Source organism: Talpa occidentalis, unplaced genomic scaffold, assembly GCF_014898055.3.
Source record: "Talpa occidentalis isolate TD23 unplaced genomic scaffold, MPIMG_talOcc4v2.1 talOcc4.14, whole genome shotgun sequence".
Taxonomy (NCBI): domain Eukaryota; kingdom Metazoa; phylum Chordata; class Mammalia; order Eulipotyphla; family Talpidae; genus Talpa; species Talpa occidentalis.
In genome coordinates this window covers 87,155,525-87,573,140 of record NW_023601433.1, presented here as the reverse complement: position 1 = coordinate 87,573,140, position 417,616 = coordinate 87,155,525, and the positions used below count along the sequence as shown (strand labels likewise).

Genomic DNA, 417,616 nt, shown 5'->3' with positions numbered 1-417,616 from the left:
CTCTTCAATGTCTTTACATGTGTACATAAAGTAGAACTTGCATCCAAAGCAGTGTGGTGGTTTGTGTGTGTGTGTGTGTGTGTGTGTGTGTGTATTTATTCCAACCCAGTTAATTAGCACTTCTGAAACTTCTTTTGAGTTGCAACATTAAGTAAACCTGTAGTTTTATTTTGCTTCATCTATAAATAAGGGTCAGAGTTCTCGATTACCAAGCTCCAGGGAATGTAGTATTTTAGAGGCAGTTTTCTCGTGGCCATTGGGGCAGGCCTGTGCTTCTCTCCATGAGATGCTGCGGGAACAACTTAGACAAGACAGGATGCCAGGATATTCACAGTCGTAAACTGAAACCCTCCCACCCCAAGTAAACTGCGGGGGAAACAGTGATTACAAATGCTTGATGCGCCTGATTTTATGTAAGTGGGAGCCAAGGAATAGTTTTTCCCCAGGGTAATTTTTTTTTGGGTGGGGGGGAGTTTCTTTCCTTGATAAAATATTAAGAGGAAGGTCCCTATCCAAATACTCTCATTTTTAAAGCGTTACCTGAGCAGTTCTTCAGTTTCTGGGAATCGTGCCATAGGAGATTGTTAGGCTGGGATGCGGAAATAAGTGGAAGTTTGGTTAGTTCAAACATTTCAGCACAGCAACCACTGTGCTGATGGGCATTTGACCACCCCCCTTCCAGGCCTGCGGTCTCCCAGCCAGCACCGCATGTGCACACTTCGCCGCTGGGCCGCACAAGCTGTCCGTGTCGTGGTGACAGCTAAGTGCAAACACCATTTCCAGAATTCCTCGTTGGATGCCGATACAGATGCTGTGTCTTGTGAGCGTGTAAGTGAAGGAAACACATCTCGATACCTGCAACTCAAGCTAGCTAGTCATGTTTTGAGTACTTGAGGTGAAACCAATACCCACCCTCTAATTTTATGCTGTACCTATATATGTATATAAGCGTGTGTATATAGACATGTGGAGTTCTTTTGAATTCTGAATGTAAATATTTCTTGTAAATTGGCACCCGCCCACTTTTTTCCCCAGTCTCGCTTCTTCCGATCCTATTTATTCTTTCCTTGACTTCCCTTAGGGGCATCTTTTTTTTTTTTTTAAAATGTAGAAAAGTATGGAAAAATTTCTTAGTTGAATTTGTTCAGATATTTTAGAATTCCGTTTTGCATCTTTACTATCGAGTTCCTATGTTTTGTGTTAATGTTTTTTCAACATGCCTGATTGTGTTTTGCCTTTTTATTACCAATTTTTACTGTGTGCAATGCATTGTATGGGGGGAATGTACTTGAGTGCAATTTCTGACGCTGTCATTCTATGATAGTCAGGCTCATTGCTCTTTGGAAGCTGTGGTGAGCCTGATGCTGCCACGTAATTTTCTTTCTTCCCAAGACGTCCTGTAAGCTCCTTTTAACTTCTTCAGTGCATTTGGGATCAAACTTAGTCTTAAGTTAACCCCACTTGCTCTTACCTTGCCGTCTTTCAGGCCTGCACCAAGTCCTTCATCTGTGACTTTCCAGCAGAGATGGGTATCTCGCAGATTTGAAGGTGACAGGCCTGCTGCTGCTGCAGACTTTCTGTTTCTTTGAGATGCTGGGCCTCAACGTCAACCTACAGAAACAGTCAGGACTTTTCCTTGGTGTAAGCATAGGTAACTGTTGCCCTCACTTTTAAGCTTCCTTAGAGCAGGCAGAGGTCAGGCCCAGCTGGTGTCCATGTTCAGAGGGCAGGTTAAGAACGTGGGGAGCATTGTCCTGCAGAGGACTCTCCATGACGGACTTCCCCAGGCCTTGGGCTTGTGCATGAGTTCTGTGCACGGGGGTGGTCCGCAGCCAAAGGGCCGGCCAGTAGCACCCCCAGCCACACTTGCGCCACTGTTCAGGGAGCTCCTCTGACTCGACGCAAGCATGAGCTGAGCTGGGCGGCGTCCTTAGGCCCATCCTGGGAGTGGCTGCGATGCTCGCCGCGAAGGCCAGCGTTGGTTTCGTATTTATAGGTTTTGCACCTTTGAGAAAATGTTCCTCCATAACTTTCAGGAAACATTGCCCTGAGCACTTCTGGGCCTTTCGCCCACATGTTTCACTCACCACTGTTGCACTGGGTCGACTTGCTGAAAGTTCAAGTGTTGTCTCCATTTCATGTCTTCGGAACTTAATCTGTCGTGAGCGGGGACCCATGGGAGCTGCGCTTCGGAGCCCCGGACCGCTGCTGGGGGTCCCGCGCCCCTTAGAACTCCCCCGGCCTCTCCACCTCCCTGTCCTCGGGCCTCTCTCGCTGTGACAGTATTTGTGGCACTGAAGAGGGTAAAGAAGCTTGAGTCTCCTTTCTGACTTCCACTTCCGGGGCAGAGAGCTTTTTTTTAACCAAGCACATTGCGGTCTCACCACCATCAGAAACAGTCAGTCACCCAATTCATGGTTGTGCTGAACTTGCAAACTACTGACATTGTTTTCCAATAACCACTTGTATCTACCATCAGCCGTGAGAGGTGGGGAGAGGTGTGCTGTATCTCTGCAATAAAACTTGCCAGGTTCTACCTCTGCTGAGCAAAGGCGACTTTTATACGTAGGCGTAGACGTTCCTCCCTGCTAACCCGCTGGTGCGTCTTGAGACAACGCATGATGGAATCCAAAGACGATTAGAAACACAGGTGGATGTAGACTGTTGGTTTCTTTCCTCTGCTTCTCGTTTGACTCTCCCTTTTTATAATGCTACTCTGTTGAATGTGTCCACGTACAAGCTGCGCACTGTCTGCCGCTGTTCCCCCCCGCCCTGGGGGGCGCAGTGCCGCTAGAAACCACTGTTCTAACATTTTGATATGTGACTTTAAAGAAAATTGGGTCTCATGCAATAAAAAATGTTTGGGCCGCGTTTGCCGAGGTTTACCCGTACAAGTACCAAGTACCAGCCGTGAAGCTTAAAAATTCTGTATTTAGTTTTCTGGTTACTGTACTTTATGTTTCTGTTCTGTTTTTTTCTTTTTTTGTAAAATTCTTAAATAAATTAAACTGGCTAAGATGCCGCTGCTCCGCGTGTTTTGTCCGAGTTCCGCGCGCCTGTGTGTGCGCGTTCCCCGGTGCCACCTTGCTCACCTGGAGCGCTTCTCCCGACCCGGGGGCTTGCGTTTGTTGGTGTCGTGTCAAAAAATGAATTCTAGAAGCTCCCCAAGCTGGCGGTAGAAGGGAGCCCAGCCCTCTCCTGAGCAGAGCGCGCTGCCGCATGGTTTCTGTGAAGTCCGTCCCTGGTGTTGAGCAACCATCCAATATGTGAGTCCAAGATTTGAGCTGTTTATGAAAAAACAAAACAGAAACAAACGTAGACAACTGCCAGGGAGCGTGCCAGGCAATGCTGAGCGCTTTCTGCATTTCCACAGTCCTCTCACCGCCTCTAGTTCCCACATGAAGTGATTTGACTCATAAACTCTGAAAAGCCCCTGAGGTTTCTGATTCTCACAGAATTGGTGCCCTTGTAAGTTCCCCGTAAGTGTCGCGCGAGTGCTGCTCTGCTTGCCTCGTCGGTGGGCCCCATCCTCATTCCTGTTGGTGGTGGTTCTGGTGTCAGGTAACAAGGGAGCAGGCCAGGTTTCTGGTGGTTCCGGGAGTGAATAAAACCCCAGACTGCTGACGGTTGACCAAGAAGTCCTGTCAGTGCCTCACCTGACTTGGGGAGCCCGAGGGCAGGAACAGGAGACGCCTCAGAAAGGTGGAGGGTACTGAGAACAGTGTCGTCCTCGGGGGGAGGTGCCAGGCCCGAGGGCAGAGGCTGGCAGGGTTGGGTGCTGCTGTCCTGGAGGGCTGGAGAAGGGGGTGGGGGAAGTAAGGACTGCAGGGCACAGGTGGAATTTTTCAACGTTGAGACACCTGGTGTGGGCCTCTCTGGAGTTTGTGCCCGAGAAAACCGTAGTTCTACGGTGGCTTGAGCCGGCTTAGGGGATTTTAGTCAAATTTGCAGATGGTGGTAACATTTAGGGGAATTTGTCAAATGCGTGAGATAGCTGAGCATCAATTAAAGAAGAGGAAGTTTGTCATTTTAGCTAAAATCTCACAAAAATATTTGTAAAGTGAAGACTGAAAGGAAACTTAGGTTTTTAAATTTTCCACCTTAACCTGGTATGAGTGTGATGGGAAACGAGAGACCAGCCCTACGGTGTCTCCACCACCCCTGGGTGCTTATCAGGACCCACACCTGCTGTGCCCAGGGCCTGGCTGCTGTTGACACAGGCCCGGCCCCTGATGGGGTAGGGGAGGGACTGTCCTGCAGCTCCTGGGTTGGGCAGCATCCCTGGCCTCAACATGCTGCACCCTCCCACCCTACCCGTAACCCAAAATGTCTCCAGACAGTCCCAAAGGGGCCACTGGGGCCAAATCATCCCAAGCAGCAGATGAGTCATAAAGAGGCAATAAGCCGTGTGTGTGTGCGCATGCGTGTGTGTGCGTGTTTTCACCAGGATAAGGCTCAGGAGCAAAGGGGCACCACCCTTGGGGAGTGGAAATACGTTTCCTGGCTGGGGTTGCAGTACATACAGTATCATTTCCATAGTATGAATATTTATCAGCTAGTCATTTGAGAGCAGGATGTAAAGAAGCCATCTGTGGAGGCCTTTGTGGAGAGAAAGGAGACTAAAAGAAATGTGCAAAATGCTTATTTTTAGAGTCCAATTCTCAGCAAGTTGGCTCCATCCTCCCAAAGCTGCCCACTCTGGGTATCACGTGGACGATGGGGTTAGGAGAGGCGGGCGCCACATGGGCTGTTCCAGAGCGTCATTTACTTCAGAATTAGCCCCTGGTGTCAGCGAAGGTAGGTGGCCAGGTGGAAGCTGAGTTGTCTGCAGTGCCTAGTGGCAGGTTTGAGAAGGGTGGTTTGTGTGACTAACAGGTGCATTGTCTCTCTCCGCCCGCCTCCCGGTCCCCTTCCCAAAGCCCTGTCCTCTACGGCTGCTTCAGTGTCCTCGACGGCTGCTTCAGTGTCCTCGCTCCTGGCATTGGAGGGTATGTTGAGGATCACAAAAAATGCTCCAGTTTCCATTGTTCTCCTTGGTTCTGGGCAAGATTTGTTTTCACAAAGACTGGTCTGCGAGCCCCCCCACCCCACCCCCCGCCCTAGTCCTAGAGGAATTCAAACTAGGATAAACTCTTACTTGGAATGAGGAAGTGACTTGTAATGGGAAGTTGTTTTTTATTTTATTTATGCACACAAGAACTGGGGCGTAGGCCACAGGTGAGGGGGTGAGAGGATTCCCCAGAAACAGTGGGGAGCAGAACAGGCGGATCTACTGAAATCCACTGCTGAGGGGAGCAGCGGGGGGACAGGAGGGGTCTGCTGCATCCTGTGGGTCAGCTCCCTGGCCGGGGATGGAACTCAGGCCACAGTGGCTGCCGATAGCTTGATAGTGCTGAGACTCAAGCCCTGCGCATCAGGGAGGCCCCTGTTTGTAAGCAAAGCTTTGTTGGAATGCAGTCACGTCTCTGTCAGGTGTTGTCTAAGGCTGCTTCAGCGCCACAGGGTGGGACAGTGACGATGTTAAGACACTGCCCTCAAAGCCTGAGGTATGTAGCGCCTAACCCTGGCAGGAAAAGCTCCCTGGCCCCTGGTCTAAAAGCTCGTGGAACTGTAACTGCAGGTGAATACATTTGGAGGGACAGTGGCCTCCCCTTACCTGCTGGGGCATTGGGGAATATCTCCCAAGGACTCCAGCGGCTGCCTGAAGCCAGGAAAGTGCCCCCTGCTCCCCCCGCCCCCCGGTGTGCTGCCTCCTGTGCACGCACCTATGACGGCGTTTCTTCGCTAACTCGGGTTCCGCAAGACGTGGACAGTAATAGCTAAAAACAGGACAGTCATGGTGATGACCTGTAATCAAAGTTATGTGCGTGTGGGCTCTCAAAATACCTTGTTTTACGTAATGTGTTCAGAGCGCAGTTGACCACAGGTCACTCAACTTCAGAGAGCAGCCTGCAGGGGCCACTGCTGTCCACTTCTGGTCAAAAGTCAACCTCATGGAAAGTCTGGTTTTGTCCTGGGGACGTTTGTCCACGTTGGAGGGCCTCCCCTGGTGGCACAGGCGGTTGAGCGCAGCCCTCTGAAGCTGTCCACAGCCTCTGCAGTGCGGGTTCGATCCCCGCCAGAGAGAATCCCATAAGGCGCCGCAGACCTCTCCCATCTCGCCCCTCAGCTGCTCCCTCAGCAGTGTATCTCAGTGGATCTGCCTGTTCTGCTTCCTGCTCTGTCTCTGGTGAATCCTCTCACCCCCTCACCCACACCTCTGGCCTGTACCCTGGTTCTTGTATGCATGAATAAATAAATCTTTAAAAAAAAAAATAAGCCACGTTGGAGTCATTAACTCTAAGGCTGCTCTTGACGCTTCACCCACCTGCCTGGCCTGGTTAAACTGGTCATGAGAGGTCTCAAGTTTTCGGGTTTTGGTGATACCAAATTGAGTGTTGTCTCGCGACGTTTTTCCATGCCAGCCTTCTTCACTGGACTCCCCAGTTTGCTTTCCTTCATCTCTGCTCCCTGGCAAACCAAAATGCCCATTATAATAATATTAATAAAGAGCCTTTCCAGATCATTCTAAGACCCCCATTGAAAGGTGTCTATTGGAATGAGTTTCATAGACACTTCACTGGGGATGTTTCTTTCCCTTGGAAGGTTTTAATTCTTAGACACAGAAGGCGGTGGAGAAAGGGAGGGAAACTCAGAGAACTCGGGAACTCTGCTGCAGGGGGTTGAATGTCCCCCGCGCCTGTGCCACCCCTGAAGCCACGACCACCTGAAATCTGTAAATCTGCAGATGTCGTTAATTGAAGGCTCTTGAGAGCATTGGGGTTAGGGCGGGTCATAAACTGCCAGGTGCTCGGGCGGAGAAGGGAGAGCGGGAGCGGGTAGCCACGCGAGGGCAGGGCCGAGGACGCCTAGAGCCACAGAAGCTGGAAGAGGCCAAGGATTCGCCCCTAAAAACGTTGGAAAGAGGGCCTCTCCTGGTGGCACAGCGGTTGAGCGCTGGGCTGCGAGACTGCCCGCAGCCTCTGCAGCGCGGGTTCGATCCCCGGCCGCCGGCGAGGCTCCCACAAAAAAAAAAAAAAAAAAAAAAAAAAACCTTTGGGAAGAGCGTGCTCATTTCAGACTTGATGTCTGAAATGCTGAGAGAGAAGACATGGTGAGAGAGAAGACCTTTGCAGTTTTAAGCCACCAAGTTAGTGGCAATGTGTTAAGGTGGCCCAAGGAAACGAACACATTTGTTACAGAAAGTAAGTTGTGAGTGGGAGAAAAATGAACACCCAAGTCCTTCCTGCAAAGACCTGCTCTAATCTCATTTGCCTCCTTCTTGTGCACAAAGAAGACACTGAAGCCATTTATGGAATGTTCCATGTGGCTGATAAGAGCTTCTTATTCAAGGAGTCACTGCTTCTCTTCCAGCTCAGACTCTGAAAGTGCCACCGCAGGGCCCACCAGCCAGGGAAGGCATCTCATGGGTGAGGATACTTGAGGTGGGCTTTGAGCAAAGGGCAGGAGTTTGCCAAGCGGAGCACACGGGCATGTTGGTGGGATGCAGGCTCAGATGTGGGGATGAATAAGGAGTGGGGTGACAACCCAGTCGGCGTGAAGGACAGTGAAATCTGGGAGGTGAAGGCAAGGAAATAGCTGAATAGGGCCTCACCTGGTGGCGCAGTGGTTGAGCACTGGGCTGCTCAACCGGAGCAGCGCCGGTTCGATCCCCTGCCGCGGTTGAGGGTCCCACATGGCACAACAGAGCTCTCCTGCCACCCGCTGCTCCCCTCAGCAGTGTACTTCATGAGTCTGCCTGTTCTGCTCCCCGCTCTGGCTCTGGTGAATTCTTTTTTTTTTTTATAGAGGCATGCTTTATTTATTTATTTATTTGTTTGTTTTGTTTATACATGCACTGGGTACAGTCAGAAGCGCGGGAGGGTGAGAGAATTCACCAGAGCCAGAGCGGGGAGCAGAGCAGGCAGAAGGACCGAGGTACACTGCTGAGGGGAGCAGCAGGCGGCAGGAGAGGTCTGTGCGCCATGTGGGACCCTCCTCCAGTGGCCGGGGAGCAGCCGGGGATCGAACCAGCACTGCAGAGGCTGCGGGCAGCTTTGCAACCCAGCGCTCAACCGCTGCGCCACCGGGGAGGCCCTCTGGTGAATTCTTTCACCCTCCAGCGCTTCTGAATGTACCCAGTGCTTGTATAAATAAATAAATAAATAAATCTTTTAAAAAGTAAATAAATACAACTCTAAAAAAAAAAAAAATGGCTGAATAAAGGGGGGAAACCCACGTGGATCTCAACAGATGTGGAAAAAACATTTGATCAAAACACTCAGCAAACTGGGCAGGCACAGAAACTTACTCAGCTTGCTAAGGAGCAAACTATAAAGCTCTTTTGGGAACAAGATGGGGATGCCCACCCTCACCACTCCTGTTCACCACTGTCCTTGAGGATCTAGTCAGAGCCATTAGGCAAGAAGAAATGAAAGGCTCCCCATCTGGGAAGGAAAAAGTCAAATTTACTCTATCTGCAGATAACATGACCTTATATAAAGAAAACTCTAAAGAGCCACGCACACACACAGAGTTCATAAGTGGGTTCAGGGAAGTCAGAGGATACAGGAAATATGTAGAAATGAGTTATATGTGTACAGGGAACAGGGAGCGACCCAAAGCTTAACAAAGAAATTCCAGGGGCCTCTCTGGTGGCTGGTGGCATAGGGGTCAAAGACTATCAAGCTATCACCAGTCACTGCAACACGAGTTTGATCCCCGGCCAGGGAGCTGACCCACAGGGCGCGGCAGACCTCTCCTGTCAGTGTATTTCAGTAGATCTGCCTCTTCTGCTCCCCACTCTGTCTCTGGTGAACCCTCTCACCCCCTGCACCTCTGGCCTACACCCCAGTTCTTGTATGCATAAATCTTTAAAAAAAATTCAAATTCCATTTCCATAGATGAAACAGGAATAAGTGTAACCAAACAAGTGTAAGTAGGGCTTGTATACTGAACATGGTAAGACTTCATTGAAATTAAGTAAATTAGATAGGGAAAGGCATTCTGCCTCCACGAATTGGAAGAATTGATATTGCAATTCAGATAGCAATATTCCCTAAATCCCTAGTACCCTTTTTTTTTTTTTTTTTTTTGCAAAATAGACACACTGATCCTAAAATTCATATAGAAGTAGAGCCTCCCCGGTGGCGCATCGGTTGAGCGCTGGTTGCGAAGCTGCCTGAAGCCTCCCCCGTGCCGGTTCAATCCCCGGCTGCTCCCCGGCCACCGGAGGAGGGTCCCACATGGCGCGCAGACCTCTCCTGCCGCCCGCTGCTCCCCTCAGCAGTGTACTTCGGTCCTTCTGCCTGCTCTGCTCCCCGCTCTGGCTCTGGTGAATTCTCTCGCCCTCCCGCGCTTCTGGCTGTACCCAGTGCTTGTATAAATAAATAAATAAATCTTCAACAAAAAAATTCATATAGAAGTAAATGTGAAGAATTCAGAATATCAAAACAGTCTTGAAAAAGAAAAGCATTTCAATTTCTGCTCAAAGCTTACTACAAAACTTCAGTAAGGAAAGCAGGATGGTAACTGCATCAGGAAGAGAGGATCAATGGGATAAAGGAGACAGTCCAAGAATAAGTGATCAGCGTCTTCAAGTTGATTGATGACAAGGGTGTCCAGACCATTCAGTGGGGGAATGTAAGCACATAAAAAGAAGCTCAGGGCCTCCACCGTGGCGCAGCAGTTGAGCGCTGGGTTGCGAAGCTGCCTGCGGCCTCTGCGCGCCGGTTCAATCCCCGGCTGCTCCCCGGCCACTGGAGGAGGGTCCCACATGGCGCGCAGACCTCTCTTGCCGCCCGCTGCTCCCCTCAGCAGTGTCCTTCGGTCCTTCTGCCTGCTCTGCTCCCCGCTCTGGCTCTGGTGGGTTCTCTCACCCTCCCTTGCTTCTGACTGTACCCAGTGCTTGTATAAACAAAACAAACAAACAAACAAACAAATAAATAAATAAAACATGCCTCTATTAAAAAAATAAAAAAAAAAATAAATAAATAAATAAATAAAAAGAAGCTCAACTCACAATTCATAGGGGAAAAGCAAATCAAAACCACGCGATATTGGGCCTCCCTGGTGGTGCAAGGGGTTAAGCACCGCGCTATGAAGCAATCCACAGCCTCTGCAGCATGAGTTCGATCCCTGGCCGGCCAGGGAGCAACCTACATGGCGCAGCAGACCTCTCCTGACTCCCTGCTGCTCCCCTCAGCAGTGTATTTCAGTCAGTCTGCCTGTTCTGTTCCCTGCTCTGTCCCTGGTGAATCCTCTCACTCCCCTGCATCCTGGCCTGTACCCCAGCTCTTGATTGCATAAATAAATAAACCTTTCAAAAAAAAAAAAAAAAACGGCTTCCCCTGGTGGCGCAGGCGGTTGAGCGCTGGGCTGCGAAGCTGCCTGCAGCCTCTGCAGCATCGGTTCGATCCCCAGCCCCCAGCAAGGGTCCCACATGGCGTGGCAGACCTCTCCTGTTGCCTGCTGCTCCCCTCAGCAGTGGACTTCATCGGTCTGCCTATTCTGCTCCCCGCTCTGGCTCTGGTGAATTCTCTCACCCTCCCGCGCTTCTGACTGTACCCAGTGCTTGTATAAATAAATAAATTTTTTTTTTTTTTAATAGAGGCATGTTTTATTTATTTATTTGTTTGTTTGTTTGTTTATACAAGCACTGGGTACAGTCAGAAGCGCGGGAGGGTGAGAGAATTCACCAGAGCCAGAGCAGGGAGCAGAGCAGGCAGAAGGACCGAAGCACACTGCTGAGGGGAGCAGCGGGCGGCAGGAGAGGTCTGCGCGCCATGTGGGACCCTCCTCTGGTGGCCGGGGAGCAGCCGGGGATCGAACCGGCGCGGCAGAGGCCGCGGGCAGCTTCGCAACCCAGCGCTCAACCGCTGCGCTACCGGGGAAGCCCATAAATAAATAAATTTTTAACAAAAAAAAACAAAAAGCAACCATGTGATAGCAGTCGTTAGTTTAGGTTAGGATGTCTAAAATAAAAAAGTCGGGCCCCGGCCGCCGGCGAGGGTCCCACAAAAAAAAAAAAAAAGTCAAGTGAGATGATAGCAAGTGTTGGTGAGTTTATGGAAAGTTGGAACCCTGATACACTGCTGCCGGGTATGTGAAATGGTGTAGCCACTATGGAAAGCTGTCTGGCGGTTCCTCAAAAAGCGAAACACAGAATCATCTGACCCAGCAAGTCCATCCCTGGCTGTAGCTGAAGAAAAGAAAATATATGTTCATATAATAACGTATACACACATTTATAGCAGAATTATTCATAGTAACCCCCAAGTGGAAACAACCCAAATGTCCATCAACTCATGAGTGCATAAATGGACTATGATCTATCTAGACAGGGGAATATTATTCAGCCAGAAAAAGGAGCAAAGCCCTGATAAATGTTACAACATGGCTGAGCCTTGAGTATATGTTGCTGAGTGAAAGAAGCCAGGCATAAAAGGTGACACATTGCATGATTCCATTTATATGAAATGCACAGAATTGGTTGCCTAAAACTAGAGGTAGTGAGAAGTGATGAGTGACTGCTACTGGGATGGGGCTTTCTTTTCGGGGTGACAGAAATGTTCTAGAATTAGACAGTGGTGATGGTTGCATAACTGCGGGAATATACTTACAGTGACCAGTGACCGAATACTTAAAGATGATAAATTTTAGGCCACGGGAATTATATCTCAATTAAAAACAAAAGAAAAACATTTTTCAATAATGATCAGGATTTATTTTTTATTTTTTTAAAGATTTATTTATTTATTTTACATAAGAACTGGGGCACAGGTCAGAAGCGCGGGAGGGTGAGAGAATTCACCAGAGCCAGAGTGGGGAGCAGAGGAGCAGAGGGACCTAAGACACTGCTGAGGGGAGCAGCGGACAAGGCAGGAGAGGTCTGTGCGCCATGTGGGGTTCACCCTGGCCGGCAGGGAATCCAACTGGCGCTGCAGAGGCCTTGCACAGCTTCTCAGCACGGCGCTCAACAGCTGCGCCACCCGGGAGGCCCATTAAGATCAGGATTTAATGTGAGGGATGTACACCCTGGTAAAGAGACAACGACATAGAGAGCAGTCCAGAACATTTTCTGAAGGGACAGTGCAGGCTACAGGTGTGTGCATTCTTGCTCCAAGCAAACAGAAGCCTAGTCAGTTAGTAGCTGATGGGGCCAGAATTAGGAGCCGGAGGTGTGTCTCTCAGGAGTGCTCTTCCTAAAGCTTCAAACGCAGCTTTTTTTTTTTTTTTTAAAGGTTTATTTATTGGGCCACCCCGTTGGCGCAATGGGTTGAGCACAGCGCTGTGCAGCTGTCCGCAGCCTCTGCAGCGCCGGTTCAATTCCCGGCCGGCCGGCCATGGAGAATCCCACCCGGCGCAGCAGACCTCTCCTGCTCGCCTGCTGCGCCCCTCAGCAGTGTTTTCAGTCGGTCTGTCTGTTCTGCTCCCTGCTCTGTCTCTGGTGACGCCTCTCACCCTCCTGTGCTTCTGGCCTGTACCCCAGCTCTTGTATAAATAAATAAATCTTAAAAAAGATTTTTTATGCATTCAAGAACTGGGGTGTAAGCCAGAGGCGTGGGGCGGGTGAGAGGCCTCACCAGAGACAGAGTGGGGAGCAGAACAGGCGGATCCACTGAAATCCACTGCTGAGGGGAGCAGCGGGGAGACAGGGGAGTCTGCTGCGCCATGTGGGTCGCTCCGTGGTCAGGGATCCAACTGCGCTGCAGAGGCTGCGGACAGCTTCATAGGTTGCCTCTTCACCCCTTGCTCCACCAAGGAGGCCCTCAACCGCTAGCTTTTGTGGCTCGAGTGCTTACAATCTGGCTGGGCTGAATTAGGACCCACAGAGTGTAAAAATACATATTTGGTTTTGAAAAAAAAAGAATGTCAAAAGGATAAACAGAACGCAAGGTTCCTTAATAATTTCTTTACATGTTACAAGTTGAAATCCTACTGTTCTCGGTTGGTAAACCAGACATTAGGATTCATTTCACCTGTTTCTCGTTCACTTTCTGAGGTGTGGCTGCGGTATTTGGAGCGGGCGCCCGGCCCCTGGGGGCCCGAATCAGCGTGACCGGAGCTGATTTGGGGAATAAAATTTCAGGGAGCACCCTGAGCCGACCAGCCCCGACGGGAGGTGCTGACCTGGGCCCTGGGGGGAAGGCTGGGCGGGCATCGCCCCTCCCGCGGGGGGGGGGCTGGAGCACCCAGGCGGGCCTGGAGAGCTGTGCCCTGTTAAAGCATCGGCAAAGCCGTGCCAGGGAAAACGCCGGCCAAGGACGGGATTCCTGTGTGCCCCGAGGTGGTCTGCTCCTTCAGCCTAACTCCAAGAGACGGCCCCTCCAGACGCGGCGCCGGGCACCCCAAGGACCGACGACGAGGGCGGTTCGGTCGGATCGCAGGGCCGGGCGGGGTGGGAGAAGGCAGGGGAACGCACCCCCCGAGGGCGGGACCCCCGAGTTCTGCCGGCGTCTCCGGGGTCCGCCCCGACGGCGGCCTCAGGAGGTGCCCGCGGCCGTCGGGGCGCGTCCGCGGGGCGGGGGCTCCGGGCCCGTCGGCGCCAGGGAGGCCCCGCAGGGCCGGGAGCCGCCGGGTGCGGGCAGGGACGGGGCTCGTCTGAAGTCAGCGCGCCGCCCGCATGCCGGGGGCGGCCCTGGCGTCTGGACTGCTCCCCGCGCTGGGGGCACCGCCCGCCACCATTTTCTCAGGTAATTTTCCATCCCCGCCCGCGGGTGCGGGCGCGGCTCCTGCGGGCCCGGACGCGGCTCCGGGCGGGGCCGGCGCGGCGGAGGCGGGGCCCCCGCGGGCCCGGGGCGCGCCGGGACCCCCGCCCCCCAAACTTTGCCAAGTTGCCGGGCCGCGGCGCGCCCGGAGGCGCGGGGCGCGGCCGCGGGCGGAGCCGCCCCCTGACGCCGGGCCGCCCCCTCCCGGCCCGGGCCGGCCCCGCTGGCGCGGCCCAAAGTTGGCGGCCGCCCCTGCGCGCCGATGTATGGGCGAGCGGCGGCGGGAGGCCGGGGGGCGGCCATATTTGCCGGCGCGGCCCGCGCCGCCCACAACAAAAAGTGCGCGGGAGCCCGGCGGGCGCTCGCTCGGGCGCTCGGACGCGGGGCCCGCCTCGCCCTCGCCCGGCCTCGCCGCCGCCCCCGCGCGCCCGGCCCCGGCGCCCCCGCGCCCCGCCGCCGCGGGGATGTCGTACAAGCCGAACTTGGCCGCGCACATGCCCGCCGCCTCGCTCAGCGCCGGTGAGTGCGCGCCCCGCGCGCCAAGTTGGGGCCCGGCCCGGCCCGGCCCGGCCCGGCCCGGCCCCGCGCCCGGGGGCCCGCGGCGGGGGGGGGCGGCGGTCCCGGCCCGGGGCAGCGCCGCCGCCATGATCCCGGCGCCCGCGCCGCAAAGTTCGCGGGGCGCCCCGCGCTGCCGGGGCCGCGGGGCCGGGCCGGGCCGGGGCGCGGGCGCCGCCGCGGTCCCCCCAGGCCGGCGGCCGGGCGGCGCGCGGGCGGGCGGGGGCGCTTCTCCGCGGCTCCTTTTTCCTCGCGCGCGGGCGGCTCGGCGAGGGCCCCTGCCGGCGGCGGGAGGGAGCGGCCGGGCCGCCGGGAGCGGGGCGCGGGGCGCCGGCCGCCGGGAGGGAGCCCGGCCGGGGCCCGGGCGGCGGGGGGTGCACGTGGGCCCGGCCTCGCGGGGGTCGGGCCGGGGCGCGGCGCGCGCGGGGGGCGCTTCCCGGCGGGGCGCGGGGCCGCGGGCGCGGGGCCGGGGTCACCGCCGCGCCGGGACCGGGTGGTCGGGGGTGCGCGGCCTGGCGCGCGCCGGAGCCGGGCGGCCGGGATGGGGCGCGCGGGAGGCCCCCCGGGCTCCGGCGTGCGCCGGGCGAAAGAAGTTAAGAGGAGCGGGGGTGCCCGAGCGCCAGGGGCGGGGGTTGGGGCCGTCGTTTGGGCCCCGCACCTGGAACCCCCCAGTGGCTGCTGCTAGAAGCCCCCTTCCCGCAGGGCCGGGGTGGGGGGCCCCACTCCCCACTGCGGCCGCAGCCGGGCGTTCCGGGAAAGTCCCGCACAAGTTGTCAGGCCGTTGTGGGCTGTGCTGGGCGCCTGCTCCCGGGACCCAGGAGCCCTGGGGAGGTGGGGGGGGAATTCGGGGTTCGGCGGTGACCGGCTTTCTCCCCCCACCAGGGTCCGCCTTCCTTGGACACTTGTTTGGAAACAGACTTCCAAAAGCCGGGACGCGGGGCTGGCACAGCCCGGGGGGAGGGGGGTGGCCTTGCAGGTCAGAAATGCCACGCTGGCAGCTGCCCCAGGCGGCAGGCCTGGTCCCCGGAGGCTGACTCCACAGCTCCCCACATGCCAGAGGGCCCCAGAAAAACGCAGTAGATGCCTCGGTATGTTTAACTTCTAGGACACAGATGGGGGGCTGGAAAGGGTTAAGGTTTCAGGTGCTGAGGGGGCGTCCTATTTTCAGGGGTGGCCTCACCCCCAGCAAGCAGGCAAGCTGCCTCCAGATGTTCTCCACTCCCCCGGGTCTGCAGACCTTGCAGTGCCCGGCTTGGCGGCCCAGGTGGGATTTCTCCCGCGGGCAGGGTCTGCCCGCCTGCACCGGGAGAGGATCTCAGGCCTGCCCTGGTGTAGTTAGGCAGGGACCCTAAACTGGGACCATGGGAGACTGGGGTCACAGAGTGACAGGTACCCCCTAGGGTCCCTCAAGCCTGCCCCTGGCCTGGGCTGGCTGGCACCCGTGCGCAGCCTTCCTTCTCTCTCCTGTGGTGAATTTCCGGAGGAGTCCTGAGCCCCCAGATTTCCTGTGTTTGGGGGGCCCACCCTCATCCCGGTGGAACCCTTTGGAGAGCTCCATCTCCCCCTGCCATTTGCATCCAAGATGGACTCTCCGCTGCCGCTCCTCCGGCTTCCTTGTCATCATCCCTCACGCCCTCCAGCCCTGCCTCCTGCTCACGGGTTGCCAAGCCGCGGCCTGGCCGGCGGTGGCAGTGGCGGAGTTAGACAAAGCCCCCGCCTCCCCGCCGGAGAGCCCCCCCCCAGGCGCCCCAAGTGGCGGGAAGGCCGCCAGCTCCCCAGGCCCAGGCCGCTCTTTGTCTGGTGTGGGGGCGGGGAGCTGCGCCTGCCCCAGGAGCTGCTGGCCTCTGCCAGGCCCTCCCTCCGCCCTGGGCCTCCCTGGTCCCCAGCGCACTGTGCATTGTCTGAGATGCGCAGAGACGACCCAGCGCCCGCCCAGTCTGGTCTCTCGGGGCCAGATGCGGTGCCCCTCCAGCCTCCCCGTGTCTGCAGGAGGGAGTGGGCATGAGTGGAACTCAGGGCCCTTCTGCCAACTCTTCTCCACACACCCCTGACAGTGAATAAGTGGCTGGTGCTAGCAGGGAATTGGGGTCACCTGCTGTTACGCTGGTGGGAAAGTCTGCCCTGAGCTGTCGCCGGTTCCCCCTCCAGCCAAAACGGGAGATTGCTCAGCCCTCTCCTTGAGCTCCCGGAACCCCAGCACTATGCACCTGTAGGGTCTAGAGCATCTGCACATCCTATTGGGATTCCTTACCTCGAACAGATGGAGAAACTGAGGCCCAGAGAGGGAAAGGCCTTATCAAAAGTCACACAGCCGGGAGTGGCCCAGCCAAACCGGCTCCTGGTCCGGTCCCTTGTCTGGGGTGAGAAGCAGGTACCAGGAGGTGAGAGACACTGAAAGTGCAACACAGGGAGGCTGGAGGGGCTGGCCTGGCCTGGGCTGCCAGGGAGTTGGAGCCTTCTAGATGCTTCCGGGTGCTGTGCCAGGATGCATGCTGCCTCTCCCTCCCCCGTCTGGCAGTTGGCATCCATGCCTTCCCCGGGCCCCGGAGGGGGCTGTGGCGGGGTTGGAACCCCGGCCTGGGCTGCAGCGCCTGAGCTGCCCAGACCACATGCCTGCCCACATCAGAAGGTCCAGGAAATTGGGGTTTGGCTGACATGGTGAGGGGACTCACTGCCCCAGCCCTGTGTCTGGCCCTGCCCCCTCCCCCCTGCCTCTTTGTGTATGTGGGAGCCATCCAGAGCAGCATGCCTTGGTGCAGGGGCATGGCACCCCCACTTTGGAAGCTCTGGGCAGCACAGGTGGAGCTGAAGCTGGGCTTCCTCCCTGGCCTTCATGCTTGAGCATGAACCTGACCCTCTGGGGAGTCCAGGGCAGGCAGGGGACAGGGACAGATGGGGGGTGGTCACTGACTTCTGTGCTGTGTTCCCGGGGCAACTCCCACCTTCGCTGGTCTCTCCCCAGGGAGGGCTCTGAGGTTCTCGGGGTGCCTTCCAGTTCCCGTAGCCTGAGCTCCCGAACTTCTCCCCTTCCCTGCCCCTCCCCTTGCCTGCCCAGATGAGCAGCTGGTGGGTTTGCCCGGCCTGGCACCAGCTGTCTGTCCCGCAGGCCAAGTCTGCAGAGTCCACCACGTGCGTGAGAGAGAAGGGTTGGTTCTGGGGGCGGCAGGCAGAGGGGAGCCGCCCCTGGGCGGGCGGGAGGACAGGCAGTGGCTGGCTGCAAGGAGGCTAGGTCAGCTCTCCATGGTTACCGCTGCCTGTAACGCCGCAGGATGGCCTTTACCTGCTAATGGCCACTCGGACGCCATGATGGGTGTGCTTGCATCCAGCTGTGGAGCGGGAACCATGCCGTTCCCAGTGAGGACCTCCCCAAGCCTGTCCAGGTGGCTTCCTCTGCTCCCCTTAGCCCGGGCGGGGGGGGGGGGCCCAGCTGAGCCAGGCTCTGGGCCCCAGACCTGGGACTCCCTCTTTGCATTCCATCAGCAGGACCTTGCCCCTCCTCTTTTGGAGTACAGCGCCAGATGCCATAGAATCAGGCTGTCAAGAGTTCTGTCCCTTTTTGGGGAGCCACAACAGGCTCAGAGAGGTTGAGGGGCTTATCTGAGGACACACGGCGAGACCGTGAGGGACTTGAGATTCCAGGCGGGGTGTCTGGGGCACAGTGTGGTCTCAGGTCTTGCAGCCCTCCTGTCTTCCTCACCTGTGGTCTTGGCCTGGGTGTGGACCAGCCCCGGGGCAGCGACGTGGCTGTAGATTATGAACTGCTGGGGTGCAGGACCCAAGAGAAGGGGCCTGGCGAGGATTAGGCTAATAGCAGCAGACTGCAACTGGGTGCCGATCCTGACTGCATGGGTGGGGAGAGGCTCTGTGTGACGAGTGGTGGCCTGTTGGCTATTGATAGGTTTAACCTCAGCCATGCAGGCCGAGTGTCTGGGCCCGGACACGAGCAGAGCAGGCAGCGTTGGCTGCTGGCGACGCCTGAGTCCTGGGCAGGCACACAGCTGCAGGCCGGAGTCCTCGCCTTGGGGACAAGCAGCCAAGGCCTGGCGAGTCCTGACTCTCCCTTGTTGCCCTTAGCTGGGAGTGTCCACCCGCCTTCCACCAGCATGGCCACGTCCTCCCAGTACCGCCAGCTGCTGAGTGACTACGGGCCACCATCTCTAGGCTACACCCAGGTATGGCAGCAGGGGTGAGGTGTGGCGGGAGGGGCTCTGGGGTGACCTGGGTGTGTGCTCCACATGCTGGGAGGGGCATCCGGAAGAGACAGAGAAGTGTTGGGGCGGAGCGTCACCTGAGCCGCCTCTGCCCCAGCGCCCTGATTGCGCTCATGTTCAAGATCCAGGGATCAGAATGGAGGGGTGACAGGTGGCAGGGTGTTCCAGGGGTGACACTGGGAGAGCCACAGGTGACACGGGGGTGCTGTGGGAGAGCCCCAAGGCAGGCGGGAAGCCCCGAGAACTGCTGTTTCTGTTGGGGCCAGCACCCTGCTGTGCCCCTGGTGGGGCGCCTTGCTCCTCCTGCCTGGGACAGAGGGGTGGGGGACCCTGTGCCCTCCATCATGCCACGGCTTGGGGTCCCAGTGAGGAAGAGGAGGACCAGCCGAGTATTGATGGGTCCAGATGTGTTTCACCAGGGCCGGGGCTTCAGAGCCCTGCACTGCACCTGCTTTCTACCTGGCTCCCCACTTGGGTGGACAGGAAACCGTGACCCCCACGTGGCCGCCTTGCTGAGACCCGGTTCCCTCCTGCCGGGTGGGGTTGATGCCTGCAGGCCCCCCAGTGGGCCTGTCGCTGACTCTGCAGGGGTGCGTGGCCCGAGCGACCCCAGTCCCGGGGCCAGCTGCCCGGTTCCCTCCCACGCTGGAACCCGGCCTCGGAACCTGGCCATCTTCCGAGGTTGCCCGGGAGGCGCTGGGTTGAGGCGGCGCCGGCCATGGCCCGCCGGGCGGTGCTGGGCCCGGAGGAGAGGCAGGCGCGGGCCCGGGAGCGGGACGGCCCGCAGAAGCGGCGGCGGCGGGAGGACGGGCGGAGGCGCGGCCTGGAGAGACAGCGCAATGCCCTGGCCACGCGGCGGCGGGAGGCGGGCAGGGAGGACCGCGAGGCCGAGAGGCGGTGCCGGGGGGATGTGGAGGAGCTGGGCCAGGAGCCGAGGGCCCGGGAGGCCAAGCAGCAGAGGCGGCGGCAAAGGCGGGAGAAGCAGGCGAGGGCTTTGGAGAGGGCACCGGGGCCGTGCGGAGGGCAGCGCCAGCAGCCGGAGGCGGAGTTGCGGGCACGGGCCCTCTGAGCAGAGCCCCCTGGCCTGCGTGGGGGCTGGAGAGGGGGCTGTGGGGCTCCTGCCGGTGGGGACACCAGGCTGGGGCTTGGCTGTCCCGCTGCCTTCCCCCGTCCTGCGCCTCGTCTGCCCCCGCAGCCCGGGAGTGTTTCGTCTGCTGGGCCCGAGAACATCCGTGGTGGCGCTTTCTCGTCAGGACAGGGGTGTCGTCTTGTCCTTGGAGAGGATGAAAGCTCCCGGCGGCGTGGGCGGCTTCCGCGTGGGCGGGAGGCAGAGACCCGGCTCCCAGGGGGGAGGCCCCAGCCTGGCCCAGCTCCCTCTGGCTGCCCTGGACACCCACTGACCGCGGGCTGGGTCAGCTGGGGTTGACCTGCGTGACCCCCCTTCTGACCCTAGGGGACTGGGAACAGCCAGGTGCCCCAGAGCAAGTATGCCGAGCTGCTGGCCATCATCGAGGAGCTGGGGAAGGAGATCAGACCCACGTACGCGGGGAGCAAGAGCGCCATGGAGAGGCTGAAACGAGGTGAGTCTTGGGCGGCAGACTCCCTGCTGGGCGACCCCCAGCGCTGCTCCTGTGACTGTTTAGGGAGATTTCTCCGGAGGACAGGGCGGGCGGGGGGGGCCCGGGCTGCTGCCTGTGACAGCTACCGGGCAGGTGAGCGGGCGCAGTGGGCTGTCTGCCCTTGGGCCCTGAGGGGCAGGGACTTGGCCGGCGGTCCTCACGTGGGGCTTCTCGGAAGGCGGCCCCAGCCTGTGCCAGGCTCGAGCTGCCAGGCCAGCCACCTGCTCGGCGGGGCCGTTGTATCCAGGCTGCCACCACCCTGGTCCCAGGAGCCCCGGGAGGGTGCCTCCTCCTCCAGGGTGAGGGCATGTTCTGGGGCCTGCCTGCCCTCTGCTTCTGCACCTCAGGGCAGGGCGGAGGGGGGGTGTGGGGAGGCAGAGGGAGAGAGAGCACTTTGAAGTTCTGTCGTGACTGGAGAGGGAGGGGGGAGGGCGGCCACGCAGAAGAGGTGACTCCCGTGCGGAGTGGCCGGGCGGCTGACTGCAGGAGGAGGTTAAGTAGGCTGTTACCTCGTGAAGGAAGGGGAGTGCAGGGGAGAAAGGGCTTCTATTTTAGAAGGTGGCAATTCAGAGCAGCAGTGGCCTAAGTGCCAGTTTAATTTTGGCAGGGATTTGGGGGTTCTTAGAGAAGCAACTTGGGAGAAAAATTAGAGGAACATTCTTGGTCATAAATTTGGGGTGTGGGGCTATGATTCGGCTGTGCCTGGCTGGGCTCCCCAACCTGCTGCTGTGAACACCTTTGTGAAGAGACTGCTGGCAGCGCTGGGTGGGGGCTGTGGGGAAGTGGGGGTGACAGACCGAGGCTGGGAGGGGGCCACAGCATGGCGTCAGAGGAAGCAAGACAGCTTTGATAAGGAGTGCTGTCTACTCGAGTGGCAGTCCCTGGAAGATGGTGGACCCCAAATCTGACTGACCATCTGCACCCCCAAACGGCTGGTGGTTCAAGTCAATGGGGGACTAGCCAGTGGCCACATCCCGGGCTGCCTGGTTGTCTCTGGAACCCTGACTGGCCTAATAGCGGGGAAGGGTTGCTCAGGGCTTGACGGGGGGCAGTGCTGTCCACAGGGCAGCAGACAGACCGCTGTACTTTTTAATGGTTGGAAACACCCATGACTGTGGAACACGTGAAAATGGTGAGATTCGCTCCGGGTCAAGCGTGCGCGCTCCCAGGAACACGCCACCCCCTCGGCTTAGTGCGGGGCTGCTTTGACCGGGCAGCGCAGACTTGGGTGCTATGCCTGAGTCCGTGGCCTGCAAAGTCCAAAGTTTTTGCTGTCTGGCCCCTTCTAGAAAGAGGGGTCTGAAGCTCTGAGATAAGATTTGGGGGGGGGGGGTCATTTCCAAGACCCTTGGAGTTCTGTCTTAAACAGCATAGAGGCCTGAGGTCTGGTAAAATGAGAGCAATTTCATGACTAGTGATCTCATTTTTTGCCAGTGGAGGCAAAGCAAAACCAGAAAAGATAACAGATGGGCGGGGGTGTCCTCAGTCAGGAGGACAAGGTCGGGGGGTGAGGGGGCTTGCCACGCCGAGCAGCCACCTTGCCTCTAGCACTTGCAGGCCGCCTGCCGCTGGGTTCAGGTGAAGCCAAAAAAAGCAAGGATGGAGAGCGTGGCGTCTCCAGGGTCGGGCAGGCCCAGGGAAGTTGGGTGGAGACACATTGGCTCCCTCTGCCCGGCAGCACGCCATGGAGGGCGCCGGCGGTCACCACCTGGAGTGCGGGACGAGTTTGAAGAGTTTGCAGGGAAGGGCTTGGGGAGCACCTGGGACCGGCCTGTGCCTTTTCAAACCACTGGAATACTTGGGTGGTTTGATGCAGGTCCCGAGTTCCCTTGGGGGGTGGGTGGTCTCTGGCCGGGCTGGGAGGGTCCCTCTTCGTCCTCTGGAACCCGGCTCTGCCTGCCGCTCCCCAACGTCTGCTGCTCTTGCAGGCATCATTCACGCCAGAGGGCTGGTTCGGGAGTGCTTGGCCGAGACGGAGCGGAACGCCAGGTCCTAGTGGCCTCCTTCCCCTGGAAGCTTTTCCATCTTCTTCCAAGACAAGAAGTTACAGTTCATCTCCCCTCTTCAGAAGAAACTCTTGCTTTCAAAATGGTAACAGTTTGGTTTTCCTCCTGTGTGCCTCCCATGATTCCTTAGGCTCTGACCCTACTACTGTCTCTAAGATGGAGAGAAGATTTTGGCAGTGGATTAGGGCTTGCATTTTAAATAGTTAGCAACGCCCAGGTTGGTTTTTTCCCCCAAGCATTGATGCTCAAGATGCGTGTCAGGTCACCTGTCCCACCGCAGACGGGCTGCCCGCAGCGCTGGGCCAGGTCAGCCTCTTCTGTTACCCAGAGGGCCTTTCGTTCCTTTCCGTAAGCTAACCCAGCTGGCGAGGGTGCTCAGTGCCCACCGACAGCACCTTCCTTAGGGGCCGCGCCTTTCGTCATACAGCGTAGATTCTGCTTCATGTAACTTCTTTTTTGCTTAAGCATTTGCATGACAATTAGTGCTTTGAAGTCAACTTAAAAAACGCACAAGTTATAAATACAGAAGAAAGAGCAACTGCCAAGCTACCAAGCCTGACCCCGAGGCGTTCCCACGGAGACTGGACACAGGTTCCAGCTCTGCCTTTCTGGAAGTTGGTCCAAACATCTGGAAGAAAACGACTAAAACCGTTTGCATCTTTGTATGTATTTATTACTTGATGTAATAAAGCTTATTTTCATTAACAATTCGTATGAGGATGTGGGTTCCTTCACCTCCTAAGTGGTGTTTCAGAGAAGAGTTGAGGAGTATTGTCAAGGGGTGTTTTCCTGCCAGACCCAGACCCCGTGTGTGGTGCTGTGGTGGGCACAGCTGCTGGGCGAGGACAGGGACGCTGCCCGCGTTGTACCTGCCCGTCTGCGTACCCGCCCCTGGGGTGGACCTGCCCGTGTGCGTACCCGCCGCTGGGGTGGACTTGTGCCCTGGCTGATGCAGGTGGATGCTGGGACAAGGAAAAGAAGATTGGGGGCTCACTGCTGACTGCCTGTTGCCCCCGTGGTTGGGTCACCCCATTTCTGGGCACTTAGCCTGTGAGCATCGCCCTGGGTGGCACAGGAGTCTGTCATGTGACGTCACCACCAGCTACACCTGGGGCTCCCCGGGAGAGCCTCCTGCTCTGGTGCTGGGGAGTTGCTGGGTGTGCTGGTCCCGTGGTGCACTCTGAGGGTGCCTTCCAGCGGGGTTTGCTATGGTTTGACTCTTCCTCAGGTACTAATTCCATGCAACGACGATTCGCCTGGCTGAGGGGCAGACTGAGACCCGCGAGGGAGCTGGCCGGTGTCACAGGTAGGTGGCGAGGCCTAGTCCGCCACACAGGTGCCAGCCGGGCCAGCCAGCTGACAGTGCTGGGCGCAGCTGCAGGAGTGAGCCCTGAGCCTGCCGGGCCTTTCGACTCCCGGGCTTTTTCCTTGTTTTAGGAATGGGCTCCAGATGCGTCCTAACAAGCCGCGCCATTAATCACGCCTTAGAAAAACTCCAAACAATGTAAAGGTCAGACCCAGTTGGGTGATGGTATTGAGCAAATTCATAAGCAAATCAGGTTTCCAGAACCTCATTTCTTAGAAGCCCACTAGTAAATCAACTCACAGGGAATGACACGTATATTCCCGTATCAGAGAGGCTAGTTGGCAACATCCGGACTGTTTAGCTGACAGGGTAAATACCCCCAAGGTACAGCTTGTGAATTGTCCTCCATCTTGTTTTTTGTTCCCTTCACCTGACCTGAAGCTGATGGAGGTGCCAGGCCGCTGCATGGGGACGCCCAGCAGACAGGGTGGCCCCCAAACATGATTTTTTTTTTAATAGAGGCATGTTTTATTTATGTATGTTTGTTTATACAAGCACTGGGTACAGTCAGAAGCGCGGGAGGGTGAGAGAATTCACCAGAGCCAGAGCGGGGAGCAGAGCAGGCAGAAGGACCGAAGGACACTGCTGAGGGGAGCAGCGGGCGGCAGGAGAGGTCTGCGCGCCATGTGGGACCCTCCTCTGGTGGCCGGGGAGCAGCAGGGGATCGAACCGGCGCCGCAGAGGCCGAGGCCGCGGGCAGCTTCGCAACCCAGCGCTCAACCGCTGCGCCACCAGGAAGGGCTCCCCTCCCCACCCCCCCACCAAACATGATTAATGTTTGATATGAATACTTTTTAAAAGGTTGTTCTAGTTTTAGTGCTCTTTTTTTTTGTTTAGAGAAAGAAAAAGTTTATTATGGAGAAAAGGAACAGAAATAAAGTGAGACTCCCAAGCCGGTGGAACCAGCTTGATGATGATAAAGCTCACATGGGCACGTAGTTAAAAACAGTAAGACGGCCTCCTTGTGAGTGTACCTGAAGCCCCTCCCGGGCTGCACCCCGAGGGCAGCCCTCCCCCAGCAATGGCCGCTTTCCTTTACAGCAATAACCTATCCACGACTTTGTTCTTGAAGTGTGCATCTCGACGACGTTAGTCCACCATGCGAAGGCCTGGATGACTTTTACATCTGTCAGAAACGGTCCTTTCAAAGCTCGACAGTAACGCTGGCGACGGGACTGGTCACCTCAGACCTGCAGCGCCTGGCAGGCTGCGGCTTCCTCAGTGGCCATTCTTACATGATTCCCATTGTTCTTTCAGTAGTTTCTTCTTTGCGAGGGTCTCCTTTGTTCTTTTTTTCTTTTCCTGCTTTTTCTTCTCTGCCTCTCGCTTTTCTCTGTAAACAGGGCTGTCTTCCCCGTTGTAGAAGACGTCCACTTTCTCTTGAAGGATTTTCCGAGCTAGCTTTCGGTTCTGATCCACAGATCTTGTCTGATGGCACTGAAAGGGAGAATATTTTCGAATGTGAAGACCACAGGATGTTCTGGACAGAACCTCAGAAATCATCCAATTCAGCCTGGTCACTTTACAGAGGGAACAGGCCTGTGAGGCAAAGCCACATGTCCAGAAGCGCAGTGGTGACAGGACAGAGGCTGTCCCATTGCCCCTTCCTGCCTCTGCTCTGCTGTGCCAGGTGGCTTTCGCTGTGCTCGTGAGGACAAGAGTGTGTGCCAAGCTGCTCAAGCCGGTGCCGGCCACAGTCCTGTGACACTGAGGTGTCACTGTCAGGATCACTGGCACACACGCCTGCCTCAGCCATCTCCTCTCCCCCGTACCCAAAAGCTGGTGCTGCCCATATGTCCTCTGGCAGTTCCACTGAAAGGCAGGGGGTGACTACTAACACCAGAGACGGAGCATGTCACCACGTAGAGGCCTTGTGTTTGCTGAAAGCTGCTGCCTGACCAGAGCCTAGTTCTTTTTTTTAATCAAAGATTTATTTATTCATACAAGAGCTGCGGTGCAGGCCAGAGGTGCAGGGGTGAGAGGATTCTCCAGAGACAGAGTGGGGAGCAGAACAGGCGGATCTACTGAAACACAGTGCTGAGGGGAGCAATGTGGGTCAGCTCCCTGGCTGGGGATAGGGGATAGAACTCGTGTTGCAGAGGCTGCAGACAGCTTCATAGTGCTGAGACTCAACCCCTTGCGCCACCAGGGAGGCCCCAGCCTAGTTCTTTATACAGAGAAGGGCAGACTCCTGTGGCCGTGGTGCCCGGCATCTTTCTTCTGAGACTGAGAAGGCTCTGCCTCCACCACCTCGCCCCTCCTGCAGAAGGGCAGGTGTCACTGATGTTTACCAAAGGGGACTGAAGGACACGGAGGCCTTTCTAAAGTGAATCAGTTGGGTCCCTGGGGCTGAGCCAGCCAGCGTTGCTGCTTAGGGACTTGGAGCCTACCCAGCGCCGCAGAGCCCTCTGCAGCCAAGCTGCTGCACCAGGCCTGTGCTGCCTGCCAGCCTTGGGGTGGCAGCAGGATCCTGGGAGGAGGCTGGGAGCCTTGGAGGCTCTGCCCTGGGGAGGACAGGCCCAGGTGCCCTGCTGCCCAGCCGGCGTGGGCACTGGCTTCCACTCACTGCCAGCTGCCACCGTTCCCGCCGGGTGACAGCTACCCTGGGCCTGGCAGCCCGTTAGAGCAGCGCCCGCGCTCTTCCCTCTACCTTGACGACGACGCCCGAGGGGACGTGCTTGAGCACCACGCAGTTGCTGGTTTTGTTGGTTGCTTGGCCCCCTGGACCATGTCCTTTGACAAACTGCTCTTCGAGATCCCCCTCGTCCAGGGCCAGCAGAGCAGGGTGGTCCTTCTTGCCGGCCCGCTGCACTGGAGGGGCTGGGCCTGGGGAGAGCCAGGCTGGCTTCTCCCACAGCTGCTGTCCCCAGGGCGCTGCGTGCAGCCTGGCCAGGCAAGCTGGAAAGCGGAATAAACTCTGGGAACTCATTGGGCCCGTGGCTGAGCCTGGTCAGCACCTGCATTGGACAAGAGAGACAGCCTTTCAGGGAGAGGCGCAGCTCTGGTCTCAACACCACACCTCAGGTTCTGAGACCACTTCAGAGAAACCCATTCAATGCTGACCCCCACCGCCTCCCACCTGCCAGGAAATCAGGAAGGCAGGTTACTTGGCCACATGCCCCCCCTGCTCCCCAGGCCTTGCACCTTCTACTGTTCTCAGCGGTACACGCTCTGCCAGCAAGTGTTTCCTTCTAATAGACCAAAAATATCTTCAAAGCACCCAGAGGTGCTGTTTTCTCAGGAAGGGGAGGTTGGGAGTGTGAAATTCAAAAGAACAGGGGTGCAATTTGATAAAGAAATATTAAATAATACATCCAGGAAGGATCAGGAGCCGAGTCAAATGGAGTCTTTGAAATCCAAATGTAAAGACGGCAGGATGAGAGTCTAGTTTCCAGCTCAGCTCCAACAGTCTGACACAGTAAATATCACTATCAATCAATGTCACGATTGTTGTTTTTAATGTTTCCAGTTTCATGGATTTGAATAGGAACATGTGTTCCCTTAGACGCTCTGCCAGTAATGAGATCCAACTGGTCCTCATGGTTGAAACTACCAAATCCAGGATTCCTAGGAAAGTGCCTGTAGGTTCAAAATGCCCCGTGAGAGTCTGGGGAGCACTCGGAGGGGTAAGAGCGAGCAAGGCTGTCTTCACAGAGCTCACAGTCCACGGGGGGAGAGGCCAGAGGGAAGGTGGTATTGAGCCAGACTTTACCCTCGAGTTGTCAGGTGTGACTGAAACAGCTGAGAAGTGAGCAGAGGGTGGCAGCCAGGAGGATTTGGTGGCGTCTGCTGGCCTTTGCTCTCCTGGGGGCAGGAGGATGTGAAAGGTGTTAGTGCTTCTCAAAGGTCTACGGGAGAATGGGGGTGAGCTGTAACCTGGGCTGTTTTCTGATCTGGAAATGGGTGATTATGCCCTTCTCCATCCAAACCACAGGAGCTTAAACATCAGAGAAAGTGTCCGGGAAAGGCCTTGTGCGGACCTTGCTGAAGGAAGAAGGCTGGTGTTGGGCACCACTCCTGCCCCCAGGTGAAACTACCCATGTGCTTAGTGCCTCCTGACAGGAATTTCGTGGCTACTGAGAACACATGTACCTACCTTTTTGACATCTGCTTCCTCGGAGGCTCTGAAGAGCTGCTTTTACCATTTGAAACCCTATCCATTCGCGCTCATGGCAACTGGCCTCCAACACAGGCACAAAAAGGAGTCTACCTTTGCAACTTCCTACGTCAGAAGTGACTTAACATCCACCGAAGTATTTCACCAGCTTGGCTGGAAGGTCATTTACCTTTCACTTGGTGTCATTTTGGCTGCGAATGTCTCCCGGGCCCACCCCGATCTCCAGGTAAGTGCTCAGGGAGTGTAACCCAGACGTGCTACTAGCTTGGCTGCCTTGTAAATTATGTGCATTGTGCTGTTATTTTAAGTGTGCATCATAGTACTTACTTGGTTTAGCTGATGCTGAGATGATACGGTCATCTTTACAATGATTCACGATACTATTTTTTTTTTTGCATGTAGAAGAACCGGGGCACAGACCAGAGGTGCGGGGAGGGGTGGGTGGAGGATTCACCAGAGACAGTGGGGAGACAGGAGAGGTCGGCTGTGCCCTGTGGGTCAGGTCCCTGGCCGGGATCGAACTCAGGCCCTAGAGGTGATAGCACTGAGACTCAACCCGTAGGCCCCCAGGGAGGCCTGGATTTACAGTGCACTTCATCTTGCTATTTCTGTGAAAAATAAACAGAATGAAATATACTTTTCCAAGTCTTACACCAAAGCTTGTTCTCACTTATGTGACTGGTGTCACAGTCTAAGCTCCAGTCTTTGTGAAAAGTCTGGCCTTTGGCACGTTCTGTTGGGGCCGCTGGGTGACGATTCAGGTGGCATTGGTAAGGCGCGTGTGGCTTTGGAGGGATTTCTTTTCAATTGTGCCAGTGGAAGGGTTCTTTCAAAATGGGTTTTGTTTATTGCGTGGAAAGATTTCAGAAGTAGCTGCAGGAAAAGCTAATCTACCAGTGCACACACTTTCTCTGAGGCGTCTACAACAGAGTCCGCTCCCCGACCAGGGAGGGAGGGAGGGAGTCCAGGTCTGTGTCCAAAATCCCCCTTTCCTTCTTTCTGCGTTCAGTCTGCAGAACAGAATCCCTTTGTGTCTCGCGGTGCCTCGCCCCCGGGTTGGACTGATCGTGGGACATGAGCCCAGCGCCTCTCTGGGCTGCTCTTCCGCTTGTCAGTCAACCTGACCTGGCGGGACAGCACGGGCAGAGCGGTGACAAAGGAAGGAAGCGTCTGAGACGAGGCGAAACTCCCGGACAAAGGCCAGAGAGCGCTTTTATCAGCGGCCCCGTCGCCAGCCCGCTGAGCCCCGCATCCTGCCTTCCGTCCCAGTTCAAGCCGACACGCACACGCTGGATGTTCTCCCACCCAACTGGAGTTCAGGAAGGTCCCCGGCGCTCCGTTACTGGCTGCTTTGTGTAACAGCTAATTCCAGCAGCCAATCGGGCGGTGCTAAGTACTTTTAGTATCTCCTGAAGCTTTGGCTGTACGCCAATGGCTGCTAAAAATGACAAACACACCCATGGTTCCACTTCCCCGAAGCCCTGAGAAGAATCGGGATTGGATTTCAGTTTTTGTGATACCCACAGAGCAACCCAAAGTCTTTGGGGAACAATGAAAGCTGCTCAAAACAGAGCTCATGGTGACATTACAAAAGGAAAAAGGGCGGGGGAGGGGGGGCGCCATCAGGACAGGGTCGCCCTGACTCCCTTCCGAACCGCGTCCAGGCCGGCTCTCCTCGCCGCTTGCCCTCAGCCCTGCTTGGCCTCGGATGCCGGGTCTGCCCGCAACAGCTGACTGCAGTTTAGGCTAAACTCTGCCTGTCTGAGCCCCTTCCAAGTCGGTCAAGTTAAAGAAAATAGGAACGAGGTCTTCACAGCCAAGAGCGTCCACTTGCCCAGTACCCTGGACGTCTACATGCCGTGTGTGGGCCAGGGGCCGCCTGGCGCAGCCCAGGATGGTGACAGGCTGGAGAGGCGGTTCTCATGCTCTGCTGTGCCCCCACCTCCCGGAGGGCTGGATTTCGGGGCTTGGAACCTGCATCCACCCAGCGGCCATCTCTCCTCTGCTTCCGCGGTCAGCTCCAACCAAGAAGGGCATCGAGCTGCAGGGTGGCACGGTCAGCTCTGGAGCGGAGTGGAGCAAAGCACCACAGACCGAAACCAGAGGCAGGGAGGTGAGGCTTGTTTCTCTGGCTCTCCTGCCCTGGAAGGCACAGGATTGCAATCTCCAGAGTCACCTTTTGGAGGCCATTTGTCTAAAATTCGGTTGTTTTTTTTGTTTTGAAAGGTAGAGTGCCAATTTCTGTCAGCCAGCCAGATTTCCTGGGGGATCCACCTTGCAGTGACTTCATCACAACCACACAAAGGAACAGATGTGCAGGTTAACTGAAATGCGTGCTTTAGGCCAGAGGACTGCGGCAGCTCTGCCAGCCAGGCTCCCACTAAAACTTTCCCTGCGCAGATGCATCCCCTGGGGAGCTTGTTCAATGGCTCTTGGCTCATTAGGCCTGGGAAGCCTGAGACTCTGCATTTCTAACCAGCTCCAATATCAGGCTGTTGCTATTGGTCCCAGAACCCCACTTTGGATGTCAGGGCTTAGGGTTAGGGTGCTGCCTATAGCTGGCTCCTGAGCCGTCTGCTGGGTGAGCGCCCCAGGATGGTGGTGGTGACAGTGGAGAGCAGTGTGTGCAGGAGTGTAAGGGGAGCAGGAAAAGGAAAACATTGAGAGAAAAGAGTCAGATGAATGCTGATTTGAGCTACCAGAGAAGGCAGAATGGTAACAAGAGGATTGAGAAACTGGGTCATCTGAAAAAAGAACACCCCAAACGCCCCTTTTGTTGCAGTTCGCCAACAGGAACACCAGGCAGGCTATGTGTGCACGCCTAGTTTCTGGTAGTCATGTTAAAAATATTAAAAGAAACGAATGAAATGAATTTTAATACAGTTTATTTAACCCAATATATATAGAAATATCGCACCATGTAACCATATAAAAAGTGAGACATTTTGTTCTTTTTTTTTACACGAAGTCTTTGAAATCTGGGGTCTAGTCACACAGCATATGCCACATGAACTAGCCACATGCGCCAGGTAGATGTGGCTCCAGAATCTTCCTACTCAAAGTGTGGTCCACAGAGCAGCAGCGACAGCACCTGGGAGCTTGCTAGGAGCGAAGAATGTTAATTTGGACCCAGACCTACTAAATGAGACCCTCCATGTTAGTAAACTCTTCAGGGGAGTCAGAGGCACACTAGTTTGAAAAGCTCCTCCCAGAACACAGGACTAGCAAGTCCTGCAGCTTCTAGGATACTTTGAAAAGCTGCTGTGACTTACACTTGTAGCATTCGAGAAGTTGAGATCAGAATTTAGGGGTGCTGATTACCTGCTTAGTCACCCTCTGGTTTCCCCCTCCGAATAAGGAGATAAATCCCTGAGCAGCGAGTCTGGACACTGCTAAACTGCAGCTTCAACGACATAAAGGCCAGCTGACGGCATCAGGACTAAGTGAGAGAATGATTTTTGGAGAAATTCTTAAGAGTAATTCACGTCTCAAGTGTTCTGGTGCTCCCTGCCAGACGGGACTGAAAATAAAGCAGTCCTCCTAGATCTTCCACAGCCAGCTCATCCTCGCGGCCTCTCTGCCTGCAACCCCAAGCGCCGAGCCCCTCCCTCCCCGCGGGAACTCTTGGGAACTGCGACTCTGACTCTGGCTTGAAAAGGACTGTGTCATTTCCCAGGCCAGTTTCAGGCTGAAGACACTGCACTTTTCACCCACAATAAATGTTTACAGACAAGTATTCCTCAAATAAAAAGTGTAATGGACCCAGCAGTTACCCTTGATTGTGGGGTGCGAGTGGGGGCGGTGACCCGAGGAGCAGGAGACCGACCAATCTGGGTCAGGTCTAGATGCTGCCAGTTCAAGTAAAGAGATAAGCTTTCAATTCACTGACACCAGCACCCCATTCAGGTTTTTGCTTTAGAAACAGCTCTGAATCCACAGATAATCATGCCTATCCTGTGTGCGCACACCGCTGCCATTCCCTTCTAATTATGACATCTAACAGGAACTTTGTATTATCAACCGCACTATTAAGACAGAAACACAGAGCCTCCCCCGGTGGCCCAGGGGTTAAATCTCAGTGCTATCACCTCTACCGCCAGAGTTTGATCCCCGGCCAGGGAGCTGACCCACATATGACGTGGCAGACCAATCCTGTCTCCCCGCTGCTCCCCTCAGCAGTGGATTTCAGTCAATTCGCCTCCTCTGCTCCCCACTGTCTCTGGTGAATCCTCTCTCCCCCGACATCTCTGGCCTGTACCCCAGTTCTTATATGCATAAATAAATAAATCTTTATTTTTTTTTTAATTTTTTTTTATAGAGGCATGTTATTTATTTGTTTGTTTGTTTTGTTTATACATGCACTGGGTACAGTCAGAAGCGCGGGAGGGTGAGAGGATTCACCAGAGCCAGAGCGGGGAGCAGAGCAGGCAGAAGGACCGAAGTACACTGCTGAGGGGAGCAGCGGGCGGCAGGAGAGGTCTGCGCACCATGTGGGACCCTCCTCCAGTGGCCGGGGAGCAGCCGGGGATCGAACCGGCGCCGCAGAGGCCGCAGCAGCTTCGCAACCCAGCGCTCAACCGCTGCGCCACCGGGGAGGCCCTAAATAAATAAATCTTAAAAAAAAAAGTCTCAAAGCCTCCATGACCATTAATGATGCCTTGTATTTACCTAGCACTTAAATGTTTTCAAAGCACTTTCAAATGTGTTAACGAATTTGACATAAAGAAGGGAAGCATACCAGGTGGTTATTGCAGGTAGACTTATCTGGAAGACCATTCAGTATTCCATTTTTACACTAAGTTTATCCTTTCTACAGCTTGTCTTTACCTTCGTAGTAGCGCCAGAGCTGTCCTTCCCCAGATCCTTAAATAGTCTTAGCTCATTATCCTCAACTTCTTCCTTTTTTTTTTTTTTTTAAGAGGCATGTTTTTATTTATTTATTTGTTTGTTTGTTCGTTTTTTGTTTATACATGCACTGGGTACAGTCAGAAGCGCGGGAGGGTGAGAGAATTCACCAGAGCCAGAGCCAGAGCGGGGAGCAGAGCAGGCAGAGGGACCGAAGTACACTGCTGAGGGGAGCAGCGGGCGGCAGGAGAGGTCTGCGCGCCATGTGGGACCCTCCTCCGGTGGCCTGGGAGCAGCCGGGGATCGAACCGGCGCCGCAGAGGTCGCCGGCAGCTTTGCAACCCAGCGCTCAACCGCTGCGCCACCGGGGAGGCCCCCCTTTTTTTTTTAAAGATTTATTTATTTATGCATACAAGAGCTTGGGGTACAGGCTAGAGATGTGGGGGTTGAGAGGATTCACCAGAGACAGAGGAGGGGGGCAGAACAGGAGGATTGACTGAAATCCCACTGTTGAGGGAAGCAGCGGGGAGACAGGAGAGGTCTGCTGCGCCATGTGGGTTGCTCCCTGGCCGGTCCGGGATCCAAGTCATGCTGCAGAGGCTGCAGATTGTTTCATAGTGTGGTGCTTAACACCTTGTGCCGCCAGGGAGGCCCTCAACTTTTTCTTCTTGACTCTTTCTCTCCAGTTTTCTGCTTTTGTCCCTGAAAGGCCATGACTGCTCTGTGGTTAGTGGGATATGTGTCAGTGTCTCACTGTAAGATTTAGATACCCTGTTTCTCCTCTGTAACGTGGAGGTGATCACACCTGGGGTGAGGGAAAAAAAAATCAGACATGTCGCTGCTAGTTAGATAAACTACCAAGCTGGAGAAATCTTTGACTAACACATAACACACCACGTAAATTGTTAACTTGCCTCACAAACCCAGTCAGCAAACTGATTATTTCATGGCCTTTTGTTTTTAGAGCTTGGAGTGAAAAGGCACCCAAAATATTTTGGGAAATTATTTTACTTGGAATGGTCCAATTTAAGAAGCATTTGGAAACCATGAAATGACCAAAGACCATGCTGGGGGTGAGGTCATAATCATGGTCTATGAAATCAGGTGCCAAGGAGATAGTTATGATGCCAGGAGTGCAGCTGACTTCCCAGCAGGCACCAGTTGGAAGATAAAAGTCCTAGTTTAAACAAGATTCCTGGGAATTACTTAATGTAGTAAGGAAGCCACAAAAGAGAGTGAAGATGAAAACAAGCCTATTTAAATGCACCCCTGAGCAAGCCCTTCCATGTTTAACTGCTAAACTACAGACTTAAGGTTTTACAGCTCCTCATATATTGCTGTGGCAAACTGGCCCCGCAAATGACAAACTGTCTGGATATAAAAACCCGTGACACAAAGTAGCACCATGGTTAACAGACACTAAATGCCTCCATTCATCAGTGTCATCACGACTGACTAGCCTGACCTTATCCCCAGCAATGCGAAAGCTCTCTGCTCAAGAGCTGGCAACCGGAAGCCTTCACAGCAAGAGAGACAGTTGAGCAATGTGGTCACACAGTCATCACACCCTCCACCAAGGCTATGAAGCAGTGGGGTAAGCGTGTGTATTTCTAATGCAAAGTCTTCATTATGGGGAAGGGTAAGTGAGATGACGTTATTTAACGCTTTTACTTTAATTTGCGAAACCGCTACTTCTATTTTCTACACTCAAAAATAACTTCCATGGAGCCTATGAAGTGCCTCTTTACCTGTTTATAGAGGTTTGAATAAGGCTTTTCTCCTCTACCGTCCAATTAATTTAAGGCCATGTCCATGGCTGAATTTTTAAAAATTAAAGCCCTACCGAAAAGCTTACCCTAAGTTGGGAAACGCGCGCGCACCCTCACGCCCAAACATCTCACCACCTCGGCCACCCAGACGGCTCCGACTCGCTCCCGAACCCGCCGATTCAGGACACCGGCTTAAGACCCGCCTGAAGTCAGGCGTCAAAACCAAAACGCTCAAACTAAGAGGCCTTCGCTTTCTGGTCAGAAGCGGCGCCCGCCGCCCGCCGCCCGCGCCGTTGCAGCCAGCACGGGCGCTGGACTGAGCGACCGCGCGGGGCGCCGGCGTCCCGAGTCCTCCGAGCGGCGCGGCGGCGTCTCCGGCACGAGTCGTCGCGGCCGCCTGAGCCGGCGAGGCCGCGGCCGGGGGCCCGTTTCCCGGCGGCCCGAAGCAGGGTCGCTGAGACGGAGCCGGGTGTTGAGGAACAACTTGATTCTGGTTTCGTCGGGGTGTGACGCCGGCCGGCGGCGGCGGATGTGGGGGATGTGGGGGGGGTGTGTGGGTGGGGGGGCGGCGCCCCACCTACTCGGGCTCGGCGTCTGCCCCGCGCGTGTGGGGCTGGAGCGGGCGCGCGGCTGGCGGGAGGTTTTCCGCGCGGCCGCGAGGAGAGGGGACGCCGCCCGCAGGCCGCCAAGTCCCGGCAAGGGCAGGCGTCCCCGCTCCGGCTCCTCCGGCGCGACGCCTCCGGGCCGGGCAGGGCCAACCCGCCAGCCGCGGGGCACCCGTCTGGGGAACGCGCGCACGAAGCGGGCTGGGGGCGCCCGGGAGCGGCGGGCTCGGCAGCCACAGGGCGCCCCCCGCCCCGCGGCCCAGTCCTCGACGACCCCCGCGCCCCAGCGGCCCCGGGACGCGCGCTCGGGCGTCGGGGCCTCGGGCCGGGCGCGCGGTTACTCGGGGTCGCCAGCCGGGAGGCAGGTGTCCCGGCTCCCAGTCCTCGCTCCGCGGCCACCGGCCATCCAGGTGGCCGCGCGGCCGTCCGGCTCCCCGCGCGCTTACCTGGCCTCAGGGCCGACCTCCCGCCCCGGCTCGGGGGGAACCGGAATCGCCGACGCGCGGGGCGTCCGGCGCCACCTGGTCTGCGCACGCGCCCTGCTCTCGCCGCGGCCCCCGCCCCTCCTGGAGACTCGCGCTCACTAACTGCGCATGCGGGAAGCTGAGGCGTTCTTCCCGCGTGGCCGCCGTCATTCCCAGAGAGCCAATCAGATGTGGGGATTTGCCAGCAGCCCCGCCCCTCCTTATTTCCCAGGCCTCGGACACCGGCCTCGGGCGCCGAGGGCGGGACCGGAAGGGGGAGGTCGCCGAGGGCGCCAGGGCTCGGTCGTCTCCGCCCCCTGCCGAGCGGCCAATCGCGGGCGAGACGCCGGGCGCGCGCACGCTCCTTCGAGTTTAACGGTCGCGAGGGTCCGCGCGCCCGACCCTGACAGAGGCAGCCGGAGCGCCGGCCAGGTAAGCGGCCGCCGGCCTGCGCGGTGCTGCCGGCGGTGGGGCGCAGAGCACGGGCCTAGACGGCAGCGCCCCGGCGACCCCGGCGCGGCTGGGCCGGGGCCAGGGCAGGGGTCGGAAGGCGGCGCAGCCCCGGCGCGGGCCCGCGGCGTGTGGGGGAGTGGGCGGCTGCCGCCCGCCTTTTCAAGACTCCGTGCCCTTGAGTGACACCCGCGCGGCCCAATCGCGGGGCGCGGGCTCCGGGGGCGGGGGGCTTGGAGGTTTTGCTTCTTGTTTCCCTCTGGGCGCGCGGCGCCCCCTTGTTTTCCGGGTCGCGAGGGCGGCGGCGGCGCCCGCTGGCTGCTCTGCGGCGCCCCGCTCCGACCCGAGAGCCCCCGGCCGTCGTGGGCTGGCTGTGCGCGCGAGCGGCCGGGTCGGGCCCGAGGGCCCCCGAAACCATCCCGCCGTCTCCCCGCAGCCCCATCCTCGCGGGTCCCCTGGTCGGCTCCCCTGCCGCGCGCGCCCCCCGGCCTGCTCCTCCCCGCGCTGCCCTTTCGCTGAGGAGCGGGGGGACCAAGGGCGTCGTGCCGCGTTGCCGGGGAATGTAACTGTTCCGGGGTCCACGTTCCGTGGAGGTTTTGCTTCTTAATTTTGCATTGCGTTTTGCAGCTTTCACTTATTTTTTAATTTCTTGGGTTGCCCCTTCCCGCACTCCTCCCCGCGACGGCTGGAGACGGGAGGCCCCGTGGCCCTCCGGGTGGCCTTGAGTCTGGGCCTCTGCGGCCGCGGCCGCGGCGGGGCGGGCCGTGGGGGACGGGGCGCAGATCCCCGTCCCCGGGGAGCTGGTGTTTGCCCGGTAGGAGACCACGGTGATTTGAGTCGAGGTATTTTCGTTGCCCGTTGGGAGGCACAGCCCCCTGCTTTTTCAATACCCCATTTGTGGTTGCCAGTGGGCTGAGCCGCTGGGGAGAAGTCCATTGAGCTAGGTCGGGTTACCCGCCGCTTTCTCACCTGGCCCAGGTTTTGCAAAGCCCTGCTTTGTAAGCCCAGTCCCGGGACGTGAGACCGGGGTACTGGGTGCTGTTCTGCGCTGGCACCCCGGGAACTTCTCGTTTTTAAACTGCACAGATTTTATTTTTCTTCTATTTTTCCATTGGCTTCCTTTTTGTACGTGAATTCCCCCAGAAGGAGGCATGTTGTTATAGCCAGTTTTCCTCTCTACACCACGACTCAGTTAACCTGGCAAATGGTTTGTTTTTTGAGAAGTAGTGCATGCATAGAGCACAACAGGCTGTGTCGTTGAACATTCCTTCCACCCCCCCCTCCCCACCTTCCAGCCAGCCGGGAAACCACCATTGTTAACACTTTAACTGGGCATGCCATGTTCAATACCCCGTTCCACTGCATCTGATGACGTTCCTGCTGTATAAATGACCGAGCATGGATACTTGCTGGAGTTTATTAAATGAACAAGGCATGTAAGTATTCGTATTGGTACATAGTAGAACGTCCAGAACCTCGATCATGAAACACATAAAATTTTGACATATTACTTAAAAAAGATGCTACTTTTGCAAATCACTCTTACTGTGCATTTTAAATTGGGATGTAATTCACATACCATAAAAATTTTAACACCTAAGTGTTCACTTCAGTGGTTTTTAGTCTGTTCACAGTTGTGCAACCATCACATTGTAGAACTTTTCTTCATCCGCTTTCCTCCCCCAAACCCTCATCCAGGGTAGTCATTCCCCTTCTGTCCTCCCTCAGTTCCAGGCAGCTTTCGGTCTCTAGCTTGCTTGTTCTCGCTATTTCCGAAAAGTGGGATCACGCTTGTGGTCTTCTGCTGGCTGCTTTTATGTAACATCATGTTTTCGGTGCTCATCCACATCACCGCCTGGATGAATACTTCCTTCTTGTTATGGCTGAAAAATGCTGTTAGGTGGATGGACCTAACAGCTTATCCACTTGCCAGTTGTTGGGCATGTGGGTGGTTTCTGCGTTTTGACATGTACCAACCGTGTTGCTCTCCTTACTGTAGACTTGTATGAAACGATCAAAGTTTCACGACCAAAGTATTGAAAAGACAGTTGCTAGGTTTAGTGGCCTTTTATAGTAGTATTTTCCCCCCATCCATTTTCAGACTCTCTTGGGAGCTTAGCCTATTTCCCAGTTCTGAATGTTAGCATCTGAAAATGCCTGTAGATGATGAAGCAGCTGAAGAGGACTCGGATTCAATTTCTTCAAACAGTGAAAGAACCTACATTTCCAAATAAGAGAGTATAACAGTTTCTGTACACTATGGAAGATTTTGACTTGGTGAAAACCTTACCCAAAACTTCATCTTCTGTAGACTATGATATGAAAAATCCCCCCCATTCTCTTGGACTGAACTTAAGTACTAATAGGTAAGAATGGGGAAGATAGGTATTTTTAACAAGGTAACCACAAACAAACTAACTTTGTGTAGTTTATAATATAGTCAGACAGTGTTATAGTTACTGATTTACATTAAAAAATTGCAAACTGTGATCAGGAACTGTTCAGAGACAGCTGTTTAAGATGTTTAAGAATAGTATTACCATCTTCCCCAGAGATATGTATAAATATTTTTGTGTGAGGAATGTCTTGAAAAGGAGCTTGTTCTGCTAGTTGTAGTTTTTTTTTTTTTTTTTTTTATAGAGCATGCTTATTTATTTATTTATTTATTTATTTGTTCGTTTGTTTCGTTTATACATGCACTGGGTACAGTCAGAAGCGCGGGAGGGTGAGAGAATTCACCAGAGCCAGAGCAGGGAGCAGAGCAGGCAGAAGGACCGACGTACACTGCTGAGGGAGCAGCGGGCAGCAGGAGAGGTCTGCGCGCCATGTGGGACCCTCCTCTGGTGGCCGGGGAGCAGCCGGGAATCGAACCGGCGCCGCAGAGGCTGCGGGCAGCTTCGCAACCCAGCGCTCAACCGCTGCGCCACCGGGAGGCCCTGTAGTTTTTCTTTACACTTTTTTTTGCTTTTGGTAAATTACAAGACTTATCTTTACATTTAGTTGCCTCAATATTATTTCTATATTTTATTTTTTATTAAGATTTATTTAATACTCACACAAGAGCTGTGGTACAGGCCAGAGATGCTGAGTGTGAGAGGATTCACCAGAGACAGAGTGGGGAATAGAACAGGCAGACTGAGTGAAATACACTGCTGAGGAGCAGCGGGCGAGATAGGAGAGGTCTGCTGCTCCCTGGCCGGCCGGGGATCGAACTTGTGCTGCAGAGGCTTCGGATTGCTTCATAGTGCGGTGCTTAACCCCTTGTGCTACCAGGGAGGCCCCTGTTTCTATATTTTAAAGTTAGCAGTACAAATAATGTTTAATATTACTCAAATTCCTCACTCATATGGAAAGTAGCAATTAAGTTGAATATGAGGAAGTCAGCAAATAGACGCTGTCAAACCATGCATTGTATACATCTTCTTTTTTACATTTTATAAGGACAGGTTTATTAGGAAAAGGAGAAAAAGAGCATCTGCATAGTCAGAGGTAGGCAGAAAGCTGCCTCTCCATTGTATACCTTTTCTTTTGAAAGTGTCCCATCTTTGTTTTCAGCCTGTATCCTCATTTTGTGCATAGTCTGACAGGCTTGATCATTTGATTTCTAAATTTACAGTAGGTTGAAAACGACAAAGGAGGGGCTATTAGAAAGGAGACCACCCAGGGGCCTCCCCGGTGGCGCAGTGGTTGAGCGCTGGGTTGCGAAGCTGTCCGCAGCCTCTGCGGCGCCGGTTCGATCCCTGGCTGCTCCCCGGCCACCGGAGGAGGGTCCCACATGGCGCGCAGACCTCTCCTGCCGCCCGCTGCTCCTCTCAGCAGTGTGCTTTGGTCCTTCTGCCTGCTCTTCTCTGCTCTACTCTGGCTCTGGTGAATGCTCTCACCCTCCTGCGCTTCTGAATGTACCCAGTGCTTGTACAAATAAATAAATAAATCCTTCAAATAAATAAATAAATAAATAAAAGTTACTCTATATTTAAAAAAAAAAAAGAAAGAAGACCACCCAAAAGAAGCAGGCACAGGCCATGGAGACAGCAGCCGGGCCATGGGTAGACGGCCGGTGTCCACCGCAGCCAGCCTTGAGGGCAGTGGGCTGTAGATAAATGAATGAATTCCTTAAAGATACATGTTCATTCTCTGCTCTCAGAAATAACTTAAGGCAGTTTACAAGAATTTATAAAATAGAAGGAGGCAGGAATGAAGGTAGGTGGAAGGGAGAGCAGAGCCACGTGGGCAGCGATGGTGAGCGCTGTGCCCACTTGGTGGACGCTGGTTTCCACCGTCATTTGGTGGCCCCTCTGATGCCCACTTCTACCAGCTATCTCTTGGGATATCTGTGTTTGGTTTCCTTGGAGGAGCCAAAATTGCCTTTCTTATAAAAATTGTGTAATCCAACTTGCCTCCCTTTGCACTGTGACTGGCAGTTCCATCAGCCAAATTTAAACTTGGAGATGACACAGCCCCTATGGACAACATACATGATCTTTCCCTGAATTCTTACTAGTATTTCTCTGATCCTCATTATTTTATAGTTATTTTCATTAGTATTATCTTTTTAAAAAATAAACCAAAACAAAGCAACATATCAATAAGTGAAAATGACCTATGAGTGACTGGAATTTAAACAGATTTTAATGTCTTTAATTATGCTTAGTGTTTTTATAAAACAAATCTGAAATAAACTCATCTCAAGTTTGGGAAAGCAGTCCTGGAAAGAATCAGTGCTATTTTACACCCTGAATAGGCTAAATAAGACTGAATATTTGCTGCTAATTTGCTTGGCACAATTTTTATTCAAAGACAGTGCAAAGATAAGCATCAGCTTATCACCCCAAATTAGAGGGAATCCAATTAACAAGATTGACTGTAATTCTGGGCAGTGGGGAAAGAAAAAGAATCTGTAATAAAGGCTGTTCTGAAAGTACGTTACCCATGCATTAATCCTCTGGAGTAATTTAGATGGAAGAGGCGGGAAATTTTTATTATTATTTAGCAGATACTAATTTTCTGCTGGTACTTTGGAGTCGCCTCTCACTTCTGAGGAACGTCTTTCTGTTAAGTTCTTTAAAAAAATAAATAATTGAATGCTGTTTGTCTTTTTGCTGCTATTTTCCTTGCCTGGTCAAACTGGTGATCAGATTTTCAACAAATGAGGTGCTATTAAGAAGGATTAAATATCAGTGGTTTTGTACTGCTCTGTTAAATCATGAACTGCTGAATTATTCAACACTTTGGTAGAATGAAGAAAACCATTTGAATTATTTATGTTTCAACAGAAGTAGTCCCCACCTTAGTACAAATGGGGTGTCCTCTTTCTCAGGGAAGACCACACCGTCTGTAATCCAAGGTACAGTAGAAGTCCTGTCCTCTTTAATGCAAGAACTACAAAACAGTGGAAAGGCTGACGCGGAACTTTGGAAAAACTCTGAGGTATTTAGTTTTATTTTACTTTTGGGATGAATAATTCTCTTTTTAAATGTATCACAACTAAGCTCTAAATTATTAGGCACTCACATCCTAGAGAGCATGGTGCTTAAGTTACTGCTGGAGTAAAGGGGCCAAGTGAGTAAATCGGGGAATAGTATTGGATAGACATGAGAAAGACAGTCAGACATACGTTTAACAGTATACTCATGATTAGACATGCTGATTATATCTAAAATGTGAACTAAAGTATTGTCTTCAGAGAAATGAGAATTCCAAAAGCACTAATATTGTTGCTGATCCTAAAGTTTTAAATCACTTGTACGAATTGTCATCCCTTTGTAAAACTGTTATAGGGCAGCCCCAATACAAAATGGGGTGCCTGACTGTGGGTCCTCACCCACGGGCTTAAAAGGACTTATCAATGCTCTACTGCAGGCACACACAAAAGGTTAATAAAAGGTTTATTGACAAGGGAAGGGCAAATGAGGAAATGTACAGCTCAGGCAGAAAAATGGGAGACAAAGTTTTAAATGCGTCCTACCCGATCCGCCGATCAGGAATCCCAAATGGTGCTCTGAGAGCTGCCACCAGCCAGGAGCCGTGAAGCCAGGAGGCGAGTGACAGAGCGAGAGAGCCCCCAAGGCCCAAGTGTTTGGTTTTTATACCCAACCTGGCTGCTTAACTCCACCCTCAGGTCCCAGCCACCTTCCCTTTGGTGGTAACGGGATTTCTCTTTCCCAATGTCTTGATGACTTTGGTCTGGAGTGGGGGGTGGGGCCCACAAAGCCTGTATGGGATTAGCTCAGGACATCCTCTCCCCCTAACAAAACCAAGACTCTTTCATGCCCGATCATATTCTTGATTGTGATATGTGAGTTGCACTGACTTCATGTCAGTGGTTTTTTCCTTTGGTTTATAGGTTAAATTGACATAAAAATTTAACAGTTAAAAGAATATATTTAATTTATGCCTAAGAGAGACTTGACAAGGATAGATTTCGTAATGCTTTATAGAAATGTATAAAACATTATATATTAACATATTAAGTTACTTATAGAGCAGTAGATGTTGTTTTACATGTTAATCATACTTTTCAAACTATATTGTGTTATTCTTCAGAATGTGGAATAAATGGGATGAAAGATTCCCTAGTCTGAGTTAAGTAGCAAGTACTCCTAAGCCTAACTACTTACAGTCATTACCTATAGTCATTATAAAAAATGACTATTACTGTAAACATAATGAAAATTGAATTCTAATATTGATACTTTTAACGTTTTTCCCCCACGACAATCAGTATGTGCTAATGCCAAAGACCTATAAAATGCCACTGTGAAATGACAATTCAATGGAATGTTAAATGTCCCCTAGTATAGATTAGCTTATAGTACTGAACGAACATCCTTGACAAAACTGAGGCACTGGCTCAATGTACTCAAACTTCTTGCCAATTCAGGTTAATTAGAAATTGTGATTTTTAGTATTTTGAAATCAACATCTTAGAATCAGAATATATTTATGAATTTAAGACACAGCATTTATAAACCAGGATACTTGCCAGCTACTTAAATCTTGTAACATTGAGCCAGTTTCTTACTTTCTGGCTTTTTTCTTTTTTATCTGTAATATAATGTGATTGTTTTTATTATTTTTGGTAATAACTGATAACTTAGTTTTTGTGATGTAAACATGGAATTGATCAGTGAAGCATTTAAGATATTTCTTACTTTTGATCTGGTCATTTCAGTAAAATTACTTGATGTAGTGCATTTTTGTAGCATAGAAAACCATCTGTTTTAGTGCAACATTTTAGAAAGAATGGTTGGGTGAGGACTGTGAGAATTGTCCTGCGTATTACGGTTTCACCTTCTTTTCGGAATAAAGAAGGTCTGATTTTTACCACTTTTGGGGATCACATTTTTTTGTCGTTTTTTTTTTTTTCTCCTTTGTTTTGTTTTTATTCTATAAGAAGTATGTATTACTTTGATAAGTTAAAGCATTGCCACACCTAAAAACAAGCAAAATTGGACTTTACAAGAGCAACACAAGAGGCAACCCAATTTTATTAGCCCCAAAGCCCTCTTTAGAGAACAATTTTTTTAAAAGATTTATTTATTTATAAAAGAACCGGGGTACAGGGGCCTCCACTGGTGGTGCAGGCAGTTGAGTGCAGCACTGTGAAGCTGTCCGCAGCCTCTGCAGTGTGGGTTCACTCCTGGCCAGCCGGCGAGAATCCCACATGGCGCGGCAGACCTCTCCTGTTGTGTCCGCTGCTCCCCTCAGCAGTGTATTTCACTTAGTCTGCCTGTTCTGTTCCCTGCTCTCTCTGGTGAATCCTCTCACCCTCCCGCATGTCTGACCTGTATCGGGTTCTTGTATGTATGAATAAATAAATCTTTAAAAAAAAAAAAAAGAACCAGGGTACAGGCCAGATGTGTGAGAGGGTGAGAGGATTCACCAGAGACAGTGGGGAACAGAACAGGCAGACTAAACGAAATACACTGCTGAGGGGAGCAGCGAACGAGACAGGAGAGGTTTGCTGTGCCATGTGGGTAGCTCCCCAGCCGGCCGGCTGGAATCGAACCTGCGCTGCAGAGGCTGTGGACAGCTTCACAGCGCCGCGCTCAACCTGCTGCACCACCAGGCAGGCCCTAGAGAACAATTTTTGAAATATTAGCTTTTATTGTCCTGAAATGAAATACACAGATAAAATAACCTCTCTGTCCCCACTGAAAAAGACTCCGTATCATGTCCTGGTTGTGGTATAAAGGAGGATACAAGTTCTTTTCTTTTTTTTTTTTTTTTTTTTTTTTTTTGTGGGACCCTCGCCAGTGGCCAGGGATTGAACTGGCGCTGCAGAGGCTGCGGGCAACCTCGCAACCCAATGCTCAACCGCTGCGCCACCAGGGGAGGCCCTCTTTTCTTTTTTTTTTTTGTTTTAAGATTTCTGCGTACAAGAGCTGGGGTGTAGGCCAGAGGTGTGGGGGTGAGAAGACTCACCAGAGACAGAGTGGGGAAGCAGAACAGGCGTATGGGCTGAAATACACTGCTGAGTGGAGCAGCAGGGAGTCAGGAGAGGTCTGCTGCACCCTATGGGTTTCTCCCTGGCCGGTGATCAAAGTTGTGCTGCAGTGGCTGCGGAGAGCTTCATAGTGCTGAGACCTAATGCCTTGCCGCCATCAGGGAGGCCCTAGAAGTTATTTTCTTTTTCTTTTTCTTTTTTTAAGATTTATTTATTTGTATATACAAGCACTGGGTACAGTCAGAAGCGCGGGAGGGTGAGAGAATTCACCAGAGCCAGAGCGGGGAACAGAACAGGCAGACAGACGAAATACACTGCTGAGGGGAGCAGCGGGCGGCAGGAGAGGTCTGTGCCCCATGTGGGACCCTTGCCTGCGGCTGGGGATCGAACCGGTGCTGCAGAGGCTGTGGGCAGCCTCGTGGCCCAGCGCTCAACTGCTGCACCACTGGGGAGGCCCTGAAAGTTATTTTCTATAAGATAATACACATTCCAACACCCATGCTCTCGGGGGTTCCTAAGCAGAGGACACAGCGTTGCCACCGAGCCTCCCACCAGTGCAGCCCCTGCTCATGTCACTAACCCAGCACTGTGTGGGCCCCTAATATCCTGAAACAGGGATCCCTTCTTCTGATGAAGGGCTGGAATACACTTAAGCTCTTGGCAGAGGCATTCCTGGATGATTAGTGACTTGAAAATAGCAAAATATTTGGGAGTGGGAATCAGATATCAAGTGTGAGTGGTGTGTCGCAGTGCGGGGTGTTCACCAGGCCAGACTGCAAGGCCTGCTTGGGGCACAGTGTTGGAAACTCTCAGGTGAATACCCGAGTTCTCCAATAGCCTGTAAAATACAGGTCCTCTAAATCACTTTAGTTTACAATGAATGATCATCCTCAATAATTAAGTGACTGTTATCCACTGCACTTACAGCTTTCTTAAGTAAGTTTATTTAAAATTAAAATACTAGTGATAAAACCTAACCTAATTAGTGGAAAAAATCTTTTTCCACTAATTATATGCTGGGTAAGCTCTGTTCATTTGTATCCTAAATAAACAAAGGTTGTGAGTTATAAGGTTGTGATTAATGTAAATGTCTCACACAGTGTGAAGCCATTTTTTCCCCCTTTTTTTTAAGATTTATTTATTTATGCATACAAGAGCTGGGGTACAGGCCAGAGATGCGGAGGCCGAGAGGATTCACCAGACAGGGTGGGGAACAGAACAGGCAGGCCAACCAAAACACATTGCTGAGGGGAGCAGTGGGTGAGACAGGAGAAGTCTGCCTCGCCATGTGGGTTGCTCCCTGGCCAGCCGGGGATTAAACCCATGCTGCAGAAGGTGCGGACCACCCCTTAGTGCGGTACTTAACCCCTTGGGCCACCAGGGAGACCCAGAAGCCATTTTCTTGTATGTAAATTATTACTCTGTCATGACTGTGGTTTAGTTTTATGTGAATAGTAACTTTATCAGGTTAAAAATAACCCCTAACCTCCCCGGTGGCGCAGCGGTTGAGCGCTGGGTTGCGAAGCTGCCTGCGGCCTCTGCGGCGCCGGTTCGATCCCCGGCTGCTCCCCGGCCACTGGAGGAGGGTCCCACATGGCGCGCAGACCTCTCCTGCCGCCCGCTGCTCCCCTCAGCAGTGTACTTCGGTCCTTCTGTCTGCTCTGCTCCCCGCTCTGGCTCTGGTGAATTCTCTCACCCTCCCGCGCTTCTGACTGTACCCAGTGCATGTATAAACAAAACAAACAAGCAAACCAGCAAACAAATAAATAAAGCATGCCTCTATCAAAAAAAAAAAAAAAAAAAAAAAAAATAACCCCTAAAAGGTTGCTTAAGTTTAATAACTTAGTAAGAAAACTATGTTGCTTGATTTTTTTTTTTTATTTCGATTAGCAGAAAGTACAGGGGCTAAGCATACCCTGGCAGCATGTCGTCCCATTTTGTTAAGGGCCTCCCAGCCCCTTCCCACCGTCCAGCGTGTTAGGTGATGACACCAGCGTGAAACAGTCACTTGGGTGGCATATCCGTGTGCCCACTCTTTCCTCGGCCTAGTGTCCTGGGTGCTGGGTAGAGGAGCCCAGGGTGGGACACAGACGTGTCACTGAAGTGAACAAGGGAGGTCATTCAGGATGGGGTGAATGCTGTGGAGGAGACGCAGGCTGGCGGGAGAGGAGGGGTGCTTAGGGATGGTTTGGGACTGAAGAAGGAGACGATGAAGATGACATTGCAGGGTGGGAGAAGCAGCCTTGGTAAGGACTAGGGACAGAACTTTCCAGGTAGAGGGAAAGGTCCTTTGGTGGAAGACAATTGTGGTGTGTTCAGGTTGCTCACAGGCCAGCGAGGGAGGCTGGTGTGTGTCCTTTGAGGGACAGAGAGGGATGAGGTGGAGTGTGCGGGAGCCAGATGACCAGGGCCTGGGGCAGGACAGGCCCACCTGGGCAGATCCCAGCAGGGTCCACTCAACTTGGTGGCCGAGTCTTGGGGTGGGCTATCCTCTCCAGAACCCCTCTCCTGTCATGTTTGGCTTTGCCTGGCTGAGCATGCTAACTAACTGCTCGTGGGGGTCAGGATGGACCAGGACCTGGGTGGCTGGGGAGGGGCTAGAGGCAGTACCTTGGGTTTTCAGAGTCTCTTTCTCAGTCCACTTGAGCTGGCAATGTCTCACTTTAAAAAGGGTTTTTTTACTTAAAGAGCCACTAAATTAGAGAGTAGGTTCTCAGGATACCATTTTTTTTTTCCTGTTTTACGATGTGGGGTTCTTTTTCTGGGTTCAAGTCAGTGTTTAAGAAAATTCCTTCAAGGACCTCCCTGGTGGCTCAGGGGTTAAAGATAGCTATTGGCAGCCACTGCAGCCCAGGTATGATCCCTGGCAGGCCAGGGAGCTGACCCACAGGGCGCAGGAGACCTCGCCTGTCTCCCCGCTGCTCCCCTCAGCAGTAGATTTCAGTAGAGCCGCCTGTTCTGCTCCCCACTCTGTCTCTGGTGAATCCTGTCACCCCCTGCACCTCTGGCCTATACCCCAGTTCTTGTATGCATAAATAAATAAATCTTTTTAAAAAATCCCTTAAGGAAAGAGGCATGAGGAAAGAAAGCCAAACTTCAGCCAGCTGTAATGTGCTCTCGGGAAGGGCGCAGGTGACATCCAGGTAAGGTGCCTTCAAAAAACCAGACTTGCCTCAGCCACTAGATTACTCAGACCCACCTCACAATAAGAAAAGGGCCGCATGCCTGCGAACTTGTAGTTTTGCCCTAAATGTAGTTTGCTACCTCCTTAATTCAGCTTACAGATTTACACTAACAGTACATTTTAAAAAAGGGCTGTTTCTCATCTGTGAAATACATGATGAAAAATTTTTAACTATTTTTTATAATTTACTAGACCGGGTGGTTACAGTTATTCAGTTTGGTGGAAAAACAATGTCAAGAACAAATCGTCGCCCAGCAGGAGCAGTTCCACAGCCAAGTTCAAGTGAGTTGTCATTTATATTGATTCTTTATATTTTAAGATTTGCAGAAGAACCAGTTCATACTTTCTTTTTTTTTTTTTTTTTTTTTTTCAAAGATATATCTTTTTCCATTCATCCATTTATTTATTTATTTATTTATTTTTTAAAGATTTATTTATTTATACAAGCACTGGGTACAGTCAGAAGTGCGGGAGGGTGAGAGAATTCACCAGAGCCAGAGCGGGGAGCAGAGCAGGCAGAAGGACAGAAGTACACTGCTGAGGGGAGCAGCGGGCGGCAGGAGAGGTCTGCGCGCCATGTGGCATCCTCCTCCGGTGGCCGGGGAGCAGCCGGGGATCGAACCGGCGCTGCAGAGGCTGCGGGCAGCTTTGCAACCCAGCGCTCAACCGCTGCGCCACCGGGGAGGCCCCCAGTTCATACTTTTCATTAATTTTGTTTGTAAAGAAAAGACATTTTCAGTGTAATAGCTCACATTTTTAACAGTATTTTCACATTTATAAAAACGTGAAGTTTAGTCAGTTTTCTTACCCACGTTTGTCACTTTATTTTCAGCGTATTCAGGAGGAGATCAGAAATTTAGTCAAGTTGCAGACCGGCAATGCTTCCTGGGCTTCCTTTGATAGTTCTTTAAACAGACAAGTATCTTCAGAAAGTCCAATGGGTTTTTTTTCTGAAAACAGTGAGAGAAATGAATCTGTCATCAGTTACCCTAAGTCCGAGAACCTGAAATGCAGCAAGAAACCTCTGCATCCCAGCCAGACTGCAGCGTGGACGGCGGCTCTGTGAGCAGCGGGTATGGTACCTTCAGTGTCTCCGAGCTAAACACCTGCAAGTGTGAGGACCGTAAGGAGTGCATGGAGCACAGAGAGGGGGCCCTGGGACCGCATGGGACCCCGGCGCTGCAGGCCCAGCCACTCACGGAGGCTGCCACAGCCACGAGTGGCCCCACGCGGGCTGCCGACGACTTCTGTGCACCTTTCAAGGAAGATACTTCCATTTTCCATGGTGAATTTGAACACGCTTTTCTTGGTGAAAAGATTTCTGAAGTGTACAGTGGAAAAACAAACAGGTGAGTAGTCTCTCCGTCGTTTGAAGGCAAGTTTTACTTGTTTATTGCACTTTGAATCCAGTAAGTAAAGCTTCTAGAGGCACTGAGGTGGAATGAGATGTGTTTGAAGTTTTGCCATGAGAATCAAAGTCTTTTTATTTGCTGCCTGAGGAAAGTCGAAACAAATGACCACACTGTGTGCTAATGACTCTTGACTCTTCTGTTCGTGGTGCTGTGAGATTTCTCAACCCTCAAGGTGGAGGCCTGGTCGGAAAGCGGCTCTTCTCTAGTCACAGTAACTTGCTAACATTCAGAGCACAGGGTTGTGTCTGCCGTGGATTTTGTCAACACACAAGCATGTGCTTTGAAACCAAATTATATCTAAGTGTGTACAGTTCTCTGTTTGTGTCAGAAGAGATTTGGTGAGTTTAACGACATCTGGATGGGCCCAGAGGACTTCTTAGTAAAGGAGACTGAGGCTGAATGTTGTCAGAGCATGTCGTCTACCAGAACCGTGCAGCCTGCCCTGAGCGTGCATTGCTGAAGGAAGCTGCTTGGCTGTAGCACACAGGGCATGGCCCTCAGCAATGCTAGTCCTGGGCTCTCTCTGGGAGCCGCCCTGGGGCCCACGGTGTGTCGTGTTCAGGCTGCACACCGCCAATCGTTAACCTGGTCTTCGTCTTTGCCTTTGGTAATAAAAATTGGAAAATGAAACTTAGGTGAACCAATAAAAACCCATCCTCTGCTATTTGAAAAGCAACTCGGAGCGTTTTGCCTGGTACAGCGACTCCTGGTGTTTAGTTTCATGTGAGAAGTTGGCATCTCAACAGAGTGATTTGTTTTTCTCTTTTTAAATAGTAAATCTGTGACATCATGGGCTGAAAAGCTGAAGCAGAACCAACCAAAGCGAGCACACATGGAGGATTCAAATCCCACCCTCGGGAGCGAGGAGGCCAGGAAGCCCCCCGCCGGGAAGGTAGGCAACTCTGCCACTTGCCCACCCCCTAGGGACTGTTGCCCCTCCTTGGTTTCGTTAATTTGTTCCACTGACATCTCTTCCTTTTGGTGTCTTGAAGTTTTGGAAACAATGACTGACTAAGAACTGAGGGATAAAATCCTGTCGAAAGGAGCCATTTCTTCATAAGGCACTCCTCTCCTGCCGCTCCCCTGCTTCCCTTCCCCCGGCCCTCCCTGGGATACAGGCTTCTTGAGGTCCCTGTCCTTGGAAGCTCTGGCCCATTAAGGACGGTGTGCCCTCATTTGGTGTGATGGCCCGAGGGCACTGGAGACTGGGGGTGTAGCCTGCTCTTTTCATGGAGTTAGGCTGGCTGAAAGGGAGAGAGTTTCACCTGCACTAATTTCTTCACTTTTACCTTGAGTGAAACTCAGTCTGGTGGAGACTTTCCCTCCTCTACTACACTTGGGTTTGTGACCCAGACCCTGGTGGACACCGGTTTCCTTGTTGTCTTGTGTGCTGTAGGCCGGCGCTCTCCAAACCATGCTGTGTGTTAGAGTCAGAGAAGGAGGTCCAGGAGCACCCACCTGGCCGACGACCCCAGGGGTCTGCCCTCAGCTGTGAGGGTGCCACCGGTGTCGGGGAGCTTAAACACTTTCAGGGGATTCTCGTGTGCTGCAAAGCTTGGGAGCTTCTGGTCTTGCCCACTGGCCCGCCTCTGGTTCTCTGATAATCCGGCCCAGTGATCAGATGCACCGAGACATGCCCTTGGGGACAGGTTGGCCGATCCCTCCCTCCTGAGTGTCCTGGTGCTGTCAGGGGGCAGAGGGCAGGGCTGTGAGGAGGAGAGGGTCCCTTGGAGTTTTCCTTTTATTTCCTGGACAAGTTTTATTTTTCCTTTATTTTTTAATAGGGTAATACTATTTTTGGTATTGGGGGAAGTCAGTGCTGCTTTTGAATTTTAAGTGATTTTTCAAGTAATGGTGTTGGTGAATTAAAGGCAGCACGCCTGAGTCATTTCTTTCTGCAGAATTGAATCAAATTCTGTGGATTCACAACAGTTGGAACTTTCCTCTTTGTTTCATTCCTCCTCTTCTGCCATTGTTTTTTCCCAGTTTTAGTAGAGCCCAGGGAATCCTGGTGATCGGAGTTCTCTTGGGATTCAATTTTCATTTACACGATGCTCGTTTATTTTGGGTCCTAGCTATTTTGTAACGTCTTGAAATCTGATATTGTTGAACATAAGGACTTTCCTTCTTTGTCTCCTTGGTCCTTTGTCTTGGACAGACTGCCTGTCCCCGGGCTCTAGAGGCATTAGCTGGGCTAGAGCACTGTGCTCCACACACACGAAGCTCAGTGCTTTTCACAAGTTCTGTCCTGTCCTTTCCATTAAACACTGGTCCTGTTTTCTTCAGCTAATGCCTTGTTTGCTCAGAAGATACAGAGGCAGCCTATGAGGTGAGCCCCAGCCCCTCCAGTGCCTCCAGCCCCTCCAGCGCCTCCAGCCCCTCCACTCTGTGTTGGCAGAGTGCACCAGCCTTTGCACGTTAAACTTGAACAAAGGATAAATGCTACTCGGGATATTTCTTTGCCTTCTGCAGTCATCCTCGCCTGGTCTGTTAAGTATGGAGGCTTGGCAGGCATTTCAACAGGCAGGAGTTTAGAAGAGATGAAAAGGTGATCTGGGTTTTCTTGTTTGATGAGAAAGCAGCTGAGCAGCACCTTGCAGGCTGGGGGCACCCACTTTCTTGGTTGCGGGTGGGGTGTGCTATCTGCTGTCTCACGTGCTGCTCTTGCAGTGGGTCCTGGGTGGTGGTTAGCAAGTTCAACTTCAGTACTTTAGCAGGAATTAAAAGTTTGATGGTGGTGGAACTGACGAGAAAAATTCCAGTAAAAACAGTCTTCACTTACCTGCTTGGGAACAGTGAGAGTGACAGGGATGGCGTGAGTGAGACTAGCTCAGGCTTTTTATGAGAATTGATGGTAAGGAAGAGAACAAACTAGCAAAACAACAAGAATAGTCTCAGACCCTGTGACTGGTATACTGGTTGCCAGAGGGGATAGGGAGACAGGGGTTGAGGGGGGATGGCAATAGTGTGGGGGTGAGTGGGGTGTGTGCACATACGGTGGGGTGAAGCTGCACTTCCGCACTTACATAGTTACATAAACTAGTGACAAATCAGCAAAACTTAAAGTTCATGTTAATTATTGCTTTGTGGTTTTCAGAGTTAATTTATATTGTATTATTTTTAAAGATTTATTTTTTAAATTTCATATATGCATACAAGAACTAGGGTGTAGGCCAGAGGTGCCGGGGGGAGGGGGTGTGAGAGGATTCACCAGAGACAGAGTGGGGAGCAGTGGTTGAGACAGGAGAAGTCTGCAATGTGGGTCAGCTCCCCGGCCGGGGATCGAACTCGTGCTGCAGTGGCTGGTGACAGCTTCATAGTGTTGAGACTTTACCCCTTGCGCCACCAGGGAGGCCCAATTTTTATTGTATTTTTAATGATAAAAGAAATTATTATAGTTTTTACAGTAATTTCTATACTAAATGACTTTAATTCCAGGCACCTCAAATTTCCTTTGGAAGTCCGTTTTCATTCTGAACTCATTAACATCTGCTCTCAGTTTTCTCCTTCTAGCTCCAAAATAAACTTCTGTAAATCACACAGGAAAAGAAAGTCCTTCACTGTTCATTGCTGTCATTTTGCCTTCTGGTCGTGGGGAGATTGGGGAATGGGGTGGATGGGAGGGTGAGGATGGGCATGGGGTGGGGGGCCTGCTTTCCCGCAAGTCCCCAAGGCTTCTCAGCATCTGGCTCCACATCATCTCCCAGTTCTTGGGCAGCAGCTGCCCCCAGGAGTTTCAGCTCTTGGCTGACGATTTTCTCTCTTGAATTGTAGTCTGATTGCACTGCTGCTGCCCGTCCACGTGCTTTTTACCTCTGTAAGCCAGAGGGAAGGCCACAGGCTTGGACGTCTAATTCAGGAGCAGGTATGGCGTGTGTGTGCTGCGCTTTGAGACTATCTTCTTAAGGTTTCTAGGCAACAGCTGTCTGCATTTCTCACGGCTGATAGTCACGGTTTACTTGGGGGGGGCTTTGCACACGTGCTGTGCATGGTGCTCCTTGTGGCTGGTTTCCTTCCTTAGCTGATTTAAGTTCCATAAAGATTGAAAGAAGTGGTTTTGTAGTTATTTCAAACAGCTATAAAAATTGCCTCATCATTTTTCAGGTGCTCCAAAACGAATTAAGAGATTCAAACGCTCACAACCCACTCTTGACTCTGTGGCGAACTTATTTTAGTCGTGAAAGCTTTACCTAGTGACTCCTTCCCCCACAGCCCCACACGCAGCTGACCAGGGTTAGCCTGGCCTCATGGAACTCCCCAGAACCCCCCACTCTGTCCGCCTTCACACTGTCACCCTCCCAGTGCCCCCATCACCTCCTGCAGCCTCTCACAGCCTCCCTCCTCCCCGCACCCTTCCACCTGTGCTCAGAGGTGGCCATACTGACCCTTTTTAAAGGTAAGTGAGATCAGTGGCTGCTGCTCCCCGCCCTGTGGAGGCTCTCCCCAGCTCCTCCGGAGAAGCACACGCCGCGGGACGGAGCTGGCTAGCTCCGAGGCCTTGCTTGCTGCTTCCGTTCCTTGCTCTGCTCCAGCAGGAGGCCGTTTGCTTAGACATACTCTCATTTCAGGGCTTTTGCCCTGGAATGCTCCCCTCCCCAGAGGGGCCGCTTCCTCATTTATTGCTAAGGTGGTACCCACAGATTGAGCCCTGACCACCCCCTGCACACAGCTACATGTTCCTTTTTACTGGAGTTTTACCTTATCAGAGCGCTGACCAACTTCTAAAGTACCACCCACTAAATGCGTGTCCTGTGAAGTCCTGTACAAGCCACCATGTAATGCCCCACAGTTCCTGTCCAGCCTGACACAGTAAATGCTCATTAAATGTTTCTGAATTATCAAAATCTTTTTATTGATTATTAGTCATAAAGACATGGTCATCCTTTAAAAATTTATTTAACTTGCACTAGTTTATTTTCACCTTCAATAAGACTATTTCAGTGGTAAATACAGGGTCATTGAGTCAGGACTCATGGTAAGGAATTTCGGTGTCATTTATTGGAAAAATTCCCGTATCTGGATAGGCAGAAATGAGTTCTTTTCCAAATGTAATTTCCTTTAGGTAAGTTTTTCTCGAAGCCACCTTTGTTCTCTTTCCTTACTCGTCTCTCTGGGTGTGTGTCCACACTAGGATCGATCTGCTGGGCGCTGGAGGAGAGCCACACACGTCCCCGTCTGCCCCGGACTTTAGAGGAAGCCTTCGCACCACCCCCTGAGGAGTTGTCTGAGAACCAGGTAGCTTAGATCACGTGTGAGTGTGAGAGAGCAAGCGTTACACAGTTGTAGTTAAGGACGCCATTTCATTGTTAATTTTGTATTTTTCAGTTTGTGACATATTGACAAAAGTAGGCCTTGGAATCATGTTGCCTGCTTTCGAATTCAGTCTCTGCCTTTGTGATCTTAGCAGTTACTTTAAAATGAAATTAAAAATGCCTCGATCGTGTTTTCTGAAATTTAGTGCTTATTATTTTAAATATGGTGGGAGGTCTTACAGATGAACTTTGTCCCTATTCTCAGACCTGGTGTTGGTTTTTCCTCCTGTTACACCCGAGGAATGTAAATATTTTGTTTACTTCGGAACAAAGAAACGAAGCTCTCAGTCTGAACATCGGTGTCCGTATCTCACTTCTGCGTTTTGATCAGCTGATGAAAGTGTAGGGGGGAAAGTAGGGGTCCAGTCGGAGTAACCAGGGGAACTGTGACCTGAGTGACAGACAGATGGGGCAAGGGGCTGCTGGGGGCCTTGCAGGCGTCAGGATCCAGGGACAGGGGAGCCAGCCTCAGTCCTTCAGCAAAGAGGGGAAAAAGAAATGTAAAGAGAGGGAGTGGGGCTGTCAGGGCTGCGGTCCCAGTGCTGCCTGGCTGCAGTGTCAGGACGTTAGGGCGCTAATTTTCTCTAAATTGTCTTTTCGATGCCGTTGATTTTTTTTTTTTAAAGATTTATTTATTTATGCATGCAAGAGCTGGGGTACAGGCCAGAGATGTAGAGGCGGGGGGTGGGGGTGGTTGAGAGGATCCACCACAGACAGAGTGGGGAACAGAACAGACAGTCTGAAACACACTGCTGAGGGGAGCAGCGGGCGAGTCAGGAGAGGTCTGCTGCGCCATGTGGGTAGCTCCCTGGCTGGCTGGGGATCAAACTCGTGTTGCAGAGACTGTGGATTGCTTCATAGCGCTGTGCTTAACCTCTTGCGCCGCTAGGGAGGCCCTGATGCCATTGATTTCAAATGGCCTGTTTCTTATTCCACCAAGAAAAAAATTTATCATTTAGACTGATACAGTGCCTCCTTATCTCTTAAGAGTTTATACTTTATGCTGATGGGAAGCTTGTAGATTTGAACCTTCATTGTTACTACATAACTCTCACATGAAAGGGAAACAGGAGTGAAGCAGGTGTGTTAGAACTTCATGGCAGGGACTGCCACTCCTCTCTGCACTCTTGGTCTCTGTGTCCCACATCTGTCCTCCTCTGGGCCCTGATAAGCTTTGGTGATGGGCATTTCTTTGAAAGGGGTAAGGGTCTTGGAGTCGAGTTGACAAAGCCACACAGGACTAGCCTGCTCTTGACTGTCTGGTGGGGACTGTTGCTGAGTGTGGCTGAGCCACTGTCCCTAAACACTGCTTCTCAGGGCTGCTGCTGTCCCCTCTGGGCTTTCCTTCCAAGCTGCTGACACTGGTTGGCCAATTTTCATGGCTTTGATTTTTGCTTATGAGCAGGCAATGAAGGTTATGTCACAACTGCTTCTTGAATGAAGAGAGTTGTAAGATGCCACTGATTACAAGAGGCACCCCCACTTCAGAGATGAATGTCTCCTCACTTAATATGAAAACAAAGAAGTCATGAAGCAGTGAGAAAGGGTCCTGGCTTTACCACAGGCTCTAAGGGGAATAACTGACGGCTCACCCGGCTAGCAGACAGGAATCCTCGGCTGCCAAAGGCTGTAAAGCTTGAAAGGGCCTTTAGGTGGTTGGCCTATAAAATGTAAGATTCCAAAGCAGCAGTACAGAAACTGGTAAATTTGAAGAGTTCACATTTAACAAATTAATGCTTTTAGTATATACAATAAAAAGTATAGTTATCTTTTTCACAATTACAAGGTTTATTTAAAAAATGTTAATTCATGGTAATCTGCTGCCTGGTAGGGTCTGGAGATGAGACTGGAGTTCAGAGCTACCCGTGAATGTTGTCTCGGTCTTTAATCCCGCTTGAGAGAGTGTCTATAGTTTAATGCGAGGCCTGGGGTTAAACAGTGCACCACACCCTGTGTGGGTCCCGTCTGCGATAATTTATATGCAGGGTTTAACTTGGAGCTCAGAGCTCTTTGGAACCTTCCAGGGCGGTAAAGCCCTGATTTCAAGATGCAGAAATGAGGGTCAGATCCTCTTTTACTCATTAAAAACAGGGCTCATTTTCTTTGGGTAACATAGTAACGCATTTTTGTCTGCCAAGTCTTTGAGAAAAAATATATATAGATGTATATATGTACACACAAAATGGCATTGATGAGGGGTTCTACCAGGTGTCCCCTTGAGTGAAATTTATCTGGCCAGAAGTTCTCGTCCAGCTTCAGATGTTTGTTACAGTCTCTTCTTACCTCAGCCTTGGGTTTTTATTCTGAGTTAGGGGTGACCAAGGATTTTAACGCTTTGGAGTCCTCATGGGCTGCTGAATAACTTAGGTTTAAATTGCTCCTCTAATTATTGATTGATTGGAGATATGAAAAAGTTTCATTATGAGAGAGACTCGTAATAGGTACTGACTTCCAAACCTGTGTTATGAATCTGATGGTCTAGATTGTCAATGTATTTAAAGTCTTTCAAAAATATTTTCGCGGTGCTGATCTTGATATCAGTTAACTTATTGTTGTCGATGCCATTTAAATAATTTTGTTTCATATCTTTAAGTTTAATACTGGTAATGAGATGACGCTACCATCACTGAAGGAAATTTATCATAAAAAACAAAGGGAAAACAAGCAGTTCCCTGAGAGGAACCTCACTTCTGCTTCCAGCCCAAATCATCCGCCAGAGGTAAAGTTGTCAGCACTGCTCAGTGACATGAAGGCGCTCGTGACTCTAACTTTTACCTTCAGCTTTACTCCCCCAGCAGATCTTAAGCCTACTCGCTTATAAGCCAGCAGAACGAGATCTGAGTTGAGAGGGAACCTTCCCGTTGTTCATCTCACTTCCAGGTTCTGACTCTGGACCCAACGATCCACATGAAGCCACAGCAGCGGGGGGTGGGGACTCAGCCCCCAGACTTCGGGGATGCCCTCGACGCTAGGACAGCCTTCTCGCCAGACTCTGTTCTAGAACCCAGCATGTCTAGCCACTCTGATATAGACTCATTTTCACAAGCAAGTAACATCACTTCTCAGTTACCTGGATTCCCAAAATATCCTTCAAATTCAAAAGCTTCGCCAGTGGACTCCTGGAAAACTCTTGGCTTCCAAAACGGAAGCAGGACCAGTTCCCCTTTGCTTCCGCGTGCACCATCACTGGTAGCGACACCTCGGTCAACACCGTGGAGGAGGGAGACACTGTCATGGTAACTGCAGCCTCGGTCGGTCAGTCCCAGCTTCCAGGTACAGCCAACAGTGCCCCAGAATGCGTTTCATTGACTTCCCTGGAAGATCCTGTCATAATGTCTAAGTATGTATTTCAGTGACTGGCTTGTAATGTTAATAGATTTTCTGTGATGTCTACTTAAATGATGAAAATGATTATTAATGAACTCAGTAATGTAGAAAATCTTAAATTAAAAATAGCTATAGATAGAGCACCTAAAAGTTATGTCTTTTTTTTCATTTTACTATTGTCAACTTTCGTATTAATATATTTTCTGTGGGTGTGCAAAGGAAAAACCGTATATTTTTGCTTTTGAGAATGGTTGTGTTCTCGGTTTCTCTTATGGGGCAGGGTGTGGACATGTATTTTCCTAATGATATTTTTCACTCTTGCCAACAGGATTAGACAGAACCTCAAGGAGAAGCATGCTCGGCACATAGCAGATCTTCGTGCTTATTACGAATCAGAAATAAATAGTTTGAAACAGAAACTAGAGGCAAAAGAAATTTCTGCAGTTGAAGAGTGGAAGAAAACCAATCAAATTCTGGTGGACAGGTAAACCTTGCAATTTCCCTGTAAAATATGTCTCTCTCTCCTTGGGTGTGGCTTTTCCCCCACGGTACTGCATATGGTGACCCAGGACACTTTGAAGACATGCTTTGTATTTGAAAATTTTAGCACAGAAATGGGTTTACCTGAGCAAATCTTCTGATGATTTGAACCAGTGCCTCCTACGAAACTGATAACTGACAGGAGGCCATTTGTCTTGTGTGAACAAAACACGTTGAGCAGATTTTGCACATGCAGAGCCGTGTCCTGTGGGAGGATTGGTACTGGTTAGGGGTTCCCTGAAGTGCTATGGCTGATGTCCTGGGGTGGTCCTCAGCCTTAATATCCAGACGTGCATATCTCTGAAAATAACTGCCGTTCCCACAAACCTGTTTAAACAACCAGGAGACTTGACACTGGAGAGACTCACTTAGCTCATTGGAGCTTTCACTGGTATTTGTAATAGAGTATTTGCGACATACTTTACCTTTTCTTTTTGCTTGTGAGGGTTGTAGCTATATTTATTGCTCCGGAACCTAAAACAGAAAAATCTAAAACATGAAACTTTGTGGGTTTTTTTTTAAATATATATATATATATATATAGAAAGAGCAGGTTTATTAGGGAAAGGGACAAGTTTGCTGAGAGAGGCCTGCATGGTTGCAGACGGGCGGCATTGAGGAGAGTGGCCTCCACTGAGGGAGGTCAGTGAAGAGAAGTCCCAGCAGGTATAGGTCACGGGCAGGCAGGAGGCTGCTGCCCTGCAGAGGGAGTGAGTGGGTGAAAAGAAGCACCTGCATAGTCACAGGTGGGCAGTGGGAGAGCTGCCCCGAGCCTGTGCAGAGACTGCACTGATACAGTCCTTTTCTCTTTGGGAGGGCTCACTCCTCTGTGGAGTGGCTGCTTGTTGCTGATGTTGGGTAACAGGTAACACTAGAAAGGGACCAGAGATTCCAGGGTGGGCCCAATCTCCTTATCTTTACCCTTAGGCCTGTGCTCTACTTCCTATAGCAGTCTGATCCTGCTTGGGTCTCCTGCCTTGTGATAAGGCACTGGTGCCTGAGGGTCACGACCTCTGCAGCTGGGTTAATGGTCATAAAACATGAAACTTTGTAAGCACACATCCCATTAACCTTGAGGGCAATGCTGTCAGTTCTCATCTTTTTTTGTTTTTTAAATTTTTTTAAGTTTTTTTTTTTTTTTTAAGATTTATTTGTTTATTTATACAAGTACTGGGTACAGTCAGAGACACGGGAGGGCGAGAGAATTCACCAGAGTCAGAGTGGAGAGTAGAACAGGCAGAATGAAGAAGTACACTGCTAAGGGGAGCAGCGGGCGGCAGGAGAGGTCTGCGCGCCATGTGGGACCCTCACCCGTCGGCCGGGGATGGAACTGGTGCTGCAGAAGCTGCGGGCAGCTTCGCAACCCAGCGCTCAACTGCTGCGCCACTGGGGAGGCCCTTAAGTTTTTTTTTTTTTTAAGATTTTATTTATTTATACAAGAACTGGGGTACAGGCCAGAGATGCAGGGGGGTGAGAGGATCCACCAGAGACAGTGGGGAATAGAACAGGCAGACTGACCGAAGTATACTGCTTAGGGGAGCGGCAGGCGAGACAGGAGAGGTCTGCTGAGTCATGTGTGTCTCTCCCTGCCCGACCAGGGAATCCAATTCATGCAGCAGAGGCTGCAGATTGCTTCATGGAGCGGGGCTTAACCGGAGACCCGGTTTTTCAAATTTTTATAAATTTTTTTTCTTAGCTTGTAGATTATCTTTCTATAGTTACTGTTCCCCCACATGCCACCCCACTCTCTGTGTCTCCCTCCCTTACCTCTCCCACTCTTCCCTTGATGCAAGCTGTGGATTGATGTTCAGCCCAGGCCTCGTCTTTTCTGGGAACCTTGTCCCTTTCCTGGGCGAGGACCTGGACTGGCTGTCCGCTGAAATGGCATCCCGAGACTTAGCTAACATTGGAGTACTTGTTTCTATAATACTTTTAAGGGAAGGGACTTTAGATTCTTTTTGTTTTTTTTTTTTTAAGATTGATTTATTTATTTATACAACCCGGGTACAGGCCAGATGCATGGGAGGGTGAGAGGACTCACTAGAGACAGCGGGGAACAGAACAGGCAGACTGACGAAACACACTGATGAGGGGAGCAGCGGGCACGACAGGAGAGGTCTGCCGCGCCATGTGGGACCCTCGCCGGCGGCCGGGGATTGAACCAGCGCTGCAGAGGCTGCGGACAGCTTCACAGCGCAGTGCTCAACCGTGTGCACCACCAGGGGAGACCCAGGGACTTTAAATTCTTACTTGCTTAGTTTCGATCTATGGTTTTAGATGTGGCCAGTTGGACAGTGCTCTTAATGAAGCTACTAGTCGTGTGAGAACTCTTGAAAATAAGAATAACTTACTGGAGATAGAAGTGGTAAGTAAGTACTCTGTTTTTTTGCTGTTGTTCTAATGACTTAATGTTAAAATTTTTAAAGTAAAATTTAAGGATTTAAACCTAAATTTTAGAGACAAATGATAGCTTTGCTGTAGTATTGGTTGTATTTTGTTTTCTCTTCAGGATATCTTACTGCTCAGTAGGTCATATTTGGAGTACTTCTGGCTTCATATGATCTTACAAAGTGTTACCCTTTAAAAATTTCATTTTTAGTTGGATTAATTTGCATAGCATATAACTCACCCTTTTAAAGTTACAATCCCTTAGCTTCGTTGTATTCAGAAGGTTTTGGCCATCACCACAATCAGTTTTAGAACATTTTTCTCATTCAGAAACCCACCTGGACCTTTCGGCTCAGCCCCACCCCACCCCGACCCTCCGCCGCCCCCAGCAGCCGCCTCTCTGTTTTCTGTCTTTGGGTTTGCAGCTGTGGACATTTTGTGTCCTTGCAGTCCCGCGGCATGTGGCCTTGTGGGCTGGCTTCTCCCAGGCAGCACCGCATCGAGGCTCATCCTGTGGCCTCAGGGGTCAGGGCATCTCAGGCTGGGTCGCTCTGTGAGGGCAGATGTCATTTCACCCGCACAGCCGTTAGGGCGGACATGTGGGTGTCTGGGCTGTTGTGAATCTAATAGTGCTGTGAGCGCCTAGGTACCAGATTTCATGTGGACCATGTCTTCCATTTCCTGGGTGTATTGCTAAGAGTACGTTAACTTTGAACTACTTTTTTCATTGGTTACCCAGTTTTATTATTCTACCGATGATCTTATAAACAAGGTCTTGGTGGAAAATTCCAGTTATGTTCATCATATTGTCTTTAATAATGTTTGGTTATCTTTTTTCTAAGCTGCAAACTTGGTAAAGGCGGGGACTTGCCTTTCTTGCTTACCTTATTTTCCTAGCACCCTTGTATCTGGAACCAACTGGATATACAAGGAATAATTGTAGATGCAGGGGAACTAATGTGTTACATTAGTTGTATCTTAGCTACTGAATATTAACATACTGAATATTAACATAGGGAAAGATAATAATCTTTTTCCTTCCTAAATGTTAATCTTGATTACAGTCATTTCCCTACTGCTTCCCATGGCTGCTTTTTCCTCATTAAAGTCACCTACATGGTACCTCAAACTGGTTTTCTGCTGACTTCTGACAGTCTCATGGGGCTGCTTTTCTAGTAGATGGATCCTTTTTAAGTCTCAGTCCCAGGACATGACAACACACTAAGTTTATTGATTTCCATTGATATATTTTGCATTATTATCTGGCTTTTAGTAAAATGTTTTGATGCTTACAATTTGGAAGCTACTTTTGAAGTATCTTTCTTCATTAAAAAATGTATTATCCTTTTCTCTACTTTGTAGAGTGATTTCAGAGAACGCTTCAGTGCAGCCACCAGTGCCTCCAAAATTTTGCAGGAACGAATTGAGGAAATGAGAACAAGTAATAAAGAAAAAGACAACACCATCCTTCGACTGAAATCTAGACTGCAGGATTTGGAAGATGCTTTTGAGAATGCTTACAAGCTCTCAGATGACAAAGAGGCTAGACTAAAACAGGAAAACAAAATGTTTCAGGATGTAAGTGACAAATAACAGTAACTGAATGGCGCTGTTGGTGAAGGTCACTTTAGATACTGAACCCTGACATGCTTTTCTGACTTTATCCAAGTTTATTTTTGTGGCTTTGCAGAACTGCAGATCCTCCTGAAGGAGTCAGTTGGGTCTTACCTTGAAGCAGGAAGTTGGTGCTTACAGAGCTTGGTGTCGCTCTGCTGTTTTGTAGGTCAGCTTCTGCATGCTTCTTAGATCAATAGCTCTGTGTCTGGCAGAGGAAAATGTACCAGATTTAGAATAGGTTTGATTGAATTTTTTTCACTTTGATTTAATTTTAGTTAAAGGATGAGTTTGTATAACATCAAAATCCAATTAGGCTTCAGGCTGCACATTCTTTTCTAAGTTTTTATACTATCCTGTGCTTTGTCACAGTGCAAAAAAATACTCTGAAAATTTTGGTCTTTGAAATATCTTTCCTGATAACTTGAGATTTTGTTCTTAGTGCTTTGAGTTTTTAAATTTATTTTCATGAAGGCAATAATATGTGAATGGTTTAATAGTCAAATCTCAAAGGAAAGACTTTTTGGTTGTGTCAGGAGTGGTGCTATATTTGGATGGCATTAGCGTGACTCTAACTGTCCCTGCTTGGCTCACCTTTGCTGGTGGTGTGACTCATTTACGTGAGGACATGTGTTTGAAACTTATGTCTGTCATTTTGATAAAATATGAGACATACGGAGAGTTTTCAAAATTGTATAAAGAATTTCCATACACCCTAGATTCCAAAGGTCAGCATTTTACATTATGTGGTTTATTATTCTGTCCACATATAGTTAGAGGCTTGTTTCTAAACTGAGTCAGTTGGAAATATAATGCACCTTTATCTCTAAATGCATCAGGGTGTGTTTCCTAAAAACAAGGAGAGGCTTTTATATAACTGCAGCAAAATTAGAAAGTTAGCACTAACATGGTAGTCTTATTTAACTTACATACTTTATTCAGTATTTGCAAATGATCTTGCTGGTGTTCCTGTGCCAAGGACACACACTTGTCCAGGACCCAGTGCAGTGTGCACATCCCATCCAGTCACTATAGCTCTGACCCCCTAGAATCTGGAGCAGGCCCTCCTCTTGTCTTGACTTTGTAACTTGACGCTGAGGATAGTACACTATTCTACAGAACTCTGCTTTCTAATGTGCTTGACCTTTGATTTTGATTTGGAGTCTTTTTCATGTTGAGTTTACTTTGCAAGTGTGGTGGGCGCATGTGCAGAGAGACGGAGCCGCTTGCCCAGCATGGCCCTCGTGTCCCGGTCATCCTCGCTCACGGCAGCAGTGGGCTGAGGCGCCTGCCCTGCCCTGGAGCCTCCAGATGGGAACACATGGGGGTTTGGTTTTCCTAAAGGAGATTCTCCCAGCGTCACCGTCAGCTGTGAGAAGAGGGGAGCCGAGATGCTCTCTGGTCATTTTCTCTCTGCTCTCCACTCCCTCCCTCTATTCCCTCCCTTCTGTGTCTCTGCGTGCTGTGGCCTGGCTGCCTGACCCTCCGAGTGGTCGAGGAGGGGTTCTTGAGCCGACATGCTATTTGAGGAATTGCAGCCAGTCCCCTGGGTCAGCCCTGGACCTCCCCCTCTACCACCACCGCACCCAGTCTTCAAGTTCTAAGCCTCCCAGGGGTGGAAGATGTCCTGCCAGGGCCTGGAATGTGGCCACCTGTGGGGTCCATGCTTGCTCTGGGAGCTTAGTGGACTCTCGGGACGGGGGAGAAACCCCGTAGTGGCACAGCCTCATGTGTGTGCTTACAAGGGGATTGCCTGATTGTGCCCGGCTTTGCAGGCTGAAGCTTTGCTCTGCAGGACCAGCTTAGCAGAAAGCAGTAGTGGCAACCCAAAGAGCCATGCAAATAAATGTCAATCTTTTATTATTTATTTATTCTTTTAAATGGTAGAATTTTTTTTTTTTTTTTTTTTTTTAAGATTTATTTATTAATGCATATAAGAACTGGGGTATAGGCCAGATGTGCAGGAGAGTGAGAGGATTCACCAGAGACAGGGCATGGAACAGAACAGGCAGACTGATGAAATACACTGCTGAGGGGAGCAGCAGGCGAGACAGGAGAGGTCTGCCTCACCATGTGGGATTCTTGCAGGCCAGCAGGGATCGAACCCGCGCTGCAGAGGCTGTGGACAGCTTCACAGTGCAGCACTTAACCACCTGCGCCACCAGGGAGGCCCCAAATGTCAATCTTTTTTATTTACTTATTTATTTTAATATTCTTTTTTTTTTAAGATTTATTTATTTATTTGTTTGTTTGCTTGTTTGTTTATTTATACAAACACTGGGTACAGTCAGAAGCGCAGGAGGGTGAGAGAATTCACCAGAGCCAGAGCGGGGAGCAGAGCAGGCAGAAGGACCGAAGTACACTGCTGAGGGGAGCAGCGGGCGGCAGGAGAGGTCTGCGCGCCATGTGGGACCCTCTTCCGGTGGCCGGGGAGCAGCCGGGGATCGAACGGGCGCTTCAGAGGCTGCGGGCAGCTTCGCAACCCAGCGCTCAACCGCTGCGCCACCGGGGAGGCCCTCAATCTTTTTAAAACACTGCTTACTTCAAGGGTACTGACTCAGGTTTCAAGTTGTTGTTTGTTTGTTTTTCAAGATTTATTTATTTATTTATACAAGCAAATGGGTACAGTCAGAATCGCGGGAGAGTGAGAGAATTCACCAGAGCCAGAGCAGGGAACAGTACAGGCAGACTGATGAAACACACTGCTGAGGGGAGCAGCAGGTCTCTTGCGCCATGTGGGACCCTCGCCAGCGGCTGGGGATCGAACTGGTGCTGCAGAGGCTGCGGGCAGCTTCGCAGCCCAGTACTCAACCACTGTGCCACCAGGGGAGGCCCTCAAGTTGTTTTTATTGTACTTTGAAATGAATCACAGAAGATTGCAAAAGACATCCTGTACCGCCTACCTGGCGGCCCGGGTGTGCACAGCCTGTGGGCTCTGTCCTTCGCTCTGTTCGTACAGACACGTGTTTTCTCTTGGACTTGACGAGTAAGCTGTGGGTGTGCCCTTTCACCCACACTCTGGTTTGCGTTGTCTAAGAACAGGGCTTCTCATAGGTCATCACACAGCCCCATGACGCTGACCCTCAGGCTGTCATCCAGCCAGCCCCTGCCCCCAGGTGCAGGCCTCTGATGTCATCACCTTTGTTCTACAGTGGCGGGTTGGCCGTGCTCTTTTATAACATTAGTATTTTGGAAATACATGGGCAGTTGTTATATGTGGACCATCCCTTGGTTGCCTTTACAGTGTTTGATTCTGTCTCCCTGTAGCTCCTGGGAGAGTATGAGTCCCTCGGGAAAGAACATGAAAGAGTCAAGGTAAGGGCTCCTCGCTCCTGTTCTGAGTCTTATGGCGCTGGGCTGGCAGTCGAGAGGCTGGCCCTGCCCCCTCCTTTCTGTCTTTACTTTGTCCCTTCTGGCTGTTACTTCACCTGTCTGCCCGTGCAACTCGCAAGTTAGCTGGATTTGCTAATTCCTATAAAAGCTATTTATGGAATGGCTATTGCCTTTTAGATGAGGCGAGGTGAGATCTTTAGAAGAGCGTAAGATACCAAATAGGTGGAATAATTATCTGTATTATTTAAGCATAACGTTCTTAAAATATTAGCTTTCTGTGAGGTGTTTGATTTTATTGACTATGTCTGGATTCCTGATTAAAGCTCTGTTTGGGAGCTACATATTTTTTTTTTTTTTTTTTTTTTTTTTAAATAGAGGCATGCTTTATTTATTTGTTTGCTGGTTTGTTTGTTTGTTTTGTTTATACATGCACTGGGTACAGTCAGAAGCGCGGGAGGGTGAGAGAATTCACCAGAGCCAGAGCGGGGAGCAGAGCAGGCAGAAGGACCAAGGTACACTGCTGTAGGGGAGCAGCGGGCAGCAGGAGAGGTCTGCACGCCATGTGGGACCCTCCTCCGGTGGCCGGGGAGCAGCCGGGGATCGAACCGGCGCCACAGAGGCCGCGGGCAGCTTCTCAACCCAGCGCTCAACCGCTGCGCCACCGGGGAGGCCCTGGGAGCTACATATTTTAATCCGGTGACCTCTCGTGGAAATGTCGTGAGTGGGATCCACGCTTTTCCATTGCAGAAGACGCAATGATCCCCAGGGACGAGTGCGAGGCTGCCTGGCTACATGAGTGCCTCTGCTGAGGGGTTGGCCATTTTCCTGAGGCTTCAGTCAGTGGCCAAGTCCTGATCCTCAGTTCTAATTCAGCGGAGTCCGCTGTCACTTTGGGCTGTTTCTGGTCGGGGAGGTGTGGCGGCACACCTGCTGCAGTGCTGTTTGTAGGAACCAGCGTCTTCTGTGCTCGCCCCTCGGCTCACCATTGGCTCTGTCTGGAGGCCGCCTCACGGAGCAGCTTCAGGGCTTGCTTTGTGACTCTGTGGTGTAGCCTGTGGTTGTTTGGTGTGATGCACTGGAAAATAAAAGGAATGCATCTTAATGTTCACCTCCAGTTATCTGAGCCTTTCCTTTATTTTTGTAGGATACATTGAACACAACTGAGAACAAACTCCTTGATGCTCACACTCAGATCTCCGACTTGAAAAGGTGAGCCAAGGGGCTGCGCTCAAGAGCAGGTGGCAGAGGTGACTGTGTTGGCAGGAAAAGAACGTTTGTCTTGAGGATTTCTAAGCACTCTGAGGTTAAGTTTTATCTTAGTTTTCCTCTGACACTGAAACAGTTTGATTTTTAGCCAAAGATCTTCAAATGATCAGGTTGTATTTCTTGTGTCTGAGAGATGTCCATTTCCCGTGTGTTAGGTATTTCCCAGCACCGGTAGGAACTAAATAACACTAAGTCGTTGGAAGTGATTTTAAGCCGCCCGCTAGCTCCCTGGCCGGTGCAGCAAGCAGCATCCATGCCTGCGCAGGTCCACGTGGGGACTCTGGGCAGAGCCACGAGGACATGGGCCCCGTGGCAAATGCTTAACGCCTGATTGGCTTTGGCGCACATCTTTGTATTTGTGGATGATAATGTCCTTGTGGGATTTTACTGCATCTTCAGGGCTTCCCAGAGGGGAGAAAGGAAGGCTGATGAGCTGTCCCATCTGCCCAGGTCTTTCTTGGTACACTAGTTCTGGCGATGGTTCCCTTATCAGACTGGGACAAAGCACCAGCCTTCTTAGAGCTGTTCTTTCTCAAACCTTCCTTGCAACAGCGTAGGTAAGAATTTGAATTTAAAAGATGAGATGAGGTCATAGCAGATTTTAAAAAAGCAGAAAGATGCCAAGAGCGCCTTGAAACAATCACTTGGCCACAGTGCTCAGTTTTTGTAAATAAACTTGAACACGACACCAATTAGATGATCTGCCCACAGGTTGAGAACTGTTCTAGAGTAGTTTAGCCTTTGCAGCTTTTAGAAAGTTCTTCTTAACAGCTGTTTTGGGAAGTCAAACCTGCTTTCTCTCTCGTAAAAGTGTCACCTTCAGGAGTGCGTGACCCCCCACTAGAGTCAGACGTCTCGCAGTTGTGATTTACATTAATACTTGAAAGTGTGTTTCCCTTAAATTTGTGCCCTGTGTCAGACCCACACAGTCCTACTTGGCACCCCCAGCCTCTGCTGCCCCTTGGGTTAGTCTGGATTGCTCCTTTGCGGGGTTGGGTGCATCTGCCTTTCTGCTGTTCCTGTTTGTGTTCCTCTCTGTCAGGTTTAATGGTAGCGGTATTTTAATGGAAGCGGTTTAAAGGAAAGGGGTATTTTATTTCCCCTTTTCTAGAAGGGTTGTTTAAGTAATTTGTAGTTGAGTTATATTATAAATCTGTTGACAATGTATTTAATTTATCCTATTGCTTCCAAATTAGAACAATTTCAAAACTTGAAGCTCAGGTCAAGCAAGTAGAGCATGAGAATATGTTAAGTCTTCGTCATGATTCTAGAACTCCCATGAGACCCTCACGTGCCAAGTAAGTTATTTTGTTTAATCTCTGTCAAGCTAAAAATAGGTGTACCCTTTTATTGAACTTAAAAACTCATCTCATCTGTCTAAATCATAAGAAAGTAAGGGTTAGAACTTAGCCATTATAGAACTTAGGATGTAAAAATGTCTGGTTACTAGATACTATAAAAGCTTCTGTACGGAAACATTTGCCAAAATGAGGAAAAGGCAGAATCAGATAGAAATAAGGTGACTTGGGGTGTTTTTGTTTTATTTTGTTTTTAAAGATTTATTTATGCTGGGGTGCAGGCCAGAGGTGTGTGTGGGGGATTGGTGAAAGGATTCACCAGAGACAGAGTGGGGAGCAGAACAGCCGGATCCACTGAAATACACTGCTGAGGGGAGCAGTGGGGAGACAGGAGAGGTCTGCTGTGCCATGTGGGTAGCTCCTTGCCACGATCAAACTCATGCTGCAGTGGCTGTAGATAGCTTCGTAGTGCTGAGACTTTAACCCCTGCATCACCAGGGAGGCCCTAAATTATAAATTTTAGATGATTTATAATTTAATAGTCGGACTCGTCACCAAGAGGTGAGCTGTGTGTTAAGGTGCCCAGGAGGGAGGTGTGGAGGGAAGGGATGTTGCAGACAGACAAACTAACCCTTCCAAGCCCTGGGGGAGAGAAGAGCTTACTCAGCTTTCTGTTTGAGGGGTGGGAAGGGGGTGAGTGGGGCCTGGATATGCCTGGCACGGCGAAAGCAGCCCCAGATGGAAGCACAGACCCAGCTTTTCGAGCTGATTTCATGCTGAGTTCTTTGGGAAGCCTTTAAAGGGCTTTATATAATAAAACGTCATCTGATGTTTACTTTTTAAATGTTCCAAGAGTTGAAGATGGGAAGGAAAAGAGAAACAGAAACTCGGCAGGTGACTGCAGTGCTGGGAAAGAGCTGCGCTGGCTGGGTGTTTACACAAGTGGACAAACGGGAAGGATTTAAGAGAGGCTCCGGAGACAGAGTCCACAGAACATGGAGTGACGATGGGCAGGGGAGGGAAGAGGTGGCGGGAGCGGACCCTGGGAGGGACCAGAGCTTCCACAAGAGGCATTTGCATTTAAGATTCATGTGACTCCCAAGTGGAAATCATTCAGATGATTATAAATTTGCTTTCAGAACTCAGAGTAAGGTGTTAGGTTGGAGCTGCACATTTTTCAGTTGTCTCTAGATAATGGTATAAGCTGTGCGGTGGCTGGGAGTGAAGTGTGTGTGGTGAGAGGTGGCCTGGGGTGTTGGTGAAGGGAGAGCTGTGGGGTAGATGGCGGGAGGCGGGCCGGTTGGGGAGTTCCCTGAAGAACGAGGGAGACGCGTGACTGTCTGTGGGTTGGCATGTCCACGCTTTGTGGAACATCTTCGCATCACACTCTGCAGCTGCAGCCCTCGACCACTCAGCCTGCTCCTGTCTCTGCGAGGCCCGTGGGCAAAGGATGGTCTCTACAGCGAAAATCAAAGGATAATGTTTCGTGACACATAAAAAAGAATGTGTGCGTATTTCAGCGTCCATGTGAAGAATATCTCATTGGGACACACCCAAGCGTATTCACTTACGCATCCCCTGCACTGTGTAGCAAAGCTGAGGACTTCTCAACAGATGCTGTCTGATACATGGATCCTGAAATACTCACGTCTGGCTCTTTACAGAAAACCTTTGTCGACCCCCGAACTAGACTGTTTATGTTCTTTTTTTTTTTTTTTTAATAGAGGCATGTTTATTTATTTATTTGTTTGTTTTTATACATGCACTGGGTACAGTCAGAAGCGCGGGAGGGTGAGAGAATTCACCAGAGCCAGAGCGGGGAGCAGAGCAGGCAGAAGGACCGAAGTACACTGCTGAGGGGAGCAGCGGGCGGCAGGAGAGGTCTGAGCGCCATGTGGGACCCTCGTCTGGTGGCCGGGGAGCAGCCGGGGATCGAGCCAGCGCCGCAGAGTCCGCGGGCAGCTTCGCAACCCAGCGCTCAACCGCTGCGCCACGGGGAGGCCCTGTTTATGTTCTTAAGAACATAAATTGGAACAACAAAAGACTAGTTGCAGAAGAAATAGCACGTTGTTTAGTTTGACGGCAGCACCTACAGATAGGTCTCCACAACTGCATGTGATATGTATCTGAAAACACCTTAAAGTCTGCCTGCACACGCAGACTGCCTTCAGATGCAGGTTGCTTTTGGGAGGAATGAGGATCAGGGAGGTACAGAGAGTTTCAGATGTGCCTATAGTGATCTCTTCTTTAAGAGTCTAGTGTGTATTGTGTGTGTGTGTGTGTGTGTGTGTGTGTGCGTGCGTGCGTACACATACAGCAGAGAACCAAGCTTTGTAGAGCAGATGGCCAGTGCCTGGGATTGTCTGTCTGTCCATGTGTACTGGGACTATTTTATATTTCTTGCCTGAGTGGGATTGGCGATGCCCAGTGGGACTGAAGATGTGTGCACCCCAAAGTCCCGGTTCTGGTTGTAGATTGTTGCCTGAGGAAAGTTCTTACGCTACTGGTTTTAGCATCGGAGAAAAGTTATGTGTTACAAACTAAACATCCACGAGAGGAGAAGGCTTAGTGGCCCGGGGCGTGCTCACACCCGAGGTGAGGTGGCTGCACGTGTTGGCGTGGGTGGTTCTCAAGCCTCACTTAGTGGAGAAGGCAGCAGTGGAGGAGTCAGTGCACTGCGCCCTCTGTGTAGTTTAAAAAAGCCAGGCCTGTGTAACTTATGTAGTACATTTACAAACATGTTCTAGATTGGTGTATTGGTTAAAGCTGGATTTGGGTGAGTGGTCGTTACAGTGTTCTTTGAGATCAGCTGAGAATATTTGAAGTATCTCCCATTTAAAAATTGAGGACGAGAGGAAAGGAGTGGCTGGGAGTGGAAGTGAAAATAGATAAAGGAGGCAGCTAAAAAAGCTTGGCTGGGAGAGGGAACAGGGTGCCAGGGACTCTGGCCTCATCGTTTCTGTTTCCTCTCTAACGTGGGAGCCACTGCTCCCCGTGAGGGTCCGGACTGGGGGTGCTTTGAGGAGAGTGGAGGGTGCGAGATGGTGGCTGATCACAGAAGCGGTGTGGGGTGTGCTGAACTGGGGACAGACACTGCAGTAACGCCCCTCTGCATAGTGGGGACCCTGCTTTCAGCAAAGCTCGACCAGGGCCTTCACCGCAGGAGAGGACGCGCGGGGAGAGGTGGGACACAGAAAAGGTGAGGCCACAGTGGAGGTGAGGTCCCAGGGCTGTGGTGATGCCCAGCGGGTGAGTAGGAGCATCTGCGGGGGAGGGGTCCCTAGTGAGACCAGGTGCAGTGCATATTCTCTGAAGAGGAATCATGTCACTGGAGAGCCGTGTGGACTTTGAAGCTGCCCAGATGTGGGTGGGGAGGGGGTGCAAAAAAGGAGACAAGTTCTGAGGTCCAGTGAGCTACCCGTTAGTGTTGAACTTTAGATGAACTTTCATAAGAACATTCTAGACCTGCACTGTTCAAACCAGTAGTGCCAAATAGCCACATGTGGCTATTTAAATTAATTAGCATTAAATGATGTTTTGAAATTGGCTTTCAGTCTCCCCAGCCGCATTTCCAGTCCTCAGCAGTGACTCGAGTGTGGCCTGAGAGAGTTCTGTTTGCACAGAACATTCTATTGGACAACACTGGCCTGGAGAGGTAGGGGGACACGCTTGCCTCAGCCCTGAGCTGCTGGAGGGTGTCAGGACAAGCAGGTGGCACTGGACACCTGGGGGCTCTCAGAGCCCTGGGTGGGGACTACCTGGTCTTGTCTGACAGTCAGGAGTGTTCAGGAGTCACCGAAACCTAAAATAACAGTTCAGTCAAATCTTAAAACTGTACAACATAGGGCCTCCCCAAGCGGCACAGGCGGTTGAGCACAGCGCTGTGAAGCTGTCCGCAGCCCCTGTAGCGCGGGTTCGATCCTGGCCGGCTGGTGAGAAACCCACACGGCGCAGCAGACCTCTCCTGTTCTCCCCTCTGCTCCCCTCAGTAGTGTACTTCAGTCAGTCCGCCTATTCTGCTCCCCACTCTGTCTCTGGTGAATCCTCTTACCCTCCTGTGCCTCTGGTCTGTACCCTGGTTCTTGTATGCACGAATAAATAAATCTTTAAAAAAAACCAAACTGTACAACAGCTTGAGTCGCTAGAGGAAGAGTGTTTCGAGCATGCAGATTTAGGACTCTGTGTAGGTGACCGTTGAGAGCAGGTTGTCTGCACGTGCACTCGCTGGGCCGGGCTAAGTGCGCCTCTCCCCACACAGCACGCTGGCTACCGCGGATGTCGGCCGGCGCAAGTGGCTGATCCCGGGGGCGGAGTACTCCATCTTCACCGGCCAGCCCTTGCACCCCCAGGAGGGCAGAATGGACCACCAGCTGGAGGAGCCCTGTATTCCTGGGTAAGAAAATTTTGTCACAGGCCATATTTAGAAACTCTGCTGTTCTCTTAAGGATTTCAGCTGCCTCTCGGTGTTCAGGAAAGTCTGCAGAGCCATCTTGTTTCTCTGAGGACTTCGTCGTGAAGCATCTGATCTTCACTTGACGGTGGCCTCGGGCTGGTGGTTGAGACAGGGCGTTGACCCTCCTGCTCCCCTTAGCCGGGCCGGAGCCTCTGTCTCTCCACCCGCCGTGGCAGCAGACCCTGTGTGTTCCGGGGCAGGCACTGGCGTGGGCAAGGTTTCCCATTCACACCCTGATGCCCGTACACGGGGGCTTGGTTTGGGTTGCCTTAACAGTCCCTGTGGACAGGCGCCTGAGAAAGCAGGTGTGTGGACCCCCTCCTGGAGTCTGCGTGCACCCACTCAGGGCTGCCCAGGGTGGGTTTTGGTGAGGCCCCTTTGCCCCATGATGGCCTAGCCGTGTCCTCACGTGGCTTCCCTGGAGTCCCCTCCCATGGTGAGGATCCCCCCTGTGGTCGTCTGGTGACCCTCAGGCCCGCCCCCAGCACCACACCAGGACTCGGGTCTCGGCGTGTGTGCAGGGGACAGATAGGCGGGCCCTAGCGTGTGTCTTAACAATTACTATTTAAGGTCCCGTTCTCCTCCGGAAAAGGATTCTCCATCTGCAGTTTCACCAGCAAGCTTATTGATAAAGAAACAGAGAGAGACTTCAGACACACCAATCATGAGAGCTTTAAAAGAATTTAATGAAGAAAAAATATTTAAAAACTGGGGCACGCAGACAGAGAAAGAGAGCACTTCCCACAGTACGTATTTTACTCTCTGTGCGTAGGTCTGGATTTTACATTCTGCTGTCTCCACTTCCATTACCTTCTTTAAAATGAAATTCCTCGGGCCTCCCTGGTGGGGCAGCGGTTGAGCGCTGGGTTGTGAAGCTGCCCGCAGCCTCTGCAGCTCCAGTTCGATCCCTGGCTGCTCCCCGGCCACCGGAGGAGGGTCCCGCATGGCGCGCAGACCTCCCCTGCCGCCCGCTGCTCCCCTCAGCAGTGTACTTCGGTCCTTCTGCCTGCTCTGCTCCCCGTCTGGCTCTGGTGAATTCTCTCACCCTCCGCGCTTCTGACTGTACCCAGTGCTTGTATAAATAAATAAATAAATAAATAAGCAAATGAATAAATCTTTAAAAAAAAACTGAATACCTTAAAAAAAAAAATAAAATGAAATTCCTCAAATAATGAAATACAAAGCTAATTTTTCTGTTGTATCAACCCTGCTTTGTAGGTAATTGAATTTCTGGGGTAATTTATCACAATCACGGCATAACGTGTACCTTTCATACAAAACAAATCATATATTACGTTCTGATCATTAAAAATATGTGGCATTCTTAAGGAAATTTTAAAAATTTGGACCTCCATTTGTCCTGCACACATCACAAAGTCCTGAAGACATCGCTCTCCCTAATGAGACATCACATTTCCTCCTCGTTCTTTCTTCTTGGCGCCTGACCCTCCCCGCCCGCCCCCTTTCCCGGGTCAAGAAGTATCTTTAATACTGTCTTTCCCAGGTGCAGGGCTCAGCGTCTCCCGTCCTGTGTCTGGTGTTGGCACGGGTGGGCCTGCAGTGCATCGTGGACGCCCTCCGCTGTGCGTCTCCAACATGGCGTCTCCTACTAAATAAATTAGCGACCTGTTTTCTAAAAATAAACTCTCTTGAAAAATTACCTTGAATGTCAGTTGTAAACAGGGAACCAGAATGATTTAATTATAGTCTCCCACATTTTTCTTCATAAGCATTTGTATCATTATAATGTGGTGCATTTGCAAATAATCATTGCAACCTAGACAGAAGACTCGCCAGCTTCATGTAGCCATCTGTTAATAAAGGCAGATAATCGAAGTCGGGTTGCTGTTTGATTTCTTTTTTTAAGATTTAATTTTTACATAGAGGAACTGGGGTGCAGGCCAGAGGTGCGGAGGATGAGAGGACTCACCAGAGACAGAGTGGGGAGCAGAACAGGTGGATCTACTGAAATACATTGCTGAGGGGAGCAGCGGTTGAGACCGGAGAGGTCTGCTGCTCATGTGGGTCACCTCTGTGGCTGGGATCGAACTTGCGCTGCAGTGGCTCCGATAGCTTCATAGTGCTGAGACTTAACTCCTGTGCCACCAGGGAGGCCCTATTGTTTGATTTTTGAAATAATTTTAATTTTTCAAATTTGTTTACAGAATTAGCACATCTCCGGCAAACTGAAACTTCAATCAGTGCAAGTCGGTCCCCCGAGAAATATGCCCAACAGAGGCCAAAGAGACTTAATTCCGCCTCGCAGAGGTCGTCCTCCCTACCACCTTCAAACCGGAAACCCAGCACCCCAAGTAAGATTTCCTTGTCTTCATCTCGGGACTCAAAGGCTGTCGATCCAGACTCCCCTCCAGTGTTTTCCTGTTCCTCCTGCCTGGCACCCCGTATGCCCAGGCGGCCCCCCAGATGTGGTCTTCTCGTGCTGACCTTGTCTGCGGGGACGTGAGAACTCCTACCGGAGACTCCGCGCCGCTTTCTGAGGGAGATAGATTTGTGTCCGGCAGGTGGTTTTGCCCCTAATAGCGCTTTCTGGTTGTTGAGACTGTAGAGAGCTCCTAAGGAGGCTTACACGAGCCCAACCATGGTGCTGCTGCTGCGCGTGCCTGCCTGACGCCCCTTGGCGCCAGTGGCCTGTCTGCAGCCGGTCACTGGCAGACGTCGACTGAGTCTGCTCTGGGCTTCGTGTCTCGTGTTCCCACGGCTGGGGGGTCGGGAGCTATCGTGTTGGCGGAACCTCTCCAGGGCACCTGTGTTCCCTCTTATTTCCAGTCGACTTCTAAAATCCTGAAAAACCAGTTTTGAGCTGGAGTGCAGAAACTGCTTCTGGTGCACTGGTGGTGGGCAGTGGCTCCCTCTTGATGCTAGGGCTAGGAATCCTTTCTGTTTTGTATAATCTTTTCTGTCTTTCAAAAAGTTTAGCAATGAAATTGTATTCCTTTTAAAGTTAAAGAAGTACTGAAAAAGTGTGTCTGCCAACATAGCGTAAATTACATGGAAGGAAAAGAATATTTCCTCTTCATTTTCTTCTGTAGCGAAAAGAGAGATTATGTTAACACCAGTGACTGTGGCTTATAGTCCAAAGCGATCCCCTAAAGAAAATTTGTCCCCAGGATTTAGTCATCTGCTTAGCAAAAACGAGAACAGTCCTGTTCGGTAAGTCTCTACAATTATAGAATAAAATAAATATATATATTAATGACTTTTAAAATGTCAATTTAGGCTTCTAGCTAGCACTAGTGTTTTAGTTGCCAGTGGCTCTTGTAGATGAATTAAATCATTTAAATGATTGGTATACTAAGAGCAGACAGTATTATATAAATACATATGTGAAAATAGTTTTTAACCAATGTAAACTGACTACTACTAAATTTCAATACTGCCTTCAAATCCCTCCAGCCTTTGGATGTAGAATGATAATTCTTTGTTTTCCTGAAAAGACTTCTGACACAGGGGCATTTCTGAGCCATTTGTGCAGGGTAGCAGCGGGCTGCCTGCTGTGGCCTGGTCGGGGCTGAGCTGGATGTCTCTTCCTAGGGATGGGGGCGGGGGGTTATCCCTGAAGCACTCTGAGCCTCAGATTCCTCCTCTGTCAATGGGGATGAGACCTGCCCTGCTTATTTCCCAAGGTCATGATAAAAAAAGTCAAATGACGTCACGAATGAGTAGATGCTCTTAGGCTCCGGTATGGAGCTGTAACTTGGTGCTGGAAAATGAAAATAACATTTCCGTTTTAGACGAGTGTGTTATTACCAGCTTTCTTTTTACAAAATGTGTAAATATGTGAGTTAACTGGGTGCCAGCTCATATTTCTAGTAGAGGTAGGGAAAATCAGTCAACATTTTCTTCTCACAAGTAACTTGCTTCATTCAATAGATTTGATATACTTTTGGATGATTTAGATACTGTTCCTGTGACTCCATCACAACGTACCAACCCAAGAAAGCAACTCCAGTTTCTTCCTCTAGCTGACTTGGAAGGTATCTTTTTCTAAAACATTATCAATTATGGGTTTAGTCACTTCGTGAGTTTCAAGGTTCTAAATGTTGCAATGTCCTGCGCTTAGCAAATATTTTTCTACCCAGGGGCCTTTGACAGTGAGCCCTCGGGTGTGCACACGGCACGTCAGCGGTGGCCTGGCGTGGAATAGTGGGGACGCGGGGTCCAGGGGCGTTGCTGTCACTGCCAGGGCCTCGCTGTTCACCTTGTTTCTCTCCTTCTATATTCTAGAATTTATATGCAACTGGGGCTTTGGGTAATTTTTTCTTTTTTATCATTTATGTTGTAAGTTTGTAGCAGAGTTTGTGTGAAATCAGTTGGGTAGGGCCTCAAATGTTGATCCTCTAGTGTTTGTGTATGTCTGTTCCATGTGTTTTGGTTTTTAAACTTTTTTATCTCTGTAAGTTTCAAGTTCATTAAATTTACAGAACAGTGGCTTCCGCTCATTTGGGGGAGCTGTGCAGGTTGTCAGACTGAGGGCAGGGCTCTCGGAGCTCCTGTGGAGAAAATAGGACAGTTACATCTCTTTTCATGACCTTTTTTGATCATTTAGCCACCATTTCCAGAGTGTGACGTTGGGTGACATTTAGTATTGTGTGCGATCTGCTGCAAAAATTGATAGAGAAGAAAGCAATCTCTTTTATTTCTTGACAGAAAAACAATATTCAGAAAAAGCTGCCATCGTCCATGTGGATCACGGCTGTTTCCCCGAAGTGCCGCTGGGCGGGGTGAAGGCGGCGTCTGCGCGCTCAGCCTGGGAGAGGAGCAAGCCGGACAGCTGCGAGCCGTGCAGGCCTGAGGCGGCGGCTCACGGTGTTGACTTTGAATATACAGCGAAAATTAGGACCCTTGCTGAAACAGAGCGCTTTTTTGACGAACTTACAAAAGAAAAAGATCAGGTAAAAGCAGCAAAAATTTAATGTTTTTCTGACCTCAACGTTCATGTCTGAGGACCAGTGAGGAGGAGCTGAGTCAGACACGACCGGGAAGTGAGCGTGTGAGTGGGGCTGTCCTCGGCCCCTACTGCGACGGGGGCCTTGGGCGGAGGTAGAGCCGGCAAGACACGAGGCGGAAGCCGTGTCTTCCACTCTGCGACAGACCTCTCGGCCAGCAATTGGAATTCTGTATTCTTATTTAGACGTTTTTTTTTTGTGTGTTGACAGATCGAGGCAGCGCTGAGTCGAATGCCTTCTGCTGGAGGACGCGTCACTCTGCAGATGAGATTAAATCAGGTGAAGTGTCGTAGCCTGGGACTGCTGTAAATGCTGCTGCTGGTCAGCACCCCCCAGGCCCGGGAGGATTTTTCAAATTGGGTTTTGTGGGCACACTGAAGCTGTGGGTCAGACTTTGCCTTTACAGGAAAATGTTTAGAACCACATGCTGGCTTTCAGGAATAAAAACTGATATCATCCTTCAAGAACCAGGTGTTCTTGGCCATTGTGTTTTCAAGAAACTAAGCTGTGCGCTAGTGACAGTACGCCTTTTATGAGACTGCTAAGGTGATGCTTGCAGACTAAACCTCCTTGTTTGTGTCTGCATTTCCCTCCTGTCTGTAATTTATTTCTGAACCCTATCCCACTGAGTAAACAGTAAAACTGTCGCACTTTGCGGTTGGGAGATGTGGATGTGAGAGCAGAGCTGGAGTGTTTCTTATAGTTGCTTTTCAAAGCGAATTAAAATGCATGAACATTTAAAATCTGCTCTTTTGTAACATTTTGGACATAATAGCAGCAAGGACATATCTCATAATTGCATGCTTTGATTTTCGTGCCTTTATAGGATAAGATCCTTTTCACGTTGATCTGTAATAACAGAAGAACTGAAAGACACAGAGAAAACAGCAGAGAGCAGAGGTGTTTTTCTAGCACTCATGTCCTCAGCTTACCATGTCTTTTCTTGTTCTGAAAGTTTTTATTCAGCAATTTGTGAAACTACTCTACTTGAAACACTTCTTAATATAATTTCTAGAAAGGTGGAAGGAAACTGGCTGCTGCTCTGAATCAACTAGAGTATCTGTTTAATATATTTTTATATGATCATTATATCTCTTAAAATAAGACAGGGCATTAGTTTCTGTTCATATATGTCAAAGCTATTTTATTTAGTCCAAAAGAAGAAAAATGGCAGAAAAAGGAGCTGAGGATACCTACATACAATTCATATACAAAAAAGTAAAATTGGGGGGGCCTCCCTGGTGGCGCAAGGATTAAAGACAGTGCTGTCAAGCTATCGCCAGCCACTGCAGCGGAAGTTTGATCCCTGGCCAGGGAGCAACCCATATGACGCAGCAGACCTCTCTCCTGTCTCACTTGCTGCTCCCCTCAGCAGTGTATTTCAGTAGATCTGCCTGCTCTGTTCCCTACCCTGTCTCTGGTGAATCTTCTCACCACCACCCCCGCCCCCCCCCCGCCCCCCCTCCCCCGTACCTCTGTCTCACACCCCAGTTCTTATATGCATAAATAAATCTTAAAAAAAAAAAAAAGAAAGTAAAATTGGGCCAAAAAAAATAAAACATATTTAACCTCACCAATGAAAAGCAAAAGAAAAGTTCCAGGCTCATGGCAGAAGCTGTCAGGAAGCCGTGTACCGCACCCAGCCCAGGGCCCTGCCTTTCCTGGGCCCTAGAGTTTCTGCTTCTGAGAGTGAGTCTTAAAGCAACACTTACATGTGCAGATGTGCTTAAGATGATTCATTGTATTATTTATGATACCCAAAATTAGAAAGAACCTACATTTATACTAAAATATTGGTAAATATGGTGCATCTGCTGAAATACTGCTCATTAATCTTAATGTCATAGAAGGATATTTTTGAAGAAGAAAAGCTCAACTGAAAAACATTTTGAAGCAGAGAATTTGATTCGGTATTTTTCTTTTTTTAAAATTTTTTAAAAGATTTATTTATTTATGTATACAAGAGCTGGGGTACAGGGTACAGGCCAGATATGCGGGGGTGAGGGGAGTTGAGAGGATTCACCAGAGATAGAGTGGGGAACAGAACAGGCAGACTGACTGAAATACACTGCTGAGGGGAGCAGCGGTCTGCTGCGCCATGTGGTGGCTCCCTGGCCAGCTGGGGGAGGGGAGGGGAAGCTGCAAATTGCTTCATAGTGCGGTGCTTAACCCCTTGTGCCACCAGGGAGGCCTCTGATTCTGTATTTTTCACAAATACGATGTGCATGTTGGCAGGGAAAGCAAGCTTACTTTTTGCAATGTATTTCAGTAGATCTGCCTGTTCTGTTAAAGAGAAAATAGTCCTGTTAAAGAGAAAGAAAGTCAGTTTTCTTTCACGATTTAATTGGCGTTAATACTGAAAAACTTTTATCTAACAATGACAAATGTATTCTAAGTATTGTTTATTTAACAATAGTTATATATATATAAAGTTTTGTTATATTGATTCATTATGAAATCTCTTGTTCCTTGAAAAAGTGCTTTTCAGGGCCTCCCCGGCGGCGCAGCGGTTGAGCGCTGGGTTGCGAAGCTGCCCGCAACCTCTGCAGCGCCGGTTCGATCCCCGGCTGCTCCCCGGCCAGCGGAGGAGGGTCCCGCATGGTGCACAGACCTCTCCTGCCGCCCGCTGCTCCCCTCAGCAGTGTACTTCGGTCCTTCTGCCTGCTCTGCTCCCTGCTCTGGCTCTGGTGAATTCTCTCACCCTCCTGCACTTCTGACTGTACCCAGTGCTTGTATAAATAAATGAATAAATAGATCTTAAAAAAAAAAATTAAAAAAAAAAAAGTGCTTTTCAGCTCCCTTTTAACTTAGAAATTTTGTTAGAAGAAAGTTGCTTAATTTACACATCAGGGAACTATGAGCACGTGTCCATTTCCTCTGCTGTGAGGTACCTCTGAGTCCTGTCCAGTGTAGTCACGGTTACCTCTTTTTGCTGGGTGTCTGGCCTTCACCAGGAAGTCTGCCTGCTTAGTGCACCAGAGACACAGAATATTTTTAAGGGGCAGCAGTTATTTTTTTTTTTTTTTTAAAGATTTATTTATTTATTTATTTATACAAGCACTGGGTACAGTCAGAATTGCGGGAGGGTGAGAGAATTCACCAGAGCCAGAGTGGGGAACAGAACAGGCAGACTGACGAAATACACTGCTGAGGGGAGCAGTGGGCATGGCAGGAGAGGTCTGCGCGCCATGTGGGACCCTCCCCAGTGGCGGGGGATCGAACTGGTGCTGCAGAGACTGCGGGCAGCTTTGCAGCCCAGCTCTCAACCGCCGTGCCACCAGGGGAGGCCCAGCAGTTATTTTCAATGATTGGAAAATTGATTCCCGTTCTTTAGTTTAAAGAAAATAATAAATGATACAATGATTTGTGAAAGAAATAAAATAATTTTAATGTTCATATTTGCTCTTTTGCTAAAAGTCAAGTCAATTTGGCGGTAATTATAGAATCAACCTGTCATAAGAGTGCTAATGAAACTTTTCCCATTATTTTCACTCAGGAAGCCCTGGAAGATCGTTTGGAAAGGATTAATCGAGAACTGGGTTCTGTTCGAATGACATTAAAGAAGTTCCATGTTTTGCGCACTTCTGCAAATCTTTGAGATTTGTAGGCATTAAATTTTGAGACATTTTGTTTGCACTAATGTATAATTATGCACTCAGAAAAGACGCAAATTATTTTGTACTGTTTGTAAGCCTTCAAACGGTGGTTTTACAATCATGCTATTCTTACACTTGCTATTTTATACTTCAAATGGCCACATATTTTCAAGATATTTTTGTTATGCTCAGGAATCTCTTGTATATTTTACTATTTAAAAAGTTTTATTTTTAAATAGTACATGTCTCCAATTTATATCAAGAATAAGAAAATGTAAACAGGAGGCAGCTTGTTTCTAAACAAATAGTGTTACCCTTTTACAATGAACTTTGCACACCGGTTTTATAAACTTGTTCTACATTGTGAATATGGTTCTTTTTTGACAATAAATGCTAAGAGCAGCTTCCATAATGATAGACTAGTACATGCTGAATGCAAAAAAAAAAAAAAATTACAGTGCACACTGAGTTTTAACTGTTTAGTTTTTTAAAAAAATGTTGAAACCTCTATCTTAGGGTGAATATTAGAATCGAAATAATGGAAATATTGCAAGTAATGGAATATTGGAAAACTACATGGTAATGCATTTTGTTTCCTTTAAACTTCATTATTGTAAGGAAAGAAAAGTTCTCTCATTTTGTCATACATACAGCACCTTTTGGGAAAAGTCAGCCAAATGGAGAGCTGTGGCTTTCTGCCCCTCCTGAGTGTACCTTTGCCACCCGCCCTGGCCAGTGAGTTGACAGACCGAACTTTGGTGACACACAGGCCACCACTCAGCGCTGGTTTCCTCAGTGTACTTGGCCTCAGCTATTGGTCATGTTGGCACGCAGACGTCGTTAGCCCCTCTGCACCCGCTCCACCCCTTCCACATAGGAGAGGAACCCCCAGCAGGTGCCATGGGACACCAGGTTTGGGGCAAGGCCCAGCTCGACTTGTCAACGCCCAGGCAATGTGTGGGGCTCGGGCTCATTGCCTTTGACTGGGCCCTGCTGCAGCCTCATGCCCACTGCCTCACTCAGCACCTCCTGGCTCTCCCGGCAGGGGTGTAGCCTCTCTGCTGGTCAGTTCCAACCCATGCCCCTGCCCACTTTTTGGTGGCCACTCGAAGCGCTGCCCACATACCCCAACTGGGTACATGTTGATTAACAGGCTCATCCCAAACCTTCACAGTTGATTCCCATTGAAAATGCTCAGGGTATAAGTTCTGGTTTCCCTTTGAGCTGCTACTCCCTTGCATGTGGCTCTCAATAGCAGGTGTTAGAACCTAGCTGCTAGCCTGACGGGGACCCACGTGTCTTGGAGCGGGATCTCGTATACCTTGCGTACCCCTCACCAAAGCGTCGCCTGGCCAATCTCTAGGCCTGGTCACCATAGCCATGCTCCCTTCTCAGCTTGAGAGGACTCTCAGGGAGGAGGGGACCTGACAGCTGCCTCTCTGGCACCTTCTCCAGAACTGAGCCTTTGCTCCTAGTTCCTGAAACCAGTTACCAAACAAGTAATCAAAATTACTTGTCAAGAGACTCAAGTGCCTTTATTCTTGGTATTTTCCCCTAGCCTTTTCTTCTCTTCCGATCACCTAGTTGTAGTAAAAATGTTTGTTTTGATTGAGCCTCATAGAGCTTTGTCAAGACCTGATAAGGGGATCGACTTTCCGGTAATAATCCCTTTGATGTGTTCTGTATGTGACATTAAAAGCTAACCTGGTATCTCGTTCCTATGTTTATTGTAAAACCTGCTACATACTTAAGAAAAGGAAATTGCCATTTCAAAAGAGATTATAGTTTTATCTTGTCAAGGAATTATCTTTTTAGTAGTCTGTATTGGCTTATTTGAGAAGAGAGATTAAACCCCATCAAAAACGTGCCTCTTGCAGATGCCATATGCTTTGATTGAAGTGTGTAATAATAGATTGGAAGTATCAGTTGCTTATTAAAAAGGTGGAAATTTTTTTTTCTCCCTAGCCATGAATGGGGAAGCAAAGGAAAATCCTTGTGGCAGTCTGCTGAGGTCACGCTTAGCTCATGACCCCTGGACCTAAAAACACCTCTAAAAGCAGAAAAAGTGGCCATCCTAACAGGCAGCTGTTACCCCAGGGAGGGAACCTGCTTTTGTTGCCAGCTGGGCCCAAGCTGCAGTTCGTGAATCTTCCACGTCTGAGAAGTGCCTTTCTAAGTGCAGATGGAGTTAATGCCTTCCTCACACCTGCATCTGTCCCTTCCTTTCCCTTCTGAAGCCTCCTGAGGTGGGGGAATGCCTTGCCATCCTCCTCCCTCTGGGAACCCCCAGTTAAAACTGAAATGTTCCAGCACAAGCAGTAGTTGCTGCAGTTAATGTGTGCTGACAGCAGCTGCTGTGCAGGGGGGCAGAGAGCTGGGCAGCACCCCTGGCTGTGGGCTGCCTCCCTCCAGTAAGTGATGGGGTACAAGGACTAGAAACTTCCATTAGGGGACAGGATGTCAAGTGCCTGGTGTCCGCAAGTTCCCATAGATAGTACATTTCATATTCTGAGTTAAATAGACTCTTGAAGTAGTGATTTAGTACTTTTTTTGTATAGAAAAGTTTTGTCCTCAGCAGGTGACTTTAAAACTACCCTGTGTTGGTTGACATTTATGTTCAGTTGTCTAAGATGTTCTTGCCAACTCTGCAAAAAATGAGCTTTCTGGGGCTTTAAATATGCTTCCTCATGGTGTGAGTTTATTTGAATGACTAGCAAAAAAATAACCTGTCACATTATTGGAAGACACTTGGATCTTAAAATATAGACTATTTCCCTTAAACGTATTGCCAATGTAATCAAAACAGTTGCTCCTCTGAGTGTTGCATAGCCCAACACCTAAGGGTGATGGCCGGTCAAGGCAGTCGGCATCCTTGGAAGCCCCCAGTCCTCGGAAGATCCAGATGAAGATTGACATGTTTTTAGAGTGATAACCCAAACGTGTTCCCTTTTTAACTCAGAAAAGCCAGGTGCTTTGCTGCTATGTGCATTCCGAACTCTGCACTTACATTTGGAAGGTGTAGTAAGTGGAGTAAAATTACATGCCTTTGTCGTTTTTTTACATATCGCAAAAGCATTTTCCACTAAGGTTTAATGTGCCGCTCATGCTATGAGTCTTTAAGCTTTAAACACCACCTCCCTAGAGGCCTCCGGGAGTCACAGGGTGGCTCCCATGTACCTGTCTCGATGGAGCAGATTTTGCAGGAAATCTGTTCCCGGCCCGGCGAGAGCTCTGTGGCAGTTTGACGGCATAGAAGACTCGTCAGTATTCTGAGGTCTCGTGTTACTAAGCCCTTCCCTCCGACCTGTGTTTTTCTTTCAGTAGACCCCTCAAACAGGAGGACTCTAGCCATAAATGTGCATTTGAGGGGTATTACATCATGTCACTGCTGTGACTTAAGTTTTGCTGTAAAGGTGACCAATCAATCTTGCTTCATAGGATGCTGCCTGCTGACTGTGCAAAGATCACTGCTTGTTGCAGTTTTAAAATGGAGTGGGAGGGCAGAGCTCCGGGCTGTTCGCTCTGAGCAGGGCCAGGCTGCATGCTGGATGCAGGCACCCACCAATAAACACCTGTGCACAGCCACCCTCTGCGGCTTTGCGTGCTTATTTGTACTTCATCCTGCGTGGAGTTCTCCGGGTCCTGGCTCCAGTGCACTCTGCAGCTCGCACTGGTGTCCAGCGGGGTGCCAAGAGCCTTGCTAGGGATGTGTGGAAGTCTCTCAGTGGGTTTGAGGGCACCTCTGGGTGGAGGGAAGGAGCCGAGGGCTGCGTGAGGGGATGCCCTCTGTGTGCTGCCCGGAGGCCGGTACTCTGAGGGCAGCAGGTGATGGCTTTCCTGGCCAGTGCTCACGCCTCAAGGAGACCAAACGCAGGTGGTGGCTTTGCGCGCCCCACCTCCCCTGTCCCATTTCATCCTGGGTTTCCTGTCGCTTATGCCGGCCCTTCCCTTCCCGCGGGGCGCCCCCGCGCCTCCTCCCCGCCCGGAACTCGGCGACAGGTGAGCCCGCGCCGGGGCTGGGCGTGGTGACCTCCACGGCCTCAGACCGCGGCGGACGAGCCCGTCCTTGCTCCGCAGACACACTGGGCCGCCGCGGCAGCCTCGCGCTGTGCCCTCGCGCGGCGGCGAGCCCTGGCGGGGCGTCCGGAAGCTCGTGGCGTCCCCGCGCCGGCCGGCTCCGGGCGGGCTTCCCGCGCGCCCGCTGTCGCTGCTCCCGGCGGCCCCGCGCCCCGTGCCCCGCGCGGAGCCGGCCGGCGTGTGGGGGCGCCCGGGGCCCGGCCCAGGCGTGGGGCTCAGCCCCCCGGCCCGCCGCGGCGCGCCCCCCGCCCGCCGGCCTCGCCGCCGCCGCCCGTTGATGGGCCGTTTCTCCCAGAGCCGGTCCCGCGGGCGGCGTCCGCGCCCCCCGCGCCGTCTCCCCGGGCCCCGCGGGCGTCGGCGAGTCCCCGGGCCGGGCGCCCCGCGTCGGAGCCGGGCGGGCCGGGCGGGCCGGGGCGCCGGGCAGGTGGCTTCCGGCGGAGCCGGCCCGGGCGGGCGGAGGCGGCGGGCGGGCCGGCCCTCGCGGGACTCGCCGGCTCCCCGCGTGGCCTGACGGAGGCGCCGGCCGCCCGCCGCCGAGTGGGGGAATGCGAGGCGGGCCCGGCGCGCGCGGGCAGCAGCGGCCGCAGGGGCGCGCGGGGCACGGCGGCGCCGCGGCGTAGAGCTGTCCCGGCCGCCGCCCGCCCGCCCGCGCCCCCGCGCCCCCGCCTCGGCCCGCGCCCCCGCGCCCGTCCCCGCCCGCCCGCCGACGGCGCGGAGCATGCCCGCGGGGGCCCGGCCGCTCGCCCCGGGCCAGCTGGCGGCGGCGCGCGGGGCCGCGGGGCGCAGCCGGCCGGGCCGGGGCCGCGGGGCGGGCGCCTCCCCGGCGGCGTGAGGCGGCGGCGGCCCAGCGCCGAGGAGGACGGAGCCGACCGCGCCGGCCGGTGAGTGTCTCCGCCGCCCGCCCTGCCGGGCCGGCGCGGGCGGGGAGGGAGTGGCGCCGCGGGGGCCCCTCGGGGCGCCGGGCCGGGCGGGCGGGTGGCCGGATCGGGCGCGGCGCGGCGCGCGGATGCCCGCGTCTCCCGGGGCGAGCGGCCGCCGGCCGGGGGCAGGTGCGCGCCGGGCCTGCGGCCGCGGGAGGGGAGGGCAGGCGCGGCCCGAGGGAGCGGGGGCAGCGCTCGGGCCAGCCGCGCGGCCGGGGCCGGGGTGGGGGCCCGGGGAGACCCGGGAAAGGGCGCGCCGGGCGACCCCGCTGGAGGCAGGGCGGCCCCGCCAGCCCGAGCGCCCCTTCCTGCCGGGCCGAGGGGCTGCCCTGGCCCGGAGCCGCAGCTTCCTCCCCTGCCGGGCCTGCCGATCAGGGCCAGGGCTGCTGGGTGGGGGACGGGAGGAAACTTAGGGTCCTGCCCAGAACTGCGCCGACTCTCCCCCACCCCGGAGGCCCCGGCTGGCCCTCTGGGTAAGCAGCAGGGTGCTTGCCGCGCGGATGTCATTTCCAGGCAAGTCCTCCAGCTCTGTCCCCTTTGCTCGACTTGCTGAATTCTGGATTCCTCTTCCTGCACCCCTCCCCCACCCTGAAGTATGGCGGGTGTGGGGGGGCGGGGTTCTCCAGACTGGGGCCTGCGGGCTCTGCCCTCCAGAGCCGGGATTCGGCAAGGGAGACCTCCTGAGCATCTCTCGGTCCACTGCCTGCTCTCTCTCAGCCCCCGCCTGGGCCTGACGGTCCAGACCATGGACTTGGGCTTTTGGGGGGCAGACAGCCAATTGCCCCCTTCCTGGGACCCTCCCCTACCACCCTGGCCCCAGCTCTCTCCTCTGAACTCTCACTGACTTTATCCTTCTGTGTGATTCTTATCACCCACCTACCTTTTGTGTCTGCCTTATCTCCCCTCCTGGAGGAAGAGGAATTTGATTCATCAGCTGGGTCAGTGGCCGGTGCAGACGCCCCCCTCCCCCCCTCCCCGGACCCCAGCTTCCCTGGCTCCTGCTCCCATAGGGAGGAAAACATGGGGAGCGAGGAGGCGCTGGTCTTGTGGCCAGTGACCGGCTGAGTGACCGGGACAGGGCACGCTCTGCTCTGATGGAGGCCAGGCCTGTGCTCTGTGTGCTCTGGGCAGTGAGGCTGGCTGTGCCCGGGCGGCAGGAGGGTCAAGGAGGGACTGTGGGGGTCACAGCCTGGCTTTCCAGAACGTCTGTGGGAGCGCCACTGAGTCACTCGGTTTCCCTTGGCTTGGTGGGTGCTTATGGCATTGAAAGAAAACCCCTCGGTGGGTGAGAGACCCGTCAGCTTCTGGGCCCCCTCCTGCCACCGTCCCATCCCCCCCGCACCCCTCCAGCCCTCCCAAGCCCCAGAGCGTCTTCCAGGAGCTGGAATGCCCTTCCTTTCCCGCCTACTGGGACCACCCCAGTCCCATTCACCACACGGGGCAGCTGTTTACACGCGCCTCCCCTCATGGAGCGCCTGCTCCCAGAAGGTCGTTGCTGGGTCACATCTCTGTCCCCCAGGCCGGCGCCTGGTGGGTGCATGCTGGCGTGCGTTAGTGGGCAGTGAGAAGGTTGGACTGCGTGACCGCAAAGGACCCTGCTCGTCCCTCTGCTCGTCCATTCGCTGTCGGGGACGGGCTCTGCCTTCCTGTCGGGGAGCCTGTTTAAACCCAGGCGCGTGTTCTGACCAGCCGTCCTGTCTGGCCTGGGAAGAGCCCGTCACAGGCACCGGGCACTTACTGGTAGAGATTAGGAGAAGAAACTTCTGGTGCTTTGAGATCACAGCTTTGCAGCTTTGGGGACCTGTGGGGGAGCATGAGGGCTCTGATGAAAGGACAGGGTCCCCTGCTTCTAGCCGTGGGCTGGGGCGGGGGGGGGGTGGGGGGGCGTCTGGCGACCCGGCACCAGGCCGGGGTCAGTCTGCAGCGGCTGGTTACAAGCTCGTGCGCCCACCTCTCAGCCTTGCTCCCAGAGAGCCATCCCTTTTTAGGCAGCCCCCCGAAAAGCCAGCAGGGCCCTGCCTGGCGCCTCGATGCCCCGCAGTCAGTATGCAGCGTCTCTGAGGGAGCAATGTTTGTTTCGTCTTTCCTGGAAAGCCCTGGGGTTTATTGGTTACACCCGACCTGGGCGTATCCTCCTCTGGTTTGCTGTCAACCCAGAATTGGGGTATGGCCTCCTCTGGCTCGAGCCTCCTCACAGGGGCTCTTAGGGAAACTTTTAATTCTTGAAATTGGTATTAAAAAATCTTGAATATTTTAGCATCATTTTAAAAATTTTCTTTAAATGATAAACAACAACAACAAAAAAGATAAACCAATATAGGTAGATCTATTTACTGTTTCTCCCCCTCCCCCCATTTAACTGCGTTTATTTATTTATTTATTTCTTTTGAAAACTTTCTCTTAGGCCCGAGGGCCAGGCAGACTTTGCCTCCTCCTGGGAGATGGGGTTGCCTCCTCCTTTGATAATGAAAAGGAAAGTGGGGAAGGAAAACTTGTAACGTTCGCGGACTCTGGCCCAGTGCGTGCTGACCCCACTGCCTGTGCGTCCTTCCTCCGTCTTCCCAGGGAAGCGGCAGCTCTGCCCGAAGGCTCTGGGTTTGCACCCAGTTGGGCCCAATGCCACCCGTGAGGTCTTTCCAGCTGTCCCCCCTCCCTGGCCCACAGCGCTGTTCACTAGCAGCCGTGCTCCTGCGCGTGCTCATCTGCTCCTCTGGACTCTGCACGTTGCGTGCCGGTGCTCATCTAGCCACATTCTTTGTAAGTCATCACTGAAGGTTCCTGGAGATCTGGACAGGTAAGTGACTCCCATACAATAAGGAGCGTGGCGCCGAAACCCGGCCACCTGGAGTGTGGTTCAAGAGATCCCTCTGCAGAGAACCTGGGGCGTGTGTTAAAAGTTGCTTACACAGCAGGCAACGGAGTTCAAAAGGGGAGACACCCTTTCTGGGTAAGGCAGGCAGGGTTGACTTCCTGGAAGAGGTGGGATTGAATGGGTGTTGATAGTCAGAGTGTCTGTAAAGGTGTGTAGGATTCAGTGTCTCAGTCTGTGGTTCTGACAAAGGCCCAGCAGAGGGTCTGCTGGAGTGACAGGAGGGTCAGTCCAGAGGCGAAGTAGGGAGCTGGTGAAGCCTTTCCAGATTTTCTTGGGCCTGGGAACCTGGGGAGGAGGATGAGTCCTGCTGCGGATGAGCGCTGAAGCCCTAGGTACAGCTCAGTGTCTGCTCACCCCGGCACCATTGAGGCCAGCCAGGCAGCAGCCCTCTAAAATGCGCACAGTGACCCTGACTTTCATGCACCCCGCCAACACCAGGACAAACCCCTGCTCTAGCTTCAAGGCCAGAGACAGAGATTGCTGTCTGGGCCATCGCCTTCCCTCGGCTTGTCCTATTAACAACTGCCCTTGCCAGGGGATGAAAAGGAAATCCCCCCAAAAAGCCTTCCCATCACAGGCATCTCGAACCCCCAAGCTGCCACCTGGGGGGAGAACGGGAACCAGCATCTTCATGCCCTCTCGCTGCTGAAGCCCCACATCCTTCCAGGGCCTTCTCATAGCGCCCTGGGTCGTGGGGAGGGGTTGGGAGTTGGGGCGCAGGGAAAGATGGAGATCCCAGGACAGCAGAATGTGGGACCCCTGAGGCTGATTTCCGTCTCAGGGTAGGCGTGAGGGGGCATGTGGACGTGGCACCTGAGGATGCTGCACACACGCACGCACACGCAGTGAGTCTCGTCATTCGCTGTAGTTCTCTTCTGTCGAGTTAGTGCACACTGAACCTCTGCTCCCTGCCAGACTCTGGTCTGAGGAGTTTCTGTTTAAACACACCGAATTTATTGTCTTCTGACGCCGCAACACTGGACTCGGCTACGACACCGGACCGTGGACACCGTGGTCCCTGCGAGCGCTCGGCCTGGGCGCCTCTGCCCGTGGCTCGTGGGTGCTCCTGGCTCAGGGCCCCCCTCAGGGCTCCGCCTTGCATCCTTGTCTCAGGTGCTTCCCTGTGAATGCAGCCTCTGTGGGAGGCACGTGGGGCCGCGCTTGGGCCCTCGCGAACACCCCGCCAGGCTTGCCCACCTGACGTCGAGCATCGAGAGCTGACCCGGGTGGGCGGCCTTGTCCCACTCGGGAGTCTCCAGGTTTTCGTTGCGATGCGTTTGAGAATGAGCCCGAAGTGCAGTTATTTGGGGGTTGTGAAATATATTTTGGTGAGTAGGGAAGTTTGTAAATGTGAAATCCCGGAATCCCGGAGACGGACATATACGCGCGGTCCTCCCGGCCAGCCCCGGCCTGCTCCGCCGAGCCCCATGCTTTCCTGCGGGGTGAGGAGGGGCTCTGCCTGCACTGCGCAGAGGAGGAGGCAGCCCAGAGCCGGGGGTGGGGAGGTGGGGGGTGGCCTGTTTGGCTGGCGTAGGATCGGGCCATGCTTGCTCACCCTGCTGGACCCTAGGAGCATCTGGCTCGCCTCCCTCGGCCTCACCTCCCCGGTGGTCACATCTTCTCCTCATGGGGGTTCCTCTGTGACTTTGTCACCACGTCCCCAGGGTCTCTCCAGCATCTGGAACAAGGCGCCCAGTGAGCGCTTGGTGCAGGAAGACCACATGCTAATGTTTCTCGTGTTCTTGAGAGCAGGGAGATGCAGGCACCTTCCTCACCCCCTCCCCTGTGCCCTCGTCTCCCCCTCCAAGCCTGTGGACAGGAGATGGCTGCTCCCACACCCGGGAGGCTGGGGGCCCGCTGACATCGATGGTCTCTGCTGAGAGGAGCCCAGGGCAGCTCTGCCCCCAGAGATCATCTTCAGGAGGCGCTCTCCCCGGCCGGGCCTCCCGTCGATGAGTCTGTGTGGTCACTGCTGGCTGAGAGTGCCCCCGTGCCTGGCTCCTCACTTCTGGTGCCTTTCCAGACACGTTTTGCCCCGGTGCCCTGCTGAGAGTGGCACAGGGGGTACAGACGATGCTCCTTCTTCTCTTCAAGGCTCTCTGCTCCCCCTTGCAGTGCTGGTTCCCAGCGGACAGATTTGCCCCCTGGCAGCTGGGGCTGCCCAGGTCTCCATAGGGTCTATCTGATTTTGCAGGCGTGAGCTCTTCCCGGTGCTGCCCTGCTGGGTCTGCGTGAGGCCCGGCAGCCTCCTGGCCTCACCTGGCTGAGTTCCAGAAAGGAACAGTCCCAGGGACCCCCCAGATCCTTGTGAGAGGTGGAGGCAGGACTGGCCTAGGGAGGGCTGCCGAGCCCCCCCCACCCCGGCTGTCTCCACAGCCCCTTGAAGAGCAGGGCCGGGCGTGGGGACGGAGTGTGGGGTGCAGATCAGTGGCCGTTCCTTTTCAGCAGGAAGTAGCTTCCCTGGGCTGGAGGTGGGCTGAGGACACGGGAGGACCGGGTCGGGCTGCCTTATCAGGGCCTCGGTGCTGAAAGGCCCCTTAATTGCTCTTCTCACCACTTTGTAAGAGTTGACTTTTCACTTGCTTTTTTTTTTTCCATAAGAGGGAGAAAAAACAAACATTCTGTGCAATTAGAGTTTTTCCCTCTTGGGTAATAATCACAGTGGAAAAAGCCAGTGAGTCCTTTGGACGCCGCACAGAAGCGAGGCTGGCAGAGCGGGGCACCCCCCGGCCAGGTCAGCCGACTCTGGGCTCTGCGCTGGGCTCGGAGTAAGCCCCGCGTGTTTATTTGGGGTTGTGGGCTGCAGCGTCCGCGCCGGGCACGGGACAGGCCAAGCGTCTGTTGTGGCTGAACCGGCTGGCTGCTGGGAGCCCGCAGCCCGCCGTGGGCAGTCGCTGACCACCACTGGCAAGGGAGCTTGCCTGGTGTGCTTCGGGCCGACGCTACACCGCCGCTTCTAGCAAAAGCGTGGAGAGCTCTGAGGGCCCCTCCCCCGCCTGGGCCTCCGCTGGCCTGGTGGGGCCCAGGCCCGCATCCCCCCCATGCCTGCGACCTTCTCCAGCGCCGTGAGCCGGTTCTGAAGGGGCTTGTCTGACTGGCTGGGAGGGAGATTTGTAGGAACCCAGTGGGGAAAGGTGCTCGTTGGCTACCCTGGGGCCGGGGAGCCGGAGCCTTTGCTGCTGGGAGGAGCAAGGGGGAGAGATCCTTGCCCCAGCTGGCAGCTGACCACTGGCCCCTGGCCCTGGGGTCCCCCGTGGTGCCCTGGAGTCTCCTGGGGTCCCGAGAGCAACGGTTTTCCTTCAGTGGGGACTCGCCGCAGGGTGGCGAGTTCACACTGCCCACCGCTGACCAGCAGGAACTGCCGGCGCTCTGGGGAACCGAGGTTTTGTAACACGTGGGAGAGTCTGTGTGACTTCCCGGCGGGGGTGGGGGGCAGAGGACCTGGGACTTACCCTCGGGCGAGCCGGGGGAGCGCTGGGGAAGCCAGGCCAAGGCCCTGACCTTTCCAGAGCAGGAAGGGCTCTCCGTTTCCCTGAGGCCTCGCGCTCACGGGGTGGCGCGGAGCGGGGTGGAGACTCCAGGGCGCTGCCAGCGTGGCCCTCCCAGTTCCCTCAAGTTGGCCTGGGCGGCCTGGGGGCTGCAGGACTGGGGTTTGGAGGATTCAGGAGAATAGGGGTGCCCACCCCATACCCACCAGGTTGACCCTTGACGGTGGACTCTTCAGCCTACGAGATGGCAGCCGTCCCCGCTGCCAGCCCAGGCTTTCTGGGTCTGGCTGCCACCCAGGCCAAGGTTCCTGGGCTTCTGTGTCTTGGAGTCACCACGGGGAGTCATGCGGCATCGTATCCCACTGGCGCTTCCTGATCTGGTTCGTCCCTGTGTGCGGACTTCTCATTTTGGGTTTGAGTGGCAGGTCCTGCTTTTACCTCCTGCCACGTTTGCTTCTCAAAGAGGCCAGAGGGCTCCAGGAGGCCGGGCGAGTTCCCCAAGGCGGGACCTGGGAAGGTGGCACAGCCCTGGGAGGCCTGGAGGGACCAGGGGGTGTGTGCATGTGTGTGTGTGTGTGCGCGTGCGCATGTGCACACGCACGTGCGCGCCTGTGTGTCTTGGGTCTTAGAGGGTTCACACTTGGGAGGTGGGGCCTTCCCATCCCCCTCCAGGGAGGCCAGCTTTCAGACTGGCCTGTTAGGGCCGCTCCGGTGGATCCCCATGTACAGGGGGGTCGGTTTGTTGAAAAGAGGGTAGCTCAGAGGGGTGTGCTTGTCTCCCTGTCCCCTGGGGCCGGCTCAGTCTGGGCCTTTCCCTCCTGCCCACTTCTGCCCTTCTCCTGGCCCTTGGGTCATTGGAGAAAGAGGAGGCACCGAAGGGTCTGTTGGGAGCGCAGGAAGCAGGTGGAGAGGGGGCGCTGGTCTGGGACTCTCCTCCCTGCACTGCGGCGCCTGGCAGGCTTAGGTGACCCAGGCGGGCTCATGTGGGAGCCGCTGGCCCCGGTCATGGTCACTTTTCCAAGTTTCAGGGTCCACCTTCCCCAGGGGTCTTGGGGGATGTGTCCACAGCAGATAATCTCGTTCTTGGGCTATAGGGAGACACATCCCCGGGGCCCCTACACCATGCAGGCCACACCCTGGGCCTGGTATAGTCCCCAGGCCCGGGGTTCCTGGCCAGGGGGCTGCAGGGACAGGGGCCGAGTCGTCCCATCTGGGCCTCCTTGGAGTGCCGCTCCTGGCTCTGAGCTGGGAGGATGGGGTTGATGAAATCCCTGAATGGAAGGAAATAGGAGTGGGCTGGTGGTCTGTGCAGGAGGGGAGACATAAGTCCTGGCCAGGGAGCCCTGGGATGGCTGAGCCGTGGACCACCCCAAAAGTGGAGTGAGAGAGCCCTGTCCCCCTGCTGGCTGCCTGTTTTCTGCTTGCCCTGGAATCCCAGCCAGTGCTGGGAATAACTGGAGGATTCTAAGCCTCTGGGTATACTCAGGCCTCCATACAGAGGGAAAATGCAGGTTCTTGCATGGGGAGCCCGAGGGAGCGAGCAGGAGGGGCCACCAATGTCCAGCAGAGAAGGGGGCCTGCGCAGGGGGCCTGCGGAGGAGGCGCTGGCTGCAGAGAGCGGGCGGGGGAAGAACATGCAGCTTTTTTTTTTTTTCAATCAAAGCAAAAATCATGTAACGTAAAATGAACAACGGTTTTGAAGTGTATGATTCGGTGTTAACACATGTTCACAAGGCTATGTGGCCACAATTTCTGCCTAATTCCAGAACATTCTCGTCGCTCCACAAGAACCCCTGCCCCCGTGAGCCACCCTCTCCACTGCCCCTCCTTCCGGGCGTGGCTGACACTCATCCTGTCTTTATCGAGTTGCCCCTTCTGGACGTGGCGTGTCAGCGGAGTCTCCAGCATGTGACCTTTTGTGTCCGACTTCTTTCACGTCTGCTGTGTGTTTGTGGCTCATCCACGTGGTAGCAAACATCAGTTCCTCTCCTTTTTTGTGTCTGTGGTAAAATATATATAACACTGAATTCTTTCAAGCCATTTTTAAGCGCACAGTTCAGCAGGATGAAGGGCATTCGCGTTGTGCAAACATCCCCACCTGTCACCTCCAGACTGTCCCGTCTTTCCCGCCTGAAATACCAGCCCCGCCGAACACTAACCACCACCCGGTCCCTGGCCCTTCTTTGGGTCTCCCTGGACGTGACTCCTCTGGGGACCTCATGCACCGCTGTCCTCGGTGTCCGGCGGGTGTCCTCCAGCTCTGTCCGTTCACCCACCAGGTGTCAGATTCTCCGTCCCTTGCATGGTGGTGGCCCACTGGGTGGACTGCGCCTTCGGCCTGTGTGCGCGCCCCAGGACATTTGGTTGTCTCTCGCCTCCGGGATTCTGTTGACTTTGAGGTTCTGAGTGGAGAATGGAGATCAACAGCAGAAGTAGGGGGCGGAGGCATCCAGAGGCGTGAGCCATACCTGGGCGGTCGGCCTCTGACCGCCTCACTTGTGTGTCGCGTGTCTGTGTCCTTCTCGCTAGGTCACAATGTCACCTCCCAGGGATGTGTGTGGATGCCCGAGAGGCTGCACGCGGCGGTGGTCAGGGTCAGGGACAGCCCAGCTTGTCACGGGCTGTAGGTATTGGGGTCGGTGGTGCTTGGCCTTCCACCTGTGGCTCACCTGTGACTTGACCTGCCGGAAGTTTCCCTTCTTGCACAGGTCCAGAGCAGCTCTCGGGGATGATGGCGGGTGTGTGTCCTGCCTATTGGTGGCCCGCAGACCACTTGCCAACTCTTGTGGGTAGCAGTGGGAGGGGCATGTGGGCCCCAGAAGCACACCCTTGGGCCCTCCCTGGGAGCCAGGAGGATGGCTCCGCAGCTTCCCGGGTGGCTGAGTCAGGGTGGAGAGTCGGCCTGGAATTCACTGAGTCACACTTGCCTTCATTAGGCTAATTAACTTTCGATGTGAATTAGCTCCTGCGCTGACTTAGGAAATCCATTATCGGGCCAGGCTGGTCTCTGTGCAGCGGTGCTGAGGAAGCTGCCCCGCGGTTCCACATCCACCAATTAAGGCTGCTTAATTATTAACCGAGGGCCGGGATTAGCGAGGAGTCACATTCATCATGCTTTATTTGAGAATTTTAAGGCCGTTTACGATTAGGCCTAATGCGGCTGATAATCGCACTGGGAACCCTGGGCGGTGATCGTGGTTCGGGCGACGGGGAGGGTCGGCCACATCGGAGGGCTGGCCCATGGCCTGTGGCAGGTCACGGAGGTGGGGGTGTCTGGGCAAAGTGCTGGCTAACATGGGGAGCTTCACGACACAGCTGGAGGTGGCGCCTCTGTCAGGCCCCCGGGCTGGGAGTGTCCTCTCTCCGGGGCCTGCACGGTCCCCTGTGATGGGCCCCATGGTTCAGGTGAGGAGACAAGGCCTGGCGTGGAGTAACTTGCCCAGGGTCACGTGTCCAGGGGTGTCCACACCGTGGGTGGCCCTGCGTGTCAGATAGCTGCCCGTCAGTGGCCCTGGTCGCTAAACAGGCTTTTGGAGTCAGCTGGGCTTTTCAGAGCCCACTTCTGGGCCTCAGCACGATGTCAACTTTCTTTGTTTGCTTTAAAGTGGGAAGAGGGGCCTCCCCGGTGGCGCAGCGGTTGAGCGCTGGGTTGCGAAGCTGCCCGCGGCCTCTGCGGCGCCGGTTCGATCCCCGGCTGCTCCCCTGGCCACCGGAGGAGGGTCCCGCATGGCGCGCAGACCTCTCCTGCCGCCCGCTGCTCCCCTCAGCAGTGTACTTCGGTCCTTCTGCCTGCTCTGCTCCCCGCTCTGGCTCTGGTGAATTCTCTCACCCTCCCGCGCTTCTGACTACCCAGTGCTTGTATAAACAAAACAAACAAACAAATAAAATAAATAAATAAATAAAAAATGCCTCTATTAAAAAAAAAAAAATAAAGTGGGAAGAGTTGTCCCGTGTTCCCCTTGGAGAGGGGACACGCCTCACTTCCAAGGACCTCTGTGTGCGGGAGGGTCTGTGCCCAAGGCGGGGCCTGTGGTTGTTGGCCCATCCCCCACCAAGCCCCGTGGCCACCATCTGGGCCGAACTCTCTGGGGCAGCGGGGAACTCTCTGGGGGAGCGGGCACAGCAGCTTACATGACCCGTCCGGACCTGTCCCCACGGCTCAGGGACCCCCCTTTGCTGTTGAAAGGTGTTGCTCTCGGAGCCTCGCCAAGCCCCCAGGCAGCTGGCTCCAGGAGGCAGAGGCTTTATTTTTAGCCACAGCCGCTGTGGCTCCGTCACTATGGAGATGCCAGGCTGGGGGCCCACCAGGCTCCATGCTTTTCCCACTGGAGAGGAAAGAGGGTCCTGTTTCCTGATTCTTTCCCGGAACATGGCTTCCCAGGCAGCCTGAGCTTATGAGGGGAGACCTCAGGCACGTGTGTGTGTGCATGTGTGCCTGCGTGCATGTGTGTGTGTATGTGTGTGTGTGAGAGAGAGAGAGACAGAGACACACACACAGAGAAAGACAGAGAGACAGAGAGGTGCTGGTGCCGTCGCTGCTGCTGCTACTGAGAACTTGCTTGGGACTGGCCCTGCGTGGAGCTGAGGACACAGCCTTGTGAGCTGTGCTGTGTGACCTTGGGCAGCTGTGCTGTGTGACCTTGGGGAGGTGCTTCCACTTCCTCACCTGACAAGTTGGGGTGAAAATTCCCGCCCTGCCTCTTCTCTGGATCTGGTGACATAGTTAATTTGGACAAAGTCTACAAGCAGGTTTGAGTGCTGTGTGCATGTTGTATGTGTGCATGTGTGTGTGCATGTGTGTCCAGCACATAGCCTCACGCCAAGGTTGTTCTCAGTAGATCATCTGGAATGTTCCCCCTCCTGTCTCACTGCTTTCACTTGTCTTTTGGGTTCTCCATTGGAAGGCAGAGGAAGAGAAGGTGGGAGAGAAAAGCACCCCAGTCCTTTCTACATTTATCAGGAAGGACACATCTAGATTGAAACAGTGCCCCCTTCCCACCACCTGCTGTGAAGGCACTCTCTTCCGTCCCTGCCACTGCGTCACGGCCCGCCCCCAGCGTGCTCCTTAGCCCCGTCCCCACAGTGGGCATCATGAGGCTCAGAGTGGTTAAGGGATTTGTCTAGAGTCACACAGCTCTAAGCCCCAGCGCAGGAGCTAGGCCTGAACTCCCTTGACTATACAACCATTCTTCCTGCAGGTCCATAGGAAACTGCGGCCATAACGTGGGCAGAGGGCTTGCCTCTTCCCTCCCTTTAAAACCGCAGGCTTGGCTGTTATCCAGAAAGTGGAAAATAACAAGTGTTGGCGAGGACGAGGAGAGAAGGGAACCCTATGCAGTGTTGACGGGACTGTAAAATGGTGTGGAAACAGCCTGGCAGTTGCTCGTCTGGTTCAACAGAGTTACCACGGGGTGAGTGAGTGAGCAGAATGTGGCCGGGCCACTCAGTGGGCACTCAGCCACAGAGAAGAAGGCAATTCTGATAGTGTCGCCCACGGGTGAACCTGGAAACATTAGGCTGCGAGGAAGAAGCCGGTCTCAACAGGGCACTGCTGTCTGCTTCCACTTTGGGAGGTGCCGAGGCACATTCATAGACAGAGAGTAGAACGGCAGGCAGCAGGGGCTGGCAGAGGGAGGCGGGGAGTTGTGTTTATCGGAGATGGAGTCCAGCTTGGCAGATGAAAATGTCCTGGAGGCAGTGCTGACCCCCGCACAATGCCACAGTTGTCCTCGACACCTCTGAGCTGTGCAGGTACAAGGGAATAAAACCTAAGAAAGCAACTCTCAGACTTCCCTGGGGCCCCTGGTGGGCCCTGCTCTTGCATTTCTGGACCCCCCCGGCCTCTCCCCGGCCTTGGAAGGGCCGTTCCTGGCGGCGGAGGGCTGGCCTGGCCGCTGTGCTGGACGGCATCCGCCTGTGGAGGCGGGGCCTGGCGGGGGGCATGCCCTTTGTGGCTGTTGTTTGCTCTCGTCGAATGGAAAGATAAATACCTTTTCAAAGACCAGATGCCAACTTCCTGGGGTCTGGGGTGTCCACAGCTGTGAAGCGTGTGGGAGACGGCTGCCCGGAGCAGGTGCTGCGGCCTGGGGGCCACTGTGGGTGTGCAGACAGATCCCCTCCAGGCGAGGCGGGTCCCTTGCAGCCTCTGCCACTTCGGCTCCCTCTCCAGCTTCTGTGGCTTGCACTGGGCCGGTTCTGAGGTCAAAGGGAGCAGTGCGAGCACCTGGGCTCACCCCTGCGTCTGGCCGTGGAGGTGCTGGGACGCTTGGTCCCTTCCAGGGAGCGGTCACAGGCCCCGAGCGCCCCGAAAGTGCAGTGGAAGGTGAGGGTGGTCTACTGGTTGGGCCGGGGGCTGGGTGATGTGGTTTGTGGGAGTCCAGGTGAGCCTCCCTTCCCCTGCCTCTCGGAGCCTCCTGCTTGTTGCCTGGGCTGCTTCACGAGGAGCCACAGCAGACGATGCTCTCGCAGTCCACGGGCAGATGTGTCGGCTGAGGGTGTGGGTAGGGCTGGCTTTTCTGGAGGTGCCAGCGAGAGTCTGCCATCCTCTCTCCCAGCTGGTGGCTGCTGCCCTTGGCCAGCGGGTGCAGCGTCCACCTCTGCCTCCTTCTTGGGTGGTGTCTTCCCTCTGGCCTGTCTCTTAGAGGACACTTGTAACTCTGGGCTCAGCACCCACCGACTCCAGTCCGACCTCATCTTCATGAGTCACATCTGCAAAGACCTTATTTACAAATAAGGTCACGTTTTGAGGTACCAAGAAGCATGTGACTTCAGGGGGCTCGCTTCTCAACCCTGCCTGGCCTCCATCGTATTGAATGAATGAGTGAATGAATGTCTGTCTGTCTGCCTGGTGTGTTGATGCAGAAGGTGCTGGTGTCCCTGGCATGCTGCAGGGGCAGCTCCGGGATCCCCCCTTTCCTGGCCAGGCCTCTCTGATGATGGCCTCTCCACCCCCAGTCTGACACCCGCCGCCTCCCCACTCTACGGCTTTCAAGATAGAAACAATAATTATTGCAGGGAAGGCCACGGTACGCTGGGTATTCCGGCTGCCTTTCTACCCGAGATCTCAAAGCTCTCTTTGTTTCTCATCCTCTGCCCTGTGGCCAAAAAAGACCATATGGACGGACGACTCAGTGACCTTGGACTAATCAACTCTCCTCTTTGAAGCTCAGCCCTTGCCTGTTGAGATTGAACTGGGATTCAAAAGTCTTTTGGTCTAGGGTTATTTCTGTTTTACTGCTGAGAAGACTATGGGTCAGGGAAGCATGTCTTTGGGTCCCATGTGGGGCAGGGACCAAGTCCAGATGCCCTTGTTTGCAGCCTGTCACTGTGTCCTCTCTGCCACTGTGTCCTCCTGCAGGAAGCCCTCCATGGTTAACCCGACTCATGTGGTTCCTGTGGTCCTCACTGCCTTGGGTGTGACACATAATACGCTAACACCAGCCACCTGTGCAGTGTGCAGATGGTATACAGGTGCCGGGGGCTTCCTCTATGCCCCCCGCCTTCCTCTGTAGTCAGGAGCTCTTTGCTCAGTGCCTGTGTGGGCTCCCCAGCATGGCGCCCAGCCCAGGGCTCCTCACACTGGCTTGTGGACCAGCCTCAAAAACATAAGTGGATGATTAAACATTAAGAAGTCTACTGAAGATAAAAAGCAAACAAAATGTAACTTAGATGCTCTCGCTGGATGCCAGAAAAGCATTTGATCAAGTTCAACTTCATTACTCTTAAGTAACACAAAGCATGAGGGGTGGCGCAGGGTGTCAGCCGAGCGAGAACGGCAACCACGCCAGTCAGGCGCTTCCTTCCTGTTAGACGCCTTTTCCAAAGGCGAAGGGCCTTTGGAAGGGGCCTTTTCCAAAGATGGTGCAGGAGCATGGGACGGTCTGAGTGCTGTGTCAGGAAGGAGGCAGCCTCTGAGGGGCGCTCCCTTTGTCATCCCAGCACCCCGTCTCTCAACCACGTTATGCCTCCTGAGGGGTTAAAGCTAGTGCGAAGCGCTGTGAAGGGGCTTGGAAAGCTTTGAGATGGGTGTGGTGTCTGTGCTGGGACTTCAGAGTGGGGAGCGTGACCCCACGTTGCAAGATGGTGGGGCAGCTGGGTCAAATCACAGACACGCAGGGCCTCCCCGGTGGCACAGCAGTTGAGCACTGGGTTGCGAAGCTGCCCGCGGCCTCTGCGGTGCCGGTTCGATCCCCGGCTGCTCCCCGGCCACCGGAGGAGGGTCCCACATGGCGTGCAGACCTCTCCTGCCGCCCGCTGCTCCCCTCAGCCGTGTACTTCGGTCCTTCTGCCTGCTCTGCTCCCCGCTCTGGCTCTGGTGAATTCTCTCACCCTCCTGCACTTCTGACTGTACCCAGTGCTTGTATAAAGAAACAAACAAACAAATAAATAAATAAAACATGCCTCTATAAAAAAAAAAATTTAAAAAAAAAAATCACAGACACGCAGGCACATGGTTTCCTGGGTGAGGGCTGGCGGAGATGGGGTGCCCTTCGGCCCCGTGACCTGGGTGGCTGAACCCAGACAGCTGCCCGTGTCTGCCCTCCTCCCTGGAGCCCGGAGTCCTGGGGGAGACCCGCCGGCCAGCAGCAGCGTGGTGCAGACAGTAAGGCAGGCCATTCGGATCCCCTGCCCTGCTGTCGGGGTGCTGTACCTCTAAGTCACATGCAGCATTGTCAGCCAGTGTTACTGCATTGGGGGAATAACACTTGTTGAATTAAATATTCAGCATCAGCTTAACTGCACTGCCAGTGGGGTACCTCCCTTTGCTCTCCTGCCTGCTTATGTCCCTCGATATCAGTGATCGATGACCCTCGATATCAGTGATCGATGGTCCTGAGACGTTAGGGAAGGAGGAAGGTGGGTGGAAGCAGAAACCACCCCCGCCCCCGCATCTTTCCAGCCCCAGGTCCGCAGTTCTTCAGCACCCGAAGAGCATCACTTATTCCTCGGGAGCTCCCTGCTCTCTGCGGTCCCCCAGTTCCTCCACATCCTCCGAGACGATCCCAAACGCCCGCAGTGGCCGTGGCATCGTACCAGGCCTTCGCTCGGCCCTCGAGAGAGATCAGATGTGTCCTTGGCTTATGGAACCTGCAAGCTCATAGGTTACCAGAAAGCAATAAAATAATAAGCTGGATAAGGGTCATACTTGATATGGAGGACGCTGTGCGGGGAAGTAACGCCTTGTGCTTGGTGCCAAGTTGCAGAAGAGTTGACAGGCGCATGGAGACTTCCCGCCCTTGTCAGCAGTTTCCCAGTTTTCCTCCCTGTCGGCAACTCGCCTTTTTTGTGTGTGTACCATTTCAGGGCGATTCTCTGCATACATGAATTTATATTACTTAAGGGGAAAAAAAAAGCAACCCTGCGGAGGGCTGCTGACAGAGGCACGCCTGCTTGCTTGAGCAGCCCAGAGATGGGGTGGTCGGTGGCCAGCGGGTCACTGGGGCCCTTGCATGGGGCCTGGGCAGCTGTCACATGTTACACCAGGGCCCTGCGGGGCAGCTCTGGGCTATAACGGCAGAGGACAGAGCCGGCAGGGCCCTGGCAAGTCTCCTGTAGGTGGGTGTTGCAGCAGATCTGCCCTGCCCTCCCCGGCACATTTCCGGAAGCAGCGCAGCCTGTGGGGTCGCGAGGTGTCTGCCCTCTCTCAGCACTTGCTGCTGCGCCGTCGCTCTCGGGGAGGCTGTGCCAGTTTACACCCCCACCTCAGGACGTGTGAGTGCCAGCCAGTGGTTTTTAACCTCAAAACCTCAGGCGGGGAAGAGCTTTTAGGTAAAATGAAAATCTGGAGAAAACGTGTGAGAGCCTCTTTTACCGCAAAGGGCGGCTCCGGCTGGGGTCCTGGCACTGCCACGTTAGACCTCAGTGCCCTTGGGTGCCAGCAGGCGGGCCCCAAGTCCTTGGGCAGCTGCGGCTCAGAGGGCTCCTTCCTGGGGTGGGGGCAGAGGCTTTGGAGCCCCTCCTCCATCAGCTCGTCCGTCCCCAAGTATCTGAGACGCTCCAGGCACCTTCTGGACCCCAGTAGACTTCACCTTTGGGGCGAACCCAGATGTTTCGTGGGGCTGGGACGTGGATTTCACAGACCTGTGAAATTACAAAATCGTGTTGCCAAGTGAGGATTATTTTTAAAGAGCTGCCATTCCCAGACCTCCCCTGGGCCCGGGGGGGGGGCGGGGGGGGGGGAGCGGTCGTTGAGTGGGGACAGAGTTTGTTTGGGGCGATGAGGATGCTCTGGAGCGGACAGTGGTGGTCGTGCCCCTGAGCCCGGGCCCCTCATCATGGCCAGCATCGTGTCCTGACAGTTAAGTCCACGCGTGGAAGAGCCGCCCTGCCCCTTGGCCGTCCCTCGGGGACGGAGGACACCTGGAAATAGGAAAGGCCGAAGGATGAAAAGAATAAACAGGGCTTTCTGAACACTCAGCCTCTTAACCACGTTGTTCGCATTTCACCTTGGACAGGTGAGGGCAGGGCATGTGCAGGAGAGCTTGAGGGCTGGAGCTGGGATGCTCCCCACGGAGAAGCTTGGGGTGGAGCTGGGGTGCAGTCCCAGTGGCTCCTGGCCTTGGGAGATCCTCCCCAGGCTTGGGAGGCCCGCCTGACCCGCGCCAGCCCGAGGCGCTGGGCACAACGCGGCTTCTGGCTTCCCCGAGCTTGAGCGGACGGCTGTCCTGTGTGGGCCCTGCTGCTGGGGCGAAGCCAGCAGCTCTGGTGGGGACTTGCTCACCGTTTTCCTGGACCCCCAGCGGCTCAGAGAACCTTTGCAAAAGAACTTTTGCCCAGCCCCAATGAGAACTATTTGAAACTGCTCGGTTCCTCCCAGCAGATGCCAGAGCTGGGGCTCAAGTGTCCAAAGATGCCTGGGGGGCCTCCCTGAGACCCCAGCAGTGCTGGTGAAACCATCATCCCGGACTGAGTTGTCAGGACACCCAACCCCTGTGCCAGAGCTCTCTCTCCCTCGGTCAAGGCTGCCTCTGAGAGTGAGTGAGCCCTGCTCGTGGTGCCCACGGGTGCTCTCTGCAGCCCAGGGTCTGTGGGCCTCGCCCCGCCTGCAGAGAGAGGGCTAGTCCTCGGCGGCAGCCAGATCCTCGATTGGCCACACGGAGACCGCTGACCTGGGTCACCCGGTGGCCAGAGAAAGCTGCCTCCCTCCTCTCCGTCCATGGCTGGAACGCAGGTCCCAGGTGGCCACGGGCTTGGACCCGACCTACATGTTCCCAGGCCCCAGCACTTGGTCCCGGCATCTGAAGGCTTTAGAGGGTTCGCTACAGAAGGACCCTAACGTGTGGGTCCTGATTGGCAGAAGCACAGCCCCCCCCTTCCCTGCAGGTGTGCCCCTCAGAAAGCCCCCGGCAGAGCCCTGCGGGCCCCTGACTCAGAGTTGTCGGAGGATGACGTGACTCGTCCTGCGCTCCGACTGCCGGGCTGACACGGCTCTCCCGTGGGCGGCGAGCGTATGCTTCCCATTAAGAAAATTGCTGCTTTAGAACAGGCTCCGAATGGAACTTTTTTGCTTCTACTAAAATTAAGAAAATAATAATAAAACAGCCCACCAGGCGCCCCCAAGTTAAAAAGGAAAAAAAAAAAAAAAAAAACCTAACGTCAGCCCAGAAAAAATAACTCAGTGTTCAGCCTGGTGTCAGAACTCTAGAGCCGCGCGGGCAGAAGCGCTCCTTCAGGCAAGGTCAAGGTCGCCAGCCTCCAGCCTCCGCAGCGGCGCCTCCGCTGGTCCCTGCCTCCCGGCGTGATGAAGCGTCGGTCCAGGCAGCCTCAGAGTCAGGCAGATGTTTGTGCAGGATTTGTCTCTGCGGCTTCCCCGGCAACCCCTGGAGATCATCTGGAGATCATGGACACCCCCCCACCCCCAGCCCCGGGAGGGCTGCAGAGCAGGGCTGTCCTGCTGAGCTGCTGAGCTGAGGCTTGTTTGGAACACTTGAGTCCTGGAGGGTCCTTGGTGGAGGGAAGCTAGATGGGCTGTTATTACGGGCGTTCTGCCCACACGGGACAGACCCTGGGCTGCCGGGGAGCTCTGCTGCCCTCCTGCAGGGGCCCGAGGCTGACAGGGGGCCTGGGCTAGGGGTCCCCATGGAGGGAGCAGGCTGGGATAGGGCCCTTCCCAGCCCCCGTTCGTTCTCCGGCACCGTGTTTGCGGACGAGCCATGTGTCTGACGATCCTCACCGCATCCAGGAGCCAGATGGTCTAAACAACCCGTCCGTGGTACGGTATATAAATATTTTCCGTCATTATCGTGGTGCTGCCGTGTTGACGTTCACGAAGATGCAGAATGACTCTGAGGAGCTCGCCGTCGAGAGGCAGGCAGGCCAAAGGCGGGGCTGCAGAGCGGCCCTGCTCCGTGGAGGGGACAGCTCCCAGAGCCCGCCCGACCTCATGCGGCTCCGCAGCTGCCCGGCCCAGACTGTGGTTCCTCACACAGGGACCTGGGCGCGTCACCCTCTGCTCTCTCAACCAGGCAGTGTGTTTCTCTTCATGGACCAGTTTGTTTTTCACTGTTGGGGTGAGCTCGGTGGCCCAGCATCTTTCCCTCTTTGCTTTGCCTGCCAGGGAGCACACAACTAAGATTTTTGCTTGCTTGCTTAAAGGTCGCCCTCCATCAGCAATCCCACCATAGGGATTTCCTTTTTCTTTTTCTTTTGTTTCTTCTTCAAAAGTCTGTCTGTCCTCATCTACTTTCTTGGGCAGGAGAAATGTAATGGACTGATGTTGCGAGGTTTCTGGAAGCAGGCACTATGGTAGGCGCTTCAGTAACATGAAAACACTCTCATCATGGGCTTAGTGTAAGATCGCAGGGTGCAGAACCTGCAGTGTCCAATTTCCCTATATTACTAACTAGGCTGGCAGTGCCAAGAGAGCTGAGATAAGGCCTAGGCTTAATTCTTTTCAGTATCCTTTGCAGTCTGATAGGTAGCGACAGTTTGGTGTATGTGTTAGTTAGGATAAGTCCTGCTAGCTGCAATGACAAGCTTCCCCAGCCCCAGTGGTTTATCACAGTGAGGGCTTTGTTCCAACTCTTACCATATTTGAATTAGATGCTTTGGAGGTGGCCTCCGTGACTGAATTGAGGACCCAGCGTCCTTTTTCACTGTGTTTCTGCCATTTCCTGGGACTCCCCTGAGGTCCACCACTGGATCTGGGCTTTAGCTGACTGAGGAGTGGACAGGGGAGGGCCTCGGGGATCACTGATGTAGGGTATTTTAGCGGCCAGGCCTGGAAGGAATGTATCTCCTCTACTAAAGCACTGACCATACAGTCCCACCTGTTCCTGAAAATGTAATTTAGGAAGAAGAAAATTGGAACAAGCCAGATGACCGTAGGGAAATGCAGTGGATGGATAAACAAATTCATGGAGCACAAGAGATGAGGGAAGGCTCCAGGGGACAGAGGCAAGGGTTTCAGAGTGTGCGTCTGCCTTGTACGTCTAGACACGGGTCCTCTGGCGTTTGTTCTGTTGTTTTGGTTTAGTGTAGCTTTTACTTCTACCGAAGTGGTAGGACCACAAGATGTTGCAGCTGAAGGGAGAGATCAGCACCCTTACGTACAGACGGGGAAACCGAGGCCCAGAAAAGGGAGCTGACTCACCCAGAGTTAGTCCACCAGAGCCCTGGTCTCAGCCCCCACACCTGGGCTCATTCACTGCGCCCAGGGAATCCCGTTGGTTTCTGCCCCCGGGTGCACACAGACCCCTGTTCGGGATGGGATGATTGGAATCACGTAATTCAGTGTCATGGAATGCATGGCCTGGGGGCCGCACTGGATTGCTGGAGAACCCCAGCCTTGGCGGAGGCTGTTTGAAGCTGAGCACAAGTTTGATTTCAGCGTTTATTCCACCGGCCTGGAGAGCGAAGGAGGAGCCTGTTCCTCAGCCTCATTCAAGCCCCCACGTCTCTGAGTGGCTTGCATGTGAGTGAGAAAGAGGCTCCTAAGCCTCACATCAGGAGTAGACGTTTCCCCCAAATCCATCAGAGAGTGGGCCCCTCTGTCAGTTCTCTGTCACTGCAGCAAAGTTCTCCCAAACTTAGGGCCTTCCAACATCCGCAGCGTTGCTTCAGTGTGGCTCAGCTCTGCCCCGTCGGTGTCGGCTGGGACAGCTGGGAGCTGGGAGATCCACCTCCCAGAGGGCCCTGGCTGGCAGGCGGGTGCTCGCTACGTCAGCTGGGGCCCGCTGGGGGGGCCTTGGGCCCCCTGTCCAACACAGGGCACCCTCCTCAACCTCCGCCTTTTACAAATTTATCTATTTTTTATGGTGGTAAGAGGCACATCGCATCAAATATACCAGTTTGACCATTTTCAGGCATCTGGTTCGTGGCATTTACACTAACGCTGTGTGGCCCTCCTCGCCCCCCATCTCCAGAACCTTCTCTTCCTCAATGGGAACAACCACTGTACCTGTCCCGGCCCGTGGCACCCACCGTTCGGCCTTCTGGCTCCACCCGTTGGACTCTTGGGACCTCACGTGAGTGGAAGCACAGAATTGGCCTTGTGACGGGCTTATTTTACTCAACGGATGGTCTCAAGGCTCATCCATGTGCCAGGATTTCCTTCCTTTTTAAGGCTGAGTAGTATTCCATGGTGCAGCTGTTCCACGTTCTCGATCCACCCAGGGGTCGGTGGGTGCCTGGGTGGTGTCTGCCTCTTGTGGTCATGGAGCTGCTGTGAACATGGCCGAGGCAGCCTCTGTTCGAGTCTCTGCAGTCTCGGGCGCGCCTACTGGGTCTGAACTCGGCATGCTGTTACTGCCCCGGTCCCGTTGGTTAAAACAGCTCACAGGGCCAGCCTGGATTTAAAGGACAGGGACTCCACTAGGCCGAGGCTCCTGGGGCACCACGCACCTACGGGGGACAGATCTTTGTAGAAGAGGCCAGAAGGACCCGCTCACGTAAACCCGTCTGAGGCCTGGCCCACCTCTCAGATGCTCTGGAACCCCCGGGCTCCTGGGACGCCGGCTCCCAGGGACAGCGTGCTGAGGGAGGAGCTAGGCCAGACCCCGCCGTCCGCTCCTGGGAGGCGGCTGGGAACTTGCTCTGGTTGTATCGCTAATGCCTGAGCCTCGTATTACATAATCTGTTATTCTGTGTGCACCAGGCCCTGGTTACTTGTCAAAAGTTTCTAAAAGCCAGCTGTATCAGCTCCAGGCAAGTGGGGGTGCTGCTTCTCCCTCATAGTATTAGTCACTCTGTACTTAGCTAAATTTAACTTTTTATCATCCAAATGATATTTTTGTGGGCTTGGGATTTTACATAATGCTACCAACTGCTTCAGGCTAAGAATTTCTCCTTTTTGTTATGCACACGTGTGTGCGTTGGGTTTCTCCCTGTGAACTTTTGCACACAGGGGAGCATGGTTCCACTTCCCGTCCTGCCCTCTCAGGCCTGGGTTTGTTCTGGAGGCCCTACTTTGCCATTTGACAACTCAGAGAAAAACTGATCCTTGCAGCTTCGTAATGGCCCCTGATGCTTCCTGCCTCGCTTACCGTCTCTCCACTTTGAAGGTCTCTAGGGCTTCCCCGCTGCCTCCAGCCTTCTGGGCGCCGGAGAGGAAGCTCAGCTCCAGAGAGGAGAGCCTGTTGAGAAAACAGAGAGCAGGATCCAGAAGAAGGGATGGGGGAAGGGATAAGAAATAAGAAATCCAGCCAGCCCACCCAAGGCGTGGGGTCCCAGAAACAGGCTCTTGCTCTGTGCTTAGGGTGTGTGTGTGGAGAACCTGGCTGCTCTCACCACTGGCCAAACTGGGTGAGCAGGGCTGAGCGGGGACCTGCTGGTGGGACGTGGGTGTGCAGCGCTGGGCCCTCGCATAGGTCCCGTGTGCTGCGCGCCAGATCTGTGTGTGGGAGGGCCGCCCTCCATTTTCTGGGTGGGAAAACTAAGGCTTGGTCAGAGGGAAGGCAGGGGAGTGGGGGCAGCAGCAGCCAAGACTCAGCACTGTGGTGTCCAGCCGGTGTCAAACACGGCTGTCCTGGTCTCATCCACTCTTCACGGCAGTTCAGACTGGTGTCAGCTTGTTACAGAAAAGGAAACTGAGTCTCGGAGCTGTGGAGCACACAGGTTAAGTTGCTCAAGGCCACAGAGCAAGAGCTGGCTGAGGCAGATGTTAAAACTTGTCCCCTCCAGTTCCTCCTCTCACCCCCACGCTCTCCTCATCTCTTCACTAAGCTGCTCCTCACAGATGTGCCTTGACCAACAGACAGAGGGGCAGACGGACGGACAGGTGGGACCTGACTGAAATGTGCTCTTTCTAGGATAATCCTAGGCCAACTCCAGCCTCCTCTATCACCCATCCCCTCCCTGCGAGGTCTCTCTAAGCAGCAGGTTGCCTCTGTGCATGTGCTATGGGAGGGTCAGCCCAGACTGGCATTTGCCTCTGGGTGGAGGACTTAGGCGCTGGGAACAAGGACATGAGAGAGACTCGCTCTCATCTGTACCCTTTCTAGCTATTCAAAAGTGTAGATGTATTTGGGAGACTTGTTTAGTGGGGGATGAAGAGAGACTGATATTCTATTAATAGAAATTGTATAGAGAAACAGATTCACTTACTAATTCACTCACTGATTAACATATATTCCAAGTATGTGTGTGTGTGTTTGTACCCCAAAGAATTGAAGACGCACATCCACACAAATACTTGTACTTAAGTATTCATCACAGCACCAGTCACAGTGACCCTAAAGTGGAAAGAGCCCAAGTAGCCGTCCACAGAGGAATGGATAAGGTGGTCCATGGCCATACAATGGAATATTACTCAGCCATTAAAAAGGAACGAAGCAAGGATGAACCTTGAAAACATGATGCTGTGTGAAAGAAGCTAGACACACAAGACTTCTTACGTGATCCTATTCATATGCAATGTCCAGAAGAGGTGACTCCGTAGAGACAGAACAGATGGGTGGCGGCCAGGGCCTGGGGAAAATGGTGTAGGAGTGACTGCTAATGGGACGGGATTTCTTTTTCTGGTGATAGAAATGTTCTGGACCTAGACAGAGGTGATAGATGTGCAGCTTTATGAATGTACTAAATGCCACTGAATTGTACACTTTAAAGGGGTGAGTTACATGGTTAGCAAATTTTATCTCGATAAAACAAAAAAATAAGGAGCAGAGGGTGCTCCTTCCATGGAGTCAAAGTCTGGGCTGTCTGGCTTGTTGCCAGTGACCTGGGCCATTTGCCTTGGTACCTCCTACCATTTGCATCGGTCCTTCCTCCCCATTCTTTAACCACCTGCCTCGCGGTCTCCATGTCAACGGGGGATGAAACAGCAGTGTTTAACTTCATTGGCGCTACCCACTCGTTTGGAACTTATACTTTCAACCAGGGCCAGCTTGAGACATGTGGATGTCTGGGCAAGCTAGTAATTTGGCACCCCATCCGACCGGTATTCTGTAAGTGTGTGTTTGACATTTATTTCGTGGGGATGAGGAGAGACTGATACGCTATTAATAGAAATCGTATAGAGAAACAGATTCACTTACTAATTCACGTCCACTGGCTGAAACCGAGCCAGGGAGCTGAACATTTTTCAGGAAAGCAATCCCGACTTCTGTTGTTCTTGTCTCCAAAGACTGGGTTTTTGTTTTGTTTTCATTTTTTCCCCTCATCCCTGCAATTTTCCAAGTCATTCAAGAGGCATAGTGAGGAATTAGATTTAAAAGATAAAGGAGATTTAAAACACAAAGATATATTGTTTCCACGTGATACAGATCTGTTTATGTCTATTGATGAACATATGTGCTTTATACGTAGATTGTATAAATGTGTAACCTGTTGATTGAATACCACGTGCCACATATGTAAATATTGCACACATGCCACACGTAATATTGTGTAACATGATGATTGTGGTTGATATGTGCCATATAATTGAAGCTTGCTGAGAGTAGAAATTGTGTTCTTTTTTTAAAAAAAATATTTATGCATACAAGAACTGGGGTACAGGCCAGAGGTGTGGGGGGGGTGAGAAGATTCAGCAGAGAAAGAGTGGGGAACAGAACAGGAGGATCCAGTGAAATACACTACCGAGGGGAGCAGCGGGTGAGTCAGGAGAGGTCTGTTGTGCTGTGAGCGTAGCTCCCTGGCCGGGGATGGCACTCGTGCTACAGCAGCTGCAGATAGCTTCATAGTGCTACGTCTTAACCCCTTGTGCCACCAGGGAGGCACAGAAATTGTGTTCTTCCAAAAAACAAAACCCAGGTAGTGAGCATGTGAGGGGTGGATGGAATGTTACCAAATCGGTGGTGTGAATCTCTCTGATGTTTGCACCTTTCTCTAATCATGATGCATGTTGTGCATGTATTACTGTTGTCAGTGATCTGTCCGTGAACCTGGGCAGGGCGGTGCTCCAAGGAATAAGATGTTTTCTGTCTATTCCCGGTACATAGAAGCACTTTCAGACACGTCCTTTTGCCCAGGCCCTGTGGCCCAAGAATCCCAGTGGGCTCTGGTCTGTTGGGAAGCGCTGCTTTGCTCTCACCTTTCACAGGAGGGGCCACGGGAGGAGCCTGGCCACCTGGCGCCATCTTTCCTTTCAGTTCCAGCTGTGCTCTGCCCCACCCCCCGCCCCCCCGCCCCTGGGCTCTGCTCCCCAACGGACCACCTTGCTCCAGCACCGACCCTGCTTCCACTCTTGGGCTTTACATGCATTCCTGGGGAAGTCCTTTCCCCAGCTGCGTGTCTCTGGTTCCCAGTGTGCTCTGCTCGGGGCCCCGGGGCTCTCTCGGTGCCAGGTGTGAGTCACAGCCGCCCTGCTCACCCAGGGACGTGTGACGGGGGAGCGGCCCGGCCTGGCCTGCAGAACCCATCCCACGTGGACAGGGTGGTACCAGAGGGAGCCCTACCTGGTGAGCGGGCTCTTAGCTCCAGAGGGGACTTGACGCAGGCCTGGACTTCACAGCGTGGCTGGGGGTGTCGTGATGAGGGGAAGAAACGCAGCAGGGGAGAGAGCGAGAGAGACAGCGTGTGAGCCGGGGCCGGGCGTGCACCTGGCACGGGTGAGTGGTGGAACTTGGCGGATATTGAGAGAAGCTGGAGCCCCCCTTACCCCCACACCCTGCGTGCCTGGTGGAGGGCCTGGAGCGTGGGACACCTGGAATATTCTTTGCTGGGGGCCAAGTGTGCATGTAGAGGTGCAGGTGCAGCCGGGCAGGGGCAGCGCAGGCAGAGACAGTGCTCAGGTCCCCCAGGCCTGCTCCAAAGAGGGGTTTGCAGAATTGGCAGAGGCTTCCTGGGTGGGCGCGGAGGACCGCATGGAGCAGGGGGGCGCGTGTGAACAGCCTTCTCCCCACTGACAGCCACACCTCCTACTGCTGTGCTGGCCCCAGTTACACTCCCTCCTCTGAACCCCGAGACGTGCTGCTCCAGCTGCTCCTCCTGTCCAAGCCACCATGCAGTCCCCTCTTTTCCCTTGGCCTCCCTTGAGACCGCTGGCCCCTCAGGGGCACAGGCTGGTGCCCACAAAGCCCCGCTGGCCTGGCCTCAGCCCCTGGAGTAGCTGGCTGTGGAGTCCGGGACCAGGTCCAGGACAGACTGGGCTTCCGCAGCCCTGGGGCCACCTGCCAGCCGCCATGGCCCTGGGGAGGCCTCCTGGCGATGCCTGCTTCCTGCGCACAGGTACGGGGCCCTGAAGGTGTCAGGAGACCAGGTGTGTGTGGAGCTGCAGCTGCGGGAGTGCTGGCGCGGGAGCCCGGTCCTGTGGCTGACTGGCCACAGCTCAGTGGACACCCGCTTCTCCATTGCTTTCACTCACGTGAGTGCTTCTGTGGCCTGCTCATACGCTGCAGGGTCTGGCGGGCAGGCGAGTCACCCCAGGGCGCTGCCCATGGCCTTGTGTGGGGCACCAGGATGCTGGAGCCTGCTGGCCGAGCCCAGCGGCCACTGTCTGGCCGCTCTCCCCTCTGCTGCCTGGGGAGGCAGCCCCAGAGTTGGGGGTGCCAGTGGGATGGAGGCCCAGGCTCTGAGTGTGGCTTCTGAGGTCAGAGACTGTAGCCAGTGTGCCGGGGAGTGGGTCCGCACTCCTGGGAGTTTCCTGAAGCAGAGGCAGCTCTTGGGAGTGTTGGGGTGCATGGGCCTCCAGGAACAAACCCAGTCTCGGTCCCTTGGCCAAGTGAAGACGCCTCCAGCCAAGCATCTCTATGTCTGCAGGTCCCATCTCTGCCTCTGCTTGGGGCTGTTTGTCTCTCTCAGCGGGGTGGACAGAGGGTGTCTCCCCTCCTCCAGGCGGGGCTTCCCCTGTGAGCATGCGTCCTGGCCCAGCCCCTCTGTGGTCTTCCTCCTGGAGGCAGGGCATCGATGGAGCCCCCTCCCACCCGGGAGGCCCTCCCACTGGCGTTGGAGCTGGGGTGCAGGGGCCTGGGCGCTGTTTCCTTCTTCCCTCCCCCCTCCAGGGTCACCTGCGTGACGTGGAGACGTGTTTATGGCTCTCGCCTCTGGCAGGCCCGGGTCCTCTTCACTAGAGGGAGGACTGGTCTGTCTGCAGCTCTATGCCAGGGTGGTAAAGGCCCCTGTGTACTGAGCCCTGGCGGGGTCTCTTCTCTTGGCTCCTCCTGGCCCTGGCCACTGGCCTCATCCTGCTTTCCACAAGCCGCGGTCAGTGACCCGGAACAGCGTCAGCTCCTGCCCCCCGGGCCGGCTGCCCCAGTCAGCTCAGCTGCGGCTGGAGCTGAACCTGTGCTCCGCGCTTTCTCTCCGCCCCAGGTGGGAGCGGGCGCCCTGTGGCCCCAGCTGCCTCTGGGACATCGCAGTCCCTCTGACGTCCCTGGGATTAGGGCTGCCCTCGTCCGTTCGCTGAGGCCTTCGTGGGCAGACAGGCCGAGAGACGCTGTGGCCGCTCCTTCCTAAGCTCCACCAAGCCCTGCTCTCCTTGTCCTGATGGGCAGGTTTGAGCCTTGGGGGCGCTGAGGGCGGATATCCCACCTAGGGTAACTAGCATTTGGGGTGAGGAGGCTGGGTGGGGAGCAGCACCAGGCACAAGCTCTGTCCAGCCACCAGTGAGCTGGGCAGGAGCCGTTCCCATCCCGCTGCCCACGAGAAGTCGGGTCCGGGGCGGCAAACATGTGGCTCCAGGTCCCACGCGTCAGCGTGGTGCTCAGGGTTGAACTGGAGCTGAGACAGGGAGCACAGGTCCTGCTTCCTCCAGATCCTGCCCCTGGGGGCGCGGGATCCAGGCCCGGCCCTGCACTCTCTGGTCTAGCGGCCGGCTGGGAAACGGCCTGGAGAGGTGACCCCGGCAGGCGGTGACCCCAGGCTGGTGGTGATCGTGCCTCCCTCCGGCTCTGCAGGGGCTATTTCTTCTCTAATTGCCCCTTTTCAGTTGCTGGGACAAGGCAATTGCTAAGAAGGGAGAGTGTTGTGTTGTGGTTTTTGTTTTGTTGTTTCGCTTTGCTTCGCTTCGCTTTCCAGGGTGTCTTAGTTGCCTGTGTGGGGGTGGGAGGGCACCACCGCCGGCCCAGGGCCTGGTCACACTCTCTCCAAGTCTCGGGGGCCTGCTCCAGTGAGGCCCGGTTCTGTGAACTTTCCTGCAGGAAGGGGCTTCTTTTCCTTTGTAGCCGCGGCAGACCCGAGGCTCAGCCTGAGCATCCTCAGGAATTCTCTGACACACTCATTCAACAACGAGTATTTTTTGCGTACTCAGTGCCCCCCGGGCAGGATCCCAGGTGCCAGGGGTGCAGCTGTGGACGGACAGACAAGTCCTGCTGGCCAGGAGTCTGCCCCTACACTTTGCTTATGCTGTTCCAGTGTCCCGGCCCCCTCTCCTCACCTCTGCTGCGGGTTCCTGTTTCCTCTTCAAGGCCCACTTCAAACCCCTCCTTCCTTCTGGAGCTCGTTGTAAGCCCCTCACACTGGCCTGTCCCTCCTCTGGGCTGGCACTGCATGCCACTTCCGTCGGGAGGAATTCATGGTGCCGTTTGCCCTGAGATCCTTCGGTAAGTGTGTCTGCGGTCAGCTTGAGAGCCCGCGGCCTGGTACCACCCCTCACCCCCGACAGAGCTGCCAGCACCCACCCAAGGCCCCCAGACACCCTGCTTTCCTGAGACCTGGAAAGCATCAGGCCCCCGGTGGAGAAGGCCAGGGGCCCCACATGCCTGTGAGCTCCTCTGGGTACTCGTGGTGTGGCTGGCACTGAGCCCACTGGGTGCTGGCTGGCAGGAGTCTCGGGGTGAAGAGAAGCCCCTTCCCAGGGCAGCGCTGAGCATCTCTGCCTCAGCCTCTCCTCCTGGGGAGGAAAGGGCCGGGGCATGGCTTATTTTTAGCGGCTCCTGGCTCCAAAGGCAAGTGGAGCACTTCCTTCCAGAACTGGGTGCAAGGAAGGGGCGCTCAGCTCGGCCTGGCTCTCTCTGCATCTGCCTGATGCCTGAGCCAGGGGACCCCCGCAGAGCGGGTCTGCCTTGCAGAGGAGTACGGCTGCTCAGCCTCCCCGCCACCCCCGCTACTTGAATTCAGTTACCATTCTGAGCAGCAGGCAGAGCTCCTGGCTTCTGGCGTGTGCATTAACCTCAGTGCCCTTGGGGTGGGGGCAGAGCTCAGTGGGGAGGGTCCCGGCCCAGCCTGGCTGGTCACTTCCTTCCTGATTCCCCGCTCGCAGGGAGGGGTGCTTCCTGCCATTGTCTCTGCGAGGCTCAGCAAGGTGGCTGTCTCCAGTGGAGGAAGAGCGATGACATGGGCGGCCTCAGACCACAGCAGCAGCTGACACACTCTTTCCGTCCCCACCGCTGTCCCCACTGCAGTGCCGACCTCCTCTCCAGCCTGGAAGGAGGCAGGAGCTCAGGCCTGCTGCCCCGTCAGAGGTCGCGCGCCTGGATGGGAGCCACGTGAGGAGGGCGGGTTCCTTCACTGTCCCTCCCACCCCCACAGTGCTTGGGGGAGAACTGGGCAGCCTCTGGCGCCCCTCCTGCCCAGACCTGCTCGGCCACAGGTCCCCTGCCTGCCTTTGCCAGTTGCGTTCCGTCTTCTGAGGGGTGTCCTGACACACCCCAGCCCTGATGACAACTGCAGTGGACTCCACTGGGGGGGCGGCTGGAGCGTGCCTTTGTGCTTAGGCCTCCCTGCCCGTGCAGATGCCCGGCTGGATGTGGGCCTCAGGCTCCCCGCCCTTCCCAGGAGCCTCTTGAGCCCCTTCCTGGTTTGCCCACTGCCATCCGGAGCCGTGAGCTGCCAGGACACTTTATTTCAACCAAGTGGCATAAGCTGCAGCTCTTGGGCTCGGTGTCTTTCTGGTCCCACTCATCTGCGATTGGTACAGGTGTCCCCTGGCTTCCAGGGACCCGGGCACGAGGGCCTTGGCCCACACTCCAGATGAGAAGTGCCTGGCCCCTGGGCTGCTCCTGGCTCTCCCCCTGCTGCCCAGTGCTGCTCCCTGTGCCCGTCTCTGCTTCCCCAGATATTTTCCCCGTGCCTCCCCCATGACACAGCAGAAGTGGGTGCCTCGCGGAGCCCGCAGCTCATGAACTGGCCCTCGTGGCATGGGGCTGTCGTCTTGTGTCCCCTGATTTTCCCCCACATTCCCTTCCGGGCTGCAAGCCTGCCTGGAAGGGCGCTGTGGCTCCTGGAGACGGTGTCTAGAGCGGGGGGTGCTGGGGGCTCCTGGCAAGCGGCCACGCAGGTGGGCGTTGTGGTTTGAGATCGCGTCTTCACACCGTGACTGACCCCCAGAGCATCACAGGTGCCCATTCAGTGTGTACCTAGTGAGTGGGCTGGGTGAGGGAGCAAGGAAGCAGCTACAGTTCTGGCCCGCCCGGGGCTGGTCTCCTGTGGGGCTGGCCTACAGTAGCAGACACGCAGGAAAGGCCGAGCTCAATGGCCACAACTCCCCATTGGAAGAGAAGCCCCCTCTCAAGCAGGGCATTTAAGCAAGGCCTGAGGAGGGGAGAGAGAGGGGGAGGAGAAATTACTGCTGGGAGGAGCAGCCGGGTAGCTCTGGGAGCATATGCAAAGGCCCCAGGGCAGGAGCTTGTCCGGATGTCCCCCTGGGGGAGTGAGGGGAAGAGGATCCCTCATGCCCGGGGCTGGCAGGCCGGGGACTTGGGCTTGGGCTTTGAAGATGTGGCTGCTAAAGCCTCAGAGAAGGACCAAGACCTGAGTTGAGCCGTTAAAGGGTGGCTTCCGCCTGCCGCGATGAGAGCAGACTGGGTGGGCTGGAGGGAGAAGCAGGGACATGAGTGGGGAGACATTGGCCACATCCTGTGGGGACCCAAGAGCTCTTCTTGTTCGATCTTTTCATTTAGGTTTCCTACTGGGAAACAGGCCCAGGGAAGGAAGGTGCTCGCCCAGAGTCACTGCCGCTGCTGACAGTGGGGCCAAGACTCGGGCTCTGGATTCTGGTGTGTCTGCAGCTGAGCTGGCACACGGCTCTGGAGAGGGGCTGAGGAGGGCTGGGGCCCGAGGGCTGGGCCTGACCTGGGCGCTGGAGCTGAGCCTGGATCGGGGTCCCGGGGAGGCCATCTTGAGCTTGAATTTTGATGTCAGTGGGCTGGGTGTGGCTCTTTGCAGACCAGGGCCAAAGCTCTCTTGCGTTTTTGCAGAGGTTTTATTCAGCTTCTACTCAGTGCCAGGCCAGGGACGCAGAAGCTGCTTTGGGAAAGGGGCTGAGGGCCCAGGGGAGACAGCCCTGTGAGGCTAGGATGCTGGATGGTGCTGGGTGGAGAGGACCGTGCTGAGGGGGGCCCCGGGTCAGGGGTGCCCCGAGGCCTCTGTACACGAGGAGCCTGTTTCAGTCCTCCACTCGCCTCTCACTGTGAGAAGGGGGGCAGGGAGGGCCAATGGGGCGGGGCCCTCGTTGCCGTCCAGCTGTGTCCTCACTCAGAGGTCCAGCCCCACCCTAGCCTTGACAGCACCGCCCGCTGGGGCCTCCTGCGGGCCTGTTGGTGAAGCAGAGTAGCCTGGGTGACTTTAGACTCCTGGGCGTGAGGGGTGTGAGGAGGGACAGAGTCTGTGGGCCAAAGGGGGGTTCCTTCCAGCTGCACCCCTGCCCCGTCCCATCATGAGAAGGTGCTGTTGAGGGGTGACGGCCCAGAGGCTACTCTGTTGCGGTTTTACGAGCTGCCCCCAGAAAGGGCCTCACTGCCCCGCGGTGGTTTGCGCCTGGCAACCGCAGGTGCTGGGGACCCCAGATGACAAGGTCTGGAGGTGTGGCTGGCTGTCAGGCAGGAGACCTGCGGGTGGGCCGAGTGTTGGGTGGCCCCTGTGGAAGGGAAGGGGAAGTGGGGGGGGGGCAGTAAAGAAAGCCCGGTAAGGGCCCTGCGCCACGGAGGCTGGCGTGTTTCCACTCCAGGGTGCTAGCGTGCAGACCCGCCGACCCCCGTGGGCTCCAGCCCCGCCTGCTCACTGCCCCAGCTGCGGCTCTTCCGTCCTCTCTGGAGGCTTTCCGGCATCTCTGCGGGGAGTCCCACATTCTTGGGGGACCGTACCACTTGTCCGTATTGGTTTCCCCGAGATAAGGGAGTTTCTGGCCTGTCCCGTGGAGCTTGACTCAGGGAAAGTTCTAGGTGTGTCCTTGGGAGGTGTGGCCGTGGGTCGGACGACCATCGGCCTAACTTACGTTACACCCCGTGAGCCTGGGCTCTGCTGCTTTGGGAGGGAAGAATGCCGTGATGCTGTGAGGGACTGGGGGCTGCGATCTCCTCTCCCCGCCCCTGCCGCTGCCTCGCAGGGTCCCGGCTGGCTCCCAGCCCGCTCCTGCCCTCCTGCAGCCACAGACGTCTGGGACCCTCGGGTCCTGGCACTTCCCTGCAGGCAGGTTTGTTATGTGGAGGCGAGGCGAGTCAGGACGTCCCCCTGCACCCACCCGCCCGGGCAGCAGAGGCCCTGATGGGCTGCGTGGGGGTGTCTGGCACGCAAGCCCAGGATGCAGGTCTGTGATGTTGGGAAGGCCCCGGCACAGGGACCTTGGGGTATGGAAGCACAGACGAGGACGGACCTGCCCCGGGTGAGGAAGTTGGGCCTTAGTCCTCCCCTGAGGCATGCAGCTCCTAAGTCCTGTGTGTGACGCAGGACGCAGGGGACAGGCCATGGTGCCCAGCCTGCCCCTCTTCCCAGCCTGGTCTCGTCTCACTGCCCTGACCCTGCTCTGGCACAGCTGGGGCTTCCAGTGCTTTGAGCTCCAAGGCATGGCCCCTGCTGCCCCTCTGCCTTCCTCTCCTAATCCTTCACAAACTCCTCTGCATCCTGCAAAAACCCATCTGGAGTGCCCCCCTTTCCTATATAATCTTGCCCATCGGGCCACCATCTGCTGCCTTCTCTCTGCTCTTTGTCTGCCCCTGGTAACACAGTGTGTTCCGGGTCTGCCCCCTGCCAGAGGGTGAGTCCGGGGCGGGGACTGGGCCAAGCTCCGCGGGACAGGCCAGAAACTCCCTTATCTCAGGGAAACCAATACAGACAGGTCCTTTCTCTTCTTTCTGGCTAGCCAGGTGGTCTCTGAGCCGCCCTCCCTTCCAGGTGCGGCGTGTCCAGATAGGCAGGAGACGGTGTGCATCCTCCACAGCTCACCCTGCCTGCGTCCAGGTGCGAGGGGCCGTGGGGTGGGGCTGTGATCTTGGCAGACCCGCTTTTGTGAGCATGTGCCAGGGCAGGGCAGCCTCTCGCCTGCTCCGTGTGGTTCTCCACGCTGTCCCTGGGCTGGGGGGTCTGCTCCAATCTGCCGCTGGCATCCGTCAGAGACCGTGTCCCTTTGGCCTCCCCGCGGCCCGGCAGCTGTGAAGTGCGGTTTGGATTGTGTCCTCATGTCACTGCAGAGGACAGTGGCTCCAAGGGACAGGAATTATGCTGTTCCCTCCCCTGCCCCGTCCAGCTGTCCCCAGTTCCCCACGGCAGGAGGCAGATGCTGGGGGCTGGGGTCAGGCCAGGAGCCGGGGACCTGGCCGTCACTTTCACGTGAATGTCTCCCAGGCTATTTCTGGCCACGCCATTATCCCAAAGGCTTCGGGGGATAAATATAGTCACGAATTGAAAAGCCCCAGTGGCAGGCAGCAGGCAGGCAGCGCTGGAGAGCGTGCAGCCGGGGTGCTTGGCTATAAATAAGCTGCTAGAACATCTCCCCAGCCACGCTGCCACCGCTGCTGCCGGCTCATTTCGGAAAGACAGATTTCCTTGCGGGGTCCCTCCCAAATCACGCCTGTGCCTGCGGGGCCGGGGCAGAGGTGGGCGGGAGGAAGGGGCCACGTGAGGAGCGGTCGGCTGGGCTGGCCTGCTCTGCTCCGCCTCCCTTGGAGCAGCCTGTGAAACAGAAGGGCAGGCGCGCGGCAGGGGTTCTGGGGACGCTGCCTGGAGGATGCGGGTGGCCCAGGCCCTGCCCCTAGGTCAGCGCCCCAGGTCCAGCTCTCCTCGCAGAGGGGCCAGCAGACGAGGGCCCAGCCTGGGTGATTCCCGCACTCAGCAGCAGCGCTGCCCTGCTCTGCCCTTCCCGGATCCGCCCTCCGACTAGAACACAGCGTGGCTTCCCTTCGGCTTGAGCGACCTCGCAGCTCAGCCACAGCCGCCGCCCTCCTCCCTGGCTCCCCAGCCTTCACCCCGCTGCTGGGGCCCAGCCCTTCCGCCTCCCTTCCTCAACCCTCCTCTGCGCTCTCCCTTCATCCCCCACCCTCCCTTCTTTAGGCCGCCCCCTCCTCACTGGGCGCAGGCAGCTGAGACTGCACCCGAGAGCGGACCCCAGCCGAAGGGGTGTTTCTTGGAGGAAGGTGGACACCGGGAGCCGGCAGGAGTCCGTGAATAAACGCTGTGGTCCTGGGGGGGCTTCTGCAGGCCCTTTCTCCTTCTCGCCCCTTCTGCCTCTCGGGCCTGGGGTGACCAGCTGCGCCGGGCAGCTGCATGTGTGTCAGCGTCGCGGCCACAAACGAGCACATGGCTGGCGGCACTCCCACCCCCGCCTGTAGAAGACCCCCATGGCGCCTCCTGCCCTCCTGAGCAGCCCAGCCCTGAGTGTGGGTTCGCAGCCACGGGCGGGGAGGGGGGCTCAGGTGGGTCCCCACTGCCAGGAGCCCACGGCCCGTGGGGTGGGGTGGGGGGAGGGGGGCAGCCGTTGGGCAGCTGTGCACCGAGCTCTGTGCCCAGGGCGGGGCAGCAAGTCTGGACCCTGCAGAATGCCCTGTTCCCCGCGCAGGAGGTGGACTGGGCGCCAGCGAGGGATGGCCTTCCAGGCGGCGGAACAGCCTGTGCAAAGGCCCCGAGGCTGGAGGAGGCTGTGTGGGTTCCCATCTGTGAGTCTGGTGGGGGGCTGTGCTGGGGGAGAAGCCGAGCCCGGGGCGGGAGCCAGGCCTGGGAGGCTCGGGTGCTGGTTGAGGAGCTTGGATGTCATCCTGAAAGCCTGGGGGGGGAGGGCGCCGAGGGGCTTTATCAGGGACTGTCACACGATGTGTGTATTAGGGAGCGGTCACGTGACTCTGCGGATGACAGGTCGGAGGCGGGGGGAGGAGGGGGCAGGCTGGTGGCAACATCACGATGCCTTGCTTTGTTGAGTACCTGCGAGGGTTTTTGGTTTCAGCTGAGCCTGTGAAATGGGGACGCGGGCTGCGGGGGCCTGGGAAGGAGGACTTCTGTGCCCCTCCCTGCTCCTCACGCTGTCCCTCACTCCAGGGCGACCTGCGGGAGCTGGCCCTGGAGCCCACGCCCAGCCCTGGCCCCTGCTCTGACCCCGCTTGGCGGTTGTGTGTGTCCTCAGAGCCCCCGGCTGCCACTATTCTCCTCTGGCCCTAATGCCAGGACTGCTGCGTGCCCCAGCGCCCCGAAGAAGGATCTCCGAGAAAGCATGTTCAGACGTGTGCCTCGAACCCAGGAGTTACTCTGGCGTGTAAACTCCATGGGGTTGGGACCTGTGGGTGTCCGGTGACAAGGAGGGAGGGGAAAGGGCAGGGGCGGCATTTGTTGAGAGAGTGAGTCAGAAGTTGGGGTGCTGCTCTGAAACCCGTGCAGAGAAGGAGCCGTTAGAGCCAGGATCCTCCAGGGCCCCTATGTCCATGCAGGTCCTGCCTCCCCGGGGCCAAGGAGACACTCCTGCCACCTCGTGTGGGACCCCCACACCCCGCTGTTCCCTTTGGACCCCAATGGGGTATCCTGCAAGTCAGCCCAGCCGGCCTCACTACTGGGGATTTAGGGAGACCCTGCAGGTGAAGGGCCATGTCTCACACGTCTGCCCCCCTTCATGTTCCAGCTGCAAGAAGTGGTCCCCACGCTTTTTTCCCACTGGACAGAGTCAGGGTCCATGCCATCCTTTTCCCCCTCAGGTCTGACACTTTGCTAGGACGGCTCCCAGGAGGCAGGGCGACGTTGCTTGTATTACTGGCTTATGAGAAAGGACACGGTGACAGCCAGATGGAGAGGCACCAGGGTGGGGTCCAGAGGGTCCCGTGCAGGAGCTTCTGTCCCCATGGAGTCGGGACAGGCCACCCTCTGGGATGTGTTCATCAACCCGGAAACGCTGCAAACCCTGCTGTTTGGGGTCCTTAGGAGACCCATAAATCAGTGATCTCTGGTGGATAGTTCAGCTCTAGTCCTGCCCCCCTCCTGGAGGTCAGGGGCTGGGTAAGCTCCAGCCCTCTAATCTAGCCGCAGTCTCTGGCGTCCACCCCCTCCTGCTGCTCAGCCCTGTCATCTCACTAGCGTGCGAAAAGACGCTCTCCGCTTCAGGCACCGTGTGTCAGGAGATGCAGACCAGATGTGTACTCTTATATCACAGTATCGGGGGAAACTGATCCCCTGGGAGGCTGGCTGGGGGGATGTGTACCCAGAAGTGCACAAGGCTCCAGGACAGAGCTAGGCCTTGACCTGGGTGCCAGGGTTCCTCTGGAACCCCTCTGAGGTTGTCCAGGCACGTGTGGAAGTCACTTTTCTCCCCACTCAGGCACGAGTGGCTGGGGGCCCTAGAGGCGTTCTTTACCCTCTGTCCTGTCTGGTCCTCTGCCCCACTGATGTCCAAGCTCCCTGGCAGACCTAGCCCCCACCTCGGCCCCTCACCCATCTCCTCAATCAAGTGGGACTGGTGGTTTGCAGCCCTGGAGTCTCCCAACTGAGCTGCTGGCCCCCTTGGCAGAATGGCACTGTTGAGCATCGCCTTGTAGGGTTGGTGCCAGGATGAAGGGAAACCAGCCCCAGGTGGTCAGGGATGTGAGTCCCCGTCTTCCCAAGTCAGCCACTACCCGCCCGGGAAACCAAGGCTCAGCAGGCTGGGCTGCCCTCTTGGGGCCTCTGTTGTTCTCAGACCAGAGACTCCTGGCCCTTGCCTGGGGGTGTCTGCGGGTGGCGGAGGGCCTCTCTGGTCAGAGGTCAGCTTTTCGCAGACAACCTTGAATGTGAACAGCCTTGAGTGCGCTCCAGTGTGCTGGAGATTAGGGCTGTGCCCAGCCCAGCCCCGCATGCGTCCGGCATCTGAGGGCTGGGCCAGCACCCAGAGGCCCTCCTGCCTCTCGGGGATGGAAGGACTGACGCCTGCTGCTCAGGGTGGTTGGGGAGCCTGGTGGACCCGCCGGTCAGCCTGCTACTCTTCTCCCTTGGCCCTATTTGGAGGAGCCTTCAGGAAGCCCAGGCGGACCGGACCACCTCGCACGCAACCCAAGGGGTTTCAGAGGCATTATCAGAAGCCCAGCCTCGGGGCCAGGGGGTTTTGGAGCCTGGGACTGTCAGTGAGGGGCCTTGTCCAGGCTGCTGCCTGGACCCACCCAGGAACAACAACAAGCGCTCAGGGCCCTTAGCCCCCCAGCAGGGTGAGGCTGGTGGTGGGGCCTCCACATCTGAAGACTCGCGGTGTTGGTGTTTCACCCGTTTTTGGGCTTGGGGTCAGCGCCTCAGTCCTGATGGCCAGTACCTGCCTCTTGGGTGTGGCCCCTTAGATGTGGCTTGGGGGGCTGTGATGGTGCCCGGCCAGGTGGGATGGAGCGTGGGGGTTACTGCAGAGCCTTCCTCAGCACCCTTTTCAACAGCGGCCTCACTGAGACAGAGCCCAGATCAGTGGGGCCCATGCCTCGGGTGAGCGCGGTGGTGGCTTTCAGTCTGGGCGGGAGCCGGGCAGCTGGCAGCCTGATCAGCTTAGGATGTCTTCATCACTGCCCGGGGAGCCCCTGGCGGTCACCCCGCCCTGGCCACCCGCCCCGCCTGGCCTCCCTGCCCCCGCCCCCCGCTCTGGCGTCCGCGCGCCTGCTTCTCGTCTCTGGCTCGGCCTGTCTGGACATTTCGAGAAATGGAGTCGTGCTCCGTGTGGCCTTTGCGTCTGGCTTCGCTCACTTAGCATCCTGTTTTGAAGCTGATTCCTGTCGGGCCTGGATTTCAACCTCGTTCCTTTTCAAGCCACATCCCACCTCCCCACCCGGAGGGGCCGCAGACTGTCCGTCCACCCCGGGTGGCCGCGGGCGTGTGCTGTTGGGGTGATCGACTGGCGCAGACACAGCTTGGCCTGCAGCGTCCACCGCAGCCCCAGGAGGGCAGGAGTGGCCGAGAGGCCGAGACGGCAGCACGTCCCCTGAGCGAGGGAGCAGGAAAGGTGGCGAGAGGAGGGTCCCCGGTGACTTCCTGGCACTTTGCTCTTCTCTTCCCGCCCTGGGGAGGTGCAGGGCGGCAGGTGAGGAGCTGGGCGGGCCCCAGGCCGGCGTGTGGGCGTGTGTCCTGCAGCCCTGTGTTGAGGGCGAGACCCTAAGCCTCAAGGAGCCTGGCAGATAGATCCTGCTGGAACCCAGATTAGAGCCTGCCGGGGGAGGAGAGCCCAGGGACTAGGAGACGGGTCTTGCTCTAATTGTTCCGTCTTTTCCGTCAGTGACCTGTAGTCCTGGTTCAGCTGCATGTGGCGGTGCTCCTTGGAGGAGCCTACGGCAGCTCACACCTCTGTGCCATGGCGTCTGTACCCCTGCAGCCTGGAGGGTTCTCTGGTCCAGAGGCTGTGGAGCTCCCAGGTCACAGGGGGGATTCTGCAGCAGCCGGGTGGCAGGGGCACTGCCCCCTCCACAAGGGTACTAGCAGGGACCCCTCAGGCTCTCAAGCAAAGCGAGAGGAGGCGGCATCCTGGAGACAGCTGGGCATCCACCATCTCCCATGGAGGGAGCCGGGGCCACGGGAGGCTTTGTGCTCTTACTGGATCTTCACCCCCGCATCAGCCCTGCGAGTGGGGGGTGGGGAGGCTCCTGGGCGCAGGGAGGTCTCAGCTTGGCAGTGGATGGGGACAGGGTTTTTTCTACCCAGACAGGGGCCCTGTCCTCTCTAGAAACCTCAGGCAGGCAGCGATGGGCTCTCCAGGGCTGTGCAGGGACTCGGCTTTCTGGCTCGGGCAGCCAGCTTCTGGGTGATGACAGGAAGGTGTCTGGATGAGGGTGGCCTGCCGGATGGCGACACCCCTTGTTTCTAAAATTAGCAGCACGCGGCTCCTCGAGCTGTCTCTTGGGGCCACCTCTGGCCTGGGGGCCCGGGCAGATGGTGATGCTGGCCCCCTGCCCCTGGCGCAGGGAGGAGTAACCAGCGTGGAGAACTGTCGGCCCCAAGAGGCGAAGGTAGATTTGTGGACTTAATAACTTTTCCCAGCTACGGTGTTGAGAACGAAGTGGGAAAATACATAAGCCTCTGTCGGTTTCGCTGCGAGACAGAAGGCGGCTCTGGTAGTTGCAGCTGAGCCCCCGGGTCCCCCAGGGTCTCTGAGTCACGCTGTGGGTCACAGGTCACGGGCGCCTCCAAGGAGGGGTCCGCAGGGCGGGGATCCTGTGCTGAAGGGCTGGTGGCCCGGCCAGACAGCAAGGCGGTGGCCGTGTGGGTGGCCCAGCCCCGGGCTGCATCTCTGGAGCCGCCTGTCTGCTGGGTGCCGGGACCCACTCCCTACCCGGCCCACTGTCCCTGTGCCCAGGACCTCACAGGTTGTGCAAAGCGCCAGCCGCAGGTGGCTACCGAGCATCGGCCTCACACTGGCCCATGCGAGATGTTTCCCTCCCGTAGGCTCCCGCCTCTCCGCAGCTGCCCACGCCAGGCTGGCTCTCCTGCGCTGGGCAGCAGAAGACGCAGGTCCCTGGCTGCTCGCCTGGCCTCTGGCTGCTCCTGGAGGTGGGCTCGGGGGGCTTGATGGGCAGGACAGCTGCTGGGGCTGTCCCCATGGGAGGAGTTCAGTCTCACTTTCTACGATCTGTCAGAGCAGATAGCAAGGCCTGTCTCTGTGGACTGCCAGGGAAAGGAGAGGGGGGTGTCTGGGTCAAAGCAAGGAGCTTCTGAGGCCCTGGCCAGGGCTGCCCATGTGGGAGGGGATGGAGCGGGGCAGCTAAGCTGCTTCTGGGAAGCAGGTGGCCGCAGCCGCCCTCTCACCTGCCCACCTCCCTGGGGGCAGAGCCACGTAGTGGGACGTTCAAGCATCTCCCTGGGAGGGTCTGGAGATGTGGTGAGGACCCTTTGCCCCGCTCCCCGTGGGCCCCCCCTCAACCAGCCATGCCCCGGGGCAGCGTCCTCTGTTTCCAACAGCAGTTTCAGGGCAATTTGTTATGCAGCCCTCAGTGACCGTCGCGGAACTTCCTGCATGCTCCGTGCCTTTCTCCTGCTCCCCTCACCCCACCATTTTCATCTCTGCACTGGCCCCCTCGAAGTGTGGGACCCCAGGGCAGGGCAGCGAGGCCTCTACACAGAGCACCGTGGCCCTGCCCCTGCCCTGCATTTTGGCCTGAGCCAAAGGCTGGGTGTGCCCACTGAGGGGGGGCTAGCAGGCGGGGGAGGGGGAGGCAGGGGGAGACCCAGCTGGTCCAGCAGGGCCGCAGCTCATGCCAGGCGTCTCTAGTTCGGTCTGGGTGAGGCAGTGTTTCCCGCCTGCGCAGGGGAGGAGACTGTCCTCTCTGACTCCTCCACTGTCTTTGCCTCTCTCCTCCCTTGACTCAGCTTCTCAGACCACCCGAGACACTGAGACTGGTTCCCTTTTTGGGAGCCCCAGCCTCTGTCCCGCACTAGCAGGAAGGAGGCATCGAGGAGTCGGAGGGGAGAAGCAGCCAGCGGGACGGTCACATCTGGGGACCTGGTCCCTGTTTGCGTTACTGACCACAGACCCGGCCAGCTGTTGCCCTGCTCCCGAGCCTGGGGACCAGCCCACAAAGCCAGAACCACCCCCCAACCCAGTCAGCGTGGCTCCCTCCATTGTGGGCCCACAATCAACACTCCTCCCGTGAAACCAGTCCCGAGTGTTACAGTCTGTGGGGTTGGAGGGTCTGGAGGCCAGGCCGAGGCCCTTTGGAGTCAGAAAGCCGCACCAGCTTCGTGGCAGGGAGGGCGGTTCTGGGGGCTGTCATTAGAAGTCTGTACAATTTGAACCAAACTGCACTGTTTCTGGCCCCGCACCTTGGGACCTCTGGCTGCCTGATTTCACAGGGGCCAAGAGTTGAGGCTGGGCACTGGACCAGGCACCTTGGCTCCCACGCCCTCCGCAGTTGCACCCGAGAACTTCTTTCCAGTAAATGCATGGCTGTTTCTGGCTTTTTGTTGCACTGTTTCATTTTCAGATTTTTTATTGAATAGTTGTGGGCACTGGGGATGCCAGGATAAATCAGAGTGTCCCTGCCCTTGGCTGGTATCGGGAGGTGGGCAGAGAGGACGCAGTAAGGGGATGGAGGCTTCGGGCCCAGAGGCGCGGTGGAGGGTATTTCTGCGGGGGTGTAGCTCAGACCCGGGTGAGTTCTTGCTGGAATTACCGTCTCATTCCCCCATAAAACAGGGAGGACTTCGTGTGGTACGTGGAGAGACAGCCCCGTGTCCAACTTAGTTTGATGTGCTTGGTTGGTATCATGCCTTGTGAAATCTGCATGTGCTTTTAAAAAGCTTCCTTCAGGGCCTCCCCGGTGGCGCAGCGGTTGAGCGCTGGGTTGCGGAGCTGCCCGCGGCCTCTGCGGCGCCGGTTCAATCCCCGGCTGCTCCCCGGCCACTGGAGGAGGGTCCCACATGGCGCGCAGGCCTCTCCTGCCGCCCCCTGCTCCCCTCAGCAGTGTACTTCGGTCCTTCTGCCTGCTCTGCTCCCCGCTCTGGCTCTGGTGAATTCTCTCGCCCTCCCGGCTTCTGACTGTACCCAGTGCATGTATAAACCAAACAAACAAACAAATAGATAAATAAGACATGCCTCTAGAAAATTAAAAAAAAAAAAAAAAAGCTTCCTTCATCTCTTATCTAGCCGTTCATCCATCAGAGCTCTTTAAAAGTTTCTGCGCTATTTATTGAAGCATAACAAATGTGCAGAAAGTGTGGGAATAGCAGGTGGCCGCAGAGGACTTTGTACACACTGACCATCCACATCCATTAGCGGAATGTCGCCAGACCCTGGAGCCCCCACCCCTGCTCCCAGGGTGTCTTCCACAAACCAACCTCCCTTTTATAGCCATTAACAGAGTTTCTGGGCAGCGCTGTGTGCTGGCATCAGCTCCAGTGCACTAAATGAAGTCCTTCCTGAGTGTGCTGGTGGGCTAAGCAGCCGCAAAGACAATAAGCAAGGGAATAGACTGGAGAGAGGCTAGGGGGATCAGGGTGTCTAGACAGGATGGTTGGAGATGACGTCTCTGTAGAAACCTAAATAAATTTGGGAAGCAAGATGGGTAACATCTGGGAAAGTGGGAACAGCAGGTGCAAAGGCCCTGAGGTAGACATGTGCTTGGCAAGTTCAAGGAACAGCAGGGAAGCCAGTGTAGCTGGAACCAAATGAAGGCGGAAAGGTACAGTCAGAAGCACAGGAGGGTGAGAGAATTCACCAGAGCCAGAGTGGGGAGCAGAACAGGCAGACTGACGAAGTACACTCCTGAGGGGAGCAGCAGGCGGCAGGAGAGGTCTGCGCGCCATGTGGGACTCTCGCCGGCGGGGGATCGAACCGGCGCTACAGAGGCTTTGGGCATCTTCGCAGCCCAGCGCTCAAACTCTGCGCCACTGGGGAGGCCCCCTTGCATTTTACATTTTTAAATGTTCGTGTTGGCCACCCCGTGGAGACTGGAGCAGAAGCAGGGGGACTAGTTAGAAATTCTGTGTTGCAGTGGTGTACGGCAGTACGTACGAGATTTGTAGATAATGGCTTGGCAAGTTTTGTAAAGGAAACCAGTTGGAAGCAGCTTGTCCTTTAGCCATGCACACATAATCCCGTCAGTGTGCAGGGCCACACACCACCACCACCACCTTCCCCCCGTCCAGCCCGGCCCCCCCGCCCCCCCGCCCTGGAAGGGTGTGGCTGTCCAGGCCCTGCCCTTTCCTCTGGCGCTGGCCATGGACCTGAGGGTGTTGGTCGCATATGAGTGGGACTCAGCACGGCCCTCTTGGGGCCTTGAAGAGGAGCCAGGTTGGTCGAGCGCGCTGAGGTTTTCCCCAGGGGAGCTGCCCTGCAGCCTTTCCCTCTGGCATCCAGGCTCAGGATGATTGGGGCTGGCCCTGGCCTTTTCCTCCATGCCCCTGTCTGAGCCTCCTCCTTCCTCACTGCTCTTGAGACCCCCTCTGCTGACCAGAGCAGCTCCTGCAAGCCACTTGACCGCCCAGCTGTGTGACCTGGACAAGTCACCATCCTCTCTGTGCCTCAGGCTCCACAAAGCAGGGGCAGAAAAGGTAAAATCAGTTCGTTCCCAGCAGCACACACGTGGTGGGGCCAGCAGCGTGGGTGTGGCCACGCCCGACCTGTCACCTGCCTTCCCCTCGCTGACCTGGCTGGTTGGAGAGTGGCCAGTGGCCCAGGCCCTTTTGCTCCGGGACTGGCCCCTTGACCCTCTGGGCCTGAGCTGTCGGCACATGAGGACCCCAGTCCTCCCCACCGGCCACCCTCTGGCCTCATCCCAGCCCTACGCCTGGTCCCAGCCACCTTCCCTGCATCCTCTGCCTCTGCAGAAACCTAAAGGGGAAATAAGCCCAGGCCAGGGCACAGCCAGTGCAAAGGCCCTGAGGTGCCTTCTGAGGAAGGTTTGCTGGGCCTTCTTGGCCTCTGCCTGTCCTCTCGTCTCGTGGGCCATTGTGGTGTGGGGGATGCTGACTCGGTGACGCTGGCCAACATGGCTTTATCTGAAGGCCCCTGGGGTCCCATCTGCAGCTGGGACTTGTGCGCCTGAGGGGATTGAGGACTTGAGATCTGGTTGCGGACCAGGAGCGCCTGACAGGTCACCACGGAGCTATCAGCCCCCCCTGTGATCATCACATAACGTTTTAGAGAGTGGACTTTCTTTGGTTTGCTTTTGTACTTTTTGTGTCTGTGGCCAAATGTACACACCCTAAAACCTACGTTTTAACCATGTCTGCGTGTGCAGTTCAGTGGCCAGTGACAGTCACTCAGCCACCACCACTCTCCATCCCCAGAACTTTGATCATCATCTGAACAGAAAATGTCCCCCCAACATGAAGTCTCTTCCCCCACAGCCCGGTCAGGCAGCCCCCAGCACCCCAGGGCTCTCAACGCTGGGGCCACCTGTTTGCATTTCTCTAGGTGGGAGTGCCGTGAGCCCAGGGTCCCCTGCAGGAACCCTACTCCAGGCGCCACTGGGGCCCTGGCGAGCGCGGAGGCCTCCAGCCTCAGCCCCCTCCTCCCGTGCACTGGACCCTGATTCCCTGGGCCGGCTAAACCAGCCTCCTCGCCGGCCCCGAGCTGACCCTTGTGTGAGTCTGAGGAGGCTCCTTAGCCTAGGACTTTTTTATTTATTAAAAATTAATTAAGGGGCTCTGATGTAACAGGACTTAAGCGGAGATGACAGGTCACGTGATCTCTGAAAGCACAGGGCTGGTAATCCATTTAAAAAAACATTTTCTTCTTCTTCTTTTTAATTTAATGGAGGAAATCATTAGCTGGGAAATTGGTAGGACTGATTTATTCCTGATTTGGGGGGTGGGGGAGAGTGGGAGAGAAAACCTGCTCTAGTTGCTTCTTGTTCTAGAATTATGTCGGCAAAACATTCCCGTTAGCTGGGCCTGGCCGGGCTTAGGCGGCAGGTCCCCTGGCTCTCTCCCCCCAGACCTCTCCCCGGTGGGCGCGCAGGACTCTTTCTGGACCCAGGTGGGCGGTGGTGCTGTGGCCACGGGTCTGAACCCCCGCAGACCTGCCTTGGCCTCCTGGACCTTGGCCGACTGGGCGGGGGGGTGCTGTTACTCGTGAGCTGGGGTCTCATGCTCAAGCCCTCGTTCCCAGGGACCAGGCCCAGGACCCCCATCTGGGAAAAGGACTACGTGCCTCCTGGGCTTCATCCGGTTCCAAAGGGAGGCAACTGGGTTCACCCTAAAAATAACCAAACATACAAACAGCCTCAACATGCAAATGTTTTCGTATCTGTGGGCCAAATAATTTAAAGGTACAGCATTTTTTTCTGCTGTAGGAGCCATTTGTTTTCCTGGCGCAGGGAGGGGCTCTTCTGGGGTCTGGTCTCGGGGCTCCTCCACTCTGAGGTCTGGCTGGGGATGGAGGCCCTGCCGGGGTGCTCAGCTGCTGCCCTCTGCACTGACGCTTCCTACCTTGGGACACCCCATGTCTGGTGAGGGGTAAGCCCCCTGAGACTTGCTGCAGACCTGGAGCGTCCCCCATCAGGCAGGCTGGGCTGGCTCGGGGCCTGGAGAGCTGTCCCCGCCTTCAGGCTCCTGAGTTTGCCGGGGGGTGGGGGGGGTCTGCCTTACGTTGATTTTCCAGGCTTGCCTGGCCCAGAAACATGGGTAGACTAGTTCTCAGAGAGAAGGAGGCTATAAATAGCCAGGCAGGATGTGGGGAAGGTGAAAAGGCAAGGGCCTGCTAAGGTTGCACGCCCTGCCCCCAGCAGAGGCTGCATCCTTGCCCTTCGGGCGCCCCGAGGTCCAGAACCACCGTTGGGTGCTGGGCTTCCCGCCCCATGGTGGAGCCCAGGCCCTGCATGGTCCGTTTCCGCTCCTGCCTCATACTCCTGTCTCTTTCTGCAGCTATCCCCCCAGATGCCACGTCTGGGGGAAGCCCACTATCTGCTGGGGGGTCCCGTGGCACTGCCTGTGGTCACCCCTCAGGGACGGCGGATCTGGGATTCCAGGGCAGGGGCTAACGCCGCAGCTGGGGGTGGCACCATGGCTCGGAGTTGGTCCGCCTGGGGAGGGGCAGTTATTTCGCCAGTCAGGCCAGGGCGCAGTGACATCGACAGTCTTCACTTGCTTGCTCATTCGAGATTCGTTCAGTGCCTGCGAGTGCCAGGCGCCCTCCACGGCCCCGGGATACATGGCCCCTCCTCTGGGGGGGGGGAGACAGCAGAGAGAGGAGGTGGGGCCCGGAGACACCCCGAGGGAGAGAAGCCGGGCGCAGGACGGGACCCACTCTGCCATCCCCGGAGGAGCAGGGCGTCCCGGGTGCAGACGGAGGCTCCGGAGAGGCCGGCGGCAGCGGTGGTAGCGGCACAGCAGGTGAGGGTGTGGGTACTTGGAAATGGCCCAGGTGGTAAATCTGATGGGGCGCCTCTTACACTGTGATTTTTAAAGCGAAAAGAGAAGAAAGGCGCGCACTCAGCGTGTTTGGTGCCAGTCAGTGCCACGGAGAGAGCGAGTGCCATGGGCTGTTTGGGGTGAGGGCACGCGGCCTGGGATGGCTGAGGGAGAAGGCCCAGGTGCCCAGGGCAGGCAGGCACCTGCCGGCTTTGAGCCAAGGCGGGACATCTCGAAGGTCTGAAGGGGATCCCGCTGGCCCCTCTGTTGGGAGAGGCCAAGGGCTAGGCCAGGTCTTGCCAAGCTGGGGGCTGGGCGGGGCTCCCCGTCCTCGACAGCAGCGCCCAGCTCGGGGTAGCTGTTCTATTTGTGGGCTCCCAGCTCAGTGCAAGTCATGCTTCTTTGTGGCTGTGTTTAAATTGTTCCTGCTTTTCCGGAGTCCCCACCGCCACGCCCCAGATGCCGCTTCTCCTCCGCGTGGGCAGCCCGGGTGGGTGGGACAGGAGTGGACGGCGTAGCCAGGTTGCAGTTCCTGGACTTCAGGCTTTGGAGCCACTCAGTTGGCTCCTGAGCCCCCACCTGCCTGCTGGGGGCGGGGGCGGGTGCCAGGGCCCCTCCAACCCAGGCCTGTCCCAGAGTCGCCTCTCAGGAGGCCTGTGCAGGGCAGCCGGCAGCTGGGCTGGGCCTCAGGCCCAACTTTGGTGCCACTGTGCCCTGGGCCCAGTAAGTCTGTGCAGCTGTGAGGGCAGTTCTGCTGGGGGAGGGCCTCCCTGGGTGCCTGGCCCTCCACCCCACCTGTGCCTCAGTCCCTGCTCGACTTTGGGTCCCGCCCAGACATTCCAGGGATGACTTCAGGAGTTGCTGGGGGAAACGGCAGGAGCTGGGTTCTAGAATGGGGGTCTGGGGCCAACGGGGGCAGGAGGTGAGGTCCGTGCTTCAGGGACCCTCGTCATCATGGAGCCTGTGGGGCCCGCTCCCCAACTGGCATCAGAGTTGTTCCCCGAGAGCCCGACCACCTGCCTGCTGGCCTTGTAAAGGGGCCCCTGGGGCCAGGCTGCAGACACCGTGGGGTAAGTCAGGGCGGGGGACGGCACGGGGAGGGCAGAGGGCCCGGGCCTGCCGTCGCTGGGCCTGTCTTCCCCCTCGTCCAGCCCTCAGAGCAGCCATGTCCAGGACGGCCACCTCTAGCCCGCGTGGCGCTTTCATTTTAAATTAAAGTGAAATAAAACTTAAAATTCACCACCCCCCATCACTGTAGTCTCATTTCAGGGGCCCTGTGGGACCAGCAGCAGCCGTGCTGGACACGCAGGCATAGAAGGTTGTACAGAAGCCCTGCTGGGCACCCCCTCACCTCAGTGCCCCCCCGTGAGATGGGGTTTGTGCCCCCACTTTCAGATCAAGATGCTGAGGCTCAGAAGGGCAAGATGACAGGCAGTCAGTGAGTGCTGGGGCCCAGGGGAGCCCCGGACCCTCCAAGGGGGCCTCTGCTGCTCACCCTGGGGAGCGATGCTTGCATGAAAAACAGAGCAGGATGAACATTTGACTTGGGCCCCCTGGACCTCCGAGACCAAATCCCTGGGACAGCTTCCAGGAAGCCTCACTGGGCTCTGAAAACTCACTGGAAAGCGGGAGGACGAGAGCCAGAGGTGGAGACGGGGTCTGAGCGCATCAGCTGGCCACGCCGTGTCTGCGGCTCAGCTGGAGGGAGCGGAGCCCTGGCCCCTGCTCCAGCGGATGAGCCTCGGGGCACCGGGCTGAGCGGTGGGAGCCGGACGGCCACGTAGTATGACTGTAGAGAAACAGGCGGATCTGCAGAGACAGAGCGGATGGTGGTGGCCACGGCAGGTGGGGGGAGCAGCACTGATGGGGCTTCCATTTGGGGTGATAAAAGTGCCCCGGAGCGAGATAGAGGAGGCGCCGGTCGGGCGCCAGAGGATGGGATGGCAGAGTCTGCGTTGTATGTATTTTGCGCAATAAAAAGATGAGAGGAGCTGGTAGCATCGAGGTGAGTGTCTGGATGTTCCTTCCAAAGTGTTTTCCACTTCACCATGTGCTTGAGCATTTTTATAATAAAGTGTTGAGGGAACTGAGAGGACTGTGAGGAGAAAATGCTTTCGAGGCTGCGGCCTCAGACTCGGGTTCCAGCGTGGGCCTTGGGGCCTCCCCTTCAGAGCAGGAGGCTGCCTGCTGCTGGCTCCAGGGAGAGGGGCTGCCCTCCCTACCAGGCTTCCGGCCTCCGGGGGACAAGGTCCCGCACTCGAGGTGGCCGTGGCCTGGGCTGTCCCTGCTGCTGCGGGCGTCCGGATGTACAGGCTGGGGCTACCGTTGTGATGCGGAATGGAGATCGGAAGAGGCCCCTGCACTTGCCCCTGTCCCGTGACCTCCAGCAGGCCAGGCTGAGGCCCCGGCCCAGGCACCCAGCCCGCTGCCCTGCCTTGTTCCCGCTGCGCAGAGCAAGACTGGCTGCAGCTGGAGTCCTGGGCAGGACAGCTGAGGCTGGGCACAGCCAGGTGGGCACTCGGGGAGCTGTGTTGGGGAGTGGGGCACGCTGGCCCTCTCGGTGGCCCGAGTGCTGGGAGCCCCCTTGGCCTTTCTCCTCCTGTGCCCTGGGTGTCAAAGTCCCCCACTGGTGGGCGTCCCTTTGCTCCTGGGGTGGTAAGTGGGACTTGGGGTTTGTAAGACAGGGGGAGGCAGGAGGAGGTCAGAAGTGCCTCCCTGAACACCAGGGCCATTGGTCTCCTTGGGCCCCCACAATGGATCTGACTGGACAGCGGGGCGGGCGAGGAGGTGCATGGACTCTGGGTGAGGTGGTGGAACCCTCAGAAGGGCCGGGCCGGTTCCCCTCCCAGCCTGGCCTACCTGGGCCCAGAAGCCTGCCCGGGGGAGGCTGCACAGGAGAAGTGTGGGGATTGGCTCTGTGCTGACATACGCCTTCCCTCTGGCATATGGCTCCTCCGCCCGCCTTAGGCTCTGCCAGCGGCTCCCCGTTCTCCATGGCAACTTAGCTCCGTGGTCCCAGTGGAGGAGAGAGAATCAATTCTCCCTCCTTCCCTCCCTCCCTCTCCTCTCCCCACCCCTTCCTCTCCGGCCTCCCTTCCTCCTTCAGCCCTGCCCAAGCGCACGGCTCTTCCATCCCTCTGTCCTTCCGTCCACCCAGGGCACCCCTGTGGCGGCGCCCTCCCGTCTCCAGGCATGGGACGCCGGCAGAGCTGCACGCCGGGGGCTGCTCCCTGAGGCTGTCAGCATGGGGAGCTCGGTGGACCTTCGCAGAGGTGGGGGGCGGCTGGACGAGCCCCGGCCCGGTGCGTGGCTCCCAGCTCTCACCCCTTGCCCCTCTGCCCCCCTTCCTTGCATTTTCTTCCTGAAAGGTAATTTTCTGTACCTTCTGAACCGGTCATAGCCTCAGGACGGGTTGATCAGCCGGAAGGCTCTGTCCTGGTCACGTGGGCTTGCTTGTTTTCTGTCGAGTAGCTGGGGTGGAGGGAGCCGGGGAGGGAGAGGCATGGCCCGTCTCGGAGCTCAACAGGGACGGGGTAGAGTTCGGAGGCCAAATCTCCCTCTGAGGCGTCTGCGAGGGGCTGGGCTCTGGCCCTGGTGTTTGGGGCCCCTGGTCTCCTTCGCACTCGCGCCTCCTGATTAACTGCCCACAGCATGGCCAGTCCACTTCCCTGGGCCGTGGTCTGCCTGAGCAGAAACGGGAAATTCAGAGGCTCACACAGATGGGGCAGGGCCCCGCAGGGGACCCCAGGGACAGCTTTGATTGCTCTAGCTCCAGTCCTCTCTCACCTGTGAAAGGAGCTTAGTGGGGGGATGTGTTATCCCCACAGGCAAGAATGTCCAGGAAGGTGGTGTAGCGAGGACCCAGTCTGCCGCCTGGTTCCCGGCAGAGCGGCCTGGCCTGGACCGCCGTGTGCTCGGGACAGCACCTCGCAGACTTTGGTCCAGGCAGGACTCTGAGGCTGCTGCCCCCTGGGCCGACATTCCCGTCTCCAGCACTGGGGTTCAGGGCGGCTCCTGGAGGGCTTCCCTGGAGGGATGTTGCTCACACGGCTGCCTGGACCCCTGGAGGGGCAGGTCTGCCTCCCCGGCACCTCTGCCTGACAAGGGCAAAGGGAAAGAAGAACTTCCTGTTGACTAGGATACCTCCCCAGTTGCGGGGAAGCGAGGCCGGAGGGGAGCGGATGCAGGACCCAGTTCTTAGAAGCCGGGGTTTGAGTCGTGTCTGCGAGGGAGCCCGTGCGGTCTTTAAATAGAAAGCCAGCTCCCAGCGGCCCTGTCCGGCGCGGGGACGCGTCAAAGTTAGGTGCAGGTACTGGGAATCGGCTCTGGCCCTGGTGCCCAGTGGGGGGCTGACCACTGGGGCCCCCACTTGGGGGCTCGACACTCGGGGCCACGCCTGCATCTGATTGGGTTAGGTTTTGGTGTCGGCGTTCCCTCTGACAGATTGCTGTAATGACAGCACACCCTTGCAGGCAGCCCAAGGCGGGCTCCCGCCTGCGTCTGTTTCCAAAGCCCTGCTTTTCTAAAGCTGCCGGGGAGCCCCCCACAGACCCTTTGATAGCCAGACAGGCTCCCGCGGGCGGGCTGGGGGGGGGGCTCTGTGCCTGCCGGCGCCGGGCTGCTGCTTCCTCTGCTCTGCTGCAGCCTGTCGCGGGGACCCTCCTGGCATCCAGGCGCTGTGCAGGCTTAATGACATTACCCGCGTCTGGATGCTGCTGCCAGGCTGGCTGTAAATTCTGATGGGCTGACGAGCTCTGCGAGGGTGGAGAGGCGGTGTGCTGCTTTGCTTTGCTTTTGGTTTGCTGGCAACGGAAAATCTGATAGGACGCGGCAAAGGTCGGCCCCGCCGGTCCCGGCCGGTCCCGGCTCCTCGTGTGCCTCCAGGGAGGCCGACCGCGGCAGGGTTACTCCGCTCTGGGGTCGTTCCTGTCGGTGCCTGAGCCTCCCGAGTAGGGGAGGCTTCCGCGGAGAGGCAAGTTTGTAAGATGAGAGGAGAGGGGCAGGGCTCCTGCGGGCCGCCGGCTGGCATCCTCTGAGAGTCCTGCGCCTGAGCCTCCGTGCCAGACTCCCCCGCCCGCCCTGGCCTCTGGCCCCCGGAGCCAGCCTCCTTCCTTAGTGTCATCTCACGTAGCAGTGGCAGGGACTTACTTGAAAGCGTGGTGGAGCGGCGGAGGGTGTGAGGCAAGTCGGAGAGGTGGGAGCCTGGGCTGCCGATGGCTCCAGCCGGTGCGAGTGTGGAAAAAAGCTCATTCCAGGAAAAGTGGCATCAGCACCGCGTTGGCCGGCGTCCAGGCGGTGAGTGGCTCTCCCTTCTTTAATTCCATGGGAGCACGGGGCTCGGGGCGGGCGCAGCGGGGGCCTGGCGGTCCGGACAGACCTTGTGAAGCCCCAGAGGCTCTCAGGGGAAAGCCTGGTCATTCTCCCCTGGCCGGGCTCGCTGAGGGCCACGACCATCACCCAGGCTGTGCCCGGCGGGGCGGGACCGCAGCGCTGGCAGAATGAGGGTCTTTCGGACCCCAGGGGCTGCGCCTGTGCCCCAGCCCAGCCTGGTGCCAAGCTTTGAGAAAATCCGGTGGCTCTTTGCCTTCATTCCACCAATGGCTTAAGAAACCGTGTTAGAAAAAAGGAGCCCCCAAAGCGTTCAGATCTCTGGGTCTGTCTTGTGCTGTCCCCGACTGCACGCTTGCACACATGCATGCACACACATGCACACTCACCCAGAAACATGTCTCTCCTCCCGCCATCACGGCAGCAGCTGGCAGCTCTGCCCACCGCACCTTGTACGAAGCTTCCCCGCATCGTTCAGACCCCACCCCCCACACGTGCTGCCTTTAGCTCAGCGCCTCACCTGAGCTGGCCGCCGGCCGTCCACTCTGGACAGCGCCGCCTCCCACTTGCACGGTCCTCGTTTCCACCCCTGCCGCCGCCGATCGCAGGTGTGTTAGCTAGACAGGCGCGCTGGTGTTTGCAGGGGGAGCCCCGCCGCCAGCTTCCAGCAGTGACTTCTGGGGCTCTCAAGCCAAGGGGAAGGGGTTGTCGGAGAGCCCGGAGGCGCCAGGTACGCCGGCTGCAGGGTCCGTGCTTCGTGTTTAGGCGCCTGTAGCCGTGGGACCGTCGCCCCCACTTCCCGGCTCACTTCCCAGGCAGACGCAGCAGGCGCGTGTGCGCCGGGGTCCTTACCCCCAACTCCTCACAAGTCTCATCTCACGCCACGAATTGCAGACACCGCCCAGTGCCTGGTGCTACCTGGGGACAAGCCGTGTCTCAGTGGGGGAGCCGCCTCCTGGAGGGGCAGAGCTGGAACTCAGACCCGCCATCCCCTCGTTCGCTGGCTGACATGTGCAGCTGCCTCTGTGCTGGGACGCAGGCTGCTGACCCGGGGTGAGTGGCAGGCCAGCCCCTGCCCTTAGCTGTCTGAGGAGAGAAGAGAAATGAAGGAGGCTGGCCTGGGAGGGGTGCCCCGGGGCCTGGGTGCCCCGCCGCCCCAGCCTGTGGCTTCCCTGCACTACGGGGGCCTCTGCCGTCTGGTCCGGTCCACCCTGTGTTCTGCTGTGGGGCGATCGCCGCTCACTTTCTGTACAAAGGGGCACAGCATCGCCGCGGTGTGTGGGGAGTCAGTTCTCAGTTCCATGGTGGGTGGCGCAGGGTAGCAGGCGGGGCACTGTGCCTCGGTTTACCTTGTGTGACCTGGAGATTGCACCACCCACTTTACACTTATCAGCTTGAAGGAGGTGAGTTTGAGGGTGCATGGCAGGGGGCTCCGTGGATTGGAAGCTGGGGGCGGGTTGTTATGGTGAGCCCAGACAGCCTGGCACTCAGTGATGGTTCTGCAAAGCGTGTGTGTATCGACCGGGCGGGCCGATCACGTGCACATTGATGTGCAGACAGAGAGGGCAGATCGCAGCCTTTGAGATGGTGATTCTGGGTGGAGGGTTCTTAGGTTATTATTGGGACTTTTCTGCAAGGTGGAGGTTGTGTGGGAGAAAAGATGAAGGTCTGTGCGGCTTTCCCTGGAGGTGGACAGAACCCCGGCGTCCAGAGGTGGCTTCATATTCGGAAGACCCCACGGAAGCTGTTGGACAAACCCAGTGGGGCCAGTCCTGGACACCGGGCCCTCCTTGAGGCTGCGGGGCTGTGCCCTCCTTCCCAAGGGTGGGAAGGCTGCTGCACGGGGCAGGTGTCTGGGTCTGGGGTGCCATGGGCTCGCTCTGGCCCCGCCTGTGCTTGCACGGCCTCCCTTGCGTCAGCTCTATGACCCCGGCTCCCACCTGGCCCTCCAGGGTCCCTCTCAGACCAGTGGCCAAATCCCACACCCAAGGGGCTGTTGAGAGGGGTCAGAGATTTAGGAGTTAGTGTCCCGGCTCTGAAACCCTGTCATCTCCCTGCAAAGGTGAACTTGGTGGAAATGAACAAGTCAGGCACTGGGACGTCTCCGCGCCTCCCAGCTTTGCGGCAGGTGCCGCTCAGTGCCTTGGTGTCTCCATCTTGTAGCCCCAGGGGAGGACCTTTCCTTCCCTGGTTCTCCCTTGCCTCGTAAAGCAGGGAGTAGAGGAGGGCAGCTGGCCCCGAGGAGTGTGGCAGCACTGGGGGCCATGTGGAGCCCCCTCACATGCCTCGGCACACCCCCCCCGGGGGGCAGCAAGTCAGACCTCGACCCTCCGCCATCAGCCTGGGTGTGCGACCTCGGAGACGCCCCTGACCTCTGGCGCCGCAGTTTCTGGTTGCCCCACAGGGTTAATGATGGCGCTTGTGGCCAAGAAGGGGCCCGGGAGGCTGCCTGGGCTGCACAGACAGGCAGCGGGGCCGCGAGTCCTAAAGCCCCTGCCCTCTACTCCGTTGGCCCCGTGGCCCTGCCAGTTGACGGCTGCCAGGGCATCTCCAGGCTACAGGGGTCCTGGAAAAGGTGGCTTGGGGGGTAGGGCTGCCTGGCAGCAGGAAGGACTAGGTGTAGTCCCGCCTGCTGACCCGTCGCCTTCCTCCCGTGCTGCCGGGCGAGCCTCCCTCCGCCGGCGTGAGGCGAGGAAGCGCGTCCGCCCCCGCCTGGCCCATAGAAGGAGCGGATGCCGGGACCGCCGATCTGCGCTTTTCCTCTGCGTCGGACTTCAAAAAAGGACTGGTTTCCAATGGCCGATCGTGCCAGAGGTCACCCTGGGAGCGGAGCCAGGCCAGCTGCTGCTTTTCAAGCTCCCAAATGTTTGGAGAGTCGGGGCTTCTGGCAGCGGGACCTTCTGCCGGGAGGTGTGGTCACTGAGCTGCTGGAAGGCCGAGGCCTCTGCTCCCCCGGCCACCCTAGGGCACGTGCCCGGCGGTGTGGCTGATGGGGAGGCCAAGACACAGGGGAGGAGAAGCGGCTTCACCTCTCACTGCTGGAGCTGAGGTGTGGCTGCAGCCCCCAGGGAGGCCTCCCAGGCCCAGGAAGAGAGCCAGAAGGGTGGGGGGGCAGCATTTGCGCTTGAACCTGTCGTGATCCTGCGAAGTGACTGGTGCTCCCAAGCTCTGTCCCCCACCGGAGAGTCGAGCACACTCGCTCCTGTCACTCCAGGTGACAGTCACTCCCCATGGGCCAGGTCGGGCCGGCCCATGGGGCAACGGCCCTGGGCAGCTGGGCTAGCCGGCACCCAGGGCTGCTGGAGCCCATCACTCTCTCATCCCACCCTGCCCCTCCTGCAGCCATGAGGGGGCCATGTTGGGGGCTTGGTGACATCCCTTCTGACAGCCCTTCTCAGGGCTGCCCTCGCCCCACAATTGATCCAGTTAGGCCAGTATGACAGGAGCATGTCGTGCTGGACCCTTGAGGGTGTCTCCCCAAACCCCGGCTGAAGAACGCGTTGGTCCCCCTGAGGTCACATAGAAAGCTGGGGCCCCACTCTGAGGCGCCAGCTTGTGTGCAGCATGGGGAGGAGGCAGCTGCCCAGCACCCCCGGGATGGTGGCTGCCACCCCACCCTGCTCCGTTCCAGGGCCACTTGCTGCATGTCCTTCCTGTGTCTGGTTTGCGGGGACTGTGTACAGCAGCTAGCAGTGTGGGCTCAGCAATGCCATCTCCCCCCCAGCCATCCCCCCCACCCCCACCCCCACCCCCCACCCTGGGTGCCCCAGGAGGGCTGTCTCTGGGGGCGGGGTTGGTGGGACCAGCCAGGATGGGTAGGGTGGAGCAGCTGCCGGCCTGGTCTTAGAGCCCACTGCTGGGAGCCCGCGGCCCACAGCAGGCCAGCCCTGCTCGAGCCCCCTGGGGCCTTGGCATTGCCTGTCTGCAATTTGGGCCCCCTCCTGGCAGGTGGTATGGGTCTAGGGCAGCACTGACACCCCGACACGGACACCTGCTCAGGGGAGGCAGGCCCAGCCGCCGGCCCTGGACCCAACTCCTGGCTGGGTCTCCGCCCTGAGCTCAGCCCTTTCCTGTCGTCAGGGACGCTGTGATGGTGCCGGCACCAGCATGCTTGGGCCAGGCGTGGATGCAGTTTGGATGTCCCCAAAATCCCTGGCGTGTGGCTCTTCCCTTGTCTGTCCGTGGCCTCGAGAAATGACCAAGGCCGATGACCAGACACCCATGCGGGGACAGAACTATTGAGTGAGCTGCCAGGGGTCAGACCCCACTCTGAGGCAGAGTTTGGACTTGAGGTCACCTACCTTCACTAGGCGCTTGCCTGGTGACATGGAGGCACTGGCCAGGCCGGGGGCCCCCTGGGATGGATGCCCACAGGGAAGCGCTGTCTGCCGTCACCAGCCAGGCCCGGGAGGGACCAGATCCCCTCTTGGCTGTGCTGTGCCAGCCCGCCCAGGCCAACGGTCTCTTCTCCACCTGCGTAGGGCAGAGTTGGCCACCTGCTCCCCTCCTCTGGGGGCCTTCCCGAGCCCCGGGGAGCACGTGTCACACTCGGGGTCCTGGGTCTGGCACACGGTGTTCTGGCTCCTTGGCCCAGGGAGACCAATGTACAGGCGTCTGCACGTGAGCACTGCTTAGGCATCCCTGAGGCTGCTTTTCCCTGGGAAATGCCGACCTGCCATCACGGGGCCCTGGCCACTGATGTTGGGGGTCCTCTACCATCCTCACCTCGTCCCTTGGTGACAGCGACTCAGAGCTGGCATGCCTCTGGAGTGCCAGGGGGCTGCACTGCTGAAGCTGTCTGGGCTCCTGCAGGAAGCCAGGGGAGCCCTTGGCCACCCCCACCCTATGTGAGACATTCTTAGAGAATGCAGACAGGCGGGGGGGCAGGTCGCTGGGGATCGATGTCGCTTCAGGGGGTTTTCATGAGAGACCTGCAGCCCCTGGGCCAGCTAGTCACCTGGGTGCCGCGGCTGCTTGCTTGGGGCGGTGAGCTCGGGAGCTCGGGCAAGCGGGTTGGAGTCGATGTGCAGTGCTAGCACGGGGAGGTGGGAGTCCCGAAGGCGGCATGTCCAGCGGCCTCTTCCCCTCCAGTGTCTCAGCAGTGGATGCAGAGAGGCGTCTCGCTGTCCCTCCCCCCGGTGCCCTGAGCTAATTGGCCGCAGCCCCGGCGACAGGCTGTCCAGGCACCACCATCGCTCCCGTCAGACGCCCAGCTCTTCCCCTGCCGGCACCTAGGCAGGGGACACTGGCTGACATCCATGCTGCCAGTGCCGCACCGTCCTACTTCCTGATCCCAGTTCCAGAGGCTGTCGTAACACGACCACACATGGTGCTTAGGACAGTGGAAACTTGCTCTCTGCCAGCTGCGGGCCAGATGTCTGAGATGGAGGTATGGGCAGGGCCGGGCTCCCTTGGGAGGTCCAGGCCGCCACTTGCCGGCCTCTTCCAGTGGCTGGCGGCCCCAGGCGCCCTTGGCTTGTGGCCACACCACGGCTGCCTCTTCCTCTGTTGTCAGGACCAGCCCCTCCTCATCTGTCTCTCTGTCCTCTCCTCCCCTTTTAAGAACACGGGTCTTTAGATTTGGGGTCCACCCAGAATCCAGGAGGAACTCATCTTTGAGATCCTTGAATAATTACATCTGCAAAAACCATCTTTCCAAAGGTCACATTCTGAGGTTCTAGGTGGACATGAATTTGGGGAGCCTCTTCTATCCACTACTCCCAGCAGACAGCATCACCAGGCACAGGTCTGCTGCGCTGGCCAGGGGTGCGGCGACCAGCATCTGCTCCCGGGACACAGACCATGGGCCTTCATTGGGCCCAGGTTCTGTCTCCCAGCTTGAGTGGGATCAGAGTCCAGAGCAGAGGGGCCAGTGCAGGGGCAGCCCCGCGGCATGCGCCAGGTGTCCTGGAGAAGAAAAGTAGATCGTGACTCTGAAGAGATGACCAAGACCCTAAGTTGAGTCCCAGGGAGGCAAACGCCAGTCAGCCTGAGAGCTGCGGGCAGGGACTTGACTGCGATGAGCAAGTCTCAGAGCCTCCTAACTGCTGTCTCAGGGGGTGCTGCAGCGGGCCGGCCCACAGGTGCAAAGCCTGATCTGTCTCAGGGATTGACAGCCCCTCATGGGAGAAGCTCAGGAACTACCCCTGAGACAGCCAAGGGGTGTGGTAGATCCCCCCTGGTCCCCAGAGCGCCCCCCACTGGCTGTGGATTTGCAGGGTCAGTGTCCAGATTGTCAGCTCCAACCCCCTTTCTCTGCCCCTCTGTCAGCCTCCTGGGGTGCAGCCGGTCTCCCCGCCCCTGCTGGGCAGCTGGCCCCCACAACCTGGAGCTTCTTCCAGAGACCCCCGGCACTGCCCGAGCTCCGCTCCACCTCTCCCTGAGCCCTGAGCCCCGAGCCCTGACCGGACGCTTCTCCCCGGGGCACCTTGAGGGTTTGTCCTCTAGCCCCATGGCACCTGCAAGAGCTTTGTCATGCATCCAGGGCCTGTCCCAGGTGAGACACCTGAACACATCGCAGCTGTGAGGGTTATGTGCACCCACAGCTCTGCCACCACCACCTGCTGCAAGCCTTCAGGGTGCCCCTTCCCCCAGAAGTGCCCGGTGTCCCCAACAACTAATGAGAGTCTGCTACCCTCTCTGCTCTGATTTCTGCACGTCTGATATCGGGGGTGGGGGGCGGTGGACACAGCTCCCCAGATCCACGTGCTTCCCACGGGGCCAGGTGCCCCTGGTTGCTGCCACCTCGCCATCTGTCTGTCCCTCCCCAGCCCGGGACTGTCCCTCCTGCTCTAGGAGGGAGCACTGACTCCATCAGTGATGGAGTCCCCGTGGTTGCCACGGCTGCCTCACACCCTGGGGCTTTTACTCTTTTTTTATTGAGGTGAGATTCACATAACATACAATTAACCATTTTAAATGTAAATTCATTAGCTTTTAGTGCGGCCTCCACCTCTGTCGAGTTCCACAACATTTTCATCACCCAGAGGAGACCTTCTGCCTGACCCTGGGAGCAGTTTTTTGTTTTTTTGTTTTTTTTTTTTTTTTCATTTTTTCATTTTGGTAAAATACACAAAATATAAAAATTTCCATTTTAACCATTTTTCGGTGTAAGGTTCAGGGGCATGACGTGCACTCACGGGGTCGGGGACGGCCACCTCCGTCATCTCCAAAGCTCTCTTCCCACTCCCACCCCTGAACCCTGGCCCCCCATCCTTACTCTCTGTCCATGTGGATTTGACTCCTCTAGGGACTCGATAAGTGATAAGTGCCTGGCTGGAGTTCTGAGGCTGACCCTTGGGGAGACCTCGGGAATGTCACGTTCCTTCTCGCAGCCCTCGCCCCTTATCTGTCAGAAAGACGCACCGAGGCAGCCACTCCCGAGGCGACCTGCGTCGGCTACAATTTTGGCGCCTGCTCTTCAGGAAGCCCCCGCACGGCCCTTCCTACACTGGTCCTCCCATCTCCACCGCCGGCCCTTCCCTGCTGCTCTGCCCTCTGGTGCTTGCTGAGCAGCTGCTCTGGCGGGCGCCAGTCCCCGTCCCTGGATCTCCTTCCCCGGGACGGTCCTCTCCCTGCCGGGGACAGGCCGAGCGTGCTCAGGGGGCTGGGAGCCCGGTGCCATGGGGACCTCTCTCCTCTGGCTTCTCAGATGCCCTCCAGGAGCCTCTGGGTGGCCGCAGACAGGTGGTCGGGCAGCCCGTTGGGCTCAGGGGCCTGGGGCGTGTTGGGCTGGTGGGAGTTCCCACAGGGTGGAGGGCGGGCACCCCCATTGTTAGGTGCCCCGTGCTGCATGTCCCCTCACTTGATCCCACCCGCCAGTGAGGTGGGGTAACCGAGGCTGGGCGTGCTGAAATGATGGCTGGAAGACAAAACTCGAATTTGAACTCGGGTCCACGTGACCCCAGCCAGTGCTTCCCGCTGCAGCTTGCTGCCTGCCGCCTGCCTGCAGCTAGTTTGGTTTGTTTTGTTTGTCTCCCTGGCGCCTCTTCCTTCTGCAGGGTGGGGGGCTCGCGCTCGCCCCCGCCGCCCCTCTGTTCCTGCTGTTCAGTGGGGCGGTGCAGCACCCCTCGCTCCCCGCGCTGCTGACACGGGCTGTTGCTGGGCTGCCTGGGTTTTTGACCTAGTCAGCCTGGCAGGGAAGTGGCGGGCTGTGTGCAGAGCTTCCCGAAATAGCCGGCGGCTGCCCGCCAAAGATAGCAGAGCCAGACTGTGTGTGCGGTGGGCTTGGGCCCGCTGAGCGTGACTCAGTCCCTGCGCCCCAGCCACCCCCTCTCCCTCTCCCCTCTGGAGCGCCTGCCCCAGCCCTCTCTCCAGCCCAGGTCACACACCTGGGCCCCTGAGATGGCCTTCCTCCTGGGGTCGGCTTCGGGGTGCTGGCCGGGATGTTCCGTTCAGCCCTGGGCCTGGAACCAGGTTCTCGGGGCCCCTCTCTTGGCCTCGGTGCCAGTCCTCCTGTGGAGACAGGTGCCGGCTCTGCCTACCTTCCTGGTGTCATCTGAGGGTGGGGCCGGAGGTCCTAGCAGACAGCAGGAAGGGGGTTGTGGCCTCTGTGGGTGCTGTTGGAGCATGAGGATGGGCTCCAGGGGAGACCTCCAGGGCAGGGCTGCCCCAGCATCAGCTCCCAGTGCGGCGGCTGCTGCCGTTTCTTGGGTGCTGCATCCCCCACGGCTCCACGAGGTATACGTGGAGTTGAACCTAATTTTGTAAGCGCAGGAACGGAGGCTCAGAGGGCTGGAGCAGCTTGCCAAGACCTGGTGAGGGTGGGGCCATGGGAGCCACGGGAGCCCCTTCCAGCCCACGGCCTGCATCTGTGCCCCAGACCCTGCACCCATCTCTCGGGGACCCCCTTGGCGGGAAGGCTCTAACTGCAGTCACATGGAGACCCTGGGGTAGGACAGAGACCCACAAAGGCCTCCTGCAGAAGAGAGGCGTGAAGGGCAGATAGAACTGGAGGGGCTCTGTCAGCCCCTCCCTTATTTTGTATATTGAAGCAGTTTGATGGAGCAGTCAACGTTTCCCAGCACGGTGCCGGCCAGGCTTCCCCACCCCCGTCCAGCCCCCAGGTCCAGGCTGCAGGTGCCGGAGCTCCAGCCAGCAGGGCAAGCAGCCTCGGCCCAGGCCGCAGGGAGGCGGGCGTGCGGGACTCTCCCTGCAGGCCGAGAGCGGAAGCCCTGTTCCCCGGTCTTGTGCTTAGCCCTCCTCATCCAGGCGCAGCTCTGGAGACAGCCCGCTTCTGCAGGGAGGGCAGCACGTGGCCCAGGTGGGTGTCTGTGGCCGACGGAGGGCCAGTGAGGCCGGGTTTGCCCCCCGAGCTGGGCTTTGGTCGTTGTTGGCCTCTGTGCTTGCTGCTGTGTGCGCATGTGCACATGTGCATGTGCACAGGTGTGCGGTAGTTTTTCTTTGTGGCTGACCTCTGCGCTGTCCCCCTGGTCAGGGTGGGTTTTGGGGCACAGCACATGAGCCTCCTTTGTGGCACGTTGGCTGTGAGATCAACCAGGGCTGATGAGCAGTTGCTTCGGGGTCTCTGGTGAAAAACGCGGCCACGCAGAGCTGGGGGCCTCCATATTCAGCTCCAGAATGCAGTAGTTGCTTTTTCATAACTCATTTGGCAGTGAAATCCCGCCTGAACTGGGGTGGGGCTATTTTTAGTCCAAGCCAGGCTATTTATAGCCTTTACGTATTCTACGTTCACCTATTTCACTGCAGAAATGCCGATGTATTTGATTGTTGGATGGGCTAGAATCTGCAGTTTGCCCATCTGAAGTGCGGGGAATTCTGAATTCTTCCACGCTTTGGGCTCCCAGGGTAAGACACTGCCCCCCCGCCCCCCCCCGCCCCCGTGTCCCTCCCCTGGGGTCCTGGAGCTGAGGGCCGAGCACCCACAGGGGTCTGGGGACCCCACCAGTAGTGCCCCAGGCAGCGCGTGCTGTTACTTTCCACTCTCACCATGGGGCCTGGGGCGCAGCTTTGCCGCCAGGCACCGAGGGGGTGCTGGCTACACGTGAATCTGACCCTTTGCAGGTGGGAAACCGAGGCTCAGGGCTTCTTTGTGAGATCTGAGGAGGTGGGAGGAGGCAGGCTCCGGGGCCCAGGTGCACTTGAGGGAGCAGCCAGATGCGTTCCCAGCCTCTCACTTGGCAGCAAGGACGGGGAGAAACAGGAGCCCCTTTGCCTCTTGGGGCTTCCTTGGGACACCCCCCCCCACCTCCCACCACCATTGCTCCTGTTTTTCAGAGTCCCTTTTGCAGGAGTCCCTGAGCACCCCCCCCCCACCCCCGCCTGCTCCCCCAGCTGGTGGCTGGTGCACTTGTAGCCGCGCGGCCCTGGAATCTTCTTCAGTGCTCTCTGCAGCCACAGGCGCATGGGGAGGAGTAATGTTGTCCACATCCTCCTGCCCGCTCTTTTTGGGGACCAGCTCCCTTGTATCTGGAACTCTGGTGGACGCTGAAGTCCCACGTGTCCATGCCCCCACGTGCCCCTTGCATGGCCCATCATCCTGGCCACCCAGCCTTGGAGCCTCGGCCCAGCCCTGCCCTGGGGATCACCTCCCTCCATCCCGACTCAGGGCGCAGTGAGGCCGTGGGGATCTCAGAGGGGTCCTGTGGGGGCTGCAGTCTCCTCCTCTGCAGAGCGGGCTCGGGGCTGACCGCTTGCACAGAACTGGTGTGAGCTGGCTGCGTGGCAGTGCCTGGTGGGGCATATACCTGCCATGCCCCCTCCCCTGCCAGGCAGAGAATTCCTCTTGCTTACCCTCACGGGCAGAAAGTCCCTGCCACGGACTTACAGGAGGCTGCTGTGACCTGACCATTGTCGAGAGCTTTGGGTTGGTAGGTGGGGCCTTGGGGGTCCGTCCGGCTCTGCCCGGGCCCTGCAGAGGGAGGCAGGGATGAGGTGGATGCCCGGGTGTATGCCTGCTGGGTGGACGCACTGTAGGTGGATGTGTGGGTGTGAGGAGGGGTGGGTGGGTGAGCGGGCGCATCGGTGGACAGAGGGACAGATCCAGCCCATCCTACTCCCGTCTTCACAGTGCTGAGCTTGGGCACAGGTTCCCCGCAGTTTCAGAGCTCTGTGATCCACCGCGTCAGCCTGGCACCTTGGGGCTCTCGCGCCGCCCAGGGACCTGTCCAGCACTGCACGGGGCTGCTCCTCTCCTACTCCCCATTGGGCATCCCTGCGCTGGCCTAGCCCCATGCCCGTCCTCTGAACATGTGCGTGTTCTGGACTCCGCTCTGGCTGGATTTCCCCCCGCGCCTTCATGGACAGAGCCGCTTGTTTGTCTGCGCTGGGGGTTGTGTGTCCACTGGGTGAACCCTGAACGAACAGGGGGGTGGAAGCCTTGTTAGGGAGAAGGGATCGGTGCCCCCTGGATCCATAGGAGACCCTGCAGGGCCTCGAGGAACTCACGGTTTTATGTGGCAAGCAAGATCTCGAAGTGATGTGGGCTGAGGTAGTGACACGAGCCAGGGACACGCCGGCTTGGGGCTGAGTGCGCGGCTGGGGTCAGCTTTACCTGCAAGGTGCGTCCTGCCAGACTTGGCTTGGGGGGCGGCGCCCGTGAGGTGGGGCCCAGGGGATGGCAGGTGGCCGGAGCCCTTCCTTACCTAAGGTTGTGAGGTCAGCAGCCTTGAGGGCCAGCATCAGGACCTCCGTGTTCTTCGGCGAGTGACAGTGAATTCTTGCAGGTCCCTGAGCAGGAGAGGGATGTAGCGGCTTCCTCTCTCTTATCTTGGGAGGATCTTGGGTGAAGAAAACGAAGGTCAAGGTGTAAAACTCACCCGGGATTGGTGCCGTGAGTCCCCCAGACGAGAGGATGGTAGAGAAAAGTGAGGTTCCAGCTCATGAAAAAGGGGGAAAGGATACCTGGAGTTTTTTGGTTTTCAAATATTTTTAAAAGATTTATTTATGATTTATTTATTTTGCATAGAAGAACTGGGCTGCAGACCAGAGGTACAGGGTAGTGGGGGTGAGAGGACCCACCAGAGACAGAGCGGGGAGCAGAACAGGCAGATCCACTGAAACACACTGCTGAGGGGAGCCGCGGGGAGACAGGAGAGGTCTGCTGCGCCCTGTGGGCAGCTCCCTGGCCGGGGATCAAACTTCGGCCACAGTGGTGATAGCCTGAGACTGACCCCTGCGCCACCAGGGAGGCCCAATGACTGGAGTTTTGCCTGATTTCTTTCTTCTGTTTGGTGTTTTTTTTTTTTTCTTTTCAGCGGGGGATAAAATTCACTTACTATAAAACTAGCTGTCGTGTGAGCAGTTAGTGTTCAGCTCCGCCGCAGTCTGTCTACTGCCAGGACCTTTCCCTCACCCCAGAAGGAAGCTCCGTCCCGTTAGTGCTCCCAGGCCGCTGCCTCTGGGGTCGGGGTGTCACCTCGGGGACTCTCACGTGCCTCAGAGGCGGGGGCCTAGCTTTTCGGCCCTGCCTTGCCCACCTGTGCTCAGTCCACGCCGTGTTCTCTCCTGGCCCTCGGCCACCCCAGTCCAGCACCCGTCGGTAGCAAACTGGCCTGTGGAGACACAGCCTCTACCCTCGTGGGGGGTCTCTTCACCGTCGTCGCCGCTGTGGCCGAGAGCCTGGGACAGGGCCCCACTCCTGGAGCCACAGTGCAGGGCCACGGTCACGTCTGGGCCCCGTAGGCTCCTTCCCGACCTCCTCTGGGCCCTTCTCCCAGGACTGAGTCTGCGTGTCTTGGGGCCCACGTGTAAAGGGGATTGGCTGGGCCATGCGGGAGCCCTGGAAGGGACCACAGAAATGGCTACAGGCCTCTGCGCACCCCTCTGACTGGAGTCTCTGCCCTGCTGGGGCCTGCACGGCGCCTGCCGTGGCCCAGGGGCTGAAGAAACAGAATGAGCCAGCTGTGGGCTCTGCCCTGATTGGAGACAGATGGTGGGAATGGACTGAGGCCTCTCAGAGGGATCCCAGGCACCCGCTTTGCCCAGAGTGCTCTGGGGAGCTCACTGGGCCCTCACCGAGTGAGCTGAGTCTTACGGGGCTCTTTGGGAGTCTGCCAGGTGGACCAGGTGGGGAAGGACATTTCAGCAGAAGGAACAGCAAGTGTGAACTCAGCAATGCTTTGACAACAAGAGGGAGCCCCACAGTGCCGCAGGCTGGGGACCAGCTGCCCTCGAGGCTGTGAGCTAGGAGCTAGGACAGTGAAGGTGAAGCTGCCTGCAGGAGGGTTGCAAACTGGGAGAGGTGGAGAGTTGGGGGGCCTTAAGGGATGAGCTGGGGACGGAGTCTGTGGGGTCTGCGCTGGGAAGATGCGCCTTTAAGGAAGAAGGATTTGGAGGCTCCAGTTGGGAGCGCGGCCCCTCGGGAAGCTGCATGGCGCTGGGAGAGTTGAACCAGGGCCCAGGGGCATGTTAGAGACTTTGGCCCCCCTGTGGGTGATGTGGGGGCCTCAGGGAGGGCCCTTGTGTGTCGGGGACCCGACCTCGGCCCCCACAGCTGGGAGATTGGCTGGACAGCCTGAGCCCGCCCCCTTGGTTTGCTCTTCTGCAAAATGTATGACAGGAGGGGACAAGGGTGTTTTTCTTGAGGGGTGAAGGCTGTTCTTGGCTGCCCTGACAGGAGGACCCCTGAGCCTCCTGCTGCCGGATCTCCCACCTGATCCTCTGGCTTCCAGGGGCCTGTGCAGCTCTCGGGGCTCCGGGGCCAAGGCCTCCTCTGGGGGAGGCCAGCCAGAGGCTTTGCCTGCTTTCCCTCCTGCTCGGTAGCCCTGGGCTCGTTTCTCAGCAGGGGGCCCTGGGCTCTGGGCTTCTGCCACCAGCTCCACACCAGTCTGGGCATCCTGGCCTGGGGTGGGGAGGACCCTTGGGTTAGCTGGCCCTGCCATTGCCCACCCTCACATCAGATGGGGTCTCCATGCTTGGTAAATATTTGTAGGATGAAGAGACGGGCAGGGGTGTGTACTGTGTGCACTCTTATCTGTGGTGCTCTTCCTTTGTTCTGCCCAGCATTCCTGTTAGAAAGGCATTCTTGCTCACACTGACACACACGCACTCACAAACACAATATCCACACACACAAACACACATTCTTTCCACGTTGGGGGTCAGAGCTTTGCAGCACTACAGCTTTGCCAAAGTTGAGCAGTGACTTCTGTCCACGTCTGCCTGTCCCATGTGAGGCCACAGGCCGGATCTCAGGGACTCCGGTGAGGGGCACAAAGCCCCAAGCGGCAAAGATCTGGGCCCGTCCCACCCCCTGGTCCTTAGCCTCCTCCTTCCCGCCCTGTGGGGTCAGCCAAGTATACACAGCCCCCTCAGTGGCTGGCCGTGGAGAGGGAAGCCAGGCCCCAGGCACAGCTTTAGGCAGCCACCCCAGCCTGGCCCGACACCCACAGGGATCTTGTCCAGTGGCACAGCAGGCAGGGAGGGGGCCGAAAGCCTGGGAGCCTCTCAGTCAATCCAGGAGGACTTGTTGGAAGAGGAAGGCGGGGCAGTTCTATCCTTTCAGGCCTCAGGTGGGTCCCGGGCCTCCTGGTATTGTTAGCAGGAGCTGCAGTCAGGAGGGCTGCCCGGCCTGCAAGGACGCCCTCCTCTGTCCCCACATCCGCCTGCCTAGGTGAGCCTGGATGGGGAGGGCTGGCCCGGGCACTGGGGGCAGCTCTCTAAATAGAAGAGGAGCTTGTCTCCCCGGCAACGTGAGCGTGTGGTCTCAGCCCCTGCGCCTCCGCGCTGCTCCCGGTGCTGCCTGAAGCCTCCCGCCGCCGAGTTCAGGTGTTGCCCGCCCTGGCCGGCCCGCGAGGTGAGGCCAGAGCTCCTTGCGCAGGCCCAGGCAGGGCATCGTCTTCAGGGAAGCCCGACAGGCCTGTGGCTCCGGAGCAGGGGCAGGGTTGGGGGGGCGGCAGGGGTGCAGAGCAGAGGTGGGGAGAGCGAGGTTAACTCCCCAGGACAGGAGCCTGCGAGGGTGGTGCGGCCTGTGGCGCTGGGGAAGGCGCTGCTCTCTGGCTGCCTTCCCTCGGTTTTTAAAATCTGCTTTCACTGACATCTTACAAGCCTGTGTGCTTGTGTCTGTCTGTCTGTCTGTGGCACATGCGTATCTCAGGGACAGCTGTGCTTGCAGGGCTTATGGGGGGTCCCCAGCACGGTTGCCCTGTGCTCCTGCCTGTGCTTCTTAGGAGAAGGGAGCAAGATGAGGGCAGCTTTCGCGTCTGGTAAGGAGCGCGTCCCCCGTGGGACCCAGTGAAAGGAGGGCCTGGCTTTGCTGGCTCAGAAGACCTGGTGGCCCCAGCTGCCCTCAGACTGGTCCAGAAACACGCAAATCCCAGCAAAGCTTCTGCTGTGCGATTGACTTACAAACAGGCCTGCCGGTCCGGACGGCTTGTGCACAGGAGCCTGCTGTTCCTGCAAAGCTGCATCAAGATGTCACTGAGCTGGGTTTTATTTTAGTCCCAAGCATTGTATCTGTTTAGCACCAATTCTGCATAATGCTGTGCGCGCCGGGTGAGCAGGCTGGTGGTGTCACTGCCTCCTGGAGGGGAGAAGCTCGGGGTGCCTCCAGGGCCTGCACCGCGGGCCCAGACTCGTCAGGGGCCAGAGCAATTCCTGAGGTCACAGAACACACCCGTGTTGCCTGATCCAGTCTCCACAATGTCCAGACCCTGGACTTCAGGTTGCCTTGAGTCAGCTCTCTGCCCCCCCCCACCTGCTGTGTCCCTCACCCCAATCCCCCACCCCGAGCATCTCCCCATGACTTACGGGGATGTGGAAGACAGGCTGTGGGATTTTAGAATGATTATAAAAGAGAAAAAACCACTTCAGCAGCTTTGGAATTTTTAATCATTTTTTGGCCTTGGTATAGGGTGAAATTTATCTTGATGCCCTTTTGGTGGAAAAGGTTTTTCCAGCAAATGAATAATGACACACAGAAGGTCAAAAGAAACGTGGCCTCCGCCTACAGCAGCACGTTTCTGGCTGTGAGTAACAGAAACCCAAGTTGAGTGAGCTCTGGCACGAGGGCCTGGGGCGGAAGCCTGGGCGGCCAGCCTGGACTCTGGGGCCTCCCAGACTGGGGGGGACACGGCTGTGGACCCCTGCCTGTGCCACAGGGAAGGACCCACTCACTTTCTCTTTCATCCCAAGTTTTAAAAGAAAACCCCAGGGAGGGGTGAGTGTGGGAGGTGCAGTTTGCAGGCCGAGGGCATGGCAGCCTGCTCTTCCCACCACCCAAACCCGCCGTGCGGAGCGCTCCAGTAGGCACGGAGCCCGCGGAGAAGGAGCGCTGAGGATCAAGCTGAAAAAGGAAACAGCCCCCTCATGGGAGGCAGGCGGTTCCCAGCCTTGTCCGAGCCTAGGTGTGACCTCTGAGCAGCAGGAAGGGGCTCTGGGGTGACTGCCACAGTTTGGGGGCCAGATGTGGAGGGAGAATGACTGTTAATCTGTTAAGGGCCTCTTCTTGTTGAGGAAGTGAAGATAAACTTTATGATCTAAGCACTCCAGGAAGCCCCTGCGTACGTGTTTGGAGGTTACGCTTGCACGACGAGCCCGCCCGCTGTTTTTGTAAACAAAATTTTATTGGGACACAGCCATGCCCGTGTGTTAATATTTTCTGTGACTGACCTGTCGTGGAAGCGGAGACTGTCTGGCCTGCATCTGCAAGGCCTCCAATATTTACCCTGCTGCTCTTTACAGAAAATGTTTGGGGATCCCCGGCCTGGAAAAATGAAAATAAAACATAACTGCCAGTCTAGTATAGAAAAAGAAGCTCTCACTAACAAAACAAAGAAATTCGAGTAATAGGCAAAGGAGGAGAAAAGAAAGAAACATGGAGTGAGAATCCAGCGAAACAGGAAGTGTGAACTCAAGATACCTGGTGATTCAAGACGACCTCTGGCTGGGAGTTTCGGGGGACCTCAGGAGGTAATACCCCCCCCCCCCACCGCTGGCTCAAGCAAATGTAAAGCCTCAGGAGAAACAGAGCCTGGTTGCAAGGATTTCTACAAAAATCCTCCACGGAAAAATGAGCCCTTCAGTCAAAAAGCACCGAGCAGAAGGGCTGAGACCCTGAGCCAGATTCAGCCCCTGGGGATCCCAGAGATGGCAGCCTGGAGGCCTGGCCACAAAATAATGGTGATCGATGGCTTTAAATAATAAGAGGCGAAATCAAAAATTGTGAAAAAAAGAAAAGTATTTTATATTTTATTGCAAGTAAAAAAATGATGCGGACTCGGGGGGAGAAACCCCAACCCAACCAACAGCACTTCAGTGGGAGTGTAATCGCAGCTGGAGAAAGGACTAGTCACCAAAGCCAGATGTGAAGAAATCACCCAGAACGCAACCCTGGAAAGAAGAGGAAGCTGTCGCGAGGATAAGAACATGGGGAAGGAGAAGGTGTGACGCTCGTCTAGTTTGAGTTCCAGAAAGAGAAGAGGAAAAAAGGCCACGGGCTGTGTTGGAGGAGATATCTGCTGGGAATTTTCCAGAACTGATCAAAGACGTGGTGGAAAATTGGCAGGGCCCTTCCCCTGCGTCTCCCTGCTCAAGGGGTGCCGAGCCGGCTGAAGCCCATGCGGCTGGTGCTGCCTCCAGTTGGGCAGTGCACAGCCTGTGCTACTGAACGGGGCAACCAGCGCTTCCCAGGTTAGGGGACCCGGCCTTGCTAAGTAAGACCTGTTGGTGGGTCCCTCTGTGTCTTTCTCTCTCCTCCCTGCGGGGGCATGGCATCCCTCTCCAATACCTACATTTTGTTAGTTTTTCACTGGTTCACTTGTCCATGTAATTTTGGGGGTGCAGTTTCACACCTCCATGTGTACACACGCTTCACTCACCCTCCACAAGCCTCCCGTGTGGGGATCTTGTGGGGCGACGAAGGGAAGCTAATAGCTAGCACCCAAGACCCCGTTAGCCTGGAGGCCTGCCTGGTGCGGCCACACACTCATTCAGGGAGACCGTGGACTTCAGTTCCTTGTGCTGATCTATGTACACCGGCGGGGCCTTTGGACCCCGGATGCAGCTCAACCTGCCTGCGCCCTCATAAGCCGAGCACTCGAACCCACTTGTTGGTGGCCCAAGGCACCAGCTTGCTTGCTCACCCAAGGGCCCAGTTAAGCAAGCCCTGGACCAGCCAAGAAACTCTAGTCCGGTCCTGCCCTTGACTCACCGTGCAGCGGGAGAGTGACTCAGCCCCTCTGGGCTCTCACCTCCTGCCCAGGGCTGCTTCCGAGCACTGGCCTGTTAACAAGGTTATGGTGGAAGGCAAGGCGCCTGGGGCATCCAGAGGGGAGTAGCCATTCCAGGGCCGGCGGCATTGCTGTATCTCACTCAGGGCCGCTGGCCTCTCCAAGCCCACTGCACGGGAAGGGGCTGAGATGGCCCCAGATGACCAACCAGCCCCATGGAGATGGCCACCCTCCGTCGGCTGAGGCTGTGCCCTTGCACACTCTCGGGTGGGGGGTGAGTCCAGTTCGGTGCACCCACAGTCTGAGTCACAGACGCTTACCCTGGCACTCAGCAGGGAGGGCGCGCTGTTCTTGGAGAAGCTGTCATTTGCTCTGCGGAGCAGCTAACAGAGCAGTTTGTAATTAGCATGTTGGCTGCTTAGCGGTGTTATCTGCCTGCAGCAGGGTTTCTTGAACATTTGCCAGGCACACCTTCTTGAGTCCCTACTAAGCGCCAGGCCCCACTCCCCAGCGCCTGCTGAGAATGGAAAGAGGAATAGGACAAATGTGCTGTCGTCATGTCTGCCTGGCGCCTCCCCAGGCCAGAGAGAGCCAAGCAAGGAGCCAGCCTGGGTCCTGCATGGGGAGGCAGCATGCAAGCGAGGCAGATTGTTCTGAAATGGGGCGAGCCCTAGGCTGGAACCAGGCAGGAGGGGCTTCTCCGCAGCCCAGGTGTGGACTGAGCCTGGGATGACGACCGGGAGCTGGCTGTGCCAAGGCCCTGGGGCAGCAACCAACAACAAGAAGGGGAACTGGCCTGGTGTCTTGACAGAAGGGAGGCGCGGCAGCGTGGCCAGAGTGGCGCACAGGGCCCAGGTCCGAGGGACTCTCCCAGGCTCCAACTCTGGAAGGTGGAGGTAACTAGGCGGTGGAGGGAGGCTCAGAGCAGGGGTGGGGAGGGAGGGCAGAGGAGGAGGCCCAGGCCCAGCCCCTATGCTCCGGGACTCTGGATTCCACTCTCGGGCCCCACCAGGGAGGTGGTGGGTTTTTCTCTTAACTGCCATAAAACATCCACAAATGTACCACCTTAACCATGTTAAGCCTGGAGTTCTGGAGAATTAAGTCCTTCCTCTGTGCCGTCACCACCACCCTCCAGAATTGCTTCTTCTTCCCAAACAGAAGCTCTGCCCCCATTGACACTAACTCCCCTTGCCGCCCACCCCGGTCCCCCATGGCCCGCTGCTCCCTGTTACCCCCCTAAGTGGGACCGCACAGCTTTGTCCTGTGGCCGGCTCACTGAGAGACGTCCTCCGGGCCCTCCCCTGTTGTTGCCGGCGCCACAGTCTCCGTCCTTTTTAGGTCTGAGTAATCCTCTGTTGGGTCTTTGGGGGTCCTGTCCTCCCCAGCAGCCTAAGTTCCAGAGGGCTCTGCCCCGTCCCTGAGCCAGCACCAGCACAGAGGCTGTCTGCTCAGCCAGCCCGCTCTTGCTCTCGGATTAGGGCGGAAAAGTTCCAAGAGGCCCAAGTGTCAGATTTCCTGCCTGGAGGGGGGTTGGGTTGGGGGTGTTGAGACTAGAATTAAGGACCTTATTGATTGGGGTGTGGAGTTGAGATTCTAGCCTATTTGGGCAGATTTTCTTATGCTTATAAACCACCTGGGGAACTTGCTATAAGGAGGTCTGGTCTGCCCCTCGCCGCCTTTGGCCAGGCAGCCGGTCCTGGGCTAGAACCAACAAGTCTGCCATTTGACAGAATCGTCAATCTTTATTTCCAAAATCAATCAGAAGCATTAAAACAAAGTCAAACGATCATTCTTGATGGCGCCTGCGTGGGGTTATCCGCGGGCCGAGGTTTGGGCTGCCAGCGGCAGCCTTGGCACCCTCTGCTTGGCTGGGAAGGGTTGGCAGGGCTTTTAATCTGCTCTGCTGGGAAGGGGTGGTAGGGCTTTTAATTTCCCCGCGTGCCCATCTCCTCCCACCTTTTCCTGACAGGACTGGAGCTGACAGCCCCGGGGAGGGGTCTTAGAGAGGGGGTTCCCATCACCCTTGAGCCCGGGCCCGCTTTGCTCTCTGCACCATAGCGATGAACAGCCCTCCCGTCAGGCCCCTGGCTGCTGTTGGGGTCGGGTGTCAGAGATGAAGTGTGTTTTCCAAGGGTCTGACCCCGCCTGCCAGCCTGCAGCGGGCACCGAGAACCAAGGAGCCCTCTGTGGCTGCTGTCCGGGGGGGTCTGATGACCTGACTGAGCTCCACAGCGTCTTGGCTGTGACCCTGGCTGGACACGCAGGGCTCAGTGATGAGATTTAGCCTTGTCTGGGATTTTGGTGCTGCAGGGGTGCTCGGGCTTGGGGGCTGTGTGGGCCCCCCTGTGCAGATTGCAAATCAGGCCAGCATGGCCCCTGGGAAATCAGGCCCTCGTCCTTGTTGATACAGTGTGGGTGGGCCGGACAGGAGCATGGCTGCCCTTCCAGGTCCACCTCGTTGCAGAACCCAGTGTCTGACAGAGGGGGCTAACAGCCCTTCCTGCCCAGACTTTCTGTGGGGACATGCTTTGTTCCCCAGAGGGCTGAGAGGCCAAAGCGGGGTGTTAACTTTGTCCACACCCACCCTGGGACCTCCCCCACCCTACCCAGGCCTGAGGGCGCTGTGCCCAAGGCTCAGGAACTGCCTGGTGCCCTTCTGCCTGCTCCGGCAGCCCACCAACCCCTCCCATTCTCTGAGCCTGCCTCCCCAGATGCAGATGGTGGGTGCAGGTAGGGAGGTGCTGCCCCCCTGGGGGCCAAGCACTCCTCTCACTACCTGTGGGATGAAGTTCTTTGCATATTATCCACATCAGCCCCCTAAAAGGCAGGTGGTGGGTTTGGGAAGCAGAGCGCAGAGAAGAGGGCTTTCCCAGAGGAGGAGGAGAGGCCTAAGGGAGCCAGAAGGGACAGTCCAGAAGCCCCAGACCCCAGGAGCTGCTGACCGTGGTCCTCTCCTCCCCGCGACCCCCGCCCCGCCCCCCCTTGGAAGCACTTGCCACAGCCTGGCTGAAGCAGCTTCCAGACCTAATGGCCAGAATACACTGAATCGGGTTTGGACAGATTCCATCCCCGTTGTTTCTGATCCGCCTCCCCCCTAAATTCCATCTGTGACGTCAAACCCTGGCTAATCATGGAAAACCAGATTAGGTCCCGCAAACTCAATTCTCCTGCTTCCCGCTCCCACCAGCGGGGCTCGCTGTGGCCTCCACACGCACCGTCTCACCTTGCACCCGCTGGCTCACCCGCTGCTCAGAGTCACATCCAACACCCACCCGTGCTCCCCACCGGCCCCCCAGCCCGACACCCCACTCCTTTGAGCTGTGCTGTTTCTGTCCCCTTGATGTGGCCTTGCCCCACAGTGCCTGGACGCCCCTGAAGACGCTTTGTGCCTCCTCAGGGAGGCCCTGAAGGTGTCCGTTTTGGGGGAGACCTGCCTTTGATTCCTTGGGTACACCCAGGTGTCAGCTGCAGGCCCATTTTCTCTGGTTCTCCCTGTGGGTTCTGGGGAGACAGATGTCTCCCAGAAGGAGCCCAGGGCCCGGGCACAGGCAGGATGTGGCCTGAGCCCGCATCTTGTCCAGGGCTGGCCTCCCCACCGCGGCCTCCCTGGTCGCAGTGCCAAGTGACCCCGACTCCAGCAAGGTTGGGCCCTGCTCTTTTTTTCAGACACCCATGCACATGGCGGCTGGGGCGCCTTCTCGGTGTGGATACGGCGGCTCTGGAGCCCAAGCTTTTCCTGGGACTAGGGCCAGGTGCTGCCTTCGAGGCCCCCTTGAGGGTCCGACCCACTGGCCCTGGAGAGGGTGATGTGGGTGGTTCTGTGGCCAGAGTCACCCAGCTCCTAGCCCAGCTCCCCTCCCAGAAGGGCTCCCGACACTTGTAGGTTTTTTTCTTCCCTCTCACGGTGCCAGGCCCTGAAAGCAGTGAAATAGAATCCCATCGAACCCTGCACAGCTGCAGCTAGGATGGAGCTGAAATGTGTGTCTGTCTCCCACTTGCCGCAGCTCAGCACTGGGGGTGGGGGCCAGGAGGTCAGGTCAGGCAGTGCACCAGCCACACAGCCACCTGCCTTCTCTCCCTGGGTGGGTCCAGCGCTTCCTGTGCCCTCTTGCTTCAGGCTCAGCCAGGAAGAAAGCAAGGGGGACCTGCCATGAGGCCACTTGTGTCCTTCCCGCGCTCTGGGTGCTGGGTCTAGTGTCGGCGCCTGTGTGGAACAACCCAGCATATCCTCCAAAGCTCCTGGTTTCTCCCTGAGTGCTGGTGGGAACTGGGCGAAGCATCCTCTGTGCTTTATTTAGCCCACCAGACTGCCCCAAGGGTGGGTGCTGTTCTCACTCCTATTTTGGGGAAGAGGAAATGAAAGATCAAAGAGATCAAGCAGTTTGCCCACAGGCACAGCTGGAAGGTGGCACTAGGTCTGGCTGTTGTGATCCCCACACTGCCCTATAAAGTGTATTTTAGAGAAAAGTGCAAGTAAAAGTTGCCCCCAATTCCAACAATTGAGATGCCCCACATCAGCTCCCGGTGTCCGTTATTCCAGGCACTGTGTACAAACAGACTTGGAATTAGGAAAGTGGATCATGCCCAACATGCGTTTTTAAAATAAAAATCAAATGGCATTTGTCTTGCATTTAGCCAAAGGCACATTGCCTATTTATATGAGTCTAAAATGAAATAGAAGGGAACCGCCGAACTTTAGAAAAACATTTCAACTTCAGTGTTCCTAAAAAGTTAAAATTAAGGGAGGAAAAGAGAAAACATTCTTTTTAAACAACTTGGTTGAGATAGTCACATACCATACAATTCACTCATGTAAAGCATATCGTTCCACAGGGTTGGGTAGATTCATCATTTTTTTAATTGTGGTAAATATACACCCCTATGATACAGAGAGATGTGATACTTGCCATTTTAGGCACTTTCAGCGTGCAGTTCCATGATATTTATACTTTTACAATATTGTGTAACTGTTGACTTGCCATTTCCAACGCTTTTTTGTCACTCAGATAGAAAGTTTGTAACCATTACACTGACTCTCCACAGCCCATCTCCCAGCCCTGGCAACCTCTAATTTGCTTTCAGAAAGAAAAATTTTTGAAAGATTGGAATCATAATTTTTTAACTAATAAACTTAATTTTAAAGATTTATTTATTTTTATAAAAGAGCTGGGGTACAGGTCAGAGGCGTGGGAGGGTGAGGGGATTCACCAGAGACAGAGCGGGGAACAGAACAGGGGGATCGACTGAAATATACTACTGAGGGGAGCAGCGGGGGAGACAGGAGAGGTCTGCCACACCATGTGGGAATCTCCCTGGCTGGCTGGGAATCGAACTGGCACTGCAGAGGCTGCAGACAGCTTCACAGCGCTGCGCTCAACCCGCTGTGCCACGGGGGAGGCCCTAAACTTAATTTTTGTAGAGAAGTTTTAGATTCACAGTTTCAGATGTTTTCCATCTACCCCCTGCTCAGCCTCCCCACCATCAGCATCCCCCACTGGATGGTACATTTGTATTAATGGATATACCTCCATTGGCACATTAGCACCTAAATCAGTAATTCGCCTTAGGATTCACTCTGGGTGTTTAGTGCTGTGTTCATCTCTGCAGGATCAGACCAACAGTTCCACCCTATACAAGAGTTGGGGTGTAGGCCAGTGGTGTGGAGAGGTGAGAGGATTTACCGGAGACAGAGTAGGGGGCAGAACAGGCAGATTGACAGAAACACACTGCTGAGGGGAGCAGCAGTCGAGACAGGAGAGGTCTGCTGTGCCATGTGGGTCAGCTCCCTGGCTGGGGTACTGCAGTGGCTGCTTCATAGTTCTGAGCCATAGAACTATGGCTTCATAGTTCTGAGACTTAACCCTTTGTGCCACCAGGGAAGCCCCCTTCCTCCATTTTTTAATCTACATAATGAGTCAACATCCATGCTATGGAAGTTGAAATTATCATCCAGCTCTGGGCTTCCACTCTCACTTTTTGATAACTCTATTATTAGTGTACATTGTTCAGGTTTTAATATTCTATTCAATAAACAGGAGTGCTACCATTTAAAAAATACTAATTCAGTCTTCAACATTCTCCATTGATGAATGTTGGATTTATCTTTTGGTTGGTTGGAAGTCAGCACCAGGTACCTTTGTTTCAGGACTTAGGGATGTCTGAGCCCCTGAATTCATGTGTCAGAATGTCTGTTAACTTTCTACTTGAAGGACAGTTTAGCTGGGTATAAATTGCTGGATCCTGGTTTCTTTCTCCCAGAACACTGTAGATACAGTTCCATTGTTTTCTGAAATTGTGTTGCTGTGGCGGGTTCTAATTCTCTTCCACCCACATCTCTGTGCCTCCTGGTTATAGGGTTCTTTCCTTGTCCTTTAGGTTTGGTAACTTTTTTTTTTTTTTTAAGATTATTTATTTATACAAGCACTGGGTACAGTCAGAAGCATGGGAGGGTGAGAGAATTCACCAGAGCCAGAGTGGGGAACAGAACAGGCAGAACAACGAAATACACTGCTGAGGGGAGCAGTGGGCGCGGCAGGAGAGGTCTGTCGCGCCATGTGGGACCCTCGCTGGCGGCCGGGGATTGATCCGGCGCTGTAGAGGCTGCGGGCAGCTTCACAGCCCAGGGCTTAACTGTTGCACCACCAGGGGAGGCCCTAGGTTTGGTAACTTTTGAAGGATGATCTTTGTGTGGATTACACCAACAAGCTTTTCTGGGCCACAGAAGGGCAGTTAGTCTGTAGAGTCAAGTCTTTTATTGGAGGTGATTTGTTTCAGTGTGTATTTGAATACTTACCCCAGCCATTTTCTGTTATTCTTTTTCTTCAGTAATCACCAATTGTGTACATGTTGTGTTTCCTTTTACCTCCCAAATCTGCCTCATGTCTTGTGAGTGTCCTCCTTTTAATTTTGTGTGATTTCCTCAAACCCACACACCACATCTCTAGTGGCTTATTTATTCATGGCTGATAACATGGCTTTTAAGAAATATCTGTGATGTGTTTTTTTTTTTTCCAATTCTTCCCCAGAGCGCTACTGACTTACTTTTCACCTTTAATTTTTTCTGTTGTCAAATCATCTTTTAAAAATTTCTGTCTCCTCCCAACCCCTCTGCTCCCACCAGTGTTTCAGAGATTCTAGTTGTCAGCTTCTCTGTGTCTGTGGAGAACTGTTTTCTGAAGTCTTTCTCTGGCCATTTCCTCTTGTGATGCATTTGCCTTACACCCTTAATGCCCAGGACCCTTGTGGGTTCCTTTCTGATTACTCATCTTTAGCTGCCTTCTCAGGAGCAGGGTGTAGAGTGCGGGGAGGCGCCTGGAGCAGCCTGCAGCTGCGGTCTGGGCTGGCTTACTGTCAGAAGTCTCTTCCCAGAGCTGCTATTTCATCTCGGTTGGGTCTCAGGGCTCCTGAGGTCATTTTGGCTCAAAGCCAAAGTCCTCAGGTCATTTACTCTCTATTATGGCTAACCCCTAGTCGCTCCTCCCTCCCAAGACCCACTCTACTCCCGGCATCTGTCTTAGAAATGGCGGGTTGGGTGATGCTTCCCCGGCTCTCACCCCTCTTCCATTGCACAGTGTAAGCTCCTGTCTCTGCGGGTCCTATGTGGCACACGGCAGCGCTAGTTCCATTGGCCCCGAGCTCGGACTCACCTAAATGCGCATGGACTGGGGTCAGTACCTTCTCCCAATGAAATAATGAACAGTAATCAGAATGAACAATCCACAATTACCTGCAGCAGCTGGGATGAGTCCGAGGAACATAATGCTGACCAAAGAAGCCGGAAGCAAAAGAACGTATGATTCCATAAGAAATTGCCTTGTCTGCAGGTCGCAGACAGTTGGGGATTGGCAGTTCATGGGTTTCAACCTAATATAAAGTGTGAAAACAGAAAAAGAGAGGACAGGGTTGCCCCTCCTTGGGGGGATGTGACTGGAAGGGCCACCAGGGGGACCCCACTTTGTGGCTTTTCTGTTTCCTGCTCTTTTCTGTTTCTTGCTGGTCGCATGGGTGAGCTGCCTATGTGAAAATGCATCCAACTTACGAGATGCACATTTTTTGGTAACATGTGAGACTCCAACAAAAAGTGAAAAAGTCATGAAGCTACATCTCTTCTCCCCAGGCATCCACAGCTCTTGCTTTCATCCTCTGACTGGTGGGAATTGACAGGGGACTGGGGTGGCGGGGTGGGGGGTGTTGCGGGTCCCGGCAGGCTCCCTTCTCCGTTGTGTCTTGGGGAAGTGGTGATATCCTCTTTTCATCAGCCACAGTGGCTTTATCTTCAGTGGGTTTGTATTGGGCTAGGGTTAGGGTTATGCTCCCGCCTACTACCCTCAACCGGAAGTCAGGATAGAGTGGTGTGGCTCGAAAGAAACAGCCTGACTTCCTTTCTTAACTAAAGCAAATGCTCGTATGGGACCAGGTGAGACACTGCTGGCCTGGCAGCCTGATCTCCTTGGAGGGCAACACCCAGTGCCTGGCACCGAAAGACCACTCATGTCGGTCTCCCCATCTCCACCCCAAAGGCTTGTGGGCGTGGGAAGCTGTCAGCCTTTCCCTGGGGCTGCTTGATGGACAGTGTTTGTTTCCGAGTGGAAATGCAGATTGAGGCTTGTTCTTGTGGTCACGCCTTGCCAGGTGGGTGACAGAGCTGACCCGGAAGCCAGCAAACTAACCTGAGTTCCTGTGCAGCTGGGTTGCGGGGAATGGCCCCGTCCCGGGCTGCTGGGAGCTTCGGTGTGCCAGCCCCCTTTCCTGGGACACCCCACAGGGGCCTCTGACCCATATAGGCACCATCCCTGCTCTCTGTCTCATCCCCCCAGGTGTTTATTAAGAATTTCTTCTGGCCCCATTTCTGATTGTCTCGAGTCTGGAATGAACACTTGCCAGAACCTTCTTAGGTACTCAGTGATACCCCAGTGCGGTGCTGCTTGGCCTGTACAGTGGCACCCTGGCTCTGGTGTGGGGGACACCCTGTCGTGGCATCCTGCCCCTGGTCACTCTGCTGTCCCTCCAGCCGTCTTTCTAAATCTGCCACTGCCCATTTTGGAAGACTTCACTCAGCTTCCAGTAACTCTGGGGGTGATGCCAAATACATTGACATCACGGCCCCATCACCCAGGGCCAGGCTTGAGGGTGGGGTTCTTTACTAGAGCCTGACTCTGTGGCCTCCTTCAGGCACAGCTTATGTGTTGTGTTGTTTTGTTAATTTGATTGCCTTAGGTGCAAATCTTCATCAAATAGCCTCTTCCATGAGGCTGCGTGGGTGAACTGTGCGCTTATTTTAAATCGCTTTATGCATCCCCCCTCCCCTGCGTGGGCAGCCACCACTTACCTCTCCCACCTCCAAGACCTGACCTGGGGTCAGCATTGGTCTGCATCGGGAACAGCTAGTGCTGGACTGAACTAGAATCCTCTTTGGGCTCGGCCTGCTTTCTCATCACCAGCCACTGCCTCCCTGCAGTCGCTGGCTTGGGGCGGTGAGCCGCAGGTGCAACTGGAGCCTGTGCTCTTGCGTCTCGGGCTCACGACCCGCTCCCGCGACCCGCTCCCGTGCCGGCTGGCTGGCAGGGCAGGGGCCTTTATTTCCCTGTGGCTGTTGAGCAGTTCTCCTGCGTCCTCCACAAGATTGCTTGGCAACCAGGAAGGTGGACGCTGGGAGGTGAGGGAGCTCCCGGGGTGTCGGCGCGGGGCTTCCTGCCTGGGGCCCCAGCTGTGAGCTGTTGCACCCCACCAGCCTTTGCAGAAAGTGACTCCCGGCTTCTCTCTCCCCAGGGGTCCTTGGTGAACTTTGGCATGGTGGTTTAAGGAGCCTCTCCTAGACGTTCCAAGGTGCAGTTCCCCATCGACGGGAAGGCTCGGACTCCAAGATGATCGTGAAGGAGTACCGGATCCCTCTGCCGATGACCGTGGAGGAGTACCGCATTGCCCAGCTCTACATGATACAGGTGGGTGGCGGTGCCCAGAGGGCCCCCGGGGTGTCTGACCCTCAGCCCGCGACGGCAGTGGCCCTGCCTCTCCCGCACGCTGTTCACGGCGCCCGCAGTCCCGCCACTCTCGGCATTTCACGCTGCTCCAGACATGTCCTCATGTTTAATCAGCTCAGGCTACCGTGACAAAATGCCCAGATGGGGCAGCTTAAACAACAGCTTTTATTTCTCACAGTTCTCCAGCCCAGACGTCCAAGATCAAGGTGCCTGTGGATTTGGGTCCCTGCTTGGCCTCTTCCCGCGTGCGGCGGCCGCCAAGGGACACCTTGTCAGTGTCCTCATGTGGGGGGTGCCAGGGGCTCTCTGGGGTGTCTTTGGGAAAGGGCACTGATCTTGTTGTGAAGCCCCCTGACCCCATGACCTGATCACCCCTGAGGGCCCGACCTTTCATCATTGGGGTTAGGGCTTCAGTTTGGGGGGGAAACAAGCATTTAGTCCACAGCACCCCCATCAGCCGGGCAAGAGGGTGGGAGGCGGCGGAGTCTGGGACTAGCCCAGGGTGCACAGGCTGGCTCGCGTGCCCGTCCGAGCTGCCCCGAGCTGCCCGTGGAATTGCTGTGTCAGCCATGCGACTCGTTCACAGAGTTAGACGCGAGTTTGAGGTGACAGGCCAGAGAACACCCCCACCCCCCGGACATTGCCGGCCCCCCTGCTCGGTGTCCGACTCCCTTGAAGCATGGAGTTGGAGCCCCTGGGTCCCCAGAACCCAGGCCCAGACGTGACCGCGGCGCGCCTGCTGGGGCCCTGCTCCTGAGCCCCTCCCGCTTCCCTGGCGGCTTCTTGCCCCTGCGGGCACCCAGCCCTTTGCCTGTCGGCAGCTGTCTCTGCTGGAAGATGGAGGACGAGCCTGCCCCGGCCTCCCTGCCCCTCTGGGCTGGCCCAGGCACGCCCCACCTGGCTGCCTGGGCCTCCATCTTCACACTGGGTTTGCTCAAGGGGCTCCCACCCTTCAGCTGGGGCTAGGAGTTAGTTCCTTGCTCCCCATGGAGCCCGGACCCGCCCCACCCCACCCCCTTCTGGGAGGGGCTCAGCGAGGTGGGAGAATTGAAACCCCCTCCCTGCGGCAGGGGCTTGGCTGGGAAGAGAACAGAAGGCGAGCCCAGCCTCTCCTGGGCTGTTTGCTCCGAGCACCTTCCAAAGCGCCACTCGACTCCCTCTTGAACCACTTACCCTGTAATTACTCCTGAAGAGCGGGGAGCTTCCAGCAGCCCCGGCTCTGAGTGCGCTCGGGAAACCGCTCTACCCTCAAGGATCAAGCTGAGTAGCTGCGGGTCCTGTGGCTTCTTGATCCCCCCACAAGCCGGGATGCCCCGCCCTGGGGCAGCTCCCACTTGTGTTCGAGGCCGGGCGTCCGGGTCCACGGGGCCTGGCGTGCGGCTTCTAGGGTCTCCGGAGCTTTTTTGAAGCATATTTTGAGGGTTTTTTCTTTCTTTAATGTCAATCCTTGTGACTCTGACTGACGTAAAACATCCCCCGTCTCCCTAGGGTGCCAGTTCCAGGCAGCCCTGCCCATCATCTTTGAGGAGGGGCTCTGGGAGCTGACCCTGTCCCCTGGGCTGGTGGCCGCATGGACACCATCTCCAGTTGTCCCCGCAGCTCACTGCCCAAGCGCCGGCTCGGTCTGCTCACTGCCCACTGGGCTCGTTTCCGCTGCCCTGAGCTTCTGGGTCTTTCCTGAGCTCCTTCTGGGTGACTGTGTGTGTGTGTGTGTGTGTGTGTGTGCGTGCGCACGCGCGCGTCTGCTTCCTTGTGACAATCTTGAATCCGGTCCCCCTGGGAAGGGCATTCTGTTGGGAGGGGCGCGGTGGGGAGGCAGACTCAGCTCAGAGCATCAGGACCAGCTTCTTGGGGAAGGGAGGGTATGGTTGGAGTGCTCTGCTGGGCCAGGGGCACTTCTGCCTGGCGGGCAGCAGGGAGCCAGAGCGGCCATGAGCAGGTCCGTTTCCCCAAGTAGAAGAAAACCTGCCGGCCTGGGCGAAGGGAGCAGTGGGCAGCAGAGGGGGAATGGACGTGCCTCTCGCCTCCCCAGGCGCTGTGATTCCCCGTGTCCTTGCAGGCACTGTCTCCGGGCTGGGGTTCTGTGCTGTGTATCCCCACGGCTCCTTATCAGGGCCCCTCACCAAGAAGCGCCCCGAGTGCTGGGAGTCCCTGCAGCCAACCCCCACCACGCTGAGGCTCAGCATAGGCAGCTTGAGGCCTGCGTCCAGCACCCCATCCCCCCCCGGCCCCGCCCAGCACCCGCTGCCCGTGTGCCAGAATCTGGAAGCAGCTCTGTCTGCACTGGGGGTTTGCGCTCCTTTGTTGAGTGTTTTGTTGTTGTTTGGATTGAGGTGAAATTCGCATAAACGTAACCATTTCAAAGTGAGCAACTGAACTGAATGGCGTTTAGTGCATCGATCAGGTTCAATCAGGCTCTGGAGCATCCTCATCACCCCAGACAGGCCCCACACGCGGCAGTACCCACTCCGGCTTCTGCGCCCCCGCGCATGGCCACCGCCCATCTGCCTCTGCCTCTGGACGTTTCCTGGAAGTGACACGATACCACACGTGTCCCTCTTGTCCGGCCCTTTTCACCCAGTGGTCTGAGTCTGGGGTTTGCCCGATTTCAGTGGGTCCGCGCTCCCTTGTACCGGGCTGACTGCGCCCTCATCCGCTCACCTGCGGGTCCACATTGGGGATGACATCTGCAGGCGAGTATCTGTCTGAGTCCCCCGTCTCAGTTTACCCCCAGAAGTGGGGTTCAACTTTTTGAAGGAGCCAGCAGACTGTTGTCCCCAGCCCCCTGCTCCACCTCCCCTACAGGTAAGCACACATATGCACACCCCTGCACGCATGTACGTGCACACATGTGTGCGCACCCAGTTCTCATCCACCCTAGAGAGGCCATAGCGCCCGAGGGCGAGCTTGACACAGGCTCGGCCCCTTCCTCGAGCTGGATGCCCCAGCACGCGAGGCCACCTCCCAGGCCTCCTGGGCCGCACAGGGGCTGCCCTTACCTGTGGCCTCACCAGGAGCTGGGGGGAGGCCCAAGCCTCCAGGTGACAAAAGCCCTGTAGGCCCCTGTGAAGGAGCCAGTGCCCCTCCAGGAGTTCTGCCAGTGTAGCAGGGGCCCTGGGGTGAGTGTGCTGTCTGGGCTGGCCTGGCCTGCGTGTGGGCAGCGTGGAGCTGGCAGAGGAGTTCTGCTGGGAGCCCTCGGGTTCAGCTCTGCCTTCTGCCAGCCACGCACAGCCTGGCTAGAGAGGGAGGCTGCCTGGAGCCTCGGCCCCTGGAGCGCTCTCCCTGCCTGCCCTGCGGCCCTGAGGGCTCTGCACTTGCTGGCAGGTTTGAGGACACCCACTGTCAGCCTCAGAGGTGGGGGTGATGTGGCAGGCAGATGTTAGGTCAGGGAGAGAGGTGGTGTTTGGAAGCATTCTGGGGGGAAGTGTTTGTGAAGTGTGGAGGCTGGAGAGGCAAGCTCAGCCAGTTTGGATTTGGGGCTCACCTGAGCCCTTTCTGTCACTGGGCCACCCACTATCAGCCCGATTGCCCTCTACAGGACTCTGCCCATCCCTGGGCTGGCAGGATGCCCCTCTCTCGTGGCATTTGCATGCTTCCCATCCCACTGCGCCCTCTGCCTCCCCAGGCACCCTCTGCTCCAGCTCTGGCGTTTGTCCTACCTGCTTCTGACCCCCGTTCCTGGGGCTCCTTCCGCCAGGACATGGAGCTGATGGGCAAGCACATTTTCCCCGCTGTGTGACAGTCTTGCTGGTGGGGACATGCATCACGCCCACCACTGGGCCTTCGCGTGTGTGGTCTGTCATATGTGGCCAACACAGCTGTCAGAACCCTGAGTGGAGGGCTGGCTTGCAGGGGTGAGTCCAGGGGGAGGTAGATGGGTGTCTGGCCCTGCACATAGGCCGGAGCAGCAAAGCTGGGGGTGGTGTTGACTGGGGCCTTGACCAGTGCCCAGGAGCTCATCCATTCCAAGCCGGGCCTCATGGGACAGCTGGTCCTTCCTGGAAGGCAGCTGCCCTTCATGGAAAGAAGAGCAAAACCTTAGTTCATGTCCCTCTGGTGGCCCTGACTCCTGGTCGAGCCACCTCCTGGTGAGGTTGTGAGTGAGATGGAGTGGGTGCCCCTTCAAAGCACTGCCTCCCTCCCCTGGCCAGCGCTCAGTGTCGGTGTTGTAAAGGTTTTGTTTTTTCTTTTTCAAAAGCCACTGTCCTGGCAGAGAGAGAGCTTTCCATCCCAGCAAATGCTGGCCCCTGGCTGCAGAGGCTGCATGGCCAGGACCCTGGACAGCTCTTGGTCTTGGCATCCTCTTCCTCGTCCAGTACCCCAGGCTAGGGCAGGCTGCTCTTCTGTCCACCCACCATCCCAGGCGCCCCTCCAGGTTTTGGTGGGTTCTAGCCTCATTGGGTCTATGCTTTCTCTGCATCTGAGGTGGTGGCTCAGGCCCCTCCCAAGCAGCCTCTGGCCCCAGGGAGAGGGTATGGGGACCCCCACCCAGCCCTTGCAGGCAAAGTGGCCAGGGGTCACAGGTCAAGCCTCGCCCTGGGTGTGTGAATCCAGGGACCTAGGCCTGTCCTCCTAGGCCTGTCCTCCTGCCGATCAGCCGTCTCCCGGGGAGGAATGCAGGCTGCTTACGGGCGTGGTCGGCAGGGACGGCAGGGGCTTCCGGTGTGGGCAGAGAGTCTGGGGAGATTAGAGAAGAGCTAGTGGTGTGACTGAGACCCGCAGCTGTGCCAGGGAGGCCCTCCCCCTTGGATGCCGTGGCCAGAGGGGAGCCGGCGGCCAGCCTCAGATGCCAGCTCCAAAGTTGAGGAAGGTGCCCAGGCTGGAGGTGACTGGTGACAGTTGGGACCGGAATCCACTTACTCATTTTTATTTTTAAATGTAACTAGTTTCTTTTGGAAGCAAGTAGGTACCTGTTTAAATGGGATGTAAAACTTGTTCACACCCTGTAGTCACCAGGATCCACATTCAAGTCGTGCGGGCCGGTGCTTACCCGGCTCCGTCTGCGCGAGCACCGCAGTGCCTGCCACGGGGAGCTTGGCCCTTGCACCCGGGGCCTCTATCTCCTGCCACCCCCACTGGTGATGCTGGACACCCCGGGGCCCCCAGCCTGACCTGTGCCTTAACCCTCACCAGCCCCACAGAGCTGTTGGTGGTGTCCTCAGTATAGATGAGAGCTCAAGGCTCAGAGACGTCAAGGGCCTGGCGGAGGACGCACAGCTGGTGCAGGGCTGCCGGGCTCCACCTGCAGAAACGGCTGTTGCCTCTTCCACCCAGCCCCTGCCTCCTCTGAAGTCACAGCTGTGAGGGTGGGAGCAGAGAGCCCAGGTTCTGACACCAAGATGCGGGCGGCCGGGCCGCGCTCCCCTGCAGGCTCCCTGGAGGTCCTTCCTGAGTCTCAGGTGCTGGGGGGCCTTGGCTTCCTCAGCTGTTGGCCGCTTCCCCCCACCTCAGCCTCCGGCTCCATGGGGCTGAGCCCCGTCTGCTTTCTCTCCTTCAGGCCGGCAGCTGTTGGGTTATGGCCCATCCCGCCCCAGGGTGAGCCTAATCACACCCCCGAGACCCTCTTTCCACACAGGCTCATGGTCTGAGGCTCCAGGTGCCACGAATGTAGGGGAGGCCCTTCAGCCCACTGTGCTTGGTAGACCAAAGCCCCCGTCCCCACATGTTCTAGAAACTGAAACCAGAAAGAAGTGACTTGCCCAGGTTGGGGGAGATCTGGCAACAGCCAGAGGGTTTCCCTTGAGCTCATGCTGTGAGCAGGGCGGGCCCTGAGTGCTGCCCTTCAGTGACCAGTCACCTAGGCCAAGGCACACTGTGCCCACCTCCCCATCTGCGCATCGGGTGCACACGGCAGTGCGCTTTTTCTCACTGCAGTGAGTGAAAGAGGAGGCCCCTGCAGCACGTAGCACGGCCTCTGCGAAGTAGAACTCATGTAAGACAGTGTCCAGGAAGAGATCACTGTTTGTTGCAGAGTTGGGGCCACATTCCAGGAGCTCCTTTCAAGAGGGTAGATGTCCCCGCTCTGACCCCATCTGTGGCCTCTACCCGGGTCTTGTTTGCTGAAGGGAATGGGGTTGCCCTTGGCCCGTGAGGATGGAGGGCGTCTTTGTGCCTGGGGCTCCGTGTGCGTGCTGCGGTGTGGGCCCCGGCGCCACCTGCTCTTCAGGAAGCTGACCGGAGATGGCCTTGGCGATGCCGTCACGTCACCATGGAAACAGATGCTGGCTTAGGTCACAGCACCTGAGCCTCGGGGTTTTCTGCATCAGCAGAAACCGGAGCTTTCGGGCCCTGGGAGGACATTTGTGAGTGGCAGAGAGACACAGGGTGCCCCAAGTGTCCCCCCCCCCCCGTCCAGGCAGTTCCCTTCCCACTGCCTCTAAATCTGAGTGCGCACACAAGGCAGGGTCAGGTTTTGTTTGTTCTGTTTTTCACCAGCTTTATTGAGATGGAAGTCACATACCACAGAATTCACACATTTAAAGTGTACGGTTTGGCAGTTTTTCGCATATTCATGGAGTTGTGAAACCTCCACCACAATTTAGAGCGTTTCCATCACCCCAAAAGATGTCACTCTCTAACTCCCCCATCCGCAAGCAACCCTTCATCTACTTTCTGACTCTGCCTTGGCCGTTCTGCCTCTGACTCCATTTGGGACATTTCACGCCAGCGGGCTCCCTCGGCACACGGTCCTCGGTGTCCGGCTCCCGGCACGCGCTCGAGGCCCATCCACGTGGGGCCTGTATCGCAGCTTCTTTCCTTGTTATGGCAGATTCCTGGCCCCTGGGTGGGTATCATTTATCTCTCAGTCCGTGGGTGTGTTTCACTGTGACTGATGCTGCTGTGGATTTCCGTGTTCAAGTTGCCGTGCACACCTGTGCTTTCGGTTTTGGGGGTGTACACCTGGGAGTGGAATGTCTGGGTCCCAAAGTAACTCTCCATTCCGCTTGTTCAAGAACTGCCAGACTCTTCCCCAGGGGACTGCCCCATGTCACGTTCCCACCAGCCGCGTCCGAGAGCAGCAGTTTCTCTGCATCCTCACCGCCACTCGTCACCACCCTTCCTTCCTAACCGCCTCGTGGGTGTGAAGTGTCTCAGTTTTGATATATGTTTCCCTCAGGGTTAGTGACAGTCAACTTCTTTTTATGTTTTATGCTTATTGGCCATTTATTTGTCTTCTTTGGAGAGATGTGCATTCAACCTGTTAACCGTTTTTGACTTAGGCTATTTCTTTCTTGGCTGTAAGAGTTTTTATATATTTCGGACACAAGACCCTTATCAGATATAGTATTTACACAAATCTCCCACTCTGGGGGTTGTCCTTTCGTTTTCTTGGTAGCCTCCTTTGATGCACAGAAGTTGTTTTGTTTCAATGAAGTCCAGTGCAGCAGTTTTTATTTTGGTTGCTTGTGCTTCTGGTTTCACATTTAAGAAACTGTTGTGAAATCTGAGATCATAAAGTTTGTCCCTGTGTTTTTTCCTAAGAGTTTGTTACTTTGTGCATTTGATCCATTTTGAGCTCATCTTTATATATGGTGTGAGGTAATGATCCAGTTTCACGCTTCAACATGTGGGTATTCACTTGTTCCAGCAGCACTTTTGGAAAGGCTGTTCATGTCTGTCCCCAACCCCTGCTACTACTGAATGGTCTTGACACCATTGTTAAAGACTGAAGATTAATGGACCATAAATACATAGGTTTATGTCTAGACCCTGGTCTCCGTTCCACAGAACTTTCTGTCCTAGGTCAGCTCTACACTGCTTTGTAGTAGTTAGTTTTGATATATGAGAGAGTGATTGCTCCAAGCTCGTTTTGTTTTTAGGTCATTTTATCTGTTTGAAATCCCTTACGATTTCCTATGAAGTTTAACATCAGTTTTTGCCTAAAAGGCCATTGGGCTTTTGATAGGAACTGCCTTGGATCAATAGATTGCTTCGGGGAATATTGACATCTTAATGATACTAACTTTCCTGTTGCGTGAACTCAATGTTGCATACTTTTCAACACACCAGTCTTTCACTGCCTTGGTTAAATTTATTCCTTGGTTCAATGTTTTGATGCTATTGTAAACAGGAATGATTTTTTAATTTCCTTTCTGCGTTGTTTGTTTCTGTGGGTTGGTTTTATATCTTGTGACTTTGCTGGATCTATTTATGAGGCCTAACACATTTTGGAGCGATTCTTTAGGCTTTTCTCTATATAAAATGATGTCATCTGCAGATTGTTTTACTTCTTCCCTTCCAATTTGGATGACTTTTTTTGAGAAGTGTTTTGAATTCTTTATTTGATAGTATATATAAATCACACTAAAGTGCCTATCATTAAGTAAAAGACAGTGTTTTAGATACAGGGAATTTGAATTAAGTTGACATCATTAAGATCAAAGATATGAAAATGGACATAGCTGGCTGGTCTTTAGCCCTTGCCTTTACCGAGCGAGTGAGTGCAGCTTGAAGCATGGGTGAGTCTTGCTCTACCCCATGAGACAGTGCAGGGATAGAATCCCATACGCAGTTATCTAAGTCTAAATATAAAGCTCCTTCTCCAGGTCTGGAGATGGCATTCCCAGCTCTGCCCAATGTTGCCAACCTCACCCAAACATATATTTAAAGTGATGGCACTTGGGCCTCCCTGGTGGCGCAAGGGGTTAAGTCTCAGCACTATGTAACTATCTGCAGCTGCTGCAGCATGAGTTCAATCCCCAACCAGGGAGCTACGCACATGGCGCAGCAGACCTCTCCTGTCTCTCTGCTGCTCCCCTCAGCAGTGTATTTCAGTACATCTGCTTGTTCTGCTTCCCGCTCTGTCTCTGATGAATCCTCTCACCCCCTACACCTCTGGCCTGCACCCCAGCTCTTGTATGCATAAATAAATAAAATAACCTTTAAAAAAAATAGACAACACTTGCTGAGCTGCAGTCACTGTCAGAATTCAAAACGCCTGTCCTGTTCATTCAACCACAAGACAATCTTCTTTAAACAAGGACTGTCCAGCAAAAAGAGTCTGTCAGCCACCTGGGGTCTGAATTCTGGTGAATGCGAGCCACTTTAACATGGCCCACCCGGAAGAGCCGGGAGGCATTTCTGTTTCGTAATAAATAAGGCAGAGCCAGCGGTTACGCATTAGTGGCTTTTTTGAGGTGAGCCGCCACCCTGGCCTTCCCGCCTTTCCCAGCTGAGATCCTTGCTGTCCCCGGGAGGTGCTGTTTTGGGACCTCCACACCTCATTGGTGCCTTTGTTCTCGTTGGCTGGATGCCTCTTGCCATCTCTCCTTGCCCAGTCCCTCTGGCTGGGGACTCCAGTGCAGTGGATAGGAGGGTGTCGGCGCCCCCTCTTCCTCCTGCTCCAGGGAACACACTCAGCCCGGGGCGGAAGGAGGGGATGCTGAGGCTTGGGGGGATCCCTTCAGCCTCCTGCAGAGGTGATGAGGAACGCAGAGCCTGGGTCTGGCCTTAGGGGTCCTGAAGGGACTGGGAGGGGAGGCTGGGAGGCCTCCTGCGCCCCTCTTCTGCGGGGCGCTCTGGCCCCTGCTCATGGAGGGCGCTTTTGTCCCGCAGAAGAAGAGCCGCAACGAGACGTTTGGCGAAGGCAGCGGCGTGGAGATCCTGGAGAACCGGCCGTACACCGACGGCCCCGGCGGCTCCGGGCAGTACACGCACAAGGTGTACCACGTGGGCATGCACATCCCCAGCTGGTTCCGCTCCATCCTGCCCAAGGCGGCCCTGCGCGTGGTGGAGGAGTCCTGGAACGCCTACCCCTATACCCGGACCAGGTGGCCGCCCCGCCCCGCCCGCGTCCCCGCGGGTGCCCGCACCGCCAAGTCCCGGGGTCAGGGCCGGGGCTCGGACATCGCCTGCCCCACCCGCCTCCTCCCATCTGGGCCCCGCCTGGACCCGGCCTTGCCCGCCTGCCCGCAGGCTCTGGCCCGGACGTCCCACACCACGCTCGCCAAGTGCAGGCCCTGACGCTGGTTTCCCCACAGGTTCACGTGCCCTTTCGTGGAGAAATTCTCCATCGACATCGAGACCTTTTATAAAACTGATGCTGGAGAAAACCCCGACGTGTTCAGCCTCTCTCCCGTGGAGAAGAGCCAGCTGACCATCGGTAACCGCGCGCCTCCATGCTCCCAGCGGGCTTCCCTGCCCGTGGGCCCCCCGGCCCTGCCCTGGGCTCCGGGCCTGGCAGGCTAGGAGAGGCTTTCCCCCCTGGACTCCCCTTGCTCTGCCCCTTCCAGGTGCCCCATCCCCAGAAAGCGCATGTGAGCTCAGGGGGTGTCTTAGGCTGGCTGCCCCAGGGGGTGCAGTGGACTCGTGGGTCCTGGTCGAGTGGTCTCCACTCTACTCCCCTCCCATTGACTGCCATGCTGGAAACAGACCCCCCCCTCCCTTTTTACATTTTCGAGAGAGGCCAGAAATCAGGATTTTCATGCAAAATTTCCCTCTACCTGAATGTTGGCAGTAATTAGTTCTTACAAACCTTTGCAAGGAAACGTGTGTCGGCTAAGCAAACACACCTGTGGGCCAGCTGTTTGTTGCCCCAGATCTGCAGCCGCTGGCTTCCAGGCTCACAGGGGTGGGCCGCTGGGGAGGCACCAGGTGCACGGCTGACCTTGGACAGCACCCCAGGCGCCTGAGGACACCCCACTCTGCCTCCCTCCTGCTGCAGCTTTGGAGCTTTCAGGCCTCCCAGGGGGTTGGAAGCTCTATTGCCAGGGCTGAGCCACTTAAATCCCAAAGCTCATTGTTTCATGTCTGGAGGCCAGAAGTCCAAGGTCAAAGTGCTGGCAAGTTGGCTCCTCTGGGGTCACTGAGGGGGACTCTGTTCCGTGCCCCTCTCCCAGCATCTGGGGGCTGGTGGCGACTTGGACCTTCCTTGGCTGTGGCTCCGCTCCCCAGGGACCTTGCCTCCCTCCTCACAGACCTTCCCTGGTGCCGTGGCCATGCTGGGCGCCCCCTTTTGTAGGCACAGCAGGCACGCGGGAGCCAGGTCCATCCCAGTGACCTCAATTCAGTTTATTGATTTGTTGAAGACCCTGTCTCCAAGTCAGCTCGCATTTTGAGAGGTGGGGGTCAGGACTCTAGCATATGAGTTTGGGGTGGCAGGGGGACAGTTTCTGCCCATACAGCATGCAACAGACCCCCCGCAGCTCTTGCCCGGCCAGCCCTGGCCCCAGCTTCCTAAGGCACATCCCGGTCTTGGTGGCCTGTCCCCTGCAAGCCCCACTCCAGGCTCGGTGCAGGCAGGCCAGGGCCTGGGGGCAACGTCCCCGCACGTCTGAAACAGGTGCTCTCTGAGCCACACGGCCTGTGCTAGGTTCCTTCACAACAAGGGTGTAACCGGCCCTGTCTGACACTCAGCCGGGTCAGGAGCAGGCACACAGGGCGGCTTCACTTCCTGGGGCAGGAAGCACGTGACCAGAGATGGCCTGGCCCAGGTCCTCCCCAGACGCCCGTCAGGTGCTGCCGCCCCCCGTCCTGGTTCCCACATACCCAGTTCTGTGGCCTCTGGGGCCCCTTGCAACCGGGTCCAGTGCCGGCCTGGCCCTCCAAGCCTGTCTTTCAGTCTCCTCCCTCTGTCTTGGAGGGTGTTCCTTGCAGGCCTGCACCCCTCACCCTGACCCCGGGAGTAGCTCTCCTCCCCTGCATCCTGCCCCTGCCCTCGCGTACACCCAGGCTGCCCCTGGCCCCCCCACCTCTCCGCAGGCGTCACCTTCTCCACCTCAAGGCTCTGCTCTGTAGCTGGAGCACCATCTCTTCTGGAAGCTCTTCCCAACCTCCACCCACTTCCCCCTTCCCCTCCTCAGTGGGAAGGAGGGTGATCTCCCCCATCCCCCTGCTTCCTCAGCACATCTCCCCATAACTTGCTTCGTGCACTGGAATGTACCAAACGGGGTTTGCCAAAACGACGTGAAAAGGCAACAAGGAAAGATGCAGGCCCCGCGGTCCGGGGATCAGGGGCAGAGTGGCCGGGAGCATCACCCTCAGCCCCGTGTCTGACCCAGAGCCCCACGAGGATGTGGGGTGGGGACACGGGGCGAGAGAGACGGGGTCGAGCAGGGGAGGCCACGGTCAGACAGTCGCCACTCGAGCATCTCCCTGCAGACCTGATCGACATCGTCAAGGATTCGGTGCCCCCCAATGAGTACAGGCCGGAGGAGGACCCCAAGCTGTTCCACTCAGTGAAGACGCAGCGGGGGCCCCTGTCGGACAACTGGATCGAGGAGTACAAGCAGCAGGTGTGCCCCCTCATGTGTGCCTACAAGCTGTGCAAGGTGGAATTCCGCTACTGGGGCATGCAGTCCAAGATCGAGCGCTTCATCCACGACACGGGTGAGCCCCCGCCCCCGCCCCACCTCTGCGGCCTGTCCTGTGCCCCCTGCTCCCAGGTCCTCCCCGAGCCTGCGTGCACTTGAGTGCTTGCAGCACCTGTGGCCCCTGAGATGTGAGGGGCCCGGCCCTGTGCAGACACTCCCGGCTCGTTTGTGTCTGCAACATGCAGCACCCACCTCCCAAGGGGGCCAGCCCCAGGGGCAGCTCCCTGCTGCTCACCAGGGTCTCCGCGCCCAGAGGCCCAGACCCCAGGCCCTGCCCCTCCCCTGTTGCACTGGGTGCTCCGAGGGCCACGTCTTGTACATCAAAGCGTCCTCACATCCTGCCGCCTGGCTGGAGCAGGTGACCAGGGAACAGGGGCCCAAGATGACTGGGGTTCCTGCCCGCAGGTGCTGACCCCAGATGCTCCCTCCCCTAGAGCCCTCAGCTCCGTGGCTTTGCCCAGGTCACAGCACGGGGAGCTGGATGGGGGCTGAGCACAGCTGCCCTGTTGGCTCTGCATGAGTCCGACAGCTCGCAATAAGCCGAGATGGTAGGAGTAGTGGTCGGAAGCCCGGCCTCACTCCAGGGCACCTGCTCCAGCCTCCCAGGGCATCTCATCAGTGAGGGCGCTGGCCAGCCCCAGGGTGCCAGGCCCAGCGCAGGCTGCAGGGCACACAGGCTGTCCTGGCTGAAGGCCAGCACCCCAGGAGTGGGTGAGCATAGTTTCCCTGGGAGCTGTAGCGTTAGCAAGGCCGGCTGGGGAGACAAATAGCCTGGGAGTGGGCACAGCTGACAGGGAGGGCTGTCAGAGAGACTAACCTGGGGCCAGGGAGTAGCCTGACCTCTGGGAGAAATCAGAAACCAGAAGATGGGAGCCTGGAGACCCCAGGACTTCCTTCTTAGCTTGGTTCCCTGGAGAAACTCAAAGGCACATTCTGGATTGTTCAGCAGATTTGTGCAAGCAAAGGAACAAACAAACAGTGAATGTGAGCCAAAGGCCCATTGGCAGGAGAAAGAACAAATACTGGGTTCTTTTAAAATGTGGTATCTCTCACAAATAAACACCCACAGCAGGACACCCCTCCTCCCTCCTCCCCAGGCAGAGGGCAAAAAAGTGCGGCTTGTGACTCTGCACGCTGACAGCCCTGGCGGGGAAGCGCAGGTGTGGCTGACCCCAGAGCAGAGGTGGCTTGCGAGGCCTGACACAGACCTCACTTGCCCCGTCCTAAGAGAATAGTTCCATGAGCCCTAGTACAGTCTCGGTCCCGAGCGCAGTTCTAGAACATTCCACCACCCCAGCATCTTTCGTTCCTGTTCACAGTCACCCCCTCTATCACCCCCGCCCAGATAATCCTCATCTGCTTTCTATCTCAACAGTTGTTATTCTTCATGCCTTAAAAGCCATCTTAGTATTTTATGCAGGTAATATGTATCTTTTTTAAGTATCTTTTTTAAGGAAAAAAAGGCCAACCTGTTTAGAACGTGAACTCTATTTTCCATGAGAAATTCAAGTGTAAATACCGAGAGAGGAGGCTCAAGGGGAGTGACCCTCCTCCCCTGCTTCCCCCCCAACCCAGGGCAGGGATCCCCCAGAACTCAGTGCGGCCTCCCAGCAGACAAGATCCAGTTACAGACCTAGCGTGAGCCTGAGAGCCACTGTGAGCCAGCCCTCCCTGCATGGGGAAACCGAGGCTTGGGCTCAGTGATGCTGGAGGCTGCGGGCAGCACCCGGCGTCAGCGCTGCCCCTCCGCTCCCCACCCTCCAGGCCTGCGGAAGGTGATGGTGCGGGCCCACCGGCAGGCCTGGTGCTGGCAGGACGAGTGGTACGGGCTGAGCATGGAGAACATCCGGGAGCTGGAGAAGGAGGCGCAGCTCATGCTGTCCCGCAAGATGGCCCAGTTCAACGAGGAGGACGAGGAGGCCGCCGGGCTGGCCACAGAGGAGGTGGCCAGGAGCCCGGCCTCTGGGGAGTCCCCCCCGCCCAGCAGCAGCAGCAGCGGGGAGCCCCTGGCTGGCCGGGGCCTGAAGAAACAGTGGTCCACGTCCTCCAAGTCCTCGCGGTCGTCCAAGAGGGGAGGTGAGCGACACCTGACTGCCAGGCCAAGGCCCCTGCCTCTCCTTGCCTCGTTCCCCCGGCCCCATGGGCCTCTGTCTCTGGAGACAGGCGCTGCTCCCCACGGCATGGGCCACGCCCAGAGGGGCCTGAGCCTTGTCCTCCACCTCAGTGTGAAGCCCAGGGCCCCTCCGCCCCCTGCAAATCCCCAGATTCCCCTCCACAGCCTCATAAGGCAGAGAGGCCAGGGCCGCCTGGGGACACTGCCCCCAGCCTCTCCCAGGACCAGGGTCTGCACATCCAGAATGTCCACCCTTCCCTCCCCATGTTCTCCCCATGCAACTCGGTGGTGCCAGATGGGCTAGGGGGCCCATCTTGAAAGTTCCGGAAGCTTCCATGAAGATAAGTCCCAGCTGCTCGGGCCCCTCATTTCTTTTCGAGCCACCCCCCTCCTCCACCAGGGAGCAGCCTGGGCGGGGCCCTGCCCCCTTGAACCTCCCTGTTGGGGCCATCAGTCTGGATTTTGCCTTCCAGCCAGTCCTTCCCGCCACAGCATCTCCGAGTGGAGGATGCAGAGCATCGCTAGGGACTCGGACGAGAGCTCGGACGACGAGTTCTTCGACGCTCACGGTGGGTAGGCTCCTGGGCTGCGGGGAGCCTTCCCGGGAGGGGCTCAGGCAGGGGCCTGAGGGGCTGAGCTTTGGGAAGTCCTGGGTGGATGGCACGATGGGATGAGATGAAGCCACCAGGAGGCCAGGTCCCTAGAGCCTGGGGTCTCAGGGCCCCCTAGCCAGGCCTGGCAGGTGGGGACCATTCTTTCAAATTGCCCCAAACAGGATCTACAGTCCGACTTCAGCTTTTTCCCATGTGCGAATTTATGCCTCTAAGAAGTTTTACAAAAACAAAACTTCATGCAATTTTCTAATTTTTTGTAATCGCCTCACTTCTTCGTGATTAAATGAATGCACATTTAATGTGAATGCTCTAGAAAGTGCAAACAAGCAGAAAATACGGGTAGTGCCCATTTTCCACCAATCTCAAAACCAGCTCAGCGTGCACACAGCCAGGTGAGCCAGCCATCTGCTCTGGGAAGGTTCCAGAACCACCCTTGCCATTGGTCTTGGGGCTGGCTGATAAGCACCAGGAGACAGGGTCCAGTGTGTGGCTGAGGAGGCAGGTCGCTGCTGACTCCCCACTTCTGGAAGCCAGGCCTCCCGGGGGCCTCCTGCCCAGCCCTCGAGTGCAGTGCTGAAGCCCCTGTCTCTGTCCTCCAGAGGACCTGTCCGACTCAGAAGAAATGTTCCCCAAGGACATCACCAAGTGGAACTCCAATGACCTCATGGACAAAATCGAAAGCCCTGAGCCAGAGGACACGCAGGGTAATGGCTGCAGGGCCAGGGGCCACCGGGCCGGGCTGCTGCAGGGGCTGAGCCCCTCTGACCCAGCTTCCTCGAGGTGCTGGGCACCAGGGGTGGGGGAACACCTGAACCCCTATTGTTCTGTGGGCTGGGGCTGCCTGGCCACCCTCGCACTCAGCCCTGTCCTCCGTGTTGCAGATGGCCTGTACCGCCAGAGGGCCTCCGAGTTCCGGGTGGCCTCCAGTGTGGAGCAGCTGAACATCATTGAGGTGGGTGCCTCGAGGGGTGGGGGTGGGGCACAGAGGACCCAGGGCAGGGGCAGGGTGTACAGGACGGTCCCGTGGGGGCTCCAGGGGCAAGCGTGGCAACCACCACCTCACATCCACATTGGACCTGGGTGCCCTTCGAGAGAGGGTCCTCCTCAACTTGTCACCTCCACCCCCCGAAACCAGCAGGGCCTGCAGACAGCCCCCTAGGACCCACCCCTACCCGTGAAAAGTAAAAGGAGACGTTTGTAAATTCCAGAGCAAAAGTAAGGTCTCCTCTACCTTGTGCCCAAACTGTCTGCTGAGCCTGAAGAAAATAAGATGGAAGGGGAGGAAGCAAAAGCCAGCTGCCGCCACCCTGCCCCGAGGCAGGGGTGCTCTCGGTGTCCAATAAAGCTGTCTTGGCCCAGCGACTGTGTCCGCTTTGGGGGTTCTTTGCCTGGAGTGCACACCCCTCTCCTCTGCCTGTGGGCGGTCAGAGCTGTTTGCACTGGGGCAGGAAGCGGGGCCGAGCTGGGCGGTGCAGGCCATGGACCCTGTGCCAGTTCGGGGCGCTGCCATCCAAAGCAAGTTCCTTTGTTTGTGGTAACCCCCAAAGCAGAGCCTCCTCTCCCGGCCTTGCAGAAGAGGGGTGGCTTTATGGAGACACTGGTGGGGCCCGCCTGGCTCTCCAGAGCTGCCCCCGCCGGGGTAGCCTCAAGCCGCCCCGGGTGGAGATGGCACCTCCGCGGGGACTCGGGACCCCTGGGGAGTTTGCATGGGGGACAGCCGCACCACCCTCCCCCCTTGGGGTTTTCTTCTTGAAGAGCTGAGCGGGCTTTTCCAGAAGGCTAATGGGGAAGGAGGGGCAGTGCCTTCCAAGTGCTGATTAACAATGAGGGAGAACAAACGGAGCCCACTCCCCACCTAGGCGCACACAGCTCTGACGCCCCCCGGGAGGACAGACAGGCCTCAGCTCCAGATCTGCCTCGGGATGTGCACGGGGTCCTGTTCCGATTCTGGGGCGCTGCCATCCAAAGTCAGATTCTGTTGCCTGCAATGACCCCCAAACCGGAGCTTCCTCTCCCCTCCTGCGGGAGGGGCTTTATAGAAACACCCATGGGGTCCCCGGCTCTCCAGAGCTGCCCTCACAGCCTCCGGGGCACTCTTCCCGCCGCCAGGGTGTGCCCTGGAGACAGGAGGCTGGATGGGAGGGCAGCTGTGTCTTGGACCTGCTTCTGCAGCCCAGACCAGGCCCGGCCTCCTTGCCAGGCCCAGCAGACGAGCATGGGTGGCTCTCAGCCCCCACGGCCAGTGGTGGCCAGTCTGTCCTGGGAAACCCAGAATGTGCAGACTCCTCCTCCCGGCAGGTGACAGGTGACAGGAAGGCTGTGGGAGGGTTCCTCGCGAGTCCTCCCCTCACTGGGTGGGGAAAGCCCTTGGCTCCTTGGCAGCGCCGTCCTGGCCTGGGTCTGGGCAGCTGGTGGCCCCACCGTGCTCTGAGCAATGAGTTCGCTCTGCCCAGGTGGGCCAGGGACAACCCACAGGTGGGCACAGGAGTCCGTCCTAAGCTCTTCTGGGTGTGGGGTCCTGATCATGCCTCGGGGCTCACGACAGGCCAAGGGCCAGCCTCCTCTGGGGGTGGGGGCAGCCAGCCTTCCCACCACTTCTGCCAGCCCACCAGCCGCCCACCCCCCCAAAGCCCTCCACTGTGGCTCCCGCCCAGCCCATTCCCAGATATCTCCCAGTGGCCTTGCCAGCCCCCGGGCCCACCCAACTCTTGGACTCTGCACTGACACTGGGTCCTGCTGCTGCCCCACCTCCCACTGTCTGGTCACCCCATTCAGGGCCAGCTGTCCCCACATGGGCCCGCCAGGGGCTTCAGCCCCTTGGTCCTGTCTCTCTCCATACCCCCAACATAATGCAGACTTGACAGTTACCAGTGGGACCCACTAAGGCACCAAGCCCGGCCTCCCAGTCACACATCAGAAGCTGGGGGCTGGGTGGTGCCTGGGAAGGGATGACAGCCTGCGCTGGAGGCATGCAGAGTTGGCAGCAGGAGCGCCAGGTTCCGGCCCAGCTTGACACTGACGTGCTGGGTGACGTGCTAAGTCCCTGGCCTCTCGGGGCCATTGCCTTGCTGTGTGCAAGTCTTGGGTCTTGCTTTGACCTTGTGAGCAGGAGGAGGAGGAGGGGTCATTGCCCCCTATAAATGAGGGGGTGTTGAGTAGGCACACCCGCAGTGTCCCCCTGCTCTGGGACGCAGGGATGTCTCTGTTCTTGAAGACGCTGGGGATGGTGAGAGTCCAGCACTGGCAGGGCCTGGGGCATGGGGATGCCCTGTATGGATGTGGCGGGGAGCTCAGAGCCGTGCCAAGGGGTGGGGGTGGGCTCACTGCTCACTCTGGCTGAGATTGCCTCAGACACGGACGCTCGGGATGGGGCTGAGCCGCTGCCTCCTGCCCATGGCCAGCGCCCTGGTCACCCTGGCCCTGTGTGTTCCCTCCGCGTGTCCTCTGTGCCCCTGGTCAGGCTGGCAGGCAGAGAAACAGGGCTTCGGGGAGGAGAAAAAGGACCCTCTCTGTCTCCTCGGGAGCGGGAAAGATTAGAGCAGCCGACCCCAGGCCTGTAGCTGAGGCACAGAAATCGGAGTTCTCGGGGGGCAATCGGTCGAGACAGGCTTCCCCCCAGGGCAGCGGGGGCCTTGGCGAGTGGCTGAGGCTTGGGGAGCTGACGCCCATCCTCGCCCGCCCAGGACGAGGTCAGCCCGCCACTGGCCGTGCCGCCCTCCAAGATCCACGTGCTGCTGCTGGTGCTACACGGGGGTACCATCCTGGACACGGGCGCTGGGGACCCCAGCTCCAAGCAGGGTGACACCAACACCATGGCCACCGTGTTCGACACGGTCATGCGGGTGCACTACCCCAGCGCCCTGGGCCGCCTCGCCATCCGCCTGGTGCCCTGCCCGCCCATCTGCTCCGATGCTTTCGCCCTCGTCTCCGAGTGAGTACGCCGGCCTCGGTCAGCAACCCTCACCCCAGGTGCCGGGACCCCACCCCCATTCACGCCGCTCTTCCTGGAGGCAGCAACACCTACGCACTGATGAGCTTAGAGCCCCGAGGGCCCGCCCAAAGCTGAGCCTCAGTTTCCACAGCTGTGATGTAGGGATGCTGTCCAGCTCTGAGGTCCAGGCTCTTAATCTCTGGTCCTGCTCCCGGGCCAGAAGCTGGGTCACAGCTAAGGCTCCCAGGGTGGCCGGCGGCTCCCGTCTGCCTTGCCGCCTAGGCCAGGGGAGACAGACCTCTGGGCTGAGCAGGGTCACCTCTCTCCTGACCGGTCCCTTCCCCCAGCCTCAGCCCCTACAGTCACGACGAAGGCTGTCTGTCCAGCAGCCAGGACCACATCCCCCTGGCCGCCCTGCCCCTGCTGGCCACCTCTTCGCCCCAGTACCAGGAGGCCGTGGCCACGGTGATTCAGCGGGCCAACCTGGCCTACGGGGACTTCATTAAGTCCCAGGAAGGCATGACCTTCAATGGGCAGGTGAGTCACAGAGTGGGGTGGTGGGGGACAGGCAGCAGAGCGTCGGGGTGGGGGGTCTCTCCCCAGCCAGCAGGATGGCGCTCAGCCCCACACCCCTCCCCCAGGTCTGCTTGATCGGCGACTGCGTCGGGGGCATCCTGGCGTTTGACGCCCTGTGCTATGGGAACCAGCCGGTGTCCGAGAGCCAGAGCAGCAGCCGCCGGGGCAGCGTAGCCAGCGTACAGGTAGCAGCTCCCATGGTCCCAGGGCAAGGCGGTGCGGTGCCGGGAGGGCTGGAGGGGTCTCTGGGCTTGCCAGAGGACAGAGGATGCCAAGTCCCTCACCTGGCAGGCGAGGAGGGCCTGTGGGAGCCAGGCTAGGCCAGGTGCAGCACCGGAGTCGCGGCTCTCCCTTCTCTGGCTTGGCAAGAAGCTGTCTGGGCAGCGGCCTCTGGGCTTGGACTCGGGCAGGAGCACCCAGCTCCCAGGATACTGGAGGGGTAGGCCTGTGGTCACATCAGTGAGCCTGCTTGGGCCGTTCCAGGACACTGACCTGCTGTCCCCTGGGATCCTGGTGAACGCGGCGCACTGCTCTGGCGGTGGCAGCGGCCTGGAGAGCAGCCGGCACCTGAGCCGCAGCAACATCGACATCCCTCGAAGCAATGGCGCCGAGGACCCCAAAAGGCAGCTGCCCCGCAAGAGGAGCGACTCATCCACCTACGAGCTGGACACCATCCAGCAGCACCAGGCCTTCCTGTCCAGGTGGGCAGGGCTGCGGGGGCCTGGGACCCTGAGACCCGCTGCCAGGTGAGGCCAGGGCTGTGGCGGGGGAAGCTGAGAATGAAGATGCAGACCAGGCCTTACCTGTGGCCACTGTGATCCTGGTAGTCACCAGCTCTGCCCTGGGAGGCCCGGGCTGGCCCACACTCTCCAGCCAGGAGAAAGTGGCTTGTCGAGTGCAAGGGACATCTTGAGGTGGGGGAGCACTCTCCTGAGGGTGGAGGGGTGTGGCAGAGATGGGCAGCTGGCCCAAGGCACTGACCTCCTTAGACAGGTTGGGACTGGCTGTCACCAGAGGTGACCCAGACAGGAGGCACACGGGGCAAGGCTTGCCCAAGCCCGAGGGCTAGCCCGAGCAGGGCGGGCGTGAGCTCTCGTGTGCCCCATCTGCAGCCTCCACGCCAGGGTGCTGAGGACTGAGCCCGGCTCCCGCCGCTCGAGCAGCTCCACCATGCTGGACGGTGCGGGGGCGCTGGGCAAGTTTGACTTTGAGATTGCCGACCTCTTCCTCTTCGGGTGCCCACTGGGGCTGGTCCTGGCCTTGAGGAAGACTGTCATCCCCGCCTTGGATGGTGAGAGCCCCATGGGGCCAGGGTGGGGTACATGAGCTGGACAGAGGACCTTGGTGGACCCCTATCATGAGCCCGGGGCCACATCCCAGGCCCCTTCCCATGTCACCCCCAGGGCCAGATGGAGGCACACCCAGTCTCCCTAGTCCGAGGTCCCACCGTCAGGAACACGCTCTTAGACACCCTCTCAAAACCTCCGCGAGCAGCGGCCTCCCAGCCCTGGGGGTGCCGCTTTACACTGCTCCAGAGACCCTGGTGACCGCAGCGGGCTGGCCGTTTGGCACCCCCCGGTTAAGAAGGGAGCCATGGAGGCAGTAGAGGCCTGTGCAAAAGTGCACAGAAGCTTTGGGACAGCGGTTATGGTGACGTTATCTGTAAAGAAAACTCAGAATCAACTTCAGCTTCCGTCAGAGGAGAGCGGAGCTGGTCAATAAATTCTGGCTCAGACAGACAGGTGAATCTGCCCGCCCCCCATTTAAAAATAATGGGGCGGAATCAGGGGTACGGAGCAAAGGCTCCGACATTTTTGTGATAAATGGGGCAGGGGACAAAGTTCCAGTCACAGGGCGTGCACACCTGTTGGTGTGTGTTTTGATCAGAGGCACACGCTACCCGTAGTTCATGCCCGCGGTCCTAGCAACCGGGTGCGGCCCGGACGGGCTTAGCACAGCAGCCCAGTCGCGCCAGCCGCGGCCTGGCCGGTTCCGTCCACACAGCTGGGCCGCACCTGCCCTGACCGCGGCCCGGGAGATGCTCCGAGCGCTGGCGGCCTGGGCTGGAGGGCAGCCTTCTCCCCTCTGGACTCAAAAAGAGTCTTTACCGCGGCCGTAATAGTTGTTTTTTCATTAAAAAAAAAACAAAAAAACAAATGGGTTCGCAAAGGGGAAGGCCCCAAACAGACCCCAATTTGGGGTTTTTCCATGTCCCAGCCCTGGGCGTCCCCCACCCACCCCTGCTGTCCCACGGCTCAGGCCCCCTCCCCTTGGGCGGAGCTGACTCTGGGACTGACCGCCGCCTGCCCCCCAGTTTTCCAGCTGCGGCCCGCCTGCCAGCAGGTGTACAACCTCTTCCACCCCGCCGACCCGTCGGCCTCGCGCCTGGAGCCGCTGCTGGAGCGGCGCTTCCACGCCCTGGCACCCTTCAGCATCCCCCGCTACCAGCGCTACCCGCTGGGCGACGGCTGCTCCGCGCTGCTCGGTGAGCCCCAAGCCCCGCCGGAGGCAGGGGGGGCGGCCCCTTCTGCGCTGGCTACCCCGTGTGTGTGCGGGCGCCCCGGCCCCCCACCAAGCCCAGCGCGGCAGGAGAGACGGGTCTCACGGGCCAGGGACCGGGGACCAGGCTCCACTCCCCACTGCCCCATGAACTGGGGACCCCAAGGGATGTGGCCGGCCCTGGGCTGGGCCCATGACCTGAGGACAAGGCAGGGGGGTGGCAGGGAGTGAGCGCGAGGGCCCCGCGTCCGCTCAGGCCCTGGCGTGTGTCCTGGAGTCTCGTCACGTCCTAGTCGAGAAGCCCGCGTGTGTGTGTGTCCAGCGTGTCCCGACGCCCCACACGAGTGTCCGTTCTTGTCCTCTCTGTTCTCTCCTGTCTGCTTCCAGTCGAGACCGTGCAGAGAAACCCCCAGCTGGTCCTGGAGGGCGGCCCCCCGGCCCCTCTCCCGCCCGGGGATGGCTTCCTGGAAACCAGCATCCCCGTTCCCGCGCTCTCCTGGCAAGACGGGCCCCGCCCGAGCCCGGGCTGTGCTGAGTGTGTGTGACCCCCCCTGCTCGTGGCGGTGTCTGCTTGGCTGGCTGCCCCCTGGTCCTCAGGACCACCCCCATGCCCTCCTTGGCCACTCAAGTTTGTGGAGACCCGGCAGGACAGGTTACGGGGACCCGCGCTGTACCTGGACCCTGCTCCCTGGCGCACGGCCACGGGGGCCCTGAAGCGGAGGAGGTCCAGGAGCCCTCGGGGGGGGGGGTGGTCCCCCAGCCCATCAGCGCCGGCCAGGGGTTCCTCCGCTTTGTGAGGCTGGCAGTGGCAGCCAGGAGGGTGTGTGAGGCCTCCTGCCCTCTGGGCCCCGGGCCCTGCCCCAGGAGGGGCCTTTGCTCCCAGTGTAGGGTCCCAGCTCCTCCCTCGTGAGGAAGTTCAGGCACCTCCTCTAGATGTGGGTCCCCCTTCTCCCTGCTCTGCCCTGCCTCTGCCTGGGCCCAGGGGAGCCTGGCCTCAGCCTTCCACTTGCCTTTGCCCCCAGGTGCCCAGGCCACGTGGCATCTTTGTGAGGGATGTCCAGGGCTGTGGCTTCGGAGTGCAGCCCTGGGCAGCCACCTGAGAGCTCTGTTGTTAGCGCCCGTCGAGCACAGGGCAAGCTGCCAAGGGCTGTGGGTCACACGGGCTGGGCTGAGCCCTGGCAGCCAAGCAGGGGAGGCTAGGTCAGGAGCCACGTGCGGGATAAGAAGGGCGGCCAGGGGGGGCCTGAGCCTGGCTGCCTCGCCTCCCTGCCCGCTGTGTCTGTGTTGGTCTGTCTGTCCGTCCCTGTCCCCGCCCTCTCTTCCCTGCCGCGGCTATGTGCCCTGCCCTCCTGGCCCTGAGCAGATGGGCCCTGGCACGCTTGGGCCCACCCCACTCCCAGCTGTGCTCAGATGCCAGGGCTCCTCTGCAGCTGGAGGCGCCAGCCTTGCCCACCCCAGGCCAGGCGCAGGCGCTGCTCGGGGGCTAGAGGCTGGGCCAGGCCGGGCCGGGCCCCTCTAACACTTAGGCCTCGGTCCTTGTCCTGCAGCGGATGCGCTCCAGGCTCACAACACTGTCTTCCAAGAGCACACCACCCCCTCCTCGCCTGGCACGGCGCCCACCACCCGCGGTTTCCGCCGAGCCAGTGAGATCAGCATCGCCAGCCAGGTGTCGGGCATGGCCGAGAGCTACACAGCGTCCAGCATCGCCCAGAGTGAGTGCAGCACGGCCGGCCTCCCCGGACCCCCCGCTGCCAGAGCAGGACCCTCTGCCCCCTTGCTCGGCCCCAGGAACTGTGTCTGGATACCTAGGCGCGGGTAGAGACCGGGGGTGATACAAGCCCCCTCCGAGGCACAGGACGCCCCCACAGCCAAGAGCGATCTGGTCCCTGGGGCCGAGACTTAGAAACGTGGTCTCAGCAGGACCCTGAGCTAGAACGGCCTGGCCCGGCACTGCCATCCGGACAGCTGGGAGGCACTGAGCCTGGGAGGAGGGGTGCTCGCTGCAGAGGGCACCCCTGCTCCCTGAGGGAGAACGCTGAGGAGCTGGTTCTGGACAAGGCCGCGGGAGAGGGCTGGAGAGGGCTGAGAGGGCCAGGGGGGCGAGGTCACCCCGGAGGCTGCCCCAGGAGGCAGAGGGTCTGAGGCCTCCTCTGCTGTTGGCTCCTGCCCTTCTCAGGGGCTTCTCAGCAGCTGGAAGCAGAGTCCTGCTCGGCCCTCTCACTCCCCCAGGGCCCTGCAGGGCCTGGCATGGCTGTCCCGGAAGGGAGGCCTGTCTTGGCCAGGCCCCGGCTGCCCTCCGGGTCCCTCCTGTGCTGCGGAGCCCGTGCGGCTGAGTCCTCCACTGTTCTTACTTCTCAGAGACCCCAGGGCCACTCAGCCACACCCCCAGCGTCAGGCGCCTGTCCCAGCTGGCCCTGCCTCCCCCATCCCCCACCACCCCAGGGGCCCGTTCACAGGCCAGGCGGTTGAGCCCTGGTTTGGAGAAGGCCCCCCACTTCCCTGACATGGACATCAGAGAAGGTACCCGGCAGGGCAGGCCCTCCGCCCACACACGCCCTTCTCTAGCTGGGCTCACTCACCGTCTCTAGGCATGTCTCACTGCCAGGCCGCCCCTGCTGCACCCCCATCCTGGCACCTACCGACCCCACCTCACCTCGCCCTCACCAGGGAGCTGGAGGAGGCTTGGTCTAGGAGCACTCAGCCATCCAGGGAGGCGGCAGGAATGGGTGGAGTTGACTGTGGGTGCCCACAGAGTAGGGAAAGAAGCGGGGTGAGGACCCAGGGGTTCCCCAGCAGGCTTCAGACCCGGCCCAGAGAATCCCTCCTATAAACAGGGGTTCTGATTACTGAGCAGCTCTTGCGTGCAGCTACCAGGGGGCGCTGCGCAGGCCTGTCTGGAGTCCAGATTCACACCCAGGCCTTCGGGTTTGAGGGTCCAGCTCCCGGAGGCTGAGGAGGATGGCAGGCTGTGCTCTGGGCTCCGAATTGTTGCTCCACCTCTGCAAAGCCTCTCACAGCCTCGGGGCTCTGGGGGCAGACAGAGGCGGGGGCCCAGGACAGGGCGTCACGGGATCAAGGGATCAAGGGATCGGGCTTGTCCCGTCCCCCCGACCCCACCAGCTCCTTGAGGAAAGCCGAGCGGCTCGGGCTGAGGGCACGCAGCTGCTTGCACACTGGCCTGGCATCCCGCGCTCTCCCCAGCCCTCTGCCACCCAGTACTTTGCGCCTTTTTCCTTGGTGGGCTCTTGGGGCTAAGCCAGGCCTGAGGGCCAGGTGACCCTCCGGGTCCCTGCCCGGCGCTGCCCAGCCCAGTCACGGCCGCTCCTCCTGGCAGTTGCTGCCAAGTGGTGGGGCCAGAAGCGCATCGACTACGCCCTGTACTGCCCCGACGCCCTGACAGCCTTCCCCACCGTGGCCCTGCCCCACCTCTTCCATGCCAGCTACTGGGAGTCGACGGACGTGGTCTCCTTCCTGCTGAGACAGGTACCCTGGGGTCCCACCTCCAGGCACACACAGGCTTCGGGAGGGCCCCTAGTGTCACTGCCATGACAGGGCCCCTTTTCGTAGCCAAGGAGGGCAGTGGGCCCCTGCCTCTGACCCCCGTCAGACCACAGAGCAGGCAAGATGGAGGAACTGTCAGGGCCGTCGAGATGGGGTGACTGTATTTGCACATTTGCGGGACAGATGTGAATGTGGGGGGTCCAGAAGATAGGCTAGAGTGGGTTAGTGTCACCACAAATCCTCACAGGCCCGTATTTCTGGCTCCCAGGGTGGCTGGCTTCTGCCTTCCAAAACAGAAGGCCCCGGCCGGGAGCGTGCCTCACGGCTGCCTCTGCCCGTCCCCTGCCAGGTCATGCGGCACGACAACTCCAGCATCTTGGAGCTGGACGGCAAGGAGGTCTCGGTGTTCACCCCCTCAAAGCCCAGGGAGAAGTGGCAGCGCAAGCGGACTCACGTGAAGCTGCGGGTGAGGGTCCACGCGGCTTCCCCCCGGGAGGCCCCCATCTTCAGATGGGGAAGCCAGTGGCAGAGCAGGGTGCGGGGTTACCTGAGCCTCCCGCCCGCGAGGCCGGAGCACTTTCTCACGGACAGCCAGGCCGGCACCGTGAGGCTTCCCGACTTCCCCAAGGCGGCGCAGTTCCGTGGCCAAGCTGGACTCCGACCTGGGCAGCTGGCTCTAAGCTGTGCCCACCCTTCAGGCCCGGGGGGCTTGAGCAGAGCTCGGGAGACCCCCAATTCCCTTCCTTCCCATCCCAACCCCGCCTCACTCCTTCGCTCCCCAGAACGTGACCGCCAACCACCGGATCAATGACGCGGTTGCCAACGAGGACGGGCCGCAGGTCCTGACGGGCCGGTTCATGTACGGGCCCCTGGACATGGTCACCCTGACCGGGGAGAAGGTGAGGACCCGGGGGCCTCCTGCCTCGCCTCCCTCCAGCGGGGGTGCGGGGAGCGGCGGGGCCGAGAGCACAGCCTGCCATGACCGACCCCCCCCAGGTGGACGTGCACATTATGACGCAGCCGCCCTCGGGCGAGTGGCTGTACCTGGACACGCTGGTGACCAACAGCAGCGGCCGCGTGTCCTACACCATCCCCGAGGCGCACCGCCTGGGCGTGGGCGTCTACCCTGTCAAGATGGTGGTCAGGTAGGCGCCTCTGCCAGGAGCGGGCTGGGGCCGGAGCGAGGGCAGGGGTTCTGATGAGCTGCCCCCCCCCCAGGGGAGACCACACATTCGCCGACAGCTACATCACCGTGCTGCCCAAGGGCACGGAGTTTGTGGTCTTCAGCATCGACGGCTCCTTTGCCGCCAGCGTGTCCATCATGGGCAGTGACCCCAAAGTGCGAGCTGGAGCCGTGGATGTGGTGCGGTGAGTGGGCAAGAGGGACGAGGGGGGCACGCAGAGGAAACTCTGGAGCCTGGGCGTGGAGCAGGGAGGGTCCTGGGTGCCACAGCGAGGGGCACTTGACCCTGTGGGACTCTGGGCCAGGTATTTAACCTCTGATGTGGGTGGGGAGGCGAGGCTGGCGACAAGCCGGCTGCAGCAGCTGAGAGGGCAGCTGTGGGGTCACAGGTGGGCACACGGGCCTGTCGTTGCCGCCGTCACTGCTGCCATCTGATCAGAGAGGCACTTCTCGGTGGCCCAAGCTGGGGCTGGCTGGCCAAGGAGACGGGGCCCAGGAGGGAGAACAGGGCAGCTGTGGACACCCGGGCCTGCCCCCGCCCCCAGGCACTGGCAGGACCTGGGCTACCTCATCATCTATGTGACTGGCCGGCCGGACATGCAGAAGCAGCGTGTGGTGGCGTGGCTTGCCCAGCACAACTTCCCCCACGGCGTGGTGTCCTTCTGCGACGGGCTGGTGCACGACCCGCTGCGGCACAAAGCCAACTTCCTGAAGCTGCTCATCTCGGAGGTGGGTGCCGGGCGGGGCCTGTCTGGGGTGGGGGAGCTGTCTGGGCGGGGTCTAGCCTGGGGCGGGTTGGGTGCCCACACCTGTCTTCTCCATAGCTGCACCTGCGCGTGCACGCGGCCTACGGCTCCACCAAGGACGTGGCGGTCTACAGCTCCATCAGCCTGTCCCCCATGCAGATCTACATCGTGGGCCGGCCCACCAAGAAGCTGCAGCAGCAGTGCCAGGTGAGCGGGCCCGTCGTGGTAGGCAGCAGGGACTGGAGGCCCCGAGAGCTTGCACGTGACCACTGTCCTCGCCTCTCTCCCCTCCCGACCCAGTTCATCACCGATGGCTACGCGGCCCATCTGGCTCAGCTCAAGTACAATCACCGGGCGCGGCCAGCTCGCAACGCAGCCACCCGCATGGCACTGCGCAAGGGCAGCTTCGGCCTGCCCGGTCAGGGCGACTTTCTGCGCTCCCGGAACCACCTGCTCCGCACCATCTCAGCCCAGCCTAGCGGGCCCGGCCACCGGCACGAGCGGACGCAGGGCCAGGCGGACGGCGAGCAGCGGGGCCAGCGCAGCATGAGCGTGGCGGCCGGCTGCTGGGGCCGCACCATGGCCGGCCGGCTGGACCCAGGGACAGCCGCGGGCCCCAAGTAGGGCACTGGTGGGGAGGCGCTGTGGTCTCCATGGTGCTAGGCCAGGGCGGCCAGCCCCGCCAGGAGGCCTGGCCTGGGCACATGCAGTCGGATGGGGACACGTTTGTCCCAGGGCCTGGCGGAGGACACTCCGTGTCACACGCAGCCCTTCAGCCGTGCCTCATGTCCTGGGTCTGAGGGGTTCCAGCTGGTGGAAGCTGGCAGGACAACCAGCCTCAGGAGGACGGAGGGGCCATGTCCCCTACATGGGCGGGCACAGAAGATGCTCCTGGACATTTGCCCTGCCTTGACCTCTGGCATCCCGACGCCAGGCCGGGGCCCAGCCTGCCACCTCCCGATTCACTAGCTCTCGGCGACCCCCAGGCCCAGTCCTCCTTGGTAGCACCTCCAATGGGGTCCAGCCTGCTTCTTGTTAATTTAAGTTACTCAACTGTTTAACCTCACTGGTTTTGCACTGATTTCTGAGAGCGGAGACCCATGATCATCTCCTATGGCTACGGACTTGTTGACACGCGTGACAATTCAGTTGGCTGATCCAGGACCTGTGGCCGCTCGGAAGGCTCCAGGGCAGCTCGCCTTGTCAGAGAGGAGAGAAGGCCATATCTTCATTTCTGCAGCACTGGACCCCCGCCCACCTGTCCACCTGCCCCACCTGGAGCCCAGCCCAGCTGCAGGCCTGGGTCATCCATGTCCCCGGGCGCAGCCCGGGCGACAGGGCCTGCGAGGCCAGAGCCGGCTCCTGAGCAGCCCCGCCTCAGGCTGTGGGGCCTGGCCCGGCCTGGCTCCTCTTCTGCTCCTCGCCTGCCGTCACTCAAGGCCCCAGCCTCGGCCCTCCTGCGGCCCTTCTGCGTTTCTACACCTTTCTACTCCGACCTGATTTCTATGAGGTTTTTTTAATGAGCAATCCTTGGCTGCTTCCGTTTCTTAACTCTTTCAGTACCAAGCGCAGCCCCTCCACATGAAAACACCCAGCACTGTGATGGAGTCCAGCCTGGTTCTGGGTCCCGGGGCCCTGCCCTCTGCCCACGTGGCAGGGCTCCCTGCCTCACCTGACCCCGTGAATTCCACTGAATTTCTACTCTGGGACGGGTGGGGCACACACTTAGATTTTTTTAACGCCAATTCCTTTTCGATGCCGAATCTAAGAGTCACAACTAGCTTTGTTAGCTTAAGGGCAGGCAGCCACGATGCCACCTCCCACCTGGTAAGGACCGTGCCATCCTGCATGCCAGGTCCGAGCCTTGACCCTCCTTCCCCAGCATTACCCAGAGCTCAGCCGTGGCTCTCGGCTCAGGGCAGCCCCTCTGCTGCTCCATCTGCTCCAAGATTGGGGATGGGGGAAGGGTGCGGGGGGGGGGGGGAACGGACCCCTGCCGGGCCCACAGGCTCCATCTCTGAGAGGCTGCTGCCAACCTGGATACGACCTCAGGCCCCCACGCCGGGACAGGGAGGCACACCGGTCGATGTTGACATTTTCCCGTGTGTAGATATGTACAGCCAAAGGGTTGTGTAAATGTTCTGCAAAAGTGGGTCTATACAGAGTGAAAGCTATTTATTTTGTTCAGAGAAAAAAGTCTGGAGGGATGGGACCTTCAGGGTTTATTCATATTTAAGATGTAGCTTCTTGTTGTTGTTTCAGGCGTTATGTATAAAGCAACGATTATTTTATGGACCAACTTTTAACGTAACTGTTGCAGTGAAAGTGCAATATCTGCCCCCTCGCCCCCCGGCGGGTATCGCTTGGCCTGACAATCACAGCCCGGCCGGTGGCCCTGTGGCCAGTGCCTCCTCCTCCCTCAGTCCCCCTCACCCCGCCTGCCGCCTCGGTGACCAGCCATCGGGGGTGGGGGGGTGGGGGGGGGAGCCCCTGCAGTCTCGGCCTGGCCTGCAATAAAGGCCGGGAGGCCTCCTGGCCTGAGGAGGTCTTGTGGGCAGAGGGCTCGGCCCCTCCCTACAGGCCACTTCCCCAGACTCTGTGCTCCCCTGCCCGCCTGCCTGCCCAGCGCCAGCCATGCCAAGGACAACAGCAATAGACCCCTGGGCCTCTCCCGGGGGCCCTTAGCCATAGGTGGTGAGACGGGCAGCCCACCCTCCCGTGACGTCTCTTCTATATCCAGGTCTGCTTTCTGCCCCCCTAAGATTCCTTTTGGCACATTCTCCTCTTGAGGAAGCACCAATTTTACAGAAACTAAGAGAGGGAGGGCAGAGTCCTTTAAAAATACCAAAAATGTTTACAGCGTTGGGTGCTGAGCCGCAGGGCTCAGGCCTGACCAGTCGTAACCAAAGGGTGAGGCAGGCCTTGCCAGCTGCCACCCCACCCAGGCCTCTTAGAGTAGAGCCTTAGTCCCGCTCCCGCCCGCCCCGGCCTCAGCCCCCCACCCCACCTGTCCTCTGGTTTCTAAAGAGGGGTTCAGCGGAGACCCGCCCTTCCCAGCTCGTCTGAGCTGCCTGCCCCGTCACGTTGCAGTCTCCACGTCTCGGCCCCCTCCCCTTCTGTCTGTCTGTCTGTCTGGGCCCCCCGTAGCAGTGTCCTGACTCCCCCCACCCCTGCTGTCCCTGCACCGTTGGGCCTGAGTGTGCTCTGTATACAGTGTCACTGTCTGATACACCGATTAAAGAAGCAGGAAGGCTTCCTTCTGGGTCTCGTTACTGCACTGGCAACGGGGTGGGGCGGGGCCTGGGCAAGGTGGGCGCCGACCCGCCCAGCGGACAAGGGCAGCCGCTCACAGTGACACCGACGCTCACAGTGGCCTTCCCCTGGGCGGGGCCCTTTTAGCCCCTTCCAAGGCGGGAGCCTGGTTCATGCGCACAGCGATGCAGCGAGGTGGGTGCCGTCCGCCTCCGCTGTACAGAGCGCTCGGCGGGCTGGGCCGGGATTCCCACCGGGGCCACTCGAACCTCTAACTGCTGTCACCCCCAGAGTCAGTGGCAAGAGCATCTCCCTTGGAGCCCGAGGGGATCAGTTTAAGAGCCACGTCCCTGGGTTTGAGACTCATCTGGGGGTGAGGATGGGGTCCAGGCAACCGATGTGAAGGTAAGCGCAGAAGGGTGCTCAGGACCACCAGGGCACACCCCAGCTTCCTCCAAAGCTCCTGGAACGCTCCCCCCCCCCCCCCCCCGACAGAGTCAACTCGTACTCCTCCCTCCTGGGCACAAAAAGCAACAGAACAGAAGTCTCCAACCAGGGGCCATTTAATATCCGGGAAGACACACTCTCCGGAGCTCGGTGAGCTGTTTGGGCCAGTGACCCAGCCCTCCGCCTGCGCTATCTGACAGGAGCCTGGGCCGCAGGCCAGTGAGCGGGAGGGAGGGCAAACAGCACCCGCCGGACCTTCCCACCCGCCACGAGGCCTGCCTGCAGCCGCGCCACCGACACTGTCCGCAGGCCTAGGGCAGCAGCCCGGCCCGCATCTGGAAAGCCAGGCCATCTCCTCGGGTGGCTTGCTGGGGGTGAGAGCACACGGGAGGGGGGGTCAGAAACAGAGCTGCGGGGGGCTGCGGGCAGAGGGGCAACACCAACCTTGTTGATCTCCCTGTGCCGCTCTTTGGTGACGATTTCCTCAAGGACCTCGCCATCGCCCTTAATGAGCCTGGGGGAGGAAGGGGAGGCTGAGCCTCGGATGCCTGAGCAACAGAATCAGAGCCACCTGGCAGAGGGGTACCCGGCTCCGGCCCCCATCATCTAGAGCAGGCGGAGGCCCGGGTGCTTGCGCCCCCAGACACAGATCGGAAGCTGGGTGTCCGCCATCAGACCAGCCAGCAGTGGCTCTGAAGATTCTCGGGGCCTTTTAGTCCCTACTGTTGCTCACTCCGCCCTCCTTGGCCTTGTCAGAGCAGCGGAGGAGCATCTCCCCGGGCGTGCCTGGGCCGAGCGCTGCCCACCTGGTGCGCCCGGTCTCCGGGTCCACCACCTTGCGGATGACGCTCTGCCGGGCATCCCACTCCTGCTTGGTCATGGGCTTCATGGCCTGGATGCGGGACTTCTGCTCGTCCGTCAGCACTGGAGGGCGAGATGGCAGCGGGGTGGCAGGCGGGCCTGGGGGAGGGCACCCGCCCCGTCCTGCACCCTCAGCAGCAGTACCTGGGCCCTCCTCTTCCTCCCCCGCTGATCTGTGCCACTGGTCCAGAGAAGGTCCTGGCAGAGCCTCCGTCTGCAGCAGCTTTGCCTTCTCCTTGCCTTTCTTCTTCAGCTTCTTCTTCCTCTTCTTTTTCTTCTTCCTCTTCTTGTCCTTGTGCTTCCCCCGCTTCTTCCGGCCATCGCTGGAGGAAGAGGAGGAGGAAGGGGAGGAGGACGAGGAGCTGGAAGAACTGGAAGAAGAGGAGGAGGAGCTGGACCGTGGTCTCCTCCGGGCCTTGTGCTTGCTTCTCTCTGTGATGCAGGGAGAAGGTGAGGCTGGAAGGCCAGGAGGGGAAGAAGTAAACCTTCGTTCCCTTGCTCTGGCTTGCGGCAGGCTCGGGCCCACGACAGCGGGATGCGGCCCTGCCGGCAGGGTTTCCAGAGCAGGACTCGACTCTCCAGTCTCCGGGAAGCCCCATCCGCCCAGCTGCGTAAAGTGCACGGTTAAGGGCTCCCTCCGGCCCGCACTCAAGGAGCCAGCCCAGCCCCCGGCGCCTGCGGATCTGCCACCCCGGACCTCCAGGTCCCACCCGCCGCCCCTCTGACTGCTGCTGCCTGCGGCGTCCCCTCGCCGCCCCGGAGGCCGGCCCCGCCCGCGGCTGCGCCCACGAGGTTCCCGCGGCCCTGCCCACGCCCGCGGCCCTCACCCTCCGCCCCACAGGGGGTGGCGCTGGCCTTGCGGCTGCGGGCTCGGGACGCCGAGCGGCTCCTCACGGGGTCCTTACTGCGCTTCTTCCTCCTCCGTCCCGACCCTCGCCCGCGGGACCGGCTGCGGCTCCTCGAGCGCTTGCGAGCGCCGACGTGCGCCATGGCGCCGCGGCCTGGGCACCGGAGACGCGGAGTCACCGGGAGGCACGCGGCCGGCCCGCAGACCGGCTCCTCGGGGGCCCGGGACCCATCGCCCCCCCGCGGCGGAGGATGAGGGGGTCGGGGGCAGCCGCGCGCCCCTCGCCACCCCCACCCCGGGGCCCCGCTCTCCGCTGACTCCCGGGGGCTCCGCAGCGGCCCCTTTAAGGCCCCGCCCCGCCCCGCCGCTCCACGCCTGCGCGCGCCACCTGGCGTCCCCGGCCCGGCCGCGACGCGCGGCCCACGGGTGCGCGGGGCGCCCTTCCCGGCGCGCCTGCCCGCCGCGGCCTCGTCGCCTGAGGCCGGCCCCCGAGCGGCTCCGAGCTCCGCCACTGCCCAGCGGGCCGCCCCGCCCGCCCCGCGCCTTCCCGCGCCTTCCCGCGAGGAAGCGGCGCGAGGGGACTTCCGGTCCGGGCGGTGCTCGGGGCGGCCGTCCGGCTGGGAGCGGGGCGCCGCCGCCTTTAGTTCCGACCTCCGGGTTCCGTCTCCGGCGCCGGAGAATCGGAGTCCGCCGCGCCCATCTCCCGCGGAGGCGAGCGGGGGCGCCAGGTGCGGCCTCCAGACCCGGGCGAGGCCGCAGCCCCGGCCCCGAGAGGTGCTCGCGCGCCCGGCCCTCCCGTCTCCGGGGGACGCTGCCTCCCCCCGGGCCGCCCGGCAGGCGCGCCCGCAGCCCCCAGGCCCCGGGGTGGGCACCCGGTCGCGCGTCCCTCTCGCTCCTGGCTGCCTCCCCACCGCGCGGGGCGCTCCGGGCCGCGACGCCCGCGCTTCCCCGCCGTGAACGCGGCAGCACAGCCGCGGACGCCCGCGCGGGCCGCCGAGGTCCTGGCCACGAGCGCGCGGGGCCCGGCCAGGGCGTGGGCCGCGGGCCGGTCCGCGTTGGCGGCCGAGACTGCCCCGGCCAGGCCGCCAGGAGGGATGGGGCTGGGGTCTCCAGACCCTCTTCCCAGGGAGGCCGGAGCTCAGGGTTTCAGTGCGGGAATCCCTGCTTTGCAGACGCGCAGCCCAGACCAAGCACAGCTGCTGCCCTCACAGACTTCTCGGCCACGACAACGCGGCAAACAGAGCCCCTGGGGAGCACGTCTCTCACAGTGACTCCCCTGACTCGCCCAGCAGGCCTAGGAGTGCGGAGGAGACTGAGGCAAGACGCTCAAGGGGCCACCCCTGAGCTCTTGACCCCTGGACGGCGCTCCTGGTGGCCCATCAGGTCCCTTTCCACAGGTGCGCCCTCCCCGCGGCGGGGCCCAGTGCGGCAGCTCCCGCGCACGCTGCTGGGAAGCTTCCCTTGGAACCAGGGCCCTGGTGTCTGGGAAGTTGATACCGACCCCCCCCCCCCCCCACACACACACACACACAGCTACTGGGGGGGGCGGGGACAAGCACCTCTCCTGCCCCTCCCCTGAGGGTGTTCCCTCCCTGAACCACTCACGGAATCCTCCTCTCAGGCTCCACTTCAACGGGCGGCGGAACCTAAGCCCGCCCGTCTGCTGAAAGAATGACCCAGAGCCCGTGTGTCCTTTTGAGCCAACAAGTGCCAAGGGCTGCAGGTAGTTTTATTTCTGCCCCGTGAGACCCAAGGGGGCAGAGCCCTCACCCACCGCGCCACCCCCGCTGGCCCCCACCAGACTCAAGTCAGCGCACACACATCCACCGTGGCGGGCTCCTCCCGGGTGAAGCCGTCGCCGGAGCCCTCGTCGTCCACCAGCTCAGGCTTCCGGCAGCACATGGGGCAGAGGTGGTTGCGCACGGCAGAGGCCCGGAGCCAGACCACGAGGTTCCAGCGCTCACCGGTACCCAGGGGCCGGGCCCCGTGCAGCTGGCCGCCTCGGTGCAGGACACCCTGGCCCACCACATGCTCCACCTCCAGGGGCTTGGCCAGGGCTGAAGGCGCCTGCAGAGGGCAGGGCTGAAGCTGGGCTCTCACGGCTGCCCCAGGCCCTGCCACAGGGTCCCACACACTCACCTGGAAGTAGCCCCCGAAGTAGAGGGCGCCCCCCGTGAAGGCCTTGCCCAGGGCCACATTGAGGGTGAGCTCGGCGTTATCGTAGTGACAGCCCAGCTCACGGTCCTGGTCTGGCGCGTATTTGACCACGAAGGCACGGTGGCTGTCCAGCCGGCCCCCGCCACCGTCCGGGTAGAGCAGGGCCATCAGTGGCTGCAGGAAGCGCTCCCGCAGCGGCGTCACCAGCGGCTCATCCAGGCCCAACTCATGCAGCAGCACCTGGGAGGGGAACCCTGGGTCACGGGAACCGGTGGGGCCTCACTCTGGGTGCTTTGCCAGTGTGAAACTCAGCGTCACGATAATGCTGCCAGGATCTCATTTTACAGGCGGGACCAAGGCACGGAGGGAGCACAGCTTATCTGCAGCCCTGCAGGTACATATCCGCCGCCCCCCCACACCCGGGCCTCACCCACCCCATAGTTGTTCATGGTGTTAGGTCGCCCCTTGGGCATGTCCGACTGCTCGAAGTGCTCCAGCTCCTCCAGCAGGGCCTGGCAGAAGGACGCTGTGAACACAGGCAGCTGGTAGATGCGCTTCTCTGCTGCAGAGGGGGGGAAGGTGTGAGGCCAGGGGCCGTAAAGAGGGGCCGGGTCCAGCAGCGGGGGTTCAGTCTCCTCATGAGCGGTGTGAGCCTGCAAGTCTTTTTCCCTCTCCCCAGCCTCAGTTTCTTCATCTGTGCTCACTGCTCGGGTGGTTGTGACAATTGTCACAGAGTGTATAGAGCAAGGCAACCTATTCTCGTCCACCCTGCCCATCCCTGGAGCCTCTGGTTCAAACTGCGGTGCCCAGGTCTGCTCTCTACACTCAGATATTATCCCAAGGATAATATCCCAAGGCCAAGGGGCCAAGCTGGGACTCTGTTAATAGCCACTGAAAGCTGCACCCCAACCTGAGAGCTGCTTACAGCCTATTTCCCACGGGCATGCTGAGAGGGGCTACTTTTTCCTGCCAGGCCCTGGTAGAGGGAGACCAGCTGGGAATGGATATGTGGGCATTTCTTGGCAGATGCACCCATCATGTGCCCCCACACACTGGTCAAGTCACAGCCCAGCCCAGCCCTACCCAGACAGCCTCAATTGCTGGCGAATGGGTGGCAATGATAAGGCCCCACTGAGGCTGGGAGGGGTGTTCATTCTACATGCCCCTACCACCTCCACTCAGCACAGGCTCCAGGAGACTAGCAAACACCTTTGGGTCCCCTGCGCCCCAGACCTGTATACACATGGCCTTAGCTCTTCCTTACAGCATCTTTGCACACAGGCATCATTATTGTCTCATTTCAGATGAGGAAACCAAGGCAAAGGTTAAGGAACTGGCAATAGCTGCCTGGCCTGGGACTTCCCGGGGGTTGTAGCCCATTGGAGACCCCAGCAGAAGACCAAGGGCTGCAGGAGTATGGCCCCCAGCTCCAGGGCTTCACAGCATCAAGAAATATCACCATTGCCCACTTCTCCAGGTCTAGGCATGGGGACTGCTTCCCCCATTGCAGACCCCTGTGGGGGGGGGTGGTCCTTCCCCATCCTGTGCCAAACCCTGAACCCAGCCCACACCTGTCTCTGCATCAAGGCCGGTGGGCTCAGGCCTGACTGAAGGCCCCGAGTAACTATCTGCGGTAAGTGTGTACACGGGGCCCGTTCCTGGCAGGGTGGTCCTCCCGGCCCTTCTAGCTCCTGCTGGTTTGGTTTGGGGAGGCAGACATGGTGGGTAGAGACCCCAGTCTCCCGAGTCCTGCCAGCTCATGGGACAAAGACCTCACCTGACACAGTCTCCAGCCGTTGAAGAAGGCCCTGGAGGTTTGCACCTGGTGATGTGCTATACTCAGTCGCAGCCAGAAACTCGGGGGCCAAGGCCCCATCCTGGGGGCAGAACACACCATTTGTGGAGCAGGCAGCCCCAGGCCCGAATGCCCCTTCTACCTCCAGCCACCCGCCTCTGCCCCACACACGCTTGCTGGTACCTGCAGCGAGTGGTAGATGTCAGGCCTCGCCGGGCGGTAGGAGCTGGCGATGAGGGCTTTCCTGGCAGCTGATTCCTGCCCCAGCCGCTGCCGCCGCTGAACCTCCTGTTGCAGCTGGGGTGGCACAGGGCCTGGTTACCAGGATGGGGCCTCCCACTCCCAAGTCATGGCACAGATGAGGAAACAGACTCAGGAAGTCAGAGCAGGGCCCAGGCTGGGAGCAGATCTCCCTATACTCCTGATGCCACCAGGGCTCACTGCAGGTGCCAGGTTGGGAGCTGAAGAGGGCTCCTTCTTGAAGGGGGCCCAGTCCCCTCTGGGTTGCACCAACGTGAGCCTGGCTTGGATCAGCGCCCATCTGTGCCCATGGGGGCTGGAGGGAAATAGAGCACTGGCCAAGTGCTGTGCTCCAGAGGCTGTAGAAGTCTCCCCTGGGATGCTCCCACTGCTAACCCCTGGGTGAGAGAGGTGGGAGGGGGCTGCAGCAGCCCTGGCAGTCCCGGGTGGGCTCTCCACCTCCTGACCTGCTGTGAAACCCCAGAGCAGATGACAACCCTCCTTGAGCCCAAGTTGTTCATCTCAATATGGGGTGATGGCTGCACCTATCTGTCTCCCAGAGCAGTTCAGAGGACAAGCTCAGCAACTCGGCATTTTCCTCTTGGTCTGGGGCCAGACCCCTGGGCGCTGTGCATATGGGGGACGGGTGGGCAGATCAAGGAGCCCTTCAGGTGCCTGAGACTGCCACAGGCCTGAAGGGCTGGGAGACGCGCTCAAATGCCTGATCCAGATCTAAAGAGGCAGGGCCAGGCAGGATGTGGTGGGGGCGCGGGCGGGCGAAGTTACCTCTTCCAACAGCTGCTGGAAGTCCAGGGGGCTGACACAGCCTCTGCTGCGCAGCACCTGAGGGCAGGAAGGCCAGTGAGCACGGCTGTGTGACCCTGAGCAAGTCACTTAAAGTCTGCGGGCCTCGGCTTCGCCCCTTCAGGTGGGGGCGAGAGCCCCGACCTCAGCATGGTGCGAGGATGAGCTGCGGGGGACGCGCGCCGGGCGCCCACGTGCGGTCAGTAACCACGCGGTCAAAACCAGACCCCCCAAGCGCTTTATTTCTCGCTACGGAGACGCGACCCCGTTTACGGGGCGAAAACAGGGGCGCCGGGAAGCGGCCAGCGGCAGGGGCCACTCACCGCGCCGTAGTCGCGGCGCAGCTGCTGCTCGCCCCGGAAGCGCACGTGCAGGCCGTAGCGCGCCGAGTACAGGTTCTCGGAGCAGAAGCAGGCGCAGCGGCAGAAGCGCCGCGGGGCCCCCGCCGTCGCCATGGTGAAGGGGCGCGCGCGGCCGCCGGAGTCCGCAGCGCACTTCCGGGTACGCCCCCAGCGGGGGGGGCGGGGCAAGGGGCCGCTCTAAGTTCCCAGGCGCGGAAAAGAACGAAGACTCCCCGCCGCGGGAGGCGGGCTGCGCCTCGGCTGAGAGCGGGCGGCCCCCTTCCCCAGGCGGGGTCTCGTCGCCCCACTGTGCAGCTGGCGAGCCGCGTCGCGCCTCCGCAGGACGAGGGGCGGCAAGGACTCGGGACCCCAAGGCCGCTGACTCAACCGCCGGCTCCCTGCGCGGCCCGCGCTTCCGACGAGCCTGCGACCCCGCGGGCGCCCAGGGGCCCGGTCGGCTCCTCGCCCTCCGAGCGCCACGAACCGTCCGGTCCGTGCGTCTGGGCTTGAGTTCAGCATTTACCCCCAGCCCCTGCCTCCGGGGCTACGCCGGGGCCTGGGGACTCGCCGCGGGGCGTTCCAGGGGGCGTCTCCCGGAAGGGGCCCCGGTGACGTACTTCCGGCGACGACGCGCCCCGCCCCCAGGGCCGCGTGTGGGCGGGGCCGGGGCGCGGTCTGTCGGCGGCCACGCCCCGCGCGGCCGGTTCAGGTGCTGAAGCGCCGCGGCGGGAGCGGCGTCCCCGGCTCCCACGTGGGGTGCGCCTGTCAGAGCACGCGGTGTCCGGGGCGCGGTCCTCGTCCGCGTGCACCCCGCGTCCAGGTCTGCACAGCGGGGGAGGAAGCCGCGGTGGCAGCCCTGTTGCGGAGGGGAAGTAGGGCGCCCAGCGGGGCGAGGGGGCCCGGCCCTGCCCGAGAGCCGCCTCCTGGGCTGCGCGGGCGCGCGGGTGGGCAGGGGCGGACGCGGGCTCCGAGGCGCCAGCTCTTGCCCGGGCTGAGCCGCGGCTTCCAGGACCTGCTCTGCGGTTTGCCACCCCCCTGACCCCCGTCACGCGGACAGCTACTCTGAGCTGGGTACAGAGGGGAAACTGAGGCTCAGAGAGCTCGGTGACCTGCGCCGGGTCACTCAGCAGTAAGGGACAGTGTGCCGCCTGCCCTCCCACGTCCCTGCGCCTCTCCTTGGGGTTCTTGAGGACCCGGTTGAGGAGGGCTTTTGAGTTTCTGTTTGTGCTTGTTGGCACTTTCTTGGCGACCGCGGCCCTCTTTCTCACCGGCTTCACACTGTGCACCTGCACACGCGGGTTCACACTCACGGCATGCATGGTCACTCTGACACAGTGGCATGACTCACTGGTGCAGACCGTGGACTCAGCACACCCCTACATACTCACGTCCTAACACACTCAATCACACGTGCTCACACACTCTCACCACACAGCACTCGGCCACACACCCGATATCCCATGCTCACACTCATGCACACCTCACGTGTGCTCACCCACACCCACTCACCCATAGTCACACATGCCCACACAGGCTGCAAGGCCCTGCCTTCCTGTCTTCTCCATGGGCAGAGGTGGGCCCACCTGCTGCTCCTAAGGATGCCCCAAGGCGCCCGGAGACAGATGGTAGTCCTGTGACACAGTGCTGAGCCTCCTCCCGAGCATCTCCATCCATGCAGTCGGAGGGCCCAGACTCTGGCCAACAAAGTCTCTCTGCCCCTTGCCAGCACCTTGGGAGGAGAGGCCCCTTGCTCTCTGGGAAAAACCTACACCAGCAGTCTCATGGCTTTTCACACTGGTTGGACAGGCAAGACTCTCCTGAGTGGGCTAATGGGTGTGTCTTAGTGTATATGTCTGTGTCTGAGTGCACATCTGAATGCCTGTGTGAGCATGTGAGTACATGCCTGAACACGTCTGAGCATGTAAGTACGCATTTCTGTTTAAGTGTGTGTGTCCATAAGATTTGCATGTGAGCCTGAGTTCTGAGTGATAGATGAGGTCCCTGCCTTCTGAAGTTTGTCAAGGGGGGTGGGTGGGAGTGAGCAAGGAAATAAATACACAATCAAGTTATTTTCATTCAATTGCAGGTGTGAGGAAGACAAACTGGGTGATGGGATGGTGAGTGCCTGGAGATGGCCTCTTTAAACGGGGTGGCCAGGGAAGGCCTCCTTTAGAGTGACATTTCAACTAAGCTCTAAACACTGTAGCCAGACATGGCAGGAGAAGGATCTAGACAGGGAACTGGATGTGCAAAGGCCCTGTGGTGGCTGAACTTAATGAGCACCAGGAACACACAGCAATCAAGGTGAGTCCCAGGGAAGGCCAGGGTGGTGAAGGGGGGCCAAATCATTCAAATCATAGGAGGCCACAGTTAACATTTTAATTTTACTCTACATGCAGTAAGGAAGATGTTTAATCCTCACAAGAAACCCTAGAAGTAGGAACTAACCCCATTTTACAGTTGTGGAAAATGAGGATCATAGAGGTCAAATGACATACCCAGGGTAACACAACTCATATGAGGTGGAGTCTGGACTAGCACCACATGTGACATGCAATAGGTCCCCACCAGCTTGCTGTGTGCTCCTCAGGCATGAAGCCTGAGAATGACAGCAGGGGACCAGCTTCCCCCCAAGGACCCCAGGTCTCTCACCAGCAAGAGACAATATGATTTTGTTCTCCTTCATTATAGTGTTGCGATTTGAGCTCTTTTGCCTTCCCATATAAACCTTAGAATCAATTTGTTCATATTCATAAGATAACTCACTGGGATTTTGATTGGGATCACACTGAATTGGGAAAAATTGACATCCTGAAAATATCAAGTCTCCCATGATAGGGGCATGGAATTTCTATTTATTTCGTTTTTTGATTTCTTTCATCAGAGGTTTGTAGTTTGCCCCATATAGATCTTCCACATATTTTGTTACATTTATACCTACATATTTCAGGTTTAGGACTGCTATTGTAAATGCTATTGTGTTTTATTTTTTAAAAAATATTTATTTGGAGCCTCCCCGGTGGCGCAGTGGTTGAGCGCTGGGTTGCGAAGCTGCCCGCAGCCTCTGCAGCGCCGGTTCGCTCCCTGGTTCCCTCAGGGTCCCACATGGCGCAGACCTCTCCTGCTGCCCGCTGCTCCCCCCAGCAGTGTACTTAGTCAGTCTGCCTGCTCTGCTCTCCGCTCTGATTCTGGTGAATTCTCTCACCCTCCCGCGCTTCTGACTGTACCCAGTGCTTGTATAAATAAATTAATTAATTAAAAAAAAAGAATAAGGAGGAAAAAATAGCTAAATTAAAAAAATATTTATTTTTATTTATTTATGCACACAAAGAGAGGGGTATGCCATTGGTGTTGGGGGGGTGGTGGTGGTGAGAGGATTCACCAGAGACAGAATAGGGAGCAGAACAGGCGGATCTACTGAAATACACTCTTGAGGGGAGCAGTGGGCGAGACAGGAGAGGTCTGCTGCACTATGTGGTTCAGCTCCCTGGCTGGGGATAGAGTTTATGCTGCAGTGGCTGGTGATCCCTTAATAGATTTTAACCCCTGCGCCACCAGGGAGGCCCCTGTGTCTTTTACTTTAAATTCCATGCATTCATTGCTGGTCTGTTTCTTCTTCTTGCTGTATTTACTGCTCTGTCTCCATTTCATTCCAAGCCTGGATCCCTATCGTGTGGCTGCTTGTCTTTGGGGGCTACTTGTCTTCCATCCATGTCTGGGGAAAGTAGTCTATATCCCAGAACTGCCAGAAAAAGTTCTGAGCACCCTCAGATCAATAACTGTAGTTGAAGAGACGGACCTGATGCTTCCTTTCTTTAAAAACAAACAAACAAAAAAACCCAGCTGTATGGAGATATATTGAGATCCATCCATTAAAAGTAAAATTTGACAGTCTTGAATACATCCACAGAGTTGGGTATCAGTCATCAGTTAATTTTCAGAACATTTTCATCATCCAAAAAGAAATTGTACCATTAAGAGTCATCCGCACAATGGTTCAGGCTTAACTGAGCCAGGGTCTATGACTTAGCTGGGTGTGGGGACACCCCACTTGACTCATGTGGCTGCTACGCTCTGGGGGGATGAGAGGAAAGGATGCTGGGAAGGCAGCCACAGGGTGTGCCCCTTACACGTGACGGTCCCCTGACATATGTCTCATGTCGCCACTTGCCTCCCTGTCTATCCAAGCAACACGAGGTACCATGCAGAAGAGGCACAGTAGCCAGGATTTGGGTGGCCCATCGTTGTAGGAGAGGACAGCTATGCAGAGGCATAGAGGTCAAGAGAGAGAAACTGGAGAACTTGTGAACTTAACTGAAGTCAAGGTGCATGTGGAGATAAGGCACGTGGTAAGCTCACATTTGCAAAGTGTGTATGTGTGTGTGTGTGTGTGTGTGTGTCTGCCCCACTATTAGGTACATAAAGGTTCAGCGTCATCCCATCTTTCCTAAAAAGAATCCATGCACTGAAAGTTTACCGTATGCTCTCTTTTATTTATTTATTTTATAGAGGCATGTTTTATTTATTTGTTTGTTTTGTTTATACATGCATTGGGTACAGTCAGAAGCACGGGGGGGGGGGGGTGAGAGAATTCACCAGAGCCAGAGCGGGGAGCAGAGCAGGCAGAAGGACCGAAGGACACTGCTGAGGGGAGCAGCGAGCGGCAGGAGAGGTCTGCACGCCATGCGGGACCCTCCTCTGGTGGCCGGGGAGCAACCAGGGATCGAACCAGTGCCGCAGAGGCCACGGGCAGCTTCGCAACCCAGCGCTCAACCGCTGCGCCACTGGGGAGGCCCAAGTTTACCATATGCTCTCACCTTCACAGCACCAGGATGTAACAGGTATCTTTATTACTCCCAATTCTCTGATGAGAAAATAGGCTCAGAGAGGCAAAGTCACCTTCCCAAGGTTGCCCAGCTTGGTTTTGGACCCAGCTGAGGATACCCACCCAAGGCAACTGGAAATACAGGCACATGTTTGCTTCTGCGTTTGCACAGGTAGTAGGTGTACTTCAGCTTTATTCTGGAGGTCACTCTACACCTTTATATAACATTCATGTCTGCAGAATAGATTCTTTTTTCCCTGCTACAGGATATTCTGTTGAATGATGCTCTGTAGTTATTCGGCCAGTTCCCTATGGAAAGGTATTTAGGTTATTTCCAGACTTTTTGCTACTATATTAGCTGTCTGCAAACTGGTATCTTTGCTCCCTCTACAAATCTATCCATAGAAGAAATTCCTACTGGGCCATCAGACAAAAGTGTGCTATAAATTCTCAACGTTTTCAAGTTCCCCTGGAAGCAGGCTGCTCTCCCACTCAAGAAGCAGAAGCTGTTTTGGATTCGGAGCAGGCAGGCTCTGATGGCTAGAGGGAGACCTCGCCCCACCCCCTGCCTCTCCGGGCCTGGAGCCAGCTCTCCCAGATCGGCCCGGGCTCAGCCGTCCTGGATCCCTTCTGCTCTTCAGATGGCCACGAGCCAGCCCGCCCCGGGCCTTTCCTCTTGTGCTTCCCATTGCCCGGGTGGGGTGCGAGGCCCGAGACATCACCAGGGCTTCCTCCTCGGCTCTCCCCGCAGAGCAGCCCCCGGCACCCTCTGATTTCACGCGGCATTAGTTCCTTCTCAGCCATTAACACTCCCAGAAACTCTCTTTTCTTGTCCTTACTCCTTGATCGCTGGTCTCCCCCGCTGCACAAAAGCCAGTTTTGGGTCTTCTCCCGCACACAGCAGGCAGCGCCCCCACTCACCCCTCGGTCCGCCCGGCGGCTGCCCGCCCCCGCCCCTGCTCCGTTTACCTCCATGCGGTGCCGTCCCCCCCAGCAGCCCCCTGGATTGTGGATTTACTTGTTGGGTGTCTGGCCGCCTCCTCACTAGCAGGCGGCTCCTGCGGGCACGTGCAGCTCCCCGCGGCCGCCCCCGCGAGGCCGCCCCGGGGCCGGCAGCCCGGGAGGAGGGGGGGGAGCGCGCCCCGGGGCCGGCAGGTGGCCCTGCCGGGGAGAGAGGGGCGCTCGGGGAAGGTGAGGTCGTTTCCCTGCCCTCGGGAGGGAGCTGGGGTACGCAGGCCCCGGGGGCGCACGGGGGGGCGGGGCTCGCGGGTGGGCGGGGCTGCGGCGCGGGCCCCTCCCCGGCCCCGCCCCGGCCCGGCCCCGCCCCGCCCCCGTCAGCTGGCCCCGGAGCCCGCCGCGCCGGCTCCGACCTTGCAGCGGCGCAGCCGGGGCGGGAGGCGGGAGGGGCGGCGGGAGGGCTGGAGCGAGCGCGGCGCCGGGCGCGGTCTCCAATGAGCAGCGCGGAACCTGCGCCCCAGACGACCCGAGCCCGCTGCGCCCCCTCCCCGCGGCTCACCTGGTGCCAGGTAAGGTAACAGGTAAAAACGCGGCGCTCGGAACCTTCCACCCGGCTTCTTCCCAGGCCGGGTGCCAAGCTGGGCACAGGCTGGGGCCGCCAGGGGATGAGTAGGCATCTCAGTGGAGGGTGGGAGCCTTCCCGTCTCCGCCCCTGCACCCCAGCGCCCCCAGACGCAGGTCCCAGCCCCCCTTCTCTGCCGCATCCTCTCCACACCAACTGAGCCAGTGTTGCATTTTTTTTTAACACCTCAGGTGCCGCCACCTCCTGGGAAATGGTGGGGGTGCCTTTGGGGGGATCCTGGGAAGGCTGTCTCCCCCGCAGTATCATAGAGGCGCGTCTTCTGAGAGCGCCCCACCCCCATAGCGGGCCTTCCCACGGGTCTGGAGCGCCCTGGCTGTGGCAGAAGCCTGGGAGCCGGGCTGGGCCTGCCGACCTTGGCAGAGCAGTCCCCTCTGTCTCCCTGGCTGGCCAGTGGGCAGTTCCGACCCAAACATCCACCCTGGCGGCTAGGCCTGTGGGCTCCCACTGGCCCCTCCTTATTCCTGGGCCTCTGATAAAATAGGGTGCTCCCACCCCAGACCTGATGTAAAGAGTGCTGTAGCTGGTCTGACAGGATTTCTTGCCCCCTGGAGACACTCTGGCCTCTGTTCAGGTACCAGGTGACAAGACCTGACCTGTCCGGAGCCGGGGCAGCTCCCCAGTTTGCCTTGCCTAGAGCCACGAGTTACCTGAAACAACTTTCACAAGTTCCGGAGAGATGGCCGGTCCCAGCGTGGGACATGGTGGGTTCAGCCAGGGGGAAGACAGGGCGGACCCATGTGGACCTGGCCTGGTCTGGCCCTTCACCCGGGGACACCCCCACAGAACTGGCCGGGGTCAACCGTGTTTGCTAAGCAGTGAGCGAGCCTTCCCACTACGCGGCCGGGACTGCTCTGGTGCGAGTTCCCCAAGTTAGGGGTGATCTGAGCTGCCACCTGTGCTTCAGGACCTTTGTCTTGCGTTCCCTAAGCCGCCCCAGAGCAAAGTGTCGAGTTTGGGTTTCAGTCCTGCCTTGTGTCCTCTGTGTTGTCACTCCCCAGCCTGTTTCCCACCTGTCACAGGGGCATGGTCACCGCCTGGCGCTCCCACCCCCGTGGGAGGGGCCACTCAGCACCTTGTTAGCACTCAGTGCCGCCCTGTCAGCGTGGCTGCGGTGACCGTAGTAACCGTGATGGATTCTGTCCTGGCTGTTCCAGACCCCCCTTTCGTGCAGCAACGGCTGCCTCTACCTCTGCTTCTAGGAAGGAAAGCCTTTCACAGCCCCCCTGAGCCCCAGGGACGAGGTCACTTGCTAATCCTGGGCTTATCCTTAGCCTTTGGGGTCAAGGCCAGTGCCCCTGTCTTCCTGGGCTATGTCAGGCCCTGGGCAGTGCCTGCTCTGGCCTCTGGCCACCACCTTGTCCTTGTCCCTTGGGCCACACGCGTCACCCACGTGCCCACGATTTGCCCTCCAGCTCCACCTGGCTGAGCCTGGCCGCATCCTCTAGATCTGGCTTGTGGAGACCGAGACGAGCTCTCTGGTCCCCATCCTCCCCTGCTCGCTGTCTTGGCTGGTGGTCTTGTTCCCTCTCCACCCTGCTGCTCAGTCACTTGAAATAAAACAGAGTAGCCTGTCCCCAGCGAGGACTGTAACCCGACCCGAGTTGGACTCTGCTCCATCAGAGCCTCAAGTAAAAGGACTCAGCGCTTGGGAGCTGGGACTTCTTCACTGCCCCAGCTTACTGGGCGACCCTAGGCGGGGCACTCTCCCATCTATAAAATGTGGTTCAGATGGTTTGCATGGCTGGGGTGCGAGACTGTTTACTCCGGTGAAGACAGACAGCTGGGGATCCCAGGTGGGTAGCTGGCAAATGAGGTTGACGTTACCCGAAGCAAAGCAGAGGGGTGTCAGGAAGGAACTCCACCAGTGAATGGGAGTGGGGGCAGGGAGAACCAGCCAAGCCCCTAGCTGTAGTCCAGTCTCCTGTCCCATTCTGAACCCCAGTTCCTTTCTGGAGGCCAAGGGAGCCGTGTGCCGCCCCACAGAGGTGAGAAAAGCCAAGGAGGCTGGCAGGGCCTGGGTAGCAGAAAGTGGCTTGGCCAGGAGGCCAGCGTGGGTCAGGCCAAGAGCATCCCTCCCTGGGCTGCTCTGCCTCTGGCTCACCCACTTGCTGGCTCCCTGAAGCCTCTGCATTGCAGCAGCAGGAGGCTGCATGGCAGCCCTGCCTGCTGGGCCAGAGCAAGGGCCTGGGCAGGGGGTGTGTGACTGCCTGTGCCTACCCTCCCTCCTCTGCCCTTAAACCTATGAGCCCTGCTTCCCTTTAGGGGCCAGCTGTTATGGGGGTGACTGTCTCTCTGGGGCTGACTTGAGGCAGGGCTAGAGTGGAGGCGACCCCAGGCTTGGGGATCATGGAGTCCCTGGGTCCTCTCTGCATCTCAGCTCCCTCCCTCCCTCCCTCCCTCTTCAGCCCCATTCAGCGTCTTGCCTGCCCCTGGAGAAGCTGTTTTAAAGGCTTAGGGCTTTGCAGCCAAGAGAACAGACTTTGGATCTCAGTGGCCTGGATTCACATCCCAGCTCTGTGACTGCCTGTGTGACCTGGGGCAGGTCACTTAACCTTTTTGTGCTTCAGTTTCTCAACTGTAAAATGGGGACAATGATAGACCGACCTCGCGGGAGTCTTGTGAGGATGGACTCGTGTTGCCACCTGGAGCGGCACCCGCAGCTTCTTCTGCCAGCTGCTGCTACTCCCCCCTCCCGGTTGGTGTGACAGTGTTGTCGTCATCTCTGCTGCTTGGCTGAGCCCTCTCTGACATAAACTTTGTTTTGCTTAAGCGAACCTTCCCGTGGGCACTGCCCAACTCCCTGTTGGCACTTGCTATACTGGCAAGGACTTTAGCTTAACAGTGTGGAGCCCAGATTCTGGAACCAGACCGTCCTGGATTCAGGTCCCAGCCCTGCTACTCAGCAGCTGTGTGATTTTGGGCAAGTTATTAGCTCCTCTGGGCCTCAGTTTTCCATCTGCTAAATGGGGGTGACACTAAGCCAGCATATGGTGTGTATAAAGGGCAGGGCTTTTAGGAAGGACTGTGCTAAATAACTAATTATTGGGCGCTTGCTGTGTGCCAGGTATGAAGTGAAGAGGTTGGAAGTCAGGTGCTAGGATCCAAGTCCGGCTTGGGCCTTTGTGAATGGAGTGATACGGCCGTGCTTTTTGCCTCTCTGTGCCTCATTTTCCTGAACTGTAAGTGGGACTGGAAACATCAGCCTCATGGGGTCCTGGGGGGCTCCTATCACTTCAGAACGTAGGTCATTTACCCAGAATTATGGGGGAGAATTATGGGTCGCTTAGGTTGGCTCCCCCTTGCCAGCCCTGACTGTGTCAAGCCTCCTGGTGCCGCACACATCTTCCCTCCACTAGGGGGCGCCAGAGGTTTGCCCGTTTTGTAGTCAGGACGGTGAAGCCACCAGAGGCTGCCGCACCTGATGTGGGTCTAGGGGTCAGGCTGCCAGGCACACCCCAGCCCGGACCCAGCTGCTCCCTGCTCCCAGCCTCAGCCACCTTCTCCACTGGCCCACGGAGAGAAGAACCCAGCTCTCCCTCACTGTGTGTTTCTGCTTCTGCCCACATAGGTGCTTTGCCCTGTCACCGCAGCGCTTTCTCCCAGAGGGGTGGCAGGTTTGCCCCAGCCCAGCAGTTCCCCCCTATCAGCAGGGTACCCGGAGTTAGACTCAGTTCTTACACTGCTTACCTGAGATAGCATCGACCCCACAGATGAGGGCTTAGGCCAGGAGACGGCCCCCCATTTCAGACTCTAGCTGCAAGTTGTGGGTCTTCAGGTTACCCACAACTTCTGTCCAACTTGGCAGCTTCCCACCACACCCTGCTCACATTCCGGTAATTTGCTAGCAGGACTCACAGAACTCCCGGCCACACATACGGACATGACAGTTTATTTCAGGATGTGTGTGGCAAAGGATCCAGGTGAAGAGACACACAGGTATGGTCTGGGAGGGGGAGCGGCACCCTCATGGTGTGGGTGTGCTCCCCAGCCCAGACAATCTCCAAACCCTGTACTATCGGGATTTTCTGGAGGCTTCTTCGTGTGGGTGTGATTGATCATTAACTCCATCTCTACCAGAGTCACCTCATTAGAACAAAGACACTCCTGTTACCCAGAAACTGCATGGGTACTACGAGCCCTGTGTTGGAACCAGAGTCAGAGACCAAGTATTAGAAAATAAAAGACACACCAGTGCTCTCATCACGTAGGAAAGTGAAAGGTTCTAGGCGTTCTGTCAGGACAGGGCGCAGAGGCCTATGTGTATGTAATTTATTGTAAATCTCCATATCACAGTGCTTTGCACAGAATAGACATCAAGCTCCAGAAGGGTCTTGGGCTGGGGGTGAGCGCCAACCTGGACTGGAGGAGGAGATTCTGAAGAGTTCTAAGAAGATGTGAAAGTCCTTGAGTTGCTGTAGGGCCTGCAGCCACCCCCACACCCTTCAAATCCTCTCTTGGTCTGAGAGGGTAAAGGTTTATTTGGGAAGACCGAAAGCCTGATTTGAGGTGGGAGGTGACTAAATATTTATTAATCACTCGCTGTTTTTAGTGATAACGATTAGCAGCAATAATTACATGCCCAGAACTGACGTGCGGGCGTGGAGCCTCACGCTAACACTTTCCAAAGGAGGAGGCTGGTCCAGAGGAATTAGTAGTGGCCATGGGGTGGTAAAGACAGAGACCCCGATGGCCCTCTCCACTCACCTCAGCTTCTTCTGCAGCATCCTCCAGACCCCCACTCCCTCACCTCTGGCCTGGTAGGGCCTCCTGGCCTCCCTCCTGCCTCAGGGTTCTGGCATTTCCCCAGAGAGCCACATGGAGGAGTCTTCCACCCCTTTCAAGTCTTGCTCAAGTATTAACCTTCCCAGTGAGGTGTTTCCTGGTACCCCTGTTTGAAATCGCCTTCCCTCCCACATCTCTCCCCCATCCATGTTACACCGTTTACTGACTAGGAGGCTCTCCATAGTCTTTAATCAGTGGAAGCCTCACAACACCCCGTGCAATCTGCGCTCTCGTTACTGCCATTTTACAGATGAGGAAACAGGTCTGGAGAGGGCAAGTGACTCACTCAGGGTCACACAGCCGGCAAGGAGCAAACCTGAACCCCTCACCCTGATGCTTACTGTTGCCCCTGCAGGTCTGGCCTCGCCCGGCAGACAATGGCCTTGCCCCCGTGAGCTAGAGCCTGCCCCTCGGCACCTGCCCACCTCCAGCCTGCAGGATGCGGCTGTGGAAGGCCGTGGTGGTGACGCTGGCCTTCATGAGTGTGGACATCGGTGTGACCACAGCCATCTACGTCCTTAGCCACCGGGACCGCAGCCTGCTGGAGGACATCCGCCACTTCAACGTCTTTGACTCGGTGCTGGACCTCTGGGCCGCCTGCCTGTACCGCAGCTGCCTGCTGCTGGGCGCCACCATCGGCGTGGCCAAGAACAGTGCCCTGGGGCCCCGGCGGCTGCGGGCCTCGTGGACAGTCATTGCCCTCGTGTGCCTCTTCGTGGGCATCTACGCCATGGTCAAGCTGCTGCTCTTCTCCGAGGTGCGCAAGCCAGTCCGGGACCCGTGGTTCTGGGCCCTCTTCGTGTGGACCTACATCTCGCTCACCGCCTCCTTCCTGCTCTGGTGGCTGCTGTCCACCGTGCGGCCGGGCGCCAAGGCCCTTGAGCGGGGCACAGGTGCCGAGGCTGAGGCTTTCCCTGCCGAGGGCCAGCACCCACCCGAGCAGGCCTCGGGGGCCACACTGCAGAAGCTGCTGTCCTACACCAAGCCCGACGGGGCCTTCCTCGTGGCTGCCTCCTTCTTCCTCATCGTGGCGGCTCTGGGTGAGTGAGGCCCTCGGGGTCCAGCGGGACCCAGGAAGGGGTATATCCACCTCTTACCTCCTGTGTTTTTAACATTTTACTTACATGGCCCAAACCTCAAGTGACTACAAATGCATAAATATTGAGAGTTACACTCCTAATTCTGCCCCTGACTTTCCTCATCCCTCAGGGTTAACTTCAGGAAAGTGTTCTAGAAACTTCCAAGTGGGCCCAGAATCACCTTTACTGACTTTTTTGTGTATTCTTCCAGTGTTTCCTTACCCAGCTAGAGCAGATAAGAACACATTGCTCCCCTTATCTCTAATGTTCTATCTTGTGCCTCACTTTTTTCACTTAACAATTAATCTGCAGTTTTCCTAACCAACACATCGTTTTATTTGGCTGCATAGTATTCCACCACAGACTGTCTAGTCTGTGTCCTGCTGGACTCATGGGCCCTTCTGATTCTTTTTCTTTTACAACAAGTAACCTCAGTCACATACAATTCCTGCAAATGTGGGTCAATTCCTGGGGGTGGGATCGCTAGGTCAAAGCATTCTTTATCATGAAACAGAATAGACTACACACCCCCAGTGTATGTGGTCTGGTTAGGTCACGTATCGTTCATGGAGTTTTTACATTTGCTATGTGTGCCTGTGCACGCTTGTCCTGGTTTATGATACAGAATGTACGTGTGGCTGATCCCAGCAGTGCGAAAGCACCAATCCACAAGTCAGCAGCTTGAAAGCATAAATCCCAGCCTGGGCGCCTCAGCTGACTGTGTGACTGTGAGCTGGTTCCTGAACCTTTCTGAGTCTCCCTTCCCTCCTCTGTGAAAGGGAAGCATTAGTGTTGTGATTTCGTGGTGCTGAATAGAAGCAGAAGCACAGGCACAGAACTTGATTCATCACGTAAGGCTGCAGGAATATTGGCTAGTGTGAGATGTTACATCTTGAAGTCATGGGGACAGAGTCCGGGAGTGGCCACCAAGCCAGAGAATTCTCCACGAGGACAGGCAGACCCCGAGCCGCCCTGATTTTGGGGGCCCTTTCCTCCTGCCCACCCTCCGCCCCCTCGGTCCAGCCCCTCTCTGAGTCTCAGTCTCCTCAGCTGTACATGGGCATAATGACCTTTCCCTTCACACTGGGCTCCGGAGGGTCAGTGGGTTCATCTGAGGAAGACGCCTCAGGCAGCTCCTGGTGCTCAGAAAGGAGCTCCTGGTAAATATTGGTGGCTGTGTGGATTGCTGTTTCTCCTACTTCTGCGTAAGTCCCAGATGTCCCCTCCTTAGAGAAGCCATCTCAGGTTCTACTGATCTGACCCTCAACTTGTGCCCTCAATGCTAGCCTTGATGACATTAAATCTTTAGGTCAACTCTCCTGCCTCCCCTGCCAGACTGAGCCTTTTGGAGACAGGAGCTGGGTCAGACTCACCTTGATACAGAGGTGGGCTGGCTGGCTGGCTGGCTGGGCGGGTAGGTGGATGGGTGGGTGGGTAAATGAATGAATGGATGGATGGATGGGTTCATGAACGAATGGATGAATGGATGAATGGAGAGATGGATGAATGAACAAGCAATCTTATTGCCTGTGTGAGCAGATATCACCCCACCACCCTGTGTCCCCCTCTTGCTTGTCCTGCTGTCGCTGGCATGTGCACAGGAAATGTGGCTGCCTATAATCCAGCTGAGCAGCTTGTTCCAGCCTGCAGGATTGTGTCAGGTTCAAGCTTCAGACCCCCGACTTCACTGAGAATTCAGTGACTTTACTGAACCTGAGCCGGCTCTCCATCTTGAAATGGGGACTCCATTGGGCCACCAAGAAAATTAAATGAGGTAAAGCAGTGTCTGGCACCAGTAAACACCATAAAAATTAGGTTCTGTGATTATTGATAATAGTTTTCCATCAATAAGCATTCAGTAAGACTCAGCTTTTTCTGAATCCTCATAGTCTGAAAGAAAATGGCCATTGGGGAGAAAGATTAGTTTCAGTGTTCAATATCTTCTATTAAATGGGATTTTTATTTTTATTTTTATTTAAACATTTTTTTTATTTTTTATTTTTTTAAGAGGCATGTATTTTTATTTATTTATGATTTTTATTTACTTGTTTGTTTTGTTTATACATGCACTGGGTACAGTCAGAAGCGCGGGAGGGTGAGAGAATTCACCAGAGCCAGAGCGGGGAGCAGAGCAGGCAGAAGGACTGAAGGATACTGCTGAGGGGAGCAGCGGGCGGCAGGAGAGGTCTGCGCGCCGTGTGGGACCCTCCTCTGGTGGCCTGGGAGCAACCGGGGATCGAACCGGCGCCACAGAGGCCGCGGGCAGCTTCGCAACCCAGTGCTCAACCGCTGCGCCACCGGGGAGGCCCTTAAATGGGATTTTTAAACCTGGATTTCATAGCAGCCCAACTATATGAATTTGGGAAAGTGCTTAATGTCTCTGAACCTCAAGTTTCCTCATCTGTAAAATGTGAACAATAGTAATGCCACACTTAGAGAATTGTTGGGGGGCATTCGAGACCCAAAAGAGATGAGGGAACAGATATCCAGGATAATAGCACTCTAGGTAGAAGAAACAGCCTGTGCAAAGGCCCTGAGGCAGGAAGATGCCGGGTTGGTAAAGAAATTGCCAAGAGGCCAGTGAGACTGGAGTGGGTGAGTGGGGGGTGGGGGAAGTAGAAAAGCAGGCAGGTCAGATGAGGCCACGCAGGCTGCCATCAGCTACTGTACAGACTTTAACTCTGGGTGGGACGGGAGCCAGGGACTGTTCCGAGCTGGAGGTTGCCCAGGTCTGACTTCAGCTTCCTGGGCCCTGCAGTCTGCCACTGGGAGAAGGGGGCCAGCGAGGAGGGCCAGGAGTTGACTGCTCAGATCATCCAGGCAAGATTGGCGACCTGGACCTGGGTGGGGGCAGAAGCAAAAGTGGTCAGATTCTGGAAATGCTGGCGTCTCAGGACTGGCTGGCTGTTGGTGTCCCACGTGGTTCTTGTGCAGCTTCAATGGGGTTTGCAAATGTGGAGACGGCGCTGGCACGCCAGGCTCGGCACACCTCTGCTACTGTGTGCTGCCATCAAATGCTGGTGTTGCTCACCAAGGCCCTTATCATCCTTGTGGGTAAACTGAGGTACAACTTCAGCTAGGGTGGGGGTCCTAAGCCTTAGCTGCAGATCCAAGGTAGTGGAAGCTGGGGACCAAGTCCCCTGCACTGACCCCCGGTGCTCCTGGTGCCTAGGCCAGCAGAGGGCGCCAGAACCCTACCCGGCTGAACCACCCGTGAAGGGCTGACCTGGCTGGTTTCAGTTACTGACTTATTGAGCGCCTACTGTATGCTGAACACTGAGCCAGGTGGTGGAAAGAGCTACAGTGAAAACCAGGGGCATGGCCTGGTCTGCCAAATTCCATTTCATGTTCATTTCCATAAAATGAGAGTCGGCATCCCAGATTATTGGACAAGACGGGGCAGGGTTTGAGTCCTGGCCCTCCCTCTCACCTGCTGTGTCACCTCAGACAAATTACGCAGCCTCTCTGAGTCTCCCCTACCATCTCTGTGAAATGGGGGTGACATCCCCTCTCCCCGCCCCTACCTGGGATTGTAGTAAAGAGACTGTAGTGAAGAGAGGAGAAATCATCTGGCAAACTGTAAAGTGCCCCACCAAGAGGGGCGGGGCAACTCCCAGCACTGTTTGGAAACAGAATATCAGTATCTTCTAAGGTTCAAGAATTTGGACTCTGAACCTTCCATCAAGGAGAACTACATGAACTTTGGAGTTTGTCTGTCAGCCACTGGTTGGCTGTGTGTCCTGGGCAAATGTCACCTTGTTACGGTGCAGGGAGAGGAGCACCCCAGAGCCCCCAAACCTGCCTGCTCTAAATAGGTTCTGCCAGCTACCACGTCAACACAAAACACATGAGACTTTAATGCAAAGGAACTTTAATACAATTAGTAAACAAAACAGGAAAGATAAAGAATATAGTTTCTAAATCAAGCACCCAAAGTTACCTATCCCCTTGTGGGTGAAAGTCCACCCAAGCAGGATTGGCCCAGAACAAGGCCCAAAAGCTGCCATAAGTCTAAATCACCCTCCAGTGGGGACCCACTGAAAAGGATCAGAAACAACCAGACAAGTCTGGGAGGGAAAGAGCAAAATCAAAATGAAGGTAAAAGCTGCACGGTAAAGCTAACTTCTCCACGGTGTCTCACCCATGTCGGTGTCACCCAGCCAGGACCAAAAGCAGTTTCTTCACGTGTCTCTCTGCTCCGCGCATCTCCTCCAGGTCTTCTGGCTCCATCTTGCTTCCTCCCTTCCTCAGTCTCCTCTCCAGCTTCTTCTCCCCCAGCTCAGCTCCACCCTTCCTTGGGTGGGACAGGGAACCTGGAACTTCCCCTTTTTCTGGGGGCCACCTGTTATAATCTGTCTTCTCAGTCTCATGTCCCTCATCTGTAAGATGGGGTAATAGCAGGGCCACCCCAGGAGTCTGCAGGGAAAGGGCCGTGTCCTCGGCTCTGTGCCCCGTGTCAGCAGCCATTATCAACAGGAATGAAGGTTGTACAGGAAGGCCCAAGGCTTCCTGTGCCCTGACCTCTGGGAAGAGGAGGGCATTGAGCATTACAGGCACCCCCACACTGCCTCCTGCCTCAGGAGAAGCTGGAGTTTGACAAGTGAGAGAACCCTGTCAGTGGGGGAGCAAAGTGGGTACAGTGTGGGCTTCCGGAGGCTGGGGAGGAAGGGAACACGCCCCTCAGCTGCAGACCCTGACCCAGCCGTCTCCTGGCAGGGGAGACCTTCCTGCCCTACTACACCGGCCGGGCCATCGACGGCATCGTCATCCAGAAGAGCATGGAGCAGTTCAGCACGGCCGTCATCGTCATGTGTCTGCTGGCCATCGGCAGGTAGCCAGCCCTGCCCCCTGCCCCGCCCCAGCCCCGCCCAGGCCTGCAGCTGGGAGGTCGGAGGTCAGGGGCCCGCTCCCAAGAGGAAAATTCTAAGAAAGGCCCCTGGTGGACCTGTCCTTGCTGCCACGGCGAATGGCGCGCAGACAGGCTTAGAACCCGTGTCCGCCTGGTGGGGCCTGTCCTGAAGCCACGCCCTCGAGTCCCTGAAAGTGGCCCAGTCCTCCTGGTTCCCCTTTCTCCCTCCCTGGCTGTTTGCCAAGTGGGAGACAAGAACCAGGCTTGTCTGCTTTTCTACACGGGATAAAGTACAGCAAGTGGGGTCCCTCACCCCCACTAACACAGCCCCTCTTTGCCCTCACCCCGGGGTCTCCAGCTAGGGAACGAGGGAGACCTTACAGCTCCCCAGGGGGCTGCAGGCCAGGGGCGTGGCGGGCTAAGGTGCTGGCTGTGGAAGGACGTCGTGCCACGTATAACATCTCTTATCTGCAATCAGCTCGTTTGCCGCAGGTATTCGGGGCGGCATTTTTACCCTCATATTTGCCAGACTGAACATTCGCCTTCGAAACCGCCTCTTCCGCTCACTGGTGTCTCAGGAGACGAGCTTCTTCGACGAGAATCGCACAGGTTGGTCCCCCTGGGCCGGGGTGTCTGGGGCCGGGCCAGCGGGCGGGCCGCCTGCGGAGAGGATCAGCATGGGCTGCTTTTGTCATCTCAGCCCGCTGCTTTTCCAGTGTCCAGCTCAGGGTGGAAACGCCCCTGAAGCTTGCTTGGGCTTTGGGCTCTGCCCAAGCCTGGGGAGCTGGCCTGCTCACTGAGGTTTCGGTGGGAGCTGTGGCCACGATCGGAGCCTGGCCAGGCCACCCGAGGTCCCGAGGCAGCCGAGGCCTGGCCTCCCACTGCTCTCTGGGCACCGCAAGGATCAGGATGGCCCAAGACTGTGGCCTGGGACCCGAGCCTCTGAGGGCGTGAACGGGGTGGGGTGCAGGGCAGAGCAGAGAAGGCAGCCACATGGGGCCAAGGTCCCAGGCTCCAGGCAGATCGGCCTGGCTCCAGCCCTGGGGTGGCTCACTTGATCCCCCTGAGCCTCAGTTTTCCCCTCTGCAGTTGGTAAGAGGGCGATGCCCTTTTCTTTACCACCCCCACTCCCCAGCCCAGACCTTTCTCTGTGAGGGAAGGGACTTAGTCGCCGTGTCCGTGACGGGGCGTAAATGTGGCTTTGGTGCTGGCTCTGTCATGGACAAGCCATGTGGTGCTGAGCTGGGGTGCGTGAAGCTCGGCGAGGTGCGGGTGATCCGGGGGTGGGAGTCGGGGGCTCAGAGCAGGCCTCTTCTTCCTGCCCAGAAGGTGGGGTCGGAAGCCCCACAATGTCCCCCATGCCCCACCCCCCGCAGCACCCCGTTGCCGCAGCGGGAGCTGAGCTGCCTATGTTCCAGGGGACCTCATCTCCCGCCTCACCTCGGACACCACCATGGTCAGCGACCTGGTGTCCCAGAACATCAACATCTTCCTGCGGAACACCGTCAAGGTCACAGGCGTGGTGGTCTTCATGTTCAGCCTCTCGTGGCAGCTCTCCCTGGTCACCTTCATGGGCTTCCCCATCATCATGATGGTGTCCGACATCTACGGCAAGTACTACAAGGTAGGCCCGGCCCTGCGGGGCTCTGGAGCGCTGGCCGCCCTGAGGGGCCCCTTCGAGGGGCGCAGGGTCACTGGGCGCTAGGATGGAGCGTCCTGAGGCTGGGTTTGCAGTCATTCACCGCTGTGGTGAGCATCTGCTGTGTGCCAGCCCCCGGACACGGTAAACCTGACAAGGCCTCTGCCTCAGGGGCTTACACTCTAGAGGGTGAGAAAGCAAGAGTAGCAAGAACACATCTCACAGTCCAAGACGGTGGGCGCCAGGGAGAAAGGGAAGTGAGGAGGGCAGATGGGGCGTGTCGGGGCTCATTGCAGCTTTAAATTGCAAAATTTTAAGGAAGTTTCTGAGGAGGCGGTGCTTGACTGGAGATCTGAAGGTGGACGTCTCAGAGAACCATGTTCCAAGTACAGGGCACCGTCAGTGCAAAGGCCCTGAGGCGGGAGCCCCACAGAGGCCAGGAGGCTGGAGTGAGGAGTGAGGGCGGGGGCAGGTCTGGTGTGCCAGGATGGGGCGGGCAGTGGGGGGCGGGGGCCTTGGCAAAGACTGTTTTCCATGTGCAGTTGCTTGCTCCCTGCAGTGTGCCCATGTACCGCTCAGGCTCTGTGAGTGAGGTGCTAGGCTGTGGCCACCCTTGGCCCTGCCTCTGTATGGGAGGCCAGCTGGTGGGCGAGGCCCTCGGCTCCCTTCCTGCTTTGCATGCTTTTGGGGACCCCAGCCCTAAGACACCAAGGTTGGCTCGAGCGATCCCCAGGGATCCCAGCCTAGGGGGGCCGGGGGTACTTGTGATGGCCTCAGGTGTCCCGGCCCCAAACCCGCCCCACATGAGCCCAGTGCCCACCACCCAGGGGGTCCCCTCCCAGGCAATTCTAGCCCTCAGACCTCCCTGTTTTCCTCACGGGTAGAAAAATAAACACGGAAGTTGCAGTCAAACTTTTCCCTTCAGCCGTGCCCTGCCCTGCTCTTCCTGCCTTCCTGCCAGCCCCTGGGCCAGGGCCAGGGAAGCCCCAGAGCTGCCTCCCACAGCGGCCCCACCTCTGGACACACCTTGGGGCCTGCCCGAGCTCAGGAAGAGGCACTGAAGGAGGCTCTGTGCAGGTTTTCTAACCGGTGCCCAAGTGTGTTGACTAGAGCCTCTGGTTCACCCACAAGCTACACACCCTGCCCACAGCCAGACATGAGTCAGGCGCGGCAGGCCCTCCCCGGAGGCTGGGGCGCACCGCCTGCCTCCAGCGGCCTGGGCATGACTCGCAGGTCATGGGACATCCCGGGCTGGCCTCCGGGACAGCCTTCCTGGCTGGCTTGAGAATCTGAGTGTGGTGACTATTGCACAGCCTGGCCAGTGCTGCTGGAGACTGATTCCAGAACTCTGCCGGGCAGCAGCCTGTTGCTCATAGATTGGAGACCACTTCTCGCCACGTATCCAGTTATATGCATGATATGGGCAGATTTCTTAGCCTCTGCCACCATCCAAACTTGGCTGGGAGTTCTGGAACCTCTGTGCAGACCGTCATGCTCTCACATCGTTTCATGTGTGTTAACGATGAAGTGGGGCCCTCCAACAGCTGGTGGCTCGTACGGTGAACACCTGAACAATGGTCCGGACGTCCCTCCCCCGTGTCCATGGGGTCCTTTTCTGGGCGGACTGCCACAGGCCATGGGCGCGGATAACCCTCAGGTGCCAGAGCTCACTTAACGATCAGCCGAGGGAGCTGACCCCAGGCCCCTGCCAGCGCCTGTTCTCTGAGTGTCACATCAAGCTAGGATGGGCATGGAGAGCTCGGCTTTGTCCTAGTGTCCCCGGAACTCTCCAGATAGAGCCAGAGCCAACCAAAGGTAGAGGGACCCAAAGACCAGGGGACTCCGGTAGCTGGTGAGACTAGCTGTTCTGGGGTCTCCTCTCTGTCTCCCCTCCTGCCCATAGAGGCTCTCCAAAGAGGTGCAGAACGCCCTGGCCAGGGCCAGCAACACAGCCGAGGAGACCATCAGCGCCATGAAGACTGTCCGGAGCTTCGCCAACGAGGAGGAGGAGGCGGAGGTGTACTCGCGGAAGCTGCAGCAAGTGTACAAGCTGAACAGAAAGGAGGCGGCGGCCTACACCTACTACGTCTGGGGCAGTGGGGTACGCACCCCAGCCCGAGCGGGTCTCACGGGGGGTGGAGGGCCAGGCACTTGACCAGGACGTGAGCCCCTGTGTTGGTGTCAGGCTGACGTGCTTTCTGCTGTCCGCGGAGTCTTTCTGGGAGAGGGCAGTCTCCCCGGGGAGGCCTCCAGGACACTGTGCCTTCCCCGGGGTGGGCGGGGGTAGGAGAGGAGTCCCCCCAGGCCGGAGTGACCCAGCCCAGGCCGCTGTCTGCAGGTCCTGAGCCCCAGCCACACGCACCCCGCTAGAGTGTCTGCTCTCTTCCGGGGTGAGTCTCAGCCCTTCCCTGGAGAGCGGGGAGCCCTTGGGTCCCATCACCTCTGCACCGGGGATAGCTGGGGTCGGCATGAGGAGGACTTGGCAGTTAGGAGCAAGAGGGAGCTGATGTGGGGATGTGTTGTCTGGGTCTCCCAGGGCAGGCCACCCCTCAAAAGTACACAGCCAGGAAGGAGATGATCCGGAAATCGGGATAAGCTCGCTGAGCCTCTTGGCAGTCTGCCCCCAGCTCTCAGAGGCGCGGTGGTCTGCATTCCCTGTGCCTGACCCGGGTCCATCAGGAGGCTTGGTTGTCAGGACTGGCAAAGAGGGGCGCTGAATGGCTCGGCTTCCAGTCCGGTCCTGGGTGTTGCCCCAGGCCCCGGAGCGGGGAGGGAAGCAGGAGTGCCCTGGACACAGCCCTCCATCATGGGACCTGGTCCGGCTCGGGAACACAGACCTCATTGTCCTCGAGGCCCGGCTCGCTGTGTGACCTCAGCCAGGTCATGCAACCTCTCTGAGCCATGCTTGTCCCAGTGAGGAGGATAAGGAGCTCCCGTCGGCCTTGTCCCAGCTGAGGTGCTTGGGCCTCGCGTGTGCATGCCAGGGCCTTACAAAGAGAGCCTTGTTCTGGTGCCAGCCCCTGGCCCGCTGCAGCGGGGGCCTGGGTAGGGAAAGGCGCCAAGGCCGGGAGGGGTGTGTGAGCGACAACGGCCACCCACCAGGGGACGACATCCCCACACCAGCTGGAGTGCCCGTCGTGGCTGGACGTGCATAGCCCACAGCTCCCCCTCCCCCTGCAGCCTGGGGGGGTGGGAATGGTGCCCGGCGGCCCCAACCCTCCTTTCCTTCTGCCCCCAGCTCACACTGCTGGTGGTCCAGGTCAGCATCCTCTACTACGGGGGCCACCTCGTCATCTCAGGGCAGATGACCAGCGGCAACCTCATCTCCTTCATCATCTATGAGTTTGTCCTGGGAGACTGCATGGAGGTGAGGGGCTGGCTTGGGGGCGGGTGCTGGGGGAGGGGGGTGGAAGAAGCTGATGGGGGTGCAGCGGGCCTGGGGTGTGGTTTTGATGATTTCAGAAAACGCTCCCAAGAGTGTAGGGAGGCTCAGTGCTGTTCAGGGGAATCAACTGGGGCTCAGAGAGGTGAAGCCCCTCGCCCGCCCAGCTAGTGGGGCGCCAGAGCCTGACTAGACTCTCGCCTCTGTGGAGCACTCGGGTGAGAAAGCTCAGGTGGGGGGAGGGGTCACCCGTCCTGAGCTCAGCGCCCGCCCCTGGGACCCGGCCTCTGGGGACACCCTCACGCAGAGCCGAGCCGTGTGTCCCGGGATGCGTGAGGTCTGCCCGCGGCCCAGGGTCCTCTGGAGAAGGGGCGCCTGTAGCCCACAGTCGTCTGCACGCGAGCTGCCAGGGGGCCCCTCCAGACTGAGGCAGGTCTGTGCGCCAGGCCTCGGAGAGCCGTGACACCATGGCCCTGGGCAGCGGCGCTGCCGCGGCCCCTTCCTGCGCGCTCTCGCATCGAAATCATGTAATCACACGCGTGCACGGGTTTGTGACCGCACCGCGAAGGGGCTGGAAAGGTACAGCAGGTAACTGTGGCTCCCTCCGGGGAGGGGCAGGAAGGACAACTTCTCCCCGACCCTGGTGACCTGACGCTAGTCACGGTGTCTGGATGTGACCACACAGCACGGGCTGGCGTGGGCTTCCCGAGCGCCGGGCGCTCCTCACAAGCCACGGCCGAAGTGCTGCTCTTCCCCGGCTGACCACCCAGGACGGTCCCCTTTGCTTAAGTCCTGGCTCTGCCACTCCCCAGCAGTGTGACCCAGGGGACGCTAAACGCCCTGTGCCTCTGCTTCTTCCCCGCCGAGAGGAGCTCGCGAAGGAAGCGGCCGCGTGAGATGGGAGATGGGGGTCACCACTGCACTCAGGCTGCGTGTGCTTCGCCCGGGGGGATGTAGCCATGCGGGGCATGAGTTAAGGCCCATTTTTAAAGTTGAAGTTTTGAGTTCTGTGGCAGCTGAAAGAGGAAGGTTCCATTTTTATTCTGCCACGTTCTGGCTGGTTCTGTGAGAACCTCTGGAGGTGCTGACGGCGCTGGGATCAGCTGGGATGGCTGGAGGTCGTCTGAGAAACGGCGTGGGTGGTGGTTATTGCTCTCCTCATTTTTCATGATTGTCATTATCTGCTGAGCCAGCAGGTGGACCCACCCCCTAAACCCCCAGAAACCCCACTGTGTCCTTGCTCTCCGTATTCCCTCATCTCTCTAGCGACACAGGGGACCCCAGCAGTGAGATGCCTATAGGACAGGAGGCTGTCTCTCCCCCCTGCAGTCCGTGGGCTCTGTCTACAGCGGCCTGATGCAAGGAGTGGGGGCTGCCGAGAAGGTGTTCGAGTTCATTGACCGGCAGCCAACCATGGTGCATGATGGGAACTTGGCTCCCGACAACCTGGAGGGCCGGGTGGACTTTGAGAATGTGACCTTCACCTACCGCACTCGGCCCCACACCCAAGTCCTGCAGGTAAGAGGGGGCTGGACTCATCTTCTTCCTCGCCCCATCTTGTGCCTCTTCTACAGGCCAGCCCTGGGCAGTGCAGTCAGAAAATGTAAGGCAGAGTCCCTGCCCTGGTGGAGTTTGGGTTCTGGCGGGGAAAGCCACATCATTAACAGAAGGATTCCAGATAACAAGTAGAAGGTTGTCTGTAAATCAGGGTAGTCTATCAGGATGGTGTTAACAGTTAGGAGGGCTTCTTGGAGGAGGTGACATTTGAACAGAGACCTCAACAAGGAGCAGGAGCCAACCAGGTGTTTCTTGCAAAAAGGGCATTCCAGGCAGAGGAAGTGGATACAAAGATGTGCCAAATCCTGGAAAGGAGAGCATTCCAGGGACCCTGCAACACCCCACCATGGCAGAGGAGCAAGGCATAAGCTGGGGAAAGTGCCCACCTGTTCTGAGACCAGAGCAGCTGAGCCAGCGGCCCCACACATGTCTTCCTGTCCCTTGCAGAATGTCTCCTTCAGCCTGTCCCCAGGAAAGGTGACTGCACTCGTGGGGCCCTCAGGCAGTGGCAAGAGCTCTTGCGTCAACATCCTGGAGAACTTCTACCCCCTGGAGGGGGGCCGCGTGCTGCTGGACGGGAAGCCCATCAGCGCCTATGACCACAAGTACTTGCACCGCGTGGTATGTGAGCGGCCTTGCCCCTCCCCTTCTGGGTCTAACTTTCTCACAAGCTGTAACACAGATGCAGAGAAGAGGGCTAAAGGGAAATGTAGGGTTTAAAGATTCATGGCTGAAAAAAAAAAAAATTCATGGCTGGTGTAACACCGGCCAGGTTGGGAAATAGAACATTCCGGCCCTCCAGACGCTCCCCTGTCACATGTCCCCTCACCCCCACCCCAGATGCAGCATCTCACCTGGCTTTTATCCCTGTCGTCTCCTGGCTTCTCTCTAGTCTTACCATCTCTCTGTGCCTCCCTGGCCTGCACAGCTGCTCCCGGCTGGCTTTGAGCTTCCCCTGTGTGGACGCACACAGGGTGTACGCATGTGTGTCCTGCTCCTTCACTGAGCGTTACTTGTGAGTCAGCCAGGTGGGCGCTGTAGCTGCAGTTGGCTGGTTGTTGGGACCTTGTGCAAGCAGGTCAGCCTCGTTAGGCATCCCTGCCGTGTGGACGCTTGAGGGCTACTGACTATTGCCCATGCTGTGCTGGGCAGTTTTGTCTGCGGGTTGGTACAGAGACTCCTGAACTGCCTGCCAAGATCTAGATGGTGGTGGAGGCCACGGAGGGTGAAATCTTCCCCTGTGTGGGTATAACCAGGGGTAGAGGCTGAGAAGTGAGCCCAGGAATGGGAATACCAGGCTAAATATTCCGATAGTCAATATTGTCAGTCCTAAATTTTTTGCCAATGGGTGAGTATGCCGAGGGCGATCATCACGGGCTTCTGCAGTTCCCTGTTGACCAGGAGATCACATCCCTCCTCATGCACCTATGGGCCATATGGATTTCCTCTTATCAATACCCCCTTTTTATTTTTTTTTAAGATTTATTTATTTATGCATACAAGAACTGGGGTACAGGCCAGAGGTACGGGGCCAGGGGTGAGAGGATTCACCAGAGACAGAGTGGGGAGCAGAACAGGCAGATCCACTGAAATCCACTGCTGCGGGGAGCAGCGGGGAGACAGGAGAGGTCTGCTGCGCCCTGTGGGTCAGCTCCCTGGCCTGGGATTGAACTCGTGCTGCAGTGGCTGTGGATTGCTTCATAGTGCTGAGACTGAACCCCTTGCGCCACCAGGGAGGCCCAATGTACCCCCTTTTTAAATTTAAAATTTTAATTTCTATATGATGTTAACCAATGTCACCTCAAAGATGAATTTTCAAAACCATGGACAATAAAACACAGCCGTGAAACCCATTTCCCACAACTCAGAATACTGTGTGAGACACGGAGTTCCCCTGCACCTCTCCTTTTGAATTCCACCCCAGGGGGTGACCAGTGTTAGGGGTTTAGTAGATCCCTTTCCCCACTTCTCCCTCTGTTTGCATGTGTGTGCATGTTGCAATTTGATTTTTCTGGATGTAGCGTGATTCACCAACCCCCAGTTTATGGACTACGGAGCAGGTGTCTTTCTTCCTCCCGCCCTCTCTCATTCCTTTCTTTCCTTCTGTTTGCAGTTGCATTGATATCCTCCATGCTATGATTTTTCTAGACCAGATTTCTAAGCCTGGGCCATAAATGATAGTGATAAAGCGCGCTGTCCCAGAGGTCAGGGAAGTTAGCCCACACAATGAGGTTAGGGGCCCCCCTTTGCTGGTTTCGGGGAAGCTGAGGGCGTGTGGGGAAAGTAGACTCCACCTTCAGTAAAGAGGCCGCTGAATGCAGCAGCTGGGCGCAGGCCCAGGTCAGATTTCAGACCTGAGACCCCTGGCGTCAGCCAAACCTGGGGCTGGCAGGGCTGCTGGTGGCAGCTGGCTTCCCATGCCCCGCTCTCCCTCCTCTCAGATCTCCCTGGTGAGCCAGGAGCCGGTGCTGTTTGCCCGCTCCATTACAGACAACATTTCCTACGGCCTGCCTACTGTGCCCTTTGAGATGGTGGTGGAGGCTGCACAGAAGGCCAACGCCCATGGCTTCATCATGGAGCTCCAGGACGGCTACAATACAGGTACGCATTACTGGGAGCATCACCTCCACCAAGCCTGAATATACACCCTCAGGGATGTGACCCTCTGAGTGACACATTGCCTTCTGTTAGCCTTTTTTTATTATTTCAGGTGAAAATCTTGTAACATAAACATTATCAGTTCAGTAGCACTTAGTACCTGGCACAACCACCACCTCTGCTGAGTTCCAAAGCATTACTTTTTTTTTTTTATTTTTTAAGATTTATTTATGCATACAAGAACTGGGGTACAGGCCAGAGGTGTCCAACCTGTTTCCTCCTGCCCTCAACAAAGCTTCATTCTTTAGTTTCTCCCATGTCCTTTTGGAGTTTCCTTATGCAAATAGGAATGTATATTTTTATTCCCTCTGCCTTCTTACAAATGAGAAACAGCAACTTACAATCTGCACCCAACTTTTAAAAAAAATTAACACAGTATCTTAGTGACTCTGAAAGAACTTTTTTTTTTAAAGATTTATTTCTTTATGCATACAAGAGCTGGGGTACAGGCCAGAGCTGTGAGGGGGTGAGAGGATTCACTAGACAGAGTGGGGAACAGAACAGGCAGATTGACTGAAGTACACTGCTGAGGGGAGCAGTGGGGGAGACAGGAGAGGTCTGCTGCGCCACGTGGGTTGCTCCCTGGCTGGCCGGGGATTGAACTTGTGCTGCAGAGGCTGCGGATTGCTTCAGAGGTTGTGTCTTATCCCTTTGTGCCACCAGGGAGGCCCTGAAGGAACTTCTTTACTCAGTTTCTGATTGATGGACATTTCAGTTGGTCTTTGTTGTTTTTTTTTTTTTGCAATAGCGGCACTGAGAGTCACACAGCAAGTGCCGGTGTCACTGGGCTGAAGGGTGGATCTGTAGGAGATTCAGAACAGTGGGCTTGCCAGCACAGCGTGTGCACGTGCAAGTTGGGGGATTGCACCCCTGCACTGTCCCGGGGAGAGGGGAGAGGGCAACCCTCACCACGCCAGGCTGGATCTTTGCCAAACTAATGGGTGGAGATTGGCATCTTGGCACCAAGTACCTGTAGTTGTGATTTGCATGCCCCATGTGCACAGGGCGGGAGAACTTCCTTTCTGGAGTTTTCCACTCTTAGCCCCAGCCAGCCTGGGCCCTCTAACCACAGCTGTTCCTCTGGAGCACAGCTCTCAAACACTGGGGGGCAAGGCAGAAGAAGGGGGTGTCAGGCCCTTCTCTGGGATTGCCCCGGCCTCCCCTCCATCACGTCCCCTGCACATCCACCTTGCAGAGACGGGGGAGAAGGGCGCTCAGCTGTCGGGCGGCCAGAAGCAGCGGGTGGCCATGGCGCGGGCTCTGGTGCGGAACCCACCTGTCCTCATCCTGGATGAAGCCACCAGCGCGCTGGATGCAGAGAGCGAATACCTGGTGAGTGGCAGGGCCGGGGTGAAGCTGCAGGTGGCCAGCACCCCCCTCCACCCAGCAGGCTGGAGCTGGGGAGGGCTGGAGCCCAGGGGGTTTCCCGGGCAGCAGCCTCCTGGACACAGAGGTCCTGGCCTCTCGGCAGAGCTGGAATGCTGTGGGGTGGGAGGCCTGGGTCAGAAGCTCCGCTCCGCAGATCAAGGCTTGAGCAAATCTGTTCCCTTCTGAGTCTGCTTTTCACTGTGAAATGGGCCCTGCATGTGTGTGGCTGAGTGCGGCTCTGTCTCCCTGGATCCAGCCTTTTGTCACCCAGGAATGTACTGAGCTCTCCTGGGCTCCAGGCTGCTTCCCAGGCGAGGGGAGGGATGCAGTGAGGGCTGGCAGACAGCCAAGACCCCTCCTCCCAGCGGCTCCTTTCCAGAGGGGAAGACAGCTCCTCAACAAGGAGACCAGTGTGAGTTCTGCCTGTGGCCTGCTACAGACGCGGGTGCAGAGAGACCGAGACGGGGGCCACCATTGTCAGGGAAACACAGCTAGGCATTGGATAAAGCTGGGAAAACAGATTCTGCCCCATCACTACTTACGGGGAAGGCCGCCCTGTGTGCTGGTTTGGGGTTTGTGTAGAGGAACCCAGCATTTTCCAGGCAAACCAGGGGCCCAAGGAGGTGATCTTCTGCTGGGTTGGCAGATATGAGTGCAGCTAGTCCAGCTGTGTCTGCTGGCAAGAACTGAAGTGGGGTGTCTAGCCCCCCCAGAGAGACAGGGCAGAGGCCTTGTGCTTCCTGGCGGTCATGTTTCTAGGGAACGGCTTTCCAGTCCTTGAGAAAGACCCCCCTGAGCTGTGGGCAAGCCACGTGCAGGTCTCACAAGGCGAGGGCTGTGGAGGTCAGTCCTTCTCAGCGACAGCTCCGAGAGAGGGAGTCCGGGCCCCTGTCAGGTGTGGGGGCACGGCCCATTCTCCTGACAGTGCTATGCATGTTAGGGTGCCCGGTCATTCTCAGGACGAGGCCTGATGCTTCTGGAAGCCCCGAGTGCAGGGTTGGGACAGTCACAGCTGCCCGACTACTGCAGCGCTCGCCACTGAAACAGGGCCTTCAGCTGCTATGTGAGCTGAGGCCCACAAGGACGCGCCAGCTGCGGGGCGTTCTGGGGTGAGGGTGTCCGAGGAAGAGGGTGCAGTGGGTACAGAGGTTCTGAGCAAGTCTGCAGCCAAGTCCAAGGCCAGAGTGGCTGGCGGGTGGAAGTTGATGCAGTCGGAGGAAGACAGACTCCTCAGGCCCTAGGATTGTTTTTCTTCATAGGTTTTATTTTTTTTAGAGCAACTTTAGGTTTAAAGAAAACTGAGCAGCAAGCACAGCGTCCCCTCCACGCGCTTCCCCCAGCCCCCACCATCAGCACCTTGAGTAGCACGCGTCATAGCTGATGGACCAGCCGAAGCCCCTGTTTCACGAGAGGGGTCAGCGACTGTCCACTCTCCCTGTTGTATACTCTGTGGACTTTGGCAGAAGTTGAGCCTCCTGTGCCTGCAGCTGCAGATAGGATCACTCCTCAGCCCTAAAATGCCCCCGGGGTTTGCATTTGACCCCAGGTAGGATGAGGTGCCTGGAGGTACAGAGGGCTTAGCAAGGACTGATGCACCATTTTAAAAACAGATGGGGGGTCAGGGAAGCAGCAGGAGAGCTGCTGGCCATGGGGTGAGAAGTAATGGTGGTCGTCATCGAGGGGAAAGACAGGAACAGAGCGAGCAAAGTGGGGAGACAGGACCCACAGGAGTTGCTGATGGATTGGATTCGAATCAGAAGGGAAAGATGAGGACTTGAGAGCGACGCCTGGCTTTGCTGATGAGCCCCCTCCTCCAGGCGGGGGCCAGAGGGGCGAGCAGGAAGTCCAGAAGACCGCCAGGTCAGGGCCCACCTGCCCCCTTGAGCGCACTTCCCTAGTGCCCCAGCACAACCCGCGAGCAGGCCCTGTGCCTGCCAAGGTCTGGCCTTGCAAGCGCGGCTCTGAGTCTCGCCAGGTTAAGCATCGCCAGGTGGGCTGCCGGCGGCCCAGGCGTCGTGACCGGCCCCTCTCTCCCCAGATCCAGCAGGCCATCCACGGCAACCTGCAGCGGCACACGGTGCTCATCATCGCGCACCGCCTGAGCACGGTGGAGCGGGCGCACCTCATCGTGGTGCTGGACAAGGGCCGTGTGGTGCAGCAGGGCACCCACCAGCAACTGCTCGCCCAGGGCGGCCTCTACGCCAAGCTGGTGCAGCGGCAGATGCTGGGGCTCGAGCCCACCTCGGACTACACAGCCTGCCACAAGGAGCCCTCCAGCAACGACGGTCACAGGGCCTGACCCTGCCCCTGCTCCCCTGGGGCGGAGCCCCCACCGGACAGAGGTGTCCCTGGGGACCGCCCTCCCCACTCCCGCTGCCCTCCGGCCCAGGCCAAGGCGCTGGAGGGCGACCTGCCATGTCCCCCACGTCACTGCTTCCTGCATCTTGCCCTGGTTCCTGCCCTGCTCCCCGGTCCCCACCCTGGGCTACCCCCTCCAGTCAGGGCAGCCGGGGCACGGGGGTCCCTCCGGTCTCCGAGGCTTTTTAAGCAAAGGTACCTTTTTAAACCAAGACCTTACCGAGTTTTTAACTGCTTGGTTTGATGGGCCCCAGTGTGCTCCTAGATTTCAAAAACATTTTTCTAATTGGGAGTAATGGTGGGCAAGGTCAAGGAGACGTTCTAGACGCTTCCATACCAGGAATGAATGCCCCTTCCTAAAGGCCTGGGGGATGTTGGGGGAGAGATAACCGCCTCTGTGCTTTGCTCACCCCCAAAGAAGGGACTCTCTCTGACCCAGAGGAGGCACAGGCTGGGGGTTTCCTGTCTCCCTGGTCCCAGCAACGTGAGTCATCCCAGGGGCTGCGGGGACAGTGGAAGGCGTCTGTCTGCCCATCGTCTGCTGCCCTGCAAATCTAAGCTAGTCTCACTGTGAACCACTACGGACCTTAACTGGGAGTGTGGGGGACTGGCCAGGCCTGGCAAAGCCTCGGGGTGCCCCTCATCCAATGCCCAGCTCTAGGCCCCTGGTCCTGCCTCATCCCCGCTCCCCTCCCCTGGCTGGCACCCTGACCCTGTACCCACCCCTGCCGCTCTGCTGTCCCACATTTGGGAGACGCATTCTCTTCCCTGTCAGGTGGATGGGATGGAGGCAAATCCCCTGGTCTGACTTCGCGGGGAGTATGAGATGTTGGCAGAACCCCATCAATAAAGTGTACTACCTCTGACCCCTGACCTCTGACCTCTTCCTGGACTGGCCACCCCGTGGCCTGATTAGGTTTTTCTAGCAAGCTCCGCTCTCCCCTGGCCCTGTCTGGTGTCACTGTGCAGAGACTTTGGGTGGTCTAGGGCATCCCCCTGGTGTCTAGGAGCCCCCCAGTTGTGTTCTTCATGTCCCCAGGATCACCAGGCCTTCCTGTCTGTCTCCATGAGGCTTGAACAGGGAAATAGAGACCGGTCTCCTTGAAATCCCTGGGGCTTCTGCTCCTCCAGGAAAGCTGAGACCCAGCAAATGCCACCTGTTCTTGTCCATCAGGGGCCTGCCACCCCAGGCCCCCCAGCCTGCAGGGCTAGAAATAATACCCCGCGGAGCAGCTCGAGCAGAGGATAGGCGGAGCACTGGCCTTGGGAGGGCCTCAGGAGTGGTTTTTCTTACTTGCTGGACTGTGTGGAAGTCTAAAGTCCCCCTAGGGGGGCTGGGGCCCTGGCTACTTGCAGATGCAGGGAAGTATTTTCATATTCCACCTTCGGCACAGTCATGCTGCGTATTCTAGCTCAATGTCAGCCACAAGCCATTTTCCTTCTACCAAGACCCAAGACCCAGACTCTGGTCAGCTGCCTTCCCCGCTGGCCCTGCCGTGAGTGTCTTATGTCTCTAGGACCTCCTGTCCCGGATATGAGCCTTCGAGCAGGTTCCCATGGCAAGATTGTGCCCAGGCTGGGTGGGGTGGAAGCTCTGAGGCACCAACACTCTGTGCCTCTCCGCGGAATCCTCACGACGACCGCTTCTCCCAGACTGGAGCTGACGGAGCCAAATCTCTGAGAGGCGAATTGGCTGACCATGCGTCCCGCAGCCAAGACCCCACAAGCTGAACCCACAAAAGACAGGAACTAAAGATGGTGGGGCACATGTTACCTGAACTTTTGCGGTGCTTGCACCAGCCGTAGCATAAACTCAACAATTTTCAATGCTGCGAAACACGCCCAAAACACATAGGTGAGCTAAATCCAGCCAGGGGAGAGTTGGGGTGCTCTACGTGACCTGGCCCTTCATCTACCCCGCTCTGGGCCTGATGTTCTCACCGGTGAGGGGAGGTGCTGCAAGGACTTGGGGCGCTCTGGGATCTGCCTGCAGAGGTGGGCCTCGGCGGGAGGGAGGGTGAGTTTCCTGGGGCCGCCCTAACGAACGGCTGCAAACTAGGTCACTTAAAACAACAGAAACTTATTCTCTCCCAGCTCAGCAGGCCAGAAACCCGACTTCAGGAGACGGCAGGGCATTCTTCCGAAGGCGCCAGGGGAGGATCCTTCCCGCCTCTTCTAGCTGCTGGTGGCTGCAGGTGCTCCTTGGCCTACGGCCGCACCCCCCATTTCTGCCTGTGCTTCCTCTGCGAGTCTCCGTCTCCCTCTGTCTTCCGCTTTCAAGGACACTGTCGTTGGACGTAGAGCCTGTTGTCGAAAGCGCAGGGGCCACGTCCTGGGAGCCCGAGTCACACCTGCCAAGACCTTTCTCCCAGTGAAGGCACATCCCCGCTTCCGGAGGGCCGCTGGGGGCTGGGGTGGGGGAGAACCCACGGCCTTGGTCCACATGACACTGGCTGTCTTGCTCCCTCCTCCTTGTGGCCCACGGCCTTGGCTCAGAGCCACGTCAAGACTCCCCATTTGGTTTGGGGGTAGACTAAATACTCAGCGGGCCAGGAGGACCGGGCTTGGGTTGGGCCGGTGGTGAAGAGGATTGTGGAACTGAAAGCAAACTTGGGCCAGACTCTCTGGCTGCAGTTCATCTGTCCCTTTGTCAGTCAGGTTTTCTGTCCATTGGCTGCTGGAAACCCTCAGTCTCAATACATCAAATGCAGCACCCCATGGCTGCAGGGCCCCCGCCTACCCTTGGCCCTCAAGCCTGACCCTCAGTGCCTCTGCTCAGCCACGCTGGCCTCTCCTCCGGGCCCTTAAGCACACCAAGCTCATTCTTGCCTCTGAATTTTTATACCAGTTGTTCCTTCAGCCTGAATCACTGTTCCTTCCACTGAGTGCCCGGCGGGTTCCTTCTCATCCCACTCTCAGCTCACATGTCCCCTCCGCCTTCTGCAGGTCAGATCCCCCCACGGCCCCGATCTGTTGTCACAACACTTGTCACCCCCTGAAATTTTCTCTGCCTTGTTTATTCTCTGCCTCTTCCTGGAACTGTCGCCTAGGAGAGCAAGGAGCTTGTGGGACTGATTCACTGACTGAACAGCACGGCCCAGGGTGGGTGCTCGCTCTGTAAGCCCACGGGAGGCCGGGGCTCCTGGCCTGTGAGGTCCAACCAGCGTCATCAGCTCAGGCCCTTTCCATGTTCCCCAGGATTTCTGCAGGTGCTGGAGCTTGCCTGGAAGGCTTCCCACTTTTGCCCTGGAGCTTCTACTCTGTTGTGTCTGTTCCACATCACTCAGGACATGAGTCTCGGCCCCTCCTCAGCTCCCAGGAGGAAGCGCCCTCCTTCCATAGCAGCTGAGGCTTACCCAGCGCTTTCTATGGCCCCACCTCAGTGCTCTGCATGTGCAAATGCTGGGAACAACCCTCAAGGTAGGTACCTACCATATCCTCATTTACAGATGGGGAAACTGAGGCACAGAGAGGTTAAATGCTTTGCCCAAGACCACCCAGCTTATAAGTGTCCCATGCTTGGTTTTTGCTCTGTGGCTGCTGTTTTGCAACTCCCCAAGATTCTTGAACAAGAGGCTCCACATTTTCATTTTGCACCTGGCCTCGCGATGACCTCGCTGCCCTGGGGGCTGTGGCAACTGCAGCAGGAGACCTGAAAGGCCTCTTGCCAGAGGGGGGTGCTCAGAGAAGTCTCCAAGCAGCTCGGCACCCCCTCACCCCCAGCATTGTTGCAGGTAACCTCCCACCCCCTTCCAAGCTGGTCCCTGAAGCTTGATTTGTGCATCAGGCACAGATGGGTCTTCCCACGAGCTGGTCTTGGCAGGCTTGGGAGAGCGTGCGAGGGGGAGGCGGCTGCTGGTGTGACTGGGGGTCATGGTCAGAGGGGCCGCCCCAAAGATACCGCCAGGTGCTCGTCAGCGGCAGGACTGGAAAAGGCGCAAGGGTGTGTCCTTGCGTGGGTGGCAGGAACGGGCCCCAGGGCAGGATCCCCATCCATTGTGTGGGGGCGCCAGGGCTCTGTCCCCACATTCCTCCTCTCAAGCTCCCATCTGGCTAAGACCTCCCCCACCTTAGGCAGCACCTCAGCTAGTAGCTGGGAAACCATCTGTGCCTCCTCTTCAGCAGGGCCGCCCGGCACAGCTTTGCAGGTTTCGGCCTGCACGAGGGCGCTCAGCTGCAAGCTTGAGCCCCCATCTGTTCATCCCAGGGGTGGGTGCACCACGGGTGTAAGGAGGGGAAATGGCAGCAGGTAAATAGCAGCAGCTGTGAGACATCAGGGACTGGCGGGGCCTGCAGTGACTGCGGACCTCGCTGAAGGGGGCATGTAGTGCCAGCAAGGCACAGGGCAGGATCTCGATGCCCGGGCAGATGGGTAGAGAGTCCTGGGGTCCTCGGTGGCTTTTTCAGGCTCTTATTGAGTTTTTACCAGGTACACAGCAGACAGGGGTGCCGGGGGGCTGGGAGGCCGGCGAATCTTCACTCTTTCTGGGCTCTCTGGTGTTCTCTCCTGGTCTCTGTTCTCTACTGGTTCTTATTCTCTTGCTTGTTCTGCTGGCATCCCCGTGATGACGCCCTTATAAACCCAGGCTCAGCCCAGGTGCACCCACCTATGTGTGCCCACACCCCACTCCAGGTGCCCGCCATCAGGCGTGTGTGTAGGACCGCAGGGATCCGTCATTAATGCCAATGGCGGGAGGGCAGAAAAGCCTGATAATTTTTCACTTACCCTGCAGGGCCCCTGCTGTGCCAGTCGGTCAGATGTCACAGGACACGTGGGTAATGGCCCGGACCTTCCGGTTTCTCAAGGGAAGTGGCACGCTGTGTTTTATGAGCTCCCAGTTTTAACTTCTGATTCCAACTTTTAAAAATACAAACAAATCAAACAAAATTGGTCCTGGGGCCTCTCACCCAGAGGTTGTGACCCCTAGAGTTTCACTCTGAATTACCTACTTGATGATTTTGCACTGGGGGGCTGAGTGTTCGTGGGCGGTGGGGAAACGGGTGTTCTCATCCACACCCTGAGAGCACAGCCGGGGCAGCCTCTTTGGAGAGCAGTGTGCCACGTTTCATAAAAAGTTGAGATGAACAAAAAGCTGCAACCCCCAAATCTGCTCTTAGGCTTCTACCTAGCAGAGCAACTTAGGGTAATATGAATAAGACATAAAATTCACCATCTAAATAATTTTAAAGTATGGAATTTAGTGATATTTAGCATCTTCACAATGCCGTGAAGCTATCCTCACTGTCTAGTTCCAGAACATTCTCATCATCCCAAAAGGAAGTCTGTACCTGTAGGGTAAGGAAAGTATCAGGCTTTTCTGCCCTCCCGTCATTAGGATAGATGCGGGAACCCTGTGGTCCCGAATGCATGCCTGATGGCGGCACCTGGAGTGGGTCCACCTGGCGGCACCTGAAGTGGGTACACCTGGGCTGAGAGACTGAGTTTATTAGGGTGGCGTCACGGGGACGCCCGCAGAAGCCAAGAAGGAACGGAAGCCGAGAGAAGGCCGGAGAACCCAGATAGAGTGAAGACTTGCTGGGGCTGGGAGGCCTGCCAGCCTCCTGGCCCCCCGGCACCCCTGCCTGCCATATGCCTGGTAAATCTAAATAAAAGACCCGCTAAAGCCACTGAGGACCCTGACTCCCCGGCCGGCCTCCCCCAGCCCCTAGCAACCAGTAATCTGCAGTGTGGGCCTCTCGGGCTGCCTCTCCCACGTGGAGTCACGTCGTCAAGGCCCATTCACACTGGAGTGGTACTAGGACTTTGTTCTTTACTATGGTAGAATAGTTCTGCAGTGGATGGATGGGCCACAGTTGGTTTCCCCTCCATCTGTGGGGGTCATTACGGTGGTTTCCACGTAGTGTTTGTGTGGATGTGTTTTCAATTCTCTGGGGTAAAATTGCTGAAAGAGGAATATTTTTTAAACCTTGTTTTCACTGCAATCCTTAGTAAAAGAAATATTTTCACCTCCCTACCTCACACATACCCCGAAAGCTTTGCAAAAGAATATTAAAGTATTCCTGCAACTTACTCTGTCTTACGGCTTTCAAGAAAGAATGCTCTCAAGACCCATTAATCCTTAGGCAGTTTTAAAACACTTTTCCCAAGCAATTAGTGCTCTGGGGCTGTTTATAACAACCTGGTTTGCATTTACAAGCGCTAGAAACAACTTCTCTGTTTTTAATTTGGTTTTTTGAAAGTATGGTACAGGGTGTGTGGAATATTATGTGGGAGGGAAAAGCAGACATTGGATCAATACATGATAATTTGGGTAAAACTCAAAAACAAAAACAGGCAAAAGGCTGCAGCATATACATGCAAAACACTATCAGGTGGATTTCTTGGGGACACAAATATGTTGCAAAGGTTAAAAATAGGCTGGGAGGCTACGTGCCCAGTTCATGTTGGAGTTTGTCTCCAGTGACTGGAGCCAGAGCGGCAACACTCTTTGGTTAAGAATAAAAGCACATTCAAAGCAAATAGAAGGACAGGTTAAGGACGTCCAGTTCTGCTGTGGGGGTGTGTGTGGTGTGTGCGCGTGTGTGCGTGTGTGTGCATGCGTGCATGTGTGTGTGTGTGTTATTCCATGTACATTTCTGACCATTGAAATTTTCCCCAGAGGACTGGAGGAACTAAATTGAAACCCATCCTCCCAGAAGAAGTGCTGATAGTACCCCGAAAGATTTCCTGGAAGAAGATTGAAATCAGCTGCTCTGCCTTGTTTACCGAAAATAGAAGTTGTTGAAAACCCCAACAAGGAACCAGCACAGCCAGCAGAGAGCTCCCCTAAACCTGGGCACCACAGGACACCTCCATCTTCTTTCTTCCTAAGAACTTCCACCCTGGAATCTGCCCTTTTCTGAGGCCTGAACTTCTAGAAAATTCCACAGAGTTGTGACTCTGGAATCCAGCACCCAAACAGCCATTACTGCTGAGGTAACTTCTTTCTGGTCGCAGGTAGGAAAGTTATTAAAATTTCAAGTAGTAATACAGAAAAGTTCTTTTTTTTTGGGGGGGGTGCAGAGGCCTCAGAAAGAGGCTAATTGTTCAAAGGTTGCTTTCTTTTTATTGTAAAAACACACAACATGAAGTTGGCCATTTTAACCATTTTATGTTGTGCCACAGAGGCAGTAAGCGCGCTCATAATTTCTGTCACTTTTTTAAAAGCACATTTATTATCTCCTTTTATCTGAGTGCCCAGCCTGCAGATGTCTGCCCCCACTGTGGGCAGATGCCAGCAGTGAACGCTATTCTGGAATATAAGTATTTTCAAGGCACCACGTGCCAGTCTAACACTTTTATGCAATATCACCCTTTAAGTTTCACAATGTGCCTATGAGGCAACAATTAAAATGAAACCTATTTTTCCACAAAGAGTTGTTTGTGGGGAAGAGAAGCAAAACGTTGCACAGCTCAATGACCAAGCTGCGGCGGGCACCAGGCAGAATGCCTCAAGCCAAGCCCAGGCCCTTGACCTTTGCCCTGGGCCTCTGCAAACCTCCACCCAAACTCTTCTCCTCCCAAACTCATCTTCACCCTTGTCTCTTTTCCCCTTTGCAGTCAAGTCTCTAAGGGTTACCTCTTCTAGCCCCAAGCATTAGGGGTTGCTGGAGAGATGCCTAAGCTGAGTCACTAGCAGGTAGGAATTGAGAGAGAAAATAACCCTCCCCTGGATTTTCTCTCCTCCACTGGTCTTTATTCTTCAGGGCAGCAGGAAATGCTGTAAACGCTGAGTCACCTCCAGATACCCCAGTCCTCACCTGGGATGACAGCCACCAGGCCTCACCTTGTTGCAGCTCATACCTTTGACAACCTGAGATTAAGCCACTTGGCAGGGAGTGCCTACTGTGTGCCAGGCACTGTACTAGGCTGTAGTCACCACGGAGAAGAGGTCCTGGTTGGTCTAAGTTCTGATGGATCATGAACCCCAAATGATGAAGAGAGTATAACACTGTGACTACACCGGTAATACCAATGCTGTTTCAACTGGGGTGATCTGACATCAGAGCAAAAAGGAGGTGCCAGACATGGGTATGAGGGTGGGGGTAGAGAATGAGCTAAAGTTGGGTGGTTCTTCAAAAGTTGAACATGGAGTTGCCATAGGAACTAGCAATTCCACTGCTTCATTGAGGCCTCAAAGAAAGGAAAACAGATGTGAGCACAGAAACTTGCCTGTGAGTGTTTACAACAGCTCTGGTCACAATAACCCAGTGTCTATCGACTAAGAGGCATCGGCCGAGTGTGGTCCCCACGACGGAGTACGACTCGGCCATACAGAGGAGTAAAGATCTGACACCCACTACACCATAAAAGAACCTAAAAGACATGGCAACAAAAGAAGCTACAGATTCAGAGATTCCTCTTATAGGATATATCAAGGACAGACAAATCTGCAGCCAGAAAGCAGGTTACAGTCCGCAGGACGTGGGCGTGATGCGAGGTGTTTTGGGGTGGCTGATGAGAGAGTTTTGAAACGCACGAGACCTGGTGGTTGCCTAACACTGGATTCACCAGTAATAGCCTCGCAGCCTCTAAAAGGGTTGATTGCATGTGCGGGCATTTCACTGCATTTGAAAAACAAGAGAGAGGAAGCGGATAAGGATGGCTGGGGCAAGGAGCCGCAAATCTACAGGCCACAAGGCAGAACGGCGGTTGGTCATTGGAAAAGCAGGAAATGGACATCAGGACGGAAGCATGAGGGTGGCAGGGGGAGGGGTGAGCGGTGGGCATCTGGAGGCTGTCAGCCTACAAAGACTGGAGAGTGTGGGGGTGTTGATCGGGGCGGGGCAGGTCCAGCCTCCCACTCTGGGCACAGAGCAGCTGGACTGGACTGGAAGGGCTCAGAGTGGCGGCAGTACCCCAGCTCCCATCGAGGCAGCCAGGCCTCTAGCACTCGGGACCCCCAGAGGGGAGGATGGTGATTTCCACCTTTTGGGTGCCCAGGACCCTCCCTCAGGATGCTCTGCTGCTCTTGGTAACCGGAGGAGCCAGGTCCGTGGAGAAACACCCCGAGACCCGCAGCCAGTCAGCCGGGTCCGTGGGCGGCAGCAGGAGCCTCAGAGACACACACAAGGGCTGCCCTTCACCTTCCCTGGCTCCGGATCGATCTGCAATTACAGACTTCCTGGCCTGAAGAACTGACTCACCCCAGTTATGTAAGCCCTGCTGGAGGCCCAGTTGAAAGGCCTGGTCAGCTGCCAGCTCTGAGGTCCTTGATCTCTGACCCACTCTTATCTGGCTTTTCTGGATATCGGTCAAGAAAAAGGGGAAGGTTTTTTCCAAGTACGAGTTGGGCTGGAAGACGGGACTGACATGCCCCAGCTCAGCCAAGGGCAGGCTTTTCCAAACAGGAAGAGGGCTCACACGCAGACCTCCCGTCATCCTCTGGGCCCCGCCAACTCCACGCAGTTTCCCCTGATTTCTCACTCTCCCTCCTCGTCTCCCTCATTTATTTAACCTGTCAAGGATACTAGAAACTTCTTAAAGCAGAACCTGTGCTTTTTCATGTCTACGCCCTCTACATAGTAGGTGTGCTCTGTGCCCCTAGTAGGCACTGCGCCCCTAACCTCTAGCGGTGTCCATACAGCTCCCTGCCCTCTCTGGATCTCCTCTCCCCGAGCCCCGAAGGCATCGCAAACCTGTGGGGACGGAAATGGAGCTCGGGCAAAATTTCCTCCCAAACCTGTTTTTCTCACATCCAAGTCCTCGTGAGTTGATGCCGCCTGTTGCCCAAGCCCGGATACCCTGCGTCACCCTGTCCCTCTGTCGGGTGAGGTAAAAAGGATCAGGCTTTCCTGCCCTCCCGCCATTAGGACGGATGAGGGAACCCTGTGGTCCCGAATGCATGCCTGGGGGCGGCGCCTGGAGTGGGTCCACCTGGGCTGAGAGACTGAGTTTATAAGGGCGGCGTCACGGGGACGCCAGTGGAAGCCAAGAACAAGCAGAAGCAGAGGGTGAGAGAGAGCGAGAGCGAGCGCGAGCGCACCACGAGAGAGCAGAGAACAGGGCACCAGAAAAGACCGGAGAGCCCAGGCAGAGTGAAGACTTGCTGGGGGCCGGGAGGCCTGTCAGCCTCTTGGCCCCCAGCACCCCTGCCTGCCGCGTGCCTGGTAAATCCCAAGAAAAGCCTGCAAAGCCACTGGGGGCTCCTCCTTCACCCGGTCTTCCGGATCAGCAAACCCGCCCGGTGTCCATTCCCGCCCCTACACCCTCCCTGTCGCCGCGGCCTGTCCGCCCCTCGGCGAGCCCGGTCTGGCTGTCGATGGACCTGCCGAGTTGGACTCCATCTCTCCTTCTCCCTTACCCCGCCGATCCCCCACTCCTGAGCCCCCACATCGCACCTGCAGCTGCGGCAGCGAGCTTCGTGCGCTGTCTCCCGTTCCCGGGCGGCCGCACCCTCACAGCCCATTCTCCAGGCGGCAGCCAGCGAGGCGTCTTCAAAACTGTGTTTTTTCGAACGGCTTCAGAGTTGCAGCAGAATTTGCAGAGACAGTCCAGGGAGTGCCCATAACTCTCCCTCCCCGCCCCAGTTTCCTGGTTATTGGCGGCTGCGGCAGTGGGTGCCTTCACTGCCGCGCATGAGCCCGCGCTGTGCTTCAGCACGAGCTGAAGTCCATGCGTGGCGCCCATCTCCAGTTCTCACCCGAGGACCCGGCAGCGGGCGTGGGGCTCGATCACTCGTGGAGACGGTGATTGTCTGTTTCTTCTCTGCAAAGTCACTCTGCCCCATCCCCCCTGTGCTCTTTGGAAAGAAGCCTCCAAGGAGCAGGAGGTCTTCGAGCTCTTGGAAGCCGTGAATCACGCTTCTGCCTCGACCTCAGTCACCTCCCCAGCCTCATCCCTGCCACCTGCTGTCACTCGCCTCTGTCATTTCCTTAAACACGCCAACTTAGTTCCCACCCGTGGGCCTAGACAACCTCTCCCCGCTGCCTTCACCCCCGCCCCCGCCCCCCCTTGGTCAGCTCTCCATTCAGGCCTCAGCTCAAAAACCACCCACCCTGGGGGATCCAGAACAAATCCTGGGGGAAACCTGTGCCCCCCAAATGTTCAACCTACGTGTGCCTTGGAGAGAGGGCAGCCAGGCCAAACCTGAACAAGTGGGTGATGGCTGGAGGGCCGGGATGGACTCATGGGGGTTGCTTCGGCTCCCGTCTTCCACCCCTGTCATCCTGCCTCACGCTGGCCGCTCGAGGCCAACCTGCCAGGAGCGTTTCTGTAACAGGGTGGTCCCCAGGAAAGGGGGAGGTTCCCTGCCCCACCCAAGGGAGGGTGGAGCTGAGCAGGAAGAGGAGAAGCTGCAGAAGAGACTGAGGAAGGAAGCAGGATGGAGCCAGGAGACCTGGAGGAGGCGCATGGAGCCTAGAGACACGTGAAGAAGCTGCGCTTGTCTTTTGGTCGTGGACTGGGTGACACAGATGTGGGTGAGACCTGTGGGGAGGTGACCATGGCAGCTTTTATCTTGATGTTGATTTTGCTCTTTTCCTTCCGGGCTTGTCCGGTTGTTTGTGACCCTTTGCTGTGGGTCCCCACTGGAAGATGCTTTAGACTTGTGGCAGGCTTTGGGGCCTTGTTCTGGGCCAATCCCATATGGATGGAGTTTTACCCACGAGGGGACGGGTAACTTTGGGTGCTTCATTTAGAAACTAGACTCTTTGCCTTACCTGTATTGTTTCCTAGTTGTATTAAAGTTCCTTCCCATTAAAGTCTCCTATGTTTTGTGTTGATGCGGCGGATGGCAGAACCCATTTAGAATAGGCAGGGTTGCGGGGTTTGGGCTGCCCCTCTCCCTGTCCTATAACATTTCCACCGCAGAAAGTGGTGGGAGCTGCGAGTCAGGCCCTTCTCCCCAGCCAGACTGCTAAGCGTTTGAGCAACACTTCTCTACCCAGGAGGGCTCATCCACACCAGGCCTCTGGGAATCTCTGCAAGTTGTTGTCCAAGGACAACACCTGCAGGCAGTTGAAGCCACCCTGGCCAGGGAGTGGACCCGCAGAAGCCAGCGGCAGTTGTAACCTCAGGCATCGCCTCTGCCCACGTGGGTTCTAAGCTTATCCTGCTCAGAGAAATCACCCCCACGCTTAGATATGTTTACAAGAGACCGAAGGCTGCAGAAAACAAGAGCTGATTGGATAAGGCGCAAAACAGAACTTCTGAAAATTTTTTTTAAAAATGGTAATAAATTCACTTGTCACAGTTGGCAGATGATCGGACACAGCAGAAGGATCGGGGAGCTGTCAGAAGAAAGGATCCAGAACGCAGCACGGAGAGCCCCAAAAGACAGAAAGCACCTCGGGGAGAAGCTGAGAATCAGAAGGGCTCCTGGGAAGCTCTGTTAGACGCGCATTTAAGGCCAGAGAGAATGGAGTGGAAGAACCACTTTGAGGTAATGGCTGGGAACCATCCAGGACTGATGAAAAGATATCAACCTGCACATCTAAAGAGGCCAAATATTTGTTGATGGAGGTGTCCCCCTGCAGGGTCGGAGGGGGTGGGAGAGCCCCTCGGCCTTGCCCAGGCTTGGCACCGGTGGGGGCCCATCACGGTGAATCTCGGCCAGCCTGCTGCACCCCCGTGCCAGGCGGGCTTGGCGGCCTTGGCCGCTGCTCAGCCTTTGTTGTCTAGCGCGCTGCCTCTCTGGTTATCAGTGTGGTCTAAAACAGAGGAGAGGAATGCGGCCCAGCTGCTGAGCTGCCTGGGCTCAGCTCAGCTCCAGAACTTTCCCCTCGGGGCAGAGGAAGAGCTAAACCTGCTTCGCAGTCCTCACCTGGAACAAAGGGAAACGTTGCAAACCCAGAAAAGCAACCTGCGTGTCTTTCCTGGCTGAAGAGGAGGGGAGAGGTCTAGAGAGGCTGGCGTTTCCCTGATAAGTGATGGGGAACTTTTCTCACGTAGCGTGGGGCCATCTGAATGTCTGCTTTCCAGAAGTTCTATTTAGGGCTTTTGTCACCTCATCCCTGCCAGAGTGGCCTGTATTAGAAGACTGGAAACCAAAGTCAGAGAGGGTGTGGAGGATAAAAAAAAGTCCCCCCCGGCTTGGGGAGAATGTGATGATGCAATGCGTGGAAACAGTGTGGCAGCTCCTCAACAAAAAACGTAAATGCCACGTGACCCAGCGATCGCCCCGCGAGAGTCACCGGAAGAAGATGAGGCACCGACCGAAGCGAGGACACACGCCTGTTTCCCAGCAGCACTCCCAACAGCCTCAGCGCGGTGAGACAGGGTGCAGGAGCTGTGAGTCCTGGCGGGGGTGGGGGGGGTCGGGGGGGGGCACCCGCTGTTGAGAAGACATGGAATGGGGCCTCTTGGGATGAAATGGCTGGATCTGGAGGTGATGGTGCTCGTGCAATAAACCAGAAAGTGATAGACAGAGGGTGGTTTCCACTTCTTTGTGGAATTAAAGTTACCAGAGAAAACACACTGGCAAACTGGCAAACCAGAGGGGTGGGGGTGGGCACTGGCCGCGGAGCTCAGTGGAGGGTGAGTGAGGCACAGGCACATCTGAAGGGGTGAAGTTGCGCTCCCCAAATTACAGAGTCAGGTAAATGAATGCAAGTCGATCAAATGTGGAAAAACAAAATAGGATTTGCCTCATTTTCCCCGGCTCTGTTGAGCCGCCACCAGAGAGCAGGGCCCCCTGGGGCCAGGCTGCCATCTGCGCCCATCTGGAAATAATTATACATTTGTGGGGAAGGGGCCGAGACAGGAATGCTCCCATTTTCCAGAGGAGAAAACTGAGGTGCAGGAAGCAAAGTAACTCGCTCAGCTCCCCATGGCCAGGTCCCAGGCTCTCTGGTGACCCGCCCCCCCCGCCCCCAGGCTGCTTCTCCCTGGTCCTGCACGCATCAGGCAGCGCCACGCATCAGGTCCCCGCCCTGCTTGGGGAGGCCCACCGTGCACCCAGGAGGGCGCCCCTGGCTGGCAGGGCAGAGCAGACCCAGTGGAGAAGGCTTTGGGTGGCTGTAAGGGCCTGGATGGACACAGCGCGGGTTTTCTGATCCCATGCAGACCGGGTAAAGGAGGAGTCAGAGTCCTCAGTGGCTTTAGCAGGTCTTTTATTGGGGTTACCAGGTACACGGCAGGCAGGGGTGCTGGGGAGCCGGGAGGCTGGCAGGCCTCCCAGCCCCCAGCAGGTCTTCACTCTGGGCTCTCAGGCCTTCTCCCGGCTGCTTCTTCTCTTGCTTCTCTCTCGGCTTCTCATGGCTTCTACTGGCGTCCCTGTGACGCCGCCCTTAAAAGCCCAGTCTTAGCCCAGGTGACCCACTTCAGGTGCCCGCCATCAGGCACGCATTCAGGATCACAGGGTTCCCTCATCTATCCTGATGGCGGGAGGGCAGAAAAGCCTGACATTTTTCCTTACCCTACAGTGGCTTATGAGAGAGGGTGCACACGGCTTGGGGGGAGGAGAGGGGGGCAGAGCTGGGCTGCCAGGGGCAGTGCTGGGCCACGCTGCCACGTGGGCAAAGCTGGACAAAATCGCACTGAGTGAAGAAGTCAGACCCGGAAGCAGGAACAGTGTGATCCCACGTCAGGAACCATGGAGAACAGGCAGGCTCAGAGGCAGAGCCAGGATGGAGATTGCCTGGGGCTGGGGTGGGGGTTGGGGCTTCAGTTCATGATGATGAAAATGTTCTGGAGATGCGGCGGGGGGGGGGGGGGGGGGGGGGGGGGGGGGGTGGTGAAGGCTTGGCGCCACGGAACCGGAGATTTAAAAACGGTTAACACGGTCAATTTCGTGTTGTGAGGATTTTACCACGCACGGCCCACGCTCTTGTGCCCTCTGCCTTCGGAGCGGGGAGCTCCGAGGAGCCTGTTACATAATGAAATGCCACTTGTTTTTTAACCAAAAAAAAAAAAAAAAAAAAAACCAAACAAACAAAGCACAACACCACCCTAATTAAATGTGCTGTGTATTCATATGCGCATGTGTTAAGGAACAAAAATGATCTGGAAAAACACCCCCCAGGGAAGTGCAGTGTCTCTCCTGGGACAAAGGATGAGAACAGCCTTGGGCCGCCAAAGAAGCTCTTAGTTTCTTTGTTCTGACTGAGTGTTTGGAAAGGCGGATGGGCTGCAGGCTGAAGGTAATCCCCAAGTGTGGCTGCCTTCCGGCGCTCAGTGCCTGTCCACTCTGTTTCAGGTGGCAAAAGGTGGTCTGCAGAGGCAATGAAGGAGGGGAGAGCCAGGTGGCCAAGGTCATTGCCAGGGTCCGCGCAAGAGCAAGGCAGGTGCTTCCAGGACGGAGAGGGCCTGGGATAACAGGAGCCAGCCCCCAGGTGGATCGGGCGCGGGGGAAACAAAGGCCATCAGCCCAGGAGTTCGGTCGCCCCTGGAAGCTGCGAGAAAGGCTGGCTGTGGGGCTCTCCCTGCCCAGGCTCCAGAGGGAACCAGTTCAGCCAACACCTTTATCTTAGGACTTTGACTTCAGACTCCTGCTGCCGCCCCAGTGAGAGAATACACATGTGTTGTTTGAGCTGGTAAGGAATGAGCTCGGATGGAGCCACGTGTTGCCTGTGCAGGCAAACATTACAGGAATTACAGAAATACACTGAGTGACTTGGGGGGAGGGAGGAGATTTGGGGTGGATCAGATAAGGTAGCCCTCTGGAAGGAAGGGGGTGAATCCGGTGGTCTTGGGGAGACGGTAGCTAGGCACGTGAGGTTGGCAGGGGGAGACTGAGATGGGAGATGACGTAAGGGTTAGCGTGTGCAGGACCACCTCAAAACTGCAAGGTGCTGGTGAAATAAACGAATCTTCACACGTTTTCTGCCAAAGACAAGACTTGCAAAATTTCAGTGATTAGAATGTTCCAGATTTAGTGCCTGAATCAACACCTTCTGCTGAGAAGAGTCTTTACTAAAAAAAAAAAAAAAAAAAAAAAAAAAAACCCAAAAAACCAACACTTCATGGAATTAAAAGGAAAAAAGAAAACCAAAAGCAAACCCCAGAGTTCTCAGTATCGATGGAGGAAATGTACACTTCGGTAATGTTGGTTGGGTGAGTTTCAAGTGCTTCGGGAACTGTCTGTGGGTGAGATGTTTAGGAGTCACATTGCTTTAGCTCCGCTGAGGACTTCAAAATGACAGATTGCGTCCAAGTTGAATATCATCCCTCTTGCCTAAAAAAAGGCAGTGGGGGGAGCACGTGGGAGGGTGGCTATGAACATCGGTGCCTGAAAATGCTTTCAAAAAAATTCCAGGAAGGAAGCAGAAGAAGCTGTTAACAATGGTTTTTATTTTGCCTCCTTGCCTACCGTTTGAATTGGATTTTAAAGTTTTTGCATAACTTAAAAAAAATTAAAATGAGGGGAGCATATTTCCCTGCTCCTTAGGTGTGGGTGTGCCTGTGACTTCCTTCCAAGGAGGGCAGGAGGGAAAGGAGGAATAAAGAGCAATGTTTGTTGGGGAAACCCAGCAAGCAGCACCGCGGCAGGTGATCAAGGTCAGCATCAACAGTGATGACTTCTGCTTGTGGTAGACACGGGTTTCCCCCGCTATCCGAAAGTAGAATGCCCTACTCAGTGCAATTTGATAGATTATTTTTGGGGTCTGGGAAAGATAAAAAATTCTATATTAATGGTAATAGTGCTCCCAGGCCCCCCAAATAAGGAATCTAATCGCACCAAAAAGGAATGTTTTGGACAGAGGGGGAAACCTGTACTTTTTTTTTTTTTTTAAGATTTATTTATTTATGCATACAAGCACTGGGGGTTAAGCCAGAGGTGTGGGGTGTGTGTGAGAGGATTCACCAGAGACAGAGCGGGGAACAGAAAAGGCAGACTGACTGAAATACACTGCTGAGGGGAGCAGTGGGCGAGGCACGAGAGGTCTGCTGTGCCATGTGGGTAGCTCCCTGGCTGACCGGGGATCGAACTTGTGCTGCAGTGGCTGCCGATACCTGATAGCGCTGTGTCTTTAACCAGGGAGGCCCCGGGAAACTTGTACTCTTGATATGTTGTGCTGATAATGGCATCTCACCTCTGTGGCCTTCCCCTCCAAATCCACAATATTGGGAAAACATCTGACAAATTCTAGTAGGGGACAACTGCGAAACCCTGCAGTCCTTAACTCCATCCAGGGTGTCAAACACAATGCAGAGTCGGAGGATTGTGGCAGCGGAGCGGGGCCTGACGAGACACGGGGACCGTGCGTGATGTGGTGCCCTGGACGGCACCTGGGAACAGCAAAGGGACATTCGGTGAAAACCGGAAATGTGAATAGTGTGTTGACTTGAGTTAGTTGGCTCATTAATTATGGCAAATCTATACCACAATGTCAGGTGGCAGGGAGACTGGGGGAGGGAATTACAGGACTTTTCTGAACCATCTTCTTAATTTTTCTGTAAAGCCAAAACCGTTCTAAAAAAATAAGATGGTTAAAAAGGTGGTTCAATTTCTAGGAAATTATCCTACACATACACTCACAGAAGGACACAGGGCGATGTGTACAGCAGTGTTCATTGCATCATACCGTGTGTGGGCAGCTGGACAGCTAAGTGCCTTCTCTGGAACACTATCCAACAGTAACAGGTATGTGGCATGGCTGAAGGTCCTGAACTGCCAGTTGCTGAGTAGTCAGACTCTACTTCTGCTAAATGAAAAGTTATACGTGTGCATGTTTATCTAGACATAGAAACATTTTTAGAAAGAGAAACAAAACTTTTCATTGTGGTTATGTCTGGAATATGAGATTGATTGGGCTTTTTTTTAACATTTCAGTTTGCATACTTTACTGCTCGGATAGTTTTTACAGCAAACAAATATTTGAAACTATTTGAATGTTCACTGGTGTATTTTGTTTAGAGATTCATGTGATCAGCCCATGCCCGCATTCAGACAGAAAAGATACAAATTGATTTTACAACTTAAAAAAAGTCTGCGAAGGTGGTTCTTTAAATACCACCATGAGAAAGTTTCAGTTTCTTTCTAGAGAGTTGGCAAGCCCAATGCCTGGAAACTGTCCACCTAGTTTTACCCGAGCGTAAGTCACCTTAAGCATCACAACCATGGCTCAGAGGTTAGGTGTCAAACCTTGTCAAGACTGGAGGTGAAATTTATTTTTATTGTTATTTTTATTTTACATTTGAAAAAGGACAGGTTTGTTAGGAAAAGGAGATAAGAGAAAAAGGCCCTGCAGAGTCGCAGCGGGCAGTCATGGGAGGCGAGCCGCTGGCAGTGACATTGAGAGCTGACTTAATTTCTTAACGGGTGAACTTAATATTCTTGAAGCTGTCAGGCTTATTCAATGTGTGTATTGCCTCTGTGGCTTCTCTGCTGTGTCGAGGCAGAACAGGGCAGAGTAGGGGAGGGTGATGTCCTAGGGGTCATTTAGTTTGGGGATCCGGAAGCAGTTGGGGGATGACCATGGACACTACTCTTTAGGGAAGCAGGAGTCCCGTGAGCGTGTGCACGGGCGCCCCTCCTGGGAGATGGACTGGTTGACCAGCAAAGAGGCAAGAGCAGCTTTCTGACTCTTGTTCTTACTTGCAATAATGGTGCAAAACAAATGCTTTTGGTGAGAGAGACAAAAAGCAAAGTGAGCATCTTTAAAACTACCCAAACTCTTCTCTTCCTTGGAATAATTAGTGAGAAGTGTAAAATTTCAGCAACACTCAAGTCAGGAGTTCAAAGAAAACAAGACTGAAAGGTGTGCTCCTGGTTCATGGCCTATGATCCATTTTTAAAATTTATTATAGGTCTGTGTAATGTAACATACTTCTGGGGTGTGGGGGATTTGTTATTTTTTTTTAAGGATTTATTTATATACGCATACAAGAACTGGGGTGCAGGCCAGAGGGGTGTGTGTGTGGAGTGAGAGGATTCACGAGAGACAGAGTGGGGAGCAGAACAGGCAGACTGACTGAAATACACTGCTGAGGGGAGCAGCGGGGGGTCCAGGAGAGGTCTGCTGCGCCATGTGGGTATCTTCCTGGCCAGGGATCGAACTCGTGCTGCAGTGGCTGCGGACAGCTTCATAGGTTGCATCTTTTCCTCTTGCGCCACCAGGGAGGCCCGATTTGTTATTAGTCTTTTTGGAGAGGGCCCATTATGGTCTTTCCACTGATGTTTAAGAAACTCTTTGCTGAGGTCATTCGTAGAAGCTGAAATGAATCAGTTTTCCTCCTTTTAATTTTGCCAACCAACAAAAGCAAAGAAGCTCAATCCATCAGCATTGCTGCCACCTTTGCTCAAACAAAAGAAAAATATATTTATCTACAAACAACACACTTGCTTCCCTCTTAGTCTTTGTTTGCAGGCAAACCTGACCTACTCATGGTTCTAACCCCAACATTCAGACACACTTCAGTTTTGCCTCTGTAACCCAGTCATAACTCCTGTTTTTCTGTGTTGCTTCAGTCTTTGTTTCTTGCGTTAATGACTGAGACAGATACCACGATCAGACTGTCACAGTTTATTTAATCAACGCTACTGCTGTCATTCCCATGATCATAGTGAGGCACTTACTCACCCTTCCCACGACCGGGCGTAGCTGTTGCGTAGTTATCTGTGACTGTGTGACAAATGACACTTAAGCTTAGCAGCTTAACACAACTAACATCTCTTGTCCCTCAGTTCCTAGGGGCGGGCCTCCAGGGAGGCTGAGCGGGGTGCCACTGCCTCGGGGTCTCTGAGGAGGTCCAAGTCATCCAGGGACTTGTCTGGGGCCAGCTGTTGGTAGCACTGTTCCTCCTCAAGTCCATGCCTTCCCAGGCTGCTGGCGTGTCCTCGTGATCTGACCACGGGCTTCCCTCAGGGCTGGTCATGTGAGAGGGGCAGCGAGAAGTAGAAAACCTAATCCTGGATGAGCTGGGCCACCCCTTCTGCAACATCCTACTGACCCACAGAGCCAGCCTCATCCAGCCTGAGCGGCTGCCCAGCCACAACCCCCAGGAGGCCTTTCTCAGTTCTCACGGCCATCTGCTCCCCGTTCCTGTCATGGTGTTCCAGCCCGAGGTCTTAATCTGTGGAGAGCTCTGTGGCAGGGCAGTCACCCACATCCTGACACACAGACATTCATTTCTTTACTCATCCAGAACTCGCTTTCTTTCCTGGCTCGTGGGGCTAAAGAGAAGTTATCGTTATAGATAATAATTGGTTTCTGGAACTTTTTAGGCATTCTGGGTTAGAAATAAAGAGATACACATCGTTCAAAGCTCACTCTTTCAGGATTAAGAGCCCGAATTTAAACAAAACAAAGTGAGACCAAACAAAGCAAAGAAGTCCAGGATGACAATTATTTAAAAAAGTAGGGAGCACAGCCTGGCGAGGGTCTGGAGCGCTGTGAGCGCGGGCGAGACTGTCAAGTGGTGGGCTGCCGTGGGAGCTGCCTGCAGGTCTTCGGAAAGTTTAAACTGCCACTGGCCCAGAAATTCCATTTTGGGGTGTACACCCCGAAGAGTTGAAAGCCAGGACTTGACCCGACACTTGAGCACAATGTTGCTGTGGCACCATCTGCAGTGGCCCAGAAGTGAGGACAGCCCGTGTCCATCAGCAGAGAGCGGTCATGGCTGCAGTGGAACCGAGGCCACCTCTCCAAGGAACGAAAGTCGGGGACATGCTGTGATGTAGACAGACCTAAAGACAACAGTGGGGTGGAATCAGCCAACCCGGCAAAGACACATCCTGTCACTGCACATACATGTGGCCCCTGGGGACTCAAGAAATAGAAACAGAATCTAGAAGGTGGTGGCCAGGAGCTGAGGGGAGGGAGAAATGGGTTATTCCTTAATGGGTTCAGGGTTTCAGTTCTGTAGACGATGTGGTGATGGGCGCACGGCTGCATGGAGCTACTCCACGCCCCTGAACCGCACACTTAAAACTAGGGAAGATGCAGCTTTCGTGTCACGGACCTTTTATCACAATAAAACAACAACGGCGGAAAACTGTTGGTACAGTGCCTGGCAATATCAGCAGTGCTGAAGATGGGCCCCCCCATAACAGAAGAAAGAATTTTATACACACACAGTGGAACCCCACGCAGGCATAAAAGAGAGTTTCCAACATAACATATTCACCAGCCAGGATGCATCTCGGACACTTCATCTTCATCCGAAATGCAAGTAGCAGAGAGACCTTTGTGTGCCCGTACGTATGTGTATGTGGAATATACCCGTGTCTGTAGAATATACCTACCCGTGTGATATGAAGAGTACAGATATGTGCACATAAGGCAAAATCATTAGCCAGGGCAGGAGCTACCGTCTGGAGGGGAGAAAGGGTAAGGAGGGTGCGCAGAGGATTCAGCATGGCTTCCCCTCTATTAGCGCGTCATTAAGCTTCACTGACCTATAAAAAGGCCCCAGGCGGACGACGAGGGGGTTAGGAAGGTTTAGCCACCTCGCTCTTCTGTATCTTCTCTGACTCTCCCAAGCCGGGACTGTGTCTAGAATGCTCTTTTCCTTCATGATGACTAGCGCTTAGGTCATTCTGAGCGTTTGGATGTTAGTAGGTGACAGTGACAGGGACGGTGACATCAGGCTGTGTCCTGAGAGGGCCAGGGCCGTGCCACCTGCCGCCTGGGGGAAGCGCTCCTCCCCTGCCAGCGCATACCTGTGTGGCTTATGCTCTGGATGCCTTTTGATGAGCTCAGCACAGGTTCTTCGGGCTCCTCAGCCTGGAATGCGTTGACGAGCAACTCCACTCATTTCCACCGGGGAGAAAGAATTCCTGTCTCAGGGTCAGGCGATATTCGAGTTCAGCTCTCTGGAGGTTATGTGTGTGGGTTTTTTTTTTTTTTTTGAAGTGGGCTTTCCAAACAATTCCTGATGTTGTGTAACATTTCTCAGGCAGTAACAATACTCCCATTGAAAGAGAAACCCTGGCACATACACCCATGGCCCTTGGTTTGCCAGAACAAATCTTAGCTAGCCCACAGATGTGATAGGCAGCCGTAGGTGTACAGAGAAACCCAAATACCAGTCAACCAAAAAAAAAAAAAAAATGCACGGTCCACCCACACATTAAAATCGACAGGTTGGACAGCCATGCAAGGATCCTCTGATGTTTCTTTTCTTCCCTCAACCACCTTTAAGAGTGACGAGACGTTTTCAGAGCGGCAGCAAACAAGATGTTTCTGTGGTTTGCTCTATTTGACAAAGGAAGTGGGGTGTGACTTGCATAGCTCCTTTTCAGAAAACAGGTCGCTGAGAAGTTATAAAAGAACAGGGCAAGGCTGAGCAGTGAACCCTGTTTCAACCCGGCACCCAGCGGTCACCGCACACAGGTGCGCCCTTCAGAACCGGGCTGTTCCTGATGTGTGGTATCGGCTGAGTCACCTCGTCCCTCTGTGTTCTGAAGAGCTCTGATCCCGCACTTGCGGGGTCTTGTGTGGAATTAATTCTGAAATCTGAAATCTCCTCGGTGAGTAGTTCCTAGAAAGACAGCTGGTTTTCTCAATTGGGCAGAATTATTCCTTCCTTGCAGAGAAAAGGGGGACAAAAAACGAGCGAGGACGAGCAGGACTTCCTACCACCTCTTCCTCTTTGTGGTGGACTTTCCCCCTCAAAGCCGCCCTTTCGGACCAAACACAACAATTCCAAGGGACGACAACGGTGGCGCGCTTCTTTGAGGTCCGCAAAACCTTGTGTTTGCAAAAACTATGAACTGTTCCTCTACCTGTCCTCATTTTCCGCCGACTGTGTGCTTGAGCCCCGCGGGGCGGGGGGCGGGAAGGGCGGCCCGCGGAGCCGGCCCAACAGCGGGAGCTGTCCCGCCGACGGAGGCGCGGAGGGTCGTCTGCAGGCCGGGGCGCGCGCAGCGCGGCCCCTGCGCACGCCCAGGTGTGTGACGAGGACAGCGCTGTGGATGCCAGGCTGGGCGCCAGGGCTCCTGCCAATCACTTGATTTTCGAGAGAAAAACTTGCCTCTGTTATAGGGCAGGGAGAGGGGCAGCCCAAACCCCGCAAACCTGCCTATTCTAAATGGGTTCTGCCATCCGCCGCATCAACACAAAACATAGGAGACTTTAATGAAAAGGAACTTTAATAAAACTAGGAAACAATACAGGAAAGGCAAAGAGTCTAGTTTCTAAATCAAGCACCCAAAGTTACCCGTCCCCTCGTGGGTAAAACTCCATCCAAATGGGATCGGCCCAGAGCAAGGCCCCAAAGCCTGCCACAAGTCTAAAGCATCTTCCAGTGGGGACCCACAGAAAAGGAGCAGAAACAACCAGACAAGTCTGGAGGGAAAAGAGCAAAATCAATATCAAGATAAAAGCTGCCATGGTCACCTCCCCACGGGTCTCACCCACATCTGTGTCACCCAGTCCATGACCAAAAGACAAGCGCAGTTTCTTCACGTGTCTCTAGGCTCCATGCGCCTCCTCCAGGTCTCCTGGCTCCATCCTGCTCCTTCCTCAGTCTCCTCTGCAGCCTCTCCTCTTCCTGCTCAGCTCCACCCTCCCTTGGGTGGGGCAGGGAACCTGGAACCTCCCCCTTTCCTGGGGACCACCCTGTTACACCTCCTTCTGGGGCCTCAGTTTCTTTTGTAAACTTAGGGGGCTTAGGTTTCTTTCAACTAGCCCTGAGGCAGATCCCGAGGCAGGAGAACGCGCACCCGGACACCCGGGCAGCCAGAGCATCCCCACGGCCGGGGAGACTGGGCACCGGGCCCCAAAGTCACCCGGTTTTCATGTTTTCTGAACGGGCACGGCGTGGCCTTCCTCGACGTCGGCCTCGGGCTGGCGCAAAGGCGCAGCCGCTTGGGCCGGCTCGGACGCCCCGGCTGGTCTGGTGTCTTCCTCGCGGCGCTGAGGCGCGACTCAGGCCTGTGCCCGCGCAGGGACACAGGGAGGGCTGCCCGGGGCGCCCCAGTCTCCCCTCCACCGTCCCTCGCCCTGCCCTGCTCTCCGGGGGTGCCTTTCACTCTCCTCGGGTCTCCAGGATCCCCTCACGGCGGCGTTCTGGGCCCTTCTGCGCGCTGCCCTCGGCGGCCACGGTCCTCTCGCCTCCCGTCCGCGTCTCCTGTCGGTTTAGCGGGGGTGGGGTGGGGGGGGGCCCTCTTGTCCGCCGAGAGCCGCAGCCCCAGGCCCCGCCCGCAGGTCTCGAGAGGCGGCGCCGGCCGTCACGGGCGGCCGCACAGCCCCGAGGCCCCCGCGGCGCTCCCGCGGCCCCTCGCGGGTCCCGACGGCGGCGGGGCTGAGAGCCGCGGCCGCTCCTTCCCGCCGTTTCCCTCGCTCTGGGCTCTCCTCGCCCTGGAGAAAGGGCTCTGATGACGTCACGCGCGGCCCTGCGCTGTGACGTCACCCCGCCGCCGCGTCACGAGCCGCGGCCCGGCCCCGCCTCCCGCCACGGGCCCCCGCGCCCACCCGGGCCGTCGCCCCGCGGCCCGGCCCCGCCAGGGCCCGGCGCCACGTCACGTCCGCCCGCCCGCGCGGCGGTGACGTCACGCCCCAGCGCTGGCGTCACGTGCCCCCCCGCGGGGCGGCGCTGAGGGCGGCGCTTCCGGTCGCGGCGCCGGGCGGCCAGAGCGGCCAGAGCGGCCAGCGCGGGCGCGGGATGGCGGGCGCCGGGGCCGAGGCGCGCTTCGCGGGGCTGTCGCTGGTGCAGCTCAACGAGCTGCTGGAGGACGACGCGCAGCTGGCGGCCATGGTGCAGCGCATGGAGGAGGTGAGCGGGCGCCGCCCCAGCGGGCGGGCGGGCCGGCGGGCGGCGCGGCGGGGGCGCTGGGCACGGCGGGGCGCCGGGCGCGGAGGCGCTGAGTCCGGCCCGAGGAGCGGGGGGGGGGGGGGGGCGCCGGGGGCCGGCGGAGTCGAGGGCCGGGGCGGCTGAGGCGGGAGGGTCGGGGCAGCCTGGGCCGGCGCGGGGCTCGCGGGGCTCGCGGGGCTCGGGGCGACCGGGGTGGGGGGCGCCGGGGCGCTGGCCGGGGGAGCGCGGCCGCCGCGGGTGCTGACGCGGGTCGGGGCGTCTGCCGCGGCGCCCAGGCCGGGCAGGGTCCTCGGGGCTGAGAGGCCCTCACCCAGCCTGGAGATTCGGGGGCCGGTGTCTCAGGGCTCCTGGCAGCGCCGCGGGGCTCCTGGGCCGGCTTCGTTGGCAGCTTTCCCCGGGACGCGCTGTGTGGACGGGCCTGGCAGCGGACCCCCGGCCCCTGGGCAGGTGCCCCCTCCGCGCAGAGGGGAGCGTGGTCCTTCTAGCGCGGCGGCGCTGCTGGGTGTCCTGGCCTCCCCAGGCCGAGGAAGCTTCCTGGGGGTCTGTTTTTGGAGACGACACCCCCCATCTACCTCTTTGAAAGTTGAAGGCCACCCCAACCCCTGGGAGGCATGTGTCCCCCAATTCTGGTGCTCATCATGCCGTGTGTGCTTTGCTCCAGGGGTGACCAGTTTCACCCTGGCACGGCGGGGTCTGCTCCCCCCCCCCACCTTTCTTGAAAGTCCGATCCTCTGGACCTGGGTCTCTCTAGGCAGGTGGACCCAGGCGGGGTCCCAGCGCCCCCGGCTCCCCCGCCACTCCTCCTCCTTTGTCTCTGAAGTCTGAGCCTTCCCACGCCTACGGGGCTGAGCCTCGTGCCCAGAAGCCCGTGTGGGGGCTTTTGGCTCTTTCCGGAGAGGGATTGTTCAGCTCCGAGCCAGCCCCCTTGGGGGGGCTTGTCTGGAGGTTGCACATTGAAAATCACTGGAAAACCCTCAACAGATCATTGTCCCCAGCGACAGAGAGCCCGCTGTAGTAAGATGGTATCAGTCTTTCCATTAATGCACCCCTTGTATTCACGGGCTTTGTAGCTTGGCGCAGGGAACGCTGCTCCGATGCGGGGTCGCCCATTTACCCTCTCCAAGGGGCGCTTTCCATTTCAGGGAATAATAAGTGACAAAATCCATCTTTCTTGACTGAATGGGAGTTTCATGTTGCCAAAGAAAGAAAATCTTGGCTTAGTTTGTCTGGTTCTCAGTTGCTGGGAGACCTTTTGTTGACCGTCAGCAGGCATCTTTCTTGTTTTATAATAAAATGATAGGTGTGTTTTTCGAACGTCTAACGCCAGCTACAAGTCATGTTACTGTACACGTCCGTGGTGCTTCAGTAGGAGTCGGGCTGCTGGAACGTTCGTAGAAGTAAACTGCTTTTTAGTGGTGGGAAGGTGGTGGTGTCAGGAGTTCTGCTTACCCCGAGGCTGTTAGGGACAGCGCCGCTCTTTCCTTCAGAAACTGGAAGTTACTCTTTAAAGGGAAAAGCAGATTAGTCTAGAGGGACTTTTTTCTAATGTGACCTTCATACGAGGGGACCCTGTACAGATCCTGAGGGCTGACAGCGCACCGCCCTTGGTCCCCACAGAGGCCAGGTTAAGCTGCCCAGCGGTTTGTTCTTCGGGTGTTGTGTTTTGAAAATAAACTGAACACCAAGAGCGACATGCCTCAGGCGGGCAGCTCAGCCAGCGGTCACACTCCGCAGGCCCCCTCTGTGGCCACGCATGGCCGTGGGTGTGCCTGGACCCCTGGGTTCGGCCATGGCAGCTGCACTCGGCAGTCACGTTATGCCTTGGCTTACTTGGGGGTGGTTGTGAGACACGAGAAGAAGCAGTGCGTGACCTGTCTACTCTCGCCCGAGGACACGTTTGGAAGTGGTGTTAAGGACACTCGGGCTCTGGAGTCTTCCGTCCAGACTGGACCGTGGCGTGTGATGGTAGGCGGGCCTCTGCGCCATCTGAGCATCTGTTGGGGAGGATAAGATCATATTTGCTTCGAGCGCTGACGTGGGAGGGGCTGTGAGATGGTGCGGGTTAAATCCTCGCCACAGCCTACAGTTAGTGCTGGGCGGAGAGTGACTGCAGTTACTAATCATCATGTGTTCTTTCTTTTTAGAAAGATTACTGACAATCGCTAGTATCAGATCATCGTGGCAAATGAATTAAGGCCTTACTTCAAGAATTTTAAGGGGATTTTAATTTACCATTAGGCTAAGCAACATTTTTCCTTTCTGTGGGCAAAGTGATCACGTATCCCTGGAGGTCTTGGATGAGAGAGTAAATGGAACTGGCCTTTCGCTGAACAGCCTTACCCAGATCCAAGGGCTTTTTTCTTAATTGGCAGAAGGAAGTGTTTTAAATTGTAGAGTGAGGCTTCTTCCAGCCTGAGGGGATATTTTGTGGCTAGGTTGTGAAGGCCTCCTCTGTCAAGTTAAGTGCAGCTGTGCATTGTGCTGCACTAACATGGTTTTAATTGTGGTGTGCGAGCTCCGGCTACAACCCTCATTTTCCTCGCCTGTGAGTGTCTTTCCCGTCCCTCCAGGCCCGTGACGTGCTCCCCAAACCCGGCGCCACCTCGGTGATCTCACGCGCTCTCCGCTCGCTGCGGGCTGGCGTTTCGTAGGCACACGTTCTTATTTTTATTTAAAGTTATTTTTACGTGGCAGTGGAATGCTCCCTTCTCTGTCCATCCACATGAACCCCGTCGGCCCATCCGGGGCACGCCCTTGAAAGGAGCCTTAGGATTCAGGCAGCTAAGCCATACTCCGCGCGTGCGTCTCCCCGGATGCTTTCTGAGGAAATACTGATTGATTGGTCCTAACGGAGGACTCCACTAGGGATTCAGACGCAGGAGCTTGTGAGAACACCCACGTGCCAGACTGCCGGCCTGGAAAACGAGTTGTTGAGTGGGAAGTGGAGAACTCTGGTCTGGAAGTGGTTGTTCCCCTAAGGCGTGTTCCGGTGTGATGTGTGTGGGGCTGCAGAGCTAAGGCATGAATCATAAGGGCTCACTGAAATGCCCCGACCCTGCTGGAAACCGGGACTGCTGCTCCCGCCGCCCTGGGCGGGGGCAGGAAGCCCGGGTGAAGCGCGGGTGTCAACTTGGAGTTTGCTTCTGCTCACATGGTGCCGTCGTGATTATCCACGTCAAGATGTCTCCCGTCGGCCTGTTCTTTAAATTCTGGAGTAAAAAAAACTTCTGGGCCAGGAATGTTGTCTGAAATTCAGCCTTTTCTCATTTTATCTTTTCCACAGTTTCGCGGGGAGGGCACAGCCGGGAGCGCGCCCCTCTTGCGGGGCCCTGGGCGCCCCGTGCTTCCGCGCCTCAGCCGCGCGGTGGGGATGGTCGCGGCCTGCCTGTTGGGGCTCTTGGGCGAAATGTAGAAACAGGTGACCACGCTCTGGGCGCAGAGGCGGGCTCCCTTGCTTTAACAAGAGGCTGACAGAATTGTGAGACCGGCCGCTGAAACCTGACCCCCAGCTGTGTTTACCCGCCATCTGCTGCTTTTGCCCTTACGGAAAGTGCAGCGGGGGTGGGTGGTATCGAGCTGACTGGGGTCCCGGGAGCGTGACCCCTTGGCAAGTGCTCAGCCTCTCTGGGGGCAGTTTCCTCCTCGGCAGTAAAGGCGACGGCAACAGTAGCTTCCTGGGGTCGCTGGGTGGGTTGGGTGCGGTGAGCACAGAAGGCGCCGTGCGCCTGGCACAGGGCAGCTGCTGTTGCCGAGACCGCGAAGACTAAGAAGATCCCATTTCAGCCCCACGCCTCTGGGGCTCTGGCCATGTGTGCGGCGTTGTGAAACCAGACGGGGCGTCACCCCTGCGGTGTGATCGGGGCGGGGGCTCAACTGTGTGCAGACTCCTGAGGCGTGGGGTTTCAGTTTGGGGGGATGATGGGGAGACGGGCACAGTGGTGTTGATGTGATGGCCTTGGTGCCCCCGAGCCTTAGATTTAAAAATAGCTAAATAGGGCCTCCCTGGTGGCGCAGGGGTTGAAAGCTCAGTGCTATCAAGCTATCCCCAGCCACTGCCCAGCCACTGCGGCCTAAGTTCAATCCCCGGCCAGGAAGCTGACCCTCACAGAGCACAGCAGACCTCTCCTGTCTCCCCGCTGCTCCCCTCAGCGGTGTATTTCAGTGGATCCGCCTGTTCTGCTCCCCGCTCTGTCTCTGGTGAATCCTCTCACCCCCCGCACCTCTCATCTGCACCCCAGCTCGGTATGCGTAAATAAATCTTTTAAAAAAATGGCTCAAACAGTAAGTTCTGTATGTTGTGTATATTTTACCACAGTTTTAAAGAGAATACACAAAAGGCCGTGAGGTATAGATGACATTGATGAGGTTCCTGGTGTGAGGGGCTTTGGCAGGTGGGTGTGATTTCAGAAAATCAGCGCCAGGACAGTAGGGCCTGCAGGAGGGCCAGACTAGTGCAGGGAGGCCCGGCACCTGCCAGCCGCAGAGGAAGTGAGCACGGCCTGTGGAGCCTTCTGGGAGTCACCCAGGCCTCTGCCTTGGCTTAGGCGGTCACTCTGGGCAGGGCTGTGAGGGCCAGGCGGGGCGTCGGGAGGAAGCAGCAGTGTGAGCGCAGGCCCAGAGCAGGGGAAGGCAGGGCAGGCTTTCTGACTGCTGAGTTATAACCTCCATGCTGGCCAGATCAGACAGGCGATGCTAGGGAAGTGACGGGAAGGAAGGCTGGTGAGGGCAGAGTGCCAGGTGAGCGCTCGGCCGCGGCTCACTCTGGAGCACAGGGCGCTCGAGGAAGGCCCCCAGGTTGGGTAGGAGCGGACGTGCCGCAAGAAGGATTAGGCTCCCGCTGGACTTTCAGGGGACGGGAACCAGCTGGCTGACCTCCTTTCGCCTCGCCATGCGCTATGTGGCCTCCCTCCCCAAGCTCCCCCACCCCGTCCTGGCCACGACCCCTCAGTCTGGCCCTTGACTCACACCTTGTGAGTCGCTCCCTTCCCCGTGTCTGTCGTGTCCAGCTTTTCGTCCTTGACATCGGCACAGCACCTGGCGCGCGGGCCACGCCCGCCTGCTCAGGCCTGTGAGGACAGCTGGCCTCCAGTGGGGGAGCTGCCTGGCGGGCAGGGGACACGCTTCCCACAGCGGGGTTTGCAGAGGAGGTGTGAGCCGAGCGGGGGGGCGCTTGTGCTGGAGCTGACTGGCTGGAAGAGGAAGTAGGAGGCTGAGCCGTCTGAACCTTGCCCGGCACGTGCAGGTGGCTGCGCTCTGAGCGAAACCAGCTTTGCTGTTTATTTGGCTTTTGTCGCAGTATTTGTAGCAGAGCGTTGCCATGGGGGTTCTGCCAGGTGTGTGGCGCGGGGCCGTCTGCGAGGCCGTGTCCGCTGCTGGACACGTGTGCCAGCGGCAGCAGAACGTGCCGAGGCAGGAGCCGCAGTCAGTGTTTCCTTCCCAGCCGCGTGGGCCTTGCAGAGCCTGTCGTTGTCAGGAACACTCTTCCCGGCGCTCCAGAGACCCGAGGGGTGCGCGTCGTTCCTCACAGAGAGGGACAGCAGAGACGCGGGTGTCGCTCCTTGCGCTCGGTCCCATCGCGGTGCGTCCCGAGGATGCTCTCAGGTGCGTTCCTGCGGAATTGTGACGAACACTCTTCTTTGTCCTGCCAGAGGCCTTGTGTGAGAAGCAGGTGTTGGCAGAACTCGTGTGTTACACGCCGCGTCACAGCCACTGCTGCGTTCGGGGCAGGCTGCGGTTGTCACCAGAGTCGGCGAGTGGCCCTGGTGCTCCCGGGATGGAGGCCGGCCGCTTGGTCACGACCGGGACACGGCGGGTCTGGGAAGTTTACTCGTCTACTTGGACTCTGAGGGGCACCGTGGATGGGAAGCCACCGAGGCTCACCCCTCAGGATGGCCCGGAGCCGATTGCACAGCAGCTCGTCCCAGTGAAGCCTGCAGACACGCGCTGGCAGTGGCGAGGGGGGGTGGGGGCGGGGGGCCGGGAGGCCCTCCGGGCACTGGGGCTGGGCGCTGCAGGGCTTCCTCGAGAAAGTGACTCCCGAGCAGTGATCGGAGGCCGAGTTACCTGGGCACCAAGGGGGGGGCTTGCTGCTCAGGGTGGGTGACCCTCAGGCCAGAGGAGAGCAGGCCCGCACGGGCTGGCAGGGCCTTGCGGGTGGGCATGGCGCTGGCTGAGGCCCCTGGAGGGCTTTGGTGGCAGCACTGCAGTCAGGCCTGTGTTGCTGTGGACAAGGCAGGCGGCCGGGGGTGGGTTTAGGGGAGACCAGCGGGCGGGGAGGGCTGGACACTGAAAGGGGATGCGCAAGCCCTTGGGGCAGCACGAGGCCACCGGGCGCTCGGGACCTGGCAGCGCGAGGGCTCCTGGCACACGGCGGCAGGACGCTCGCGGCTCTGGTTTGTCGGTGGCCGCTTTGAAAGTGTTCAGGGAGTAGCTCGCACGGCCAGTGACGGCCTCACGAAGTCAGTGACAGCAAGAAGCGGGGAATGGGGGCCTCCCCGGTGGCGCAGCGGTTGAGCGCTGGGTTGCGAAGCTGCCCGCAGCCTCTGCAGCGCCGGTTCGATCCCCGGCTGCTCCCCGGCCACCGGAGGAGGGTCCCACATGGCGCGCAGACCTCTCCTGCCGCCCGCTGCTCCCCTCAGCAGTGTACTTCGGTCCTTCTGCCTGTTCTGCTCCCCGCTCTGGCTCTGGTGAATTCTCTCACCCTCCCGCGCTTCTGACTGTACCCAGTGCATGTATAAACAAAACAAACAAACAAACAAATAAATGAATAAATAAACATGCCTCTATTAAAAAAAAAAAAAAAAAAAAAAAGAAGCGGGGAATGGCCGCGTCGAGCTCCCCAGACTGCCAGGGTGGCCACAGGTGGGGCGGTGCGGGTCTGGGAGACCCTGGGCCTTTCCGAAAGCCTCCCTCCCGGTCTGGAGGAGGGCGTCCCTCTGCGCTCCTCGCGGCCCCCGGAGCTGGGGCAGGGGCTGGAGGCGCCGTGTCTGCCTGCCGAGCCCGCCAGTGGCTGTGGCCCGGGGTCGCGGTGCCTTGGAGCCAGGCCCTGGGCGCGGTGGAACCCCAACCCCGTTGCGGCTGGGGGTGGGGGCGGGGGGAGGGGGAGGGCCCGGGCAGGCCTGTGCTGACCTGGGGCTGGCGCTCCTGCGGGGCAGGCCCACGGCGTTTCCCAGACGCCTCCATCCCAGAGCCGGCCCCGGCCCCTCCCCCGGCAGGCCGGGAAGAAGCTTGGCGGGGCGACTGTGCGCACAGGCTCGGCCCCGGAGCCCGGCTTCCCCGCCGGGACGCTGCGCCTGGGCAGGGCTGTCTGCTCCCGCCTGGCCGTGCGGGCGGCGGCGCCTTGTTTTCCTTTCCTCAGCCCGGGGGTCAGACCTTAAACACCCGACGTCTCGACGTGTTTGTGCGGGAGAAGCCCTGGCGCAGAGACCGGCGGCGGCGGGAGGGGCGTCACGCGCTGCCCACACGGCCCGTCGCCTCGCCGGGTCTGACCCGCTGCCCCGTCCCGGGCTCGCTCTGGTTCCCCGCTGCGGGGTGGTCACCTGCGGGTCAGCACTGCCGGTCCGGCCGGCGTCCTGCCTCCTTGCCAGGCGCGGCTGACGCTGCGGGTGAATTTTCTCCTGTGAGCGTCGTGGAGGCCGCGGCCCTTCCCCTCTCAGCGGCTCTGGGGCGCGTCAACCACGGAGTGGCCTTTGCTCATCCGTCCTCGCCGGGAGGTTTAGCGCATGGGCCGCGCTTTCCGCCAGACCCGCTGATGGCCGCGGCGCTGCGGGCGGGCGGCCTGAAACAGGCTGTGGGGCCAGCGGGGGCAGCGCCGTCCCAGGACAGCGTCCAGGGGGAGGACGGGCCACCGCCTGTGGGGCCGCCACCCGCGCGCAGATGCGCAGCGCTCAGGCCCGGGGAGCGCCGGCCACGGGGCTTGTTCAACAACCCGGGGAGCGAGGCGTTCGGGGGCCACGCGTCCGCGGCGCTGCCTCGCCCAGCTGGTGCCCGCCGGTCCGGGCGTCTGAAGCGAGACGCTGTCTGGCCGGCGAGGGCGTGCAGCTTGTGGCCTCGGCAGGCAGCGGGCCAGGGTCCAGGTCACTGCGGCTGGACGTGCGGGGCCGCTGAGATGCCACCGCCGCCATGACCTCAGTCTGAGGGGACAGCGCTGGACCCGGGACCAGACCGCAGCGGGGGCGGCAGCCAGGAGGTGCTGCCCCGGATGATTGTCAGCTCAGAGGTGACCCGGGTGCAGCGCGCCCGTCGCCCGTCAGCAGCGCTGGATGGCCCTGGCCCGTGGCGAGGGTCGCCCGCTCGGTGTCGGCCCAGCTTGGGCGGCCCACACCACAACCACGGCTCGCTGAGGCGGCGGGTCTGTGGTCTCGCGCTCCCCCAGGCGATGTGTGACAGGTCGGAGGCAGCGGCCCCGGCCTCTGCACAGCAACTCGGCTTCTTCTCCTGGAGGTTGGCGCATCCAAGCGCCTCCTGTCCGAGCCAGCAAGTGTCCAGCCGGAGCACCCCGGGCGAGCCCGTCCAAGGGCGCGCTTGTCCCCAGGCTGGCTCCCTCCTGCCCTGTCCCCCCTCGGGCCCCCACCGCCCAGGCTGATGGCCCCGGGTCAGGCCTGTGGCTGATGGGGCCCTTTACCACGGCTCGCACCTGATGGGCCCGTCCATGTTCCGGGCGCCAAATCCACCGCCTGGCCACTGCGTGCAGCTGGAGGCGCCACAGCGCGGGAGCTGGCCGGGGTCCCAAGGGCTGCGTGCCCCGGGCGGTGTGGTCGGGGCCACTGCCACCGGCCGTCACTGCTGGTCGATGCCCCAGCAGGGCCACTGGCATCGGGCAGTACAATGTCCACCGCCCACTGCTGCTGGCACGGCCCACAGGCAGTGCTCGGGGCCAAGCGCCGGTGCCCTGGGGGGGCTGTCTCTGGTTTCAGAGTGACGCGAAACCTGAGATTTGCCTTCACAGACCCGCTCCCCCCAAAGCAAAGGCCGAATGAAGCAAGATAAGCAGCGGGTGCCGGTTTCGCGCCGGGGGAGGGCACCAAGGATGAGTCACGCTTTCCCTCTGCCGTGCTGGACAGTGGCCGCCGTGAAAAGTTAAATAAAAGATATAAATAGTTGGGAGATTCAGATGGCTGCTGTGGGAGCGGTTCTGTGCGGCGGGCTGCCTCCGGGGGGCCCGCGCGCACTTGGGGTGCAGTCGTTGGCCACTCGCCTGGAGACAGACCCCAGCAGCGGTACAGCCCTGCGGCTGCCGGTGCTCCCTCCCGGGTGCTCCCTCCTGGGTGCTCCCTCAGCCCCGGAGGGCGGCGCTCTGCCCCGAGCGCAGTGGGGACACGTCGTCTGAGGCGGGGGCTCGGTGGCACAGTGCCAGGCGAGCGACGGGCATGTGGACATCAGCACCAGTATCTTGTCTTCTGTAAATCACCGGGGTCCCATCTGACTTTGCTGTTTCCTCCTCCTCTCGAACCTTCCCTGTGAAGAGCAGGTGCGGCCCTCTTAGCGCCGGCCCGCGCCCCACGGAGCAGAAGAGCCGCCTGCAGCTGTCTCGGGACCTGTGCACACGGTGGTCTCGATGTGGGGGCGCCTGAGGTTGCATGCGCACTGTCCCCCGGCCGTGTCTCCCCTGCGCCCCAGAGCGGCCGCCCGCCCGCGCGCTTCTGGAGTGAGGGGTGGCGCCCGGCCAGCCCCGGGGTGAGCTGGCGGCGGGGGGCTCCTGCGGCGCTGCGGGCGAGCACATCGCAGTCAGAACCTTCCTCGCGCCTGGGCGCTCTGGGGCGCTGGCTCTCCCCGGGCAGCCCTCCCACGCCGCGTGTGCTGCTTGGGACGGGGCGTCTGTTCGGGGCAGTCGCTGTCGCGCTCTGAACCCCCGAGCCCGCGTTTCCCATCAGCATCTGGTGGGTTGGCGTGACCAGCTTTCCTCCGCCGCGTCGCCGTTTACGATTTATTATGAACATTGAAAGAAGCGCGGAAGGGCCTCGCAGGAGTTTCATCACGAACTGCTGGCCCGCGGCCCCGGGATCCACGTTCCGCCGGACCAGGCCTGGCGCTCGGCGCGGGCTGGAGGAGCCGGGGCTGCTCTTCGGGGGCTCCGCGCGCTCCTCGGGCGATCGCGAGCTCACGTGTCCTCGTCTCTCCTTGGGAAAATTATCCCAGTTACGTGAGTCAGGCTTCTGGCCAAGTGGGGCGCGGGGGCCTGGGGGGGTCACACAGCCCCCCGGGACTCGAAGACCGGTGCGAGCCGGCGGGCGTGGGACCGGCCTTCCCGCCTCCAGCTGCTGTGGGTGCGGGGAGCGGGGCCCGCCGCGGGGAGGCCCCAGGGAACCCTCCCGCGCACGCGGCCGGCCGTTGGCGGGTGGGCGCAGCGGGGTGGAGAGGGGCCCCCGGCGGGGGAGATGCCGGCCCCGCTGGCTTCCTGCGGCGCCCACGACAGGGGACTGTGGACGCGGTGGCTTAAAAGCAGGTGGATTCACGACACCCCCCCCCCCCACGGCGCTGGGGGCGGATGCGCCCTCCCCTCGGCTGCAGGCGTCGCCTGCGCGGCTCTTTGGGGACACTCGCTTGTCCTTGGGTGGAGGGCTGCCCAGTCCATCCAGGACGACCTTCCTCTGCTCCGGATCCTAAACGCGCGCCATTTCCAGGACCCGCACACGGCGCGCTCGCGGCCTCGGGAGGGGGGCTGCGGGCACTGCGCCCGCCGCGAGCAGCCGTCCCCGGGGCGGGTGTTGGGGGCTTCTGGTGTCAGGAGCGGGCGTGCTGTCTCGGGGCGGGCCCCGGGGCCTGTTCACTTCTCCGTGCGCATTCGCTGCTCCGGGAAGACGCAGTGCCTGGTGAACGGGTGACCAGGTGGGCGAACCAGCGCCGGGGGCCGCGGTGCCCCGAGGGGGGCCAGAGGTGAGCGTGGGCCCCACGCTCGGGGGCTCTCAGGCTGGGGAGGTTGAGAAAGACTCTGGGCGTCACGGGGGTCTCAGTAGCTCAGCCAGGTTTGGGGGCGGATGAACTTCCAGGTTGGGAGCCACAGATGAAGAGGCTTCGTGTGCCAGACAGCATGTCTGCTTGCTTCGAGATTGATTTATTTGTGCATACAAGAGCTGGGGCACCGGCCAGAGGTGTGGGGGGTGAGAGGACCCACCAGAGACAGAGTGGGGAGCAGAACAGGCAGACTGACGAAGTGCACTGCTGAGGGGAGCAGCGGGGAGACAGGAGAGGTCTGCGCGCCATGTGGGAATCTCCCTGGCCGGGCATCGAACTCAGGCCGCAGCGGCTGCAGGTGGCTCCACGGTGCTGAGACTTACCCCTTGCGCCACCAAGGAGGCCCGGTGTTTGCTGGTGAACTCGAGTGGGGGTCGCGCGCGTCTGCGCACACCCCATCGCCGCCTGGATTTTGAGCTTTGGTTTCAAGGCCCCCCAGGGCTGTGGGGACTTTCCACGCGCTGGCGCGGTGATGCGCGGGGTGTTCACTCTGTCGAGATTGGGGTCACATCCGGGTAAGGGCTGGGGGGGCCTCTGGATCACCCCGTGGAGCGTCCGCGTGGCACCGGTGGGCAGGCCCGGATGCAGGGGCAGTGCCAGCCTGGGCCCTGTGCCGGCCGGCGGGGTGCGGGGGCTCCTGTCTCTGGCCCACGCGCCTCTCGGCGCAGCCCCGCACGCTGCGGGGCCGGGTGTCTTCTCTTCCTTACCCACGTGGGTCCTCTGTGGACACCGCCCCCCAGGGCTGGCGGGGTGGCGCTCCCGCCGGCAGGGTGTGGGGACACCTTTCCTCGCGTGGCGGAGGCCGCGTTCACGCCCGAGTCAGCACCGCGCAGAGCGGGAGGAAGGGCGAGTCGCTGGGGACCCCCCGGCCCCCCCCGCTGGGCGCCGCAGCAGGTGGCTGTTGGGGCTGCCGGCGGGGTCTCCCTGCGGAAAGGAAACTGACGCGAACCCCAGCACTGCAAAGAAGCGCCTCCCGCGGGGAGAGCCCCGCGAGGTGTCTGGTGCGCAGCAGGGCCCCCCGCGGTGGGCGACACGCGGGCTGCTCGGGGTCTGCTCTGGGAGCCGCCGGGGCCCGGCTGAGGCGCGCGCTGTGCCCCGGCCCGACCCGCTCGCCCCGCTCTGCGGACGCCGGGACCTGGCCGGCTGTGACACCCCGCTTCCACCGCCTCGACCGGCGCTGGGGGGGACCAGCCGCTCCCCGCCGCGTGGCCCCTGCGGTGGTCGCGCGAGGCCTGGCGCTGCCCCCAGCGTGCGCCGGCGGCCGGGCGGGTCTTCCCCGGAGTGTCCTTTGGTGTCTCCCGACTCTGGCGACGGTGGCTTTTCCTGTGGCGGCGCAAACGAGCCGCCCTTGGGTGCCCGCGGGGGGATGGGGGGGCTGTCCCCGGCTCGCGCCTGGAGGTTGGTCCGCGGGTCCCCGCCGGGCCGTGTGGGCCCCTTCCTGGCCCTTCTGCGCCTGGCCGCGGTCCCGACGCGAAGGGGGCTGGGGCGCCGCTGTCTTCCCAGGGGGCGCCTCAGGAGCCCCGCGCTCACTGGGCACCTTGGCTCGGCTCTGGGAGACCCGCCTCTGGGATCGCGCAGACCCGGCGCGGGGCCCAGGGCCATCTGCACAGAAGGCTCCGCGCTCACTCCCTGGGTGGCGTCTGGCCTGAGCGCCTGGGGGCGCGGCGTGCCCGAGACAAGGTGCCGCCTGTCGTGCCCTCCCGGCGCGGGGCGCGGGTGGCCGCGGGCTCGGCTGGCCCGGGAGGACCCGGCTGACGGGAGGGGGAGCCGCTGCCGGAGGAAGGAAGTCGCCGCACAAACAGCCCGGGTGGGCGTAGCGCGCCTGGCCCCAGGGTGAGGCAGCGCCCCCGAGAGAGCCCGGGCCACGGGGGGCCCAGGACGCGCTCGCGTGGAGATGCCAGCGGGCAGGGGCGGGGACGTGCCTCCCTCCGGGCAGCCCTGGTGGTCCTCGCACCGGCCCTCCCCGCTGCCCGGGGTCAGGGCTTCCCGGGTGAGCCGGCACGGCGCGGGGGGACGAGCCGACCCCCGGGCAGCCCTGGGGAGAGGGCGCAGCAGGCCCGGGCGACTCCCCGCGTCCCCCGGCCGCAGGGCTGAGCTGGCGCTGCCGCCCGGCCTGCCGCCCCGCCCGCCGGTCCTTCCCCTGGCGGCCGCGACTCCCGGGCTCCCGCCGCGCGGGGTCTGGCCCGGAACCTGCGCCGCGCTGGCCGGGGAGGTCGGGGGCTCGCGGGGCCCGCGCGGGTCACCGGGCGGCGGGAAGGGGCCTCGGCAGGGACGGGGCGCGGCGTCCGCAGCCGAAGCGAGGGCTCGCGCGGAGCTGGAGGCGGCCGCCCCGCCCGGGGTGCCCGCGGGGGCGCGGGGGTGCGCGCCCGGCGGCTCCCTGGGCCCTCACGGCCCGTCTCTTCCCGCAGACGCAGAACGTGCAGCTGAGCAAGGAGATGACGCTCGCCGGCAACCGGAGCCTGGCCGAGGGCAACCTGCTCTACCAGCCGCGGCTGGACTCGCTGAAGGCGCGCCTGACGCAGCGGTACCGGGAGCTGCAGGCGCTCCTCGAGGCCTGCCAGCTGAAGAAGACCCGGCTGGGTAAGGGGCGCGGGGGCGGGAGGCCGCGTCCCTGGGGAGCGTTTTCCCGGCGGCCCGTGCGCCCCAGGCCGGCTCCCGCGTGGACTCGGGCCCGCGTTCTGCCCGCGGCGTCCCTGCCCCGCAGCGAGGGCGCTTGGTTCTCGGGGTCGACCCGGGAGTCGCTGCCGCGGAGGCGCCGGCACGGGCTGTGGGCCACGCTCTAGCCCGCGGCCTCGTGGACAGGGAGGCCCGGCCGCGGCCCGAGTTCTGGGCGCAGATGCCCCCGGGCGCTTGGAGCCTGAGAGGTTGCGGGGTCCCCTGGTGAGGGTCGCACCGTGATGCCGCGGCCCCCGTCGGCAGACACGGGGGTCACGCGTCCAGCCGGAGTGTGGGAGGGGGTGAGGCTGGCAGGACCAGGCGGGCGCCGCCCCCAGCGCACGGCAGGGCCACGCACCTGCCCAGCTGCAAAGCGGGCCGGCTGGCCAGTCCCACGCTGGGCACAGGGTCACCAGGTGGACAGTCTCGGGGGACACGTGAGCATGCGCGAGGCCGCCCGTGCCGCCAGGGCTGGAGGCCGTCTGGGCGCTGCGGGCCGGGCCTGGCGTGCTCCCGCGCGGGTCATGCAGGCGCTGCCCCGCAGCAGTAGGGACCGTCCTGTATCCTCGTGGGCCGTGGTGGTCGGCCCCCCAACATGTGGGATTCGGGGTGAGCGTGCGAGCGAGTCGTCATCCCGCAGCACGGGGAGGGGAAGGCGGCGAGGGCGGGTCCCGAGTGCGCGCTCTGGAGGGCGGTGGGCTGGGGCTGAGGCCGAGCCTGATACCCCTCGCCCCCTGCTCCCCCAGACCAGCAGTCGAGCAGCGCTTCCTTGGAAACCCTGCTGGCGCTTCTCCAGGCCGAAGGGGCCAAGATCGAGGAGGACACCGAGGTAACCGGCCAGGGCCAGCAGGGGGTGTGGGGCCGACCTGCCCCCTGGGAGGGTGGGGACGGGGCCCTTCCGGGCTGAGCGCCGCTGTCGGGCTTCGGGCTGCTCCCCCCGGGGCTGGTGCACCTGCCCCCCTGCCCCCAGCTGCCCCAGCAAGGTTTCCCCTGCTTCTTCCAGAACATGGCCGAGAAGTTCCTGGACGGAGAACTTGCCCTGGACGCCTTCATCGACGTCTACCAGAGCCAGCGCAAGCTGGCCCACACGCGGCGGGTGAAGATCGAGAAGCTCCAGGAGATGGTGCTGAAGGGGCAGAGACTGCCGCAGGCCCCGGCCCTGCCGCTGCCCCGGGTGCCCGAGCCGGTGCCCACCGCCCCCCTGCCCTACCCCGCCGCGGAGGCCAGCGGGCCCCCCTCCGTCCTGCCTCGGCGCGTCCCTCCCCCACCGCCCCCGGTGCCCGCGGGACGCTTGGCCACACCTTTCACGGCCGCCGTGGGCCCAGGACCGGCCCTCCCGTACCCAGGACTCCAGTGCCCCCCGCTGCCGCCCCGCGCGGGCCTGCCCCCCCAGCAGGGATTCTCCGCGCAGCTCGTGTCGCCGCCGATCCCACCGGCGCTCCCGCAGAGGCCCCCGCCCCGGCTGCCCCCGCACCAGCCGGGCTTCATCCTCTAGTGGGCCCGGCTGCGCCCGCCGCCTTTCACCCTGGGCCGGGGTCGGTGGGCGCGGGCGCCCCGGTGGCTGTGCCGGGCTAGCCTGGCGCCCCTGCTTGCCTTCCCGGTGTGGGGGGTGGCGCGCAGCGGCGGCCTGGAGGACAGCGCCCGCCTCCCCTCACGGTGGAGCCCCTTCTCCGGGCAGCTTGGGCTGACGAGCCCGCGGGCTCTCCTCCAGCCCGCCCCGAGGGCCCGAGCCAGCCAGGCGGGCGCTCCCGAATCGTGGGGTGGGGCCGGTCACCCCTCCTCCCTGAACCTGGGCGCTCCTGCCGCCTCAGGCCGGGTTTGCACTTGGCGGCAGCGGGACGCGGCTGGGGGGCGCCGTCCCGGCTGCGGGTTTCTATGAAGCCCCCCACCCCCGCCCCTTCACTGTGTGGTTTTCCTGTTTTGTTGGGAAGGAAAGTGTCCACACGAGGCCTTTCAGGGAGCGTTGGAGGACGCGCGCTGCTCGCAGCCGACCCGAGGGCCTGCGCAGGCCGCGTGCGCCGCCCCCGACGAGCCGCTGTGCCTTAGCTCCGGCCGGGGCGGGGCCGGCCTCGGCCCCGGGCGGGCACCTGCCGCCGGGCCGCGTCTGCGTCCAGCGGGGCCGCGAGCCGAGGTGCCGCCCCGCGCCCCGGCCTCAGCCCGCGACGGGCCGCGACGCCCGGATCTCGGGCTGCTCGGGGGCCACCGTGGGGCCGGCCCTGCCCGCCTGCCCCCGGGCTCGCGCGCCTGTGCGGGCGGGGGCGAGTCGGGGCCACCGTGTGCTGACCGGTGACCCGTGTGGACGCTGACCTCTGACCCCGCCCCTGCCGTGCCAACCCGGGCCCGCCCGGCGGACCCTGCCCGCTACCTCCGCGCCCGCCCGCCCGGCCGGGGCCGCCCGCGGCTTCGCGGCACAGCAGACGCGGAGGGGGCGCCGCGGCCTCGCCGGAGCCCTTTGCAAGGCGGTGGGACCCTTTTTAATAAAGAGAACCATGACTGCCCGTCCCGTCCTGTTCCTGGGGCGCCGCGGCCGCGAGTGGAAGGAAAAGCCACTTGCGCTCCCCCCCCCCCCACGCGGGCGGCTCCCGGCCGCGCTGTGGCCGCCGCTGGGCCAGCGCTCTGCGCGCACGTCGTTCCGCCGCGGCTTCTCTCCAGCGAATTCGCGCCCGTCCTAGCGGCTGCCGGGACGCTGGGAGCCTCCCGGGCGGCGACGGGCGGCGGTGGCGCCTGCCGGCCCCGCCCGCCCCTCGACCAGGCCCCGAGCACACAGCCACAGCGCGGCCCCCCTCGCCCCCCGTGGCTACTGACCTGCTGCAGGCGGCCGGGAGCCCCGGGGCCGGGCACCTCCCAAGTCCGCGAAGGAACACGAGGGCTGCGTGGGGCCCGACGGTCACGGCCAGCCCAGCCCGGCGAGGGGCGCCAAAAGCTCAGATGGCCTCAACTCCCCAGAGCGCGGGGCTCGGGGTCCTGGGGGGGGGCGGCGGAGCGACACCCCAACCCCACCGCATTGCGCGGGGGTGCCCGCAGCGCGGCCCGCGGACACCGGCTCCCTACCCAGCGCCCCCGCCCCGAGACAGTGAGCAGCGGCGCGGCCCTCCCCGGGGCCTGCAGACAACAGTCAAGCGCTGTCCTTTATTGCCAGCCCGCGCCCCACGCCGGGCCCCCTGCTCCCCGCCCCATCGCGGCTTCCTGGGCTCCGGTGGCGGCTGGGCCTCGAGAACGCCCCTCGGCCCCCGCCACGGTCACACGCAGCCTCCTCCGCCTCCAGGCCGGGCCCCCAGATCCTTCCGGGGGCGGCCCCTTTCTGGGGCACAGGCTCTTGGCGGCGGGAGGGCCTGAGGGGGTGGGGTGGGGTGGGGTGGGAGGTGGGACCCCGATACCAGGGGAGGGGGAGACGCCGGGTCAGGGCAGCACCTGTGGGCGGGGCCTTCGCCCGACGCCGCGTGTCCTCCAGCCAGGCCAGGCGGCGGCTCCAGTCCCCGGCCGGGCTCGCCAGGCTGCTCCGCAGACGCGCCCCGGCCGGCTGCCCTTCCGTCCCCCTGGCCTCAGACCCGGAGTCAGGACGGCAGGGGCGGCCCTGCTTCCCGGCGTGAGCTCAGGCTCGCGGGCGTGGGCCGTCCCGGTGTCCGCGCGTGTCCCGGCGGCGCTCAGGCGCAGGTCCGGGCACTGAGGCCCGCGGCGGCCAGCCCCGGAGTCCAGCACGGGCTGCGGCGGCCGCGGGGCCCTGGAGTGGGGATGCGGCCCCGCTGTGGCCCCGGCCTCGCAGGCTCCTTGGCCGAGTCGGGGCAGCGCGCAGCCTCCGGCCGGATGGCCCCGGGGGCCTAGTAGTGCGCGAGTGGGGCCTGAGGGGCGCCATCCTTCCTGTCGAGCGGCTGGAATCAAAGGCGGTGGGTGGGAGAGGAAGTCAGTGGGCAAGGCCAGGTGTGAACCCCACCTCTCCTGGGCCGTGACCCCCCACGGCTAGGGCCGCAGACCTGCTCAGACCCCGGCGGGAGCCCCGTCCTGCCCCAGCACCTGCTGGTCCGTCCTCGGGGCCACGCTGGGCTTCTGGGCCAGGGGAGGCTTCCTGGAGGTGCCGCTGCGGGGGGCAGCGCTGGGCCGGCCAGGCTCCTCCTCCTCCTCAGGCGCCCCCGGGGCGCCCCCCGCCAGCGCGTAGTGCTGCTTGCGCAGCTCCCCCAGCCGCACGCGCTCCGCCTCCAGCGTCTTCTCCAGCTCCAGCACGCGCACCTGCAGCCCACACGGCGCTCAGCATCGCCCCAGGCCCTCCCGCCGCCTCGGAGCTCGGCCCTGGCGCCCGAAACCGGGCGGCCGGGGTGGGGTGGGGGTGACGCCCACCTGGGTCTCCATCTCCTGCTTCTTCAGCTTGATGAGCGACAGCCCCGAGAAGTCCATGGTGTCTGCAGTCCGGGGGGAGGGGGAGGGAGGTAAGCGGCTGGGCGCCCCGACCTCCCCTCCCCCAAATCGGGGCCCCGGCACTGGCCTCGGTCCTCGATCTGCTCCTGGCCCGACTTGGCGGAGGCCACCACGCCAGCGGCCCTCTCGTTGACGGCGCGGGAGCACTCCTGCAGGCGGCCCAGGTGGGGGCTGTGCTTGCTGGCCTTCACCTGGCACAGCGAGGGGCCGCTCAGGGGGCTGCTCAGGCGAGCCCTGCCACCCCCCGGTCTCCAGCCAGGGCTGCAGGGGCCCGGCCAGGCCGCGGCCTACCTTGGAGGCCGCCACCAGCTGGGCCGTGCTGGCCGCGATCTCGTGGGAGCAGACGATGAGCTCCTCGCACTTGCCCGTGTGCAGCACCACCCTGTCCGCGGACTCCCTGGGGGTGGGCCGGGCAGGGTCTGGGTCTCTGGCCCCACGGTCTCTGCCACCCCCAGCGCCTCCCCAGACCCGGCGCCCCACGCCCCACTGCCCCCCGCCTGGGGCACATACACCAGCTGCGAGGCTCCCCAGCCCACGGCCTTGGAAGCCGAGATGAGGCCTTCCGTCCAGCGCGAGTTCTTGGCGTAAAATTCCTGCTGCGTGGCTGCCCCCTGGTGGCGGCGGGAGGCAGAGCGCCGTCAGCGGCATCGCACCCCACAGGGCCCCTCCTCCCCGCCAGCCTCCAGGGGGCGCCCCTGGGCCGAGCCCGGGCGTCAGCAGATGGCGCACACCGGGTGCCTGGGGAGTCACGTCCCTGCACACTCGTCCCTGCACACTCGTGGCTCAAGCCACATGGTGCGGTGGGCGCTGGCTCGCGCCCCTCCCTTTCAGGAACTGCCCTCGCTGGCGGCTCACCCTGCCGCTCTCCACGATCTCCTTCTGCAGGCTGGTGGACGTCATCACCAGGAGTCGGATGGCCTGCCAGAACGAGGTGCAGGTCACTCTCCGGGTGGGCCCCCCAGGGGCAGAGTCCACCCCGGGCCCCAGCTGGCCACTCACCTTCATCAGGTCTGTGCAGGAGTTGAGGATCCTGGAGGAGCAGGAGCAAGCACAAGGAGAGACAGGTTGGCGGCATGGCGGGAGGCCACGGAGGGGCCGGTGGGGGGCAGGCCCTGCTCCGTCCCCGTCCTCTGGAGATCCAGGCCACCAACAGGGTGGCCCCCGGATCTGGGATGGCAGACGTGGACTCACCTCTCGTTCACCTCCAGCTTCACCCCCGAGCTGGCATGGCGCGCCTGGTTCATCATGTCCTGTACCCGACGACAGAGCCATGAGCCGGCTGGGAGGGCGGCGTGGTGGGCGGGGGGTGGGTCGGCTCCCGGGATGCCCCAGAACAGCCCCTGCTGCTCCCAGCTCTGGGAGGCTGTGCTGGCCCCTCTGCCCAAGCCGCGTGCTCTGGGCCCCTGCGGGAACTGTGGGGCGCCGTGCGCTGTCCTCACCTCAATCCTCCGGACAGCGTCCTCAATGGCGGCAGACGTGGCTGCCATCTCCTTGTCCACCATGGTCCCCAGCTCCTCCTGACGCACATCCAGGCTCTTGGGCTTTAGCTCCTGGAGGAGGAGGATGTCTGGGAGTTGCTGAGGGACCCGACCCCCAGCAGCCCCGAGAAGCCTGGGAAGCAGCTTGGGGCGGCAGCGTTCAGGGGGGGTGTGCACGCCCCACAGCTGCAGGCTGTGCGTGAACAGCTGTTCAATTCAGATGAGGGGCAGAGAACGGGGGGACCCACACGCCATGCGGGCGCAGCCGCACATCTCACCTGGCCCAGTTGGAGGATGCCACGCAAGGGGGCCCGCACCAGGTCAGGCTGGGCCTGCAGCAGAGCCTGCCGATCCTGCAGCTGCCCCGCGAGCTCCAGGGCCCGGGCCCCGCACTCCCTGCAGCTGTCAACCAGGCCTGGGGGAAGAGGGTGCCTGAGAGGCCTGGAGGAAGGCCCTGCACACAGGCCCAGCCCAGGGTCTGAGAAGGACCTTGCAGTGCTCCCCCCCTTTCCTGGCCCCCACGAGTCGAGCTGGAAAGGTGACTGCCGCCGCCGCCCAGGGCCACTCACAGTCAGCAGGGTCGGTGGGGGCCAGGTGGGAAGTGGCGCTGCCGTTGACAATGGTGTCCGCCGTGAGGTGGGTGAACTGGGTGAGGGCTGCCACCAGGGCAGAGGCGTCTGCAGGGAGGAGAGCAGAGACCCCCAATGCTGCCGCCACCCAGTGCCCCATTTAGGGCCAGGAGGGGAGCTCAGCGTGGGGTGCAGGGGCCATGCCCTCCGGCTGGCCAGCAGCAGAGCAGGAACCAAAGCTGGGGGGTGTGGGCTCACCTGCAGGGGAGGACAGGTACTGGGCGTGGCCCTTCTCCAGGGCCCCCACGGCATCCAGGGCTGCCTGGGCCCGGCTCACCAGGTAGTCTGCAAGCACAAGAGACTGAAGGCAGTGCCCATCTGCACCGTGCACCCTTCCCAGGGCGGGGCAGGCGCGGCCTGCCAGGCAGGAGGCGGGCCCTACCCGGGGAGCTGGTGCAGCGCAGGTGCAGGGGGTCGTCCAGCTTGCCCACGGCGTCCTGCAGGATGCGCTCGGCCTCGGCAGCCGCGCCCCGCAGCACCGCAAACTGCTCATCCAGGAGCCTCTGCTGCAGCCCCTGCTCCTGGGACTCCTAGGGGACAAAGGCAGCTCGGAGACCCCGCCCCAGGCCAGAGACGCCCCACTCCACCCCCAGTGACCGGGCGTTTCCTCAACTCAAAATAAAAGGCCAATTAGAAAGCAGGCGAAGAACACACAGGCCTTTCTCCCCAGACACAGGCAGCGCTGAGCCGTGAGCACGCCAGCACCGCGGCCAGCAGGGAGGGGCCAGCAAGCCCGCAGTGAGAGGTGGCCTCGGCCGCGGCCTGCGCCTCGCACCCCCAGGCCGGCTACAATGACGAGAGGGAGGAAGTGCTGGCGAGCAGGCAGGGAGGCGGCCCTCACAGTCTGGGGGGATGTAAAAGGCCGCATTTGGAAGACATTTTGGTGCATCCTCCAAAGGCCACACATCGAGTTGCCACAACCCAGCAGCTATTCCAGTCCTGGGTACAGACCCGAGGGGGACCCTTGTGCACAAGTGTCCATGGCGGCAGCATCCACAACAGCCAAAGAGTGGAGACCAGCCGCGTCCGCGCGAGGCCCCAGGAGGAGCGCCCTCGAGAGCGTGGCGGTGAGGGACAGAGGGGGCCCAGCGGACTCCACTCACAAGACGTGTCCCGCACAGACCGCCCCACGGACAGCCGTTGCCAGGGCCACAGGAGAGGGCAGGGGACATGGGAAGGGTGTTTCGGAAGGGTGAGCATGTTCTAGAAGCACAGGATGTACAATCTTTTAAACGCAGAGACCCCGACTTGCCCGGCCTCATGGCCGGCCGTGCGGCGTGAGGGCCGCTACCTTGTGGGCCAGCCGTCCCTGCAGCTCGCCCCTCTCCCGGGCGCTGCGCTGCTGCTCCTGGCTCAGCGCCGCCTCCTTCTCCCGCACCAGGCTCTGGGCTTCCAGCAGGTCGGCCTCCCGCTGCCGCATGGTGCTGCTCAGCGCGTCCTTCTCTGTGCTCACCGCATCCAGCCGTGAGCTCAGCTCCTGCCCGCTCTGTGGATACCCTGGCATGAGCGTCCAGGCCCCACCTGCCGCCACCGCCCCGAGCCTACAGACGCTGCTCAGGGCCACGGCTTCATGACCCCGGGGCTGAGGCTTCCTGAGGGCAGACCCGGCCTCCTGCTGCTGGGCAGAGCAGCACCGCAGGGCTGACAAGGCCCCTCTGACCAACCCAGTGGCACTGAGGCATGGCTTGGCTCACAGGAAGGAGCCGGACTCCAGTCCCACCCGCCGGCGCCGCACCTGCTGCTCACGGCTCAGGGCCTCCTGCACGCACACCAGCTCCCCTGCCTTGGCCGCCAGCTCCCGCTTGAGCTTCTCTAGCTGGTCGCTCTGCTCCTCCAGCTGGGACAAAGCAGCTCGTCAGTGGGCGCTGGGGGGCCAGGGCAAGGCCTGGAGTGGGGGCCCTGGGGGTGGCCAGGTAGGAAGACGCACCTTCATCTCAGAGGCCCGTTTCACCTGCTCCACCTGGAAGGCCAGCTGCTCCTTCACCCGCGCCACCTCCTCCTGGCTCTGCTGCGTCACCGTCAGCTGCTTGGCCGTGTCTGCATTCTGACGGAGGACGGAGGGACAGGCTCAGGCCGCCGCTGGCCCCTCCTGCGGCTCCGCCCAGGGCATGGCGCACCCCCGCGGCCCACCTTCCTGAGCAGCTCCGCGTGCGTGTTGACGAGCTCGTTGTGCTTCTCCTTCAGCCGGTTATAGCGGGCCTCGGTGGCGCTGGCCTTCTCTGCAGGTGAGGGTGCATGACTGGGGGCCCAGAGCCCTCGGCCCGGCCCGGCCCACCCGCACCTCACTCACTCTCGGCCTCCTCGCGCAGGCCCTGGTTGCGAGCACCCTCCTGTTGGGCAGCCCTCAGCTGGGCCAGCTCGTGGCGCAGCTGCTCGTTGTCCACCAGGGCCCTCTGCTTCTGCTTCCGCTGCTCCTCCAGCTCGGCCTCCAGCCCGTTCACCTGGCCCTTCAGCTGCGAGATGTACCGCTGGGCCTGCGGGGAAAGGAGGGCAGGAGGTGGGTCTGCCGGCGTGGGGCTGCCCTGCGGCCCTGCCCGCCTCCACCAGTCTCACCTCCAGCTTGATCTTGTCCAGCTCGGCCCGCAGCATCTCCACCTCCCTCTTCAGGTTCTCGATCTGGAGGTCCCTGGGGACAGAGGCAGGCGGGCGGGGGCTTCTGAGGCCCGCACAGGCCTGATTCAAGTTTGTGAACCAGGAGCAGCGGACACAGGTCAGGGCTCTGGGTTGCTTGAGGGGCCCTCGGGGCCAAGCTTGTGTCTCCCCCTGTCTGAGGCCCTCACCTGTCATCCTTCATGGAGCCGTTGGGGGGTCCAAATGTCTGGTCAAAGAGGTCGGCCACCACCTGCCACGACAAAGCCTGTCGGCTCCTAGCCCACCCCCCGCTCTCCAGGCCAGGAGGGGAGCAGGGGCCGCCGGCCACTCCCCATGGGACCGAGAGACAGGAAGCGGGCGGCTCACCGCTGGCTCCCCGGCAGGGGGGCCTGTGCTGATCTCGATGAGGTTCTCCGGCTCCTCATCCTCGGGCGCCTCCTCGGGGATCACCACCACCGGCTTGATGTGCTCGGCCAGCGCCGAGGCCCGCAGGAAGTTGGGTGGTGCCTGCGGGGGCCACAGGTGGGAGCTGCTCAGTCACCCGCCCTGCCCCCCATCTTTCCACCACCATCCCTGAGCCGGCGGGGCCCGCCTGGCACGCAGCATCCTCGATCTGGAGGCGGCCAGTGTGAGTGCAGGGCCATGCCCAGGCAGGGCGGAGGGTACCTCGGGCAGCCGGGGGATCTGGATGAGCCGCTTGAAGTAGAGCATGTCCGAGGCTCTCCGGAAGAAGTTTCTGAGGCTGTGGAGAGAGTGGGGGGTGGCATGGAGTGCCCCAGCAGGCGTGGCAGAAGCCTGAGCCTCAGAGCCTTCCCACCGCGCCCCCGCAGGTACCTGTGAAACTGCTCGTGGAACCGGTCCCTGTGGCCTTGCAGGGTGTCCGCCGGGAGACCTGGGGGCAGTGCGCGTCAGTGGGGCACCCTCTGCTCACTGCTCGCAGTCGTGACTTCCGATCCACCCCCTCCCCGCCCGCCCCCACCCGTGCCCCCATGTTCTAGAAACCAGCACAGAGAACGGGTCATCTGCCACTGGGTGCCCGAGACAAGGTGGCCACGGGGGCCTGGCTGACGCCGTGGTGAGGGCAGGACAGGGTGAGCGGGAGGAAGGGCAGAACCTCGACTGCGCGACCCCGGCGGGTCGGCCCCGCTGCCAGCACAGCCCCTCGCCCCTGGCTTGCAGGTCTCAGAGTGGGGTCTGGGGACACGGCCCTTTCAGGGGATCCACTGGGCCCCAACTCTCCGAACACTAGGGAGCCTGGGGTGTCTTCCAGCCCCAGGGCACAGGCTGAGAAGGCAACAGGCAGCGCAGAAGCAGGGAGGGGTCGCTGCCCCGCCCAGGGGCAGCTGGGAGGCCGCAAGCGCGGGCTCTGCCCCCTCCTCACTAAAGGCCTGTTTTGGAAAATACTGATCTTTCACAGAAGGTGTGAGCGTGACGACACAGAGGTCATCACTGCCGCTTCTAACGAGCAAGCGAGCATCTCCACAAGTCCGTCTCCCCGACACAGCCCGTGCGGGGCGCCGGAGTACGCACAGGCGTGCAGCTTGAACATGAGCTTGACCGTGTAGTGGTAGAGGTGGCTGCAGTCCTGGATGACCTGGATGAGCGGGGCGAGGCGGCACTGGCCCGAGGACATCTGGGACACCGCGATGGCCGTGTTGAGCTGCCGGAACACTGGCGAGGGGCAGGCAGGGCGTGAGTGCGGGGAGCGGGGCCATGTGCCGGAGGCGCGGGGCCACCTGAGTGACGGGGATGGCCCGCGGAGGGCGAGGCCTTCGGGGCGACGCCCACGGCAGGTCACAGCACCCCTGGTGCTGGGGTGAAGATGGCGGAGGCTGGGGAGCCTGCCTGACCGCTCCCGGCTGGACGGGCGCTCAGATGCCCCAGTCCTGCACACAGGCCCTGATCTCTAGAGGGGCCTCAGGGGAGGCCTTGGTGGCTGCAGAGCCCAAGGCCTCATCTTACTGCAGCCGTAGACGGGCTCGGTCTGTCCACAGCAGTGGAGTGAGGACGCCGAGCTCTGCAACCCCCAAGGGACGCTGGCACTTCGGCTGTCCCTGGGCCAACCTCCCAGCCCGACAACCACCCTTTCATGAGCTCAACCAAGAGGCAGGAAAGGAATAAGGTGAGGCGGCCTCCCTGCGGGGTGAGCAGCACCCCAGGGGCCCGCAGGGGATCCAGAATGGGCCCTCAAGCCCTGGGGCGGGACCGTGGTGACGCGAGAATGCCTGGGCGGACCGGGGCACGTGCGCTCCCTCACCTTGGAAAGAATGACGCCACGCAGGCACACTCCCCGTGTGAAAGTGCAACACAAAAAGCGCTGCTCGGGTTTTAGACACGGAAGTGAGTATTCTGCACTGGCTTTTCCTCACCTAGCGCGCCTGTTTTCGCGCTCCCTCCCTGCTGTGCGGACAGACCCCGCCCCCTGCAGACCCCGCTGGGCACCCCCCCCCACCTCGGCCACATCCCATCCTGGGGGGCCCTCACCTAGTTTCTCTGGGGAGCCCCTGGCATGCGGGCCTGGCACGCCCCTTCTTTGTGCTTCATGCAGACATCAGTGTCCTTCTCCACCCTCCTGCCTGTGGACGCCCATGGGGCCCCCCCCAGCCCAGAACGGCCCTGGGGTGGGATGTGGCTGCTGCCGGCAGGCCCCTGCCCTGTGAGCGCCCTGCTTCTGCCCAGACTCAGGCAGCAGGCATGCCCCCCACTCCCAGGGCCCTGGGCAGGCCTTCCCAGGCACAGAAGGCCCAGCTCCCAGCTGCCCACTGGACAGGCCCAGACTGCGTCCAGTCACGGGAACGCCCAGAGGCTGCCTGGATCCTCCGCTTCCTAAATCCAGATTTTTCCCTTAAAAAGGCATTTGTTTGCCTCTGGCCCTCCTGTGGAGAGCACTGAGTCACCACGAGTTGCTCCGAGGCTGCCGCCCGTCACCTCTGCAGCCCGAGTTCCTGTCCAGAGCTGCCAGGTTCCGGGCTGGGAAGTCCAGCATGACTCAGAGGCCTTTGACAGCAGAAATCAGGTGGGACTCCCAACCACCATCCGGGCGGAGTCTGCTGATGCCCGAGGCCAGGCCTCGCTCCGGCCAGGCCCCTGAGGAGGGCGCTCCCGGCAGTCCCTGCCGCAGACCCTCCTGGCCCGGGGCCCCCAGGGAGGTCCTCCTGGTGCAGCACTCTGGACACAGCCTCTGGGGCCTGTGCCCTGCAGGGTGAGGGAGGCTGTGCTTTGGGGCCTGGACTCCCGGGGTTAGGTGAAGCAGCCAGCCGGGCTGCCAGAGGCAGCGCCAGTGCCTCCCTCCCAGGCCCTGCAGGCTGAGGGCTCGCTCAGACCCCACTGTCCGCTCGGTCGGCTCACCTGACTCGGAAAGCTTCAGCTCACAGTCCATGTAGTCAAACATCTCCACGGTGAGCTGGAAGCTGTGGGAAGGCAGGGGAGAGATGGGTGGGAGGGGGGGCATGCCCCACCGGTCCTGAGGGCGCCCCCAGGAGGAGGAGCACAGTTCACATAGGCCTTTGCTAGGGACGCAGACGCCTGATTCCAAATCAACCCCCCCCTTTGCCTTTAGACTCCTCGCCTGTGCACACGACCTCCAGCCCCCAAAGCCACGGAGCACATCGGCCCCAGAGCCGGGTGTGGGTCCCGAGGAGCAGCAGGGAGGCGAGAGGGACTCACGTGTTGTTGACGTCCGTGCCCGCTGCCTTCTCTAGCACCTCGTCTGTCACCTCCAAGCCTGCGGGAAACTGGGGGTGCTGCGGAGAGGACACCCCCACTCAACCATGGCCCACACTAGCTCTGGCCCAGACCCAGCTCTGATTCTCAAGGGGTAGAGGCGGGGAAGTCCCAGGCTGCGGAGCCGCCATCTGCCTGGGGCCCAGCGAGGGCCTGAGGACAGGAGAGACCAGGGATGCGCCCCGCCCCGGGGCCAGGGTCAAGGTTGGGACAGGACAGATCCCGCCCCCTCTGCAGGCCGACCCTCCCCCCCCAGGGTGCCGTGGCGCGATAACCCCCACATCCTCCCAGAGAAACTACCTTGAGGTGGAAGGAGATTTTGGTCAGTAGGAGCTTGGTGTAGACGCTCACCAGCTGTCCGTACCGGTCATGCAAGTGCCCCTGTGGACACAGAAGCCCAGGTCAGGCCCACGCCCAGGAACCTGCCCAAGAACCCGGGGCCTGCCCCAGGCAAACAAGCCAACTGAGGTGGGCAGCTGCCAGGGCCAGTGCCTCCTTGGCCCCAGACTCGGGCTCACCCCACCAGAGGCGGCTCACTGCCGACCTGAGGGGCTCACCCATCTCCCCCTTTGCCCACAGCTTTTTTAAAATCTTACCCCTTGTCATGCTTACCAAAGAAACTCTTGTGACAAGAGAGCTCTGCCCCAGGGCCACAGGCCAATTCCGAGTCGGGAGACTTTATTAAAATGCTGGTGGCGGCCGGGGAGGCACATTCCGACGCGCGCGGACTCGCCCTCCCGGCCTCCCCTGTCCCTCTACACACCCTGTCCCCTGCGGCCAGGCCAGCGGGGCCTGTGTCAGCAAACGGCATCAGGTGCCCTTTCCTGTCTCCAACGGCCATCCCTAACGCACAGCGCTCTGGGATGCTCCTCCCCAGGGGCCTTGGGGCAGCTCTAGAATACTAGCTCCCAGGGCTCTGAGACTTCACCAGGGGCCAGAAGCTTCCAGGGAGCTTGTTGAAAGCAGATCCCCGAGGCCAAGATCCTAGAGCAGCTGGTCTGTGGGGAAGGGGAGTCTGCAGCCTCGCCCGGGCGCCAAGCGCCGCAGTGGACACACATGGCCCTGGGGTCAGGGCGGCCACAGTTGCCACTCACAGGGACGAGGGCTGGGGTTTCCGCAGTGGCAGGGTCCGGGCAGTCAGGAGTCTACACCTTCCGGCCAGGAGCACAGCTGCCCCCGCCGCCACCCCAACCAGGACTCGGCCCCGCAGGTGCCCCCAGCCCTGCGTGCCCTGGGACTCCGAGACAAGCTGTGGCTGGACTTGGGGGACAGGCCCCCCCCACACCTACCCACAGATCTCCAATCTCCCGAACGTTGCTCCGGTACCGCTGGCAATCGTGCAACACCTGCACATGGAGGAGGGGACAGGAGGAGGAAGAATCTAGCACCTCGAGGAAGGGCCTGACGCATGTGATCCCAGCAGCCGAGGGCAGGGAGGGCCAGCAGGAGCCGAGGGACACAGACTCAGGGGGCTTCTCACGCCAAGGAGCCCACCCTGCCTGCCTAAGTGCCCGGCTCCCCAACCCTGTGCTGCCCTGGGGGCCTGGTGGGTGGGACAGGTCTGTGGGCAGCGGCTACTCACATTGGGGTGCCCATCTCGAAGGACCTTGTGAAGGACGTGGCAGAACTTCCAGCTGAGGATGGAGCTGCTGGCAAGCGGCAGGCCGATGGCGTAGGACCAGAAAGTGAAAGCGCCCTTCTCGTGGTGAGTGCCCAGGATGATGCCTGCCAGGGTCAAGGCCAAGTGCAGGAGCAGAGACGAGAGCATGGGGGTGTCAGCAAGAGGAGCTGAGGGCGCAGGGGAGAAGCCTGGAGGCCCCCCCGCCACATCCCTCTCCCTCTGTGGACACAGCCCACGACTATCATGGCCCAAAGGCCTAGGAGCGCAGATGCCCATGTGAGGCAGGACCCAGGGCGGTGGGACGAGGCCAAGACCCCAAAGGACACGCCCCATTGTGCTCCCGGTCTCCAGGAAGGTGGACTTTGTGAAGCCCTGGCAGCCCCCCCCCCCACCAGGACCACACTGCTCCCCAGTGGACCCCACCAAGCACAGGCAGGGAGGATACGGCGGGCATGCTTCTCCTTCACCGGGGCCTCCTGGGTGTTGATGGCTTTGCTGATGCTGATGGCCTGTGGGGACGGGAGGCGGAGATCAGAAAGCCGCGGGCAGCCTTCCCCTGGCGAGGCCACCCCAAGAGCACCGACAGGACTTGCTCTTCCCGCCAGTCAGAGGGGCAGCAGCGCGGAGGGAGAGCAGGCTCTGAGCACCTAAGCAAAGCAGGCCCCAAAGACTGTTCTTTCTCTTGGTCTGTGCAGCTCTCTGCAGCCGCGGCCCACAGCCACGGGCCCCAGGAGTGCCCAGCTTCCAGAAGGAGGTTCCCTGTGTCTGCAGGGGACCACCCCTGGGCTGAACCCCACAAGTGCTTTGCTCTCCCTGGAAGGCGTGACCCCTGGCCCAGGGGAGTGGCAGGGCCTGCCTCCTCCTCTGGGACAAGCGGCTGGGCCCTGGACCCCATGTCCCCCCCACCTCAGCGCTGACTGGGCCCACACAGCCACTGTGGAAAACCAGGACACACCTGGCCTGTGGCCTGTCAGCCAAGCCGGGCGCCTCTCTCCTGGCAGAAGCACCGGCCCCACCAACTCAGCCGGCCCCCTCGGCCCCAAGGCAGTGGCAGTGTGAGGGTGGTGCCCGCTCAGCACAGCGCAGTGGCCTCTCTGAGCCGGCGGTGCCCGTCTCCTGCAGGTCCTCGCCAGGGCCCACGCTGCCTGCCTCCAGGACACCAGGGGGGCGGCGGGGCTGACCAGGGTTCAAGGTGATGCACGCTCACCCTGCAGCCCCCAATGCTGCCTCGCACACAGCGGGCGGTCCGGGGCAGCACCGGGCATGCTGTCCTCAGAGGGCATGTGAACAGGAGTGACTGCCCTGCCTGGCACGGAGGCGACGGCATTCATTTCCCGATCCACTGGGACCTGACTCTGGACCTACCGGGCAAGGCTGAGGGACTGTCTGCTGGCGCGGCCGCGGGCGCGAAGGCGGTCCTTTCTGAGCAGACGGCAGTCCCAGGAGCCAGAGGCAGGGCTGGCCGTGGGCAGGCTGACCTCCTTTCACACACAGTGCCCATTGTGACCCACGACTGGGGTGCGGGGAGTCCCAGGGCTGTGGCCACACACCACACTGGGGCCCCGGGACCACCAGCGCAGGGCCCAGGTGGAGCGGGAAGGGCTCCCCGCCTCCCGGGGGAGTGCAGGCGTGCTCTGCTCTCTACTCTCCACGCCCTCACGAGCCAGAGCCGGGGAAGGCCTCCTTGGCCACCTGCTCTTGTGTCTGCCGGGCCGCCAGCACCGCCTCCTGGAGAGGCCGCCCTTCGCCAAGTGTCACTGAGCAGCCTGGGGAGAAGCTGGGGCACCACACGCCTCCTACCACGGGACAGCCCCCCCCAGAGCTCCTGCATGCCGGGGCCACGGCCTCACAGCCCCCCCTCCCGTGCCGGGCACAGGCAACACACCACGCAGCAGCACCCCGGGAAGGCGCTGCGCCCGTCCTCCAACGAGGAAACAGGCAGAGAGAGCCGGGTCAGGCTGCCCCACGCTGCCCTCCAGCTGCCCGGGCCCCTCCTCCCTGCACGTGTGGAGCAGCGCCCCGGCCAGGGCTGCCCCCAGCAGCTGCCGGCAGCGAGCAGCTCCTAAGCCAGGAGCGCGCGTCCCCAGGGTGTGCCAGCACACCGCCACCTGCCTCCGCCACGACTGCCCCCCGCCCCGGCCGGGCGGGGAGAGGCCGGCAGCAGCAGAGCCGAGGCGGCCCTGCGCAGGCCCAGGAGCTGGCGGCGGCCAGGCGAGCAGACGCGGGAGGCCCCCTTCGCCTCGGGCCTGCAGCTGGAGAGCAGCTGTGGAGACAGCCCGGAGGACGGGGCTGGCTGGGGGGCAGTGGGGGAGGACGGCGGGCTGCGAGCTGAGCCAAGGTCAGGCCGCCCCCGCCGCGCACGGGCCTTTCCCTTCCTCGGCGGCCCCGCTGAGGCTCTCACCCCCAAGAAGGGCACCACCGGGGGCTCCGCGCACCCGTCACCCCCTGCTGCCTCCCTGTTCAGTCTCAGCCGCCGCAGCCCCGCTGACGGCGAAGCGCTGTCCTGGCGCGTCCCGCACCCACCTCTCCCGAGCGCCAGGCCGCGAGGGAAGCGGTTCTGCCCCCACCCACCCACCCAGCATGTGGGAGATTTTTTCAAAGCGGTGATGGAGGCTCAGGGACCGGTGAGATGTGGGGACGCGGGCACGGCGCCCCACGGGCCCCTCAGGGCCGCCGCTCCGGCTGGCGGAGGAACACGGCGCTGTTGTGCGGGCGCAGATGCGTGCCGGCCGCCGGACAAGGAGGCACAGTGCTCACACAGAGGGCGTCTGTGGCCGCTTCACAGGGCCCCACTTTTCCTACCAGGCGCAGCAGCCAGCCTCGTCCCAGGACGGGACGTCAGGCCTGGGAGCCTGGCCACCCAGCCTGAGAGCGAGCCGCACAGAGATGGGGTGAGCACGGGCGCTCAGCTTTGGAGCTGGGACCCAGGCCAGCTTCTGGGGTGCCCAGCAGCAGCAGCACTGTCCGCACCTCCCCCAGTGGCTGGGTGACAGGATAAGAGGAGCCCAGGGGCACTGGGCAGGTTCTCCCCAGGCCGCCAGCCAGGAAGGAGGCTCCTCTGCCCGCTACCTCCCTGGACCGGAATCGTTCCAGCAGCTCTGACAACCACCACTGGAGCCCTTTCAGCCTACGGGGTCAGTGACCATGGAGGGAACCTTCCAGAAGAAAGCTTCAAGTTGAAGGGATCAATTAGGAACCTCGGTTGCCAGGCTGGAGAGAGGGCCTCGGATCAGTCTGCCTGCCTGAGTCCTGGGGAGAAAGGAGCCTCGGCCAGGCTGAAGGGGGCTCCCCACTTCTCACCAGAGGCATGGATGGTGCCTAAGCGATAACAGTGGGTTTTGTGGCAGCAGAGAGACCCGTGGAAAGGCCCACGGGACACGTGTGCAAAGCCATGGGTGGGCAGGATGAGCTTCTCAGGCCGGGAGGGCAGGTGAGCAGCCAGTTCCCCTGGCCTTGTCCCACCCAGCCCAGCACTGAGGTGCTGACCTTTGGAAGGGTGGGGGGACAGGCCTGGTGGTCTGTGGCTCTGGAGACACAGTGGGAACGGCCGGCACTGAGGCGCTAGCAGGCGGCCCATCACAGGCCGCAGGGCCAGCCACCAGCCTCCGCGGCCTGATGGCGGGGGACGACTGACTCAGCTCCGTGCCAGGCATCGGGGCAGCACTCCGCCGCGTTATCTCTTGTGACCCGCTGAGTCACCCTGGAGGTTGGCAGATGAGGAAATCGAGACTCAAGGAGGTTACTCATTCGCCCAGGTCATCACAACAGAAATTAAATGTTGACCCGGCGCTTCGGCTCTGCGGGCCTGCTCCCGATCGGCCCCACTAACACAGACCAGCGAGCGCAGCACTGGGGGGCCCGGGGGCACCCTGTAGACCACAGCCCCCACCCACCCTGACTCGGGAGGATGGGGGTGCAGCAAGCGCCTGGATACTGACCTCCTTCTCTGCCCCGCCCAGGAGCGCCCCTCATGGAGGGCCTGGTCCACCTGTGAACGCAGATTCTGGATCCAGGACCTGTTCAGACCACGGGTCACACAGAAAGCTTGTGGGGCAACCCCACTGTTCTCCCATGCCCTCAGCTGAGGGCGCCTGACCTGACCCTGGCCTGCATCTCCGCCCCCTCACTGAGCGGCTGTCCTGAGCCAGGACGGGGCCCTCGGGAGACCTCTTGCCTGGGCCGTGTGGGCCCAACGGAGCCCGAGTCCTCAGGACACACCTGCCCTTGCTCCCGCGGACGTCAACAGCTCCGCCCTCCCGGAAGCCCACAGCCTCAGCAAGGGGGCAGAGCTGAGTGCCCTCGGAGGCGGCAGCCCTGGCCCTCTCTGAGACATGCGACATCATCAAGCCACGATGCCTCCTTCCCCAGGAGTCGGTGTTTGGGGTCAAACACAGGCCTCTTCCAGCTCTACCACAGCACCCTAAGCCTCAGACGCCGGTCCTGTCTCCCCAGGCCGCCTGGGGACCCCTCGTGTGGCGCCTTCCCCTTCCTAGGCTGCAGCGTCACCGCCTGTGAAGCAGGAATAAGAAGCCAGGCCTTCCGGAGCGTGCACACACACAAGCTATGCTCCACCATGGGCGGCGTCCTTCTGCGCCAAGTGGGTCCTACCCTCAGGCGCCCAGCGCTGGGCTAAGAGGAGCCCTCCTGGAGGGTCTCGCCCGTCAGCCTGGCTAAAGCAGCACCGCAGCCCCCACGGCACCCGTTTGCCTTTCCCTTTACCATCTTGTCTACCATTCATTCTCCGAGCCCTCCACGGAAGCCCCCGCTCAAGGGACCCGGTCCCTCGGCTCCCTGCTGCATCTCCAGGGCGCACACCGCGCCGGGCGCCCGTCTCCAGCGGGCGGGAGAAAGGGCGCGCGCGGGATGGAAGAGGCGCGTTCATTCGGCGCTGAGTAAATCCGAAACAGTGAGTGTCTCTTTCTCCAGCGAACAGTTTAACCACTGGAGTTAAATAGTAAAAGCAACTCTAAAACAATTTCTATTTTTAAAATCAACCCAGAAATGAATCAGACTGAAGCCTCCTGTTGCTGCCACGACGCTATTTACTAGCTGCACTCGGCGGGACAAAACGCCCTTCAGAGCGCCGGGGAGCGGGCCCGGCGGGAGCGGGGCTGTCTTCCTGCAGCCTTTCCAGACTTGTGTGAAGGACAGAGCGATCTCATTCAAAAGCTTCTGCCACCTCAAAGGCCACTGATGAAAGCAAACACAGGATTTCTGTAGCTGGGGAGCAGCTAGGATGTGGTCACATGCAAAGTGGGGAGGCGCCGAGGCCTGAGGTCTGCAGCCCTGTCCCCTGCAGCAGACAGGAAGTCGGGGGCCACTCACCCGCCTCTTCATCATACCCGGCCCCCGGGCCCAGGCCTCTCAATCAGTGTTTTTCAAACCGGAGGGCCCTACTGGGGGGCAGGAGCCCAGGGAGGTGTCTCCCTCTCGGTGGGACGCAGGTCACAAGTGCAGCCTGAGCCTCTGCCACCTCTCCCTGGGGGGCTGCAGGTGACACACAAGGAAACCCTGCGCCCCGCCCCTGCTGGACTGCTCTGGAGTGGACAGGCAGCCGGCCCGCGCGGTTTGCGGCCCCGGGGACATCGCTGCACAGACCTCTCTGTCCCATGGGCCCGGGGCTGAGCCCCTCGCTGGCAGGCAGACCTGTTGTGGTGTGAGGACTGTTTATTTCAGCAAGAGAAAAACAATCCCTCCTCAGCTTTCCTCCCTTGGCTCAGTCTCCCCCCGAGTGGGTGCGCACCTCGAGCATGGCAACAAAGAAAGGCGGCTGCCCCGGTGCTGTCCATCCCTCAGTGTTCACATGTCCCTGAGGCGCGGGCACCCACACGCCAGGACACAGGAGGAGCCAAAGTCCTCTGTGCCTGAGGGTCTTAGGGCGCAGTGGGGAGTGCTTAGGGGTGCTGCGGGCAGGCAATGCAGCCCTGTCTCCCGTGACCCTCCCTGGATCTAAGCAGTGCCTGTGTGGCCTCCGTCCCCCGCCACCGGCTGTGCCGGTCCAGCTGCAGCGTCCTGGAGACAGGGAGGCGGCGTGAGTGAAGTCATGGGAACGAGGGAGCAGGAGGCTGGGCCGGGCGGAAAGCGGCTCACGGCCTTGCCAACAAGGTGATATCTGAGTCCACCCAGGACCAAGGGGAGTGTCGCCCGCGCACAGCCGGGCTGGCAGGGGCGGGGCGGTCCTGGGCCGAGCGTCTCAGGTTAGGCGGCTGTTTCCCTGTCCCTCAGCCAAGCAGGCCTAGACTTGCCTCCAGAGTTTCCACTCGGAGTGCTGGACTGGGCGGCCAGCGCAGTTTCATTCACAAAGGCCTGGCTGGGGGCAAGGTCAGAAGGGTGGACGGGTCTGCCAAGAAGCCATGTGCCGGCCTCCCTGCACCTGCCTGGGCCTCCCCGGGGCATCTTCCCAGAGGACGTGCCACCTGCAAACAGGTCCTGCTGTCCGGGGAGAGGGGCCAGTGTCGGGGGTGTGAGCACCTGCAGACTCACCCTCCCAGAAAGGGGCTGCTCCCCTCCCATCCCCAAACAGCCCCAGATCCCACCGTCCTCGTGTACAGAGGGCCCCCCCGGGCGCAGAGACAGCACCGGGGAGGGCGAGTGTGTCCGGCTCCTCAGACTAGTCTGCTCCCTGTGTGCCCGTGGCTGCCGGTGCGCGGCCTCCCTCGCAGGTGGGGCCTGTTCCTGCTGCTTTGCTCCCCCACACCTCCGCTGAAATGAATGACACCCCAAAGTAGAACAAGCCAGCAGACACACAGTGATTGGGGCAAAGTACATCAGAGATGGGAAGCGCACCCCACCCAGCCTGGCCCAAGAGGTCGCCTCAGTGACACCCGGGGAAGCCCCGGGACAGGCAGCTGGCTGCTGCCCAAGCATCGCCAGGCAGAGGACACCCTGGGGAGGACACCCTGGCATGAGAGCGCAGTGCCGTGGCAGTGCAGAAAGGCCTGGCTTCCGCCCACCTGGCTAGAACCGCGGGGGTGGGGTGGAGGTGGGCCCTTGAGCCCGGTTCTTCCTCTTCCTTTCACAAGCCAAGCCTGCACCCCATGCCTGCAGGTGGGGACACAGTGGGGAACAGACCTACCCGCCCCTGACCTGGGGGGGAGGGGCTTACCACCGGCCCCTTTGACAGGGGTGAGCAGAACCAGTGTTTCCATTTTTTCCAAAACTCAGTGGCTGGGAAACATCTTTGGGGTAAATAGTCAAGTGAGGCCCAGAAAGGAGCGCATGCTAGAGTCCCTCAGCATGAAGACGCGAGGCGGGCAGAGGCGCCCGCACAGGTGACGGGCACACCTGGGAGGCGAAGCGGGAGCACTACGCGGGCCCAAGAACAGCGCACAGGGAACAGCCTCCAAACAGCCCGGGGTCCCACCCTCCCGGGCTCCGGCACCGCAGACACTGACCAAAGTGCCCTGGCTGCTCCCAACATGTGCTGGGGGGCAGGGGGTGGGGTGGGCAGAAGGCCATGGCCACCACCACCGAGCACCTGCAACGCGTGAGCCCCGATGCTGGGTGTGGGGAGAATACCCCCCTGACGTCACGCTGAAGAGGCTATATTTCGGGTTAAACAAACCATCAAGTGCGTCTCACGTGCTCTGCGGGGCTGCTGGGAGAGCTGAAGCCCTCTCGTGGCTCGGGCTGTTCCCACTGGCCGGCGTGCCGGGCTGAGAAGCCCCAAGCAGCGATGCTGGTTAATGTTTACAAGACTCCGGCTGCTCGGGGTGCGGGGCGCATGTGCCGCTGACCCGGGGAACTGGACAACTGTCTCCATGGTTTGTCCCACAGGAACCCCCCAACTTAGGGTGCAGCCCCTCTGCCTGCCCCCACCTGGCCTTGAGCATGGCCCTCTCCCTAGATCGCCAGCGGCCTGCTCTGGGGCTGGATTTCTATGTCCCCCAGGGGACGCAGAGTTGAGAAGAGCAAAGGAGAAAGCAAGCCTGGACTTAGCCTTTCGGACTCTCCTCCCAGCTGGGTCCACAGGACGTGCCCCGAAGACGGGCCTGCTTTTTGGAGGGCGGTCAGAAACAGCCTCCCACTTGAAAGCTGCTGGGGCAGGGCAGGGAGGCAGCAGTGGGCACCGCACCAGTCTTGCATTCTGGGCAAACGTGCTGTAACAAATCACCCCCAACTCAATGGCATAAAGCTGGATCGAAGTGTCCAGCTCACAGTACTGGAGGTTAGAAGTCCAAAATAGGGCCTCCCTGGTGCTGCAAGGGGTTAAGCACCGCACTATGAAGCAATCCGCAGCCTCTGCTGCACGAGTTCCATCCCCGGGCGGCCAGGGAGATACCCACATGGCAAGGCAGACCTCTCCTGTCTCCCCTGCTGCTCCCCTCAGCAGTGTATTTCAGTAGCTCTGCCTGTTCTGTTCCCCACTCTGTCTCTGGTGAATCCTCTCACCCCCCACATCTCTGGCCTGTACCCCAGCTCTTGTATGCATAAATAAATCTTAAAAAAAAAAGTCCAAAATGGGTCTGACGGGTCAAAGTCAATGCGTGGGCAGGCCCGTTTCTCTCTGGAGGCCCTATGGGAGAGCCCTTTCCCGCACCTTTCCAGCTCCTCAGGGGCGGCCCCCTCATGGTCAGGGCCAGCAGAGGTCAGAGGAGTTTTCCTCACAAGGCATCTCTGACCACCTCACCTTCCACAGCTAAAGGCCCTGTGCTCACATTGGACTCACCTGTGTAACCCAGGCTCGGTGCCCTATTTTAGGATCAGCTGATTAGCATTCTCCTAAATATTGTTAACATTCACGGGTTCCAGGAACTAGGACGCCAACATCTTTGAGGGGCCATTACTCAGCCTTCCTCTCTACACCTCCAAAACAGTCCTACCTATGAGCTGGATGGCACGATCTCTGTTTTTGCAGACAACTCTATTTTTTTCGGAGTTAAACCACTTGCGGCGGGACCCAGGCCAGAACCTGGTCTGTCCCTACAAAGTCTTCATGAGGCCACACCGTCTTTTTAAAGGTACAGGCAGTTACGGGTGGGTGGGTGGGTTCACGGGCAGGTTCTGCATCCTGGAGTCAGGATATTACCACAATAAAAGGTCAATACTGGGCCTCCCCGGTGGCGCAGCAGCCGGTTGAGCACTGGGTTGTGAAGCTGCCCGCAGCCTCTGCAGCACCGGTTCGATCCCCGGCCACTGGGTGAGGGTCCCAATTGGTGCGCAGACCTCGCCTGTCGCCCGCTGCTCCCCCCAGCAGTGTATTTTGTCACTCTGCCTGTTCTGCTCTCCACTCTGGCTCTGGTGAATCCTCTCACCCTCCTGCGCTTGACTGTACCCAGTGCTTGTATAAATAAATAAATAAATCTTTCTTTTTTAAAAAGTCACTACTACTTTATCACCATTTTGAATACGGATCTTACCACCAAAGGGACTAAAGTGACAGGGACGAAGAGACCAGCTGTCTGAAGCCCTGCTCCCTCCGCCGCCCCCCCCCCCCAGCTGTCACAAGTACCAGCCACCCCAGGCAGGAAGCGAGACTGCCCTCAATACTCCTGGTTGTAGGGAGGAGGGAGACCTTTGCAAAACAGGGTGTGGCCTGTCAAGAAAGCTAACAGGGAAGCATTTTTCCTGCTCCTGACTCAGGAGCCCAAGAGCAAAGGCAGGGCTGGCGGGATTTCGATTCTATGCCAGCCAGAGCATGGCTGAGCACCCCGGCAAGCACGGAGGCAGCGTATCCCAAAGCTGCCAGCAGTATCCCAAAGCTGCCAGTGTGCAGGCACTCGACGCACTCTTTTCCGTCCAGGAGACATGCAAGCAGCAGCCTCAGCTCCTGCGTCCTTTCCACTAACCGGGCCTGGCCAGCAGCTCACTGGATATTTCTGGGAGTGAGCTAATTAAATATTAATCATGCACAGCCTTATTCCGACTTCCCTCAATAAGTCACGCTGAAGACAAGCAAACCCAGACAGTGGAAGAAAACTTCATCTTTCCGGAAGAAAGGGCCCCCGAATGGGTAAATCCTATGAGGCTCACGCCTTAGAAAGTTATTCCCGTAACCCTCACGTAACCCTCTCAGTCCCTGAGAAAAACCCAGCAGGCAAAAACCAAAACAAAGCCTTCTTATTGACCAGAGCAATCACCAAAACGTGTGGTCCTCTCTCAGCCTTTCTTTGACATTCAAGAAAGTTGCCCTTCACTTGTAACAACTTGAGAGCAAGGTCAAAGAACCTGCCCTTTAAACTCCATCTCCTCCGTACAGCAATCAGACCTCTTTAGACCTCCTCCAAAGCACAGGGAGGAAAAAATCTAAAAGTCAGAGAATTAAAAAAGCTTCTGACAACACCCAGGCTCTCTCTGATGATTAAATTTTCCTCCCCATCCTTCCGCAGGTTCCTGGCACAATTAATTACATATTAATGGCTCTGCATGTCACATCCGCTTTCACGGAGGGTTAGCCAGGTGGAACCGCTCCGCTCCGTTGCCAGGTGATGGTGACGGTGCCGACCACAAGGATACCCTGGCAGCCAGGCGAGTACCAGCACCTGCCTTTCATTAACGCCTTGATGTCCCCGGGTTTTATCAGTGTTTTCCACTGTTAGTCACCGGCACAAAGGTCAGACAATCCCCTGCGTTTTCCCTTATTTCAAAATGAAAGTTGTGCACTGCGTGTGCTAACTTGATGAGCAGCCACCACAGAAGTCACTGCTCTCTGCATGGAGAGCTGCTACGGCAGCCACAAAGGTCCCCATCCGGCTCCAGCCTGGGGAGGGAGGGGGCCTCGCCGGCCCGTTCCCAAGTAAAATTTTTCTGCTCTTTCATTCCAGGTTGACCAGTTTTGGCGAATACACGCGTCTGCGCTCCCCTCCCCCTGCCTAGGCGCGCCTCAGTGCTCCTCAGATAAAAGGGAACAGAAACGCAGCCGCGCGGCCCGGTGCTGCCCGGCAGGGCGCTCGCACCAGACACCCCGCGCCACGACCGAATTTTGAAAATGAGCCTCCCCCACAGGCCACCCCTGCGGGAGACGCCGGCGCGTGGGCCGTGCGGGGGGGGAGCCCCAGGAAGTTTCTGTCTGTCGGGCGCGGGTATTTAATAAGGGGGTGTGCGCCGCCTCCTATGTGGGCCAGAGCCGGGGCAAACAAGTCTGGCTACATACGTGGAACTTCGCGCCCGGCAGATAATAAGGTATTGTGCGGCCGTGGAAAACAGCTCGGAGAAAAGGAAACGGGGAGTTTCCTTGAGGAAAGCGCACGGCTTCCCCGCCGTGGGCGCCGCGGGCGGGTCCAGCGAGGGCCGGCGGCGGGCAGGGGTGACCCGGCCTCGCGCGCACCTGGACGCCGCCCGGCCCCGCCGCCCCGGCCCCCGAGCGCCCCCGGCCCGCGGCCTCCCTCCAGCGGGGTCGCCCCCCGGGCCCCCGGCCCCCTCGGCGCCCCCACACCCGGGCCCCCGGCCACCTGGCGCCCCCACACCTGGCTCCCCGGCCCCTCGGCCCCTCGGCCCGGGCGCGCTTCCGGTTCACCTGCGCGCCGCGCGCTCGGCCGGCGGAGGCCCGGAGCCAGGCGGCGGGGCGCGGGGGGCTGGGGCGCGAGCGGGGTGCGGGGCGCCGCGGCCCCGGGCGCCCGGGGGGCGGGGGCGGCGGGGCCGGGGGGAACGCGGGGGGCCGGGGAGAGGACGCCGCCCGCCGCCCGCCGCCCGCCGCTCGCCTGGGTCTTGTCGAACTGCTCGCGCTCGGCCTCCAGGCTGTGGCCCGGCCTGCGGCTCAGCACCCGCGCCGGCACGTTCTTGATGCTGTTCATCCTGCGCCGCCGCCGCGCTCCCGCCCGCTCGCGCGACTGAGCGCGTCACCGCGCCGCCCGAGCCTAGGCACCGCGAGGCCGCCCGCGCCGCGCCGCGCCGCCCCGCCCGCCGCGGGGGAGGAGCCCGCGCCGCCCCGCCCCCGGAGGCCCCGCCCCTCGCCGGGAGGCCCCGCCCCTCGCCGGGAGGCCCCGCCCCGACCCGACCCTCCACACCGCCACCCAGCCCCGGGACCCAGCCCGGGACCGGCCCCTCCTCCCTTCTCCAGAACGGTGGGGCGGGTCAGCACCGGCTCCCTCCCAGCCACCGCACCCCTCATCCCCCTCCGCCTCCCTTTAAACCCTGTCTACACCAGGCCGGGATCTGGTTAATTGCAATAAACTGAACCTCAGTGAATCTGACCAATGGGAGCACAACTAGACCTTTCTTTCCTTTTTAGTCATATTAACTTACGTGTCAAAATGCATACAATTACGTCGGTCCCTCTTCGTGCATCTCTAACGTAACTGCAGCTGCTAATCACCTGTGGATGGATTTTCAGAGACTGCAGGCTCCTTGCCAGAGCAGAGGAAGAGTTGGGGGGACCAGGAGAGGCAGGGCTGGGACAGCCTGCAGACAGATCTGGGCAAAACAGGGTGCTGGGTCTTCAAGGTGCATCAAAAATGCCACAGGAGGTGGTGTGAGACTTTATTATATATATTTTTTACATCATTTTTCATTTTTGCACAATGTATGCATTTTCATCTTTTTTATAGTCCCCACACAATTCCCACCCCAACCTCCTTGTTTTGCTCCTACTCCCTTCTCACCCCTCACCCTGTAGTGAGTCTCTGGTTTATAGTTGCTTGTTGATTTTGACTTTTACTTTATTATAATTACTTTTTCCAGGTCCCTTATTTAGATTCTAAATTCCTGCTATGAGTGAGACCATCTGGTATTTTTCTCCTTTTTTCTGGCTTATTTCACTGAGCATGCTCCCTTCCAGCTCCATCCATGTTGCTGCAAATTGCATGAGTTTATCTTTTTGATTGCTGAGTAATAGTCCATTGCGTACATGTACCACATCTTCTCGATCCAGTCATCTATTTTGGGGCATTTGGGTTGTTTCCAAAGCTTAGCTATTGTAAATAGTGCTGCTATAAACATAGGGGTGCAGGTGCTCTTTGGAATTGATGTTTCTGTGTCCTTTGGGTAAATACCTAGGATACCTAGGAGTGGAATTGCTGGGTCATATGGAAGCTCTATCTTTAGTAGGTTGAGGAATCTCTACACAGCTCTCCATAGTGGTTGGACCAGTGCAAACCACCAGCAGTGCAGGAGAGTTCCTTTTTCTCCACATCCTCGCCAACATTTGTTGTTGCTAGTTTTTTCTAATATGTTCCATTCTCAGTGCGAGACTTTTTTTTTTTTTAAGATTTATTTATTTTTATTTATTGATTGATTTATACATACATGCATACAAGCACTGGGTACAGTCAGAAGCGCGGGAGGGTGAGAGAATTCACCAGAGCCAGAGCGGGGAGCAGAACAGGCAGAAGGACCGAAGCACACTGCTGAGGGGAGCAGCGGGCGGCAGGAGAGGTCTGCGCGCCATGTGGGACCCTCCTGCGGTGACGGGGAGCAGCCAGGGAACGAACCGGCGCTGCAGAGGCCGCTGCGCCACCGGGGAGGCCCATCAGTGCGAGACTTTTTAAAACAGCTTGCTTTTTAAATTATTGGCCACAAGACTGAAGTTTAAAAAAAATCACATTCTCCCAGGTGTATGCTGGCAAATGGTTATTTTGTTCCTGCCATCCTCAGCTTTCCTACCAGAATACAATAAGGTGTGAAATCACCCAATAAAGGTACTAAGGATTCCCTTTGATGAGGCAGAGTGATAACCCCGAAGTTGTCCCCAACTAGCATGTCAGTTATTCCTCACTGCCTGGCCCCAGACACTAGATGCTTGAAAGTTGTATTTGACAAGGTTCTCCTCTCAATCCACTAAAGAGAGAAATTAGGGCTGCCCTGGTGGCACAAGGGGTTAAGTCTCAGCACTATGAAACTATAGGCAGCCACTGCATCACTATCATCAGTTCAATTCCTGGTCAGGGAGCTGACCCACATGGCAAAACAGACCTCTCCTGTCTCCCCGCTGCTCCCCTCAGCAGTGTATTTCAGTCCATCCAGCTGTTCTGATCCCCACTCCGTCTCTGGTGAGTCCTCTCACCACCACCCTCTCCGCAACACTGGTCTGCACCCTAGCCCTTGTATACATAAATAATAAATAAATCTTTATAAAAGAGAGAGAAAAATTAGCATTGTTTAATTCAATCCAATCACTGAAAAGCTTCTTTACCAGCGTAACAATAGACTAACAATAGCTAACATTTATCGAGTGCCAGCTGGCCAACTCTTTTATGTGTATTACCTCCTGTGTAATCCTTAGCACCCTCCTCAATAGCTATGGTCAAGTGAAGACTGCAATAAAGGTACCTGCTGACTTCACATCAGCTATTTCTCAGACTCCTGCAACAAAAAACAACAAAAAGCATGCAACAAAAGCAGCTGTCCTGTGAACGCTGCACGTAACACAGCATCTTCTTTTAAACCAGCCCCCAACTTCTTTTAAATAACCCCTCTGGGCTCAGAACTTCTGCTATAGTGACTTAATGTTAGCAGCCAGCTACCACTCTTTTTAATTAAAAACAGGTCATCCGTGAGCCAGGCACTATGCCTAACATTTGCTGGGATCCTAGCTCACCGAACATCTCTAATGAATTACAACTTACCGGCCTAAATGTAAGATTGTGAACTACTGGAGAGCAAGGACCTCCCTGTCTTACTAAGTGCCCACGGGTGCCTGGTCCAGAGCAGTCTTCAACAAATGTGTGAGAAATAGAGAGTTGGAAAAGCAAGTAAACAGCCTCCCTGTTTGTTTCATTTGGACAAGTGCCTTGGTTTTACGGAAGAGCGTCCAGGGAACACAACTCTTAATTTGTCAAACATCTTCAGGCAGGAGACCTAGTTCTACTACTGATTCTGTTGCTGGCTGGCTGCCATCAGAATCATGGTTACTGGTTATTTTGATGTATTGGGGGCTGTTGAATGCTTCCCCTGGGATATTACAAAGGCAAAGAGAAGAGCAACTGTATTTTGTGCTTGGGCTTACTGCAACGAAATGTGCTGCACGGCTGCCCTGCCTCGTTACCAGGTGTATATGACCTGATCTCAGGCTCGCTCTGTCCATCTTGCTCCACCCTCATCTATCAGGTCTGAAAGCACCTCAGGGCCTTTGCACATGCGGCTGCAATTGTCTGCAATGTCCCTCTTCTTCCTGTTTGCCTAGTTAGTAACTACTCATCTTTCAGCTCTTAGTTCAGATGTCATTTCCTCAGGGGAGCCTCCCTGGAACGCTCCAACTTGACCTACGCCCCTATTCTATGCTATCACAGTGACTTGTGACTTTATTTCATAGAACTTACCGGTTTTTCATCATGTTTGGGATTATTTGATTAAGATCTGTCTTCCCACTAGACTGTAAACAGGAAGTGAGTTTGCTTTGGTCACTGGGGTGTCTCCTGGGCCAGCAAAGCAGTACTTACCGTGCGCTCCAATCATTTTGTTCTTTTTGGATTAGATTTCCTAAGCAGGCATTTGGCTGAAAACCAGAAACCATCCTTCACAAACCCAACCAATGTGCCTTCTTCATCTGCTACACCACTCTCAGAGACCATTCTGCTTTGTGATCTACCTTGCAGGCTGCAGTCCTGACTACTGCCTGGTTTCCTAATCCCACCTTATTCACTCTGTGTTCTGTGATGTATGAAGCAGTGACTGATATCATTCTGTTTAAGGCTTTGAATCACAAACTTTCCTGAAAGGGGGACCCGAACAAAATCCTCATCAAATGGTTGAAGAGAATCGAACCAAACCACCCACGGTTGAGGCATCTAATATGAGGAAGGAAACCCTCATGCGGGAGCCCCAGCAGGTTTAGGACCGGTGGCCCTACACAAAGTTTCAGCCTCGTCCACATTCCTGAAAGGAGCCAACCTTACCTCATACAGCCTCTCAGTTGCACACATTCCATTAGCACCTTTTCAATAAAACAGTTTTTAGTGTTTATGTATTACCCTGATCAGAATTTCTTTCTTTGGGGGTATTTCTAGTTCTGTTTAAAAGATCTGTTTACAGGGCCTCCCCTGGTGGCGCAGGCGGTTGAGCGCCATGCTGTGAAGCTGTCCGCAGCCTCTGCAGTGCCCGTTCGATCCCGGCCGGCTGGCAAGGGTCCCATATAGCACAGCAGACCTCTCCTGTCTTGCCCGCTGCTCCCCTCAGCAATGTATTTCATCAGTCTGCCTGTTCTGTTCCCTGCTCTGTCTCTGGTGAATCCTCTCACCCTCCCACGCATCTGGCCTGTACCCCAGTTCTTCCATAAATAAATAAATAAATCTTTAAAAAAAAAAAATCTGTTCACAAATTCTAAAAATAATCTTTTATCAGTCTCTTCTGATGGCTGAGATAATTTCTGCAAGGCAAATTGCACAATTCACTTGTCTTAAGAGCAAAGAATGATGATGAAATATAAACGCTGAAATATAGTTTTATCGTGCAACTATTTAAACACACACACACCCCAAAAACAAAAGCAAAGGAAAAAATCAAACACTGACACTGCCTCTCTTTAACAGAAATTCCGGACTTATTTAAATAACAAGTTGATAGTATTAAGATTTGCCACTTTAGAGCCTCCCTGGTGGCGCAGCGGGTTGAGTGCAGCGCTATGAAGCTGTCTGTAGCCTTTGTAGCGCTGGTACAAGGCTGGCCAGGGAGATTCCCACATGGCACAGCAGACCTCTCCTGTCTCGCCTGCTGCTCCCCTCAGCAGTGTATTTCAGTCAGTCTGCCTGTTCTGTTCCCCGCTCTGTCTCTGATGAATCCTCTCACCCTCCCGTGCCACTGGCCTGTACCCCAGCTCTTGTATAAATAAATAAATCTTTAAAAAAAAAAAGATTTCCCACTTTAACTAGAGTTGGTAAAATTCACAATAATGCGATGGACTAAGACTACAAGTTGTGGACATTATAATTCTATGAGCTAAAATGCACTTAGCCACAAATCATTTTGGGCTTTGTTCAAAACCCTCGAGTCCTGAAATAGTGCTACTTAGCACCAAATCAGTGTTCTCTTCTCACCAGGCACGTTAACATACCGCCAGGGACCTACCCTAAGAGGAGGAGCAAACTGAGTGTTTTGGTTCTCAGACGGGGAAAGTCAGCCCCGCTAGGGACATGTCAGGTTGCCTTCTTGGAGGCAGTGGTTGAGAATTGGCTCCACCTTTCCCAGCCTGCCTCTGCACAAGCTGGCCGCGGGAGAAAGTGGGCATTTATAAAGAACATAGCCAAGCCTCACCCAATTTCTCTTTTCAGCACCTGAGTTAAAAAGGCGAACTGAAGTGACTCCTGCACTCAGGAAACCATCTCTGAAGTCACTCTGAAACCTCTGAACAAAGAGGCATTTACACCGCACAACAGAATGCTGATATCTGCGTGCTTTAAAAAATCGGGTCCCATTCCTGCCTGGGAGACTAACTTGCCAGGCTCCGCTTCAAACAATTAACCTTTCTTATTCTACTGCTGTATGATAAAAAGAAATCAAAGAAAATTATTTTTCTTTACTATTAAAAATATTTTTTATTGACTGAAATTGATCAATTCTCTTAGAAGGGAAGGAGAGGTACATAGTATACTCTTTAAAAAATTACATTGTTACTTTACAAGCTAAAATGAAAATGTTTTAGTCTTTTATGATAAAAAATGCATTTAAACTTGATCTTCCAGCAAGGTTTATATAAACAGATGGAACTCAGACAAGAGGGCTTCTGCTTGGCTTTGGCACAGGAGCTAGTTGTCAATGACGAGGAGGTATTTCCAGTGAAACATTTTATATCATACTGTTTTATGTCTATTTTACATGGCAAAGTCCAGAGCTAAAAATGCGAGCTAAAACACTTACCGCTCCTATATTTGAAGCTGGCGCTGATAAGCTATTGGTTATAATTTAAATGGATGCTTAGGTTTTAAACACTCAGATAGTCAAAATGGCTTTTTCTGTGCAGCGGTTCTCTATTTGATCTTCACGCTGTTAAAGAGCTTCTCTAGTATTGAACCTTAGTCTGCATTGTCACAGAGACGTCTTTCTCTCAGCATAATTACAACTTTGTATATATACAAGGTGGCCTAATTTCTTATGCATGAAAAATATTTCTCATACATGAAAATGGTCAACCTGAAAACCAACTAAACATAGATGTTTCAACATTAACTTTCAGTTTCTGCTCCCCTCGGTATTAGATGTTGCTAATGAAAGATCACTCTCCTCTTTTGTTTTCAAGGTTTAGATATTGATGTCTGACTTGCACGGATGAGAAATGGCTTCTGCAGGACGGAAACACAGAGTCAAGAAAACCTGAATCAATAAGCGTTAGATTGTGTCTGAAAGCTCGTAGTCGCTAAAAAATTGAACTAGACATCCTGAACTTCACCAACATAAGTCACACAGAGTATCACAAATATGAAAATCAGCAGAGCGGGGAGGACAGGAGAGACCTGGTGGGGGCCAGGGAAGAGGGCCCTCGGGCTTACTGCTGTCACGCGGTTCCTCAGTGCTGCCAGGTGCGCTGCCAACACACCTGAAACCCACACACCTTTTAAATCCTCAAACTGGATTCTGAAGAAACTTTGCAGATGAGATGCAGGTTTGACAGAAACACATACAGATCAAGGAAGCACTGAGTGAATCAATAAACCTCCTTTATAAAACCTGACACCCCCGGAGGAGGCTTCTTCCCAGACAGACATTCAGCTAAAACGCTGAAATGTTCACTTACATACAAGTTCCGTATCTACTGTTCACTTCCTTAGATTGGAAGTCCTGGGCATTAAGAACGAGAACTTTTTGATCTGTATCTGTTACAAGTACTTGAGTTTACTCTGACTGAATCTAGAAGGTATGTATAAATGGGTCAAAGGGAGAGGGGACAGGTCACACAGTCGCCTGGTCTGGGCTCTACCTTCCCAAGCTCCCCAGTTACTTGTTACACATCCACTGAGACGTAAGTGAGGAAGCAAAGGCGACTTACCCAGCATCTCAAGGAGCACTGAAGTTGACTGCTGTTGTCTTCAGTTACTGAGAATGGTATTCTTTTGAGCTGACTCTTCTGAGAATTCTAAATCCTGCAAAACAACTCCCAAGTCAGTACCCAAGATAGGAAAACTAGAACATTCTTAATAAGACAATATACAAATATTGCAGAAATGCCTTTATGAAAAAAACCGGAGGGAGCCAGTGAAATACAGTCAGGGACTTCACGCAACTATGAGGGAGCTGACCAACACCGCGGAGGCCCATGGGCTGACTCTCAGGCACGCTGGGGCCCTGTCGTCTCTGGTGGCTGATCTGTGGCTTCACTGCGTGTGTCATACCTAATGCTGGCCATCAGCTCATGTCCAGATAAAACAGGCCCTGTGAGCCTTCACACAGCTCTTAACAAGAACGATGGCCAACAGGAAAAGCCAACGTCGCTTTTGGTGTCCAGGGGGGTGTTAAGAGGAGGAGGAGGAAACTGGGAAGGCGCAGGCAGACCTGGCGGTGAATTTCAGGGGCTGTGGAGCACAGCCCCTCTCAGCCTCCCCCTCCCTGTGGGGCCCTCGCTGGAGCCGGACTAGGGAGATTCTCAGAGCTTCTGGCTCACTCTGCTCAGCCCACTCTGCTTGACCCGCTGCTTCCTCTCAAACAGCCTCCTCTGCGTTTTATTATACAATCTGATATTTTATCCATATTTTGCAATCGGATGTATTTTATTTTATTCATTTCAAAACATTCTAGGAAGGTCCGGAGACATTGCCAGCCTGACACAGGTAGGGTGAGAGCCCCGATAGGTCACACCAACAGTCTCAAATGAGGGATGAGAGTGTCCGGTCCACATACTGACCCAAAGCCACGCCCAGCTTCCCCCCCCCCACCGGCGGCTGCTGTGGGCAGAGTGATATGTTTCACTCTGGCTTCCCTTTCTTGCCTATTTTTAATTATTGGATTTTTAAGAAAGCAGTTAGTACACTGACATGGTTTGAAATAATGTATTTTCTGATTCCCTCTTGGACACATGTAGAATATCATCCTGCTTTTTTTTCCACTTAACAGCATATTCCAGAAACATTCCCACATCTGAGATCGCCCTTGTTCTGTTTAACAGCTCAGTAACACCCCATCCCGGGGCTGGGGGGCTACTCACGGGGCTTCTCTAAGCTACGGGATGCTGGAGGGCTTCCTGACTTTGCTCTTGGAAAGGAATGCTGTCAGGCAGGAGCAGCTGTCCCTGCAGGAGAGAGTCCCAAAGTGACACCGCTGGTCAAAGGGCAGGTCCCCAGAACACACTGGATGGAGGGACCCCCCACAGTGCACGTTCCAGAGAAAGGCTCTGGAACAAACCCTGTCTATTTAGTAGCAGAGGGTGAAACCCTGTCAGGCCAACAGGTGCTTGCTCACTGTAAACATCCAGCAGCTTCTATGTAAGTATTTGCTTTTCTGTAGCCAGTTCTACCCAGTCTGCAGGACTAGAGGGGAGGGACTTATAAAGCAGGTTGCCAAGTAGATCTCTGCTAACTAAACTGTTTTCACACATCTCTGTATCAGTTAATAACCCACTGGAAAATATGTTGCATCTGGAGTCAACATTTCTTCCAACTGAATGGTGCTCTGGTTCTACTTCTGGAATGTTAAGCTGGAGATTTAACTACTTTTCTTTACCTGTGAAATTCTGGGGAAGTTTCCTAGCTCAAAAATTCTCTTAAATCAGTTTTCACCAACAAATAACTTTCTAGGAAAATTTTTTCAGGCTATATCTGAGGTCATGGTTTTGCTCTTTTCCTGTCATTTCCACTCAAGGTATTTACTGAGCATGTTCAAGAGTAGGTGCTGGGGGTGCACAGCCAGGGGCACCCGGGTAGGAAGGCTCCCAGGGGCTCTAGGAGGAGCAGGGAGACGTGTGCGCCTGCACGCTGATGGAGCAAACCCACAAACACACACACGGCCCTGCTCCGGGCACGGAATGGGGAGCGAACACAATGCTAGGCAGGGATTTAACATAAACCCCAAGAGAAAGCTGACAGAAGTCTGCGGCCGTGGGGACAGCAGGATTCTGTCAGGTAGGTTAGGCTGAAACACCATCAAATTCTGCTATAATTTGCTTTGAAAATGTGAATTTGTTTCTACACATCTGATGTATTCTGAACAATCTGAGCAAAATATGCTGTCTGCATGGTTGTCTGTGAATCTGTCCATGAGAAACACGAGGGAAACTAAGTCATGCCATCGAGGAATGAGTACACCATGCATACCCCCTCGAGCCTCCACTGCCTCCCTGGCATCACGCACCCCTCCACCCACATCTGCTGAGCCCCAAGGGCTCCTCCCACAACCCCAGGGCCCATGGGAAATCACAAGCTGCAGCCTCTGACACCCAGTGCTACATGCAAACCTCAGGTCCTTTTCAAGGTCAGGGGCTGCATTTACTTAGCGCTTACACGCTTCTAAACCCCTGGACACGTGTGAAACGTGACACCGATGGGGCTTTCGAGCACTACGAGAAACTGAGCCTGTAATTCCTGGGAGCCATGGACTTTGCATTGTGTAGTGATTTTTAGCAACCCGCGTGTTGCCTAAGAGCAGAACGGTGGCTATCAAAATGTTAATCAAGGTTGTGATAGCAGGGCCTCCCCGGTGGCGCAGCGGTTGAGTGCTGGGTTGCGAAGCTGCCCGCAGCCTCTGCAGCGCTGGTTCGATTCCCGGCTGCTCCCCGGCCACCAGAGGAGGGACCCACATGGCGCACAGACCTCTCCTGCCGCCCGCTGCTCCCCTCAGCAGTGTACCTCGGTCCTTCTGCCTGCTCTGCTCCCCGCTCTGGCTCTGGTGAATTCTCTCACCCTCCCGCGCTTCTGACTGTACCCAGTGCATGTATAAACAAAATGAACAAACAAATAAATAAATAAAATAAAAACAAAACATGCCTCTATATAAAAAAAAATTTAATTAAAAAAAAAAGGTTGTGATAGCATACTCTATTAATGCACTAAATGACAAGATCTAGCAGATTTAATATCCAGCAATTCTGAGGCAGTGCTAAGTATAAGTGATATTTTAAAATGTCTGCAATGACGTATGAAGTGATTGGTGACCTCTGCGAGTGAGGAAGCCACAGGTCATGGCCTGTCCCTATATCCATAATTGAAGAAGTGCTAAATTTCAATTAGGGATTAATAAAAATAAACTTGTCTAGGGTGGGGGTAAGGAGAGGTTCACCTCCTTGCTAAGTTTATTCCCAGGTACTTAATTTTTCCTGATGAGACTGTAAATGGGATTCTTTTCTTAATGTCTTTCTTGTAGAGTTCCTTGTTTGCATTTTGAAATGCAAAAGACCTTTGCAAGCTGATATTGCAGTCTGCCACCTGGCCGTGCTCATTTACTATTTCCAAGAGTTTAGCTGCAGCCCCTTTTCACCTTAGTTTTTTGGTTAGGGATAGAAAAAACATTTCCTTCCATGACTTTCAAATATCTTTAACTACACACACAGCATGTCCAAGTGAAGTATCTGGAACCTTAACCTTAAAGCATCAGTTTGAAGCTCTTATTTTATAGATTAGGAAACTGGGGCCCATGTTTCATGGCATCAAATGCAATCTTCTTTTCTCTACGTATGTCAAGGCCATACAACCCACCAAGCATGTATATCATCGCTACTGAAATGCTACTACGCTCAGAAAAAGCAGCTAAAATGAACAGTGAAACACGCCCTGAAAGAAGCTTAGAAAATTGCTCTTTTGTAATCCCTAGTGAAATAACATCTCCATAATAATAATCTGTGGTTATCACTATTTAGGAATGATCTAAATAATAGCAGTTATTATTATTTAGTTCACTAAGTGAACTTTAGAATTTTATGCTATGAAAGTTCAGACTGACAAACTCTTGAACTTGCCCATCAAGCTTCACAGCTACAAGTCAGTCCATCGGATGTTCCGATCCTCCTGAAATGATGGGATGCGACGCAGGCAGCGTCACCAACGAAGCCGTCCTGCCAGACAAGCAAAAGCCCCAGCCGACCCTGTGTCCGATCACGCGGCTGGACCTGACACCAGCGTGTGGCGTGCAAGGGCTAGAGGACGGTTGGGAGCTCAGTGAAGACACAGTGGCAGATCCAGAATGCGGGAAATTCTATGGGACAAGAGGCCCAATTTGCTGCCACAAGCGACTGGTATCTAGCACAAGAAATGGAGAGGGAGAGAAGGGAGGGAAAGGAGAGAAGGGAGGAGGGAGGGACACAGGAGAGGGGAGGGGGCTGCCAGTGACTCAGGGAGACTTTAAGGGACACATCTAAATGCAAGGTTGGGAGGGGAGGGATTGGGGTCAGAATGGGGGGGGGGGTTGCAATTGTATGGGGAATATAAAACTAAAATTTATTATTTAAAAAAAAATAAAATTTAAAAAAAACAAAAAAACAAATGCAAGGTCGGGACCTTGTTTGGATATTGATCTGCACAGAGTACAAAGCCACTTTTGAGATAAAAGGGGAAAACGCAATGAGGTCTAGTCATGAAAGAATTATTGTTCATCCTGTTGGGTGTGACAATGTCATGAGTGTTTTTCAAACGTCCTTATCTGCTAGAGGTAAGTGAGGAGGTACAGATCTTCCGTGATGAGTGAAATGCTAGGATGTCCAGGTTTTGCTTGAAAATGCTTCAGAGGAAAACACGTAAGGATGGGGGAAGTTAAAACAAAAGTGGCAGAAAGTAAGTTGAAGGTAAGTGATTACACTATTTCACTTTTGATTGTTGCTTGAAATTTTCTGTAATAACAAATCCCCAAAAGTTTATATTTATATGATTAGAAAGAGGAAATTGGGGAATGTTAACGTTTGAATCTGGCCTTTTCCTCCTCCTTAAAACCAGCATGCAACCGCTCTCCCTTGAGACCCAGCAGCAGACTCTGTGTGGACAGAGGAGGGCGGCCCTTGCCCCTGAGATGCCCAGGGACACTAGGGGCACCATGCATGAGGTGGGAGAGGGAGGGAAGCGTGTACCTTGCGGGTATTGCCCAGGAGGCTCTCCGAGCTGATGGGGAGCAGCGTGCTGAGCTCCAGATCCGTGACCATCTGACGAGACTCTGCCAGCAAGCGCTGAAGCTTGCTTGTGGGAGAAAAGTCATCCTGGGAAGAAAACAGCGAAGGTTGGTGAAACCGGGAGGCACTCTTAGAGCCTTGATGTTGACAAACACCATGTGACAAACGCAAACGGTGACCATGCCTGAAACCTCTGACTTTCAGGAATCACAAAGCAAAAGCAGGCCGTTTAATACTAGAACACCCGAATTGGACTTAGAACATACAACTAATTAAGTGACATCCGTGTGATAAAGAATCCTAGTCTCCTAAGTCAACTCTGAGGCGTAATTACCATGTCAAAATACTTGCAAAATGCAACTTTAACATGGAAGACTTGTCCACTTTAAAATATATGGGAAAAAACAATAAACATGTGGAAACGTGTACATAGTTTAATTTTGAAATAAGGGATCTGAATTTTTAGCATGTTAACTGCTCTCAAAAGCACCAACACTCATTTTTTCATTAAGAGAATTTCTAATTTTTCACGAACAATAGAAATTGACCCAGATCTAGAAGATATTAAAGAAATGATCAAACACACATGGAGACAATATAGGCATGCAATGTCAGTGCTACCTTAGAAAAACGGCCGCAGTCATTGAAAGGGTGTTACCTCAGAGCTAAAAAAGTAACAGCCAACATTCCTCCCCATATTTATAGCTTTAAAAAAATGAACAACCCTGAGGTGCAATTGGCAATTAACTGTGCCACGAGGGGTACAGCCCAGCGAGTTTTGACGGATGTACACACCTGAGAGATCATCCCCGCGAAGGACAGGCTCCCCCCTCCTCCTGCGCCCCTACAGGCCCCACCCTGGCAGCCACCAGTCTGCTGTGTGGTCAGCACTGCGGTCCCCAGAAGTGCACATGGCGCGCTCACAATTGTCCGACTCCTCACTCGCTTGTCTTGTGTTTGCTGCGCTGTTGTGTGCTGAGAAATTGTACAGGCACCACCGTCTGTTGGTGCACGCCTGGCTGGCTCCAGCATTCAGCTGGTAAAAAATCAGTTGCTTGAATGTCTGTGCACGAGTCCTCACGCGGGCATTTTCTGTTTCTCCAGGAGAAGGAGAGCTGCGTCACCTGGCAGGTGGTTGGTTGACTTTTTTAAGAAACTGCCAAAGTGCTTTCCTATGAGTTTGCACCATTCACATTCCCACCAGAATCCACTGCAAGGGAACTTCAGCTGCTCCAGACTCTAGACAACACTTAGTAGAGTCAGATTTCCCATCTCAGAGATCCCAAGAGGTATGAGGTAGTGACGCGGTTTGACTTGCGCCCCCCGTGAATGACTGAGGCCTCGCCCGTCTCCATGGGCTGACCTGCCGTTTCAGTGCAGCGTTGTTTTTGATCGACACGGTAGTTCTAGCTGATTATCCGAGCCATGGAGACAATACTCTTCAGGTGTGGTTGCAATAGATCTTTGAATTACTCTGCCAGTTTTCCCTCTCTGCACTATAATCACAAAAAGAACGAACATTCCCCAAATACCCACAGCGTGCCAGGTCCTACACGATCTCATTTCAATCAAACAACTGTGATGCTATTGTGGTGTATTTGCAGGTGAAAAAACTGAAGATCAAAGAAATAAAATAACATCACTAAGATCACCGAGCTAAGACAAAGCAAAAGGGAATCTGAACCTAAATGAGTCTGAATCACAGCCCCATCTCGCCGCCAAGGGACTCCAAAGGGAGATCAGCCGACCTGCAGTTGCTTTGAGAAGTTGTAATGAAGACCCTGCTTATGATGAAGACCTTCACAGCCCCAGGGAGGATGCAGAAACAAGCCCACTGCCCATCAGTAGGGGCTGAGACAAAGAAATTGTGGTTTATTCAATCAATAGTCAAAATGATGAGACCAGGTGTAAAGGCTGGACTAGGACACAGGGCAGGTTTTCTGATCCCATGCAGACCGGGTAAAGGAGGAGTCAGAGTCCTCAGTGGTTTTGCAGGTCTTTTATTGGGGGTTCACCAGGCATATGGCAGGCAGGGGTGCTGGCCTTCAAGTCTTCACTCTATCTGGGCTCTCTGGTGATCTCGGCTTCTCTTCGGCTTCTACTGCTGCTCCTGCTGCTACTGGTGCTGCTGGCGTCCCCGTGACGCCGCCCTTAAAAAGCACAGTCTTAACTCAGCTGAATCCCATCTACCTATGCCCACACCCTACTCCAGGTGCCCGCCATCAGGCATGCATTCAGGACAAGGATCCATCATCTATCCTGATGGCGGAAGGGCAGAAAAGCCTGATGTTTTCTTTACCCTACAGTCCACCCCCTCAGGGTTTTCTGCCATACAGTCTATATATATACAATTTTCTTATCAAACAGACAATGCAGCCATGGCCCACAAAAGCAAATACATCACAACAAAATACAACAGAACACAAATAAGTCCAAGCAGGGCACCAACCTAGTGCAAAAGACAATTATTGGTACCAGCAGATAAGCCACCAAATCTGCTGCCGAAGGCACTGCTCATACAAGGGAGGGGAACCACTCATGGCATCTACTATATCACACCAGGAGCCGTCAGGCTTCCTGGCCTTCTCTGGCTGTAGTCTCGGCTACAAGGCACACACAGCATCCACCCCCAGGATGCACTCGCTCTGGGATTGGCAATTTTATTCTGTTGGGGGTAATCGCCAACCCTCAGGGTTTCTGTCTGCAGTCGCTCCAACACTCGGCCTTCACAGCCACCCATGCGACTCACAGACCCCTGCACTCAGGCCAACCCACTGCACAATCACATGGGTCGGGGATCCAAACTCTGCATTCAGCTTGGGCTCCACCCCAAGCCACATTCCCCACCCGTCCCCCAAGGACAGGTTCCTCAGCTCCTCACCCTCACTCAAGAATGAGCAGGGCATCACCCACAGGTGATTTTACGAGACTCACAGGGCTTCAGCATACCCAGGCTGCTTAACAGCCGCTTAGGGCTTCTCAACTTAGCATCAGTACCAGCTTTTGCCTTCTTAGTTGGCTTTTCTCCTCCACCTGGCTGCTGGGCATGCACAGGCTGCTTTTGGCCATCTAGGCCCACTGGCCACCCCCAGATTCCCATCTCCTGGGGTTTACAAACAAAACTGTTCCACCCCCAGGGTCCCAAAACATATCAACCTGCAAGGTCCTCCGCCTTCTGGCAGGAATGTCAGTCCATCAGTCCATCAGTTCAAGTCCATTGGCCTCTCCCTGCTTCAGCAACGGCCTGCTGCCTCAGGGGTCATTGGCTGTCCTTTCCAGTGTCGTTGGCTGGTCCTATCCGGTGTCATTGGCTGGTCCTTTCCGGTGTCGTTGGCTGGTCCTCTCGGGCGTCTCCTCCATGCAAGGTCTCGTCCCACAGCTCCGGACTGTATCCACCTTCTGTGCCGCCATGGCACCTCCAGCATCATCACAGGCAAACAGTCTGTTCTCCTTAGTCCCTCCAGGTCTTCGGAGGGCTCCAATACCCGTCTGCATGGATCTTGCCGACTTACGCCAATTGTAAGGCCAGGACCGGGCACAGTGCAGGTTTTCTGATCCCATGCAGACCGGGTAAAGGAGGAGTCAGAGTCCTCAGTGGTTTTGCAGGTCTTTTATTGGGGGTTCACCAGGCATATGGCAGGCAGGGGTGCTGGCTGGGGGGCTGGGAGGCCTGCCAGCCTCCCAGCCCCCAGCAAGTCTTCATTCTATCTGGGCTCTCTGGTGATCTCGGCTTCTCTTCGGCTTCTACTGCTGCTCCTGCTGCTACTGGTGCTGCTGGCGTCCCCGTGACGCCGCCCTTAAAAGCACAGTCTTAACTCAGCTGAATCCCATCTACCTATGCCCACACCCTACTCCAGGTGCCCGCCATCAGGCATGCATTCAGGACAAGGATCCATCATCTGTCCTGATGGCGGAAGGGCAGAAAAGCCTGACATTTTCTTTACCCTACACCATGTCTGTAAAGAGCAGGGACGAATGGCAGGAAAGAGTGGCAGGTGGACAAATCACACTGCAAAGGGATAAAGATGGTATTTGAAACGCCTACAAAGCTCGTGTACATATTTTTATGTAATCGAAGTGTAATAGCAGGCATGGAAGCCTCCTTAGGACAGGGATGGGGGGCCGGGGGTGGGGCCCACTATAGGGTGAGGTAAAAAGTATCAGGCTTTTCTGCCTTCCCGCCATTAGGATGGATGAGGGAACCCTGTGGTCCCAAATGCATGCCTGATGGCGGCACCTGGAGTAGGGCGTGGGCATAGGTAGATGGGATTCACCTGGGCTGAGACTGGGCTTTTAGGGGCAGCGTCGCGGGGACGCCCGCAGAAGCCAAGAAAAGAAGCAGAGAAGCAGAGAACCATGAGAGAAGCAGAGAGAAGGCCAGAGAGCCCAGAAAGAGTGAAGACTTGCTGGGGGCTGGGAGGTCTGTCAGCCTCCCGGCCCCCCAGCACCCCTGCCTGCCGTGTGCCTGGTAAATCCCAAGAAAAGCCTGCAAAAGCCACTGAGGGCTCCAGGACTCTTCCTTTACCTGGTCTGCTGGATCAGAAAACCTGCTCAGTGACCCTTCCTGCCCCTACACCCACCCTTTACCTGTCACATCTATTTCAACAAGAAAAATAAAGCAGATGTGGCACAATGTAAGTGTTAAATCTGAACATCAGGGTACAACTGCTGGTTGCCTTCATTTCTGGTATGTTTAAAATATTTTTTCATTAAGTCAATATATTGATCACCTGGGAGACGTGAAGGACACCTTGTCTAGAACTGAGCTATAGGACATTTAAAAACAAGTTCACTTTGGCTTTGGCTAAATAATATAACCTAGAAAAGAAAACACTGACCCATGGGCCCTGGCCCTCCAGGGAGTGAGAATGATCAATATACAAATAACCCAGCTGTGAAGAGGTGACCAAATCTCACAGGTGAGAAAACCAAAAGATGGGCTATTAATTAAAGTCGGTCTTTCCCTAAATCAAAGGATCTCGAAGTTAAATGCACATCAGAATCACCAGGAGGGCCTGAGACTCGCCTCCCCACCAGGTCAGGCCAGGTGGGCCCGTTTGTCCGGAGAACACACCCTGAGAACCATGCCTCCCTGAGAGGCGCACCCCTTCTCTTCCTTTTCTTCCTCAGGCTCCACAAGCCAAAAAAACATAATAAGGGAATGAAACTTTTTAGAGTAAATTTGGTGAATTAAAGCTTATTTCTCCTGTTGATTATTTGAAATCAGAGGGTAGGTACATTGACCTTTCTTTTTTAAAAAAAGGAGGAAAAAAGACTCTGCCTTACTTTGTTCAAAAGTTGTTGATAATTTTGTTGTTCTTCTCATCACTTAGCCTCCAGGAAAGCGCCCACCCCTACGCAGCTCCTGAATCTTTTCACAGTGACGACACCAAATGACCGCGTGCTGGAGGGACACAGCCCACTCCGCGGGTCCCGTTCATGGCCTTGCTCTGGTTTTCTCATTAAGGGAACAAAGATCTAAATGTGCTAGTCTCGAACCTCCCTGGTGACGCAGAAGTTAAAGTCTCAGCACTCTCAAGCTATTGGCAGCCACTGTGGCCTGAGTTCGATCCCCGGTCAGGGAGCTGACCCACAGGGCGCAGCAGACCTCTCCTGTCTCCCCGCTGCTCCCCTCAGCAGTGCGTTTCAGTAGATCCACCTGTCCTGCTCCCCACTCTTGTCTCTGGTGAGTCTTTCACCCCACCCCACCCCGCACCACTGGCCTACACCCCAGCTCTTATATGCATAAATAAATAAAAAATAAAAATCTTATACAATAAAGGAATAATTCTTTAAAATAAATCAATGTGCTAGTTTCCTGCAAAGTCACATAATTCTGTCAGTTGTACACCACCCAGACACCAACATGTGTTCTCCAGAGAGAAATGTTCGAATGTAAGCTCACCAGCCAACACGTTGACCTCGTCTCCCTGGTGGCCGCTCTGGGGTGAGGGTGTTTGGAGAAAGGAGTGGCTGGCTGGGCCAGTTGGGTAACATATTCTGGGTGTACATTTCTGTATTGTTTAATTTTACTTTACTAGGGGAAAGTATAAGTTGCCTAAAGAATACAATTGGGTGTCGGGGGGAAAGGTTTGCCTTAAAAGAACCTCAAAGTCTACAAAAAAACAGAAAACCGAAGAATGGCCAGCATGAAGGGCAACCCTGGCAGCAGGGCCGCAGGCGGTGAGAAGCCTGCCGGGTGCTGCCGGGCCATGAACTCTTACAGACCTTCTCGCTGGGCAACGTGGTGTCTTTGTTGATTGACAAAATCCTAGGTGAGTTAATTTTATCAGAGGAAGACTCCGCCCCTATCAACTTCTCATCCTCTCTTGAGGGAGGTTTTGAAGAATCTGAAGAGTGCGAGTTCTGGAAGGCAATTAGCTCGCTGAGAATAAAACAAACACAAAAGACATCTTAAGTCCCCTTTCCACACAGACACTGCCAGCGCTGTTAGACTTCAAAGTATCTGAACGGGACCAAAATATAAAGTTGTTTTCTTTTTTTAAAATGAAGAGACTCTGGTTTGAGTAGGATATTAGAGATTTAAACAGAATGTTTGAGGAGGGTATTATAAATGAATGCCTCGTCTGCAGTAACAACTGAAACACAATTCTTAAAGGGTTAACTACAGAATAAAAATGTCACTCAACCTCCCCATCTTCCCCCCAAAAAAACACAAAGAAAAGAAGGTTCAAGAGACAGGCTCATCCAAAGGGGAGGGGGAAATGAGCACAGCAAACAGTTAAATTTGCAAAGATGGTCGGTCCTGCCCATCTTCAGGTTCCGCATCCGGGAACTCAACCAGCCGGGGATGGAAAACACACCCTGGGCTGGGCCTCTGTTGTTTGCTGGGGGTGTCTGTGCTGAACGTGTGCAGACCTTTTTCTTGTCATTAGCCCCTAAACAACCCAGTGTGACAGCCTCTTACACAGCACTGACCCTGCATTAGGTGTCAGAAGTAACCTGGAGATGGTGTAAAGTGCGGGGGGGGCCATGGGGAGGTTCTGTGCAAATTCTACACCATTTTACAAATGGGACTGGACACCCACAGACCTGCTGTCTTGACGGTTCCCGGAACCGTCCCCCAAAGGTGCCCAGGGCAGAACCCACTAGGCTTTTGGTTTGAGAGACTGGTTCTGTTAGTGGTTTTTAGAAGTCCCCCCAGTGACAGGCTGGCACTGTGGGGCTCGCGGGCTCTTCTGTAGGTCGCAGGTCCCTCCGTCAGTCTGGCTTAATGGCTAAAGGCGTCCTGGTACAGCCTGGGGCCACTGTGAGGCCCCCAGGCCTAAGTGAGTGCAGGCCGGCCAGGGCTTCTCCCTCCACAGGCTTGTTTGTCAGATGCAACAGCCGCTCAAATGTGAACATTCTAGTCAGATGACACAGACGATAATCAGATGGTAAACACAACAAGGAACACTGACGCCTATCTTTGGAAAAACTGAAAAACAGGGTCTCCCCGGTGGCGCAGCGGTTGAGCGCTGGGCTGAGAAGCTGCCCGCAGCCTCTGCAGCGCCGGTTCAATCCCTGGCCCTTGGCAAGGGTCCCACATGGCGCGCAGACCTCTCCTGCCGTGTCCACTGCTCCCCTCAGCAGTGTACTTCGGTCCTTCTGCCTGTTCTGCTCCCCGCTCTGGCTCTGGTGAATTCTCTCACCCTCCCGCGTTTCTGACTGTACCCAGAGCTTGTATCAATAAATAAATAAATCTTTTTAAAAAACAAAAACAAAAAAACTCCTGAAAAACAGGGCCTCCCCTGGTGGCGCAGGTGGTTGAGCGCTGCGCTGTGAAGCTGTCCACAGCTTCTACAGCGCTGGTTTGATCCTGACTGGCCGGCGAGGGTCCCACATGGCAAGCAGACCTCTCCTGTTGCGCCCGCTGCTCCCCTCAGCAGTACATTTCGTCAGTCTGCCTGTTCTGCTTTCTGCTCTATCTCTCGTGAATCCTCTCCCCCTCCTGTGCATCTGGCCTGTACCCCAGTTCTTGTATAAAAATAAATAAATAAATCTTTAAAAAAAAAAAAAAAACCTGAAAAATATCTCGTCTACTTGGTCATGTATTGGCCATGCAATGTACGTGCTTCTGCTGGCTGAACACGAAGTCACAGCGATTCTTTCAAGCGGGGTGGTCAAAAGGGCCTTGGGAGAAAATTCTGAATTTATTTATTTTAATTAAGTAATTAATGTATGCATACAAGAGCTGGAGTGTAGGCCAGAGGTGCTGGAGGAAGAAAGGATTCACCAGAGACAGAGTGGGGAGCAAAACAGGTGGATCCACTGAAATACACTGCTGAGGGGAGCAGCGGGGAGACAGGAGAGGTCTGCTGCGCCATGTGGGTCAGCTCCCTGGCTGGGATCAAACTAAGCCATAGCGGTGATAGTCCCGAGTCTTAATTCTTAGGCCACCGGGAAAGCCCCAGAAAATTCTTAATTTAAACTTGAATTTCTTTCATGTATTAAGTTCAGTCTGTGCCCACTGTGCTCTTAAAACTACCCAAGATGAGCTCTTCCCTAAACAGATGTGTGTTTGGGGTGAGGACACACCACCAGGCCCTGTGGGATGGACGAGCCTCTCAAGAAGAGAAGACACAAAGAGCTGACATTCAGTGTGACAAGCGATTTTTTTTAATTTTGCAACTGACAGAATAACCATCTGTATGATTTTTAAATGACTCAGGCTTCTGAAAGGACCCAAGAATAATCCAAATAATGTAAATACCAGAAAGAAATTCGAATCACAAAGTCCTATGAAAGTCAATGTGATGATTAAAAGAAGGCTCTCAATATAGAAACTCCGTCCTCATCTGTAAGACTGAAGAGCTAGGTTGGATTTAAAAATAGCAGTCATCACTACAGCACCACTCAGCCACAAGACTCAGCAATTCTGACAATGAGCCGAATAATGCAGCAAAAGCTAATAGCTAATCCATTTTCTTTTCTGAAAACAAAAACAAAAACAAAAACAAAAACAGTAACTTTTGGGCCTCCCTGGTGATGCAAAGGGTTAAGCATCAGCACTATGAAGCTATCAGCAGCCTCTGCAGCACGAGTTCGATTCCCATCCAGGGAGCAACCCACATGGCACAGCAGACCTCTCCTGTCTCCCCGCTGCTCCCCTCAGCAGTGGATTTCAGCAGATCCACCTGTTCTGCTCCCCACTCTGTCTCTGGTGAATCCTCTCACCCCCGCACCTCTGGCCTGCACCCCAGTTCTTGTATGCATAAATAAAATCTTAAAAAAAAAAAACAATAACTTTACTATTTGCTAACTATAAAGATTCTTTCTCTTGCATGATTTTACAAAACATGAAAGCCTGGGGAAATGTGGAATGTACACAACGGCAGAAGCAGCTGGCTGTGAACCTAAGCCTGGTGGCCCTGGAAGAGGGCAGAGGGCACGCCTTCCTGTGGGTCTAAGGCCAAGCCACCCAGATGCCCACAAGACTGAGCAGGGGTCTGGGGTGAGAGGAATGTCCCAGAGCAGCATTCTACCTGTAAAGTGAGCTGCCTGTTTGCTTTAAACAGAACATATTTGCCCAACTCATGACAACTGGCAGCATGACAAGACCTTTGCCTCTGAATTGTCCCAGGTGCAGTATTTCCACTGGTGGTGAATATGGTCTCTGCACAATCAAAGGCTGACAGGCAATGGTGCGATGAACAACGGAAACAGCTTGTCTGCTTTGTCAAGTGCCTGCCATTCTCCTGCATCTACAACTGATTCTGTACATGCTGCCTCGACTAATCTGAAGCTGAGTCTCTGCAGGTGTCTGAGACCCGCCTTCTGTTTCTAGACTGTGCTGGGCCCCGGAGCCTAGTCCCCATCTCTCCCAGGGGATGCGTGGAGCTCAAGAAGGATGCCCGTGCGGTGGGCACACTTGCTGCCATCAGGATTTGGTTGTGGAAAATCCTGACTTATCTTTGGAAAAAAACTTCCCTGGTTTTTATAAATGAAATTGAACATGTTTATTGCAAGTGTTTTTGAAATGAGAAGAAATGATAAGAAAATAAAATTACTTTCAAGCTGACCATGTTTTTGTAAACACACATAGCTCTGACCCTCCTTAACCCCTCCTCCCTACTTCAATTTAACAAAATTATATTCTGCTTACTTGCTCAGAATCACACCTGAAAATGTCATTGCACTGTTACACTTTTTAAAAATTATTTTTAGTGGTTGCATGAAATTCTGTTCTTTGAATAGATAACTTACTAACTTGTTTGTTCTGTTATGGCTAGTCATGTAGGTTGTTCCTGATATTTCACAATTACAATAATTTTATGAATCAAAAATATGTGCAGGTGTGATTTATAGGTGACACCGATAATATTCCTAGATATTAGTCTAATCTGCATCAGGGTCAAATCTGGTAGTCATGTTAGTAGAAGGGTGGAAATTCCCCCCTCCTGTCCCTTGTGCCCCCCCTTTGCCCCTCTGCCTCCCCCTCTGCCCTCTTAACCTCTGAGCCCTCAGGATGTTTATTTGCACCCATTGGTTTCTGGAAGTATTTTAGGATAAACAGCTGTCTTAAATACCACTTGTTTGCAAACACCGCTTCCCATCTGACAGGAAGGTGTGATAGGCAGGTGTGAGAGGCTACTGTGGGCCCATCTAGGTGAAGTCCTGAAGGGAGCATCCCCCGGGGGCTTGTGACCTGGAACATTACTGACCTTGTCGAGTTGTATTTTGTTCCACTGCCATTTCCTGAACAAGTGCACACAGATTTGTGGCGAACAATTCTTTGCATCTTAGGAGGCTTGAAGAGATTCATCCAATCCACATCTGACACGTGGCCCGGGGCTTCGATGATGAAGTTACTGGGGTGGCAGCATGTGGCGTCACAAGTGTCGATTTCACCCAGACTCGCTTCATTTGTATGGTAACAGGAGACTCCGGGCCTCTCCATGTGATCCTGACAGTCAACATCCAGCTTCTCTGGTTGTCTTGGACCCAAGCAGTTGGCCAGGCCCAGGTAAGCGCTGACGTCATGCCACTGCTTTTCATCGGGGAGAGACGATTCAGACTTGGCGTGGATCCTGTACAATGTACTCTTGCTCTCGGGCTCAACCTGGAGATTCCCCCCCTGCGACCACGGCTTTTGCTTCTCTGCTAAGTCTTTCGTAAGCAGAGATGAGATGGCAAGTGCACTTTTTTCCCCGAATGAATTATTAACCTGTAGTTTCTTCTCTTTGCATATATCACAAGAGCTCTTATTATTGCTCCTATTTTGCTGACTCAACATGGTCTCTAATTTTTGGTCCTTAACCAGTGACTTCTGACTTTTGTCCCTCTTAACATCAACTTTTGGGTGGATATTTTCCAGGTCTGATAAACACATGTCTCTGCTACAGTGGCAGGACAAAAAACAGAAGTTAAAAGATACACATACTATCATCCTAGACACTTCGCCCAAACCTCATTAGACAAGTTAAATCCTAGTGAGACCCTTATCTAGAATGAAACAGAAGGCATTAGATTTACTCTTCTTCAGGGCACACCTCCAGAAGTCCCTCCCACACGCACACAGTCACTGTCCCTCCCACTGGACTCCTTGAGCGTCAGCGTAACCCCACTGTACACTTTTTCCAACTAACTGCACAGTGTATTTCCTACAATGACATGTGCCCTAATGCCGCCAGGGCAGGCCTCCTCATCTCGACAGAGCCAGTGTGAGAGGTGCCTGGAGCCTCCCCACCACCACCGGTGCTGCCCTCAGCGCCTCAGGGCCACCTAAGTATTTGCTGGCTGCACAGCTCCTCCCCTTCGCAAGGGAAGTGAAGCAGGAATGAGGGGTGGTGGGGGTCAAGGCCATGAGATGGAGGAGCAGATGCTGGTGTGTCGGCCCCCCACCCCCGCACCCACGGCTCTCTCGTATCTGCCGGGTGTTTCTGGAGTTACATGTTGAAAGCTGAGCTAAAGCAAAATGATGCAGTACATAAAATAAAAGTTGCTGCACACATGTGGTGAGCCTTTGAGTGAAGCGTCTTCGAAGGTTTTTCCCATCACATGTGTTCAGGCCTTCTGACCTGTATGCTGAGTTCTGGTCCCTTGGAAAACTCACTGCCCCCACCCCCCACAATGGGATAAGCAATTCCTCGTCTGAAGTAAAAACCTCCACCTATTTAGCCCAGGAGCCTCCTCGGGCTCCTGCCTGCAGGGCGTCTGAGTTGTTCTATTTCTTGCAGCAGCAGCAGCAGAAGCTAGGACAGATATGGCAGCAGCCTCAGAAGAGCAGCGGAGCCAACAGCAGTGTGGCTGAGCCCCCCACACTGTCTGCCGCCATCGAGGTACAGCTCCTGCCACGCACTCCTGCAGCTACTGGTCACAGCCTTCTGAAGGCCAAGGCCCGCATGGGGCTGTAAGCCGCCTGCAGCCTTGGTGGGGACAGACGCTCGGTGGTGGGGGCAAGTCCCTAATCCCTGTCCTTTTCAGACACCTTAGAGAAGCACACTAAATTTAACTGCAGAACAGTTAGAGGCTTGTTAAATTATTACACCCCTCATCTATTTATATTTTAATTTTACAGAAACCAATTTAATTCACACAGGGCTTATTATAGGTGAGGAAAGCTGTCTCCTCCTATTGTAAGGTAAAATGAAGGTAAGAGCAGAGTGACCCTGAGGGGAGCTGAAATCCTACTGTTCTGTGGGGCAAAGGTCCTGTGTGTCCTTACTCCCCTATTCCTCACCCAGGGCCTCAAACCCTGCAACTGCTGAATGAATGAGTCACCTCTGCAGTGATCATTAAACATGCTTAATGAAAGTCCTTTATCACGTGGCTAAATGAGGGTCACACCTGAAATTCTAAGGTCAGGTCTTAGAACGACAACTCAAGGTTATAATAATTGTTAGCGCACATATATTCATTCCTCCTGTACTGGGGATAGCAGCAGGCACTGGCCACAGTAATTAATAAATATTGACAGAATGATGGAATGAAATACAAGATGGCATTAACAGCATCTCACTGAGATTACCTGGATTCCAAAGCCTTTGATCCCTCCACCTTTGAGTCATAGATCTGTATTAATTCCTGAGAATTTTCCATGTTGAAATTAAGGAACTGCAGATCGCTCTGTTGCTTTACGTAAATCTGCACAGACATTGATCAGTGAATATAACATGAACAACAAGCTAAACCGAGCCAGCAACTCGGCCCTTCCAATTGCTAAGCAGCCAGGTCTGCTAGTAACAAGAGAAATGGGCTAAGGACGTTTGCTCTTATTTTTCCGAAGTTAGTCCCAACGCCTGTTAGTTTAACTAGTCTCTTAGCCTTTAACTAACATAGTCAAAGACCCCGTCTGTTACGCTCACCCTGACATACCTGTAATGCAGTGAGGATTTCAAAGGCAGCACAAACAAAACCAAAGGGCAAGGTTTCTTCCTAGTCTGATGTCTGTGATGACCGGCTGAGAAGGGCCCTGGACATACCTGTCTCAGGTTGTGCAGTTCTGCGTCTGTGCGCTCTTGCTTTGACTTTGCGATATCAAGTAACTCATCTTTCCTTTTTTCTCTCTCTGCTATTTAAGAACAAATGCCATTAAAACATTTTTCATCAGCTGTATCAACTCAAGCCTCATCATTTCCAACAATTTATGGCAATTTTCCCCTCATTCCTGAATTTAAAAATTGCAAAGTGCGCTCTGGGAGAAGCATCAGTCTGTGATTCTGACTAGGTCCGGTCCTTCAACAAATGGAAGTCTTTCACAGAATAATTAATGCGAAGTTAAAAAAGGATTCAAAATCGCATCAACTCTATGGTCACATTAGTGTGTATGTTTGCACGAACATGTGCATGGAGAAAGTCTGAGTGCAAGTGCACTGGAGTATTAAATTATTTTTGGATGAGAGGATTAATGGCAATTCTTTTTCTTGCCTTTTTTTTGGGGGGGGAGGGGGTTGATTTCTAAATCCCTAATCTGAATACCTATTACTTTAATTTGAAAGGTTTTTTTGACATTACATGGGCAACTTATGAATGCATTCTCATTGTGAAAGTCCAAACACATTACCTTTATCAACAGGAAAAATAATGACATTACATGGGACAAGGAAATCACTATTTTGACCAGGATGCCAGCCAGTCTACCATGACCTCAGTCAGGGCCTTGCAGGGTGCCCCGTGTCCAAAGACAGGAGACATGCCTCGGACGTGTCCCTACTGACAGCCAAACCATGTGTGCACTTTAATACAAGCCCAGTCTTTTAAAGACTTTCTACTACTCGAAAATTCTTTTTACATGATAGGGAATTAAAATCCAGAATCTCTATAACATCATCGTTACACTTTCAATTTCTTAGCGCAGAATGGACGGGACAGGGAGGTTTTTTTCTTTTTTTAATCTTCATTTCTTTAGAGACCAAAAATATTTTGTGCAAACATGGACACTCTGGTATTACTAGAATTGGGGTACAGGGGAACAAGCTTCTAAAAGCAGTGTGAGAACTTGAAAACTGAGAACCCACAGAAAGGAAAGAGCCTTGCACGGGGACTTGCGCCAGAAGAGAGTATTAATAATAACTAATTTGATTCACACAGAAGAGATATGTCAACAACAAATGCATCACTTAAGAAATCAATATCAGAGATTCAAACTAAATGTACAAATGATTCTCTAACTACACGAATTGATTCTAACTAAATCTGATGCAGTCAAAATAAAAAATTACCGCTCTATTTATGGTCTTTTCATAAAACCCCCTTTTCATGTGTCTTTTTTCTCGTGGATGAAAATACTTGTTACCACTTCACAACTGGGACAGCCTGGGAAGTGTCCCAGGGAGCAGCATGCGCAGCTCCATGCCTGGCAGTGTGTGTGCCAGGGCCAGGCCTGCCAGGAGGGTGAAGGGGAAGGATGCAGAGCCGCCCCCTCCATGTGGGCAGTAGCTTCTTACTTTCAAAGGGGACCCTTGTGCGCGGAAGAAAGAGGAGCACAGGGACCGCCGCGGAGCCGGGTTTAACCACTGTCTCTGCCATTCAGGGCCGGGGCTCTCTGCACTCCGGGAGAGGACACCGTTGCAGACGCACATCAGTGTGGTGGGTTGGTTTGCATTATTGATGTGAATTCAAGAGGAGACAGTGGGAACAGAAAGGATTTCACAGCAACCACGCCTTCTGGGCTCAGAGATGACTGTTTTGGAAACAGCTGGCCCCTGAACAAAAGCCAATCTCTTCACCTGGCCCTCAGGGGTGACTGCCTTGGGGGAAAAAGATCTCTGACATCTGAACAATCAACTGGTTGGGAACAGACGGCTCCAATGTGGGTTTCCCGGGAACAGACACTTTTCTAGATGGCCGGGTTTACCTGCGAGATCAAAGCAGAGGAGTCGGCCCATGGTCACAGGTTGTCAAGACAGCAAAGAGGCGTGGAGCCTGCTGAAGCAGCTCAAGAGAGCCAGCAGGCCACAAGGACCCCGCCAGGTCCGGCCCAGGCCCTGCCCACCCAGCTGGCCTGGCAGCCTGGGCAAGGCCTGCAGCCTCAAGAGACTCCAGCACTGGATGATCAGGGCCATAGAAACGAAAACTGGCATCATCTCTTCACTGGTAAGCTTCCTCCCACCAGTATAAACAGATACCCGGGCTGGGCCTTAAGCCTGCATGAAGAGTGTCATCTTCAACAAGAGGAAAAAAGTTCTGAACCTAAAAGCCCATGTGTAAGACATCGAAAGTGTTAACTTTCAGCCACAGCAGCCTGACAGAGTGTTCCCCGGCCACCAAGCCTTCTAAAATGATTTTTCACTTAATTTACTTTCGTCGAGACAGTGGTATGAGATTGCCCTTCAGCAGAAAAGATGTGTAAGAAATGATAAAGTTATTTCAAGAGATGGATTTATTATATCAACAAGCACATTCTATGCACTTTACATAGTAACATATAACAGGCCTATGAGTCAAAAGTGAGGGACCAAAAAGGAGGGGCTGTTAGAACAGCCTGTGAACCTCGCTGCTCCCCTCGCATCATGGCATCTGTTAGCTCCTGAGTCCTCGGTGGCCTATGAGTTTCTTAGCAACAAGCAGCATGCCTGGCATAGAATGCTGATTCAAGATCGCTGGAGTTCAAATGTAAAGCCACAAATAAGCCCTGTCCTCAGAAGAGATGGCATGAGACATACCAGCCCTAGAACTAATGGAAAGAGTGGCCCCTAGTGGTAGAAAACAGTATCGCCCCAAATCCTTGGCCCCGCAGGTAAGAACTCCATTCTGCTTGAAAAAATGTAACACGGCTGCAGTTTCTTGTTCACCAAGGGCAAGCTCTCTTCCGGAAGAAGGACACTGAGGGTGACCCCAAGTCGGTGCTAGCTTAGTGCTCTCTTTGGGGCTGTACCTCCAACTCTGTGAAACTCCATGAAAGGCACTGATACCCTGGCTGGCAGGGAGAGGCGAGACATGCAAGCCAGCGACTCTCAGCCGGGAGTGGGGAAAGGCAAGGCGCCACTAGCAGAAACTCGGACGCGCAAATGTGGCCGGAGTCAGAGCCTGGGGGGGATGAGGCTGGGGAGGGGATGCCTGTTCCTGCTTATCAGGAGGAGGCTGCCGTAAACATCACAGCACTTCACCCCAACATTCTCACTTAGGGTAGCACTGACACAACAAAACACAGGCAGCAGTTTCCAGCTGCAGTAATGACGGGTGGTCTGCGCGCAGTGGGAAGCATGCTGAACCCCAGTCTTCATCCAGTGTTAGCAAAATGACAAGCACCCCGCTTCCTCGCCTCCCTACGCCCTCTCTTCATGGGTTTCAAGCCCGGGGATTCTGCGCTGGGTGAGAAGCCCAGCCCCCACCCGGCCTGGCCTGCCCAACCCTCTAAGGGAGTCAGAGAAAAACCAAGTGCTGTTCGGGGGTTATCTACACATAACTATTTAATCACGTAAATGAACTGTCTATTTTTACCAGTAAAAACCAATTCATCGTGCAGGCAACTTTTCTCTTGCTTGAGGCGAATGATCTCTTCTCGCTGGTCATTATTTTCTGTTGTTTTCTCATTTAGATCCTCTTGGCAAAGAGAAGGGGGAAAAAATCCTCAAATCAATAGCAGTTGCTGGGAGAGCACACTCTGAATACCCGTGTCCCCAGCTTCCTCCCGGGACCAGGAAGCGCTGCTGGGCCACGGCCAGGCGGGCCCCGCAGCCAACATGGTGCTCACTGCGCCCCTGGCAACAGCCCCCACCACAGGGCCCCTGTCTCTGATCTGACTGGCCTCCCGTTAAGCCCACTGCCCACAGGGTACTCAGTGTGACCTCTGAATAGCAGAAGTCTGCTCCTGGCACCGCTGTGGTGAGGGCCTCCCACCACCAGCAAAGAGAGACCCAGCCTTGCTGCCACTAGCCTGCCACCCTGGCTCTGCCTGTCACCCCTTCTTTCCTGCTGTTCCTGGAATGTGTGCCAGCCTCAAAACCCACCCAGAGCTTTTTCAGTTGCTGTTCCTTCTGCCCACAATGTTCCTGGCCCAGAGCTTCAGGCCTCCAGTTCTTCCCATAATTCAAGCCCCAGCTCCGACGTGAGCTCTTCTAAGACGCCTTCCCAGGCCACCCACACTCAGCCTCACTCTCCAGCCTGCTATCCGTTACCCTGGGTGTGTGTGTTTTAAGTAAGTATTGAATTTGTTAAACATGGCATAGGTCTTAATGAAAGACTTCTGAACTAGGTATGCATATGGGGTCAGTAAACATTTATCAAAGCCCACAATGCACTCTGGCGCTCTGCGTCACCTGTAGATTAGAGAGGACGGCCCGTCCCCGCTGTCAAGGCCTGTGACTAGGGTTGAAGCTGAAGCTACAAATGGAGGAAAAGGCCTGTGACTGTCCCTACACTGGGGCAGCCTAAGAACAAGAGTTGGAGATGCTGAGTCTTTTAAACTAAATCAACCAAGATCAGCGCCCACAGTGAGAGAACCTTTTGGCTGGAAGGAATGCAAAGGGCTTTTAGTTCAGGGACATACAGGAATCCTCGCCAAACACATCTGGCGTCACACGTCCAGCAACGGCCACTCACTGCCTCGCCAGGCACCCACTGTGGACAGAGGGGCAGTGCCCGCCTTCCCGGCTTTGCCACTGCCTCTGAGGTCGCTCGCTCCTGTCCTTCCTGTCCAATGTGATGACCATCACAACTTGTGGCAACTATGATGCTCCCACGTCCGGCAGGTTAGTTGCCCCGCAGTGGGGACAGGTCGGGGAAAGTGGGTCTCTGCAGGCAAATCTAAATGCTTCCTCCCCAGAGCCCTGCTCACACGCACAGCAGCAACCCACTTCCTCGTGAAGTCACGGGCAACCCTGCTCAGCAAGCCCTCAGTCACGGAGCAAGCCCTCAGTCACAACGCACTGCTGGGAGAATGGGCAGGGAGGAGGAGAACCCAAAAGCAATTTTCAAAAACAAAACATGGCCTAAAACCCAGCGCGGCAGCTTGTGCTGTCGGCAGCAATCCCTTCCCTCCCCTGTGGCATCTGTGATTCCTCCCGCAAAGGGGCACGGGTGACATGTCGCCACTGCTTGCCTCTGGGTGCAGCCCCGAGATCAGTCAGCAGGGCAAGGGGACGGTGTGTGGGTGCAAGCCCGGCCCTCAGGAGAGGGCCCCACATTTCTGTTTCTCTGAAGCCTCTGCCTTTGCCGTGGGTGGACACAACCGGCCTCTCAGCGAGGGAAAGATGCGACCCGTGGAGCAGAGCTGCTCACGCAAGCAGCTGGGCCCCCCAAGGTCAGCCAATTCCCACCTGACTTCCAGATCCACGAGATTAATAAATGCTTATGGCTGAGCCCTTGCCACGAAGCACCCATCACCAGCACTACCAGGCACAGCCGCCCCAATGAAGGCGGGCGTGCTGTGTAGAGGATGGACGATGTGACTGAAGCTGCCACAGACCCGCTCGGTCCTGTGAGGGAGACCCTAGGAAGGAGTGTAGCCCAGGGCAGAGGGCTGCCACCCGTGCCCCGTCCTCACCTTTCAGTTTACTGACTTCGATTTTAAGGGCCTTCAGTTTCTGCTTGTAATCCTGCTTTTCTTTCACGATGCAAGTCTCCACCATCTTGGCGTCACGCAAGGCGTGCTCCAGCAGCTTAAATTTGCCCGAGCAGTCCGAGATGTGATTGACTGCCTCGATGATATCTTTGTCCTAAAAGCCAAATTTGAAAATGGTTACGCAGGACTTTTAAACTCCCACCAACCAACGTGAAGCGATCACACTTACTGAGATCTCAAGAGCATTTCAAGCTCTTATTGGGAATCGACTCATTTACTGCTGTGTCCAGGAAAACAGCCAAGTCAGCAGCGGCTGCCTGCACCCACCCAACTGACCAGACATGGTGGACCGAGCCCGCTGGCCCTGGGTGGGCTCTCATCACCCCTTCCTGTGTCAGCAGTTAGGAACCAGACGATTCCATTACCTGAGAAAGCGCAGTGGCAACAGGTGGGGTGGCAGCCCCTAGAGGGGGGTTTACCTTCTGGGTCACAGATAAACCCCCAAGTCCCCCCACTTCTTCTCCTTCTCAGCTTGTTAAAATGACAAGCCCCAAGACATCATACCACACCTGCTCAGACCAGAACCTCTAGTTGTTGAGGTGGTTGTTTTAATTACAAAGTGTCTGCTTTAAAAAGCAAGTAAAAAATACCTAAGAGTATAAAAATATTAAGCGAAAGCTCCTCCCCCACTCCCCTGGAATAGCAAAGTGAGCAGGTCCCCCTGCCAGGACAAGTCCTTCTGCTGCAGCGTCAGACACTTGCTCTGAAAACCCTTTTGTCTGCACAGGCCACTGGGGCCGGGGACGCCAAAGATGGGGACTCTCTGCAGACCTGGACCTTACTTCCTCCTTTGGGAAGTCAGTCCCGAGGGAACTGTCTTGCAGGGAAGGCCATTCTCATGAGAACATGAACTCTGGCTCTGGGAGCACAGCCTCGTACCTGACCCGCCATCTGAACGCAGGGGCACGCCTGTGCAGCCCCCCCAGCTCTGCCAAGGAGTTTGTGCCGAAGCCACCAAACGGTCACTACCTACTCGAGACAGGACGTCGGCCTAAACACTTTCTCTCTAATTTTTTTTTTATTTTATTTTTTTATAGAGACATGTTATTTATTTATTTATTTATTTGTTTGTTTGATGGTTTGTTTATACAAGCACTGGGTACAGTCAGAAGCGCGGGAGGGCGAGAGGATTCACCAGAGCCAGAGCGGGGAGCAGAGCAGGCAGAAGGACCGAAGTACACCGCTGAGGGGAGCAGCGGGCGGCAGGAGAGGTCTGCGCGCCATGTGGGACCCTCCTCCGGTGGCCGGGGAGCAGCCGGGGATCGAACCGGCGCTGCAGAGGCCGCGGGCAGCCTCGCAACCCAGCGCTCAACCGCTGCGCCACCGGGGAGGCCCTTTCTCTCTAATTTTTAAGGGAGCTTGTCCCTTATCACTTCAGAACACTAAAGTTCTTGTGTCCCCTTCGATCAGTGGTCAGACATAAGTGCTGTGGGGGTCTGCTGGTCACCCTCGCTGCGTGTTCGAGGCTGTCCACTGCCAGGCTGCTAGGTTATCCTCTCCGTTAAAGACCAAAACATTAATATGCAACCCAACTGCCAATAACTTTATGAGACGTAGTAATGGCACCAAAACAGTTAACTCAGGCAGGTGTGACCAAGAAATGGGCCTCGGAGGCAGAGACCAAAGAGGAATCCCTCCCTCTCACCGCCCGGGACATCACTGTAAACGTGTGTTTCTGAAACGAGAATTGAAACAACACGGCCAACATTGCCGGCTCTCCCTGTCTGAGTGTCAGGAGCATGGACACAATACTGCGTAGGCCACAGGCGCCCTGGCCAGGGTACTGTTATTTAGTTACCTTCAGCTTTATCATGGTAGTGAGAGCCTGTTCTCGAGCTTGTAATTGTCCTACCTGAGCAGAAAGTTCCACTAACGTGTTGCTGAGATTTTCGTTTCGAGCCTATGAGGGAACACAAAGCTTTTAGTGCCATGACCAGGCATAATCTCCGCTCACATGTCTGCTGTTTCTTTCGTTGTTTGACCTTAGTAATGAAGAGGGCTAAGGACACCTCATCAAAAAGGAGGAGAAATGTCTACTACCCCATCAACTCCAGCACCCCTCAGAACTCAGGCTTGACCTACTGAGTTTATTTATTTTTATTTTTTTTTTAAAGATTTATTTATGCATACAAGCTGGGGTACAGGCCAGAGGTGCTGGGGAGTGGGGGTGGTGGTGAGAGGATTCACCAGAGATAGAGTAGAGAACAGAACAGGCAGATTGACTGAAATACACTGCTGAGGGGAGCAGCGGGCGAGACAGGAGAGGTCTGCTGAGCCATGTGGGAATCTCCCTGGCCGGCCGAGAACTGAACCCGCGCTGCAGAGGCTGCAGATTGCTTCAGAGTACAGTGCTTAACCCCTTGTGCCACAAGGGAGGCCCTGAGTTATTTTAGATTAGCTTGTAATCATGTCTATTTCCTTATGCCTTTCATGTGTAATTTGAGGTTGTCAAGAAAGAAGAAAATGAATGAAAACCAGAGTAGTAAGAGATACCCTTTGCTGAAATACAATAGCATTAGAGAACCTCTGTGCATTGAAAAAACAAAAAAACAAACCACAAAAACCCCCATGTTGAAAGGGTGTTTTTCACTTATCACGTTGTTTTTAATTTTTATCAGGTTTTTTTTTTTTAATTGCATGTTTCTTTCTGGACTTTTTTTTTAAAGATTTATTTATTTATACAAGCACTGGGTACAGTCAGAAGCGCAGGAGGGTGAGAGAATTCACCAGAGCCAGAGCAGGGAACAGAACAGGCAGACTGATGAAATACACTGCTGAGGGGAGCAGTGAGCGCAGCAGGAGAGGTCTCCGCGCCATGTGGGACCCTCACCTGGTGGCCAGGGATCGAACTGGCACTGCAGAGGCTGCGGGCAGCTTCGCAACCCAGCACTCAAGTGCTGCGCCACCGGGGAGGCCCCCTTTGTTTTTTTAAGATTTATTTATTTTTATACAAGAACCAGGTACAGGCCAGATGCGCAGGAGGGTGAGAGGATTCACCGGAGACAGAGCGGGAACAGAACAGGCAGATCTACTGAAATACACTGCTGAGGGGAGCAGTGGGCAAGACAGGAGAGGTCTGCTACACCATGTGGGACTCTCCTTGGCTGGCCGGGACTCAAACCCGTGCTGCAGAGGGCTCAACCCGCTGAGCCACCGGGGAGGCCCTATTTATTTATTTATTTTTAATATTTAAAGAGCAGGTTTATTAGGGAAAGGGACAGAAGAATAAAGGACACTTGCATAGACACTAGCGGGCAGGAAGAGCTGCCGGAAAGGGACAGGTTTGCTGAGAGGCCTGCATGGATGCAGGCGGGTGGCCTTGAGGAAAGCTGCCTCCGCTGAGGGAGGTCAGTGAGGAGAAGTCCCAGCGCGGTATAGGTCATGGCAGCCAGAAAGCTGCTGCCCTGCAGAGGGAGAGAGTTGGTGAAAAGAAGCACCTGCATAGTCACAGGTGGGCAGAGGGCGTGCTGCCAAGAGCATCTTCTTTTAAAAAAGAAAACTGTGGGCCTCCCTGGTGGCGCAGCGGTTGAGTGCTGGGTTGCGAAGCTGCCCGCAGCCTCTGCAGCACTGGTTCGAGCCCTGGCCGCCAGTGAGGGTCCCACAAGGCGCGCAGACCTCTCCTGCCGCCCGCTGCTCTCCTCAGCAGTGTATTTCATCAGCCTGCCTGTTCTGTTCCCCGCTCTGGCTCTGGTGAATCCTCTCACCCTCCCGTGCTTCTGACTGTACCCAGTGCTTGTATAAAAAAAATAAATAAATAAATCTTTAAAAAAAAATAAAAGAAAATAAAAAAGAAAACTGGAGGAAATCTGAGTGCCCGTTACTAAGGGACAAGAAGCCAATTTGAGAAACCTATGACCCCCCGGATTCCTCGGGGCTGCTGGGAGGGGAGGATGACGGCGTGAGCACCGTAGGGTGACTCAGCTGCACCTCAGATGCAACAACGGAGGGGTCACGCCACTTTGGCTCACACAGGGCACGCCAGCCCGAGTGAGCCTCGCGCACTCTGGACTGCAGCTGAGTGGCAGCGTGGACCAGTGGAGGGCATGGCCCCACCACGGCAGTGTGTATGGGGGGGAGATGGTAGCGGGGGGCAGAGGGGGAGGCTGTGTGCACGCACGAGGCAGAGTTACTGGGAAATCTCCGTACTTTCCACTCAATTTTGCTGTTAATCTAAAACTGCTCTAAAAAAGTTTATTTTTTTTAAAAAAAGATTTCCTGCTACAGACTGAACCGCATGTTGAAACCCTTACCTCCCGCGTGGCCGCATTTGGAAGGGAGGCCTCTGAGGAACAATCAGGTTTACGTGTGGTCATGATGTGGGCCCTCACGACAAAGACACTAGGGAGCTCGCCTGCTCTCTCCTCGCTGCGCGAGGACACACACAGCCAAGGGGGTGGCTGTGGACAGGCCAGGACGAGCGCACTCACCAGACACCCTGGCACCCCATCTCCAACTTCCAGCCTCCAGAAGCGTGAGGAGAGAAACTTGTGTTGTTGAAGCCCCGGCCTATGGTATTTTGTTAGGACAGCCCAAGCTGACCAGTACACTTCCATTTTAAAAATTCAACATACCAATCGATTCTAGAATAGTTCTTACTTATTTTATACAGCAGTGATCTTTAAAAAAGGAGTAAAGGGCCTCCCCGGTGGCGCAGCGGGTTGAGCACAGCACTGTGAAGCTGTCTGCAGCCTCTGCAGTGAGGATTCGATCCCAGCCAGCCGGCGAGACTCCCACATGGCGCAGCAGACCTCTCCTGTCTTGCCCGCTGCTCCCCTCAGCAGTGTATTTCTGTTGTCTGCCTGTTCTGCTCTCCACTCTGTCTCTGGTGAATCCTCTCACCCTCCCTCACCTCTGGCCTGTACCCCAGCTCTTGTATAAAAAATAAATAAATCTTAAAAAAAAATAAAAAAGGAGTAAAATAAAATCTACAAAAGGAGTAAAATAAAATCTACACTTGAATTATTAAGGTTCATTCTATTACCAAGATCTCTACTGAGTATCATTAGGAAACAAGAAATCAAAGGGTGAAACAAACAAATCAGCTGGCTCTCCTCGTGCCCCCAATAAAGTGTGAGCTCAGAAAACATCTGATGGGTGACCAGTTAGAACTGAAAAATCGGTTACAGATTTTATTCCCAAATATCTACCTAGCATGTAGATATTTATCACAGCATGTAAGACAGGCATCTCGACAGCATAATTTGAAGCTACCAAAACTCTATATACTGATCCTAGGCTCTGAGGAAGATTTTCTAGAACAAACCATTGTTACTAAAACAGAGGATGCTACCACAGCCAGTGTGAGGGGCAGGGGATTGTAAGGAAGCTTCATCGCCAGTGCTGGGCAGCTGCCCCAGCGTGGGAACACCAGCGCCTGCTAATGGGTGGATGACATACTTCCGCGCGCACACACAGGCATTTTTTTCACGGAAACACATCTAATTTTTCAATAGCCAAAACGCAAGCAGCGTCTGGGCAGGTGAAGCTTATCCAAAACTGAACACCCACCTCTAGATCTTCGGAGAGCAGAGAAGAATGGGTTGCCTTTTGGACCATTTCCTGAAGCTGTAGCTGAGTCTTCTGCAGGGCCGTCTGGCACTCCATTTGATTAGATTCAAGGGTTTTTACCTTCTTTGTGAGTGACCTGATGATTTCAGTTCTTTTATGTAGTTCACCTGAGGGAAGGAACTTGTCTGTGGTCAGAGCTGAAGCTGCAAATGCATGACTCAAAACTCATGATTAAAAAGGAAAAGGGGGCCTCCCCGGTGGCGCAGCGGTTGAGCGTTGGGTTGCAAAGCTGCCCGCGACCTCTGCGGCGCCGGTTCGTTCCCCGGCTTCTCCCCGGCCACCGGAGGAGGGTCCCACATGGCGTGCAGACCTCCCCTGCCGCCCGCTGCTCCCCTCAGCAGTGCACTTCGGTCCTTCTGCCTGCTCTACTCCTCGCTCTGGCTCTGGTGAATTCTCTCACCCTCCTGCGCTTCTGACTGTACCCAGTGCTTGTATAAACAAAACAAACAAACAAACAAATAAATAAACATGCCTCTATAAAAAAAAAAAACTTTAAAAAAAAAGGAAAAGGGCACTAGGGAAATACTTGCAAGCCATTTCTGAGATTGCTATAATTTAATTTTTTTTAATAGAGACATGTTTTTATTTGTTTGTTTGTTTTGTTTATACAAGCACTGGGTACAGAAGCGCGGGAGGGTGAGAGAATTCACCAGAGCCGGAGCGGGGAGCAGAGCAGGCAGAAGGACCAAAGTACACTGCTGAGGGGAGCAGCGGGCGGCAGGAGAGGTCTGCGCGCCCCGTGGGACCCTCCTCCGGTGGCCGGGGAGCAGCCGGGGATCGAACAGGCGCCGCGGAGGCCGTGGACAGCTTTGCAACCCAGTGCTCAACCGCTGCGCCACCAGGGAGGCCCCGATTGCTATAATTTAAAAAGGTCACCACCTTAAGGTGAAGTTCAAAGTTAAAGATCTGGGACTCAGTTCAAGAGAAAGGGCTGTTCCTGGGCACCTTTCTTCATAGTCTAGCTCCAGATGACTTTCTTTCAGGTGCAGTCCTGACACTCCATGCTCCTGACGCCCTACCCAGTGTGCACTCTCAGCATTGAAGTACTTTTTCTGCCCTTTTTTTTTTTAAGCATTTCAGGTGCACCTTATTTTATTTATTTTTAAGATTTTTATTTTTTTACACATAGAAGAACTGGAATGTGGGACAGAGGTGTGTGTGTGTGGGGGGGGGAAGATTCACCAGAGACAAAGTAGGGAGCACCTTGTGGGTCAGCTCTCTGGCCAGGGATCGAACTCACGTCGCAGTTGGCTGGCAAAAACTTATTTTTTTATAAACCACTGGCCAGGGAGCTGACTCAGAGGGTGCAACAGACCTCTCCTGTCTCGCCTGCTGCTCTCCTCAGCAGTGTAGCTCAGTGGATCTACCTGTTCAGCTCCCCACTGTCTCTGGTGAGTCCTCTCATCCCTCGCACCTCTGGCCTACACCCCAGTTCTTATAATAAAAAAATAAAAATAAAATAAAAATAAAAATAAATAAATAAAAAAATCTTATAAAAATAAAAATAAATCTTAAAAAAAAAAACCTTGGTTGGGGCCTCCCTGGTGGTGCAAGGGATTAAGACACAATCTATGAAGCTGACTGCAGCCACTGCAGCATGAGTTTGATCCCCGGCCAGGGAACTACCCACACAGTGCAGCAGACCTCCCCTGTCTCCCCGCTGCTCCCCTCAGCAGTGTATTTCAGTCAATCTGCCTGTTCTGTTCCCTACTCTGTCTCAGGTGAATCCTTTCACCCCCCCCCCACCTCTGGCCTGTACCCCAGTTCTTGTATGCATAAATAAACAAATCTTTAAAAAAAAAAAACAAACCCCCGATTTACAACACCGTGTTTCAGAGGCAGAGGCTCACACCTCAGCTGATGCATGCTCTCACCCCATGCCCACCACACAGCCCCACCATAATCCACTGGGTCCCCTCCCCACCTTGAACTCTTCTGACCCTTGACTTCTGGAAGTTTCAGTTCTGCCATCAGATTCCGAGGGTTTGTTTTTATTTGTTCCGTTGCTCTGCTCATGACAGCCCACCTAACAGTGCAGTCATTTGGTATTTGCCTTTCTCCTGACTTACTCTGCTTAGAGATCACCCTCTCCAGTTCCCTCCACGCCGCTGCAACTGCCCTACTTTAAATGCCTTGTGTTTGACGTGGATGATCCCAAAGCCCTGTCTTACAGACTGCCACAGAGAAGGTGGTGGCTGCCATTCACAGCACGCTCACAGTATGACCCAGCCTCCTGAGCACGTGGCTGACCTTCCAATTTGCTGCAACGTTCTTCCAAAGTCAACACTTTCTGCCGGTCCCCCTCCCAGGAGAGCAGCTGCCTCTGGTGCACGGCCACCATGTCGTTCAGCTCTTTGTCCCGCTCTCTCAGCTCCCCGACGAGCAGCTGCAGCTCCTTCCGCTGCTTCTCAATAGTGGAAATCTCAGCCTCCGACCCGGTGTTCTGAACATAAAAGTGGTTTAATATCAAAATAAAACGAACCAATTACATTTATCAGCTAAAGGGTATTTCCCAAATAACGATGTCTCCCTTTGCTGACAATTCTAGGTTTTATTCACTGCCAATAACACAGCATCAAACCCACATATATTTAAACTAGTTAAAACCAACCATGTGCTCTGCTTCTACAGTTACACCACATACACAATCTTTTTTTAAAAATATTTTTTAAAAGTTATTTATTTATGCATACAAGAACTGGGGTACAGGCCAGAGATGTGGAAGGTGAGAAGATTCACCAAAGACAGAGTGGGGAACAGAACAGGCAGACTGACTGAAACACACTGCTGAGGGGAGCAGTGGGCGAGGCAGGAAAGGTCTGTTGCGGCATGTGGGTCAGCTCCCTGGCGGGGATCGAACTCATGCCAGAGTGGCTGGCGATAGCTTGATAGTGCTGAGACTTAACTCCTTGCACCACCAGGGAGCTCCCCCCCCCACATTCTTAAAAGTGGGATTGTTTCTCAAGCCTTTCTTGGCTAACCCATTTCTGTTAACTCTCTCCTTGTACAAATTGATGCCTTGCCCCAGCAGTTCTCAAATAAGGAAAACATGAAATGACTATTTTTTAAAAAAGATTTATTTATTTATGCATGCAAGAACTGGGGTGTAAGCCAGAAGTGCGGGGGGGTGAAAGCACTCACCACAGAGAGTGGGGAGTAGAGCAGGCGAATCAACTGAAACACACTGCTGAGGGGAGCAGCAGGTGAGGCAAGAGAGGTCTGCTGCGCCATGTGGGTTGCTCCGTGGCTGGCCAGGGATCGAACTTGTGCTGCAGTGGCTGGCGACAGCTTGACAGCACTGTCTTTAACCCCCGTGCCACCAGGGGGGCCCAAAATGACTATTTTTAAAACATAAATAGTTTTCATAATATCTTTTTTTTTTTTTTTTAGACATGGTCTTTATTTATTTTATTTTTTTTATAGAGGCATGTTTTATTTATTTATTTATTTGTTTGTTTGTTTGTTTGTTTATAAAGCACTGGGTACAGTCAGAAGCGCAGGAGGGTGAGAGAATTCACCAGAGCCAGAGCGGGGAGCAGAGCAGGCAGAAGGACCGAAGTACACTGCTAAGGGGAGCAGCAGGCGGCAGGAGAGGTCTGCGCGCCATGCGGGACCCTCCTCCAGTGGCCGGGGAGCAGCCAGGGATCGAACTGGCGCCGCAGAGGCCGCGGGCAGCTTCGCAACCCAGCGCTCAACCACTGCGCCACCGGGGAGGCCCCAGTTTTCATAATATCTTACCCATCTATGCACACTCTTGTGACCAAGGACAGTCAAGTATTCTTTTTTTTTTTTTTTTAAGATTTATTTATTTATTTATGCAAGAACCAGGGTATAGGCCAGATGCGGGGGAGGGTGAGAGGATTCACCAGAGACAGAGTGGGGAACAGAACAGGCAGACTGATTGAAATACACTGCTGAGGGGAGCAGCAGGCGAGACAGGAGAGGTCTGCTGCACCATGTGGGACCCTCGCTGACCTGCCAGGATCAAACTGGTGCTGCAGAGGCTATGGACAGCTTCACAGAGCTGTGCTCAATCACCTGCACCACCAGGGGAGGCCCGACAGTCTAGTATTTTTCAGCTTCAAATTCAAGATGCCATATAAAACCAAATTTTGTAAGGAACATCTTCAAATGTACATAAAAGAAAGAATGCAGTAACCCCCATCTATTCAGTAGGGAGGCACTATCAAGACTTTTGCCACGTTTCAATTTTCCTTTTCATTGTTGATCAAGAATGTCATCCTTACAGGGCGTCCCTGGTGGCGCAGAGACTCAGCACTATCAAGCTATCACCAGCCACTGCAGCATGAGTTTGATCCTGGCCAGGGAGGTGACCCACATGGTGCCCCTGACCTCTCCTGTCTCCCCGCTGCTCCCCTCAGCAGTGCGTTTCAGTTGATCCGCCTGCTCTGCTCCCCACTCTCTCTGATGGGTCCTCTCACCCCCTGGACCTCTGGCCCATACCCCAGTTCTTCTATATAAAAATAACTATTTTTTTAACATATATATTTTAAATGTCTTCCTTACATACTGCAGCTCTGGAAAGGCATGCTTATCACACGAGCATTTGCCCTTTCCTACCTACAAGAAGACCATTAACTACTCCTTTTCAGCAGATGCCATTTTGAAGTTCTAGTATGGTGAGGTCAGGCAGACCTCAGTGTGAATCCAGAATCCGCCACTTAGTGGCTCGAAGCCTTGAGCAAGTAACTTACTGTCTCTGAGCCTTAGTCTCTTCGCCTGTAAAATGGCACTAACAGCACTTATGTCCTTAGAGCCATGTAGATGAAACACTTCAGGGAATCAGGCACAGAGCAAGCTTCAGTTAACCAAGTTAACTAAGGTCACACAACACATTTCAACTGGTGGTACCGTCCTCAGCGATGAATAAAGAACTGAAAGTGTTCCCTTACGAATTCTATTTTCCTTCCTTTTTGTTCCACATCACAGCGGGGCTGCTCGGTAGCTTCCGCTCTCCCAACTTCTCGATGCCACCCAAGGACAGTAAGAAGAAAGAGGCCAGAAAGTCGGTCAGGAAAGACAAAGGCCTAGTGCACAAATTCGGGGGTGAGGCCAAAAAGATGTGGTGCAAAGGAAAAGTTGGGACCAACTCAAGACCTAGTCTTCTTTGACAAAGCCACATGTGACAAATTCTGGAGGGATGTCCCCAGCTTGCAGCTCCCAAGCCAGCTGTTGGGTCAGGGAGAATGGAGGCTGGTGGCTCCCTGGTAGGAAGTCCTGCCCCAGGAGTGCCTCCCAAAGGGCTCACTCAACTGGATTCAAGGCCAAGGCTCAGAGCTCAAGCCACTTGCACCAAGAACACCAAGGATGGGGAGTCCCAGCAGCCAGCGAGGGTGCAGCCCCAGGCCTCACCCGCTGTATATTTTGAAAAATAAAACTCTGCTAAATAAATGTTTAAAAGAATTCTATCTTTAAGACTATCAAGTTCACCAGGGGTCCAACGAGGTGATTACTGCCTTCTAAAACATGAGCTTCGTAAATAATGATGAGGAACGCATGACAGTTACTTGCAACTAAATACAGCAAGTGGAGTTGGGAGCCAAGGACTCCCAGGTCACAAGACGAGTTTCTCTCCTTGGTAAGTCAGTCTCTCCTTCCACAAATAATTCCTGAGCGCCAAGGAGTGGGGACGCAGCAGAGACAGCCAGCCTGGGAGCAGCCCGGCCTCTGACAGCAGGAAACCTGCCGCAGGCAGCCAGCCTCAGGTCCGCCTGGTGATGGCGGCTGGGAGCAGAGAATTTAGATGGAAGCGTCACAAGGCCAGCAGCTAAGGTGGGGTCGAAAGATGCACCCGGGGTTAAGCTGGCTGTGGAAAATCCCTGAGGCACAGAGCGGAGTGGGGACACGGACCAGTCCTCACAGCTGAAGCCAGCTGGACCTTAGAAGCTACAGATTCCATAAAGGAAGGCGTCCCCCCAAGGACCACCAATAAGGGTACCCCGTGCTCCGGCAAATCCGCAGCTCCCCGCCCGCCTGCGTGTGCGCGGGCGCCTCCGCGTTCCTAGCAAACCCGTCCTTGGAAACGCAGCCCTGCCCGCAGCCCTGCCCGCTCGCGTCCACGCAGTCGCCTTTGGCCTCAGTGAAGGCGCGGCGAGCTGCCGACCGGGAGACTCCAGTCAAGCTTTTCTCAGCGGAACCCACGGACCCCATTCACTCGCTGCACCCCACTCCATGCAAGCCCCGCGGGCGGAGGTGCCAACTTCTGGGGAGTTCCCAGCCGCGGGGTGCCGGGAGGGAGGCGAGGTGGCGCGGGAAGAGCGGCCCGAATGGCCCGAGACGGAAAGCGGGGCCCGGGGCCCGCCCCTGGGGCACCCCAGGTGCTGGTGAGGCTGCGGGGCCCGGCGGGCCGCCCCGCTCCCCCGCGGCGCCTCACGCGGGCCCGTTTGAGGCCGAAACGGCCCCGCCAGCCCGGCCGCGAGGCCCCGGCCGGGGCGCGGCGCTCACCTGGCGCCCCGCGGCGAGGAAGGCCGCCGAGGGCTTCATGGGCGTTTCCTCCGCGCCCCGACAACGTCGCGGCGGGCAGCGTCACCCTCCACCGGCCATAGGGGCTGCCCGGAGCGGCGGGGCGACCCCGCGCCCGCGCCCTGCCCGACCCAGCGAGCCCAGCCAAACCGCCGGCCCGCGCCCCGCGTCGCCCCGCGTCGCCCCGCGTCGCCCCGCGTCGCCCCGCGTCGCCCCGCGTCGCCCCGCGTCGCCCCGCCGCCCGCTCTCGCGACACCTCGCCGCGCCCGCGAGACCCCCGCCCCGCCCCGCCCCGCCCCGCCGGGGTCGCCCGAGCCGGGGCGCCGGGGCCCCCGGGGCCGGGTCTTAGCCCGTCCCCCACCCCCCGCAGACACCTGGGGGCCCGTGGTAACCTGCGCCCCGGGAACGCGACGAAGGCCGCCCGCACCCCAGTATCACGGGCCGCAGGGGACCCGGTGTGTGGATCTGGGTCTGAGCCGCCCGCGCCGCCTCCGCTGTGGAGAGGCCGCTCCCCGCGGACCCCAGCCGGCCACCCCCGGCGCCTCGCGAGCCCCGGGCTGTGGAAGGTGAAGGGCGCCGCGCCAGCCCCGCGCCAGCCCCGCGCCAGCCCCGCGGCCCGGTCCCTGCGGCGGCGTTACGGAGACATGACCGGGTGTCCTATGGCCCAACTCTCCTCGGTGGGCTGAGAATTAGCAAAACACGCCCGGGCGTTCCTGAGATAGCCTGAGATAGTCTATTGGCAGATGACCGTGCAGGAAGTCTGGGTGGGGGAATGAGAACGGTGAAAAGGGATGTGGTTGAAAGTCACCTGTGAATGGAGGCGCTTCCTGATTCATACTTCTCAAATTTCTCCCTAGCAAGATTTCTCGTTTTTCTAGAAAGCCCTAACAGGCCATTCTTCCCCAGGCAACCACATGCCTCTCACTCACTGTGACAGTGTGCACAGAGTAAGACATGAGGCTCATTATGAGATTATGGTTGGCAAATACTGAATATCTGATATTCAATCCTAAAGAGAGGACTGACTGGATGGGAAAAATATCTCAACATTTAAGATTGACTCTCAAGTTTTTTTTTTTTTTTTAGATTTTTTTTTTTTTTATAGAGGCAAGTTTTATTTTTTTTTATTTGTTTGTTTGTTTTGTTTTTGTTTATACAAGCACTGGGTACAGTCAGAAGCGCAGGAGGGTGAGAGAATTCACCAGAGCCAGAGCAGGGAGCAGAGCAGGCAGAAGGACCGAAGTACACTGCTGAGGGGAGCAGCGGGCGGCAGGAGAGGTCTGCGCGCCATGTGGGACCCTCCTCTGGTGGCTGGGGAGCAGCCGGGGATCGAACCGGCGCCGCAGAGGCCGCGGGCAGCTTCGCAACCCAGCGCTCAACCGCTGCGCCACTGGGGAGGCCCTGACTCTCAAGTTTTAACAGAAAAATTCTGCAAAGATGATAGAACTTGGGCCTCCCTGGTGGCACAAGGGGTTAAGACGCAATCTATGAAGCTATTCGCAGCCACTGCAGCATGAGTTCCACCCCCCCACTTGTATGCATAAATATTTTTTAAAAAATACAACTTTTTTAAGTGACATAAAGTGATGTCTTACGAAAGCTGTAAGAACTACACTGCATCTGATTGTACACTCCATCCAATCCAAGCTGAAGAATTAAACACTCATTCTGGCTTCCCTACCTAATTTCTCAGTGAATTTAATAAATAACAAAGACAGGATCTAAAAGGTAGAATTCATCATTTTTTTTAGTATTTATTTATGCATACAAGAGCTGGGGTACAGGCCAGAAATGTGGGCGGTGAGAGGATTCACCAGAGACAGAGTGGGGAACAGAACAGGCAGACTGATGAAATACACTGCTGAGGGGAGCAGCAGGCGAGACAGGAGAGGTCTGCCATGCCATGTGGGAATCTCCCTGGCGGGCCAGGAATCGAAAACTGCACTGCAGAGGCTGCGGACAGCTTCACAGCGCTGCACTTAACCCACTGCACCACCAGGGAGGCCCTGTAGAATTCATCTTTAAAGTAGTAATTTATCAACAGTAATTTCTTAAAACTGAGAATGCCACCATGGATTGTACCTTAAGCAACAGGTGAGTTACTGAGGCTTTTACGTGGTAACTAAAGTTTAAAATCACTCGTCAGGTGCAGCAGACCTCTCCTGACTTGCCCACTGCTCCACTCAGCAGTGTACTTCAGTCAGTCTGCCCGTTCTGTTCCCCACTGTCTTTGGCGAATCCTCACACACACCCCACCTCTGGCCTGTACCCCAGCTCTTGTATGCATAAATCTTAAAAAAAAATTACTCGTCAGCTATTTTTTTCCAATGAATAAAAATCCTACATATCAAAACCATAGAGGTGGCCCTTGAATGACATGGGTTTGAACTGAGCAGGCCCACTGACGCTCAGATTTTCTAGTAAACAGAGGATGTAAACTTAGGGTGTCCATACAGCAGTTCTGTGAATGTATTTTCTCATCCTTATGATTTTCTTAATCTTTTCTCCAACTTATAGTACATAATACCTATAAAAAGTGTTCATCAACTATGTTATCAGTAGGCTCTTGTCAAGGGCAGGCCATTAAGTTTGGGAGGAGTCAAAAGTTATACGCAGATTTTCTACTGGGACTGCGGTCCATTCCCCAAACCCGCTGTTCAGGGGGCAAATGTCTTGCACTTGAAGTTGCCAACTTAATCATGGCAACTCTTACACACATTGCGAGATAAGGCTGTTTAGAGGGCAGTATTCTTTAGATAAAAACACTACACGGGAAAACCACCTATGTAATATATAATGGTAAGATTATATGAAGTTGCTCCTTCAACTAGTCATACATTTTATTTGGAGATTATGCTGTATTTTAAATTTCAGGTGAAAGAAAAAAGATTCACACAGGTATACACAAGGACGATTTTAATCCTGCATTTCCTGTAGCAGCATCCATCATGGGTTGCATATGGATGAGACTGCATTTGCCAAGAGCTGTGGAACATCAAGAATGTTTACACAAAGCCATGGGGGGCTGGCACTGCCCAGGGCTTTCCCAGCACTGTGGCCAGACATGGCACACACCAGATGGTCTTGAGTAAATTTGCTTCACTGGATAATCGTTATTTAGTACAAGTCACAGTTAATGCACATTTTCATTTTAATTCACATCTTTATTACATATTTTTTCCTAAATTTTATTTAAAAAACCACTCATTCGGGATTGTAATTGCATGGCAATAAACAATGGGTTCTGTATTTCTTAAAGGCATTTATTTATAGCAATTTAAAATACCATGAGTAGTTTTTTCAATTTGTAGTGTCTGATGGAAGACCTTTACAAAAACCACTTAAATTCTTCTAGTGCACATATTACAATTCATTGTCCCCGTGTCCCTCATGGGAAATCACATTTCACATGTTATTTCCCAAACTATCTACTGAATGTGGGTGTATATACAATTCTCAATTGACTCACATAATTTATAGCCAGAACAAGGACTCAACCTTTCTGAATGGTCTTCCATTCAAAACAATGATAGTAATCCTGGTTGTTTCTTTAGGATAATGTCAAAGAAGTGGCTTACTGGGTCAAACAGTGCAGATGGTTTAAGGCTTTTAATATACTTTACCAAACAATTTCCAGAACAGCTGAGCAACTCCTACCAGGAGGATGTTATTGAGTCCACAAAGTGGACTTGGTTGGTAACATTGAAGCAAATTGAACCACAAACCTATAAGATGCTCAAGCATCTCAAAACTACCACACCAAGGCAGCAAGGAGACAGTTATTACTGATGCTGAAGCCAAATCCAAATTCTTTAAATATCACTCAGCTTAATCGTGATTTGAATGAATCACGATTATTTTAAAATAATCAAAAGGAAAGCTTTCCACAAAAAGTCTACAGTGTTTTTCCAAAAATAAAAAGTTAAAAAGAGAAGTCAGTACCAAATGACCAAAATTTTTTATTTGACTAAATTCTATCTCATGCATAAGCATGACAGTCTCCCCTGTTTTATTAGACTTTGGCAATAAAAAAAACAAGCAGCCTTGTACAGAACAGGGAAATGCCACGGGGGAGGGTAGTCCACAGTTTTACTGTAGGATAAATATATATTCTAAAAGGCCTCTCTCCCTTCGGCCATTATCAACTCTCAGTTCAGATCATTAAATACAGACAAATTTTCAGTATCATTTCTTCACTTCGCCAAGATCTTCAATGCTATCATCATCCACCTGTAAAACACAAATAATTACATTTCATGAATTGTGCTATCGAATAATATGAAGCAGCCTGCTGAAAACACTTATTTACACACACAGGCTCCACATACTCACCTCTGGCCATTTTTCCTGAATGACGTCAATGATGTCATCTGTAAAATCTCCCTGAATGATGATCTCATCCTCCCCTGTTACTGAGGCACCACAGGAGAATTTCTGAGCAAAAAATCTTTGTGCTTCTTTAAGATCAATTTCTGTTATTTTAAAAAAAGAAACAGCAAGACTATAATTAGAATCGTACTTTGAAGGTATTTTTCCATTTTGAAATTTATACTTTAAATTCATAAAATAGAATGTATTAATGGGCTTCACCTCCCCTTTAGAACCATAATTACAAGGCCTCCCTGGTGGCGCAAGGGGTTAAGTACCGCACTATGAAGCAAACCGCAGCCTCTGCAGCACGAGTTCGATCCCCAGACGGCCAGGGAGCAACCCACATGGCGAAGCAGACCTCTCCTGTCTTGCCCGCTGCTCCCCTCAGCAGTGTGTTTCAGTCAGTCTGCCTGTTCTGTTCCCCACTCTGTCTCTGGTGAATCCTCTCACCCCCTGCGTCTCTGGCCTGTACCCCAGCTCTTGTATGCATAAATAAATAAATCTTTAAAAAAAAAAAAAAAAGAACAATAATTACAAACTGCCACAGGCAGTGCTCTTAACCATTCAACTTTTCTGTTAGGTCCGAGAAAGCCTCCCTCTATAGAGAGCATCATCCCCATACTATTCATAACTCATAGAGTAAGACCAAACCCAACCTAGCAATACATTAATTTCTAATTACATATACACATCCAAGAATCCCTTTTTACAGAAGAAAAATTTACAGCAAAGAAACAAGCCTGATATTTACAATGTGAATCAGTGACTGGTTTCCAGTCTACAATGTCATGCTGAGGGATCCTGGTTTACATTATTCACCCCAGTTGCATTCAAGGACTCCAGGAACTGAGGGGGCCCTGAAGTAGGACATTCTGTGGCAACCCACCTTCCCTCAGTCAGTCCTGGAGGGGACGAGCCGTGCCGCAGTCCCCTGCCACCAAGCCTGCAGAGGACAGAGAGGCAGCGCTGGCAGCTTCAGTGGGACCCACCCTCCTCCTCTTTCTACATAAAATGTGACTGAGCAGGAATCCTGGAAAGCAAAGAGTTAAACCAGTCCTCCCTGCAAGAGATTTTGATATTACTTCAAAATTTGATTTGGAAGCTAGAGTTAGAAATGTAAAATCTCATTTTGTATCTTCTTAGCAAAAAATGAGTCTCTAAAATTTTCATGATGCCAGATTAAAGACAGAGACTATAGTTCCCACATTTTAAACATACTGAAGCTCGAACTCACCAAAAGTTGCAAGGCCACACACTCTCGTTACGTATTTCTTCTTCGCTCTGGGAATTTTGGCTATCGTAACCTTTTGTGGTACAGTCTTCTTTTTTTGTTTTATTTGACCCCTTCCACCTTTAAAGAGCTCAGCATTAATGATTTCATCTTAAATACAGAGAATACTAAGACTTTTAATTTTTAATTTTCAAAAGGTAGCAACTACTTATGTCTTAAGTTCTTTTCTAATGCATAGCTAAAAACATACTCATTAGTAGTCACTCAATAAACATTTAGTAAGTACCTACTATATGGCAAGCACAGCACTAAGGCTGAGCACACAAAGATGACAGAAAATAGTCCCAGGCCTCCCCTAGTGGCGCAGCGGTTAAGCGCTGGGCTGCAAAACTGTCCGCAGCCTCTGTAGTGCCGGTTCGATCCCCGGCCGCCAGTGAGGGTCCCACATGGCGCACAGACTCTCCTGCCGCGCCCGCTGCTCCCCTCAGCAGTGTATTTCATCAGTCTGCCTGTTCTGTTGCCCACTCTGGCGCTGGTGAATTCTCTCACCCTCCCGCCCTTCTGAATGTACTCAGTGCTTGTATAAATAAATAAATAAATCTTAAAAAAAAAAAAATTAGTCCCTACTCTTCGAGAACTCAGTCTGGTGAAGGGAGAGAAATTTAAATAATTACAGCAATCTGACATACCACACACACGCACACACAGGAAGCGCCACTGAAGTTTGGTCTGGCAGGACAGAGAACTGTCCAGGTGAAAGGAGGAAGGCTGGAGGGGATAAGGACGGATGTGCTGGGAAAGGGAACAAACGCAGAGAAGAGGCAGTGGCGCGTCTGACAACCGTGCTGTCTGGCCGATGGATGCTTATGGAAGCACAGCAGGTGAGGCCAGCGAAGCAAAAGCTCACACACCAGCCAGCAGAGGACGACTGCATCGAGCTCTGGAGCGGGACCTGAGACTGTGGAAGAGCCACTGGACGGCTATGGGGATGCTTACTCCACAGCGTGAGGGCACATGTGTGAATTCTGAGGCTAACAGAGAGGCCACTCAGGAACCTGCATCATCAGTTCAATCAGAAATTAATTAAAATCTAGACCCCAAAGCAGTGGAAAGAATAATGGCCAATAAGCACAGGAAAGAGAGAGAAAGGAAGAGAAATAACAGAATTTAGAACTGTCTAAAGGGGCACAGAGAAAGTGCCTAGGACGGGTCCCAGGGTTCAGATCTCAGGTGACAGGATAAAATGTGTCTTCAATAACCAAAATGGGGAAACAAAGACTTAGCGCATTTAGGAAATGGGGATTGGAGGTGCCTGTGGGCCGCGCACACTTCTGGTCTAGACAAAGGCCAGGTTTAGAGACACAGCTTTGGGACTCTCACATGGAAGTGGGGCAAAAGCTAGCACCGTGGAAGACTCTTTCAAGGAGAAGAGCACAATGAGATGGTGAGAGGGACAGGGCCCCGGGAAACACCCACGACGTTTCAATGGAGACGGGAGAAGTCTGCGCAGGAGACTGAGGAGACGCAAGAGGAGGCCCAGGAAGGAGGAAAGCCCCACATTTCAAGAAGGAAGTGCTCACACGCTCTCACTATTTAGCACAATGAGCCTTGGGTGACATAGCAGAGCTTTGGTGGCGTGAGTGTCAGATTAGGCTAAACTGAGGCATGCAGCGTGAACAGAAGAGACACAGAGAGAAGCATAGACTCCTGCGGGGTCCAGCTAAGAGGGAAAGGGAGAGACGAGGCAAAGAAAGACATGGGCTCTTGGGAGATTCTTTTTCTGAAGATGCAAAGCTCTGAAAACAAAAGCTCATTCCAGTCATAGGGAAAATAACTAATGAAGAAACAAGTGGGGACAGAACCCAGAGCTTGGGAAATTAGTTTTAGAAGGAGAAATGGAAAGATACATGCAGCGGGTATTTAAAAAACAATGCAACTGAGCTGTCGGATGTAACGAGAGAACAGAATCTTTTATAAATGTTCTCATTCTAACTAAACAGAACACACAGGTATTTTAATAAGGTAACAAAGCTTTTAAAGTCATAAGCTGGCTGGCTGCTTTTTACATATACCCAGGGCAAGTCAGACATGTGTCCTGAGGTCCAATTCACAGATTCCTCAGATCAAATCTACCGCGCCCCACCATGCCGAGAACCAGGATTCTGTGGTCCTCATGTGTGCACATGAAGGACAGCCGAGGGCAGGGGCTGTCCACCTGGGAGCGCTGGTCACCTCTACTCTCAGAGGCAAGGCGAATTTGTGGAAACCACTTCAAGGATGTAGATCTCACCTCTCTTCTGTTTTTTCTTCTCTTCCTCTTCCCCTGCTGTTCCTTGACCCTCACTAATTCCAGCTTCTTGTCTGGGTGAATTTTCTAGATGTAAAATGGAAAAGCAAAAGCATTAACATGATTTTATACTAAAGCTAAAATTAAAAAACACCACTGGGCAACCTTAATGAGGCATTTTACCCACAACTAAGCATGACCTTTATTAAGGCAAATGATGATATTGCTAGATTCCTACCAAGTCTAACTCTGAAGCCATGATGGCAAATGTATGGTGACAGAAGGGAAAAGAAAGTCTTCTGATGTGAGGATCAGGATTTGAGTCACATGAAAGGAGCAAAAACCACATGTCGTGTTTAATATCCAAACACAAATCTTGTTAAGAGGAATTTGCGTCCCCAATAAAAAGAGCTTCCTTTCTTCCCTTCCCAGTCGCATTCCCGCCCTAGAGCGGTCACGCTGACCACCAGCCATGTAGACTGAAGGCAACACCAGGCTTGAAGGTTCTTGCCCAACCACTGACGACAGCGTGACAGTGGAGGTATGATATAAAAAAGCATGATCCAAGTTTTGGGGTTTTCGCCTCATGGAAGAAATCTAAAAATCTAGCAGCAAATGGCAGGACAGTACCAGGCACAGCTACGAGGCATGTTCCCAGGCCAGGCTTTCCCTCTTCCTGCCTCTGCCTTCATTTTTGCCAACTCTAGCAAGTTGAGGAAATCTGTTCCTTTGTCATCTTCCTTACCTCTGACAGCTGTTCCATTCTTCTAGCTGTTTGGGCCCAAACCCCCAAAGCTCCTTTTCTCACACACCCCACAATCAATACATCAGAAAACCCTGCCAGCTCTTCCTGTACAACATCCAGAACCTCGCCACTTCTCTGTACCTCCACTCCTGCCCTCTGGCCCAAGTCGCTGTCACCTCCTGCCAGCTTTCTGCAGTCTACCTGGTTGCCCCTGCTCCGCTGTCCAGGTGCCCTATCAGTCTATTCTTTACACAGCAGCCAAAGAGATGCCACTCAAACACAAGTCAGAACATCTCTGTCTTCCGCTCACGCTCCCCCACGAGCTCCTCAAGGTGTGCTCCTCTTCTAGTACTTCCCTGGCCTCGTCTCCCACCCTCCTCCCCATTCTCAGATCCGCTCAGGACACAAACAGCTCCTTGCTGTTTCCAGGGTATGCGTAAGTTTTTTGCCTCAGGACCTTTGTACTTGCTGTGTTATCAGCCTAGAATGTTCTAGAAATCCAAACAACTCACTGCCTTACTTCCTTTAGGCCTTTATTCAAAGGCCATTCCCCCCATCCTACTCCCCCGCCCCGCCCAGCAAAATCGTTCCTGGTCCTAACGCTAATTTAACACATTACATCTTTTGCTTATTGGATTTGTCTCTCCTAGAACATCATTTCCAAAGAGTAGATCTTTTGTTTACTGCTTTATCCTCCGCACCTAAAACAGTGTGTGGCACACAGTATGCTTACAATAACTTGCTGAATGAGTGAAAATATAGCTGCCCCTGAGTCATTTTATTTTTCTTTAAATAAGAAAGTTGATACTTTGATTTATCCCATCTCAAAGAGACACAAAACAGTGTTATGGTTTTATATTAAGGAATTTTAACCCAAGAACTTAAAACAGTTTTATTTAAAGTTAATAGGTAGTGGGCCTCCCCGGTGGTGCAGCGGTTGAGCACTGGGCTGCGAAGTTCTGCAGCGCCGGTTCGATCCCCAGCCACTGGGCGAGGGTCCCACATGGCGCGCAGACCTCTCCTGCCGCCCGCTGCTCCCCTCAGCAGTGTCCTTCGGTCCTTCTGCCTGCTCTGCTCCCCGCTCTGCCTCTGGTGAATTCTCTCACCCTCCCAACCCGCGCTTCTGACTGTACCCAGTGCTTGTATAAATAAATAAATAAATCTTTAAAAAAAAAAATAAAAAAAAAATAAAGTTAATAGGTAGAGTTTGTAATTCTGTAATAGCCTACTGGAAGACTTGCTCATGTCTTTAAGATAATGCCTTGTGTGCACTTGTTTCCTGTACACAAGTTCTGATGAAAGAAAAAGTTGTTCTTACCTACGGTAAGCTTTGCGAACTCATTTGGAAAATTCTTCTCTAACCATTGTCTACATTTAGCAACATCAGGCATATATTCACAGTACTGGAGGTGAAAGGAACAAAATGAGTCACAACAGAGCATTTTCAATCAACCAATATATTATTTAATCAAAAATCATTCCCTTGTTATAGAAATGATAAGGCTAACTGATGTGTTAGTCACAGGAAAACTAGATTCAACTAGGAAACACCCCAAAAGAAGCTAGAAATTAAAAAGGATTGGGAACCTTCTGTCATTTGTTTCCTCTCTCAAACAGAAGGGGCATGACAAACAGCAAGCACGTCTGTATCTTGCTTTGGGCACACGGGGTGTCATTACTGCTGTGACTTGCCCAGAGCCTGACCTAGAAGCTTACTAACAGAACGTCCACCCATAATTCAATTTATGCTTTTTCTCCTCTGCTCACATGCGTACAATTTGGCTAAGAGGTTACTCTTTTTATCAGCTAACTATTCAGGAGTCCCATGCAAAATCCAAACTTCAATATCAAGCACAAAAGGTAGAGGTACACATGTGACTCAAAGTCTAAAGAAATAAATTAAAGACCTAAACTTTTCCTGAACTGCAGTTTTCTACAAAAGTCTGAAGTATCTAGCAAATGACAGAATATGATAAATAAGAAAAGGAAGTTGTCAAGCAAGCTCTAAAATCAGTGACCCCAAGTGCAGAAGTTAAAAAAGAGCCAAGAATTTTGAAAGGACTTACCTCTGTTGGTAATGAACAGACTGGGGAAACGGAGAGAAAAAAGACATGAAAGTTAAATATACATACACACAAGGCTTACCATAAATTTTATTTTATACTTCACAAAATGTTTCATTTCTACTTAGAACTTTTCTGTACCACTTTTCAAATGCTACCCATCATATACCCTCACCCTCTTAAGATAAAAGACACTTGGTTACCAGATATTTTATTTTGATTTTTTTAATCTAAAGACTGTCTCTTTCAATTAATGGAATGGAATGTGGAGCTACACTACCACCCTGCAGATGCTGCGGGTCAATGGGTCTAAGAATGACACGGGCACAATCCCCCGCAGCTAAGCTTTACTCTGGAGCTGGCGATTTCTTTGGCTACTTTACCAAGTGGTCACTGCTTTTTATTCAGGCTAACACACTTACAGACTTCAGTGGCACTTCTGCTACCATTGCTTTCCCACACACTTCCCTGTTCCTTCCTCCTGTTAGGCCATGAGAGACCATGAAATGGTACAGGCAATGGAACCCTGGCTCCATCTGCTCACTGGATAAACCTGCACAGGCTATGAGACTAGAAAAACTCAACGGGTTTCCCCATTTTAACTGTAATTCTATTACTTATTGCTTTTTTTTTTTTTTTTTTTTTTTTTTAAATTTTTACGGCGAAGGATGGAGTTCAGTGTGCCCAATATCCTGACATGTGCGGGAGAGGAGTGGCAAACATTACTAATAACAGCCATTCTCATAATCCACAGTGCCAGGTTCTCACTCTGCTTTATAGTCATAATTATGGTTAGTTGAGAAGATCCTCTAAGGTAAGACCAACCATATCTATAGTACGGGTGGTAAATGAGACTGAGATAAGTAGCCCACTTGCATCTGGTTAGGAGAACAGGATCTGAATCCTCGTCTGTTGCTGAAGTTCATGCTCTTAACCACTCAATTGGCTCACAAGACGTCTGCTGGCAATGCAGCTGTGCTGGCTAGGGAAAGTGATCTGCCTGCTCCCCAACCCACCATCACTATTGACAGATAGAGCCCTAAGAAAGGTTAAATAGCTCATGCAATGAGACAAAGGTGGTGCGTGGCAGCAGAAAACTAGAAGCTGGCATCTCTTTTATTTCAAGTTTGCAGTTCCGTCCACTAAAGCTCTCCCAGGTTAACCAGAACTTGATAACCCTTATAACAAGTCAAAAGCTAGTAGACAGCTTTCCAGCTCCACTTCTAGGATACAATTACAGGCCACATATCACTAGAGCAAATACTAAAATTATGAAACTTCGCACACCTTTTCAAATAATACTCAGTTCTGCAAAATTCTAATACAGTGAAAAAAATCTGGACAACTCTTCCAAGTTATTTTTATTTGCATTTGAAGTCAAATTCCCTCCACAGATCACTTACTATTTGCAAAGAGTAAATTACTTTTTACGCTAAGACCTACAGCAATCGCTTTCAAACTTCACATCACTACTAGTGGAAAAATCTGACATGTATCTGCTGCTGTGACAATATGAAGAACAAAGCAATGTCATCCAAGATACCTGCCTGAGTGTGCCTCCCCTCAAAGATCATTATGCTCGAAGGTAGGAGCCTCTGGAAGGGGTTTAGGCCATGGAGTTGGAGCCTTTGTGAATGGGATTATAAAAAGAATGTTCCTATAAAAGAGATCCCATAGCTCCTAAGCACCTTCCACTGCTGCAGGCACCGCAAGCTGCTGTCTATGACCCAGCCACAGACTCTAGAGTGGACTTGAGCCTCTACGATAGTGGGAAATAGACTTCTGCTGTTGACAAACTACCCAACCTATGTATGGCACTTTGTTATAATTAAGGCAGCTACTTGCCAAAAAATGTTCAGCTCAAATTTAATCAAGTCTCTGGAACTAATTTCTAATTTATGGGGAAAAGACACCATAAAAAACCATACTAATCAGGATAATGGGACATTTCTAAAGATATTTAACAGCATCATCTTGGGGGGGGGGAGTGAGGAGAGCTCTAGATTCAAATCAAGTAAGGAGATACATCCATTGAATGCAGTTTACCTCTCCTGACTAAATCTTGGCTAAAGAAAATGGGCTATAAAAGTTATTCTTGGGGCCTCCCTGGTGGCACAAGGGGTTAAGCATAGCACTATGAAGCAATCCACAGCCTCTGCAGCATGAGTTAGATTCCCAGCCAGCCAGGGAGCAACCCACATGGCGAGGCAGATCTTTCCTGACTCGCCCGCTGCTCCCCTCAGCAGTGTATTTCAGTCAATCCGCCTGTTCTATTCCCCACTCTGTCTCTGGTGAATCCTCTCACCCCCTGAATCTCTGGCCTGTACCCCAGCTCTTGTATGCATAAATAAATCAATCTTCAAAAAAAAAAAAAAAGTTATTCTAACATGGACTATGATCAGGTGATGCTACAGAAGGTTCTCAGGGAGAAAAAGCCCACTCTTTTTGGAGAGGCACACTGAAGTGTTCAGGAATTGGTATGCAACTTACTTTCCAAGAATGTAACAAAAACAAAACCTACGTATCAGGTTGTTGGGAAAGTCACGATGTATTTTTTTCTTTTTTTCAAGCAAAAACGAGTCATGACTTTTCTGACAACCTAATAATTTTGGAGAGGGAGATAAAACATTATGCTAAATAAAATCTAAATCAACAAACAACTATAAACCAGAGACACACTACTGGGGAGATGGGGGTGTGGGGGGAGGGGGTAGGAGGAATTACAGTCAAAATAAGGTGGGTGGAAACTGTATGGGGACTGTAACCAAGATAAAAATGTATAATCATTGTGCAAAAATGAAAAATGATGTAAAAAATATGTAAAATTAAAAAAAAACAACCAACCCAATATGCTAAATATTTCATCCATATCTTGGTTTCTTAACGTCATTCTTCATTATTCCTTGGAGAAACTCTGAATACCAGGGCGGGAACAGGGCTGAGACATATTTTGGGACCAAAAGTAAAGGATATTCAAGGAATGATTCAGGGACATGTCAAAAGGACACAAGAGTGAGCCAGAGGAGCTTTCACTGGCCTGATATGCAACAATTTGAACACCAAAATAAATAATAACAGTAAAAGATTAAAATTTATGAAGTGAAAAATTAGAATCTATGAGCTCACACTGATATAAATGATTAAATATATAGAAGAACGTTATCTGCAACAGTAAAAAACCAACTCACGAATGCTGGACTGATGGAATTACAAAGTCACCATTTGCCATCTATGGCAATAATTGATTAGACAAGCACCATTAAAATGGAAGGCCTAAAGGGATACCACGACATGTTTTTCAATTACAGAGTAACTTTACAGTGGAGAAACCTGGCAGACATCTCTGACCCAAATGATCCAAGTTCCGTTGCCAGAAACAGAACTAAATTACTGCAGGTACAAAGCACTAAAAGAAAGAATACCTCTTCTGTGAGGTTGGGCCCAAAAGTTCATAAAATAAACCTAATAGGAAAGTATCAGACAAACCCAATGGGAGGGACAGTCTACAAATAACTGGCTTATACTGTTCAAAATATTAATGGCTTAAAATAAAGACTCAGGAACTGTTCCAAGGAGAGGAAAGAGGCCTGTCAGCTGAATGCAACACGTGATCCTGGATTTCTTTTGCCATAAAGGATGCTACTGGGATAACTGAGGAAAATCTCAATGGGCTGCAGAGTAGATAATAGTATCACTGCAGTGCTGAGAGAAAAAGAACGAAAGTGCAGAAAAATCTTAACACCTGGGGAATCTGGATAAAAGGTATTCAAGAATTTTTGATACTATACCCTTGCAGCCTTTTTGTAAATCTGAAACTACATCCAAAAAATCCCCAAATTATTCATTGTTCAATGGAATGATATACAGATGTTCGCTGTAGTATTTTTTAAATTATTCTGTTTATCTAAATATCCTCATTTAAAAATGAAGGAAATATAACACTTATATTCTTGTAACATCACATTCCATCAATTCTAACATGATTTAAAAAAAAAAACACATTAACAAAGTATCCACTTGGATTCCTGGACCCAGCTTATGAAGGGTGAGGTGTCCCCCCTTAAGGCACCATCACATTCTTTCTTGTTGACACAAAACACAAGTCATGTCTTCTCAGAGTCAATAGAATATGGTACATTTGACTGAAAGTTGTTCCACTCACTACTCATTAGTAGTTTCATAAAGAAAGCAAGCAGAGACTATAAAGGCTTATAGTAAAAACTATCAGTGAAATCTTGCACGCCCAGAGATAATCTACACGTATACAGGCACATGTTCTCCAATCCTCTTTGCACACAAATGGCAGTGTATTAGATTTTTTTTTTTAAAGATTTATTTATTTATTTATTTATACAAGCACTGGGTACAGCCAGAAGTGAGAGAGGGTGAGAGAATTCACCAGAGCCAGAGCAGGAACAGAACAGGCAGAGTGACAAAATACACTGCTGAGGGGAGCAGCGGGCGGCAGGAGGGGTCTGCGCGCCATGTGGGACCCTCGTCTGGCGGCCGGGGATGGAACCAGTGCTGCAGAGGCTGCGGGCAGCTTCGCAGCCCAGCGCTCAACCACCGTGCCACCAGCGGAGGCCCTGTATTAGATGCTTTTAGTCTTTTTTTTTTTTTTTTAACCTAAAAATTAACCTGTATTTCACTAATGTTAGCTGCTAGAACCCCAAAGATTGCTTAATACACATGCAGACAGGCATCCACACTCACACGTACTGCATGAGGAGATGAAATGACATCTGATGGCTGGAAACAGCCCCCTTGTCCTCTTGCCCTAAACTATAAAAGTAGGAAAACAGGCTTTTGCTTGGTGGTAAGTTTCTATTTTATGTATTTCCACAATGTAATTCTTTTATTGTCATAAAATAAACATAAACTTTACCATTTTAAATATTTTTAATTCTAATCAGTGGCATTAAGTATATTCACTATCTATCTCCAGATCTTTCTTATCCCAAACTTATTTTCTGCACCCACTAAACAAGTACTTCATTGTTTAATTGTAAAAAGACAGCTTATGAACTCAGAAATACTGAGTACTGAGCATTCTAAATGAGCTCAAACACAAACACTGCTTCCGAGCTCTCAAGAACAGTGAATGAAGAGAAATAGCTCTTACGCCACACGGCTTAATTAGGAAGGCAGCCAAAATCAGCACCATAAGTTATTAATTATAGCTCATGAAATTACAATCAAGTTCCTAAATATATATATAGATATGTTAAATTAATGGTTTTCTTGACCTATATTTACCAGTAACTTTTTTTTAAAAAAAGGATTTATTTATTTATTTATACAAGAACTGTGGTACAGGCCAGATGCACAGGAGGGTGAGAGGATTCACCAGAGACAGAGCAGGGTACAGAACAGGCAGACTGACGAAATACACTGGTGAGGGGAGCAGTGGGCAAGACAGGAGAGGTCTGCTGCCGGCGCTGCAGAGACTAAGGACAGCTTCACAGCACGGCGCTCAACCGCCTGCGCCACCATGGGAGGTCCTACCAGTAACTTTTTTAGACCAAACTAATTTTGAGGATTTGTTTTGGGTTGGGTCATCATTTCTTGAGTTCTATGAAATCAAAATTGCCTTTTTGTAGCTGAGACTAAGCAGCCACTCTCAAATGATTACCTGAAAAAATATTAGCATTTTCCATTATAAATTTCACGGGCAACAGTCACCAAAATCACTAACCAGAATGTATGTATTTTACATACATTAGGCCTAAAACATAAGAGATATTTTGAAAGGCAAAGCCTCAAGAAAAATATGGGGGGCATCTCTTCACCCCCTTCTTGGTTTGTCACCCTGTATGAACACATACCCTTCCTTGCTTCTAACCCTCACTCACGGAGGTCACCCTCTCTGTGTGGGCACCTGTAGCCCCCACAGCAATCAGCAGGGTCCCTTCTGCTGTCACGCAAGCAGACTTCCTTCCACATTGGACCCCTGAGACACCTGAATTTGGGGGCATCCTCTTTTCAGATTTCCTTTGTATTCTTAGGCAACACCGGCCTACATGTACTTTTGCTCTTTTTTACACATCAAAGAAAACGAGTGTATACGCTTCATCACAATCTTACCACTCAAGTCCAAAAACAGGAAAAGTCATCTCTGAGCTTCCCTTCTCCCTTCGTCCCTTACAGTCAAGCCACCATGAGGCCCCGTAATCTTATCTTTCCCCCATCCCTAATCTTACTGCTACCACCCAACTGTCTCCCTGAACAGCTACACTAGCTTCCAAACCGGTCTCCCCCTAAAGCACAATGCATTTATCATCTTTCAAAATGCAAAACTGATCTTGTCAACTCACACATTAAAAGTCTTTAGGTTTATGGCCTGATCAGGCTCTGCTGGTTTGGCCCCTGCAATTCTTCAGCTTCATTTCACACCATATTCCTCTTTGCTGTGAACATTACCACCACCCTGCCCTGCCTTCAGTTCTTCAAACAAGATATATACTCCCTCTGGCCACAGGGACTCTGCATGTGCTGCTTTCTATGTCCAAAACATTCTTCCAAGTTCAAATGGTGAAACTCCAATTCATCCTAGGGATCTTGCTCAATCACCAGTTCCTCAAGAAAGGCAACCCTGACTCACAAGACTAAGTCAAATCCCACTATCATATTCTCTCAGAGCATCTTGTGTCTTTTCTTTATGTTATTATAATTTTATACCATGGTGATTATGTGAAATTCCGTGACAAGGGAATTGTGTGTTTTTGTTCCCCATTTTCAGTACAACCTGACTGGCATTTGCCAGGTGCATCGCCTAGAAATTTCTGAGCGTAATTCAAGACAGAAAGGGATGAAAACGGTAAATAAGGATCAACCATCATTGTCTTTTCTTTTTTTAGGATTTACTTATTTGTGCATAGAAGAACTGGGGTATAGGGCCTCCACTGGTGGTGCAGCGGGCTGAGCACAGCACTGTGAAGCTGTCCACAGCCTCTGCAGCGCGGGTTGATTCCCTGCTAGAACTGGGGTACAAGCCAGAGGCACAGGAGGGTGAGAGAATCACCAGTGACAGATTGGGGAGCAGAACAGGCAGACGACCGAAAACACTGCTGAGAGGAGCAGTGGGCAAGCCAGGAGAAGTCTGCTGCACCATGTGGGTTGCTCCCTGGCTGGCAGGGAATCGAACCTGCGCTGCAGAGGCTGCGGAAAGCTTCAAACTACTGTGCTTAACCACTTGCGCCACCAGGGAGACCTTATAAATAAATCTTAAAAAAAAAAAAAAAAAAGAGATGAAGAACTGGGGTGTAGGCCAGAGGTGGGGGGGGGTGTTGTGTGTGTGTTTGTTTTCACCAGAGACAGATGGGGAGCAGACGAAGCGGATCTACTTAAATACACTGCTAGGTGGAGCAGTGGCAGGAAAGGGCTAACTTCGAGGCCGGGGAATAAACTCAGGCCCTTGACTTGACAGCACTGAGGCTTAACCCTTAGGCCACCAGGGAGGCCCCCAACTATCATTTTCAATCTAACTAAGGGCTAAGGAATAAGAGGAGAAACAATAGATAGAATACCTAACAATGAAACTCCTTCTTAAATGCTAGACTCCCTGACTAGAGACTCACAGTCTCCATCATCTAAATCCTATTCATTTTTCCTCCGAATACCTACGAACCAGCTTCTATTCTATAATTCCAGTGTCATTAAGGCCCAGTAATGTGTACTTCAAAGTCTCCCACTTGAGCTCTGCTGCTGGTCTCAACCCACTGCAGGCACCTCCTCCCTTCCAGTTATTAATCTCAACAGTGATAAGAACGTTACAAACAGCTCATTGTAATTCTCTGGACTCAGCTGCTGCCCCCAGCACGCCAGCCGCAGTGACTTCCATTCACGCCATCGTCTCTGCTTATCCTTCAAGCCTTTCTGAAGGTTCCTCGAAAATGATGTCATGAAAGTTTGCTTAAATCCTACTTCATAACCCAGAAACTTCAAGGTAATAATATTTGAGATGCTGTGAGGATTAAATAAAATAATACAGGCAAACATAAAAATTTCAACAAGCTTTAACTTCCTTTTTTTAGTTCTCCCAAGCAGAACTGGCCGGTTCTTTCTCTATTCCCAAAGCAGTTTGATCACCTCTCTAGTGCACACCTAGTACATTACTCATCTGTTAAAATGTCTTTGTAGTCAAGCCTGTCAAAGATAATGAGTCTTACTCACTTTAGATGGAGCACAATGCCTGGCACAGAGCAGATACTTAAGGCACAATGACTCAAGTTGCTCTCTCAAACCCTCTTAGGCCAGCAGAGCGCAAAGCCAGCCTGCTCGAGATGTGCGTCTTTCTCTCCACGAAGGGGAGTCGAGGAGGTGCGATCAGCAAGGTGCCCACATCACTCTCTCCTGTTTCTCTCTGCTCACCACTTGAGGGTTTTCCCTCTTCTCTCAGCATCCCAAGAATACTAAATGTCGGCTAGACATTATTCGGTACAGTTCAATAAATGTATTTGCTTCCTCTCCCTTGTACTCAAACCTGATTAACTGCTTTATCCTGTTGATTTTACCATAATCATCTCTTTCCCAATCTTCCCTTCTAATTTATGCCACCTTCATTTAAACCCTCATTCATTCGCTCTGGAGTCTTACAACTTGGACAGTAAAGTTGCCTCCCTCCAATTTTATCTTGCTGCCAGATTCATCTTCCTGTGACTTCTCTGCTCAGAAGCCTTCACGGTGGCGCACATTACCATTACCTACGCACGCAGTCCCCAGCACCTGGCCCCAAGCCATATTTCCACCCCATTCCCTGCTAGTCCTTCTGTGCATCCCACATTACACCCGGACATGAACACCTGCAGCTTCCTTCATTTTCCATCTCGCTGTGCGCCTCTGCCTGCAGGGCCACTCCCCCCGCCGCCCCCCCTGCCATAGCCCCTCTGCTCCAGGCCTGGCTCTACCGTGGCTGCCTCTATGGAGCCTTGTGTTTCCCCACAGTGGGAAGGAATGGCTCTTCTCCTCTAAGCCTCCCCTCCCAGCTTCACCTGCACCCTGCTCTCAGCGCTCACCGACACCCTCTGCTGTTACACACAGAGGAGAGGAGAGCCGCTGCACTCTACATCCTTGCACTCTACATCCTTCCGTGGCGCTTAGTCTGGGACCTCCTACATCCGCTACACTACGTATCTCTTTACAGTCTTTGTTAAAATGCATGTACTAGTTTCCTTATATCCTTAGTTACACTTCATAATTACAGAAAAATGACCCAGGATTCCCACAGGCTGACATTCTCACCAAGTTTTCTAATTTCTCAGCAATTATGAAATCGTCTAGTTTACCTCACTCCAAGTGCACCCCAAAGATCCTCTGGCTACTGTGTCCACTTTTCTCTCCCTCATCTCTTACCCCCCCTCAAAAGTTCATATTCTTTCTACCTTCAAACCATTACGTCTGTGGCTACAGTGCAGGATTTACATTTCCCACATCTCTCTGCTGTCTGTTCCAGCATTCTTGCATTCTTCCATTTGGAGAAACTCAAATTCCTTGTATTGGAAAAACTGTCCACCTCTAAATCCAATTCTTCTCAGCTGCTTTACTTCAAATGGTGTTCTTCTTCTTCCCCCCAACTCCCTCAGTTTAGAAATATGGAATTAATTTCTGAATCTTTCCCCTTTTTTATTATTAAATATTTGTGTTCTCTGATTAATCTTATTTTAATTTCCACGGCCTCCACGCTTAGCAAGCAGCCATTTGCCTCATTCATCTCAAACCCAGACTGCTCAGACTGGCCTCTTCACTTCTCCCTCGTCCGAGTAACAGCACCTTCTTCTCTAGTCGCGCTGTTGTTTTCCCGCTCAAAAAACTAATCATTCCCTAGAGATGACGGGAACTATAGCAACTCTAGACTTCATGTTTAACTTTCAGTAACTGTTCTTTTATTATTATTTCTAATTATTACTATTAGTGAGAATTTACCAAGTACCAAACATTAAGTTATACAATTTCTGTGTATGATTTATTCTTCTCAACAGCCCTCTGAGTAGGCTCTACTGTTACCGCTTTATGGATGAGGGAACTGATCAAGATCACAGTGGCTGATCCAGGATTCAAACTCAGATACTCCAGAGCCTGAAGTCTTAATCCTGAAGGCAAAAATGTCACCCCAGGAATAACTACAGCCCACCTGCCCTTGTTTCTTACTATACTTCAACCAGCATTCTGCTCCAAGCAGCCCTTTCTTTTCTCCTGCAGGTACCGTGTTAAATCTTGCCATTATACTGCTCTTGTGAATTCCATCACCTTTTCCTGGAAATTTACCTATTACCTAAGGCTTCTCACTTTCTTGGAAACTTCCCATTCCCCTCTGAACAAAGATCCCTTCCTTCTCTGAACTCCTATTTCAAATTTTATCAGTACCATTCAATTTAGCATTTAATTGAATGCTATTCCCTAATTTATTCCCTAAATTCTTACCAATTAAGCAATTGCCCAGCTACAACTAGACCATAAGCTCCTGAGAAAAAAGAATCCTACTGTATTTCATCAATTCCAGGGCCTTTTTTTTTTTTTAAGATTTTTTTATTTATACAAGAATTGGGGTATAGACCAGATGCGCGGGAGGGTGAGAGGATTCACCAGAGACAGAACAAGCAGACTGATGAAATACACTGCATAGGGGAGCAGTGGGCGAGACAGGAGAGGTCTGCTCGCCATGTGGGTTGCTCTGAGGCCGGCAGGGACTGAACCGGCACTGCAGAGGCTGTGGACAGCTTCACAGCGCTGGGCTCAACTGCCTGCGCCACCAGGGAGGCCCAATTCCAATGCTTTTTAATTCCATTTTTCTAAGGATTTATCTTTAATTATCTTTAATTCTAAGGATTTATCTTTAATTATGTCAATCTGACTGGTATGTTGCCTTTCCTAGTAGAACCTACAATAATGGTACTGATTACAAAATATGGAGTCTTAGATGCAAAGTAGTAGGATCAAAGAACAGTAACTCAACTAGCAAACAAGACTGAACAAACTACACTTGACTATTGTATTTTTTAACAACAGTTGACATTCCACTGAACTAGGTTATTGTGTTAGTTGCTTTACACAAATCATCTGATGCTAGATAGAATTGTCATCTAATTTTACAGACCTCAGAAACAGAACTCTAATCCTTAGAAAAATTAACCAACTTGCCCAAGGTCACACAACTGACAAATACTGCAGTCAAGATGCAAACCATGACCCACGACTCCAAAGGTAAAGAATATAACCAAGTAAGACCAGTATAAAAGAAACTCAATCAATCCTACTCTCTTACCGAGGTATTGCACATTTATCAAAGATATTCAATAAATGGAAAGTTTGTGAAGTTTTTCAAAGTCAGCGACATCACTTCTTCTCTATCACTTAAATTCCACATGAGGTCTCTACTATACTCCCCAAATCTAAAGTCCACGAGTACAAGGGCCTTTCCTGACTTATTCCCTACTCACCTGAAACACTGCCAGACACATAGTAAGTGCTCAAAAATATTTACTAAAAGAAATTGAGATTTACTTGCCCTTTTATTGCCAAGTATCTTCAATTTTCTCTGAAAATTTCCAAGATGCTAATAGAATTAGGGCAGTTTCAATTCATAAATACCTTTATACTGAAAAGGAAAAACACGGGGCGGGGGAGGGGGTTATGGGACAGACATCCCGACTCAACCTCAATACATCCAAATAGGAAACTTTTCCAAATGTCCTACTACCCCCACTCCAACCTCAATTCCCACTCCTTACTGACACCAGGATCCTATGCTGTGTGCGCTACTGCTACAAAGCTGTTCACTTCTCTAGACACGCTCAAGCTCATTAACTCTTGCAAAGTTGTTCACTTCATCTGGGAATGCCCTTCCTCACTTTTTCACTCAGTCCTTGCCATTCCCTAAGATTCAACATCATCCAATCAGCCCTCATTTAATAAATAAGCAAGTAACGTCAGGCTGAAATAATTTATCTGAATGTCTCTGCTCCAACTAGAGTGTAAACTCCAGGTTACAGCGCAAGACACAAGTGCAATCTACTAACCTGGCTCCCTCCTCACCAGTTTCTGCCCCTCCCATTTGAGGACTCACTAAATGAACAAAAACAGATGAAAAATTAACAGGACCAAATGTGAAATTATCTTGGCACTCAGCTGCCCCCACACCCGGCAATACACTGAGTAAATGCCATATTCTGCCATCCAACACTTGCCTCCACAGTAAAGGACTCGAAGTGGGTAATCCGCATCTAATTTGATATTGCTCCTCAAGTCTCCTTTGCAATCATGCCCACCGGATTCAGATATGTCAGCAGCCATCTCACAAACCTGTAAGCAAGGAAACGAATACATCTTCACTATTTTGGCCCCAGACCCCAGAACAGCAGTTCAGGTGAAGTCTTACTCCCTCCCACTAGAAATTCCCCCCGCCCCCGAGACCAAACATGTTTCAATGTTCTGTTACTACAGGATGTCAACTGCATTAAAAAATACATAACATGTACCATACACTACATATTTAGAGTATCATTATAAAAATACGAGCATAATTTGCCAGGTGCACTGGGCTACACGCAAGCCAGTGACAGCGAGACTGGCAGCAAATGGATCACGATGACTGGGGGCCGGGGTGGGGGGTGCCGTGGGTGGGGGGCACCGGTGAAAGAGGAAGCATTGGGGGAAAGGACGGGGAAGGAGGCCGGCCGCTTGACACCGGGCATAAGGTCCAGGGAGATCTGGAAAGGATGCAAACTGCAGCCAGAGAGCCAGGCTACAAAGCCAGCGGACGAGAAGGCTCTGGAAAGCCCCCGAGGAAGGGGTGGCTCCGCGGGGGGCCCGGGCGCTGGGCGTGGGAGCAGCTGAAGGCCGAGGGAGGGTCACCCGAGTCGGGGGAGGGGCTGGGGCGGGGAGACCAGAGCCTGGGAGAGGAAACGGAAGACCCCGAGGCGGCGGCGGCCGGGCGCCGAGGGGCCGGGCGGGCGGAGGGCCGGCCGAGGCGAGGGGGCAGCGCCGGGGACGCCCGGGGGCCCATGTGGGCGGGGGTGTGGAGACGCCCGGCCCGGCCCCCTCGCGGCGGGCAGCGTCGCGGCTTCCTCCACGCTCATCCACGAGCTGTCGAAAGCGGCAGAGCCAAGGGGATCTTTACCCGAGCGGTCGCACAGCCCCGCCGCCGCCGCTCCCGCCACTACCGCCAGCAGAAGCGACACATGCGACTCCTCTTCCCCGGCCAGGGCCGCCCGAGAGCGCGTCTGCCAGCCGCGGTCCCGCGAGACAACGGGCCTTTATCGCGAGAGTCAGCTGCGCAGGGCGGCTGTCGCGAGAAGCCTGGCGGCGGGGGCGGGGCGACGCGGGGCGCACGCGCGGTGGGGCGGGGCGGGCCCAGCGGCCGGGAGGCGGAGCTCGCTGCCCGTGGGAAAGCGCGGCGCGGGCGGGGCGCGCCGGAGGGAGGCGCGTCGGAACGCGGGGACGCGCGCCGAGGCCGGGGCCGGGGCCGGGGCCGCCGCCGCCCGCTGAGGCGCGTCCTGAGGCCTGTCACCCGCCAGCCTGCGGGACGCGTCAGCCCGCGCGGCGGCCGCGGCTGGGAGGGCGCCTGCTGTCGCTGCGGCCCCGGCCCTGCCCGCGCTCGGGTTTTCTTGAAAAGGCCCAGCGGCGCCGTGGAAAGTCCTCGCAGCGCACAGACTCGCCGCCCGCACGGCGGGGCCCCCGCGGCCGCGTCTTCCCCGCTCCCCGCGCTCCCAACTGGAGTTCAGCGCCCGGCCGGGCGTTCCCGGCCGCCCGCGGCGCGTGTGCGCTTTGCCGCCACCTGCCGGCGTCTCCGGAGAGTCCTGGCCCGCGCGGCCCGCGGCGTCCCCGGCGCGCGGCGGGACTGAGCCCGCGGGGCGGCGCGGGGAGGCCGAGGCGCACCGCGGCGGAAAGGGCTTTGCCGCGGGGCCGGGGCTGCTCTGCCTTTAGCTCCGTCCTGCACCTCGCCTCCCTGCCCCTGCCCGCCGGACCCCACAGCTCCCTCTGTGAGGTGGCGTCGGGCCGGAGGGGGCGGGCGGGAGCCGGGACCGGCTGCCACCTGCGCCCCGGAGCCGGCTCCGCCCGCGTGCGCGGGCCCCGGTGAGCAGCTGTGAAGAACCTCCAGTTCTGACGGAAAAGCAACCTCGGCTCCGCATGCGCCACCGCCCTCCGAGGCCGGACCTGCCGAGTAAGAGCTGGTCCTCGTCCCCCAACTGCGTGACTTCTCTGAGCACCCCCGCCCACCCCCTTCCGCGAGCCTCGCCCAGGAGCGCAATAAACTCCCTGCCTGTGAGACACTTGGCCCGGCTCTCCTCTTCTTTACCGCCACAGTCCTTTCACCATCCTTCGTTGTCCCCTGGCAACTTGGGGAGTGTGAAGCCACCTGGCATAATCGTTTCCCCCCGCGAGTGTGGACATCTCCCAAGAGAGCCCTTCTGCCTGACATCAGGGAAAGATGGGGTGCCTGAGCATGTTTGATTCCAACTCTGTGTTCATACCCGCCCAAGGCGTCCCAGACCTGCTCTGTTGGGGGCAGAGTCCAGGTGAATTAATTCCACAAAACTTTCTTGTCTTCCTACTATGCACCAGGCACAATGCAAGGCACGGGGTTACCCTTACCAAGAAGGCACCAAGTCCCTACACTCATTAAATTGAACATCTTAAACATGTCCATTGATTTTATTTTTTTTTTAAAGATTTATTTATTTATTTATACAAGCACTGGGTACAGTCAGAAGCGCAGGAGGGTGAGAGAATTCACCAGAGCCAGAGCGGGGAGCAGAGCAGGCAGAGGGACCGAAGGACACTGCTGAGGGGAGCAGCGGGCGGCAGGAGAGGTCTGTGCACCATGCGGGACCCTCACCGGCAGCCGGGGATCGAACCAGCTCTGCAGAGGCTGCGGGCAGCTTCGCAACCCAGCGCTCAACCCCTGCGCCACCGGGGAGGCCCCCATTGATTTCATTCTTGCAAAACATCCCAAGAAGTAGGTATTGTCTTCAGTGTCCAGTTGGTGAATTCAATGGATATGACTTGAAATTCACATATGCTTAAGCTCACACAGCTAATAGCATATTTCATTGGTTTTAAGGTGCGTATTTTTCACATTGTAACATATCAAGTTGCTCTGCAGTGGGTGGAGTCAACCTTGTGTCACAGTTTACCTGGCAGCTTTTTTTGCTTAGCGGTACACAAACTTTTTTCTCTCTTAGTGGTGCATCTTACATCAAGGGCGTGTTGGAGGCGATGGAATACAAACAGGTGATCAGCCTTGTGGACAAGGCTCAACATCTTCACTTCTATTCCTCAGCCTTTTCCTGCTCCACTTTGCATTTCCAGGCTTCCTTGGTCCCAAACTTCCAGCGAGGGTCAGCCCCTGGCAGGCAGCAATGGGCAAGCCCCTTCCCAGCCACCACATCCCACCTTGAGCAGTGTCTCTGGAAGTAGCTGTCTCTCCCTTAAGCATCAGTCCCTTTTCTGGTCACCTCCCTTTGCATTTTAGGGGGTCCCGGGCCGTGGGCTCCTGTAACATAGCCCCTTCTCTGGCCTAGAGATGGTGGCTTCTTGTCGCTCATCTGCAGCTTGCCTCACCACCTCTGTTTAACTCTGCAGCAATTCCATTTCCTGTGTAATCAACCCTTTGGAAGCAGTTCTCCTGCCCTCTAAGTGCTTAGATGGGGCTCTGTTTTCCGGGTGGAGCTGCCTGACACCACTGGCATTCAGACCCAGGTCTGCCCTTCACAGCATATGCCACAGCCCGGAGGCTCTCAGGTACCAAGAGGAGAAACAACGTATTAAATAAATATTGAGATGGCTTTTCACCAGGAAGTCACAGGCCTTTTGAGAGAGGCAGTGGGCTTCTTGCAAGGGACATGGGAATCTGCTTGTGCAGCAAGTATTGTCAGGAAATGAACTAAACATCTTTCAGGCTTAAGTCTTATATTTTCTAGTGTAAGTCTCAGTTTTGTTCCAAGGAAAGTTCAAAAGTTGAATCGGCTAGGCTGAGCTTCAGCTGTGTCTTTCCCTAAATCAGTCACCGTAACTAGACAATCTGGAGTTAAGTGCCCTCCTTTGGAGCTGGCTGGGAGGGATGGGGCCAGGGTGCATCCTAAGGGAAACTGAGGTCCTATGACCAGAAAAGGGAGTGATGCTTAAGTATCAAAAACAACAGATGTCACTGCAACCACCCTCACACTCACATGCTAACATTTATTAAATAATCTAACACACCAAGTGGGTGTATAATTGAGATGGACTTCCTTAATAACAGCCCTATTTCACTTGAGATAGCAGCGTGTCAAGCTAAAGATACTTGACTCCCCAGCCTCCCTTGCAGCAACGGTTCTGGTCCGTGAAGATATGGGTACATCCAGAGGGTGTCCCTTCTGTTGGGGAACTTAGTGGAAGATTTTTTAAAATATTATGATATGCAGATTACAAATAGCATATATATATTTTTTTAATACGAGAGCTGGGGTACAAGCCAGAGGCGTGGGAGGGTGAGAGGATTCACTAGAGACAGCAGGGAGCAGAACAGGCAGACGACAGAAATACACTGCTGAGGGGATCAGCGGGTGCCACAGGAGAGATCTGGCGCGCCATGTGGGATTCTCACCAGTCGGCCGGGATCGAACCCGCACTGCAGAGGCTGCGGACAGCTTCACAGCGCAGCGGTCAACCCACTGTGCAACCCAGGAGGCCCTATTATTTTAAAAAAAGATTTATTTATGCATACAAGAACTGGCATATAGGCCAGAGGTGTGGGGGGTGGGGGTGAGAGGATTCACCAGATACAGAGTGGGGAACAGACCAGGCAGATTAACTGAAATACAATTGCTGAGGGGAGCAGCTGGGGAGACAGGAAAGGTCTGCCTTGCCGTGTGGGGTCAGCTCCCTGGCCAGGGATCAAACTGTGGATGGCTTCACAGTGCTGTGTCTTAACCCTTTGCGCCACCAGGGAGGCCCCATTTGTGAAAGATTTTTAAATGGGCGTCTTCATCTTTCATTGTCTTTAAGCTATTTTTACCATTTTATAAATTGTAGGAAGAAAGTAATGCAGTTGATTCTTGTCCATAGAAGTACAAATAAATTGTGCCTGGTCCAATTACAATTGATTATTTCTCTGTTGGTTAGTTTACCAACTCTGTGAAAATTTATCTCTGCATTCCTGATTGCTTGTGTATGTAGCTGTGATGGCCTGTGTGTGCGCTTTAACATTCTCCTTCGAATTGTTTTTCACATCTTACTAGTTAACAAGTGAAATAAATTCTCTGATGCATTGTTCCTTTTGTCATTGGATGAGATATGCTTTTACCCTTTAAAAAATGTATCTTTTAATACTTTGAAATTCAAAAGGCAAGCCCTCATATTAATAAGTTTGAAAGCCTTGACATTTCTTCCTTTTTTCTGGTTGAACATGAAAATAAACCAGGAGGCAGTTCCGCCATCTTGCCGCCATAAAGGGCTGGCTGGAGAACAAGGCACAGATGCTAAGGATTTTGGACAGGAAATGTTCCTAATAGTAGTGTCCAGTCACCCTAGCAGGTCTTTTAAAAATTCTTTTCTAAGGAATATTTTTATTTGATGAGTTGATACAGATATAATGTGGGCATCTGGATGGAATGATTGCTAACACACCTCAGCAGGTCGTGCCCCTTGGGCACTATCAGCGCCCCACACCTCTCTTCCCTGTATGTTCTTCTGCGAAAGATAAACAATCCTCCCCCATATGTTTAAACCAAGGCAACAGGGTTTTCTATTATACTGCAGCACTGGTTCCTAAGTGATACTATCAGAAAGCCAGATATTTGTCAAAGGAGGGACACCTGTGGTCTAGCAAATTGGCACAAGAGAGACGAGGGGACAACGTGAGATCTGGCTGAAAGCAGAGGGGAAGTACTGCGGCAGGACCGGTCAGGCAGAGGAAGTTGGGACAGGCTGTTTGGGACACTCTTTCTGAGAAGCCGTCTGTCAGAGGGAAAGAGTTTGCCTTGAGCCCCAAGAATTGGAGGTGACTTCTAACCACACGTGATAATCCTGTCATAACATCCTCTGGGTGTCCAAGAAATCATGGGTTTTGTTTTTCCACTTTTGGGGTGGGGTGGGCCCTCAGCTAGGAATTTGCTCTCACCTGATTCTTGACTGGCATTTCAAAATGGTTCCTTGGGGTGGATTGGATCTGCTCTTTGTAACAAGTCCATGCTAGTTTGGAAGGATTTGTTTCTTTTTTTTTTAAAAAAAAGATTTCTTTATTTATGCATATAAGAGCTGGGGTGTAGGCCAGAGGTGTGGGGAGCGAGAGGATTCACCAGAGACAAAGAGCAGAACAGGTGGATCTACTGAAATCCACTGCTGAGGGGAGCAGCGGGGAGACAGGAGAGTTCTGCTGCGCCAAGTGGGTCAGCTTCCTGGTGGGGACCTAACTCACTCTGCAGGGACTGCGGATAGCTTCATAGTGCTGAGACTTAACCCCTTGTGCCACCAGGTAGGCCCCTGTAGGGATTCATTTCTCCCCCAACATTCTACCCCTGTGGTTTGACTGGGCCTTCGGGAGCCCATCCCCAGAAGCAGCCCCTGTGACCCAGGGCTAAGGAACGAGGTGTCCTGCAGGTAACATTATAGATTTAAGTGTACATCAATTAGAGTGAATCCCAGCACACTTTTGAGGGAGCGTCTAGACTCTCTCTTTCCCGCGGGACTTGCATCTCAGAGGATACACAACACAAATGCAGCAGCCATTTGCTGCGACTTAAGGGGGGGGAATTGAGAGATGGGGAATATTTGAACCCTGATTCCAGCCATATCTGAGATCAGCTCTAACCCTGAACCATTCAGTTATAAAAGTCAGGAAATCCCCATTTTGACTTAGGCCATTTTGAATTGGAGGCCGCTTCAAATCAGTGCTGAGGGACACGGGGTGGTGGCTAGGGCCGCCTTAGAGGGGTTTCTTAAGACTGTTCTGGTTCAAGGTGTCCCATGGCTCCCCCTTCCCCCACCCGGTGACAGACACAATGGATGCTATGCCCCCCGCAGAGCACAAGCCATAAACAAACCTACATTTTGATGACCCCACCCATGCCTGCAAGTGTATAAAATATGATAATAATTTGTAACTTTTAAATGTGTCATTTTCACAACTACTTACAATAAAGATGGAAGGTTGCTCACTATGAACTATGGCCATTAAATGAGCTGGCATTTGATCTTTCTCTCTCCTATTCCAGAAGAAATTTTAGAGTTCTCAGAACAAGGTCTGAGCCAAAGAGAAACAAGACAGGAGTAACCTAATTTTTTAAGTAAGTAAAAATTCAATCTCTAATATTAGCAATAAATTATCAGACGTGTACATCCATGCAACTGAATTTAATATACCAGTGGATTGAGAGGCTCACAGATGAGGGAGTTGAGCTCAGTTTATTCCCAAGCTACAGAGCTACCATCAGAACCAATAAATATATCATCTGTTAGCTCTGATGAAATTGAAAGGATTTATTCTTTTTCTGAGAAGAGAGTTTTTGTCACCATTCGCTCATGAATTTCAAGAGTTACTCTTTCCTCTTGGGTTTTTGATATTCAAACTGGCCTAGGAAAAAAATTAATGAGAAAAATTTAAAGAATTCAGGAGTGGATTCCAGTTTTAGGCATAGCTGGATCCTAAAGATGAAATGACATTTCTCTCTCTGGGAGAATTATAAAGCAAGTGAGAAAGTGCTTATGCTTGCTAGTTTTGGGTAAATGTGTGGGAGTTCCTTTGCGTGGCTTTTCTGTAAATTTGAAATTATTTCAAATTGAAAACTTTTTTAAAAAGCAGATTATCCCTTTCATCTCTTGGCTCCTGCCCTATGCTTTCTCCACAGTCCCTCAAATTCTTGGGCTATTTTCTAATAATCTGGGACTCCCAGGAGAAAGCGATATTATCTGTTCCAAAAGTTCTAGCAAACAACTTAGCTTAGCATCTGACATAGACTGAATGTCTATGTCCTCCCTCCCCAAATTCATATTTTGAATCCTAACCGCAAGGTGATGAGATTGGGAGGTAGAGTCCTTGGGAGGTGACGAGGTCTTGAAAGTGGAGCCCTCCTGAATGCGGTTAGGAGACCCCCGACAGCCCCCTTCCCCCTTCCACCATGCGCAGATGCAATGAACAGACAGTGTCAGAAGGCTGGCATTTGGATGTTGGACTTCTCAGACGCTAGAACAGTGAGAAATCAATTTCTATTGTTTATAAGCCTCCCAGTTTGTGGTATTTTGTTACAGCATCTCCTACTAAGACAGTGTCTCCTTAGTTTAAGTCGCATGCCCAGGCCTGAGCCAATCACAGTCGCTGCAGGCATGGAGGCTCCAATTTGCCAGCCCTGGTCTCATGTCTATTCCTAGAGCCTAGGGTTGGAGCCAAATCCTCCCACACCTCAGAGACAGTCCAAATTCAGGGACAAGGCCTCCCTGGTGGTGTAAGGGGTTAAGCACTGCACTATGAAGCAATCCACAGCCTCTGCAGCACGAGTTCGATTCCCGGCTCGCCAGGGAGAAACTCACATGATGAAGCAGATCTCTCCTGACTCACCTGCTGCTCCCCTCAGCAGTGTATTTCAATCAGTCTGCCTGTTCTGTTCCCCACTCTGTCTCTGTTGGATCCTCTCACCCCCGCATCTCTGGCCTGTACCCCAGCTTTTGTATGGATAAATAAATAAATTTTTAAAAAATTCAGGGATAAATGAACCGCCCAAGGAAATCAGGGCGCTTGTGTCAAAAGGAGGGTGACTGGATGCTGGAAGACGGAAAGAGAACCTCAGAATCTTGATCGCAGAAGCCCCGTTTGGAGGGGGAAGGAAGAGGGAGAGAAGGGAGAAGGAGCAGGTGTGACAGGGGTTAGTAAAGACCAGCCTGTGCTTCTGCCCCCCAAAGCAGTGCTTCAGTAGAGTTGATTGCTCTTCTTGCAATGCAGGACTGACAAGGGACTCAACCAGTTCTGCCACAAGAGGCCCATAAATAATCAGTGTAAAGGAGTATTGATTCAGAGACATGATATAATTTTATCTCAAAGGGATGGGCACTTTGTTAAATTAGACAGTGAAACCACCTTTGCTTAGTCAAACCAAAGACCAGCCAAGCCCATTGACACGCTGAGGGTCATATTATGATACATTTAAGTAGGTCCTTTATCTATGATTAAATGATTACCTTCTTCTTGCAAGAAAAACAATGCAGACATGTGTATAGCAGAAAGGGAATTTCTCCTTCTGCAGCATTAGTCACAGATTGGTGGATATCATGGTGCTGACGACAGGAATATTAACTAAGACTTCTAACTTCACTCTTGTTGTACACTGTTCTAAGCGCCTTCCTCGATTAGCTCGTTTTTGCCCTCGGGTCGGAATGTTGTGGATGCCATCATGAGCATTTTACACACAAGGAAATGGAGCTTACAGAGGTGAAGTAGCTCAGACAGTAAGTGAGAGCTAACTTTACAGAACGCAGAATTAACCATCTAAAGTAAACATTCTTCAGAAGCATACAGCACACAGCTGTAAACACCACCTCTGTCAGATCCAGAACATTCCCATCACCCCAAAAAGAAACCCATTAAAATGTCACTCTGGTCTCCTCTACCTCCAGCATACTTTATGTCTTTATGACTTGCCTGTTCTGGATGTTACCTGCAAATGAAATCGTACAAGATGTCACCTTTTCCCACCTGCTTCCTTTCACTTAGTATGTTTTCAAGGCTCACAGAATGTAATATGAGTAAAAAATGGCAGATAATATTCTATTGTAAGGATATACTCCATTTTCTTTATCCATTCTTCTACTGATGAACTTTAGTCAGAGTTCTCCAGAGAAATAGAATATACAAGATGTATGTAGATAGAAAATATTTTTTTAAGGAATTGCCCCATTCCTTATAGGCTGGCAAATTCAATATCTCCTGGGTAGACTGGCAGGCTCAAAACCCAGACAAGAGCTGATGTTGTAGCTCAAGTCCAAAGCCAGTCTACTGGCAGAATTCCTTCTTATTGGAGGGAGGTCAGTCTTTGTCTTATTAAGGTCTTCAACTGATTGGAAGAGGCTCGCCCATATTATAAAGGGCAATCTGCTTTCTGCAAAGTCCACCAATTTAAAGGTTAATCTCACCCAAAAAACACCCTTGCAGGCACATCCAGAATAATTTTTGACAAAATATCTGGCCACAGTGGCCCAGCCAACTTGAGGCATAAAACTGACCCTCCCACAATTTTAGCTACAAAATAGTGCTGCTGTGGGCATATATGTATGAATATGTTTGAGTCCTGTTTTCAATTCTTTTGAGAAAAAAACCTAGGAGTAGGATAGATCATAGAGCAACTCTGTGTTTAACTTTTTGAGGAACTACCAAACTTTTCCATATTAGATTCCTACCAGCAATGTGAATGAGTATATATAATTCTTTTTTTTTTTTTTTAATTTTTTTTTATAGAGGCATGTTTATTTATTTATTTGTTTGTTTGTTTGTTTGTTTTGTTTATTCATGCACTGGGTACAGTCAGAAGCGCAGGAGGGTGAGAGAATTCACCAGAGCCAGAGCGGGGAGCAGAGCAGGCAGAAGGACCGAAGTACACTGCTGAGGGGAGCAGTGGGCAGCAGGAGAGGTCTGCACGCCATGTGGGACCCTCCTCCGTTGGCCGGGGAGCAGCCGGGATCGAACCAGCGCTGCAGAGGCTGCGGGCAGCTTCGCAACCCAGCGCCCAACCGCTGCGCCACCGGAGAGGCCCTATATAATTCTTTTAACTTAAAAAATTAGGATTATGCTACAGAAATTCAAGTCCACTGTGTGTGTGGGGGGGGTTCACTTGTAATATATCTTGGACATCTTTCTGGGTCAATACCTATAACTCATTCTCATTCTACATGGATGGCAGAGATGCTTAGAACAGGGCTGGCCCAAAGGGAGTGTTATATTAGTGCAAATAATTATTCTTTTTAATAAATACATAGTATCTTATTGAACAGGGTCACTATAATTTATCTCCTTCTCCATGGGTAAAAATTTAAGTTGTTTTCAATTTTATTTAACTTTTTATTAAGGAAAATAAATACAAGCAGAGAGACCAGGACAATGAATGTCCATGTTTCTTTTAATTTTTTAAAGATTTATTATTATTTATTTAGGCATACAAGAACTGGGGTGTAGGCCAGAGGTGTGGGGGTGTGGAAGGATTCATCACAGACAGAGTGGGGAGCAGAACAGGCTGATCTACTGAAATACACTGCAGAAGGGAGTAGTGGGGAAACAGACAGGAGAGGTCTACCGTGCCATGTGGTTCAGCTCTCTGACCAGGGATCGAACTCATGCTGCAGTGGCTGGCAATAGCTTGATAGCTTGATAGCAAGAGAAACTTAATAGCAGGGGACTTGATAGCAAGGGAGGACCCTGAACTTTCATGTTTCTATACCCAGCTACCACTATGAAAGAGTCTCCCCTTTTCTATTTCTGGTTTCCTCTGCTATTGGAATATTTTTTTTTAACTTTTTTTTTTTAATAGAGGCATGTTATTTATTTATTTATTTATTTGTTTGTTTGTTTTGTTTATACATGCACTGGGTACAGTCAGAAGCGCGGGAGGGTGAGAGAATTCACCAGAGCCAGAGCGGGGAGCAGAGCAGGCAGAAAGACCGAAGCACACACTGCTGAGGGGAGCAGCGGGCGGCAGGAGAGGTCTGCGCGCCATGTGGGACCCTCCTCAGGTGGCCGGGGAGCAGCCGGGGATCGAACCTGCGCCGCAGAGGTCGCCGGCAGCTTTGCAACCCAGCGCTCAACCGCTGTGCCACCAGGGAGGCCCTATTGGAATATTTTTAAACACATTACATGAAATGATTATATAATTTGATCTATTTCAGTATTTATTTCTAAAAGATAAGGGCTCTTTCTTTAAACATAATCAGCACACCATTATGACAACTAAGAAATTAAGTGATAATTCTCTAACATTCTTAATTAGTCTATCAGTGTTCAGATTGTCTCAAATATCTCCTACATGTTAACAGTGAGTGGTATTTGTGCCACAGTACACACAGTTGGTTAATTTATCTCTTAGACATCTTTAAATCTATAATCCCTTGCTCTCTCTCTTTTTTAAAAAATACTCTATATGTTAAAAAAAAAAAAGAAAAAAAATTGCAAATTTTAAGGCTCATTTTGAAATGGCAAGCGACTTCCTTGTCAGATTTGGTGTTGGGCCAGGGGAACCCCCAGGCACCAACCCCCCGTGGTTTATGAAGCAGAATCTCTGGACCCCCAGCTTTCTCCTGAGTTGCAGTACTACTGAGCAGAAATGAAGAAAATGTGCTAAGTCATTTAAACCTTAAATTTAGTCAGTAATTCCTCTTGCTTTCCAGAGAGGGCAGCTGGAAATAATTGGGCAACAAGAGGAACTCCAGGTTTCAAATGCATCATTGAAAAGAACCGTGGTGGGTTGAATGATGCTCTTCTCTCCATCTCCACCCCCACCCAAAAAGATATGTCCATACCTGCACCCCTGAGAACTGTGACTATGACCTTATCTGGAAAAAGTGTCTTTGCAGGAGTAGCTAAGGTGAGGATCCTGGGATGAGGTGGACCATAATCCCAAAGACATGTCCTTTGAGGAGCTGTACGAAGGAAACCATGTGACCAGAGAGGCAGAGATTGGAGTGATGTGGCCATAAGCCAAGGACAGCAGAGGAGTCAAGGAACAAACTCTTCCATAGGGCCTGTGAAGTAACTGCAAGCCTCTTGAAATCTTTATTTAATTGCAAACATCAAGTGCCCAGAACTGTGTTGCTTTAAGCCACCAAGTTTGCAGTCATTTGTTACAGCAGCCACAGGAAGCTTTTACAGTCACATACTCAGGCCCCTGACTGGGGAGGCATTTTGGGGAAACACAGTCCCTGGAGCCTGCCCGTGAGACAATAAGACATATGCATTTTGGGCTCTGCTCCTGGTTCCTGGCACAGCGCTCCTGAATTCCTGGGAATTTCCTGGAGAGTCCTTTGCTTTACTGAGGTGGCTCTGGGTGGACTCCTGGTTGGGGGCTAGTCACGAGAAAGCCCAAACCACGATTAGAAGTTTGGAATTTTCACTCCCGCTCCACCCCCGACCACTAGGGAGGAAATAGAGTTATGTCATGTCTATGTGATAAAACCAAAATAAAAATCCCAATAGTATAGGTTTGGGGATCTTCTGGGTTAGTGGACACAACCATAAACCAGAAATGTGGTACACCCCAACTCCCTGGGGACAGAAGCTTCCGCACTTGGGAGCCTCTGTTACATAATACACTGGGAAACATCGGTCAGTGTTTCCCTGAGTTCTGTCAGCTGTTCTAGCATATGATCGAACCCAAGGAGGGATTCGTGGGAATCTCGAGTTGAAGCCAAGTGGATATTAGAGTGGGAGGGTGACCTGGGGAACTACCACGTGCAACTGGCAAGTACGGGGGGACAGTCTCATGTAACTGAAGCTTTAACCATGGGGTTGCTCTAACTCCAGGTAGAGTGTCAGGGTCGAGTGGAATGGTAGCACGCCAGTGGTGGCAGAGACTTGCTTGGTGTGGGGGAAAGTCCCCCGCAGTTGGTGTTATGCTGTGAGTGTGGCATTCGTAGGAAAGCAAGGGAGGAGAAGTGTGTCTTCCCAACATACCACACAGACACACAGTTCCTCCTCCTGCCACCTCCAAGGCGGCCCCCGCAGGAATGTCCACTTCCTGCCCTTGTCACAAAAAAAGTGAAATGTTATCTCACCAAGCATCAGCGAAGGTGGCATGTCTGGGCCCAAGAGCCTCAAGCTCACACCAGATGAGCTCGGCAGGTGTGTTCACAAGTTCTTTCAACCTGCTTTTCCTGCTCAGCAGCCAGGGAACAAGAGCACTGCCCAAGTCTGGAATCGCTGGCTCGCTAGTTCGTCCCCTAATTCATTCACTAATTCAAGACATACTTGCTGAGTGTCCCCTGGGTGCCAGACGCTGGGCTACTTTCTGGGCTTGCAAAACTGAATCAGACCCAGCACCTGTGTTCACGGAGACTGGGGTTGAGGGGAAACCTGCAAGTAGACCATTGCCATGCTGTGTGGTGAGGGTGTGGATGGAGATGGCACAGAGGAGAAGATGGCACAGACTGGAGGGGAGACTCACAGGAGGCTGGAGGGTTGGGGAAGTGGTGTCTCCTGGTTTCCTACACGGTAGCCACAAACTGCATGTGGCAGTTAATCAAATTTAATTAAAATTAAATCATATCAAAAACTCAATTCTCACTGGCCCCACCCTAAGTGCCCAGTAGCTATCTGTTTATTCTGGAGCATTTCCATTATTGTCGAAGGTTGTATTGGAAGAGGTCGATCCAGCCTGAGGCCCATGAAAGATGAGTTTCTGGGACTAGGGGGGAAGGAAGTGTGTCCCCAGCTTTTCTAAAAGACACCCTTTGTAGACTCAATGCAGTTTTGGCTCATGGTGGAGGTGACAAGGCCACTTCCTGTGGTGTTTTGTCAGCCATCTTGGATTCCCTGCTAGGATGATAGGAAGCCATGGAAACACTCAACCAGGTGAGTAACAACTTTGAATTTGAATTTTGGAGAATGGGTTGAAGGAGAAACAAGATAGGAGGCAGGAGGACCAATCAGAAGGTTGTTGAATTCCTCTAGAACCTTGGACTAGAGTAGTGGTAGCCATGTAGGTGGAAAGGATCTAGGGCATATGATCAAGAAATTGGGGATCATGGTGAGTGAGGAAGAAGAGGGAACCGACTTTATGGCTTGAGTTAGCTGGTGGACAGTACTAACATTTCCCCTAGTCTGACTGGAATCTGAGAGGACGAGAAACTTTATTTTGAAGTTTTGGTACTTCATTTATTGGAAAGGTCTCATTTCCCCTACAGCTCACCACGGAACCTTCTCAAAAGAGAAAACATGGGTGCTGAGCCTGTAGAATTCTCAGGGCAACTGCAGGTAGTGTTGTGGCTCCAGCATAGGCAAGAGAAAGGGGGAGGTTTACTTCCCTTCTCTCTTTTTCTCTCCTAATTCTTTACAAAGCTACTCACTCAAAATGGCTCCCCTGCAGATTCAGCCGCGTTCATTGTGGCCAGTTTTATTCTTTATAGTTTGGTGATATAGATTCTAAATTTCAATTCTTTACATATCCACTCCAACTTCCCTTCCTCCATGGTCCTCACTCAGTCTGTTCCTTCTATTTATGCCCCTAGAAATTTTATTAACTTCCCCTCACAAAACTCATTCACAAAACTCCAAGAGATAAATTAGTTTTTATCCCCAAATACACATTAAAATAATGTTACAGCTATAGAGTCAAAATACACGTGCATATTATTCTGTGCCACCTAAAATAGTCGCACATATCACCTTTTGGGAAATATTGCTTAAAACTGCTTATTCTAGCAGCTTTTATTGTTATCTATGTACTCATTGTATTTTTCCTACAAATGCTGAACTCCAACAGCAGATAAGAGCCTCCTCATTTTGGGGGTCCATGAGCATCTGGCCAAAACACCTCAGAGGTTCATTTAATAAATATTTGTAAATCAATAAGTCCTCCATTTTACACCAGGCACTGTAATTAGTACCTAAGAGTAAGAATAAGATCAGTAATAAAATTTTGTTTAAGGTTATTATGACTTTTATTTGTTGAGCAGTTTTTGCTTCACAGAAAAATTGATTGGCAGGTGTAGAGATTTCCCAACCACGCCCTGCCCCTCACTCACATGGCCTCCCTCTTAACAATCATAGACTTTCAGAGAAAGAGGAAACTATTTTTTTCTTCCTCAACCTTTCAGCTAAGTCAGAGAGCGAGGAAGGTGATATGACAAGACTTTCTGTAAAAAGGATGCACCGATATTTACAAGAAAGAATTTAGAGAGTGTCTGCTACCAAAGAATGAAGACTATGTCTGTTTGTTGAAAAAATCCAACCTGACTATTTCAAGGTATTCAGAGTTACAGAGTTACCCATCCAGACTGGTCTTAGGGTGTTGCACCTACAATAGTTAACACCTTCTCACAGACTCTCTGGGAACAAAGGTCCACAGAGAAAATGGCTGCTATAAGCTCTCAGGAAAAGCAGGAGTTAATCTCCCAGATCCTTGTTCTCTGCCCTTCCTGCCAAGAACATGGACTTTATCTCCAAGGACCTCTGGGATTAGAGGGGGAGCTAAATGTGGATGTTTGATGAACACATTTATTAGACGTTATGAGACCAACATGTAAGTATGAGGCCAATAAGTTATGAGACCAACAAGTAATTTTATTACTGGGAGGAAGTGACAGGAAAGGAAGTTTGGGAACCATCTGGGAAGGACTTTGTATGCCAGTCCAAAGAATGGAATCTTTAACCTAGAGCAGAGGTGACAAACTCAAAATCCCACAGAGACCAGGCATGTAAATGAGTGAAGCTGGCCAGGTAATAGGGAGTGGTAAGGACTGTGGCAAAATGGAGATACCTTGCCTTGTATAAAAGGGGTGGCTACTATCATCTCCAGATGAGTGTTACCATCTGGGATTGTGGACCCAGTGTGGTCAGATCTGCCAGTTTTCCAAGAGAGGCTAGAAATTCAGGTGTTTTTTTTTTTGTTTGTTTTTTGTGTTTTATTTTTTTTATTTTTTTTATTTTTATTTTTTTAGAGGCATGTTTTTTATTTATTTGTTTGTTTGTTTTGTTTATACATGCACTGGGTACAGTCAGAAGCGCGGGAGGGTGAGAGAATTCACCAGAGCCAGAGCGGGGAGCAGAGCAGGCAGAAGGACCGAAGTACACTGCTGAGGGGAGCAGCGGGCGGCAGGAGAGGTCTACGCGCCATGCGGGACCCTGGGACCCTCCGCCGGTGGCCAGGGAGCAGCCGGGGATCGAACCAGTGCTGCAGAGGCTGCAGGCAGCTTCGCAACCCAGCGCTCAACCGCTGCGCCACCGGGGAGGCCCATGTTTTTTGTGTTTTTTTAAATAGGAGAGTCCCAGGTTTTTTAAACACTGGTGTTTGAGCAAGCTCTGACCCACAGGCCATACAGTCTATCACGGTGACAGGTTAAAGGCAGCTAAAAAGGGTGGTAAGTCAAAAAAGGGATAGGACCGGGCCTCCCCGGTGGCGCAGTGGTTGAGCACTGGATTGCGAAGCTGCCCGCAGCCTCTGCAGTGCCGGTTCGATCCCCGGCTGCTCCCCGGCCACCGGAGGAGGGTCCCACATGGCGCGCAGACCTCTCCTGCCGCCCGCTGCTCCCCTCAGCAGTGTACTTCGGTCCTTCTGCCTGCTCTGCTCCCCGCTCTGGCTCTGGTGAATTCTCTCACCCTCCTGCGCTTCTGACTGTACCCAGTGCTTGTATAAATAAATAAATGAATAAAAATCTTAAAAAAAAAAAAAAGGGATAGGACCATATCTGTGCTTCAGAGCACACGCATCGCAGTGGGAAGGAATTATAAGAAATAGATGAGGGGAAAGGCGGCCAGTCAGAAAACTCAACAGTGTCAGCCGGTGGGGGGTGGCAGTGCCCACACCAGAGAGTGTGGGGTGGGGGGCAGTGGGGAATGTTGTGGGCTGTTTTGGAGTCCGGGAGTCGGTGGGAAGAATCTCGCTTCAAGCAGCAGCTGGAAGAAGGCGTTCCTTCTCCTGCAGTCCCTCCCCTCACCCCTTACCTGAACTGGGAACTGAAAGCCACAGGGGCAGATAATTCATCTCCAGAGCCAAAGGGTGGGAATGTCAGCAGAGACTTTGTCCTCACCTGAGGGGAGCAGCGGGCGGCAGGAGAGGTCTGCGCGCCATGTGGGACCCTCCTCCGGTGGCCGGGGAGCAGCCGGGGATCGAACCTGCGCTGCAGAGGCTGCGGGCAGCTTCACAACCCAGCGTTCAACCGCTGAGCCACCGGGGAAGCCCAGCAGTGCATTTCTGTAGACCTGCTTGTTCTGCTCCCCACTCTGTCTCTGGTGAATCCTCTCACCACCCCCCGACACCTCTGGCCTACACCCCAGTCTTGTATGCATAAATAAATAAAATAAATCTTTAAAAAAGTATATATATACAAAAAGAAACAGACTCCTTGACCAACCGCCCCACCTCCATTTGTCTCCACCAATGGGCTCAACTTGTCCCTAAAATGAAACTGTCATTGTGTGTGTGTCTCCTGGTGTCTGGCTCTTTTGTGCAGCCTCTGGGCCGCTGAGCGCCAAATCCTCTTTTGCAAGCGCATGAGGCCCAGCTTCCCAGCAGTGGCAGGAGCTGGTGCCCAGAGAGCCCCCTTCATGGAGACAGACCCTGAGAAGTGGCTTCAGATCCATTTCGTGGGCCACTGGCTGGGCCACTGGTCACTTGGGCCCAGGGAAGGCGGCCACGCTCAGGAGGTCTGAGTGGGGGGAGGTGAGGCCGCTCCCTTCAAAGAAGGTTTCTGACCCAACAAGCGCCGTTCTGAGAACCTCTCCCCTCTGCAGCCCTTCTGGCGTGTGAGCCGCATCTCAGGGTGCGGGCACTGGAAGCCAGGCTGAGAGGTTGCCGAGCCAAGCCTCCCCTCTGGCACCGCCTGAGAGCGCCCCATGGGATGAGGGAGGGGACAGGGCAGTCAGGCAAAGGTTAGGGGAGGAAAGCAGAGGCAGAGGCCCAGAACGGCTCCAGGAAATGTTTGTATTTCTCCACCGGGAGGGAGGACAAACAAGCTTTTTTTCGTGCCTTCTGGGCGGCTTTGCCTGCTCTCAGCAGAGCGAGCCCGAGGAGAAAGAGGGAGGCTGAAAATAAAAAGCTCTCTGGGCCTGGACGCAAGGGCTCCCCTCCAGCTGCCTGGCCGGACCTGCCAGCTGCTTCCAGAAGGCGCCCTCGCGCGAGATGCCGGGCGCCGCAGGGCCCGGCCGTGCTCTGTGCTCCAGCTCTCGGGACACCGGCAGCTCCCCGGCTCCAGAGAGGCGCCCTCCCCGGGCCTCTCCTTTCCTCACTGAAGCTGCCTTGGTCCATGCCCTGGCCGCACGGGCTGCCGAGGCCCGTGCCACCTGCCTCACGGGGTGAGGACAGCGAAGCAGCATCTGCCCGCGCGGGCGGATTCAGATAAGCACCCTGTGTCCTGGGGCCCGGGCCGCCGGCCCCCACACGTGTCTCTGAGCGCCATGAGCAATGGGTCCTGCTGCCTCATCGAGGGGGACCCCATCTCACAGGTGATGCCCCCGCTGCTGATCCTGGCCTTCGTGCTGGGCGCCGTGGGCAACGGCATCGCCCTGTGCGGCTTCTGCTTCCACATGAAGACCTGGAAGCCCAGCACCATCTACCTGTTCAACCTGGCCGTGGCCGACTTCCTCCTCATGGTCTGCCTGCCCTTCCGGACAGACTACTACCGCAGACACCGGCGCTGGGCCTTCGAGGACATCCCCTGCCGGGTGGCGCTCTTCATGCTGGCCATGAACAGGGCCGGGAGCATCGTCTTCCTGACGGTGGTGGCCGTGGACCGCTACTTCAAAGTGGTCCACCCCCACCACGTGCTGAACACCATCTCCAACCGCACGGCGGCCGGGATCGTGGGCGCCCTCTGGACCCTGGTCATCCTGGGGACGCTGTACCTGCTGACGGAGAACCACCTGTGCATTCAAGACCAGACCATCGCTTGCGAGAGCTTTATCATGGAGTCGGCCAATGGCTGGCATGACATCATGTTCCAGCTCGAGTTCTTCCTGCCCCTCGGCATCATCCTGTTCTGCTCTGTCAGGATGGTCTGGAGTCTGAAGCAGCGGCAGCAGCTGGCCAGGCAGGCTCGGATGAAGAAGGCGACCCGGTTCATCATGGTGGTGGCGGTGGTGTTCATCACGTGCTACCTGCCCAGCGCGGCGGCCAGACTGTATTTCCTCTGGACGGTGCCCTCCAGCGCCTGCGACCCGTCGGTCCACGTCGCCCTCCACGTCACCCTCAGCTTCACCTACATGAACAGCATGTTGGACCCACTGGTGTATTACTTTTCCAGCCCCTCCTTCCCCAAGTTCTATACCAAGCTCAAAATCCGCAGTTTGAGGCCCAAGCGTCCGGAACGCGTGGGGACCCGGAAGCCCGAGGAGGTGCCCATCTCGAACCTCGGTGGCAAGGGCTGCATCGGCGCCGTCAGCAGCTTCCCAAGACCATCGGACCTGCAGTGGGATCTCCAGGGGTGCTGAACTGCGCCAGAATAAGCAAACTCAAATGCAAGGACGGACGGGTGCCCGAGAGCACATTCCTGCTAAGGGCGGGGGGTGTTGTAGCCATCCTTCTTTTGGAACTTTGGAACTCAAATTCAAGTCACCGCACCATTTGGAAGGTTCAGTTGAGAAGTGAGTCAGTTGTGTGAATATGATCTGATTACAGTGACGGGGGCGGGGGGGCAACATGTGCGTTCGTGGGGTGACTGTGTGTTGGGGGATAGTCGGAAGAGCTCAGCTCCTGTCCTCTCATTTTAAACGGCTGAGTAAATAGGTAAGAGTGTTTAAACCCGTCAGGTTCTCGCTCGCTCTCCGGGGGAGTTAGTGAGCTTCATGACTTAGCAGGATTTCCTATTCCCTGACCTTAAATGGTTCCTTGGACTGGAAAATAGGAACTGGACCAGGTGGGTCCTTGTATTTCAGGCTGAGCCAGACTCTTGAGACTGGGATGTTTCAATCCTGATTTTCAGCTTCACTGGAGGGCCCCTTGGTATCTTTCAGACTTGCCGGTAGCCCAAGCAAAAAAAGACAGCAAAACCATCTGCTCTGCCCTCTTATGTGCCACATTTTCTGCAGATTTTTGCGTTTCAAAGAGGGTGCTAAAGCGAATGGTTACCTGCCCTGATTTTCTGAGGGAGCTGAGTGCCTGGCTTTGGGGAAGTGCTGAGTCTGGCATCATTGCTTTGGCTGGCTTGTTATGTGACTTGCAATTATTCATTCATTCTTTTCCCAAGTATTTACTGCTTCCTCTTCTGCGCCAGGCACTGCATTGTGTCCCTTTAACCTGGAGGGTCCTGAGGCCACTCTGCATGACAGGGACATTGTTTTGGAGGGAGGGTAAGCAGAGGGGTTCATGACTTTCACTCTTTCAAGGGATAGTTCTAGACCTGTTCTCTGCAAATGTCAGTGTTTTCCTCTGATTACAGGATTCTGTACAAACACCAAAGGGTGCAATGGGCAAATGTCCCTTATGCACGTGAGTTTCGCAAACATGTACCTGGAGTCCTCAAAACTGGGTGATCCTACAAAATGCCTGGCTGCTTCTGCCCTGGATTCAGGGAAAACTTCCAAACCAAGCTTAGTTCTATTCTCTAGCCATAAAGTAACTGTTGGCTCCATTACTTACATTTTCTCAAACACCTGGGGTTTTCTCTGCCCTTCAAGATCTTTCCAGCTTTCAGTTCTTTGGCTTCCAAATACCCCCCAAGGCTGTCCTTAGTATTACTTTTCTCAGAAGCACTGCACAGCCTTGTGAGGAAAAGTATGAATGATACAAATTCAGACAGATTTAAGTTCAAGTCCCAGCTCCACGCTTGCTAGATCTGTGACCTGGACGCAGGTATTATTTTTACCACTTTTAGCTTCAGTTTCCTCACCTGTCAAACAGGAAACAATAATATTGACTTTGCAAGGTCATTGGGCAGATTGCAAAAAGGTCAGACCCTGGACATACCGTTACGTCCCCAGCCTAGAAGAACAAGTGCGCGTACTCTGCTCCGTATGTATTTGAACGATTGAATGCACACGGCATGTTCCATGCAGAATCCGGCAGGAGGTTGTCCATATTATGACTTTTTAATGTTAACACACTTTACATAAAAAGAAATAGAAATACAGAAGCAATTTCCCTTGGGGTTCAGAGACACTCCCCGCCCCGCCGTCTGCCCCACCAGTAGCTGCCCTGTTGCCACTAACTGAATTCCTGCTGCAGGGAGAGGGGAGAGCGTGATTCTTATCCACCTCACGCTTCTGCTTTTAATTTTAGTCTTAGTTATAATTATTTCCCAGGCTGCTCCTTGTTGCTTCAGCTTAATAAAAATGGGTTCCGAAGCAAGTTCCTCGCGTGAGCCTCTGTGAGAAGCCTCGGGAGACTTTACTTTCCGAGGATGAAAGCCTAAAAAAATCCAGAGCTCGTGGTGGGCATGTGGGCAGAGCTTTTCACTTAAAGAACAAGGACAAACTGAAAGAAAGAAAAGTCAAACAAAAACCCCAAAACCAGTCTGGACTCTCATTTTGCTTCCCTTTCTTAAAGTCCTACAATGTGAAAAAATATATTCTACCAAGAAGCTTCAGAAATTGTAAGGGAAAGGACTAGAACTTTGTTGACAAAGCTTTGTTTAAACTATCTGGAACAGGAAACCAGAATCAATTTAAAAGGAAATGTTTTCTCTTCTTACATAGACTTTCAGGAAAAACCTCGTAAAAGCTGGAAGGGATACGAAACCTTACGTTCTATAGGAATTGTGTGGGGAAGACAAGGGCGACAATGATTGATGCTGTCAGTGTAAATGTAAGGTCTGGTCTATGCTTGGAATAGGTTTCCCCAACCTTTAATAAACCTGAAATGGTCAAGGGGTTCTGCAGTCACAGAATGCAGGGGCTGCGTGGAAGGGATTAGACTCCAGGGCACAAGGGGTTAAGCCAGAACTTAGAGGTTCATCAGCGAGGTGGGAACTTGGCCAGATAGTTACTCAGGATCTCAACTTGGCTTGTCTTCTGGATCTTCTAATCCACAGAGCTGTCCAGTCTCACTCAAGCCCCCACCTCGCAGCGAGCGCATACATGACATTTCAGGACCAGCTACATAATTTGCAGGGCCCAAAGCAGCGTCCCTGGTTCAAAAATTACTAGGAATTTCAAGATGACAACAGCAGAGCATTAACCTTGACACAGGCCTTTCTGGACTCATCCACTCACCTGGGGGTCTACATTTTGTTTGTGGATATAAACAGGTTGTATAGATAGCTTTATATCTTGATCTCTCCATAGAAACATATAAGGTAGCTTTATACATCTATATAATTGATGTCAGCTATATCTTAATATTTACTTGTGCACTTTTGTAATTCTATAAATAGAGATAAGGGCCTCCCCTGGTGGCGCAGCCATTGAGCCCTGGGCTGCGAAGCTGCCCGCAGCCTCTGCAGCGCAGGTTTGATCCCCGGCCGCCAGCGAGGGTCCCACATGGCGCGCAGACCTCTCCTGCCGTGCCCGCTGCTCCTCTCAGCAGTGTATTTCTTCGTCAGTCTGCCTGTTCTGTTCCCCGCTCTGGCTCTGGTGAATTCTCTCACCCTCCCGCGCTTCTGACTGTACCCAGTGCTTGTATAAATAAATAAATAAATCTTTAAAAAAAATAAATAAATGGAGATAGGGAGCTAGAGCTAGAGACACAGCCGAGATGGGACAGAGTAAAGAGAGACACTCATCTGTGGACTGATCACTCATCACCGGGACCCGGTGATGACACGACGGGAGTGTAGATTTCCTTGGACATGTTCATTCATTCATTTCCTTTTATAAGGAATGTTCATTAAGCACCAGACACAGTCGAAACACAAATGAGCACAGCCCCTGGGGGTCAACTGTAGAAGTCAAATTAAAAAATGGAATGACAATTCAGGGTCCCTGCGGGGCAAGTGGCCAACAGGGGATTTCGCAGGAGAATCCCGGGGCCCCTCATCCTGGCTTAGGGGGTAGGGGAGGCCTTGTCAGAGGAAATGACTCCTGGTCCCGCCCTGAAGGATGGATGGGAGGCACCCAGGTGAGTCAGTGGGGAAAGGCATCCAGGTAGGAGAGGAGAGAGGCAAGAAAGAGCCAATTGTTTGGGAATGGCAGCAGAATGAGTGGGACATGAAGGGAAAGTCCAGGCTGGGGCCAGGACAACCGCGTGCGAGGTGATGTGATGAGTCCTCCGGGATGCTCACAGCCCCTTAAGACAGAAGGTTCTTCCACAGTCTTTCGGTTTTCCCCTTTTTAAAAAAAATAATTGAGTTTCCTTATTTACAGAAGGTAAAGCGTTCTTGTTCAAAAATGAAAGACTACTCAAACGCAAAAAGTCAACGTCTTCCTTTCCCTCTCTCTGTAGTTCATGCTCGCTGTATCTTTATCTCTATTCACGGCTGGAGGGCTCTGCGGGGTGTAGACACACGGGGACACAGATAACGGGGTCTTTTGTTTTGCTAAAGCAGGATTATGTGGGCAAATCACACACACACACACACACACACACACACACACACGTATGCTTTTGCCAAGTCTTGTCACGAATAGCTTCCCCATCAGAACAGAGGTCAAGCTCACTGTTCTTAACTCTGTTTCTGGGATGCAGGCACCTGTGGCTGACCGAGCTGACGGCCTCTGCAGGGCTGTTTGCTTCCAGTTCTCCTCCGGGGCCACCACACATGGGGACTATCCTGATGCTCTGTCCGTGGACTCAGGGGCAGGGTGTATGGAAAGAGATCCTTGGATGTGGAAAAACATGCTTGGGGGCGGCGTTGTGCACAGGGGCTGGGAGCTTACCCCCGGGTGAGTCGGGGTGGGGGTTCAAGTCCCATCTCCTTTACTTACCGGCTGGGGGACCTCAGGCAAGTTCCACAACCGCTCCCAGCCTGACTTTCCTTGTCCGTAAAATGGGAAAACAGAAGGGCCTGCCTGGGGCATCAGTGGGAGGACTAAATGGTGCCTGGAGCCCCTGGGGCAGCGCCCCCCAGGGGATCAGCTGTTCCTGTGCGCCCATCCCCTGGTGTGCGCTCCCGGGACCGCCGCGGTGGGGGCCGCCCGCTCGCCCAGCGCCTTCGGAGCTGCCTTCTGCTCCGACACCACACGCAAAGCCCCTTCCACGCTCCTGCCAACAGCAAGTTGCTCTTTTGCTTTTTTTGGTATGTTTCCCTCCCCTTCTTTTGTAAAAAAAAAAAAAAAAAGAAAAAAAAAAGTCACTCCCCTAAAGGCATGGGGACCAATTTATCAACTTTTTGTGCTGTTTGGGCGCTGGTGTTACGCCCAAGACGTTTTGTTTAAGTCAAGGTCAGGAAGACCCTCTTTCAGCTTGTCCTCTAAGAGAGCTTCTGGCCTAACGTTTGGATGGGTGAGACTGCCAAGCGTCTTCTTCTCTTTCCAGATGACTGACGTGGGCATTCTAGTTTGCCTGTAGCTTTTCACATTCAGCGCAACACCGTTTCAAGCCAGAGGTGCCTCTCCCCTTTGCACTGTCCCTGCCGGTCACTCCCCAGGCCCCTCCCGCCTCCCGATTTCCCCATTCTCCTAGCTCATTTCCTTCACGAGCCACCCCGCGGTCTCCTGCGCCCCCACGCCTGATGTCACCTATCACCTGCCCAGGCGAGTCTCCCCCAGGGTCCCCGGGAACTCCCACCTGCCCGGGGACCCTCCCAGAGAGCACGGGACCCGCTCTGCAGCCAGGATGGAGGTGATGTTCCAGCATTCCTGAGCCCGGGCAGCCAGAGGTCCCCTGTGCGCTTCAGAAGCCCTGAGTAGCCTTTAAAGAGTCCAGCTGACCCTCGGGAGGAACATGGCAAGTGTCCCGTTCAGACGCCAGTGAAGAGCCGTCGAGAGACTATGAGGAGAGTCCAGGAGTCCGTGTCCTGCTTGAGCTGAGCTGTCACCTGAGACACTACAAATGAGACTCTACTGGCTAAAACCCGTCAGTCGGGCCTCCCCCGGGGGGCCTAGAAGTTAAGTCTCAGGCTGTCACCGCTGTGGCCTGAGTTTCATCCCCGTCCAGGGAGCTACGCACAGGGCACGGCAGACCTCTCCTGGCTCCCCGCTGCTCCCCTCAGCAGTTGCTCTCAGTATATCTTTCTATTCTGCTCCCTGCTCAGTCTCTGGTGAGTCCTCTCACCCCCTCCCCCAACACCTCTGGCCTGTACCCCAGTTCTTCTACATACACACACACAAAAATTAAATTAAAAAATAAAAATAAAAATAGAAATAGAAATAAAACCAGCCAATCCTCAGAACCATTAGAGAGAAAACAACTGTGGCTGTTTCAGCCCCTGATCTTGTGGCCGTTTGTTACTTAGCAATAGATAACTGGAACAGAAATCGCAGCTCAGTTCAAAGACCAGAAATGGCGAATTATATAACTTCTCTAAGCCTCAGTTTTTTTGCTCTGTAAAATGGGGATGAGGACAGTAATAATATCACCACAGGGTTTATGTGAGAATTAAATGTGATCAGATGTGGAAATCTCTTAGCTGAATGCCTGACACATGGCAAGCTGTTGCTAAATGGCAGTTACTATTATTTTTTTAAAGATTTATTTATTTATGCATACAAGAGCTGGGGTACAGGCCAGAGGTGTGGGGGTAGGAGGATTCACTAGAGACAGAGCGGGGAACAGAACAGGCAGACTGACGAAATACACCGCTGAGGGGAGCAGCAGGGAGACAGGAGAGGTCTGCTGCACCACGTGGTTTCTCCCTGGCTGGCCGGGGATCGAACTCATGCTGCAGAGGTTGCAGATTGCTTCATAGTGTGGTGCTTAACCCCTTGCTCCACCAGGGAGGCCCAGTTATTATTATTTTTAATGGAAAAATAGTTCAATCTGTTCATGGCACACATTCAGGCCTGTGAGATAAACACAAAAGATTCGTGTTCATTGCGGAAGTTACAGATTTTAAGTGCAGTTTCAACAAAACTCAGTGGAATCACCTTTGCTGCAGAAATGATTCATTACAACAAGTTTCTGTAATACTCATGCACCAGGAACTAAAAAATAAATACATACAAGAAGGATACCAGCAAGACAAAACATGCCGAGAGCAGCGGGAAGACTGGAAACTCCATAGCTAGGACTAGAATCGAGGGAGGCTGGAATTCACATTCTTTCTGAGCAGCTGTGAAGTTTGGTTTTGCATCCCAGAATCACATGAGCGCTGGAAGAAAGAGGCACGATGGTCAAATCCCTCGACAGAGACTCGAGGAAGCTGAGGGGTGGAGACACTCAGACTACTCAATCAGCCACAGAGAATGTGAAGTGTCCTGCTTTCCTCCTTGTTCAAACTTAATATTTGTTCTTCTTTTCTAATCTTAATTAGACCTATTGTTCAAAGAAATTATAAAGCTGTAAAACTTAAAAAGGGAGAGTTCCTTACAAATCCCAGCTCCTAGAAGTATGTACTAACTGTGAGTTTTTCTGACTCTTTTTTTTTTTTAAAGATTTATTTATTTGTGCATACAAAAATGGGGTTACAGGCCAGAGGTGTGGGGGTGAGAGGACTCACCAGAGACAGAGTGGGGAACAGAACAGGCAGACTGACTGAAATACACTGCTGAGGGGAGCAGCAGGCAAGTCAGGAGAGGACTGCTGCACCATGTGGGCTGATCCCTGGCCGGCCATTGAATTCGTGCTGCAGTGGCTGTGGTCAGCTTCATAGGTTGCGTCTCAACCTCTTGCGCCACCAGAAAGACCCCGATTCTTTTTTTTTTTTTGAGATTTATTTATTTATGCATACAAGAACTGGGGTGTAGTCCAGAGTGCGGGAAGGTGAACAGATTCACCAGAGACTACAGTGGCTGCTGATAGTTTCATAGTGCTGAGACTAACCCCTTGTGCCACCAGGGAGGCCCCCATTTTTTCTGACTCTTATTTAATAAAGGCTCGGATGATTAATTGATGAAAATCATCGACAAGTCCATGTTCGTACAAGAAGGAACATGATATTCACGGGCAAACAGGATGGGAGGCAAATACTGATCATTTCACTAGAGCCTTACTACACCCACATACTGTGACCTCAATCCAGAGCAGATAGATGGAACAATCCCTTGATAAGAACTGAGTTGGGCCTCCCCTGTTGGCGCAGGCAGCCGAGCTCCACTCTGTGAAGCTGTCCTCAGTCTCTGCAGCGCCAGTTCGATCCTGGCCGACCGGCGAGGGTCCCACATAGCGCTGAAGACCTCTCCTGTCGCGCCCGCTGCTCCCCTCAGCAGTGTATTTCATCAGTCTGCCTGTTCTGTTTCCCACTCTGTCTCTGTTGAATCCTCTCACTGTCCTGTGCATCTGGCCTGTACCCTGGTTCTTGTGTAAATGAATAAATAAATCTTAAAAAAAAAAAAAAAAAAGAACCATGTTGAGGTGCAGTATAATGGTTAGGGACATACAGCTGGTGCCAGGTCCGAGGCCAAGCTCTGTCATTAGCTGGGCAGGTTTGAACATATTTCCAACCTCCCTGAGCTTCACTTTCCTAATTTTGAAATCAGGTTCAGTCATTGTCCCTACCTCGTGGCGTGCAGTCTCAGAAATACAAGAGGATGTAGCTAGGTCGCGAGCACGGGGTCCAGCCGTTGGGACAGCTGTGTCACGTCGTCATCATCCCCACCTTCACCTTCCCATGAGGGTGTAATCATCCATTCTGACTCATTCTCCTGAGCAGCTGAAAAACCCTCGGCTGTGCAACCCAAGAGATACGTTTCCTATTTCTGACTCAAAATAGCAACACAATTTGGAAACCTTGCTGCTGTAAGAATTCATGAGACCAAAACATGACAGTGTATTATAGGATCACACCCAATTACACTGAAAAGCAAACAGACCATCTGTGAACTGGTGACCTGCTGGGAGGCAGAGTTCAAAGTCCTCTTAGACTCTGTGGCTCTAAGTTTAATTTTCCAAAAGAGGGGGCTTTAAAAATATCACACACTTGGGCCTCCCCGGTGGCGCAGCGGTTGAGCGCTGGGTTGCGAAGCTGCCCGCTGCGGTTCGATCCCCGGCTGCTCCCCGGCCACCAGAGGAGGGTCCCGCATGGCGCGCAGACCTCTCCTGCCGCCCGCTGCTCCCCTCAGCAGTGTACTTCGGTCCTTCTGCCTGCTCTGCTCCCCGCTCTGGCTCTGGTGGGTTCTCTCACCCTCTCGCGCTTCTGACTGTACCCAGTGCTTGTATAAATAATAAATAAATCTTTAAAAAAAAAAATCACACACCTGATGTGGAAGGCTGTGCATTAGCGGGGACAGGGACTCTGTACTCTGCTCAATTTTGCCATGAACCTAAAAGCTTATTAATTTAAAAAAAAGGACAACAAAATTAATCACTGACATGAGCACAGTATCATATCATAACCTGACACAAACAAGCAAACAAAAAACCCAACTTATTGTAACATAGCACTGGCAATACAAACTAGGTTCAAGTTTTCAGATATATTGTGAAATCTTATGCTACTCTCATTTTTTTTTAATTGCTGAATTGTGCTGAGAAGGAGGATGGCACGAGGAGAGGAAACTCATATCTGACTGATAAAGTCAACGTGTAGTATCTTCTTAGCCTTTGCAAGGAAATCCTATGAGTCACCATTTCTTCAATCATCTGCCTGTTAATATTTCATATGATTTTTTAATTTTTCTGGAAAAACCATGCTGTTTAGCCCAGTAAATCATTGTTGCTGTCTTTGTTGCATGGCTCATTATGTAAGCTCATCACGTGCCGCGACCCTTTCTCCGAGGCGCGGTGCTCCCAGACAGGCTTCCTGAGGGATGCCCTGCATTTCAGTCCCTCACAAATGAGTCAGCTTGTCTAAACTTATCCTTTACATTTAGAAAAATTCTGCCCAGGGGATTTTGATTCCTTGTTTATGCAAACAGCAGGTTGCGTAACTGACTGGCTTTTTTTTTTTTTAAGCAATGTCGTAGCTTCCTGGTAACCATTCAGTTTCAACACCCTGACATAACATAAAGGCGGCGCTGAACCACACGCGGAGCACACACACACCTCTCTCCGGCGCGTCTGCTAGGTGAGTCGCTTGGCCGCGCTCCTTCCATCCACTCATGAGGCCGCACGACATCCAGGAACACTTCCTGATGATCCATGGGACGAACTGCTGTGTGTTCCGACACAACCGTTTGCCCCAAGTGCTCCCGCCGTTGCTGGGGCTGGAGTTTGTGTTCGGGCTCCTGGGCAATGGCCTCGCCCTGTGGATCTTCTGCTTCCACCTCAAGTCCTGGAAATCCAGCCGGATTTTCCTGTTGAACTTGGCTGTGGCTGACTTTCTTCTGATCATCTGCCTGCCGTTCCTGATGGACAACTACGTGAGGAAGTGGGACTGGAAGTTCGGGGATGTGCCGTGCCGGGCGATGCTCTTCATGGTGGCCATGAACCGCCAGGGCAGCGTCATCTTCCTCACCGTGGTGGCCGTGGACAGGTATTTCCGGGTGGTCCATCCCCACCACGCAGTGAACAAGATCTCCAATCGCACCGCGGTCATCATCTCCTGCCTGCTGTGGGTTGTCACCATCGCCTTGACAAGTCACATCCTGATAAGCAACAAGCTGTTCCACGCCGACGCCGAAGGCTTCAACCTGTGCAGCAGCTTCACCATCTGCAACGACTTCAAGTGGCATGACGCCCTGTTCCTCCTGGAGTTCTTCCTGCCCCTGGGCATCATCCTCTACTGCACCACCAGAATCATCTGGACGCTGCGGCAGCGGCAAATGGACAGGCACGCCAAGATCAAGAGGGCCATCTGCTTCATCGTGGTGGTGGCAATCGTCTTCGTCCTCTGCTTCCTGCCCAGCGTGGCCGTGCGCATCTACGAGCTCTGGCTGCTGCACACGAGGGGCATGCAGACCTGCGCCGGCTACAGCTCGGTGGACCTGGCGTTCTTCATCACGCTCAGCTTCACCTACATGAACAGCATGCTGGACCCGCTGGTGTACTACTTCTCCAGCCCCTCCTTCCCCAACTTCTTCTCCACCTTGAAGCGCCGCTGCCTCCGGAAGAACAGCCCGGAGGAGGCAGATAACTACCGCAGCACGAGCGCCGAGCTCACCGGGGATCCGAGTACCACCAGGAACATTCCAGACGTGCTAATGACTGACCCCGGGGAGCCCTGGAACCCCTCTCACCTGGCCCCAGAGGCTCGTTAACTAACCAAGCCGGGAGGACCGAAGGTGTCTGGAGACAGTTTAGTCAGTGTACAGAGTAACATCAGCAGACGTGGCCTCGGGGTCCCCGGAATCTCCAGAGAAGCAGTGTGGTGGAGGGGCACCCAGGCTGCAGAGCGTGTGCACAGACCTCGCCGGGGATCTGAGAGTGACATTTCTGGGTACCTGAAACTTCTGCTTCATCTCTGACACTCGCAGATCTGAAGACGGCAAAGCTGTCACCATTTCTGCTGAACAGAGAGCCCCAGAGGTGCCCACCAGCGCTGGGGGGTTCACTGGCCTCTTTCCTTCAAGCTTGAGACTCGATGGTTCTCAGCTCCTGGCGGCAGCTCGCCTGTTCACGAGCATGGCCGGCATGAGGAGAGCTGAACGGCTGGGGGGTCCTGCCATCCGTGGAGGGAGCCCAGGGGGCCCTCAACAAGCTACGGGTCACCTGGGTTTGGAGGGGCCAATCCATCTAGGAGCCAAGCCTTAGAAACAGACTGGGCAAAGGGACTTGCCAGTTTTATTTAACATCTGAGTTTCCAGCGGGGTGAGGAGGAGGTTAGCCCCAGGAGGGACGGAGCAAAACAGTGTTACTGAGGGAAAGGAAATGGCTCAGGGCCACAGCCTGCAATTAATCCAGTCCCCTCTTGTTTACACTAATTTGAAGGTTGAGCACTTAAAAGCCTTCAGGAGAGAGAGCTGCTTCCCACCTTTGTTGTCATTAGGACGAAAATGCTTCCCCGGGCGGAAGGGGCGGGTGCCTCCCGCTTCTTTCCCCGAGTTTCTGTACCTAGAAGAAATCTACCACTCAATAAACCTTGACAGCAGGCAATCTGGTGCTGCCCTTGTCTGGGTTAGGGTTCACCGAAATGGGTCTCTTACTTAAGCAGAGACCTTGAGGGGCTGTTAACTGTGTCCTGGAGGGAAAGTGCTATAACGCCGGACGAGGACGACCCGGAGCTGCACCGTGAGGCAGCACCGAGTAACAAGGGCAGAAAGGGCTGGGGGCAAATAAAGACTCGTGTTTGGGAAGTGGCGCTGAGAGGACACGGGTTATTTAGACACTGGTGACTGTTGCTATTGGGATTTGCATATTAAAGAAAGAATTGGGGCAGACGAGGGGGGTGGGGGGGTGGATTTTTGCATAGGAGGGGCCCACGGCAGTTCCCCTGGAAGAGGTCCAGTCCCAGTTCCAGGAGGGAGAGGAGACGCACTGGTTTGCGCCTGTGATGGGTCCAAGTTTCTGGTACGCTTGCATTTCCAGCTGCAGTCACTCCTTGCTTCTTTGGCAAGATGAGGCTTGCTTTGACATCCTGATTTGGATAGAGATAAGAGAGGCAGGTCCTGCCCCGATTGATACACTCCCAGCCCCGGGAGAGTGGCAGGAAGCGGGGAAAGGGAGACGTCCTCGAATTTCTTACGTGTTTCCAGCGCAGTTCACTTGCCCCCTTCTCCAAGCAACTCCTAGAGGTGGAGGCGGAGCCCACAGGTCACCTCCTTAGAGAGGCAGCGGCCCCAGAGAAGAGCTGGGAGGAGAGCGGGATCCCCCCACGGCCTCCCTCGACGTGTGAGTCAGCAGGGAGCCAGCTGTGAAACTCCAGTCTGTTCAGACACTCCCCTCGCCTAATTTCCTCACTCACCCCGTGAGCTTGTCCGCATAAAGCGCCCACTGTGTCAGGTGCAGCTCTGGGCCGATGGTGGAAGGAGAGCACAGAACTCAAGACCTTGACGCTCTTCGAACTCACATTTAAGTGGGGAAAAAGACAGAAATGAAGCAAGTTCGTGAATGGAAAGGGACTTGGGGACAGAAAGGGGTAGCAAGGCAGGGACAGCTTAAAGCAGAGAGAGCCTGGGATAAACTCTACGGGAAGGGGCCTCAAAATAAGCTGGAAATGACAAGACAAAGCTGACCACGCAGAAGGGGGGAGGTAATCTGCAGGAAGGGCTTCCTGGGCAAGGGGGTGGTAAGTGCAAAGGCCCTGAGATAAGAACTGGTTTAGTGTGCCGAGTCTGTTTGTTTCCTGGGGCTGCCTTAACAAAAGCATGACAGACGTGGCAGCTTAAAACAACAAAGATTTATTGTCTCACGGTTCTAGAGGCAAGAGATCTGAATCAAGGTGCCGGTGAGGGTCTGCAGCAGGGAGGGTCAGGGCACACCTCACGCCGAGCTCTGGTGGCTCCTGGCCCTGTGTGGCACTCCCTGCGTCCAGGAGCCTTCACACAGGCCTGCTCTCCGTGTCTGCGTCTCCGCTTATTTCCTCTTGTAAGGATACATGCCACTGGATCTAGGGACCACCTTTCCAGGATGTCACCTCGAGGTCGTGGCATTCTTCCGAGTGGTGATAGCGCTGAGCCTTAACCCCTGGGCCGCCAGGGAGGCCCCCGGAGCTTGCCATCTTAACCATTTCTAAATGCACGGTTCCCTGGCAGTAAGCACAGCCACGCTGCTGTGCCGCTCTCCCCTCCTCCAGCTCCAGGATTTTCTATCCTGCAAAACTCAAACTCTGTCCCCATCAAACACTAACTCTCCCTTCTCCGCCCCCTCCAGCCCCTGGCCGCCTCCTGCCTACTTTCCGTCTTTACGAATTTATTTTCTTTAATCGAGATAACATTGATTGACTCTACAGATTGAGGGTGGAACTGCCATTTTGACAACGTTCTCTGCTGGAGGCTGGGCTGTGCGTGTTACTGGCAAACTTTCTGAGAAGAGAACTTCTTTTCATGGCAGTGAGGCTGTGCCTTATTCTGATGGGTTTTGAATGGTATAATTTTTATGGAGTAAATTGGTTTACAACAGCGTGTGTGGTCGAAAGGAACATCTTCAGATGCAGGTTGCACACCCCACCCCACACGACAGCCCCCATTACCATCGTGAACTCAGGGGCTTTATGGTTGCGAGCAGCGGAAACACACTTCAAATGAACTTAAATACAAAATTATAAACAGAGAGAGGAAGATAGAGTGTCTCTCTCAGAAAGAAATAGACAATTAAACCAAGCGCGGGCTTTGCCAGGAGACCAGCTCACAGCCCCTCACCGCGCTCGTAACCATGAACGTGACTCAAACCCCCAACTCCTCTGTCTCAGAAGATTGTCACCTGAGAGAACGTGACTGTCCCTAACCACTCTTCCTGAAAAGGTCACAGAGACCATAAGCATGCAACACATGGTGGAAATTTTTTTTTTTAAGATTTATTTTTATTTATTTATTTATGCATATAAGAACTGGGGTGCAGGCGACAGGTGGGGGGGTAAGAGGTTGCACCAGAGACAGAGTGGGGAGCAGAACAGGCAAGATCTACTGAAATACACTGCTGAGGGGAGCAGCGGGGAGACAGGCGAGGTCTGCTGCGCCATGTGGGTAGCTCCCTGGCTGGGGTGGGGATCAAACTGGTACTGCAGTGGCTGGCAATAGCTTCATAGTGAAGCGATTTAACCCCTGCGTCACCAGGGAGGCCCCGAAGAAGGGTGTTTTTGAGCTAGTTTGTGTAAAGACACACTCTCTGCTAGGAGCTCTGTCCTCAGGTAATGCAGGGATCACCTTCCCTCTCCTTCCGTCCACTCAGCCAAACAGCAAGTTGGGGTTTTCAGTGCAATCCATCCATTCTCTCGCTTTCAGCGTTTCTGCCATGTGTTATCCCAGGGACCCAGTTTGCTCGTTGCTGGAGAACTAAAGGCTCTGGCACGTTCTACATTGCTTATTCAACTCAGGGCCAAGAAGTCCTCACTGGCAGGCTTAGCTGATGAGCACCCAGGCACGGAACTCTGTTTGCCTTTCCTGTCACTCATGACAAAGGAAACATGGCCATTTTGCAATAGTGCTGGATTCCCTGAGCTCACACTTCACATTTGGACACCCTCTGTCTTTTCAGGGAGAAGGAGTTTGTGTGTGGGGTAACCAGCTTCTGCCCTGCCTGTACCCCACAGCCCCATGGCCCTGGCAGGTGAAGCACAAATGCTTCCAGGTTCTTAACAACTATTGATGACCTTGGAGCTCTGCCCGCAGCTGGAGAGGGAGCCACAGTGGTCACCATGCATGGGGTCAGTGCGTGGTGCTCCCCACACAGCTGAGAAATGAAGACCCACCGGCCCGTCAGATGGAACAGCAGTGGGCTTCCTTCGGTGGCTCATAAAGCATCCCTCCTTTGGAACACGAAGGTTTAGTAAGAAAAGGGTTTAATCATCTGCTTTTGGTTTTGGTAAAGCAACACGAAGCAGAGACAGGCTCAGTAGGATCATGGTCCTCTCTTCCCTCCTCAGTATCATTTGAGCACCCCCATTTATTGTATCTAAGATTCACTCTGTGCCTCAGTTGAACACCACACGATGTGTTACTTGCATAGGTGATCTCAATTTTCAATAATTTTATAGGGTGTATGCTGTGTCCATTTCACAGGTAAGGAAGCTGAGGTCCAGAAAGTTTGAATAAATATGCCCGTGGTCACAGAACTTCTAAGTTATGGACCAAGAGAATAAGCAAAGGCCGTCTGAGTCTAGAGGGTTATATTTAAATTTTTCAAAAAAGACAGTGAGAGATGAGCAATATAAGATGAAAAAAGGATGAATGCCTTGACCCATATGGGGTCAATATTTCCTGTACTTCCCAGGCTGCCCAACCAGTGGGGGCTCAGATATCTCCCAGGTCCATGCTAAGATCATGCATGTGAGCTGCTGGCATAGAATCCGCTTCCTTGACAGGGATCTATAAATGTTAGCTTCCCTTCTCAAAGCTAACTCTGATGGATTTGTTTTTCCCTTGTTGAAGGGTCTTGGGTGTTGAAGGGTCTTTCTTGTTTACCTAAGGGTGAGGTCAATCAAGGTTGTTCATGGCAACATTGTAATAGCGAGACACAGGAAACAACATTAAGTGTCAATTAGGAGGGGAGCAGATAGTGAGCTGGCCATCCAGTGGAATATTACACGGCCAGGAAAAATAAACCAGAGCAAAAGGACTTGTAAACTTGCAGCAACAGGACTGAATCTTGAGCACTGAATCTCCAGCACAAGGTGAAATTGCTGAAAGATACAGCACCCATGCAAAAGTTTAAAACATGCTGAACAGAATCAGATATGGGTTGGGGAAGCCTCATTATGTAATAAAACAGAAATCATGGATAAGACAGATACACAGTCACTGCAGAACACAGATTACTTCTGTGGAGGGAAGGAGGAAAATGGGGCAAGGCTTTTACACAGGTTAAACAGAAGGTTAACAAAGTGAATGGGTCAACAAAGGGTGGTCCATTCACACCATGGAATACTACTCAGCCTTGAAAAGGCTATTGCCACAGGCAAGAACGTAGATGGGTCTTAAGGCCATGATGCTGAATGAAAGAAACAGGATAATGCTGAAGAGCTACATGCTATATGATTGCATGTATGTCCTGTTCCTGAGTTGATAAAATTATAAGGGACAGATCAGTTTGGTTGGTAGAGGCTGGAGGACGGGGAGGCAGGATACAGCATGAGGATATTTCTTGGTGGTGACAGAAGTGTGTCTTGAATGTGATGATGATGATACACATTTATATGCGTGATGCAATCTCAAAGATCATAGCTAAGACATACCAGAGGGGGATGTGGGGGGGGGGGTGGGAAGGAAGCCAGCAAGGAGAGAAGGGGGGGCAGGAAAGAAGACTGAGGAAAACAGAACACACAGGAAGCTGATGAACACCAAGCGGTATCTGCAGCCTAATTAATTCTATTGTGCAATTACCCGTTTCCTGGTTCAGGTCTCTACCACAGGCGGATACTAACACCCTTTCTCCAGATTCAGATTATCCTCCAGTTTCTTTTGCACCCCCCGGCCCCCCACAAACCCACTGATGTCCTTGACATTTTAAAGATTTTATGGTGAGCAACTTCAGAATCTGATATGGGAAACCAAAAATAAGTTTGTTTATTTTTTTTTAAAGTTAAAACTCTTGTAAAATAAAATTGGGAGTGAAAGAAGCCGGTCACTAAAGGCCACGTCCTGCAGCTCCCACTTACAGGCAATGCCCAGAACAGGCAAATGCAGAGAGAAAGCACATTAGTGGCTGCCAGGGGCTGGGGTGCCGGGGAGCCACCACTAAGGCACATGGTGTTTCCTTTTGGGGTGAAGCAAAGGTTTTGGACCTGGAATAGAGGGGGTGGCTGTACACACTGAGAATGTACTGAGTGCCATTCGACTGTTTCTTTCAAATAGTTTTCTTATGTGAAGGCCATAATTTAAACAGGATGTATTTAAGTAATTTTTAAAACTTATTTAGGAAGAAATGCTTACAAAATAAAACCCATAGAGTAACCAACGGTCCCTAGCTCTAGCGATCCCAACCTCCTCCTCTTGCCCCCGACACTCCACTCCCCCTTCCTCCCACCCCAGCCTCTGCCCTGTCTTCTCCTGGGTGGGCCAAGTCTCCTGCCCCTGAGTCAGGGTCTGAGGCTAGAGTTGGGGTGGGATTTTATTTTATTTTAATTTTTAAAAAGATTTTTTTTACTTATGCATACAAGAGCTGGGATGTAGGCCAGAGGTGGGGTCGGGTGGTGAGAGGATTCACCAGAGACGAGTGGGGAGCAGAACAGGTGGATCCACTGAAATACACTGCTGAGGGGCGCAGCCAGAGACAGGAGTGGTCTGCTGCGCCATGTGGGGCAGCTCCTTGGCTCCCTGGCCGGGGTCGAACTCATGCTGCCGTGGCTGGTGATAGCTTCATATTGCTGAGACTTAACCCCTTGTGCCACTAGGGAGGCCCTGTGGGGAGGGAGAGATTTTAGGTACAGACTGGAGTCTATGGTGATTTTTGGTCATCTCTCGCCTGGGTACTTCTCCCTCTTTGTTTTTTAAGATTTATTTATTCATACATACAACTGGGGTACAGGCCAGATGTGCGGAGGGTGAGAGGATTCACCGGAGATAGAGCAGGGAGCAGAACAGGCAGACTGACGAAATACACTGCTGAGGGGAGCAGCGGGCGCGGCAGGAGAGGTCTGCTGCGCCATGTGGGTATCTCCCCGGCTCAGCTGGGACTCGAACCCGCGGTACAGAGGCTGCCGCCAGCTTCACAAAGCGGCGCCCAACCCGCTGCGCCAGCGGGGAGGCCCCTGGGTACTTCTCTTGTACAACTTTCCCTCGTTCTTCCAACCCCGCGGAGCACGACAAGGTTGTGTGTTCGAGGCTGAAGGTGCCCCCCCCCCCCAATTCCCGCTCTGTAGCTGTACGCGAGCCAGGGCCTCTGAAGAGGACAGTGAATTAAAATGAAGGGTTCGGCGGGCTGTCATCCAACAAGACTGGAATCCGCCGTCGGAGAGAGATTGGGGCGTCGGGGCGAACAGAGGGAGCCGGGGAGGACCCCGGGCGGGCGTGCGCAGGGAGGAGCCGCCTGGAGCGGACAGCCCCGCGGCCGGGGCGCACAGAGCCCCCCTCCACCCGAGCGCCCTGGGCCCGCCCTGGTTTCCAGCTGCCCCGACGGCCCGTGTGTTTGTTCAATGCACTTATCACCGCGAGCGCGCGGATCTGCCGGAGGCCCGCGTGCCGCACAGCAGAGAAATGCGCCTTTGGACACGGCTGAAGAAGAGCAGAAGGACAGGTTGACTTTTCGTAGACAAACACTGCCCAACTGTTTCTCCTCGCTCTCCGATGCCAGCCAATCCCTGAAGTCATTAAATGCGTATTTTCCTTAAGTGCTGAGTGAGAGAAAAATTACCCTGCTCCCTAGAGCTCTGTGAGAGGCAGAGGACTGACAGTCCAGTCACCATTTAAACACTATTTAAATAAAACGACTAAAATTATTATAATCAATCCAGAAAAAAACTTCCCCAATATTCTTTGCAAAAATTGATCCACCCAGCAATCTGTCAATCCCTCTTACCGTTTTGATGACCTTAAAAGTTGCAGATACCAATTTAGTTTTCATAGCATTAACTACACTCTAATGCTTTTTTTTTTAAAGATTTATTTTATTTTTATTTATTTATTTATTTATACAAGCACTGGGTACAGTCAGAAGCGCGGGAGGGTGAGAGAATTCACCAGAGCCAGAGCGGGGAGCAGAGCAGGCAGAAGGACCGAAGTACACTGCTGAGGGGAGCAGCGGGCGGCAGGAGAGGTCTGCGCGCCATGTGGGACCCTCCTCCGGTGGCCGGGGAGCAGCCGGGGATCGAACCGGCGCTGCAGAGGCTGTGGGCAGCTTCGCAACCCAGCGCCACCAGGGAGGCCCAATCTAATGCTTTTTTATAGTCCTTTTTTAAAGCAAAAGCTTACAATGAACTGTACAAATCTTTTTATAACATTGAAGATATGTCTTGATTGCTATTCCCCCCCCCCCTTTTGTACCTCTTTGGCCCTTTCTACCCCTTCCCGCTTAACCTCAGAAACCTCAGTTCAGCTCTGAATGTCTACTTGTTTATAATGATTTTGTTTTGTCAGTTCATTCACGTTCTTTCTTTGTATTCCTCACATATGTGAAATCATCCAAGACATTCCTGGGTTGAAATTCCAGCTTTACCGCTCATTGTCTACATTTTTCAGACTTAACTTCACTTTGCATAATCCCCTCCAGTTCCTTCCACTTTGCTGTAAATGATAACATTTCCTTTTTAATTACGGCTGAATAATATTCCTTTGTGGGGAGAAATTGCATCTTCTGGATCCAATCCTCTGTCGGTGAGCACTTTGGAATCCTAGTTATTGTAAATAATGCTGCCATAAACATTGGGAAGCCTGTGATTTTTTGAGTTGATGGATACCTGTTCTTTCATATTCTCATCGATTGTTATTTCTAACAAAGGACATTTGTGCGAAGCTCCTAAGAGTTATCCTTCTAAAACAAAAATTGAAGTACGCCTCTCTTACTCCCTCAACCTCAGTCACCCTCAGAATAAAGCTCAAAAGCCGGGCTTCAGGGACCAGCACAATATGGTGGAGGTGGACATGAACAGCCTTTGGAATCAAGTGATCCTGGGTTGAAATTCCAGCTTTACTGCTCATTGGCTTGTTGTCAGAAACTCCAAGAGGATGAGAGAGGCCAGGACCCTTCCAGTTTTTGAAGCCCCGATAAGTAATTTTAATCCATACATGATAAAATTCACCAGAGACAGAGCGGGGAGCAGAACAGGCAGATTGACTGAAATACACTGCTGAGGGGAGCAGCAGGAGAGGGGAGACAGGAGAGGTCTGCTGTGCCATGTGGGCCAGCGCCCTGGCTGGGGATCGAACCCATGGCACAGTGACTGGCGATAGCTTGATAGTGCTGAGACCCAACCCCTTGCACCACCAGGGAGGCCTGACATATCTTCAAATGAAGAAATTGCCTTAACTGAATTAGAAAAATTGGGGGAAGAGGTCTGGGGCGCGGGGGGCAGGGCAAGCCTCACACGACTTCCTTCCCCATCTGGCTTTGGGCTGCTCGTTCTCGGGTTTGGGTCCACATGGGGCTTTCCTGTCTGCGCTGGACAGGAGACTGGAAAACAGCATTAGCCTGGATATGAAGACCACGATAATGTTTAAACATGACCACAAATTCTTTGACATGCTTCCTTTCAAAAGATGGAGTATAATTTTCCTGCCCTTGAATGTGGACCCAAGATGATTTTCTTTTAATAATAGAATGTGGTAGAAATGATGCTATGTGGCTTTCAAACTATCAACAGGATATAGCTTCTCTGGCTTTCTCCACTCCCACTGCCCCTTGTCTTTCTCTTTCTATTTCTTTTGCTTTCCTTCGCTCTCTCTGTTTCTCTCTGTCTTGCATGGAGAGTCCACATGGACAGCCTACAGGGCCACCTTCACATGTGTGACCTGGGCAGCCAGCCCAGGGCCTCGTGCTGAGAAGGGTCCAGGCTCTGTTATTGCTGCCTTGAGATTCTTTTTTTTTTCTTTTTTTAAGATTTATTTATTTACTTATACAAGCACTGGGTACAGTCAGCAGCACATGAGGGTGAGAGAATTCACCAGAGGCAGAGCGGGGAACAGAACAGACAGACTGACGAAGTACACTGCTGAGGGGAGCAGCGGGCGGCAGGAGAGGTCTGCGCGCCATGTGGGACCCTCGCCAGTGGCCGGGGATGGAACCGGTGGGCAGCTTCACAGCCCAGCGCTCAATTGCTGTACCACCAGGGGAGGCCCTGCCTTGAGATTCTTAATACTTTTAGAAACCGCTTTACTGAATTATATATGTATATATTACATATGGGTAATGTTTTTTTATAATCACCTATTATTTGGACGGCACTAATACAGTTGGTGAGAAACTTTAACCTCCATACATATCACTAACTCATTTTACTTTTTGTATTAAAATATACTTTATAATCAGATTCCTGTAGTCCTACGCAGTGAGTCCCATTTTACCAATTTTTATTGGAAACTGAGGCACAGAGCAATGTACTAACTTAATCAAGGCCTTCTGTCTGTAAATTAGATTAACATTGACACCCCCACCCCCAGAACTCCAAATGACCAAGAAGCAGGCAAGGTGAGCTTAGCAGTCCCTGGCACTGATGCTGGGATAACTCAGTGAGAAGGTTCTAGAGCATTCCTAAAACTCAGAAGCTGTGACATGGTGTCTCTTATATGCTAATAGGGTGACAGGTGCTTGGGGTCCCCACAGAGTTCCAGGAGGGGGGCTCGCAGAGGGAAAGACAAAGCCACAGGTAGAGGGTGAAGCATTCAGTCCCAACTCTTGACCTTCAGAAGGGGAGAGGACCTTGTGTTCAGTCCGCAATGATCATCAATTTCATCAACATCTGTGGAATGAAATCGTCATATAAAACCCTAAACAATGGGGTTCAGAGAAGCTGGGTCGCTGACTGCATCTACAAGTGGGAAGGCGGTGCACCCCACCAGAGGGCCCTTCCAGGCTTTCCTGAGGTACCTGTTCATCTCACTGCTCACCTGTATCCTCTATAATATCCTTTATGATAAACAGTAGCCGCAGCAAGTACAGCACTTTTCTGAGTTCCATGAGCCTTTCTAGCAAGTTATCGAACTTGCCAGAAGTGGGAGCCGCGATTTCTTGCTGCTTGGTCAGAAGAACAGGTGGCGACCAGGGGCTTGCGCCTGGCATCTGAACTGGGGCTGAGCCCTGCGCTGTGGGGTGATACTAACCCTGGATCACGAGCGTCAGAACTGAACTGAATTTCAGCTCAGCGGGCTGCTGTTCAGAGCTGGAGAATTGTTGGTTCGAGAGAAAAAATAACCCCCCTCATTTGAAGTGGGACGTGTTGTCAGCAAGAATAGTCCCTCCTGTATCACAAGCCCCTGGGTGAGAGGCTGCCACAAAGTAGGAAACCTCAGCAGCTAGACCAGACCTCACAGAGCCGACTAAGGGGAAAAACAGCCCATTAAAGGGGCGCAGCACCCTGAGACAGGAAGACCAGGCACAGTGACATTTTATTTTTTTATTTTTATTTTTTTAAAGATTTATCTTTATTTATTTATTTATTTCTAGAAGCATGTTTTATTTATTTATTTATTTTATTTGTTTGTTTGTTTTGTTTATACAAGCACTGGGTACAGTCAGAAGCGCGGGAAGGTGAGAGAATTCACCAGAGCCAGAGCGGGGAGCAGAGCAGGCAGAAGGACCGAAGTGCACTGCTGAGGGGAGCAGCGGGCGGCAGGAGAGGTCTGCGCGCCATGTGGGACCCTCCTCCGGTGGCCGGGGAGCAGCCGGGGATCGAACCGGGCCACAGAGGCTGCGGGCAGCTTCGCAACCCAGCGCTCAACCGCTGCGCCACCAGGGAGGCCCCACAGTGACATTTTAGAGCTAAAATATGTGAGTTGTTTTTCTAAAAATGTTTATTCATTTAGATTTTTATTTATTCATAGAAGAACTGGGGTACAGGCCAGAGGTGAGAGGGTGAAAGGATTCACTAGAGACAGAGTGGGGAGCAGAACAGGTGGATCCACTGAAACGCACTGCTGAGGGGAGCAGCAGGGAGGCAGGAGAGGTCTGCTGCAGCCTGTGGGTAGCTCCCTGGCCGGGATCGAACACAGGCCGCAGGAGTGATGGCTCTGAGACTTAACCCCTAGGCCACCAGGGAGCCCCAAATATGTGTTTTTTTTAAACTTTGACTCAGTTTATGAGTTAACAGTGAGTAGGGGCTCTACTGAGATCTGTGTGAGCAGCCTGGGAGGTCAAGTGTGAGAACTAACATGGAGCAGAATCAAGAGCTGGCGAGCGGTGGGGGGTGGGGTGGGAGGGTAGGTGAGCTCCTGAGGACGAAGACTCAGAGGAGGGGTTCTTACCTGAGAAAGGCTAACGGGTGAAAAGTCCCCTGAATCTGTAACAGAGTGGTCGCCGGGAAAAGGGGAGCTTCCAGGTTCCCTACCCCACCCAAGGGAGGGTGGAGCTGAGCAGGGAGGAGAAGCTGGAGAGAAGACAGGAGAGGAAGGAGGAAGGACGCGGAGCCAGGAGACCCAGGGAGGCGCGTGGAGCAGAGGCACGTGAAGAAGCTGCACTTGCTTCTTGGGCCTGGACTGGGCGAGACAGACGCGGGGGAGAGGCCAGAGCAGCGTTTATCTTGATTTTGATTTTGCTCTTTCTGTCCCAGACGTGCTGGGCCCCTTCTGCGCCTTTCCTGTGGGTCCCCACCTGGAGGTGCCTTAGACTGAGACAGGCTTTCGGGCCAACCCTGCTTGTCTGGACATTACCCCATAAGGGGGTGGGTAACTTCCAGTGCTTGCTTTGGAAACTGTTCTTTGTCTTTCCCTTCTTATCTCTTTATTGCACACTAATTGTATTAAAGTTCCTTTTCCATTAAAGGCCTTACATGCTAAGTATGCTTTGATGTGATGCATGGCAGAACCTACTTAGAATGAGCAGGTTTGGGGGTTCTGGGGTGCCCCTCACCCTGCCCTGTAACAAACCAGTGTAGGTTAAATGATCTCTGAGTTCCAGATGGGTCTGCTGAGATGAGGTGAACAGATCCTGGTAGAAATTCTGAACCTTAAAGAGAAAGAAAAGCATCTTTCAGAAATGAAAGAAAAACATCCTGTTCACAAAGGGAAAACCGCAGAATGGAATCAAGACTCCTCATCTATTGTGCTTCCCGAAGGTGGCGGTGGAGCAGAATCTGCAGAACAGGATCTGTGGCGAAGACACTGGAAGGACTGCCAGCCAGAATCCTCTCTCCAGTTTTCAAAATACATTTCATCTAATGGGCCCAAGGGAATATGGTCAGAGATACCCAAGAACTCAGAGGCTGGAACCCTCAGTACTGCATCTGAGGAAACTAGCTGGGAAAAGACTAACTAAAATACAACTAAGCCCAGAAAGAAAATTCAAGAAGGGCACAAAGAGAGAGAACAGTGTATGCCTGAGACATTTGAAACCTAAATGGATCCAGATAGCTTGGGATTTGGACACACATAAGGATTGTGGAAACCAAATAGACATGCTAGAGGAACATTCTCGCAAGTACTAGATTATCTCAGCTAAACCTCAGAGGTTGGAGAGGGTGGTCGGGAGTAAATGTGTCTCCTGGGTCTCTCCAGGAAACTTGGGGGAAGGAAGGAATAAGGCGAAGAGATAGATGGGGCCTCCCTGGTGGCGCAGGGGTTAAAAGCAATGCTGTCAAGCCATCGCCAGCCACTGCAGCCTGAGTCTGATCCCCAGCCAGTCAGGAAGCTTCCCACAGGGCACAGCAGACCTCTCCTGTCTCCCCACTGCTCCCCTCAGCGGTATATTTCAGTCAATCTGCCTGTTCTGCTCCCCACTCTGTCTCTGGTGAGTCCTCTCACCCCCCACATCTCTGGCCTGCACCCCAGCTCTTGTGTGCATAAATAAATAAATCTTAAAAAAGACAAAGAAACAGAACTGGAAAGAAGGGGCACTTCAAATGGCTGGCGAGATGCCTTTGGTTATTGCGATACAGACATTATTCTCCAAGGAGGAAGCGAGCATCTTCTGCTCCAAGCCTGGGAACTCAGATGCTGTGAAAGAAAAAGAGGGATGTAATTGACTATGTAAACATGAAAATGTTTTGTGTGACAAAGGATACCATAAATAAAGCCAGTTTAGACCACGGGGCTGGAAAAATATTTGTAATATAAATAATAGTCACCAGGCACCATCGACCAGCTTGCTGTGTGCCAGGTCTATTCTAGTGGCTTTGCACGTATTAACTCGTCTCTGTCTCGAACACCACTAGGAAGCAGGAACTCTGATGAGGATGACTACGGTTTAGATGAGGAAACTGAGGCATCACAAGTTTCAGTGACCGCTGAGGTCCCATGGCCAGGCAGGGACTCAGTTCAGATGTGACCCGGGCGGCTCAATCCAGAGCCGCTGCTCTTAATCATCTGCCAGTGGCCCTGCCGAGGGCCAGATGGACACTATATAGAGAGTTTTTACAAGTTGACCTGAACAAGACAAACAACCATGCAGAAATGGACTTGAATTATTGAAAGACTATTTATGGACGAGCAAAACCAAATGGCTGACATACATGAAAAGACCCCCAAACAGCCAGAAAAACACAAATCCAGGCAGTGAGGACATGTCACTTGCCGTCCACCAGACTGACAAAGCGGACCGAGTCCTGGTGGATGTGCTGGCAGGAATGTGGGGGAAAGAGCTCCCCTCCAGGGAGGCCCTCCCGCCGCTGGGGAAAGCAATCTGGCAGCATCTGCGATCGTTGAAACTAAACATACCCTTTGACCCACTTAGCCCACTCCTGGGAATCTGTCCCAGAGAAATCAAAACACCCATCTTTAGGGACAAGGATGTTTATGGGAGCATTATCTTTATGCCGGAACGCTGGCCACAGGGTGAATGCCCATTGAAAGGGGCATGACCTGGTGAATTGGGTGCACCGCCCTGCGCACATTTTACATTTATTTATTTATACAAGAACCAGGGTACAGGCCAGATGTGCAGGAGGGTGAGAGGACCCACCAGAGACAGAGCGGGGAACAGAACAGCAGACTGACTGAAACACACTGACTGAAACACACTGCTGAGGGGAGCAGTGGGGTGACAGGAGAGGTCTGCCACGCCATGTGGGTATCTCCACAGCCAGCAGGGATTGAACCGGCACTGCAGAGGCTGCCGACAGCTTCACAGCACTACGCTCAACCCGCTGCGCCACCAGGGAGGCCCCACCTGCGTGCATTTTAATCAAACCAAATCAGCCCAGATCTGCAGCCAGGCAGCCTGCTGGCCTAAGGACTGGCAGATGTGTTTCTGGGGAGCCAGCAGCATTGTTATTTGTTTTGTTTTGGTTTGGTTTTTAATAGAGTCCTGCGGGCTTCTGAGATGGTGACCCCTAAAATGTTTCCATTACACACAAGAGTCACCCTCCGGAGGACCACAGGGCATAAACAAGCACGGCTAGTCGCAGGCCAGTGAAACTTCATGGTGGGCTGTCGGGTAGGCTGGAGCACTGCTGCGGTGGGGGGGGGGGGGGAGTGTGCAATGGCACAGCTGCTGTGGAAACCAGTCTAGCTGTTCCTCCGTCAGCTGAACAGAGAGTCCCATAGCACCCAGAAATTCCACTCCTACCAATAGACCCCCAAGGACTGAAAATAGGTGTGCAAGCAAACACAGAACACAATATTCCCAGAACACTACTCGCAATTTAGCCAAAGGTCAAGAGATGCATGGCTATACAAACGTGTCACAGCCCGACAAGGGAAGGGACAGAGTCCTGCCCCTCACTAAGTGACAGGAGCCAGCTCCAAAGGGATGCACGCTGTGTGACCCCATGGGAGGAAATGCCCCCCGTGTCAGGCCAAGCCCTGACAGACAGCCGTTCTGCTGGCCAGGGGCTGGGGAGCGGGGGCGTGGGGAGCCATCGCTAATGAGGCTGTGGTTTCTGTTTGGGGTGATGAACATGTTCTGGAACTAGAGAATGGTGTGATGTAGCTGGTACCACTTTAAAGTGGTTATCACGGTGACTTTTGTGTCATGTGTATGTTATCACAACAAAAAAATTCATGAAGGGGCCTCCCTGGTGGTGCAGGGGTTAAAGTCTCAGCTAGGAAGCTATCTCCAGCCTCTTCAGCATGGGTTTGATCCCCGGCCAGGGAGCTACCCACAGGGCGCAGCAGACCTCTCCTGTCTCCTGCTGCTCCCCTCAGCAGTGTACTTCAGTCAATCTGCCTGTTCTTCTCCCCACTCTGTCTCTGGTGAATCCTCTCACCCCCGCACCTCTGGCCTGTGCCCCAGCTCTTGTATGCATAAATAAATAAAAATAAATCTTTAAAAAAATTTCACAAAGGGGCACAATTTGGGTAAAAAAATGTCTAGGAGGGCAAGGAGAAGGTGGTCATGGGCAATGGGGTTAAGAAACACTGGGATAAAGACCAGCCTGGAAAGCACCGTAAAGCAAATATCTAAATGAGTCATCCTTTTTCTTTCTGAACAGTGACAGGGCTTGCTGGCCTTCATGTTAGTCACCCCCAGCCTCTTCCTAACCCGAGAATTGGGGGTGTGTTCTTTCACAGCCCGCAAAGCTTTGACGAATAAACCACTGTTTCAGAGCCAACGTTTGGCCTCAGTCTGTGTTACCGGGAACCTTCGGGGTGATAAGAAACGGAGCATGCGCTCAGGTTACCCGGGGCAACAAAAGTGCTATAGGAATCCCAGCGAAGGGAGAAAATTCAGAATCCATCCCCCCTTCCACACTTTCAGAGCAGAGTATCCTGCACTTTCTCTTTTTTTTTCTTCACAGCATTGATCACAATGTTAATTAAATAATGGTCTGCATAATGATTTATTCATCTCCCCACCACACTGGGAAGTCCATGAGGACAGGAACTAAGCAGCTCTGGTTTTCTTATCACAGTAGCCGGCACATAGTAGGCACACAATCAAAATTGACAGAGCAGATGAATAAATACATTCCATGTGCCTCGGTGGAGAGGTCAAGGCCGGTGTGGTACACAGCCGGAATCCAGAGGACAACCCCTGAAGTGGATGTTCTTTGAATCGCATCCCAGCATCTCTGCAAGGCAGGGGCAGCACAGCCTGGACTTGTCAGGGCCTCCACTCGAGTTTTTAAGAGCTTCCACTTCACAAAGCCTCGATCCTCTCCATGCTGTTAGCCCTGACTGAGTTCCCACACGTCTTGATTAAGAGAGATGCTTACGGAACAAACACACACATGCACGAAGAGAACTACACAATCCCCGAAGAAGAGGCTGCGTGTCATCAGCAACAGACAAGTCCACATCCTTGAGCTCGTCCTAGTAATATGGGGAGGGGCCGTGACCGAGAACTTGCCTACCTGAGCCACGTGTTCACACTCACGGTCACCACCTTCTGACAATGCCCACCGCCCCCTCCCAGCCCCAGGCACTGGGATGGGCTCCCCGAAGCCGCAGGGGGTGAGCCTTTAGTTTAAGGCCATCAGCTGTGGTGGCCTTGTCCTCCTTGCCAAGACATTGCAGTGGGCATGGAGACGTGACACAGTTCTGGCAGGTGAGATGCCAGGGCAAGTCTTTTAGGGATTTTTTTAGAAAAATTCCCAGCAATTCCATTCCTAGGTATAAGCCTCAAAGGACTGAAAATTGGTCACTCAAACAGATACATGTCCAGGCATATTTATAGCAGTATTATTTTTTAATATTTATTTATTCATTCATTCATTCATTTATTTATTTATTCACATTTATTCATTTATTTATTTATTCATAGACCAGAGGTGCAGGGAGTAAGAGGATTCACCAGAGAGAGTGGGGAGCAGAACAGGTCGATCCACTGAAATCCACTGCTGAGGGGAGCAGCGGGGAGACAGGAGAGGTCTGCTGCGCCCTGTGGGTAGCTCCCTGGCCAGGGATCAAACTCAGGCCGCGCTGGGTGGGGACAGCTTCATGGGGCGGAGACTTAATCCCTGCGCCCCAGGGAGGCCCACAGCAGCATTATTTACAACAGCCAAAAGGTGAAAACAACCCGATGTCCATCGTAGATGAATCAGTAAGCAGCACTTGCCACAGCCACACAACAGAATATCGTAAGCTGAAGCGCTGGCACAGCTCCAATGTGGATAAACCTCAAAAACATCACACTGAGTGAAAAAAGTCACCCAAGAGGCCTGTGTGGTGGGAGCCCAGTCACAGGAAATGTCAGAGCAGGCAACTCCTTTGGGAAGAAAACAGACCAGAGGTGGCCCAGCGGTCAGGCGGGGGCGGGGGGGGGGGGGCTCTTCCTGAGGGTGATGACAAGGCCCTGGGACTAGATCGAGGTGGTGGTTACACAGCACGGTAAGTGCACTGAAGTGCCACTAAGACGGACCCTTTGAAAGGGTTAACTTTATGTTACATGAATCTCACTTTATATTTGAAAAGCCTCTTTGGAAAGTCTTGCCCGTGGATGCAGCAGGAAAACAAGCTGCCGGCAAAGCAGCAACGGGAAGGAGGCTGAGCCGAGCCGGCCGGAACCGCCCGTGTAAGGAGACGGGCGAGTCCCAGAGCCCCTCTCTGCACACCCACCACGCACGGCCGTCACTGCCGCTTTGCTCAAAGCCATGTCTAGTTGGGTTCTTATTACTGGCACCTAAAGCACGTTGGTTGACAGACTTCAGGGTCTGAAAAAGCAAGGCAAAGCAAAGGCATTCATTTTATTGAAATGGAAGCAAAAATTGCAAGGGTTCCAGTAACACAACTGGCTTCTCTCACTGGAGAGAAAAGACAAGATGCCTCCCTACAGCTAGAGGAGACACAAACCCTTTCAGCTTGTAAATAAAGTAATGATGAAGAATCCTCCATAGTAGGGCCTCCCTGGTGGTGCAAGGGTTAAATCTCAGGACAATGAAGCAGCCTCTGCAGCACGAGTTCGATCCCCTGTCAGGGAGCTACCCACATGGCACAGCAGACCTCTCCTGTCTCCCCGCTGCTCCCCTCAACAGTGGATTTCAGTAGATCTGCCTGTTCTGCTCCCCACTCTGCCTCTGGTGAATATTTTCACCCCCATACCTCTGGTCTGCACCCCAGTTCTTGTATGTATAAGTAAATAAAATGAATCTTTTAAAAAAAACCCGTAAACATAGGGAAAAAAATTTTTTTTAATTCTCCTTAGTACTTCATTCTCAGGGCTAGGCGAGGGGAGGGTGTGTGTGCGCGTGTGTGTGTGTGTGTGTGTGTGTGTGTGTGTTCTCCTGGGTGCACCCAGGTCTTATACACCTATTGTTTCTTGCCAGTCTCAGTGTTGCAAAAACAGGATGGACTCACTTCACGAGCAATATGTTAACAATGCTGGAGTCGTAATCTCTGAGAACCACAGGCCTTACAGAGCTGGCGGGGCTCAGGGCATGGGCTTCTTGAGTTCCTCTGGAAGAGATGTCAATAGACACTGCCGCTGAGCAGCACACAGCAAGTTGATTCAGGAAAAGAGAACAGGGAGAAGAGACGCCCGCATGGACACAGGGCAGGGGGCTGCATCGTGCCGGAGCCAGGGGTGGCTTTATGCGGTGTTCTTTGGGGGGGACTCACTCCTTCCTGGAATTTGTGTCTGGCTTTGTGTCTGCTGGGTTGGTTCTCTGTAACAGATAATCCTTTCTGACACCCGCACCCCCACCTCATATTCATGAAATGACTGTGGAATTTACTGCTTTGGGGTCCAGTTGGGTTGGTTTTCTGCCCTGACCTCAGATTCCTGGAACCTTCATAGCTGGTTTAAGGACTGGTTAATTGTCACTGCTCCCATCTCTGGAAGGTCTTTGTGAGACCTTCCCTCTAAATTTTTCTACTCAAAGCTTCTACCAGACTCCGAAAGTCTGTGTCACTTCTCTCAGGGGATTTGAGAGCTTGTCGTGAGCACAGAAGCCTTGAAGCCATGCATTCCCTCGCTGTGGAGATGTCAGTTCTGTGGGTGAAAGGGCCACTGACCTTCCAAGGTCAGGTTGACTTTCCTGCCTCCCCAGCTGTGCTTGAGAGAAAGCAGGGGAAGATCCGGGGGCCCCTTTCCTGGCCTTTCCCTCACTTTTCCACGGTTCTGAAAATCCCGTCATGGCCTACAAGGTTCCTGCTCTCCTCCACGCAGAGGATGGTTGCAGAGAAAGGATGATACAGCCGGGCGGACTTTTGTAAGGGCATCTAAGGGCTAATCGCAGGGCTGGATGCCTGAAGTGTGGCTGGATTGGGTGTTGCTGGTACTGTATTTCTTGGCACTTGGTTCCAAGTCATTGTGTAACGTGTAAACTATGAAAATAAACGACAAATCTCCTACAGTGAAAATCTGATTCACAAGTGGATTAAGGGAACTAGGCTCTGTCTATGGTGATGGAGGCAGCCCATTTATCTAGAAAGATCGTAGGAAATTAGCCGCGGTGACTACGAATGTAGACGGACCCCTCTGGGAGTACCTCATGGGGATAAGGAAGTAGATTCCTCTCTGTCTCCCCATGCTGATTGGGTCCCCCCCCCACCCCCAACTGGAAATTCATGAACTCAATGGGTCTTGTCTAGAAAGAGGTAGTTGTTTATTCGAGAAGTCTTGAAGTGCCTGGAATGTGAAGTATTTCCAAAACAATGAGTAAGTGCTTCAAATAAAGGGAAACAAAACAGAAAATCCTGCTGACTTCCCGAGGGCTGCCCAGTGAGGACTCAAAGTCAAGTCTAAGAGACGTCCAAGGTCCTGGGGCGGGGCCTGCCAGCCAGCTGCACGGCAAGGACAGGGAAGAGGAATCAAACATTGTTCTTTGACAACTGCCCCTCCGGTCACCTCCTCGCCGTCTGGCATCTGCCGACTCCTTAGCTCGCTCTAGATTCAGCAGGCAAGTTCACGTGCAAGTGGGGTTGGTTGACAAGGTCAAACCTCAGAAGTCAGAGCAGAGGAAAACAGCAAAGAAGTAAACATGGATGAAAGTTATTAAGTCAGGGATGAAAATCAGGAAAAGCATCAACAGCCATCGGCTCCCGGGATCACCTTCCACGAGAAGGCTTCCTCTAGTATTTAACCTTCAAAAAGAGGGAAATTGTGACACACGTGACAACGTGGATGAACCTGGAGACGCGGTGCTACGTGAAATAAGCCTGTCACGAAAGTAGGACGGTGTGAGCGCCGCTGCAGTCAATTTCGTGAAGACGGAAAGTAGGCTGGAGGCGGCCAGGGGCTGGGGGGTGGGCGTGGGGTGCGGAGGAGGGAGAGTTAGTGTTTGATGGGGACAGAGTTTGAGTTTTGCAAGATGGAAAATCCTGGAGCTGGAGGAGGGGAGAGCGGCACAGCAGCGTGGCTGTGCTTACTGCCAGGGAACCGTGCATTTAGAAATGGTTAAGACGGCAAACTCCGGGGGCCTCCCTGGCGGCCCAGGGGTTAAGGCTCAGCTCTATCACCACTATGCCCTGAGTTTGATCCCCAGCAGGGCTCTAACCCACATATGGCACAGCAGACCTTTCCGGTCTCAGTCTCACCCGCTGCTCCCCTCAGCAGGATACCTCAGTAGATCCGCCTGTTCTGCTCCCCACTCTGTCTCTGGTGGATCCTCTGATCCCCCCACACCTCTGGCCTGTACGCCAGTTCTTGTATGCATAAATAAATCTTTAAAAAAAACCCTGTATTATTATATTTTCACTTAGTTAACATTGGTTTACACAACATTTGTTTACAGGTCACACAGAGCCGTTTTTAAAAGACAGAAACAATAGCACGAGTATTTGTATTACTTGATGACGACAGTTTTCCTGGACATTCAGCCTCCATGTGACTGAAGCCACCACACACAGAGGGTATGTGACTTATCGGTGTGGGAGGAGGGGAGAGATGTGGTAAGTTGCCACTTCTTCTTTTGAGGTTATGAGTAACAAACCCTTTTCAGACTAAAAAAAAAAATCAAATCTATTTAAAGAATATTGGAAAAAATGAGTTGACAAATAATCTTGGTTTTGAAACGATGCCATTCCTCCTGCTCCTTACGTTATCTCTTTGAATAAATTATTTCAATACGTCATATGAGATATTCTCTTAAGTAAGTCAAGTAATTTGGAAACTGAGTAAATATCATTATAAAGAATAAGTGGGCATTAAGTAGGCAATGAGTGATTGAGAGCAAAGACTTGAAACCACATGATAGGTGCAAAGAATTGCCTCCAGAGACAAGGCAGGGAGTGGAAAAAATCTGACCATGGGGTCTCCAGTGATTTTTTTTTTTTTTTAAGATTTATTTATTTATTTATCCAAGCACTGGGTACAGTCAGAAGCACGGGAGGGTGAGAGGACTCACCAGAGTCAGAGCAGGGAACAAAACAGGCAGACTGAGGAAACACACTGCTGAGGGGAGCAGTGGGCGGGCAGGAGAGGTCTGCACACCATGTGGGACCCCCGCCGGCGGCCGGGGATCGAACAGGTGCTGCAGAGGCTGCAGGCAGCCTTGCAGCCCAGCGCTCAACCGCTGCACCATCAGGGGAGGCCCTCCACTGACTTTTAAGGATGAATAAGTTAATAATCCTTAAAAGTATGAAGATAGTTTTAAAATGATAGGATAGGGCCTCCCTGGTGGTGCAGGCGGTTGAGCGCAGTGCTGTGTAGCTGTCGGCAGACTCAGCAGTACCAGTTTGATCCCTGCCTGCCTCGGAGGAACCCACATGGCGAGCAGACCTCTCCTGTCTCACCCGCTGCTCCCCTCAGCAGTGTTTTCGGTCTTTCTGCCTGTTCTGTTCCCCGTTCTGTCTCTGGTGAATCCTCTTGCCCTCCCACACATCTGGTCTGTACCCTGGTTCTTGTATAAATAAAATAAATCTTTAAAAAAATAAAATAAAATAAAAATGATCGGATAATAGTAATATTTTTCATGATAGCTAAATGGTAGAAACCACCCAAATTTACCTCAATGGACAAATGGATGAACAAAACATGGTCTATCCACACAGCGGAATATTATTCTGCCATAAAAAAGAATGAAGCATTGATACCTGCTAGAACGTGGAGGAAACTTGAAAACATGATGCTGCATGAAAGCAGTGACACAAAAGGCCACAAATTGTACGATCCTGTTCACAGGAGATGTCCAGAACAGATAAAACCAGAGACAAAAGGGGTTGCTAAGGATGGGGTGGAAACTGAAGGGGGTTGTAGGGGGATGGGAGCTAAAGGGTCTAGGGGTTCTTTTAGAGTAGATGAAATGTTCTAAAATTGACTGTGATGATGGGTATTAAGAACATTGAGTTGTGCACTTTAAGTGGGTGAATGTTATGGTATGTGAACACTACAAGCTGGTTTTTTTTTTTTTAAGTTATATACGTTCTTATCAAGGGTAAGTCAGTTTAGAGATCTGGTTCTTGAGTCTATGGGACA

At 55.3% G+C, this 417,616-nt stretch overlaps 13 protein-coding genes and 2 long non-coding RNA genes across 37 annotated transcripts; 9 read left to right on the top strand and 6 right to left on the bottom strand.

The window, feature by feature from the left end:
- The first annotated feature begins 13,708 nt into the window (after nucleotides 1-13,708).
- Nucleotides 13,709-22,868, top strand: CDK2AP1 (cyclin dependent kinase 2 associated protein 1). 2 transcript variants are annotated; one of them, XM_037511274.2, is made up of 4 exons: nucleotides 13,709-13,733; nucleotides 18,378-18,475; nucleotides 19,968-20,094; nucleotides 22,062-22,867. In XM_037511274.2, exons 2-4 carry the CDS (start codon nucleotides 18,407-18,409, stop codon nucleotides 22,127-22,129), a joined length of 264 nt encoding a protein of 87 aa, XP_037367171.1. In that variant the 5' UTR covers nucleotides 13,709-13,733; nucleotides 18,378-18,406; the 3' UTR covers nucleotides 22,130-22,867. The 2 variants fall into 2 exon arrangements, with proteins under 2 accessions (XP_037367171.1, XP_037367172.1); XM_037511275.2 differs by lacking the exon at nucleotides 13,709-13,733 and adding an exon at nucleotides 14,188-14,267 and having other exon boundaries at nucleotides 22,062-22,868.
- Nucleotides 22,869-24,250: 1,382 nt separating this feature from the next.
- Nucleotides 24,251-35,352, bottom strand: MTRFR (mitochondrial translation release factor in rescue). Of its 3 annotated transcripts, XM_037511271.2 has the most exons (4): nucleotides 35,288-35,352; nucleotides 27,218-27,309; nucleotides 26,156-26,462; nucleotides 24,251-24,942 (listed from the first exon to the last, which is right to left on the bottom strand). In XM_037511271.2, the coding sequence occupies exons 3-4, from the start codon at nucleotides 26,432-26,434 to the stop codon at nucleotides 24,724-24,726; spliced, it is 498 nt and encodes a 165-aa protein (XP_037367168.1). In that variant the 5' UTR covers nucleotides 26,435-26,462; nucleotides 27,218-27,309; nucleotides 35,288-35,352; the 3' UTR covers nucleotides 24,251-24,723. The 3 variants fall into 3 exon arrangements, with proteins under 3 accessions (XP_037367168.1, XP_037367170.1, XP_037367169.1); XM_037511273.2 differs by lacking the exon at nucleotides 27,218-27,309; XM_037511272.2 differs by lacking the exon at nucleotides 35,288-35,352 and having other exon boundaries at nucleotides 27,218-29,235.
- A 971-nt stretch (nucleotides 35,353-36,323) lies between these two features.
- MPHOSPH9 (M-phase phosphoprotein 9) lies at nucleotides 36,324-84,491 on the top strand. Its single transcript, XM_054695401.1, is given in 27 exon segments — nucleotides 36,324-36,348; nucleotides 37,051-37,191; nucleotides 37,857-38,121; nucleotides 41,029-41,182; nucleotides 47,578-47,667; nucleotides 48,218-48,380; nucleotides 48,383-48,734; nucleotides 49,572-49,689; nucleotides 52,572-52,662; nucleotides 53,929-54,032; nucleotides 56,703-56,828; nucleotides 56,990-57,269; nucleotides 57,272-57,449; nucleotides 57,765-57,920; nucleotides 60,254-60,341; nucleotides 61,727-61,942; nucleotides 65,246-65,293; nucleotides 66,456-66,520; nucleotides 67,774-67,875; nucleotides 72,134-72,268; nucleotides 72,899-73,074; nucleotides 74,494-74,640; nucleotides 75,379-75,499; nucleotides 76,220-76,323; nucleotides 76,997-77,241; nucleotides 77,506-77,574; nucleotides 80,792-84,491. Coding segments are annotated over 25 exon segments (3,537 nt in total). The 5' UTR covers nucleotides 36,324-36,348; nucleotides 37,051-37,191; nucleotides 37,857-38,014; the 3' UTR covers nucleotides 80,894-84,491.
- A 1,321-nt stretch (nucleotides 84,492-85,812) lies between these two features.
- On the top strand, nucleotides 85,813-194,408 carry PITPNM2 (phosphatidylinositol transfer protein membrane associated 2). Of its 8 annotated transcripts, XM_054695400.1 has the most exons (26): nucleotides 132,456-132,612; nucleotides 164,767-164,939; nucleotides 174,534-174,748; nucleotides 174,959-175,080; nucleotides 177,078-177,305; nucleotides 179,054-179,365; nucleotides 179,876-179,971; nucleotides 180,616-180,720; nucleotides 180,898-180,968; nucleotides 183,700-183,947; nucleotides 184,295-184,484; nucleotides 184,589-184,708; nucleotides 185,007-185,224; nucleotides 185,636-185,814; nucleotides 186,838-187,008; nucleotides 187,410-187,559; nucleotides 188,570-188,734; nucleotides 189,381-189,542; nucleotides 190,357-190,505; nucleotides 190,873-190,989; nucleotides 191,306-191,422; nucleotides 191,520-191,668; nucleotides 191,742-191,891; nucleotides 192,252-192,435; nucleotides 192,531-192,659; nucleotides 192,753-194,408. In XM_054695400.1, the coding sequence occupies exons 2-26, from the start codon at nucleotides 164,862-164,864 to the stop codon at nucleotides 193,074-193,076; spliced, it is 4,149 nt and encodes a 1,382-aa protein (XP_054551375.1). In that variant the 5' UTR covers nucleotides 132,456-132,612; nucleotides 164,767-164,861; the 3' UTR covers nucleotides 193,077-194,408. The 8 variants fall into 8 exon arrangements, with proteins under 8 accessions (XP_037367166.1, XP_037367164.1, XP_037367165.1 ...); XM_037511269.2 differs by lacking the exons at nucleotides 132,456-132,612; nucleotides 189,381-189,542 and adding an exon at nucleotides 85,813-85,849; XM_054695398.1 differs by lacking the exons at nucleotides 132,456-132,612; nucleotides 189,381-189,542 and adding an exon at nucleotides 114,076-114,168.
- Nucleotides 194,409-196,212: 1,804 nt separating this feature from the next.
- Nucleotides 196,213-198,017, bottom strand: ARL6IP4 (ADP ribosylation factor like GTPase 6 interacting protein 4). 2 transcript variants are annotated; one of them, XM_037511543.2, is made up of 5 exons: nucleotides 197,840-198,017; nucleotides 197,157-197,468; nucleotides 196,958-197,075; nucleotides 196,596-196,665; nucleotides 196,213-196,519 (listed from the first exon to the last, which is right to left on the bottom strand). In XM_037511543.2, exons 1-5 carry the CDS (start codon nucleotides 198,000-198,002, stop codon nucleotides 196,463-196,465), a joined length of 720 nt encoding a protein of 239 aa, XP_037367440.1. In that variant the 5' UTR covers nucleotides 198,003-198,017; the 3' UTR covers nucleotides 196,213-196,462. The 2 variants fall into 2 exon arrangements, with proteins under 2 accessions (XP_037367440.1, XP_037367441.1); XM_037511544.2 differs by having other exon boundaries at nucleotides 197,157-197,444.
- A 920-nt stretch (nucleotides 198,018-198,937) lies between these two features.
- LOC119245041 (uncharacterized) lies at nucleotides 198,938-203,168 on the top strand. The gene is made up of 3 exons (XR_008551899.1): nucleotides 198,938-199,256; nucleotides 199,481-200,410; nucleotides 201,321-203,168. It is a non-coding gene; the product is annotated as an uncharacterized LOC119245041 (long non-coding RNA).
- Nucleotides 199,555-203,311, bottom strand: OGFOD2 (2-oxoglutarate and iron dependent oxygenase domain containing 2). Its single transcript, XM_037511263.1, has 7 exons — nucleotides 203,179-203,311; nucleotides 202,838-202,894; nucleotides 201,995-202,108; nucleotides 201,794-201,893; nucleotides 200,451-200,578; nucleotides 199,999-200,256; nucleotides 199,555-199,926 (listed from the first exon to the last, which is right to left on the bottom strand). The coding sequence occupies exons 1-7, from the start codon at nucleotides 203,308-203,310 to the stop codon at nucleotides 199,663-199,665; spliced, it is 1,053 nt and encodes a 350-aa protein (XP_037367160.1). The 5' UTR covers nucleotide 203,311; the 3' UTR covers nucleotides 199,555-199,662.
- Nucleotides 203,312-204,183: 872 nt separating this feature from the next.
- ABCB9 (ATP binding cassette subfamily B member 9) lies at nucleotides 204,184-234,176 on the top strand. Of its 5 annotated transcripts, XM_037511259.2 has the most exons (15): nucleotides 204,184-205,029; nucleotides 205,283-205,313; nucleotides 205,403-205,500; nucleotides 207,385-207,545; nucleotides 214,759-215,443; nucleotides 220,199-220,313; nucleotides 220,810-220,940; nucleotides 221,750-221,955; nucleotides 223,874-224,071; nucleotides 225,209-225,337; nucleotides 226,682-226,870; nucleotides 227,357-227,530; nucleotides 229,351-229,510; nucleotides 230,763-230,899; nucleotides 232,974-234,176. In XM_037511259.2, the coding sequence occupies exons 5-15, from the start codon at nucleotides 214,843-214,845 to the stop codon at nucleotides 233,232-233,234; spliced, it is 2,301 nt and encodes a 766-aa protein (XP_037367156.1). In that variant the 5' UTR covers nucleotides 204,184-205,029; nucleotides 205,283-205,313; nucleotides 205,403-205,500; nucleotides 207,385-207,545; nucleotides 214,759-214,842; the 3' UTR covers nucleotides 233,235-234,176. The 5 variants fall into 5 exon arrangements, with proteins under 5 accessions (XP_037367156.1, XP_037367157.1, XP_037367159.1 ...); XM_054695395.1 differs by lacking the exons at nucleotides 204,184-205,029; nucleotides 205,283-205,313; nucleotides 205,403-205,500; nucleotides 207,385-207,545 and adding exons at nucleotides 209,693-212,316; nucleotides 212,686-212,800; XM_037511260.2 differs by lacking the exon at nucleotides 207,385-207,545 and having other exon boundaries at nucleotides 204,184-205,500.
- A 373-nt stretch (nucleotides 234,177-234,549) lies between these two features.
- LOC119245039 (uncharacterized) lies at nucleotides 234,550-240,482 on the top strand. Its single transcript, XR_005125179.2, has 4 exons — nucleotides 234,550-235,148; nucleotides 235,388-235,488; nucleotides 236,492-236,713; nucleotides 239,914-240,482. It is a non-coding gene; the product is annotated as an uncharacterized LOC119245039 (long non-coding RNA).
- Nucleotides 240,483-244,561: 4,079 nt separating this feature from the next.
- On the top strand, nucleotides 244,562-273,075 carry VPS37B (VPS37B subunit of ESCRT-I). 3 transcript variants are annotated; one of them, XM_054695393.1, is made up of 5 exons: nucleotides 244,562-244,714; nucleotides 245,488-245,676; nucleotides 271,295-271,466; nucleotides 272,288-272,370; nucleotides 272,545-273,075. In XM_054695393.1, exons 1-5 carry the CDS (start codon nucleotides 244,709-244,711, stop codon nucleotides 273,034-273,036), a joined length of 942 nt encoding a protein of 313 aa, XP_054551368.1. In that variant the 5' UTR covers nucleotides 244,562-244,708; the 3' UTR covers nucleotides 273,037-273,075. The 3 variants fall into 3 exon arrangements, with proteins under 3 accessions (XP_054551368.1, XP_054551369.1, XP_037367153.1); XM_054695394.1 differs by lacking the exon at nucleotides 244,562-244,714 and having other exon boundaries at nucleotides 245,634-246,503; XM_037511256.1 differs by lacking the exons at nucleotides 244,562-244,714; nucleotides 245,488-245,676 and adding an exon at nucleotides 257,784-257,894.
- Nucleotides 273,076-275,303: 2,228 nt separating this feature from the next.
- On the bottom strand, nucleotides 275,304-297,763 carry HIP1R (huntingtin interacting protein 1 related). Of its 2 annotated transcripts, XM_037511255.2 has the most exons (32): nucleotides 297,634-297,763; nucleotides 286,440-286,503; nucleotides 285,956-286,098; nucleotides 285,663-285,719; nucleotides 284,674-284,754; nucleotides 284,317-284,393; nucleotides 283,999-284,060; nucleotides 282,181-282,321; nucleotides 281,485-281,542; nucleotides 281,317-281,392; nucleotides 281,017-281,157; nucleotides 280,839-280,900; nucleotides 280,612-280,684; nucleotides 280,349-280,532; nucleotides 280,189-280,277; nucleotides 279,986-280,102; nucleotides 279,794-279,895; nucleotides 279,350-279,544; nucleotides 278,441-278,588; nucleotides 278,257-278,343; nucleotides 277,999-278,106; nucleotides 277,708-277,844; nucleotides 277,391-277,501; nucleotides 277,143-277,201; nucleotides 276,951-276,981; nucleotides 276,807-276,869; nucleotides 276,462-276,562; nucleotides 276,243-276,348; nucleotides 276,019-276,142; nucleotides 275,874-275,935; nucleotides 275,553-275,765; nucleotides 275,304-275,410 (listed from the first exon to the last, which is right to left on the bottom strand). In XM_037511255.2, the coding sequence occupies exons 1-32, from the start codon at nucleotides 297,724-297,726 to the stop codon at nucleotides 275,360-275,362; spliced, it is 3,216 nt and encodes a 1,071-aa protein (XP_037367152.1). In that variant the 5' UTR covers nucleotides 297,727-297,763; the 3' UTR covers nucleotides 275,304-275,359. The 2 variants fall into 2 exon arrangements, with proteins under 2 accessions (XP_037367152.1, XP_037367151.1); XM_037511254.2 differs by having other exon boundaries at nucleotides 276,807-276,981.
- Nucleotides 297,764-303,384: 5,621 nt separating this feature from the next.
- Nucleotides 303,385-341,035, bottom strand: CCDC62 (coiled-coil domain containing 62). Of its 5 annotated transcripts, none has more exons than XM_037511252.2 (13): nucleotides 340,921-341,035; nucleotides 336,706-336,898; nucleotides 334,396-334,562; nucleotides 330,686-330,787; nucleotides 328,810-328,981; nucleotides 326,766-326,867; nucleotides 323,306-323,394; nucleotides 322,852-322,967; nucleotides 320,546-321,220; nucleotides 316,110-316,266; nucleotides 309,843-309,968; nucleotides 304,848-304,941; nucleotides 303,385-304,143 (listed from the first exon to the last, which is right to left on the bottom strand). In XM_037511252.2, exons 1-12 carry the CDS (start codon nucleotides 340,957-340,959, stop codon nucleotides 304,888-304,890), a joined length of 1,992 nt encoding a protein of 663 aa, XP_037367149.1. In that variant the 5' UTR covers nucleotides 340,960-341,035; the 3' UTR covers nucleotides 303,385-304,143; nucleotides 304,848-304,887. The 5 variants fall into 5 exon arrangements, with proteins under 5 accessions (XP_037367149.1, XP_037367148.1, XP_054551366.1 ...); XM_037511251.1 differs by lacking the exon at nucleotides 303,385-304,143 and adding an exon at nucleotides 306,000-306,083 and having other exon boundaries at nucleotides 304,903-304,941; XM_054695391.1 differs by lacking the exon at nucleotides 303,385-304,143 and adding an exon at nucleotides 306,000-306,083 and having other exon boundaries at nucleotides 304,903-304,941; nucleotides 323,306-323,391.
- A 2,745-nt stretch (nucleotides 341,036-343,780) lies between these two features.
- On the bottom strand, nucleotides 343,781-364,857 carry DENR (density regulated re-initiation and release factor). The gene is made up of 8 exons (XM_037511250.2): nucleotides 364,750-364,857; nucleotides 363,818-363,932; nucleotides 351,639-351,658; nucleotides 350,891-350,975; nucleotides 348,831-348,914; nucleotides 346,544-346,660; nucleotides 345,271-345,410; nucleotides 343,781-345,168 (listed from the first exon to the last, which is right to left on the bottom strand). Exons 2-8 carry the CDS (start codon nucleotides 363,921-363,923, stop codon nucleotides 345,124-345,126), a joined length of 597 nt encoding a protein of 198 aa, XP_037367147.1. The 5' UTR covers nucleotides 363,924-363,932; nucleotides 364,750-364,857; the 3' UTR covers nucleotides 343,781-345,123.
- Nucleotides 364,858-382,695: 17,838 nt separating this feature from the next.
- HCAR1 (hydroxycarboxylic acid receptor 1) lies at nucleotides 382,696-383,763 on the top strand. The gene has a single exon (XM_037511542.2). The coding sequence runs from the start codon at nucleotides 382,696-382,698 to the stop codon at nucleotides 383,725-383,727; it is 1,032 nt and encodes a 343-aa protein (XP_037367439.1). The 3' UTR covers nucleotides 383,728-383,763.
- A 9,543-nt stretch (nucleotides 383,764-393,306) lies between these two features.
- On the top strand, nucleotides 393,307-394,404 carry LOC119245330 (hydroxycarboxylic acid receptor 2). The gene has a single exon (XM_037511541.1). It carries the CDS (start codon nucleotides 393,307-393,309, stop codon nucleotides 394,402-394,404), a length of 1,098 nt encoding a protein of 365 aa, XP_037367438.1.
- Nucleotides 394,405-417,616: the final 23,212 nt, after the last annotated feature.

What these genes read in the sequence shown, in the direction of transcription:
- OGFOD2 (XM_037511263.1), bottom strand. Translation starts at nt 203,310, where the DNA reads ATGGCGACGGCGGGGGCCCCGCGGCGCTTCTGCCGCTGCGCCTGCTTC. An exon ending in ACGGCTGGAGACTGTGTCAG is followed by an intron (nt 200,579 to 201,793) that starts GTGAGGTCTTTG and finishes CCCCCTCTGCAG; the next exon opens with CAGAGAAGCGCATCTACCAG. An exon ending in ACACCATGAACAACTATGGG is followed by an intron (nt 200,257 to 200,450) that starts GTGGGTGAGGCC and finishes TTCCCCTCCCAG; the next exon opens with GTGCTGCTGCATGAGTTGGG.
- DENR (XM_037511250.2), bottom strand. Translation starts at nt 363,923, where the DNA reads ATGGCTGCTGACATATCTGAATCCGGTGGGCATGATTGCAAAGGAGAC. An exon ending in GAAGAAAAAACAGAAGAGAG is followed by an intron (nt 346,661 to 348,830) that starts GTGAGATCTACA and finishes AGCTCTTTAAAG; the next exon opens with GTGGAAGGGGTCAAATAAAA. An exon ending in GTGTGGCCTTGCAACTTTTG is followed by an intron (nt 345,411 to 346,543) that starts GTGAGTTCGAGC and finishes TTAAAATAACAG; the next exon opens with AAATTGATCTTAAAGAAGCA.
- PITPNM2 (XM_054695400.1), top strand. Translation starts at nt 164,862, where the DNA reads ATGATCGTGAAGGAGTACCGGATCCCTCTGCCGATGACCGTGGAGGAG. An exon ending in GCAGCGTAGCCAGCGTACAG is followed by an intron (nt 184,709 to 185,006) that starts GTAGCAGCTCCC and finishes GGGCCGTTCCAG; the next exon opens with GACACTGACCTGCTGTCCCC. An exon ending in CGGCTGCTCCGCGCTGCTCG is followed by an intron (nt 187,009 to 187,409) that starts GTGAGCCCCAAG and finishes GTCTGCTTCCAG; the next exon opens with TCGAGACCGTGCAGAGAAAC.
- LOC119245330 (XM_037511541.1), top strand. Translation starts at nt 393,307, where the DNA reads ATGAGGCCGCACGACATCCAGGAACACTTCCTGATGATCCATGGGACG.
- HCAR1 (XM_037511542.2), top strand. Translation starts at nt 382,696, where the DNA reads ATGAGCAATGGGTCCTGCTGCCTCATCGAGGGGGACCCCATCTCACAG.
- ABCB9 (XM_037511259.2), top strand. Translation starts at nt 214,843, where the DNA reads ATGCGGCTGTGGAAGGCCGTGGTGGTGACGCTGGCCTTCATGAGTGTG. An exon ending in CTTCGACGAGAATCGCACAG is followed by an intron (nt 220,941 to 221,749) that starts GTTGGTCCCCCT and finishes CCTATGTTCCAG; the next exon opens with GGGACCTCATCTCCCGCCTC. An exon ending in ATGCAGAGAGCGAATACCTG is followed by an intron (nt 230,900 to 232,973) that starts GTGAGTGGCAGG and finishes CTCTCTCCCCAG; the next exon opens with ATCCAGCAGGCCATCCACGG.
- CDK2AP1 (XM_037511275.2), top strand. Translation starts at nt 14,213, where the DNA reads ATGTCGTACAAGCCGAACTTGGCCGCGCACATGCCCGCCGCCTCGCTC. An exon ending in CGCCGCCTCGCTCAGCGCCG is followed by an intron (nt 14,268 to 18,377) that starts GTGAGTGCGCGC and finishes TGTTGCCCTTAG; the next exon opens with CTGGGAGTGTCCACCCGCCT. An exon ending in CATGGAGAGGCTGAAACGAG is followed by an intron (nt 20,095 to 22,061) that starts GTGAGTCTTGGG and finishes CTGCTCTTGCAG; the next exon opens with GCATCATTCACGCCAGAGGG.
- VPS37B (XM_054695393.1), top strand. An exon ending in AGTGGAAGAACCACTTTGAG is followed by an intron (nt 245,677 to 271,294) that starts GTAATGGCTGGG and finishes CTCTTCCCGCAG; the next exon opens with ACGCAGAACGTGCAGCTGAG. An exon ending in GCTGAAGAAGACCCGGCTGG is followed by an intron (nt 271,467 to 272,287) that starts GTAAGGGGCGCG and finishes CTGCTCCCCCAG; the next exon opens with ACCAGCAGTCGAGCAGCGCT.
- ARL6IP4 (XM_037511543.2), bottom strand. Translation starts at nt 198,002, where the DNA reads ATGGCGCACGTCGGCGCTCGCAAGCGCTCGAGGAGCCGCAGCCGGTCC. An exon ending in CACCCCCTGTGGGGCGGAGG is followed by an intron (nt 197,469 to 197,839) that starts GTGAGGGCCGCG and finishes CTGGCCTTCCAG; the next exon opens with CCTCACCTTCTCCCTGCATC. An exon ending in GGAGGAAGAGGAGGGCCCAG is followed by an intron (nt 197,076 to 197,156) that starts GTACTGCTGCTG and finishes CTCGCCCTCCAG; the next exon opens with TGCTGACGGACGAGCAGAAG.
- HIP1R (XM_037511254.2), bottom strand. Translation starts at nt 297,726, where the DNA reads ATGAACAGCATCAAGAACGTGCCGGCGCGGGTGCTGAGCCGCAGGCCG. An exon ending in ACGCGGAGCTGCTCAGGAAG is followed by an intron (nt 280,103 to 280,188) that starts GTGGGCCGCGGG and finishes GTCCTCCGTCAG; the next exon opens with AATGCAGACACGGCCAAGCA. An exon ending in ACGCTGTCCGGAGGATTGAG is followed by an intron (nt 277,202 to 277,390) that starts GTGAGGACAGCG and finishes CGTCGGGTACAG; the next exon opens with GACATGATGAACCAGGCGCG.
- CCDC62 (XM_037511251.1), bottom strand. Translation starts at nt 340,959, where the DNA reads ATGAAGCCCTCGGCGGCCTTCCTCGCCGCGGGGCGCCAG. An exon ending in CTACCATGATAAAGCTGAAG is followed by an intron (nt 328,982 to 330,685) that starts GTAACTAAATAA and finishes TTTGGCTTTTAG; the next exon opens with GACAAAGATATCATCGAGGC. An exon ending in TCCTGGGCAATACCCGCAAG is followed by an intron (nt 306,084 to 309,842) that starts GTACACGCTTCC and finishes TCTCTCCTGCAG; the next exon opens with GGACAGCTGCTCCTGCCTGA.
- MTRFR (XM_037511271.2), bottom strand. Translation starts at nt 26,434, where the DNA reads ATGAGTTCCCAGAGTTTATTCCGCTTTCCAGCTTGCCTGGCCAGGCTG. An exon ending in CCTCGGGCGTCGTCGTCAAG is followed by an intron (nt 24,943 to 26,155) that starts GTAGAGGGAAGA and finishes TCTCCCTTTCAG; the next exon opens with TGCCATCAGACAAGATCTGT.